This window comes from Podarcis erhardii (genome assembly GCF_964252035.2).
Source record: "Podarcis erhardii genome assembly, chromosome: 17".
NCBI classification, from domain to species: Eukaryota; Metazoa; Chordata; class Lepidosauria; order Squamata; family Lacertidae; genus Podarcis; species Podarcis erhardii.
The window spans coordinates 31,956,591-32,518,487 of NC_138515.1; the positions used below are offsets into that span (position 1 = coordinate 31,956,591).

Here is a 561,897-nt window from a genome sequence, read left to right on the forward strand (position 1 = left end):
GTTTTCTGTTTATTTAGTTTAAATCCCGCCACCCGACCAAAGTCTTGTATCAATTGCAATACTCTTTTTGTACTAGATTCTGGCTTCTGCAAAGTCAAAACTAGGTCATCTGCAAAGGCTTTAAGTTTATATTGTTTCGCTCCGACCTGAATCCCTTCCACCAACCGGTCCCCTCTGATCATATTCAAGAGCACCTCCAGAACCGAAATAAATAACAGAGGGGAAATCGGGCAGCCTTGTCGTGTTCCTTTTTCAATTTTGAACTCTTCTGTAACCACATTGTTGACTATCAATTTGGCCTTTTGTTCTGAGTATATTGCGTCAATCCCATTCTCAAACCCCCGTCCCACTCCCATTTCTTTTAAATTTCCCTTCATAAATTTCCAAGAGATATTATCAAAGGCCTTCTCCGCATCTATAAAGATTAGCACTGCTTTTGTGTTTATGTCTGTTTGCAAAAGTTCCAAAATGTCAATAATGTTCCTTGTGTTAGCAAACATGTGTCTACCAGGGAGAAAGCCTGCTTGGTCTTTATGAATTACCTCATTTAAAACTCTTTTAAATCTGCTTGCCAAGACGTCTGCAAATATTTTGTAATCCACATTTAACAGGGAAATGGGACGATAGTTCTTGAGTTGTGTCTTTTCAGTTTCCAATTTTGGTATCAATGTGATGAAAGCTTCCTTCCACGATTCCGGCGCCCTCTTCCCCTCCATAATTTCGTTGCAGACCTCCATCATTGGTTGGATCAAGTAGTCTTTTAATGTCTTATAATACTTGGAGGTCAGGCCGTCTGGCCCTGGAGATTTGCCCAGTTGCATGTTCTGAATGGCTTGTTCAATCTCTTGTGTTATTTTGTTATTCAGGATTGATCTGTTATTTTGTGACAACTTTGTTAGTCCATTTCTTTCCAAAAATTGTTTAATCTCAACCTCGTCTTGCGGCCCTTGAGTATATAATTTTTTGAAGTATCTCTGGAAACACTTTCTGATTTCCATGGGGTTCTGAATATTTCTTCCTTCAATTTCTAGATTTGTAACTGTATTTAATTTTTGTCTCTTCTTCAACTGCCACGCAAGCAGTTTCCCACATTTATTCGCTGATTCAAAAGTTTTTTGTTTCATTAATTTAATCTTCCACTCTATTTCCTGGTTTATCAGTTTAGAATATTGTGCTTGGTAAAGTTTAATTTCTCTCAGAATCGGCTGTGACTTCGGGTTTGATCTTAACTTCTTCTCCAGTTCTTTGATTTTCTGCAGAATCTTGTCTTTCCTTTCATTTTGTGTCCTTTTCTTTACAGCGTTCTGTTGTATCAAGAACCCCCTCATCACAGCTTTGCTTGCGTCCCAGATAGTTCTTTTTTCCACCGTAGTGTTCATATTTATCTCGAAGTAATCCTTCAAAACTTTTTGGGCCTTCTTAATAATCTCCTGATCTCTAAACAAGTTGTCATTCATCTTCCATCTAAAGGAACCGGTTGGCAGTAGTGTCATGTCCATCTTCAGTGCATTATGGTCGGAGCAGGTCTTTGGGCAGATTTCCACTTTTCTGACCTTGGGTGCCAGACCTCTAGTTATCCATATTTGGTCGATTCTTGTCCAAGTCAGCTGGGCTTCAGAGAAGAATGTTCCCTCTCTTCCCAGGGGGTTCTTGGTTCTCCAAATATCAATCCAGTCCATATTGTCTGTCATTTCAAAAAAAGTCTTTGGTAGTCTGCCGTCTTTTGTAACATTTTGGTTTTGTGACTTATCCATGTTAGTCGATACGACCCCATTCATATCTCCCATCATAATGATGTTGTTGTAGTCCAGATAATCCAGCATAATCTCATGCAACTTCTTGTAAAATTCCGATTTCCCGTCATTTGGTGCGTAAATTCCTAGTATCAAAATCTTTTCTCCTTGATGTTGTATCTCAATTGCTAGAATTCTTCCATGTTCATCTTTAAATAAAAATTTAGGTGACAGGCTCTCTTTTGCATATATCACCACCCCTCTCTTCTTTACTCTGTCCGAAGATATAAATTCTTGACCAAGTCTTTTATTTATTAACACCTTTCTATGGAGCCTAGTCACATGTGTTTCTTGTAAGCAAATAATGTCCAATTGTTCTTTTTTTAATATATGAAAAATTTTCCTCCTTTTTTCCGGGATGTTACAACCATTAATGTTCCAACTCAAAAGTTGCAGAGACATCCTGAATAAATCTGGTTATTTTTCAGGGGGTGGTACCTTATTCACTGGATCTTCGGAATCCAAGGGTGCAGGTACCTCTGGTGTTTCAGGCCCTGGAAGTAGATCAATTCCTTTGTGAAGGTCCTCTCTGTATGCGTTCAGAAATTTATCTCTATCTTCCAATGTTCTGATTTTAATCTTCTTCCATCTAAAGGTGAAAGATAATCCTTGGGGGAATTCCCACCTAAAGATGATTGAGTTGTTCCTTAACAATCTTGTCAGCTCCAAATAGTTAGATCTGAGGTCCAACAGTTGTTTAGGAATGTCCTTGTAAATTTCAATTCTTTTGTCCGAAATGTCCAGTGACTTTCCGTAGTGTAGGCCCAGAATCTTGTCCCTTTCCTCCTTTGACCTCAATATTATCAAACAGTCTCTGGGCTTCTCTTTCTTTATAAGTCTTCCAAACCTGAAAGCTGATACAATTTTAAAGTCCTTTTCCTCTAAGTTCCAAAATTTGGAAAATTCTTTAGTCAAAAACTCAGCTAGGTTGCCTTCTTCCACTTCTGGTATCGCCCTTATCCTTAAGTTACTCTCCCGGTTCCGCAGTTCTATCATAGAAAGATAGGTCTGGTGTTCACCTACTTGTTTGCAGAGTGGTCTTACCTCTTGTTCTAAATTTTCAAGTTTTTGGCTGGTATCCTCAGCCAATTTCCGATTTTCCCCTGTAGCCTCCTTCAATTCTCCAATTGCTTGTGCATTCTGTGCTACTTGTCCAGTTAGTCTATTTAGACATTCTGTGTTTTGGTCAATTTTGTATGTTTGCTCATCAGCCTTTTTGTCCAAAGATTCCACTCTCTTGTCCAAAGATTCCAATTTTTCAAAGATTTTCTCTAAAATAGAGGTATTTGCCCCTGAGGCCATATCTTCCAATTGTAATTCCTCAGTTTCTCCCTCCCCTGCCCGTGGCAGAGAAGCAGCTTCTTCCTCAGAAGGCAAGGTAGGCACAGATGATCTACGTGTCTGTGAGGCTGCGGTTAAAGTTGTTAAAGTTGTTTGTCTAGCTCTTCCTCTTCTTCTTGCGCCACTCATTCCAAAGTTATCTAAAAGTCATGATCAAGCTGAGTTGTTCCCATGAGAAAGCAACGGCCCAGATGGTAACAGTCAGACAGAGGGCCGGGAAAAGGAAAGTGAAATAAAAGTCACTGCTGTAAATCCCAAATCCTCTCGGGGGAGTTTAAAATGTTTTTAGGGAAGAGATCAATTCCAATGAGATTAATAAAGTCAAATTTCAAAGTCCAGGAACCTTCAGTAAAAAGTTTCAGCAGAGTTAGAATTTAGTATTTAACAGCAACAATGTTTCAAATAGTGCGTACTGGTAATCCAAATGCTTCAAAGTAACAAGTTCAGACTCTCTCAGATTGTTTCAAAGTTCAGATTCAAAGTATCCAAGTCTGCAAACTGCAAACTGACAGCTCAGTTACTCAGGCAGCTCCAGCCCCTGGGTTTCTTACTTAAAATGTAGCTCCAATAGAAGAAAGGTATCACCATACAGCTAAAAAGCATAAAGTCCAGCACTTAAAGTCCTTATTCCACTTAAAATAAAGTTCAATGGGTGCTCAGATCAGTTAGGTTAAAAGATCTCTCTTTACCTCCACTCCTCCAGCTCTTTGCTTTGATGTTCAATGAGAGCGGAAGACGGACTTCCTGTTTTCCGTCGCTCCGCTTTCAGCCAAATTTCATCCAAATTCAATGCTTTAAAGTCCCAAAATTATACAGGGTCTGTTATTACTCAAGGGTTGTTACTTTCCAAATCCAAAATTTTCTCAGGAAGAAAGGTCGGCGCTCACCGGCAGCAGCAGCGCGGCTTCACTCCGATGGTTGCGAAACGACCCACAGCGCCGCTACCCCCTCCCCGTTCCGGAGCCCCTTACGGGGTTCCTTCAGCGATTCGGGGGTTGCTCCTGGCGCCCGCCGGGTCCCGAGGCCACAGGCTTTCGCTGCCTGTGGATTTCCAGTCTGGGTCTCCGCTTCGCCGTAGCGGACGACCCGTTCTCACCGGAGCTCCCTCTCCGCTGTTAGCAGAGGGCAGCCATTGCCGTTCGCGCCGCCTCCGGAAGTATTTTTCCAAAATATAGTCCAGCCCACCACATGGTCTGAGGGACGGTGGACCATCCCACAGCTGAAAAAGGTTGCTGACACCTGGGTCAAGGTCTCATGTGGCTATTTTGTCCGAAGAAGGGGGAGAGTAGCCCTCTCCCTACACTATCTCTCTCTGATGTGGAAAAGGACATGAATCTGACCTTTGAAGAGTTTGTAAGTAAACCAATTTTTAACTTACCAAATGTGTGGCCTTTTCCTTTGCTGGGAAAAGAGGAAATTTTGAAAGTCACTTGGAGGGGCTCTGAACATGCCTATCAGATTTCAGTCTGATATCTATTTTTTCAGCTGAGATGTTATTGTTATTATTATTTATTTATTGAATTTATATATCGCCCTATACCTGGAGGTCTCAGGGCGGTTCACAGAATAAAATCAAAATATAAAACCACAAAATACATAATCAAAATAAAAGCAACAACCCAATAACCCGCCCTCCCCCCCAAAAAAACCCCGCCACATTTTAAAATACCTATTGAACATTTGTTTGCAGGGAGGTTAAATGCTGCTGCTGCATCAAAGCAAACGTTCTCTGACTTTTCCCCATGCATTTTCCTGTCACTTTCCTTTCTGCAAAAAACACCCAGTCATATGCAGAAGCAGGCTTGTTATGAAAAACTTCTCAATCAGCTATAATTGCATGATCTGAATTTGCCAGAATGTGATTGAACTCCACCTGAAAAAAGCAGCAGTCACAGAATCACAGAACTGTAGAGTCAGAAGGGGCCACGAGGGTCATTTAGTCCAACCCCCTACAATGCAGGAATCTTTTGCCCAAGGTTTGACTTGAACCCATGACCCTGAGATTAAGAATCTCATGTCTGGAAGTGCCTGTTGCATTGGTGTTGTTCAGTCGTTTAGTCGTGTACGACTCTTCGTGACCCCCTGGACCAGAGCACGCCAGGCACTCCTGTCTTCCACTGCCTCCCGCAGTTTGGTAAAATTCATGCTAGTAGCTTTGAGAACACTGTCCCACCATCTCGTCCTCCATCGTCCCCTTCTGCTTGTGCCCTCCAACATCAGGGTCTTTTCCAGGGAGTCTTCTCTTCTCATGTGGTGGCCAAAGTATTGGAGCCTCAGCTTCAGGATCTGTCCTTCCAGTGAGCACTCAGGGCTGATTTCCTTCAGAATGGAGAGGTTTGATCTTCTTGCAGTCCATGGGACTCTCAAGAGTCTCCTCCAGCACCATCCTGTTGCATTACTAAGAAGCTAATGCTAAACAGCTGAATAGGTGAGTGCATACAAAATATATATATATATATAAATATTCACTTCACTCAGCAAATAAATCTAGGGATTAGTTTGCCCTGGAAAAAATGCATCGGGAGGTCACAGAGGGGAAATAATGCCACATGACAAAGTAATATGGAATTTTGTCTGTCTTTTCAAGACCTGTATTAGATCCATTTCTGATGACTGGCTGGACTAGCTAGATAACCAACATGGGCTCCAATATTATCAGACTCTCCACACCTAGTTATAAGACCAGGAAATTACAGACTACAATGACACGACTTGCAAGAAGTAGTTTGCATTTATGAGAATTCTCTTTTTTTAAAAAAAGGTAGTAAACCAATTAAAGGAAACCAATTTTAATACCACCTCCCTTCCACCTGGAGAGAGGTGAACGTGAACGAGGCTTCAAATGCAGAGGTTTGCTAAGCTTATTCACTTCTACTTTTGTCAGATTATTCATGATGCATGAGGTATAGGCAATGGTTTAATTAAAAAGGGCCAATTATAGATGGTTTAACGCTAATAATGAGGGCATAGTGAGGTCACACGGAGAACGCTTTTTGGAAAATCTGTATTTTACAGTCTCTCTCAGCTCACATCAAAAGCACTTTTGAAATGCAAAAGGGCTGTGGGAGCGATCCTGGAAATTCACTATTACTTAGAGAGAGAAAAGATAAACAGCTTGTACTGTAGTTTTGTTCATTGCAGTGTCCAGAGCTGAAAGATCTCAGAAGTCCATGAGAGATCTTCGGACTTGGAGGCAGGGTGGGGCAGGGTTTGTCAAATACAAGGTGGGGGCGGGCTATAAGAAGGGCCAACTAACCTTTTCCTCATGGGCTGGTTTGACTTCCTGGATATATAGAGAGAAGTTGTGGCTGAAACTAACAGACTCTCTGGACTGGTGCTTTTTTGCAGGTGTATTCTGCGACATATCACTGATGCAGTAACAGCACATTAAAGGTAAAGGTAGAGGGACCCCTGACCATTAGGTACAGTCATGGCCAACTCTGGGGTTGCGGCGCTCATCTTACTTTACTGGCCGAGGGAGCCAGCATACAGCTTCCTGGTCATGTGGTCAGCATGACTAAGCCGCTTCTGGCGAACCGGAGCAGCACATGGAAATGCCATTTACTTTCCCACCAGAGTGGTACCTATTTATCTACTTGCACTTTGTGCTTTTGAACTGTTAGGTTGGCAGGAGCAGGGACCGAACAACAGGAGCTCACCCTGTCGCTGGGATTCGAACCACTGACATTCTGATCAGCAAGCCCTAGGCTCCCATAGCGCCACCCATGTCCCAATAGCACATTAGTGATGGATTTATACTGGACCATCCCCATGTCATTCCACTTTATTTCTTCTGTAATAATAATAATAATAATAATAATAATAATAATAATAATTTTATTTATACCCCGCCCTCCCCAGCCAAGACCAGGCTCAGGGTGGCTAACACCAAATATAAATACAGTAATTAAAAACAATTAAAAACAAAACAAACAAACAAACAAAAGACCAAACAAACAGCTGACTGAAATGTAAGTTAGAATACAGTTTAAAATGCAGCTTAAATTGCACCCTCATTTTAGTGGTAGCCTATAGATCAAAGCCATAAGGGGAGAAAATGTCAAATATTCACTGGGGCCAACTGCAATGCTTCTCCAAGGTTACCACATTATTGCCATCTGGAGGGACGCTCTTGCACTATAGTGACACAGAATTGGGGCCAAAAAAGGGACCATTTGCAGTATTAAGATTTCCAGGACTTCAGCAGGAAGCTGCAGAACATGCACTGACTGGGAATGAAGCAGTATGTTCATCCCAAAACCTTTGAAGGCACAAAAGATATTGAAGTCAGGATGTGTATAACTGCCCCCAAACCATCATGATTGCAAATCATGATGGGCAATACATACAGGCCATAACATAGACTTTGGAAGAGTGATCTGAAGTTTACAGCATGTTATTCCTTGAAGAACTACTTGAAAATGCTTGACAGATGGTAGTTAACTCCGAGTCGGCTTGCTAAGACGTGTAAGGCTGAATCAGATAACTGCTGGAGAGGCAATGAGGTTGAGGGTAAGTTCTTTCATACGTGGTGGACCTGTAAAGGGGTAAAAGAGTATTGGGAAATAATTTATAATGAATTGGGGGGGGGGGAATGTTTAAAAGCACTTTTCCAAAACAAAAAACCCAAAAACCCAGAATCCTTTCTTTTGGGGATAATTCAGATGGAAATTCCCAGGTGTCAAAAAAGGTTATTTATGTATGCCGTTACTGTGGCCCGTCTTTTGTTAGCCCAAAAATGGAAAACAAGTGAGGTCCCAACCAAAGAAGATTGGCGACTTAAACTGATGGAATATGTGCACTTGTGGACTTAACTCCTAGAATAAGAGAACAAGAATAACATAGTTTAAAGAAGATTGGGAAATGTTTATTGAATATTTGGGGGGGGGGGGGAATGTGTACATGTGAAAATGTTGGCAGCGCAGCATTAAGATAAATTCAGCAGTGTAAATAAGTTTTGATGGACGAAATAGTGGGATACTGAATGGTTTAGTTTATATAAAATATGCAGGGATTTATGTTATGCAAAATGAAGCATGGAAAGAGAAGAAGATGCGAAGTCACTGATATTTTAAGGTTGTTTAAATGAATATTTTAAATTGTAAAACAGAAAATTTAATTATGAACCTACAATAGAAACCATATTGTAGCAAAAAAAAAAAATCTGCAGAGAGACGCAAACTAGAATCAACAGATTCACCCATCAAGGAGTATTATTATTATTAATAATAATAATAATAATAATCTATTCAATTTATATACCGCCCTATACCCAGAGGTCTTTGGGCAGTTCACAGAACAAAAACAGTCTGGCTTAGTTCTCAGGTGGTGTGTGGTTCATATCCACCTGAGGAGATACAGATGTTCTTTATTTCATTCACCAAATGCCACTACAATGCTATAGTAGTGCATTAGGCTTCTCCAGCAAATGTAAGAAAAATAAAACTCTCAAACAGCTAGCCAAAGGAAGAGCAATGTGTTCATTAAATCCTTCAATGAACTATGAACATGCAATCTATGCTCAGTCAGACAATCCCCCATTTTCACATAAATAGCCTTATTGGGAGCTGATAAATGTCTCCGTTTCTATCTTCCTCTCTCCTCCTGGGTTTGAAGTCAATCTAATTCCTAGGCAAGCTCCAAGCATTTCAGTGGCATTTTTCTGCTCTGCATGAAGAATTCATCAAACATCAAAGTGTGTGGGCTTCTAGATGAGCATCAACAATCCAAGCGCATCCTTCACTCAGATCCACAACTTCCTTGAAACGGGCACTTTCTGAAGCACCCATTTTCAAGCATTCTGTCAAACTGCTGCACCACTATCCCCTGCCATGGAAGGAAGCATTGTTAACCACAGAATGGCTCAGTGATGAGATTACTCGAGAGTAGAGATAGGGGAGAAATTCAGTTTGGTGCATTTTTCCCCCTAATTTGCACTTCCCAAAGCAATATGCAAACATAGCTATCCTTCAAATTTTGCACCTCTCTGGACTTCATTATGCTTTTCTCCAATCAAATAATGTGTTCCAAAATGTGTATATCAGGGTGTGTCAAGTCCATATGTTATAGACTTTCTATTTTAAAATTTGTCGATTAGGAGGACTTTGCACTAAAAAAAAAACCAGGAGAAATTTTTTTTTTTAAAAAATGTGCAAACTGATGCAAAAATGCAGAGAACAGAACTGTAAATAATAAATTATTATTATTGGCCTTCTCGGTAGTGGCACCCGCCCTCCCAGCAGATGTCAAAGAGAAGAACAACTACCAGACTTTTAGAAGACATCTGAAGGCAGCCCTGTTTAGAGAAGCTTTTAATGTTTAACAGATCATTGTATTTTATAATTTTGTTGGAAGCCTCCCAGAGTGGCTGGGGAAACCCAGCCAGATGGGCGGGGGTATAAATATTATTATTAATTAATTAATTAATTAATTAATTTTATTTTTCCATCCCCGATCCAATGGGCCAAACCCACTCCACCTTTCTGCTACAGGGCAGGTGTCCAGTTGGATTGGGTCCGGTTTTTTGCCCATATTTTGAGTCAGTGGAAAGGAACTCTTTGTTCTGCACTAATCACAAAGGAAAACATGATGCCTGTCCTTTGTTAGCATCCTTCAAAGGCTCATAAAAAGAACAAAACACTGTGCTGCAACTCCTGAACTAGAGTCCAAAGCGCTTGGTTTTGTCATGAAGGCAAAAGCACTCAGTTTTCAACAACAAACTGGAACTATGAAGCTGGCAGAAGGCTGCATTCAAACAGCACTTTCTTCTTTTTCCCCAACGTTTCCTTCCCTGATCATTTCCTCATTTTATGCGATCATTTTACGTGATCTTTCACGCAAACATAAAAGCCGCTTCTGGAAAACTAGCAGAATGTAGCAGAAGCTCAGCACACATTTCCATGTTATTTCCTTCCAGGAGAAATTGGTTCGCGACTCCGTTAAGCTGGAAAATTGCACCGCAGTTTCACGTGACAAAATCTGGGGCCGTGTTCTGGCATACGTTTCTTTTCTTCCATTTAAAATTTAGTGCAATACATGGTGGCGTGCGCTGAAAAGACAGCGTTCCATAGCGTGACAGGTGAATGCTGTGCAAAAGGAACAGTGATGGTGATGTGGGGAGTGGGGGGGGGACCAAGCTCTTCTCCAGCAAGGGAACAAACATCAAAAAAATTCCTCTCGCACCACAGTCAATGGGAGAGAGGTTTCCTGTAGCAGCTCGGGGGGGGGGGGGCTGTAAAATTGCATGGCAAACAAGGGTGTGACCATGGATCGCAGCAAACCAGGATATATTACAGTGCTACCTCGGGTTACAAAGCCACTCCCGAACTAAGGAGAGGGGGGTTGCGGGCTCACGCCGCCATTCACATTCTCGCGGGGCTGGCGCCAGCCCCGCAGGACTCAGGGATTCCCATTAGAATTCATCGGCTGGCGCTGGGGGCGGGCCCACCTAAGGGCACTTAAGGTCAGGGCAGCCCTGGCTTGCCCCTTTTCCTCCTTTGCAGCAGCCGCGGTTTCCCACCCACCCACCCTTTAGGTGTGCATTCGGACTTTGCTATGGGCTTCGGCTGGTCGCCGCAAGGGGCCTGGTAGGAGTTTTTCCATTTGGCTAATTGGCTGAATTTTGAAGCCACTTGGTTTTTTCGCCTACCTCGTAGCAAAACGTCACAACTCCTTGGTTTTGGCGGTTAGGCATTGGCCGGGGTATTGTTGTGCAAATGAGGTGGGGGGGGGGAGGATCACCATCACCTCCCCCAATTCTTGAAGGGTAGTTCGTTAAAGGACTCCGGGGGGCGTCGCCTCATCCGAAACCTACGGAGGCTAGGGCCTAAAGCGCGCTCCCGAGCGGTAACCCCTTGGGATGTGCATTTCGGGGGCTCCCCCTGTTGGTGCTTAACCCTTCCCGGTTAGACCGGATAGTCTGTTAGGGCCAATGCCTAAGGCCAATACCGCTCTTACCTGTAATCAATAAAGTTGTGGCCAATTTTCGCCCATTAATCTAAATTCTGGTGTCCGGTGTCTTTATTTATTCCATCTGTGGGAGGGGGCGGGTATCGCCACGCAAACACCTCGGGTTACAAACACCTCAGGTTACAAACACTTCGGGTTACAGACTGCGCTAACCCGGAAGTAGTACCTCAGGTTAAGAACTTTACCTCAGGATGAGAACACAAATCGCACGCCGGCAGTGGGAGGCCCCATTAGCTAAAGTGGTACCTCTGCCTCAGGTTAAGAGCGGTTTCAGATTAAGAATGGACCTCCAGAATGAATTAAGTACGTACCCAGAGGTACCACTGTATTTATACATACCACATACCCCGCCCATCTGCCTGGGTTTCCCCAGCCGGTCTGGGCTGCTTCCAACAGAATATTAAAAATGCGATCAAACATTAAAAACTTCCCTAAGGGCTGCCTTCAGATGTCTTCTAAAAATCAGATAGTTGTTTATTTCCTTGACATCTGATGGGAGGGTGTTCCACAGGGTGAGTACCACTACCGAGAATTCCCTCTGCCTTGCTCCATGTAGCTTCACTTCTCACAGTGAGGGAACCACCAGAAGGCCCTCTGAGCTGGACCTCAGTGTCTGGGCTGAGCGATGGGGGTGGAGATGCTCCTTCAGGTCTACTGGACCGAGGCCATTTAGGGCTTTAAAGGTCAGCACCAACACTTTGAACTGTGCTTGCAAATGTACTGGGAGCCAATGTAGGCCTCATCTGGGCCACTCTTTCAGCCACTTTTGACCAGGACTAGCCCAAGACGTTTTGCTGCCTGAGGCAAAGGACAAGAAGACATCTCTCCTCTTCTACCATTGCATGTACGCCATCCAAACAGACTTGAAGTCAAATCCGACTTCAACACTGGCAATAAGATAGTATCCTTCACCGTACCGGAGGGCAGCGAACTGCCTTAGGGAGTGCAGAGCAGGCTAGCGTACAGGACTCAGGAGAATGCAGTTGCAGAGGACTTATCTTAAACTTAACGAGAACTTATAATAAGACTAAACCTTAACACTATAGCATACAGATCACAACACCAGAACAAAGAGATAGAAACAGAACGTAAGTAACTTATGGCACTGTCCATAAGAAATCCAGTTGCAGCAAGACTTAACTTAAACTGACAATATCTTATAATGTCTAAAACCTTACACTAAGCATACAGAACACCACACCAGAAAGAAAAGAGAGAGAATGAAACCCAGGCTCCTTCTGGCCTTGCTATTATAGTCAGCATGACCTTAACTGAAAGAGATAACAGAGCCAGTTTAAGCCAGCTGTACTCAACTTCTCAGAAGGAATAACCCAAACATCAGAAACCTTCTGCCTGCTTCTTTCACATAGAAAGAAACCTTCCAGAACACTCCTGAACTAAGCAGAACAGGAAAGATCTCCATTCTTCAGATCGATACTTTCTGTACTATGAAATGCAAACTGACAGATTGTTCAACCAGTATATCTGAGATGTTCCTATGGCATACCGTAAATTTCGCTCTATAACACGCAGATTTTTTCTCCTAAAAAGTAAGGGGAAATGTCTGTGCGTGTTATTGAGCGAATGTGTGGTCCCTGGAGCTGACTCGCCGGAGCGCAGGGGCAAAAATAGGCAAAAATCAGGCAAAAATAAGATTGGGCGGGCGGGCGGAGGGAAGGCGGAAGCTGCTGCTTTCCTGCATTCTGCCTCAGGGTCTTACTGCCCACCCGCTTCTGTTGCTGCGTTTGCTCAAACTCAACAAAGAGCAGGGAATCCCCTGCCCTCCTGGCAAGCAGAGGGTTAAGGAAAGGATCGAGTCCTTCCTTCTAAATCTTTCCTAGTCACACTGCGTGCAGGCTCCAGCCCACCTCCTCCTCCTCTCCGTGCTCTAGGGACTCGCAGGCAGCCGATAAACATGCAGGTGGGGGAGAGAGAGAGAGGGCTGGCTTGGGGGGGGGGACTTTTGCCTTCCTTTCCTCCCCCCCACCCCGTTAAACTCCTCCCCTGCATTCTTAGCCAGCTGCTTCTCCGCACACCCCTCTTGTGCTTCTTGTCCCTTCTGTGTTTTTCCTTCCCTCCCCATTTAAAACGTGGTGACAAAGCACGGATCCACATGGAACCTCAGGATTCTTGCATTGGGTCACCCCAAATTCACCATCAGATCACATTACATGTCCATGGCTACAGTCTGTACCAAAAAAATCACGCACCCACTGTTGCCTGGGGCTGCAATGGTGCAAAAACGTGGTTACAAAGCATGGATCCACAGGATCTTTGCACTGGGTCATCCCAAATTCACCATCAGATCACATTACATGTCCATGGCTACAGCCTGCAGCAAAAAAATCACCCACCCACTGTGGCCTGGGGCCACAATGGTGCAAAAACGTGGTTACAAAGCACGGATCCACATGGCTCCTCAGGATTTTTGCATTGGGTCACCCCAAATTCACCATCAGATCACATAGCATGTCCATGGCTACAGCCTGCACCAAAAAAATCACGCACCCACTGTTGCCTGGGGCTGCAATGGTGCAAAAACGTGGTTACAAAGCATGGATCCACAGGGATTCTCAGGATCTTTGCATTGGGTCACCCCAAATTCACCATCAGATCACATAGCATGTCCATGGCTACAGCCTGCACCCAAAAAATCATGCACCCACTGTTGCCTGGGGCTGCAATGGTGCAAAAACGTGGTTACAAAGCATGGATCCACAGGGATTCTCAGGATCTTTGCATTGGGTCACCCCAAATTCACCATCAGATCACATGTCTGTGGCCACAGCCTGAAGCCCAAAAATGATACATCCACTGTTTCATTCAGAATGTTTTTTCCCTTGTTTTCCTCCTCTAAAAACGATGTGCGTGTTATGGTCAGCTGCGTGTTATAGAGCGAAAAATACGGTAATCTGGTGTTTCCTGGTACAGTGAGGCTTCCACAGGGTGCTCTGGCTTCTCAGCTGGTAGATCTTCAGTACAGAATTGCAGTCTCTCTCATTCAGCCAACCTACCTTCATATTAGGGCTGGTGCTCAAGACGCAAGCTGGTAGGTAGTCCTGCAGAGCTCTGGTGCCAGCAGACCACATTTAAAAGGGTGATAAGCAATCCCACCATTACACTATTCCCGTGAAAGAGAGCTTGTGCAGTTCAATCCCTGAAGCAGGAGATTAATTCAGCAGGTCCAGTTAGACATCAAGTCTTTTCCCAGGTGAACTAATCCTGTTACTTTCAGACCCGTTTAATTGTTCCTGCCAGTGAAGGAACAATTGGCTCTCCCCCAGCTGCAATGAAGGTTTGTAGAAGGCTCAGCTGGAGAGAGCAGATAGAGGGGTCTTCTTCTTCCTTATTACAGTCCGGGGACACCCAATGAAATGGATTAGCCATACGCTCAGGACAGATAAATTTCTTCTTCGATTAATTGTTAGAACTCTGTATCACAAGATGTAGCATAGTAACATAAGACTGTAAGAAGAGACTGCTAGATTCGGTCAGTAGCCCATCTATTCCAGCATTCTGTTCTCACCGTGGTCAGCGAAATGCTTGTGAGAAACCCACAAACAAGACCTGAGGACAATAGCCCTCTCCTCTCCTGTAGTTCCCAGCAACTGGCATTCAGAAGCATTACTGCCTCTGATTGTGGAGGCATAGCCTGGCCATCACAGCCACTAACTTTTGATAGCCTTGTTCTCTAGGAATTTGCTTAACCATCTTTTAAATCCATCCAGGTTGTCAGCTATTACTGCCTCCTGTAGCAGCTCCATGTAACGTTACATGGGTGGAGAACAACATCGCAAAACTGGGAGATGTGCACATTTTGGAGATTTGCACATTTCGGTTTGCACACCATTTTGGAAAGTACAAACCAGGTAGATTTGCCTGTAGATGCACATCGAATGCCTCCCTTACCCTCAGTGCTATTTTTTCTAGAAAAAGAGGTGCCAGAACTCACGCCTCCCTTGTTTTCTTAGAATAATAATAAATAATAATAATAATAAGTTTTTATTTATATCCCCAGCCGAAGCCGGGCTCAGGGTGGCTAATGACAAAGATGCCCACTTGAGAGGTGCCAGAACTGAGTTCCAGTGAGTTCCATCTGAAAAAAGCCCTGCTTACCCTTAACACACACCTGTAGCCCACTGGGGCTAATTCCTAGTTTTACTACTGGTGATCAAGCAGCCAGATTAACAACTTGTTCTCACCCCCACAGAGGCGGGCAGAGGGGGCACAGCAGGGCCTTGCAACTATGATATAGTGAACTGAGAGGGGGAGCCAAATTTTGGCCTCACACAGGGCACCAGTGAAAATTGAAAGACCCACGTCTGCCTCTGATATATGAAGTGGAATTTCTTAATAGAGGCCCAGTATAACTGAAGGAGCGTCTCCACCCCCATCATTCTGCCCGGACACTGAGGTCCAGCTCCTAGTGCCTTCTGGCGGTTCCCTCACTGTGAGAAGTGAGGTTACAGGGAACCAGGCAGAGGGTCTTCTTGGTAGTGGCGCCCTCCCATCAGATGTCAAGGAAATAAACAACTATCTGACTTTTAGAAGACATCTGAAGGCAGCCCTGTTTAGGGAAGTTTTTAATGTTTGATGTTTTATCATGTTTTTAATATTCTGCTGGGAGCTGCCCAGAGTGGCTGGGGAAACCCAGCCAGATGGGTGGGGTAAAAATAATAAATGATGGTGGTGATGATGGTGGAATTTGGAAATGGCAGCATTTTGACTAAGGTGTGCAGAAAGAATAGCCAAAGATGATGCCCCAGTTATCCTTGACTCAACCACTCCAGAAAAAGTAGTGGAGCTTTCGCAATCCCCATCCCTGTCTGGAGCCTCTTCTGAAAGGCTCAGCCCACTCAGCCGCAAAATGCTCAGCTTCGACTCGGCTCATGCTCCTGCCATACTGCTCTCACCTATTCTCTTCTCACCTTGCCACCCACGTTGCTTTCAGCTTTTCATCAAAGAATAAAATGAAACTGAATGGGAAGAAGTGAGGGGGAAGAGACGATTTTTACTGGGGTTTCATTTTATATCCTGGATGGATTGCCTCAGTCGTGGGGTGGAAGGCGGGCGGGTGAAGAAGGCGGCGGGGGGGGGGGAGAGAGAAATCCTTCCTCCTGAAATCATTCTAAGAACAACAGCAGACAGAAAGCATGAAGGTAATACTAGGGGAACTCAGCACTTAATGCCTATCATTTTTTTCCTAAGTGGCTCAGGGAAAGTGCAGGGTGCATCTGGTAAAACATACATATATATTCCAAAACAATGAAGGGGAAGGAACAAAGAGGGCCGCAGGGTACCAGAAGGATGGCGAGCCCTGAGCTGTTGTCAGCAGATGCACAAATGATACCACAAGTGCAGCGGAAAATGAGGGGCTGACTTAGAGGCACTTGGGAGGAGAGGAGATGAAGGACATGGAGCAAAAATACAAGACAATGAGCCAGGTCACTTATTCATTACCAGGAAGCGGGAGGCAGGGTGTTAGGCAGTCAGATCCAAGACCGTGGAGCCTAATTTTCTGCCCATGGAGAGAAAAATCACCATGGGCAGGAAGGGGAGGAGAGAGGAGAAGATGGGGAGAAGCCCCCCCCCCGAGAGAATAATAAGGCAAGGCAAGCAATGGGTGGGTGACTGTCCAAGTGGCAGCTGTCTAAAGACATGAATGACTGTAAATAGAAGACATGAGAGAAGCAGTTATCTTCACCAGGGTGGCAACAACTCCCTCTGTGAAAGAGAGACTCTGCATTGAACAAGGCTGTCCTGTTCTGGCTCTGCTGTGTGCTCAAAGGGTGCTATGTAAGTCTGGCAGGCAGCTCACACCGAACAGGAATTGCCCAGCAAAGGGATGCAGGTGGCAGGTTCCAGGTGGCAAGCTTGGAGAACTCAAAGATGTTGCTCCAATAATCTGGAATGGAGCACCTTTGACCCTCCAGATGTTGCTGCACTACAGCTTCCAGCAGCTCCAGCAAGCAGAGCCGATGGCCAGGGATGATGGGAATTGTAGTTCAGCAACCTCGGGAGGGGCAAAGACAATAGTCCTTAGATTGCCAAGCCAGGATCAAGCATTGCCAGAGCCCCACCCCTCATACAAAGCTGCATGGCATTTGTTGGCCTCAAAGTGTACTGAGATGCCCTTCTCCAGTAGAGCTTTCCAAGGAAAGGAAGTGGTGTTAGATAGTGTGTGAGCCCATTCACACACCTTATGTCCAATGACTCAATATACTATTCTGAAAATCAGAACCTGGTAGCTGGTACAGGGAGTCAGCTCCTCCTTGAACACTTTGTCCAGCAGACTCTAGAGGAGTCATCATCTGAGTCATAACAGACACGATAGAGAGATCCTTGTATTGAGCGCATCCATGATAACACTTGTCTTCTGATTGCAGATGTAGCAATACACATTTCTGTTCCCCAGTCACATGCTAGTCTAACATGTTAGTATAACTTGTGAACAGGGCTAGGTATAAGGTCCAATCTATGTACAGTGGTACCTCAGGTTACAGACACTTCAGGTTACAGACACTTCAGGTTACAGACTCCGCTAACCAGAAATAGTACCTCAGGTTAAGAACTTTGCTTCAGGATGAGAACAGAAATCGTGCAGCAGCAGCGGGAGGCCCCATTAGCTAAAGAGGTACCTGAGGTTAAGAACAGTTTCAGGTTAAGAACGGACCTCCGGAATGAATTAAGTTCTTAACCCAAGGTACCACTGTATTGTAGGGGATGCGGGTGGCGCTGTGGGTTAAACCACAGAGCCTAGGACTTGCCGATCAGAAGGTTGGTGGTTCGAATCCCCATAATGGGGTGAGCTCCCGTTGCTCGGTCCCTGCTCCTGCCAACCTAGCAGTTCGAAAGCACATCAAACTGCAAGTAGATAAATAGGTACCGCTCCGGCGGGAAGGTAAACGGCATTTCTGTGTGCTGCTCTGGTTTGCCAGAAGCGGCTTAGTCATGATGGGCACATGACCTGGAAGCTGTCTGCGTACAAATGCTGGCTCCCTCGGCCTATGGAGCAAGGTGAGCGCGCAACCCCAGAGTCAGTCACGACTGGACCTAATGGTCAGGGGCCCCTTTACCTTTACCCTTACCACTGTATTGTGGCAAATCTCATGGAACAGAGTTTCTGGGATCATACAATTTCAGACAGCGGATAAAAAGCTTGAACCACACACAAACATAGCAATCTGCCTTCTACCAAGTCCAGCCATTGGTCCATTGAGCTCAGAATTGTCTACCCCAACTGGCAGTAGCTCTCCAGGGTTTCAGGCAGGAGGCATTCTCAACCCTACCTAAACATGCCAGGGATTTAACCTGGGTATACAAAGCTGATATTCCATTGAGCGGGTGGTGCTGTGGTCTAAATCACTGAGCCTCTTGGGCTTGCCGATCAGAAGGTCAGCAGTTCAAATCCCTGTGACGGAGTGAGCTCCCATTGCTCGGTCCCAGATCCTGCCAACCTAGCCATTTGAAAGCATGCCAGTGCAAGTAGATAAATAGGTACCGCTGTGGCAGGAAGGTAAACAGCGTTTCCGTGCACTTTGGCTTCTGTCATGGTGTTCCATTGTGCCAGAAGCAGTTTAGTCATGCTGGCCACATGACCCCGAAAGCTGTCTGTGGACAACCGCCAGCTCCCTTGGCCTAAAAGCGAGATGAGTGCTGCAACTCCATAGTCACCTTTGACTGGACTTAACCATCCAGGGGCCCTTTACCTTTTTACCTTTATCACTGAGCTACAGCCCTTCCCCACCAAGGGGACAGCATCACAATCTCAGTGCCCATGGAGAACCATATCTGGGAAAGGTGTCTGGCATGGCCTTCTCCCTAACATGCCATATTTCTCCATACAATGCATTTTTCACATGAGGCATGCAACCGGCTCCTGCCCACCTGCAACCTTAGCTGCCTCAGTTCCAGTAAGTCATGTGTCCTGTGATGCAGAGATCAGCCTGAGCTCTGAGTTATTATCAATAAAGGTATCTCAGGCACTGGCCCAAACATAGACACATACATCCCTCTGCCGGCTACTGTGCATTCTGTCAATTCATTCTGTCAGTCTAAAGTGTTATTCTAAAGCAGCAATGCTGCAGCAAGCAAAGGCTCTAACAGCTCAGTCAGCTGCTTGTGGCTGCAAAGCCAAACAGGATGTTTGTGACTGTTGCCATGGAAACAAAGGGGCAGTCCATTCTCCTTATTGAGCACCGGATGTGAGCTCAGTGTGTGTCATATGACCTGTACAGGATGTACATGGATGGAGTTTGGAGTTTCTCTCTGTTTTGTTGAAGAGAGCAGACATCTTTGACTGTATGGCTGCTAAAGACAGGAATAAAAGCATGTAGATACATTTCTGTCTGAGTCTGATTCCCCTCCCTGGGGATATGCAGGGAGGAGGAGAAGCAGGAGATGCAGTGGTGTGTTTTTCTCACAGCCTGAGGAAAATCGCCGGAACGGACCTCGTGTGTTTTTCCTGCCGGGAGTCGCCGGAGGGAGGTCAAAGGAATTCAGCCGGTGCCTGAACAGATAGGCACACACCTCTGACCGAGGCAGAATTCCAATAGTGACTGGAGAGCTGCTTTGTCATTTCCAAACCCATGTCCACAAGTGCCTTTTTGTGGGCTTAAAATGTTTCTCAGAAAGTTTCAGGTCTACATCAAAAGACCAAAGTTGACTTTGCCTTATTTGACTACATGTTGGTGTTTCTTAGCAAAAAGGTTAGTCATGAGGCTGAGTCACCATGTGCTGGGAAGACAAGACAGCAGGGCCTCTAAAACAACCCCTCCATGCTGTGCTGGGATGTGCCATAGACTGTGGATAAATAGCTCCTGTCCTCCCAACTCTTTCTTTCTTCTTCCCTCCTGAGAAGAAAAATAGTCCCAGATGCTGACACCACCATCAAGCTCAAGGGCTGTGCCCCCTTTAAAATGATGCCATGAATCAAGAAGAAATGAGAGCTCAGATTATTATGCTAGGGCAGCCTTTGCCAACCTGGAACGGTCCAGGTGTTCTGGACTACAATTCCCATCAAACCTAGCCACTGCTCTGGCTGGTGCTGATGGAAGTTGTAGTGCAAAACATCTGGGGAGTGTCACATGGGTGGAGGTTGTGTTAGGAGAAAACAACACAGAGTACGGACGAGGTGAAGGTGGAGCATGAGAATGGGAACTATGCTTGGAAAGGCATTTTCAGTACCACGGACAGAGTTTCTAAGAAACTAGAGGGTTTTTTAATTGTCCAAAGATGATACAGACCTAGTTTGGTGTTGTGCATTTGAGGTGCACAGCCTCTCCTGCAAGATCAGGGCCTCGGGCATAACGTTTGTGGCTCTCCATGAATTTCATTTCAGAAGATTAAGGTCAAGCCACCTAAATAGAGGGATAGGGTAGATTCAAAGCCAAGGAGAGGCACTAAGCAGGCAGTCCAACAGGACAGGTTCAGTCAAAGAGCACAGAGAAGAAGAACAGGGATAGCAGTGTGTGTGTGTGTGTGTGTGTGTGTGTGTGTGTGTAATTTTTAAATCTGATTTTGAAAAAGTATAAACAGGTAACAAAAAAAATTTCAAATCCAACCCATCCCTTCCATGAGTCCTAATGATAATATTTACAACTGCATATCAATACTTACCCAGATTTTTATCCCTCTAAATTATCCATACTTTCTGTTATTTTACAAGTATGATTAAAATCCTGCTAATGTTTTAACTTGCTTACAGTGGTTTCGTAAATAAATTATAAACTTTCCCCATTCTTTCTTAAAGTTCTTGTCTTCTTGATCTCTGAGCTTCCCAGTTAATTTTGCCATTTTGGCATAGTCCATCAACTTAGTTTGCTATCAGGGTCAGCAGTTCAAGCTGGAAAACAATACCTCAGGGCTCGACCACAGACCATCGCTTGTGGGTGTGAGCAGTTTTCCCCTTCCCCCACTCATTTCCCAGTGAAAATCCACTATTTAGTGCTAAACCAGAGTAAACACGCATCTGGCGAAAACCCAACTTGTTGCTTGCTCTGATACAACGCTAAAGAGTGTTTTCCCCCAGGAGGGAGCAGTGGAACAAGAGGAAGTGTGGGTAAGCCCTTAGTTAATTCTGAGACCTATCCAGACCCCACTGTGCCTCTCTGGGAGCATAATAGGGTCTGAATCATTCCCCCAACCCCTTTCTTTGGCTGCTGTAAGAATAGTGGCACTGGTTGCTGGTATTATTGCTACAACAGCAGGCACTTGGCTGGCAATGACAAGCTGAGGGGGTCTACTGTCTCTTCCTCTCACCCGCAGACTTCCCTTTCTGCTTGGCAACTGATGGGTATAAGTTACCATGGGAAAATGGCATTTCCCAGTTCCCCTGCCACAACAGTGTTCCAAACAACAAGGAAAAAGAGGGGACGTGGGACGGGGGGAGAGAAACCTCTGTGCTATCCTCTCTCTTTGCTAACACCAACACCGCTAGAGCTAGGTCAGTAAGTGGGGAGAAGGGGGAGGTCAATTTCCAGCTCACATTACAGTCCAAGCGATACGATATACGATATACGATATCCAATATCTTTATTGTCATTGTCCCATACAGAACAATGAATTTGAAAAACTACATAAAACATTCAACCCCCCCCTAAAAACTCTGAAACACCATTTTAAAATACACTATACTATATTATAAAATACACTATACTAAAAAATACACTATACTATAGAGACCCCTTATGCTGCGTTTAGAACCAGAATTGCATTTGCGTAGAAACTGTTTCTCAGGCGGGTAGTCCTGGCCTTTATAACCCTATACCTTCTTCCAGAAGGCAGAAGCTGAAAGAGATCATTTCCGGGGTGTGCACTATCCTGCACTATCTCTGCTGCTTTCTTATGGCACCTGGCAGCATAGATTTGATCTAAGGTGGGAAGAGTGCACCCAATCATTCTCTCTGCAGTCTTTACAACCCTGGATAGCATTGTTTTTTCCCTGGCCGTGCAGCTCCCAAACCACACACACAAACCATAGGTTAATACGCTCTCCATAGTGCAATGGTAAAATGCCATCAACAGGCTTGGCTTGGTTCTAAATGCTACAAGATCTCTGGTTTTCAGGGTTTATTTATTTCAATAAATAAAGCCTCGGCCCAGTTTCTGGAAGGCCCCCGCTCTAAAATCTCCTGCAGGCAGTCATTCTCACAGTACCAAGCTCCTTCTAATTTTAGATCTAACAGCAGTTTTGCTGTTGCATGCTTTAACATACAAACAAATGTAGGATTGTTCCCTTAGATGCTTTGACTCAGCCCGGGCTACTACTTAAAGTGTCTGCAGAATTGGAACCATCAGTCTGGACAGACCTAAATAGTTTAAAACCCAGCAATTTGCAAGCGTGTGTGTAGACCATGAACAGAAATGTCCCCCTTCCTCCCAATTTGCAGAGATGTTCCTTGAAGAGCTGAGTCATACCAGGGTAGAGTGGAAGAATTTCCTGCTCTTCTGCTCGAGTTAAAAAGGAACGACCCTGTTAGTTCAGAAAGAAGAAAAAAAACAGAACGGGGGGTACACAGAAGGATGTAACTCCACCAGCAATCACGTACACACAGAAGCTTTTTGTTAACTTGCTATAAGACTTGCTCACTTCAGTCGTCAACAGAAGTCTTTGAGGCTTGGGAGTTGAATATCCTGGCATTTTCAACAGAAGCTGATCCAGGGCACTTAATGTAAAGGATGTTTCTGTCTCTCTCTTTCCCTCTCTCTCTGTGCTGACGTCAATCATGCCCTTAGATAGTGACCTTAGACTAAAAGGATTCTGTGCTGCAGGACAGTCTTCAGAATGTTTAAGATAAAAGCATGACCCTTTGTACTTGGCAAACAAGAGGTGATGATTTTGCCTGATCTTACCTCCGCAATAAATACCAATGCATCTTTTCGCTACACCCCTTAGAGATCTGGATAGGGGTGAGAAATCACTCAGGGTTCTTCTCTGCTGCAGTTGAACCAAATAGTCCCTTTTAATCCATTCACATGCACAAGTCCTCCAAAATCCCAAAGAGTTGCCAGAATACCGAGAGACCCCCACAATTTTGAAAGACCATGCGGACGGCAACCTATGCGAACAGAAAACAATGTAGAGAAGTTGAAGAGGAGTACAGTCGTACCTTGGAAGTCGAACAGAATCCGTTCCAGAAGTCCGTTCAACTTCCAAAACATTCAGAAACCAAAGCGCAGCTTCTGATTGGCTGCAGGAAGCTCCTGCAGCCAATCGGAAGCCGTGGAAGTCTCTCAGACGTTCAGGTTCCAAAGAACGTTCGCAAACCGGAACTCTCACTTCCAGGTTTGTGGCGTTCGGGAGCCAAAATGGACAAGTACCAAGGTGTTTGGGATCCAAGGTACGACTATATATCCAAAGATGGATGTGAGATGATGATGATGATGATGATGATGATGAAGAAGAAGAAGAAGAAGAAGAAGCCGCCAATCTTATCCTGATTTAAATATGTGCTCAAAAAGAATGCTTTGTTCTATTATCTGTTTATGTATTGCATTTATATCTGCAAAGGAGCTCAAGGCAGCAGTGGTGTAGCATCAGTTGCCAGTGCCCAGGGAGGGCATGCACCAGGTAGGAGGATACCAGCCCGGCCCTCACCACCAATGCCGCCGGAGTGACCCCATCCCCACCACAGCAAAGAGGGGCTGTGTTGAGCCACATGCCCACTCAAACAGGGGGAAGCCCAGAAGACCAACGCAGCCTTTTGCAGGTGGAGAGGAGCACTGGACTGGGCTACATCGGGGGTGTCTGCATGGGGGCACCTGGTTCACGCCTGCTCAAAAACTGTGTACCTGGGGGCACAGCCCCCCCCCGGCACCTCCCACACTACTGCAACAGAAGACTCAGTAACTGGTGGCACAAGCACTTCCGTATCACTGCTCCAGCAATTTGATGCAGAGAGGGGCTTCCACCATTGTTATTTAACCAGAAAAGTAATATTTCACTCCTTTGCTTCATGTTTTATTCAGATGACTAGGCTTCTTTGAGTTTCACACCTACAGGCATGATTTAATTAATGGTAAGGCTATTAAGGAGGGGGAGCTAATAGATGTGAGGAATTCTCTGCTTTTCAGTGACTTGAGGTATTCCTAGGAGTTGTGATGGTGAAATCTCAGGCCCATTCCATTTTCTTTCCATGATTTTATTACTGTTGTTGTTATTAAACAAGGAGGGAACTAACTGCATATCTAAAAACCCTTTATTTATTTATTTATTTATTTATTTATTTATTTAAAAATTACTTTCCAAAAGCAATTCTGCAGCTTTCCCATCAAACTGTGGCTCACTGCCAAGAAGCCCAGCAGCCAGTAGAATCATGAAATTAATTGTTTTATTGATTAATTTATTATTAGTATTGTTGTTACTAATTAGGTGGCTTACACAGGGTTCCCACGCAGACAACAACCAGATTCAGACCTGCTTGGCTTTGTTGCATCATAGAATTGTAGAATTGTAGAAGGGGCCCAAAGGATCATCAATGCAGGAATATGCAGCTGTCCCATGCAGGGACTGAACCTGCAACCTTGGTGTTCTCAGCACCACACTCTAATCCAGTGTTTCCCAACCTTGTGCCTCCAGCTGTTTTTGAACTACAACTCACATCATCCCTGACTAGCAAGACCAGTGGCAAGGGATGATGGGAATTGTAGTCCAAAAACAGCTGGAGGCACAAGGTTGGGAAACACTGCCTAATCAACTGATTACCATTGTGGTACCATTCAAACAAGACTTGGAAACAATAATCCTATGAAGGGCTGTTGCTCTATGGGGAAAGTCAACAGGAGGCCATAAATGCTAGTGGGTGGGAGCCAAAGTCAAAAGTGGGTGGAGGTTGCAGCACTGCAGAATTGTATACCTTTCTCTCTTGTCCCCTTTCCCTCAACCACCCCATCTCTGCAGACCAAACGAAATTTAGGACCACAAGCATCCCACAGGCCCCTTAGCCCTGGTATAATTGGTTCAATGCATCACTTATCAAAATTTGTGGCCATGGAAGTGCCACGATCTTCCACCAGTGATTTCAAGCCAAAGGGAAGACCCCAGACGTTGCACAGCATCTAAACCCAGCTGAGAGGCTCCAAAGCGAGGATGGTGTTAACTGCTGGTCCAACCCCCTGCCACCAAAGAGGCTCTCAGATGAGCTTGCAACAAAAGACACAAAGGAGTTTCTCCTTTCAACACTTTGCATATTCAACAGTATGTTTCCAAGCACAATTCAAAGTGTTGGTGCTGACCTTTAAAGCCCTAAACGGCCTCAGTCCAGTATACCTGAAGGAGCGTCTCCACCCCCATCATTCTGCCCGGACGCTGTTCCCTCGCTGCGAGAAGCCAAGTTACAGGGAACCAGGCAACGGGCCTTCTGGGTAGTGGCACCCACCCTGTGGAATGCCCTCCCCCCAGATGTCAAAGAGAAGAACAACTACCAGACTTTCAGAAGACATGTGAAGGCAGCCCTGTTTAGGAAAGCTTTTAATGTTTGATGTATTACAGTATTTTAATATTTTTTTGGAAGCCTCCCAGAGTGGCTGGGGAAGCCCAGCCAGATGGGTGAGGTATAAATAATTTATTATTATTATTATTATTATTATTATTATTATTATTATTATTATTGCCACACCTTGAATGTAGAAGGAGTGAGGCTGTATAACCTTAATCCTCCCAAGCTGTGAAATGCAACTTTGAGGCTGGGTTAAGGACAGGCTCTTATTCTGTAAAAATTAGCTTGATGATCTGGCTTCACATTTAAAGAACCTCCCTGTGGCCCAGAAAGGAAAGAGCTTCAATTATATGTTCCGTCCCTACTTTACAATTCCCTGGGAAAACGGCAAGCGTTTCAAGTAATAATTGCCCTTCTGTGCTCCTTAGTCGCTGTCACATTTGAATACCTTCCCTACAAGGCAAAGTCAAAGCAACTGGGACGTTTTAGGTTAGAGGGATGGCATGACTGGGAGGGATGCAGGGCAGCAGAGTTTGATAAAAATTACAAGCAGCAGCAATAGAGTGGGAAACGTGGGATCAGTCCATTTAACTGGTTGTCTGCAGATGCAGTGAAAGATTAGATGGCTTTTTGAAAGGCCAGTGAATGGTAGGAAGAGTCTACTGGTGGCTAAGTGAAGCTTCCATGTTCAAGAGCAATATACCTCTGATTACCAGGGAATGGCCATCAACTTCTTGTGCACTTCCCCCATCGTTCTGCCTGGACACTGAGGTCCAGTGCCAAGGGCCTTCTGGCAGTTCCCTCGCTGCGAGAAGCCAAGTTCCAGGGAACCAGACAGAGGGCCTTCTAGGTAGTGGCACCCGCCCTGTGGAACACCCTCCCACCAGATGTCAGAAAGAAAAACAACTACCAGACTTTTAGAAAACATCTGAAGGCAGTCCTGTTTAGGGAAGCTTTTAATGTTTAATAGGTTATTGTATTTTAGTGTTCTGTTGGAAGCCACCCAGAGTGGCTGGGGAAACCCAGCCAGATGGGCGGCGTATAAATAAATTATTATTATTATTATTATTATTATTATTATTATTATTATTCTTCTTCTTCTTCTTCTTCCATGGAGCTATTTTTGGAAATACGAATGTTAGATTAAGAGCAAATCCACACCATACTGTCAGGGAACTGCCATCAGAGCCAAAGGAGGAGAGAGGGCTCCAGAGGGATGCCGGAGAGGGTCCCAGTAGGGAGAGAGGCAGCCCATCCGCTGGGGAAGGAAATCAGCGTAGCACCAGTGGAGAAGGGGGGCAGATGGGGGAATCGGAGAAAAGGCTCCTGGACTCCTCACCGGAGACCAGCGGGGAGAGCACGGGTCCTCCGCTGCCCACACCCTCCCTGCGCAGAAGACTTCCGCGCAGGGAGAGTAGGCGGAGACTAGGCGTCAAAGAGCTTCTTTGCTGGAAGAAGTTCAAGAAACGCCCACTGACGGATTCTGCCAGCGACTGAGACAGCCACGAGTGCAAGGCTGTCCAGAGAGAAAGGGTTCAACCAGGCAACCTAGCCAGGAGTGGCAGCAACTTACGCATGAGCAACCCCCTTAGAACCATTACACATGCATTTAAAGAACATCCAATGCACATTTAAAACACATTATTTTCCCCCAAATACTAGAAACAGTACTTTCCCTTCCCTCCAGAACTACAATTCCCAGCATCCTTAACAACCTACAGTTCCCAGGACTTTCGGGGGGGGAGTCATGTGCCTTGGGTGTGCTTTACGTGTGGCGGGTGGGTGTGCTCTAGGTTGACCTTTGGTCTGATCCAGTTCTTCTGTTCTTCTTCCAAGCTCACAAGCGGAAGGGATCAAGGAAGTGTTAAAAGGGAAGGTACCTTTTTTCTGCTTATGTGAGCAGCTCAAAATAGCAGAACCAAAGTGATGCTTGACAGAGCATCAAATGGTGCTTTTCAGAGAGGAAAGGCTGGCACATGTTCTCAGAGTGCAGGATCCTTCAGGCTACCTAACTCACGGCCACAGGGATCCCTTCTTGGGATCCCTGTGGATCACTTAGTGATTCAGATCAAGCTCAGCTGGAGTCCCACTGCAAAAGGAAGACACCCCACAACTTTCCATGTTTCTAATGCCAGCTTATGTCCTGGCTTGGAACACAACTATTAGCTTTCGGTTGCATTTTTAATAAATGCGTTTGTGCACTTGTGTGAAACAAAGCCTCAGCTCAAGGAGCACTAACTCACAAATAACAAGCAAGAAATACATTCTGGAACAGAAAGCCCAAACAATGTTTTCTGCTGACCTTTACTCAAGGATGTAGTGGAAGAGTTCTCAACCCCTTAACTTATTATTTTAACAAGCTTCTGGGGGGAAATCCAGTTTCACATTGTCTCTTCCCAAATATACCTTTGGCCAGTGCGTGACCTAAGGATTGCTTTTGCCTTTTCCCCATCAATAGCTTCAACAAGAGCAGCCAGAAGAATCTCTCTTTAGCAAACACAACCCCCTGCTAAAGTACATTTTGATTAAAAAGACAATAAGATTGTAGGTGTTTCCCCAAATCGCTGGCTTCAGCGTCCTTTCCAAGAGGCATATCTGGCTTTAGATTCAAGCTTGCCATATCAGGTGGCCAGATCAACCTTTAATATAAAAATAAAATGTGAATATATGATGAAGGGATATAAATCCACATCCACACTCATATAGAACATCCTTGACTCCTGTTTCTTGCAAAAGCCTGTCATCTAGCCAATGCATAAAATATTAGTGCGAACATAGGATTTGCAACCAAATGATATGGGGGGGGGAGGCTTGGTTATACGTAAGAAGATAAGACCAGTTTCATTTCAGGATTTTTAAATCAGATCTTTTGTACCGGTATGTGTCTAGGAAAAGGCAGATGGAGAGAGCTGACGTAATCAGAAAAAGCCTTTATAGCACTGTGATCCCCAGCTTTCTAAATACAATATATTTCTGTTAAAAACTGAATGTTAGGATGTGCAAACATTTAGAACAGTCTTGGGAAAGGATCTGAACTGCAACATTATGAAGGATATGTGGAAGTATATATTTACCCAAGCAAACAGAATCTTCTGTAGCAGCTGGCCAAAGACTGCATCACTTTAAAATACTTTTTTAATGCTGTGCAGATGGTATAACACAAAAGAATGTGTCTTGCGCAGACCACAACTGCTGAAGATGTAGAGAAGCTCAGGCTGATTACCAACATATCTGCAGGACTGATCTAAAAATGTTTTCTTTTGGAAGGGATTACAATAATAAAAGAGAAAACAGGACAATCGCTTCTGTTAAATCTGTATGTTTTTTGCTTTTAGATATATAAAAGATGACATAAAACAAGAAAGTAAAGAACTAGGGCAGGATTCAACTAATCCATGGAAGCTCATGAAAGAAAGTCTACTTGCACAATGGGGCTTTCCCCACTTTCTTCCACCCTGCACCCCTAAAATTGGCACTTGGAGGTGGTTGGGGAGCCCCCAGAACAGCATGCAGGGAGATGAGAGGAGGGATCATTCCATATGAAGTGTTTGCAGTGATAGAACAGTTTGAATAGCACCATGTTGAATTCCACCTGAAATGGCATCTAAATTTATATTTTCATCTCCTTGGGGTATAGACCTGCTATACCAGCTCTTTGCAAAATGGCAAGTACATAGATAGTGCTATATAGTAGTGGCAGAAGTGGTGGGGGCAATGGTGGGAAACTGATATTTTATCTAGAACTGTGATGAAATCGGGACAGAGCAATGGAGAATTTCTGAAGCCACAATGGGATATTAGCTCTGCCCAAGGCATGGTGGAGAACAGCAACAACCGGGAAAAGATAGATATGATATTTTACAAGGACAAGAAGAAACAGAAGTTGTTAATATTGCAGTTGTTGTATAAGGGATTGTTATTTTGCCGGAGTGTAATTTAAATTAATAAGATTTTGGAAGTGGAAATAAAGTAATATCATCAAACCATCAATTCTAGCAAGTGGGGGGCCACCTAAATTATACAATTTGGTATCTGAATGATTGGTATTAGTAATTGTATTATAATTTGGCATTGTTATGATGAGACTGTTATTGGATTGTAATGGAAAACCAATAAAAACATTATAAAAAAGTATATAGAACTGTGCTGAAATCTGTTGTCCAGTGTCTCAAAGTTTTTCTTCCCCTGCGAAAGAGGCTTCCATTTTTCTGTCTTCTTTTCTGGGCACCTGAGAAATTCTATGGAATTTTGGTCATTGTGGGGTTTTGCGCTGACCTTGTCATTACAAGGTGGCCAGAGGTGGTGGATGGTGTTTGCACTGGATTCAGCTAGTGCAAAAACTTAGTTGAATCAGTCCACAGAGAGGACTGATTCCAGCAGATCATCTTGTTCTCCCATGGAGGTTACAGTTGTCTTGGTGGAAGGTGATCTGGTTCCTTGATCTCTCTCTCTCTCCAGTTACATAATTCCCCAGACATCCCCGTCATAGCTGTGAAATCATTTAAAGCGGGGGCAGAGAAGGAGAGACACAAACAGATACGGCATTGAAAAAGAGCAAGACATGAGTCGAGAAAGAAAAAGAACCAGAACGAACGAAGAAAACCCAAACATTTTGAATGTGACTGGAACTCCGGAGGGATTTTCCTGAGACATTATTGGCTTTTCAGAATAGTTTGTTCTTTCCAGATAGCATTTACTTTGCTGGCAGCTAACAGAGGAGCTAGGCAAAGTCACATAAAGAATTCAACATGTCTCTGAGTCTGGTGAGCTTGGGCCATATTATCTGACCAGCAAAAAAGGACCCCTGTTCCCTGTTGTATCTTTGTAGAATTGCAGCTTCCTGGAGTACTCCTGTTGCTGAATCCTGTTGGCAATCGCTGACAAACAACAAAAGATTCTTCCCTCATTTGAAGCAAATTCTGGAAGGAAGGTGTCTCAGAGGGACTGAGGCCTGCTTGGTGGTCCTTTGCCTCGCTTGCCAGCCTATCTTTCACCTTGAGAGAACTATAGGTTTATTTCGTGCTGACACAACCATACAGGTCACAGATGGGGAATCAAAAGCCTAATATGGCCTTCTAAACTTTTCTACCGAGCCCTCGGGATCCTCCCTAGACCTCACTCTTTACTGATCCTGTGCTGGGAGCCACCATGAGTTCCTTCAGAAGTTTGCTCTCCAACTCACAGAGGCTGATGGAGGAGAACAGCGCTCTCTACTTTCCCCCACACAGTGCCCCTCCAGACCCCTCCAAGTGTCCCTTTTTTCCAGATTGACAGAAGACATCCCGGTTTCTGATTTGATCCCAGAATGTGTTGCTTTTCCTTAGGACGTCCCTATTTTCATCGGAGAAATGTTGGAGGGTATGGAGCTATGCAGCCCACAAGCCCAGGAGATAAGTAACTATACAGCCTTTAGAAGGCATCTGGAGGCAAAGGGGTGGAAGGAACAAGAAGCCACGACAATAACGGACTGGCATTACAAGCTACAAGAATTTGCTGAAATGGCGCAGTTAACAAATACCCTGAGAGGCAATTCGAAACAAAAAAATTATGGAAAAGTGGGATAGATATAAAACATATGTTCAAAAACACAGTAAAGTTCACTATCTATGCTAGCATTTGATTGACGCTGGAGTGAGACTGAGTTGAGAAATAAGACTAAGAGCACATATTGATATAGGAATGTATTAGATAATATGTAAAGAAATATACAATAATAAGAGTATATTCATTTGTAAAAAAGGAATATACAATGGGAAAGACAGGAAGTCTAGTGTGTTGGTATGTATATGATTTTGGCGGGGGGGATTTGTTTTTGTTTTTTCTCTTTGTTCTTTTTGTTTCATTTTCTTTCTAGGTATATAAAATTCGTATATAATTTATGTATACACGTTGGAAATTATATTATAGTAAGTCCTGTAATGTAATTTGATGACGTTTACTGGTGTAATATAAGAATGTTAACAAATAAATAAAATACAAATTCCCCAAAAAAATAAAAATAGAAGGCATCTGAAGGCAGCCCTGTATAGGAAAGTTTTTTAATGTTTTATTTTGTTTTTATATATGTTGGAGGCCATCCAGAGTGGCTGGGGTAACTCAGTCAAAGGAGTCAGTAGGGTATTATTATTATTATGGAATAGGACACCCATATTTTCACCTGAGAAATGTTGGAGGGTATGACCCTCAAATGGGGAATTCTAGCACCTAAGGAGAGCTCATGTGACAAAACACTGTAGCCTTAGTGCAGTTTAAAAAACTCTTAATGGAATTTTTAAAAACCCAAACAGGTGAGATTTCTGCTGTGCCTTTAAAAAGAACATTAACTATACAGTACTTTAAAATCTCGGCTTGTTGTATTCCGAGTGATACATTCACTAGATTTGAAAAGCACCAATGCACAAAGCCAAAAAGCATTTCCCAAACCCATGACAATAAGATGTTAGCTCTTCCCTACCATAGTCTGCATCTCTCATTACCATTCATCACATTTATGGTTGCATTTAATCCTCAGTTGGCTCCATTATTTATGTGGAATTTGTTGATGGCGGCCATAATGAGCAGTGCCCCGATAGACATGGAGCTCATTTCACAGAAAGTGTGGGGAGGGAGGCTGCAGAGAGGGGAGAAAGGAGGAGGTGGGAAGCTTTATTTTGTTAAAGGGTCAATAAAGGTTGCTCGATACATGTTCTAATGAAGCAAAGCGGAAGAAAACACCCAGGGAGAAGAATTTAACAAATAATCAAGGCTAGCCTTATGACCAACAGTACACTCTGGCCCTGCTAACAAAACCGCTAATGCATTATCTATTAATATTACATTTTTAAAAGAATACAGCGGAATAATTGACCCTGATTTGTTAATCCCGGCCACAATAATTTCTCAGCCCCAAAGCAAAGGACAGTAACAGCGAATCATTTGCACCTTTTTGCACGGCTACATGGCCTACTTTGTAATCCTCTGTTTTGCGGTTTGAAGAGCTGAATGGTCTGGGATGGAAGATATACCCAAAGAACAGGGGCCCACCAACATCTGTATACCCTACAAGTGTCGCTATTTTCCAGGGACAGTCCCAGATTTACAGAAACCATCCCGGTTTTCTTTTTGATCCCAAAATGTCCAACTTTTCCCTAGGAATCCCTATTTTCATGGATGAAGGGTATCGTAGGGCATCCCTATTTTAATCAGAGAAATGTTTGTGGGTATAGAATTATGCGACCCCAGAGCCATGGAGTTAAGTAACTATACAACCATTAGGAGACATCTGAAGGCAGCCCTGTATAAAGAAGTTCTTTTGATGTTTAATGTTTTATTATGTTTTTATATGTATTGGAAGCCACCCACAGTGGCTAGGGCAACGCAGTCAAATGGGTGGGGTGTAAAATATTAAATTATTATTATTATTATGGAATAGGATGTCTTTATCTTCATTGGAGAAATGTTGGAGGATATGTACTTAACTGTCAGGGGTCCTTTACCTTTACCTTCACCTTTATGTACATTATAATTATTGTTGAATCTGTGCAATGGGGTGAGCTCCTGTCACTTTGTCCCAGCTTCTGCCAACCTAGCAGCTTGAAAGCATACCAGTGTGAGGAGATAAATAGGTAAAGGTAAAAGGTAAAGGACCCCGGGATGGTTAAGTCCAGTCAAAGACGACTATGGGGTTGTGGCGCTCATCTCGCTTTCAGGCCGAGGGAGCCAGCGTTTGTCCACAGACAGCTTTGTGGGTCATGCGGGTAGCATGACTAAACCGCTTCTGGCGCAACAGAACACTGTGACAGAAACCAGAGCGCACGGAAACACTGTTTACCTTCCCACCGCAGTGGTACCTATTTATCTACTTGCACTGACATGCTTTCAAACTGCTAGGTTGGCAGGAGCTGGGACAGAGCTGTTATTCTAAAGCAGCAATGCTGCAGCAAGCAAAGGCTCTAACAGCTCAGACAGCTGCTAGTGGCTGCAAAGCCAGACAGGATGTGTGTGACTGCTGCCATGGAAACAAAGGGGCAGTCCATCCTTATTGAGCACAGGATATGAGCTCAGTGTGTGTCATATGACCTGTACAGGATGTACATGGGTGGAGTTTGGAGTTTCTCTCTTTTTGTTGAAGAGAGCAGACATCTTTACTGTATGACTGCTATAGACAGGAATGAAAGCATGTAGTTACATTTCTGTCTGTGTCTGATTCCCCTCCCTGGGGATATGCAGGGAGGAGGAGAAGGAGGAGAAGCAGTTGGTGTGTTTTTCTCACAGCCTGAGGAAAATCGCCGGAACGGACCTCGTGTGCATTCCTGCCGGGAGTCGCCGGAGGGAGGTCATAGGAATTCAGCCGGTGCCTGGACAGACAGGCACATACCTCTGACCGAGCCTGAATTCCAACAAGAGCAACGGGGGCTCACTCCGTCACAGGGATTTGAACCGCTGACCTTCCGATCAGCAAGCCCAAGAGTCTGTGGTTTAGACCACAGTGTCACCCGTGTCCCTGGGGATAAATAGGTACTACTGCGTTGGGAAGATGTGCTCTGGCTTCCGTCACAGTGTTCCGTTGTGCTAGAAGCGGTTTAGTCATGCTGGCCGCATGACCCAGAAAGCTGTCTATGGACAAACGCTGGCTCCCTCGGCCTGAAAACTGAGTTGAGCGTCACACCCCAAAGTCGAATTGAACTGGACTTAACCATCCAATGGTCCTTTACTATTTTTTACCTTTGCATGGTTGGTCTTTCCTACTGCAGTGCCGTGTATTTCTATTTCTGTTTTAGTAATTATTTCTAAATTTTCACTGCTATACGAAGATAAGCAGAATTAGGCCTAGTAATCTTTCAGGTCTCAAAACCACTGTCAGGCGCAAAAGGGAATACACAGATTTGCATCAGCCCCTGGAGCTGGCAGACAGCAGGAAGCCCCTCAAGAAGGCCCAAAAAGCTTTGAAGGATTATTTTGAGATAAATATGAACACTACGGTGGAAAAAAGAACTATCTGGGACGCAAGCAAAGCTGTGATGAGGGGGTTCTTGATACAACAGAACGCTGTAAAGAAAAGAACACAAAATGGAAGGAAAGACAAGATCCTACAGAAAATCAAAGAACTGGAGAAGAAGTTAAGATCTAACCCGAAGTCACAGGCGATTCTGAGAGAAATTAAACTTCACCAAGCACAATATTCTAAATTGATAAACCAGGAGATAGAGTGGAAGATCAAACTAATGAAACAAAAAACTTTTGAATCGGCAAATAAATGTGGGAAACTGCTAGCTTGGCAGTTGAAGAAGAGACAAAAACTAAACACAGTCACAAATTTAGAAATTGAAGGAAGAAACATTCAGAACCCCGTGGAGATTAGAAAGTGCTTCCAGAGATATTTCAAAAAAATATATACTCAAGGGCCGCAAGACGAGGCTGAGATTAAACAATTTTTGGAAAGAAATGGATTAACAAAGTTGTCACAAAAAAACAGAACAATCCTGAATAATAAAATAACATGACAAGAGATTGAACAAGCCATTCAGAACATGCAATTGGGCAAATCTCCAGGGCCAGACGGTTTGACCTCCAAGTATTACAAGACATTAAAAGACTACTTGATCCAACCAATGGAGGTCTGCAATGAAATTATGGAGGGGAAGAGGGCGCCGGAATCGTGGAAGGAAGCTTTTATCACATTGATACCAAAATTGGAAACTGAAAAGACACAACTTAAGAACTACCGTCCCATCTCCCTTTTAAATGTGGATTACAAAATATTTGCAGATGTTTTGGCAAGCAGATTTAAAAGAGTTTTAAATGAGGTAATCCATAAAGACCAAGCAGGCTTTCTTCCAGGTAGACACATGTTTGCTAATACAAGGAACATTATTGACATTTTGGAACTTTTGCAAACAGACATAAACACAAAAGCAGTGCTAATTTTTATAGATGCGGAGAAGGCCTTTGATAATATTTCTTGGAAATTTATGAAGGGAAATTTAAAAGAAATGGGAGTGGGACGGGGGTTTGAGAACGGGATTGACGCAATATATTCAGAACAAAAGGCCAAATTGATAGTTAACAATGTGGTTACAGAAGAGTTCAAAATTGAAAAAGGAACACGACAAGGCTGCCCAATTTCCCCTCTGTTATTTATTTCGGTTCTGGAGGTGCTCTTGAACATGATTAGAGGGGAAGGGATTCAGGTCGGAGCGAAACAATATAAACTTAAAGCTTTTGCAGATGACCTAGTTTTGACCCTGCAGGAGCCAGAATCTAGTACGAAAAGAGTATTACAACTGATTCAGGACTTTGGTCGGGTGGCGGGATTTAAATTAAATAAATAGAAAACTAAGGTGTTGGGAAAAAATTTGACAGATACAGAGTCAGAACGGTTTCAGAGAGAAACAGAACTAACTGTGGTTAAAAAAGTAAAGTACCTAGGGGTAAATATAACAGCAAAAAATCTGAGTCTATTTAAGGATAACTATGAAAAATGTTGGTCTGAAATTAAGAGAGACTTGGACAGTTGGACAAAACTGAAGCTTTCTTTGTTAGGCCGAATTGCTGCTATTAAGATGAATGTATTGCCAAAAATGTTGTTTTTGTTTCAAACACTACAGATTGTGGACAAGACGGAGTGCTTCCGGAAGTGGCAGAAAGATATTTCTAAATTTGTCTGGCAGGGCAAAAAGCCCAGAATTAAGTTTAAGATATTAACTGATGCGAAAGAAAGAGGGGGCTTTGCCCTGCCAGACTTAAAGCTGTACTATGAAGCCGCAGCTTTCTGCTGGCTAAAAGACTGGCTACTTCTCGAGGACACTGACGTACTGGATTTGGAAGGTTTCAACAATGCTTTTGGTTGGCATGCATACTTATGGTACGACAAAGTTAAGATCAATAAGGCCTTTAAGAACCATATTGTTAGGAAAGCAGTATTCAATGTCTGGACAAAATACAAAGACTTATTGGAAAACAAGACTCCGAGGTGGCTTTCGCCTCTGGAAGCTAAGGCCCGAAAAAGACCCAATATGGAGGCCAAATGGCCAAAATATTGGGAAATATTAGAAAAAGATGGAGACAATTGGAAATTGCAGAGTTTGGAGAAAATGAAGGATAAAGTGCGAGACTGGTTACATTATGCTCAGATTAAAGAAGTTTTTAAAAATGACAAAAAGTTAGGGTTCCAGGTGGAGAAATCGAAATTAGAAACAGAATTGTTAGAACCAAAGACTAAGGTACTATCTAGAATGTATAACTTGCTGTTAAAATGGAAGACACAAAACGAAATGGTTAAATCGGCTATGATAAAGTGGGCACAGGACATTGGGCATAACATCATGTTTGAGGACTGGGAAAGGTTATGGACCACTGGGTTGAACTTCACCGCTTGTAATGCTCTGAAGGAAAATGTAATGAAAATGATATATAGATGGTACATGACCCCAGTTAAACTTGCCAAAATATACCATTTGTCTGATAATAAATGTTGGAAATGTAAAGAAAATGAAGGAACATTTTTTCACCTCTGGTGGACATGCCCTAAGGTGAAGGCCTTCTGGGAAATGATATATAATGAACTGAAAAGGGTATTTAAGTATACCTTCACTAAGAAACCAGAGGCCTTCCTCCTGGGTATTGTCGGCCAGAAGGTGTTAAAGAAAGATCGAACATTTTTTATGTATGCAACAACGGCAGCAAGGATACTCATTGCTAAAAACTGGAAAACTCAAGATCTACCCACACTGGAAGAGTGCCAGATGCAGCTGATGGACTATATGCAACTGGCCGAGATGACTGGCAGAATCCGAGACCTGGGAGAAGAGAGGATTGAAGAAGATTGGAAGAAATTTAAGATGTATTTACAAAAACATTGTAACTTGGTTGAAAGTTAAGAAGGATGCTAGATTATAAAAAATTGGCCACCACTAAACTAGATTTGAATTCGATGATAAGTGAGATTAAAGAAAATATAAATTTTTTTGGAGAATTGCTAGATTATATTTAAATGAGTGGATATAAGACCATAAACAAGTTGATAATTTGCTTGGAAAAACCTTTTACGATGAAAATGGGAGCGGGAGACGTGAGGGAGTCCAAAGAATTGATGAAACCACGTTGCGTTGGAAGTAAGATTGTTTATTATTTGTGTATTTGTATTCAAAAACTTTAATAAATATTTATTAAAAAAAAAAGTTGTCAAACCTCATGTTGATACTGGAAGTCTGGCTTTCTGCCTTTGGCCAGTCAACAGAGCAGTACCTTTTGCCTCATGCATTTCAATCCTCTCCAAATCCTCAAGGCCTAGTGAGATGCAGCCACCTATGGCCTCAATGGCCTTGTACTCAGTAGATGGACTCAAAGTGGAGAAGACGAAGATGAACATAATTCCTAGCTTCTGTTAAATGCATATTCAACAAATGCAAATCAGCCCTTTATAGAAATACCAAATGGTTGCAGTGCTTACTCTTAAGTCTTGAGTTTTTAAAAGCTTTGCATTCCACCTGCTGGTAAAAGTCAATGGCATTTTACTTCTCCTAAAACTAAATTCAGCTTCCAGACATTTTGTGGGCAGACAAAAGGAGGAGGGAGAGAGAGAGAGGGAGAGAGAGAGGGGGAGACTAAAAATGCCTGCCGTAGAGTGCTGCCAAAATTTGGTGTTTGTGAAATGTACTTGCAAGCAGTGGCGTAGCGTGGGTTGTCAGCACCCGGGGCAAGGCAAGTAATTTGCGCCCCCTAACCCGTGGATTTGCGCCCCCTAACCCGTGGATTTGCCTTAACCCCAGATGTTGCGCCCGGTGCGGCCGGCCCCCCCTGCACCCCCCACGCTACGCCACTGCTTGCAAGAAACATATGCCAGTTCCAAAGCTCTGTAGCACTTTCATCAAAGAAGGAAGCGCTCAGGTGAAGAAATACTCATCCATTTCCTAGATCTGCAAGTAATGCACAGTGAATTGTGCACTGAGCAACAATGCTTCATGACAAGAATCTCATGTACACATTTTGTTTATACGGTGGTACATAGGGTTAAGTACTTAATTCATTCTGGAGGTCCGTTCTTAACTTGAATCTGTTCTTAACCTGAAGACCACTTTAGCTAATGGGGCCTCCTGCTGCCGCTGCGCCACCGGAGCACGATTTCTGTTCTCATCCTGAAGCAAAGTTCTTAACCTGAGGTAATATTTCTGGGTTAGCGGAGTCTGTAACCTGAAGCTTATGTAACCTGAAGTGTATGTAACCCGAGGTACCACTGTAGATTTATCTTCCACTTTTGCATGAAAAGGATCAGTGCTTTTTTCTGGGGGGGACTCATACCCCTAAACATTTTGTGGATCTAAGTTTGGCCACATTGAGGGGTTAGTATTTCAGTATGAGTAGGAAAAAGAGAGTACCCCTAAACATTTTTTTAAAGAAAAAAGCACAGAAATTGATTGTTTCACGCAATCCATTAAAAAACAACAACCACCCTACTGTACATGGACAATTCAGTGCTTTCTGCAGTGTATATGTTTGGGGTTTTTTTGTTTGTTTTAATCAAAGGATTTTCATAGATAACAATGGTACCTACAACAAATCTGTTTTCAATTCAAAGAGTCTTTCCTACAGATGAGTTACATTTGGTGTGAGACACTGTTGTCATACACATTGTGAGGTTGTGGGGGAGAGAATCGGAGAGAGGGATGGGGGGAGAAAGAAGGCAGGTCATTATCTTTCATTATTTTGCTTAGTATATGTGCAATGTTTTTGTGTCAGCGTTGTGAGGATAGGTTCTTCATTTGTCTGGTTTTTTTGGTGTTTTTTTTGCTGGCAGTGTGAGATGTTGGGGAGCCCAGAGCAGGGTTGGTAGTGTTTAGTTGATTGCAGTGGATTTTGTTTGTCTGTGTGAAGGGATGGGGGGTGGGTTGTTGGGTCAGATTAGTCATATCGCTTTGTATGCTGTTGGGGGGTTATGTTGTTGCTGCAGTGTACAGTGATACCTCGCAAAACGAATGCCTTGTAAGACGAAAAACTCACAAGACGAAAGAGTTTTTCGTTTTTTGAGTGGCTTCGCTAGACGAATTTCCCTATGGGCTTGCTTCACAAGACGAAAACGTCTTGCAAGTTTGTTTCCTTTGTCTTGCAAGTTTGTTTCCTTTTTCTTAAAACCGTGCATTCAGGGGGTGCAGTTGCGACTTGACTTTGAGGAGCAACTCATAGCACGCAGTGTGGTAGCCTTTGTTGAGGTTTTTGAAGACTTTGGTGATTTTTGAAGCTTTTCCAAAATCCGTGCTTCGCAAGACGAAAAAATCGCAAGACGAAAAAACTCGCAGAACGAATTAACTTCGTCTTGCAACGTACCACTGTATATGATTTCAACATGTCAAAAGATGAAAAATCATCCGAACTCAGAACTGGGTCTAAAGACAATCAAGACCCTAGGTCCCATAGCAGTTGTTTTCAGAAGTTCATTCCACTATCCTGCCATTTTCTTGAACTAACAGCAACAAGGAGAAAGTGAAGGCCCTTAAGAACAATTCACTAGGGTTTCAAGACAGCTGCGAATGCTTATAGCAGCAAGGGTCACTGGGAAACAGGGGTGTCAGAGAATTCAGACGAAAACAGGGGAGGAAGCAGAAATTACTGGTTTGCATATTCATCTGTGGTTAGGAACAGAAATCAGTCAAGTGACTATGAGAAGTATCTGTTCACATCACTGTTGTTTTAAGCCTTCAAAAGACACGTAATCAATTATTTTTAAACATTGTTTCGACATTTCCTCTACATGGAAAAGAATGGAGGTTTTGTAAGTTACATAAATAGTTAGCTAACTTACGGTATATTGTTTATTGTGGATAGCAAGACAAATAACATAGCATTTGGCAGGAACTGAACTGCAGTAGAATGGAAACAGTGCTGATTGTGACAAATATAGGTCAGAATGAACATTGCTGCCTTGTTAAATCCTTACTGGGAACCCTGTGAAATGGGGTTCCTGTGGATTCTGAGCTCGCTCAATGTTGCAAGAAACATGAACTGCAGTGCTGAGTAACCGGAAATGTGGGAAATTCAGTGGGTCTCAATAATATATTTTGGTTAGTTCCCAGTGTTCTTCAGCAGTTCTTCAAGCTTGTATGACAATGTCCAGATCTGAAGCAGTCCATACTGGTTTCTAGGAGCCCTCCCTGCTACCACTATCACCCTGCTTTCTAAGTAAGAGAAATGGCAGAAACAATATGAAGAGCTTCCTGGAACTAAAACAGGAACATTGGTAATACAAGAATCCCAGGCCCAGACCCCAGGAAAGCTTGACCCAAAATGGATCCAGAGTGAACAAGCTCAGATAAAAAAATGTCAAAGCACAAACATCTCACCCTCAAGGTCCATAAATAGCAACACCCTAGTGGTCCCGGGCCCTAAGGAAGTTAGATTAGCTTCAACCAGAGCCAGGGCTCCGGCTTGGTGGAACGCTCTGTCTCATGAGACCAGGGCCCTGCAGGATCTGATTTCTTTCCGCAGGGCCTGTAAGACAGAGTTGTTCTGCCTGGCCTTTGTCTTGGAGCCAATTTGATTCCCTCCCTCTCTTTCTTTTTTCTTTTCCTTTCTCCTCCTGCGATGAGGCTACATTTTAATATTTTAATGTTTCAATATTTTAATACTGTATTTTAATTTTGTTTTTAAGTTGTAATCATTCAACTTGTCTTTATTATTGCTTGTTAGCCGCCCTGAGCCCAGCCTTGGCTGGGGAGGGCGGGGTATAAATAAAAATTATTATTATTATTACTATTATTATTATTATTATTATTATTATTATTATTTTATAATTTTCCCTGTTATGAGAAAAGACAGCTTCATACTCCTTTCAGGATACAGAATGGATTAGCCTTCATGAACAGTTTAAGTATTGGTCGTTCTGCTGACTTCTTCTACTTTTAATGCTTTCACCACATTGCTATATCTGCAATGCCCTGGTGTGCGACTGTGGAGTCTTCAATTCCCTGTCATAACTTTAGGATGCTCCTGGCAAAGCCAATAAGCAGTTCCAAGTCATTCACAATGACAGCCACCTCCAATCTCTTTCAGGAGAATTCATCGTATGTAAATTAATCCCATCCTGCTTGCTCTGGGGTTTGTCATAAAATTTGTCCTTAAAAACAAGGTTTTATTTTTATTTTTTAATGGAAAAAACTGACCTACTTTTGACAATCACACTAATACCTGCTAAGTAGGAATTGGAGAGAGGGATGTAAAAATGAGGGGATCCAAAATGCCCTCATAAAAGGTGAAGGTAAAGGACCCCTGGATGGTAAAGTCCAGTCATAGGCAACTATGGGGTTTGGCGCCCATCTCACTTCAGGCCAAGGGAGCTGGTGTTTGTCCGCAGACAGCTTTCTGGGCCATGTAGCCAACATGACTAAATTGCTTCTAGCGCAACACCATGACGGAAGTCAGAGCGCATGGAAATGCCGTTTACATTCCCGCTGTAGTGATACCTATTTATCTACTCACACTGATATGCTTTCAAACTGCTAGATTGGCAGAAGCTGGGACAGAGCAATGGGAGCTCACCCCATTGCATGGATTTGAAGCACTAACCTTCCGATCAGCAAGCCCAAGAGGCTCAATGGTTTAGACCACAGCGCCACCCACATCCCCTTGCCCTCAAGGTGATGTGAAACAGAACAGAAATGTTCAAACATCCAGAAGGCAAGAAGCCTTGCCCTCTCTCTAATGTGGCTCTATGATATAACACAGAGCCTAAACCAGAGCCGTAGCTACAGGGTGGGGGGCTAGACAGGATTTTTGCCCCAGGTGAAGCCTCCAGAGGGCTGCCATTGAGGCTGTGTGTGTGTGTGTGTGTGTGTGTGTACACAAATACACATAGGAGACTGCCAAACTGGGTCTGACCCAGGTGAAATAAAGCCTAGTTTCACCCCTGCCTAAACTGATTAGCTATATAGGGTCTTAAGGAAGTATGTTAAGTAATGCTGTGAGAATGATAAGTAAAAGGATATCCATTAATCTTACTCCTTTTACACATGCACATATTGCATTTTTTGGAAAGAGAGAAATTGCAAGTATAACAGGTGGAGAGGTGGGATTCTCAATAAAATATTCCACTGATCCTGACAAACATATAAATTGATACAGGCAGTCCATATCTCCAAATCGGTACCCAAATGAGTATTGATGATTCTAAGCTATGCGTTCAAAAATAGAAAGTTAGCAAGATCTTCAGACCTCTGGGGCTGATTGTACCATAAAGAATTGAGTATTCAGCACAGCAACTGCTTCATTTTTAAGCAATGAAAACCAGCAACACACACACACACACCCTGACGCCCCCATATCAAACAAGCATTACAAACATTTTAATGGGTGTGCTTTTCTCACATAAGCAGGGTTGTAGTGGCATATAATAAGAGCTAATCTGTGTAGCGTCACCGGCGCTTTCGGCAAGCCGAGATAAAACGTTTTGTTATTTGAAAAGTTTGCAGCAAAGAGCATAGCAGATAACCGCTTTGATATTTATGGTAGAGATTCCTCCCCTTCAAAAAATAAAAATAAAATCAGAGAATAATCATGTTTATAATGGAAATCCCCACCTACCCCAGTCTTGAAGATGAGCTATATTACTGCTCTGGAAGAAGGACACGGAGAGATTTCACAAGCAAATAGGACAATCTCTTTTTAAAATGAGAACAAAATAAGCAGGCAGGGAATATAGCAAAGTTGCCACCGTTCAGGCAACTGCAATATCTTGTTTTAAGCTATCCAATCATGCAGGCAGCTGCTGCGCTATCGTTTATATGCTACCAGGACCCAGTCTAGGTGTGTTTTTGCAGCACATAATAGACAGCAACAAGAAAGATCTTTGCAGCCTTCAAAAACAGGAGCAGGAAACCCATGGCTCGCCACGTGTTTTTGGACTTCCATCACTCCTAGACTGCAAGGAAAACCAGACCTGCCGACAATCCAATGGATGAACTGAGCTAGCTAGATCTACACTTTAAACCTTTGGCTGCAGGAAGGAAGCCTAACTGTGGCCTTTTCTTCCGTGTTTACCTTTTATGGGGCTGTTATCATTATTTGTATATATTAGTCACTCCTTCACAAAGGTGAACTCAAGGTAGGGTGGTGGTGATGGAATAAGTATGAAAACAAGAGAAAAACAACCTGAAATGCTTGCTGATAATATTGTTATAAGGGTGCGGGAGAGGAAAACCATGCTAAACCCAAGGGATTAATGAATGTCGGAATCCTTCTAATAACTGGGATACTGATCGGGGAGATACAGATTCAGTGTAGCCTATGCAGACTAGCCTGGCTGGGCTGGTTGAATGTAAGTCACTATGAAACAATAAACAGTTGTTATCACCTCAAGAGGATGTTAAAGATGTTTTAATTTCCTGAAATGGGAATGTTTGCTCATGTTGAATTGCTTTGTATTTTTAGCATGGGGTTTTCCCTTTGGCAGGGATGCGGGTGGCACTGTGGGTTAAACCACAGAGCTTAGGGCTTGCCAATCAGAAGGTCAGCGGTTCGAATCCCCATGACGGGGTGAGCTCCCGTTGTTTGGTCCCAGCTCCTGCCAACCTAGCAGTTCAAAAGCACACGGTGCAAGTAGATAAATAGGTACCGCTCCAGTGGGAAGGTAAACGGCGTTTCCGTGCACTGCTCTGGTTTCGCCAGAAGTGGCTTAGTTATGCTGGCCACATGACCCGAAAAAACTGTCTGTGGAAGCGGACAAACGCCAGCTCCCTCGGCCAATAAAGCGAGATGAGCACCGCAACCCCAGAGTCATTTGCGACTGGACTTAACTGCCAGGTGTCCCTTGTAGCTCTCATGTGATTGGGGTCCTGTGCCTCATACATTCAAACTCCGCACCTTGAATTGAGCCTGGAAACTAATTGGTAGCTAATGCAATCATGCCAGGATTGGTGCTATATATTTCGGACCACCTTGACCCAATCTGCACCAGCTGCAATTTCCAAACTGTTTCCAAACGCAGCCCCCCATACGACCCTTTGCAGTAATCTAACCTAGAGGTCACCAGAGATTAGACAGCAGAAGTTAGGCTAGCCCTGTCTGTGCTTGCCACAACTAGCATGCAGACATTTATTGCTAGGGTTATTTGACTCTGTGACTCTTGGCGATGACACTGATTCATGATGACCTCTGCCTTTATGTGTGGCTAAGCATGTTTATACTCAAACTTTTATCTTCTAGCTAGGCTGTGTTATATAATCAGACCGTGGCGGTAGAGCTCTGGATGCAAAACCAGCTTGACAGGCCAATTTGTCCTGTAAATACAAAGTGCCTGCAACAGGACTGAGTCGGCATAAGTTTTTAACCTAGGGCCAGAAAGGAGATGGCTTAACTGTCAACAAGATGATGAAATTAAAAACAAAAGGAAACCTGGTGATTCTTACCCTGTGCCACAACTACTGTTCCCCCGCCGCCGCTGCCATCCTCTGAGATCTTCTTTCCCCCTTGACCCATCCCTAAAGTAAAAGGTAAAGGTAAAGAACCCTTGGATGGTTAAGTCCAGTCAAAGGCGACTATGGGATTGCAGAGCTCAACTTGCTTTTAGGCCGAGGGAGCTGGCGTTTGTCCACAGACAGTTTTCCAGGTCATGTGGCCAGCATGACTAAACCGCTTCTGCTGCAACAGGACAGCGTGACGGAAACCAGAACGCACGGAAATGCTGTTTACCTTCCCGCCGCAGTGGTACCTATTTATCTAAAAAAGCCAATCGGCAGCTAAAAAAGCCAATGCAATTCTGGGCTGCATCAATAGGAGTATTGCATCTAGATCAAGGGAAGTAATGGTGCCACTGTATTCTGCTCTGGTCAGACCTCACCTGGAGTACTGTGTCCAGTTTTGGGCACCACAGTTCAAGAAGGACACTGACAAACTTGAACGGGTCCAGAGGAGAGCAACCAAAATGGTTAAAGGCCTGGAAACGATGCCTTATGAAGAACGGCTAAGGGAGCTGGGCATGTTTAGCCTGGAGAAGAGGAGGTTAAGGGGTGATATGATAGCCATGTTCAAATATATAAAAGGATGTCACATAGAGGAGGGAGAAAGGTTGTTTTCTGCTGCTCCAGAGAAGCGGACACGGAGCAATAGATCCAAACTACAAGAAAAAAGATTCCACCTAAACATTAGGAAGAACTTCCTGACAGTAAGAGCTGTTTGACAGTGGAATTTGCTGCCAAGGAGTGTGGTGGAGTCTCCTTCTTTGGAGGTCTTTAAGCAGAGGCTTGACGACCATATGTCAGGAGTGCTCTGATGGTGTTTCCTGCTTGGCAGGGGGTTGGACTCGATGGCCCTTGTGGTCTCTTCCAACTCTATGATTCTATGATTCTATGATTCTATCTAGTCATGCTGGTATGCTTTCAAACTGCTAGGTTGGCAGAAACTGGGACAGAGCAACGGGAGCTCATCCCGTCACATTTATTTGAAGCACTAATGTTCCAATCGGCAAGCCCAAGAGGCTCAGTGGTTTAGACCACAGCGCCACCTGCGTTAGTTGAACATCTTAGGCAGAGTGTAGACTAGGGCTCCCTATCATGTGCAGACAGGGTCAGCCCCCTCATGAGGGAAGCTGAGGTGACTGCCTCAGGCGGAAGGATCCACAGGGGCAGCAGAGCCTGCCTGCAAGGAATGCATTGCCCACTACTTGCTTCCGCAGTGACAACAACAGCTGTTGTGCGCCCCTTGGAGGCCAGATCTCCCGCCTCCTCAGCAGCACCCCCCGATGCCATCTGTACAGTGGCTTCCTGGTAAATTGGAGGTGCTGCTGGTAAATTGGAGGACCTTGTTCCTGATGCAGATGTTCATTCGCCCCTTCTTTCTTGGTGGGGGCTGCACCATATTTTTTTGCTTGCCTCAGGTGCCAACGTGTCTTGGGCCAGCCCTGTGTGTAGATGTGGCCGTGTCTCCCATAAGACTCTCAGAATGAACTTGAGAAGCATTCTTGGATGACAAATGGCTCTACATCAAATGCTCCCTGCATGCGAGCAGGTGGTTAATACATCAGAATAAAAGATAGTCTAGAAGCTTGTACCAGGTGAGTAAGCTTTTCACATGCTGGGAGTGTGCTTTCAAACAAGAGTGACTTCTTAGGTGGCATGGCCATGTCAAGAACTGTACCATGTACACATGTGATTTGCCTTTCCCTTCTGTCAGGCACCTTTTCTAGACTAAAAATGCAGTCAATAAAATGTCTGCGATCTTTCCTTTGGGGAGTGAAAATGGCACAACCATCACTGCAGCTAAGCGTCTCAATTTCACAATAGGTTTTCAGACAATTATTGGGGCTCTCCAAAAATAAATGTGACTAGTTGTCATGCTATTAAGTCAATTGCATGGAGTAGCCCAGTGCCACGCAGAATAGAAAGGTAGCCGTGTTGGTCTGCCATAGTCAAAATAAAAAAAATCCTTCCAGTAACTTCAGATCTGAAGAAGTGTGCATGCACACGAAAGCTCATACCAAGAACTAACTTAGTTGGTTTTAAGGTGCTACTGGAAGGATTTTTTTTTAATGCAGAATAGAAAGTGAGTCAGCTTTGTAAATGGGGGGGGGGAGAACCCTGCTGAATGCAGGAACAGCAATTTGAGCAGGGAATTCTGTTGAGAAATACCTTGGCACTCAACACCATTACAAGCTAAAAAGGCTATTGTTCAATAGCCAGGATCCAAAATAACAAGGAAACTTACCATTTGGAGAATTCTGTCCTTGTGGGGAAAGACATAGAATAATAGAATTGTGGAGCTGGGAAAAAAACCAAGATCATGGCCACTGGTCCCATCACCTCCTGGCAAATAGAAGGGGAAGAAATGTAGGCAGTGAGAGATTTTACTTTCTTGGACTCCATGATCACTGCAGATGGTGACAGCAGCCACGAAATTAAAAGATGCCTGCTTCTTGGGAGAAAAGCAATGACATGCCTAGATAGCCTTTTTTGGGCAGGACTAGCCCAAAAAGCAGAGGCATCACCTTGTCAACAAAGGTCTGTTAGTTAAAGCTATGGTTTTCCCAGTAATGATGTATGGAAGTGAGAGCTGGACCATAAAGAAGGCTGATTGCCGAAGAATTGATGCTTTTGAATTATGGTGCTGGAGGAGACTCTTGAGAGTCCCATGGGCTGCAAGAAGATCAAACCTCTCCATTCTGAAGGAAATCAGCCCTGAGTGCTCACTGGAAGGACAGATCGTGAAGCTGAGGCTCCAATACTTTGGCCACCTCATGAGAAGAGAAGACTCCCTGGAAAAGACCCTGATGTTGGGAAAGATGGAGGGCACAAGGAGAAGGGGATGACAGAGGATGAGATGGTTGGACAGTGTTCTAGAAGAGACCAGCATGAGTTTGACCAAACTGCGGAGGCAGTGGAAGACAGGAGTGCCTGGCGTGCTCTGGTCCAGGGGGTCACGAAGAGTCGGACACAACTAAATGACTAAACAACAGAGCTGGAAGGGACACCAAGAGTCATCTAGTCCAACCCCCGGCAGTGCAGGAATCTCAGATAAACCATCCAAGACAGACGGCCACCCAACCTCTTCTTCAAAACCTCCAAGGAAGGAGAGTCCACTACCTTCCAAGGGAGTTCGTTCCACTGTTGAACAGCTCTTATTGTCAGAAAGTTTTTCCTGATGTTTAGGCAGAATCTCCTTTCTTGTAACTTGAATCATTGGTTCAAGTCCTACCCTCCAGAGCTGGAGAAAACAAGTGTCACAGTCCAGTTCACGGGCAATCAAAGTCCCGAAGACCAGGGGCAAGATAGCAGGATGGGAGCAGGAATGGGAGTCCAGAAGCCAGGAGTCGGGAAGCCAAGAGTCCGAGGATCAGAGAGCTGGGAGTCAATAAGCCACGGATCCAAGCGTCAGGAAGCAAGGAGTTAAGAAGTCAAGGGTCCGAGGATCAAAAGGGAAGGAGTCACGAGTCAAGGGTCCAAGGATCCACAAGTCAAGGGTCCGAGGAGCAAGGAGTCAAGGAACCAAATGCAGCAAGGTAGGGAACGTGTTGTTGTGGCAAAGAGCTGAAGGGAAATGCTGGCCTTATATCCCTTCCCAGCTCTTGCCACCAGGTGCAGCGAGTTACCAATCGGCCCCACCTGTGCGGCCGCGCCTTGCCTCTCCAGAACAAACTTAGGAAGGCCCCAGTCCTGGTCACAGGGCCTGGCTCCTTCACACACACCTGACAACAAGCTTGTTCCTTCTTCCATGTGACAGCCCTTAAGGTATTTGAAGATGGCTGTTCTATCTCCTCTCAGTCTCCTCTTTTCCAGGCTAAGCATACCCAGTTCCTTCAACCATTCCTCATAAGGCTTGGTTCCCAGACCCTTGATCATCTTGGTTGCCCTCCTCTGCACATGTTCCAGCTTGTCAACATCCTTCTTAAATTGTGGTGCCCAGAATTGGACGCAGTATTCCAAGTGTGGTCTGACCAAGATAGAATAGAGTGCTACTATTATTTCCCTTGTTCTGGACACTATACCTTTTCTTTCGCTGATAAAGTATCTCCAAATAGAAATAACTGGAAAGGGCTTGCTCAATTTAGAGTCCATTTTAAAACTAACACTGTCTTTGGGAAAATCCAGTTAGGAGACAATTCATAAACTGTTGAGAGCAGTTGTCTGGATAATCTGGGTTAATGTGAGTCATTCTGCACCGCTTCTAGAATGCAGTGAGAAGACGTCTCTCCCCTGTGTGTCTGCTCCTCCTTCTGCAAAGCTCATCTTATTCTTCTGAGTTCTCAGCAGAATGCTGAAATCAAATGGACCACAGGTTCTTTCCTTAGCCATTTTCCGGGGCCAAGATGATATGCTTACCTTTGCCTTAAAAACATGGCAGGCGGATTAGCCTAAATCTTCACTCTCTGGCTGGCCTTTTGCAACTAAATCTACATTTCTGAGCTCTGGCTTCACAGCTCACTAGACCAGAATAAAACTGCCCTGTGAGGCATTTTTGCTAAAAATAGCACATACAAGGAACCCTCAGATTTAAACAAACCCAGAACCTATTCATTATTTTCCTGGCCTGATTCCCCCCCCCTTCAATTATTTGGGGTGGGGAATAAATTTGATTCAGTTCACATTTAAGGGTGAACCTACTTAATTTACAAGTTCGGAAATTCGCACTTCTCGGAATTTTGCAATGTAGTACTGCAGCCAAGTAATGTGTACAGAAATGCATATACTAGGGTAAAGCGTGCATATAGTTTGGGGTGGGAGGAACCATGCATTTTATTAGACAATTTTGTTTTGCAAGAAAAGTGTATATTATGCAAAAATGCATACCAAAAAAGGATATATTAGGAGCAATTCACACTAAAATGCTGGTGTTCATGAGGCCTTCCCAGTGCTGAAACTAGCCATGTGAATATAATTATTCAGTGTACACATGGAGCGTGGAATTGAGATTGATTCCACATATTCAGCATTATCACCTTCATTTTGACTTTCCTTCCCTTCATCACAGCAATTTCTATGACAGTCTTCATTCAGTGTGAATTACTCCTGAGCAGGGGTGGACAGATTAGCCTGTATCCATCCTATGCCAATTTCATGCCTAAACAAAACTGGCTCCCATTTGTGAGTGGTCCAAGGACGACTTTTCCCTTTCTTTAACATTTCACAGCTACTTAGAGCAGCTATTATTTCCTCCAGGGCTGCACAGTTAAAGGAGAACTGGGTTGTATGATATCCAAATGAATTCTACTCCCAGTGGACCCACTGACATTAAGAAACCTAAGTTGGTCATATCTATTATCTTAAATAAATCTACTCTGAGTGGTTCTAGTATTGGATGCAACCTGCTGTATTCAAATGCTCTCAGGATGTGACTGGAAGTGAACTTCTCATAGCTCAGCCAGTAGAGCATGAGAATCAGGGTCGTGGGTTCGGACCCCACAGTGGGCAAAAGATATACCATAGGGAAGAAAAGATGGCTGCCACTAGAGAACTACAGGGCAATCATCTGTTTTCTGTGCGAAGTCCTCATAAGGTTACAAGGAACCTTATGCATAGGAGTAAATAGCTGCCCATACTTAAGGTTGGGACACAGGTGGCGCTGTGGGTTAAACCGCAGAGCCTAGGGCTTGCCAATCAGAAGATCAGCGGTTTGAATCCCCACGATGGGGTGAGCTCCCGTTGCTCGGTCCCTGCTCCTGCCAACCTAGCAGTTCGAAAGGACGTCAAAGTGCAAGTAGATAAATAGGTACCGCTCTGGCAGGAAGGTAAACGGCATTTCCATGCGTTGCTCTGGTTCACCAGAAGCGGCTTAGTCATGCTGGCCACATGACCCGGAAGCTGTACGCCGGCTCCCTCGGCCAATAAAGCGAGATGAGCGCCCGAACCCCAGAGTCAGCCATGACTGGACCTAATGGTCAGGGGTCCCTTTACTTTTACCTTTTACATAAGGTTGCCATATTCTCAAAAGTGAGAATCTGGACATAGTTGTTGAGTTGTGGTTTGGGATTTTGGGTTGTGCTTTTTTTTTTTGTCAAAGTTGTTGAGCTCCCCCCCACCCCCCGGACATTTTGCAGATTCAGCGAAAATCTGCCCAGATGCCATTTTCAAGCCCGATTCCCAGAGGTCTCCAGGAAAACTCAGACGTATGGCAGCCCCAATCATACACCATGCAGGCAAGTGCATTGTCACTGTGATGACTCAGCCATTAAAAACCATGTGCCACTTGTGAGAGGGGACTTACGCCACTCCTTGCCTTGTGGAGCAATAAGTGCATGACCCAGGCCATTTCTGTCTGTCGAATAAACTATCTTTAATTAATTCCCAGCTATGTCAGGCTTTAATGAACAGTGGATTCATATTAAAACATTAACAAAAGAAGAAGAAGCCAGACACAACAGCATCCATTGTTCTTTCATTTAATGAAGCTCATTAAAGTTGATTAAGCTCCCCTAGTCCCAGTCCTCTGATTGTGTATGTTGGTCATTACCATAATGCAAAGCAGCCTTTGGAATCTGTCCAACACTCATCAACTGAGGCAATGGTCTGTCACTAATCCTACATCAACAGACTAATTCCCTCCCTCCCCCCCAAAAAACTCAGTTTTGCTGACTCACAGCCAGACATTCGCCGCAGCCGAGCAAAAAGGCCATATAGCTGGTGGCATCCTAGCAAGAGAGAGATGTCTGTGACTTCACTTCCTCTTCATTGGTTTCTGATTCTGGCTTTCTTTGATGAGCGGCAGTGCCCTTCTGGCTGCCTGGAGCAGCACAGCCGAAAGCTTTAGAGTCTGAGTACTTCACAGCTGCAAGGGGGGAAAGGAGACCATTGATCTCTTTCGCGCACACCCCTCTCCATTGCGTTTATCTCATTGTAGTCTGTGCCTTGACCCGCTCTGGGGAAATGAGTCAAAGAACGCAAACATCATTTGCATCCAAGCACAGCAGAATCTCCCAGGACAACAGCGCGGAACCAAGTGCATCACATTCAGAGTATGCAAAGGATCTCCTTCTCCCTTTGAAGAAATCAGAGAGCAAGGAGAATCGTGAAGGAGGAGGCATGACAGTTCCCCTCTACTGGGGGTCTGCATTGCAGGAGGGGCTTTAGGACCTTGCGGTGACCCAGCGGTGGGCAGAGGGATGCTGCCCACGTCACTAGGGCACCCAGCCGCTTCACGCCCTCCGGTCGACCAATCGTGTGGGCCAGGGGGCGTGGCCGCTGACTGTTTAAACCATGGCATGGCTGGGAAGGCAGCCTCCATTCATCTCCGTCGGATCTCCCAGCCCACCAACCCTCTTTTCTTGCGTTGCTTGATTGTGGCCTTGCTATGACTAAAGTTAGGGACGCAGGTGGCGCTGTGGGTTAAACCACAGAGCCTAGGACTTGCCGATCAGAAGGTCGACGGTTCAAATCCCCGCGACGGGGTGAGTGTTACCATAAAGAAGCAATGCTGCAGCAAGCGGCAGCTTTGTCAGCTGCAGGTGGCTGGAAAGCCAGACAGGATGTTGATGTTTGTGACTGTTACCATGGCAAGAAAGGGGCAGTCCATTCACCGTACTGAGCACCGGACGTTAGCTCAGTGTGTGTCATCTGACCTGTACAGGATGTACATGGGTGGAGTTAGTCTCTCTCGCTGTTGTTGTAAAGAGTGCAGACATGTTTAATCTGTATGGCTGTTAAGGACTGAAATAAAAGCATGTAGATACATTTCTGTCTGTCTGTTTCCCCTCCCTGGGGATAGCAGGGAGGAGAGAGAAGCAGTGGTGTGTTTTTCTCACGTCTGGGAAAAATCGCCGATTACAGACCTCGCCTGTTTTCCTGCTGGGAGTCGCAGGAGGGAGGTCAGTAAGGAATTCAGCCGGTGCCTGGAGAATGGCACATTCCTCTGACCGAGGCAGGATTCCAACAGTGAGCTCCCGTTGCTCGGTTCCTGCTCCTGCCAACCTAGCAGTTCGAAAGCACGTCAAAGTGCAAGTAGATAAATAGGTACTACTACGGCTGGAAGGTAAACGGTGTTTCCGTGCGCTGCTCTGGTTTGCCAGAAGCGGCTTAGTCATGCTGGCCACATGACCCAGAAGCCGTACGCCGGCTCCCTTGGCCAATAAAGCGAGATGAGCGCCGCAACCCCAGATTCGGTCACGACTGGACCTAATGGTCAGGGGTCCCTTTACCTTTACCTATGACTAAAGTTGTAGCGGCCGGGTAGGAATTTTTCCACTTGGCAAATTGGCACCAGCCATTTGGTTCTTGCCTACCTAGTAGCAATCATCACAACTTTGTAAAGTTAGGCATTGGGTAAGCCTTACCATGGGAGGGGCAGTTGTTGCCTCCAGCCTGCCCCTCCACATTAAGGGTATCCCATTAAATTCCTGCTCCATGATTGCAGTCATGGGATTCTTGTCTATCACATGACGGTATATGCTTTGACTCCACAGAGTGGGAAGTGACGGAGACAGGATGTTTGTGTTACTGTGTTCCGTATTACTATTGTCCTTTGTTCTTTTTCTCTTTGCTGTTTGATGCTAGAGAGAGAGGGAGCCATGTTGCAGTGCTCCGTGTGTGTTTATATGTAAATGAAGTAGATTAGCCAAAATGCTGAGTTGCTGAGGTCTGTCACAAAAAGCTGCGAAAACTCTGTGGATCCCTAAGTGTGCCGGTGTCAGTTGGTATCAGTCGCTGTGATGTTTGGGCTGAAGAAAGCTTATGAAGCTCCCGAACAATCGACCAGGAGAGAGGGAACATGCCAGTCGGGCATGTGTCTCTGCCAGGGTCCTACTCGAGTGTAGACTGAACTTCTGACAGTGGTTCCTGTCCGAAGCCTGGGTGTGGGCTAGGGCCATGCCATGACCCCATCGTGGGAGTGCTCTTAATTGATGTCTATCATAGGGCTCCCCCTATCGGTGGTCTTGGGATGTCCAGCAGGCAGGAGTCAGTATATAATCTTGCTTCAATTGCCTAAGCCAAACCGCTCACATCTGTAACCAATAAAGTTGTGGCCCTGTTTATCCCATTAACCCAACATATTCATGCCTGTTCGTTTATTTCTGTGGGAACTGTGGGGTGTGGGGCCTTGCCACGCAAGTCCCAAATGACTGGAGATTCGGGTAGGGATAGTCCTCTCCCTTTGTAATGCACAGACTACCTTTCGCGAAGAGGAACACAGCCAGTAATAGACAGAATCATGGCTTTCACAGGTCCCAATTGCTGGCCGGGGGGGGTGGTATTGGGTTACTGCTTTTGGTTTGATTTTATATGTTGTGGTCTTGTTGTGAACCGCCCTGAGACCCCCGGGTACAGGGCGGTGTATAAGCTGAATAAATAATAATACAGTGGTACCTCGGGTTAAGTACTTAATTCGTTCCAGAGGTCCGTACTTAACCTGAAACTGTTCTTAACCTGAAGCACCACTTTAGCTAATGGGGACTCCTGCTGCTGCCGCGCCGCCAGAGCACGATTTCTGTTCTCATCCTGAAGCAAAGTTCTTAACCTGAAGCACTATTTCTGGGTTAGTGGAGTCTGTAACCTGAAGCGTATGTAACCCAAGGTACCACTGTAAAATAATGAAGCCTTAAACTGCTCAGGACCTCAATACCTCAAGAACCACCTCTTTCCATAGGAACCTACCCGGACCCTGAGATCACCTTCTGAGGCCCTTCTATGTGTGCTTCCTCCATGAGAGGTCCAGAGGGTGGCAGCACGAAAACGGGGCCTTCTCTGCAGTGGCTCCCTGTCTGTGGAATGCTCTCCCCAGGGAAGTTTGCCAGGCACCTTCATTATACACCTTTAGGCTCCAAGCAAAAACGTTCCTCTTCAGCCAAGCCTTTGGCTGATTGACATCCGATGCCCTTTAAAATGGGGAAGGGGCGTTATCGGGTAGTTTTTGTTTTTATTATGTATTTGGGGTTTTTATGTTGTGATTTTATGTTGCAACTGCCCTGAGACCTGCAAGTACAGTGGTACCTTGGGTTAAGAACTTAATTCGTTCCAGAGGTCCGTTCTTAACCTGAAACTGTTCTTAACCTGAAGCACCACTTTAGCTAATGGGGCCTCCCGCTGCCACCGCGCTGCTGGCACACGATTTCTGTTCTCATCCTGAAGCAAAGTTCTTAACCCAAGGTAATATTTCTGGGTTAGCGAAGTCTGTAACCTGAAGCATATGTAACCCGAGGTACCACTAAATGGGGTGGTATACAAATTTAATAAATCATAAAATAATAAGAAGCAAAACTTTGCTGGATCAGACCAAAAGGTCATCTAGTGTATCTTCCTGTTTTTCAGGGGAGTGTGAACTCTGAAGGCTAGCTGTGCCTCAGTTTGTCTATCATTTTGGAAAGACCAAATTCAGTAGGTTCACGTGTGAACTGAATCGAATTTCTGCCCCATGCCTGCCCTCAGGATCTGCCGCCTGAGGTGGTTGACGCACTCTGCCTAATGACAGGACTGGCCTTGGTGTAAAAAATTATATGCCTCAATTTTATTTGAAGGTCTGAAACGGCGTTGGTAAATAAGGTGAAAGGGAAAATAAATGCCATGGACAAGCCTACATATCAAGTATGCACAGGGCTTAAACAATCCTGAATCCAGGGGGCAATTTTCCCGTTTTTCTACTGCTGTTTTGAAAGCCTTACATTTGTAATTGTTTCATAGTTTACAATTTCCGCCACAAAAAACCCATCCTTCTAAACACCACAAAGATGATACATTTCCTTTCAAAATATGCACTCCGGACCGAAGATTATATTCCCGGAGACTCGAAATCATTAAGGTGACATTAAAATAACCTTTTGGAAAATTGTTCCGTAGAGACAGGCCTAACCTTTCTGCTTCCACTATATGAAACAAAACTCTACATGAGGCCACATTAGCGTTGACATTTTTGATCAATTGAAGAACTGTACAGCAGGACTCAAGGTACCTGGACACAAGGACGCTTCACTTACCGCAGGAGCTCAGATTAGAAATTCGTTAGCAAAGTGCTTTGCCTTTCAAAGAGCAAAGGTTTTCTCCATTGACTAAGGAGTCGCAGAAGATTGAGGAGAGGCTCAGAGATGTATTGAACTAGCCATGGGGGATTAGGGTAAGCAACCAATCAGGTGGACTGTGGTTACCCGGTAAACCATCCACTTCAGGAATGTTTTGGAAAATGGCTCTCTTCTCTAGCAAGCTATTTCTGCCTAAATAACCAGCATTGCATGCTCAGGCCATGCAGAAGTAGCTGTGCAGCTAATCCAAGGCAGGGCATGGATTATGCGTTTTTCACCACAATTGACTCATATGCAAAGTATGTTCCCCATTTAAAAAGCTCTGGTAGTACAATTCAAAAGGAGCAAACTGCACATCGGCTTGTGTGTCCCCTTGTTACTCCCACCCCCACACGCGCACTGATCTGATATGCTAATGCTGCTACAGTTATCAACAACAATAAAAAGCAAGTTTTCCATTAAAAAGTAAAAAATCATGGATATCTGCAGCAGCACCCATTGAAGTCAAACAAAGTCTTAGCATTTCCACATTGCTGGAAACAAAATTAAAACAAATTCTTCCTAAAATATGTAGGTTTTTAAAAACATCAATTTTATTCCCGAATATCTATCTAGAACCTCTCTCTCTCTCTCTCTCTCTCTCTCTCTCTCTCTCTCTCTCTCTCTCAGATATTGTGTGTGTGTGTGTGTGTGTGTGTATGCACACAAATATACATACATATTTTGATAGATTTCAGATATCACAGACCCTCCAAGTTCCCTATTTTCCAGGGACGTCCCTGATTTAAAGAAACCATTCCAGTTTCTGATTTGATCCCGGAATGTCCTACTTTTCCTTAGAATGTCCCTATTTTCACAGGAGAAATGTTGGAGGGTATGGAATTATCCGACCCCTGAGCTGTCTGAAGGGAATCTTGTATAGGGAAGGGTTTTTTTTAATGCTACATGTTTTATTATGTTTTGATGTATGTTGGAAGCTGCCCAGAGTGGCTGGGGCAACCCAGCAAGATGTGTGGGGTATAAATAGTAAAATTATCATTATGGAATGGGACCTCCCTATTTTCATCGGAGAAATGTTGGAGAGTATGATATCAAGAACTACATTACAACATTTAGAGAAGTGCTGAACCAGTAGATAGATAAGTTTTGATCAGCACATTAATCAGAGATGTGTAGACTGGGTCATTTCATACAGGAATCTGCAAAGATCAAATTCATTTTTTGGTGGTTGCTTTGGTCATTTGATAGAAAATCATGTATTGCTTTTTTGAAGATGCCAACGGTCAGTGGAGAATTTCTAGGGGAAATAACAACAGCAAGCCACCTAATAAAGAAATCTATGGTGGGGAAAGCAATGTAATAAAAAAAGAACATGAGTAGAAGACTCTTTCAACAACTCTCTTTCCATATCTGGTGACATTTACTGTTCATCAAAAATTGATAGGGCTGATTTTAAAGCACACTGAGAGAAGAATTCCCAGTGACACTGTCATACAATATGCAAAAAGAAAAGGAACAGGGTGATGGGCTCTTTGCAAGGTGCAGCTATTAAGAACAACTGGGCACCAATTAAGAAAATTGTCATGAAACAGTTAAGAAAAAAATGAATGTAATGCATATTCTTAAATAACTTCTTTATATATGGAGGCGAAGGGGAAGAAAAATAGTTCCAAGGTAACCATCTCTTTGTAACATTTTTGCACAACACAAAAAATTGGGTGTTGTAGCTTAGGCCAACCACCAACAGTCAACAGCGTTGTTGTGAAGATAAAACAACTCTTTGAGCACCTAGAAGGAAAGCTGCAATAAAATAAATATATGAATAGATGTGTGGCCTCATTTCCCAGTGATTTTATAGGAGAAAGTACTTAGGCATTAATCTGGGACAGATTTGCAATAGGGAGGCCTGACCCCCAGGTCTTGGGATCACCAAGCACAAACCTGGCCCTACCAGTGGTTTTTTCAAACTTGGGTCCCTGGCTGTTATTGGACTACAACTCCCATTACCACTGGCCCTGCTAACTAAGGAGGATGGGAGTTGTAGTCCAACAACAGCGGGGGACCCAAGTATGAGAAACACTGCACCTACCCTCTCTTTGTCCCTGAGAGTAGGTTATAAAGGTAAAGGGACCCCAGACCATTAGGTCCAGTCGTGACCGACTCTGAGGTTGCGGCGCTCATCTCGCTTTATTGGCTGAGGGAGCCGGCGTACAGCTTCTGGGTCATGTGGCCAGCATGACTAAGCCGCTTCTGGCGAACCAGAGCAGCGCACGAAAACGCTGTTTACCTTCCCGCCAGAGTGGTACCTATTTATCTACTTGCACTTTGACGTGCTTTCGAACTGCTAGGTTGGCAGGAGCAGGGACCAAACCACGGGAGCTCACCCCGTTGCGGGGATTCGAACCGCCGACCTTCTGATTGGCAAGTCCTAGGCTCTGTGGCTTAACCCACAGCACCACTGTGGGCGCAGTGTCAGTGTAAAGCATTGCCGAGCTGGGGGTTATATCGTTGTGCTGAGTGGAGAGGCAGGGAATGATGGAGGGCTGCGTCCAGGTGCCGTATAGCTTGCAAGTCTCGAGCAAGCTAAGTGCGTTTGAGTGCTGCAAGCACACTTCAAGAAGGAGTACCTGAAGTGGTTATCAGTCAACCAGACATTCTTAAGTCGTCGTGATGTCCTCTTCCTCTTTGGCCAATTCACCAGTGGAGCTCTCCTTCTCCTGGAAACAAGGGACTTTTCAACCATCACACCTACTCGATAACTTCTGGTTGAGATTGAGGAATGCACTCTACATGGGGCTGCTTTGAAAAAAACAGCTTTATTTTTTAAAAAAAAAATTATTAAAGATTTTATTAATACAGTAAAAGAGAAAATAGAATAAACAAAAAACAAAACAAAAAAAGAAACAGATATAAAATTCACATCTTATATTAGCCATATTTTCTTCGCTTTTTGGACTTCCTCACATCTCTCGCTCCTGCGTTCCAAATTTATACAACTTTAACCAGCAACTTATCACCTTATTTCCATTCTTATTCAATAAATTTCCAATATTTTGTCCCTAATTTTGAATATTTTTATCTAAATCTTAAATACCTAATTTTGACATGATATTTATTCAAAATTTATTTTTTCTCTTAAAAGTCACTCATTCTCTTATTCTTTTCAACTAGCTTAATGGTGCCATGTTATTTTCAATCTCTCATCCTTCTTAGCACTCATATAATTTACAATGTTTTTGTAAATAGTCCTTAAATTTCTTCCAATCCTCTTCCACTGCTTCCTCTCCCAGGTCTCGGATTCTGCCGGTCATTTCTGCTAGTTCCATATAGTCCATCAGTTGCATCTGCCATTCTTCCAGCGTGGGCAAATCTTGGGTTTTCCAGTGTTTGGCGACAAGTATCCTTGCTGCTGTTGTTGCATACATAAATAATGTTCGGTCCTTCTTTAACACCCTCTGGCCAACAATGCCCAAAAGGAAGGCCTCTGGTTTCTTAGGGAAGGTATACTTAAATACCTTTTTCAGCTCATTATATATCATTTCCCAGACAGCTTTTATTAAGGATATTTGCTGTTACAAAACAGATAGACAGGGAAAGGTACATCTGTCATCTCCACTTCTTTCAATTCATAGAGTCTTCTTCACAGTTCATTTACATTTAGTGAGAGACATTTTTGTCATAGACATCTTGCAATTGGGGAGAAGAGAAGGGGGGAGAGAGATGGGAAGTGTGGTTCTCTCGTTTGGTTGCCAAGTGTTAGTGTTAGAGGCATAGGCAAACTCGGCCCTCCAGATGTTTTGGGACTACAACTCCCACAATCCCTAGTTAGCAGGACCAGTGGTCAGGGATGATGGGAATTGTAGTCCCAAAACATCTGGAGCACCGAGTTTGCCTGTGCCTCATCATACCGAACCCAAAGGGTGCTCATCAATGGTTCCTCTTCATCCTGGAGAAGAGTGACTAGTGGGGTGCCACAGGGTTCTGTCTTGGGCCTGGTCTTATTCAACATCTTTATCAACGACTTGGATGATGGACTCAAGGGCATCCTGATCAAATTTGCAGATGACACCAAACTGGGAGGGGTGGCTAACACCCCAGAGGACAGGATCACACTTCAAAACGACCTTGACAGATTAGAGAACTGGGCCAAAACAAACAAGATGAATTTTAACAGGAGAAATGTAAAGTATTGCACTTGGGCAAAAAAAATGAGAGGCACAAATACAAAATGGGTGACACCTGGCTTGAGAGCAGTACATGTGAAAAGGATCTAGGAGTCTTGGTTGACCACAAACTTGACATGAGCCAACAGTGTGACGTGGCAGCTAAAAAACCCAATGCAATTCTGGGCTGCATCAATAGGAGTATAGCATCTAGATCAAGGGAAGTAATAGTGCCACTGTATTCTGCACTGGTCAAACCTCACCTGGAGTACTGTGTCCAGTTCTGGGCACCACAGTTCAAGAAAGACACTGACAAATTGGAACGTGTCCAGAGGAGGGCAACCAAAATGGTCAAAGGCCTGGAACGATGCCTTATGAGGAACGGCTAAGGGAGCTGGGCATGTTTAGCCTGGAGAAGAGGAGGTTAAGGGGTGATATGATAGCCATGTTCAAATATATAAAAGGATGTCACATAGAGGAGGGAGAAAGGTTGTTTTCTGCTGCTCCAGAGAAGCGGACACGGAGCAATGGTTCCAAACTACAAGAAAGAAGATTCCACCTAAACATTAGGAAGAACTTCCTGACAGTAAGAGCTGTTTGACAGTGGAATTTGCTGCCAAGGAGTGTGGTGGAGTCTCCTTCTTTGGAGGTCTTTAAGCAGAGGCTTGACAACCTTATGTCAGGAGTGCTCTGATGGTGTTTCCTGCTTGGCAGGGGGTTGGACTCGATGGCCCTTGTGGTCTCTTCCAACTCTATGATTCTATGAGTATGTCCTTTGTTTGTTCCAGTAGTAGAAACTGAGATATGAAAGCCAGGAGCGAAATGGCTCCTTAAACCTAGGTTATTGGGTGGGGGGAGAGAACGAATTCCTGTGCCCCACAAATAAGAACAAAAGAATATTAGGTTTGATTGATGGATATATGGGGGGATGGGGAGATGTGGTGATGGCTTTGGTTTATTTATATTGTGATGTAATATGGAAAAAACCAATAAAATATTGTATTAAATGCCCCCCCAAAAAGAAATTCAAAATCTAAATATGCAATGAATGAAACTTCATTCATACATAAAATCCCCCAAAGATTACCAGTTGTAAAAATATTGCAACCATCAGGTAATCTCTTAAGAAGTTTCTTCTTCTTTTTTTCAACCTCCAAGACAGCATCAAAATTATTTGATCTTCTAAATGTAGCTACAGCAGTTCCAGGCAATGACGTCTCAGTTCAGTCCTTTGCTTGAAACCCTTATTTTTAAAATGAATTTTAATCCCCATCTGCCGAAGGTGCTGCGCAGATTTCCTTTGAACAGAAGAACTTCAAGATCAACAGGCTCCGTGTAATTTTCCATTGCAAGTACTTATTCTCGCCTTCCCTTATTGAAAGCTTAAAAGGAAAAGGCTCGTGTGGAAGGAAGGAAATCACTTTATTATTATTATTATTAAATGAATTTTATTAGTATTTTCCACACAACAACAACAACACAAAAGATATCAAAAAATAACAATACACAACACACAAAAATCAACATTCGAAAACTAAAAAAAAAAAAAAAAACAAAAGAAAAAAACAAACAAATCCATATCTTACAAGTTAATATTATAAACACTAAAACAACAACAAGACAATGACTTCCACCAATCCCACAGCACCTCCTTTATCTCTCATTGTGTCTTCCTGTTTTCCTGTTTTCTTTATCCTCTCTAGCCTAACATCTAGATATAAATCCTTCTTTCATATCCTTTCACTTCACACGGTTATTCCAGACTCAGCCAGATTTCTGCCCTCGAACCTTGACTTTTGAGGAAATCACTTTTCACATGACTGCGGAAGGGCTCCCAGAAACTGATGGGCACAGGCCCCAACAAGCTCCTAACATGCCTAGGTTTCAAGATGGGGGAGAAAGGAACTAGAGGAAGTATCTCTGTGGAATAAATGGTAAGCATTTGCTATTGAATTGTAAAAGGTTTTAAGATTTGATATTTAGCAACATACAAAATGCACAGCAAAGTGGCCACACACAGGGGTTTATTTTATTATTTTATTTGAAACATTTGTATCCTGCTTGCCCTGTTCTACATGGAGTTGCTCAAAGTGGCTTAGAAATACAAACTAAAATGTAAAAGCAACAATGGTCTATCTGTCAAAACATTAATTATCAAGCTAAAAATAGCAGCAAAACAGACACACACAGTTGGGGAGAGAGTCATTATGCAGGAAACAAAGGAAAAGTTGTTGTTATTGTTGTTGCTGTTGCTACTACTCCTACTATTAACTTTGTATTCTGCCCTATACCTGTAGATCTCAGGGCACTGGACAATACAAAGTTACAATATAAAAACACGAAATACATAATAAAAATAATTAAAACAATTAATAATGCTAGTGTATACAAACTAATAGGGACGCGGGTGGCGCTGTGGGTTGAACCTTACAGACCCTAGGACTTGCCGATCAGAAGGTCAGCGGTTCGAATCCCCACGATGGGGTGAGCTCCCGTTGCTCGGTCCCTGCTCTTGCCAACCTAGCAATTCGAAAGCATGTCAAAGTGCAAGTAGATAGATAGGTACCACTCTGGCGGGAAGGTAAACGGCGTTACCGTGCACTGCTCTGGTTCACCAGAAGCGGCTTAGTCATGCTGGCCACATGACCCAGAAGCTGTACGCCGGCTCCCTCGGCCAATAAAGTGAGATGAGCGCCGCAACCCCAGAGTCGGTCACGACTGGACCTAATGGTCAGGGGTCCCTTTACCTTTACCTTATACAAACTAATAAGAAATACACTCCCCCAACAAAAGCCCCTAAGAATCCCCCAGCCCGCAAATACAACATTCCAAATTAACATATAACTTTTAAAGCAACCCCACCCCCCATTCTTTTGCAGACTCGCTCCGTTCCAAAAATAGGAAGGAAACCTAACTTCTTGCAGCAGGAAGTTCTATATGCAGGGAGTTGTCTCAGAAAAGACTCCCTTGTGTGTTGCCACCAACCTTCCCCCAGAAAATAACAGCATGCACAAGAGGTATGCCGCAACTACAGTGGTGCCCCGCAAGACGAACGCCTTGCAAGACGGAAAACCCGCTAGACGAAAGGGTTTTCCGTTTTGGAGGCGCTTCGCAAAACGAATTTCCCTATGGGCTTGCTTCGCAAGACGAAATGTCTTGCGAGTTCCTGTGGGTTCCCCCCCCCTTTTTCCCCCTTTTCCTAAGCCACTAAGCCGCTTATCAGCTGATCCGCTAAAAGCCGCTAAACCGCTAATAGCACTAATCCGCTAAGCTGTCAATGGGCTTGCTTCGCAAGACGAAAAAACCGCTATACGAAGAGCCTCACGGAACGGATTAATTTCGTCTTGCGAGGCACCACTGTAATCTTAAACAATGAGCAGATTTACATAATGTCAGAGCTGCCCGAGGTCCCAGCTCACAAAGGACCAACGCCAGTTCCTTGTTATATACAAAAGTCTTTATTGAAGTTCAGTTTCGATTTCAAAGCCACAGCGCGCAGCTCTACGTCTCAAACTCTAGACCGCTGAAGCTCCGTCTGAATCTCCTCCCCCCAGACACCAGTTTAAGACTCTAGCCTTGCTCCACCTCTTCCTTTGCTCTTTCCTCCTCTGGGTCCGCCTGTCCGCTGGGGTCTTGCCCTTTCTAGACTCCTCTGACGCTGAGTCCCCTGAGTCTTCCCCCTGCCTCCGGCGGGCTTTAGGACCTGGTTCCCAATCCGGGTTCTCTGCTGTCCCGCACACCTGTACATTCGAACTTGGCGCCCGCGCCCAGCCGGCAACCTTTCTCCTGACCGTTACACTGCTCCTGTCACTGCTTCCCCCTTCGGGGCGGCTAGCTGGACCTGACTCCCCCTCCGTTCCCTCACTCTCCAATAGAGGCGTGGTCAGCCCTGACTCATCTTCTCTCCCTACTGGAGGAGACGCTGGCCCTGATACATGGGACTCTTCCCCCCCACTACGCTCTGGTGGGGGAGCTGGTCCTGATCCCCCGCTGCTGCTTTGGGAGTCCCCGCTGGCCCCTTGCTTCTGGTGCGTCCCCCCTGGGACCCCCCTTGCCCTGGCCATCGGCGCCCCCCTCTGGGAATCTTCTGATTCGCTGGAGAAGCTCATGGAATCTCTCGAGCCACTGTCATACTCCCCTACGCTGCCCTCAGATTCTTCCCCTTCGCTCTCCATTTCCTCTCTCCCCTGTGCCTCTGCTCCTGAGCCCCTGACACATAATAATAATAATAATAATAATAATAATAATAATAATAATAATAATAATAATAATATATTTATACCCAGCCACTCTGGGCAGCTCCAACAGAATATTAAAAGCACAATAAAACATCAGACATTAAAAACTTCCCTAAACAGGACTGTCTTCAAGAAGCTTCTACTCCTCTTGCTATGGGAAATGTGCTTGGAGGTGTATGTGCGATGTCTGTTGAAGTTATATAAAGATTGCATTTAGCCCTGGTAGTGTTAAATGTATTTTTTAAAAATAAAATAAAAATCATTCCAGCAAAAGAAATCTCAGAAACTGGAGAGACGGCTGAAGAGAATTTCTAGCAAGCGGGGATGAATGATTCATTGCTGCATCACTTCTTCCTTGTCTCTCCCCAAGATTAGCGAAGGCAGAACAGCTGCAATCCTGTGGCCACTTACCTGGGAATAAGCCTCATTGAACTCATCTATACATCCTTCTGATGTATAGAATTGCACTGTGAATTGTGCAAAAACAAGGGTATCTTAATGATATGATTAATGTTTACAAACTGACGGAGCTTGCTGCATTTCAGCTTTCTGTGGGAAAATAGTACAACGTATGCACATAGCCCTAATTAAACTCTAGTAACGATCCAAAGGCAGAAAGGGTCTCAGTGATGCTGCAGAGTTTTATATTTAATGTCTGGCTGACATTCTCACAGCTCCTTCCAAGGACAGAAAGCAAAGCTTAGTATGAAGGTCTCTTGGGGTTCACACATCCGCTGCTAACCTTTCACTCTTGCAAAGCCTTTTTATCACAATGAGAGGATGCCAAGATCTTGATACTTGGGGAATGGAACTTTTCTGTTTTTGTAAAAATATATATATATATATACCTTTTCTCTTCTTATTATTTGCAACTGTAAACCATTGGTGAACAGAATAGGTTGAAAACCTGGAATCTCTACTCCTCAGGCTCTTCCTGACCCCAAGCACATACCACCCCAAGCGAGAAACTTCCCAACCATAACCTGGTGGCTCATGAATTTTCAGCCCTTCTGCCTCAACTTGTGGACGCTGAGGACCATAGCTGTCAACTTACAGATTTGAAAATAAGGGACCAGCAGCCTTGAAAATAAGGGATCAGCAGCCAAAATAAGGGACCTGCAGCCTCACCTGATCCAGGCACTCCAGTCTTCCTGTCCTCCTGCAGTCTGGTCAAACTCATGCTGGTAGCTTCGAGAACACTGTCCAACCAACTTTGTAACCAGAGGTTCAACTGAATAGAATCTGAATCACATGCACCACAAGGCCTATGCAGCCTCAACTTAGATAATAGTGTAATAGTGTAGGAAGTAATAGTGCCACTGTATTCTGCTCTGGTCAGACCTCACCTGGAATACTGTGTCCAGTTTTGGGCACCACAGTTCAAGAAGGACACTGACAAACTGGAACATGTCCAGAGGAGGGCAACCAAAATGGTCAAAGGCCTGGAAACGATGCCTTATGAGGAACGGCTAAGGGAGCTGGGCATGTTTACCCTGGAGAAGAGGAGGTTAAGGGGTGATATGATAGCCATGTTCAAATATATAAAAGGATGTCACATAGAGGAGGGAGAAAGGTTGTTTTCTGCTGCTCCAGAGAAGCGGACACGGAGCAATGGTTCCAAACTACAAGAAAGAAGATTCCACCTAAACATTAGGAAGAACTTCCTGACAGTAAGAGCTGTTCGACAGTGGAATTTGCTGCCAAGGAGTGTGGTGGAGTCTCCTTCTTTGGAAGTCTTTAAGCAGAGGCTTGACAACCATATGTCAGGAGTGCTCTGATGGTGTTTCCTGCTTGGCAGGGGATTGGACTCGATGGCCCTTGTGGACTCTTCCAACTCTATGATTCTATGATTCTAAGATGGCTCCCCGGCCTGGCTTTGCACTGCAAAGTTTGCAGCAGCACGTGCAACAAAATGGCGTCCAGCATTCAAAACCCCCCTCAGCTTGCATTAACTAGCCACACACACACAGCCTCCCCCCCCCACGAGATCTCCTTTCCTTTTCCCCCACCATGTGCCCCTGTTCCAGACAGACCTTTTCGCCAGCAAGGGTGAGTGGGCCGTCGATGACGTATCCATCCGATTCCGATCCGAGCACTCAGCACAGGTATGTTCAACTTCTGAGCCCCTCTGAGCCAAAGGCAGAAAGCCCAGCCAGCAGCCAAACGAAGCCTCAAGGAAAACCACCGTCACCTCTTCGCTAGGAAGTGCTGAGCAAAGGCGAGTCCCCAGGGAATGCAGCTGATTTGATCAGCACAAGGCATGCAAGCTCCACCCCCCAGTCGTTCTTAGACTTCTTGTTGGGTGAGCAACATAGCCAAGCAACACAGTTGGAGCCTCCCTCCTCCCTGGCCGGCAGGGAGGGAGGGAGAGGAACTGCTTCCTTTGAAATTTAAGGGACATCATTTAAGGGACATTTAAGGGACCTCCATCAATAAGGGACAGCAGCGGGACATGGCGCTGGAATAAGGGACTGTCCCTTCGAATAAGGGACACTTGACAGCTATGCTGAGGACTAAGCCGCATGAGTTGCAAAATAATTATTATGCACCACTTTCTGTACTACAGTAAGGTTACCAGATGTCCCTGTTTCCCGGGGACAGTCCCCGGATTTACAAATCAGTACCCATATAAAATCAGTTGAAGTTGAAAAGTGTCCCCGGATTCATTGGAAAAAAATCTGGTAACCTTGTAATACAGTGGTACCTCAGATTACAGACGCTTCAGGTTACAGACGCTTCAGGTTACAGACGCTTCAGGTTACAGACTCCACTAACCCAGAAATAGTACCTCGGGTTAAGAACTTTGCTTCAGGATGAGAACAGAAATCATGCGGCGGCGGCAGCAGGAGGCCCCATTAGCTAAAGTGGTACCACAGGTTAAGAACAGTTTCAGGTTAAGAACGGACCTCCAGAACTAATTAAGTTCTTAACCCAGGTACCACTGTAATTCACTTCAGACTGTAGTTGGGGCTGGCCATGTTATTGGAGGCTCCATCATATTTGACAAAAATATGCAAGCACATCAAAAACTGGCATGCCAGGGGAGAAGAATGCCTCTCCTCTCTGGTACATTTGCTTGCTATGTCCAGATAGGTAAAGGTAAAGGGACCCCTGACCATTAGGTCCAGTCATGACCGACTCTGGGGTTGCGGTGCTCATCTTGCTTTATTGGCCGAGGGAGCCGGCGTACAGCTTCCAGGTCATGTGGCCAGCATGACTAAGCCGCTTCTGGCAAACCAGAGCAGCGCACAGAAACACCGTTTACCTTCCCGCTGGAGTGGTACCTATTTATCTACTTGCACTTTGACGTGCTTTTGAACTGCTAGGTTGGCAGGAGCAGGGACCGAGCAATGGAAGCTCGACCCGTTGCAGGGATTCGAACCGCCAACCTTCTGATTGGCAAGTCACAACCTGACTGTCAGGCTGTCTACAACCTGACCCATTTGTAGTACAAAAATGTAGTTTTTCCTCAGTCATAGTCATTCATGCTCATCCTCAACATGCTGCTTTCCATCTAGATTGAGTCTAGGTGCTGCATTGCACAAAGCGAGTGTGGTCGCTTGATGCGTGTTTCAAAACACTCTTCTTTATTAGCTGAGCCATGCGTTTTCCTCCCAGCACATGTCCCAGGTGAAGGTAGAAGGAAGTGGTGATTGCAACCCACAATGTCATCATGGATACACCCCCCCCCCTCATTTCCAGGACTGCATACTTTGAAAACAAAAGTTGACACGCTGTGTGGCAACACAGAATCGATGAAGCTTTTACTCTCAGAATGAAACTGGTTTCTCAAGAAGTGTTTTCCGGGGGCAAAAGAAATATGCAATAGATCTAGATTGTTTGAGGACTATCTGGAAAAAGCAAGTACTCAGTCTCCATTGATTCTAGAATAAAATGTCAAGCACATGGGCCCAAGAGCTCTAATGTGGTATTCCACAGATCATGCAACTTGATTCTTTGTGCAGTGTTCTCTTGCAAGATGGTAACTTATTCCTCAGCCACATTACCCAGGGCAATCTAAAGCCCTCCTTGCTACAATGTCTATTTACTCTTCATTGCAAGAGGCAATATTCCCCGGCAACAGCTGCCGCTGGCTTCACCGCTGCGGCTGCCATCCCACTGCTCCTCAGAGGCAAAAGGAAGATACAGAAACATTCAGGAGCAGGAGAGCAGCCAATGCAGGAAGGCAGATTTGCTGTTCACAGCAGTGCTGTTTGCTTTGCAGGGCACTGGTGGGCTCTAGCATGCATCAGAGTGCTTGCCTCCTTTCCCCCATGCATTAATAATAATAATAATAATAATAATAATAATAATAATAATAATTTATTATTTATATCCCGCTCATCTGGCTGGGTTTCCGCAGCTACTCTGGGCAGCTCCCAACAGAAGAAGAAGAGGAGGAGGAGGAGGAGGAGAAGGAGGAGGAGGAGGAGGAGGAGGAGGAAGAAGTGATCAAAAAATCAAACATTAAAATTTTTCCTAAACAGAGCTGCCTTCAGATGCACAGTGTATGTATTTGTAAATAAGCATCACTAAAGGGTTGCGGGTGGCGCTGTGGGTTAAACCACAGAGCCTAGGGCTTGCCGATCAGAAGGTCGGCGGTTCGAATCCCCGCGACAGGGTGAGCTCCTGTTTTTCAGTCCCTGCTCCTGCCACCCTAGCAGTTTGAAAGCACGTCAGAGTGCAAGTAGATAAATAGGTACCATTCCGGCGGGAAGGTAAACGGCATTTCCATGCGCTGCTCTGGTGTGCCAGAAGTGGCTTAGTCCTGCTGGCCACATGATCCGGAAGCTGTACGCAGGCTCCTTCAGCCAATAAAGCGAGATGAGCGACGCAACCCCAGAGTCAGCCACGACTGGACCTAATGGTCAGGGGTCCGTTTACCTTTACCTTTTAAGCATAACTAAAGCAGGATCTCTCCAGAAAAACAGACCCTGCAGTGGCTCTCTCCAGGGACCTTCCTATCAATCAGGGAAGCACAGGGCCCAATATATTTCTGGGTTTCCAGAGTGCTTTTCCAACCACCAAGACATGCACAATTTCCAGCTGAATATTGATAGTGTCTGGCAGCCAGAGCACCAGCCGTCCCAAATAAGAAAACTGCAAAGTAAGCATATTACATGCCCAGAACTATCAGCAGACTTTCTCCTCAACTCATTCTGTTTACAGCGTGTCACCCTGCTTATTGCAAGAAGCGAGGTCCTAGATGGAGGCAGCGAGGGAGCATCTCTTTGCTGTTTATCTTACTCCATCTGCCGGGATCTACTGTTCCTTGCGTGAGCTCCTGCTCTTAGCTAGCATTAGTGAATCATCACTCTTCTTTAGCCAAGAGTCAGGAGAAGCCGGTGCCAAAAATGGGACTCAAGCGTTTCCCATGGAAAGCCTCAGAAAACTAATCAGTGGGACACCTGCAACTGAAAACCTCCAAATCCAACTGAGGCTGCAAAAATGGCTCACAGGATTGTGCTCTCAGACAGCTTATCAGATCCGAGGGGCCAGTTGTGCCAAGTGTACATATGCTCTGGGCAGCACATGTTGAGGCTTAAGCTATGAGACTTTAGCCAGGGCGGAGAGCGCTGGGAGAAAGAAATAAGCTGATTGCTATGAGACAAGCAGAGGCTGAGAAGGAGATTCAGTGGGAGTTGACACTGACAAAGGATGACAGGGAAAGGAAGAACGATTTCCAGGACTGGCCCATCATGGAGCCAGTGGACCAAGAACCAGACAAATTGAGGATGGCATCTAGCTAATTCAGGGGCAGTGTGTGTAGACCCACACTGGTTTTGGGTATTTGGGTTAAAAGATAAAATACAGTCATACCTCGGAAGTTGAATGGAATCCATTCCGGAAGTCTGTTCGACTTCCAAAATGTTCAGAAACCAAGGTGTGGCTTCCTATTGGCTGCAGGAAACTCCTGCAGCCAATCAGAAGCCACGTTGGACATTCGGGTTCCAAAGAAGATTTGCAAACCGGAACACTCACTTCCAGGTTTGCGGCGTTCAGGAGCCAAAACGTTCATGTCACAAAGCATTCATCAACCAAGGTACGACTGTACTAGGTGTAATAAAAAGGAGAATTCCCTAGATGCCAAGATCAAGGTTTGAGGCAAGACTGTACTAGGTGTAATAAAAAGGAGAATTCCCTAGATGCCAAGATCAAGGTTTGAGGCAAGTACGCTTTGATGAAAGAACCCCAGCAGAGATTTAAAGTGACAAATCATGCAGCAAAGCAGAGCATGGAAATATAGGCTGTTAGACCTTTAAAAGATCTCCTTCTAAACTTGCTTCCAAAGTTCCCCACTTAGTATAGAAAAATACCACATGTTTGGCAAGCTCAAAAATGGTTTACTTACAAACTCTTCAGAGGTCAGATTTATGAGCTCTTCCATACAGCAGCAAGAAAACACGGGCAGTATAACTTCCCAAACAGTAAATGTTTCCAAATTATTTGTATAGAAAAACCAAGATGGCTTGCTTAAGCTTGGAGCATCCAGCTTAGATCTCCATACTGGTAAGGTTCACATGGTGGAATGGGAAGAACAAAGGCTTGATAACCCTTCCCTCCAAGGGCTAACCTAGCTAGGCCTGGCAGAACACCTTACTCTATGGTCTTAACCCTCCTCATGCATTAATTAGACTTAAGCATGTTGGTTATATGAAGTTGGATATCCCACACAAACCTTACCAGGTCTTTGGCCAAGTAAAAGTGCACTCTATATGACAGCACATCAATCTTAGTTTCATCTTCTTACTTTATTTCTTAATGTTATTGGATCTTACTTTACCCTAATATGCAGATATATTTTGGGCTAGAGAGCTACACTGCAAAAGTCAAAGAAGTGCAAATTTGTGGGACAGCTGTGTTTTGAGTTTGCATGAAACATGAAACAATTTTCATGAAGTATGGATGGGTTAGGCTTGTGTTAAAATCCGAACTGGAGCAAATTTCTACCCCATGCCTACCTATGACATAGCACTATACACCATTATACTTGTACTCGGGCTATGTGTGGAGTAATTATTTTAATTAGTAACATTATGCTAATGAGTGGAAACCAAGCACTGAAAATTTTAACAAATCTATCTCCTCCTCGATAGCCATTGACTTGCCAGCATTTTTCCTCCTCCTGTCTCTCCTGATTCTAGTGATCTTCTGCATCGATGCAATCAAGGAAATTCTCCTCTGTTAATTAAAAAATAATTGCCATTTATCATAAATTGCCAAGTTTTCTTAGAACAGCACAGACTACTTCCCACATCTAAGAGTCCCACAAACTCATGCACACAATAAAGGCATCAAATCCCTTGTAAGGCTTAGCAAATTGCGCACTCTGTCTCTCATTAGGTTTTGGGGGTTTTTTTTTACCTCCTCTTGTTCCAGAAAAGCTGTGTTCTTGAGTCAAATACAGCACATCAGTGGCTGAGACACACTAATTAAATTTCTGCAGTTGCAGTTGGGAATAGGAAGCCGAAGACTCTACATTAACTAATTCAGATCCAAAATGTGAAGAGATGCTAATTATTTTCGCTATTCGCTATTCAAAAGGGATGATGAGCTACCTGGTATTTCTGAATTTGCTGTTTTGTTGATTATGCTTCAAGTGTGCTACACACATCAGTGACTGATGCAAACCTAATGAAGTCAAAAGGTGCCCAAGTAAATTGCAGTCACAAGATGAAAATCCAAATGCAAGTGTTCATCAGCGGAAATAAATATCCAATTCTGATTTGTCAAAACAACTTGTGACTTCCCTCTCTTTTCAGACTTCTCAACTGGTTTCCCTTGCTCATTGACCTCTTTCTGCCTAGCTGAACCTCCCTGGCCCCTCCCTGTTACCCTTCCTCCTCTGAATCCCACCCATTGGACTGCAAAGCCTTGGAGCTTTGCTCTTTACCACTGCCCCATTCATTGAGAGGGAGGAGGAGGGAAGTGAGCGGCAAAACAGACCATCTAGGAGATGTGCATCACTCTATCTGCAAGGTTGGCAAACACAAAGCCCTCTCCACAACACCACACAGAGACATTTCCAGCTCCCCCCTTCTGCACATCACCAGCCATTGGTGCCAACTCCAGAGGGTGCTGGCTGCCTGGGCACCCACTGTGGGTGCCCGGCCTTGGCTGCCACCTACACCTGCTGCCTTACCTCTGGCTCCATAGTGGTGACTGGGCCGGGGCCTCCACCGTGGGGTCTCTGTTGGAGCCCACCAATGCAGCCTTACCACCAACACAGAAGCAGAGAAGCAGTGCCGGAGAGCTGCTGGAGTTGCTGGATGAAATCCTGCCATTCTGAGTTCCTTGGGTCCCGGAGCTTAAGCCTGGATACACGGTGTGAGGCAGCTGTGTGGCAGGTGGTGGTGCTGCGGTGCTGTGTGTGGTGGTCAGCTCAGCAGGATCCCACCTTCGTCTCCAGTGAAATATACTCAGAGTCGAGAGTGGATTTCATGCTCTTTATTCAGCTCATAGTGGTGAGGAGGAATGAAAGTTTCCCCAAAGTATCTGCTTTATATACATTATTTACACAATGGGCTGCACTTCATTGGCTAATTCCGGAATTCTCCTGTAGGCCAATCAGGTTGTAGATTCACTTCCATCTGTAGCTGGATTGGGTGGCTCCTGCAGACCAATCATACTGCTGCATTGTTCTAGGACCAATCAGACTGCTGCATTCTGAATCCTATTGCTCTAGAACCAATCAGACTGCTGCATTTTGGATCCTATTGTTCTAGGACCAATCAGACTGCTGCATTCTGGATCCTATTCAACTCAGTACATAACACCGGATCTCTCCACTGCTTTGCCTGGCTTTGAACCTCTAAAGTGGCATCCTTGGCCCTACCCAGAGACGCCTGTGGAGGGGCTCTGCCCACAGCTTCCCCTCTCAAGGCCCAGCAAGGTGGGACCGATCCATCCTAGAGAGGGAAGAGGCTCTGGCTTCGCTCACTTGCCAGGACGAAATTGGGCAACCATGCAAGTAGCATCATCATCATCATCATCATCATTTATTTGTACCCCACTGATCTGGCTGTGTTTCCCCAGCCACTCTGGGCGGCTCCCAACAGAATATTAAAAACACAATAAAACATCAAACAAAGGGCAGCCTTCTGATGTCTTCTAAAAGTCAGGTGGTTGTTTATTTCCATGACATCTCATGGGAGGGCGTTCCACAAGATGGGTGCCACTACCAAGAAGGCCCTCTGCCTGGTTCCCTGTAACCTCACTTCTTGCAGTGAGGGAACCGCCAGAAGGCCCTCGGAGTTGGACCTCAGTGTCCGGGCTGGAGGGTGGAGATGCTCCTTCAGGTATACTGGGCCGAGGCCCTTTAGTGCTTTAAAGCCTGCATGGTTTGCTGAGGTGGACGGGGGGTGGCAGGAGCCTCAGGGGGTCTTTCGGGAGGCGGCTTGACCTTTGCCCAGCAACCTCTGCACAGGGGTGAAGTCGGGCTGCTCTGAAGCCCCCTCACGACCTGCTCCCTTTCCTTTTTTTTTTTCCCAAGCAGGGAAGCAGCACTGGAGAGCAGCAACGCACACACGACGTGACGTCACAACGTGCATGTGCATGCACCACTGAGCACCCACTGGCTTGGGGCCCAAGATAAAGTCCATGATGAAATGGCTCTGCCAAATAAATTCTCTGTTCCTCCTCACATTCAGGAAGGGGTTGACAAGCCCCTTTTTCTGAGCCTTGGTTTGTGCAGGAGAAAACATTGGAGGTTCCTAGTGAATTGTGGTCCATGCAAACCCCTTTGATTGGAGACGTTGCTGGGGGAGGGCAGGAAGAAAGCCCTCTTAGGACTGTTGAGAGCTCCGTTCTACCTTAAGGAACAGACATGGGATTGTTACGTGTCACATGTCTGTTTGCATTCCAGCACAGCTTGCTGGGAACTTCTGTTTGTGTATAGCTTTTTGCTTTTAGCTGTTCTGTCTAAGACGACAAGAGAGACAACATGTTTCTTTGTCCTGATTTATGGTTAACAAATCTGTAGTTGTAGTATGCTTCCACAAGCCTCACGCCTATCTGCTGATAGTGTGCCCTGACTGAATAAGCCCAGTTCACTGATTAATGTCAGTGATGGTCTTTGCAGCGGGATGGCTGGAAGGAGATGGCCCAGCCGGGGCTAGCCAGCTGGCCTCCTGGCCCTCTGCATGTCAACAAGGACCTGAGTTTAACTTCCAAGCTGCCAGTGGTTCATCCCAATGCTAAGGCTCCTGCCCAAACCAGGACTGAGCGGCAGAAAGCATAATATACCCTGTCGATCCAGGCATGCTCTGCTAATGAGCTGAGCCCTCTAGAGGCACAGTTAGAGCACAACTTGTGGAAAATGCAAGCCACGTGACAGGCCCAATCAACCTCAGAGCTAGTCCGGGGAAAGCTGAGATTCCAGAGGGAGCCAATCACCAGGTTTCCATCATCACCAGCTTCCAGGAGGGATTCGATGCAGAATGAAAACAGTCCAATGGGAAACAACTGAAGAGCCTGTCGCACATCAGCATATCTATGTGGCAGGCAGCTTCCTCGAAGGCGACTCTCCATGCCTGGCATCTCACACAGCTTTGCACATGACTCTTTTCCCTTTCAGTCATGCTGATCCATAACTGACAGATACCCTCCCTCTCTGGATGGCAAGCTGCTTTCATCACACAGACAGCAGCCGCCGCTTCCCAGGAGCAGGCCCGCTCTTCCCTGTTCCTCACCAGACAAAACAGTAATGGGGCAAAGACCCAAGGAAGAAAATGGGGGGCAGAGAGTGCCCGCATCTTCACTGAGTGCTCCAGAGGGGTGGTCAACCTGAGAGTAGCCTCAGTTATTTACTGGGAAGCAACCAAGTGTCCCACTGAGGACCTTACGTTCTTCAAACAAAAACAACTTGGAGGTCCCAGGCCACAGAGAGGTTAGGCTGGCCTCAACCAGAGCCAGGGCTTTTTCGGCTGTGGCTCCAATCTGGTGGAACACTCTGTCACAAGAGACCAGGGCCCTGCAGAACTTGACATCTTTCCACAGGGCCTGCAAGACGGAGCTGTTCCACCAGGCCTTTGGCCAGGGCACAGCCTGACTCCCTCCTTTGACAGTCCTCACAGAACTCTAGCCCAATGGTTGCCATTAATCTGATTTGAACTGATTTTATAATGAAATGATTTTAGAACGTTGTATTATTTTACTGTTGTTAGCTGCTCTGAGCCCAGCTTCAGCTGGGGAGGGCGGGATATAAATAAAATTTTATTATTATGATTATACTGTCCAACATTTCTCCGATGAAAATAGGGACATCTCATTCAATAAAAATAATAATTTTATTATTTATTCACCACCCACCTGAGTGGGTTGCCACAGCCACCCTGGGTGGCTTCTAAAATATATAAAAACATAATAAAACATTAAAAAAGAAACTTCCCTATACAGAGCTGTCTTCAGATATCTTCTAAAGGTTGTTCAGTTACTTATCTCCTTGGCTCAAGGGTGGCATAACTCTATACCCTCCAACATGAACCAATGAGTCTCCATTCAGCTTGAAGCAGCTTGTTTCATTCCTATGCTTGTTCTGCACATATTTACGCATCTACCAGGCTACCAGGCTGGGGCACAGAGCTACTGCACAAAAGGATACCGGTATATACACAATGGCTCCCGCTTTGCAAAGACCAGGCTGGATTAGAAGGGATGGTATTATTCTCTTGCCTGCTTTGGATCAGGTTTAACGTCTGGGGCTTTCAAATTGCAGGGCTCCTGCAGCCTGCCATTAGCATGCAGCAGGAAGACTCTGGTTGACTGCAGCAGTGAGAATGCAGAAAAATTAAGCCCACCCTCCATCACTCGGAGGAATCAGAGGGAAGGCAGCAGGGCAGGAATGGGAAGAAAGAACCACCAAAGCACACTAACAGTGCAATCCTAATCAAGTCTACCCAGAAGTACTACTGAATTCAGTTGGGTTTGCTCTCAGGTTGGGATTGCAGCCTAAATGGATTCATTCAGCCCAACATGTTGTGTAGACATGTGTTCCATTGAAAGCTGGAGGCAAAGGGCAGCTGCGGGCGAGGGCTGGTGGCAGGCCTGGTGGCAGCACAGATTCATGGGGCAGGGAATGGGAGCAGATCTGGGGTGAGTTGGGGGAAATTTGCCTACAGCAGCAAATAACCAGCTCATAACCAGCCACGATGGCCATGACCAATGCAGTAGCTCAAGGATACTCTAGTTCTTCTCCTGTAGTCACATATTGTGAAGCAGCTGTCAACGAGCCAGGTCAGGACCACAGGACAGGCCCACGGGATGCAATGATGAGCTTTTTATTAGCAGAAAACAACAACAAACTACAGTGGTGCCCCACAAGACGAATGCCTCGCAAGAAGAAAAACTCGCTAGACGAAAGGGTTTTCCATTTTTCGAGGTGCTTCGCAAGACGAATTTCCCTAAGGGCTTGCTTCACAAGACGAAAACGTCTTGCAAGTTTGCTTCCTTTTTCTTAAAGCCGTTAATACCTGGGGAATCCGCGCTCTGCAAGACGAAAAAATCACAAGACGAAGCAACTCGCGGAACGAATTAATTTCGTCTTGCGAGGCACCACTGTACAGTGGTACCTCAGGTTACAGACGCTTCAGGTTACAGACACTTCAGGTTACAGACTCCGCTAACCCGGAAATAGTACCTTGGGTTAAGAACTTTGCTTCAGGATGAGAACAGAAATCGTGCAGCAGCGGCGCAGCACCAGTGGGAAGCCCCATTAGCTAAAGTGGTGTCTCAGGTTAAGAACAGTTTCAGGTTAAGAACGGACCTCCGGAAGGAATTAAGTACGTAACCAGAGGTACCACTGTAGAGTGCTCTGGTTTGTCTTAATCCAGCTGAGATGTTGCTGAAACTGACTGCTCCTACCTCCACCCTTCCTGCCCAAGCCTTTCACTCTGGATCCCTGCCAAGCAGACAAAGGCTGTGTCAAGGGGGTGAGCTTCTCTGGGCCTGTGTGGCCCATTGCTCAGCAGCGTGCAGGACTCTCCTCAAGTGGGGTGTCAGATGGGGAGGAGAGCCGGCAGGACTAGGGCTGTCCTGCTGCTGTGTAGCAGGGGCAACCTCTGTCTGAATCTGCACTCACACTATGACTCTCAGCCTCTAACCCTGTTTTGAGAGCCAGTGTGATGTAGTGGTTAAGAGCGTTAGACTTGTAATCTGGTGAAATGGGTTCACGTCTCCACTCCTCCACATGCAGCTGCTGGGTGACCTTGGGCCAGTCACACTTCTGTGAAGTCTCTCAGCCCCACTCACCTCACAGAGTGTTTGTTGTGGGGGAGAAAGGGAAAGGAGAATGTTAGCCAGTTTGAGACTCCTTAGGGTAGTGATGAAGCGGGACATCAAATCCAAACTCCTCCTCCTCTTCTTCTTCTTCTTCTTCTTCTTCTTCTTCTTCTTCTTCTTCTGCTTTTGGAAGGGCCTTGATCGCTCAACCCCCCTGCTTCTAACACATGGGTAGGCAAACTAAGGCCTGGGGGCCAGATCTGACCCAATCGCCTTCTAAATCTGGTCCGGGAATCAACTTGTTTTTACATGAGTAGAATGTGTACTTTTATTTAAAATCCATCTCTGGGTTATTTGTGGGGCATTCGTTCATTTCCCCCCCCAAAAAATATAGTCTGGCCCCCCACAAGGTCTGAGGGACAGTAGACTGGCCCCCTGCTGAAAAAGTTTGCTGACCCCTGTTTTAGCCCCTCTCAGCTCTCTTTGGGACTGCTCTTTGGTGTCCCACCATCCAGGATCTAAGTCATCTGTGCCCTGCCTGGGGGGCTCTTCAGTGGGTGGCTCCCATCACTCTTCCTTAGCCAGCCTGTCCCTGCCATCTATGTAGTACTGGCTTCATCACGTGCAAGTAGTTCAAGCTGCCACATCAAACCTCTTCCGAGGTGAGAGCTTATATAAAGCACAGACAGCAGCAGTGACAACAAAAACCTTCCACTGATTTATCCTTTATTAGCTCTCCTTTAGCAATAGCAAACAGGCACTCAGCTTAAATTCTGCAGGGCCAGTAATACAGGCATACCCAATTTGAAGCACAGATGTGCGGTGGGGGGCAGGGAGCAGGGAGGAAGGGAAAGGGAAATATGGATTGCAGTTTTCCCCTCAATCGATATTGTTCCATACTGCCAAGACAGCATGAATAACATGCCTGCTGGGAAGCACAGGGGTTAATTACCACTGGAAATGTGCGAACTTCCCTGAGATCTATGTGACCAGGTTAGCCCAAAGACTGATTACCATGATGAAAAAGCCATTAAGATCAAGACAGTCTGTCTCGTGGCCAATCCCTCAGACAGAGTTCTTGGGTTCACCTTGACGATACACTGTTGATAAGGATGATAGTCTCTCCCTTTTTTCCCCCTAGCACACTCATTCAGCTTCTGCATTTTCTTGTTGGGAGTTAAGTGGTGATTTATTGCTTAATTAGGCACCATGAGCCTAGCATAATACAAAATTATGGGGGAATGCCTACTGGACTTTGTAGAGACTGTTTACAACTGGAATCCACCATGGCCATAATTTTCTTTATATATATATATATATATATATATATATATATATATATATATATACAGTGCTACCTCAGGTTAAGTACTTAATTCGTTCCGGAGGTCCATACTTAACCTGAAACTGTTCTTAACCTGAAGCACCACTTTAGCTAATGGGGCTCCCGCTGCCGCCGCACCACCAGAGCACGATTTCTGTTCTCATCCTGCAGCAAAGTTCTTAACCTGAAGCACTATTTCCGGGTTAGCGGAGTCCGTAACCTGAAGCGTATGTAACCTGAGGTACCACTGTATTTTTATTAGTTTTACATAAAAGTTATACATCATAAACATAACATTTTCACACTTTTTAAAAAGTTATTTTGAACCTTGAGACCTCCTTCCTTCCCTCCATGGGTTCCTATTCTAAATTTTATTCCTGCATCTTTTACTGTAATCTATTTGTTATATAATCATAGTATGGAAGTGAGAGCTGGACCATAAAGAAGGCTGATCGCCGAAGAATTGATGCTTTTGAATTATGGTGCTGGAGGAGACTCTTGAGAGCCCCATGGACTGCAAGAAGATCAAACCGATCCATTCTTAAGGAAATCAGCCCTGAGTGCTCACTGGAAGGACAGATCCTGAAGCTGAGGCTCCAATACTTTGGCCACCCTCATGAGAAGAGAAGATTCCCTGGAAAAGAACCTGATGTTGGGAAAGATGGAGGGCCCAAGGAGAAGGGGAGGACAGAGGACGAGAGTGTCAACTCCATGAAGCACATCAAACTGCACTGTGAGCAGTTCAAACAAGCCAGGGATCAATTAATTAAACCCCTATTGGTAAAGCTAACTGGAAAATCCGAAACTTTCCACCTTAATTACCTCCTTGGAGATATGTCAAATGATACTACCCTGGTCATCACTCAGTTCCTCTCAGAACAGAAACATACATGCTCTGGATAAAACATAGTGACCGCCTTGGAGTCCTTTCCTTGCATTTCTGTTTTACTTTGCTTTTGAAAATGTTTTTGTGGGTCTTTGGATCGAAATAAAGAAACCAGATCAGGTTATCATTGGAAATGCTTTGCTGGTCATAAATAGAGGTTTCACAGGACCCAGGACCCACATGCAAACAGTTAAGGAAATACATTGGTACCTCGGGTTAAGAACTTAATTCATTCTGGAGGTCCGTTCTTAACCTGAAACTGTTCTTAACCTGAAGCACCACTTTAGCTAATGGGGCCTCCCACTGCTGCCGCGCCACCAGAGCACGATTTCTGTTCTCATCCTGAAGCTAAGTTCTTAACCTGAGGTACTATTTCTGGGTTAGCAGAGTCTGTAACCTGAAGCGTATGTAACCTGAATCATTTGTAACCCAAGGTACCATTGTAACACTGTGGCACTCCCTTTGGGGGCCACTGCTTCTTGCAACTAGGACCTAAGGGAAAGACTTACTATAAAATCAGTATTTGCACAGGATTTTCCAGCCAGAATGCACACAGAGTCCTGTTTGAGGATGCTCTGTCCTCAGCAATATAAACTTCATTATGAATGTAAGTGTATGCAGTGGCCTCATTATAGCACTGCGGCAGTAAGAGGCGTCTCTCTCCCTTCTTCTCTGCTGGAGCAGAGACAAATCTAAACTGCAGGCCTCTTGAATAGCCTGCAAACAGAAAGCCATGCAGAGATGAGGTCACATTCAAGCCGATTCACACTTTTTTTTAAATAGCTGACATCAGGTTTAAAAGTTGCTGAGTCATCAGCAGTCAGCTGGAGCAGTAGGCAGCTTCAGATGGGTGAGGTGGTTCAAGCAGAGTCTTACGTCAATACGGATAGAGCATTAGCTTAAGATCTTACAAATTTAAAAAGTTAAGAGCCTCAAATAAGTGAGTTTGAGAGGGCATTCAGATGAACGTTTTAAACAGCTGTTTGCACAAACCTTGTTCTCAGCAGTACAGAGCCCTAAATATCAGGAACTGGGAATAAATGGTAGGACAGAATTTATTATTATTATTATTATTATTATTATTATTATTATTATTATATTTTATTATTATTTATACGCTGCCCATCTGACTGGGTTTCCCCAGCCACTCTTGGCAGCTCCCAACAAAATATTAAAAACACAATAGAACTTCAAACATTAAAAACTTCCCTGTACTTCTGAAGCTGCCTTCAGATGTCTTCTAAAAGTCATATAGTTGTTTATTTCCTTGACATCTGCCAGGAGGGTGTTCCACAAGGCTGGTACGACTACCGAGAAGCCCTCTGCCTGGTTCACTGTAACCTCACTTCTTGAAGTGAGGGAACCCCCAGAAGACCCTCGGAGGTGGACCTCAGTGTCTGGGCTGAATGATGGAGATGCTCCTTCAGGTATACAGGGCCAAGGCTGTTTAGGTCTTTGAAGGTTAGCACCAACATTTTGAATTGCAACTTTTAACTGCTCTCTGCTTGCATTTGTTTTTCTCTCTGGAGAAGCTCAGCGCTGATGATTGGTGGGCTTAGGGATGAGGGAGAAAAGGGATTTTTGTTAGTATTTTAATGAGAAACTACCTAAATCACACTTTTTGAAACAATACATGAGCCCAAAACAAAGCTATCCTTCGAAATTTGCAGCTCACCACATTTTGTGACGCTGTTCTACAACCAAAGAATACATGCAAAAATATTTATATTTGGGGGGAATGTGCATAAAAATGCCTGCATTCGTGAAAATAGCACACACATTGCATGATATATGGGGAAATTGCTTGCGAAAATGCCTGTTATGAGATACACACTGTGAGATGCATAAATATGGAGAAGGAAGTGTGTCGACTGTCCCACGAATGTCACAGCTACTGCAGCAACGGCACGCCGAGCAAGAAACTTGCAAATCACATCAACTGGAGCTAAGTTTCACTATTCTGACATCTGACAGGTGTCACAAAAGGCTCAAAACCAATCTTTCCCCATCACAACAATTATCAGTAACTGGTGACTGGGAGTGGTCACAGGGACCATAGAACACCAGTCCTAAAGAATCTACATTGGCTCCCAGTATGGCCTAGTCATTTTGACACTTTGGCAGCCTATTTGCAAATTAACAATTCCAAAACACAAACGCACTTTCACAAGATTGAATATACTGCCTTCGGCTGTCCTTGAGGGTTGATTTCAAAAAAAATCCACTGGGAAAAGTGTTATGTCCCTGTGGAAATGAACACAAACCTGGAAGTGAGTGTTCCGGTTTTCAGTTACAGGTAGGTAGCCGTGTTGGTCTGCCGTTGTTGTTTAGTCATGTTCGACTCTTCGTGACCCCATGGACCAGAGCACGCCAGGCACTCCTGTCTTCCACTGCCTCCCGCAGTTTGGTCAGACTCATGTTTGTAGCTTCGAGAACACTGTCCAACCATCTCGTCCTCTGTCGTCCCCTTCTCCTTGTGCCCTCCATCTTTCCCAACACCAGGGTCTTTTCCAGGGAGTCTTCTCTTCTCATGAGGTGGCCAAAGTATTGGAGCCTCAGCTTCAGGATCTGTCCTTCCAGTGAGCACTCCGGGCTGATTTCCTTAAGAATGGATAACAAAAAAAAATTTAAATTTTTTTTATCATACCAGCAACACACTTAGTTGGTCTCCAAGATGCTATTGGAAGGAATTATTATTATTATTATTATTATTATTATTATTATTATTATTATTCTGGTTTGCAAACGTTCTTTGGCACCCAAACATCTGGTTTGGTTTCCGAACGTTTTGGAAGTCAAATGGACTTCCGGAGCTTATTCCATTTGACTTCCAAGGTACGATTGTATTGAGTCAGTGGCTCATGTGCTTCTGACTTGCACTCTTTATAAAGATTTGACGAGTGAGGTTATTATCCCTCTATTATTGTCCATACCAGATCGCTCAACCATTGCTACTCTGTCCTTTCTTTTGAGCAGTTCACGATGATCAGGTGACAGCAAAAACTACTAGGTTTTAGCAGGGACAGTTAGAATAAGATCTATTATTTGATTATTGATGTAAAACCCCAACATGTATTTTCTATAGTTAAGTTTTTACCTCTATCTTTAGTACATTTTATTTTATTGCTATGGCTAGTGGCTAATGCAAGTAAAGAGTCTTCTGAGTCTGTTTCCTCTATGTTTTCAAGCATGAGTTTCTGGGGATGCTTGGATTTTGCTGTTCGTAAGAGATTTCCCCCAAACTTTATGCTTTTTTAAAAAAAGATACGAAATAAAATCTCTATTATATTTCACTGCCGCTAGCAGCCTTGCGTTTGGGTGAGAGGAGGGGAGGGTTGTTCAAACCGGCATTGTTATTAAAAACTTGCTTGATGTTCAGCATTCCCAGCTTCAGAACATGCTATCTGAACAGCTCCTGCAGTATTTGAAGTTTGAAAAAAGGAAGAAAACAAGAATCAGCTTCCATTTCTGAAGCTTTGGCATTCTTTGCTAATTCCAGGCCCAGGCTGAGAAAATGTGCCTTAGTTAACATCACAAGGCAGGAAGATTCCCGAAAGTGCCTGTCACTCACTGGCAGCTGGAATTGTACCAAGCGGGATATTTATAGCTCATGTGTTTCCTATGCACGATTCTTTTCTCTCTTAATAAAAAGGAATGCCAAAAGGGAGGAGGGAATAGAATGGGCATTGGGCGCAAAAGCATCTCTCTCCCCACCCACGTATAACGTTCCCCACTGGTGTTTCTACTGTGCTGCCTTTTACTCCAGCAGTGAAGAACAAACCGCCTTTACAATTCCCATAGAGGCACTAATTGGAATATCCGAGGCTTCTCCAACATGGTGCCCTCCACATGTTGCTAGCTTCCCAATTTTCTTCATCCCCCACCAATGGGCATGCTGGTTGGGGCTGATGAGATTTGTAGTCCAACAACATCTAATAGGCACCCAGTTGGGAAACCCTGAATTAGACTATGTGCCCAAGGCAGTGTGGTGTAATGGTTAGAGTGGTGGACTATGACCAATAAGCAGTGAATGTTTTTTTTTTAAAGGCAAAACCAGGGTCCTTTATTTTTTAAAAAAATAATTTTTATTGAGATTTAAGATCAGCAACCACCACCCACCAACAAAACATCAAATCTTGTTACATATGTCCTACTTTATGCTCCATAGAGCCGTTGACTTCCATCCTTCCCTTCCACCAGTTTTCCTATGTCATGATGTAATGTTTAATTAAAGAAACTGTGAGTTATAGAATGGAATAGGCAAAACCAGGGTCCTTTATGGCAGCCTGGTGGGAATGTTTTGTTGTTATTTAGTCGTTTAGTTGTGTCCGACTCTTCGTGACCCCATGGACCAGAGCACGCCAGGCACTCCTGTCTTCCACTGCCTCCCGCAGTTGGGTCAAACTCATGCTGGTAGCATTGAGAACACTGTCCCACCATCTCGTCCTCTGTTGTCCCCTTCTCCTTGTGCCCTCCATCTTTCCCAACATCAGGGTCTTTTCCAGGGAGTCTTCTCTTCTCATGCAGTGGCCAAAATACTGGAGCCTCAGCTTCAGGATCTGTGCTTCCAGTGAGCACTCAGGGCTGATTTCCTTAAGAATGGATAGGTTTGATCTTCTTGCAGTCCATGGGACCCTCAAGAGTCTCCTCCAGCACCATAATTCAAAAGCATCAATTCTTCGGCGATCAGCCTTCTTGATGGTCCAGCTCTCACTTCCATAAAACTTTCAAATGCATTCACCTCTTCCTCCAGCATCTATGGACCTCTGGGGTAAGGTAAAAGGTAAAGGACCCCTGAGTGGTTAAGTCCAGTCAAAGGTGACTATGGGGTTGTGGTGCTCATCTCGCTTTCAGGCTGGGGGAACCAGCGTTTGTCCACAGACAGCTTTCCGAGTTATGTGGTCAGCAGGACCAAACCACTTCTGGTGCAATGGGACACCGTGACAGAAACCAGAGCGCACGGAAACACCATTTACCTTCCCACAACAGCGGTACCTATTTATCTACTTGCACTTCATGCTTTTGAGCTGCTAGGTTGGCGGGAGCTGGGACAGAGCAACAGGAGCTCACCCTGTCACGGGGATTCGAACCGCCAACCTTCTGATTGGCAAGCCCAATAGACTCAATCGTTTAGACCACAGCGCCACCCACGTCCCAAGTAACATGCTCTACACCCACCTCAGCCAGAAGAAATACAACCATAATCTTCCTCCTTATTTAACCCTCAACTTCTTAGTTGTCATGTTAACCATACTGATCTATTATATCCTTTATATAATAGTATAGCAATAATATGAGCAGCTGTTATTGCCTTGTGGTTGTTAATATCTTTGCAAAATATTTCATTTGAAACTCTTAATAAAAAACAGTTTAAAACCATTTGTTGAAAACATGCCTCCACAAAGGATTTTTTTAAAGAGGATTTTCACTTTTTTGTTGTTGTTGTTGGTTTTAGCCAGCAAATTCATTTCAGCTGTTCTGGGAGCCCACAGGGGCAAGCAAGGGCTTCTCCCAGCTGTTTACACTGGGGGGGGCTGGCCCCCTAAAATATTTTAGAATGTAAGAAGAGCCTGCTGGGTCAGGCAAATGAATGACCCATCTTTTTTTCTATAATTTTTATTAAATTTTCTGTTTTACATTTTAAAATATTCATTTAAACAACCTTAAAATATCAGTGACTCTCCTTCTTCTCTCCCTGGTTCATTTTGCATAACATAAATCCTTACATGTTTTACACAATGGAATTCAGAATTCCATTATTACATCCATCAAAACTTATTTACACTGTTGAATTTACCTTAATGCTGCCCACGTTTTCAAATATACATAATTTCCCCCCCCCATATATTCAATAAACATTTTCCAATCTTCTTTAAATGTATGTTCTTCTTGTTCTCTTATTCTATATGTTAGGTCCGCAAGTGCGCATATTCCCCCAGTTTAAGTTGCCATTCTTCTTTAGTTGGGACTTCACTCGTTTTCCATTTGGGGGCTAACAAAACACAGGCCGCTGTAGTGGCAGACAAAAATAACATTTTTTGACATCTGGGAATTTCCATCTGAATTATCCCCAACAAAAAGAACTCTGGTTTTTTTTTGCCGGGGGGGGGGGGCAGTACTTTTAAACATTTTTTTCCATTCATTATGAATTATTTCCCAATACTCTTTTACCCTTTTACAAGTCCACCACATATGCATCTCCTGCACTTACCTGATTCAATCTTATACATCTTAGCAAGTCGACTCAAAGTTAGATACCATCTGTAAATCATTTTCAGGTAGTTCTCCTTCAAGGAATAACATGCTGTAAATTTCAGATCCAAAGTTTCCCCCAGAGATTAAAAATCTATTGTAATGGTTCTAGGGGTTGCTCATGCGCAAGTCGTCGCTACACCTGGCTGAGTTTCCTGGGTGAACCCTATTCTGTCCGGACAGCCACCCATCCGTGGCTGTCTCAGTCGCTGGCAGAATCCGTCAGTGGGCGTTTCTTGAACTTCTTCCAGCAAAGAAGCTCTTTGACGCCTAGTCTCCTCCTACTCTCTCTGCACGGAAGTCTTCTGCGCAGGGAGGGTGTGGGCAGCGGAGGACCCATGCTCTCCCCGCTGGTCTCCGGCAAGGAGTCATGGAGCCCCCTCGCCGATTCCCCCATCTGCCCCCCTTCTCCACTGGTGCTACGCTGATTTCCTTCCCCAAAAGATGGGCTGCTTCTCTCCCTCCTGGGACGCTCTCCGTAAACCCTCTGGAGCCCTCCCTCTCCCTCTGGCTCCGATGGCAGTTCCCTGACATCTATATTTTGTTTTATATCTATTGCCCAGTGTGTCATATCATAGAGGCTTTGACAAGCTGTCTTTTGTTTCCCCTGTCTAATCCAGGATCCTGCTCTCTCACAATGGCCATTCAGATGCCTGCAGGAAACCACATTTATCCAATTAAACTTTTTATTGCACTAGCCATAGGCCATGGCATCATTCAGAAGGAGAACAAAAAGAAAACAACAACAATCACCATAAAAATCATCGGGCACCACACATACAATAAAACCATGGTCACGGCTACTAAAATTATTTGTTGCATTAAATAGAATAGAATAGCAGAAGATTCTCAGGTAAGATTGTAGGGCCATAAGAAACACACCCACACACACACGGCCTTTCTGAGAAAGGAGAGGTCCGTCAGGAGAACAAGGCTGGCATTGATGGGCCTCTCAGATGTTTATTATTCAAGGTTGTAGAAGAAGAAGAAGAAGAGTTTGGATTTGATATCCCGCCTTTCACTCCCTTTAAGGAGTCTCAAAGCGGCTCACATTCTCCTTTCCCTTCCTCCCCCACAACAAACACTCTGTGAGGTGAGTGGGGCTGAGAGACTTTAGAGAAGTGTGACTGGCCCAAGGTCACCCAGCAGCTGCATGTGGAGGAGCGGAGATGCGAACCCGGTTCACCAGATTACGAGACTACCGCTCTTAACCACTACACCACACTGGCTCTCTTGTAAAGAGATAAGGAGGACTCAGGAATGCACGCTGCCGTGGTGTGGTGGGGCCATTGCAGGGATATGTCCATGTAAGGAAATAGAAACTTACTATAACTTCTGATTTCCCAGAAATCAGGTGGTTTAGAAGAAATCAGGTGGTATTGTATTCTGCAAATGTATAAAAAGCTGGCACGCTCAGAATTGGGTGTGCAGATTGCGTGCTTATTGCGCTGCACCTTTGCTTTGCATATGCATTTCTCTTTTTTTTAATGATATTTATTAAAGTTTCCAATAAAAACATATAAACACAGACAACAATAAAAACATACATAAACCAACAAACCAAAAACAAGTATAAATTCAAGCCTTATTTTCTAAACCTAATTTCCCCGACCTCCTCACACCTCCCCCTTCTGTATTCTAATCTCATTTATCTTATCAGCAAATCCATTCCCATATTTCCCATAGTTTTTGATAATTCTATTCTTTTTCCTTAATCAACGCCCCTGCATGTGCATTTCAAATAAACCCTGTTGTATCCTGCAAGGTCGTTTGCCACTTTGTATGAATCTGTGCTCCGGGGACCCAATAGCAGATATGGAACAGGTCCAACAAGATGTGCCAAATTAAATATTGCAGGCAACCCACAAGCAGGACCCGGGTGCAAGAGCACTCTCTGTTCCTGCAGTTCAAATAACCACACAAGCTTTTCCTTTGCCTGTCAACATTTTGTGGCGTGAGATCTCCTTTTCTTTTGGAATTTGCCGCCCACCTTCTGCCTGAAGCACTGTGAAAACAAAACGCACAAACACCATGCATAATTTGCAATCAACCCAAGCAGATCATGTTCTAGGTAAAGGGACCCCTGACCATTAGGTCCAGTTGTGACCGACTCTGGGGTTGAGGCGCTTATGTCGCTTTATTGGCTGAGGGAGCCGGCGTACAGCTTCCGGGTCATGTGGCCAGCAGGACTAAGCCGCATCTGGAGAACCAGAGCAGCGCACGGAAATGCCATTTACCTTCCCGCTAGAGGCGGTATCTACTTGCACTTTGACATGCTTCTGAACTGCTAGGTTGGCAGGAGCAGGGACCGAGCAATGGGAGCTCACCCTGTCGTGGGGATTTGAACCGCTGACCTTCTGATCGGCAAGTCCTAGGCTCTGTGGTTTAACCCACAGCGCCACCCGCGTCCCGCAGATCATGTTCTATTCCCCACCAAAAGAAACCATGTGCCATGTCCTCCATTGCACAAATGGCAGTAAATAAGATATTGAGAGAGCGAAGGATGGTCTAGGTAAGCAGAAAGGTTTAGGGCATTCGCTCCCAAAGTAATAGTGACATATCTTTTGGCATTTCTGCTAAATCCCTCTCTTGAGTTTTCATTTTCCTCTCCTGAGATGAAGCCGTGCTCTGGCAATGCAGGAAGAAGAACCAATTTTCCCACTTAACTGTTGTTTCAACTGAAGCTCTAGTAAGAAAAATGCTCCTGCGAGCTTCTTTTATGCATTCTCACAAAGAGGATCCAGTCTTCATTTGGACGGATTACATTTACATCCTGTCACATCCCGTTAGGTTGTTTACAGCCTTATGCAACTTTCTCACCTTAGCTGCCTGTATCGCATCAGCATGAAATAATATAAGGCAACTATTAAGTGGGGGGGAGAATATTCTCTATAAATCAAACTCCCATCTAGGCAACAACTGAAGCAGTCTATTCACTTTTGTGAGGCTTAATATTCTGATAAATCACAGGCTCTACCTCTTTTATCCTACTTGCCAAGTATTCTCTTTTCTCCCTCAAGTCCCTCCTCAGATGTATTTTTTAAAAAAACCAAGGCTATTTGAAATCACAGTGGGGGGCGTGCAACAAAAGTGTTCCAGTTTAGGCTTCCGGCCAATCAGCCCTTCCCCTTTGCAGGATACTCTATTCCAGCTTTCCCAAATGCATTGCTGTCCATATCAGTGATAGTACGACTCATGCAACACTTTGGTGATTAATATACACAGAACAATAATGATACATACTTTATCAACCTTCTGAGAAAAATACAAAACATTAAGCAAAGCCACAAAGACTTGCGAACTACCCAGCCTAAAATGAACTTATAATGTCTGGTTTCAATAGATTTTTCAAATGCTTAACTCAGTCTATTAGATAAATTCATGAAGATACCAACAAAAGGTAAGTTCGGTGATATTCACAACACCGAGAGATGATGGTAGAGTTGTAGATAGATGTTAATAAAGTTGTAGACAATGAAGTTGTAGACAATTGGTGCTGGCGTTTTGCACCTGTTTCGCCCTGGCAGTCCAAGTAATCAAAAGGCCGCTGTTCACCCCCGATGGAGCCCTTTAACTGGGGCTTGCAGGTAGCACACTCCCAAGATAGTTTTCCAGGCTTCTTCAGTGGTCTAATCTCAAAGTCTAGATATGTATATTGATATTCACTGATAATAATTCAAACGAAATCTTATTAGAAATAGCTTAATGCACTTCTAAATGATCAATTAAATCAAAAATACATATTCATTATACATAAAATCAAACTCACTACAGAAATTTATACATATCTGTGATGGCTGGTGCTCCCTGGGACCGGAAGGGAGGCAAGGAGCCCCAAAAGCAGATAGTGCCAGAGCCAGTGGCAGGTGGCGCCAACTAATTTTGGTTTTGTCCCCCTCCACCTCCCTGCTAAGTCTCCCAAGGGGAGACACTGAGACGGAGGAAGAGGACACTGTCCCTGGTGCTGTCAGGATTGGGAGTCAGGAGGAAGTTGGCAGTAAATCATCTGGCATCTATGAAGTTAACTCTTCATTCAAGGAAACAAGGAAGACTCGGGAGGCTAAGCCTAGTGAGCACAATAACTCGTTCCAGTAGATTTTGCCGCTAGGAGGCAGTTGTGAAGACTGAAGTGTCACTGAAATTCTACTCAATATTGATCCAGAGTAGATTCCAATGTATAGTTAGCAGAGTAAAAACTTAAACACGTTGCAGGATTCCCCCAAAATAGACCAGAGGCAATTATATTTCATTCAGCAGAGTTTTACTGTTACTGAAGGCAAATGAGCATAATGGTCACAAATCCAATACATTCAGGATTGGCAAAGTCCATAAAAATCCAGTTGCAGCAGACTTAAGTTAAACTCACAAGAACTGATAATAAGTCTAAAACCTTGCACTAAGCATACAGAACAGCACACCAGAAAGAAAAGAGAGAGAATGAAACCCAGGCTCCTTCTGGCCTCACTATTATAGTTAGCATGACCTTGACAGAAAGAGATAAGAGAACCAGTTTAAACCAGCTGTACTCAGCTTCTCTGAAGGGTTAACTCAAACAATAACCCAAACATCATGAAGTTTCTTTCACACAGAGAAGCTTCCAGGACCCTCTTGAATTAAGTAGAATAGGAAAGATCTCTGCACATCAGATCAATAATTTCTGTACTAAGAAATGCAAACTGACATGAAGGCCCCCACCTTCCCACAGTTGCCCAAGTGTCGTCCTCACCTGGGTCCTTCCTAAGCAATCTGAGACTTGGTTGCCTTGCCTCTTTTTGCTCCACCCTTTTCATACGTCTTCTGGTTCCGAGAGACGAGGGGAAAGGAGCTGGTCACAGCAGGAGGGGGAGATCCCTTGGCTTCTTCACCAACCAGACTCATCTCTGCCTCTTGGCTTCCCTCCTCTTCTGCTTCAGCTTCTGCCTCTGATTCTAGACTGCTCTCTGTCACAGACTCTCCCTTCTCACTAAGTCCTGTTGCCTCTTCAGCTTCTGACACCTGCTCGCCACAGTCTTCTCCCTCTTCTCCCTCTGACCACTCATCATCATCCCACCACGCATTGCCACAGTGAGTCCACTGTGAGATGCATGAGGAAGCTGTGTGGGTTCTGCGCCCTCCCCTCTGATTGGAGTAGGAGCAGCAAGATTGCTTAAAAAAATACAGGCTGGGAATTATAGGTACCGAGATTCCAAGGGACCAGAAAATACTTTTTATGTATGCAAACAACAGCCACGTGGGTGTTGCTAGCTCAGAGATGGAAGGAAGAAACAATTCCAACCAAGGAAGAATGGCAAACAAAGTTGATGGACTATGCTGAAATGGAAAAATTAACTGGGAAGCTCCGAAATCAAGAGGACAAGAACTTCAAAAAAGAATGGGGAAAATTTATAATATATTTAGGAGACCGTTGGAAGCCGATGAAAACATTAGCAGGAATTTAATCGCACTTGTAAGGTAACAAAAAATATGGACAATTTAGATGGATAAAAAAAAATGGATAACAAACTGATATGCAGTCGTAAACATTGTCATCAGGACCCATGGAGGGGATGGCAGTGGGTCCTGAGATTCAGAGTAATCTCTTTATATGTTTTCTAAAATTGTTTTTGTTATATGTTTATATTTTCTTAAAGTCAAATAAAAATTATTTATAAAAATAAAGAATATAGGCTGGTATATAAGCAGATTTCTTGGGAGAAAAGCAATGACAAACCTAGACAGCATCTTAAAAAGTAGAGACATCACCTTGCCAACAAGCGTCTGTATAGTTAAAGCTGTGGTTTTCCCAGTAGTGATGTATGGAAGTGAGAGCTGGACCATAAAGAAGGCTGATCGCCGAAGAATTGATGCTTTTGAATTCTGGTGCTGGAGGAGACTCTTGAGAGTCCCATGGACTGCAAGAAGATCAAACCTCTCCATTCTGAAGGAAATCATCCCTGAGTGCTCACTGGAAGGATAGATTGTGAAGCTGAGACTCCAATACTTTGGCCACCTCAGGAGAAGAGAAGACTCCCTGGAAAAGACCCTGAAGTTGGGAAAGATAGAGGGCACAAGGAGAAGGGGACGACAGAGGACGAGATGGCTGGACGGTGTTCTCGAAGCTACCAGCATGAGTTTGACCCAACTGCAGGAGGCAGTGGAAGACAGGAGTGCCTGGCGTGCTCTGGTCCATGGGGTCACGAAGAGTCTGAACGACTAAACAACAACAACAACATATAAGCAGATTGGTTAGAGGAGGAGAAGTGTCCATAATTGTGGGTGGGAAATGCGATGCCTTGAAAGGGCATTAGGGAATGAGGCTTTTGGCTGAGGGCCATGTAATGATAGGGTTTATAATTTAGAGATATTCCCTTAGGATCAATGCATGGGTAATTTGAGGACTTGCCTTGAGGTACCATCACCCAGGCAGCTCCAAAGGCCTAAAGGCTGTTGCAAGAAGTTGGTCTTAGAGGCCCTGGTGAATAAAGTTGCTTCAAGCCATTTCTCGATCCTCTAGTCTGTCTGCGGGCCTGGAATCATTACTGGTAGAATCTCCTATTTTATCCCTGACAGGGGCTCCGCTTCTAGAGATGAGATGTTTTCCTAGCATGACGCGCATTACGCATGCACAGGAAAAAAAATTATGAGGAGAATCTTCCACGGTTGCAAATACCACCGTCTCTCCCTTTCTCACACCCACCCACACACGAAAGCATCTCTGTCAGTCCCCGAAGAGATCTCCGTTCAGCCAGCCAATGTAATCTGCTTTGCTCACAAATCCCAACAGACAAAACGGTTGGTGAACGCTTTACGTGGTTTCCGCCAAGAAAGCTAAACACAAGCAGAAGAGAGGCCTTTGCAATTAAGGCCTTATTAAAAGGAACATGCTGCTGCCACAGATCAGCCACAGGCTTAACAGAAAATGTACGGGAGACGGAAAAGGGTTTTGTTTTAGATTAAGCACTCAGGTAAGTCTTAAAAGGGTTGTGGGGAGGGGTGGATAATGCAGCAGTGTCAGAGACACAACTCTGTGTTACGGTGTAGCACCCTGCTTGTGGTTAACGCTTAGCTGGAATGAAATATTCAACGCAGCAATAGAGAAATTAAAATAGTAATTTATTTGTCAGACAAATAAATAAGAGGCTCAGTGGTACGTGGTTACCAAGCTCTGGCCTGGCCTCCTGCCATTCTGGCCAGCACTTATATTCCCTTAATCCAGCCCCCTTTGCTCCTCCTGTGGCTGCCTCTGTCCAATCAGCCTGGTTGAAACTCCTATTGGCTGTTTGCTAGAACCAATCACAAAAGATACACCCACAAAAGATACACCCATTTCCTTGCCCTTATATGGGAGACAAAGAGCTATATATAAATGACAAATAAGTAATAATATATCTTACATGGAATCTTAATTACCAGCTCACCTCTTGCCCTTCTTGCCCTATTGCCTTCTAAAACAAATGGTTTAATCTTACATTTTATGTTCAACAGATGTCAAGGATCTTGAGTTTCACATCAACATTGAAAGATTTCCTTCATTTAATGTTTCTAAACAAAATGCCTGACAACTATATATCAAGACTGCTTGGATGGCGTCTTCTGTCTGGCAGGGGGGGGGGCTGGTGGCTGACTTAATTTCAGGATAAATACAACTCTTACAACCATATGAAATAAGAATCTAGCATTCCTTAAATCCTTTGCATAATTACATTTAAGCCAATATATTTAAGCTAATATATTTCATACATTTATCATAGGTAGCCTCTTAAAAGAATAAAGCTTCTCAAAGTGAAAAGGAAGGAACTCAATAAAACACAGCTTTTAAAAGAAGCCTCTTCAGTTTGCACCTCCCCCTTTCCCCCTCCTCTCCAGCCTCAAAATAAAATAGGAAGAAGCTGCTTCTTCTGCCAAGCCAGTTGCCTTTCCAACATTTAACACATTTTAACCTTTTTTAACTCTCTCAGTTTAAGAAACAGCTTTAGAAGAGACTTCCCCAAAAATGCTCTCTTTCTTTCTAGCTAAATGTTTTTCCTTCCATTTGCTCCTGGCCTTTCAACCTTAGAAAGAAGATCTGGCTCATTTTACTGGGAGGCACATTAGTATTATCTTTCCCCATTCCTAATGGTGTTTTCTCAGCCTTGGGGCAGCATATGTAATTCTCCCTTTTTATGACTTTGAGAATTGTTTTTCTACTATAAATCAATGGGGCCCTTCTTGTCTTAGGAGGAAAAACATCTTGCCAAGGTTCTTTTAGGCAGCTGGTCTTTTGCCTGGCATGAAACATTTGAAAATCCTTTTTTTTAAGCTCATTTTTAAATACAAGCCTTGATTGAAATATATAGAAGCTTTGATAAAAATGCAGGCTTATGATTAGATGCCTCATTCCCCCCTTTCAAGCTCAAGGACCTTCATCCCAAGTGTCCTTGATAGCTTGACCTTCATCATATTCCTGAGGTAAAGCTCTATATAGGGCCATGATATGAGGTAGAGTTTCATTTGAAACCATCTTGCTAATTGTACTTCTAAAACATGAAATGATACATGGCATCATACATAAAACCAATACTACTACTGTCAAGAAAAACAAGCAAGACAATAGTATCCCTTTGAGTCCTGTGACATTAGGTAACCAATTGGTGAGCCATCCCATATCCCATCCTTCCCATGTTTGTACTGGGACATGTGCTATATTCTCCATCTTTGTGGCCAACACACGGATTGCCTCACCATTATCAGAAATGTTAAAGCAACAGGCATTCCCTGTCAAGTTCAAGACTCCACATAGGCCTCCCTGCCTGGCAAGTACATAATCCATTCCCATTTTCAGCTGCAAAATGGCGGCTCTACTTTCATCCAACTGTTGTGCAATAAGTCTCAAACTCTGGGCCGTTGCATTGGTTACAAGTTCCACTACTGCTTGCAATCGAATTATTCTGTTTAGATTATAAATAGGATCCCGTGCCCCTTGTATGAGCTCACCAGGATTCCAGGAGGCAGGATCATAATAGGCTATAATGCGCTCTGGCGGCCAATCATCAGTACCGCTCCAACTTTGGGTACTTCCTCCTGCTATATGAGAAATATCAGCATTCCTTCGTGTTCGCCTGGCCGAACTAGTGGGCATAATCCACATTGGTGGTAATACCCAACCCAAGAAACAAGTCCCACTCCATTTGGAAGGGAGTTTCTTGTATGCCCATTCTCCACATATCCACCACAACCATCGGGTCTGAGGTTTTTGGTACGGGGAATACAGAAGGCGAAATACCAAAAGGGGTAGAGAGTTCACAGTGCAGTATGTTAGATTGCCTTCTTCTGTCACAGTTATGTTCCACACCACTTTCCATGCATGAATAAAAGGAGGTGCACAGGGCAAGGCATTCCGAGTTCGATAGGTAGTACCGTGTGCCCAGGTATGACTATTCTTCTTATAATCCCAAGTATAGTGACAATGAGAAGAGCCTATCATGGGAGAATCAGCTGCATCTGATGATTTATGTACACAGAATTCCCCTTGTACAGGTATAACTCGTAATGGTTTAGTTGAGTTCCATCCGGGGAAATTCTGTATTTCAGTTTGGTGTGGCATTTCGCTTACCATACCAATAGCATCTAATGGTATCGGTAATAACGGCATACCTCCCTCTGAATCATCTGGCCCAAGAGAGCAAACAAGGCAATTGGTCCTATTTGCAACATTAGCTACCATTTCAGCTAAACCTACCCACATATTGTGGTCATGGCTGAATCCATATTTAGCCAATTTGGTCAGATTCAAGGACCCTTCCCCTTCCCAAGGGATCAGGATTAATAAAATCATGTTGATGTCTAGTATATGCATTCCTTCCACAAAAGATTACCTTATTGTGATAGCAAATAATTATTAGCCCCAATATAATTCCCCCAGTGACAGAAATGGGGAACCACCAAGACCAAAACATATATCCCGAGGATCCCCAATGAGTAATATCTCTGATAATTGTTCCACAAGGGGGGGCAGTCAATCAATTGTATTAGAGAATCTTTCCATTCACAGTCGCTGGTTCAGACGCTCCTCAAGCTTCAGGCGTGCGCAGGTCAGCCAGCTTCCAGGTTGTGGCTGCAGCAGGCCGGTCGTCAAATGTTGCCCGTGACCTAGCCCGTTCCCGGTAGGGCTAGATACAGGGGTTTTTGGAGAGAGTTAGTTTTAAAGGATTAGAGGGGTCACCTTTGCACGTCCAACTGCCTTCAGACTTCTTCAAACGAGAGTGATGAATCCAGGGGGTCACCTCAGCTACCTTCACCGCTGTTGGAGTAGAGAGCAAGACGGTGTAAGGTCCACGCCACTTAGGTGCAAGTGGATCGCGTTTCCACTCTTTCACCCATACGCTATCGCCAGCCTGGAACTGATGAATCGGCTCGGCAATGCTGCACGGCGTGCGCTCGAGGGCCCACCTGTTAAGAGAAACAAAAACACGGGAGAGAGATTGCACTTGTTCCTGTGTCACATGGTCTCCTATTTGTTTAAGGTCAGCTGGAATATCCTGAACAAAGGAGGGCGGTCTCCCATACAGGAGCTCAAAAGGTGACAACTTAAGTCTTTTTGTGGGTGCACACCGAACACGAAACAGTGTTATGGGTAACACATCTACCCATCCCAATCCCGTTTCCTGGGTTAATTTTGCCAATTGGGTTTTCAGAGTCCGATTCATTCTTTCAGTTTTCCCTGAACTCTGAGGCCTATATGCTGTATGCAGTCTCCATTTTACTTGTAGGACTCGACATACATCTTGTACTACTTGATCAATGAACGCTGGCCCATTATCACTTCCAATGCATCTAGGTAATCCAAACCTTGGGATCAATTCAGTGAGGAGTCTTTTAGTTACCTCTCGTGCCTTTTCAGTTCGGGTGGGAAAAGCTTCAACCCATCCGGTAAGAGTATCTACAAACACAAGGAGATACTTGAATCCCTTAGAAGGGACCAGCTCTGTGAAGTCCACAATTAGGCTTTCCATGGGGACGTATCCCACATGCTGAATTCCAGGAGGTTGTACCGGTCCCTGCCTGGGATTGTTTTTAGCACAAAGAACACATTTCTGTGAAATGCAAGTTGCTAATTGTGATAGATTAATAATATACAACTTCCGACTGAGACTCTCTCTAGTTGCAGTACCGCCAAGGTGAGTAGATTCATGATAATTTCTTACAATTGTGCCTGATAGATGATGAGGTACATAAATCCTATTGTCCGGCAGGATCATCCAACCGTCCCTCACAACCGCTCCTTCCTGTTCAGCCCACTTCCTCTCTTCTGGGGTATAGTGAGGTTTAACTTCTTCTGGAACTACCTCTGGTATGAGGGCTGCTATAAATCCTCCCACAGGCTTTTGGGCTGCCTCTCGGGCTGCTTTGTCAGCAGCATGATTTCCTCTGGTTATTGGATCCCTTCCTCGTCCATGACCTTTGCAGTGCATTACAGCAATCTGTTCTGGAGCCCATACTGCTTCTAACAGGATTTCTACTTCAGGTCCATATTTCAAGGCCTTCCCGTGGGCTCCGATTAGACCTCTTTCTTTCCATAGAGCTCCATGTGCATGCAGGGTTAAGAAGGCATATTTTGAATCAGTATAGATGTTTGCCTTACATCCGGCTGCCAATTGCAGAGCTCTAGTTAAACCTATAAGTTCAGCCTTTTGTGCTGAGGTGCCAGCAGGCAAAGCTTCAGCTTCCACAACTTCCTCATTGGTAACCACAGCATATCCTGCTCGTCTGGCACCTTCATGCAGGTAACTGCTACCATCCGTATAATATACAACATCTGGATTTTTCAATGGCTCATCTTTCAGATCAGGTCTACTGGAATAAACTTCATCCATTATTTGGAGACAATCATGTGATTCCTCATCATCTACCTCTGGTAGGGGCAGCAAAGTCGCTGGATTGAGCATATTCACTACTCGTAGATGAATCCTGGGATTTTCACACAATAGGCCTTGGTATCTAGCCATCCTTGGGTTCGTTAGCCAATAACTACCCTTATATTCCATGAGTGTCAGAACAGCATGAGGTACATTCACATACATCGTCTGGCCAAAGGTAAATTTATCAGCTTCTTTGACAAGGCTCGCAGTGGCCGCTACTGCCCTTAGGCATGGAGGCCATCCTTTTGCTACTGAGTCCAATTGTTTAGACAAATAAGCTACTGGACGGTTCCAACTTCCTAATCTCTGGGTCAGGACTGCCGCTGCAATCCCATTCTGTTCATGTACATACAGCTGAAAGGGTTTTTCCGAATTAGGCAATCCAAGGGCTGGTGCCTCCATAAGTCGCTGTTTGATAACTAAAAAGGCTTGTTTCTGCTCAGGTCCCCATACGAATGGGTCCTTTTCTGCACCTCGAGTGCTTTCATGTAAGGGCTTGGCCAGACTGCTGAAATCAGGTATCCATAGTCTACAAAACCCTGCTGTTCCCAGGAATCCCCTAAGTTGTTTTCTTGTGGTAGGTTCCTTGATAAGGCAAATAGCTTCTTTCCTCTCTGGTCTCAATGCTCGTTGTTGGTGTGAGATGTCAAAGCCCAAATATTTGACCTTTTCTAAACATAACTGTGCCTTTTTCTGGGAAACTCGGTAGCCAGCTTCCCAGAGCAAGTGGAGCAGTTCCTCTGTCCCTTCTTTACAGGTATCAAAATCCTTTGCAGCTAGTATAAGATCATCCACATATTGCAGAACCACCTTTTCTCCCGGTATTGAGGGGTAACTTGTTAGATCCCTCGCCAAGGCAGTGCCAAATAAAGTTGGGGAATTTTTGAATCCTTGGGGCAATCTTGTCCAGGTTAGCTGGCCTTTTGTTCCTGTCAAAGGGTCTTCCCACTGGAAGGCAAATATAGGTTGGCTCTGTGGTGCCAGCCGGCAACAGAAGAATGCATCTTTCAAGTCCAATACAGTAAAAAATGTTGCTTCTGGTGGGATCAAACTCAGCAAGGTATATGGGTTTGGTACATTTGGGTGCAAGGTCTCGATAGCCTGGTTTACGAGCCTCAAGTCCTGCACTGGCCTGTATTCATCTGTCCCAGGTTTTCGAACAGGCAAAAGGGGTGTGTTCCATTCTGATTGGCAAGGCTTAAGCAGACCATATTTTAATAGGCGGTCCAAATGTTTCTGGATGCCCTCCGCTGCTCGCCGGGGTAAGGGATATTGCTTTACAGATACAGGGGTAGCCATAGGTTTTAGGGTTACTACAATTGGAGCTATATTCTTAGCCATTCCTGGTGGGCTATTTTCAGCCCATACTCCTGGTGGCACCTGTAGAGTTCGGAGGAGCTTGTTTAATTCTGTATCCAATGTGGGTTGGACTTGCAAGGCTGACATTAGGCGCCATGATTGTTCCTTAGGTACTGAGAGGGTAATTATTCCTGCTGCTTTTGATGGCAGTTTCATTTCTGGACCTCGAGGAGTGAAAGTGATTTGGGCCTGCAATTTGGACAGCATATCTCTACCTAAGAGAGGTATTGGACACTCAGGTATATACAAAAACTGATGGGTTAAACGATGTCCCCCAATCTGGCATTCCAAAGGTTGGAGGAAAGACCTCTTGGCTGACTGTCCAGTGGCACTTTTAATGACTACACTTTTAGATGCCTTTTTCTGCAATAGTTCTGGGAGTACCGAGTATTCAGCCCCAGTATCAATCATAAAATCTATTAAATGGCTCCCTAATTGAATCGTGACCGTGGGCTCCTGGAAGCCTAACTTTATGGAGTCCGGTCGTTCCTAGTCTTGGGTAAAATCCTCTTCTGCCAGTCCAATGAAATTGTCTCTACTCCGTCCCTGTCCTGGTCTCTGATATCTTCCATCTCGGATCATTCCCCGTCCCCGTCCCTGGTTTCTTGGGCCGGAGCCTGGGCCTGGGCCTGGGCCTGGGCGCACTTCTTCCAACCTCAGGGGTTCAGGACACTCCCGCTTCCAATGACCCTCCTTCTTGCAATTTGCACATTGATTCCTTCCCAGTGGTGGATTCCTTCCTCGCCCTCGCCCTCCATTTAAGGGGCGGTGGTCTTGCTTCACTGCTGTGGCTAGCATTACCATCTTTTCCTTCTGCCACTTCTTCTTCTCTTGTTTCTCAGCCTCATCCCTATTCCGATAAACTCGGCGTGCAATGGCCATAATTTGGCTCATCAGCATCCCTTCCCATCCTTCTGATTTCTGAATTTTCTTACGAATGTCAGAAGCGCACTGGGCCACAAATGTAGCAGTAATCATTCTGCTGTTTTCAGGGGCTTCAGGGTCAAAAGGAGTCCATATACGATAGGCTTCTTGCAGCCTCTCTAAAAAGTCTCCCGGACTCTCATTTGGTTTTTGTTCTACTTCTGAAACTTTAGACATATTAGTGGGCTTCTGGCATGCCCTGCGGATACCTTGCACAAGTGTCTGGCGGTAGGTGGTAAGTCTGGCCAGGTGAATTGCATTGTTTGGATCCCAATTAGGATCTTCCAAGGGAAAGTTATCTTGGAGATGACGGTCAATATTATAAATATTTCCCGCTCTGGCCTGCTCACGCAAATATATCTGTGCCTTTTCAATTATGTCTCTCCTTTCCTCAGTGGTGAACAGAGTATTTAGGAGCTGGCGACAATCTGTCCAAGTAGGGCTATGAGTATTTACTATTGAAGTCACCAAGTCCATCATAGCCTGAGGTTTTTCTGCAAAAGATGGGGTGTGTGTTTTCCAATTCATCAGATCTGTAGTTGTGAATGGAATATATTGCAGGGTCGAAGTTCGAGGTGGCCGTGGTCCGGGTTGCCCATTAACCAGCGCAGGCTCCTCAAGTGCATCAAATACTCTTCTAAGAGGGGCTACTACGTGATCTTTCTCTTCACTTTGCTCTAGGGGCCTCAAATCATAGGGGATGGTATCTGTCGCAAGGCGTTCTTTTAGCAGCTTTATACGCCTGGCTGTATTGCTTGCTGACCGAGCAAGGTCTCCCTGTAACTTCTGTAACATTTCTCTGGGACTTGGATGTACAGGGGTTTGGGGTGGGCAATCAGTTGTTCCACTAAAGGAGACTGTAGATGGAGGTCTATTAGGAGTCACAGGTGGAATAACCACTTCTGCTTGGGCTTTATTATAGAACTCCAATGCCTCCTGAAGATATTTATCATAATCTATCAAGGAATCAAGCTCTGTGACTCCACTCCCATTATTCATTCCAGTTTCTTGCCTTGGGGTTACAACTGGTGGAGTGTTTGGATTAAGCTCCCTTCGATGTGGAGCATAGGGTGGAGGTGGAAGCACCTCTTCCTCTGGCCCCTCAAAAATGGGTTTGAGTTTATTTGGCAAGATTCCTTTCCTAGCTTCGGCTTTTACAGCCAATAATTTGCATCGTTTGACTTTGCATTCCCTTATCCATGGAGGATTTTTATTTAATGTGCTCAGCCAGGAATCTATATATGGAAATTGTTCTGGGCACCCTCCAGTTTCTTTGGCGATATCAGTCCAAAGTTTGCTTACTAAATTTATATCAAAGGTTCCCTGAGATGGCCATCCAGTATTTTGTTTTGGCCATTCTAGTTCACATAACGTTCTCAAGCGCTCTGGCATCATTTTGACTCCATATGCCCCTGAGAAGGCTTTCTTAAAATTATTTAACATACACTCAAGAGGTGTATTTTCCCCCTTTGAACCCCCAACTCCCATTGTATGGCCCTGTGAAGTATCCACTCAGTCACTCACAGACGCGCTTCGTGGGTTTCCTTGCCTAGTGAAGTCGCCTTACTAGGAACCGAAGTACTGCCCACTCCACACTCGGGTCAGCTACAGATTGCTCTGTACTTTCTCACACATACAATGCGCTGGATACTTCACCACACTCTACCTCCCAATTTTTCCCTTTCCCTACACCAGATCACCATCTGATGTACCCAACCACCTAGCGTACTCAGTTTCCCCTTACTGAGACGCAGAAGTTTGATCAAGACTTCTCTTCCTCCCAATTAATTGGAGGGCCAAAAATCCCTTTGTGCACTTACCCTTGGTTGGTTCCCTGTTTCCCCCGGTCCGTCGCCGCCAGTGAGCAGGGTATCAGACAGACGAGTCTTCTGCGTTCCCCCTGGAAAAAATTACCAGTGCGCGCTTTGGGTAAGCAGTTGTCCTCTCTCTTGTACCCTGCCCAGTAGGGCGAAGGGGCTGCGTTCCAGCAGACCACTTATCCGAGTCACAGGGCACCATAAAATGTAGCACCCTGCTTGTGGTTAACGCTTAGCTGGAATGAAATATTCAACGCAGCAATAGAGAAATTAAAATAGTAATTTATTTGTCAGACAAATAAATAAGAGGCTCAGTGGTACGTGGTTACCAAGCTCTGGCCTGGCCTCCTGCCATTCTGGCCAGCACTTATATTCCCTTAATCCAGCCCCCTTTGCTCCTCCTGTGGCTGCCTCTGTCCAATCAGCCTGGTTGAAACTCCTATTGGCTGTTTGCTAGAACCAATCACAAAAGATACACCCACAAAAGATACACCCATTTCCTTGCCCTTATATGGGAGACAAAGAGCTATATATAAATGACAAATAAGTAATAATATATCTTACATGGAATCTTAATTACCAGCTCACCTCTTGCCCTTCTTGCCCTATTGCCTTCTAAAACAAATGGTTTAATCTTACATTTTATGTTCAACAGATGTCAAGGATCTTGAGTTTCACATCAACATTGAAAGATTTCCTTCATTTAATGTTTCTAAACAAAATGCCTGACAACTATATATCAAGACTGCTTGGATGGCGTCTTCTGTCTGGCAGGGGGGGGGGCTGGTGGCTGACTTAATTTCAGGATAAATACAACTCTTACAACCATATGAAATAAGAATCTAGCATTCCTTAAATCCTTTGCATAATTACATTTAAGCCAATATATTTAAGCTAATATATTTCATACATTTATCATAGGTAGCCTCTTAAAAGAATAAAGCTTCTCAAAGTGAAAAGGAAGGAACTCAATAAAACACAGCTTTTAAAAGAAGCCTCTTCAGTTTGCACCTCCCCCTTTCCCCCTCCTCTCCAGCCTCAAAATAAAATAGGAAGAAGCTGCTTCTTCTGCCAAGCCAGTTGCCTTTCCAACATTTAACACATTTTAACCTTTTTTAACTCTCTCAGTTTAAGAAACAGCTTTAGAAGAGACTTCCCCAAAAATGCTCTCTTTCTTTCTAGCTAAATGTTTTTCCTTCCATTTGCTCCTGGCCTTTCAACCTTAGAAAGAAGATCTGGCTCATTTTACTGGGAGGCACATTAGTATTATCTTTCCCCATTCCTAATGGTGTTTTCTCAGCCTTGGGGCAGCATATGTAATTCTCCCTTTTTATGACTTTGAGAATTGTTTTTCTACTATAAATCAATGGGGCCCTTCTTGTCTTAGGAGGAAAAACATCTTGCCAAGGTTCTTTTAGGCAGCTGGTCTTTTGCCTGGCATGAAACATTTGAAAATCCTTTTTTTTAAGCTCATTTTTAAATACAAGCCTTGATTGAAATATATAGAAGCTTTGATAAAAATGCAGGCTTATGATTAGATGCCTCAACGGGTGCCACGATTCTTGTCGACAAATTTACATATATATATATTTTTGAAATTACCCTACTTTTCAGATCTACTAATAATAAAAAGAAGCATGGAGGTGGTATCTGTTGATGACACGCAGCCAGAATATGGGCTCTTGCTCAGTAGTCATGTGTAGGTTTCTTTATCTCCTCAGACTTATCCCACCCAACCTCTCAGTGGGAGCCCAGAAGAGCTAACCAGTGCCTTTTTCCGGGGGGGACACAGGGGGACGCATACCGCTAAACATTTTGTGAATTTTTGTACTTTTGTCCATTTGCTGTATTTCTTTTTCCCAATTTGAACTAGAAAATGGTGGTTTTCTTGAGTCAAAATGAGAGTACCCCTAAAAATTCGGGGGGGGGAGCGCTGGAGCTAACAATGTAGAGCATTACAATCACAAAAAACCCAGTTAAAATTAAAATATCAAATCCAAATAAAAACCAGAATAAAACAACATCAGCAGATCATCAGTTATGTCCCAAAGACCTGTCTGGACAAATAATCAAGTGTTTAAAGGTAAAGGTAAAGGGACCCCTGACCATTAGGTCCAGTCGTGGCCGACTCTGGGGTTGTGGCGCTCATCTCCCATTATTGGCCGAGGGAGCCGGCGTACAGCTTCCGGGTCATGTGGCCAGCATGACTAAGCCGCTTCTGGCGAACCAGAGCAGTGCACGGAAATGCCGTTTACTTTCCCGCTGGAGTGGTACCTATTTATCTACTTGCACTTTGATGTGCTTTCGAACTGCTAGGTGGGCAGGAGCAGGGACCGAGTGACGGGAGCTCACCCCGTCACGGGGATTCGAACCACCAACCTTCTGATCAGAAGTCCTAGGCTCTGTGGTTTAACCCACAGCGCCACCCACGTCCCTTAATCAAGTGTTTACAATGTGCCTAAATGAGGCGGGGGGGCAATTGAGCATCACTTAGGAGTCCCATAATCCCATGGCTACCACTGAATAACAGAGTCATATAATTGTAGAGTTTGAAGGGACCACAAGGATTATCCAACCCCCTGCAATGCGGGAATCTTCTGCCCAACATGGGCTTCAAACCCACAACCCTCGGATAGATGAAGAGTCTTGTGCTCTGCTGACTGAGTTACCAAGGTGGATCACACAGGAGACAAGATGGAGCTTTCCTCCACTTCGCAAGCAAACAGAGACTTTCAGAGACTAGGTCCCTGCATCCCTCTATGGCTTCATTTCCACACAGTGACCTAGATTAGCTGCAAGGATGCTGCTTGCCTTGAGTTGGAAAAACACTAAGATCCCTACCATGGTGGACTGGCAGATTAAACTATTGGATTATGCAGATATGGCAAGAATCACCAGGAAAATCAGAAACCAAGAGGATCAAAACTCCAATAAAGAATGGGAGAAAATTATATTATATTTGACAGACCACTGTAAACACTTGAACTCTTTGGCAGGTTTTAAATCACTCTTCTAATGTTACTTAGATTTTGGAGACAATGGAGGATTGAAAATTAGAAGGACTTATAGTATGCAGTTGGAAAAATTAGTTAAAGAACCCACAAGGGGGAAAGTCTTAAGATTCAGAAAAATCTCGTGTAATTTTTATTATTTGTGATTTTGAGCGTGAATGAATCTGTAAAATCAAATAAAAATCTATTTTTAAAAAAAAGATATAATGATTGCTGGTATCAAAATACAACTATTAATTCTCCTAACCCTTTTTGAAATGAGTTTAGCCCAGCTCATCTACTAAGGTGTCCACTAGAAGAGGAAGAATGTGCAGTGGACCCCATAAACATTTATGCAAAAATTGAATATTTATTTATTTTATGTGCTTTGTTTGCTTGTATGTGTATCGCTGCAATTCAATGCAAAATACAAAGGTTTAAAAACTAATGGCTAAAAGGGATCATACACTAGTTCTAGGAACAAGTCCTTCTACTGGTGTACCAATAAAAGTACTAGGACCTTTGCAAAGCTAAGCAAGTTCTGGTATGGTTTCAAATGGGATGGGGGAACTATGTGTTGAGATTCCTGCATTGCAAAGGGTTGGGCTAGATGACCCTCAGGGGTCCCTTCCAGCTCTAAAGTTCTGTCAAGAAAATCCCCCTCCCTTCAGCAGCATCAGCTCAGCCACCAAAAATATGGAGGGTCTTGAAACATGCTGCCTTTTCTCAAAGTTATTATTCTACCTCTGCCAGAAATTATTCTGCTGCCTGCTATTTTACATTTTCCCCTGGGAAGAAAGGAATTTGATCATTTTGACTCCCACTCCACACTGAACAGTTCCTAAATAAATGGTGGGAGACCACAACGCAAGGCACTTAAGGCAGATTTACGCATGCAGAGAAAATCAATCGCACGCTGCATGGTGTCTCTTTCCGGGAGCTGCAACGTTGCAGAGAAGGGGGGGGGGGGCGAATCTGGTGTCTGAATGTTTCCCTGTGTGGTTTTTAAAAACCTGCACCTTTACACAAGGGGAGAATGTCAAGGAGAAGACAAGGCTAAACTAGACCCCTTCTCTCCAACACAGTAGCTTGCCATGCGCAAGAAGATATTTTAACAATAATGAAGACTTCATAGCATAGTGTGTAACCACGCCGAGTCCAAAAGGGAGTGTGATGCTCCAGGCATCCTGCAGGGATCTTTCCAGGATTAATTAAATGATCACAGTGCTTCACTTACATCCATCCATTATCTCAGTCATGTTTACAACGGCCCTGCTAGTTTAGTCCAGTATTACCATTAGCTCTATTTTTCAGAGGGGAGGGAGGTTGTGAGGGGAGCTTTGCATGCAAAAGTTCCCACCATCTCCAGGCAGGGCCCTCCTCCCCCTGCCCCCCCCCCAAATAAGCTCTGGGGATTAGGAGTTCCTCTGAGGAACTCAAAGACAGTGGTAATTGAAGAAGAGAAGGTCACGGCTAGCTGATCTGGTCTGGACAGCGGGCCAAGTTAAAACTGCAACTTTGCTTAAAGTTCCCCAATGCCATGGCATTGTTTAATGAAGGTAGGAGCATGCTCCCATAACCGATGAAATGTACACATGTGCTGATCATGCCTCAAGTAGCTTATGCATATTCATAACTGTGGCTATCACACAGGGTCCCCGGACGTTTGACGATCTATTGACCCTGTGCCACCACTGTAATTGCTTTCTTCGCTGCCACCAACCCATTTCGCATGGGTTCACACGGAGTCCAGACAGTTGTTAACATTAACAAATAATCAAGTTTATTTTTATCAGCATGAACAAGCTTATGGTTTCAGTTAATTTTTCTTGTCTGTCTCTTAATCCTAGTTTCTTTACTGTCTTATATGTTCTTAACAACTTCAAACTGATTATCCCAACTATCTATCTGACTCCACCTAACAGTTCCTCTCACTCCCTCACAACACAACTCGACCAACCCACAGACTATTCCTCCCTCTTCCTTCTCCAACTTCCAACTCTCAGCTGACTTCCACACAACTCCAACTCTCACTCTAACTCCTCCCCTCTGTTTCCACTGGCCAATCACTTCACACTCATTTAACCCTTTCCTTATGACCCACCTAGGAGGAAAACGCCACAATAACACACAGTGTTCACGTGAAACTTTGCAGATAAAAATGAGCTTCGTGACCTTGTATGGTGCGCAGAATCCCGAAGTGTTAATTCTCTGTGCCTCTTTCTCGCTTAATCTTGAAATAAACTTTTTTTTAAAAAATCTCTCCACCCCTGGAAGTGATTTTATCGGCTTTTAGGTCACCCAGGAACAGGGTCCTTTGACCCCCACTACAATATCCCTTCCCTGTCTGTTTCTTTTTAAGAAACAACTTGTTACATCCAATAGGCCCAAGCCCACCAAAAGTTATTTCACACGGCACATATTTTTGACACTGCAGAATATGTGCCTCGCTGCGCATTGACGCACATTCCTAATGAAAAGTTTATATGCAGAAGTGTCTTTATGCAAATTTAACTATGACCCTCAATGCATCCTGAAGATTATTCTGGTGAGAGAAGAGTGTCAAAATGTTAGCAGCATAGGCGACTAAATGGCAGAGGGTCACATTTATATTTCCTTTCCAGCTGTGTCACAATTCTGTGTTGCCCATGTGCAGATTGTGCATGAAGAAAGAGAGCTAGATGGTGCCACATATGGCCAGTGAATCATTGATGAGACCGAAGCACCCAGCCTTCTTTACATCCAAAACCCAGAAACTGGATTTGTCTTTTCACAAGCTGGATGTTGTGATTCAAGGACCCACCACCCACTTGGGGATAAGAAAGACACATGGACGCAGTGTATTATGTTAATGGGCTAAAAAAGGCCACAACTTTATTGATTACAGCATGTGAGTGGTATTGGCTTAGGCACTGGATAAAACAACAGAGTGTGACTCTACCCCCTGAGAGAGGGGTGAGTCTAACAAGGGTTAACCACCAGTGGGAGGAGCCTGTTGATACAAATACAACTGAAAACTCCCCCTGATGTCACCGGGGGTTGTGCCATGGCCCTAGCCACCAGCAAGGGCATCAGACAGGATCCACGACCGCCGGATTCCTTTACTGGAATACCCATAAAGTGGAGGGGTAGGTGATGGCCACACCTTGCCCTCCAATACACAAACATATTGCAATGCCTAACAGCCAATACCTAAAAGTTGTGACAATTTGCTACGAGGCAGGCGAAAAACCAAGTGGCCGGTGCCAATTTGCCTGTTGGATAAAAATTCCTACCAGGCCCCTTGGACAACCAAGGCAACCAACCACAGGTCCATAGCAAGATCAAGAACGAAGCAAAGAACTAAAGGGAGGGTGGGTGGGTGATCCGACGAAAACCAGCAGCAGAATGAAAGGGAAGTGCTGCCGCGGCCACATTTGAGTGGCTAAACCCCGCCCCCAAGCCTCCACCTGATTGGTTGGCTACCTGGGGGTGTGGCACAGCAGCCAGGCCAGCTGGGGAGGGGCTGGAACGCCCCCTGCCAACGTGGGAAACGGCTCCTGCTCACAGCTCCTCCCCTCTGTAAGGAGGAAAGGCTTTGTGATCAAAAAGAGAACTGGAAATATCAGGAGGAGGATGCACAGGCTAAAATGCCCTTGACACCCATTTTGAGCACAAAGGCCTTTGGTGATGCTGGCAACCCTGCTTTGCTTTGACCTTAAAACGCTCCATTATTTCTCCAGAGCAGGACCTGCCTCTGTCTGAAAGCCCCGAGGAAAGCTATCGATTCTCATCTTGGCACAAATCAGCGTGTTAAGTACAGAGAAATTGGGTCCAGCCTTCCATTTGACCTTGCCTTGCCGGTAATTACAAAATGGTTCCATAACACAGTCTCTTTCTTATTGATTCATGCCATGTAGACATAACCTTTAATCCCAGAACAGGGACCTTCTCCTTCTCCCTGCAAACTCTTATTAAGATACATGCCACTATAGCTGTTAGATAAGTAGTCAAAACATGAGATGGTCGAGCCTTAAAACAGCTTCCACACGTAGCTAGCGGTCGCCATTTTATTGCATGTCCTGGCTGGTGAATATAACCTATTAATGTAATCAAAAGGACCTGTAGCTGACAGGATGTCTTTGTGATCTTTCCATGCAGTCGAGGACCTTCCAAATTTACCATCCAATTTGACAGAAAACCCATAGCAATATGAATTAGGCCTCAACACAAAACTTCTGAATTTCCTTAAAGTAGGACAAGAGAACATAACATCAGGCACATGTGAAACTATGCACAAAACCATGCACCAGTTGGAACTTAGGTCTCCCTAGTCCTAGTCTAATACTCTAACCACTACACCACAATGGCTCTCCAGTGGCAGAGAAAGGGGGTACCGTGGGGGTGGTCCACCCCGGGTGTCATCCTTGGGGGGGGTGACAAAATCCCCCCATGGCGGATCACTGCCACGCCGATATGGATGCCCATAGGGACGGGGGGCGCTGTGGGGCCTCAGCCACCCTACAGCTGGGGGAGAGGCAGCGGGCAGACAGTTGGTGGGACGTCCCTTTAGGTGTCGCGCACACTGTCCCTATGGGCGGTTCGCCCCACCCCTGGGCGTGCCACCCCAGGTGTCCGAAATGTTTCCTTTGCCGCTGTGGCTCTCATCAGATATTACCAGAATATTCTGGACCAATGATAGGTTCCTTAGAATGGACATGTTTATCGACTTAGGCATGAAATGACAATGACAGTCATTCTGGCGTCATTTACCTTTTCCTGTCCAAAGAACATCCCCACCATCACCGGAAAAAATTGATATGTGGTCCCAAGGAAAGGGAAGCATACTTGATTAACAAAACGACCAGATGACATGAGGAAATGTACAACTGATGTGAAGCCATATGAAAAGGATCACAAGTTGGCATGTCATTTCTTCACTATTTAATTTAAAGCCATCAAAATGGAAAGTTATAGCCAAGATGGTGACAGCCGAGCTAATGAAATACAAATCAAGCAGGTTTGCTTTATAGTTATATAAACCTATCACAACCTATTACTTCTTTCTTTCTTTCTTTCTTTCTTTCTTTCTTTCTTTCTTTCTTTCTTTCTTTCTTTCTTTCTTTTTGGACCACCAGAGGCCTTGGGTGTCCCAAAGCAATAGCCTAACGTACTCAATATAGAAGATAGACCCATTGACCCAGCAGTATAACGTTTCCAGCACTTTCCACTCATTGTGTGGAGACCACCAAAGTCCCATCATAGGAGAGTACAGTATAAACATCCATTCCTTTAATTACTCCCACGGAGTGTTTCCTCAGAAACGCCACGTCTCGTAAACAGAAACTATATTTTATACCAGTCATTCTTCTACCTAAAACCAGATCAGATTTCCCCCCAATACACCAGTCCCAGCAGCTGCCCAGAGGCACAATGCGCTATCATTCTGGAAGAGAAAGGATAGTTGCAAACATTGATTCAGAAGAGGAAATTTCTGGTTTACCTGTAACAGAATTATTATTTTTGCTCTGCACCCTTGACACAAATCATACAATATGTCCGGCTGTCAGCAGCACTTAACAGCAGCAAACCACTAAAGGCTCGTTAGTAACACAAGCTTAAACCTTTGAGGTTTGGGGCCCCAGGAGAGCAAACGCAGATTTGCCACCAAATACCCTCAACGGGGAGTCAATCAGTCCTGAATCTCTGACAGTGATTGCACCTGTGGTGCACCTGCTTGTCAATCATACTCTTCTTTTTTAGGTGTGCACTTAAAAAAAACTAAAAAAAACTTAGGTGTATACCCAAAAAACACAATTTATGAAGAGAGCTCTTAATTTTCTTTCTTTTTCTTTTTTTTTTAAATGTTTTTATTAAATCTTTTATCACATTACAAAAGTAAATACAGCATCTCTGCTTTCAGTTCATAGAGTTCTTTCTACAGATCAGTCATATTTGATGCAAGACACTAATGTTATGGACAGTATAAACACTAATGTTATAGACAGTAAACTTTCATTCGGCTACATAGTGTATGTGTGAGGTTTTTGTGTCAGATTTCTATCCATTTAGTAGTTTTCTTGTTAGAGGTGAGAGAAGATTGGGGGACCCAGGGCAAGGCTGGTTGCCTTTAGTTGACCGCAGTGAATTCTGTTTGCGTGTGTGAGGGGAAAGGGGTTTTTAGGTCAAGTTAGCCATATCGATTCATATGCTGTCTGTGGGTTCCTGTTGTCTTGTTGTTGGGCTGTGTATGTAATAAAGGGGAGTCACACCAGGGTGAAGGCATCTTTCTTTGTTTGTCCCCATGCTGGTTTCAGTTAGTTTTTCTAACATTTTCTGAGTCAACCTATGATGAAGGTTGTTCTCCTGTACTCAGTGATTTTTCCTGGGGGGACGTAGGAAAAACATTTTGGGAATCTTTATACTTTTGTCTATTTACTGTATTTATTTCCCCCGATTTGAACTACAGAATGGTGGTTTTCTTGAGTCAAAATGAGAGTACCCCTATACATATTTTTTGAAAAAAAGCACTGCCTATACTTATATTGGAGGATGCCCCCCCCCACTGCCCTGCAGAAAGTTTCCCCGGAGGAAATGCAGCCTCAAGAATGAAAACGAAACCTTAATACCAACCTCTGCTGCAAGGTCTCTGTCTCGCCAGAGTGGTGCAGGCTCTAGTTATCTCCCGCTTGGACTACCGCAATGCACTCTACGTGGGGCTACCTTTGAAGGTGACCCAGAAACTACAATTAATCCAGAATGCAGCAGCTAGACTGGTGACTGGGAGCGGCCGCCGAGACCACATAACACCGGTCTTGAAAGACCTACATTGGCTCCAAGTACGTTTCTGAGCACGATTCAAAGTGTTGGTGCTGACCTTTAAAGCCCTAAACGGCCTCAGCCCAGTATACCTGAAGGAGCGTCTCCACCCCCATCATTCTGCCCGGACACTGAGGTCCAGCTCCAAGGGCCTTTTGGCAGTTCCCTCACTGCGAGAAGTGAGGTTACAGGGAACCATGCAAAGGGCCTTCTCAGTAGTGGCACCCGCCCTGTGGAACGCCCTCCCATCAGATGTCAAGGAAATAAACAAGTATCTGACTTTTAGAAGACATCTGAAGGGAGCCCTGTTTAGGGAAGTTTTTAATGTTTGATGTTTTATCATGTTTTTAATATTCTGTTGGGAGCCGCCCAGAGTGGCTGGGGAAACCCAACCAGATGGGTGGGGTATAAATAATAACATTGATGATGATTATTATTAGGTAAGTCAATATGCTTAAGCCACTTCCGACCTCGGGAGGAGGTGGTGTTGAGGGCATCACGCCCCCAACACTCGCGCGGAGGCTGGCTCCCAGCGCCACGCGATCAGGGGAATCCTCTGCCGTGTCATTTCCCTGGCCAGCCAATCGGCTGGTTCAGAGGGTGTGGCTTGCCGCATTTAAGGCAAGTGCGGCAGAGGAGCGTCCTCTTTTGGCGCCGATCAGCTGGGGAATTTCCCACCGACCCACCCTTCAATATTTCTCTTTTGACCTTGCTATGGACTACGGTTGGTCGCCGTTAAGTGGCCTGGTAGGAATTTTTCCACTTGGCAAATTGGCACCAGCCATTTGGTTTTTTCGCCTACATCGTAGCAAATCGTCACAACTTCCGCGGTTTGGCGGTTAGGCATTGGTCGGGGTATTGTTATGTAGATGAATTGGGGGGAGGAGCACCATCACCTCCCCTGGTTACTGAATCTGGGCTGCATCAATAGGAGTATAGCATCTAGATCAAGGGAAGTAATAGTGCCACTGTATTCTGCTCTGGTCAAACCTCACCTGGAGTACTGTGTCCAGTTCTGGGCACCACAGTTCAAGAAGGACACGGACAAACTGGAACGTGTCCAGAGGAGGGCAACCAAAATGGTCAAAGGCCTGGAAACGATGCCTTATGAGGAACGGCTAAGGGAGCTGGGCATGTTTAGCCTGGAGAAGAGGAGGTTAAGGGGTGATATGATAGCCATGTTCAAATATATAAAAGGATGTCACATAGAGGAGGGAGAAAGGTTGTTTTCTGCTGCTCCAGAGAAGCGGACACGGAGCAATGGTTCCAAACTACAAGAAAGAAGATTCCACCTAAACATTAGGAAGAACTTCCTGACAGTAGGAGCTGTTTGACAGTGGAATTTGCTGCCAAGGAGTGTGGTGGAGTCTCCTTCTTTGGAGGTCTTTAAGCAGAGGCTTGACAACCATATGTCAGGAGTGCTCTGATGGTGTTTCCTGCTTGGCAGGGGGTTGGACTCGATGGCCCTTGTGGTCTCTTCCAACTCTATGATTCTATGATTCTATGAAGGGTAGTCTGGTAAAGGACTCCAGGGGGCATGGCCCCGTCCGAAGCCTATGGAGGCCAGGGCCCAAGAGGCATGCCCTCAAGCAGTGACCCCGGGAGAGTTCTAGTTGCTGTATATCAGCAGAGCTCCCCTGCTGGTGTTAACCCTTCCCGGCCTTCAGACAGACAGATTGAAGCCGGATAGTCAATTAGGATCAATGCCTAAGCCAATACCGCTCATCACCTATAACCAATAAAGTTGTGACCAATTTTAGCCCATTAACCTTAATAATGGTATCTTGTGTCGTTAATTCTACTAGTGGGAGGCGGGAACTCGCCACGCAACTCCCCACCCAGTGTTGCACACTGACGATGAGGAAGAGTGGAAGCCCACTTGGGGAGTTGATGACAGTGGTAAGATTCAACCCAAACACTTTTGCATTAAATGCTGCAATGGTGGAGGCAGCCCATTGGCACTGGTAGGGCAGGAAGAGGGAGAAACCAGTGACAGGGAGAGCCAACTAATTCTTGCTTTGTCCCCTCCTGCTTTCCACAAGGGGCTACACTGAGGCTAAGGAAGTGGAAAGCCACAGGGAGGGGCACCCATTGGAAAGGTTGTATGTAAGAAGGCAGGCAGTTTGGTGGGGCCTGGCAGAGAACAGACTAAGGTGATGGGGTAGTGCCCTATTTTCCCTCATGGACCAGCCTCCACTGCATAGCTCAGCCTCTGTGTGGTGTAGTGGCTAAGAGCAGTAGATTTGTAATCTGGTGAACCGGGTTCGCGTCTCCGCTCCTCCACATGCAGCTGCTGGTGACCTTGGGCCAGTCACACTTCTCTGAAGTCTCTCAGCCCCACTCACCTCACAGAGTGTTTGTTGTGGGGGAGGAAGGGAAAGGAGAATGTTAGCCGCTTTGAGACTCCTTCAGGTAGTGATAAAGCAGGATATGAAATCCAAACTCTTCTCAACCACTGCACTCTCTTTGCTCTCAAATGGAATACAAAGTGAGCAATTGCAGCCCAAATAATACAAATGCAGTGCTTAACCGCGATTTGCAAGCATTGCCTATGAGCGTTTGGGGATAAATGTCTAGAACATACGGCATTATCTCGCACAAAGGCAGAAATCACCCACATCCGTATTAATTACTCAGTGACAAGGGACATTGTCAGCCAGGCAAGAGAGCTCTGCATGCTGCCGTTTCTTCTAAGGAAGCAGGAATCATAATGTTTTGCTCTCGGTCCCTCCTTCTCCTTTGTGAAGGAGGCTTTCCTGCATGAAGTTTCCTTTGCAGGCCAAAAGCAAACAAAACATCCATTCTTTTGGTAATTAGCAGTTCCGAAATAGTCACTTTCTCCCAGTGTGAGAATGCTTTGCTTAGGAACTGGCCATTTGGGGATTAATCAATAACATTACATCCCAAGTAGCACAGTTGCTTTAAACCAGGATGAAGAACGAGACGTTGGGGTTGTGAGTCACAGTACCGACTGCAAGGAGATGACATTGTCTGTGGGGAAGGCAACACCATCGGGTGAAAATTTCCCACTGTTTTAATGCAGGGTTCCAACAGAGATTTTCCGGAAGGCAACAAATGCCAGGAGAAAGAATCCTCACTTTTTCTTAAGGGTATAAATTGCACAGTACAGAACTGAACGCACCTCACACTGTAATTGCTGTGTTCACACTTCTGTGGATTCACTGAAGTCATTGCAATTCCAGTGCTGGAAAATGTTCACACAACCATCTTATTTAAAATGCATTTGTGTCTTCTACCTTGTTAGAAGATACTACTGTCTGGTGTGTTGTTCCTCAAACCAGCTTCATACAGACCCTCCAAGTGTCCCTATTTTCCAGGGACGTCCCTGATTTAGAAAAGCCATCCCAGTTTCTGATTTGATCCCAGAATGTCCCGCTTTTCCTTAGGATGTCCCTATTGGAGCTATCCAACCCCCGAGCTGTCTGAAGGCAATCCTGTATAGGGAAGGGTTTTTTTTAATGTTTAATGTTTTATTATGTTTTTATGTATGTTGGAAGCTGCCCACGGTGGCTGGGGCAACCCAACAAGATGTGTGGGGTATAAATAGTAGAATTATCATTGTGAAATGGGACGTCCCTATTTTCATCGGAGAAATGTTGGAGGGAATGGCTTCATACCAATTGGGGTCCTTACGCCATTCCTAATTCATCACTAGCCGAGGTGCGAACACTTTTGCACAACTGATTGGTTCAACTGATTGGTTCAAAATTGGGAAAGGAGTACGACAAGGCTGTATATTGTCTCCCTGCTTATTTAACTTATATGCAGAATTCATCATGCGAAAGGCTGGGCTGGATGAATCCCTAGCCAGAATTAAGATTGCCGGAAGAAATATCAACAACCTCAGATATGCAGATGACACAACCTTGATGGCAGAAAGTGAGGAGGAATTAAAGAACCTTTTAATGAGGGTGAAACAGGAGAGCACAAAATATGGTCTGAAGCTCAACATCAAAAAAACGAAGATCATGGCAACTGGTCCCATCACCTCCTGGCAAATAGAAGGGGAAGAAATGGAGGCAGTGAGAGATTTTACTTTCTTGGGCTCCATGATCACTGCAGATGGTGACAGCAGCCACGAAATTAAAAGACGCCTGCTTCTTGGGAGAAAAGCAATGACAAACCTAAACAGCATCTTAAAAAGTAGAGACATCACCTTGCCAACAAAGGTCCATATAGTAAAAGCTATGGTTTTCCCAGTAGTGATATATGGAAGTGAGAGCTGGACCATAAAGAAGGCTATTCACTGAAGAATGGATGCTTTTGAATTCTGGTGCTGGAGGAGACTCTTGAGAGTCCCATGGACTGCAAGAAGATCAAACCTATCCATTCTTAAGCAAATCAGCCCTGAGTGCTCACTGGAAGGACAGATCCTGAAGCTGATGCTCCAAGACTTTGGCCACCTCATGAGAAGAGAAGACTCCCTGGAAAAGACCCTGGTGTTGGGAAAGATGGAGGGCACAAGGAGAAGGGGACGACAGAGGACAAGATGGTTGGACAGTGTTCTTGAAGCTACCAGCATGAGTTTGACCAAACTGCAGGAGGCAGTGGAAGACAGAAGTCCCTGGCATGATCAAGTCCATGGGGTCACGAAGAGTCGGACACAACTAAACGACTAAACAAAAACAACAAAACCCATCAGTGCCCCTGGTGTGAACACAAACAGGAAACAACTGGAGCTGGGACCCTCAGGTAGCCCATGAAATGTCCTTGCTGGATGAGTTTTAAACTGCTTTTATCACTGTTGTTGAAGAAGAAGAAGAAGAAGAAGAAGAAGAAGAAGAAGAAGAAGAAGAAGAAGAAGAATTTGGAGGCAGAAAATCCCACAAGCACCACTCCCTGAGAGTAAAAAAACAAAAACCCTGTAACAATAAATGAAGTTATTCCATGACACATAATATCAGCTGCTGCCAAATGACAGGGTCATCTCTAACAACCCACCTCTGCCTCTCTCCCTCCACCCCACTAAGCAGAACTCAGTGGCATTCAAACCTCTATTTAATATTTTTTTGCAGGTCCAATGTGCATGACAAACTTACTTGGAACACTGCCTTTGACTTATTAGAAGAGAAGCCACATGCTGAAGAGTACAATTCCTTGGCACGGTGGTTGCAGACAGGCCTGCCTTTGGCTCTTTGGAAGGGATGCTGTTTCTTCCCCAGGCAAATGACAGAAGCTTAGGTAGGGTGAACCAAACCCATCAGATTTCGCTGAGCAGAGGCATTCAAGAGACTCCACGCCATAGCCAAGCTAAATTGTTTTGCACAGTGATTCATGAATAAAACAAGCACAATCCACTTTGCCCCCCTTTCTTTTTGATCCTGCTTTCACTCCCTGAAATATATTTACCGGATTTACTTTCATTTCATCTCCTTTGTTTCCCAGGAACCGACGTGGAGAAGATTACTGGGGCCAAAAGGGGGCCATGGCAGGGGGTGGGTGGGAGGAAGTCAACCCCAGCAGGGTAAAAAGTCTGGTGTTTCATCAGGCTGTTAGGGTGGCAGGTGCAGAACTAACAAACAAGGAAACTAAGGTGCTTGAGCAAAAGCCCACAAAAGAGAAAATCCAACAAAATGTTTAAAAATACGATTTGCAAAAAAAAAAAAAAATGTCATTCATAATTTTGCATGAAGGGAGAGAGACACCCACCTGAAGAGCTGCTGCCAGTCAGTGTAGACTGCACTGAGGTAGCTGGACCAATGGACTGACTTAGTATTGCATCTTGCTATGTTCCTAGCCAGCTAAAACACCCATGTGCCTATGGTGATCCCACCCACTTGGATACCAGTTTCTTCACATGTACAGTGGTACCTCTGGTTATGAACTTCATTCATTCCAGAGGTCCGTTCTTAACCTGAAACCATTCTTAACTTTAGCTAATGGGGCCTCCTGCTGCCGCTGCGCCGCCACCGCACGATTTCTGTTCTCATCCTGGGGCAAAGTTCTTAACCCAAGGTACTACTTCCAGGCTAGAGGAATCTGTAACCTGAAGTGTTTGTAACCCGAGGTGTTTGTAACCCAAGGTACCACTGTAGAGGTGTTTGTGTACAGTTGTTGATTTGTACAACTGAACTGTAAACTGTACCCAGACAGTGAACTCCTTCAACATCCCATGCAAATATAATTGTATTTGTGCCGCTCAACTGCAGATACACACAATGTGCTGTCATGGAACACAACGTGTTAACCCCCCTTTTGTTGACAGTGGCCTAAGGAGGCAAAAAGGGGGTGGGGACAGCCTGAACAGCAATGAATGAGCAGCATAAATAGTTTGTGACCCATTTGAAAGCTTTCTCCTTTCTTAACATCATAACAGTTGGTCCTAATAAAAGATATGTGACACACAGAGAGACCCAGCGTTCCAGTTTGGGAATGCGTTTGTGTCAGTGCTTCATCCTGAAGGCTACAGAATTGGTATGCTTGCCGCACGGCATTTTCTATCTTTCTCTCCGGCAAAAACTGGGACCTTTCAAGTGTTCGTGATAAATACAGAGAATTATTTATAAATCATTTGAAAATAAACGCTGGGGAAATAATTGCACTCGCCGCTTCGCAGTCTTTTCAAATATTATGAACATGCCCAAGAGACTTTCGCTTTTGTGCCATTGTGATTCAAAATAACTTCAGTTCAGAGACTGCTGACAGATACAATGCAGAGAGGGCTTCCCGTATGAAAATTAATAGCCCAACGTTGCGTTGTTTTCGGCGCCTGATTACATTGCATAATTGCTTCAAGCAGCGAAGGCTGACGTGACCAAACTGTTGAAATACCCTGGACAACAGAGCCCTTCGGATCTTTACAATGTTTCTTTTAAAACAAATCCTTAAAATCAGCTTGTGCATTGAAATCAGATTCGGCACATTTTTTAAAGGGTTCAGTGGGTGCAGGAATCTGAACAAAATATTGCACCATTTCAGATGCTTCAGAAGACTTGCAACCAAGACTAGCGTCATCAAGATGCACCCTTCATCAACATCTGCCAGGCCCCACCACAGACAGCTGCCCTTTTAAGAAAGTTTTCCCCACAATGCCTCCAATATAGTGTAGAGGTTGTAGAAACAACCCCTCTGCAGTACCACAAATCCAACTCAATTGTGCAGTGTTGGAAAATGTTGATCACTTCTCCTACCTGGGCAGTTATCTTTGCACAAGGGCCAACATTGATGCCGAAATCCAGCATCGCCTGAGCTCTGCGAGTGCAGCTTTCTCCCAGTTGAAGTGCAGAGTGTTTGAGGACTGGGACTTTCGCAGGGAAACCAAAATGCTTGTTTACAAAGCTATTGTACTACCAACCTTACTGTATGCTTGGGGACCACTTATAAACGCCATCTCCAACTCCTCAAAAGATTGCATCAACAGTGTCTCCAGAAAATGTTACACATCACTTGGGAAGACAGGCGAACTAATGCCAGTGTACTGGAAGAAGCAAAGACCACCAGTGTCAAAGCAATGATTCTTCAACATCAACTTCATTGTACTGGTCATGTTGTGCAGATGCCTGATTATCGTCTTCCAAAGCAACCACTCTATTCTGCACATAAAAATGGAAGGCATAATGCTGGTGGTCAACAAAAGAGGTTTAAAGACTCTCTCAAGGCAAATATTTAAAAATGTAGTATAAACACCAACAACTGGGAAACACTGGCCTGCGAGTGCTCCAGTTGGAGAAATTTACCAAAGGTGTCATGGGCTTTGAAGACGCTCAAACTCAGGACGAAAGGGAGAAACGTGCTAAGAGGAAAGCACATTTGGCAAACCCTCACCATAATCAACTCCTGCCCAGAAACCTATGTCCCCACTGTGGAAGGACGTGTGGATCCAGAATTGGCTTCCACAGTCACTTACGGGCTCACTTTTAAAACAGTGTTCATGGAAGACAATCTTACTCGGCTATGAGCGATCGCCAATGAAGAAGAAGGGGCTGCAGCTCCAGAGCAGAGCACATCCTATGCATACAGAACATCCTATGGCCCTCTGCCTGGGACCCTAGTGGGCTGCTGCGAGCCAAAGTAGACAATGTGGGGAGATGGATCAAGAGCTTGCTGTAGTGTGAGCCTGCTTAACATGTCATTGCGGACTGTGCCTGTTCTGGGTTTTTAGAACACACACACAAAGTGTCTAGCCCTTACGGCTGAAAATTTTGTTTGAAAGTGTGTAAGCCATTGGTTAAGGGACGCGGGTGGCGCTGTGGGATAAACCACACAGCCTAGGACTTGCCGATCAGAAGGTTGGCGGTTCGAATCCCCACAACAGGGTGAGCTCCCGTTGCTCGGTCCCTGCTCCTGCCAACCTAGCAGTTCGAAAGCACGTCAAAGTGCAAGTAGATAAATAGGTACCACTCCAGCGGGAAGGTACACGGCGTTTCCGTGCACTGCTCTGGTTCGCTAGAAGCGGCTTAGTCATGCTGGCCACATGACCCGGAAGCTGTACGCCGGCTCCCTCGGCCAATAAAGCGAGATGAGCGTCGCAACCCCAGAGTCGGCCATGACTGGACCTCATGGTCAGGGGTCCCTTTACCTTTACCTTTTAAGCCATTGGTACTCAAAGGGTGAGTTCGTGGTGAGTTCTGGCACTTCTTTTTCTAGAAAAATAGCACTGAGTACAGTACAGTATAGTATATATACTAACATATTTATTTTGCAGGAAATGGCGAGATATATTTTCAAAATGAGAGCAAGGGCATCACATGGTAGCATCTGGCAGGGCTGAGCCTAACTACGCCTAATTTTGGGGTAGCATTTTCAGCTGTGCCCCCCAAAAGATCTTCAACTCCTTACTTCCTTCCCTGAACGATTTACAAAAATGTTTGCCTGTTGACAGATATTTTCTGACCCTGCCGACTCTAGCTTTCTCTCAGTCAGCTGCTTCAATTGCTCTGTTAGTGCCATGCAGTCAGACTGATTGGTTATATAGTTTTACCACAATATTATGGGATTCTTTGTTGGCTGGGATCACCCATGTAGCTAATTGAGAAAGGAGAAGGAGCAACTACTGGGGGGCGGGCATGAAACACCAGCAGTTGGAAAAACCAAAATGGATTATTTTTTTAAAGAGTATTCTCACAAAATGTTGCAGTAAACATTTTTACACCACTAGCTCAAATGGCTTTTTTTGAGCTCAAAACTTAAGTTGGTGAATGCGCTCCACAGCTGTAACACTAACACAATTTGTGATTTTCATCCAGTGATGGTGTTGCGTGGTAACCTGAGGACCTTGTTCTGGGTGGACTCAAAGATCACGAACGCAGCAGTTGGAGAAATAGAAAGTACCGTATTTTTCGCTCTATAGGACGCACTTTTCCCCCTCCAAAAATGAAGGGGAAATGCGTGTGCGTCCTATGGAGCGAATGCAGGCTCCTTGGCTTCAGCAAAAGCAACGCGAAGCCTCCGAAGCGCTCCGGGGGCTTCGCGTTGCTTTCGCTGAAGCCTGGAGAGTGAGAGGGGTCGGTGCGCACTGACCCCTCTCGCTCTCCAGACTTCAGGGATAGCCGCCTGAAGCCTCCAGAGCGCAGCGGGAACTCACGCTGTGCTCCGGAGGCTTCAGGTTCCTTTTGCTGAAGCCAGGAGAGCAAGACTCTCCCGGCTTCAGCAGAGAGGGTGAGCTGCGCAGCACCCCTTCAGCAAAGCGGGAGGAGAAATGGAAGCATTTCTCCTGCCGCTTCGCTGAAGGGGCGCTGAGCAGAGAGGGGGAGAATTTTTTTTCTTGTTCTCCCCCTCTAAAACAAGGTGCATCCTATGGTCGGGTGCATCCCATAGAGCGAAAAATACGGGTAAATTTTATTGCTGACAGCAATAGACCCAGTGGAGTTGTCTCCCAAAAACTGGACCCCTACCAATGGTCTGCTGGGCTTATATACCTTTTTCCAAACAGCTTTAGGCATTGCATATTCATATATTGCAGCAAAATTAAACCAATAAGCTTGGACATCACCCTTCCTAAATCCTCCTGTGTCCATATAAAGATTACTCCTGCTTTCCATATAAAACTGCTCATTATATTAGTAATTACTCATATACTGTTATCAGCAAGCAAAGTCAAAAATCCTCTTTTGGCAGGTGAAGCCCCCAACCCCTCTTGTTATCGGACATCCTGTGTCCTATGTGGAAAGCACCCAATTTGGACATCCTCTTTCACTGAACATTGGGTTATGATGACCGTCCCATAACTGTGATGGATGCCTTCCTTACAAACTGCAAACACAGCTAGATGCATATATGTTTTCCACTAACACGGTAATAAGCAATAAGGCACAGTGAAAGACACAGAATTTGGATCTTAGAATCAGGCACAAGGGCACAGTGTAAAATAAGGCATAATAATGCAATATACTTTCAGGTGGTATTTCAGTTGGCCTTGACACAGTGGAAATGAATTACTGTCATTGCCAAATTACTAATAGTATGGAATTATTGCCAGTTATTACCAAGATATCCAGACCCTGACACCAGTCACTTAAAGCAGATACTGTGTTGCTTTTTACTGCTTCTATTTCAAACACCTGGCATAAGGGTGATTGCATCTCACATTAGAAATCTGGATACCTTGGTAATAATAAGCTAGTGCTTAAATAATTATTAGCTGGCAGAAAGATCAAAGCGTATTAATTAGAAACTCACACATGGGAGGAATCTCTTATGAGGAATTAAAGGAATCAATCTAAGCAGCACGCAACACTTAAACATCCACATCTATTCGGAAATGGATAGGGTGGGGAAACAAGCCCCTTCGCTTCAATTTATTGACATTTGGAGTCGCCGATCTCAGCCAAGGGCAAAAGGAAATGCAACTGATGTCGTGGTTCCAAAACCAATAGAAAAATAACAAGACTTCCAAAACCAAAAGGCGGACAGTTCTAAGCCCTTTAAACCAATGAGTGGCAACAGTGCTTACAAACCAGAGTTCAGCCAAAGGGAAGACAATGATACCTAAGTGTGAAAATCAACAGTGGCTTTGGAGTAATAAGCCTTTGCTTCACACCCCTCAGTAATTAACCCTGATGATGTTTTAACGCTCTTCCTTATGAGCAATGAAGGCAACAAAACAGAACAGAGTAGCTGATTCACATGTCTGGAACGACCCGTCTTGATTACTGCAACTTGCTTTACGTGGGGCTGCCCTGGAAGATGATTCAGAAGCTGCTGTACACCTTAAGAGAGGCACTGGAAGGTGCAACTATTCTGTAGGCGCAACTGCAAAGTTTGGAAAGCCTCATACCTCAAAGAATCTCCCCACTCCCTTCTTAAGCTCCAGGCAGTAGGTTTTGTTGGTTGTGCCACCTTGGCACCAAATACAAATAATGACAGCTCAGAGCAGGGCTTTTCTGGTGGCTGCTCTGAAGCTCAGGAACCAGCAGAGGTTGGGACAGCTGCATCTTGCTGTCTTTCCTTAAGAGCTGGCATGTGGCTGAAGTCTTTGGTGGCTGCATCGTTTTGTCATTGGATTGTCTTGTGGTTTGTTTGTTTTTTTCTGTATTATTGATTATTCTGTATTACCCTTGTCTTAAACCACTTTGAACAACTGGAAAAGCAATATATGTTCAGTTATTAAACAAATGTTGATCTTGGGCCTAGTCCTTCAGCCTTCGGAAGCATTTTACTTGCCATAGATATTGCCACTCTGATATTGTGTCAAGTGCATTCTGATTCTTCCCCCCCCCCCCTCCATCTGATTTCTTCTAAACGTTCTATGCTGTTCCATCCCCAGGATAGAATTGCACCCACTTGATATTGTAGCAGAATCTTGGAATGGTCATCTTTTAAAACATAATTTGTAAAATAGTGTTGATTTAAAAATAAAATAAAATACACCACTCGCAAAGAAATGTACAGGCTTTGTACAAAGGGTGTGTGGGTGTGTGGGTGTGTGGGTGTGGGTGTGGGTGTGTGTAAAAGAGAGGTAGGGAGGGTGTTTGTAGATTTAAAAAGTAAGATTAAAATAGAAATAAAAAATATGAAGCCCCAAAGAGAGATCAAAGGGGAAACATATTAATCTTCCCAAAGTCAGCTCAGTTATATAAAATTTAAGTGAAATGCAATTTAATGATTCAGAGTTTTTCCATTTTTCAGCAGCATTAAAATCCCCACTCCAGAAATGAAATAATCACTTTAAGAGAGTCGGCCTGAGAAGATTCATTTGCTGATCGAGATCAAAGGCATCCAAGTGCACGATGACAAACTTAATTTCAAAATGAGCTGTCAGAACGCAAGCTGTTATGGTGAGTTTTATCCAAATGAAGATATCTATGGGTTAACCAGCAACGTGTCCATTATTATGATAGGACAAGGAGGGGAGGGTCTGTAGATTGCAAGGACCTCTTGTGGGGGGGGGGAGGCAGTTTGTGTCTGCACAACTACACACAAAGACACATTGTACTGAGACATTGGTCTCAGGGCCAAACTAGGCATGACTTTAAAGACATGGTGGGCAACCACATCAGGAAATCTTAACATTTTAATACCAGGCACGGGGAGCAGTTTTCGTTGGAATCACATAGGGAGGGGAGATTTAACCCTTCCCTCCCCAACTATCATCCTGAGACCCACCTCTCCCCTGCCCAACCGGTGCTGCAGGTAACTTTAGGAGCATTTTGCAAGCATTTCCAACCACAACAGACTAAAAATGACAGCATTGTGACAGTCAGGGCCAGCCCACCTATAAGGCAAGGTAAGGCAACTACCTCAGATGGTAAGATCCACAGGGGCAGCAAATTCCAATGTGGATCTTTATCCCTCACCCCCTTGTTGCTGCTCAGGACTGCTCAGAACTGCAATACCTCAAGGACCTCCATATTAACCTACCCAGATCCAGAGATCATCCTTTGAGGTCTAATAATAATAATAATAATAATAATAATAATAATAATAATATTTATACCCTGCCCATCTGGCTGAGTCTCCCCAGCCACTCTGGGCGGCTCCCAATCAAATGTTGAAAACAGTACACCATTAAATATTAAAAACTTCCCTAAACAGGGCTGCCATCAGATGTCTTTTAAAGATAGGACAGCTGCTTATTTCCTTCACATTTGAAGGGAGGGTGTTCCACAGAGTGGGCGCCACTACCGAGGAGGCCCTCTGTCTGGTTCCCTGTAACCTCACTTCTCGCAATGAGGGAACCGCCAGAAGGCCCTCGGCGCTGGATCTCAGTGTCCGGGCAGAACGATGGGGGTGGAGACGCTCCTTCAGGTATACAGGACCGAGGCCGTTTAGGGCTTTAAAGGTCAGCACCAACACTTTGAACTGTGCTTGGAAACATACTGGGAGCCAATGCAGATCTCTCAGGACCGGTGTTATGTGGTCCTGGCGGCCAGTCCCAGTCACCAGTCTAACTGCCGCATTCTGGATTAGTTGCACTTTCCGGGTCACCTTCAAAGGTAGCCCCACGTAGAGCGCATTGCAGTAGTCCAAGCGGGAGATAACTAGAGCATGCACCACTCTGGTGAGACAGTCCGCGGGCAGGTAGGGTCTTAGCCTGCGTACCAGGTGGAGCTGGTAGACAGCCGCCCTGGACACAAAATTAACCTGCACCTCCATGGACAGCTGTGAGTCCAAAATGACTCCCAGGCTGCGCACCTGGTCCTTCAGGGGCACAGTTACCCCATTCAGGACCAGGGAATCCCGCACATCTGCCCGCCGGTTCGAATCTCCGCAATGGGGTGAGCTCCCGTTGCTCGGTCCCTGCTCCTGCCAACCTAGCAGTTCGAAAGCACGTCAAAGTGCAAGTAGATAAATAGGTACCGCTCCGGTGGGAAGGTAAACGGAGTTTCCGTGCGCTGCTCTGGTTTGCCAGAAGCGGCTTAGTCATGCTGGCCACATGAGCCAGAAGCTGTACGCCAGCTCCCTCAGCCAATAAAGCGAGATGAGCACAGCAACCCCAGAGTTGTCTGTGACTGGACCTAATGGTCAGGGGTTCCTTTACCTTTATTCCACAGAGCTACAGTTCTCAAATGTGGTTAACAGTCAATCCCTTTTCCCAGAGAGCTCTGGGAAGTGTAGTTCTGGGTGGGAAATAGCCCCCCCAGCAGCACCTCTCAGGATCCACAACAAACTCCAGCTCCCATAATTCTTGGGGGGGGGGGGAGTCATGACTGTTTCGTGAGGTATCGTATTGTTCTAAAGGTACAGTGCGAATGTAGCCTGAGTAGAAAAGAATAATTGAAGACTGAGAACTTTTCTCACACACACAAATCAAATAGGTAGAAGGAATAATTACGATTTTATTTTATTTTTTGAAAAAAAATATGAAGTTGCCATTCATTGAAGACACACGTATTTCACAGCTTCACAGCTAATAAGAATGCGAGTCATTCCATGTTTTGAGGGTTAAACTAAATTACCAGAAGCACCTGCATTATATGGCTATGGACCGTGACTTCATTTAATTTCATAATACAAAGTTAGAAAGAGAAAGATACAATTACTGGAAAACTGAATACACATATAAAAATGGGGAAAGGACAAAACCAGCAATTAGCGCTTTCCTACGCTAATTATGTTGAAAGATACCATAATTTACATTAAAAAAGGAAACAAGCTGAGAATAATGCACAACTGCTCTCTGTTAAAATTATATATAAATATGTGTGTGTGTGTGTGTGTGTGTGTGTGTGCGCGCGCGCGCGCTCCGATGTGCCAGCAATGTCTTGGCACTGCGGCACACCTTCAGCTAGGAGGGTGGCGCCTGGGTTTTTGCTAGCAGAGAAGAGGGAGGAAATATTCTTGTTGCTTCTGTTCCTAAGCGGAGGAGCGTTTGCTGCACAGCACAATGTCTCGTAGCCGATTCGCACATTACCTTGCTAGTGAAGGAACATACATGTATGTCTGAGGGCCCTTCCAGTCTAGGGTGTGGTCTATTCTGCCACATACAATTGGAAGGCCCTCGGCGCTGGACCTCAGTGTCTGGGCTGAACGGTGGGGATGGAGACACTCCTTCAGGTATACAGAGCCAAGGCTATTTCGGGCTTTAAACATCAGCACCAACACTTTGAATTGTGCTCAGAAATATCCTGGTAGTCAGAATGTTTTTTTTTAAAATGTTTGGAGGTTTTGAGGGTCATCTCACACCCCCAGGAGCGATATCTATCTATCTATCTATCTATCTATCTATTTATCTATCTATCTATCTATCTATCTATCTATCACCAGAAGTGTTCCACCTAATGCAAGTATTCAGCACAGTCCTGGATATAACGGTTATGGCACCAGCGAAATAGCAAACGAAAAGTAACAAATGTGCATTTAAACAGATTAGGAGTTTTCTTTTGGAAGCTCATCTATCAACATTTATTCCACATAAGAATCTGTACTACATAAAACTCGGCACCGCACAAACACACACGCCGTATTTCAGGCAAGTGCCATTGTAATGATTAATTGCAGTGCATCACCATGGAGAGCTCCGCAGCTCGCAAAGACCTGTTGTGGCCCATTTCACAACTGCACTTCTCAACTGCTCCACACACAGAGAGAGAGAAAAAAAAATAACAGCCAAAGAACTACTACGCCTATTGCAATTTTTCGCCTTTTGGGTTCACTTTGGACTATGAAGCTTTAGAAGTCCACATGACCTCCAGCACTGGTTTTAGAGCTTTACAGGGGTGCGTTGTTTGTGCCCAGGTGTTGCAAAGGAGACTGCCCTTAGCCCGGGCAATTTCTCTGCCCAAGCTATTCTAGCTAGAAATGTCAAAGCAATTGCCTTTTCACCCAAAGGCAAACATTACGTAGGCGGGTTTGTGATCAAAATCCACCACCCACCCTGATTGCTCTCCTCCACTCCCTGCCCGCTTTGGGTTAAAACAGGAGTCCCCAAACTAAGGCCCGCAAGCCAGATAAGGCCCAAGGGACTCGTATATCTGGCTCACAGGGACCTCCGCTGCCCGCTGCTGCCACCCACTCTTACCAGCGCTGCGCTGTGCGGCTGCCCACTTCTGGGTCGGAGGAGCACCAGAAATAGCTTGTGCGCATGTGCAAGCATTATTTGTGCATGTGCAGGCATTATTGGCAGTGCACATCTGGGCCAGAGGAGGTCCGTGCTCATGTGTACAAGCTATTTCTGGTGCTCCTCTGACCCGGAAGTGCGGCAGAAATGGTGTGTGCGCACACTATGGGCACGTTCTCCCCCGCCCTGTGGCCCAACATGCAATCGGAGCTGGAGACACCGGCCCGAGGCGCAGTAAGTTTGCTGACCCCTAGGTTAAAAGCAGAGACATCACCTTGCCAACAAAGGTCCGTATAGTTAAAGCCATGGTTTTCCCAGTAGTGGTGTATGGAAGTGAGAGCTGGACCATAAAGAAGGCTGATCGCCGAAGAATTGATGCTTTTGAATTATGGTGCTGGAGGAGACTCTTGAGAGTCCCATGGACTGCAAGAAGATCAAACCTCTCCATTCTTAAGGAAATCAGCCCTGAGTGCTCAATGGAAGGACAGATCGTGAAGCTGAGGCTCCAAGACTTTGGCCACCTCATGAGAAGAGAAGACTCCCTGGAAAAGACCCTGGTGTTGGGAAAGATGGAGGGCACAAGGAGTAGGGGACGACAGAGGACGAGATGGTGGGACAGTGTTCTCGAAGCTACCAGCATGAGTTTGACCAAACTGTGGGAGGCAGTGGAAGACAGGAGTGCCTGGCGTGCTCTGGTCCATGGGGTCACGAAGAGTCGGACACGACTAAACAACAACAACAACAAAAATTGTGGCATTAGTGAAATGCAACACACACAAACAACATATAAAAGGAAATTGCTTTGCAAGAATAAGTATGCAAGGCAAAATTGCAAATAAAAATGTGTACATTAGGCTAAATCCACACTAACATGCTAATGAATTTTTATGAGGGTTTATTTTCAAAGAATCGCAAACTGATATGTAAATGTGGTGAATTGAATTTAAAAGACTGAGGAGAGCTGAAACTGAAGAGAAACCAAAACCAACAGATTACCTATCTAAACTACAGAGGCCGTTAATCAGAGAAAAATGGTGTTGGGATCTCTCATGTATGATAATAATAATAATAATAATAATAATAATAATAATAATAATAATAATTTATTACTTTGCCCTTCCTTGGCCCAAAAGGCTGATGAGGCTGTAGAAGGTTCAATTTCTTTCTGAGGAATAAGGCAGAATATTACCTGCATGCTTTGTTGGCAAAGTTCTTACATGAGCTACAGCTGGTACCTGTTGAAGCAAATCAGAGTCTATTTCAATAAAATCTCAGGTGAGTGACAGCAGAATATCAATGGAAGACCAGCTGTGATGACCTCATTTGTAATCAGAATACTTTGGTGCAACCTGTGATCGTTCCACAGAGCATCCCCATACCCAGTGTTTCCCAACCTTGGGTCTCCAGCTGTTTTGGGACTACAACTCCCATCATCCCTTGCTAGCAAGACCAATGGTCAGGGATGATGGGAATTGTAGTCCAACAGCAGCTGGAGACCCAAGGTTGGGAAACACTGCCCTAACCTGCAAAGGGCTTCTGGGATTACCATCTTAACCAACTGAAGCTGGATTTCCTATCATGCTCTCTAAAAATTACAACTTTTTACTTAGTTTTTGTTTCACATCAAGACAAAGCAGGGGAGGAGGAAGCCCACGGCTTTGCAATGTTCACTTGGCCCCTAGTAAAGGTTTTACAAGACTGCCTCTGAACAGGCTTTAAATCAAATATTTCCATGGTAAGGTTCTATTCTAAAATGGTTGGAACAGCCATGGGAAGGAGCTGTGGAAAGGGATATACAAACCAATGCATGGAATGAATGGTTCATAGTTTGTCTGTTCTCTAGAAAAGCTTTTGGGTGGAGCCAGGGAGGGGTCAAGTGGGAACCTGTGGGTACATTTGCAAACTGGGGCAATGTGCCATGAGCAACACACAACACTCCCACACTCTGGGCGGCTTCCAACATAATAGTAAAGGTAAAGGGACCCCTGACCATTAGGTCCAGTCATGAATGACTCTGGGGTTGCGGCGCTCATCTCGCTTTATTGGCCGAGGGAGCCGGCGTACAGCTTCTGGGTCATGTGGCCAGCATGACTAAGCCGCTTCTGGCGAACCAGAGCAGCGCACGGAAACACCATTTACCTTTCCGCCGGAGCGGTCCCTATTTATCTACTTGCACATGACGAGCTTTCAAACTGCTAGGTTGGCAGGATCCAACATAATAGACATTATTTTAAAAACTTTCCTATACAGGGCTGCCTTCATATGTCTTCTAAAGATTGTACAGTGGTACCTCGGGTTAAGAACTTAATTCATTCTGGAGGTCCGTTCTTTACCTGAAACTGTTCTTAACCTGAAGCACCACCTTAGCTAATGGGGCTCCCGCTGCTGCCGTGCCGCTGGAGCACAATTTCTGTTCTCATCCTGAAGCAAAGTTCTTAACGCGAGTTACTATTTATGGGTTAGCGGAGTCTGTAACCTGAAGCGTCTGCAACCCAAGGTACCACTGTATAGTTACTTATCTCCTTGGCTCGGGGATCACATGACCCTCCAACATTTATCCAGTGAAAATAGGGACATCTAAGGAAAAGTGGGACATTCTGGGAACAAATTGGAAACTGGGATAGCTTCTGTAAATCCAGGACTATCCTTGGAAAATAGGGACAGTTGTAGGGTCTGTGTTTCCCTTGGAACACACACACAGGCATACCCACTAAGATTTGCAGCAAGAGAGAGAGAAGGATAATCTAGGTCAAAGCATAATTCAGAGTGCTGAGTGCTGTCTCTGAGCAAATCAGCCATCAGCCTATAGCTGAATGAAAATACAATAAAGCGCTCCAGACATGAAATGACCCTTTGATCTGGTTGCATTACAGATGCAGGAAGAACAATATTTTCTGCAGATAGGTTCCTTATGCAGAGCATAATTGATTCTTCTCTTCCCAAGTGCACTTACATTGGACAGGAGCTCAGATGCTTCCATTCTGTATTTTGCCTTAATTACCTAAATACTTTATTACAAAAACACTCCTTTCCTTTCAGGACATTCATTGGATACTTTCCCCAAGACAGGAAGTTTAATGGAATTTGCAACAAACTATTTCTCTGAAGAGCTGTATGACTGAGTTTGTATAAAGAGTAGTGGTGGGGGGTGTTGTGGAGTAGGGGGTATTAGGACAAGGAATAGAAAATACCAAATTACTTTTAGTGACTGAAGTTATTTAGAACATTTTCACAACCGTGCGAAGCATAGTCAAGACTAGGCAAAATTCAGATCCTGCGGGATCTGACATCGAAAGGCTTGGGGTGAAGTAAAACCTCGCATCCTACCCCATCAGAATATTTTTGGGGTCGATTTTATAGAAATGCTCCATCAACCAGTGGAAAACATGTGAGGCTGTGTACATGCAGACATTTTTAGAATGTTAAAATTTCACTAATCAGCTGCCTGAAAAGCTAATCAATGCCTATAGCCTCCCACTGAGCCATCATTTGTCAGATTTCGGCTTTTTACAAAGGGATGCCCTTGAGCAAAACACGGTGGATAAAGACTCTCAAGAGCAGAGTTAGAGAACCTATGACTCTTCAGATTCTGCTGGACTACATATCCCATCATCCCTGACCATTGATTGACTGGACTACATATCCCATCATCCCCGGCCATTGATTGGCCATGACAGCTCAGGCTCAATGGCATAGCATGACTGGGGCTCTAGGGGCAGCAGCCTTGGGTGCATGATTCTGAGGGTGCGAGAGGCCACAACCAGGCACTTCCAAGGCAAGCAAGCACCCTGAAGGGAGGCAAGCTGCGCCACCGCCTGCCTGCCTGTCTTCCCGACACGTGCAGAGGGGGAAGCCCAGCTGGCTGAAATGAAGCCACATGCTCCTTTCCCTGCAGGAGAAGGGGGCACTGTCCCAGACCCAAAGGCCTGGCCCTGGCGTGGTTTGCCTCTCCTTGAATACAAGAAGCTACTAGAAGCTTCTCTGTGTGAGAGAAGCAGACAGAAGGGTCAATGACTGTTGGGGTTATACCTTCTGGGAAGCTGGTTTGAACTGGTTCTCTTATCTCTCTTCTCTTCTCTTCTCTTCTCTTCTCTTCTCTTCTCTTCTCTTCTCTTCTCTTCTTTCTATAAATATAGGCCAGAAGGCACCTGGGTCTTTTCTCTTTCTCTTCCTATCTCTCTTCCTTCTGGCGTGGTGTTTTTCTGTTTATGTATGCTATAGCATTTTTTAAAAAAATAATTTTTATTAACTGGCCAATCACATCAAATTAAATCACATCGCATAAATTCCAAATTACAAAGCCAAATTTTTAAATTTTATTGTGGGAACCCATACTTCAACATCCAAAGGGGGATTCAGATCATCTTCTTATTACTGCGTTAATGTCCAAATCAGTCCCAATCAATCCAAACAAAGTTCATAACTCTATCCAGTCTTATCTTGGTGTTTCCACATCATATCTTGTTCATATAATTTCTCTTTTTCCTTTACGATCTCTTCTGTTAGTCTCCTTAAGTCGATAAGCAAATATAATGATCCTGTGTGGATTTCCCGTTCCTCCAAACTAAGTCCAGATGGTTTCCATATATCTCCTTCGTAGATAACATCGCTCTTTCCATCATAAATTAGGCATTGTCACTCTTAAGTCCCACCGAGAAGTTGATTTCTCTCTTTCTCCTCCCAGACCCAAGAGCTCCAACAATGCCTCCCAAAATGGCGACGGCATTTTTAACTGTGTCATTCCAAAACTCTTAGCTTTCCAGCTTCGTCTTGAAACATTGCTTTGGTTCGGAAGTTTATCTCCACACAGTCTTAAATCCACAGCTTAAGTCCTTAATTTCTGACTCATTAGGGGAGGGGATTCTTGTTTAATCACATAAAAAAAAGGAAAGGCAGGTTCCCCCCTCCCCCTCAGTCATTTGTTGTACCGTATCTTGACGTATCTTCTCATATTTTATTCTTGTCTTGTTATCAGAGATCTCTTCTGTCAGCAGTCTTTACTCCCCCTCCTTCCTTGAAGTATGTGCAATTTATCTCGTCCAAATTGTTTCTTTTGAAGATTCTTGCAACTAGAGGCGCGGATCAGAGTCAGCATCGAGGAGTGCCGGAATCCCACAGGAGGGCTTTGTGCCTAGTGCCCCCACCCCCACAAATTCGGGGGTGGTATAGGGCACAGCAGGCAAGGGCCGTCTCCCCCACAATCCTGGGGGGGTTAAGGAGGCTAATTACCCCCATCATAGCCTCCAAATTACCTCGTGTGGGTCGGAGAGATGTTATTGTCAGCCATCTTCCGATGCGCCACCTAGTGGCCCCCCTATGTATGCTATAGCATTAAGGTTTAGTCTTGTTGTATAAGTTTTGTAAGTGCTGCAACTCTGTATGGACTGAGCCAATCCTGGTTCTATTGGATTTGATAACCATTACGCTCATTTGCCTTTGGCACAAGTAAAACTCCGCTGGATGAAATATTGCCTCTGGTCTATTTTGGGGAACTCTGCTGAACTCTGCGACGTGTTAAAAGTTTTTTCCTCCACACATATGACAGCATGGTTGAGCTATCTCGCGCCCTATCAGAATCTGGTGGCATTGGTGTTGGAGAGCTCCATAATAATAATAATAATTTATTATTTATACCCCACCCATCTGGCTGGGTTTCCCCAGCCACTCTGGGCGGCTTCCAATTGAATATTAAAAACAATACAGCATCAGACATTAAAAACTTCCCTATAAAGGGCCGCCTTCAGTTGTCTTCTAAAAGTCAGATAGTTGTTTATTTCCTTGACATCTGCTGGAAGGGCGTTCCACAGAGTGAGCGCCACTACTGAGAAGGCCCTCTGCCTGGTTCCCTGTAACCTCACTTCTTGCAGTGAGGGAACCAACAGAAGGTCCTTGGAGCTGGACCTCAGTGTCTGGGCTGAGTGATGGGGGTGGAGACACTCCTTCAGGTACATTGAACTGAGGCCATTTAGGGCTTTTAAAGGTCAGCACCAACACTTTGAATTGTGCTCAGAAATGTACTATTAGCCAATGTAGGTCTTTCAGGACCAGTGTTATATGGTCTCGGCGGCTGCTCCCAGTCACCAGTCTTGCTGCTGCATTCTGGATTAATTGCAGTTTCCGAGTCACCTTCAAAGGTAGCCCCACGTAGAGCGCATTGCAGTAGTCCAAGCGGGAGATAACTAGAGCATGCACCACTCTGGCGAGACAGTCCGCGGGCAGGTAGGGTCTTAGCCTGCGTACCAGGTGGAGCTGGTAGACAGCCGCCCTGGACACAAAATTAACCTGCACCTCCATGGACAGCTGTGAGTCCAAAATGACTCCCAGGCTGCGCACCTGGTCCTTCAGGGGCACAGTTACCCCATTCAGGACCAGGGAATCCCCCACATCTGCCCGCCGGTTCGAATCTCCGCAATGGGGTGAGCTCCCGTTGCTCGGTCCCTGCTCCTGCCAACCTAGCAGTTCGAAAGCACGTCAAAGTGCAAGTAGATAAATAGTAGATGGAGCTGGTAGACAGCTGCCCTGGACACAGAACTGACCTGCACCTCCATGGACAGCTGTGAGTCCAAAATGACTCCCAGGCTGCGCACCTGGTCCTTCAGGGGCACAGTTACCCCATTCAGGATCAGGGAGTCCTCCACACCAGCCCGCCCCCTGTCCCCCAAGAAAACTACTTCTGTCTTATCAGGATTCATTGCCCTGGATTCTGCAATTGCAGAAGTGCAGCCAAAATGGAAGGGAATAAGGTAGCCTGTTCTGAACTCCCTTGCTCTTCTGCCCCTTGAAACAAAAAGCATTTGCAGTGTTTGGGTAAAAACTGAGGGAGACAAAGGTGGAACTGATCAAAATGAGAAGAAGCTGAAGACGGACACAGATCTGACAAAACCTCTGAGCAGTCATCTCCACTGTGTATACAGACACCTGCACAGACCGGAGTGCATTCAATTGCAATTGGTTTTCCCTTGTTCCAGAAGCAGCATTTACCGCTCTTGAAGAAAAGGCAATAAGCAGGAATAGACTTCTTTGCCATCGCTGATTCATCTCACTATTGATTCCACTCTACTTGGGATACAAACATTGGTTAGAGACTTAATCTACTTTGCTCCATTGTTTTTATATTGCCTCTAGATCGGGGTTCTTTTATGATGAATCACAACAACAGCTCAGACTAATGCTTTAAAAGTTTTTGCAAGCGTTACACAGCATCTTTCTTGGCCTACTTCTTTCCGAGACAAGGAGGGAAAAATATTTTGAGTGTCTTGTCCTCCCCGATGTGTTGTGAAGCATTGTTAACATTTGCAGAGGATCCCAATGTTAGTCTTCCTCAGAAGAGGATGCTGGGAAATAAGCAGGGCCAGCCCAAGACGTTTTTGCCACCTGAGGCGAAGGACAAGATCAATGCCATCTGTATATAGAAGCTGGCTGGACTGGCAGTAGAAACTTCAGTACTGACAACAGGATTGTGTACTCCATAGCAAAGTCCAGATGGGACACATTCAGCTCTGCCCGCCAACAGAAGGGTACAGCCGGGAGTTCAGGAGGATAGACACACACGCAAACACACACACACCGGTATTTGCTGCTGAGGCGGTTGCCTCATCCCGGCTAATGGTAGGGCCGGGAACAAGGAATCCCACATGCGACCAACCTTCACCCCACCCCATGCAAAAACATTGGGGGGGTTATTGGGATGTTCAAGTTTTTGTTTTTATTATGTATTTCGTGTTTTTTATACTGTGATTTTATGCTGTGAACTGGCCTAAGACCTGTGGATATATGGCAGTATGCAAAATTATTATTATTATTATTATTATTATTATTATTATTATTATTATTAACAACAACAACAAAGATCTTGCCTGCCAACAATGCAGAAGCTTCTAATCCAGATATGCTCATATCCAATCTTTATTTATTTGCAGTACTTTCACATTCCCCCTTGATAGCACTGAGAGGCTCTCAAAAGAATGTACAAAATAATTCTCACACTTAAAAAAGGATACCCAAGGCTGGCATCGGGAACAGAAACGTCCTGATGACAGGATTATCTGGGTGGCATTTCTCGCCTTCAACCATAGTCTCTTTTGGCCAAGCTGGCAGGTCTCAACTCAGTCCATGAGGGAATCAAGTGTCCCCCTCACAGGCAGTTGGCATTGCCATTAATAGTGGGACCAGCAAGTTTGCATTTAAGGGCAAACCTGCCTCATTCGCCTAATGCTTAGGGGGAATGTGTTTATAATGGGAAATTTGCACTAAAATGCTGGTGCGGAGATGCCGAGAGCTGAATTTAAGACTGGAAAAAGGAGGAACTGAGGAAATCCATCCCTGCAACCAAGTGTTGCAATGCGATGCCAAACCCAGGAGAGTGAATGTTTGGAGCTTCATCCAGACTTGAAAATGAGCATTGTAGTGCTATCGAGGTCTTTGGGAAGGGATTGAAAGAGGAGGAAAGTAACGCCATTTTCTTTTCTTTTTCTTTTTTTAAATAATATTTATTCAAACTTTTAAAGATTACAAAGGAAAAAAGAAAAAATACAAAATACGACACAAAGAAAAAGGGAAAAAAGATACAAAAAACAGAAAAATACAAAAAAAATACAATCATTAAGAAAAAAAAAGAAAACCCATTTCATATAATTTCCCTTTACTTATTTCCTTGACCTCCTCACACCTTCCATTTCTGTATTCTAGTTCAAATTTTTATTTCAGCAAATCCTTCCAACCTTGTTTTTTGACTTAATAATTTTTTCATCAGTTCATTTTACCTTGATTTCATTTAAATAATTTAGTTTATTTTAAAAACCACTTTTACTTTATCCAATCTTAACTCTCATCCAAACTTATATGTCAATACTTATTCTTAAGACATTTCTCTAAGGCCAACAAAAATTCCCTTCCACGAATTTCCCAACTCTCATACAAAATAAAAAAGCAAATTATATTTATATACCCTTTGAGTTCCCAATTTCCATTCCACCCATATCCCCTTCCCGGTTTCAGTCCCCAACATATTTTTGGCATTTTTTGAGACTGATGGAAAGTAACGCCATTCTGCCTGATGTGCTTTCTGCTGCTTAGGGGCTCATATTTCAGGGTGGTTCAGTCCCATATCTGAACATTTTATTGCTCTGTAACAAGAGGGGTGGAACCTCTGGACAGTGACAAGGTTGAAATGTCTCCTTGTTCTTCTCCTCCGCCTAAAGATGCCTCCATATTGCACAGGGAGCAGAGGAGTTTTTCCTACCCTCGTCGTGGCACACATCTTCCTCAGCCCTAAAGGTAAAGGTAAAGGGACCCCTGACCATTAGGTCCAGTCGTGGCCGACTCTGGGGTTGCGGCGCTCATCCCCCTTTTTGGCCAAGGGAGCCGGCGTACAGCTTCCGGGTCATGTGGCCAGCATGACTAAGCCGTGCAAACCAGAGCAGTGCACGGAAACGCCGTTTACCATCCCACCAGAACAGTACCTATTTATCTACTTGCACTTTGACGTGCTTTTGAACTGCTAGGTGGGCAGGAGCAGGGACTGAGCAACGGGAGGTCATCCCGTCGCGGGGATTCGAACCGCTGACCTTCTGATCGACAAGCCCTAGGCTCTGTGGTTTAACCCACAGCGCCACCCGCATCCTCAGCCCTAATCTCCCTCAAATTCGTTGGATGATCTCTTTTATTATAATGGTTTTTAATTTTTTTTAAAAAAAACCTTCTCCCCTCCTCTCTCATCATACCATTCAGTATTTTATTAATCGCTGTAATATCTACCCCACTCCACAATTGCCATCATTCTTCTATCCTCAATTCCCATCTCTGTCTCTTACAGCCTTTAAGCTGTAGCTGTTGTTGTTTTTTTGGAACGAATTTAATTGGGTTGCTGAAATCAGCAGTGCCGTTTTGCTATAATGTTTAAGTTCTCCAGGGGACGGTTGCTGTTTTAATGTATTTGCTGGCTATTTACTATATTTATTCAATTTATTACTATAGTTTTAAAGTATGTTAACCATACGTATTTAGCCGAAGATTAATGTCTTTTATATGTTATTGCATTACAACCGTTTCACCTGGGTACCATGTGAGACAGTTCATTTTTAAATGATATTTTAAAGTAACTTCTGAGACATGCCTACAGGCCCAACCAATTCTCTGTACTGGACAATAGGTGTGGTGTGAATAACACGCCTGGAGGCAAATTTAAACCAACAACCAATTTTGCTTATCCTAAAGGTGTTTTCTTTTTTGTAAGGCAGTCATTTATACATTTATTATAAAGATATTAAAGAGGGGGGCTAAAACAGTTTGAACAATTAACCATAAGAGCAAATGAAAATAGCCTAAGAATACATGTCCAGCTACACTGTTTGCGAGCCCAGGCTGTTTGCGAGCCCCTGGGAGCCAGCCTGTAAATAAGGAGACACGACAACGATGTATTGAGGCATCTAATCATAGCCTGCATTTTTATCAAGGCTTATATTTTGATCAGGGCCTGTATTTTAAAATGAGCTTAAAGATTTTCAAATGTTTTATGCCAGGCAGAAGACCAGCTGCCTAAGTACTTTGGCAAGATGTTTATCCTCCTGGACAAGGGGGCCCCCTGATTTATAGCAGAAAACAATTCTCAAAGTCGTAAAAAGGGAATTACAGGCTGAGAGCAAAGGTTACACTGACCCTACATATTACAGAATATAAAAAAGCTGAGAAAAAAAACATAATTAAGAGTTGGTAAATAGTAAAATAAAACCATGTGCCTCCCATTAAACTTGAGCCATATTTTCCTAAGGTTAAAAGGGCGAGAGCAAATGGAAAAAGCAGCTGGCTTGGCTGGAGAAGGGGAGTGTAAACAGAAGAAGAGGTTTCTTCCTATTTTATTTTGAGGCTGTAAACTGTTCCTTCCTTTTTACTTTGAGAAGGTTTATTCTTCTAAAAAGCTATCTATGATAATGTATGAAATATATTGGCTTAAATGTAATTATGCAAAGGATTTAGAAACTAAGAAATGTTAAATCCTTATGCTAGATTCTTATTTCATATAGTTGGAAGAGACCACAGGGGCCATCAGCCCAGCCCCCCTGCCAAGCAGGAAACACCATTAGAGCACACATATGGTTGTCAGGCCTTTGTTTAAAGACCTCCAAAAGAAGATCTTTCAATGATGATGTGAACTCAAGATCCTTGACATCTGTTTAAGACAAAAATTTAAAACTATTAACCATCTGTTTTGGAGGGCAATAGGGCAAGGAGGGCAAGAGGTGAGCTGGTAATTAAGGTTCCTTGTTGAGACAAATGTAAGATATATGACTACTTATTTGTCATTTATAGATAGAAGAATATATAGCTTTTTGTTTCCCATAAAAGGCAAAAGGAAATGGGTGTATCTTTTGTGATTGGTTCTAGCAAACAGCCAATAGGAATTTCAACCAGGCTGATTGGACAGAGGCAGCCACAGGAGGAGCAAGGGGGCTGGATTAAGGAAATATAAGTGCTGGCCATAATGGCAGGAGGCCAGGCCAGAGCTTGGTAACCATATACCACTGTGCCTCTCATTTATTTGTCTGACAAATAAATTATTATTTTAATTTCTCTATTGCTGCGTTGAATATTTCATTCCAGCTAAGCGTTAACCACAAGCAGGGTGCTACAGTATGGGATAAAAATAGGCCACAACTTTATTGATTTCAGATGTCTGAAACCTTGGCCTAGGAATTGTTGGGTCTGAGGATGCACAGGGCAGATAGGTTGTGGTGGTCCTGGGGGGAGTTACCGTGCGGCGTGGTCTGAGACCGGTCCTAGGTCGAGGGTATGGAGGCTGTCCGTCAAGGGCAAAGCAGGGTCCAAGGCAAGGAGCCGGGCGTAGTCAGGAACTCTGGAAGAGCAGGACAGGGTGGCGGCAGGAACAGGTTACCAACGATGTTGCTCCCGCAACCTGGGACTGGGCTGACTGGCCTTTATCTCCTCTGAGGCCAGGGGCGGTCCCGGCCCACAGGTGACCTGCCTCTCCTGGCCTGGAGGCAAGCACTCCTCCTGAGAGAACTTAGTTCCCTCCGCCTCTCTGCCCTGAGCCTCTGCAGCTCAGGAGAGGCTGAAGGGTTACTGGACCCAGAGGCAACCTCAGCTTCCCCTGACAGGGCTGAGAGTGGAGCACCTGCAGGCAGTGGGTCCTCCATCACCTCTGGAGCCAGAGCGGATTCAGCTGGTGTCTGCTCCTGAGGATCCGGCACAGGTGAGGGCCCTTCAGGTTCAAGCCCCTGCCCCAGCTCAGCTGGTTCTGGAGGCGGGGACTCCTGTGCAGGCTGGGATTCCTCAGGTTCAGCCTCTGAATCAGATTCCCAGGCCATCACACCAGTGTTGTGAAGCGGACTGCAAAACAAGAATTTACACAGTGTGCCCCCCCCCCACTTCACCTGACGTAGGGAGTTTGACCTAACGCCACTGCTCAGGGCCAGTGACTCCTGCAATCAACCCTTTAAAGGGCCCTGCAAACGGCGCCATATGGGGGTGCATAATAATGATACCCCCCCATTCCAAAGATAGACCATAGGATACCGTCCAAGGCCTAAAACAGCCAAAGTTGTGACAATTGCTATGGGGAAGGCAAAACCTGCAGAGCAGGGGAAATTCCTTCCCGGCTCTGGGAAACAGCAACCACCATGCCACCGTAGCAACGCCCGCAGACCTGGGAAGGAAAAAGTTAACCTGCAAGAAAAAGCACATTTGACGCTCCAAAGACCGACTAGGAGAAAGGGCGACTGGAGCCCTCGTTACCTGACTCTCGCTCCACCCCCCAGCCTGCAGCCGATTGCCTAGCCGGAGAGGGGGCCGAGTGATGGCCAGCACACAGAGGGGTGTCACCCTGGCACAGGAAGCCCACGCCGGGTCGCAAACCCCGCCCATGACTTGATGTGAGCGGTAATTCCCTACTTGAGTCAATAATAAGCAATCAAGCCATTTTCAGCCCTTTCCAGTAAGCTTCTGTCATCTGGGTCCACTGCAGCCCTCTGTCCTCGTTCCTCTGATTTCCTTTTCTCTTTCTCCAACCATAAGGTAAAGGTAAAGGGACCCCTGACCATTAGGTCCAGTCGTGACCGACTCTGGGGTTGTGGCGCTCATCTCGCTTTACTGGCCGAGGGAGCCGGCATACAGCTTCCAGGTCGTGTGGCCAGCATGACTAAGCCGCTTCTGGCAAACCAGAGCAGCGCACAAAAATGCTGTTTACCTTCCCACCAGAGCGGTACCTATTTATCTACTTGCACTTTGATGTGCTTTCGAACTTCTAGGTTGGCAGGAGCAGGGACTGGGAAACGGGAGCTCACCCCGTCAGGGGATTCGAACCGCCAACCTTCTGATCGGCAAGTCCTAGGCTCTGTGGTTTAACCCACAGCACCACCCACGTCCCTTCTACAACCATATTCTAACTCTAATCCTATTGGCCAGCTTTATTCAGAAATATTATTTCCACTCTCCCTTCCAGTTAGACAGGGGCAGGTATCCTGTGGCCCTCCAGATGTTATTCAACTCCCATCATCCCAAGTCAGGACAAACAATGGTCAGGGATGGTAAGAATTGGAGCCTAATGACATCTGAAAGACCGCAGGTCCCCCATCCACCCTCTTGGTCAATCAGAAGGGCACTAGCATGCCATTTCCTTTTCTCAAATCGCTTTGGATTCTTTATCTCCCTTTTTAAACTTCAGGTTTCAATGCCCCCTCAAGTGTCACACGCTCATCATAGGCTGAACTTTGGACTTTCCTGTGCAAGGCAGCCTCCCATGCACTGAGAGCCAGTGTGGTGTAGTGGTTAAGAGCGGTGGACTTGTAATCTGGTGAACCGGGTTCGCGTCTCCGCTCCTCCACATGCAGCTGCTGGGTGACCTTGGGCCAGTCACACTTCTCTGAAGTCTCTCAGCCCCACTCACCTCACAGAGTGTTTGTTGTGGGGGAGGAAGGGAAAGGAGATTGTTAGCCGCTTTGAGACTCCTTAGGGTAGTGATAAAGCGGGATATCAAATCCAAACTCTTCTTCTGAACCAAAAGCAGCCATTCTTCAACAAAGAACAAATCTCAAAATGGTGGAACAAGTTCCTCCAACACCGAGTGACAGCAACTTGCCAAGCTCTCAGACAGAGGGTCTTTCTCAGGTATGGAATCTGGAATCCTTTAACTGGAGATACTAACGACTGGAACTGGGATCTTTGGCATGCAATTCGTGCCCTCTGCTATTGAGCAATGGCCTCACCCTGATGTTTCTGAACCTTCCACAATCCATTCATAGCTGGAGCACTATCGGTCAATGAAGTGCTGAGTGCTCTCAAAAAACCTAATGTATTAATGTTACTTCTACATTTATTAAAGTGTACACCACTACCAAGTTTACCAGCTAGCTTATTTGAGCCCTCTATAAATAAATAAATAAATAAATAAATAAATAAATAAATAAATTTTATTTATATCCCGCCCTCCCCAGCCGAAGCCGGGCTCAGGGCGGCTAACAACACTAAAACAGTGCAACATTATAAAAAACATTATAAAAAATAATTAAAATAAAAATTGATGGCAACCATAAACTAAAGTTTTGTAAAGATTGCCAAAGGAGGGAGTCAGGCTGCGCCCTGACCGAAGGCCTGGTGGAACAGCTCTGTCTTGCAGGCCCTGTGGAAAGATGTCAAGTCCCGCAGGGCCCTAGTCTCTTGTGACAGAGCGTTCCACCAGATCGGAGCCACAGCCGAAAAAGCCCTGGCTCTGGTTGAGGCCAGCCTAACTTCTCTGTGGCCTGGGACCTTCAAGATGTTTTTATTTGAAGACCGTAAGTTCCTCTGTGGGACATACCAGGAGAGGTGGTCCCGTAGGTACAAGGCCTATCAAACAATTGCTTTGGCATATCAGTCTTTCCAAACTAATGCTTCCCTGCCCCTCCTCTTAATTTGAAATACTTTGTAAGTACCAACTTCATTACACCCATTATAATAGGCTATAGGAATTGTTTTTGTCAATTGCCATCTTGCAGACTACTTAGAAAATATACAGGAGATTTATTCAGGCTGAAGCAGCATTAAAATATCATAAAATATAAATTATACCCTGCATTGTTCAAGTAATTTAATTGGGTGTGATTCAGTTGGACTAAAATAGCTTGATTTGTGGGTGAAGGTACACGACAAATAATCTATAACAAAGGAGAGTGACATGCAAGATAAATAAATAAATTATAAATCCAGGTCTCCTGTGCAATTCTAAAGACTAATTATGGAATGAGGCAAACGGAAACATGTTTGAAATGGACCGGATTACACACCTGCATTTACGGATGTAAGACATCGAATTTTGCATATCCCTATTAGAAAGTTGCCGCAGAAGGACAACCATGCACTATAATCCCAGGAAAGTGAGCATTACTGGTAGCCCACTAGCGCCACCATTTGGGAAAAACAAATATCACCAAATATTGCTACATCAATGCAGAGATTCCCAAAACACATGCCAGGCACATGAGTGTGCAACCAGAGGGGCTGAGATGTTCATCTGCATAATTTTTAGGTTTCATAGAATTAGGGACCCGCTTGCCACCCTCAGATAGTAAGCAGATGTTCGATTTATTACCTTCCCTCCAGCATTAGTTGCAGCAACTTAAAAATACAATATTAAACAGTTTAAAACAAATTACAGTCGTAAGAATAGGGTAAGCCCTAAGAATATATATCTCCAACAACAAAGACCAGGGTAAAGAGGGGCAGCCTGGTGTACAACAAAAACTATATAATGAAGGGCAAATGCTGCCTTTCAGATTTTTGGTGCCTACATCTTTAAGGGCTTTAAACGTTAAGGTCAGCATCTTGAATTGGGCCCAGAAATGAGCTGGCAACTAATGCAACTGTTTTAAAACAGAGTTATACAAGATCGAAATGAAACCTCAGGAAATCCACTCACTGCATTTTGTACCGCTTAAAAGTTTTCAAGTCACCTTCACATAGAGTGCACTGCAATAATCCAGTCTGAAGTGTCAGGAGTGCCTGGAGGCGGTTGGAGGATGGATGGCGGCTAACAGATTGAGATTGAATCCTGACAAGACAGAAGTACTGTTTTGGGGGGACAGGAGGCAGGCAGGTGTGGAGGATTCCCTGGTCCTGAATGGGGTAACTGTGCCCCTGAAGGACCAGGTGTGCAGCCTGTGAGTCATTCTGGACTCACAGCTGTCCATGGAGGCACAGGTCAAATCCGTGTCCAGGGCAGCTGTTTACCAGCTCCATCTGATACGCAGGCTGAGACCCTATCTGCCTGCGGACTGCCTTGCCAGAGTGGTGCATGTTCTAGTTATCTCCCGCTTGAACTACTGCAATACGCTCTACGTGGGGCTACCTTTGAAGGTGACCCGGAAACTACAACTAATCCAGAACGCGGCAGCCAGACTGGTGACTGGGAGAGGCTGCCGGGACCACATAACACCGGTCTTGAAAGACCTACATTGGCTCCCAGTAGGTTTCTGAGCACAATTCAAAGTGTCGGTGCTGACCTTTAAAGCCCTAAACGGCCTCGGTCCAATATATCTGAAGGAGCGTCTCCACCCCCATCATTCTGCCCAGACACTGAGGTCCAGCGCCAAGGGCCTTCTGGCGGTTCCCTCACTGCGAGAAGCCAAGTTACAGGGAACCAGGCAGAGGGCCTTCTCAGTAGTGGCACCCACCCTGTGGAAAGCCCTCCCACCAGATGTCAAAGAGCACAACTACCAGACTTTTAGAAGACATCTGAAGGCAGCCCCATTTAGGGAAGTTTTTAATGTTTGGTGTATTACAGTATTTTAATATTTTTTTGGAAGCCACCCAGAGTGGCTGGAGAAGCCCAGCCAGATGGGCGGGGTATAAATAATAAATTATTATTATTATTATTATTATTATTATTATTATTATTATTATTAGAAAGTTACTAGTTCATGGAGTACTGCAGCCAAGTTGTCTCTTGTCTAAAAGGTGCTTGAAGCTGGTGAATCAGTCAGAGATGGAAATAGCCCCTTCTGTCCACCAAGACCATATGAGCCTCCAGGGACAACATTGAATGCAGGAGGAGCCCCCAAGCTAGGACCTGCTCCTTCTAAAGAAGTGCAACTTCATCCATAACATCTCCATCTTTTCAGGATTCGGTTTCATTTTATCGGCTCACATCCAGCCCATCCCTGCCTCTGGTCCAGCACCTCAACCTCTCCTGATTCAGATGAAACAGAAAGACTGAGCAGAGTGTCTCCTGCATTTTGGTGACACCTCACTCCAAATCTCCTGAGGACCCTTCCCAGCAGTTTCAGGTAGATGTTGAATAGCACGGGGGACGAGGTGGAACCCTGTGGATGCTACAGGACAGTATCCATGGTGCTGAACAGGAGCTTCCTACATACAGTGGTACCTTGGTTTAAGAACAGCTTGGTTTATGAACAACTTAATAATAATAATAATAATAATAATAATAATAATAATAATAATAATAATAAATTTTATTTATATCCCGCCCTCCCCAGCCGAAACCGGGCTCAGGGCGGCTAACAACACTGAAATAGTGCAACATTATAAAAACATTATAAAAATTAATTAAAATCAAAATTGATGGCAACCATAAACTAAAGTTTTGTAAAGATTGCCAAAGGAGGGAGTCAGGCTGCGCCCTGACCAAAGGCCTGGTGGAACAGCTCTGTCTTGCAGGCCCTGCAGAAAGATGTAAAGTCCTGCAGGGCCCTTGTCTCTTGTGATAGAGCGTTCCACCAGGTTGGAGCCGCAGCCGAGAAAGCCCTGGCTCTAGTTGAGGCCAGCCTAACCTCTCTGTGGCCTGGGACCTTCAAGATGTTTTTATTTGAAGACCGTAAGTTCCTCTGTGGGGCATACCAGGAGAGGCGGTCCCGTAGGTACGAGGGTCCTAGGCCGTATAGGGCTTTGAAGGTTAAAACCAGCACCTTAAACCTGATCCTGTACTCCACCGGGAGCCAGTGCAGCTGGTATAGCACCGGATGAATGTGATATCGCAGCGAAGACCCCGTAAGGAGTCTCGCTGCGGCATTCTGCACCCGCTGGAGTTTTTGGGTCAGTCTCAAGGGCAGCCCCACGTAGAGCGAGTTACAATAATCCAGTCTGGAGGTGACCGTCGCGTGGATCACAGTGGCTAGGTCAGGGCGAGAGAGGTAAGGAGCCAACTGCTTAGCTTGGTGGAGATGAAAAAATGCCGCCTTTGTAATAGCTGCAATCTGCGCCTCCATGGAGAGGGAGGTATCGAAGATTACACCCAAACTCTTAACGGACGGTGCTGGCACTAATTGCACCCCCGCAAGAGATGGGAGTTGCCCCCTCAATCCCATATCGTCCCGTCCCAGCCAGAGGACCTCTGTCTTCAAAGGATTTAACTTCAACCGGCTCCCACGTAACCATCCAGCCACAGCTTCCAGACATCTGGTCAGTGTGTCTGGGGCCGAGTCAGGATGGCCATCCATCAACAGATAGAGTTGGGTGTCATCAGCATACTGATGGCAGCCCAGCCCAAAACTCCGGACAAGCTGGGCGAGGGGGCGCATAAAGATGTTAAAAAGCATCGGGGAGAGAATCGCACCCTGAGGCACTCCACACACCAAGGAGTGACGTGATGACAATCCCCCCCCAAGCGCCACCCTCTGTCCCCGACCAGAGAGAAACAAGCGCAGCCATTGAAGGACTGTGCCCTGGTTCCCCACGTTGGCAAGGCGGTGGTCCAGGAGTTCATGATCGACCATGTCGAAAGCTGCTGACAGATCTAGAAGAATCAGCAGCCCCAACCCGCCTTGATCCAGCTGTCTACGAAGATCATGTTAGGGCAACCAGAGCCGTCTCGGTCCCATGACCAGCGCGGAAGCCGGACTGGAATGGATCCAGAGCCGATGTTTCATCCAGAAACCTACCAAGCTGTTCAGCAAACTTGGATTAAGAACGCTGCAAAGCCGGAAGTAAGTGTTTTGGTTTGTGAACTCTGCTTTGGAAGCAGAACATGTTTCACTTTCTGTTGAGTGTGTTCCATTTGTAAATTGAGTTCCCCGTTGCAATAGGAAAGCATGCCTTGGTTTAAGGACGCTTTGGTTTAAGAACGGACTTCCGTAACAGGTTAAGTTCGTAAACCAAGATACCACTGTAACTACTTTCTGGAAACAGTCATGGGGGTAGAAATGGAACCAATGAAGTATGGTGCCCCCAGCCTTTACCTCCCTGAGCTGCTCTATGAGAATACCATAGTCAATTACAGTGGTACCTCGGGTTAAGTACTTAATTCATTCTGGAGGTCCGTTCTTAACCTGAAACGGTTCTTAACCTGAAGCACCACTTTAGCTAATGGGGTCTCCCACTACCGCACGACCAGATTTCTGTTCTCATCCTGAAGCAAAGTTCTTAACCCGAAGTACTATTTCTGGGTTAGCAGAGTCTCTAACCTGAAGTGTATGGAACCTGAAGCGCATGTAACCTGAGGTACCACTGTATATTGACATTCACCCAGAGGTGGATCACGCTCTCTGCGATCTCCCCATCTCTCTCTTGACAGATGTCTTCAGCCAGGATGACCAAGGTGGTTTTAGTGCCATGACTGGGTCTGAAGCCAGAGTGAAATGGATCTAGATATTATCCTCCCAAGGATGCCTCAAAGTAGACTGTCAGTACTCTCTCAAGCACCTTCTCCAAAAAGGGCATATTTGCCACTGGGCAACAATGATGATGATGATGATGATGATGATGATGATGATGATGATGATATTATTTATACCCCGTCATCTGGCTTGGTTTCCCCAGCCACTCTGGGCGGCTCCCAACAGAATATTTTAAAAAAACCATAAAACATCAAACATTAAAAACTTCCCTAAACAGTGCTGCCTTCAGATGTCTTCTAAAAGTCACATAGTTGCTTATTCCCTTGACATCTGACAGGAGGGTGTTCCACAGGGCAGGCACCACTACCAAGAAGTCCCTCTGCCTGGTTCCCTGTAACCTCACTTCTCACAGTGAGAGAAATGCCAGAAGGCCCTTGGCACTGGACCTCGGTGTCTGGGCTGAACGATGGGGGTGGAGACGCTCCTTCAGGTATACTGGGCTGAGGCCGTTTAGGGCTTTAAAGGTCTGCACCAACACTTTGAACTGTGCTCGGAAACGCAATAGTTGCTTAACATTTCAGAGTCTAGGACGGTCCTCTTGAGGGGACGCACCACCAGCTCTTTCAAAGCGAATGGTAACTCCCCTTCCTCCAATGAAACATTAACCACTCTCGGGACCCTGGGAGACCTTCAACGTTCCCTGGCCCACAGTTTGGGAATCTCTGGTCTCATTGAAGGTCTGTATGGCCACTCAGAAAATCTTGTCTCACCAGATATTGCTCCTAAAATCTAAAAGATGTAATATTGCTAATGGTGTTGATAGGTTTATTTGTGGACTGCGCTGCTGACAATAACACACTTTTCCAGCTTTGATTGTGAAAAGATGAAAGGAGTCTGAAGAGCAGCATGCAGAGAGACAAACCAAGCAAAGTCAAGAACAGTCTTTGCTCCAGGATAAGATATTTTGTGCTACATCTATGCACTGATGTAAGGCACAGCAATCAGATCCCTCAAAAAATGAGTGTTTGCCATAGAAGATAAATAGAGGTCAGCAAAAATCTGTTCTATTAGATGAACTTCTCAGTAAGGCTGTACCAAACACGGTTCATCAGTTGTGGATGGCGGCCGCACAAGCCCTTGGCAATTCCTCCAGGATAGGTAACCTAGAATCCTTCAGATGTCATCCTCCCAACTCTCATCAGCTCTGGTCACCATGGCCAATGGCCAGGGATGATGAGAGTTGTAGTCCAACATCATCTGGAGAACCACAGGTTCCCTGCACCTGCCCTTCCCTCTCATTCAGGAATTTGTAGCTGCTCATCTGCTATAGCAGAGAGAGGAGATCAGTGCAGAATGGGGACCCCTCTACACAAATCTCATTTCTTGTGTTCCAGGAAAGAAGCAAAATTAGGTAGAACAGCAAGCTTCTGTGGGCCTCCACCCATTGCTAGTGTCCTGCATTCAGCTTGGTAGCTATGCTCATAGACTCATAGAAGAATTTGAAGGGACCCTGAGGGTCATCTAGTCCAACCCCCTGCAATGCAGGAATCTCAACTAAAGCATGCATGACAGGTGACCATCCAACCTCTGCTTAAAAACCTCCAAAGAAGGAGAATCCCAAAGGAGTCCATTCCACTGTTGAACAGCTCTTACTGACAGGCAGAAAGTTCTTCCTGATGTTTAGTCGAAATCTCCTTTCTTGTAACTTGAATCAATTGGTTTGAGTCCTACCCTCCAGAACAGGATAAAACAACATACCCCACTGCCTGAACCATTCCTCTTGGTTTCCAGACCCTTCCTTGATCATCTTGGCTGCTCTCCTCTGCAAGCATATTAAACTATGGTGCTGAGAACTGGACACATGCAGTGATGTTGGGACAAGGGGCAAAATACCTCCGTTTTTTAATGTCTCCGTTGCTGAACATTTTGGTTTTCGAACGCTGTAAACCTGGAAGTAAATGCTTCAGTTTTTGAACATGCCTTGGAAGTTGAACATGCCACACAGCTTCCACTGAGTGCAACAGCCTGAATCCCAGCTGTCGGCTATTGAGTTTTCAGTTTTCGAAATAGCTGTCAGCTATTGAGGTTTTGGTCTAGTTTCTACATACCGGTACATTCACCTCTGTCCTCCAGCCTGACAGGCAAGGGACATTATCAGAGCTTACGGAACACAAAACTGGCAATAGTCACACAAGCCCAGCTTGCTTTCATTCTCAGGGGTGTGGATTTACCCTTCTGCGAGCTAAACATTCACGTTCTTGAAAAACAGGCCAAAAAAAATAGCCTTTTTTTTTTTTTTTTTTGCTTTTATTACAAGCATATAATATTAATTGGCAGAACACTGAATACAAGCTTCACTATCATAAAATCAAAACATTAAGCAATAATCCCCCAAAAGGCTTATCCAGACAAAAACTAGCCACCAATAGTACAAAAGTTACACAGCAACACAAAGCGTAAAAAAAATTGTAAACTTTCAAATGAAACCAAGCCAAAAAATATGATTTATTTGTTTTTAATACGGCAAGAATTTTCAGTAACTTAATTATGCCACAAAGTGAGGATAAAGGCTTAAACGGTTGCACTGGCTTATTGTCCCATAACCCTAAATTTATCTCGTTGCAAGCGAATGGTATTCTTGACACTTGCCCTGTCACTTGGCTGTTATCGCTGCCTTTTTAAATAGGGCATTTTGCAATACCCGAAGCCCAGCAGGTGTGCACAGTGCACCTTAGGTAACTTTCCTCACCCAAGTAAATGTGCCCATTCACACAAAACATTAGGAGGAGGAGGAACCATTCGTAGCTTTGAGAGGTTCAACGCTCATGGGCATTCACAGAACTCCAGACAGGTGCAGTGGTTAGAACAACGCATTCAACAACAGAACAAGGCCTGGAACCGTGATCTGCCACAGAGCTGCAAAACAGTAGGGTTAAGGGAACCAACTGCAGCAGAGGAGTAAGGTGGGAGAAAGTGCTTAACATTTCCTGCACCATTTTCCTCCCGCAATCTCCACTTCACCCCAGCCAGGGTTCCAGAAGCATGTTTGTAGGATTGTGGAGGCAAGTGGTCTGTAAGGGAAATGGTTAAGCAGCACACACAAACACCCTGCTTCCTCCGCGGCAGATCTCCATCTTCTCTGCCAATTTGCAGCTGCTCAGCAGAAACCCTGGATCGCAAGGACCTGGTAACCCTGGCCTTTGTGAGTCACCTCCAGGGCACAATTTGTGCTCAACGAAGAGGGGAGGAATTCAAACGGCAGCAGCCAGTTTTTAGGGTTAGAAACCAATTCCTGGAGAATGTGCATTCAGCCACCACTTCCACTTAAAGCAGAAACTGCGTTTCTAAGCCAGCAGTATGCATCTTGCTAAAAAGGTTGCATTTCCTGTGCACATTTTGACTATAGGGTGAATACGTCCACTTGCAATTCTGGCATGCAATGGCGTCTGCCTGCGCACCTCATCTTTTTACATTTGAAATTGGAGGGCACGTGTATATATGTTAAGTTAAGGTATCACGTGAAGTGTTTAAAACTGGAGCAATTACCTGAGGAAATACAGAAACAGATTTTTTTCTGTAAAATACAGTTTTAACCGTCTGCAGTAAATGCATTTCTTATGTACTGGTTAAAATATAAAGTTATCAAAGTTATTGTGTAGATGTACAAACTGGTTGGCTTTCTCCTGTTGCATTTAAATTTACAGCTCAGTTTCAAATCATTGCAAATAGGCTATGCTAATAGAGTTGTCATCCACTGGAAAAGAAACAGGACAGTGAATCTCCCAAGACTAATTAGATTGTTATGAAAACAATGAGCCAGATAAGCTTTCAAAAGGCTCAAATCCTAGTGAGGGGGAAAAATAGCACCATCATATTTTGAAATCTGATATTTTAAAATGATTGCATTTCCCCTCCAAGGTTACAGTTTGCATCTGGAGCATTGCACAACCACTGAGAAATAAATATTTCCAGGTTAAATGGTATACAAATAGGAGAGCAATACCAGACATATTAATGGCACACAAAAAAAGATTCGGATAGGTTGCAAGTCTTGCCGATTTCTTCCACATTTTACATTTAAGAGTTTTTTGCCAAATCTTTTCGTCAAAAAATATTGCTGACAGGTAGTTCTTTCACACAGACACAACTCCCAAATGTCACTCTTAAGAATCCCAGGAAGGAAGGAAGGAAAAACAAAAAACAGAAGAGCCCATTTGAATGTACACTTAAACCCACCTACATTCCTTTTCAGATCTGTGGTTAGTAGATGCTACATTTAAAATCTTAAAGTTATGCCTAACAGAAGCATGTTTCAAACCTATTGCACAAAAAGCATAAAGTAATGCTCTTTATCCATACAAAACAAAAACATACTAAAAAAAAAAAAATCAAAGAAGGGGCCAAACTAAATATTACGCTAAATATGCAGCTGCTGTCATATATTATCACAGCTGTATCCTCCCTCTTTACTGCTCCATAATATCTAGTACAACTTACCTGTGCCTCATGTAAGAGCGTTCACCATTTCTCATATCATTGTCTGCCTCCGGAAGGGTGCAAAGAGATGTGAAATGGCAGGAGAGCACAAATAAGTAATCATAAACATTACAGAGGTGGGGAGAAGACTTGACACATGGCTGCCATTTTTGGTTGCAGCCACCCATTCAGCACAACATCCAATCTGGCCCTCACAAAAAGAAGGAAGAAGCTTGTAAAAAACATCTCACAATTTCATTTTATATGCCCATAAATAAAGCTGGACCATCAAAACCAAAAAAATACTTAGATGGTAAAAAGTAAGATAGAATGCTTAAAATAGAATAAATAATTTTATAAAGTTAACTTTTAACCCCCCTGCCCCAATCTTATTTAAAATTCAATATTATATATTCTGATTTCTCTATTTTAAAAGAAAATTATACCAAGCGAGAACATAAACCTGCGTTATGCTCGTCTCTTTTGTTGCTGAGGATAATGCAACAAGATAATTTTACTGCATTTATTTACCAGCGGTAAGCAGTCGTTTGAAAAAAACAAAACGAAAAAAACCTCGAAAACCAACTTCACAGTAACTTTTATAGATCACTTATTCAACCAAATTGTGTGGCCTGAGCCACTCAAGCTGAAAATGATTCCAAGACCTAAAGCCAGAAGATCAACAGAATGTTTTGCCAACATAATCATTGTGCAACCTGCCCCTTAAGAACTTCACAGAAGAGAGACAATTTCTATCACAAGGATCTGCTCTGTTGGTATTCACTGTGGTTGTGTTTTTTTTCTGATAAAACAAGTCAGCTAGGTCTTTGGAACAAACATACCCCAAGGAACTGAGTTTCCACAGGAAAAAAAATGTATTCTAAGAAGCTGTTGAGAAAGAAAGAAAAACCCAAACATTTTCTGCCAAGGTTGTTTTCATCAGGCTGTTATAAAAGCAGAGATAAATACTCGCTGAAGAGCAGCAAAACCAGCTTAGGTGTCAACTGCTGGCTTTGGTTCCATGCACCTGCCTAGATATATATTTAAATATATTTATATAGCACCGTATCAAATTCAAGTGATTCAAAAATTTGCTAGAAACTTAGCAATACAGATTCTGTAGACTGCTGCAGTCAAGAGTTGTGGGGTTGTAGTTTGCATCTTGATACTATTTAATCCCTCAGTTTTAAGTTACACAGGATAACATTTATATTCCGTATTTTAAGATGGCATTGGTCATACAATTCAGCTGTGTATCTAGTCTGAGGTAGACTGAATAGTTGTATATGGTCATTTAACCCTCTAAAAGATTAATTGAATCAAGTGGGTATTGGACAAGGCTCCAAGCTTAAGGCTCACTAAGCAATGTTAGCCAATATGTTTTCAGATAGCACCATATGGCCTGTGAAATTGGGGAAAACCTTAAAGTTAAGACTCTTCTTTTTCCAGGGGCCTCATACAGTCCCATATAGTCCTCCACACTCCACAAATCCATAGTCTTCCATTAACCAGTGCTTTCATTTTTAATATTGGAAGATACTTTCTGAACAATGGCAAGCAATAGCTTAACGTGAAATGGGAAATTGCTTTTCACAGAAGTATGGCCTTATTAAGAAGTAGAAGCTACAAATTTAAGGGAAATTATCGAGTGGAAAAATTCTCCTGTGAACAGGATAAGTGCCCTTAATGTTTAGTGTAGTCTTTGTGGTGCCCATTCATTTCAACAGGGCTTGCCCTGGAAGACTTTCCACAGAAAGAGTGTCCAGTGCCGTCTACTGCTAAGCCAAATCTCATCTAGTCATCTCAACATTTCCTACTTGCTCCCATTTCCCCTTCGTTCCTCTAATTGACTCCTTTGACTTCCACCTATACAGATTTGCCATGATAAAATCTGAGGTAACGAAGGCCACACTGCTCACCTTAGAAAGATGGGCTCCTATCACACTGACAGGAGGAGCCAAAGGCATAGAGGAGGACAATGGCTGAAAGAAGCTGGGTGATGAACTTTAATTCTAGTTGATGACAATAGAAAAATCAGGACTAGGGAAGGAAATGACTTAATTCCTAACTGAAGAGGTGGGGGAGGTCTAGCGCTGCGAGAATCATCCATTCAAGAAGATGAGAACAGTATTTTAACTTGAGTGTATGCTATTAACATAGATACTTGATCTCAATGTTATCCAGCAACTACCTGTTTTGGACTTCCGTTTGGTAAGGATTTGTTAAATGGTCCACATGTCATAATACACCACCCCCTTGTTGCACCCTTATCTGGGCTTCTTCCACAAAATTAACCTGCACCCATTAATACAGAGCAAGAATGCTCAGAAAAACAAGTAGCAAAGATGGGCAAATTGCTATGGGCTAAGCATATTGGCTACTCAAGCATGTCTCCCTAAGTGGGGGAAACATCATCTCCCCCTCGACCTTCTTGCCGGTCTCTCTGAAACTCACCACCTGTACATGACACTTATTCCTTTGGCCGTTCTGCGCTTCTAGTCAAGCCCAAATCCCACCAGTAGCGGATTTTGAAGCAACAGAGATAGGAGAAACCTAACTCAAGGCAGCGTACTGCAAAACGGCAAAACATCATGGAAAGTGATGTACCCTCTTCCCTACCAGTCCCTGGGACAAATACAAGTCCCAGCCAAGCTGGTGCCTGATGGAGGAAAGGCAGGTTTGTGTACATGCAAAGAATACACAAGCCTCTGTGCATGTATGTGCATGTGGGAGAGGGAAAACATGCCAGTACGTAGGGTTACGTGCAACAATGAGAGTATGCACACATGTTACTGGGTGCAGCCCAGACTGGACCATTTAAATGGCCCCCGGTGAAAGGGCCTCACATGCCCTTGACCAATGAAGGCTAGCATGCAGTTTATCACACACCCACTTTGTGCGTGGTGCAAACTTGCAGAAGTCACATCCGAACGCAAACTTTAAAAATAAAAAATCTCAAGTTGCTTAAAGTGGAGCAGCATTTATCCTTTTTTAAGCTGTTCAATCCTCTATTAAGAGAGACAGTACTTACATAGTTTAGAGGGGCTAATGCATTCCTAGGGGGCTGGATTAAAAAATAAATAAAGATTTATAATTAAGGCCAGGAAGTACCACATTGCCATCTAAATCTGACCCCCATAAAGTTAATTCAGCAGAGAGCCAGGTGAACAGAACTGACTTACTAGGGAAACCAGAAACCAGAAAGAATGTACTAACGCATGTCGCCAAAGTGTGCTGTAGCATTAGTATTAGAGTGTTGTTCAAAAGGAACAAGACTGGAGTTCAAGTAGTTAAGGCTGCCAATGGCTTATTTCATTTACTGAAAGGCAAATCCCTCAATCCAATATCAGCCCCAGCTCTGCAAGATCTATGTTCTAAATGCTCAGCACTTTTGATGTGACTGATAAAACCACGAATGGAAACAACTGAAAGTCTTCCGATAACCTCATCCAATGCATCAGCAAAGGAACCAAGGAGAACAGTCTCGAACAGTGAAACATAGGAAATTCACTGCCAGCCATTAGGTCTTTGTCAATGTTAAATAATCTAGGAGGGGCTTACTAACAGACAAGATGGCCGTGAGGTATAAAGAGACAGAAAATCTTGCAAAAAAAATGTGCCACATTTAAGTTACGTTGTGAAGCAACACAAAAGTGGCTTGGGGCAACAAATTCGAAATTCATCTCCTTCACAACACTTTAAACCTATTTTGCGTCTTTGCAAGGTGATGACCAAGAACTGAGCTACACACAGGGAACTGTGAAGTGTTTTCAATGTCTGTAAACTTCGTGCTGGTAGTGTCCTCTCGAGTTGCGATATCCTTTTTTTTTTTTTTTTGTAGAAAAAAGTATAAATATTTTTCTGTCCAGAAAGTCAGGTTAATGCATCCCTCAGAGAAAGATTCAGGGTGGTTGAACAGGAGAGCACTACTGTTCTCGGGAATGAATTCTGCTGGTCTGTGTCACGGGTCAATTGCGTGATGCACTAAGAAGGTGCCCGATGATAGTCTCTGCAAAAAACCGTCCAGAAGGACAAAATAGTTCTTACAGCAAGTCCATTTTGGGTCTGTAATGTAGCAGTAGAGGTGCTTTCTGAAAGATAAAATAATACACCTGCTTTTAGTAAATAGCTAATGCAATCAAAGGTTAGTGTAGAATGTAAGCAATTTATGTATCAAAATGGAAATTAATTTAAACCAATCATGGTCAACTTCTTTTGCATGTGTGTGTAGGGAGGAGGGTTTCCTCCCCAGTAAGTTTGTTTGGAGGCTTTAATCTCAAAAGTTAAATGCATCAAGTTAACCACAAATATAACATACCTTAAATCTCCATCTCGTAACAACTACAAATTTGAGAGTGTGGTCTTTGCCCAGAATTTCTTCATTGCATAATATATCCAGCTAATAAAAACAGAAGTATTTCATTTTATTTATCAAACACAAATTGGCACAAATCCTGACACAATTTTAAACAGTTAAATTAAAGATAATGCTGGTTTAAATGTAAACTGTAATCCCTTTATGGGCAAAATAGATGTTGCTTCAAAGAATCCCTATAAGGATCTTCAGAAGACAATTTGAAAGTCTTTTCCAATACAGTAAACTCATTTAGAGCTCAAACTCTAGGCCACAGGACAAATTACATAACAAGGATATGTCTCTATCTGTCTCTATCACTGAGCTTGCCAGGCAGCGCAGGGATAATATTTGGGCACCCACTAGGGTTGCATGACTCAGGGCATGAACTGCATTCTATAGTCTCTGTTGGTGTGCAGAACAATAAAGGGATAGGTCACAATCTGTGTTGTGCTCTACAACAGACCAGAAGCTCTGCCCTTGTGGAAAATAAACAAAAGCCAGAGTGTGTGGAAGTTATCAAAATGAGCATGTGCAAAGTTCTGAGCGTGCCTGCTTGAAGCAACTGTGAAAGGAAGGGATGAGGGAGGTCTGAATGAAAAAGCAGATAAAAAGAGTGTCATTTTAGCTCCCAGACAGGATTCACTAGGAACAAAAAAGAAGTTTGCAGAAGTCACCAGTAAATACCCAATTGTCCAGGGGCAAACTAGACCATTACTAAGCATTTAACCCTATGTATGAAGCAGTTGATAAGAAACAGCAATAAAAAAGGGAGGGGGAGGAAAATGGCAAATTGTGCCTCATTAGATATTTGATGGCCAATTTTGATTGTCTGGCTGCCTTCATCAGAATCAGAGCATCTCATACATCCATATCATGAATATTAAGGTGTAAACTATTATATGGTCCCAAAACATCCAACTTTAGATGTCTCAACATAGGTCTGGTTATACCTTCTACTTTATCCTTCTGCCTGCCACTTTTCTCTGGCTTTTATTAGACCTGCAAGACCAGACACACAGGGCATGCACACAATTTATATAGAGACCACCTCAGAAGTAGCCACCCAGCCACGGGGAAAATCTTGTTCAATAGGTTTATCCAATGTGAAGCAGGAAATCCATTCCCACATCCTAGGAGCTGATTGGACAAGCTCAGCCACGCCCTTTCCCCTTGTCAGGTTACCTGCACCTCTCGCACCTGATCTTGACTCTGCCCTTAGAGCAGACGGCTCTCAAGGGATGTCCAGAGCACTGCCTAGTCCTGTTCTGTTGGATGAGTTTTGGTTGGTAAGGCTCAAGGATGTGGAAAAGATGCTTGGACTGGTCTGGGTGACCGCTTGCGCTCTGGACCCTTGCCCCTTGTGGCTGATAAAAACTAGCAGAGAAGGGGAAGCTGGCTGGACCAGGGAAGTGATTAATGCCTCCTTGTGAGAGAAGGTATTCCCTGCCTGCTTGAAGGAGGCAGTGGTAAGACCACTCCTTAAGAAGCCCTCCCTGGATTCAAAAATCTATGCAATTACCGGCTAGTTGCCAATCTCCCCTTCCTGGGCAAGGTTCTTGAGCGGGTGGTTGCGGACCAGATCCAGGCACTTTGGGAGGAAACTGATTTTCTAGATCCATTTCAATTGGGGTTTAGGCCCGATTTTGTCACAGAAACTGCTTTGGTCGCCCTGGATGATGACTTCTGTCAGGAGAGAGGCAGGGGAAATATGTCCCTGTTAATTCTCCCCAACCTCTCAGCAGCTTTCGATACCATCGAGCATGGTATCCTTCTGGAGCGACTGTCCGAGTTGGTGATGGGTGGTAGCACTGCTTTGCAGTGGTTCTGGTTCCCTCGATGCGAGAAGTGAGGTTACAGGGCCTTCTCGGTAGTGCGCCTGCCCTGTGGAACGCCCTCCCAGCAGATGTCAAGACAATAAACAACTATTTTACTTTTAAAAGACAACTGAAGGCGGCCCTGTTTAGGGAGGTTTTCATGTCTGATGCTGTATTGTTTTTAATATTCAGTTGGAAGCCGCACAGAGTGGCTGGGGAAACCCAGCCAGATGGGCGGGGTATAAATAATAAATTATTATTATATTATAAATATTCTGGTCCTACTTGTATGGTCATTGCTAGAGGGGGATGCTTGGAGAGTGTTCTCTGGCCCTGTAGACCCTTCAATGTGGGGTTCATCAGAGTTCAATTTTATCCCCTATGCTGTTTAACAGGAAGCCACTGAATGGAGTTATCCAGAGTTTTAGAGTCCACTGTTGACAATATGCTGACGACACATGGCTTTGTTCTTCCTTTGCATCTGCAGGTTGGGCAGTGAATGTGCTGGACTCTCATCTTGCCTTGGCAATGAAATGGATGAGAGCCAACAAACTGAGGCTCAATCCAAATACAGTGGTACCTCGCAAGACAAAATTAATTCGTTCTGTGAGTTTTTTCATCTTGCGAATTTTTCGTCTTGCGAAGCACAGATTTTGGAAAAGCTTCAAAAATCACCAAAGTCTTCAAAAACCTCAAAAAAGGCTGCCACACCACGTGCTATGAGTTGCTCCTCGAAGTCAAGTCGCAACTGCACCCCCTGAATGCACCCTTGGTATTAACGGTTTTAAGAAAAAGGAAACAAACTTGCAAGACGTTTTCGTCCTGCGAAGCAAGCCCATAGGGAAATTCGTCTTGCGAAGCAACTCAAAAAACGGAAAACTCTTTCGTCTTGCGAGTTTTTCGTCTTACGAGGCATTCGTCTTGCGAGGTACCACTGTAAGACTGACACACTGTTAGTGATCGTTTCCCTAGGCCAGATGGATGGGAGGTGGCCTGCTCCTGATGGGCTTACACTCCCTCTGAAGGAACAGGTATGTAGTTGTCATTTGAGGCTCAGGTGGCCTCGGTGGTGCGGAGTGCCTTCCATTAGCTTCAGTTGGTGACCCAACTGCCCCCCTACCTGGGCAGGGATAGTCTAACTTCTGTGGTCTATGCTCTGGTAACATCTAGGTTAGATTAGTGCAACACAGTAGGGCTGCCTCTGAAGACAGTTCAGAAACTTCAGCTGGTGCATAATTTGGTGGCCTGGTTGCTCAGTGAAGCAAGATGGTTTGAGCATATTACACCGACAGCACTGGTTGCCAATTAGTTTCCCGGCCCAATGCAAAGTGCAGGTTTTGATCTATGAAGCCTTAAACTGCTCAGGACTACAATAGCTCAAGGACACCTCTCCCCATATGAACCAACTCTGACCCTGCCATCACCATGAGGCCGTTCTTTGAATGCCCCCTCCACAAGAGATCTGGAGGGCAGCAACACAAGAATGGGCCTTTTCTGTGGTGGCTCCCCGTTTGTGGAATGTTTTCCCCAGAGAGGCTCCATGGCCTTTTAAATGCGTTTGTGGGAGGAGGGTTATTGGTTTGTTTTTGTTCTTATTTTATTACGTAATTTGTCTTCTCACGTTGTATTTTTATGTTGCAAGCCACCTTGTGATCTTCGGATGAAGGATGGTAAACAAATTTAATAAATAATAATTACAACAAGCTAAATTCTAGAGGGTCAGGTATCAAATTGTGGCATTCAGCTTGCATAACAGACTTCCACTCATGCAAACCTTACTTCCCTTACCTCTCCCCACCCCCCACTCCCCACAGCACTCTGTGTGCCCCTAAAATCTGCTCCACAAGTTTGGGGGACCTGATGAAGCTGTTTTTTTTGTTTTTAAAGCACATTTCTAAACTGCACAGTATGAATGAAAGCCTGAGGTTATCTCAGCTGTTTTTGCTAAAAAAAAATCTTGGAAAAGTAGAGAAGGCCTGGGACTTCATCAGGACAGGATGTCACTTAGTACAAGCCTCTACCCCAAACCTCTTAACAGCCAAGTCTCCCTATAGATGCTAAAATGAATGGTTCAAATGGAAATAGCAGGTGAAGGAAGAATAGAGAAATATGACTAATATTGAAAAGCTTCAGAACCAATTCTAAGAGAAAATCTCATTTGTTATACCTAAAGGGACTATTTCAAGATACCAACACTTTCTATTCATCAAGCTATTTCTGTCTCAGAAAGAAAAAACCCTATCATTTGTAAAGTGATGTTCTATTTTTTCAAAAAAAAAAAAAGAGTTGCAAGATCATTTTAAGAACACAACACAATCGTATGTTTGTTCTTTGTATGGATAATTTTTTATAAAGTTTACCTCATTAAAAGAAGAAAGATTAAGCTTTTTGGCAATGAACTTCTTTAGATGTAAGACTGTAGCTTGTGCAGAGCAGCGAATCCATTTTCTCTTCAATCCGCGCAATTTGCTGCTGTTGCATTCTAAGCAGATGCTTACCTTTGGGGGGGGGGGAACAAGCAGCCAACACGAGTTAATAGGGGTTCCCTTCTAAGTCCCCCTTGTTTCAGTGGCAAAAAGGTTGAGAATCTGAACTAAGCAAGGATTCATTTTACATAAAATGAAGGTACAAATAAATCAGCTGTAGAGCACATTCTTGGAACGCAGGAGAGGTCCCAGTTTCAACCACTGACATCTCTTGCTTTAGAAGAGTCGGGGAGCAGGTGACGACAGAGAGGTCAGTCTGAGAGCATGGAGAACCACAGCAAGGCGAGTAGTCAATGGTGGGATAGATGCAGAAACAGTCCAACCTCCCTATGTTCCTGGGGAGCAGCTACATCATGGGTACCAACTGACAGGTACCTATGGAAGCATGCAACTTCCACATATCAAAGAGTCATGCAGAAGATCTATACCTTCCAAGACCAGAACTGCTGTTCACCACCAAACTGGGACAGGTATGTGTTTTTGTTGGTGGAGGCTCCACATATTGGAGGCAGCTTCACATGGTGATGTTGTTCAGGTGGTTCGGTGAAGACCGTGCTGGCCTCCTACCTAGGTAAAGCACTGCATCTTTAGTTTTCCTCTACAGAAACCAAGAAGTTTCTTACACTGGGATGTGCAAACTCCAGCACCAGCTCCTCTACATTTACCCACTCCCCTACGGTGTGCTGATAAATCCATGTCCGTTTGGATCTATAACTCTTCCCAGGATTTATAGCTGTCTTGTACATCTAAACAAAAAAACAAACACGAAATGGCCCTTCCAGTTCTACCTCTATGATCCATGGAGTCGAGGGATTTGGTTTTCAGCAAAACCCTGAGCATATGAGGCTGCCTTATGATACCAGACTACTGCTCTATCTAGTCAACTGTTGTCTGTTCTGAGCAGCAGAGGTTATCCAAGGTCTCAGGAGGCTTTCCTTCCTGCGCCTGCTGTCCAAGGATCTATTTCAGCAGGAGACGCAGGGGATTAAACTCAAGACTTCCTGCGTGCAAAATGTGCTCTACTGCCGAGCTATGGCCTCTCCCAATTTCAAACATCAGAGATACTTGAAACAGTCACATCATTGCCTTCTTCAAAACGAACTCAAATAGCAAAATTATGAAATGCTTAAATGAAAAGACTCATCGTTTTTCCTTGCAGTAGGAAATGCTGAATTTCATTAACAAGAAATGAAAGTTAGGGATGAAATAACAGTGTAGCTAAGTGGCTGCATTTTCACAGCTGCTGAAGCCAGGTGACAGACCAGCTGGCAGGAATAAACCACACATGTAGAAACAGTCCTAAAAGGCAGTGATTTGAAAAGCCAACTTCTCCAGAGCAGAAACAGAAACAAAGTGTACAGAAGATTGCATCAATTATTCAACTGGTATATGGAGTTTTCGGAGCCACAACCAACCACACTAGGATGACAGAAAACAAAACCTGGCTACAGGTGATTGCAGCGAAGGGTTCAACACTTTCAAAGAATCATAATACCCAGCAAGCATAGCCTGCTTTCGTTTTAGAAACTGAGTACTCACTTGATGAGAAACTTTTGAAACTCTGGGCAGTATCCAAATAAGTGCTCCACTAACAAAAGGATTAATGTGTCTGCAATGGAACTTCGCCTCCTCTCCCCACATGCCTTCCTGTGCCCTTCCCAAATTTGCTCTGGAAGATTGGGGGGGGGGATCCGGAATACATGCAGGGGACACACTGAGCAGATGGAAAGGTAGGGGAAATTCCACTGCGCAGCATCTTGTTGGATACCACTCTCTCTTAAAAATGAACACACCCATCATAGCATCTCTAGCTACTCACACAAATGCCTTCTTTGAAAAGGTACAACGTTATCTCCTAGCTGGTTCTATCCTGAAACCAAAAGCTAAACATCTACTTAATTAAAAGGACGTATTTAAACAGTACCTGCTCATCACTTCTATGATAATCATTATCTTCTTCCTGTTTCTCTTCTGACGTTTCTTTGTTTGTACTCTCATCTGCTTTTGTTTCCCCTTATGAAAAAAGCAGAGAGCATCTGTGACAAAGTTGAAGACTCTAAAGATATCAAATTCACATATGAAATAAATGCAAGAAGTCCTCAGCCCTTTCAGATGTAGCTCTATCAGCTACAATAAATTCATTCATATTAAGAGCAATTCAAGCTACACATGGAAGACACTATGTGTCTAGTATGTCATGTAGTGCATCATGACAAACTCAGGCATTTGAAAGTTTTTTTTTTTTAAAAAAAAAACTCTCTCATGATTCTGATAGGTTATAAGATCTTTAGATAATTCCACCAACAACCTGATTGTGCTCTTGCTGCTTTTAATGAAAACACTTTACCAGCAAAGCCACCAAAACTCAGACTTTTCATCCCAACATAACATTTACACATTCTTCTCATTGCAACACCTCGGATATTTCAAAAGATCAGGCTTCAGGCTAAACTGCACACAATTTCCATTTCCTGTTTCTAACTGAAACATCTGGAGATTTAAAATTAGAGTATACCAGAAAGAGAGAACAGGAAGCCAGAAAACAAATCTGGCCACAATTTGCCCCTGATCATAACCACTATCATCTAATTTGTCCCCAGCAGAGATGTAGGCAAAGGGTTCTTTATTCTGCTCCTCTTCAGAGGCAGAGGCTGTGTAAGAGTTCTCTCCTTACAATCAAGCCCTTCATGAAGCTAAATCGTTTGGGGTGGCATATTTACCTGCAAAGCCATGAAGGTCCTTGCAACACTGGCGTTCTGTTTTGACAAGCTGTACTAGAGCAGCACAATCAATCCCAAACACAAGGTTATATGGCACAGCCAATTTTACATTGGATTTATTTTAGAGCTTCCCAGTTAGTGAAATGCGGACAGCCTACTCTGCCCAATTGCCAGGAACCACACACACACACCTGGCCCCTAATGCCTTGTACTTGTGTTGCATAAGAACATCCCACAAGGTGAACAGAGAGACCTCCACTATGCCCACATCAGATCTTTCTGCAATCCTTTGCTCAGATGCACCAAGAGCGTGTGGCATCCACTGGCACTAGGGCACTAATGGACACCCCCCACACTACTGTCAAGACTAATATTAGGATACCACTTGTGTCTTTGAACCAGTAACACATTCCTTGCTCTGGATCCTAGGCATTTTTTTCCCCTTTAAATAAATTTCTGCATTCTTGGCTGATGCATCTGAAGTAAGTTCTTAACTACAGTGGCTCATGTCACAATTATGCCACTTAAGGACTGTAAAGTTCATTCTGAAACAGCAGAAAAACGTGCACCACTCAAATTCGCTTTGATGAAAGCAGCTCACAGTGAAGTTGTTTTCTTGCCTCTAAAGACTTAAAAATTGGCTATTGATCCGACATCCTTAGTCAAAGCTGTAGTCATCTTTATAAACCACTAGGCATTCTGAATGCCTACACCACAGCACCCATATATGGGCAGATGATGGGTCCACTTCTTACATTACACGAACAGGTGGACCATACAATAGCCAGTGGGGAAGATCATAGGTACCATCAATTGTGGAAAATGGCATGAATGTAAAATTTGTTGCAAATATATAGATCAGGAGGCTGTAGCCTTCCAGCTGCTTACTTGTGGGAAAATATATATATTTGTCCCACATTTCACAAGCAACAGCATACATATTCTTTAGGAAACAGAATATATTGGTAATAAACATACTATAAATCAATAAAGAATGTTCAAACAATTTCCTTTCGCAAGCACAGGTGTAGCAAATACATGCAATGTCTATTTACCATTACGGTGGGAATCTAAATGTTGCTTGGCTGAGCACGTCTCCCCTTTGATGTCACCTGGTACTTCCATGCCCAATTTGTGGTAGAAATCCCTCTGCTTTCTCATTTCCGCTGTTTAACATTTTAAAACAGTGTCTTTAGCTAAGATCAGTGGACTTCATCAACTTAAGCAAACAATTTACTCCTCTCACGCTTTTAGCAAAATGTAGCAAGAGCACCCTCTAATGTCCGACAGCTTTTCTGTGACTCATTACGCATCATCTTAATAAGACGAGAAATTTCTTAAACGACTGAATGCTACTTTTGAATTTCACTTTCTACTTTAAAATGGCCCAGCACTTGTTTCATGCACTTGTTAGTGACTCTTGGCAAGATTTAGGATTGAGGCAGGGACTCATGTTTTACAAACTGTGAAATCAAGTCTTTCCCACTCCCATTCCCATGCCTGCTTCATTTATGAAATAATTTTCAGTCAGAAGTAATGATGGTATTACTGTACACACATCGTATGTATAAAGTATCCATATTAGTGAAACAGGCAACAGCAAAATCTAGGACTGCAAATTGCAGCATATCCACAAGGAATTTTATGTTAGTATGCATTGCAGGAAATGTAAGCAACTATGTGGATATTGACATTTACTGGTAATTTAGGAAGCCCGCTGGGAAATGCGTGAACCATGAGACTTGTTTCTGAAATTTACTCATGTGCTTCTTAGGTATGTGTCCTTTATCAGTTATATGATAGAAATGAGGATGACATTTGGACATTTAGGCACCAGGCGAAAACATTCCTCTATAACCAGGCGTTTGGCTGATTAAAAAAATCTATGGTCTTCCAGATGTGTTTGTGGGAGGGGGACTATTGGTTTGCTTTTGTTTTTGGTTATATATTTTGTGTTACATATTTTCAGGTGAAGGGTGGTGAGATACACACACACACACACACACACACACACACACACACAATAAATTTCCCAAAGGCATTTAGTTACCCTGTCATTTCTCTCTGGGCTCATTCAAATATCAGTAAATACCAGTAAACATCCCCACTTGCTAAAATTTCTCACATTCACATGTGCAAATATGAGGCACCCAGGCTGCAATGAATTTTCCTGCCTGCAGTATCTTGAGGGCCAAACTACATATTACATTGGTGCCTCATGTCTGGAGCTCCCAACATAACTTTCTGTAAAATCAACCAAGAGATTAGTTTTCTCTTCTACAGGCTAACAGCAGCTCTGCAGAAGTGATCTGACTTGGGGCCACAGTACCAGGGGGACCTCCTCTCTCTCCCAGTCCAAACTTGAAACCACCAAAACCATCCCAGTAACTTTTACAAACATGGAGCTCCACTGTAACATGCCAATTGGCCCTTAGTTGCCAAAGCAACCCCATAAAAACAACCTAGAACTACATCATGCCATCCATTATTTCATGTTACTTTATTTTTAAAAATCGAACCATTACATCCAAACACCACATTGAAAAGTTTTAATCATATGTAAATGTTTACCGAAGAGTATATTGTTCACTTACCTTCCTGAAGACCTGGAACAAGTTTGTAAACAATATCTTGCATTGTTCTGTCATGACTAGCCAAAAAGAGAGAGAAAATAACAAGAAGTAAATTTCACTATGAAGCACTTCCATGCTGAATTTGTATCACTTAACACTGGATGGTGGGATGAGCATTGAAATTTCCCTTGGGATGAGCGCTGAAACATCAACTCATCCCTCACATAAAAGTAAAGTTAATGAAGGAAGGCTGGATGGCTCCCCATAATTTTCATTGTGCTATGCAATCAAGTGATGTGCAGTCAAATTATGTACATGCATTTCTAAACCAGCCCACTGATGGGAAAGGCATACCTAGCAGATCTCTGTACATATTACCTTAAAACGTTACTTACCCAATATATTGTAGTGGATGGCTCTGGTGTATAACTATCCTGCATGTGGGACAGGTGTTATTTTCTTCCAAATACTTTACCAAGCAACTCCTGCAGACTGTTTATAGAAAGATTTGGTTACTACCATCCTAAGAACAAACATGGATGTTGCGAATTTAACACTGTTCCCTTAAACCAGGGGTGGAGAACCTGCCCTCCACCCAGCCAGAGGGCCACATTCCCTTCGGGGCGACCTGCTGGGGGCCACGTAGAGGATGTGGGTGGGCCAAGGCAAAAGTGAACAGAGCCATAAATGTGAACATCACCTTTGCCTAGTTTCTTCACACTCACACATTCCTCTCTATCCTCCATCCATCCAAGCAAGTAAGCAGCATTCTTGGGGTTCACTGGACACTTTCCAGACAGTCAAAAAAACACTCAAGGGGGGTGCAAAGCTGGGCCAGGGGCATGGCTCTCCAGGGTATGTGACCTAGAGAGATTTATGAGGGCGAGAGAGCCCTGGAAGGCTCCAAGCATTTGGCCTCCAAGCCTGAGGTTCTCCATCTCTGACTAGAACATTTCATTCTTTGCAAAACTGCTTTCTCAATACAAAAAAAGTTAAATGTAATCTAAATGCATTATATATTTTAGCATCTATTTGTATTCACTTTCCAGCTTTAACTAAATAATGCCCAATAAGGATGTATTGTCTAACATACAAATGTTAAGGCATAAATTCAGGCACTCCCATTCATCTTCAGAGGGTAAAATTCAGAAAGTAAAATATAGATAAGAAAGATCAGAAGAGCAGCAATATAAAACTGGGAGGGGTTTTGTTTGCTTGCTTGCTTTTCTGGCATGTGTTTAGAATTCTAAACTGATTTAAATTTTAAAGTTCACATTTATTTTTAGGTTGTTTGAATGCAGAATATGAAGTTATGAAAAAGTTGTTTCCTGCTTAAGAACAACATGGTCTTTAGAGTCAAACTGAGGTCTGAATACATAGGATGTTCCTTATAAACATATATTTATTACATATCTGACAGTGTGCCATCATTGATTTAGCATTGTCCAAAGTTGAAATTGAGGTTATTTCAGTGACGTTAACAGCAGAGTTGTAGGTACAGCAAAAGGATACCTAGAACACCATCCGCTTGAATATAGCCAACCGTCCTACAATGGCTTTGAAACCTTGGCAATACTGGTGCCTGGCTTCTGCAGTTAAACAGTGCCATCTACATCTCACAAAAAATGATGCACATTTTAGCAGAAACAAGCTCAAGGTAGTGCTTAATAACAGCCAGGATGAGGCACTGTGAGCCTTTAGAGGGAAGCCTGGTTTGCAAGGAGGCAGGGCAGAGAGATATATGCAAAGCAATGAGGACCTATTGACATAACAAAGATTCACACCCACACGATTACCCAGCTATCCTATTGCATTAAAAGTCAACAGAAAGCATATGACTAAAACCATGGAAGAGGGACAGCAAGGTGAAAGTCCAGATAGACCAAGATGGTTCAGTTTTATTATTTATTAAAATATTTATTGCTCTCTTGGAAAGAGTAGAAGTTCCTTTGGAGGGAAAGGAAATGGGGAAAGAAGAGGAGCTTCTGAGTAGAATAGGGGGGAAAGTTCAGCGTTTTGGAAGAACTGTATAAATGGCAAATTCTATGAAGTTTAAATGCACTTATAAGCCATCACCTATCAAAGGGGGGGGGGTCTTTCAAATGTCATAAGGACCTTAGCACTGAAATGGAATAAGCCACAAGCACCCAAACTGGGAATGATTGTGACCTAACAAGGGGCAGGTGGCTACATGAGCAAGAGCTACAAACCTATCTTGTCTCCCTCTTGCCCAGAGTTATGCCTTGTACAGTTTCACACAACAGTTCCTGAAAGTCTTCAGTTTAGGTTTAAATTAGGAGTATTAATCTAAGGCTTACAAATCGGCACAGCAATCAACTCATAATTTAGTATGTATCACATGAACTAAATCTCCATGTTTCATTTTCTTTCAAATACCACTTGCAAAATATTAACAACCCCCCCCCCAATCCTTCCTTTTAGATCTTCACTACTGGTTTGTATGAGGGAAAGAAGAACCTGATTTATTACCAGCAATAAACCTTGGATTATGTGCCGCTTCAAACATCACCACCATCATTAATTCTCCAATACACCTTATCTTTCAAAACAATCCCACTTTTTAGCATTCCTAAAAGCCTACCATAATATACCATTGCCCTCACCTTCAAAGTAAAGCAGAACATTACTTGGCATCATTCATTTACACTCTCCCCTACCACTAAAAGAAGGACCACAGCACATGCTTTGTATTCACATGAGAGTTAGCCTTAGGCTTACGGGGACCCCTGCTATGTCCTTCCCAGCAGAAAGTAACATCTTATCCAGCCAGAATATGGATTTTATCTGTAATCAGAATCTGTCTTCACCCACGATCTGATCCTGGATGGGGGCGTGGGTGGAGAGAAGCTTGGTATTTGACATTTGACTCTGAAACATTACAAAGCTAGAAGAAGCAGGCAGAGAGGATGTATCGAACAATGAAAAATACCCAACCCACTAATCTTACATCTGATGAAACATCACTATTAATACTCATATTAATACTCACAGGTATGCAAGCATTCCGTTACAGTGGTAGCATCAATGAGATAACCATTGCAAAGGCGGCAGGTTATATGGGCATTGATGTCCCAAAGCTTAATCTTCCTCGTCAGCATCTTTGGTGTCTGCAAGAAAAACAGGGCCATCAGTTTTTCCAAGTGTGGATGTAAGTGGCCTTTGCAAATTTAAATATTTGACGTTCATGATAAGCCTGCAATACAGAGAGTGATTAGGTTTTTCAATGTAGCCTTCTTCCTAACAATATTTTACTTGAAAAGAAGGGTCCTGGTTTAAGAAAATGAGAATGAATATCCACTGAACTATCCAATCCAATTACTAAAGGCAAGTTCAACATTTGGTATTCTAGACCTAATGCTGCAATATTTATTTGCAACTAAGTTTGTGACATTCTACACAATCAGGTTTAACTGGGGCCTAGTTCTCAGAAGCAGCAGGTAAGGTTAGTGGACTGCACCACTTCAGATTGCAGTTGGGGGCAGCGATGGATTGTAGGATCCCAAATTAGAATTAATTACTAGCATAAATTTCAAAAACTTCCAAAAATCCCCACGTTACTGGGTAGAGTCTCACATGATTCTATCACACAAACACAAACCTGTATTTAACCCTGGAGAGTCACTGGCAGTCACAGTAGACAATTCTGAGTTAGGTGGGTCATGATGTTGTAATGGAGCTTACCTCTGAGTAGGAATGTATACGATTGAACTGTAAAAGTTCATCTGTTGTTGAAATGACCTTAGACTGATATAACCTGCAGCTGACTTCAGGTCAGTTAAAAAGCAGCATGATAGGAATCCAGTATCTAGGAATTTGGAGTCGCTGGGTCTGCAAGGAATTGTTGGAAGTCTGCCTCAGGGGACAGATGTTACATATTTTATTATCTATGAATCAAAAGTCTGTGTAACTTTGGGGGTGGGGACTAATGTGTATGTTGGTAGCATAAGGCAATAAGGAATGGTTAGTCATCTTCCTTCTTTCAACTGAGGCCTTTGAACAGAAGTTAAACAAGTCTCCATGTAATCTGTGTGTAATGCATGCATGTGCGCTTTCATCAAGAATAAATCCCTGAACCCTAAAATTGGAAGGGCAGGGGTAGGGGGGACCCTGACAAAACAAACTGTTAAAATCTCTCAAGAACGTTATGAAAACACCCAAATTTGATGAGCAAGTTTGGCTCATAAAAAATATGCAAACTCAAAGTTCCCAGAAAGCAGCTGAAGTATGACATACTAAAACTTATAAGTAGGATAAAAACACCTGCTCACATTTCCTCACTGGGAAAATCTGCACTGGAAAAAGAAGAGTATAGCATTAAATAATTAAAAACGGGGGGAGGGAGCTAGTTTTACCATCTGTTGCAATGGTATCCTACGCGGCAGGTGTCACCAAATTAACATGCTTTTCAGTAAGAACTGCTGAGACACTTTGGCTCAGAAAACATTTTAATTAATTTTTATTTTGGAACACATTTCATAATTTCATTGCAGTAAGGGTAATTCAGTGTACTTGCATCTTCAGATTACTTTAAGATAATGCTGCACTAACCATTTTCCTTTGGTTTCCTGATAAATGTACATGTCATTCAATAAAACTAGCTAGCAGGAGCCAAACTCAAGATTCTTAGGGGAGGGGGGGAATTCTGTTTTTTTTATGATTAACTATTCTCTCCCCTTAAGAGGCCTTCTACAAATTATTGTGTAGATTGTTAGAAATGAATCATTCATACGTTTTTATGTCCGATGAAGGTACTGCATATCCATCAAAGCCAAACTTTCCAAGAAAAATCAGCATAGGCAATTCTCCATATGACAGGTCCTTAACGCTGGGGGAGGGGGGTTGTATGCCACAAAGTATGACTGATTCAACCGTCTCCTATGTCTTTCACCACCCCACTTTGCTATATGTTAATACTGTGTCTTCCCTGAACTGTATTGCTTCCTCCCCACCCATCCCTATAGCCAGAGTAGCAAGAAACAGTCTCTTCTGTACAAGGCATCCGCACATATAGGTAAACTATTTGTTGGTAAAGAAGAAGAGAAGAGTTTGGATTTGATATCCTGCTTTATCACTACCCTAAGGAGTCTCAAAGTGGCTAACAATCTCCTTTCCCTTCCTCCCCCACAACAAACACTGTGTGAGGTGAGTGAAGCTGAGAGACTTCAGAGAAGTGTGACTAGCCCAAGGTCACCCAGCAGCTGCATGTGGAGGAGCGGAGACGCGAACCCGGTTCACCAGATTACGAGTCAACTGCTCTTAGCCACTACACCACACTTGCTCTCCATTCCATACACTGATACTACTGGCCAAACACTTCTGCCTTGCTGGTCACAGCCTGGACACATGGATCAGGGCAAGCTCTTTGAGCACACACACAGTTCCACTGCAAACTCCCATGAAACAAGGAGAAGGATGGCTCTCCCCCATGGCGGCACTCAGTCTTCTCTTACAAACAGCAACTGTGCTTGAGGAGATGCAGGTACTATAGTCTGGCAGCAGATGCCTCTTGCTCTCCATGGGCCACTGCCCACAGGTACCAAGCTTTCATGGGGCGGGCTTTCCCCACGGCCTACAAGGAATGGGATATCCATTCCACGTAGGCCCCAAGGAAGAGCACCCCATGACCAGCAATCAGGATGCCCCTGCCTGTTCCCGGCCTACTTCTTCCAGCCACTCTTTGTTTGCAGTATTCACTACGATTTGGCTGCAATCCTAACCCCCTTTCCTCAGGGAAAGCCCCACTGAATTCAATCGGACTGACATCTGGTCAAGATTGTGCACTCATGCTCTTTTACTGCCAGGAAGCAGTAAATCCCTTTCCCTGGTATGATCTGCTTTCAGACCTCCTCCATGAGATTGACACTTGTTCCGCCAGGCTTCATCTGCAACCTATGTGCTTCTGGCACATGTGACTGGGTCTCAACACTGAGGGAAACCAATGTGTCACAACGCATCTGTTTCCTGTCTGCTGCCAATAGGGAACTAATGAGTAGTGTCTCTGGTGTTGCTCATCTTCTCCCTATTCCCCCTGGTGAGGTTCAAACTCCACTTTCCCTACCTTGTGCCCTATACAGTGAGCGGTTGCAGTTTCCTTTGTCCTTTATCCTGGTACTTCCCTTTCCCTGCTTGGCAAAAGACACTTCTACTCCTTTAGGGAGTCTTGAGCTCTTGTCTCAAAGAGGGCTCTATGCTCTCTTCTCTGCAGGCCTCCTTCCAAGGAAGCTCTCAGGGCTCTGTGTTATATGGCCCCTCCTTCCTTCTCTTTACATGCTGCAATCAAAAACGTACTTGCAAGGAGTAGGTGCTGCCAGGGTAAACTGTACTTCTGAGTGCAAGGATGCCAACAGCTTTTGGTTGCCGGTGTCTTCCTGCTCACATGGTGGAAGATGCTGCCTTTACCAAAGGTATCATGGACTTTGTAGACACTTGGACTCAGGAAAAAAGGGAGAAACGTGCTAAGAGGAAGGCACGTTTGGCAAATCCACACCATGATCAACTCCCATCTGCAAATCTCTGTCCCCACTGCGGAAGGACGTGTGGATCCAGAATTGGCCTCCACAGTCACTTACGTACTCACTGTTAAGACTGTGTTCATGAAAGACAATCTTACTCGGCTACACGTGATCACCAAAGAAAGAAGAAGGTTTCATTATGTCTGATACGCTGAATCTGGGGTGAGTTGAGAGAATGTGTAATGGGGCACATCTGTGTCAGCGTAAGTAGCCCCCCCCCCCATCACAGTATCCAGCTCAAACATCCATTTCAGCAACTTATCATCTCCACAACATTGCCAAACTGGCCAGCCATGACAGCTTGATGGTGGGGCTGCTAGTTTTGCTCCTTTCTGTGCTTTTCAGAGCAGTGTGTTTCTCCCCTTCTACTCCAGGCTGGACGAGTGTAAAATATGGTAAATATTACAATAGTATAGTAGCTGTTTATCTCTCCCCTTGGTGTATTTGAGTGTATTTGCCCATGGAGGATACTTTCTAAAACACATAGTGGCCACATCTGTACATCACACTGTGCCAAACCATGATGACAACATGACAATAGCCAAAGTTCAGTCCTTTCACAGCTCTGAAAGTTGTACACTATCTCCTCCTTAACAACAATTCTGGGTTCAGACAATACAATAAGCAAAACTTTGGCTTATCTCCTGTCTTGTGCTGACCTAAAAAAGCCTGGGAAGGAGCAAGGTGGGTGTGGGACTCAAAACACTCATGGTAAGCCATACTCTGGCACCATATAAAGCAGTGCCCCAGAGATCTGAGATATCAGATGCTGAGAAGTAATGCTAAACAAACCCATCTAATCCTCAAAATAAACAGCATAATCTTAGCTAATAAATGCAAACAGAAAATTCATGTGCTTCAGAGGAAGTGGGCAGTAACTGTGGTTAGAAGAATGAACAGCAGCTGCAACAACCAGGACTGCAATCTTCTGCAGTTCCATGCCTGGGGAATCCTGCACAGAATATGACAATTGTCAAAGGGTTTGCATGACAGAAGATCCACAAGAGCACATCCAGTGTACATACTTTTACAGTTTAACAACAGTTGCAGGGGTACATTGGGAAATTTGATTGGAATTGCAGTGGGGTGGGTATGTTAAACCCTTTACACTGTACTGTTGTTTAAGTGAAAATCATCTTCTGAAGCTATTAATAATATGGATACCTGTATGCTTTGTTTTCTCTTGCAGGGCAAATAGCAGCCTAATAGGAAAATGTTACAGAGAGAATAGGGTTAACACATTGTCTCAAATGGATGCCTACACTTCTAACTGTATTTAAATTGTTATTTTTTAAAAAATAAATAAACAAACAGTGGGAGAGCTAATACTTACTCTCCCCTGGTCATATCTAGTTAGGCCCCAAGATAACCTCAGGCTTTTCTGCTTCTGAAAATAGTAATTTCCTAGCTCCCATGGCATAGTGCTTTGTGTTGTTATCCATCTGTCTCGAGAGACAATGGAATACACCTCTGGAGGTCAAGTCAGGCTATTGCACTAGCAGCACTGAAGTGACCACCCCGGGGTGTAAGCCTGGGCAGTGTGTATGGAGGTCCTGGGCTGCCCAGAAGACAAGACACCACCACCCCAGCCTCACTGATGGGGTTTCAAAGGAAAGCAGAGCAATATGTCTGGCACCAACTTGGTGGCAGGAGTTGCCAGGAGGTGTACAAGTCACTATCCAACTGTCTTAGGGTCTCCACTCTGGATTTGTGTTGGGTTTATTCCAAGTTCCTTAGCAGTGCTATTTTTCAAAAAAAAGACATGCCAAAACTCACCATGAAAACCTCCCTCATTCTCTTAGAATGGCAATAGCACCCACTTGAAAGGTGCTGAAACTGACTTCTGGCAAGTTCCGGCTGAGAAAAAGCCCTGCTCCTTAGTCTTTTCTTCTCCTGAAGATATTCCACAAAGCAGCAGAGATTTAGCATCAGATTTTTCCTTCTCCTAGGTGGGCTACCTTTCCAGGTGGATGAGCCCCTCACTTCCCTCTACAGCATTGCAGAAACCACCTTCTTGACCACTGGGCCCACACTTGCTCTTGTCCGCTCAATCTGCAGGAGTCTGTCTTCGCATGCAAGAGAAGTCCCTAACTCATCAATGGTTGAGTCCCATCGGCTACCCTGACATGGTTTAGTCAGCTAGCCAAAGCCGTTGCCAGGGTGTGGTCGCTGTTGCATGCTGACAGCTTCTAGGATTCACAGGTGAGAGATGAGTGCAGGGTGGTGGACAAACTACCCCAGAAGAAGCAGGGTTAGCTTAGAGTTTGGGTGACTCTCAGTAGCCTTGTAAGGATAACTTAACCACTCAAAGACTCTTCTGTGACATTCCAAAACTTTGAACACATTAAACATTTCTTGTGGCAGGAATCAGAGCATGAAGGAGTTCTTGCCACTGACAGGAATTCCCTAGTTCCAGTTAGGAGGGGAAGTTCAAATATTTTATAGTGATGCAATTCAAATAGATTTGGGGATCTCCCAAATCTTCTTTCCCCCACATAATCTTTATGTGAAAGAGTGTCGAGATATTTCAGTTGAATAAAAAAGTATTCCTACATTTAAAAAACCCTCAAGATTAAAACAGTTACCATCCTCCCTGAGCTTCTACACAACTGTCACACCATAACACTAAAGGCTAACATTAAATGCAACTTATACTGGACCCATAACAAATCTGATGTTGAGACTAAAACAGGTTCTATCTGGTGGGACAGCAGCAATTTTATTGTTTACAGTAAAACTAAGCGTTTTGCAAATTTTAATTATGACTAGAACTTCAAAAGCACCAATTTCAAGTTGGGTGTGCTTGTTGTTTTCAATTCCTGTTTCCCCTTTCATCTATTTAAAGTGAGAAGCGAGAAGTCCAATTCCATCAGTAAAGTGCTCTTTCCCCAAATAATTCTGGAAGCACATGTGGTCAACATACCTCTTAAAACTGCATTTCTTTTCAGAGTCTGCCATCCAGAGACCTGAAAAGAGAGAAGAAAACAATCTGTTAGGTAACACTACGATTGCCAGAACAAATACCAGAGATTTAAGGAATATAGGTAAATATTTCAATGTATATATGGGATGGGGCTGACATTAAATGATGGGTGCCTATCACAGTGCAGAGAAGAAAAATTAGACAGATGTAATTTTTCCCTGCCACCACAGGGTGACAGAAATGAGAAGTATTTCTGATCCTTTTCCGGTGAACTTATTTCTGTCAGCATAAAATAGTCAAGCTATCAAAAGGCCAACTGCTTTCCTGCTTAAAATAGGTCACTATTAAACTCCCTAGATCCACAAGATCTAGTAGAGCAGGTAACCTTTCGCAGAGTTAAACCCACTAGTCTGACACTGTTTTACTTTTGCTGTTTCTGCTGCCCTGGGCTCCTTTGACAGGAGTGGCAGAATAATTATAATATTTTTATCATAATTATAATAACTGGATGGCAGCACCAGCCAGCTCTGCTCACTTCTTGTTTCTTAGTCCCCAGTTTTTCTGGGACAAAACTGGACACAGGCTTCAAAACTTGATTCCTAATACATGTATTACCTGTCTTGCGACCCACATGCAATCTGCTATTGAGTCTTTCTTCATCTACTATTCTGTGCCAAATTTCATGACAAGGTCCAAATCTATTCTATTTCTACAGATGTACATGAATGCCTTTTTTCATTATTTTCCTGCCAGAGGATAAAAAGCATTTTCTTGCTATAAGAACAAAAAAGAGATGGCCACCTGGGAATTCATTTTTAAAAGGAACAAGTTCAAGAAATCCAAAAGGCACTAATTCCAGCTCACCACCATCCAGTTCACAGTTCCATTCAGCTGAATCACTGTTTCCCAACCTATGGGTCATGACCCATAAGTGGATTGGGATCTGAATAAACACATGTCTCTGAAAATCCGGATGGCTCAGGTCTTACACTGTAACACTTGGGAACTGCTGTCTGCTGGCAGATCCAGTGACAGTTCACCACAAGGCGCTCCTTTGGCAGCTGTGCATCACAGATGAGCTGTAATAATCACTCAGAGAAACTCCCTGTACAAGTGAACCATCACTGAACCTGCTGCCAAGGTTAGTTAAGTCAATGGTAATTTGAAGTCTGCTTAGAAACTGAGGTTGAGTAGGTGCAAAACCCATTTGCAACTGATGTCATGAAGTCCTCATTGTGCAAAAAGAACAGCTCCTTCAATTGTCATGTGATAGGACCCTCTAAGATAACTTTTGTAAATGAGGTGCTCTGAATTTTGCTTTCATGTTGCCACAGAGTATCTAGAGATTGCTGATGAAGCAGTATCTGTGCTGCTGCCATTTGGTAGCAAATACCTTTTTGATACAGATTTTTCAGGAATGGCTACTATGAAGCCAAAATACAAAAACAGGTTATGTATCCATAATGATAATGAGAACCATGTCTGACAACCATTAAAGCCTACATTGAACTACTCTTTGGCAAAATGCTAGTTTAGCAATCCCACTGTTATTTGCTGAAATGGACTTCATTTAGAATAAAAATATTTAAAATATTAATATGTTGTTAGATATAACATGGCTTGTGTAATTGTATGTTTTAAAAACAAATTTCTACAGCTTATGGAGGCATATCCTGCAATCAGATGGTTGGTGTTCTAACATTCCCATAAACAAAACTATGGGTAACTTTTTAAGTACTATAAACAATTCAACAAATTCCACATTAACAAGGATATTAAGTAAATTGTTGCTTGGATGCCTCAAGGTCATAAAATACACAAACATGCAATTAAAATGCACAAAACCAATGCCTGCCAATGACCTGAGGTCCATAAAAAAACCTGATAAATTGATGGGTCACCATACCAAGTAAAAAGGTTGGGAAACACTGATGCACATGATTGCAAACAAAAATTCAGCATTCACAAGTTGTTGTGCTGAAGAATAAAACATACTTAAGAAGACTAAGAAAACATCAAAGCACAGACAATGGGATGTGAATTGTTTAATTTCCACACACACCCCTCAACAATTATGATCTTTAAGCATAAAGGCTCAAAGGGTCTAAAGAGTATAAAACACATGTAAGAGAATGAACCTGAACTAGAAATTGTTCATTGTTATACCCCAAATGAACTTAGTCCATATGCAGTGCACCTGACACTATACAGGTGTAGTTCGGAGAATTTTTGAATTTAATTAGCATTTCTTGCAAATTACTTTGAAATGTTGTTGCAATTACTCTCCCTCCCACCCCGTGGGCACCATCGTGCAAAGGAGCAAGCAGAAAAGAACTCATTTGGAACAGTTCCTCCTGCACGTAGACACTGAAATTCCTGAAGGCCTCCACATGCTGGGGACTGAATGTCTGCAGTGGGACACCTGCTCTACTTGACTAGATGTTCTATGCAAGCTAGAGTCCTCAGCTGTAAATTGCCTCCAACACATGGACATTAGAAATGACCACGGAAACATAAAATGGGGGGAAGGGCTAATGGGCTCACCCCGACTCTCACTCTTGCACAGTGGTAACTGCACTGAGGGGATAATGACTGAATAAGACTTAAGAATATGATTTTTCTGAAACAATGAATAACCGACACCTATGGTACAGTGAACCACTGCTGTTACACATATAGCTGAAAAGTAAACAAATACAAAAGTAACCAAAAGTACAACCAAATACTAATTGGTAATCCTTCCAAAAATCCTTCAGCTTCCAGAGATGAATTACCACTCCAAAATTAGTAAAATCAGTTTAATCTTCCAAGATTAGCAAGCTTAAATATCCTAGTCAACAATTCATGCCTTTGAGCTCAAGTAGCTCTAGAAGCATGTTCTCAAGTCAGAAGAGGAATGCAGTATTACTGGTGTCTTAAGCCCTCTGTTCACACAACACAAAGGCAGGGGCTGCTCCACTCCCATATGCACTTACTTGCACACCTCACACACACTACATTTTGTAGTTGTATATACATAACTGTACATCTAAAAATGTAGTGTAAAAATATTTCAGGATTAATGTATCATACAGATACGCTCATGTATCATACAGATACACTCAGCAAGGAACCAGGACTGGCTGCAGCTCCCTGTTGCAAACCCAGGTTTGCTGTGAGTAGATGTTTCCGTGCGCTGCTCTGGTTCGCCAGAAGCAGTTTAGTCATGCTGGCGACATGACCCAGAAGCTGTCTGCAGACAAACGCTGGCTCCCTCGGCCTATAGAGCGAGATGAGCACACAACCCCAGAGTCGTCCATGACTGGACCTAACAGTCAGGGGTACCTTTACCTATATGAGATAAAGGACCACCACTTACAGAATATTGCAACCAATATGATCAAGAGGTTGAAGCATCTTTCCCTTGAGAAAAAGGTAAAACTAATGGCAGCATCCTGTGCATATATTGTGCATAAGTATTAAGTGTGACTATTTTCTGAGCATACTTATTTTTAAAAGAGTATTTTCGACTTCTTTGCTGAATCCAATACAAGATTATTTGCTAAAACAACTACTGATTAAGCGGTGGTTGCTGTAAAAGAAAATCAGTTCTCTGATCAGTGTTTTGGCAGGTTTAGTTTACAGTGAGCTTTATACTACAGACCAATTAAATGTAAATTTTTGAAGGTATTAAGACTGAATATTAGACAATCACCGGTGACAAATTAAGCATCATTCATTCAAACACTCATAAGTGTGAGCAATTTCTTTCACCTTCCTCCTCAACGTCATTTAATGAACAGATGGCACAAAAGGAATGAATCAGAACTATCTAGTTAATGAAGTTGGGTGCAGAAGTCCAGTCGTAACTTGCTGGTAATCATGCAATGAGAAGGGGGAAGCATACACTATTCTAGTCCATTCCTGCCTCCTTCACAGACTTCAAATTGTCATATGATTCAAGGCACTGCATTTGGCTGCTAACCTCTCCCTGTTTTAGATTAAGAGAAGAACCAAGCTCACATGCAAGACTGGGGATGATTATCACAATGTTTTTGTACACTATTCCCTTTTGGACTATTCCCTTTTTAGACAGATTGGTAACAAGCTAAATTCAAAGAATGGCCTTTGACTATGCCACACTCAAGAGGAGACCCACTAAAATCAATGGATTTAAGTTAATCATAATTCATTTAAGTCCATTCATTTCAATGGATCTACTGTCAATATGACTTTGTCAAAGGGCACTTAAGACACATAGATAGAATTATAGAGTTAACAAAAAGGTTATGATCTGGGAATTTCCTATCCATGGTGTCTCTGTCTTGTCACAGTTTATTTGCTCTCATTCAGCCTATGACTGCATCTAGGGCTTCTAGGCACCAGTTTAGGACATACACAGCCTCTCCTGGTTCAGGTGTTACAAAGAACTATAGAAGGGTATCATCAGCATACTAGTGACACTTTGCCCCATATCTCCCAGTGACTGCCCCCACTGGCTTCATATAAATATTAAATCATTTCGGGAGGAAATTGTTGCCTGCGGCTCCCACAAATCAATTGTCAGGGAGCTGAGACACAGCCATCCAATACTATTTTCTGGAACCAACCCCACAAGTAGGAGCAAAACCACTGTGAAATGGTGTCCCCAACCTACAAAGATGGTCCAGGAGTATAATGTGGTGAATGGTATCAATGGTCACAGAGAGATCCAAGCAATCTCAGCATGGTCACACTTCCCCATCCCGAAGGTCATCTATCAGGGTGACTGAGACCAACTCTGTCCCAAAACCAGACCAGACTAGAAAAGCATCCACAGCTGAACCAGCACCACCCTGTCTCAAAAAAGGTGTGTTGAAAGTAGTTTGCATGCGATAATTGGAATAAACCTCTGCTCCCAAAGTGATTTTTTCCCCTTGCATGGCCACACTACCACCTCCTCCAAAGCAGCAGGGACCATCCGATCATGCCACAAAGCATTCATCACACCTTGGAGCTACCCAGTAAAGCTTCAAGGGCTGGCAATAATCAGCCAGGATAAATATGAATCAAGAAAGCATGTAACAGGCTGTGAAGTTGCAAGCATCTTGACCACATCCTCAGGCTTCATTAACTTTGGATTTCTGCTAAAAGGCCACCATCTCCATGATGCCTAGATCTCCATACCGTGACAGCTTACATTACTTCAGTACTCAAAGCAATGGCAGGCCTTGCATTCATGAAAGCTATAGAAAGATCCAAACCGATTTGATTTTGAAAAATTACCAATACTATTTTTGAAATGTAAGGAAATTTCCACATTCTGTTTTAGAGCCCCATTGCACTAAAAAAAACCAACTTTCCCAAAAGAGTAATGAATACAAAATATGAAGTACACAGAGCCATCAAACAACAACAGAAGCAAATGCAATAGTGAGAATGCTAGAGGGATTTTAACAAGAAGAAGAAAAGCTTCAGTATGAAAGAAGTCTTAAAGTATTTCTGAACTCCAGGGGACCTAGCTGTAAGGGGACAAGTATGAGCCAAAGCAAAATTCCACCAAACCCAAATATCTTAACAATGGACCTATATTAGACACACATAAGAGGTTTCTAGGATATAAAAAGACTAAAGCTTGCAGAGCTTTTAGAAACCATCCTTACAGTCTTGAACTAAATCTGAACTTTATTAGCAACTGCTATAAACTGCAGACAATGGGCATACTACACCCGGGAGCCCACATCTCAGATGTCTCATCAAGTTTTGAATCAACTATTTGTTCAGGGAAAGTGGAAGCACAAAATTTGGCACCTCTCACCATTATAAGTTAAAATTCAAGGTTAGGGGGATCTGATTCCTTCCCTAAGCAACAGCTCACAAATGTATCTCACAGTAATCAGAATAAAACAGTAGTCTAAAAGAAAAAGGTAGCGCAAGCAGAACAAAGTGGTATCAATACTTATGGGCCTTCCCATAAACTCATAAGCTCAGACATAAACTTCAATCCATGGTTTATTGTGATGTCCAGGCCACCATCATCTAGCAACCATTGTTTGCAAACCCAGATCCGAAATTATACTATGAGACCATTAATTTGGGCAAGCTGTGACTTGGCATTACTGTACACCCAAATCAGCAAAGCATGGCTGGGAATGTTGCTCCAACTTCAGTGGCTGCTTTTTTGATAACCTAGAGATTCTCAGACAACATGGATGAAGAGGGTAACAGCACAACCCAGAGATGTAGTTTTCTAAAATGTAGGTACATGAGCAGCAGCCACACATCGTGACTTCCATCACTAGACACAGGAACAAATGAAAAGCTTTATTATTCACTTAAACTGCAATCCTATGCACACTTACCTGGCGATTACGTCCCATTTAACACAGTAGGGCTTACTTCCGAGCAAACATGATTAGCAACTGCACTGTTAGTATATTTATATCCCGCTCAACCAAGATTGGTTCCCAAAGCAGCTTAGAGCAGTTAAATGCTTCACAAAATCCAAGGGTTAGTACACAGCAAGAGTACTAATTAAGAATCACAAGCCAATTATACTAAACTCACAGAAAAAAATAATTTGAGAGCAATAAACAATAAAACTCAGTATCTCCAGAATGTCTCCCCAACTCTGTTCTACTCAGCATAGAGGCAAAAGGGAGGCAGGAGTGGGTGGCAGTGTTCAATTTTTAAAATAAAATAAAAAAAAAATATTGAATTTATATACCGCCTCATACTCGGAGGTCTCAGGGCAGTTCCATGTCTTCACCTCATTCCTCCTGGCATTCCAGCTGCTGCTACAACTTTTGCTTCTACTTCTGTCCACTGACTTGCCTGGACCGATCAAGGTGCCCACATTTTTTAAAATCAGAAGTTGTTAGTCCTGTCAGCACATGAACCCATGTAGCCAGGGTTAACTGCATTTTCCCCCTTTTAGCCCTGATTAAATTCCTTAAAACCCTGTAAATAAAGAAAAGCTTATGGACTAAGCACCTGCTTTGGGGAGAAAGCTCCTGCATGACAGGTCACCCATTTTCTATACTGAAAACCCACTGAAGTCAAGAAGGAAGAATCTGTATGCACCAGAGGCAAAATCAGCTTGAGGGGAACACAATTTAAGCATGCATTAAGTGTAGAATAGACCGCCCTCTCGGCCATTAATGACATCCACCTTTGCACAGTTTGACCTTTCAAGGCCCAGCTGGTAACAGGTAGAGTTCCCTTTGCTGCTTACCTGATAACCCACACATTCGAACATCCTTTTCAAAGTTCAGTGCTAATTAAACCTCTGGCAAACTGATTCTGAGAATAAAGAATGCCCAAACTGGATGATGAGTCACTAATACAGTAATCATGAAATAAGATTTCAGTGACTCTGTTCTCTGCTTCCTTCAAAATTAGCATTTTAGAAATCAATGTGGCAAGTTTGGGCTTCTAATTACTCTTAATAGTAGCAACAACCTATGATACGAAAAAGGTGCTGTGCATGAACACAGCACAGCATTATAGGGTAGCTTGGCACCTTAGACAAGGTGCAGGGGGGCATTTGCACCCCCTGGTGTTGCTCAACTACAACTCCCATCATCCCTGGCCATGAGCCATACTTGCTGGGGCTAATGGGAGTGGTAGATCCTGAACATCTGAAGATTCAAAGGTTCCCCACACCTGACCACACCAACCATCTTTGCCTTGAGAAGAGAAGTTTTATCGGTTTTGAACTTTGCATTTATAGTCCAGGCTGTTACTTCCCAACAGTGGAAAGTTGCCCTCCAGTGGGGAAAGAAAACACTCAAAGCCCTAATTTGGAGTAAGGTCAAGCTTGGATAATAACGCCGAGTTGCAGGCTTCTCAAGAACAGCCCTTTTAATTTCTTCAGCATTTTGAAACTGTCTCTAAATGCCCATTTCACACTTCCTACAGAGACAACTTGAAATATAACTGGAGAAGCTTTATTTTTAATGTCAAATATACCACAAGTGCCTTTTATACAGCCTCTAAAAACATTATTTCTTTCATTTGAATGAAAATATGCAAGGCATGCTTTAAGCTATGGAAAAAAATAAAGTACTGACTCATGCAAGACTCAGTATTAAACTGGTTATTAATACCCTACCCTACAACTGGAATCTTTTAGTGTTGGATGGGGATTCCCAGTCAGTGTTTTGATTTGTTTTTGAACAGGCAAACCATTAAGTTACAACTTTGGAAGAGAAGTAGGAGCGGGATTTGTACTTTTAATTCACTGGGATGGTGCTTTGTTTCATTTTTCTAAGTTACCATATTCCCCCAACCATTAGCTGTTTCATATGCTGACTTCTCAGCATTTACGTATCTAAGTTCTGACTGTTCCCCTTTTGCTGCCCCTAATGCCTAGAATGTAGTTGCACAAGTAAGTAAGTAAGTAAGTAAGTAAGTAAGTAAATTTATATTTATACCCCGCCCTCCCCAGCCAAGACCGTGCTCAGGGAGGCTAACATCAAATATCAAGGTATGAGCTTTCGTGTGCATGCACACTTCTTCAGATACACTGATCAGTGTATCTGAAGAAGTGTGCATGCACACGAAAGCTCATACCAAGAACTAACTTAGTTGGTCTTTAAGGTGCTACTGGAAGGAATTTTTTTGTTCTGACTATGGCAGACCAACACGGCTACCTATCTGTAATCAAATATCAAATACATTAAAACACAAGTTACATCTGCATGCGGCTCCCCCTCAGGGCCTCTTCAAACTCCCCTCTTCTGTTGCTCCTAAATCCTAATCCCCAGTGAAATAAAACCTAAGCACCTCTAACTGCATTTCGTTTGGACTCAGCCCTCGGTTCCCCTGCCACCTCCTGTGTTTCTTTCCTGAATGTCCCCACATTTAGACTGCAATCTCTTCTGAATCAGTGCAGGGACCAGCATTTCATCCATATTATTCTGTAAATTCTGAACAACACATCAGAGGCACAAAAATAATGTTGAGGACAGTTCAGTTGCTTAGAGCATGGTGGTGACAACACCAAGGTTGCAAACGCAGTCCCTGTATGGGATAGCTGCATATTCCTGCATTGCAGGGGGTTGGACTAGAGGATCCTCTACAATTCTATGATTCTACAATTCTATGAGATCCCAAAATGTATCCAAAATATTCTGTACAAATATCTCACTGGGTACGGCAGTGGGGCAGGATTCCATGAAACCAAGACACCATTTTGGCTCTAATTAAGAAGAAGAAGAAGAGTTTGGATTTGATATCCCGCCTTTCACTCCCCTTCAGGAGTCTCAAAGCGGCTAACAATCTCCTTTCCCTTCTTCCCCCACAACAAACACTCTGTGAGGTGAGTGGGGCTGAGAGACTTCAGAGAAGTGTGACTGGCCCAAGGTCACCCAGCAGCTGCATGTGGAGGAGCGGAGATGCGAACCCGGTTCCCCAGACTACCGCTCTTAACCACTACACCACGCTGGCTCTAATTAAGGACTGTCCCTTTAAGGGTTGCTCTCATATCAATTTTGCCTACCTGAACATAAGCTTACTGAAGACTAGTGCCAAGCTGTCTCCCTGCCATGCAGTGGTCAGAGACATCATTTCACTTAGTAGTCTTCCAAATCAACACACAAGTCATAGTTGAGATCCCTACACGGAACTAGCTCACCAAACGCAGCCCCAGAGACCCTGAAAGTAGGTGGGCATTAATGCAGCCTGGTCACAGGGACCAATAAATAAATGGGAAACTCTGAAGATGTGTTCAAATGAAATTAAAAGTTAAGCAGTTTGCTATAAAAGTACAGTATAAAGAAAGAGGAAGCTGCCAGTGTCTTCAGTTTCTTGAAGCTGACAAAATATAGGAAGCATTGCCACATAAGCCTTTTGCTCAAGCTGCCTAAATTAAGAAATCTGACACTAGCTCTCATGTAACCTTGCAGAAGCGCAACCACAAAAATGTACTAGCTCTTCCTCCAAGTGACACACCTACTCACACTTGGGAGCTCTCACACACACTCAGTGGTAAAGCACCTGCTATGGAGAACATTCAACATATCATGAACCTATTTAGAGTTATTTGAGAGTGTCAACAAAAGCATATAGATAGAGGTGATCTGGTTGACATAGTGTACATGGAGCTTCAAAAAGCTTTCAACAAAGTACCTCACCAAAGACCCCTGAATAAACTTAGCAGCCAAGGTATAAGAGTTTTAGGCCCCCTTGCAAATCAGGAATTGATTAAGTTGCAGGAGGCAAAGAGTAGGGATAAATGAACAGTTTTCCGAATGAAGGTACAGTATAGAAAGTGGAGTCCCTCAAGGATCAGCATTGGGACCTTTGCTTTTTAACATGTTCATAAACAATTTATAGAGTTAGCAATGAGCAGTGAGGTTGCCACGTTTGCTGATGGTCACTACAACAAAGAGAGATTGTGAAGAGCTCCACAGGGAACTCTCCAAACTGAGTGAATGGGTGGTAAAATGGCGAAAAGCATGAATTAGAAGTGTATTTTTTTGGGGGGGGGATTCTCATGATTTTTAAAAAAGTTTCTCCCCATACCTCAGGCAAATCACAGGTAACCTCAGATATATTATGTGACATGATGGTTTTACTGACATATCTAAAATTCATGATAATTCATCAGGAGCGATGTCGTGGGCTCATCTTTTTGTGTGTGTCATGTAACTGCCGTCAAGTGCTGGATCCATGATTTTTAGCATGCAGTCTATAGAGACCAATGTAAAATCTCATTTGGTTGTTGCTCTGGGTGGATCTCATTTTATAAACCATGTAATAAGATCTGTTTTCTGATTTTAGTGGAGCTGACTTTTACCCAGATCCTGTGGAAAGGCAAAATGTGAATGAATGGGAGCCCTTTCTTTGGGGGGGAGTATTTAAAACATGCAAATTCAAGAAAGAAATCTGTTTTAATTCTGTTGTATCTGACTTTTACTAAGTGGAAAAGCAGTGTGGTGTGGGAGCAGCGGGGTGGGAATCTAGCGGAAAAGTCAGTATTTCTTGGCACTGTTTCAAAATTCCACAATGTCCCCATAAGTTTGAGAATCCCCACCTGCGAGTTTAGCTGGAACATCGACTAATGACCGTTTGAAACACATTGCAGGCATTTTAGGATGCCGTAAATCAAATCCGGGCAAAATGTAGCTAAATTTAATTAAGGTAGTAAACATTTTATAAATGTCCAAAAGCCCTCTTTTTTAACTTTTACAATTTCAGCTTTAAGTAAAGTCCCAATACTGAATATGTGGTACTAACAATTCTACAAGAATAATGGCATTAGGACCGAATTATGGCTTCACAGGGGAAATCCCTTAGATTAAACAAGCCTCAGTGAAAACTTCAAAAGCAGCCAAACTCAGAAGTCACTAAATCTTACAACAAAACCAGCAAGATCAACTTGCATACTGAAAAAACTGAGTAAGATTCTACCCAAGGATTTCTAGCCCTAATGCAGTTATCTTGGCAGTTTCCATATTCAACTGAACATGATCATTTGGGTCATACTTTAATGCCAGGCAAATAAGGTTTACTCCACACAGATGTGGCAGTACAAAGTCTCCCCATCTGTATCATGGTCCTAGCATCAAAATTGCAGTGTTCAAATTGTGTCACTCCCAACTTGTTTTTTCTGATTCTACCTGAATTTCATTTTGAGACAAAAACTAGGTCCCTAGAAATGATGAGACACCTTCAATGAAAGTTGGGGGGGGAAAAGAAACATACACCAGCTGGGTTTTTTTGCACCAGGTGAAGCTTCCAAATTGTCAAAGGTAGGTCTACTTAAAGTACATTACAGTAGTGTAACCTTGAAGTTAAAAAACCATAAACAATAGTTGCTTCCTGTGTGAAGTTGTTTTAGGTTGCAGAATAAAATGTAACTGCTCTGGATATTTCAACTACTCTTAGCAAACATGTATTTTATACATGCAACATTTGTTAACCCCACTTTCCATACTGGCAACTTCTTTTACTAGAAATCCTGGGCTTAAGTGATTGTTGTTGTTTAACTGAAATGGGATGGATGAAGGGGCATAAAAGTCACAGCCTTGTAGGACTGATTAAGTTGCCAACAGAACTACAAGGAGAACCTGTAGGGTAGAAGGTTTTCCAGTGTTTATTTTTTCCACCGAAACAATGAATGGTGCCAACTGCAAATAAATATTAGGTAAGCTTTCTTTACTAAATACAAATAAAATAAGCATGCTAAATAAGATCGCTCTCTAGGGCATCATATTTTTTTCCATTGCAACTTACCCTAATTATTTTTTTTTTGGGGGGGGGGGGAGGAATTTAAGAAAAAATACCAATTCAAAACGTTCCAGAAAACTGACATCACAGCCTATCAGCAATTTGATCAAATTGGGAGTGGGAGAAATAAAAAAGAGGAACATTTCAGATAAATATGCATGTTGCTAAACAAAACACGAGAAGGAACAGAATCCAGTAAATCAGTTATCCACAGATGAGCAATTGGCGTTTCTCAGACCTGTCTGATCTTACAGTCTGAGCTGGAATGCAGCTAGAGGCCTCAGTCTCAGTCACTCGCCTGGCAATAAACTGTGGCTGGATTAAAGCTGAGTCAGGGCAGCAGACTCCTCTTCCTGTCATCTGAAGGTAGTTCAGTTCAGTTTAGTTTACTATCTCTGCCATCTCCTCAGTATTTTTTCCTCATAAACTCTTGGCTCTCCCTCTCAACCTCTTCACCATTCCTTCTTTCAATCTCCTTGGGGGAGAAGACAAAAAAAATCAGTCCCCTTGGCACAGGTTTTTTTTTGGGGGGTTAACAACAAACCCCAGTTTGATTACTCAGTTTGATGAGGGGGCTGCAAAACGTGAGGTTTGCTCTGCAAAACCCTGCAAAACAACTGCAAAACTGTGGCACAGGTTTGGAGGGGATCCCAGATTTCGGGTTTAATGAAGTTCCTCTACAGCAAAAATGTTTTCTTTCTCAGCATCCCATGGGGGTAACTTTGGTGACAAACCATTTGATGAGAGTCTGAAAAACTTACTGCAGGCTGACCTAACAATATCTGCTCAACTATCCACTTGATGACAACTAGGAATAACCTCGAGGTGACCAAGTTAAAGAAATGTGTATATTGAGCCATTCAGGTATAGGTATAGATGGGCTAGTAAAAATGTATGCAGATTCATAATTTCATAGACTTATGTGCAAGGCTATTGGGGGGGTGGGAAGCTGTTGAAATCTGCACTTCCTAATCAGTGCTAGTTGACTAAAATTAAGAGAAGTGGGTTACTTGTATCTAGTCTGAAAACTTATCACAGAACTGATATTGAAATTAATATAATGCATTTAGAACATGGGTATCAGGCTGCCTAATACCCAGTGGGGGAATGTGCTAATTTTGCTCTTTCATTTTTCTCAGGAGCAAAGGGGAAAGGATGTATTTTCAACTTCTAGTTGACTTGTCAACTTCAAATGAAATGTCCAAATTAATATTTATGTGACAAATAACTTTGCTATAGGTTAGCAAGGATTCACATCTGGCATTTAGCCTTCCACATGTTTGCTAAAGGAAACAAACAACAAGCTCAACTTCTGCGCAAAATGTGCAGTTGTCTTTAACTGTGGGGGCTTCACAGTGTTCCCTACTTTAACCCTCAATGATGTTTTCCTGTATTGTGGCTCCTCACCTAGTACAGTGAAAACCTCTTTCTGAATCCTCTAGAAACCAGAGATGTGAACCAGCCACGCTTCTCCCATCCCTCTCTGAGTGATCTCCTTCCTACACCCAATTGGCCACTGTTGCTTTATAATCCTTTGCTTTCTGTTCATCAACAAACTGAAGAGACAGAAGATGCAAAAGTGTCCCCACTTGCCTCACCAAAGGTTCTGAAATAGGTTGAGAGGTGTTAAGATCTTTTGCTTTTGTTTTTTCTATGATCAGTTTAGTCTTCAGGACTATCACTCTCTCCATCTTGACAAGAGGATCCACGGGGCGTCTTTTAAAAGACTCGCCCTGTACAAGATGTACAATGGCACTTCCAGCTCTAGCCTATTATGAAAACCAGATTTAAAAAGCTGCAATCCTAAATACCCTAGCAAGGGAGTAAGTCCCACTGAACAAAGAGGAACTTACTTCTGAGTCGACATGTACAGATTACAATGGAAGGCCAGAATCAGATGCAAGACCATGAAATGGGTATTTTCCCTTGTCTCCCCTTAATATCTTATGGAAATACATGACAGAATGACATCGCACTGTGCATTCCTCTACCACCTCTCAGCAATACTAAAGGTAAAGGGACCCCTGACCATTAGGTCCAGTCGTGACCGACTCTGGGGTTGCGGCGCACATTTCACTTTATTGGCCAAGGAAGCCGACGTTTGTCCGCAGACAGCTTCCAGGTCATGTGGCCAGCATGACTAAGCCGCTTCTAGCAAACCAGAGCAGCGTACGGAAATGCCGTTTACCTTCCCGCCGGAGCGGTACCTATTTATCTACTTGCACTTTGACGTGCTTTTGAACTGCTAGGTTGGCAGGAGCAGGGACCGAGCAACGGGAGCTCACCCCGTCACGGGGATTCAAACCGCCGACCTTCTGATCGGCAAGTCCTAGGCTCTGTGGTTTAACCCACAGCGCCACCCACGTCCCTGGTGGGTGCCTGGGCCTGGGGCAAGAAGAAGAATACATAACATAATATGCTTCCATAAGTATATCTATATTAAGCAATTAACAAAAATGTATCTTTTAAAGATTTGTTTCTAAACTGCTGTGCATATATTTATATCTATTATACATTCTGTTTATTGTACACAGCTGTGCAAACATTTGTTGAGAAGGAAATTTGTGTATTCCTAAATATAATATTATTGAGAACAGGAGGGTGAACTTGTCACAGACTCTGTGTATTTAGCAGCAACCTATGTTTGGCATGACATTTAGTTCTGTCTCAATCCTAGGACCATTTTTTTCTCAGGCACCATTTACAGGCTCAGATTCTGAGTGAAAGACTCTGGCACCCTTCAAATATGGATTGTTAGCTTTTTCATAATGTCAGTGAAACCTTGATTCACAAACTGTCAATCCAGATTAATATCCAGGATTAGTTGACTACCAACCTAATAAACTGGGTTAGTAGAAAATCTGAATGAGCTTCAACCACTGTGATGCTATGAACCTTCGATCACTTCACATCACTTCACACCTAATTAGGAACGTGTTAAAAACACTGAGATTTGAAGTGCTATTGTGCAGAGTTACTGTTAGCATGCCACATTATTTGCTGCCAAATCAAATACATGGTTGGCACATTTATAAGGATATTCACTCCATGTTTCAAATATTCTGTTTAAATTATCTGAAGAACCCCCAGGAATCGTTCATTATACAAATTGGCTTATTTAACTGGTGTTTTAGATTTCTAATAGGACCTGAAAAAATAATTAGCAGAAACTAGAGAATTGTTAGATTTGGCAGTAGAGAGGACCCATCAGCCTAGGAGGACTGAACTTCTTTCCTTTTTTACGTAAAATACTGAATGAAGCTTGTGTTTGGCAAACAAGCATCCAGGTTTCTGACTCTACTCAAATCTAAGTAAACTGGGCTTTCTTAAAGGGCCAGCCTTCCAGACAGGCACTTTTGCATTCTATGGTGTGTTACCTTCACCTTGAAATGGCAAGATACTGTGGGAGGCAGTATCATGTTCCTCTGGTTGAGGGATCCAGTTCTATGGACTCTGGTGCTGTAACATCAGAGAGACCTCTTTGCCATCCTCTGGTTCAAGGAAGAAGAAGAAGAAGAAGAGGAGTTTGGATTTGATATCCCGCTTTATCACTACCCTAAGGAGTCTCAAAGCGGCTAACATTCTCCTTTCCCTTCCTCCCCCACAACAAACACTCTGTGAGGTGAGTGGGGCTGAGAGACTTCAGAGAAGTGTGACTAGCCCAAGGTTACCCAGCAGCTGCATGTGGAGGAGCGGGGAAGCGAACCCGGTTCACCAGATTACGAGTCCACTGCTCTTAACCACTACACCACACTGGCTGTACTGCCAGGGCTTTTCTTCAGCTGGAACTCACCAGAACACAGTTCCGGCACCTCTCAGGTAGCCACTATTGCCATTATAAGAGAACAAGGGAGGAGTTCACGCACCTCTTTTTCTAGAAAAATTGCACTGGGTACCGTCATTCACAGCATGAGGCTCGTAGTCAGGAACCAGATCTTACTCTAGCCTCCGACTTGGTGCCCTGGTAAATGCTAGACTGTGGGATCATGACATGAATGTGTGGTTCCACCTCAGAGAACCCCTAGGTAAGAGGGTAACTGCTGCAGAACTTCTCATACTTTCCATCTAAAAAAGCTGAACAGTAGACCTAAAAATTAGGTTTCCACTAGGAAAATGCATTAGAAAGATGGTAAATTAGCATAAATCCAGAATTCCTGAGAGTGTAAAGATATTTTCAGAAGACAAAAATCATCCCAATTTAGCTACACCCTCATTAAATGGAGCTGCTCCAGGCAGCCTGCTTTCTTAAAGCTCATTTCTCCCCTGATGTTAATCACCACAGAACAATGCTAAGCAATTGTCCAGGTTTGTAAAAACCTAGCTGTTTCACAAAGGATGAATTCGGTTCACAGTCATCCTTGTTTAGCAAGAAGGCAATACAATCTGGCCAATTATTAAATGGCAGAAAGTAAACAAGAATCTTATATTAAACTAATAAGGAATAAGAGAATAAAGAAACTGAAGGTTGTAATAGCGCTTTCAGACAAATACTGTATTCTGGAATGGTGATGGTTTGAAGGCAAATGACACAGTTCTATAGCTCCTAAGTTGCTTGGATGGGAGACCAACTGGAAATGGCATTTGAGCTATGCTCACATATGCCAGGAAGACATACTACAAATTATTGTTCCCAAAATCACATATATAATTGATGCAATACCAACTTAAGCAAGCTACTTAAGAAGTTTATAAGAAACTGACCCCCGATTTAAAATTTGGACACAAATGGAAAGTTCTATTGTACTTAAATTCCAGTTTGTGGCATTTAGTTGGCCACTGTGAGAACAGAACACTGGACTAGATAGCCCTTTCGTCTTATCCAGCAGGGCTCTTCTTACATTCTTAAGGCTGCAATCCTACATCCACTTACTTGGAAATAAGCCCCACTGAACTCCAAGAGGCTTACTCCTGCATGGTACAGTGGTTAGAGTGTCAGAGTAGGACCTGGGAGACCAGGGTTCAAATCCCCACAGGCCATGAAGCTCACAATGCACCTTGGGCCAATCACTGCCCCTCAGCCTAGCCTACCTGACAATGTTGTTGTATAGATTAAATGAGGAGGGGGGAGAACAATGTGTGCAACCTTGCGCTCCTGGGGGGGGGGAGGTGGCATAAATAAAAACAAAGCTGCTTTTAAAAGGAAATATTCAGTTTGTCCAGAAAAAAAGAGAGGCCCTACTCTCCTGCAGAGATAGAGATTTCAATGAGGCTTCAAGAAACAAAAGGCTTGCAAATGGCCTTGCACCAAGGGCGCAACCCACCAGGAAACTCTCCTGTGTAGCTGCCATTTATTTTAATCACTTAATGAGCCTTGTGCAAGACAATTTTCCAGGAAAGTGTATTCCAAGAGCAGTGTTATAAACTCAGATATATAAGCTAGCCGCCAATTGCTAAAACCAATGTCTAGTTCTCATTTTGGGGCCAGGCGGCTTGAAGGTCGATTTTTTCAATACAACTTCATGGTTCTTAAAATTTGTTCTGATTGTGCAGATAAAATATCACAGACTTCTACAGGATGTGTTTTCAGTGTGTGAAAACAGGCAAGGATCCCCAGTGCACCTCCAGATGCACATCAGGCGCCATCCTGGTGGCAGGGCATCTTCACTTGATCGCAAGTGGCGCTGGTGGGACCTGGTGCCTGGTGAATTTCAAAAACTGCCTCCAAGAAATCCAAATTATCTCATGCTGGACCTAAGCATCTACCACACCTTTTGCATACTGGGTCTACCTCATGAATAGACACCAATTCTTTCCACCAGCCAAACCATCTTTAAAAGATAAATCTGCATCCCAGGCAAACTAAGTACAGTGGTACCTCGCAAGACGAAATTAATTCATTCCGCGAGTTGCTTCGTCTTGCGATTTTTTCGTCTTGCGGAGCGCGGATTGCCCAGGTATTAAGGGTTTTATGAAAAAGGAAGCAAACCCGCAAGACGTTTTCGTCTTGCGAAGCAAGCCCATAGGGAAATTCGTCTTGCAAAGCACCTCGAAAAACGGAAAACCCTTTCGTCTAGCGAGGCATTCGTCTTGCGAGGCATTCGTCTTGCGGGGCACCACTGTACTAATGAAGAGGTAGGCCTACCATACAAACAATGCCATATGTAATCGAAGGAGTCTGTGGGTACATCATCAATTAGCATCTTTTCAGAGTGCAACATTTCAGCATTCACACTATCATAGGGGTATGACAACTAACACCACCTGTTGCTTGCTAGGACATCTCAAACTCAAATAGCTTTTTTTTTCCGTATCCTGTAGCATCTCTGGAGAATGCAATAGCTTTGTTTGCACACATAACACTTTTTCAACCCTGAAGTTTGGGATCAATTAACATATCTGGCACTTGCATGTGGGTAAAACCACCTAACCCTGAATAAACATGCTCTCCAAAACACTGGCACATGTTAAATGATCAGCAGCAAGTTACTCAAAAAGTAGCATTCATAGTTACGAAGAATGAATCAAACTGAGCAATGCACTTAAAACATGTAGATTTCCATAGTGTATTCAGAAATCTTATCTTGGCAACCGAAATTTTTAACTATTGCAGATCAAAATATTTTTGAGCTGAAAAGTGACACTCGTGCACTTTCCTGAAAATGAAAGAGCTGTTTGCATTAGTTCTGAATTATATATCACTGCAGAATGCTCTGCTTGGTTTTACCAATTGACCTGATATGAAACCATGCATATGGATATATGGCAAGCTACTCACCCGAATTAAATATTTCTGATCCTAGGATTGACCAATGGGTGTTAAAAGTAGCTGCAACAGAAAAAAATTGTCAATTTTTTGGTATTTGATTTTAGAATGTGATTTGCCAGGTAAGCCTCCATCAAACAGTGCTTAATTTGGGGGGGGGGGCGTGTTTTCCTGTAAAAGCTGACAACTTGGAAGTAGATTACTGGGGTGAAGATGTGGTCAACATCAATGTTGCCGTGGGACACAGAAAGGCAACCATTTTCAGCCTCAAGCACTATGTTATAATACGTAGCCCTTAGGGTAGCTTTCCATGAATCCCTCCCACCTCTGGAAAGTATCAAGAACATACAGTATTGACCAACCCATGCACTCAAAAACTGCATCGTACTAATTCGTCAATACCCTTGGCAACAGTTTCTACTTCAGAGTCCTTCTATTCACAGCTCCCAATGTGGGCTGAAGCATTCAGATTTGGAGTACATGGCTCCAGATTTCACACTATCAGACACACGTAAATAGAAACAATTGCACAGCTTTGGAACAGCAGCAGATAGAAGCAGATTTGTGAGCATTTGAACTGTCTGATGACTCTTGAGAACAGCAAAATGTCGGGGGGTGTTTGGTTTGAAGGATATGTCTTCCAACATGGTGTAACAGTAGAAGGCTTTCATGTGCATTTAACTGGTACAGCAGTTTCATTCTTGGTAGGTTTTATAGCCCTCAGTATTTATGTTTATACAGAACCACCCTGAGAAAGCACCTTGAGGGCAACAACTCTCTAAACAAGTGTTTCCCTAACTTGGGTCTCTAGCTGTTTTTTGAACTACAACTCCCATCATCCTAGCTAGCAAAACCAGTAGTCAGGGATAGGGGGAATTGTAGTCTGGAAACAGCTGGAGATGTAAGTTTGGGAAAACACTGCTCTAAACCAAAGTCCACTGCCAAGACTCTTTCACCTATGAGACTAGTCTGGATGAACTTGGCTGCTCATCCCTACTTTATAGTCACTGACACACAACATCATTATAAAAGTTCAGCATACTAGTACAGCATACTAGTAATTTATTGCTGAAGTTTCCTGTCCTTTATTGTGACTAACCCATTGGTAGTCAACTTGTGGAGTGGCACGATCAGCTTGGAACTGTGGCACTCTTGGATAGGAGCAAGTCATCTCATGCAACCAGCTTGGCACAGATATATCTGATTAATATCTAAACTAATAAAAAGATAAAAATGGAGTCAGTCCGGCACTTCTGCCAGCTCCCAAGATCAATAGATGCAGCAGCATCTCAAGGTACATGGGAGGGAAGCTGCATATGTACTTTGGTGCGTAGCAGAGTGGTACCATTTTGATCTTGACTTGCCACACTATTGCCAAAAAGGTTGACAATCCATGAAAGCACTAAAAGCTCAAGGCCACTGCAAACAGGACATGAGTCCTACATGAGAAGAACTTCAGTCCTGGAAATAGAATGCAACCTGGGTATATTTCACTACACACATTTGTGGCATACATACCTATGATCAAACAGTGCCAAACCTTTTTGGTAACTCTTTCTACAAACAAGTTCAAAAGTACAAGAAAACTCTACTGTGTGCAAAATTACACATGTTGCACATACAGCCACACACTCTGTACTTCAAGTTGATCCATCAAGCTAGGGAACTGACAGGAGTCCATGCATGATAGTTGCATGTTGTTTCATATTTGGAAATGTTTCTCACATAGAAAATTTAACACATTTGATGTGACTCCTGCTTTCTGACTATACCTGGTGAGATGACTTTTGTTCTACTTCCATGAATGACAAATAATTACAGTGACAAAAGACACATCTGTGAGTGGCACCTTACTTAACACCACCACTTCACTCCCACTGAACATTAAATTTGTTTAAAATAAATTGGAGGTGGACAAAAACTTCCTTAAAAATAATCTCAAGTGGAATAAAGCTTCTCAAGCATTTTTTAAAGAATAAAACTCTCTGATAAGAACTTCCCAAAGCGTAATTGCTGTTATCTTCCAAACTCACAGAATTTTTAAAAGCTGATGTTGCTGTTAGAAGGTTGATCTTAACTTTATAAACACTGGAATCAACAATCATTCACAAGGGTCATATCGGAGGGGATAATAAAAGGTATCTGTTCACAGCAGCTCAACCACATATCTAAGAGAGGAGCATTCATCCTTGTCAAAGCAGTGACAGGGTTTTTTTTAAAAAAAATATGATGACAGGGTTAAGGACATCAGAAAGGAAAAAGTTGCAACTGTCTGGGGATTGGTTCTGGGGGTGAGAAATTCTACTCTACTTTTCTCTCAGTTTATTTGAAGAATGAAAGCGCAAGCCAGAAGTAAGTTTTACCACTTCATTCTGCTGATGGCTTACATTATTCCATCAACAGAGAATTGCTGAGGAAAGTGGTGCTAAGATCACTTGTTGGAATGGGGAAAGTTATATGACATGGAGGGAAATGTTCTACCAGGAGAGGTGCTCTGCTATGGGGTGTTCATATACATGTACAAAAGTATTTGTATTGTGGGCACATGGGAAACAGTGGCTCATTTTTAAATTTACTTTTTACATGTAATAGCTGGAAAACCTGTCTTACTCAGAATTTGAGGCAGAAAAGTGAATAAATATGCTTAATTTCTTCCCTCGATCATATATATAGAGAGAGAGAGAGGGAGAGAGAGAGAGAGAGAGACAGGGCATTCTTCAATATTTCTAAAGCCTTTTCATTTTAATGTCACAATATTCTCACAGTGAACCAATCTGCTTCACAGAAAAAGGGTCCAGCCCAGTCCTATGAATTACTGAGCTCTGGCAAGCAGCTTCAATATCAGGTAGAATTTGGTGGCACCAGAAAGACTTTACACCCACGGGGTGCTGTCGGACAATCCAAGACACTTCGACAGAGGGGCAGCCTAACAACAATGCACTAACCAACCATTCCTTAAGAGCAGGGGTCAGCATACTTTTTCAGCAGGGGGCTGGTCCACTGTCCACTGTCCCTCAGACCTTGTGGGGGGCCGGACTATATTTTGGGGGGGGGGGAAATGAACGAATTCCTATGCCCCACAAATAACCCAGAGATGCAGTTTAAATAAAAGCACACACACTACTCATGTAAAAACACCAGGGAGGTCCCACAAATAACCCAGAGATGCATGTTAAATAAAAGGACACATTCTACTCATGTACAAACACGCTGATTCCTGGACCATCCACAGGTCAGATTTAGAATGCGATTGGGCCGAATCCGGCCCCCGGGCCTTAGTTTGCCTACCCATGCTTAAGACACTATGCAGCAGCTTCATGCAAATGCCTTTCACAGGTGAAATGTGGTTGAATCTGGACCACAGCAGAGGTGGGCTGCATATAAAATTCAGAAGATTTTATTCGTACAGTCCCCTGCCTGCCTTTGGGGCTACCACAGAGCCAGCTATAGCTGAATAAGCCTGAGTGCCTGAAATATGATAGTAACTGGCTGTAATGGGAGTTCAGCTGACAGGCAATGTTACAAGACAGACCTGCCCTACTTCCCTCACCTAGGATGCGATGTATGGGTGTGCTTAAGACTTGCACTTTTAATTTCACTAGTTGAAGACACGAAGTTCTTTGTATTAAATCTATCTGAGCCACTTGCCACTCCAAAGCCAGATTCCCATGGGTAATATCAAACAGCTCTATTTCAAGAAACTATTCGTTTATTTATTAAATGTGTATACCTCCCTTCATCTGTAGATCTCAGGGTGGCTCACAACATAAAAAAATACAATATAAAAAAAACCACAAAATATATAATAAGAACAAGAACAAAAATAAACCAATAATCCTCCTTCCCACAACACATTTAAAAGTATATTGGATGTTTATCAGCCCAAGGCCTGGCAGGAGAGGAACGTTTTTGACTGGCACCTAGAGGTGTATAATGCAGGCCCCAGCATATAAATGGTACCTGGAAATGAAGTTAGCATAAAGACTTGCAATGCTAAATTGAAAGTATTTTCACACTAAGATTTGGCTATTTGGGGTAAAATTGGTCAAAAGTGAACTTTGATCTTTTCTATCACAAAGCAAGTGCAAATAGGCTATTAGAACTACGTATATAAGGGACGCGGGTGGCGCTGTGGGTTAAACCACAGAGCCTAGGACTTGCCGATCAGAAGGTCGGCGGTTCGAATCCCCGCAACGGGGTGAGCTCCCGTTGCTCGGTCCCTGCTCCTGCCAACCTAGCAGTTCGAAAGCACGTCAAAGTACAAGCAGATAAATAGGTACCACTCTGGCGGGAAGGTAAACAGTATTTCCGTGCGCTGCTCTGGTTTGCCAGAAGCAGCTTAGTCATGCTGGCCACATGACCCGGAAGCTGTACGCCGGCTCCCTTGGCCAATAAAGCGAGATGAGTGCCGCAACCCCAGAGTCGGTCACAACTGGACCTAATAGTCAGGGGTCCCTTTACCTTTACTACGTATATAGATTAAATCAATGGTTTCACAGGCTTATCAGAGATTCTTTAATCAGAAGATCAGCAATGACAGGTCAGTTTGCTTAAATAAATAACTTGCCCACTACTGCAATCTTCCCCTCTAATGTGCAGACACAGAACCCTCTGCTAAGAAGTATTCTCTGTTTGCAGAGAACTATGATGAAGCCCAACAGTCCTAACCAATGCTCTTGAAGAACAGATTGTTAACACCAAACACGCCCCAGAATCTTTTGCAAACCAACAGTGGCTCCCTGGTAGACATGTTGACATTGAAATGGTAGAAAACTTGAAAACTCTTGGCTAAGGCAACTTCTGGCATCACTGCAGTCTATGTTAGCTCCATTTCTACCCTTGATAAATTTTAGCAGCCTTAAGATCACTTTGCAAGACATTACAGAAAGAGGCGCAGGTTTTGCAGTGTATGTATGGAGAAAAATCACAGACATAATATTCCCAAACATTATGGAGAAGAAGCAGATATGTACAAAAGTTAACACATACCAGCTTCTGTTATGTGAAGCAGCTGTCAGTATATTTAAATAAGATCTCTCTTAGGTGTAAAGTTTGGCTATGACCTAGCAAAAAGCTTCTTAAGTGTCAGTAATGTCTTCCGCACAGTAAATACCTTTGTGAAACAGGTCATCACAGGTTAGAAGCAAAATAGAGCTTCTGAATCAGGGGTAACAGAAAGCCTGAATTACAGTTTTAGGCTGCAGCTAAGCAAAAGAGCAGGGACCAAAGATGTTGTAACGGCATCTTCCAATGCCCTCCCCCCAGGCTCTGCTGGCAGAGTGGAAGTGAATGCCATCCACTTCCAAGCTTTTAAAAAATGTGACTTTTTTCATTTCCCTCCCACTGTTTTCAAAGAGAGGGAGAGGTTCAGACACACTCAGAAACACGTCTAGCTTTCCCCTGGGTTTGGGGGTTTAGTAAGAGACCAGGATAACTTAGGATCTTTTGGATATCAGCAACTTCCCAGAATCCCCCCTATTTGGTCCTTTCCATGTCAGAGCTCTTGAGCTCTTATCAGTTGGGCCAGGGCATCAGAGAGGAGGCTCAGACGTCTGCTCTCCCCACCTGACATCAGGTAGAGCTAATCCATCCTTCAGCCCCTGAGACACCGTCCCAGGACTGTAGGAATGAATAGAAAGATACTATGAAAATATAATCAGATAACAAGGAGAAATATATATATGGATAACTTCAAGGATAAGCAGACATATAAAGTTAAACACTGCTAGAAAAGGGGTATAAAAATACATTTGGAGTCTAGATTTAAAAGTGTAGCTTTACCTCTAAAGCACACATTTTCACAGACCATTGCATTTATTAAATAATATAGCAAGCATTTTAAACTAGAAATACCAATTATTGTAGGAAGATTTAGGGCAATTTATGTAGAGAATATGAAAATCTAGATCCCACTTGTAATTAGTTATGAAGATGTATCTATTTATCACCAAATCCTAATCACATTCCCACAGCATTTACAAAACTGAAATTCCAACATGATAAAGTGATTTTAACAAATCCAAGTTAAACTGAACTTCAAGCCACAAAAGTGTGTTTCTTCAATTACACCCCATCACTAGAAGCACAGCTCTCAAGTTCACAACACACTAGCCTGAGGTAAATCATGTTTGCATCACATTTACTAACACATTATCTCCTACTTTTTTGACAGTGCACCCATCCCAGAATAGCAGAGCCACTCAAAATAATTTCTGAAACAATTTTTTTTAGTTATCAATAGCACTATAGATATAGTTCATCTCAACTACGGATTTGATCACCTCTCCTATCGCTTCCATCAAAGGGGGTCTTAAAACTATTTACTATGTGAGGACATTTGGCTAAATTGCTGGACATGAACTTCCTTAATGGCAAAATCAAGAAGCACTCTGAGAAGTATCAAATAGTGGAGCGGAGAATTCAGAAACAAACAAAAACAATACTTCATTACAACAAATAACAGTCATATAGACACCTGAGGCCAAGAACACCTTGAGAGCCCAGGCTGCTCTGATATGGGCAAGCTTCAAGTTAGTTACTTGCTGATACCAAGCCCAGACTTCTGCAGATCAACTTGGGAGACTCACAACTATGCAGTAACCTTAAATTGTGCCAGGGCGAAATCCCCACTAAAACACAGCAAACCACGCTTTCCCCCTTTTTCTTTTCTTTTCTTACACCATCAAACCCATGTGGCAGCCTTCCAGTTTAAACTGCACTTGGGCTATGGGAACCACCATAGTACAAGCGAGGCGCCGGTGTGAACCAGCCCTTAGTCACCACACAAGCAGAGACTACTCCTTGGCACAACTTGGGGGGGGGGGGCAGGGAGGTGGGTTGAGGAAGCAGATAAAATCAATGGTAGCTTTTCAATGCGAGGGATTTAAATCCTTTTAAAAGAGTGTGTGTGTGTGTGTAAGGGGAGTTAGACATTTCTGAAAGATCTAAGGACCCCTTCCACTTTTGGAGGGCTGGGTGGGGAGGACAAATGGCCATGGGGAAGAAGACTTCTTATTATTATTAAAACCAGCTTATGATTTGTGGGGAGGAGGGCTATAATTACCAGGAGTGGGGTAGAAGGAGAAAGTGTCCAACTCTGGATCAGGGAGACCACCCCCCCCCCTTTTCCCTGGAGGGCATATGCTGCAGTCGCAGAAAGTTAAGGACGCGCATACCCTTCAAACCCACCTCCCCAATTCCCTCTCCTTTTCCCTTTTCTTAAACCCCTTGACATAGACACCCACCCACCCCACCCCACCCCCCCCAAAAAAAGAAAACCAAACCCACAAAATCCCAGCGGCGAGGAGGGAGCAGGAGCTTCTGGCCCTCCGCACCTCTGGCACATCCACCTGCCCCCCTCCCCACCTGCCCCCCTCCCCAATAACAACCCCCTTCCTGTCGAGGGAAGCAGGGGGCGGCCCCGGCAGCCGAGGCGTGTTTTTTTTGGGGGGGGGCGAGGGCGCGGGGGTGGGGGTGGGTGGTCTCCCCTCACGGCCGCCGCGCCCCCCCCCCCAGAACACCTTTGGCCCACAGGCGTGAGGGGAGGGAGCCCTCGGCGGGGGCCTCCGCCGTAACTCCGGGCAGGGAAAGGAGGCGAGAAAGGGGGAGAAGACACTGACCTGGCTGGGGGGAGAAGGAGGAAGAGGAGGAGGAGGAGGAAGCAGCGGCAGCAGCAGCAGCAGCAACGAGGACGGCGCCGGCCACGCGGGTGGGGTGGTGGGGGAGGGGGGAGCCCGCTCCCCTCAGACACACTCGCCGGTGGGGGGATATTTTTTTTTTTATTTTTTTTTTAATATATATATATATGGAGACAAGACGTGTGTATATGTGTATCTATATATCTATATCTATATATATATATATAAACAGAACCCGGAGAAGGTTAGAATGGGGGTGGGGGGGGGGAATTATTCCGGTCGGGAGTTAGTACAACAAAGAGGCGGAAATAGCCGAGCCGAGCCGAGCGCGCCCGAGCGGGGGCGCCGCGAGCCCCGGAGCATGCGCGCTCGGGCCCGGGCAGAGCGCGCGCGCCGTCTCGCTACCACCACCACCAGCAGCAGCAGCGGCAGCGGTGCCGGTCGGCGGCCAAGTCCCTCAGACCTGGGCCAAAGGGAACCTTGGGCAGGGTGAGGGGGAAAGGGGCGGGGCCTGGCAGGGGCTGGCGACGCCCACGTGAGGGGAGGGGGAGAGGGCGAGAGGACCTTTAAGGCACACGCACACGCCCCCCCCTCCCCTCCCCACGCACGCACGGGCGCGGGCGCGCGCGCGCACCTTCCGTTCCCATGGCGACGGGCTGCTGCTTCTGGGCCCAGGTTGTGGCTCCCGCCCTGACCGAAGTGGGGGCTCCCCGTTTTGACGACACCCGCGTTTCTTTGCCACTCGCTTTTCCACGCTTGCAGGGACGCCACACAGCGGTGTTCAGCCGACAGCGGCTGTTGCCCTGTTGCCTTTGCTAGCGCGTCAGCAAAATGTTGTTGAAAATCAAAATAAAATAAAATAACATAACATAAAACTCAAATCACGCTTAGCGAGGTCTTGGGTATCAATAATAAGACTTAGCTTCCCAAGTTTTTCGTCTCCGCGACACTTTTTAGACATGCACCATTTCGCCACGCAGTAATTCAGTTTTACTAACAAATCGAAGGTTAAGCTAATATCCCTTATTAAAAAAAAAAAAAAAACAAATTCCTTCCAGTAGCACCTTAAAGACCAACTAAGTCAGTTCTTGGTATGAGCTTTCGTGTGCATGCTTCGTGTGCATGCTTCTGAAGAAGTGTGCATGCACACGAAAGCTCATACCAAGAACTGACTTAGTTGGTCTTTAAGGTGCTACTGGAAGGAATTTGTTTTGTTTTGACTATGGCAGACCAACACGGCTACCTATCTGTAACTGATCCCTTATAAAAGCGTTCGCGCGACGCACTTGCACACTGCAGCCGACACACTAATCATGTGTCACCACGCACAGTTTGGAAAGCTCCAACTTAGGGGCTTAACAGAGCGATTGCATCCCCACACCAAGATGAACTGCTATTTGAGCCCCACCCCAGTTCATACATTTTCTGGCTACTTCTCTTGTGACTACACATAGAACTGTAGAATTGTAGAGTTGCAAGGGGCCCTGGGGGTCATCTATTCTAGTGCAACCCCCGGCAATGCAGGAATACAGTGGTACCTCGGGTTACATACGCTTCAGGTTACAGACTCTGCTAACCCAGAAATAGTGCTTCAGGTTAAGAACTTTGCTTCAGGATGAGAACAGAAATCGCGCGGCAGCAGCGGGAGGCCCCATTAGCTAAAGTGGTGCTTCAGGTTAAGAACAGTTTCAGGTTAAGTACAGACCTCCAGAACGAATGAAGTACTAAACCCGAGGTACCACTGTATCGGCAAAGCCATCCCTGACAGATGGCCATTCCACCTCTGCTTAAAAACCTCCAAGGACTCTGCAACCTCCCAAAGGAGACCATTCCACTGTCAAACAGCTCTTACTGTTATAAAGTTCTTCCTGATGTTGAGTCGGCATCTCCTTCCTTGTAACTTGAAGCCACTGGTTTGGGTCCTACCCTACAGAGCAGGAGAAAACAAGCTTGCTCCATCTTCCACGTGGCAGCCCTTGAGATATTCGAAGATGTCTATCATATCTCCTCTCAGTCTCCTCTTCTCCAAGCTAAACATACCCAGCTCCTTCAACCGTTCCTCATATGGCTTGGTTTCCAAGCACTGCTGTAGTAACGTTTGGGAAAGAGCCACATTGAATGGAACTGATTCCATGTGTCCTCCATGTGTGGCGAGTTGTGTCCCCTCTCTCCTGCCACTTCTGCATCTGTATTCACTATCTGTCATGGCAGTAGGTTAATCCTCTGCCAAGCACTCAATAACACCCACTGCTGCTGCTGGCATCCATCTGCCTTGGGTAGGGTTGCCATACGTCCAAAATTTCAAGGGTGAAATTAGCGCACGGTGGGAATTTTGAAAAACCATCAAAATGTCCGGGTTTTTGAAGGAGGAAGTGTGTAGAGTGGTACCTCTGGCTGCGAACGGGATCCGCTCCGGAGGCCCGTTCGCAACATGAGCAGAACGCAATCCGCATCTGCGCGTGTGCAGGTCGCTATTCGCTGCTTCTGCGCATGCGCGTGACGTCATTTTTAGCGTCTGCGCATGCGTGAGCGGCAAAACCCAGAAGTAACCCTTTCCGGTACTTCCAGGTCGCCACGGGATGCAACCTGAAAACGCTCAGCCTGAAGCAAATGTAGCATGAGGTATGGCTGTATTTGATTATCACTCTCCGCCTTTTTTGCTTTTCCTCCCCAAAAAGGCTCAACAACTGCTGCGATGCCCTGCACTGAAAGTATAAATTGTTCCACCAAGCTAAGGCTTCCCTTAGAGCTCCTGTGTGATTGGAGACTATGACTGGATTTGGGGGGGGGGGGGCAGGGAGAAAATGTCCCTGGATGTGCCTGCAAGTCTGGTTGTGTGGTTAGGGAACTGCACGGCTCAGTCTGTAGAGGATGAGACTCTTAATCTTAGGGTTGCGGGTTCAAGCCCCACATTGGGCGAAAGATTCCTGCATTTCAGGGGATTGGACTAGATGACCCTCGTGGTCCCTTCCAACTCTACAGTTCTGTGATTCTCTGACAGCTCCCTTTCCTTTGCCTCCAATGTGATTGCATCTGCTACACCACACAGGCTAGGCGTACAAGAGGTGAGGGGATGCATTTTCCCTCGCGCTGGCAGGGATCCAACTTCCCTCTCCTGCTTTTCAAACCTTTGGCTTACAGAGTGAGTTACTTGAGGTTCCTGCTGTCAATGGATGTTTTGCAGCTCCTGTTTCTTTCCTGTCCTGGCCTTTCCCTCGGGCTGGTTGGCAAAAGGGTCTTTCCCTCCCTTGGTCCCCTCTTGAACTCTCTTCCCAGCAGGAGCGCTCTGTGTGCTCCAACCTGGGGAGGCATATGGGTGCTGTGTTATGTAGGCTCCCCTTCCTTCCTTTTGGGTGCATGGGGTCATAAAAAGTGGTTGTGGGTAGCGTGAAGTAAAGGTAAAGGGACCCCTGACAATTAAGTCCAGTCGCAAACGACTCTGGAGTTGCAGCGCGCATTTGTCCGCTTCCCCAGACAGTTTTTCTGGGTCATGTGGCCAGCATGACTAAGCTGCTTCTGCCGAAACCAGAGCAGCACATGGAAATACCGTTTACCTTCCCGCCAGTGTGGTACCTATTTATCTACTTGCACTTTGACGTGCTTTCGAACTTCTAGGTTGGCAGGAGCTGGGACCGAACAACAGGAAATCACCCCATCGCAGGGATTCGAACCGCCAACCTTTCGATCGGCAAACCCAAGCGGCACAATGGTTTAACCCACAGCGCCACCTGCGTCCCTGTCGGTAGCATAAATGGGTTCAAACTCCAACCTTTAGGATTCCTGGGTGCTGACAATACTGGGTCATCACTGGCTCTGGTATTAGTGAATTTGGGGCACTGGTCTCATTTTTTACATTTATTTTACAAATTTTTATTTTTTACATGTTGTGAAGTGTCCTCAGTCTTACGAGTTCATTCATTTATTTGTGAGCAGCATCCTTGACAGAGTTCCAGAAAGGTAGACTTTGGTAGCTTCCAGGGGCTCTGGGATGTTTGTGCCTGAGTTTTCCTGTGTTGCAGTTTCCCCCTTCACCTCCAGGGCTGGGCAGGTATAGCCTACATAAGCTGCGTCTCCCATCCATTGGGGAAAATAAAATCAAATTATTATTATATAGGATTGCTTGGAAAGGACACACACTTACCCTGGCCATGCTTTCCTGGGAGTAAGTGCTCAGATAGGCTTGCTTCTGAGCAGAGAAACAGAGGATCGCACTGTAAAGCATGTATACCCTGCCTTTTCAACAACTGCTCAAGAAGGCAGCTTGGAAAACCATAAAACGTACATAACTTTTAAAAAAATCGTAAAAGCAATGGCAGTAATGCAGCTGCATCAAATTTTAATTTTAACATTGATTCACAATGTCGAATCAAGACCTATGTACTATGTATTTCTTTTTTTAAGTGGTTAATATGCCCTCCGCCAATAGTAATGTTGCTGCATTAGTGAGCTATTTTCCAGTTGTGTGTTTAATAATTGAAATCATGTGACGTACAAATCATTTCACTAGAGTCACAATATACTCCTTGATATTTTGTTTGATAATCCCATTTAGCCCTGTTATGCCTGCAATAGACTTCAGCACATTGTGGCGGAGAGGGAGTGTAATTTGAATTTTACCTTCACAACAAGCCAGAGAGGTAGAGTCGGATGGAAGGCAGCAATGTGTCTTCTGTGGGGATTTGAATTCAGGTCTCCCTAGTCCAAATCTAGCTTGCCGTTTCATTAAGCCACACAGGCTATCCTAGATAATGTTATATCTCCGCCACCCTTGAGATTTTACTTTGCTGAACAGTAGAGATATTTAGACTATTTAAAGCTATGGTTTTCCCAGTAGTGATGTATGGAAGTGAGAGCTGGACCATAAAGAAGGCTGATCACCGAAGAATGGATGCTTTTGAATTATGGTGCTGGAGGAGACTCTTGAGAGTCCCATGGACTGCAAGAAGATCAAACCTCTCCATTCTGAAGGAAATCAGCCCTGAGTGCTCACTGGAAAGACAGATCCTGAAGCTGAGGCTCCAAGACTTTGGCCACCTCATGAGAAGAGAAGACTCCCTGGAAAAGACCCTGATGTTGGGAAAGATGGAGGAGACAAGGAGAAGGAGACGACAGAGGACGAGATGGTTGGATAGTGTTCTCGAAGCTACCAGCATGAGTGTGACCAAACTGCGGGAGGCAGTGGAAGACAGGAGTGCCTGGCGTGCTCTGGTCCAGGGGGTCACAAAGAGGCGGACACAACTAAACAACTAAACAACAACAAATATGCTAAGTTAAAATATTGCAAGAGTCTACAGAGCTATCACTACAATTAAGAAAACTTGAAGTGGTTTGGACTGGTTTGGATGCCTTGGTTCAGTCCCTTTACAATTCTGTCTGCACTGTTAAAGGGTATTTCATTCTTACTTCCAACCCATCACACAATTCCAAAGGTGTAGGCATTCTGCTCAGGAGGACAATACTGAGAGCTGCCGAGTTAATCTCTAACCATTCATTTCCTACCTCTCATGGAGTTTGTTATGTTCTCATGGAGTTTGTTATGTTCCCAGGTATTTTATTATTGTTATTATTAAGATAAGAAGCCACAGAAAAAGCCGCCATTCACAGCACTTACAGTGCAACTTCTGCATTATACTATTTTCTCGTTGCATTTCTTGCAAAAGCAATTGATCCTGTTATTTCCCTGCTTTTCTCCTTCAGGCAGCCAAACACTAAGGGCAGAATGACTCCACAAACTAATATACATTTTCCTCCAAGGGTCCTATACAGCCGAGATGCTGAGTTTGTTTGTCTTTTTTCTATTAGTAACTCTCACTTCACAGAATTATAGTTCCCAGGCTTTCCCGGAAAGCAGGGGAGACAATTACCTGGTAAAGCAGTTTAGGCCTGTCCAATAGAGAGTGTAGTAGATATTCTGAGTATGAGATAAGCCATTTGACACTATCCCTCATGAATAGTCCTCTCCAGGATAAAAGGGTTCTTTACCCAAGAGGCAAAGCTACCTGCTTCCAATCCCATCACCATCTGGCTTTGATTCTTGCCCAGAAGCACACCTGGGAATTGTAACTCACACTGGATCTTCCAACACACATTTAAGACATGAGAAGGAACCCTCGGGGGCTGCTTCCCTCTTAGGATGGTTTTCTAGCAGAAAGTTGGCGGGGGGCATTGCCAAATAATATTTATTAGTTTTCCAATTTTTTAATGAATCAATACCAAATTTAATACAATTTCCCCCCAAAAGTTGAGTTCCCACCCTTCGTCCCAGATGTGTCCCTACGTTCCCCCATTGCTGCTTGGTATTACATATTTATCTCTAATTCACATTTCATTCCTTATATTCAATTTGCCATTATTAATTTCCTAATTTTCATTTGTCCTTGCCCCTTATCCATCAGCCATCAATTTATCGATTCCTGCTCGTATATTTACATAACAATATCATATTCCCTTAGAAAACAGAAGAGGTTATACTGTACATCCCCCTGCCTATCCACTTTAAGTCATTGCTTATTATTTCTATATTATTTCTCCTTTCTTTTCATCTTGCATGTGCTGCCGTCTGCGTCAATCTTGTCCACCGCCCTTCACTTCTCAAGTAGTTGTTCATCTTCACTTTTACCCGTCCACATTCCACACAGCCAGTGTCCATTTCCTGTCTAGCTCCGAATTGTTTTGCCTCTTCTCTCTGCAGTGTTTGTGCTCTATTATCTGTTGTAAGATTATTTCTCAAGGACAGCCATCTGGTATTAGCTCTAAAGAAGCAGAGCGCTCTTCTTGCAACCCAACAAACCCTCGTCGCAGAAACCAGCCCACAAAGCCCATTGGGGAGGAAGACCATTATTCCACGAAGACTTTAAAGTACTAACAAGGTCCCCGCCTTCTGGCAGAAAGTTTTATTCATTCTCCCAAGGATATTTTGTCAGCTTCGGAACCAGGTCCTAACTTATTGGCACTGTGCCCAGGGCCGGATTTAGGTTTGATGGGATCCTAAGCTACTGAAGGTAATGGGGCCCTTTATATGTCCAGCTATCCTTTGTCAACAACAATTTGTCACTGTTTTTTGTGTTGAATAAATGCTATATGGTAATTTATGGACCTAATAGGTATCTAAAGCCATTTGCACATAACAAATAGGACCCTACACAACACAAAACACTGTTGCTGTATGCAGGCTTTATTTCATTTGTTTTTTATCTTATATTTTGGAAATGTACATCCAGTTTTTTTCCTTTAAATTTTTTTGGTGGCCCCCAAGAGAGTAGGGCCCTGAACTATAGCTTGTTTAAAGGTAAAGGTAAAGGGACCCCTGACCATAAGGTCCAGTCGTGACTGACTCTGGGGTTGCGGCACTTATCTCGCTTTATTGGCTGAGGGAGCTGGAGTACAGCTTCCGGGTCATGTGGCCACCATGACTAAGCCGCTTCTGGCTAACCAGAGCAGCGCACGGAAACGCCGTTTACCTTCCCGCTGGAGCGGTACCTATCTATCTACTTGCACTTTGACGTGCTTTCGAACTGCTAGGTTGGCAGGAGCAGGGACTGAACAACAGGAGCTCACCCCGTCGCGGGGATTCGAACCGCCGACCTTCTGATCAGCAAGTCCTAGGCTCTGTGGTTTTAGCTTATACGTAAATCCAGCACTGACTCTGCCGTTCAGATGGAGTCACAGCTGGTTGGAAAACCTTAAGAAGAGCCTACTGGATCAGGCCATGGGCACATTTAATCTAGTATCCTCTTCTCACAGTGGCCAACCAGATGTCTGTGAGAAGCCCACAAGCAAGATGTGAGCCTTGCCGTAGCTTTTGTCTCTATCTACAAAGCAGAGAAGCAAGGAGATCACAGCAGAGCAACAACAGGCAAGAGGGCAGGTCTGATTCTGTGCCACAGCCAAGCTCAGAAACCCTCCTGGTTTTATCCAGGAACGTCACAACTTCCAACCTCCCATTTCCTGGTGGCTTTGTGTCTCGTGGCCCCGTACAGTAATCCCTGGCGAATGTGGTTGCTCAACCAAATGCACTACTAGATTGTTTTTTTGCGGTTATACTTTTGTGGTTGCGATTGTCAGCGATGATTAATATCTCACACCTAGTTTCAGGGTAGGGTGGGCCTTTGTATCGTTTGCTCAAATAGGTACACTCCCTCCTTTCTCCCCTTGGAAACCTAACCCACAGACTCGTGGCAGGCTGGGACAGAGGCTCATTATGCCTCGGCGGTGATTTTTTTGTTTCGTTTTGCTTTTTAAATCTGTTTTGTTTACAAAATGTACAGGTAGAGAAGAAACAATAGGGGAACGGCGGTGAGGATGAGCAGGGCTGGTCCCATGTGAAGAATTCATAGAAATCCTATGGGGCAAAGAAACCTATTAGATCACATGTCAGCAGCAAGAAGAGGCGTGCATGGCAAACCCCCCCCCCAAAAAAAAATGTCCCCACTGCAGCCGCTTTCCAGGTAGCTGTCATGCAAAATACAAAAGATGCAGAAAATAAAATTGAGCAGAAGAAAACCAGCAACAGAGGATAAGTCTGACAGCTCTGAGAAGCACAAGGCAGAAAGACAGATAGATAGGAAGGAAGCGTTGAAAAGCCTGAGAAAATATGTAATGTCAAAAATTCCATAAGGCATCATAGGTAAGCCTCTGTGGGGAGTGCATTCCATTACTAGAGGAGCCACCACCAAACAGACCCTTTCTCTTGTAGCTACCTGCCAACTCAAATTATATACTGTGTGCTTTAAGGCCTGCCCTCTCATCATCAAAGATTCTCAGAGCAGTTTGCAAATATAGTTTCTAAGACAGTCCGTGCCCTCAGGCTGGCAGTCTAAAAATACATCACACGGGGGGGCGGAGCTAGAGTTTAAATGGCACACAGACATGCCTCTTATGATATGGATGACTGGTCTGTTGCAGTTTTTAGGTGTGTGTTCCCCCACACTTTGCCTCTGACCAGCATAATGCACATGTAAAGTACAGTGGTACCTCAGGTTAAGAACTTAATTTGTTCCGGAGGTCCGTTCTTAACCTGAAACTGTTCTTAACCTGAAGCACCACTTTAGCTAATGGGGACTCCCGCTGCTGTCGCGTTGCTGGAGCACGATTTCTGTTCTCATCGTGAGAACAGCGGAGTCTGTAACCTGAAGCATCTGTAACCCGAGGTACCACTGTAAATCCATCATTGATTCATTCAAGATGATAATTATCTTTTCAGAGAGCTGTTTCCCCTTAACCCAGTCTTGTCAAGTTTTTTGCTTCTCCTGGGCAAATTCTTCAGAGCAACCCGAGCAGTGAACATGCAGGAAGGATAACAGAAGGGGGCCATCTCCGCATCTGCAGTGTGCTCATGGACAAAGGCACAGGGCACCAAGGCCAGCCCACCCATGAGGCAAAATGAAAGAACTGCCTCAGGCGGCATGAACTACAGTGGCAACAGATCAGGAGGCAGATCTTTATTATCTCCTTGTTCCTGATGTAGATCTTCACCCATCCCTTCTTCCTTGACAGGGAGGAGGGGGCGCCATTTTGTGATTTGTCTCAGGTGCCAAAATATCTTGGGCCAGCCCAGCAGAGCACACTGGGTGTTACGTACTGAGTTGAATAGGATCCAAAATGCAGCAGTCTGATTGGTCCTAGAACAATAGGATCCAAAATGCAGCAGTCTGATTGGTCCTAGAACAATAGGATTCAGAATGCAGCAGTCTGATTGGTCCTAGAACAATGCAGCAGTATGATTGGTCTGCAGGAGCCGCCCAATCCAGCTCCAGGTGGAAGTGAATTCACAACCTGATTGGTCTGCAGGAGAATTCCGGAATTATTAGCCAATCACGTGCAGCCCATTGTGTAAATAATGTATATAAAGCAGATACTTTGGGGAAACTTTCATTCCTCCTCACCACTATGAGCTGAATAAAGAGCATGAAATCCACTCTCGACTCTGAGTATATTTCACTGGGGAAGTGGGTAGGTTTGTGTAGATGTTTCTCCAATGAGTGCTGGAACATCCAAGCAGACACTGGACAAATTGAAAAGGTCGAGAGACTCCCTAATTTATTAGAGTAAACTCTGTAAGAAGGCTGTTTGTGATTGAAACAGGAATGGTACATTCTGTGGAATTGCAAAGGGTGCCGAATTTAATATAGTTGTGAGCTCTTGGCAGCATCAATTTGCTCCTGGCCACTTGAATTCCATTGGGCAGATGGGCTTTGGTGTTTCTGAAACATCTCTCACCTGTCAGACTATGGGGTGTATGGTGTATATTTGTGTGGTGAAGTGCTGCTGCTGTCACAGCGAGAAGCTTCCGTCCTTCTCGCACTGCGGCACAAAGGTGTGTGGGTTTTTCCGCCTTCTAACCTCAACCTCCCACTCGCTCTGGATGCTCCAAGCACTAAAATGTAGTAATTTCTAATGCGACTTTTGTGGTAAAGTGAATTTTTTTCAGTGTGGGGTTACCAATACAATAGTTCCTTGCCAAGGACGCAACCCTAGGTACGCCAGTGGACTCTTCCAATTATACGGCTGCTTCATCACTAAAAGTGCCCAACTCCTTTTGACTGCTGGTGTTTTATAAAGCAGGCATCTATCTACTAACTACGTAGTAAGGCTTGCCTAAAATCCAGAAGTCATGGTAATAGATTTTGTAAGGAGCCTGGGAACGCTTCAATTAAGGATCCATTACAGGCGCCTTCATTAGTCAACATCTGAACTGAAGTTTTTCCTTCTTTCAGTTCATTTCTATTGATGGCTTTCTGATTGATGCAGACATAGCTTTCCTTGCTGGTAAAGAGTTACTGCTTTGATTTAATGACCAAAATGGCTTTAATTGGAGGCGAGAGAGAGAGAGAGAGAGAGAGAGAGAGAGAGAGTGTCAATTGTCTTCTCTGAAAGTTGCAGCACGGTCCCCAAGCCTGACTATTTAAAGACCTGATCATTTAGGTAGATACTTTCCAAAGGCAGGAATAGCACCGTACCACTGCTACCGGCAATAAGAACACTCTTTGAGTGCTGGGGAACAGGCAACTCTATATTCAGGTACCTACTCACCTAGCAGTTCGAAGCATGCCAAGTGCAAGTAGATAAATAGGTACCACTCCGGCGGGAAGGTAAATGGCGTTTCCGTTCGCTGCTCTGGTTTGCCAGAAGCGGCTTAGTCATGCTGGCCACATGACCCGGAAGCTGTACTCCAGCTCCCTCAGCCAATAAAGCAAGATGAGCACCGCAACTCCAGAGTCGGTCATGACTAGACCTAATGGTCAGGGGTCCCTTTACCTTTACCTTTTATATTCAGGTAGGGACCCGGAGGGTCATCTAGTCCTGCCCCCTGCAATGCAGGAATCTCAACCAAACATCCATGACAGGTGGATATCCAACCTCTGCTCACAAACCTCCAAGGAAGGAAAGCCCACAACCTCCCGAGGGAGACCATTCCACTGCTGAACAGCTCTTACTGCCAGAAACTTCTTGCTGCTGTTCAGTCGGAATTTCTTTTCTTGTAACTGGAATCCATTGGATCAAGTTCTATCCTCCAGAGCAGGAGAAAACAAGCTTGCTTGCTTCCGCCCCTCATAGCTGCTCAGATTTCCACCACCTCTCTCTTATAATAATAATATTTTTTTATTTATACCCCGCCCTTCCCGGTTCAGAAAACCGGGCGCAGGGCGGCTAACAACAAATTTAAAACACTTAATTGATGCAGCAAAAAAAACAGCTTAAAATACAGTATGAAACATGAATAACAATAAATTCCGAATTCAAAAATCAATTTAGGGGGGAAATCCATCCAATAAACATTAGATGATCACCAGGGCTAGCTGGCTAAATTAGTCCTACTTGGGCCAGCCAGGAGACCAGGAGAGAATTAGCTGTGGGATACCAGAGCGGGTAATCTTCATAAAAAGAGGAGGGGGAGGGAAGGAAGGGCAATAAAAGATCAGGCTAAGTTCGAATTGAAAGCCAGGCAGAATAGCTCTGTCTTACAGGCCCTGCGGAAGGAAGTTACCTAAATCCTGCAGAGCCGTGGTCTCATAGGACAGAGCACTCCACCAGGTCGGAGCCATCACTCTTAGTCTCTTCCCTTTTTCTCCCCATCCTGGTGTCTGCTGGCATCATAGGAGCCAACTCCTAGGGGCCAAGGGGTCTTTAGCCCCCCCCCCCCTAAAATGTTTGAGGGAGTCAGACCCATCCCACCCCCCAATTTAAGGGCATTGTCATTCAAATGGTGTGTGCGCACCATGTCATGTGATCAATTATGCAGAGCGGGGCTTACCTGCCCCCCCCAATAGTTTATTCAAGTTGGCACCCCTGGCTGGTGTCCAGTGAGAATGCTGCTGGAGTCTCTCCTCCAATCGGCTAGATTGGAGGCACTGGGACTGCTCCTTTAAACATCTGCATAAATTTCAGCACAGAGGGGCACAGAGAGCATGGCTGGTCCTTTGTAAGGCTTCGTAGGCTCCCTGACCCCTGTGGGCACCTTGTTGGAGACACCAGCTCTAAATAATTTTTTCCCCCTTTGGAGAATAGCTGCTGCTCATTATCCCTCCAGCTCCCTGGCATGCATTGTTAGGTGAGTCACCTGGGAGAAATCTGATCAGGGAATTAACTTCCTACTGGGCGGAACTGCCGTAAGGTATCAGCACCTTCGCTGGTGATTTATTGCACATCAGCCGAGCACAGGACAGAGTTGAATATTTATTTCTAAGCACAATAAGCTCGCAGGCCCAAAGCCAGCCGCCACGTCCAGTGCCATTCTTCGATTTACCTGCCTTTCTTATTCCCTTCTGGAGCATGTCTTTATCATATAATTGAAAGATAATGTCAAAATTAAATTCAAAAAGTTAAATGGTTTAGCGCAAGGCACTTCAGAATGAGGGGCGAGTTTCGGTGCTTTGAAATGAAGCATGAGCGAGGAGCTGTCGCTCTCAGGCCAAGCATAGCTCCTAACCTTATCTTTACATTACATAGAATTAAGTGGCACATGTTTGAATGTTATTTTAAAATTTCAGTTGCCTAAAACAACCTCTCCTTTTTTCAGTTGGGGACTGCGTTCCCTAAGAGATCATCCGTCAAACCGCATGCCAGCTGTGGGCAGAGTGAGAGACAGAAATGTTCTAGATCAGTGGTTCCCAACCTTTTTTTGGCCATGCCCCATCTAAGCATCTCTAAAATCGTGGTGTGTCCCCCCACCCCACCCCCGTGGCATATACCATATTTTTCGCTCTATAAGACACACCAGACCACAAGACACACCTAGTTTTTGGAGGAGGAAAACAAGAAAAAAAATATTCTGAATCTCAGAAGCCAGAACAGCAAGAGGGATCGCTGCGCAGTGCAAGCAGCAATCCCTCTTGCTGTTCTGGCTTCTGGGATAGCTGTGCAGCCTGCATTCACTCCATAAGACGCACACACATTTCCCCTTACTTTTTAAGAGGGAAAAAGTGAGTCTTATAGAGCAAAAAATACGGTAATTCTTATTATTCAAAAAGTGAACTCCTATTCACATGGAGGAAGCCTAAAAGGCCATTCACTGTTAATAACTCATTCTCAAATTGCCCCCCCCCTAAAAATCAAGTTGCACATCTGTGAGGGGTGTGCCCCACGTTGGGAACCATGGTTCTAGATTAAATAATTTAAAGCAGGAGTGGGGAGCTGTTTGGGATCTTTATCTCCTCCCCCCACCTCACAGGCCGACTTCGACAGGTAGAAAAGGTTGCCTACCTGTCAATCATCTGGTGTCATGATGACATCAGGTGACTGATAGGTGGATAGCCCTGTTAGGATATAGTTCCATTCCACCTTTAGAACAGGCATGTGGAGTTCTTGTATGTCACAGGTCTGTTTACTTCCAGAACAGTCTGCTGGGAACTTCCGTTGTATATATCTTTTGCTATGCTGTTTGCTTGGACACGAAGGGAAGCAGACATGTTTTCCTTTTGTCCTGATGCTGAATAAACGCTTGCAAATATGCTTATTTATGCCTCTGCCCGCTACTTCCCTTGCAAAGAGTTCTTATCTCTGCTGGCTTGCGTGCTAAGCTGCTAAAGGTTTCTGAGGCTTGAGTCGCAGTTCTTGATGCTGTTCCGAGAACCGGAGTTTGCCCAGCTGCCGGCCGGAGGGCTGGAGCCAGCTGGGGGCCTGCCAAATGCCCCCGTCTCCCTGGACGCATCCCAACAAGCCCCACCTGTCAAAGTTGGCCTGTGGGGTGGGGCAGGAGGGGTCTGCATCACACAGGAAATGCCCTGGTGAAACATCACTCGGGGGATTGAACTCTCGGTTCCTCAGTTGATGCGATCTTTGAGACTTCTCTCAGTCCTGCCACCCTCTCAGGCAGGCTTGGTGGGGATGCAAGACAGGGCCTTGTCCATGGCTGCTCCCAGTCTGGAACTCCCTCCCCTCCCTGGAGAAGCCAGACTGGCTCCCACCTTGTTATCCTTCTTGCCAGCAGCTGAAGACTTTCTTGTTCCAAGGCTTTGGGGAACTGACTGCTTTTAATGAAGGGGCTGGTGCCATGCTGCTTTGATTGTAATCATTTTTGTGTTATAAACAGGTTCTTTATGTGTGCATCGTTTTAATTCTATTAATTTTTAATTGTTTTTAACTATTGCTTTTTCTTATGTTTTAAGCAATTCTTGTTTTTATCTGTGAGCTGGCTTGAGTTTTTTCAGGGGGGGAAGCCAGGGTATAAAGAAATATGTTATGGAATAACATAAGTGACCACAAGGATCATCTAGTCCAAACCCCTGCCTGATGTGGGGCTGAAACCCACAACCCTAAAATTAAGAGTCCTTTAAGGATATTATTAACAACAGCTGAAGGGTTCAGTGCTTATCTCTGCAGGGGTCGACTTGCCAGCACATTAACCACAGGGTTTGCCCCCACCCCCCACCCCCCAGTTGATGGGCATTGCCATTCAAATGGTGTGTACTGGGAAATGATATACAATGAAATGAAAAGGATGTTTAAAATAACATTTGTAAAAAAAAAAAAATTAAAACAACAAAAAAACCCAGATGCCTTTCTTTTGGTAATTATAGGGATGTTGTTGTTTAGTCGTTTAGTCGTGTCCGACTCTTCGTGACCCAGAGCACGCCAGGCACTCCTGTCTTCCACTGCCTCCCGCAGTTTGGTCAAACTCATGCTGGTAGCTTCGAGAACACTATCCAACTATCTCGTCCTCTGTTGTTCCCTTCTCCTTGTGCCCTCCATCTTTCCCAACATCAGGGTCTTTTCCAGGGAGTCTTCTCTTCTCATGAGGTGGCCAATGTATTGGAGCCTCAATTTCAGGATCTGTCCTTCCAGTGAGCACTCAGGGCTGATTTCCTTAAGAATGGAGAGGTTTGATCTTCTTTCAGTCCATGGGACTCTCAAGAGTCTCCTCCAGCACCAGAATTCAGAAGCATCAATTCTTCATCGATCAGCCTTCTTTATGGTCCAGCTCTCACTTCCATACATCACTATTTCCCAGTAGCGATTATAGGAATAGAACTACCTAATTGTATAGAAATTTACTCATGTATGTAACTACTGTGGCAAGAATGTTACTTGCCCCAAAATGGAAAGAAGCAGAGGTAGAATGGATACAAAAACTTATGGAATATGCAGAAATTGTGAAACTTACAGGAAGAATAAGAAATCCAGATAACAAACTTTTTATAAAAGAATAGAAATGCCCTAGGGCCTAGGCCAACCCCAACCTCTCTCACCACCAAAGGAACACAAGCGAATAGCAAAGAAAACCTGCACAAACGACACTGACACAAAACCCCACACATACATTAAGTAAAATAGAAACTTTGCCACCCGACCCCACCCACACTCACCATGCCCCCCTCCACCTCTTCCCCCCTTTTCTTCCTAAGGTAACACTAATGTCTCAACAAATGAAACTGACCTGTAGAAAATGTAACTTGAAAAAAAAAAGACATTGCACATACTTTTGTAAACCAAGAAATCTTTTATAAAAAACGCTTTAAAAATAAATAAAAGAATGGAAATGGTTTATTGAACATTTACCGATAAATTATAAACAGATAAGAACACTGGCAAGATTATTGTAATAACCTGCAGCTACATAAGAGCTTTAAAGAAGATAAATAAATGAGTAAGTTAATTTGGATATGCAGAAGATATTAAAAATAAATTTAAGGAACCGCAGAAAGAAGGGGAAGGAAGTCAAGTTTTAAAATGTCAAAATGATTGTGAAATCAGTGAAATGTATATGTCTGAAAACAGTGGCGTAGCGTGGGTTGTCAGCACCCGGGGCAAGGCAAGTAATTTGCACCCCCTAACCCATGGATTTGTGCTCCCTAACCCGTGGATTTGCGCCCCCTAACCCTAACCCCCAGATGTTGCGCCCGGTGCGCCCGCCCCCCCTGCACCCCCCACACTACGCCACTGTCTGAAAAGTATTAATAAAAATTAATAAATGGTGTGTGCACACCATGTCCTGTGATCGATTATGCATGGCAGGGCTAACCTGCCCCCCCCCCCCATATTTAATTCAAGTTGGCACCCTTGAACTGAGCCATGCTCTAACCAACTGACATATGCGGGCACAAATATACTTGGTCAATCTGGCTGGGGGGCTAATGGGCCTTGTGGTCCAAAACATCTGAAGAGCAACAGGTTGGACAGGGCCAAAGTATTGTTGGGTCTGGTTTGGGACTGGGAATGGAAATGGAAATGGGAAATGGGAACACAAGTAGGCTTGGGGGTTTTCAAACAGCTGCCGAAAATAGGGCTTTACATCTTGGCTCTTCCAACTTCCTCTTAACCGCAGCCGGCAAAGTACCAGCAGAGAGCAAGCCAAGCCAAAATGCATATATGACAGAACGGAGGCTGCAAGAGTGCCGTGTCCACAAAATCGAACCGGCCTGCGATTGAGGCAGTAGGGCTTGCTGCGGGCAGCTGGGAACGAGTCAAGCTGCATAGTTTGCAGAATGGGGGACTTTGGGATTTTTCTCTCCCTGGAATTGGTCCTAGATTAAGGAGGAAGGATTTCCAGTGGCAGCCAGGTTGCAGAATGCAGGCTTTTTTTTTTTTTTTTAATTAGAAAGCAATAAAGTGATAAAATATCATTTCAAGACAATAGCCTCAAGAGCCAGCAATGCCTTTCACCAGCTTTGGCTGGGAAAACAGCTACAGCTGTTCCTGTGTCCCCATCCCTGCTGAGTTGAAGGAGGGTGGCGCTGTGGTCTAAACTACTGAGCCTTGGGCTTGCCGATCAGAAGGTCGGTGGTTCAAATCCCCGCGACGGGGTGAGCTCCCATTGCTTGGTCCCTGCTTCTGCCAACCTAGCAATTCAAAAGCACGTCAAAGTGCAAGTAGATAAATAGGTACCACTGCAGTGGGAAGGTAAACAGCATTTCCGTGCGCTGCTCTGGTTCACCAGAAGTGGCTTAGTCATGCTGACCACATGACCCAGAAGCTGTACGCCGGCTCCCTTGGCCAGTAAAGCGAGATGAGCACCACAACCCCAGAGTCGGCCACGACTGGCCCTAATGGTCAGGGGTCCCCTTTACCCTTTACCCTTAATGGACAGGAGCAAAGGCTACTGATGCAACCAAAACACCAGCACCTGCCACATCCTCTGTCAGAAGGCTAATACAGTGGTACCTCGGGTTACAGACGCTTCACGTTACACACTCTGCTAACCCAGAAATATTACCTCGGGTTAAGAACTTTGCTTCAGGATGAGAACAGAAATCGTGCTCTAGTTGCATGGAGGCAGCAGGAGGCCCCATTAGCTAAAGTGGTGCTTCAGGTTAAGAACAGTTTCAGGTTAAGAATGGACCTCCGGAACAAATTAAGTACTTAACCCGAGATACCACTGTAATCAGTGGCGTAGCGTGGGTTGTCAGCACCCGGGGCAAAGCAAGTAATTTGCGCCCCCTAACCCATGGATTTGCGCCCCCAACCCGTGGATTTGCGCCCCCTAACCCTAACCCCCAGATGTTGCGGCCGGTGCGGCCGGCCCCCCCTGCACCCCCCACGCTACACCACTGACTGTAATAATAATAATAATAATAATAATAATAATAATAATAATAATATTTATACCCCGTCCATCTGACAGGATTGCCCCAGTCCCTCTGGTGGCTTCCAACACATATAAAAACATAATAAAACATCAAGCATGCAGCTGATTGAACCTGAGATAGCTCAGTCGGTAGAGCATGAGACTCTTAATCTCAGGGTGGTGGGTTCGAGCCCCAGGTTGGGCAAAAGATTATTGCATTGCAAGGGGTTGGAGTAGATGACCCTCGTGGTCCCTTCCAAATCTACAGTTATATGAATCTGTGATTAAAAACATCTTGATACAGTGGTACCTCAGGTTAAGAACTTAATTTGTTCCGGAGGTCTGTTCTTAACCTAAAGCACCACTTTAGCTAATGGGGCCTCCCGCTGCCGGTGCGCGATTTCTGTTCTCATCCTGAAGCAAAGTTCTTACCCCGAGGTACTATTTCTGGGTTAGCGGAGTCTGTAACTTGAAGCGTCTGTAACCTGAGGTACCACTGTACAGGGTTTCTGTAACTGAGGTACCACTGTACAGGGTTTCAGATGTCTTCTAAAAGTTGCATAGCTGTATCTCCTCGACATCTGACGGAGGGAGGGCGTTCCACAGGGAGTGACACCTTGTGGAAAGAGCCACAGGAAACACCGATCCTCCAACCATAACTGGCTATTAAGATCCCAAGCCGGAGGTTTAACAACTTGCAATGAGTCTCTAGAGTTGCAGGCTTCAGGGTGACAAGGAATTGAGAGCAGCTGACCTCATGAAAGGATAACTGCACTTATCTCTTTTAAATGGCCTTGAGATTTACAGATGAAAGACCGTAAATGTGTTAAATGTCATTAAGAGGTGTTAATCAGCAGCCCTTTATGGGTTGCCAGAGAAGCCTGTTGCCTTCGGGAAGATGAAGGCAGGGGAAGCCAGTGCAGAAGTAATGCCTTCTTTCATCCTTCTCTTTTGGGGGCATTCGAGAGATCCCAGCACTGCTTTCAGGTTGGGCTCCGTGTCCGAGAAACGCTCAGATCTGCCTTTGCTATGTAAGTTTGGGCAGTGTGTATGGAGGTCCTGGGATCCAAAGGAAAGCAGAGCAATAATTTTGACACTAGCCCGGCTGCAGGAGTTTGGTCAGAGGGAGGCGTACAAAGTGCCATCTTAGGACATAGCTGTCAACTGTTCCCCTTTTTTTTAGGGAAATCCCCTTATTCTGAATAGGATTCCTCGCAAGAAAGGGAAAAGTTGACAGCTATGTCTTAAGGACTCCGCTCCAGATTTGTGTAGGGTTTTCTCCTGAGCCTTCTCTTCTCCTAAAGATTTCCTACGAGGCAGAGGGTATGGATTGTTCCTCAGGGTTTGATCCTGAAGTCTTTCTCATGAATGAGTATAGCTGCGAGGTAGTGGGGTTTCAGGATCACAATCATCTATGCCTGGGTTCATCATCTCATATTTTAAGCGGTTTAGCAGTTTCCAGAGGGTTTAAGCCAGTGGTTTAAACTGGTGCAACAAACCACCAAGTGTTACCATGGCACCATAGATACTAACAAATTTATTACAGCAGAATCCCTCTTTCTTTCTTAAATTTGTATTAAATTTGGAAAATTAATTTGTGTTAAATTTGCATTAAATCCATCAGATGCATCACATTAAAGACAGCATATGGGGGTCCTGGGTTGCCCAAATGACAAGACCCCCCTCTCGGCCTAACTCAGGGGGCAGCAACCTTTTTCAGCTGTGGGCCGGTCTACCGTCCCTCAGACCATGTGATGGGCTGGACTATATTTTGGGGGGGAGGGAATGAACAAATTCCTATGCCCCACAAATAACCCAGAGGTGCTTTTTAAATAAAAGGACACATTCTACTCATGTAAAAACACGTTGATTCCCGGACCGTCAGCGGGCCGGATTGAGAAGGCAATTGGGCCGCATCCAGCCCACAGACCTTAGGTTGCCTACTCCTGGCCTAACTGATGGGGTCCAAAGGAAAACAGAGCAGTACTTTTGGCACCAGTTTGGCTGCAGGAGTTGCTGGAAGGAGGCGCACAAGGCACCATCCAACCGTCTTAAGGACTCCACTCTGGATTTGTGTAGGGTTTACTCCTGAGCCTTTTCTTCTGAAGATACGCCACAAAGCAGCTGAAGTTTAGGATCAGAGTTTTCCTTCTCTTAGATGGGCTACCTTCCCAGGTTGACGAGCCCCATCTGCCCCTCACCTCCCTCTACAGCAGCGGTTCTCAACTTGTGGGTCCCCAGATGTTGTTGGACTACAACTCCCATCACCCCTAGCTTGCAAGGCCAGAGCTCAGGGATGATGGGAGTTGTAGTCCAACAACATCTGGGGACCCACAGGTTGAGAACCGCCACTCTACAGCATGTGCAGCAGCGGCGTAGCGTGGGTTATCAGCACCCGGGGCAAGGCAAGTAATTTGCGCCCCCCAACCCGGGGCAAGGCAAATAATTTGCGCCCCCTAACCCGGGGCAAGGCAAGTACAGTAATTTACTCTCCCAAGCAGCAGCAGCAGCGAGGCTTCTCTCCTTAATTGATTCCCCCTCCACACCGCGTCGTTTCCTGGCTGCTCCCCCCCCCTTCCCCTCTCTCTCCTCCTCGCTCTGCTTGCCTTGCCCTGCCCTGCCTGAGGGCACCCTGAGGAGACTCCGCTCTCCTTTTTGACCAGGCGAGGTGGGAAAAAGGGGGGAAAGTCTCTTCCCGCCCCCTCGCCAGACTCCCTGCTCCGCTCGGCTCACTACCCAGGCGGCCAGTGGAAAGAGAGACGCAATTACCTCTCCCTCCGCTTCGCCAAGCTGTCAAAGCCCGGCAGCAGCGGCAACGGCAGCAGCAGGCGCAGCCAGACCCCCGCAAGCCAGCCAGCCCGCCCGCCCGCCCGGCTTCCTCTCCTTTTTTTGCCAGCGGCAGAAGGCTTTGCTCTCCCCCTTCTGCGACCTCCTCGCCAAGCCGAGCGAGCGCGGGCTCCCTAACCAGTGGATTTTAGTAGGGGCAGAGAGCTGCTAGTGCGAGTGCGCCCCTGCCCAAGTTGCGCCCGGTGCGGCCGGCACCCCTGGCACCCCCCACGCTACGCCACTGATGTGCAGAAACCGCCTTCTTGACCGTTGGACCCTCTCTTGGTCTCGTCTGCTCAATCCACCAGAGCCAGTCTTCGCATAAAAGGGACGTCCCTGTGAAATGTATTATTAGCTTTCCCAACGCCATCCTCTCCCATCCTCCCATTAACTCACCTCATTAGGTTGAGATTCTTCTACAAGCCTTTCTCGCGGAGGTGATTAAAATAGTTACCACCTTTGAGTCCCATCTATAAGATATAACAGCCAGATGATTAAAGGGGTCAAGAGGTGGACAGTAACCAGCAATTCCCTGGTGCTTTAAAATAGTAGTCTGATCTTCAATTCTGCCAAAACTCTCCTGCAGTCAGAATAACTGAGGGCTCCCTCTGCTGGTTGACAGAAATGACGGGCAGGGCTTCATAATTAACCTGCCAAAAAAGAGAGAAAGAAGCTATTGCATTCTGGCGTTGGATCGAGAACAGGCAGAGGCAAACTCGGCCCTCCAGATGTTCTGGGACTACAATTCCTATCATCCCTAGCTAACAGGACCAGTGGTCAGGGATGATGGGAGTTGTAGCCCCAAAACATCTGGAGGGCTGAGTTTGCCTATGCCTGATCTAGAAGAAGAAATCTCTAATTGAATGGGCTCAGGTGAGCACAAATGAAAGCCGTTGGTCCCCCTGCAACTCTCTCTAGAACCAGTCCACATCCTGGCTAGAATGCAAAATCAATGGATTATTTGGAAGTTGTGGGTGCTTCACTCTTAGATGTCAAGTTTTTCCAAGATGAAATTTCCCTGTGTTGTACAGTTGGGGGGAGGAATGGAAACGGAGAATGTCTCAGTGTCGGCATTCTGTAACATCTCGATTGGCAAGGATGAAGGAGGACCATCACAGCTCTTAACATCATGAGAGAACTTTCCTGCATCACCATTGCAAGCCCTGGCACAGACAGCAATCAAGCACAATCTGTTGAATCATCCCAAGATATTAAGGAACGGCAAGCTGTGTACGTTTTTATAAAATTGTTCAGGCTGAAGTGCAGAAGAAATAGGAAAGGGTAATGAATTAATCAGCTACACCATAGCTGTTTGCTTCTACTTTTAACTTGATTCTTGTTTTGCTTCCTCATTTTGATTTAGGTTGGCTCGTTTCTGTTGAAAGCTGTTGGAAACATGGATTTGGCACATATTATCAATAAAATTTAATACAAATAATAATAATAAGATCTGGCCTATAATAATAATAAGATCTAGGTGCAGAAACACGAATTGCAATGTGTATGTTTCCCCGCTAAGTGTGAATGCCAATATATATTTAAAGAGTCTTCCCCGCACATCGTATTTTAACGCCATCCAAATGGGTGGTGAACACTGTCTTCTTTGGCAGCGAGATCCATAGTTTAAATATGTGCTGCCTTGCCCCGATCCATTTGTAGCCAAGGCTGAAGCAATTTAAAGATGATAGCTTCTGCCACAGTTCACAAAGCGTCCATCCTCTGAATTCTACCTTCACAGCATCCACATGCCCTCCAACTTTTCTCCAATGAAAATAGGGATGTCCTATTCCATAACAGGGATGCGGGTGGTGCTGTGGATTAAACCACAGAGCCTAGGATTTGCTGATCAGAAGGTTGGTAGTTTGAATCCCCGTGACGGGGTGAGCTCTCGTTGCTCGGTCCCAGCTCCTGCCAACCTAGCAGTTCGAAAGCACGTCAAAATGCAAGTAGATAAATAGGTACCGCTCCGGCGGGAAGGTAAACGGCGTTTCCGTGCGCTGCTCTGGTTTGCCAGAAGCAGCTTAGTCCTGCTGGCCACATGACCCGGAAGCTGTACGCCGACTCCCTCGGCCAATAAAGCGAGATGAATGCCGCAACCCCAGAGTCATCTGCGACTGGACCTTATGGTCAGGGGTCCCTTTACCTTTACCTTATTCCATAACAACAACAACAATTTTATTATTTATACCCTGCTCATCTGACTGGGTTGCCCCAGCCACTCTGGGCAGCTTCCAACATATAGAAAACAATGGATATTTTTTTTTAAGGACTGGCACCACCTGACAAGATTGTTGTAAGTCCTATGGATATGATTCAAGAGACGTGCTTAAGCTCCACAGAAATTTCTTGCTCCACAGAAATTGCAAATAGGCACCGGTGTGCTTAGTTGGCTGTGTGACCTAAGTTAAAAATGCATATCGCTTCATAATGTCAACAGTAAGGCGGTTGCAATGAGTGTTCAGTCAAGCGGCAGATCCATAGACATGCTGGAATGCTACAGCTTCAGCCATAACTTGCAAGCGATGCTGCATCAAAAATGCCTCATATTGTGTGTGTTTTTCAAAATTTTATTTTGATTTTCCAAAATTTTTTAAAACAAATAAACAAACAAACATAAATCTCTACTGTATTTAAACCAAACTTAGTAACATTGTTAAGTGACTTCCTCGTATCCCCCTGGTTGAATTTCAGTATATATCATTTTAATGGTTTTCCAAAACCAATATTCTTATAAAATTAACTTAATCACTTAACATCTTTCTTTCTTTCTTTCCAATTCAGCATTAAACATATTAATTCATCACATTACCTATTTAAATCCTAAGCCTATCTATTATTTGCAAGCATCTCCAATTAATTTAACTTAACATATTTAACTAAGTCTTTAAATTTCGTCCATTCTTCCTGGTAATCCTTCTTCTGGTCGTGGACACTTCCAGTCAGGTCGGCCAGCTCTGAAAAGTCCATCATCTTCATCTGCCAGTCTTCCACTGTTGGTACTTCTTGTATTTTCCAATTCTTAGCTAATAAAATTCGAGCAGCAGTTGTGGCATACAAAAATAACTTAGCATCTTTCTTGGGCAATTCCAAACCTGTTACAAAAAAATGCCTCATATTGGATCAAGATGGGGGATTCCCGGAATGGCAGATCGGGCCTCGGACTCCCAGTTTGAAGCATGACTTTGGAGCGGGAGATCCTCTGGAACTGCATATCAGCATTGACATCATCCTACGGTGCCCAGTAGCACAATTCGGTCTGGCTTTTTTCTGATCTGTTGCCACAAATTGCAGCTGCTTGCTCAGCTGTGGGTGGGTGTAAGATGGAGACTGAGTCATGGGCCATGTGAGCGCTTTTAGTTTTCCCCTCATGCCACAGCAAGCAAGGCTGCTGTGCTCCTCGCTCAGCCTGGTGTGTGGCATGCGTCTGTGGGAAGGGGTAAGTCTGGGATACAAAACACTGCAGTTAACTTAGGAGAAGTTTTCTTATGTCTGGGATGATCCTGCACAGGGCCTTTTCTGTTGTAGCACCTTGTGAGGGATGAGAGGAGTGGTGGTCCAATACAGTGGTACGTCGTGTTAAGAACTTAATTCATTCTGGAGGTCCGTTCTTAACCTGAAATCGTTCTTAACCTGAGGTATCACTTTAGCTAATGGGGCCTCCCGCTGCCGCCATGCAATTTCTGTTCTCATCCTGAAGCAAAGTTCTTAACCTGAGGTACTATTTCTGGGTTAGTGGCGTCTGTAACCCGAAGCATCTGTAACCTGAAGCGTCTGTAACCCAAGGTACCACTGTATCTGAAGTGTCATGTGTTCCTCACCCCTCTAATGAGCAAAGGAGAAGGCCCTAACCTTTACAGGTAGCATTCAGAGAATGTCATGGTAGAGTCACAGGAGGACTGGAAGCAGACTGTACCACATTACAGTGGTACCTCGGTTTACGAACTTAATCCCTTCCGGAAGTCCGTTCTTAAACCGAAAACTGTTCTTAAACCAAGGCACACTTTCCCTAATGAGGCCTCCCGCCCTTCCACTATTCAGATTCCGTTCCTAGACCGAGATAAAGTTCACAAACTGGGACACTACTTCTGGTTTTGCGGAGTTCATAAACCAAATCGTTTGTAAACAGGGCTGTTCTTAAACCGAGGTATCACTATATTATTATTAATTATTACTACACACACACACACTGCCTTTTTCCCTGTCAAGCTGCAGGTGGGGTGGGGGTATTTGGCCATGCCCTCCCCTCATACTGTATATTATTATTATTATTATTATTATTATCATCATCATCATCATCATCATCAATTAAATTTCTATACTGCCCTTCATCTGGAAATCTCAGGGCAGTTCACAACATAAAATTACAATATAAAAACCACAAAATGCATAGTAAAAATAAGAACAAGCCAATAATCCCCCCCCCTTCCCACAAACACATTTAAAATTGGACTCTCACCTGACTCTGCTGACTCACGGCTTAAGGTTCAAAGTCCTGCATTCCCATACCTTCTTGTCTATAAAACCCCCGATGGAAAACAAGAGTATTTGTTCTGTGTGGGAAGTTCTTACCTCACAGGAACAGGTCAAAGAAAGCTTTAAAACATGAGGGTGGGGATGTGGGAGCCCTGACCCCCATGGAGAGTTGACAGGTTTAGACATCGGGGAGAGGGGCATTTGTCACCCCAGGAATTCCCACCCGGCCCATGGCAGGTGTAATGTATCAAGACCAGGTTCCCACAGCTCTGCAGTAAGTTGCCATCTCCCCCTTCTCATGGGCTTGTTAGCAGCTGCACATCTGGCAGAAATCCAACCGGTGATGCTTCTGCTTTTTCTGCACCTGTTGAATGGATACCTGTCACATAAGCAGTTATTTTATCTCGTTTGCAGCTCATCTTTCTTCCAAGGCACAATACAAGGAGCTCCACCATTGTTATCCTCACAGAAACCTGGAGATGTTGGTGTAGCGGGACAGGGAGGACAAGTCAACACAGTGAGCTGAGCAGGAGGAAGTCCCTCCCAATCTCAGTCTAGCAGTGTTTCTCAAACTTGTGTCTCCAGCTGTTTTTGGGACTACAGTTCCCATCATCCCTCACCACTGGTCCTGCTAGCTAAGGATGATGGGAGTTGTAGTCCAACATCAGCAGGCGACCGAAGTTTGAGAAACACAGGAAGGTCACATGCACACCAAACATTTAAGGCACATTTATGGGACGTGGGTTAAATCACAGAGCCTAGGACTTGCTGATCAGAAGGTCGGCGGTTCGAATCCCCGTGCTGGGGTGAGCTCCCGTTGTTCGGTCCCTGCTCCTGCCAACCTAGCAGTTTGAAAGCACATCAAAGTGCAAGTAGATAAATAGGTACCGCTCCGGCAGGAAGGTAAATGGCGTTTCCGTGCACTGCTCTGGTTCACCAGAAGCGGCTTAGCCATGCTGGCCACATGACTGGCTCCCTCGGCCAGTAAAGCGAGATGAGCGCCACAACCCCAGAGTCAGCCACGACTGGACCTAATGGTCAGGGGTCCCTTTACCTTTACAGTCACTTTAACAGTCATGGCTTCAGTGCTGGGAACTGTAGCTCTGGGCGATCTTGACAACTCTCAGCACCCGGGAAAAACCAGTTCCCAGGATTCTTTGCAGGAAGCCGCAACTGTATATTGTAAGAGTAATGTATGGCATGGTTGTTGTATCTCTGTAGTCAGGATTCCACACTGGCTTTTAGCAGTTTGTTAAAGGCATGGGAACCTAGGCAGAATATATCAGGGGCAGCGCCAGGACTGGACTTTGAAGAACTTCATTCACTACGAACTCCGAAAATTGGGATCCCCCCTGTGCCAAACGTTTTGCAGTTGTTTTGCAGCAAAAAGCCGACATTTGGGGGCTCCCCCCGCCCCAAATACTGCAAAAACGCCTGCAAAACTTTGGCACAGGTTTGGAGGGGGTGCCAAATTTGGGGTTCACAGTTAATGAACCTACTTTGAGGCAGAAGCCAAGAGGCCACCTTGGCAAGGGTTGGCAGGAACATGGGCATCGCCAAGGGAGGAGGGGGGCAGCTGCCCCCAATCAATACAAATCTTAGGTTCTCCCCCCAACAAAAGCCTGCCCCCCCAACAAAAATCCTGGCTATGCCCATGGACAGGAAGCCCCCCCTCCAAAACAACAACAACAACACCTGCAGAGCTCCTGACTTACATTTTCAAGTACCGTAAGTAAAGTCATATACATGACCATTAAATATATATATATATTTATACCCCGCCTGTTATGTACTGAAGTTCTCGCCCTGGGCCAGCAGGGGGATACTGTAGATAGTTATGCAAATGAAGGATTGAAAGTGACGTTCAGTGATTGGATAGTTTGTATGCAAATGAAGGATTGAAAGTGACGTTCAGTGATTGGCTAGTTACAGAAAATGGTTACTGTTGCATTCTAGTGGAGCTCTATATAAGCAGGCTCACTGAGCTCCTCAGTTCAGTTCTGTTCCAGCTTACAAATAAAGAGCTGCTTTGGAAGAGTCGCTGTGTCGTCTAATATGTTCGCCCACAACTTAACACCGCCCATCTGGCTGGGTTTCCCCAGCCACCCTGGGCAGCTTCCAACAAAGTATTAAAATACAGTGGTCAGTTAAACATTAAAAGCTTCCCTAAACAGGGCTGCCTTCAGATGTCTTCTAAAAGTCTGGTAGTTGTTTTTCTCTTTGACATCTGGTGGGAGGGCGTTCCACAGAGCGGGTGCCACTACCGAGAAGGCCCTCTGCCAGGTTCCCTGTAACTTGGCTTCTCGCAGTGAGGGAACGATGGGGGTGGAGATGCTCCTTCAGGTATACTGGACCGAGGCCATTTAGGGCTTTAAAGGTCAGCACCAACACTTTGAATTGTGCTAAGAAACATACTGGAAGCCCATCTAAAGCAGCAGGTCCCCACTGGGGGCATACCCACAAGTTCCCAGATTCTGGAACTCCCTTGGTAGAGTAGTTAGACTGGTTCTCTCCTTGTTATCCTTCCACCAACAGGTAAAGGTGTTCTTGCTGCAACAGGCTTTCAGGAGCTGACATTTACCGTATTTTTCGCTCTATAAGACGCACCAGACCACAAGACACACCTAGTTTTTGGAGGAGGAAAACAAGAAAAATATATTCTGAATCTCAGAAGCCAGAACAGCAAGAGGGATCGCTGCGCAGTGGAAGCAGCAATCCTTCTTGCTGTTCTGGCTTCTGGGATAGCTGCGCAGCCTGCATTCGCTCCATAAGATGCACACACATTTCCCCTTACTTTTTAGGAGGGAAAAAGTGAGTCTTATAGAGCAAAAAATACGGTAATCAGGGAGCTGGAGCAGGGCTGGATTTAGATTTGATGAGGCCACACCCAGAATAAATGGGAAAGGTTTTGGAGGGGAAAGATATTTAAAACAGTATCAGCCAGAATGAGAGGGCTTGCACTGAAAATGAATTGCATATGGCAATTCAAACGAATTGCAGTTCAGCTGTCCTGCATCACCTCCAGTCAATCTTCCAGTTATTGGAGAGGATGTGGAAGTAGAGGGGTGTATTTTCATCTGTCCCCAAGGGTCCAAATTTTTTATTGGAACAATATTCTCAGAAAACGGGTTCAAGCTACACCTCAGTTGGCACCATTATCCATTTTTGCTGTGATCAAATTTCACAAAATAAATGAAACAAGAAATTGATCAGTCAGTAGAGTGTGGGACTCGTAATCTCAGGGTTGCGGGTTCAAACCTCACAATGGGCAAAAGATTCCTGCATTGCAGGGGGTTGGACTAGATGACCCTTGGGGTTCCCATCCAACCCTACAAGTCTATGAAAAATGGAAAGGCTGACTCAGGAGCAGGCAGCAGAGACGCTGTAGATCTGTGAGCAGGGAGCTATTTTTAAAAAGCCAAATCATTCGCGTCTCACATCAAATATAACTAATCTCTAGAAAGGACTTTATGATATGAAAACAAAGACTCTTGCAACCCAATCTTTTTTTAAAAATAAAAACAATTTAACATAAAAAAGAAGTCTAGACTGAGGTCAGAAAACATGGAATTCATAAAAGACTTGGGGGGGGGGGAATACTTATTTAGGAGACCACTGTAAGCAGATGAAAACATTAGCAGAATTTTTAAAGGACTATTTAGCTAGGTATTCCAATATAATATAAGTAGAACTATTTGTAAGTTCCAAATTGGCCCAGGAGTAAAATATGCTGAATTGTATAACATTATGGACTGAAAATATTATGAGGATATAGAAAGATAGTAACTTGATGAAGTTAATTTTATTAGAAAGTGGATATTGGAAAACTGCTACAATGAGATCTATGGAAACTCAGGGAGGATTCGACAATGAAAACTAAATGGGGTCCTTAACAGATAGGCGTTTATATGTTTGTTTGTTTTTACCTTTTAATATTGTAGTGTTTTTCTTTTATGTGTGTTTGTTGTAAATTTGGAAAACCAATAAAAAAAATTGGGGGAAAAAGAAAAGATAACACTAGCAGGATTTTAATCTCACTTGTAATGTAACAAATACTATGGATCCTATGGACAGATATAAAACATAGATTATGATATAAGATGCAGTTGAAAATGTTGGATTCCATGGAGGGGATGGGGGGGGGGAGGTCTCGAGATTCAGAGAAATCTCTTTATATGGAACTGTATTTGGTTCTAAATTTACATTTGCAAAATCAAATAAAAACGATAAATTAATGCAAAAATGCAAAAGAATCCGAGAAACAGGCGCTAGGACCTTGCAGGGCGCTCGGGGAGTGCCTCGGAACAAGCCGGCAAGTGGGCGGCTTCTTTCTGCCGGCAGAGAGAAGGGGAAGGGAAAACCAGCTCCGCTCCGTGCCAGACTAGTGTCGGGGGCAGCAGCGACGAGGCTAGGGGCGCGGCGCGCGCGAGGAACCGGCTTTTCAAGCCCCGCTCGCCGGCGATGTGGCAACTGCCTCCCCGGGCCCGGCATATCCAGGGCGCACCCCAGGCTCCTCCGGGCAGGAGGGCAGCGGGGGCGTCGTAGCCACTCTCGCCCGGAAAAGCAGCGCGCCCCGAGCGCGGCGCCAACAAACCGGCCAGCGCAGGCAGCGCGCAACATGGATGCGGAGAGCGCCAGCAGCTACAACAGCAGCAGCAACAACAACAACAACCAGCCAGGGAGCCTCCTGCCCGGGACTTCTTCGGAGAAGATCGTCGCCGAGTCGTACAAGGTCTACAAGCGGCGATGGCTGCTGCTGGGCGTAGTCTGCCTGCTCAATTGCTCCAATGCCATGGTGCGTAAAGAGCGCGCGCGGCTGTCTTTTCTTTTCGCTCGTCTCCAACTTGCCAGATTGCGCACGGGATTCCTTTGGCTGGCCGCTTTCCCCCCATCGAAGCAGCCCTTCGATTGGCCCGGCTTGGAGCTGCAGGGATTTCGGGAGCCGAGAGGGAAATTTGAACGATCTGGCCACCCAAAGTTTAAAAAATGCCTTCGAAGTGGCTGGAGGTTGCTTCCGAAGCGGAGAGGTGGCGGCGCGGCCGGATGTTCTGGGTTGTTAGCAAGCCTGACGGATGAGTCAAAGCGCCTGTCACTGGAAGCTTGCGTTTTAAATCGTTGCCTTTCTGGCTTCCGAGGCGCCGGACAGAAAGTCTCGCCGCCCCATGTTATGGCTTAGAATCATGGAATTGGAAAGGGACCCGGAGGATCATCTAGTCCAACCCCCTGCAAAGCAGGAATATGTAGCTGTCCCATTTGTTGTTGTTTAGTCGTTTAGTCGTGTCCGCCTCTTCGTGACCCCCTGGACCAGAGCACGCCAGGCACTCCTATCTTCCACTGCCTCCCGCAGTTTGGTCAAACTCATGCTGGTAGCTTCGAGAACACTGTCCCACCATCTCGTCCTCTGTCGTCCCCTTCTCCTTGTGCCCTCCATCTTTCCCAACATCAGGGTCTTTTCCAGGGAGTCTTCTCTTCTCATGAGGTGGCCAAAGTCTTGGAGCCTCAGCTTCACGATCTGTCCTTCCAGTGAGCACTCAGGGCTGATTTGCTTAAGAATGGATAGGTTTGATCTTCTTGCAGTCCATGGGACTCTCAAGAGTCTCCTCCAGCACCAGAATTCAAAAGCATCGATTCTTTGGTGATCAACCTTCTTTATGCTCCAGCTGTCCCATACCGGGATCCAACCTGCAACCTTCGTGTTATCAGCACCATGCTCTATCCAGCTGAGCTATGCATGATCCGCACAACATCCCTGCGAGGTAGATTAGGATTGGAGAGATAGACGGACCGGCCTGTTAGGGATTTTTATTTTTGGAAATATTTTTGTTTGATTTTGCAAATATAAAGGTATAACAGTACAACCATACATATCCACATTTATAGATTCCTCCGAATCTCTGGACTTCCCACCTTCCCCTTCATGGGTCCTATTATTAAACCTTTTCTACTGCATCCTTCCCAATATTCTATATTGAATATAACTCCATTGTTTCCATTGTACTTGCTACCTTACAAGAGTTATTGCAGTCCTGCTAATGTTTTCATCAGTTTACAGTGGTCTCCAAGATAAATTATAAATTTTCCCCATTCTTTGTTAAAGTTTTGGTCTTCATGGTTCCTGAACTTTCCGGTCAGTTTTGCCATTTCTGCATAGTCCAACAATTTAATTTGACAGTCTTCTCTGGTAGGGACTTTATCTTCTTTCCATCTCTGGGCTAATAGCATCTATGCTGCTGTCGCTGCATGCATAAAAAGTCTTTTCTGCTCCCTTGGAATATCAGCACCTACAATTCCTAATAAAAAAGCCTCTGGTTTTTTTTATATATATATAAAAGTTAATTTAAACATTTTTTTCATCTCATTACATATCATTTCCCCGAATGCTTTTATTACCTGGTCTGGTAGGGATTTTAATGGGGGTGTCTGTGGTACAATGCTCAAATCCAGCCATTCTCCACCTCGGGTTCCCAGATGTTGTTTGGCTACAACTCCCATTACTCCCAGACCATTTGTTAGTCTTACATTATGCAGTTGTGGCTTCCCCCAAATAAGCCTGGGAACTGTAGTTTGTTGAAGGTGCTGAGGGTTGTTAAGATAGCACAGAGCTACAGTTCCCAGCACCTTTGTCAAACTACACTTCCCAGGATTCCTTGGGGGAAGCAATGACTATTAAATGGATTGTGTACATGGGACCTCCCAGTTTTCTCAAAGCTCTGGGGACCGGATGTTCGAAGCTGCATTTTAAATCCTGAGTTAACCCTTCCTAGGCTGTGGTCGCAGTCTGACCGAACCAGAGAATCATAAACTTTTATAGGTGGAATGGATACCAAGGGTCACCTAGTCCAACCCTCTGCAATGCAGGAATCTCAGCTAGATCATACCTGACAGATGACCACCCAACCTTTGCTTAGTAGCCTCCAAGGAAGAAGAGTCCACCACCTCTCATGGGACTCTGTTTCGGTGGAAGTGTAATCCAAAGGTTAACAATCCAGAGCCTCTGAACATGCGCAGAGTGCTGCTTCCTCCCTTACACCAAAGCCCCGAGACGAGCTCAAGCTCCGACTCCTCTCAATTTGCAAATTTGTCCCATTTGCCTTTAGACAGAGTCAGCAGGGACTAAATTAAAAGGTGCGTCTTGTTTGCTTCATTCGTTCGTTGATTTATTGGAGCGCCAAGGAGCAAAATGGGTGTGAATCAGGATTCGGAATGTGCAAGTGTTGAATTCCTTTGCTGCAGCACCTTTCAGAGCTTGGAATGTTCAAGTTTGGGGAGGAAATGATTTCAATCAGGTCTCTGCTGCTGTGGGAAACATATTGCTTAGCCAGATGGTCCAACGAAAATATTGGCTCCAGTTGCAGAGCGACAATATTTGAGATGGGGGTCATTTTATGACTGTTCCAGGGGTTGAAAGGCCCCTTTCTTAGGACAAAAGGCAAAAAGGTTTGGAGCTTTTTGGTTGAGAGCTGAGGCAGCATGGCTAAGGTTCAGTGCAGATGGGAGTGGTAGCCCAGCAACAAATTCTCTTGGTGCAATGAGCGGGTTTTGTTTTCCCCTCTCATTAAACTGGAACATGGAGTTACGTAAGGAATCTGGTTGTCAGATCCAGGACCAAGAAAAGGAAGTACCTATTTCTGCAAAGAGTAATTAATCCGTGGAACTCCCTGCCACAAGATTTTTATGGGAAGTATCAGGCTCACACCCTTGCCATTCATTTCCTTCATATGTATGTTAGAAAAACATGGGGAGGCCAATGTGGAGGCAAGCGATCCAAATACGACGGACCTTGGGGCTGATCCAGTAAAGACGTTCAGATGTTTCTTCAAACATGGAAGTGGCCCCACCAGAACATAAGAGATTCTTGAACGAACTGGATAAGATGACAGGAAGGATTCGAAACCTGCAGGACCAGAGATTCACAGAAGATTGGAATAAATATGCGAACTATTTGAAGAGCAACTGTAATCAACAAATTACGCTAGTAGGACTACAAGAAGTTTGGTAAGGAGGAATATATGAAATATTGCAAAGAAGATAGAGAGACATTAGTTATGATATTTAAAAGTACAGTGGTACCTCTGGTTACGTACTTAATTCATTCCAGAGGTCCGTACTTAACCTGAAACTGTTCTTAACCTGAAGCACCACTTTAGCTAATGGGGCCTCCCACTGCTGCCGCCCAGCCGCCCCGTGATTTCTGTTCTCATCTTGAAGCAAAGTTCTTAAGCCGAGGTACTATTTCTGGGTTAGCGGAGTCTGTAACCTGAAGCATATGTAACCTGAAGCGTATTGTCAGGGAACTGACATCGGAGCCAGAAGTGGAGGCAGGGCTCCAAAGCGATGCCGGAGAAGGGCCAAGCAGGGAGAGAGGGAACTCATCGGCTGGGGAAGGAAATCAGCGTAACACCAGGGATAAAGGGGGGCGGTTAGGGGAATCGGCGAGGGGGCTCCAGGACTCTTCGCTGGAGACCAGCAGGGAGAGCACGGGTCCTCCTCTGCCCACGCCCACCCTGCGCAGAAGACTTCCGCGCAGGGAAAGTAGGCGGAGACTTGGCGTCAAAGAGCTTCTGTGCTGGAAGAAGTTTAAGAAACGCCCACTGACGGATTCTGCTAGCGACTGAACAGCCACAAAGTGAAGGGCTGTCCAGTCAGGAAAGGTTTAACCAGGCTACCTAGCCAGGAGTGGTGGCAACTTACGCACGAGCAACCCCCATACATTCATTACACGTATGTAACCTGAAGTGTATGTAACCCGAGGTACCACTGTAATAGTGAAAGTAATAAATGTAAATTAAGTGGAAAAGATTGGAAAATTTTCAGATGTGATTGGCAGAAGTAAAAAAAAAAAGTATATAAGATATAAAAGTATGTTTTATAATTGTCCAAAATGATATGTTAAAATTTATATATATAGAGAGAGAGAGAGAGATTCTTGAACGAGGTGATCCATTTTCTACTGAAGAAACCCAAAGAGTGGAGCCACTGACCAGGATGAGTGGGCTTGGACTGTCTTGGGTGATGGTCAGAGACATGAGGAGCAAGCATACGTCAAGCTAAGGCCTTCAGAGAACTGGCTTGAAGTTCTCACCCCCGAGTCACTGCCTCACCACACAGAATCTGCAGGGAAAGGAACATTGCTGGTCCTGGCAATGCCAGCTCAGACCTGCCTGGCGTCCCATCAAAGCGATCTCTGCTGTCAATCTTGGAAATATGACTTTGTCTTCTCACATACCATGGGCGGAAAGGCTTGCCCAGGTTGAAAAAGGCCACAGTTGCTTGCTAGACCAACAAACAGAGAGTCCGACTCAGGAACTTGCCCCTACAACAAATCTCTTTGTCTTGATTCTGTGTCCCACAACACTGACAACAAAGTTAAAAAGATAAGTAACTGTACAACCTTTGAAGCCATCTGAAGGCAGCCCTGTATAGGGAAGTTTTATTATGTTTTTGTATATGCTGGAAGAAGAAGAGTTTGGATTTGATATCCCGCCTTTCACTCCCTTTAAGGAGTCTCAAAGCGGCTAACAATCTCCTTTTCCCTTCCTCCCCCACAACAAACACTCTGTGAGGTGAGTGGGGCTGAGAGACTTCAAAAAAGTGTGACTGGCCCAAGGTCACCCAGCAGCTGCATGTGGAGGAGTGGGGAATCGAACCCAGTTCCCCAGATTACGAGACTACCGCTCTTAACCACTACACCATGCTGGCTCTACCCAAAGTGGCTGGGGCAACAATAAAAATATTTTATTTTATTTTATTTTATTTTATTTTATTTTATTTTATTTTATTTTATTTTATTTTATTTTATTTTATTTTATTTTATTTTATTTTATTTTATTTTATTTTATTTTATTTTATTTTATTTTATTTTATTTTATTTTATTTTATTTTATTTTATTTTATTTTATTTTATTTTATTTTATTTTATTTTATTTTATTTTATTTTATTTTATTTTATTTTATTACCTGCACATTTTCCAGCAGCAGAGATGCTACCATCTGCCAGCCAGGCCTTGCTGACATTAGAGACCCGACAGATCAGAAGCTGGGTGCCAGGGACGCACCCCAGATGGACGCAAACCAGACACCATGCAAGGCAGCGCTCAAAAGGAAGAGACAGTCTTTTCCATCAGTATTATTTAAAGTGGAGTCCGAAGTGGGCAGAGCAAGGAAGGAAAAAGTTGCCTTTGGTGCAGGAGGCAAGTTTCTATGCCATTCTCTGACCTCCTTCCAGGAACGCAAGAAGCGTTTTTTTGAGTGTTCCAGGACACATTACAGCCCAGGAGACTGCAAAGCAGTGAGCAGGATGACCTCTGGGTCCAGGGAGAGAGGAAGGCATTTCAACGTCTGATTCACTGCTGGAGGAGCAGACTTTACCCCTGGAAGTAATCACACAGAGAGACTCTGAGTTTGGAAAATAAAAACACTAGGTTTGTTAAAGATAATATATATATTCAGTAGGAAAGATCCTCGTTCTATCTCAGGTGGAGATGCAAAGAACAATTCTTGCTCTTTGTTTTTGTAATTTATGTATGCAACAAGATTTATATACAGTGGTACCTCAGGTTAAGAACTTAATTCATTCCGGAGGTCTGTTCTTAACCTGAAACTGTTCTTAACCTGAAGCACCACTTTAGCTAATGGGGCCTCCTGCTGCCGCTGCACCGCCAAAGCATGATTTCTATTCTCATCCTGAAGCAAAGTTCTTAACCTGAGGTACTATTTCTGGGTTAGCGGAGTGTGTAACCTGAAGTGTCTGTAACCTGAAGTGTCTGTAACCTGAGGTACCACTGTACAGTAAGTGGCTTACTCAAAATAATACAAAATATTCTCAAGGAATTACCAATATACCGTATTTTTCGCTCTAGAAGATGCACCAGACCATAAGACGCACCTAGTTTTTGGAGGAGGAAAACAAGAAAAAAAATATTCTGAATCTCAGAAGCCAGAACAGCAAGAGGGATCGCTGCGCAGTGAAAGCAGCAATCCCTCTTGCTGTTCTGGCTTCTGGGATAGCTGTGCAGCCTGCATTCGCTCCATAAAATGCACACACATTTCCCCTTACTTTTTAGGAGGGAAAAAGTGAGTCTTATAGAGCAAAAAATACGGTAAGCCATAGGTTTAAAAGAAGATCCTCGTGCTAGCTCTCTACTTCTCCAACTAGCTCGGTTTTTGTTTGTTTTTTAACAAATTGAGGCCAAGAGAACACCAACGACTTCTAGAGATGAATGGGTTGTACCTGCCATGAATGGCTCCTATGTTAATTCTTTCTTCATTTATGCTTCCCATAGTACCATGACACGCTAGCAGCTATCTCTAGCACCGCCCAGCCTTTCCCCTTGCTGTGCAAACAACAGCACATGTGAAAGCTTATGTCGCAATAAATCTGTTTTTAAGGGACCACAAGACTCTTTGCTGAAGGTTGCTACAGCAGAGTAAAAGCAAGGTAAAGTTGTCGGACAAACCACAGAGCCTCTTGGGCTTGCCGATCGGAAGGTTGGCGGTTCAAATCCCCGTGATGGAGTGAGCTCCTGTTGCTCGGTCCCAGCTCTTGCCAACTTAGCAATTCAAGAACATACCAAAGCAAGTAGATAAATAGGTACCATTGTGGCGGGAAGGTAAACAGTGTTTCTGTGTGCTCTGGTTTCCATCACAGTGTTTCATTGCGCCAGAAGCAGTTTACTCATGCTGACCACATGACTCGAAAAGCTGTCTGTGGACAAACACTGGCTCTCTTGGCCTGAAAGTGAGATGAGTGCCACAACCCCAGAGTCGCCTTTGACTGGACTTAACCATCCAGGGGTCCTTTACCCTCTGGAGTTAGCAGTTGACGTCATCAAAGCACTGTCGAAAGTCAGTCTCCATCCTTAGAAATTCTCCAAACTCTGTACAGTGGTACCTCGGGTTACAGACGCTTCAGGTTACATACACTTCAAGTTACATACTCCGCTAACCCAGAAATAGTACCTTGGGTTAAGAACTTTGCTTCAGGATGAGAACAGAAATTGTGCTCTGGCAGCACGGCGGCAGCAGAAGGCCCCATTAGCTAATGCGGTGCTTCAGGTTAAGATCAGTTTCAGGTTAAGAACGGACCTCCAGAATGAATTAAGTTCTTAACCCGAGGTACCACTGTACTTCCTGCCTGTGTTGGTTGGCTGGTCGAGGGATATGTCTGCTGAGAAACAGAGTGTTTGTTTGAGCTCAGAGTGGTGGAGCCGTGGAGAAGCAGTAATGAAAAGGCAACAATGACAATGAGAAGTTCAGATTATGAAAGAGCAGGCCCAACAAACACGCCGAGCGATGATTAGAGGTGTTCCAAACTGGCTTCTTTCCAGGATATCAGTCAGGGCCGCCCGGCCCATGAAGTGAGGTGAGGCAGTCGCCTCAGGCGGCAGATCTGGCCTCCATCTCAGGCACCTGCTACTGCTGTCTCTTCTCCAGCTTCCTCTTAGTCTCCTGCCACCTCCGTCGCACGTTGCGGAAGGAAGAGGTTGCGTAGGAAAAGAATGTAGGGCTGTGGGGCTACAGAGGACGAGATGGTGCTGGTTGTGGGGCAGGGGCTGCAACGAAGGAGGTGGGAGCAGCATCTTCTGTTTTGCCTCAGGCGGCAAACCTTCCTGACCCTGATACTGGTCGTGTTTCAATGAGAACAGCAGACTTGATCTGTGGCAGAGTTCTTAGTCTTTATTGCCTGCCGAGTTACTTCTGTTCCTTATTACCTTTAGTCATACGTACTCCAAAAATTGTGTTACACTCTGGACTACTTTATTCATGGCTTAATTGCTTAATTGGACAATTAACCTATTCGCTACACTTAACCTCTCCTTTGTTTTCATTGTGACCCAGAAAATGCTAAAGTTTCTGTAAGCAAAAGGAGTTGTCCGGGTTTGTTTCCAGTTAAACCAATCTGCTTTCTGTTATGTTGCAAACAACCAGTGATACAAGGTGCACTAAACAACAGGATTGATGTGGACTAGTGACCATATTGCACATTGACATGCATCACTTGATGACCCTCAACTCAATGTGTGGGCCAACTCTGTTAAAATCAGTGAGGTGACAAAAATGAACGGGTGCCTGTAGCAGCTACTCATTTTGACAGCTACTGCAGGCATCTGTTCAGAGCCTTCTTCCAGCTCTCCTGAGGCCACCGTTTTTCTCCCACACATCCAGGCTAATTCAGACAGAACGGAACAAGGCAGTCAGTGCATCATCCAGGGTACAACCCTCCCACACTACAAAGGATGGGGAGGGGCTCCTAGGAGCGCAAAACTGTGAGGGAGAACCACCAAGACGCTTGTGGGTCTTTAACGGTGGTTTGGATCCAGCATCTTAGAACAAGGATGAGGGATGTCAGGCCAGAGGTCTGAATCTGGTCCTCAGGGACTCTCCCCACGTATCACACACCCTGGACACTGCTTTTACAGTCCCTTTTCTGCACTGCCCTTGATAGTTTTCTCCTGGCTGAAATGTGTCCTCGCACTCCAATAATGTTGCTTGTTTGCCTGGATAGAGACTAGAGAGGAGCATGTGTGTGTCTGTAGAAACAGGCCTATTGCACAAAGGTAAAATAAAATTAAAAAATTAAATGCTCTCATCCTTTTTTGCCTCTGGCCTTGCCCACACCTAGCATGGGTTGCCCAGAAGTGCATGTGACCCTCTGGCTATAAAAGGTTTCCCATCTCTAATAACAGAAGATGGCTATTGTTTTTGCATGCTGCTTTTTGTGTGCATGTGCACTCATTTATTAATGTGCTATATGAAAAACCTGTTCCTTTTCCCTTATGGGGTACCCAAGAGCCCATATAGAGTCCTTTTGTAGGTTCTCTATCGGTAGGAGAAAATAACAGAGGCCAACCAGAGAATATTGAGAAGCAAAGCAGCTAGTAAGCCTGATCTTTATTAACTGTTGCAACAGGGTGCTCACAACCACACGCTGGAGGCAGGAGGGACCCCAAACAATGGTGTGCAAGCCCTTATATAGACATTTTGAAATTGCCCACCCTGGAGCCCAAGACCACCCCCCAAAACATCATACATACATCACAGAAGGGGCGGTCTACAAGAGAATCCTATCTGACATGAAACCTGTTGATGGGTTCTTACCCGGCTAGCCTGGCTATTCTTTTGTGATGATAAATACAGTGGTACCTCGGGTTAAGTACTTAATTCGTTCCGGAGGTCCGTTCTTAACCTGAAACTGTTCTTACTCTGAAGCACCACTTTAGCTAATGGGGCCTCCTGCTGCTGCTGTGCCGCCGGAGTACAATTTCTGTTCTCATCCTGAAGCAAAGTTCTTCACCCAAGGTACTATTTCTGGGTTAGCGGAGTCTGTAACCTGAAGCGTATGTAACCCGAGGTACCACTGTACTTAATTCCTGAGTCCAGGTCACAGGCTCGCCCTATTCATATCTTAAATGTGCCCTTGAGGCAGGATTTGTGAGCAAAGAGACAATGAGGAGGTTTTTCTCATCTCCTCCCTCCTTGCAGAGAAACATTTGAGGTCAATTTGGGAGAGACAAAATGGTTTCAGAACTTTTTTCCTATACAGTGGTACCTCGGGTTACATATGCTTCAGGTTACAGACTCGGCTAACCCAGAAATAGTGCTTCAGGTTAAGAACTTTGCTTCAGGACGAGAACAGAAATCGGCGGCGCAGCAGCAGCAGGAGGCCCCATTAGCTAAAGTGGTGCTTCAGGTTAAGAACAGTTTCAGGTTAAGAACGGACCTCCGGAACGAATTAAGTACTTAACCCGAGGTACCACTGTACTGCTTCAGACATGCAGTTTATATATTTATGTATGTGTTTGCTTGGTACATTTATTTTGTATCTTAGATGTTATAATTCTCATAACAATGCATATTCTGCATCTTCAGCTCTGCATATTCTTTCCCCACCTCTGCACATTGCTTACCTGCTCCTGAGTTCTGCGTCCTTCACTCTGGGATTACCATATTCCACTTGTAATTAGCTTGGCAGGCTCTGCCAATTTGTGGGAGAACCTCTTTGATAGTGTTACGGCTTCATTAGTTTCATTTCCTGAGGCAATTTCAGTTCAGAGTTCTTTGCTCTTGACAATTTGACAAGCGAGGATGTCTCTTCAAGAAGGGCTGGAAGCTGACCTTGAATGTAACATTGCAGGTGTTCTTTGCAATTTTGCAAAATATACTTGTTTACCACAGAAAAGGTTGATGTGAACTCTTTTAATTTAACTTCCTAGTTTTCAAATGACTGAAGATTTTGACAGATTTTTCTGAGCACTTAGGGTCAAAAGAAAGTACGTGATTTCTTCGTTCTGTGAACCGCCCTGAGGCCTCTGGGTATAGGGCGGTATATAAATTCAATTAATAATAATAATAATAATTTAAAACAACTGTTGAGATACTTCATTCCAAATCCACTAGACAAGAGTGTTTTCTTCTATCTGTGGGTTGTTTTTGTGTACAGTGCTTAGGAATGCAAATGCTTAGGCTGTTTGCGAATGCATTAAAAAGTAAATAAATCAAATACCAAATACTTCAGTTCCCTGCGTGGGTTTCAACTAAGGACTCCCACTAGCAGAATGGGGTTTCCCCCCTGCACCCCCCCAAATGGCTTGGAGGGTCAAGAGAACCCCAGAATAGTTTGCCTCTCAAATAACAGCATTCTGTGCCCATTTGGAAGTTTTGCAGGTTCATTGGCCTTCCATACGGTTTTGTTTCTGCTTTTTTAAAAAAAGGTTTTGCCGTACTTACGCTAACTTGCAGGTTCTCCTGAACGTTCTGATTGTTGCTGTTGTTTAGTCGTTTAGTCGTGTCCACTTCTTGGTGACCCCCTGGACCAGAGCATGCCAGGCACTCCTGTCTTCCACTGCCTCCCGCAGTTTGGTCAAACTCATGCTGGTAGCTTCGAGAACACTATCCAACCATCTCGTCCTCTGTCATCCCCTTCTCCTTGTGCCCTCCATCTTTCCCAGCACCAGGGTCTTTTCCAGGGAGTCTTCTCTTCTCATGAGGTGGCCAAAGTATTGGAGCCTCAGCTTCAGGATCTGTCCTTCCAGTGAGCACTCAGGGCCGATTTCCTTCAGAATGGAGAGGTTTGATCTTCTTGCAGTCCATGGGACTCTCAGGAGTCTCCTCCAGCACCAGAATTCAAAAGCATCAATTCTTCGGTGATCAGCCTTCTTTATGGTCCAGCTTTCACTTCCATACATCAGTAATGGGAAAACCATAGCTTTAGCTATACTAACGTTCTGATACTATCCTCTAATTTGGTAATGATTTTGCTCTTAGCATATGATGCTTTGCTTCCTTGCTCAGTTTTGCGAAGAGACGACCAAATGCCCCGTTTGCAGATTTTTCTAGTAATCAAAGGTGTCTTAGAATAAATGTGTACCGAATTTCATGGGGGGAGGGGAGGACGTAACCATTTTCATTCTCCCTTTTTCTGAGTCATCATGTGGGACTTACGTGACACCTGCCTGTGGAAATATGCCCGTATGGCAGAGCACACGAGAAAAATGGAAAAGCAGGATGCAGATGGATGGGTAGATAGATCCATATAAATAAATAATTTGCCTTTTGCCTAGAGATGTGTCTTGCATCAGTCTCCTGAGCCCCAGCCAAACACTAATTTGAGATTGCATTAATTGCCTGGAGCCTTCCCAGCTAAAATACAAATCCACTCGGAACATTGAGCTGCTTATTGTTCTAAATGGTTTACCTGGATTTATCTTTTGTTCTTCAGCAGGATGCTTTAAGTCACCTTCAGGTTTAGCAACATGTGGTGACATTGCCCCGCTCTGTAAGATCTTAAAGGAAATCGTGCCTGGCCCTGCGCAATCCAGGCTTCCTGTCTCTCTACCTCAGGGGTCAGCAAACCTTTTCAGCAGGGGGCTGGTCCCCTGTCCCTCAGACCTTGTGGGGGGCCAGACTATTTTTTGGGGGGGGGGAGAACAAATTCCTATGCCCTACAAATAACCCAGAGATGCATTTTAAATAAAAGGACACATTCTACTCATGTAAAATCACGCTGATTCCCAGAGTGTCCACAGGCCGGATTTAGAAGGCGATTGGGCCGGATCCGGCCCCCGGGCCTTAGTTTGCCTACCCATGAGCTAGCTGATTGTGTCTAGACAGTGCTACTCACAGATGGTGCCCCAAACATAACTACCTGCAGGTTTTGTGTCGTTACTCTATAACCTCTTCCCTCCTCCATCTGCAGCTATGGTTGACGTTTGCTCCAGTGGCTGATAAAACAGCAGAACGGTTTCACACCTCCATGGATATGGTCAACTGGCTGTCCCTTGTGTACCTCGTGATATCCGTTCCAGTCGGGCTCATAGCAATATGGATTCTGGACACCGTCGGGCTGAAATGTGCCGTAAGTTGAAATGGAGACTAGCGCGAAGCTCAGTTAGAAGATCACAAATGGTCAACAGGCTTCTGCTCGGCCCTGCTCAGGGGCTTCTTTATTTATTCATTCATTCATTCATACATACATACATACATACACCACCCATCTGGCTGGGTTTCCCCAGCCACTCTGGGCGGCTCCCAACAGAATATTAAAAAGACGACCAGTCATTAAAAACTTCCCTAAACAGGGCTGCCTTCAGATGTCTTCTAAAAGTCAGATAGTTGTTTATTTCTTTGACATCTGATGGGAGGGCCAACCTTGGGGTTGGGCAGGTTGGCCCTCGCCAAGGGGTGCAGACCCAGGGACACAAAAAATGCGCCTCTCACCGGTGGTTAGGAGTGGCCAGAAGCCCACCCGCCTGTTTGCTCACTCCCCGGGCTGGCTCCTCTGCTGCAGTCTCCTCTGACAAGGGCTTTTTTTCAGCCGGAACTCCCAGGAACTCAATTCCGGCACCTCTCGGGGAGCCAGTGTGGTGTAGTGGTTAAGAGCCGTGGACTCGTAATCTGGTGAACCGGGTTTGCGTCTCCACTCCTCCACATGCAGCTGCTGGGTGACCTTGGGCCAGTCACACTTCTCTGAAGTCTCTCAGCCCCACTCACCTCACAGAGTGTTTGTTGTGGGGCAGGAAGGGAAAGGAGAATGTTAGCCGCTTTGAGACTCCTTAGGGTAGTGATAAAGCGGGATATCAAATCCAAACTCTTCTTCTTAGGTGGGTGCCATTGCCATTATAAGAGAACAAGGGAGGCGTTCACAGTGAATTCTGGCACCTCTTTTTCTAGAAAAATAGCACTCGGTGCAAGGGATCTCCTGAGCTCCTTACCAAGGGTGCAAGGGACTGAAGAAATGAACCTATGCTGTGAATTCTTGTTGTAGACCAGTATGAGGTAAGCAGCACATAAGCGGCACACAAAACACTACCAAATCATTCTATGTTCTAAATCTTATATTAATAATCCAAAAATTGAGAGAACAAGGTACAAGATCTACTACAAAAGCCACAAACAGAAAACTCATTCAAATTGTGTCCAAAAGGAAGATTCAGTCTTTAAAGTTCCTTTAGCCAGGCTCAGTCCATATGTTACATTCCTTCTTGGCTTAAGCTACAATATTTAATTTCTTTCTTCAGGAAATTCTCCCTCAAGATTTTGGTGTTTTTACATACATTCAACTTCATATGCTAAGTTCTTTCTTGACTTAAGCATTTATTCATTTACTAAGCTTTTTATTTTTATTTTATTTTTATTCGCTTAGCCTGGCTAAGATTTAGAACGTAGAATGATTTGGTAGTGTTTTGTGTGCCGCTTATGTGCTGCTTACTTCATACTGGTCTACAAGGGTGCAAGGGAGCCTAGGTACGACTGCCCCTGCTGCTGACGTCTTGCAGAAGACACAATCACACAAGGGGACAGGGTGTGATTTAGAGTTGGGGAACTACAGGCTTGGGGGCCAAATCCAGCCTTCCAGGTCTCTCTCAGGCTCTTGCAGCTCTAGCCCTACTTCTCACCTTCCCTCGAGTGTTTTTGCCTGGCTGGAATGTGCCCTTGTACTCCGATATTGCCTTTTGCTAGCCCAGGCAGAGAGGGCTTTGTGTCTGTGTAGAAACTAGCTAGTTGCACAAAGGTGGATTTTCTCTCTGTTCCCACTCCCACGGCTTCTGGCCAGTGTTCAAGATTAACCAGGTGCCAGGTATGTTCCGTACCTGACTTTCAACCACTTGTGACTAAGTAAAGGTGCCTAGGAGTCAGGATTGTGCCCGACATCTCCACCATCTGGGGATCATTGGTACAAAGCCCTCTAGCACTTTCCCAAAGGCCAGCTAGTGAACTGGATGAAGTTTGAACTGAAGGATGCCCAGGTACACAATTCAGGTCTTTCAGCCGCTGTGCTACTACCCTCACTCTCAACGCACTCCCAGCCTTATAGCCATCTGCCTGTTGGAAAAGAAATGTAGGGAAATGAAATACCGTATTTTTCGCTCTATAGGATGCACTCGACCATAGGACGCACCTTGTTTTAGAGGGAGAGAACAAGTAAAAAAAATTCTCCCCCTCTCTGCTCAGCACCCCTTCAGCGAAGCGGCAGGAGAAACGGAGCCCCTTCCATTTCTCCTCCCGCTTGGCTGAAGGGGCGCTGCGCAGCTCGCCCTCTCTGCTGAAGCCAGGAGAGTCTTGCTCTCCTGGCTTCAGCAAAAGGAACCCAAAGTCTCCTTGGCTTCAGCGATAGCAACCCGAAGCCTCCGGAGCGCAGTGCGAGTTCCCGCTGTGCTCCGGAGGCTTCAGGCGGCTATCCCTGAAGCCTGGAGAGCGAAAGGGGACGGTGCGCACCGACCCCCTCGCTCTCCAGGCTTGAGCGAAAGCAACGCGAAGCTTCCAGAGCGTGGGGGGAGCACTCCCTCTGTGCTTTGGAGGCTTCGCGTTGCTATTGCTGAAGCCAAGGAGCCTGCATTCGCTCCATAGGACACACACACATTTCCCCTTAATTTTTGGAGGGGAAAATATGCATCTTATAGACCGAAAAATACGGTAGTTCTGGAATTTCAATTGTTGAAATTTATTCCGTTCTCATGGATGGCTGCTTGAAATCAGTGTTGGTGACATGGTTTCTTCTACTGCAGGTGATACTCTGCGCCTGGCTGAACATGATGGGAAGTGTAATTCGAATTTTCAGCATCCTCGATTTCCTGGATCTGGGCTCCCTCAACTTTGTGTACCTGCTTGTGGGACAGTGCCTCTGCGGCACAGCACAGCCGCTCATCATTTTTTCACCCACCAAACTGGCAGCTTTATGGTTCCCAGAACACCAAAGGGCCACAGCCAATATGATTGCCTCCATGTGTAAGTAACTGGGCCAGGGCAGGTCGAGCCAGAATCAGTATTAAATGCTCAGACCACACTGCCCTGATAGTCAGTCTCGCCACCAAATTCTGCACCGGCTGCAGTTTCCGAACCGTCTCCAAAGGCAGCCCCACATATAATGTATTGCAGTAGTCCAACCCACAGGTTACCATGGCGTAGACAACCGAAGTTAGGCTGTCCTTGCCCAGACTGTGGCAGAGCTGGCCCTCCCGCTGAAGCTGATGGAAGGTACTCTGTGGCAACATGGCCACTTGAACTTCAAATCAACAGTAATGGATTCAGAAGTGCCCCCCAGCTCCTCACCTGCTCCCTCAGAGGACTGGGACCTCCTTGACGGGAATAGCAGTCAGCCTGGAAACATATGACTGCGTGGAACCATTCAAAAAAGGAGAAAGCAATACAGTCAAACCTCGGTTGTTGAACGTAATCCGTTCCAGAAGCCCGTTCGGCTTCTGAAATGTTCTACAACTGAGGCGCGGCTTCTGATTGGCTGCAAGAGCTTCCTGCACTCAAGCGGAAGCCGCGTCGGATGTTCGGCTTCCGAAAAACGTTCAAAAACTGGAGCATTTACTTCTGGGTTTTCGGCATTCAGGAGCCAAAACGTTCCAAAAAGGAGCCGTTCAGGAGCTGAGGTTTGACTGTATCTCCCACATAGAAAATTTGCATGTCAGGAAGGAAGCTGGGCCAGAATTCTTCCCCCATCATCCTAGTTTTCTGTGTGAATGGATTTTTTTTCTATGGAAAGTCATTCCCCCACGTGCTATCTGAAGTGGTACAGTTCGGAAACGTCTTCACCTGCGAATTATTAGTGTCTTTAAGGGGTCTTGAAGAAGAGGGCCCAAAATACCTGGTATCACCTTAGGGATATCTTTGGAGGAGCAGCCCTCAAATCACACATCTGAGAAGCCCCCCAACGAAAGGGGTTCCAAAGCAGGTCCTGAGTTCTAATCCTGTACAGGCGTGTGGCCTCTCCTTTTGCTTTCCAGTCAGCTGGCTTGCTTTTTAAATGCTCGGCATTATATTTCAGCTGCTTCGGAGGGAGAAGTCACATATTTCTCTCTCTCTCTCTTTAATTTCCATTTAGCCAATCCCTTGGGCATTCTCATCGCTAACTTGCTGTCACCTGCGCTTGTACAGGGAGGAAAAGATATCCCTTTAATGGTAAATGAAAGCTAATCAATTTTAGTATTCTGCACCGCTTACATATCCTTGGCAGATGAGTTAAACCATTTCTCTTCTTCCTCCTCCTGCTTTCTGCAGCTTGGAGTGTACGCAGGGCCTGCTGTCTTCGCCTGTGCCTTAGCCACATTGGGCGTTCGTGACAAGGTCCCACCAACCCCACCATCAGCAAGCGCTAGCCACTCCAATTCGCCATCATTCTTCAGGGGCTTGAAGATGGTATGTTGCAAGCAAAGCAGAATTATTAACTCAGATAAAGGTACAACGAATGCTATGTGCCTCTATAGGACAGAAAGAAAGAAACTGTTGTGTCATATTAGATCAGTGTTTCCCAGTCCTTTTCTGACCATGGTCCACTTCCGATCTTGTTTCCTTTCATGGGCGTAGCCAAGGAGGCAGCTGTCCCCCAAATAAGTAAAAATCAATACAGTGGTACCTCTAAATGCGGACAGGATCCGTTCCGGAGCCCCGTTCGCATCTAGAAGCAAACGTAGCCCGTGTCTGCGCATGCGCAGGTCACGTTTTGGCGCTTCTGTGCATGCACGTGATGTCAGTTTGAGCGTCTGCGCATGCGCAAGCGGCGAAACCCGGACGCAACGCGCTCCGTTACTTCCGGGTTGCCGCAGAGCGCAACTTGAACGCTCTCATCCTGAAGCATATTCAACCCGAGGTATGACTGTACAAATCTGAGGTTCTGCCCCCCTAACAAAATTCCTGGCTATGCCTATGCCCGGCCCCATCCATCAGCAGGGGGGCGGTCCACTGTCCCTCAGACCTTGTGGTGGACCAGACTATATTTTTGTGGGGAATCAACAAATTCCTATGCCCCACAAATAACCCAGAGACGCATTCTAAATAAAAGGACACATTCTACTCATGTAAAAACACACTGATTCCCGGACAGTCTACGGGCCAGATTTAGAAGGCGATTCGGCCGGATCCAGTCCTCGGGCCTTAGTTTGCCTACCCAGTCTCTATCCCAAGCTATCTGAACGTATCTCTCGTTTGACAAAAGTCTAAGGTTTCCAGCAAACCTGTCAGTTACACTGGAAAACAAGTTGCAAGTTTTAGCAGACTCTGTATAAATGTGTATACCAGCTTGCTGGTGAACGATCTGCTGTTTTCCCCCCTGACAACTCGTGCCTTGTCTTCCGTTTTTAGCTCCTGCGAAATACATCTTACATCATCCTGGCCCTTTCCTTCGCGACAGGGATAGCAATATTCACCTGCTTCAGTGCTCTGTTGGAACAGATCCTGTGTGTCAATGGATATTCAAATGTAAGTTGCTCCAGATTTCATCTGTGGCTTTTTGTTGTCATGCAAGCTCAAGGGAGGGCAGGTGGAGACGGGCGATCGAGAAGACAATCTGGGAGGGGACTGCAGGAATTCAGCTTCAGCCTATCACAGGGAGAAGCGGGGAGATGTGCAGAGACCGCGGCAGCTGGGGTGGGGCGTTTTTTTGTGAAACTCTGCAGGGAGGTTTTCACCAGCACTGCCTCCCCTACCTGGATACTCCAGCCATTGAGCCTGGATGTTAAGCAGATGTTGTCCCACTGAACTGTAGTCCTTCCACAATAGGAATAGAAGACTCTGCCTTAGACCAAGCCAGATTAACTCTGCATTGTCTGCACACTGACTGGTAACTGCTGTCCAGGTTTCAGGCAGAGGACATTCCCAGCCATTCCTGGAGATGCCAGGGAGTGAACATTGGGTTCACAGAATCACAGCTTTGTAGAGTTGGAAGGGACCCCGGGGGGTCATCTAGTCTAACCCCCTGCAATGCAGGAATCTTTCACCCAGTGCTTAGGGGTACTCTCATTTTGACTCAAGAAAATCACCATTTTCTAGTTCAAATTGGGAACAATAAATACAGTAAATGGACAAAAGTACTAAGTAAATGGACAAAATGTAATAAGTGATCCGGGGAGATCCTTTGGTTCAAATAAATACAGGATCTGCCTGGTACTGTGAGTTCGGGTGGGGAGGGGAATTGCCTTCATTTCTAGCCTTCAGTATGCTATCATTACAAATATTGGTAATTCAGCTTCTTTGAAAAAATACAACTAAAACTAATGTTAGTTGGATAAATATCAAGCAAATAAAAAATGTAGCTTTATTTTCTGTGCTTTAAAATGAAGCAATTTGGATCCCTTCATTACAGAGACCCTGTGTAGCGCCATCTTGTCTGGTACGATATAATTAACAACCAGATCAGAAGACTCTTGATTGCTTTCCAGTGAAGGGAGACAGGGTGGGGCGAGGGAAATATGCTGCACCTTATTCTTAGGAGCCGTAATTACTGGGTTGACGCCAACTAAATCGCCATCAAAGTAGGCTCATTGAAATCTATGGCACTGCTATGGGTCTCCCAACAAAGTGGATCTGCTAGTGCAAGGTCTTTTGGCTGTGCGATGGCTTTTCCTTGCCTTCTCCTCTCCACTATGTGCATCTCCTCTATCTGCTTTCGGGGCTCCTCAACATTCTGGAGAAGGTTTGGGAAGGGTTTGGGGGGAGGAGCAGGATGGGAGTGGAAGTCCTTGCATAGTTGTGGAAGTCCTTGCAGTTGTGGATCTACTTTCTCCAACTCCACTCCCTGGTTTCAATGGGTTTGCTCTTCGCTGGAGTCTGCCATATCATCTAATCAATCCCTCATTTACAGTTCTTTGCAGGTCTGAGCGGCGCCTTGTTCATTGTGTCCGGACTCATCGGGGCTTTCTGCCTCGGGCTGTACGTTGACCGGACAAAGAAATTCACAGAAGCTACCAAGGTCTTTCTCTGTCTAGCTGCGCTGGCTAGCATTGGATTTGCAGTGGTAAATACCATTAACGTTAGGTCTCTTAAATTGACATTATTGGGGGCGCACCCCACGATGGAGCTGAATTGCTGAAAGTCGGCTCTGCAGCCTTGTCGGTACTCAATTTAGACTCTCTTCATGCAGGTGTCTCAGCTGAGAAACCAGACCTATGCTTTGGCAACCATCAGCTCACTCTTCGGGTTCTTTGGATTTGCTATCTATCCTGTCGCTATGGAACTAGCGGTCGAATGTTCATATCCCGTGGGGGAAGGATCCTCATCAGGGCTGATTTTTGTGATCAGGTAAGTAGTAGAATCAGGACACCCGATTTCTTCTGTACTATGCGCTGCGTAGTTGTAGTGGCAATATACAGATTCTTTCCAAAAGCTTGCCATGCCAAGGTTAAAGAAGAACTGGAGCAGGGAAGGGAAAACTCAGACCCAGGCGTCAGTTGCAGCTGTCCAGGTCTCTCTTGTGTGGCCCATGGGATTCTCCCCAAGCCACTGCCAGGAGCTGGAATTGGGCAGGCCAGCAATAAAACACCCAGTGTCAGTGAACTCTTTATTCACAGAAACCAAAACAATGCAGGCCTAGTGGTCAGAGCAACTCTTCCCAGTAGTCTTGCCCCAATGAGGCAGCTCCGCCTTCCCACCACTCTCTAAGGCTCCTCCCCTGCTTCCTAAAGCTCTGCCTTCTTGTCTCTCTTTGCTCCGCCCTCTTCATTCCTCTCTATGTACTGGGAGACCAGGGGGAGGGAGCTGGCTGCAGCAGGAGGGGGAGGCTCCCTGGCTTCTTCAGCAGCCTGCCTCATCTCGTGTCTCCTGGCCCCGCTCCTCTCCTGCCTCTGATTCTGAACTGCTCTCTGCCACAGCCTCTTCCTGCTCACTAAACCCTGTTGCCTCTTCAGCTTCCGACACCACCTTCTCCCAGTCTACTCCCTCAGACTGCTCGTTGTCATTGTACCACCACTCCCCTGGCTCTGAACCTTCTTCCCCTGGGGGTTCCCCAGTTGGGGTCTCCCACCGCTCGTCTGCATCCAGCCATTCCATGACATCACACTCTCTTCAGTCCTACGTTTGAGGGTTTATGCCTGGCTGAAATGTGCCTCTGAACTCTCATAATACCTCTTGGTTGCCTGAATAAAGGATGTGTGTGTGTAGAAATTAGCCAATGGTACAATTCCTTGTTCCACCTACTCTTGCCTCTGGCATGTGCTCCCCCAGGTGGTTGCCCAGATGACAATTTGGTCCCCGTTCTGCAAAAGGTTCCCCAATCCTGAACATCACTAATTACTTCCAAGTCAGGGAAGACGTGGCCACAGTCTTCAGATCTCTGAAGGTCTTTTCAGGCCAAAGGTGGAGCAGACTCCATCTCTGTTGCTCCAGAGGGCAGGACCAGAACCAGTGGGTGGAAATTGCAAGGAGACCGATTCTGGCTAAACATTAAGGAGAAACGTTCTAACAGTGGAACTGGCTGCCTTGGGAGGTGAGAGACTCACCTTCGCTGCAGAGGCCAGATAGCCATCTTTCAGGGATGCTGTGGTTGCATCCTGCATTGCAAATCGTGCCTTGTGCATTGTTTCCTCCAGGTTTCCCTCCACCTCCATGATTCTATGCTCTATGGGCTTATTGTGAGAGGGACTTCATGCGCATGCAGGTATTGGCGATTCTATGCCATTGAGACACCTTTTCCAGAGCGGCAGGGCTATATCAACAGGATGCTGGGCTTCCAATGGTTTCAACGCACAGATAACGCTGCAACACACGACCTCATTCAAGTAATGCCGGTTTCAAGAAAACAGACTGGTTAGATAGCAGTTGGGAAGGCGGCTGGGAAAGCTCCCTTTCCACAGGAGGCTGAATTAGCATTGGCTCCTTCAGAGCTAGCCGATTTCCAAATGTCCTCAGCACCTGTTCCTTTGCATGGCTGGCAAGTTTGCAGCGGCGTTTCCTGTGATGCAATTGCCCATATATGGGCAAGGGGAACCACATGGCAAGTACAGGATGTGAAGTGAGGAAAAGCTTCAGACAGCTTTCCTGTAGGGCCATCACTGGACTCAGAAATAGTAGAGGATGCCGGATGGGTAGGAGAATCGCCATAGCACGGTTGTATCTGGCTGGCTGGCATATCTCCTACCGAGACTTGATGGGGCATCTACTCAAAGTATACTGGCACCTCGGTTTTCGATCGTGTCGGAAGTTGAACGTTTCGGCTTTCGAACGCCGAAAACCAGGAAGTAACTGCTTTGGTTTTGGGAAGCCTTTTGGAAGCCGAACATGCCATGTGGCTTCCATTTTGAGTTTTTCGGACTTAAATGCTTCCCGAAATGCATGCTTCAGTTTTCAAATGTTTCAGAATTTGGTCTTCTGTAATCCACTTCTGGAATGGATTACATTCGAAAACTGAGATACCACTGTACACAGAGGGTGGCAATTCAGCCAAATCCTCCCCAGAGCCGAGCCACTGAAATTATTTAACTCATATTTTTTTTTAAAAAAAACAGGGCTCTCCATACATGGGGGAATCAGCTGCTCGAACCAAAGTTTAAGCTTCTAATCATTTCAAGGCTTTTCAGACTGCAGAAACAAAACATTGAAGTGGAACATTCTTGAATCCTCTGGTGTTGCCCCTTCTCTCAAAGAAGCGGGAATGGTTTTGAGCTCCTCTCTTGCGGTGCTCCTTCCCTTTATTCCTGCATGGCAGGGGGTTGGACTAGATGACCCGTGGGACCCTCCCAACACTACCACCCTATGATTCTAAGTCACACCCATTCCCTTCAGCGGGTCTAGTCTGTGCAGGACTAGCACGGAGTACCACCCAAAATGTCTGCTCTAGACATAAAAGTGAATCTTGACTGTTACAGACAGTATATCCACCCCACCCCACCCAGTGCACACAAAAAATAGCCAGTCTTGGACATGAGGTGTGTGTGTGTGTGTGATATAACCATGAAAAGGAGACCTGCGTGATGGATTGATTTTGTTTCCACAGCCAACTTCTAGGTGTTGTGCTCATGCTTTTGCTGCAAAGCCTAGCTGTGGAAAAGAAAGATGCTCCATTTTCTACTTGCACCTCAGCCATCGGCAAAGCACTAGACTGGTCTAGTAAGTTTTCGTTACGTATTTATTTTACGTATTATAAATATATCCTCTCTCTCTCACACACACCTGTGGCGGTTTCCTTCAGGTGTGAACATCAGCTGCAAGGGGGGCAGTTTGTTGAGGCACAGCAATGGCAGTAGAGGTCTCTTTCCCTGACCTGCTCCCATCCTTGCCTTGGTTTGGGTTCTGAGGTTCTGCAAATAAGGAGTCCCCCAGCTTCTTAGGTTGGAGGAACCTCCAGCCAAGGGCCTCTCTATCAGGCCCTCAAGACTCGCCCCTGGACACATACCCCAGCAGCCCTGCTTCACTATACTTGCTTTTGCCTGGCAAAAATGTGACCGTGAACTCTGATAATGTCTTTCCTGCCCAGATGGTAAGGAGAGTTTGTGTGCCAACTGCACAAGAGTAAATTCACATTTGTCACTCACCCACCAGATTGTCAACAAGGTCTCAGACCGAAGAGGGTTCCCCACCCTGGGTTTACACTGTGTGATTTTCTCGTGATTTTTGAGATGCAGTTATTTTAGTTGCTCTTAAGGTCTGATATGTATTTTGAGGCCCTCCTCTCTTTCCGTCTCTGCATAGCAGCAAGCGGGATTTTGTCTCGCAGCGCGGAGAGACTGCATTCTTCATCACATACAGGGACGCGGGTGGCGCTGTGGTCTGAACCACTGAGCCTCTTGGGCTTGCCGATCGGAAGGTCGGCAGTTTGAATCCCTGTGACAGAGTGAGCTCCCGTCCCATCTCCTGCCAACCCAGCAGTTGCAAGTAGATAAATAGGCACCACTGCGGCAGGAAGGTAAACAGTGTTTCCATGCACTCTGGCTCAGGACCCGGAAAAGCTGTCCGTGGACAAATGCTGCCTCCCTCGGCCTGAAAGCAGAGATGAGCGCCATGCCCCATAGTTGAATTTGACTGGACTTCCAGTCCAGGGGTCTGAATCATCCAGGGGTCCTTTACCTTTTCTTTTAAAAAAACCATTACAACTTTGCTAAAGTTCATTATGCCATTGTTTTTCTACTCAGTTACACATTTTCATCAAAGTGCATAATGGCTGATTTTAGTTGGCCATACATTCTAGTAGATTTAAGATTGAATTTTCAATATGAACGGAAATTAACGAATAAGTTTGGGTAGCTGGTCTATAGTTACTGATGCTGACCTACCTTACTGTGTAATCCTAGCAGTTACTCCCAGGTAAGTAGGCTCAGGATTGCAGCTGGCGTTCCTAAACTGATCTTGTAATTCTCATATATTTTTAAGCTGCTGGGTTTCATTCTCAATACATCTGTAGAAATGTCCTCTCTTTCTCATCACAGCTTCAATGCTAATGATGGCTGGAATCTGCAGCCTGGCTGCATGTTTCTTTGTGGCTGCCTTTCACACTAATTACAAGAGGATCTTTGCAGAAGTATCTCACGACTTCTCTGTCAACAAATCAGAAGAGGATGTTGCAGTAACGGCAGAAAAATGAACTGCTTCTAGTTGAAATCTGGACTAACCCAAGTGCCTCGAGAAAAGTTTAAGACTTTTGAGACCCCAAGTGCCACAGTTGCACAGTAAGTTATAAGTCTTTGGGAACTGACTGGAGCAAAAGATGATGATTATCTTAACAGGAAACTTCTCACAAGTACCACCCAAATTCCCTGCAGCAGTTGGAGAGTGTCTTTTTCAAGACAGAATGCAAGAGTCTACCCCCATTAAAAGACAATTTAATCCTTGGTGATGGTGCTGAAATGTGTAAGTGTCTGAGACTCACTAAGAGTGGCTATTTTGATTCTTCCAGTGTGTTACACTCCAAGGGCAATTCAATGGAATAAGCATATTTATACCAACCTGATTTCTGTGAAAAAAGGAGGGAATGCAAATGTTCTGCAACTCTTCATTTTCAGCATCTCCCATTGTTGGGCAACAGCATATTTCCTTTTGATGAAACTTTGTTTGAAAAGTGATCTATAAATGTTTAAATTAAATAAATTGTGTTTCTGACGGTGAGGATGTGAGTGGCATTGCTTATATAACAAAGAAAACATCAACCGTGCACAAGAAGGAAGTACCAGCAGACTCTGGAGAAATTTGCGAAAGGATGCAAAATCTTTAGGGGGGAAATGCAAGGAGGGACCCCCACCCTATGAAGGCTGAATATGCTTAGTAACTTTGTAGTGTTGATTTTTTAGGGGGGTGTGATGGCCTAGGATTCGGACTCAGAGGCTGACCCTGAGGGATCCCAGCCTGCACAGGAGTCCCCGCCTCCAGAACCAGCTGAGCCGGGGCTGGGGCTTGAGCCTGAAGGGTCCTCACCTGTGCTGGATCCTCAGGTGCAGGCACCAGCTGAGTCTGCTCTGGCTCCGGAGGTGATGGAGGACCCAATGCCTGCAGGTGCTCCTCTCCCAGCCCTGTCAGGGGAAGCTGAGGTTGCCTCTGGGTCTGGTAACCCTCCAGCCTCTCCTGAGCTGCAGAGGCTCAGGGCAGAGAGGCGGAGGGAACTAAGTTCCCGCAGGAGGAGTGCTCGCCTCCAGGCCAGGAGAGGCGAGTCACCTGTGGACCGGGGCCGCCCTATGCCTCGGGGCAGATAAAAGCCAGCCAGCGCCAGTCCCAGGTTGCGGGAGCAACGTTGTTGCTAGCCTGTTCCTGCCTGCACTCTGTCCTTCTCTTCTGCCAGAGTTCCTGACCCCACCCAACTCCCTGCCTTGGACCCCGCTTCAGCTTTGATGGACAGCCTCCATACCGCACCATCGACCTCAAACTGGACTCATACCTCGCCTCTCGGTAGCCCCCAGGACCAGCACAGGGGGGGGGGTACAGAATGGGTGTGAGAGGTGTGCAAAGTCTCCCTTACAGACAACCTGGCAAATAAACTGACGTTATCAAGTTATTACACCATAGGGAACAGAGACGCATTCACCTGCTTACACGTAGCGATGCTAGTTATTTGTGGAATAAGCTGGAACAGTTTCTTACACACTCCAAGTGCCCCAAGGTGTGCACAAGCCTTCTTGTTGCCACAAAACACAACAGGGCCAGTTTATTCAGGGCTCAACAGAAATTAGCAGTTATATTTGTCACAGACAAATTCTAATCAGATGGTCAATACTCACAAAGCAATCGATACAGAATTTCAAATCAGTGCAAAAATATACATACAATCAAAATGAAACCAAACACAAATACGTAGCAAAAATATACACAGAATCTCTCTACGAATATAGTATATACTCTGAAGACAAACTGATATTTAAATAAAAAAAGAAAGAGCACACCATATAAATAATTCTTTTACAGTCATTGCGTGTCAGGACTGATCATTCAAAGGCAAGAAGAAGGGGTTTACAAGGCAGACCTCTAGAAACTAGTACACAATAAAAACCCTGTTTAAGACAGAAGAACAAGTAAACAAATATGATGTGCATTTCTAGCTTCTGTTTAGGCACACAATGTGGAAACGGTTCACCTAACAGTTATAATTTTACAATTACTCTTGAGCGAATTACTAAGCACACAGATTGCAAAGAGCAAGAACTACACAATAGGCAAACTATTGCAGGTGGTAAATTTTGCATTGTGGCATAATCAGGGGTGCTTTTAAAGCTATTCACTACTAAACTTTGCTCAGCTTATTTAAATGGGTCTCAAACTTTCTCACACAGTGTTTCTCAGATTGATTTTTTAAAACCCAGGCCCACTTCTAAGCTTACTGCACTTTCAAAGCCATCTCTCTGGCTGGTGAGCACACACAACCTCTCACACATCAGGACATGTATTCAGCACCCTGTGGGGCCTGTGGACTGAGCCATTAATTCAATGCCAGCATTAGAGAAGTCCTACAACACAGAACCTCCAGGTCTTCCATAGGAGGAATTAGAAAGGAGGGAAGCTCAGTGGCCAGAGGATCTCTTATCTACAGCTTGCAGGGTTAGCAAAGGTAGTTTGGGTGGCTGCAAAGCAAAGTCTCTGCTGCCAAGACAAAAATGTGTCTGGCTTTTCCACAGCTGGGCCGAATACCTCCCTGCAACTTTCCCCCCATCACCAAAGAGGAAAAGGGAGTAACTCCAGAGTATGAGAACCACTGCATCTACTACCAAAATGAGTAAATGTTTTACAGTTCAAGATGAGCCACAGCACTGAACATATGTGCACAGCATATATTTAGACTTCTAATACCCGACCGCACTGGAATAAAATTGATGTATTTGTAGTGTAGCTGTGGCCTGAAGTTTGCAGTTCCGCTAGATTATAGTTCCTATTTAGCCTTTATCGAACAAGAGCAAGAATGTCTCTAGACATCTTCCCTTAGTTACAAAGAAATGAGCAGAACGACTCACAACAGATACTAATTTTTGCATTTAACATTTGCCAAATTAAGTTTCTCTTAGCTCATTTCTAACACATTATACTGTTGCTATTTTGGGAAACAGAGCAGTCATGGGCTCCAAAAGCACAAAATTGTGCCTGTCCTTTGTTTGTATAGATTTGGCCAGAATTGGTAGAAAGTGAATAAATTCTAACAAGGCCACATCAGAACAATCTGGTTTAAACAAATTATTGGAAAATTAAAGAAACAGGATCATCAAGAGGTGACCAAACATGAAGAATTTGCACATTATACTCACAGCAGTGATCTTCAAACTGTGCTGTGGAGCTTAAACCTAAGATTCCTTGCAAGCTGATCAGAGATTCTCTTTGGTGAGATAATACACAATGGTGAACAAGCTCCCCTGAAAGACAGCTTGCCCGCCACAATTAATTGTGCAGTGCAGTTCTGTATGGGGTGTTCTAGGGCACATTCATTATTTGTACGATACAACTCTGAAACTTTTACCAGGCTGGGCCAGTTTGAAAATCACTGACTGAGAAGAATGAGCACAGCTCAATACAGACATATATGGAAATTTAAAGCTAAGCAGCTGTTCCAAGTTCTGTCAACTGTAGATATGCAAGAAGGACCAAGCATGATTTACATAAAATGATTCATGCAATCCACCTCATAACACTGCACAAAGCATTCCCTGCTGGATACAAACCAAATTTCACTTTCCATATAGGAAATAATGCACACAGTTAGCACATGCAATCACTGTGATTGACACACATGTATTTTAGTATGTCTCTGGACCTCAACTGTCCCAGATTAGGGTTTCCAATCATGCGTGTTTTACACAGGGAAATATGCATGTGTGCTTGTCATATACAATTGCATGTACATGGGAAATTAAAATTCCCTGCTTGGAAGCCATATTTGTGTATGAAGTTTGGCATGTACTGAAATGTTACAAGAAAATGCAGCATTAAAGGGAACTATAAACATACTTTTTATTAAGTCTGATGGGAAGGGGCAGAACCCTGAAAATAGGTTCTTAGTTGTTTACAGAATGAATATCTGAATTATCATTTACATCAACGCTACTATAATTGCATAGAAAACCTTCCTTATAAATTATCTTCAGAAAATATAAACCTTCTTAAAAATATTCTAATTCAATATTTGTGTCAACACAAACTTTTCTCACCCTGGTCTTCAAAAGAATTTTTTTTTAAACAAAAAACCGCCCACAGCTTTTGAAGGGTTCTACTTAAGAGGTTGTGTCAAGAAAGGCAATTAATACCATTAACTGTCATAAGCAAGTAGACTGACAAGCCTTCCAGTGGAAGCAGTGCATCGTATGGAAGCTTACAATCAACAGTCACCATCTTGTAAACATTAAATTTGCTAACCTAACTGCATTAAATTATGCTACTGTAAGCAATGCAAAGATTCGCTTTACATTCAACGCAGAACTATAGGAAGTTAAAACCATAACGAATGCAGCACCTGTTCCAGTATAACCCACTTCACAACCTAGTCAGTCTGAAGTACATGGATTTCAGCTACACATTTTGTTGGAAGACCTCCCTAACTTAATACAGACAGACAGACAGACAAAGGCTTTGCATGTGATCGAGAACTGGATCTAAGCAATGAGGCTGGGTTGTTTTTAAATCCCTATTTTGTTTCCTCACTCATAATCACCTCCCAAAGCTCCCATGGGGGAGCATCGAAAGGCTTTTCCTCCAACATGGCCCATAGCAGCTTTGGGACAAATTTCAAATGAGGAAACATTGCAAGCAATAATATAACTCTACCTTCTCTAGCGCCACACAGACCCAATTTGGGGGAGACTAGCTGCTCTGAATCTTACACAACTATCAGAATATCTGGCTATGGGTCTTTAACATAACATGATTTGGGGATGTAGTGCTTCAGCTCAGTGTGGCTGTAGATAAAGGGCAGACAGAATCATCACAGTAATTTGTTCCCATGGAACCGAACAGGGCTAAATTTACATAAGAGGTTTGGGAATGACTTAAGTTCTGCTCAGCTCAGGAAGAGAAAGGATCTTTGTACACATTTGATCCAATGCACAGTAGATCCAGTGTGCTGCCCCAATGTCACATTTGCAAAAAGACAGAGCTCCATCTGCATACACCCAAGCTACAAGATCTGTATACCACAAAACTGGAGAGCACAATGTGCTACAGTCCAATACACATTGAGCTGTGTGTGCATTGGTCCCAATGCAAGCACTGAAAGCTAACACTGTCCGTCGGACAGAATGTCTGTATAGGGTTTTACTTTACAAATCTTTAACACACAGTTTATATCTCAGCTTAAAAGTGAACTTTCAGTTAATTTATTAGTAGCCTGCTATATTCCTCTCCTGAATCTCTGAGTGGGCAACAGGAGGTGTGGGGGAGGGAGGGAGCGGGAAGTTGAATAGGCATAAATGAATATACTGGAATTACAAAACTGAATTTCCTGTGGTGTACTTCAGACACGACCTCAATCCTAAAATGCACTTGTAGAAAAAGGGCTTTGTATTAAGCTATACCAAATATAATGCAATTTCTCTTACAATTACAAGTGCAAAACAAAGGTAGCATGTAAACAATGGATGCAGGTCCTGATTTTTTAAAAAAAGAGTATTGGCTGAAATCAATAATGCAGTTGATTTCAAAGATCCCTGCCTGAAGACAGATTACAGCACTACATTTTTGTCAATGCTGACCTAAGCCTGGACATGAAGATGAGCGCTTTGTGAGAAAAGGTGCGCTAGTGGTGATAGGGGGTTTTTGTCCTGGAAAGTTGGACCATGCATTTACTTCATAATGTATATAATGGTACACACACACACATCGATTTCAGAAACTCCACATCTCTGCACACCTGAGTGTGGACTTGTGCATCACATATAAAAACAATGCGTTAATTAGCCACAATACTGACTCCAATACAGATTAAATGCTAGTTTCATGCAAACCATGGTTCGCAAATCAGAAGGATGTGCTCTCTCCTCAAAACTCTCCCCCCCCCCTCCTCCACTGCCTTCCTGGAGTTCACTTTGGTTGCCTTACATTTGTGTCAAACCAGCCATGGTCCCCTTGTAGACTAGAAGCTGAAGTGTGCTTGCAAACCAGGATTACCTCTGGGTTTACTGTGCACCATCACAAACCACGGTTATGCAAAGCCATAGTTAATGCAAGGAAGAGGGAGGAACTGCAAGTTTCTGCAACCCATGCTTTGCAGGGAGCTAATGGTACATCTGCACCACGCCAGAGCCAGGTGAGAAACAGGCATGAAAATAATAGTGATGCAGCCTACTATTAGGAAAAATTGATCCCCATGACAATCACACCATCACAACTGGAAGCTTCAATGGTTTCAGGAGAAATGACAAAAACTGGCAGGAAATCCATTCCATCTCCAAAAAGACCCTAAATATCTCCCTGGTTTCAAAATTAATTTTCCATGGGCTGTTAGAAAAACATCATTAATCTTTGGATCCCTGTCCATTACCTTAAATAAACCTCCAAAAAGCCATGGTCTACAAATAGAGAAAGGCTTACAGACAAACTATTGCTGAAATAGCCCTGTGAACGTACTCAATTACACTATGATTAGGATGACATGTCACTTGGATTAAATATATGTGAAGAATGCAGTAAAAATGCAGTGGATAAGCTTACATTCTGGGAAGAGCACTCTTTGCTGTGCCCGATGGGCTGTCTCACAATACATCTCCCCCAGACCCCTAACGAGACATTGTTCCTTAGTTCACATGAAGTGGAGAAACTGAAATGCAAACAACAAGTTCTAGTTCCCAAACACAAAAACCAGATGCACAAGTACTGCTTGGTGTGCCAGCTTTAGCTTGTTTTGGGGCACATAGTTCACATATGAAGGGCTGAGTTGGACCAAAGACAAAACAAGCTGCCACTTGACTTCAAAGTAATCTCTCTTGGGTTGGACTTAAACTTTGTGCTGGAGATGTAGGTACTTCTCCTAGTGCACAACTTTACTCTAGCCAAGCAGCTGTGCAAACCAGTACTAAATTGCACAATATTTGTGCATGACAAGAACCAGTCACTTGCTGCAGCTACTTTCTGCCAACAAATTCATAGCATGCTACCGCCATTTATATCAGGGATTTATTTGGGGAAACATACACTCTTCATAAATAGCATATTGCACTGTGCTATTTCACTAATGAGCAGTGAAAATCAACAATATGATAAACCAAGGTAAGAACAGTTTATGCTTTCAGGGAGAAACTATAAATAACTAAATACAGAACTTGATAACCGAAGAGTTACTGTGAGATAGCTCAAGGCTTTGAGCATATTCAGTGAAATTTGATGGTCCCTCCCCAGCCATAGGACAAACTGCATCATCCGAAATGAAACTCCCTTTAGTTTAAAAAGTAGTATTTCATGGGGCAGTTGCCATTCAAGAAAAATGAGCCCCCTTGAATACTTCTATTCTACCTGCACAATATTTTATACCTAGAAGGATCGAGCAAGATGAAAAGGTCTTAAATGTCTATTCACATTCATCTGTGTATCAAAGCTCAGGTTTTTTTGCAAAGAAAGCACCTGCCAATGTTACAAGGAGGTCTACAAAATATGCAGCATTCCCCAGCTGAACTCTGGTTGGTGTGGAAGTACGTTTAAACTGCAACGTGCTCTAACAATCTGGAAGACAAATACATGTAACAAAGAAGCCACAGTGTTTTGTTTTGTTTTGTTTTTGCTGTGTGGCGCACAGTGCATGAAGAGAGCCTTTGTGTAAACATAGTGCAAATCAGAAATGGACCCACAAGCAACACTGGAAGCTCTGTGCAGCTAAAGCACTGGCAATGCGCGGAGTCTCGCTGGGTGGGTCCAGTCCCGACGCCACCCTTCTCCCAGGAGACTCTTGCAGCGGTGACTGCCGCATCAAAATGACAGTGCTCCAGCAGACATTCCTGTTGTGTAGGAAGAGTTGTTCTGCAGCAATTACGCATGCAATGAGACAGCTGCTCACGAGAATACCTGCTGCAAACCAGAGCAACTTGCAGTTCCTTTAGGTTGCAAAGTGTCCCAGGCATGAATGCCTGGTGGAGCGGGAAAGGAGTTGCTCACCTTCCCTGCTTTTCTGATGCTGTGCATGCCACCGTTTTCAAAAAAGCCATAGTTGTGCACAAAAGCTTGATATGTTCTCATTAAATACATACGGAATGGGGTATTAGAATAGATGACGAGTGCAGTACTGCGGCTACCACAGCCCTCTCAGGCTGCTTCCAGATGGACAAAGGCAGCCTAAGCTTATTTGTTGCAAAAGCATCTGAAAGACGCAATGTTGCATCTATAGGATTTTGACCCTGTTTGAGGGTGCTGCTACTGCTTCTGCATTCAGGAGTAATGATAATCTCTCCATAATTAAATACAGCTTGTATTGGTATTATCAGAAACAATGCTAAAGTCACCAGCTATCTTGCTTAATCTTCCTTCTGCGATTAGCATCCACAGAAAGATACTATCTTCATTTGGACACAATGAAAAACTATGATTTATCTCCTCGTATCCATGCAGTGGCTGATCCCTGAAATGATAAATGATGGTTTTTATCATTACAGGAATGAAGTGTAGCATAGTTGAGAGAAGATCAGAAGCCTTTACTTCCTAACTAGTTTCAAATCAAGTCTAAGCTCTAAACGGTGGTCAGTTTCAACTACGGTTTACTGAAACATGCCAGCTTCATAACTCATAAACCATAGTTTGTCCAGGTTCAGATATAACAACAAGTTACAATTAATCAAAACTAAAGTAGAAGCTTCTAATCTCCTCATGATAATACTGGAGAAGGAAGAGGGGGAGAGTGCAAGTCTAAGACTTGATGCAGCTTGTTCACATAACCACAAACCATAGCTTAGCCTTATGTCTGAACAGAGTCTGCATTAACTTTTCCTTGTATGGTCAATATATTTATAGAGCAGGAAATGATTCCCTAGTTATAAGCAAGGACCTTTCTTCCCTGACACTTTCTATGTAGCATTTTTATCTGCACAATCAGTACAGCCACATCTAGATCTAGTCACATAAGACACACTTTAAAGACAGACAAACATGTAGACCAGTTCATCAATAGAGAAGAAACTAAGGCATATTTCAACTTAGTGTATCAATACTTAACATAAATGAATGCTGATTTGTTTACTAAATTGTGCCATATTTACTGATTATTGGTTTGCCATTCCTAGTCTCTTTGTATGTTAAAATAATTTAGGGAATGAAATTAGAATAATAATTTAGGGAATGAAGTAAGAAAAATCTCAATATAGGGACCTGAACTATAAAAAAGAGACACACACACACACACACAGAGAGAGAGAGAGAGAGAGAGAGAGAGAGAGAGAGAAATGGAGAAAACCAGAAGCTTGTAGTGTATAGAAAAAGATTGTGCAGTATAAAAATAGATAAAATTATATTAGGTTTTTAGGGTTCACTGGTCATGTTCACACATTAAGCCATCAGAAGAAGAACTTCACCAGAGTTTAGTTTTCCTTTTCCTGAATGTCAGCCAGTCTTGCCTTTATGGACAAGGGATTGTGGCTTAAAACAAAACTGGTTCATATAACAAGCAGAATCATGGTTTGCAGCTGGCTAGCTTTGAAACTGAGAACCACAATCCCTGGTCTGGATGGTAAGACGTTGTTTACCGTTACATGTACAGCCATTGAGTAGTGTGGAAGTGTTCATGCAGGCAAATAAAAAAAGTAGCTAAATATCCGAGGCACAATCCATACAGAGCTATGCATGCGGGAGGTGACCCCCATTGCATTCAGCCAAGCCTGCCAGCTCTCTGCTGAGTGCATCTTTCCAATCAAGGGAGTGTTGGGTAATTTGTGCTTTGCAGACTTGGGAAGGAGCTGCTGGGTCTCTTTTATATGCAGTTTGGAAGAGCCTCCCTTAACTGGAATCTGCCAGGAACGTTGTAGTGAAGCTTGGCATGGTGGGCAGCACACCTAGTGCAGCGGAAGATGGGATTGTGCTGCTGGAATGATATCCATTTGCTCCCAATCCTACTTAAAGCATTATTGCACAAGTAATCAGCAACATCACAAAAGTGACAATTTTATCCCTTCACCATGTTTCCCTCTTGGGGAACGCCGGGGTAGCTTTAAAACTCTTTAAGTAGGTTTGGGGTGTGTTTTTAAGGGTTAAAAACTTATTTTATAAAAATAAGTGACTCCCAGGGAGAATAAGGCGAGGAAAACGTAGTATATAAAGAGTACGGCATAATGGGATCTCTGCTCTATTGGCTACGGGCATGAAGCAAAAACTGGTTAATGGTTTATGGAAAGGCTACCTAATGCAAACTTCTCCGACCAACATGAGATGCATAAACTAAATCTCATGTCGGCTACAGGATAGGCACTGTACAACAAACATGGAAATATAATTACAACAGGCTCTTGTGCAACCAATTCTTAACTTGGAACTGTACAAATACAGTTTTACACCAGGCAGATCCATCTCATCTATAGCAGGTGTGCTGCATTCTTCTGTGCATATCATTTTCCATCAGCGTCCCACTTCATTGACCATCATGCTCTCAGATCTTGAGTCCTTTAAATTTCCTGATTTTTTCTGTTTCTGTTTCGATTTCTTTAGCATATGAACCTATAATAAATATGTTAAAAACAATCACCACAACACAACCTTTCTTGAAATCCAACCTTATTCAAAAGAATTTTTTCTTAATGTCAACAAGCAGCTTTACACCCCATTTTCTGCTTTCCCATCTACAGGTATTCGTAAAATACATAACAAAAGGCTGCTAGGGTAGACTAGAGTTGAGATTTAAAGGTGGGCGTTTAATTGACATGGACTCTTTCAACATTTCAGAGCGTACATGCTAAGAAAACACCCCCATAGCACAGATGTTACTTATTTTTAATCCATCCATCTTTCTCAAGAGATAACGCAGTGCACCTTGGGAAACTGGATCTGGGCTGTGGGTTAGCCAACCCTACCTTAGACATTGCCCATTTTGGATGCAACATCAATTCTACAAGCTGAAATGTGCAAGAGCATTATGCTTGCACCAGTTAGCCCTTTCTGGCAGGCTAACGATAAAAACTTCCCGGGTAAATTAACTTAATGGAAAATTGTAATGGCCAGAATAGGAAGAAACCACAATTTAAAACCACGCCTGAAATTAGTTTTGGATCCTGGTTTGTTCTGATTCTGGTTCAGATGTAAAGGGAAACTATGGTAAATTAAGCCAGGAAGACTTCCGTCACAGCATGCCAAGAAGGTAGGGAGGGAGAGTGGGGCTGCAGGCACAAAGCTCATGCAGCTTAAGAAGCCAACATGGATTATGTCTGAGCCGGAAGGATCTGAAAGATTGTTCTGAATATTTATGGTCCATAGTAGGGTGGTCCAATGCATGACCCAAGTGCAGCAACATTTGACACAAACACAAACCCTCGTGCCACCTTCTAAAAGCCGACTAAGTGAGGCACTGGGCTTTAGAAAGGAAGTGTGAGGGTTGTGACAGGGTCCTAGAGTCTGCGTCTCCTTCCCAAAGCCTAGTTAGCATTTTCCCAGCTTTGGGAAGGAGGTGGGAGGGCTGTAAGGTAAAGGGACCCCTGACCATTAGGTCCAGGCGTGGCCGACTCTGGGGTTGCGGCGCTCATCTCGCTTTATTGGCCAAGGGAGCCAGCGTACAGCTTCCGGGTCATGTGGCCAGCAGGACTAACCCGCTTCTGGCAAATCAGAGCAGTGCACGGAAATGCTGTTTACCTTCCCGCTGGAGTGGTACCTATTTATCTACTTGCACTTTGACGTGCTTTCGAACTGCTAGGTTGGCAGGAGCAGAGACTGAGCAACGGGAGCTCACCCCGTCGCGGGGATTCGGACCGCTGACCTTGTGATCGGCAAGTCCCAGGCTTTGTGGTTTAACCCACAGTGCCACCCGTATCCCGGGAGGGCTGTAGGACCCTGCTAAAGTCTTGCTCCTCCTCCTTAAAGCCCGGCACCTTGCTTAGCCAGCTTTGGGAAGGCAGTGCAAAGGCTGGAGGGGGGACGACACACAAATATTAGCCTCCCTCACTCCCCACTTGGCAAGGCAGTGTGTGGCCCACTTTGTATGAAAAGTTGGGCTGTCCTGGTCTATAGGTATAGGGTGTATGCATTTTAACGCCATATCTCTAGAACATTCCCAACAAAAAATGCTTATCAATACCTTTGGTCCTGCTGTAGAAATAATGATCTGGCCTGGGGGCTGGATCCAGGGCTCTCCATCAACTTGTACTGGGATTGGCTTCAGAAGCGTCAACCGGAAGTAGGAGCCCTGGGCTATTCGGATGCCTGAACGTAGACCCCCCTGGACTTGACCCTATGAAGAACAATCAGAACGGTCCTTTCAAAATCAAATATCAATGTGAAGAGAAACCACAAACTTGTTTTACAAGATAAAGTATTGATCAAACTTATAGCACGAGTGTACTAGATATTTACAATTCTGGAAAACTTTCCCAGAGAATGTATTTATCAGGGAGGGAAATGGTAAGAGAATACAGTGGAACCTTGGTTCTCAAACGGCTTAGTTGATGAACAAATCGACTCCCAAATGCTGAAAACCCGTAAGTAAGTGTTCCAGGTTTTGAATTTTTTCTGGAAGCCAAACATCTGATGCGGCTGTTGGCTGCTGCTTCCAGGGCGCCTGTGCCAATCAGAAGCCATGCCTTGGTTTTCAAACATTTCAGGAGTCGAACGGACTTCTGGAAAGGATTAAGTTTGAGAACCAAGGTTGCACTGTACTTTGGTCACCAATACAGTTTATTTTTACAACTCTCATTTAGATATCAATTTAAATTTCATTTATGACTTAAGGCATCCCATGTCAAGTCAAATGGGGTGAAAATATTGTTATGATTGGCATCACATTGCCTTTATGAGTCAAAGGAAGATAATTTTAGACATAAGGTGCTAATGGTTCTGTTTAGCTGAATGCAATGACGTTTAACACTAGACTTACCATGTGAACAACTCCAGTGACACCAACTACTTCTAGTAAGCCATCGTCAATTCTTGGTTTTTCAAACCGATTATCATTATCAGACCCCCAAAGATCGGCACCAGAACCCCAGCTGGACAAAATACAAAATAACTGTAAGTAACAAATTTTTCAAAAGCAAGTACCTTGTTCTTTAATCAGTGCAGCATAATATCCTCCTATGGAGAATTATTTTATAACATAACATAAAATAATTACATGAATATGTTCCCAAACTTGCAACCTTCATGCTTATAGTTCATACTTCTTACAGAAGCAATGACAGCAGAAGTATGAGGCCCATGTCCTCTACTGTCCAGAAGTGCAAAGAGTCACTTGTGCCTCTTTTGTTGACCCTGTGAGCTGCCCTAACCCATAGCATTAAAAAGCTGGAGAGAGGGTGCAGGAAAGGAGATGCACCCACTGAAGTGAATGGAGCTGGGGATGAGAAACTCCTTAAACAACATGGTGCCATCCAGATGTTGCTCCATCCACCCCAGCTAGAAGGACCAGTGGTCTGGGATGATGGGCGCTGCAGTCCAATAACATCTGGAAGGTACCACTTTGAACCTCTAAGGCGGGGGAACAAAAAGAGTCCATTCTCATTCAATTAATCATTAATATATGCACTAAACTTATTTTTCCTTCAGAAGCCATACTTGTGCTCTCAACCCACCTCCGAGGTAGGCTTCTCATTGCTTGTCAACATCAACATAAAACACTCATGTGATGCTTTTTAGTTCTGTGATGCTAAAACCCATACCACACTGAAACAGAATGGCTGCAATTTGACCACAAGGAGGCAAAAGATGTGACAGGCATAGTACTCATTCGGCTGTGTAAAATGCAAATATGTCCTCTCAAGTATGTATTTTACTTTTGGTAGTGGCAGATAAAGCTGGAGTTGTGCTCAAACTACAACTTTGTTAAGCATGGAGTTAAAGGAACCATAACCAGCTGTGAACATAGCCCTTCTGTCTAGGAGTAATGATTTGTCCAGAGAGATTTTCATATCGCCATCAGGACCAGAGATCTACAACACCCCGATTATTAGGAAAGTCAGCAACCTTCAGGCAGACTCTGTGCTTTTGACTTAAAGACCAGCAGAGGGCACTTTAGGATACTTCAGAAGACAGCACAAGTTACTAAACGAAGTGGAGGTGAGCCTTTAACCTTACACTAACTACAAACACTTTATGCTAATCTAGGAACACTTTAAAGGCTCTGCCATGAAGATATATAAATAAGAAGAGAACGGATATCCTGATGAACCCTAACTCCACCAGCAAGCAATGTATCAGCTAGTCTATCAAGCTGCTTAGCTAGAATGGAGATTTTCCGTTTAGAGCCATATACTATCTAGACTAGACATGATATAGGGACCTTAAGAGACGTGCTATCATTATACAGTTTATTTGGAGGGGAATATGACTGTGCAAGAAACTAGTTCTGCAGTTTAGGTTGAGTCAGAATACCAGGCCCATAATACATGATCTTTTAATTTACAGAGAAACGTTAGAAAGAAAACAAACATTTCTTATATTTAAAAAAATGTATAATTTTTTTTAAAAAAAAATCTCATCAAAACCTTCTTCCAATTCTCCTTAAAAAATTATTATGCATTTGCACCTGACAACTCTTTGAACAGATGCTGATTTATCTAAGGTTTGTCTGGGTCTATTTCATCAAGAACATTAGTAAAACTGGTTTTGTTCAATTCATTTGTGTTGTAACTCTATATTTAAAGGAATAAGAACATACTGATGTAGCCCGTGTTTTGCACTTAGGAGGCTGCTGGCATCTCTAGTTTGAAGGGAGGAGGGAAAGAATTTGGAAAACAATGAAAAGCTGTTGCCAACTGGAACAAATGATTACTGAGCTAGGAGGATCAATGGTATGACTCAATACAAGGCAGCTCTTCAAACCATTGCAAGCTGAATGGACAAAGGCAGAAGGGAGAATGAACAGAGCAGCCCAGACTCTCTGTTTAAACGTGGGTGTGTCTTTACACATTTCTGAAATGGGCTACACTTTATCAAAATAGTTGGCTCTCTTCAAATCAATGTGTTTCAACTCTGCAAACAGTTCTTGCTGACACCTGACCAACTGTGATATACTTTCAGCGTCAGTGAAGCTGAAGCTAAATGGAAGAATCCTATTGAAGAGATTTTGACTATTAAAATACAGAACAGGGTGCAACCATAACAGCAGGATTCTTTTCCTCCAAAAGACAAGAACTCTGACAAAACCGCATGCACAGACATATGTATGGTTTCTACCTGGGAATATTAATGAAAATAAGGCCTTCAATATTTGGAAGCTCAACTTCATGCTGGTCCACTTGAAGCTTTATTTCTTTATGAAGATTTCTTGTGTGGCTCATTTTCTGCAATCCAACTTTTACATAGACACCCTTGTTGTGAAACCTAGAAAAAGAAAGTCTTCATTCAACACAAACAGAACGCTTCATATTGCATCATTTTGCTTTCCTTGCTGATAAAATATTGAAGATGAAAATGTATTCAGGGAGTAAGAAAATACTCAGGTGCAGAATATAACTAAAACACAAGCTACACTTTAAAAAAAAAAGGTTGAACAACATGTACAACTACATACTACAGCTCCCAAGAATGGGACAATTCAAAACAAACCTACTGATCTTCCCTGGTAGCCAGCTGTTTCATAGCATAACCTGGCTAAATACACCCTTAAATGGAAATATCAAAACAAACGTCCAGAAATCTAATCAGTAAATTGAAAAAAAAAACAACAGTTTGATGCTATGAATATTTACTAGGGAGCTATGTTGAAAGTAGCTTATTCCATAGTATTTGTGCATAGGGCTGTTTAAAAAAGAATGCAAGGCTAAACTGACTTCCAATGTGGCTTAAACTCAGAGAAACAAAACTTTGAAAGAAACATGCATCCTTCAGTAATGTTCACTACACATATTGCTATGCATTCTACACTTTGGACTAGTAAATAATATCCTTGTAGGAAGAGACCACTGAAGACTAAGGGTGTTTATGTAATATTTGTGCTTATGTACAAATCTACAATTTAAGCATAGGTGGAGGTACACCTTGTATCACTCTGACAAACAATTCCACTGCCCCGTCAGATCTCCAGAACCTCAAATAGTGCCTACCTTTCTTCAGCTCCCAGTTCATCCATCTCTCCCTTGCCCCCCTCTAAAACTCACTCAAACTAGTTTCTTTGTTCCTGTACACACCCAAACCTAGTTTCCCATTATTTATCCTTAGTGGGGTTGATGAGAGGAATGCTTCCTAAGGAGATTCCTAGCCTTTCAAGGCCATATACCCATAAATTCCCTAACAAAGGATGTAACTGGCAGCTTGGCTTCTGATCATTAAGGAATACTGAATAGTCAGAACACCCTAAACTGTGGTCCGAACTTCCAGGCAAGTCCACAACATTCGAATTCATCTTAAAACACACAGATTTTGCAGTGATGGGTTAAGCTGAGGCCGATTAATTATGGTTTGCAGTTGTGAAAGAAAGAAGCTCTTCAGAACAGTCATGTAAACAGATCTTGCTAGTGGTTTAAATCAGATAGGGAAAACCACATTACAGATCCTGCCTACATGGTTCCAATTCAGAGAGGGTGTGGCAGGAAGCCACAAAAAAGTGCTCCCACACCCACCTGTTTCATATTGATGCAAGTGCAAATAAGGCTTTGCCTACACAATGGGACAATTCCAAGCTAATGTCCATTTATTGATGTACCTGATACCCCAGGGGAAAGTAAATATATATATTTAAAAGTAAATATATATATCTATATATAGGGATTATATATAGAGGCCAAAAATGTTACAGCAAGAACAAAATAATCTTAGGCAGTGTCAAAGAAATAAGCATCCATGTTTTTCTCTGTGAATACGAATGAGAAAGTTTTATCCATTTGCACAAGAACAGGGTCCACATACCTGCTATTGAATTTGTCTGGCTCCTCTTCCCTGGCATGATGAAAACCTAGGCTCAGCTCTGCATCAATTCCAAGGCCACAGTAATTGTTCATTTGCACAATCTAATAAAATAGAAAAAGTAAACTTTTACGACCTAGTCCAGATTTTTTAATTTCCAACCAAGAGAATGGAACATTCACATCACAACCCCTTCAACTAGAGGCAACGGCCGATTCACGCACATCCACTGACCCCCAACAACACACACACACATCATGGCAACCCAGAAGAAGCCAGAAAAGGGGGCGTAACAGGGCCGGGGTCGTAACAAAATAAACATGAGAAAAATACCTTAGGAGGCTCAGGCTCTAACACGCCATTTTCTGCGCTTTCAATAGCCTCTTGAGCATCTAAAAGGATGGTCCAGCGATCCATAAGCACATCATCAGCTTCATCTACAGATATCAGAATGGAGTATGGATCTTCGCCACTATATCCAGCACCCCAGCGGAGCACCCTCCCCAAGTCATTACCTGTTTTTAAAAAGGACAAGTTTTTGTTAACAACCTATATGAAAGCAAAAGCCCTCACTCCAAAACAGATCATGGCTACTACCGACTTCTGTGCCACATTTTTCTTTTAATGTAATTTGCAAATTTACAATGCTTTAAACTTTTTGTTGCACTTGACCTCATCATTAACAAATATTCTGCTCGCCAGAACAGCAAACCAGAATATTTTCAGGGGAGGAGGGAACCCTGGGAAGTCATGAGTGCAAATAACAATTTCGCATTGCTGTTCCTGAAATCCAGTTTCAAACTCACCTGTTCCCAAAGGTAAAATAGCCACAGACGGCTCTGAACAGGCAAGCTTGTGTCTGATCTCTTCCAGAGCACCAAGAACCCAACCAACAGTGCCATCACCACCACACACCAGTATTCGGAAACATGGAATTTGAGAGAATGTGTGAAACCTTCAATATAAAAAGCAAAACACAAGTGAGCACAACATATTTGCAGGAATGCTCTTAAATTCAAACCCACATTCAGGTCTCTAATTATTTAGTGGATATAGGGTTGTAGCCTAAGTCTCAAAAATATGTGTTTCATGTGATCCAAAGTTCCCTTCCAACAAGTTGTGCAGTTCTTCAAATGCAGGACCACAGGTTTATCTCCAGATTATTATGGGACTTACCAAGTGGTTTCCAAATGCATATGAAATATGCCTAGCTAGCCTAATGCTAAAAAGAGAGAGTGAAAAAGACCCCCAACTACTAGTACAACAAAGAACCACTGGTAGCAATTTTAATTGATTTTTTTAAAATAAAAAAGCATTATACACACTTATTTATTTCAACACTTGGAAGGTTAGCTCCCCAAGGAGGTTTTCATCATACTAAAATATAAACAATCCCATAGAAATAATAAAAGGGGCCACTGCTACCTTAGACTGAAAGACGTAGAAACAGCAAAAGGAAAATAGATTGACTCTTTTAGTCAGATAATAACAGTTCACTCTAATTTTCAATAAAAGACAAGAAAGATCATTAGACTTTGCAGTTTTCACTCCCAGTTCACACTTGGGACATCGCTGTACAAACAAATGAGCTTCTGTTGCATTTGTTTAACTGCTGCCAAATGCCAGATGTAAAAATAGAAATGCTATTTATTAAGCCCACCCCTACAGTTCTGTTAGCTGACAGTAAAAGCTGTTGGAAATGGTGAAAAGGTTTATTATTTGACACGAGGGTAATACATTCCCAATGCCACTGAGTCTTTTGGCATTGACAGTGATCATCCTCAGCTGTACTACTACTCACACTTCAGCTGTGCCCAGTTTCCCCAATGCAAAGCTTTTGAAACTGATGGCTGGGGTCCAAAGACCTGGACAAGAAGTCCTGCACATCCATGAGGCTTTGGATTGGCAATCTGCAAACAGGAGCTCTACACCACTACTAAAGCATGGGGTTTCAGAAATTATTTATGACGCAGCATAGCAGCTATGTTCAAAGAAAAAACGAAACCCCTAACAAATCCCACTAGACAGCTGCTAAGACCTTGGAAGCACCTTAAACAGTTTTTCAAAACCCAACCCTTGTGTTTGTTTGCTGGCCAATGTTGAAAGCAAGTATGCCTTTATGACTACATTGTGAGAAAACAGTTTTAAGTAAAAATGAACCATGGGTTGGACTCAGCTGAACAGTTGCACTAGCAGGAGCTAAATTAGACTTTCTCTCCCTCTCCTCTAGGGCTGGGCGATATATCATCCAAAATCGGTGTGAAGTCCATATTGTGATGTCGGTTTCGCAATTTTTGACCTGGCAATATATCACAAATCATGATGTGTGTGTGCACTATCAAAAATCACTATGTGGGGGCGGAAACCATGAAGCCAGCCAATGCCTCTACATAGCTCCATCCTTATTTCAGACATCAAGCAGCTTAGGTTCAGCAGCTGAACTGTATAATTTTCTTTCAAGACTAGGAAGTGGAAGAATGAAAGCAAGGAGCCCAACATACCATTAAAGTACCACTTGCAAATAATAATAATAATAATAATAATAATAATAATAATAATAATAATACATTAACAGAGATATCTGAATTGGGCAAAACCTAATAATTACCCAGGCAGTGGTCCTCCATTCGTTAGTTCGAAGACTTGATGAGGATTTAACAGTTTTCTAAAACTGTAGAGCAAAGCCCGGCCTTTAAGTCCTCCACTCTTAGGATTCACAAATACAAGCAATGGGCAGCAGTTCTGAGGAAGGTTGGTTTGCTAGAAGAGGGGGAAAGCAGTGGTTAAACAACGCTGCACATGTGCTCAAACAGACACCATTCCAAAAATACCCAATGAAGTCTAAAAAAGGAAAACATAAAACATGGGCTTCTAAGAGGCTCAGGGCACTATCTACTTTACCTCATTCTCAGTTTTAGGTTTTTTCACTGCAGCATTAAAAAGAAACAATTTTAAGAATTACAGGGGTGTTTTTGCCCCTCTTTTTTGTACATGCAAGCAATGCAGGAGCTCGGCACTTAAGGCTAAATAAGGAACTAAACCATTTCCTACAATATAAATCATGCAAATTCCGTACTTTTTGGAAGTAATATGTACACAGGTGGTGAACTATAATTTAGCACTTCTACACATTTATTTATTAGATGTATATACTGCTTTTCATCTGAGGACCACAGGGCGGTTTACAGTATAAAAACACAAATATACATAATACAATAAAAACCAAACAATACTCCTCCAGTTTAAAAGGCTATAGAAGAGGACTGTTTTTGCTTGGTGCCTGAAGATATGTAATCAAGGCGCCAGGCAAGCCTCCCTGGGGAGAGCATCCCACAAACACATTAACAAGCAACAGCTATACAGCTCACTTATTATGTCTGAACAAAATAAAAAAATTCCTTCCAGTAGCACCTTAAAGACCAACTAAGTTAGTTCTTGGTATGAGCTTTCGTGTGCATGCACACTTCTTCAGATACACTGAAACAGAAGTCACCAGACCCTTCTATATAGTGAGAAGGTGGGGAGGGGTATTACTCAGAAGGGTGGTGGGAATGGGTGATTGGCAGATAGCTGTGATGAGCCTGTTGACGACTCTTAACGACTGCAATAGGTCTTACAGGAAAAAGCAAGGGGTGAGAAAAGCAAGGGGTAAAACACCTTCTCACCCCTTGCTTTTTCCTGTAAAACCTATTGCAGTCGTTAAGAGTCGTCAACAGGCTCATCACAGCTATCTGCCAATCACCCAATCCCACCACCCTTCTGAGTAATACCCCTCCCCACCTTCTCACTATATAGAAGGGTCTGGTGACTTCTGTTTCAGTGTATCTGAAGAAGTGTGCATGCACACGAAAGCTCATACCAAGAACTAACTTAGTTGGTCTTTAAGGTGCTACTGGAAGGAATTTTTTTATTTTGTTTTGACTATGGCAGACCAACACGGCTACCTATCTGTAACTTATTATGTCTGAGGTGGTTCATAAACATTATTGCAGCTTACAACTAACTTGCAAACCATGAAGATAATCAGGTGGTGGCATATCTAACAGCGCCCAGTAAGAGGGCAGCTCCATACTTCAACTGTAACAGCAACCATCATGTTTTCTGTTTGAAGTAGAATCAACATGTTTGCTTCTTTAAATATATCCCTGGGATGAATGATGGGGCTGGGGCTTCGGCAGGTGTACACAACTTGTTTAAAAAGATATGTATGTGCTGTTCCTACTGCACCCACTTGCTCCAAACAAGACTTAGCCTACCCACACCAATAATGTTTTCTTACATAAAATGCGGTGCCACTCTGAGTTCATGACAGAGGCAAGATTGCAACAATCCTCAATTTATAATCGGAATTGAGGATAAGGTACTGATTGTTTCAGGCAGCTGCTAAAACACATGGACAGCTTGCTTCTATCTCTGTAGGCAACTGGTAATCATACCAGCAATGGAAGAAAGCAACTTTTGTTAGCTTAGGCAAATAAGAGCTGGCAGCTACACAGAGAGATTTATTCTGCATAGAATGAATGACCTAACACAACCAAACCTAGATCTGTTTGTGCCTAAAGATCAACAATGGCAGGATACATCATGAGATGTATCAGACATCACACCATGGTTTGCACTAACCATAATTTGGAACTGAAAAAATGCTGAGCTGCTGACCACACTGGCAAACTATGTTTTAGAACATGTTCTCTGCTTTGGTTTTCCATTTGTTCAAAACTTAAGATGCACAGGTCACCAGAGGCAGAGCAACAGTGCTAAATACAGGTTGGTAAATTCAGATATCACATGTAAACCACGGTTAGCACAATTCATGATTTGCTAACCCCCTCCAGACCATAGTTTCAAATTATGGTCTGATGGCCAATCATAAACCACCGTTCATCCTCAGCCATTGGTACTTACTTCATTGTTACTTAATTGTTGGTTTAAATTTACACACATACACCTGAAAAAGAACCCCAGAGTCTAAAAGACTATAGTATTTTTAACTAGCTAGTTCAGATAGGAATACTATTCTGCTTCTATATTCTATATGCACTAGAATAGATCTTCCCTTTTAATCATTAGAATACTTGGCATGATTACAATGGGCCTCAACTTCCTAGTGATGTGGAGTGAAATAAATGTGAAACTACTATGATTACATAAACATTAGTGCTTCCAAAATCACTTTTGGTTAACAGCAGTTGAGCATGTTGTTCAAATCACAAACCATAGTTTGTCTTAACTATGGTTAGTTAAATCAGGATAGCTCATACAGTATGGTTTGAAGTTAGCTTGTTTCCATTAACCCTAGCTAAGATTAGCCACACTCTGGGTCCAGATGACAGCAATCTAAAATGGAAGAAAGAGCTTTTTAAGTCTCCTCATGGCCATGCTGCTGAAGAAAGGGAGCAGGAGCGCAAGAGCAAAGCTCACTGCAGTTTCTTCTAGTATTACTAAACTATAGCTTAGTATTACGTGTGTGTGACTTTCATGCTTTACTTTCCACGAAGGAAAAGCTCAATATAAGAAGCCACTCCTGTTTATCTTTGCATCTCTCTTCCTGCAGCAGTTTTCCCTGCTCTTCGCTCTCACAATTCCCAGAGAAAATGAGAGCCATGCAGGGATAAACAGAGAAAAATCAACCAATAGCTCCTCTGTTCCCGTGTGTGATCTTAAATTTTCTTGGCCTGTAGATGGGGGAGACTTCAGTCATCTCAAAGGCAAAGCTGCTCAGATGAAGAGTAGGGTTTACCAGCACGGTACTTCCTATGATGCCTGCAAACAATTTCAGTACAGTGGTACCTCGGGTTAAGTACTTAATTCGTTCCAGAGGTCCATTCTTAACCTGAAACTGTTCTTAACCTGAAGCACCACTTTAGCTAATGGGGCCTCCCGCTGCCACCATGCCACCGGAGCACTCATCCTGAAGCAAAGTTCTTAACCCAAGGTACTATTTCTGGGTTAGCGGAGTCTGTAACCTGAAGTGTATGTAACTTGAAGCGTATGTAACTTGAGGTACCACTGTAAATACCCCCATTAAAAATCATAATGCATGAGATATTATTTGCTCTTCCTGTGCAGTTCCGGTTTGCACAGGTTCAGCCTGTCCTATATGCTCCCACGGTGTCCAATTTGTGCTATGCCCCACCTCGGAGGCAGTCATTTTGTTACTGGTGCCTCTGAAACTTTCTCAAAATTCCAAACGTGCCCACTGGCCTGAACAAGTTGGTGAATGCTAGTGTAACCTGACTCTTATTTATGTTAATCCAATTTCTGCATTAAAATAATATGCACAGGGGCCTCTGCAATGGTGATGGAAAAACAGCAAGAACTGTCGCTCTCGCCGTTTATCTTCAAGTGAGAGTGGAGGCTTTCCAAAAGCTTCATTATAAATCAAATATATATGCAACTACGCCCATTATTCATCAGGCAATCTTCAAAGCCTATATTTAGAATGCCATTTTTCCTACACTTCATAAGGAAAAAAACGACCTGTTCTGGCCCCAGATGCAAGCACCAGCAATAGCACAATCCGGCACTGCAAAAATAATGCAACCAACAGGTTAGGTAGTGAATAAATCAGTCTGGAGAGAAAGACCTAAGCTGCTGGTCTCGTTCATGTACCTGCTATTTTCACACACATATACCTTGCTGAGTGGCATGTAAATCTCACCACGGGGAAGAGGCTCCGATACTAACACAAATGCTTGCTTAAGAGGCCACTATGCATTCTCATATTTCTGGAGGCTTAAACTTGGCAAAGTAGTTTAGAAATTACTTATGAGCTCACACAACAGGCTTCAAGAGAGCCAAGTAGATATGGACTCATTTTTTAAAGGGTACCTTAAAGTGGAGTAAATTAATCCATCATTATGCTCTCAACATACAGACAGCTTTGTTATTTAAGTCACATTTTAACTATCCTTCAAGATTATAAATGTTAAAGCTGTTTTTCTTTTAGGTAGAACAAAAATAGCTCATTATTTTAAGGACAAAATCAAACATGACTGTTCTTTGTTTATAACCACACATTCCTTTGTTGGCAGTAAACTTTGCTCCATTCCCTTATTTGTTAATTGCTCCCATCCCCTCCGTAGCCAGAGTAAAATGGCCAAGCAAAGTAGGGCTGGATTTAATTTATTTTCATGTGGAGTTCATAGAATCATAGAATTATGGAACTGTAGAATTGGAAGGAACCCTGAGGGCCACCTAGTCCAACCCACTGAAATGCAGGAATCTCAACTGGATCACACATGACAGATGACCATCCAATCTCTGCTTTGCACATGAAACATGCTATATTTATCGTCTGAGCATTAGTTAATTTCTTATAGAACTTGGAAGCCAATTGTTCTTACCAGAACTTCAGGGATGACAACTGCAGTTAGTGGCTTGTCATTAACAGTGGTGTCTTTAGCTAGCATATAGAGTCTTTCGGCTTCAGCAAAACATGAAATTTCTAGTACAACAGCACCTAGAACAAATTAATTCAAGAATAATTTTTAAAGGCTATACAAACATAAATGCACATAGTGATATGATGCAATATCTTTATTGTGTCACTAAAGGGTATATACAATGAAGATTGAGTGCACTGAACGCAACTCAGCTCACAAAAGTTAGAGGCTTAAAATTGGTTAGGTTGGTGCCTCTAGGTGACTGAGGTTATTCTTTGACAACATGAGCACAGCTATGATACACCTTTTTTGATGGTACCTTCTCTACCCAACAGAGGGTCTGTTTCTCCCAATGGAATTTCTATGGGAAAGGGTCATGGCTCAGTGGTAGAGAACATGTTTTGCATCAAAGGGTCTCCTATTCCAATTCCCAGCACCTCCAGGTAGGTTTGGGAGAGACCCATAAAGACCTAAAGAGTCACTGCCAGTCACTGGAGACAGCACTGAGACTGATGAACCAGCGCTCTGACTTGGTGTACGTCAATGTCCCATATTCCTACGTAGACAGAACACTCTTTGACATTTTAGTGCTTAGCACACCACCTTCCAGATCAATTTGCCATCTGACCATGTGCAGTTAAGGTCAGAAGAGCTGCAAATCAATATCTAAGAGCTCAAAAAGGGCCAGAATCTAAGCTAAACATAAGAGGGGACAATAAGTACTTAGCATCTTGAACAGTGCACTTAATCTTCCTCCAGAGAGGACAGCTGTGCTACAAATTGCTATGTTTTTCAACAGAAAAGTAGGGGGATTTCAAATCTGTTCAAGGGAAACATGAAACAGGGCTCCAAGACGAAATCCTCAGAAGGCATTCTTGCTCATATTGCTTGTTCCCCATGCGCAACATCATTGCCTTGTGGAGATAGTGACATTTATGTTACAGCATGAGTAAGTATCTTTGCATGTTACAGGAGAAAGTAAGATAAGTAGACCGTGTTGATGGTAAAGTATACTTCCACCCTTAAGAAGATTACTGAAACAGGAATTACGCAAGATGCATGGTATGATTTTAATGGGCATCGTAGGAAGGTATGCAACACAGAACCTTTCAACATAATACACATTTATTCTCAGTTTTTCCAGGCTGGTGTTTTTGGTTTTTGTTATAGTGCAATTGCATCTTCACAAGTACATTTTGACATATTTCCAGGTACCGTATTTTTTGTTCCATAAGACGCACTTTTTCCCTCTTAAAAAGTAAGGGGAAATGTCTGTGTGTCTTATGGAGTGAATGTGTGGTCGATCGCTGGCTCCCTTTCTGGCCCCGCCCCCTTGCCCAGGCCTCCATTGTTGAATGTTCTTCAGACAGAGGCTGCTTGTTTCCCCAGCAACATGTGATTGGCTGATTAGATTATCTGTCTGGAAACGGCTCCCTTTCCTTTCCTAAAGAAGCTGCAGAACTGTGAGTTGAACCCCATAAAAACAGGATTTTTTCCCTTTGCAAAGTAAGATCAACAACTTTGAGCTTATCCTCAAAAAAGGGGCTTTTCCCCTTTGCAAAAAAAGCTGCACAACTGTGAGCTGATTCCCCCCCCCAAAAAAACGGTGCGTCTTATGGAGCAAAAAATACAGTATCATGTTCTTAGCCTTTGTAAATGGGATGCACATTTGGTTCCAGCACAAAACTCTTACGTTTTCAGGAGAAAAATGCATGCACCTGTGAAAGAAAGGCTTCGGCAAGAGAGTTGCCCTGGTTTCTAGTCATGGAGTGCTTCCCAAACATCCTCGATCTCTAGGCAATATGTTGGTAGCTTGCAGTAAAACTGGAGCAGGGATTATTCAGTTGTACAGCTGCCACCATAATCATTCCAACCCGTGGCAAGAACAAACTATGCATTTGAATGTAACAGTAAACATTATCCAGGAGAGTACTGCTGTTTTTCATGGATAAATTTATTGCCTGGTCCCAGTGAAAACTGTGATAGAGAAGTGGTCAAGACAGGCACCTACTGACGCTCTGAACGAGCAGGGAATGCATGTTGTTTCTCTCCCAATACTTGAAGAAACATGGGGTTGATTTGGTACTCTACATATGCTGAGTTCAGAAGCAAGCCTCAGACCTGCATGCTTCCTCCCGACAGCCCACCACAAAAAGAAGTAAACACTTGCACAATAAGGTCCCACCATGCGCCCCTTATAAGGGACACGGGTGGTGCTGTGGGTTAAACCACAGAGCCTAGGACTTGCCGATCAGAAGGTCGGCGTTCAAATCCCCACGACGGGGTGAGTTCCTATTGCTCGGTCCCTGCTCCTGCCAACCTAGCAGTTTGAAAGCACGTCAAAGTGCAAGTAGATAAATAGGTATCGCTCCGGCGGCAAGGTAAACGGCGTTTTCGTGCGCTGCTCTGGTTCGCCAGAAGCGGCTTAGTCATGCTGGCCACATGACCCGGAAGCTGTACACTGGCTCCCTTGGCCAATAAAGGGAGATGAGCGCCACAACCCCAGTCGGCCACGACTGGACCTAATGGTCAGGGGTCCCCTTTACCTTTACCTTTTATGCGCCTCTTATGCCTGAATATAAAAATCACTAGATTACTACATGCAGCGAAGGGATTCGGAGGAAGCAGACATGCCAAAAGACCTCTCCCAATATCACCATATGAAGAGCGAGAGGTGTGAAACATTTGAACAGACCCAAAGGTGGCACATTATAACCAAACACTTTTTACACAGCCGTTAAACTCAAGATAAAACACTATAGTCTTACCTTGAGATGAATATACGTGGCTCACAGAAACTAGATTTGCTGAAAAAGTAGAAAAAGCAAAACTTATTTTCTATGTGTAACATTAAAATGTCTATTCCCCCCCCCAGGTGGAAACAAACTATAGGTTACCGAAATAAATTTTAAAATTTAATGCTGTCCCATTTTACACACATTCTGTGAGATCAGTCTTGTTTATTTGAAGATGCATGAATGTTAAACACAAATTGCCCATGTATTTAAAGTTAAAGGCTTCAGGACAATAAACAGGATCAACTGGTTCGCAGCAGAACAAAGCTGGTTCCAAATCCTGCTAATGGAGTATATTAGCTTGAGTAATAAACACAAATCATATTTAAGATGCCTATTAATCCTAATTTAAATTGTTGTAGCAAACACTGCATGGGTGGGATTCCAAAGGGATGCAAGCATAGCTCTGTGCGTGCAATGGAGCTTCTGTGGAGAACCTTCGCTCCTTCTGTGGTCAATTTTTGAAAAACGATGAAGTGGTCAGGAGACACATGTAGTCACTGTATAGCACTGAGCATCACACAATGCTCAATAGCTAGGCGACAGGCCCACATATCTTCACTTCCCCCCACATCCCCCCTCTTTGCCAGAAGCCCAGCCAAGCTGGATATAAACAATCCAGTAGCGTTTGCTGGCTTCTAGCTCTTTTGCGCAATCTGCTTAAGCCCACATAACATTTTATTTCACCTTATTCATTTAAAACTTAAAACTCAATTGACAAATAGATTAAGGGGAAATAGAAAACAATCATTCACACAAAAACGGGATATGTTCAAGAAATACCTACAAAAATATAATAACAACATAACATCTATGGCAGCGTTTGAATGACCCTTGTGTAAATTAAACATTATTAAATAAGGAAAAATGGTATGATATGTTGTAAGAAAGTATTAGAAAATATATTAAGAGTGAGGTATTAAGTACATCAATGTTGTAAATGTAAATTACATCGGGAAATGACGGTAAGTCTATTTGGACATAGTTTAGTTTACTGGATTTTACTTTGGTTTAATTTTGTTTAGTTAGAAAATATAAGAAAAGAGCATGGACAAGTACAAGTTTAAATCGATATTTAACAGTATAATTATTTAAGGTTGTTACTATTATTATTAATTTTACATTTTCTTTGTACGTGTATTTAAGATTGTGTATGCTATCCTTAGATGTCAATTAATATTAATAATAATAGTTAATAAATAAAACTTTTTAACGTCTAAATCAGGTTTTCATATAAAGTAATAGAAATAACATTTTTTTAAACCCCAATAAGTATTGTTTCAGAGAAAGAACAAATATAAAAGGCAGTACAAATAACTGTGGGGAAGAACAGGTGACAATCTATGTTTGAGGCATTTCATTAAATTCTAGCCTCTGCTTTACAACTTCTAAGACATAGCACCAAGAAAAATAATGCACCGAAGGTTGAAAAAACAAGACTGAGAATGACAGAGTGCCTTTTAGTGTGTTTCAGAATTTAAAATAGATTTTTGATTTGACAATGGACACACCCAGATAATTAAATATCATCTTAATAAAGCAAGATATGAACTTCCTGTACCTACACACAGCTGCTTTGCTCCTCCCTTTGTGAGTAGAGAAACAAGCCAGAAAGCTTCAGTTAACTAATAGTTTTCTATGATATCTGAATTGTGAATTGCCCTGAGAGCTTCCACACATGCCAGTAAAAGGAAGCTATCTTTAAACCCTGGGTCCAGAGTCAAATCAGTAGCTGTGTGAGTGGAAGCCAGTGCAAAAAGTTCCACTAGCACAACTGGACTTTCCTCCCCTCTCCTCCTTTCCACGCAACCCCTCCAAATTAGCTTGGGGGGGGGTGTCTGCAGAACCCCCAGAACAGCAACCCAGGGGGAGGAGAGGGGAGATCATTCTGTTGGACAGGCTGAAACGCTTACGCTGATGAAACCATGGGAAGAGCGTGATGATTAATTCCTCCCATGGCTTCATGTCTTGGCTTATTTGGAAGCTACTAACCATAGTTTCCTAGCTCTGACATAATGAGAAACAATGGTTAGCAGTGGGCTCACTCATGTGAAGTAGGGGAAAAGCAGATGTAAGCGGATGTGTGAGGATTGTTCATATGTCAGTTCATTTAGCCATTTGATCATCTGAAAGCAGCCAGAGATGAAAACATAAACTGTTTTGGTATGCGACTTACTTTTGAGGCTTAATTCATCTCTGAGGATGTTTGTGTATTCATCAGTAGAGAGATGAGGTGGCAGACCACCAACAAACAAATGTACCCGCGTAGCTGATATATTGTTTTCTACAATGTAAAATCTTGTTTGATTCATCTGACGTAGTGAAGTCTGTAAAAGGGAAAAGACAGCTGAGAACTCACATTAATAATAATAATAATAATAATAATAATAATAATAATAATAAATTTTATTTATATCCCGCCCTCCCCAGCCGAAGCTGGGCCCAGGGCAGCTAACAACAATCAAAATAATCCAACATTCTAAAAACATTCATTATAAAATTAATTAAAATCAAATTGATGGCAACTATTAAGCAAAATTCTGTGCAGATTGCCAGAGGAGGGGGTCAGGCTGCTCCCTGACCAAAGGCCTGGTGGAACAGCTCTGTCTTGCAGGCCCTGCGGAAAGATGTCAGGTCCCACAGGGCCCTAGTCTCTTGTGACAGAGCGTTCCACCAGAATGGAGCCGCGGCCGAGAAAGCCCTGGCTCTAGTTGAGGCCAGCCTAACCTCTCTGTGGCCTGGGATCTTCAGGATGTTTTTATTTGCAGACCGTAAATTTCTCTGTGGGACATAATTGGATAGATCTAAGGGATCTAATGATGTTTTCTTTAAGAGCGGGCGCACCACTGCCTCCTTCAGTTCCCCTGGGAATATCCCGGTGCCAAGGGACAAATTGATGATATCACCCAGGGGGGCCCGCACCTCGTCTGGACACGCTCTAATCAGCCAAGACGGACACAGGTCAAGAGGACAGGTGGTGGGCTTTCCAGCTTGGAGGAGTCTGTCCACATCGGCTGGGGATATCTGGTCAAAGTGGTCCAATACTGGACCCGAGGACAGTCGAGGGGCCTCCAGTTCCTTTATTGTATCCAAATTGGCAGGGAGGTCATGGCGGAGCAACAAGACCTTCTCTGCAAAAAAGCTTGCAAATGCCTCACAGCTGTGTGTCAAATTGTTATTTAAATTTGGCTGTCCTTCAAGGGACGTTAAAGACCTAATTATACTAAATAATTGCGCCAGGCGAGAGCTAGCGGAGGCAATGGAGGCCGAGAAGTAGGACTTCTTAGCGGCCTTCACTGCCATCTCGTAGGTTTTCATAAAAACCCTATAAGATGTTCTTGAGGCTCAGTCACAGGCACCCTGCCATACTCGCTCTAGCCATCTGAGGTCCCGCTTCATTTTCCGAAGCTCCTCGGTAAACCAGGGCGCCCGGTTTCTGCGGGGTCGCAGAGGGCGCCTAAGTGCAATCTCATCAATGGCTGCTAGGAGCTGGATATTCCAGCCCTCAACAAGCTCAGTCAATGAGTCACCAGGGGGAGAAAGGTCCCGCAAGGCCTGACGGAATCTATCAGGGTCCATCAGCCTCTGCGGGCGAGCCCAAATTGGCTCGCCACCTAAGCAGGGTGGGGGTGGAAAATCAATCCTGGCTTTCAGAGCGTAGTGATCAGACCATGGCACCTTCATCGAAAGAGACATGATCACATCTATACCTACGCCAAAGATCAAATCCAGTGTGTGGCCTGCTTGATGTGTGGGGCCCGAAACAAACTGGGAGAGCCCTAGTGTCGCCATGGAAGACACCAGGTCCAGAGCCTGTGAGGAGGGAGTGGCATCAGCATGGATGTTGAAGTCCCCCAATACCAATAGGTTAGGGAACTCCAAGGCCCAGCCGGCCACCGCCTCCAGCAGGCCTGACAGGGTGGCTGCTGGTGCGCTAGGTGGCCGGTACACCAGCCAGACAGCCAAGCTCTCCTCGGAGCCCCACACTAGGTCAACACATTCAATGCCAGGGATCGATGGCGATGGTAGAGCCCTGAAAGGACAATCTTCCTGGATTAATAATGCCACCCCTCCCCCCCGGCCCACAGTCCAGGACTGGTGGAGGACGGAGAAACCCGGGGGCGCCATCTCTCGTAAGGTAACTGTTGCCCCTTCGCGCACCCAGGTCTCTGTCACACAAGCCAGGTCGACCCCCTGTGAGATAAAGAAATCTTGCAGGGTGGCGGTTTTGTTGCCTATAGACCTGGCATTGCACAGCACCAGTGACGGAGGTGAGTAATCCTTGCTCACCCTACCCTCGTCCCTCGGGATGAGGCGCAGATTGGAAGAGGTACGAGCATATCCATATCTTGATCCCCTTCGCCTATGACATCTGCCCCCACCGCCATACCTCCCTCGCCCCACTACGGTAGCAATCCCAAGCCTCAAACCAACCTCCATTTACAAAATAGAAAAACAAATCAAACCAAAAACAATTGTACCAAACAAAACAAATCCCCACTCCACTCAATATCAACCCCAAACCAAAATAAAACAGAACAAAATAAAAATACATCAATAAAAACCACCGTTCACAGTGGCACAACAAAATAAAAAGTAAAAACCCCTTTAAAACACTTTAAAATATATAATATTATATATATATATAAAGACATTTTTAACATCTGCTGCAGCAGCAGCAGTGTCCCAGTGCCTCAGTGAGGCCTCCCAAAGCCGTGGCGGTGATGAGTCAGTCTGTGCCCCGCCCCCTGGGCCAGGTAGAATTAGCCAGAGGAGGGAGCGGCCCTCCCCAACTCACAGTGCAGCAGCAGCAGCAGCAGCAGCAGCAGCGGTCAAATACATTACATTACAACTACAATGCATACAGAGAGAAGGTTAAGATTCCAATAAGCAGAAACTCTTGCCTCCAACTACCAAAAACAGTTACCAGACCACTAAGACCACTAATGCCTGCGTAAGAGAACTGCCTTTTTGTTTGGACTTGTGTAATTGTTCTCATTTTGTGCTGCATGTTAGCAAAAGGTTGAGGAGCACTGGTTAAATGCAGGGCAATCAAAATGCCAGAGTTATGAGCAACCTCTCAAATAATTCTAGATTACGTGTCACAAAACTCTGAATTCCATGACGAAAATACACGATGCAAGTAAACACGCATACTGTAATGTTTAGTACCCTTCTCGAAATATGCAGTTCCCCCAGGTAATTTGGAATACGTCAAGATGAATGTGCAGTGGAAGGAGTTAAGATGATAATGGAATTTGGGGTAGCTAGTGAAGGGAACAAGAGTCTATGAGGCAAGAGGGAAAAAGAGGAGTTTGTGAAAAGTCCTAACCCAATGACCTTGGGAATACGCATCAACTACTCCCTCTCTGTTTCTGAATATTCTAATAATGCTCAAAAAGGAAGCCAGTCCACATGGAGGCTTTAACCCTGTGGAAACCTATTCCTAAAAGGTCCCCAGAATTCCCTGGCTATATCTTTTATCACCACTGTGTGTGCGCATGTATATATATATATATATATATATATGCAGGTTTTGGTGTCCTCGGGTGTCTTCCCGTGTAAAAGTTGGGGTGTCTAGGCGACGTTTCGACGAGGTCTCACTCGTCATCTTCAGGCTGGTGCTTCAGCACCAGCCTGAAGATGACGAGTGAGACCTCGTCGAAACGTCGCCTAGACACCCCAACTTTTACACGGGAAGACACCCGAGGACACCAAAACCTGCATTCCTGTACCCGTGAAAATCTACGAAAGCAAATATATATATATATATATATATATATATATATATTTTAAGGGTTCTCACCTTCCCACACCACCTTCCCATTAAGCAGGTGTGTCTAATTCTTCCTGGCCATTTTTGCCATGGTTGGGATGAGTTCTCTGAAGAAGCTGGACCCTGAAAAACCCCTTTACTTCCCCTCCTTCTGACATATTCTGCCCACACATTTTCAAGCTTTGCTCAGCCAGAAGATACTTGCTTCAATTTTAAAAAAACAAACCCAAAGAGGTTGGGGGGGACGTGGGATGGGATGGTACAGAGCAGGTCTCAGCATTCTAAAACGGGTAAGCTATAGAAAGACCCACAGAGTTGTTTTTACACAAAAGGAATTCAGCTGAGAAATAGACGAACAGGGGACTGAAGTAATGAGCAAGGAATTGTGAGCATCAGTGGCTCTCTGCTTGTCCAAAGAATGGGATGAGGCGAATGCTAACGGGAGGTCTTGAGGTACAGCTGCTTTTTGGCTGCTTCAGGAATTGTAGTTACTGCAACAGCTGGGATGCCTTTTTCTATGTGATGCCTCACCAGGAAGCAGAATGCACTAATCAGAACTGCAGAGATACTAGGTGCATTTTAAAGTGGTATGTGCAGCTAACAGAAGTAGCTGGCAAGAGCTAGCAACTTTTTGTCTGAATTTCTTCTCCTTTGGTTTAAATATAAAATCCAGTAATGATGTAAAAATGAAAACATTAACTCAATAAAGAAATATGGGAGAGTGGTATTGTAGGCATATCTTTCTTTGTTTACCTTTCTTATGTCTTGGAATCTGCTGAGAATCAATTCGTGATCATCCAGAACCATTCGTTGAACTAAATGGGAAGAAAAAAATCTATTCATCTGTGGTTCCTTTTTAAAAAATTTTTTTTAAAATGTGCAGTTCATTAGCACGCTAAGCGCTGCCAATCTGGACACTAATTTATCCAGTTAAATTTAACCTTCCAAGTAGAAAGTGAAAACGCCAGAAACGACAATTAAAAAAACAAAACCCCAAATCTCCAGCCTCTTGAAGCTGAAACTTAACATTCAGGATTCTGATAAGTGCAGGCATTAAAACTGCAGTGACATCCTGTAATAATGAGAACTATCTGTGACTTACCTTGCTTAGAGCCCATGAGTACCTCCACCAGTTTGAAGTTCTGAAAGTTTTCCAACTGCCAAAAAAATTCATCAAGATTTCTAGTAAGTTATAATCTTTTAACTTTAAGACCCTTAAGGTTTTGTTTTTGTTTTTAGACAGTATTAAAGATGAAGAAATATGACTAAAGCTGTGCTTTAGACCTCTCTTCTTCCTTTTGTGGTGTGGTTCTGTCTCACCTTAAGACATTAGCCTGGTTTACCTGTCACATTAAACAACAGTTTTCAAATTAAGCGATGGTTTAATGCAGGAGGAATGAGGAACCTCCAGCCCACAGACTTAACTGGGCCCATCAAGTGCCTCTGCATTTGGCCCATTAGGTGGTTTTGGTGAAGCCATGCCTACCTGCCCTGCAAGTGTGGGGCTTGTAAGATTGAGCTTGGCCAAAAGGGTTATGCAGGCACGGCACTTTGATAATAATAATAGTCATACTTCGGGTTACAGATGCTTCAGGTTGTGTGTTTTCGTGTTGCGCATCGTGCCGAACCCGGAACTACCGGAACAGGTTACTTCCAGGTTTCGGCGCTCACGCATGCGCTGAAGCGCTAAATTGCGCTTTGCTCATGTGCAGAAGTGCCAAACCCGGAAGTACCGGAATGGGTTATTTAAGGATTTTGGCGCTTGCGCATGCACTAACACACTAAATTGCGCTTTGCTCATGCGCAGACGCGCTGAATCATGACCCACGCATGCGCAGACATGGCGCTGCGGGTTGCGAACGTGCCTCCCGCACAGATCACGTTCGCAACCTAAGTGTCCACTGTAGTAGTAGTAGTAATAATAATAATTTTTTATTTGTATCCCGCCCTCCCTGGCTGAGGCCGGGCTCAGAGCGGCTGACATCATAAAAACACCACAATATGCATAAAAACAGACATCAATTAATTAAAATACACCCTAAAATTCATTCAGACAAGTTATTGAAGTTTAAATGAAATACAGTGGTACCTCGGGTTACATACGCTTCAGGTTACAGACTCCGCTAACCCAGAAATAGTACCTCGGGTGAAGAACTTCAGGTTAAGAACTTTGCTTCAGGATGAGAACAGAAATTGTGCAGTGGTGGCACAGCGGCAGCGGGAGGCCCCATTAGCTAAAGTGGTGCTTCAGGTTAAGAACAGTTTCAGGTTAACAACAGACCTCCAGAACGAATTAAGTTCTTAACCCGAGGTACCACTGTATTAATTTATTATATCTGAACCTGTTTTAGTATTTTATCCTTTATACGTTTTCAAGTAAATTTCTCTTGATTTTATTGTTTTATCTTTTTGCAAACTGCTTTGAGGTGTTGTTTTTACAAGCAAGCAGTGTATAAATATTATGAAATAAATAAAATACCATGAGTACTGTTCTTCACTCTGCAACTGTGTGAATGAAGAACAGGTTATAAATGTTTTAAATAAATACTTGAAACTGTCTAGTCTCTGCTTAATGGAACTCCCTTGCAATTTTTACTGTGTTGTTTGTTTAATCTATCTGTGGTACTCTTTATTTGAATCATATAGTTAAATACAAGTCAACGCAGAGGGGAAACTGAAAATGAAACAATCCATTTGATATTGTTTACCTGGTGTCCAAGTAACGGGAGAACCTCTTTAATAACCATCTGGGTAGTGCTTTCTTTATTTACTCGTATTGAGACACAGGCCATTCCAATCCTAGAGAGGCGAAATAATTTACAGAAGGTGGGTTGGGTGAAAGGAACATCAGCAGGGATATACTGCTTTGCCAACATGTTTAACAGCCACAAAAATAGGATTATTCATTATGCTGAATGACCATGACTCTTCTGTCCATAAAACCGATCAAATAAATGTTGCTATCAAGTTCATTCTGAAGTTTAGAGATTCAAATTTTCAAGTTATATTAATACTTTTTGATTTGTAGACAAACCTTACAAAGATTTTTTTTCTTGAAAAAACAAACAAACAAACTACCACCTCACAGAGCCTACATTCTCTATAGGAGGAAAGTGATAGCTGTATGGATGTGCTTCAATCATTCTGGAAGCTACTATGATTTAAAAACCAATAAAATAACCTCTCATTTCCCTAACATAGATTTATTAAAATGCATTCTACACATCACTCCTCTTATTTATGACACTGTACCATAAATATGGACCTTAGTAAAGGAAGTATCACTTACTTCAGCCATCCAGGGTAAATTTTTACAACTTCATTATCTCTCGGTTTGGCTCTAATGATCCAAGCTTCAGGAACGGCTTCTCGGAATACAGACCCTGGCTGGGTCTCTTCTGTGGTATCATTCCTATTAATGATGTCATCACAAAACAAGGCCTGTTGAGTGAATGTCTGAAGCTCATAATCTTGTGGATCATCGTTGATGTAATACGACCTCAGTGCAGCCTCCTGCAACACCACAAAACACACAAACACCAAGTAAGTAGCTGAGCATTTTGAAATGGTATGAATATTCTTGAATGCAGAGAAGCAGCAACCATCATGTACATGAAAATATAACCTATTAGAGCCCTGGTCAGCAATTATATTTTCTTGTGGAACAATTCTGGCAAGAGTGAGGAGTGGCAGACTCCTTCAACCCACTTCCTAAAGTGGCCAGCTGAAGAATTGTTCCCCTAATACAGTGGTACCTCAGGTTACATACGCTTTAGGTTACAGACTCTGCTAACCCAGAAATAGTACCTCGGGTTAAGAACTTTGCTTCAGGATGAGATGAGAACAGAAATTGTGTTCCGGCGGCAAGGTGGCAGCAGGAGGCCCCATTAGCTAAAGTGGTGCTTCAGGTTAAGAACAGTTTCAGGTTAAGAACGGACTTCCGGAACGAATTAAGTACTTAACCAGAGGTACCACTGTATGTCATTTTATTATTTATATTCACAGCTTTCCTTTCACCAAATAGTCCCAGGATTAAAAAAAAATATTACCATTAAAGTAAGTACCTTTAAAATCTTGAAATAAAAACCACCAAAACAACAAAAAACAGGACAGCAGTGCATAGCAATACAAAGGGAGGCCAGATAGCTACCCAATTCAAGACCTGGGTAATGTACGTCTTGACCAACTGTCAATTGTCAGAAAGCATACACTGCTGACACAAGACACACCAGAGGGAAAGTCATTCCACAACCTGAGGACCATCACAGAGAAGGCTCTCTCATGCACCACCACTCCTTGAGCCACAAAGGATGGTGGAACTACCAAAAGGATCTCGACTGCTGACTTTAGCAGTTGGGCAGGTCAATGTGGGAGGCCTAAGTTATTTAGAGTTCTATATGTCAATGTTACAATGTTACATTGTACAATGTTACAATGACAACCAGTGCAGGCCTCTCAAGACAGGCATAGTACAACAGGCAAAGGTCGAGGGGACATGTGGCCTTATGGCAATATTGCTTACCACATGTCACTTTTTCTACTCTGCTTTATTTCCACGTTAGCAACTGGGTAGCTGATGGAACTCCACAGTGGGAAGGATTTGGTTTAGGAGCAGTTGCTGGCCCCCAAACGTGGGGGTGGGAATCAAAACTCACAATAGTAAGTAGTACTATTATGCATAAGATAGTAGGTTTGAAAGAGGTACTAAAAGATAGTATATGTACCCCAGAAAGAAGAAGCTCTAACTACTGTTAGTCAAGAGAAAGGGTAGAGGCTCCCAGAAGAAAAGATGCGATCCTGCACAGGTTCTTATTAACAAGGTAAAAAAAGGGGGAAAGGACACCTGGACAGTTAAATTCAGTCAAAGGCGACTATGGGGTTGCGGCACTCATTTCGCTTTTCAGGCCAAGGGACCGAGTGTTCCACAAACAGCTTTCCGAGTCATGTTCCCAGCATGACTAACTAAACCACTTTTGGAGCAACGGAACACCGTAACAGAAGCCAGAGCGCACGGAAACGCTATTTACCTTTCCACCACATCTACTTGCGCTGACGTGCTTTCAAACTGCTAGGTTGGCAGAAGCTGGGATAAAGTAATAGGAGCTTACCCCATCGCGCGGATTCGAACTGCTGACCTTCCAAATTGGCAAGCCAAAGAGGCTCAGCAGTTTAGACCACAGAGCCACTGTATCAGATGCCACCTGAACTACAAATACCTAAGTATTTAACATTATGATGAACTGCTTATTATTTTGAAAGAAAATATTTAATAATAAAGCTAAGATTAAATGATCAACCTCATATATAAACACAGTTAACATTTTTCAGTTTTTCTATTTGAGAATCCATACAATTTTAGAAAGCAGGCAACAGGCACTCTTACCACAACTTCTTCATTTTTTGTAATCCTTGGGACCGTAATAAGCCGAAACTGATTGCGTTTTACTGCATCGTTCCCGTCGTATATTTTCAAGATCTGTTTACCTAAAAGGAAAATGGTATTTTAGCATTTAATACAAAGTAGTGTACTGCATCCAGACCACTGAGACAATTTGCAGGGAGTTTTAACTTTCAGCTGCACTGGAAATCTATTGTATTTACACTGCTTCCATCAGTGTAACGGAATTTCTAAATTATTCTAAATCTAAATTATTCTGAATCTAAATTATTACTGTTCATTGTTAAATCGCTTCAAGGTGTCTTATAAGACGCGGTTCACAAATGGGATGGAATAAAAATTAAATAAATAACATGCCAGATAAGATGAAAAATACAGGTGGCAGAATGCATCCCTAATTATATGACATATTTCTATTGATTTTTATTGCAAGCCACTTTGGGGAGCCATCCTGGCCAAAAAATAGGATGTATTAAAGAAAACAATGTGGGACAAGAAGCTACAGTTAGAACTGGATATGGAACAACTGATTGGTTCAAAATTGGAAAAGGAGTACGACAAGGCTGTATATTGTCTCTCTGCTTATTTAACTTATATGCAGAATTCATCATGCGAAATTCTGGGCTGGGTGAATCCCAAGCCGGAATTAAGATCGCTGGAAGAAATATCAACAACCTCAGATATGCAGATGACACAACCTTGATGGCAGAAAGTGAGGAGGAATTAAAGAACCTTTTAATGAGGGTGAAAGAGGAGAGTGCAAAATATGGTCTGAAGCTCAACATCAAAAAAAACGAAGATCATGGCCACTGGTCCCATCACCTCCTGGCAAATAGAAGGGGAAGAAATGGAGGCAGTGAGAGATTTTACTTTCTTGGGCTCCATGATCACTGCAGATGGTGACAGCAGTCACGAAATTAAAAGACGCCTGCTGCTTGGGAGAAAGGCGATGGCAAACCTAGACAGCGTCTTAAAAAGCAGAGACATCACCTTGCCAACAAAGGTCCGTATAGTTAAAGCCATGGTTTTCCCAGTAGTGATGTATGGAAGTGAGAGCCAGACCATAAAGAAGGCTGATCGCCGAAGAATTGATGCTTTTGAATTATGGTGCTGGAGGAGACTCTTGAGAGTCCCAGGGACTGCAAGAAGATCAAATGTATCCATTCTTAAGGAAATCAGCCCTGAGTGCTCACTGGAAGGACAGATCGTGAAGCTGAGGCTCCAATATTTTGGCCACCTCATGAGAAGAGAAGACTCCTTGGAAAAGACCCTGATGTTGAGAAAGATTGAGGGCACAAGAAGAAGGGGACGACAGAGGACGAGATGTTTGGACAGTGTTCTCGAAGCTACAAACATGAATCTGAGCAAACTGCGGGAGGCAGTGGAAGACAGGAGTGCCTGGCGTGTTCTGGTCCATGGGGTCACGAAGAGTCGGACATGACTAAACAACAACAACAACAACAACAACAACAACAACAACAACAACAAAGAAAACAAGCTAACAAAATAATAAGCCACTCTTTTGATCATTTCGAGGAGAAAGGGCAAAACGAATTAGATTACTGAATTATTATTTATTAAAAATAAAGTTTATTCTGTCTTTCTGTTAAAGGAAATGCACAAGAAGGCTTACAAACTAGCACTGTACATATGTGTTCTCAGTTATGACAGTAGGAGATGACTAAGTGGATTTGCAAGCAGCTGCTTATGCCTGGCTGCATTTTACTGCCAACTCCTTGAAAATTGGACTGTACCATGTTTTGTACACCAACAAAAGGCATCATATGCTCCTAGCACAAATCTTGCTGCAAACAGATACTCTCTGCTTAGTAACAAATGCTACTTACTTGAGTCTGTGGAAACCTGGGACTCTTTTAGTGATAATTGTGTTGAACTGTCAACATCGTCGTCGTCATCTGTGAAAAGAAAAGTCTCCTTTAAAGGTTTGCCTTTAAAAACAAGGTGTTCATCCTTTAAAATAAAATGTTGCGATGAAAACAATACTATCAGATTTTCCTATTATAGTACTCACATTACTGAAACACATAGACATGCAAGCATGCCCATGATAAATAAATATACATTCTCTACAGCCGTATACTGGAAAGCCGCATGGAATTCTTTTTTTTATGAAGCTGACATATGTACTTTTATGAGCCCTGGAAAAGCAGGGTTTCAAATTCCCACTCAGTCATGAAGTTCACTTGCTGATCTAGGGCAAGCCACAGTCTTTAAGCCTGGCGTACCTCACACGATTGTTGTGAGGATAAAAGGAGCGTCTCCACCCCCACCGCTCAGCCCAGACACTGAGGTCCAGCTCCGAGGGCCTTCTGGCAGTTCCCTCCCTGCAAGAAGTGAGAGGGCCTTCTCGATAGTCACACCCACCCTGTGAAACGTCCTCCCATCAGATGTCAAGGAAATAAGCAACTACCTGACTTTTAGAAGACATCTGAAGGCAGCCCTGTTTAGGGTAGTTTTAATGTTTGATGCTTTGTCGCATTATGATGATGATGATGATGTTGGGAGCCACCCAGAGTGGCTGGGGTAACCCAGCCAAATGGACGGGGTATAAATTATTATTATTATTATTATTATTATTATTATTATTATTATTATTATGTGAGAGCCATGTTCGCCACCTTTAGCTCCTTAGAGGAAAGGTAGGAAATGAAGTGTGTGTGTGCTTAGCTTGCTTCCATTTAAAGAATTTAAATCACCCTCACTTTTTTCTGTGAAAATGTAATGTTTGTTAAATAACTGCCGTTATCACTTTCTTAATGCGGGTCAGAAAAAGATCTAACCTGCAAATGCTTTTTTTAACAGACAAAAGTAGAGGATAAATCATCCCATAATACCAATGGTAAAGGTAAAGGTACCCCTGACCGTTAGGTCCAGTCGCGGACGACTCTGGGGTTGCGGCACTCATCTCGCTCTATAAGCCGAGGGAGCCGGCGTTTGTCCGCAGACAGCTTCCAGGTCATGTGGCCAGCATGACTAAGCCGCTTCTGCCAAACCAGAGCAGCGCACAGAAACACCGTTTACCTTCCTGCCGGAGCGGTACCTATTTATCTACTTGCACTTGATGTGCTTTCAAACTACTAGGCGGGCAGGAGCTGGGACTGAATAACGGGAGCTCACCCCATTGTGGGGATTCGAACCACCAACCTTCTGATTGGCAAGCCCTAGGCTCTGTGGTTTAGACCACAGTGCCACCCGTGTCCCAATACCAATGGTAATCCATATACCAATATACCCAAACCAATGGCAAATATATTTTACTACTTTCTTCGGTTTGGATTCTGGTTTTGCTATCATGGGTAGAAGCATCCTCTGTTTCATTCTCTAGACTGGCATCAGAATAAAACGGCTCAATTTCCCTGTCCCCCCACCATAAAGTGGGGGAGGAAGGGAAAGGAGATTGTTAGCTGCTTTGAGACTCCATAGGATAGTGATAAAGCGGGATATCAAATCCAACCTCTTCTGCATTTTTATTATTGATACTTCCAGGTTTGTTGAACTGCTGCATTTGGAGTATTCAACAAGAAGAAAGTTAAATGAGTGCGAAATGTAATTCCCCATTCATAGCAAATAAACTGAAGGACAACTAGAGCATTATTTCAAAATATGACTTTCCAAACTGAAGGTCAAAGAGAAAGAGTGACATAGAATGACAATGGAATAAAGTCATCTTTCATAGCTGAGGATAGTAACATTTGAAGCATTATCTAGCATGAAGTCTTAGAAGAGGCACAATTCTAGGTTTGTAAATTACTCCTTAAGGCAAAAAATAAAGTAATAAAAATAACTTGCACCAAGACACAAGTGCTTTATCGATGAGAGGACTTCTTCTGTATTTCTTTCTCAAATTCTGATAAGGAAGCTTTTAGCTAAGGGGAAATGGTATTTGTGGGAGTCTAAAAACAAGTCAAATTGCCATCCTGAATGGATGGAGAAGACCTCTTGCCTAATTTTTGTAAATCAAGTGATGCAGGCCATACTTGGTCATAAGTCTTGACAGATCAGCCATGGCATAATTAATACATACAGATTCTGCTTGCAGCTTAGAGATATTTCTCTTGTTTAAAAAGGATGTTTATCGCTTAACTAAGAAATGCAAAGCCAATTCTTCCACTAGATTCCTGGCTTGTCCATCAAAAGATTTTCCATTACTGCACTTTCCCAGAGGTGCCAACTTGAATAAAATACTGGGGGTGGACAGGTAAGCCCCACCCCCACATAACTGATCACGACACGGCACACACACACCATTTGAGTGGCAATGCCCATCAACTTTGGGTGCCCTGGCCCCCTCAAATATTTTATTGGGGGGGGGGGTCGAAGGGACTCCTATGCTCTTTCCTAAGGGCCTTTTCACACATTAGTTTAAGGCATATTCCCAAAAGAGGATCTGAAAACGGGTCTTTGAAGACACGTGCATTGGACTGGCACACTTATCAGAGTCAGGGAGGGTTCTGGCTCCCTGATAAGTATACACTTGACAGCCAACCTGATCTTGCTGCTGTGCAATGTGTGCAACAGCTCTTACGTACACCAAAAGCAAAAGTAGTGACTGTAAGCTATGCAGCATGCTAGGTTGCTCTGAAAAGAATGGCAGACTACTCCTTTCCCAACATAATCTCTTTACAACACAGCTATCTTACTTCAACATCTACTCATTTCCTAAGAGACACACTGCCATAGCCATTCCAATACAATTTATGGTCACAGACAACTGCCCTATATATCCTAACAGGTGTGTCTCAAAATCTATGGCACCCCAGGCTTACACCCTTGGCATTATACACAGTTTTCCAGTCACAAGATGTTTCATTAGTGCCTCTCAAAAAAACCTACAGTATTGCAATCCAAAGCAGTTGCTTAAGTTGCTTGTTCTGTCAAGCCATGCCTGAGCACGGAGAATCGGAGGGCATGATAAAACATGACAAAAGAGAACAGACACACAAACAAGTTTAAAAGAATATGCCGAAAGAAAGCAAAGGGTAATCTGTAGCATCACAGCTATACCAGCCTACGTGCTTATAGAAACATGATGCAATGTCAACTCAGAGAGAGAGATTTTACATGCACTGACTTGATCCAGAAGCCACTTTCCAAAAAATTCCAGAAAATACCATTAGCATTTCTGGTGGAGAACGATCACTACAAGCAACAACTGATTTACGCGCGTCCAACTGATGGGCAATCGTGCACATAAGCATGACGCCAACTCCAGAAAGGACCTAAAAATGTCACCCAAAAGGCACAACTGGGTGGAGCAGGGCAGAACATAACTCTCGAGCAAAACGAGGATTGCCTGTACATAACAGCTTTAGGTGTATTCCTGTAACCACCAGCAAAGCAGAACTCAACCATTCCAGCAAATTCAATACAGTACTTCAAGCAATTTCTACTCCTCACAGGTAGACATTTTTGAGGGACAGACTGTGGGAGTCGGGACTTCCGTCAACAGACAACTGATCTATAGGAGCCATTTTCTAGATGAGTGTACAGTGTTAAATATGCATAAAGTGTATTTATTCATACTTAATATGTGCAAAGGCCCTATAACTTCCCCACCTTGTTTACATATCTAAATGAAACAGATTTATTCACTTTTCAAGCTACATAATGCAACCTAATGAATCAGCACAAACAATAAGCTATTTTTGTTTGATGGGAAAGGTCTGACCAAGTTGCTTTGGTTAGCTTTAAAATTATCCAGAAAACAATAAATATTTATCCAAAGATTTGAAAGGTAGCTTCATACATAAGCAAACAGGTTTGAAAAGAAACACCGTGCATTTGCAAACTAAAAATTCCAAGCTAGCATTTTTAGCAAAGGTCGGCTTTGACACAAGCCACCCAATTGATTGTTTGGTCAATTTGTGCCTTAGAGAATTTTCTTGTAAAATACAAACATACAAGAGATTAGCACTTGGAAGCCAGTGACAAGAATGCAAGCTCCTTCCTCCCATCACTGTTCTCAAGGGAAATGTCAGCACTGACCTTAAGCGCAGCTAATGTGAACCAGGGATCTTAAAAACCAAACAGTAACATTAACAGTGTAATCCTAAAAAGGTTTCCTCAGAAGTCTCACCGAGGTCAATGGGACTTACTGCCTAGTAGCTGTATTCAGAATTGTAGGCTAAATCATATTTAGGAGGGAGGTAGCACTTCACAAACCCTAAGCTAAGACTCGGGGTTGAAACCATTAGTTACGCCAAAAGACATTTGCTCATCTTTCATGTGTGCTTAAAATAAATCTTTGCAACCATCTGAGCTAGTTTATTCATGACCACTGACATTCACGTTTAATGACAACCTGATGAATTACCTTCTCCAAAGGCTCTGAAGTCTACCTATCTCCAGGACACGTGAAGTGTTGCAAGATTTAAAATGTGCTTTACTAAAGCAGCACATTTATAATGGATTGTAAAGGACCTAGCATGCAGGATATGCAAGGCAACAGAAGAATTTAAGAACATAAGAATCAAGTTGTTGGACTGTCCAAGGTTTATCCAGTAGTTTCAAATAGCAGCCAGGCATATCGCTCTGGAAGTTTTTACACAGAATATGAAGACGAAGGCCAAATCCTGCTCAACACTGAAGATGGAGGTTCCATTTAGCTATTATGGCTTATTAAGCCACAGATAGACCTATCTGCACTGCCAATTATAGTTACAGTCCTAGCCTTGTGGGGAAGTAGGGAAATATGAATATATTCTTGAGAACCTGAGGGAAAAAATATATGTAGGATGTACTCTAGGTGGCAGTAAAATATTATGGTAGAAACGGAACAAAGTATTTTCAGTACAGCCAAGGCAAAGGAAACACATACATGCTATTTACTGCCTCAGCTCTACATAAAATTAGTTTGCTGTTTTACATGAAGGTTTGCCATCATTCTTAAGTGTGTTTTTTCTAGTACAGTATCAGAACATTTACCTGTACCTGGGTAAGCACAAAGACAAAAAGATGAAGAAAATGTATGCACTAAAATATGCCCCTTCCTTGTGTTCCATTGTTATAGATTTGTTGCATATGAAAAGCAAGCAAACCTTCCCCACACACTGCAAAAGGAACCAATCCCCACAAGTTCAGCCATGAATCAAAAGTCATTTACTTTGTACAAGAAAACTGAGGAATCTTTTTGACTCCACGGGCCATTAAGTCTTTATCAAGAATGGCCTTGTGGGCCAAATTTGACAGATGGGTGCAGCCAAGGTGCAACGTGCTTTGAAGTCCCAAAATCAGGACTTTAATGCACTATGTACAGCATGGGTATGCAAACTAAGGCCTGGAGGCCAGATCCGGCCCAATTGCCTTCTAAATCTGGCCCATGGATGGTCCGGGAATCAGCGTATTTTTACATGAGTAGAATGTGTCCTTTTATTTAAAATGCATCTCTGGGTTATTTATGGGGCATAGGAATTTGTTCATTCCCCCCCCCATGGTTTGAGGGGCGGTGGACTGGCCCACGGCTGAAAAAGTTTGCTGCCTCCTGGTGTAAAGAAATTTGTTTCTAAAATGGAGGTTGAGTTTAATGAGTGGGGAGGGGGTTAAAATTTGCTGCTTTGGCTGTGCACCTTTGTTCCCTGCAGGGAACAGGAGAGCACAGGTACAGCAGGATTTGGCCTAGTCCTCCCACTCATCAGATGACATTATGAGTGATGCCAGCTGGTGGGTAGGTAGGGCATGACTTGGGGGAAATGATGTCATGAGCCAACTTGGACTCCCTGGCAGGTCAATATGGGCCCACAGGCTGACAGTTCCCAAACAGGTTGTAAAACACACACCTTGCTTAAAGGTATTCATCCCCTACTTATTTTCTACAGCAAATACATTTTCAAAATGTGAAAAAGTATTGATATTTTAGACCAGGCACGCTCCTGCTTTAAGCTAAGAAAAATCCTGAATAAAGGTAATTTGATTGGGGGACGGGGATGTAAAGAAACTAACAAGCATGCTTTTTAAAAAATAAGAAGCAAGAGATTTTTGGTTTAGCAAATAGCAGCCTAAAATGGTAAATTCCCAACAAGTACGTTTAAGACTTCTTAAAGCACAATGCATGCCTGCTCAGAAGAAAGCCCTGTTGTGTTCAATTAAACGTATTCCTAGGTAAGTGTTCATAGGGTGGCAGTCTACGTAAGCAACTGGACAGCACATGGTATTCAACCCAAATCTGACTCACAAAGACTTTAGCTCTCAGAAATGCTTTCTGGTCCAGAACAACCACCTGAATGAGGCTTAGGGGCTTGTTTCCTACCCCTGTTCTCAGAAGTTTCTCCTTTTAACAAGGATACCCCTTTGACAATTGTGCATTTTGGCTTTTAATAAAAACAAAAAGTAATCACTAAATTGTTAAATAAACCAATGGATTAATATTACGCAGTCAGAACTTTACCTGCTTCTGTCTGTAAGCTTTCCGATATCCGAAAACAGTGCATTTTACTGAAGTTGCGAGAACATAAGTGCACACAGTTTGGAGGAAGAATCATGTTTCTTAGTCTTCCAAATGTACATTCTGGAGGTACAATCACAGAGCAAGCAGCATGAGCCTATGGAAAACACAGCATCAGGTTCTTGTAAAGTCATGTCTAATTTCTATTTCAGAGCTGTAAATTTTGAGCCTAGACAGCTGTTTCCCACCCAATTTAAATTAATCTATACCCATAGTTTGTGGCTGGCAGTGTGTGTGGGGGGGGGGGCAGAGATAAAGGGCACCCCCCAAAAAGTTGCAACCTTTGACAAAGTTAGTACTTCTTTCAGATCCCCTATCATATGGTAAATAATCATGAACACTTTAAAATTCTGTGTTATTTTATATCCCCTTAGTCACAGAAGACAGATATTAAATATCAGTAAGCAAAGTTAATCCCATGTGAGCTCAAATATTCATATTCTATGTGCTCAGAAGTTCAATGAATGGAAGAAGCTTGGTCACACAGAAAATGTGAGCGTGGATCCGCAATTTCCTGTAAAATTAATCAGGGAGCCATTACATATTGGGGAACAGTCCATTTTACAGATAAGTAAAAGCTTATTGCCTCAGTTCTTCTAGTTTTTTGTTTATTTTAAAAAACTATCTTCATTTAGTTTTCCTTCCTGGCTAGTTTTGAAATGAAATGAAATACAAAGTACAACTGAACACAAAGTACAATGATCACAGCCTCTCTCCTCCCTACAGAGATTCATTAACCATATTCTTTATATATATAAAAACCTGGTTAAACAGATAGTTCTGTAACCTGTGGAGTTTAATGAGTAGCAAATATAACACACTGGCACACTGGAAGCACTATTACTGATTGCCAAAGCACAGTAAAATACAAGTTTAGATGTATTCAGATTCAGTGCCTAATACCTTTTCACCTTGGTGATTTCTGGCTTTGAAAGAATAAGCAAAACAAACCCGATGCAAGTTACAGATAGGTAGCCATGTTGGTCTGCCATAGTCAAAACAAAAAATTCCTTCCAGTAGCACCTTAAAGACCAACTAACTTAGTTCTAGGTATGAGCTTTCGTGTGCATGCACTGTGTATCTGAAGAAGTGTGCATGCACACGAAAGCTCATACCTAGAACTAACTTAGTTGGTCTTTAAGGTGCTACTGGAAGAAACCTAATGCAAGTTTGGGATCACCAAGGTCAAATTTTTAGAGCAGGATGGGGGGATACTGAGGCCTCACCACACTCCCTGCGCTCAAGTTGTTTCCCAGTGCCCCATCACTGGAAGTGATCTCAGCTGAGAGAAAATGCTGGGACGTGGGTCCCAGTCTGCTGCAGAGGAAAACTGCAGATTTGGAGAACACCCACAGTAAGACCCACTCCCTGTGTTACATACGATTGAGGCAGACCCAGACTTTAAAAAGAGACACGTTTGCCACTGTCACATACTGCCTGGCCTTAAGCCCAGCTCAATACAAGTATTTTAGATGGAAACATGTGGTTTCAATAGGGAAGAGAGACAAATGAGCCAGTGTGGTGTAGTGGTTAAGAGCGGTGGACTCGTAATCTGGTGAACTGGGTTTGATTCCCTCCTCCTCCACATGCAGCTGCTGGGTGACCTTGGGCTAGTCACACTTCTCTGAAGTCTCTCAGCCTCACTCACCTCACAGAGTGTTTGTTTTGGGGGAGGAAGGGAAAGGAGATTGTTAGCCGCTTTGAGACTCCTTAAAGGTAAAGGGACCCCTGACCATTAGGGCCAGTTGTGGCCGACTCTGGGGTTGCGGCGCTCATCTCGCTTTATTGACCGAGGGAGCCAGCATACAGCTTCCGGGTCATGTGGCCAGCATGGCGAACCAGAGCAGCGCACGGAACGCCGTTTACCTTCCCGCCAGAGCGGTACCTATTTATCTACTTGCACTTTGATGTGCTTTCAAACTGCTAGGTTGGCAGGAGCAGGGACCGAGAAACGGGAGCTCACCCCATCACGGGGATTCGAACCGCCAACCTTCTGATCGGCAAGTCCTAGGCTCTGTGGTTTAACCCACAGCGCCACCCGTGTCCCTTGAGACTCCTTAGGGTAGTGATAAAGCGGGATATCAAATCCAAACCCTTCTTCTTCAACTGAGTAGCAGTACACATCCTATCCATGCAGAAGGTCCAGAGTGCACTCCCTGGTTAAAAAGATGTCAGGCAACAAGACTGAGAAAGACCTTTTGTCTGAAGCACTGGGGCATGTACAGCCAAGTCAGAGGACGTGCTGGTCTAGAGGGGCATGATATGCTCCAGTAGAAAACAACTATGTTCATATGATGTTTAAAATATAAACCAAATCACAAACACAAAGGAAGGGTAGTCTAAAGCTGAGTATGTTGCTACGGAAATAATTCCACATACTGTTACACCTAAAAGGGAATTTCCACAGTAGTGTACATTCTTAGTTTAATGTTGCCATTCAGAAACAAACAAAATGTATTTGAAGAGTAAAGAAAGGCAGTTCACATTTTCTGAGTTATTTTACTTGCAATGTCCAGAGTACACTTACTATCCTGTTAGATAGTTCTTAAGATAGCAGAAACCCAGCCAGATGGGTTTTCTAAAAAATGTTTACATAGTGACCACTTATGGATTGTAATGACAGTCATCATGTTATTTTTCCAGACTACATGCACTGTATTATGGACATTTCAGTTATTTTGTTATTCTGTTTATTTACTTATCTGATGTTTTTATACCACACCTTTTGTCCATTCTGGAGAACAGGGAAACTTCACATATGAGATTGTTTAAAAACAACCATCTTTAATTAAAACAGAGAATACATTAACATTCTGTTTTATCATATATAATATACTGTGATGGACTGCCACCTAAACTACCTTTCACTGCTTCTTTCTTTTAAGTTGCCTTGAGGATTCTGGCCGGTTCACATGCCAGGGTATGGAAAAAACAAATAAATCTTGTTTACGTACCAGAATGCCGCACCATTCACATCTCATACCCGAGAGCACCTCGGAAGAGCCACACGTTTTCCTGCAGACCTTACAACGTGCACCTGAAGAAAGATTTCCCTCCCTCCAGTGATGATGGTATGTATCCTACATAAATTAAATAAATCAATTATTTAAAAAATGTACTGCAACTTTTAAAATTGTTTTAAAATCTTGGTGAAGCAGTTGAATTAGCTGCACTCGAAATCTGAATATCTAACCTTTCAGTGAGTCCAGAGAAATCAACCAAAACAAACATTTAACGACAGAGTCTTCGAAGGAAGTTCAACTTTGCGTTAGGCCCTTTGAAGCAAAGCTTTCCTAACAGATTTCTTTTCTCTGTTGTTTAAACAAAAACTTTTGTACTTACGTGATCCTGACTGCCATCTTGATGGCACTGGCGACAGTCACTACAAGCAAATGGGGCACAATCCGTATGTACGTGCAGCTCACAAACTAGGAGTAAACAGAGGGAAAGGGGAGGAAATTGCCTCTCGTTTGCTTTTCTCTTGCTTTTATCTCTATTTTTAATCTACTTTACTTTTAAAATATATTTCATCATTATTATAGTAAAGATGCAACATCATGTACACGGTTAGCAGAACCATAAGAACCTAAGAAGAGCCTACTGGATCAGGCCAATGCCACAGCTAGTCAAACATCTTGTTCTCACAAGGACCAACCAGATGCAATCATAAGCAGGACCCGAGCAAAAAAAGGAGTCTCCCCTCCTGCAGGCACCAGCAATTGGTATTCAGAAGCACAGTGCCTGTGACTGTGGAGGCAAAGCACAGCAACTGTGGCTAGCAGACACTGATAGCCTTATCCTCCATGAATTTGCCTAATTTTATTTAAATCCATCCACGTGGGTGGCTTTAATGTAACAGGTAAAGGTAAAGGGACCCCTGACCATTAGGTCCAGTCGTGACTGACTCTGGGGTTGCGGCGCTCACCTCGTTTTATTGGCCGAAGGAGCCGGCGTACAGCTTCCGGGTCATGTGGCCAGCAGGACTAAGCCGCTTCTGGCAAACCAGAGCAGCGCATGGAAACACCGTTTACCTTCCCGCCGGAGCGGTACCTATTTATCTACTTGCACTTTGACATGCTTTCAAACTGCTAGGTTGGCAGGAGCTGGGACCGAGCAACGGGAGCTCACCCCGTCGTGGGGATTCGAACAACCGACCTTCTGATCGGCAAGTCCTAGATTCTGTTGTTTAACCCACAGCGCCACCCGCGTCCCTAAATTAACAAGTACAGAGGCCCAATGTGGGCCAGAACCACAATGGGGCCAAAGCATTAAGACACTACTCTGAAGACCAACGGGGACTTGACCTGGAGCAGAGGTACGCATGCTTGCTATTTACATGTTACAAACAACCAACAGCCACTCAATTTCTAATTTCATGAATAATGTCATGTCTGCATTGGCCCTCAGTGCTTTGCATGCAAAAGATCCCAGCTCCAGTCCCTAGAATTACCAGTTAAAGGATCTTAAAAATCTTATTAAATAGGAACCCCAAAATTTGGGATCCATTCCAAACTGGTGCCAAAATTTTGCAATAGTTTGAACCCCTTTGGCACCACAAATCCCACTCTCAAAATGAGGAACTGATACTAAAACCTGGGTTCCTAATTAATGTCACTAGTTAACAGCACTCAAAATCCCATATTGTCCAATGGATTCCAAGCAATGTCATATTTCTGCAATTGTTTTGAATCATTTTGGAGCACAAACCCCATGTTTAGCACTACCCCCCTAAAAAGCACAGTAACTAATGAATTAAACCTGGGAAATATTTCTGTTCCTTTGGGAAGCAGAATATGCTATAGTTTCAAATACAGAGTAGTTTTTTCTTTAAAGTACTTTTCATTGAGATTTTTGTAACAGATAAAAGCCTTCCATTTTCTAACCAACAGAGACATCCAGGAGGGACTTCGCACATTTGCCTGAATGGCAAGTCTCAGCCTTGCTGATGGCTCATCTTCCTAGTTTGTTTTATGTGTCAATGGCCTTTCCCTCAGGTGATCTCCTGGACATGGGGAGCTGGCCTGTCTCTAATTTTTGCACTTGCTAGAACTCTGCCCAAGACCTTGGAGGCCCATCATCAATTGAAACAGACAGATATTGGGTTAGATGGAACAACTCTCTCAATATAGGCTGTTTTGTATGAAATCACATTAGATTTGTACATTGAGATTAACCTACGAAATTGCCATTTCTCATACAACATCAACAACTGGTAAATGCTATGAGAGCACATTTTTCAAGGGTAGTAACTCTGCTGGGAAAAGGGGGGAAGAGAGAAATTTGGCTTATCAACAGGCTTCCTCCCCACACTCTCTACAATCCCTCACACTTCCTAGTATGTCCTCATTTATCATTCTAGGAAGTGCCTTAAAAATATTGGGCTTGTGCCAGGGTGGCAGACAGTTAAGATACCAATTAGAATAAGCTGACAACACCATGATCCATTACAGTTCAGCCTTACCTTCACAGCGAAATGCTGGAGACTCCAAAAGCTTTCTGCACACGGCACAGAACTTTCTCTTGTAATGTCCTGGAGGTCCTAAACAATGTGCAACTGGAACCTGCACAGAAAACAAAGTGTGCTTTAACTGTATACTGTGCCCTTAAGATCTACAGGTGCAGCATAACTGTATATAGGCAACTAAAAACACTGAGCAACGTGGGTGACTGTTAATTTATGTGTATTCAGTTTATGCCCAATCAGAAACCAAGGCCCTCTGTGAGAATCTTTTTTCTTTTTTAACCTCTCCCGTGAGAATATTGAGTTAGCAGCAGTCCAATCAAGCAATTTTAAAGATTAAGTGTATTTATACAATTTCTTAATCACACATCAGTAAGGAGATCCCATTAGAACATTTCCAACCACATCCCTAGGAGGGACACAGGACGATCAATTAGGTACTCACACACACCATCATGGTATAGCGATCTGCATCCCAGAAAGGCAAATATATATAGGCACAAAATTACACAAGGAAAAAACAAAAATAAATCACAGGAGAAAATGCTGCAAAGCTAGAAAGAAAGCCAGTGTTCCAATGACAATGATCAATCTTAACTACGAGTTCTGGAAGAGTTGCTCCCTGTCTTGCAGGCCTTGTTCCACCTGGCCGGGGAGGGAAGGGGCCCTGACTGACTCCAGCTACAAAAGCTGAGCCTGCTGAACTGAGTCTTGGGCTGGGGTATTGTTTAGAAGTTCTGTTGGGGGGGGGGCGTTGCTGCTGTTATTGATATTAATTTTTTGCATCTTTATTTTTAGATCTAATGACCCTATGACTTGTGTGGAAAGGTTGTGTACTTTTTGATGTGTTCTGCTTTTGTAATGTTTGTAATGTAAATCTTTTCATGTTGCGTGGCAAGTCCCTCCCCCCAAGTGAAATGAAGACACTGGACACATATTTAAGGTTAATGGGCGTAAAAGGCCACAACTTTATTGATTACAGGAATTAGGCATTGGCTCCTATCGACTACCTGGCATGGGGACTGGGAAGAGTTATCCACCAGCCGTGGGAGTCCTTTTGAAGTACGCTAACTAGGATCCCACGGGTGCCACCGCTCGGGGGCGTGCCAGAGGCCCTCACCTCCCTAGGTTTCGGACAGGGCAACGCCCCCCGAGTCCTCTACCGGACTACCCTTTTCATTGGGGGAAGGTGATGGCGCTTCCTTCCGCCTTCATTTGCATAACACTTAACCCCCTGCCAATGCCTAACCGCCAATACCGAGGGAGTTGTGACGTTTCCTACGAGGTTGGCAAAAAAACCAATTGGCTGGAAGTGCGCCAAGTGGAAAAATTCCTACCAGGCCCCTTGCGGCGACCATAGCAAGGTCAAAGCTAGCTAAACCTAAAGGGAGGGTGGGACAGGAAAATCGGGCAGCTTGAACAGGGCAAAAAAGGGCGTGCCGGCCTTAAATGGGCTAGGCCACACCTCCCCAGCCCGCCGATTGGCAGGCCGGGTCACAGACACACCCGGGGATTCCCTTGTGTTCTGCTTTTGTAATGTTTGTAATGTAAATCTTTTCATGTTGTAAACTACCTTGAGCAAGGCTTTCACTTTGGAAAGCTGGCATACAAATAAAATGACGGTGATGATGAATAAAGGATGGTGTAGTGCCAGCCACTTCTTACCCAGTGACCCAGGCATAAAAAGTTTCTCTGTCACACAAAGATTGCAAAAGGAATGTTCTCCCATCTTTACGTTATCAAATGACGCAATTTCTACAGACTGGTTTCTAACAATCAAAGGGAATAGTCACTTCCTTTGCCTCCGTGTCAGTGTACGGCTTAAAGTGGATATGCACCAAGGAACCACTATGCGCATATATTTTCTGCTTCTGAAAGTGGGTGGAAAGATGCAATTTTTTAAATTACTCTCTCCAGTCCCATCTTCCCCGTCCCCGTCCCCACAGAGGATACTAAGGAAACAAAGACTAATTATACTGTCCTCACCACACAGAGTCTCAGTTATTCCTGTTCTAAATACAGTAGTCACCATAGACAATTTAGCTACATTAATTCTATGTGGTGATGTCACAAGACACCCTGACAAAGCTGTAGAATTTTTGCTTCTCATTTATTATTGAAAGCCCTTTCTATGATCTTGATATGAGCCATTAAAATCAATTAGCAAAACACAGCATAGCAATCTGATTCTATAAATGCTTTTAAAGCCATCTAAGTGCCGTTATTATACTGAACACATTATCTAATCAACATGCAATACTGCAGCAGAAAAGGGAAACTGCATTTTTTCAAGAGAGAGAGAGAGAATACGAACAAATAAAAAACAAACACGTAGTTTAGCTCTAGATAATAGTACCATTAAGAGTTATTTGTGGCACAAGGATGCCTGTTCTATTTTCAGCTATCTTCAGCAGTTAAGCTTCCTGTTTTGAGTTTTTGGTAGGGGTTTCCCTTTGCTGTGCAAGACTTCATTACACTGATAGGCTTAGAACAATGACACACGCAACTGCAAAAGGAAAACAATATACCAAACCAAAGACAGCTGAAAAGGCACTCAGCCTGGAACAAAAGTCACCAGGGAGATGGTAAATTGTTACCTTTGAAAAGCTATGTTCAATGCATGGCTGAATTGGAGTCGGGACTCACCAGCATAAAAATTATTCAGAATCCTGGAACATGCGAAATATTGACAAAGATGCCTGTGAGCATGCACAGAACCCTTTTCAGCAACTACAGAATGTCCTCATTCATATATGAGACGTCATACTAGTTCCAATATATTACACAGCATACCAATGCATGCTGCCCTCATCCCCAGGTGCAAGTGGGAGAATTGAGCCAAGGTTTCAAGGCTTACTGCTATGGCCAAACCCAGGGTCATGGTTTATTTCCCTAAAACAAAACCACAAGCAGCGAGCCAAGAACCAACAATGGCTTCTTGACTGTGGTTTGTCGGAGGGGGGGCGGGAATCACAGCCCTGAGTTCGGATGAAACAAGTTTGGTTTGCTGTTCCTGCTTGCACCAGGGGAGAGCGAAGCATAAGCAACTGAACAGCTTGCAACCCCCAAAAGCCATAAACCACAGGATATCATTACAATTCCACACAGCACCCGCAATCTGGGGTTTTAGCTAACTACATCCTGGTTAGTAGAAATAATTTCCAGAAACCTGACATCCTTCATTTTAGAGATTAAGCACTTTCAAGGCAGCGACTTTTCTCCAATATCAACAAAAGAAAGTAAATTCATTGAAGTCAGCAGCAGTAGCTATGCAAATCTAGTTTGAAAAGAGGATTGCATTTGACTGTTTACACAGTAAACAATTTGCTCAGCAAGGGCCAAACTGGAGGCAATTAGAACAGATAAACATGTAATGAAAAATACTTATCAAGATATGGTCTTGATATAATTCGATTCTGGTTTGGGGCACAAACCAAGCCCCCCCCCCACACACACATGCCCTGTTGCCACCTACAGGAAGCAGCAGAAGAATCAAATTCAACCTACAATATAGCACAATTCTTATAAGGTGGCTTCCTATGTTCTGTGTCCTGCTAGAGGAAGATCAAGGGCTGCATGTCAAGGGGCGAAACTAGGCTTTACTTCATCTGGGTCAAAGACCCAGTTTGGCACGCCCCCATGCACATTCGCGTACCCATACACACACAGGCTGGGAGCCTCAATTGCTCCTCTGGAGGCTTCACCCAGGGCAAAAAACCTGACTAGTTTCCCCCTCCTAAAGCATAGCTCATGCACAAGGTGATTTGCTTAACTATAAATGCTGTAAGCAAAGCAAGCAAATAAATAAATCCTACATCTTATCTTATCCTTGTATACTTTGGGGTGATAAAAGCCAAATTAACAAGACAACAAAAGATCTTTAGTAGCCACCGGAAAAGATGCAAGGAAGAAGTATTGAAGAAGACTGCACGCAGGTCAAAGCAACAGTAGCAAAAGACACTTATCAGGACCAAATGAAACGACACATAAAGCAGTGAGAGGCTTTAGAGTTCAACCAGAACTCAAAAATAATTTCCTGAAGAGAGCTATACATGCATTTGTTTAAACTAAAATAGGTTCAGTACTAGACAATACAGGCTGCTCACAAAAAATGTTTGATATATTTTGGACTCCGTCCAGCTTATAACCAAGTCCAAGCAACAAAGATTCGTCATAGTACGCAAATGCCATAATTTCTCTTTGAACATTGTCGACACATGAACTTATCTGACTCATGGCATGCTTCTTAGTTTGTGAGCCTTTACTTGACCTTGAATTCCATGTCCTGCTTTAAAGTGACATTTTCATTAAGTCCTGGATAATCCCCATTTTGCTTAGCATCAAACAAAAAAATTCAGACGAAGCTGACTCTTAGCCAGATTCCCTTTACCCTTAAGTATTCAAAATGCAATTCCTGGTTTATAACATTTGCATGCTCTAAGAATCCAGCAGGAAGAAATCTTTAACACCCTTCATATATTAGAACTTTCCACAAATAGCCACTTTGTATAACCAGCAAGAAGGGTAGGGGACAAAAATAGAAGCTTCCCATACATAGAATAAACTAGCATTAAGCCTTCTGTTATGTTTTTAAGCTAAGAGCCAAAGTGAATATTTGCTTCATGTAGCCAACACACAATACAGCTGTCCCATATGGCTGCTTTTGGACAGCAGAATACTGTATTATCTTCGAAGCCCATCAGGCAGCCTGTAATTAACAGAAGCAGTTGAACATTTCATGACACCTTTTAATGCTGAAGACTTAAAAGTCACACGCAAGAGGGGGTTGCTTATGTTAGCTTGAAGGGAAAGGCTTCTGAGGACAAAGCACAGAAATAAAAAAGCATTCTCGGCAGTAGCAACTGAAGGAAACTCCACTGCAACCATGTCACTTATGCTTGCTATAGTTTTAAGCTTAAAAAGTAAGTATCATGCTACAGAGGCAACATAAATTCAAGGGTGTTCTCCTGACCTCAACTTTTTCAAAGTCAACAAGAATCATAATGAAACTGACATAATAAAAAATGAAAACATTGTTGGCCATGACTTTAAACCAATATTATGGATGACATACTAAATCTAAAGTGCAGCTATTTGCATACAGACGGAGTGCAGAAACATGCAATTCCGCGTCCTCTCCTTTTCCCAACCATCTGCCTGAAGGAGCTGTTGTCAAAGTAATATCCAATAAGAAAATGTCTGTTCCTTCTCCTTTTCATTGTGTTCCAGAATGTAGACATGTATTCACCTTGAAAGGTATATATGCATATCAGGAAATCAGGGTCCACTTGATTCTAGGGTATTTTCAAAAGGGGTGGTAGGAGCTATTATGTCACCCTGACAACTCCCTATCATTTGGCTCTTAACACCTGGTCTTTTGCATGACCAATGATCACGAAGACCTTCATATGTCTAGAACAGGGATGTCCAACAGGTCGATTGCGATCTACTGGTAGATCCCCAAGAGGTTTTGGTAGATTGCGGCCAATCTCTGGCTCCCTTTCCTTAGCGTTGCTAAAAATGACTCCTGCCCCACCCTCTGCCCCGCCTTCCATTGTTGTATGGTCTCTGGAAGGGAAGATGGAGCTTTCTCTGTGTTGCTGTTTTGAGCCATAGCGATCTTCTTGTGAGTGATTTTACCCCTTTGTCCCTTACCTTTAAACCCCCCCCCCAAAATGGAACTCCTCCCAAAAAAGCTCAACTGTGAGCTGAACCCCCCCCAAAAAACGGGGCTTTCCTCCTCCCTAAAAAAAGCTGAACAACTTTGAGCTGAACCCAAAAAAACCTCAACAACTTTGAGCTGAACACCAAAAAAAGGGGGGTAGATCACTGCCAGTTTTTAATTCTGAAAGTAGATCGTAGTCTCTTGAGAGTTGGCTATCCCTGGTCTAGAAGATATTATAAAATCTCTAAACTAAAAAGAACTGTTCTTCATAAGTTGTACAATTCCATCTGCACCCTATTTAGCCACCTACATGTAGATACTATCATAACTGCATTTGCTTTGATTATATTTCTACGAACAGAACTAAAGGCTTCAGATATCTCCAGTTTGTGTTCCAGTAAACAATAGTAGCAATAATTCTTATTTTCGAAAGTAACAGGGAAAAGTTCAGGCCAGACTGAATACTGAATACAATTTTGAAGATCTATTATAAAATGTCCCAAACTCTTGCAAGATAGGAGTTTCCATTTATTATCCTTGCACAAGATTGACCACGTGTTGTCACACACTGTATTATATTCACTTATTTCAGTTCTGCTAATTGATATTTTAACGCTGCAAATTTTCCAGATCTTTGGGACACAATAAATACTGCTAGGCATTTCATTACCTCTTCTAGTTGTTAACAGAATTAGTATACTGAAATGTTAACCTACCCCTTAGTTTAGGGACAATTTGTTATTTTGTTTACTTGTATTTCTCCTACAGAAACATTTCATGGCACACCAAAAAGCATATAACATCAAATGGTTTTCAGCATAAAGGCAGACGAAAGGGAAGGAGAAAGAAACTCAAGAGTTAAGCAGGAGTTGTAGATACTTGGGGCAACTTACCCTTACAAGACTTGGAGCAACACAAGAGCATGGCATCTTCACATGCTTCAGGCACTTCTCATGAGACATAAAATTGCAAACTGTAGAAAAGAAAGGATGTGTGTTAATTGATCATTAAAAAAACCATTAAAAATCCAATTTCACCATTAATCCCGGATTCAATGTTGTATTGTATAAAGGAGTCCTTGCTTTTTTCTGTCCTGAAACTGCTGTTAGTTTCATTAGACGACCCCAACTTCTAGTATTTTGAGAGAAACTTCTTCCTATCCCTTTTCTCCATACCACCACATTTTTTTTTATAAACCTGTCGTGTCCCTCCATACTTGCCCCAAAACAAACAAACCCAAATGTTGTAGAATTTTCCCATAGTCCCAGGCCCCTGGTTATTTTGGTTATGTTCTTCTACCTCTTTTCCAGAACTAAGCTCTCCTTTTTCAGATTCTGTAAGGGTACTATGCTTTCTGAAGTTTTATTTTCAATTCATTTCTTAATCATCTGCAGCATGGAATTTGCATTTTTCACAGCTACAGCCTACCTTCTCCTATCGGAAAGATGGGGACAATAATTGCCTACCATACAGAGATAAAGTATCTAAAGCAGTCTGAAGCACTGAGTTCTGCTATATAAATTATTCAGAAAAGTGAAAATTCAAGCAAACTGCAAAGAGCTCCAAATCAGTTTCTCCAGATTGGGTGACTAGACAACTAAATAGCAAAGGCAGGCCAATGAAAGCAAGTGTAAAAAGAGGCACATAAGGGCAAAAAATCCTGTTGTTGCATGCAAGCTGATGTCTGAACTAGCAGTGACTAGCTAGGAAAGACATATTGGGGTTTTAGCGGATAGCTCAATAAAAACATCAACCCAACACATGGCAGCTGTGAAAAAAGGACACCCTTAGTCACACCTTGTCATTATGCTCTATCAGTGCTAGAATTCCACATCCTGTTACATCTATTGTCACATGTAAATCTTGTGATCAACATACAGTAGTTTGAACCCATTTCTTATTCGCTTTGACTTCTTCCTATGTGGCGTCACTGGCAAGGCAATTCCACATTTTCTATGTTGTCTTGTAATTCCAAACATGTTTACTTAAGTCCAACTGAACTCATTAAGACTTGACTTCCTCATGAGTATGCTTAGGCTTTCAACCTTACTCACACACTTTGACAGGCAGCACCAGTTTTCAAGGAGACAATGGCTGCTCTTCAGATGCTAAAAATTTAGCTGCCATTTTAAAAGGGCTCTGTGGGATTTGCCATCTTTTGATCATGTGCTACTCATTTTGTTTGAAGGGTCATTGCTTCTATTTCTTTCCATTGTCCTCTTCAGCAGATGCTGCAGCTGAGCACAGATGACCTTGAAGCTATCAGCTACTGGATGCAGAAGCAGAAGCCTTTATTGTTTGTAGCGTTTAGGCTGAATCATCTAAGTCGTTGCTTTATCTATCATAGCTGTTTTAAGTCGTGCTGATTGGAGTTCTCAATCAGAACCTAAATTAATATGCAAAGAGTGGATCCTATTAAGTGCTATATAGTTGATGACAATTTGAGCTCCTTGGACTGTAATACAAGAAACTGGGAAAGTGAGAGTTTAAAACTTGTTTTTGCTCATTTCTGTGATATACCAGTTTATATTAAATTTAACTTCATAACAAGAGCTACTAATTGACAATAATAAAGTATTATTATTATTATTATTATTATCTACTAAATTGCCTACAAAATATAAGTTTTGTGGCCAATATCTGTCTATTTCACAACATGCTTTCAAAAAATGATTCTGTAAATATTTAAAGGAAAAGAGTATTTTTGTCTGAATTATGAATAAACAAATCCTTTCTAGGAAACATGTTGGTAAATATGGTATGACATCAAGGTGATATATTTGCTTTGCAATACCATATAAAATATTTTTGAAACAACTTCCTCATTAGTGTGATCATTATTAGCCAAGGCCCTGCTAAAGTTGTTCATATTTTCAACGACTTCCATGGACAGGGCCTTTTATTCAGTCGCTGACAACTGAGGAGGCAAAACATCTCACATATAGAAAAATGACACATTTCAGCAATTCTTTTCTTTCATAAGCAAAAGAAGAAAAGAAATAGAAAAAAGTCCTTAAACTTTTTTTAAACCCTCTACCATTTTTTAAACAACGTAAAAAATTTATTATCCTAGGTGTAAACAAAAACCATAATAGATTTTTAAATTGGTCCAGTTTAACCGGGGGGGGGGGATTCGTTGGTATCACATTCCAAAACTATAATCTTAAAGACAAAAGCAACTGCAGAACATTGGACCCTCACAATGCAACTTAAATTCCTCACTGAATTATTAGGAAGCCCTGGAAAAGAAAACACAAGAGATGCATAGGTAAAATACTGGGCTCACAGTAAATAATGGTAGGGGTCTAATACCCATAATAACCTAACAGGGGTTTCCCCCGAAAAGCATATTATAAGGAAGAGTTCAGAATTTAATCTAATTTAAGGTCATTTCTACCATGCCTAATTTCCCAGAGAAACCACAGGCAGCTAATAAACTTGCTCAACAGAAAATTCCATACTGATATTCAGCCATTGGAAAGCGAAGCTAGTATCTACCTTTCCTTCATGTCAATCAACTGCTCCTTTTACATATAAGATAGAAAATTGTACAAATTGTAGAACTGTTGAGCTATTGCAGACTCAAGCAAACAGCCCCAATTAGTTTCTCAAACCCGATGTATCATCATGTATGGCTGGTGGGTTTTCTTGTTATGAAAGGTTTTGAAATAATTTAGTAGTAGTCCTGGAAATAAATTCGGCTTCCGGATGGATAGGCAGTTGAAATGTTTTGTTTTTCCCCTTCAAGACTTCCAAGTTCCACATCATAAAAGGTCGTGCCTTCCATTAGTTGCAAGATATTGATTCTCTCGGTCTGGTTACAAGTAATTGATGTATTCTGCTCCACTTGTTATATCACAACCTCTTCTGTCTTTTGAATCAAGGATGAAATTGCTTCTACAGGCAAAGTGCATGTGGGAAAAGCGTATCCGGTAAACCCAAACTGCTTCTGAGACAGGAACAAGCGGCTCAGAAAACCTTATCATTTGAACTTGAGTTAGTTATCAAGGTTATCAAGATAGGCAAAACCAGTCTGTGATTAATTATGAACCTAACCATGTGTGTGCGTGTGCACTTCTTCCCAGGTGAGACATGCATCCTGGGTTGAGATAATATATTCAGTGCTTGTAGTATTTAAAAAAAAACACAAGGAGGGAGGGGAGCCCTAGAATGTGGCACTCGCAATTCTCCTGGGATAAGTAGCAACTGCCTCCGAGCAGCTGGCAGTCTACACATCCCTATGAGGGACACTCATGGGCTCCAACAGGCAAGTAGCTGCTAAAGGCTGGAAGAAACAACAGCATGACGCTGTGCTCAGAATGGTAAGACAGAGGAAGAATGGCTGGACTACTTGGAAACACAACAAGACTGGGTAGGATTCAGTAGTAAAATCAGCAGCAACTAGGCCCCGGACAACCTTCGAAAACCTCCTCCTAACAACAACGGGATGGTATCAGCAATATACAAAATACAACTCCAAAATCCCACAAAGCTCCTAGACGTAATCAAAAAACAATGGGAGAACGACATAGGCTATGAGATTAACCCCACTCAGTGGACCAGAATATGGTCTAAACCTCCCTTTAAATCCGTATCAGCCAAAAGGAAAGAACTCACTATGAAACTCACTTACAGATGGTACCTAACACCAAGGAAACAAGCGCTAATACGCCCAGGAACCTCACCAAAATGCTGGAGAGGATGCACCTCCACAGGCACATACCTCCACATGTGGCGGGAATGCCCCAAAATCCAACTATCCTGGACAACAATCATACAAGAAATATGCAAAATAACTAAGCAAGTATTAGAAGTCATCCCAGAAGTGGCCCTATATAATAATGCCCACTCACATCATAAAGAGCTCATAACCCACCTACTCTCAGCAGCCAGAAATATCATAGCCAGACACTGGAGAGACCTGTCAGGAGTAAGCATGGATCAGTGGTATCAAATAGTCTGGTAAACAGCTTTATTAGAAAAGCTAACCAATAAACTCAAACTGACACGGGGACAAATAGAAGAAGACGCCTTCGTACCAGTAAGGCTCCCCTACATCACATACACAGCCGAACAAGACAACGACAAGAATCCACCAACAGCATACGAATTAATATGGCTAACCTGATACAAAAACACCCACCCACCCCACTCACACATGAAAACAAAGTTTACCACAGCCAATCACAAACACACAACCACACCCTAGGCCAACCCCAACCTCTCTCATCACCAAAGGAACACAAGCGAATAGTAAAGAGAACCTGCACAAGTGACGCTGACACAAAACCCCACACATACATTAAGTAAAACAGAAGCATTGCCACCTGACCCCACCCACATTCACCATGCCCCCCTCCACCTCTTTCCCCATTTTCTTCCTAAGGTAACACTAATGTCTCAACAAATGAAACTGACCTGTAGAAAATGTAACTTGAAGAAGGAGACACTGCACATACTTTTGTAAACCAAGAAATCTTTAATAAAAAAACAAGACTGGGTAGGGAAGAAGAAGACAACAACACTGCACAGTGTGGCAATGGTTGAACAACTGTTTCCAAGATTAGGCCACCACCCCCATACAGTGGTACCTCTGGTTGTGAACGGGATCCATTCCGGAGGTCCGTTCACAACATGAGCAGAATGCAACCCACGTCTGCGCATGCGTGGGTCGTGATTCGCCGTTTCTGCGCATGTGTGTGACGTCATTTTGTGCGTCTGCGCATGCGTGAGCAGCGAAACCCGGAAGTAACCCTTTCCGGTACTTCCAGGTCACCGCAGGACGCAGCCTGAAAATGTGCAACCTGAAGCAAACGTAACATGAGGTATTGTATTCACTATTAGGTAAAAATTAGCTGCTAAATGGAAACGTACATCTCAAAAATACACAGTAAAGCAATTACCAGGTACAGCTTGACAGAAATATGCACAGAAACTGCCTATCTAATTTACCATAGGGACATATAGACATCAAAACCAAGCTCACTATTGACTTCTAAATTGTGGGTTGACTGTGTGGCAAAGACCTTTTATAGCTGTGTTTCTTAGAAAACCAGAAGTAAAAATAGCTATTTCTAACCTAATGTTCATTCAATCAACATTGGGTGTATGCTTCCTGGGAGGGGAAGACTTAGCCTGCGTGGAAAGTAACAACTGCTACAAGATTTAATGGCACAAGCAGGCTTCACTCTGAGCACTGAGTGTAGTCCATCTTCCCATTTGGATGGATTTGGCCCATGGGAAGGAACTGTAATGCCCCTGTCAATTTAGTGATGCATAACTGTGCCCTGGTATGTTGCTTAGCAGTTATAGGCCACTGTTGATACCTGCTAGAGGACCTGTGGTATATGGGGGAGGCCCATACTTTTCACCAGGAAACCCCAGTTAGAAATGGAGTCAAAACTGTGGAGAAGATAAACAAGCTATCAGGAGGCTGTGCAGAATCTGAACCACAATGGCCAAGAAAATCAAATACAATTCTAGCACAGTGGAACTAACACCAGATCCTCAGGCTTATGCATGTATGGAGGGAAACCTAATAGTCCAATATCCAGGAGCCTGAAACAACTGACTAATTGAAGCAGAAATGTTACTCACTGTGGCAGTGCTGCAATTGAATGAAGAAAGAAGTAACAGCCAAAGACGTTTAAGTGATCTCATTTCCCTCTTCAACTTCAGTCTGGGTTATTATTTGCCAACGGGATTGCCACAACCCAAAATTTACTTAGGTTTCCAGAAAATGCACTCAGATGACTGCTAACTTTTATGAAATCTACAAGTTTTGCTCCTTTTTTTATTTTATTTTTTTAAACAACAGTCAGCATTGTGGGGCAGGGGGAGATCTCCCTAGAAAATCAGGGCCTTTATAACCATGTTTGCCTCACAAAGCAAGTCATGGTATTGAAACAGAAGCATTACATTAAGTATATAAAAACTCTCGATGGATACCTTAATTCAGAGGTTTTCAACCTTTTTGACTCCACGGCTCCCTTGACTGACTACATTCTTTCTGTGGCACCCCTGTGGGGCTCAGGAGCCCAGTTATGTCCCCCATTGCCTGAAGAGCTGGCAGCCTCTCAACCTTTTTCAAACACCCTCCCTTGTGGAGTGTTCCCTCAGCTTCCTCGCCTCTCCCCTCTCCTTGGGAGTCCTCTGGGCAACTGCTGCTGCCTTCCCTGGTCTCTGAGCTCCCCCACCCTGCCCCAAAAAGAGGTGTCTCCCAGAGGCATCATTCACCTGTGGGGCTCATAGCCAGGGCTGCTGCAATAAACAGCTGTGCAAGCCTTTGGGAGGTAGAGATGCAAGAGGGCATCAGAGGAGGGAGGGAAGGAAAGAGGGACAGTGGTCAGCATTGCATGTGGCATCCCTGACCATCATTCAAGGCACCCCAGGGTGCCACGGCACACTAATTGAAAATCTCTCCCTTAAGTGATAAAATGTATTAACAGTGATCATAGGACCTATATCCAAATGGAAAACTTTTGCATGTTACTGGCCCTAGACTTCTCTCCAATTTCTTTTTCTGGTTCCTACAGAAACTGTCGGCTCTCCTTAAGAAATCCTTTGGCATGAAGCTCCCAAAAACATACTTGATCAGTTTTGGTAATCAAGAGAAAGTAATAAGATCATTTCCTGGAATTGCAGTCCTCTTTTCAACAAGCAACCTTTGAACTCAGAACTCAGGGATGAGGACCAGATCAAGAGAGAACTGGGCACTCTTCACAAATATTGTATGTGTGATAAATAATGGGATTATGCTCAAACCTAACTATCTAACAGCACAGGAATTTTAGCAGTATTTTCACAAAGGTGTCAAAATTCTCGATTATCACATTGGATATCGCTTACGAGTTCATGGTTGAATCATCACTTTCTTTACTGCTAGTTAAGTGAATCAACTTTCAACGGATCAGTGAAAGAAGGTCTATGGCAGGTTCAAGCAATAATGGAATCAAGCGTAACTAAAATAAATGGGGGGGGGGGACATGCTGGGGAAATTAATTTGTACAGAGCAACTTCAAAAGGTGGAGGGATCCAAGTAAAAAAGAAAACTAATCTATCAGTGTTAGAAACTCAGATATATAAGCTAGTTGCCAAATGGCATCTTAAACCAAGGTTACAGTCATCAAAATGAAATATCCATATCTCCTAGCCATGGCTAGATGAAAAACATTATATATGACCAGATCTAATGGTGAGTCATTGTAAATACTGAAGAAAATTGATGGCACAGACTTAGAGATGGAAGCATACAAGTCCAACCAAGTAGGCTGAGCTGTTTGTATTGCCATTTGCTTCAGAACTCTTTTTAATGAGAAATAGTAATTAATCTTGTTTATTTTTTCTAACTTATGGATAAAGTTTTCAGAAATGTAAAAAAGATTAAAATTAGGTTAAAATGTAGCCCATTTCAGTAGCAGTCCTGAAAAAGCATTTCTGAACATTTTCAAAGTACTTTAAAACAAATTGTATGCCTAAACTTTGTTTTAATTTGCTCTGAGTCAAAAATCCCACAAAGCTTTAGCTTGTAGATGAACTCAAAAGTGCAATTATGCAGTCAAAATTGCTATTTCTTAACTGCAAATGTTCACCTCAAATACGTTATATCCATTGTTTAAAACATTCAGAGCATAACCACACTGAGCAGACATTTTATGATGACTTTTCCTCTAGCCAAGGACCATTCATAATGAATGTAATTTATCAAGGTGTGAATGAAGGAAAGAAGTACAGTCTTATGAAAGAGACAGAAATTGGATTATTGACTAAAATGGGACCAGGGATGAAAGGGAAAAAGCTGTGTAAAAGGCCATGAGAAGTATGACGTTCTTTACAAAAGAGACTAATATTAGTAAAAAGGTAAAGGGACCCCTGACCATTAGGTCCAGTCGCAGACGACTCTGGGGTTGCAGTGCTCATCTCACTTTATTGGCCGAGGGAGCCGGCGTACAGCTTCCGGGTCATGTGGCCAGCATGACTAACCCGCTTCTGGCGAATCAGTGCAGCGCATGGAAACGCCATTTACCTTCCCACCGGAGCGGTACCTATTTATCTACTTGCACTTTGACGTGCTTTCAAACTGCTAGGTTGGCAGGAGCAGGGAACGAACAATGGGAGCTCACCCCGTCGCAGTGATTCAAACCGCTGACCTTTTGATCGGCAAGCCCTAGGCTCAGAGGTTTAGACCACAGCGCCACCCATGTCCCTAATCTATGGGTCAATATTTCAATGTTTATCAGCTAAAGAAGGGACTAGAAAACAAGGAAGGAAAGATCTACTGAACATGTTCATGATAAGTATATTACTGCTTTGCATTGAAGTAATGATTAAGGCAAGCAATAACGTATCACCTTTACATCAAGACTTCCCTTTGTTATTTATGATAAACATATTTGTGTAATCTTCTGTAAGTGAGTTTGCATAAGATTCTCTCTCTTCTCACACGCAAAATAGGCACTTCAGTGTTCTTGGTTTAAACTTCTTCCAAATTAGTTGATGCAAAAGAACTCCTGGTTGGTGCATAAACACACACACACACTACTGCATTGCTCAATTATACCTAGCTATATAGTATATGACTCATTCCCAGGGTTCCATACCTAGCTCACACCCTCTTTTTTATGTAATATGGATATGAGCAATGCTTAATCATAGTGCCACTCTAAATCTTTAAATAACGTATGTCACCCTTCTGTATGCGACCTTTGTGCTCAAGGCCATCTTATGATGTCTGCATCTTAGCAAGTTAGAACAGATCAGTGTGGCGTGTCAAGATGTTTAGACCCTAATGCATCAAGAACAAACAGGGACAACAGCTGCTTCCTCCAAAGGAAAGGGGAGGAAACAGCCCTGCAGACTCAGAAATTATGCATAGCATAAAACTTCAAATAGGCTCAATGCATCCAATAACTTGCATTACACTCAGGATACAAGGTAGGTAAGAGAGGCAAGCCTCAAAGCCAGATGATCCTTCCCCTTTTTATCATGGTTACTGTATGGAGAAAAAAAAAAAAAAATTATCTGGGGAGATCTTACTCCCAGTAAACTGGCTCCCACCTCAATAAAGACCAAGTAGCAAAGTATCATATTGAACAGGCTCCAACAGCTGGATGGAAGAAAAAGGATCTTTACCTGAAACTAACAAGGATGTCAAAACCATGTTTCAGAAGGAAAGAATAATCTAGACAGGACGGAATGCATGCCACAGTGAAAATAATCCAAGTTCTGAAAAAGGATAATTAAGTTCTTTGTTCGGAATAACCTTCAGGTTGTTCAGTATTTATTTCAACTATAAAATGTTGGTTTCTGGTGGAAGGCAAGATAGAGAAAGACAAACAACAGAAGTGTCATGCCCTGAGTTGTGCCCAAAAAGGCACAGAGAAAGTCCATTGTGGCAACTGTAACCTGGGTTTAAGGTGCCATTTGGCAATTACCTTATATATCCAAGTTTCTAACACTGGGTGCCCTTCCTATGCATATATGAAGTGGCCTCTACAGGCATACTGGCATCTGCACAGAGTTTTCCCATGCAAAGGTGATCCTGACTGGTCCAAGATCCCCATTCATTATGAAGGAGCTCTATGAGTGTACATCAGTACATGCACAGAACCTCTTGCCATGTGCACCAAATGCATGGCATGGCTAACATGCGCAGCGGGGGGGGGCACACAACCCTATTCCCCCTTCTCTCTTCTCCTTTAGTGAAACCAATACTATTTGCATAAGTTGACCTACCAACCTCCAAGATGGAAGAATAGCAGGCCATGAACAGGAGGCAATTTTACCACAGAAAACAAGGGACACTAAGGAACAACTCTTCAGCCCACCAATAGCAGCCCATCAGCATGGAAGGGCCAAGACCCTGACAGTCCCAACAGACTCAAGTGCACACAGAAGGGGTTTAACATTTACACCCCTTGTAAGCATCTGTTCATCTCTGACCCCTCAAAAAGAGAGTAAGTCCCACAGTAAGAGTAAGCCAGTCACAGAAAACCATAAACGCTGCACCAGTTTGCTAGCCTATGCATTCTAATCTACCTGTGGGTGACAGTTTCTTGAGTAATCAAATCTAACACAACCAGCTTCCATGGAATGACATGCTCTGAGATGATGTGACTAGTTTGTTTCTGGCAACAGAGAGGAAACTATGATAAAGGACTCAGCTGCTAAGTTTCTAACTGCCAGGCAGCTTTTCAGGAGACAAATGTACACCGGTCTCACTACCCAAACACAATGCATTCTCAGGAAAGTTTTTTAGGCGAATGTTTGCACAAGACGTTGACGATTTCTATTTATTCGTATGGGGAAATTTCTAATGCGTGCCCAACCACAGAATTTTGCCCCAAAACGATGAAAAACCCAGAGAGAATTTTCATATAATGAGTGCTTGGATAACGGGACCTGCAAGTACTGGCAACCTATTAAGAAGGAATTCCCTTATAGCTGTAGTGCAACAGGGAGGTTTTTCCCAGGGCAAAAAGAAGTGATGAGGAAAGCTTCATGTGATAGACCTCAAGATGTCAAGACAAAGAAATCTTGTCAGGAATATATACATACACATACACATATACATAGCCACCTCTACAAGGGAAAGTCCCTGGCATCTGGCTCTATGGCAACCCAGTAAGTTTTTACCGGCACATAAATGGCACTAACAGCTTCACCCGAATGATACCAACCTGTTAGGCAACTATTTAAGTAACAGAAGCCCCACCTTGGCAATCTTACAAGGGAAAGTGATTTGCATTTGCTGCTGCTGCAACAGGAAAAGCTTTTCCCAACACAGAGATGAATCACAGAATCGTAGAGTTGGAAGGGGGGGTCTAAGGGTCATCTAGTACCACCCCCTCCAATGCAGGAATCTGAACGTGCAGCCCCCCATCCAATCTGAAACCACACCGGGCCCTGCAAATGTGCTAGCGGTTTCATTGCCAGAGGGGGGGGGGGACCCCACACTGAGAGGCTGGTTGAAGACAAAACAAGAACCACCAGGAAGGGAAATGTTAGCAAACCTCCAAAGGAAGTCCTTTCCATCTACTGCTGGTATGGCGATCAAGTGACTGAGAAAAAAGCTTCACCAGCTGCATTTCTGCCTGCTCGCAGGCACAGAGGAGACCTTGCAAAAAGAGAGAGAGTGTCTGTTGCCTAACCCTTTCTCTTGAGAACAGGCTGCCACTCACCCAAAATAGGAAGAAAAATGAAATCTGTCCCTAACACACACATACACCCACCCAAAACCACATTTCTCCTAGTGATAACACAGACCCCCATCAGGAGTTGTGAGATTAACGTTCTTGCTTTTATTGTGTATCATGTGTGTCTCTATGTCTGTGTGTGTGTGTGTGTGTGTGTTGCATTTGTATGTTGTGAACTGCCCTGAGATCTTCGAGTGGAGGGCAGCATACAAAATAACTAACTAACTAGATAGATAGATCAATCAATCAATCAATCCAGGGTCTCACACATAGCCACATCACCACATCAGCTCATTTGGCAGAGCAGGAGACTTTTAATCTCAGGGTCACGGCTTCAAGCGTCACATCAGGGGAAAGATTCCTGCATTGCAGGGAGTTGGCCTAGATGACCCTTAAGGTCCCTTCCAACAATTCTATGATTCTTCTATGGATAATTTCCCCGATACGGGTCATGAGGAGATTATTCTTGTTTTTATCATGTATTCCATGCATGCTTGTACATATTATTCATATTTCCAGTTACAGATAGGAAGCCGGGTTGGTCTGCCATAGTCAAAACAAAATAAAAAATTCCTTCCAGTAGCACCTTAAAGTTAGACTTAGTTGGTCTTTAAGGTGCTACTGGAAGGATTTTTTTTTATAGTATTCATATGTTATGAACCACCTGAAATCTTTGGGTGGAGGGCGGCATACCAAGAAACATATTGATTAATTCAGGGTCTCACAGCCTAACACACACGAAAAGACTCCACATCTCTTCCACTGGTAATTCCCCCACTAGGGGTCCTGAGGAGATTCACGTTCTTGTTTTTTATTATGTATTTGTGTGTGTGTGTGTGTGTGTGTGTGTGTGTTTGGCATCTGTATGCTGTGAACCGCCCTGAGGTTTTCGTCTGGAGAGCGGGGTACAAATCAATTAATTAATCAATTAACTGATCGATCGATCGATCGATTAATTTGCAGGAGTCTCCCTCCCTTCCACAGGCGCGCGCGCGCGCGCTCTCTCGCTTTCCCCCCTCCCTCCCTCCTTCCCCCCCCCCAGCCCGCCTTTACCTTCGCACAGGTACCCGGCCAGCCCCCAGATGAAGTCGGTGCAGTAGTGGCAGAAGGTGGGCTTGGTGAGGGTCACCCTCTTGAAGCAATGCCCGGGCGCGTTCCCACGAGACGCCGCTTGTTGATGCTGCGGCGGCGGCTGCTTGGGCGACGCGGGCGGCGTCCGCCGTTGCTGGTGCAGCGAAGAGGCGGACGACGACGACGACGACGACGACGTGGTGGTGGTGGTGGGTAGCGAGCGGCTCTTTCCCCCTCTGCCTATGAGCGGGCTGGCCGAGGGGCTGGAGCCCCGGCTGCTGCCGCCGCCGAGCAGGGCGTGAGCTCCGTCTGCCATGCCCGCCCGGCTCTGAGGGAAGCAGCGGCTCGGGGTCCCCCGCCAAGAGAGAGCAGAGGGCGCGCGTCCCCGTCTCTCCCTTTTCCCCCTCAGGGGCGCGTCGTGAGGAGACGGCGGGCGGCCGGCGGGCGGGCGGGCAGCCCCTCTCTTGCGAGACTTCCGCCGCGCTGCCAGGGGAAGCCGGAGGCGGCAGCGGCGGCGGCGGCGGCTGAGGAGGCGGCCTGAGGGAGGAGGAAGAGGAGGGGATGGGGAGGGACGCAGAAGGGCGGCGCTTCAGCGGCCGCGGCGCAACCGCCTCATGCCGGGCGGGCGGGCGGCGTGGGCGAGAGTCCCTCTCCCTCCCTCCCTCTCTCTCTCTCTCTCTCTCTTTTCAATTTTTTTTTTTTTAATAAAATATTTATTAGGGTTTTTTATAAAAGAAATACAAAGATAATAAACAGCATTGCTTTGTTTTAACAAAATTTCATAACTTCTTTGGACTTCCTCACGTCTCCCGCTCCCACTTACATCGTTAATAATTTTTTTCAAGCACATTATCATCTTATTTGCAAATTTATAACCGCTCAATTCCATATAGTGTAACAATTCTCCAACAAATTTTTGTTTCTCTTAATCTCATTTATCGTCAATTTCCGATCCAATTTAGTGATGGCCAATTATTTATAACCAAGCATCCTTATTAACATTCCTCTAAATCACAATATTTTTGTAGATAAATCTTAAATTTCTTCCAATCTTCTTCAATCCTTTCTTCTCCCAGGTCTCGAATTCTGCCAGTCATCTCCGCCAGTTGCATATAGTCCATCAGCTGCATCTGCCATTCTCTTTTCAATTTTTTTTTTATTGGTTTTCACAGCATTATAAACAAACACACAAGACAAACAAACACAAACCATAGCCTCATTGGAAATTACACTTCTTAACCCAGTTAAGTGACTTCCTCGCTTGAATTTCACTGCATGCCCTTTTAACGGTTTTCCAAATCATATAAAATTTAACCTCAGCATTAACATCCTTAGACCTTCACATTATTGAAGACGAAGCTCTGGCTATGGCTCAAGCTTTGTTTTAAACCAGTGGCTATTGCCCCCTTGATATTGAGGGATGATTTTCAATCATGGGAAAGGGAGGTCATTAACGAGGTTCAATCCTGTGGATTGTCCCACCTTTACTTTGAGTCTATGACGTACAATCAAGCTAGAGATGCGATCTCCCGGAGACTGAGTGATGTTGCCAGACAAGAGGACATAGCCCAGGTAAAACCTGGGATGCTCCTAGGGGACCAGATTTATCGGACCACACCAGCCCCCTACCTTGCAGAAGTCCACTATGTGGAATACCGCAGACTTCTTACAGCGGCTAGATTAAATGTCCTTGACTCTGCGATATTGTGGGGAAGGTACAGGGGAGTACCATACGCCCAGAGAACCTGTCATTGTGCTATTGGTGTGGTTGAGTCCACCGAACACATTCTCTTGACTTGCCCTTCTTATGCAGAGCTTAGACAAAACTTTATAGACCCACTCCTATGTCAACTTAGCTTCCTACCTGGAGAAAACCAGGTTTTACACTTGCTGAATAATGTCACTAGAGCTATACCTTTCTTGGTGGCCAAATTTCTTTTTTTAGCCTTTAAGCGTCGCAAGACCATAATTGACTGTATTGACATGGGGCTATCTGTTTAGCCCTTTTAGTGTTGGCTAAGCTCTAAAATCTTCTTGGATGTTTTAATTGTGTATTGACAAATGTATTTGTATATTTTTTTTTTCCTGACTGACGGTCGAATAAAAGGTTGATGATGACATTATGAAACAAGCAAACTTGGTGAATTCCCCCACATTTCTCTCCAGAAAAACAACAACGCTTATAATAATGAACGACGTCAACAATACTAATAATAGCCCTTCGTTCCCCACCCCGCGCCTCAGGCAAGTCTTTTCTGGGGTCGACCCACAACCGAGGGTCTCTCTCTTTTTTTCCTCCAATTTTTTTTTTATTGGTTTTCACAGCATTATAAACAAACACATAAGACAAACAAACATAAATCATAGCCTTATTGGAAATTACACTTATTGACATTGTTAAGTGACTTCCTCGCTTCCCCTTGGTTGAATTTCATTGCATGTCCTTTTAACGGTTTTCCAAATCACAGCTCTTATAAAATTTAACCTAAACGTTAACATCCTTAGGTCTGCTAACATCCTTAGGATGTTAATGTTTAAGTCAAATTTCATAAGAATTGGGATTTGGAAAACCGTTAAAAGGGCATGCAATGAAATTCAACCAAGGGGAAGCGAGGAAGCCACTTAACAAAGTTAATACAGTATGTGTAATTTTCAATAAGGCTATGGTTTATGTTTGTTTGTCTTGTGTGTTTGTCTGTTTGTTTATAATATTGTGAAAACTAATAAAAAAAAATTGGGGGGGGGGGGAACATTAACATCCTTAGATCTTCACATTATGAAATTAAACATATTAATTCGACACTTAACATAAATAAAATCCTGAGCCAATTAAGTATCTGCAAGCTGGTTTCAGTCAATTTAACTTAACATATTTAACTAAGTAATCATTAAAATTTAATCCACTCTTCCTGATACTCCTCCTCCTGGTCGAGGACTCTTCTGGTTAGGTCGGCTAGCTCCGAAAAATCCATCTGCCATTCTTCTATCGCCTCTCTCTTTCTCTCTTGGGAGAGGAAGGGCCGATGGAACTCCTCGCTCCAAGACAACAGCAGCCCCGACGTGCTGCTCAGCATCCCCTCCAGCCAGTGCAGCATCTTAATGTAGTGATTTCCCCCTCTGCATCCCTTTCATAACTCTTACTTTTATAAATCATTTGTCCATCCATAGTTCAAATTTTTACTACAAGTTTTCTGTCAGTCCTACCAATCTTTACAATAGCTTTTCAAATAAATTATAAACTTCCCCCATTCTTTATTAAAGAGGTCCTCTTCCTGGTTTCTAATTCTGCCTGTAAGCTTTGCCATCTCGACATCGTTCATCAGTTTTTTCTGCCCCTCTTCTTTGGTCGGAGTTGTAGATCCTTAGGATCATCTAGTCCAACCGCCTGCAAAACACAGTCAGTGGCAGCCAAAGCAGCCTGGCTCCATGAGTGGCAGATTTCTGTACAGTGGTACCTCAGGTTACATACGCTTCAGGTTACAGATGCTTCAGGTTACAGACTCCGCTAACCCAGAAATAGTACCTCGGGGTAAGAACTTTGCTTCAGGATGAGAACAGAAATCGTGCAGCGGCAGCAGGAGGCCCCATTAGCTAAAGTGGTGCTTCAGGTTAAGAACAGTTTCACGTTAATGAATTAAGTGCTTAAGCCAAGGTACCACTGTATAAGCTAAACAAGCTATAGCTTAGGGCCCCCCTCTCTTGGGGGCCCCCCAAAAAATTAAAGGGGAAAAAACTGGATGTATATTTCCAAAATATAAGATAAAAAACAAATAAAATAAAACCTACATACAGCAACAGTGTTTTGTGTTGTGTAGGCTCCTATGATGTAAGTAATGGGCCCTGCCTGCTAGCCTGCTGCCTAAAATATCACTGGTTTGCTCATTTCTATATATAGGGTGACTACATTCTGCATGTGCAAATGGCTTTAGATACCGATTAGGTCCATAAATTAACATATAGCATATACTCGGCACAAAAAAATAGCAATAATTTGTTATTGACAGCTGGACATATAAAGGGCTCCATTACTTTCAGTAGCTTAGGGCCTAATCAAACCTAAATCCGGTCCTCCATACCCTCCAACATTTCCCCGATGAAAACACGGATGTCCTATTGTAGAATAAAAATAATAATTTTACTATTTATACCCCACCCACCCATCTGACTGCGTTGTTCCTAGCTGCTCTGAGAGACTTCCAACGTATATAAAAACATAATAAAACATTAATCGTTTAAAAAAATAACTTCCCTATACATGGCTGCCTTCAGATGGCTTTCAGGGGGTGGGATAACGCCAAAGCCTCCAACATTTCCCTGATGAAAACAGGGACGTCCTATTGTATAATAATAATAATAATAATAATTTTACTATTTATACCCCCCACCCATCTGACTGGGGACACGGGTGGCGCTGCGGATTAAACCACAGAGCCTAGGACTTGCCAATCAGAAGGTCGCCAGTTCATATCCCCACGACGGGGTGAGCTCCCGTTGCTCGGTCCCTGCTCCTGCCAATCTAGCAGTTCGAAAGTACGTCAAAGTGCAAGTAGATAAATAGGTACCACTCCGGTGGGAAGGTAAACGGTGTTTCTGTGCACTGCTCTGGTTCTCCAGAAGCGGCTTAGTCATGCTGGCCACATGACCCAGAAGCTGTACACCGGCTCCCTTGGCCAATAAAGCGAGATGAGCACCGCAACCCCAGAGTAGATCATGACTGGACCTAATGGTCAGGGGTCCCTTTACCTTTACCTTACCCATCTGACTGCATTGTCCTAGCTACTCTGGCAGACTTCCAACATATATAAAAACGTAATAAAACATTAATCGTTAACAAAAATAACTTCCCTCTACATGGCTGCTTTCAGGGGGTGGGATAACGCCAAAGCCTCCAACATTTCTCCGATGAAAATTGGGACATCCTCAGGAAAAGCGGGATCAAATCAGAAAAAGGGATGGATTTTGTAAATCTGGGACTGTCCCTGGAAAATAGGGGCACTTGGGGGGTCTTGGTTAGAGCACTCTGCTCCGCCACCACAAAAGGAAGCCTTGGTTGCCCCTCATGGAGGCTTTCCTCAGGTATAAAGACCCGCAGCAGCATACAAGACCTTTGGGGGATTATTATTATGTACTTATTTATACCCCAGCGGGACGCGGGTGGCGCTGTGGGTAAAACCTCAGCGCCTAGGACTTGCCGATCACATGGTCGGCGGTTCGAATCCCCGCAGCGGGGTGTGCTCCCGTCGTTCGGTCCCAGCGCCTGCCAACCTAGCAGTTCGAAAGCACCCCCGGGTGACTTCCGGTCGGCGCCAGCGTTCAATGGCGGTCCTAGCCTCGAGCTCCGAGGCAGGACTGCTCCGTGAGTTCGGGTCTTACCCGCTACGGGCATGGTGGGCCAAATGGTTCCAAAGAAAGATAGAACATTCTTTATGTACGCAACAACAGCAGCAAGAATTCTTTTGGCGAAGTATTGGAAGACTAAAGAAGTACCTACTCTGGAAGAATGGCAGACCAAGGTGACTGAATTTATGGGACTGGCAGAGATGACCGGCAGAATCCGTGACCAGAGGAGAGAGACAGTGGAAGAAGACTGGAAAAAATTCAAAATCTATCTTAAAAATTGTTGTAAAATTTCGGAATGTTAAGATGTCAAGGGATTGGATATAAAGAATTACAGCTGTAAAAATTGAAATTTAAAAAAAGCTTTAAAGAGAATTAAATATAAAAAGGGATGAAGGATTGCTAAAAAATTTTAAAATAAGGATGCAGTGAAGGGGAGGTTTGGGGAAGTCGTGTTATGTTTGTCTGTTTTTTGTTTATGTTGTAAAATTAATAAAAATTATTAAAAAAAAAAAAAAAAAACGAAAGCGCCCCCAGGTGCAAGTAGATAAATAGGGACCGCTTACCAGCGGGAAGGTAAACGGCGTTCCGTGTGCTGCGCTGGCTCGCCAGATGCAGCTTGTCACGCTGGCCACGTGACCCGGAAGTGTCTGCGGACAGCGCTGGCCCCCAGCCTCTTGAGTGAGATGGGCGCACCAACCCTAGAGCGTGTCAATACTGGCCCGTATGGGCAGGGGTACCTTTACCTTTACCTTTATTTATACCCCCACATTTCCCTCCTGACAGGGACTAAAAGCGGCTGACAGGTAAAAATGTGAACACTTTAAAAACATTCCCGGGGGGGGGGGAGAGATGACAATTTTGAAAAAGCAATTAAATAAATAGCTCTCTTGGTTAAGTATGAGACTCCTGATCTCAGGATCTTGGGTCCGAGCCCCACATTGGGCAAAAAGATTCCTGCCTTGCAGGGGGTCAGGCTAGATGACCCTCGTGGTCTTTTCATTTCCTTCAATTTCACTTTTAATTTGTATACCGCCATTTCTACTTTGCTATACACAAGGCAGAGACATCACCTTGCCAACAAAGGTCCGTATAGTTAAAGCCATAGTTTTCCCAGTAGTAATGTATGGAAGTGAGAGCTGGACCATAAAGAAAGCTGATCGCCCAAGAATTTATGCTGTTGAATTCTGGTACTGGAGGAGACTCTTGAGAGTCCCATGGACTGCAAGAAGATCAAACGCATCCATTCTTAAGGAAATTAGCCCTGAGTGCTCACTGGAAGGACAGATCGTGAAACTGAGGCTCCCAATGCTTTGGCCACCTCATGAGAAGAGAAGACTCCCTGGAAAAGACCCTGATGCTGGGAAAGATGGAGGGCACAAGGAGAAGGGGACAACAGAGGACGAGATGGTTGGACAGTGTTCTCGAAGCTACAAACATGAGTCTGACCAAACTGTGGGAGGCAGTGAAAGACAGGAGTGCCTGGCGTGCTCTGGTCCATGGAGTCACGAAGAGTCGGACATGACTAAACGACTAAACAACATACACAAGGCAGTTTGCAGCAACAAAAGGTGCAGTACACACACCTTAGAATGATCTGATCCAATATGAAAACTGTACAATTCTATTAGTTAGTTGGCATCCGTCTGCCTTGAGAGACACCTCTGGGGGTGGGGGTGAAGTCAAACCACTGTGTTGGCAGCACCAAAGTGACCTCCCTGGGGTGCAAGCCTGGGCAGTTTGGATGGAGGTCCTGGGATGCCCAGACAAGACCCTGCTCTCTGCCTCACTGATGGGGTCCAAAGGAAAGCAGAGCAATAGGTTTGGCACCAGCTTGGATGCAAGAGTTTCCGGAAGCAGGCATACAAGGCACCATCCAACAGTCTTAGGGACTCCACTCCAGATTTGTGAAGGGTTTACTCCTTATCCTTTGCTTCCCCCACAAGGCAGTGGGAGGTTTGGGATGTGTATGGGATCAGACACCGTGCTCTGACCATCTCTCCAGCTTGCCACCTTTAACAGACTGCAACCTTTTTTCCTAGGTCAACTCTAAAGACTCTACCTTTCTCCTTTCACTAACCAAGGGCTGGAGGAGAGGCCCCACCCACTTGCTGTCTGCCCCAGAGCCCCTCTCCATAATGGGCTATTATCTTCCTTTTGTTTTCTTAATGGCTCATCTCCCAGGCAATTACCTCATCAGTAGACTGGCCTGGATTATATTTTAACCCTTGCTGGATCTAGGGCTTCAGGGGGCTTGATGAAATTCTAACAGCTACTGGAATCACAAATTTAGCGTGTCATGCACCCACAAACTCATAAGAATCTTTTCACAGAAGTCTACCTTTTTCCAGCCCCAGCCCCCAACCGAAACTGATCCTAGGGTCATTGAAGCAAATACTTAACCACTCATATTATACTTACTAGATGCACTGTTGGGGATGACTACATTTATATAGGTGATGTCCAAAGTTATAAACAGAGTAGATCCCTTAACTCCATTGATTTCAATGGGTCTACTCTGAGTATTACTAACATTGGTTTCACCCCATGTGTTTTTAAGTCATGGCTTGAATGAGTACATTCAAGCGCTAGTTAAAAACCCCACCTTTGTTTTGGAAAATCAAGCGACGTACTTTGCTGCCAACATAATGTGCAGGCTGGCAGTGTTACATTTTCCACGTTTTATTTACTCTAGCCCCAGCTGAGTTGAGTAGCTATAGTGACAAAACTTAGGTGCCCAGGCGTTGCTATTACACAAGCGAAGGGAGCCTAAGATATGCTTGACATTTCTCATTTCTGGGCTGCGCTTGAAGTGAAGGAACAATTGCTGCCTGCCAGTCTTCTAATCTCAGATACTTAAAACCCTCCTTGGATCAGCAGAAATAATGCTTTCGTACAATTCCTTCTACATACCAGGGTAAGGGCTTAAAACTGAACTTTTAGAACACCAGCAATTTGCAAAGAAAAATATTTCTTCCCAATCCATGGGGCTATTGATAGCCTGTCAGTTTCTACTGAAAGCCGATTAAATCTTGAGTGGAGATAAATTGGAGCTGGAGGGAAACATGCAAACAGATCCAAAAACAGGGAACATTAGTAATTTTTTTCCCCAGCTGTCACTACTCTTCAACCAGACTTTGGGGGGGGGGGACTACTGAAAATTGTTTAATTAAATGGGGTGCACCTCGCATACTGATAAGCTGATTATCACACACTGTTGTGGCATGTAGTAAGAAGTTGTTTACTGCTTCCCTCTCCAAATTTCTGATCAGGAGCAGGAAGTTGGCAAAATTCTTCACCTTGCTCCTTAGGATATTATACCTGGCTAGCGTGGTGAGCACAGGCACGTCATGGCTAATGATATTCTGTATGAATCACCCTTTGCTTTGAGGACTTGTGAGGATACACGGGGCTCCTGCAGTTTCTTTGCTCATTACACTCGCTTTATTGGGGTAAACTGCATTGTAGCTCCTTACTGCACTGCTTGGATAACTTGAAAAGCCCACACCGGTTCCTTTCTCTGCCGGTTTTCCCAAGAAGCGACGCTGATTGCAGGGAGGAGCATCGGTGTGGGCTCCTTCCTGTGTCGTCCAAGGATTCTCAAGGACCCTTGAGTAAAGTCAGCAAGGAACTACACTACAGCAATTCCCATAGGTAAAGGTAAAGGGACCCCTGACCATTAGGTCCAGTCGTGGCCGACTCTGGGGTTGCGGCGCTCATCTCGCTTTACTGGCCGAGGGAGCCGGTGTACAGCTTCTGGGTCATGGGGCCAGCATGACTAAGCCGCTTCTGGTGAACCAGAGCAACGCACGGAAACGCTGTTTACCTTCCCGCTTGAGTGGTACCTATTTATCTACTTGCACTCTGACATGCTTTCGACCTGCTAGGTTGGCAGGATCAGGGACCGAGCAATGGGAGCTCACCCTGTTGCGGGGATTTGAACCGCCGACCTTCTGATTGGCAAGTCTTAGACTCTGTGGTTTAACCCACAGCGCCACCTGCATCCTAGCAATTCCCATACCATGAACACAACAAGAGAAGAGGCCCTCAAGTTATTCCATGTGGGCAGAAGATGACACCTGCCTCAGGAGGGACATGCTATCATGTTTTCAACACAGCTGTTTGTTTAATGTTGCTGCAAGGCTTGCATGCCACCCCCAATCTCTGCCAAGCTGTAGCAAGTCTCTAGGGGTACCAGGTGGTTTCTCAGGGTCGTGTTTCCATTGGGAATCAAGATGGGGCAGAGGGAGCAGGGGTGGGGTCTAGGGTGGAGGTGAGGCCTAGGGAGAATCCAAGCGAGGCTTGAAGGATCCTATTCCATCCTAACCCTACAAGGCCCATCATCTCTGGTCACTGGCCATGCTGACTGGGGCCAAAAGAGGTTGGAATACAGTGACACGGAGGGAAAGTGATTCCCATTCCCCTTTTCTCTAAAGATACACTGAACAGGAAAAAAATATGAAACAGGAGCATCGTACTGGCCTGCTGGTCAGGGGGGCTTTGTTAGCTGTAGTTGCCTGTGAGATAGATAGATAGATAGATAGATAAGATAGATGATAGATAGATAGATAGATAGATAGATAGATAGATAGATATAGATATTACGCACACATCCTTTATTGAAAAATAAAAAGTACACAATTACAAGTGCACATGGTAAGATAAGATACAAAAAGATGAAGAAAAAAGAAATAGTACCCGTGTAGAAAACAAAACAGAACTAAAATAATGTATACATTACCAAAGAAAAGAAAAGAATGTTATTGTAGTTAACCAGACCTCAATCTAATACAGTATTTATAAAAATGAATTTCAAATATTGTTAAATTTGTCCATGGCAAGCTTACGTTTGTACTCAACTTGTTCATGTGCAGCGAGTTTGTGCATATCTTCCATCATTAAAGAGAGCTGCATTTTTATTTGTCCACTTCTCCAATACCTGTCTTTTTGCCGTAGTAAGGGCACGGGGAGTGCATTCATATTGCCCCTTTGTTAGATTCCATGTGTTGGGTATATAATTCACAATGATATTTTCCTCTGCTAATTTAAGATTATTCCTGTTGTTCTCTGTTGAGGATAGACTTAATGCTGCATAGCATTCTGACACAGCATATGAAAAGTTCACTACTGAGCCTTATCGTCTTCTTTTTATTCTTCCAGATATACAGGTTTCATTCCAAATCTTGAAAGCATTATTGGGGAAACTTACGGCAATGCCACCAGAAAGCTACTTGCCCGTCAGGCAAAGTTGCTGCGGTTAAGCCACACTGCTGCTGACACACCTGAGCACAGAAATCTTCTCGGACAGCCATGTGGTCATCATTATACTCAGCAGGCAGGAGGCAGAAATACTGCATATGGTATGACAACTGTCCTTAAGATATGATTCAATACATTTCAGAAAATTATAATGAAGAATACCCCCTGCCCCAGCATCAATAATTCCTAAGAACACGAGAAGAGCAGTGTTGGGTCTGACCAATGGTCCATGTGGTCCAGCAACTAGTATTCAGAAGCATAAAGACGTAAAACATAGCCTTATCCTCCATGGATCCCGCTTTTTAAGGGTGGTACTACACATGTAATCAGGGGCGGAGGAAGGGGGGCGGACCACCCCTGGTGTCATCACTGAGGGGGTGGAACTGTGTGGAGTTATCTCCTGTTCCACTCACAACATGTAGGATTGTTGGTGCTATGTATTTATTGCATAAGGAGGGAACCTTTCTTCTGTCAAACGAAATCAAATACGAAATTGCATAGTACATCAACTATCAAGCACCATCAAATGTTGAAATCGATTGCCGCTTTTCTTCTGTTTTACCCCTCTGAGAGCCAGTGTGGTGTAGTGGTTAAGAGTGGTAGACTCGTAATCTGGTGAACCGGGTTCGCGTCTCCACTCCTCCACATGCAGCTGCTGGGTGACCTTGGGCTAGTCACACTTCTTGAAGTCTCTCAGCCCCACTCACCTCACAGAGTGTTTGTTGTGGGGGAGGAAGGGAAAGGAGAAGGTTAGCTGCTTTGAGACTCCTTAGGGTAGTGATAAAGCGGGACATCAAATCCAAACTCTTCTTCTTCTTCTCTGCATACTCAGTATCCAAATATGCTATATATTTTGGTAGCAAGTTAGACATCTGCACAGGTTATTTTACAGTGGTACCTTGGGTTAAGAACTTAATTTGTTCTGGAGGTCCATCCTTAACCTGAAACTGTTCTTAACCTGAGGTACCACTTTAGCTAATGGGGCCTCCCGCTGCCACCACCGCGTGATTTCTGTTCTTATCCTGAAGCAAAGTTCTTAACCTGAGGTACTATTTCTGGGTTAGCGGAGTCTGTAACCTGAAGCGTATGTAACCTGAGGTACCACTGTACCTTGAAAGTGCTTCCGATGGGATATCGGGAAGAATCAGAGGAGAAAGTGTGGGGGGGGGGAGAGGGAGAATGAAAACCAAGACATTATCTTTCACCTGATAAACCAAGGTTTTTCCAAACTTAAGAGTCATGTGGGCATGCTTCCTCTTCCATATTCCCTCATGCATCTTAATGCAACATTTTCAGAGTTTGTTAATGTACCGTTTCTTGTTACATCAAAACTGTGGTTTATGCTTTGACTGCAATGGTAGTTTGCAAACCAGGATCAAACCAAGTTCTGCAATCCTGGTTTACGATCAGAGCTTAAACCACAGTTTCCCATTTTTTTACATAATAGGAAACCTTGGTTTAACAAACTCCAGAAAGATTATCAGATCACACGCATTGCACCTGAACTGGGTCTAGATATGTAATTTTTGATTCTTTGAATTCAAATAATTCATTTGAAGGATATCTTTGGGCAGTCATGCCATGTACCCTGTAGAAATCTACAATAAATACGTTGAAAAAGGTTATTTCCCCCCATTTCATAAAGAAAAAAATCATACTGTGGTTCAATTCCACTTTCCCTTGAAATAAAGAAAGCATGAAAATTACCACAATATCCTCAGTTCTAACCGTGTGCAACACACATTTCCAACAATAGTGCAAAAGCCACCTGGCATTAATAGGAAAGCGCATGAGAGACTGAGAACCTTTATAAGGAAAATGAAATAGGAAGTAAGAAGACACCAACCCGCTGAATTGTCTGTTTTAAGATGACAACCAAGAATAAAATTCCAACATTAAGCCTTATTATCTAGGATTAAAGCAATCCCTTCCTGATTTCAAATGCATGTTCAGCTTTTATCCCAGTAACTATTGCAAACTTCCCTCCGTGTTCCAGAATACCCACCTATGAATACCAATCGCGATCTCTTTACACGAAGACTTCTGTATGACTGCGATACTTCAACTGCTTCAGCTGTTCAGACAATTGAAAGAGCAAAGGCAGACTTAAAATCACCACCAAAACCAAACCAGACAACACAACTCACCCTAACAAAGCCAGGAGACAAGACAGTTATGGTATGTAGGTTTCAGGCATTACTAGGACTTTCACATACTCCAGAAAGTATCAGTGCTATTTGGTTTTGATGATACGCGTTTAGGACTTCAGGGCTCCTCTGATTTAAGTCAATGGCTCAGTCTAGATACATACTAAACCATTCTTTGGCATTATGCAAACAAGTTATCAAGTTGTGACATCTCTCTCTCTTCTCCTTCACTAATAACTTCCTGGGCTTGGGCAAACCATAGTTCAGTGCTACATCTGATCTGCCAAATTAAAGTTTGCATGAGCCCTTCAAATCAGGATTAGGAACCAGTGTTTGATTCTGGCTTCCCTTCTTAGTTTACAGTGTAAGAACAAACCATTGTTTTGCCAGTTCAGATGTGACATGAAACTGTAGTTTGTCAAAACCCAGGAAAGTCTTCATGAAAAATAAGGGAAGCGAGGAAGGATTTGAAGGCTGGCGGGGGGGGGGGGGGAGATATGATGTCACATTATGTTCTGGAAGGCATCCAAGCAAAAGGGGCGGCAAGAGAGATTGAGCAGAATAGCTTAAGACTTTTGGACAACTGAAGATGTTAGAGCTGGAGGAGAGAAGTTCAGTGTGTCATAATTTTACTCTGAATTAATTGTGTCATGACAGATTTCTTCTTCTGCAATACCTGGTTTGCCCTCTGACAAGAAAATATTGGGTACCACCATCCCGGAGTCAGTCAGAGTTCAAAAAGCAGAGGGCGAACAAACTTCTACTCCCAAGAAGAGAGATGCTATTCAAAAAAGTCTCAGAAAGCCAATATACAGAGCTGATAGGGCTCTCCCTCCATCCTACACTGGCTACATCCCAGGTATGTTTCCCCACCCACCCCTAGCCTAAATTTGTGGTTCCATTTGCGTTAATCCATCCACATTAAAAGAAAAGGAAAAACACCCTTAATCTATTTCGCTAGAGAAGATTAAAAGCAAACCCAGAAACAAAGTATATCTAGGTCATTTCATCTGCCCCTTTAATCTCCCAGTTATAAGCTATTAGGTAAAGTGGAAACATTTCCTGGGCATATGCAGATCCAATCCTTAGCAAATTGCATTTTGAAAAGAGGTTAAAGGGCAATTTCACAAATGAAAATCGAGACAGTCTGTATGGAGGCTGTCTTGACCCTGTCCCTGTGTTGGGTCACACACAGAAGCAAAGAACTTCAATAATGAAGGATTTTCATGACCAAATTCCAAAGTCGTTTGCTTAAGCACCTAGAGAAGACCAGAAATGGTGGCAAAAGTTGTACCTGTTTTACAGTTGTCCTGGCTACTGCTCCTCTCCTACTGCTGGAGAAGATATAACTTTTAAATATAAGTTTGGTTTTGACGTAAGTACCAAACCATAGTTTCATGTGACTGGAACTAGCCTTAAGATTGCATGACCCCTCCTCCTCTCACCATATGTGCCATTCCTTTCCCTTCTGGGTCTTCAGCAAAACACAGTTTGCTGTTGTGTCTGAACCAGCAAGCAAGTTTGCATTTGTTCTGCAAAGCAGGATTGTGAATCTGCTATAAAACTGAGGATCATTCCAGGTTTGTTCTTGTAATGCCAAACCATGATTTGGTGTTATGTTTGAAGTGGGCATATGTGGAAAAGGTGGTAGTGATCTTTTTTAAATGGAAGAACCATAGCAAGAATCTACTTGTCTCTGGGGCAAAATATAGTCAAGATAAAATCTTAAAATGCCGTCATAAGTGGGAAGTATCTGAGACTCTGAACTGGTAAGTTTAACTTTCCCCAGCTAATATCAAATATCTGGTGTAGACCAATCTTCCTACCTTAATTTAAAAGCACTGAAAGTGACATAGTACAGTACAATAATAATTGAAATCATTGTGTCCCTCCTGTAGGTTTATATTTTAAAAAGAGAGAGAGAAACATACACAACCAGGGGAGGGGAGGAGGAGGAGGAGACATGAAAAGACATTCTGGAGTAGAGAAAAATGCTTCAACAAGGCATGGTTTAGTCTGGCTTACTTTATGAAAACGTTAGCTGTGCAGTTAGGAAACAGATTTAGCTCCCTGTTTATCAAAGCTCATACCTGGATTGCAGACGCGACTCAATGGCCGACACTTTAGAGGAAAGGAAATACGAGGCCTCTCTCTCAACCACAGAGGATGTTCTGTGAAGCAGAGGACAGCCTCTGTCTCTCTCAACCAGCTGCATCTTAAGAGCTTAGAATGATATAAACCCAAGTTAAAACAGTCATTTTTGCCACCAATGAGTAAACACTTTGGGTGGCTTGAAGAGGTGGGTAGAGGTTGTGTGGTGCAGTGGTTAGAGTACTGGGCAGCCAAGGTTCAAATCCCCATTCAGCCATGAAGTAGGGGAAGAATGCTGCTGGGATAGCTCACTTGGTCGACCATGAGACTCCTCATCTCAGGGTCCTGGATTCGAACCTCACGTCAGACAAAATATTCCTGCATTGTAGGGGGCTGGACTTGATGAACCTTGTGGTCCTTATCCAACTCTACAATTCTATGATTCTACATGAAGGTCAATAGCTTCAGCCTTTAGAAAAAGAGAAGCATATCTTTGAAGCCTTTTTCTCTTTTCCTAGCACTCTAAACACATAGCTTGAGCAGGAAGTATGGTACCTTTCTTAAGATCAAAGAAGTAGAGGCGGTACAACCATGTAAAATTGCCTAAACCTCTTACCTCTTCAGATCTATTTCTAGCAACTCATCTAGTAGGAGGTTCTTTGGAACACAGAAGAAAGTTTGCCAGATACAGCGTAGAGCCAGCAAAAGTAAACACACATTGTTGAGGTTTCACTGCCGTAGGCTGATCACAACTCAAGTGTGCAGGACTTCAGTCTAGAACAATTAGACAGACTCTTCCTCTTCCCTCCATATTTCTTTTTCCTTTTGTATCATGTCTCTTAGATTGTAAACCATTATTACAAAATGCAAGTGCCTCAATTGCTTTAGCAGAAAGGCAGTGTATTAAAGTAACTGGCTAGTTAGTAACTAAAAGCTCATTAATGTTCCCTTCCATGCCTGAATATTAGTCACAAGTTACACAAAATAGCAAAATAAACAGTGAATCCTTCTGCTTCTTCAAAAACAGGTCACAAGTTCTCATTTGGAAAGACCTGGGGAGTGAGCACCAGAAACTCTCTGGAAGCTGGAAAGAGGCGGCCTTTTGTGTGGACTTCTCATATGTAAGCAGGGCATGCCTAATCAAATTGCATGCCATAAATTGCCATCAGTTCAAATATATGCGTTGTCATCTGAAACATATAAACATTTTCCTTTCCTTTCCTTTCCAAGTATACGCATAAGATAGTTTCTACAAAGGCTAAGCTGAAACTATTTTCACAATCTTCCCTCACCCACAGAAAACAAGCCCTCCTTTTTATGATTTTTGGTACTCCTTGCAAGAGGAGCTTTCTATTTTGCTCTCTCATGCAGACTGCATTCAGACACATTGGTAAACCATGGTTTAGCTTTCTGCAAACAAGCCTCATACTTCTGCATGCACTACTTCTTCCCATACATGCACAGACAGGACAGCAGAAGCATTTGTGTCCATTTACAACTAACTGCAGTTTATGCCTAAACCGGGACAAACTGTGGTTCATCATAACTATGGTTCGCCCCAAAGTCGTTTTCAAACCATGGTTATGATCTCAGCTTGTTTGAAGAAACTATAATTAAAGCTAATTGCAGTGCCCCATTGGGAGAAAACGACAAATCACCGTTACTTTACGACAGAAAAGGATGCTTCTTCTTTTTTAACATATTTTTTAATTAAAGATTTCTTAATTAAAGATACAGAAGTATGTGCAATGTCTCTTTTTTCAAGTTTCATTTTCTACAGATCAGTTTCATTTGTTGAGACATTAGTGTTACTTTAGGAAGAAAAGGGGGAAAGAGGTGGGGGCGTGGTGAGTGTGGGTGGGGTCGGGTGGCAATGCTTCTATTTCACTTAATGTACTGTATGTGTGGGGTTTTCTGTCGGTATCACTTGTGCAGGTTCTCTTTACTATTCTCTTGTCTTCCTTTGGTGGTGAGAGAGGTTGGGGTTGGCCTCGGGTGTGGTTGTTTGTTTGTGATTGGCTGTGGTGAACTTTGTTTTCGCAGTGGCGTAGCGTGGGGGGTGCAGGGGGGCCGGCCGCACCGGGCGCAACATCTGGGGGGGGGCGGCGCTCGCCGCCTCCGGAGTCGCCAAAGAGCCTCGGGCGCAGGCTGTAGCAGAGCCCCATGTCTCGCGGAACTGACAAGCTGTGCATGCGTCCGGGCTGAAGGCGTCCGGCAGGCAGCGGCTCTCAGCGCTCGCCGCGGTCCCCGCCCCTCCTCACAGCCCCGCCGCCGCTGCTGCAGCTGCTGGGCCATGTTGCATTTTCCTCGCCTCTCTGCCCTCCTCCTCCTCCTCCGGGCAAGCGGCGTCGTTTGGGCGGCAGCGCCAGCGGCAACTCGCCTCAGATCACCTGACACGGACCCGCCACCATGGCTACCTTACCGTAAATACCCCAGCCCAGGGAGCAGCAAGAAGAAACTGGCAGCGGCGGCAGGTTAGGGGCGCAAATTACTTGCCTTGCCCCGGGTTAGGGGGCACAAATTACTTGCCTTGCCCCAGGTGCTGACAACCCACGCTACGCCGCTGTGTTTTCGTGTGTGAGTGGGGTGGGTGTTTGGATCAGGTTAGCCATATTGATTTGTATGCTGTTGGCGGATTCTTGTCGTTGTCTTGTTGGGCTGTGTATGTGATGAAGGGGAGCCATACTGGGGGGAATGTGTCTTCTTCCATTTGCCCCCATGTCAGTTTCCGTTTATTGGTTAGTTTTTCTAATAAAGCTGTTTCCCATACTATTTGGTACCATTGGTCCATGCTTACTCCTGACAGGTCTCTCCAGAGAAAAGGATTCTTCTGAGATCTCTATAGCTGCACTGGAAGAAACAGGGGGATGGCAAAAGGGCTTGTACAGTGGTACCTCGGGTTACAGACGCTTCAAGTTACAGACTCCGCCGACCCAGAAATAGTACCTCAGGTTAAGAACTTTGTTTCAGGATGAGAACAGAAATGGCGTGGTGGCAGCAGGAGACCCCATTAGCTAAAGTGGTGCCGTACCTCAGGTTAAGAACAGTTTCAGGTTAAGAACGGACCTCCGGAACAAATTAAGTTCTTAACCCGAGGTACCACTTTACCCACAAACTGCAATTAATCCAGAATGCGGCAGCTAGACTGGTGACTGGGAGTGTGTTATGTACTGAGTCGAATAGGATCCAAACTGCAGCAGTCTGATTGGTCCTAGAACAATAGGATCCAAAAGGCAGCAGTCTGATTGGTCCTAGAACAATAGGATTCAGAATGCAGCAGTCTGATTGGTCCTAGAACAATGCAGCAGTATGATTGGTTGGCAGGAACCACCCAATCATGCTCCAGATTGAAGTGAATCCACAACCTGATTGGTTTACAGTACAATTCCGGAATTAGCCAATCATGTGCAGCCCATTGTGTAAATAATGTATATAAGGCAGATACTTTGAGGGGACTTTCATTCATTCCTCCTCACCACTATGAGCTGAATAAAGAGCATGAAATCACTTTGCGACTCTGAGTATATTTCACTGGCGACGAAGGTGGGATCCCGCTGAGCTGACTGCCACACACAGCACCGCAGCACCGCCACCTGCCGCACCGCTGCCTCGCACCGTGTATCCAGGCTTCAGCTCCGGGACACAAGGAACTCAGAATGGCAACTGACAGCAGCTTCTCGCCATTCAACCCAGCATCTGGAGACTGGGAAGCGTACGCCTCCCGTTTCACCTTCCTCCTAGAAGCCAAAGGGGTCACCGATGAAGAAGACGCCAAGAAGAGGGCAATATTCTTCAGCGTCTGCGGAGAGGAGACATTTGAAATCGCCCGGGCTCTCCTTGCGCCTGAAGACGTCGCTACTGTTCCATACAAAACAATAATGGAACAGCTGAAGGGGCACTTTTCGCCACAGCCCTCAGTGGTGGCTCGTCGAAATGCCTTCTACGCAAAGCGGCAAGCCCCTGGGGAAACCATAACTGGGTTTGTGACCTCTCTCCGCCAAGCTGCCCGGTTCTGCAACTTCTCAGAGCTGGAGAACATGCTTCGTGACCGCCTCGTCAGTGGCCTGAAGGATGAGAAGCTGCAACGACGCCTCTACGCTAAGAAGAACCTAACGTTCCAGGTCGCTCTGGAGGAGGCCCTGGCAACGGAAGCTGCTGAGAGGTCGACGCAAGAGGCACGGCTGAGCCAGCCGTCCCAACCGAGGGTCCACCACGAAGACCTCACCAACGACTCGGGATCCGACAGGGAGGAGGTGCACCGAGTACAGCAGCGCACTCAAGCAGCCCACATACCACAGCTGCCTCGACGAGAAGGAGGGAACTGCGCAAGCTGTGGAGAAAGTCACGAGAGGAGGACCTGCCGTTTCCGCAACGCAGAGTGCAGGCAGTGCAGAAAATTGGGACACATCGCCCGGGTGTGTCGGGCTCGGCCCACCCGAAGCCAGGCATCAGATGACCAATCCAAGAGCCCCAGGTCCCGGGGCCCAACGCACCAAGGCAACTCGACGGAGCTCACAGACTTCCAGGTATACCAGTTGCCCCACCCCAACGTAGAGAAAATTTATGTAGAGGTACAGATAGAGGGGGCCCCATGCCGCATGGAGCTTGACACGGGTTCAACTCTATCCATAATCTCGGCAAGGACCTTAAGGAAACTGTGTCCTACTGGGGGTCCCAAACTCAGGCCGGCCCCATTCACCCTCCGGGACTTCCAGAAACGTAAGGTCCCCACAATGGGGGTGGGGACCTTCAGGGTGCAATACCGAGGGCGGACGCGGCAACTGGACTTGCTTGTGGTCAAGGGCCCCTACATTAGCTTACTGGGGTTGGCATGGTTTGGACCACTGGGACTAGCCATCACCGGGGTGAACCACATGAGCTTACAAGTGGACGTGGACGCCATATGCAAGGAGTTTCCGGGGGTTTTCGATGGGAAATTGGGACAGTATACGGGCCCCCCCATTGCTCTACAGCTTGACCCCGCAGTACGACCAGTCAGGCTCAAGGCCCGCCGGGTCCCATTCGCCCTGAAACCCCGTATAGACGAGGAATTGGACCGACTCGTGGAGCAAGGAGTGCTGGAGCCGGTGCCTAATGCCCCCTGGGAAACCCCAATCGTCACACCCGTCAAGCCTAATGGTTCGGTCCGCATCTGCGCAGACTACAAATGTACCATAAACAAGGCCCTCATGGCCCATGCATACCCAGTGCCAGTGGTCAGCCATGTCCTTGCCACCCTGGCTGGGTCGAAAATTTTTGGCAAGCTGGACTTGGCCCAAGCATATCAACAGCTGCCAGTAGATGAGGCCACAGCAGAGGCACAGACGATTGTGACGCACAGAGGAGCGTTCAGGGTAAAGCGGCTGCAATTCGGGGTCAGCGTGGCACCAGGCATATTCCAGAATCTAATGGACTCTCTCCTTAAAGGGATTCCTGGTGTCACCCCCTTCTTTGATGATGTGTTGATTGCCGGGCCCACACCAGAGGAGTTTGAGGACCGCCTCCGCACTGTTCTGCACCGTTACCAGATGGCGGGTCTCAAGGTGAAGCGGGAAAAATGTCTACTAGGAGTGCCTCAAGTGGACTTTCTGGGATTTATGGTGGATGCAGAAGGGGTTCACCCGACTGGGGACAAGGTACGGGCCATTTGTGATGCCCCAGCGCCCAAGAACAAGACTGAACTTCAGGCCTTCTTGGGATTATTGAACTTTTACCATTCCTTCCTTCCCCACAAGGCGGCGGTAGCGGAGCCCCTACACAGACTCCTGGACAAGCGGGCCCCTTGGGTGTGGGGCCAGCGCCAGGAGGCCGCATTCCAGGCAGTCAAGGACTTGCTTGTCTCAAACTCGGTCTTGGCACACTTCGACGAGAGGCTGCCGGTGGTGCTAGCATGCGACGCCTCACCCTATGGCATTGGCGCTGTCCTGGGACACCAACTCCCAGATGGAAGAGAGGTACCGGTGGCATACTTTTCCCAGACACTCAACGCAACCGAGCGGAACTACTCACAAATCGACAAGGAGGGCCTGGCAATCGTGAAGGGAGTAAAAAAATTCCATGATTTCTTGTATGGGCGGCCCTTCACCGTGGTGACTGACCACAAACCGTTGCTTGGCTTGTTTGCCCCCGAAAAGCAGACCCCCCAAGTGCTGTCTCCTCGTGTCCTCAGGTGGTCAATTTTCCTTGCCAGCTACCAGTATGCACTGATTCACCGCCCTGGGAAGGCGATGGGCCATGCGGACGCCCTCAGCAGGCTACCACTACCAGAAACAGGCCCCGACCCGGCACCTGCACAAGAGGTTATGAGCCTGGAGCTGCTTCCCGACCGCCCCATTCAGGCACAAGAAGTTGCACACCATTCCAAGAAAGATAGGGTCATCTCCCGGGTCCTGGACTGGGTGTGGAGGGGATGGCCCAGCAGCAGCCCCGGGACAGAATTCGCCAGCTACACAACCCGCAAACATGAACTGTCGGCCCACAAGGGGTGCCTGTTATGGGGAAGCAGGGTCGTTGTTCCCCAGCCCCTCCGCAAAAGGGTCCTCACAGCCCTACACGAGACACACCCAGGGGTAGTAAGAATGAAGGCCCTTGCCAGGAGTTATGTGTGGTGGCCGGGGATCGACGGAGAGATAGAGGCCTGGGTCAAACACTGCCAGGCCTGCCAAGAATCCCGCCCAGATCCCCCAAGGGCCCCAGTCCAGTCCTGGGAGTCTGCCCGAGCACCATGGTCACGCCTGCATGTGGACTTCGCTGGCCCCTTTCAGGGGAAAACATTCTTCATAGTGGTGGACTCCTACACCAAATGGCTGGAAGTCGCACTGGTACCATCCACTTCTACATCCGCAGCCATCCGGGTACTACGCAGGCTGTTTGCAACGCACGGGCTCCCTGACACTCTCGTCTCAGACAACGGGACTGCATTTACGTCAGGAGAATTCCAAACCTTCACAGCGCAGAACGCCATCCGCCACATCTGTTCGGCGCCATTCCACCCTGCCACCAATGGCCAAGCAGAACGCATGGTGCGGACCACCAAGGACACCCTTCGCCGCATGACGCAAGGGGATTGGGAGTACCGCCTTGCCACATTCCTTCTAGCACAGCACAGCACCCCCAGCTCAACGACTGGCCGGAGCCCCGCTGAACTACTAATGGGTCGGCGCCTTGCAATCAGATTGGACCGCCTTCACCCCGATAGAGCTCAGGATGAGGTAGGGGTGGGGGAAGGCAGGAACCCCCGGACCTTCGAGGCCCAGGACCCAGTGTACGCAAAGAATTTTGGGGCAGGCCCTGCATGGGTACCCGCCACAGTCACCAGGGTCACTGGCCCCGTGTCGTACGAGGTGCTAACGGATGGGGGGCAATGCTGGCGCCGCCACTGTGACCAGATACGGCGACGATTCCCGGGAGAAAACCAGGAGGAGGAGGACAGGTCAGAGGAGTCCCAGGGGAACAGTGGGGCAGTGAGGCCCATAGAGCAGCAGGGGCCAGCAGGAGAGGCAGAACCAGTAAATACAGAGAGGTCCCGGGAGGCCGAAAGGACACCGGAACCAGAACCACGACTGAGCGAGCCGGTTGCGCCAGACCAAACAGCCCCATCACAGCCAGCATCCTTGGAACACGAGCCAGAACCAGAACCCCGGACCAGGGAACACCCCAGGCCGCAACGCACACGTAGGCCGCCAGCGTACCTTGAGGACTATGAATGCGACCTCCCGGGCAGGACTGGAACTTAGAGGGGAGGGGTGTTATGTACTGAGTTGAATAGGATCCAAACTGCAGCAGTCTGATTGGTCCTAGAACAATAGGATCCAAAAGGCAGCAGTCTGATTGGTCCTAGAACAATAGGATTCAGAATGCAGCAGTCTGATTGGTCCTAGAACAATGCAGCAGTATGATTGGTTGGCAGGAACCACCCAATCATGCTCCAGATTGAAGTGAATCCACAACCTGATTGGTTTACAGTACAATTCCGGAATTAGCCAATCATGTGCAGCCCATTGTGTAAATAATGTATATAAGGCAGATACTTTGAGGGGACTTTCATTCATTCCTCCTCACCACTATGAGCTGAATAAAGAGCATGAAATCACTTTGCGACTCTGAGTATATTTCAGAGTGGCTGCCGGGACCACATAACACTGGTCCTAAGAGATCTGCATTGGCTCCCCGTACGTTTCCGAGCACAATTCAGTGTTGGTGTTGATCTTTAAAGCCCTAAATGGCCTCGGTCCTGTATACCTGAAGGAGCGTCTCCACCCCCATCATTCAGCCCGTACACTGAGGTCCAGCGCCGAGGGCCTTCTGGCAGTTCCCTCATTGTGAGAAGTGAGGTTACAGGGAGCCAGACAGAGGGCCTTCTCGGTAGTGGCACTCGCCCTGTGGAACGCCCTCCCTTCAGATGTGAAGGAAATAAGCAGCTATCTTCTCTTTAAAAGACATCTGAAGGCAGCCCTGTTCAGGGACGTTTTTAATATTTAATGCTGTGTTGTTTTTAACACTTGATTGGAAGCCACCCAGAGTGGCTAGGGAAACTGAGCCAGATGGGCGGGGTATAAATAATAATAATAATAATAATAATAATAATAATAATAATTATTATTATTATTATTATTATTATTATTATTATTATTATCACTAAACTATGGCTTAGCAGTACTTCCCAAACAGGCCACAAGGCTTTGCTTGCTTTCAGTGACATCATTGTGTGGCCTAATAGACTTGGCTGCTTAACACTGTGACATCATCTCTTTCCTGGGTTTTCTCCAGCTGGGCGGGATCAGCTACAACCACATCAGCACCATACATTTAAAGCAGTAACATACTACTTTAACTGCCAGGGCTTGCCCCAAAGAATCCTATCGACTGTTAAGGTTGCTGAGAGTTGCTAGGAGACCCCTACTTCCCTCACAGAGCTACAATTTTCAGAGTGGTCTAACAAGCAATTTCGTGCACCAATGCAAAACCATTTTCAGCTCAGTTCATTCTGACTGCTTTTCACAGTGGCTGCAACAAGTGTCACTAAGTGGTGGGGATGGGAAAGGAACAGAAGAAAACAAAATGCCAGTTCGCAGGCCACTAATTATCAAGAGCTTACAAGTTCATGTTGTCAACCTTCCTCTGATCCTTGGATGAAGGTTGGTATATAAATTTAATAAAGAAGAGTAATAATTACATGGAGACATTTCAAGAAAGGAATCAACCTTTTATCACTTGAAACACTGCTAGGATCTCTCAGTCGGTAGAGCACAAGGCTTTTAATCCCAGGGTCGAGGGTTCAAGCCTCACATTGGATTCCTGCATTGCAAGGGGGTTGGACTAGATTATTATTGCTTTGGGTTTGATTTTATATGCTGTGTGTTAAGTTGTGGGTGAACATATCAGATGACACAGCGATTCTCCAAACAGCTCTTGTTTATTCACAGGTCAGAACAGAACTGAACTGAAGGGTTCAGCCAGCCTGCTTATATAGAGCTCCAGTACAACGTAACTGTAACCACTTTCTGTAACTATCCAATCACTAAACGTCACTTTTGATCCCTTATTTGCATATGTGGACTCCCCCTGCTGGCCCAGGGTGAGAACTTCAGTACATAACACTGTGGTCTTGTTTGTGAACCGCCTTAAGACCTCTGGGTATAGGGCAGTGTATAAATTGAATAATAAATAAATAAATAAATAAATAGTAGATGATAATCCTTATGGTCTCTTCCAACTCTACAATTCTGTGATTCAGCACAGACAAGATCAGATATGCTAAGCCTCAGCATAAACTCTCATTTATCCCAATGTTCGCCTTTTGTCAATGTTGTCCAGTCCATCAGCAAATCCTCACCAACCTTTCACTCAACAAGCTGTAGATATTTCTGTTTCCGAGAAACGTAGAAACGTTCTTTTGATCTGTATTTGGCACAAATGTATATTTCCCCCTGCTACATAGTTAACATTTGGGACACTCAAATCCATGTCTTAATCTCAGTTTTAAAACGTATTTTCCAACACTTTTTGATCCCGAAGTACCCGGTGATTTCTATAATTCTCCTAATCATATTTTTACACTGAATTTCTTGCTGCAAGATTATGGAAAAAAGAAAATTCAGAGAATAACAGATACTCTCTCCATGTTTATTATCATAATAAATAACAAGATGAAAGATGAAAAAATATTTTTTAATAATTCCAGTGGCACTTTAAAGATCAACTAAATATAAGCTTTCAAGGTATGAGCTTTCATGTGTAATACACATTTCGTCAGATACTGTTTATTAATAGCCCATTCACATTTATCAACAGTCATTTTACTGACTGCTTTTCACCGAACACTTCCTTGTTCTGGTGAAAGGGGGAAAAATAAAGACAACTGCATATATAGGATCATCTTACAGAATTCAGGAAGCTGTGCTAATTACTTGACCCAAACTACAAGAAAGCATTTACATTCATTTGCTTCAATGTGCCGCCCTCCGCTATTTCAGAAAGCAGCTTATGCAAATTGCATATGCTAGTGAAGAATTTGAAGACATGCTATACAAATCTTGTAACTTTATCATAGAGATTAAATGATCAGTTTGTCCTTTGATCATTGTCCCCTTCACAGGAAATTCTTTAGTGGTTTCTGACTTCCATAGTCATGGATACAAAACCTTATGTAACGGAGTCTTGCAAAGCTTCTATTACACAACCTTCACAACCCCATTAAGTAACTTTTTACAGAATTACTACAGGGTACTGGTTATTCAAATGCTGTTTAAACATTTTAACAATGAAAACCTGCATTGTTAGTGAGCCATTCTGTATTTTTTAGCGTGTACACACCCACTGAGTGGAACCAAATGCTTGTTTTTTTGGGTGCTTTGTCTGTGGACTATTAAACTTGAAATGAACTCATGCATTCTAACTACGGGTACTTATTGTGTTTTCTACCATGCGTGCTTCAAGAACTACAATCCTTCTCCCTGTTTGTGGAAACACTCATTTATTTATAAATATATTTATATCCTGCTGTATCATTAAAAATGCATTAAAGTTATTTACAGCAATAAAACATAAAACTGTACCATAAAATCCATTAAAAAGTTTAAACAGATGTCAATTCAATTAACCATAGTCAAAGGATGCATTTTTAATTGCCTGGAGGAATAGAAAAGATTTTGGCATGTGCTTTAAAGTTGACACCAAAGGAGCCTGCAGATCTCTATTGCTCTTGCATTTGCTTCCATAGAATCCTAGTTTTAAAAATCCACTTGCAGCTTTTAATTATGTAGATTAGATTTCACCCATATCTGTGTGCCAATGTAAAAGCTGCTGCAATGGATCCTCACCTTCTCACCCATCTGCCTAACTTTTTAAAGGTAAAGGTAATTATTAGGTGAAATATTTGGGGATGGGGTGAAGAGACTTTTCCATATCAATTTCTTTAAGAAATAATAATTCGGGATTTCTCTAAAGCCAACCACTGCTGTAGCTGGTCTCTGCTAGGCCAAGGTGCTCATCTTGCTGCTGCAAAGTCTATTCTCCCCCCCCCCCAAAAAGTGTTGTACAAGTAAGTAATGGATTTTATATACTGTATTTTTCGCCCTATAGGACGCACCGGCCCATAGGACGCACCTAGATTTTTTTTAGGGGGGGGGGGAAATAAAGCTTCCCCCGACCCCAGCCCCCAGAACGGGTCCCAGAGCAGTGGCGAAGCTGTGTGTAGCTTTAGCATCGCTCTGGGAGCTTGCCGGGCTGGGGGGGGGGGTAGCCTCCTGAAGCCTGGAGAGCAAGAGGGGTCAGTGTGCACCGACCCCTCTCGCTCTCCAGGCTTCAGCGAAAGCCTGCATTCGCCCCATAGGACGCACACACATTTCCCCTTCATTTTTGGAGGGGAAAAAGTGCATCCTATAGGGTGAAAAATACGGTATATACGTATAGCGAGAGAGATTTTACATAATTTTATACATTTTTAACTTTAACCATTTCAAAACATTAAAATAAAAAGGTTCTTTTGAACCTTCGGACCTTCCCTCCCTCCCTGGGTTCCGTTTTCAATGAAAATAAATTATTTTATCTTTTTCGTCATCTTGTCTGTTATATTTTCATACTACCCAAAGATCTTTTCACATTACAAGTTTCCAGTGATTTTAACTGTTTACAGCGGTCTTTTAAATATGTTTAAAAGTTAGTCCAGTCTTTAAAAAAGACTTGATCTTCCTGGTTTCTGATCTTTCCCGTCAGTTTTGCCATCTCCGCATCCTCCATTAACTTAGTCTGCCATTCTTCTCTGGTCGGTATTTCTCCTTCTTTCCACCTCTGGGCTAGAAGCATTCTCGCAGCCATTGTTGTGTACATGAACAGTCCTGCTGCCCACCCTGTGGAACGCCCTCCCACCAGATGTCAAGGAAATAAACAACTATGACTTTTAGAAGATATCTGAAGGTAGCCCTGCTTAGGGAAGTTTTTTGTATGTTTGATGTTTTATTGTGTTTTTAACATTCTGTTGGGAGCCGCCCAGAGTGGCTGGGGAGACCCAGCCAGATGGATGGGGTAAAAATACATTATTATTTTAATGCGATGCGCAGATGGGTCACTCCTGCCGCCTGCAGTTTCTCTGGCAGTCCAAACCTTTTAAAAAATGTTTGAAAGTGCTTCCTGATTTATCAGGACCCCACACCCCTTTGTAGTGAAATATATTTGAATTATCCATTTGATTGACCACAGAAGCCTATGCATATTTACTTATATTTTTACTGGGTCCAGTGGAGCTTACAAACAGATTGTGCTGTACACAGAATGCCCCCTAGACACATTGGAACTGATTTCTGACAAAACATGCAAGGGATTGCACTGTTAGTGTTGTAACCCTATTTATTAGTTTAGGCTTTAATTGATGCCCGGTCATCTGGAAGTAAGCCCATTTAATAAGAGTAGGATTGCATTGTTGGCCACGTTATTTTCTATTCTATCAACACGCTTGATAAAAACGTATTTCATCTGCCCTGGCAAAGACAAGTGCAAACCACTAACAAAACAGAATATCAAGTACAATAAAATGGACTTACCAACTGTCACTGCTTACAGTATTTAAGCCTGTTAGCCCAATCTTCTCGTTGAGCAATCAGTAGTACAGCTGTTGAACTATAATGATCCCCACACATTGTGAAGAGTAGCCAAAGGGGTTGTCTTTTCTCATATTCCTCATTGTATTAAGTGAAATGATCACAGGGATACAATTTTACTAGCGTAGCTTTTTATTTAAGTAACTGCAGAGTTAATAAAAATCTTGCTTTCCAAAATGTTATTCCATTTATAATGCTTAATTTAAATAAAAAAAACACCATTTAAGAAGTCTACAAGGCAGCTGTTTTAAAAATAATTTCAATCTTAAAAACAACCAAGCACAAAAAGCTACCAGCACAGAGTAGCCCTATTCATGTCAACTCATTGCCATAATCACGGTAAATAATCGAGATACAAAAGTCTTGTTTCTAAATGGAAGTTTATTTTGCAGCATAATCCTAGGAGTGTTTGCTTGGAAGTTAAGTCTGACTGTATTTACTGGGGCTTATGCCTTACGAAGTATGTGTAGCATTGCTGTTCTAGATCCCTTGCATGAATTGTAGTCAGGGATCAAGTCTTTTCAACAGAAGGATCTCTGAATGGTGATTGACAGTGATTGGCAAGACAGATTGTTTCAACGTATGGCAAAAAGGTATTTCTAAATATATTTGGCAAGGGAAAAAACCGAGAAAAAAATATAAAATATTGATAGATGCAAAAGAAAGGTTTTTCCCTGCTGGATATGAGACTATACTATGAAGAATCCTGTCTTTGTTGGTTGAAGCCTCTTACCTAACTAAAACAAGCAGCTGCGTTAACATAGGAACAAGTGTTGTTCCCAAAAGACAGTCAGTGCAAAGCAAGGGGAGTAAAATTAGTTTCTATTTAACCTCAGAAAAATGAAGCTTATGAAGGCTTCACACTGAGCTTTCAATTCTAGTATGAACTTAGATGAAAATATTTTCAGGTTTCCCAAGACACCTTGAATCTGACAATTACAGGCTTCTAATAGCTTCAGATTCACTTTCCTATTTTTAAAATACTTAAAAATCCAGGGGTGGGGTCATGCCCTAATTTCCCAACCTAGGTATCAAGGCCAGCTTAAGTCTGTGCATCCAAGAGTTCGCTGCTTATTTCCAAAACCACGGTAGTACACATATGAACCAGCAAGAGTTATCTGGCATCTTTGGATCAGAACATTTGACAGTTTCCATGAAGAGATCATTGTGGACTTTAGGAAATGTAAATTGAATATTCAGCCACTTATTATTGAGGGGAAGTGCGTGGAACAGGTCTCAGTGTTTCGATTTCTGGGAATGGAGTTGAGAGACAACCTAACCTGGGGAGAGAACAGCAAAGACCTGGTGAAAAGAGCACAGCAGAGGTTATATTTTCTGAGAATCCTCCGGAAAAACAATCTCTCAAAGGACCCGTTGATGGCATTCTACCATTGCACTGTGGAGAGCGTACTAACTTATGGTCTGTGCGTGTGGTTTGGGAGCTGCACGGCCAGGGAAAAAACAATGCTATCCAGGGTTGTAAAGACTGCAGAGAAAATTATTGGGTGCACTCTTCCCACTTTAGATCAAATATATGCTGCCAGGTGCCATAAGAAAGCGGCAGAGATAGCACATGATAGTACGCACCCCGGAAATGATATCTTTCAGCTTCTGCCTTCTGGAAGAAGGTATAGGGTTATAAAGGCCAGGACTACCCACCTGAGAAACAGTTTCTACGCAAATGCAAATCTGGTTCTAAACGCAGCATAAGGGGTCTCTGTAGTATAGTGTATTTTAAAATAGGGTTTTAGAGTTTTTTAGGGGTTTTTGAATGTTTTATGTAGTTTTATGTAGTTTTGTGGTAGTTTTATGTAGTTTTTATGTAGTTTTTCAATTTCATTGTTCCGCAAGGGACAATGACAATAAAGATATCGTATCGTATCGAAGATTCTTTCCGGTTTGGTATGACCGAGGCACCCAGTGTGGTATTGTCTCTTCCTACCACCCAGGGAGACAGGGATCGTGTGGGTTAGATTTCAACACTAGCGCAAATGGAGCACAGCAGTTTAAGCGCCTGCATGTAGGACCTCAAACAGAATCAACCGTATGTCAGCCGCTTGTGAGATAGATGTGCCGTGGATACTGTCATAAGAAAAAAACACTCCTTTCCTCTTATTGGGTATCCAAGAGCCCGTATAGAGTCCTTAAGTAGGTTCCTATCAGAAGGAGAAAATAACAGAGGCCAACCAGAGAATATTGAGAAGCAAAGCAACTAGTAAGCATGATCTTTATTATACTGTTGCAACAGGGTGCTCACAACCACATGCTGGAGTCAGGAGGGGAACCCTGAACAATGGTGTGCAAGCCCTTATATAGTTTTTTGAAACTGCCCACCCTGTAGCTCGAGACCACCCTCCAAAACTTCATACATACATCACTGAAGGGGGCAGTCTACAATAGAAATCCTGTTTGGCAGGATACTGATAATGGTCACTGATTGCTTTACCTGGGCAGCCTGGCCATTCCTTTTGAGATGCTAAATACTTAGTTCCCGAATCCAGGTCACAGGCGCACCCTATTCATACACAAATACGCCCTGAAGGCAGGATTTGTGAGCAAAGAGACAATGGGCAGGCTTGCCCATTTCCTATCTCACTGCAGATAATATTTGAGGTTACTGGAAGAGTCAAAATGGCTTCAGGAATGTTCTCCTGTACTATTTCAAATGGGACACGGGTGGCACTGTGGGCTAAACCACAGAGCCTAGGACTTGTCGATCAGAAGGTCGGCGGTTCAAATCCCCGCAACGGGGTGAGTTCCCATTGCTTGGTCCCTGCTCCTGCCAACCTAGCAGTTAGAAAGCACATCAAAGTGCAAGTAGATAAATAGATACCGCTCCGGCGGGAAGGTAAATGGCGTTTCCGTGCGCTGCTCTAGTTCGCCAGAAGCGGCTTAGCCATGCTGGCCACATGACCCAGAAGCTGTCTGCGGACAAACGCCAGCTCCCTCGGCCAATAAAGCGAGATGAGCACCGCAACCCCAGAGTCGGCCATGACTGGACCTAATGGTCACGGGTCCCTTTACCTTTACACTATTTCAGACACTTATGTGTTTGCCTTGTACATTTATGAACGTTTATTATATATATATATAAGACCTTAGAATTCCCATAACAATACTTTTGTTTCATCAAAGCAGAAAGCATATACATTGCTAAGTGTTCAGTGTTTTGTTCTCCATTTGGTGTAAAGGAGACATCCAACTGTGGAATCCACACAAGCACACAATGTCTGGGGAGGCGGGGAAAAGGAAAAGTGGCTGAGGCTAGGAAGACGAATGTGCTGTAGCACTTTCCCCAAAGGGTGTCTCCACGGAGGGAAACATCTCTAGTTTATAGTGCTTCATGGTCAAACGCATGGCTGCCTTACAGATTTACGGTATGTGAGGGATGTGTTTGTGGGAAAGGCTTTCTTTATGATGCACTGCCATCTGGTGTTCATGATATGAAATTGGACATCGCCCTCCCTAGAGGGAGCTGCAACATAGCTGCAATATAGATATCCAATTGAGAGATTTTACTTTCTTGGGCTCCATGATCACTGCAGATGATAACAGTAGCCACGAAATTAAAAGACGCCTGCTTCTTGGGAGAAAAGCAATGACAAACCTAGACAGCATCTTAAAAAGTAGAGACATCACCTTGCCAACAAAGGTCCGTATAGTAAAAGCTATGGTTTTCCCAGTAGTGATGTATGGAAGTGAAAGCATAAAGAAGGCTGATCGCCGAAGAATTGATGCTTTTGAATTCTGATGCTGGAGGAGACTCTTGAGAGTCCCATGGACTGCAAGAAGATCAAACCTATCCATTCTTAAGGAAATCAGCCCTGAGTGCTCACTGGAAAGACAGCTCCTGAAGCTGAGGCTCCAATACATTGGCCACCTCATGAGAAGAGAAGACTCCTTGAAAAAGACCCTGATGTTGGGAAAGATGGAGGGCACAAGGAAAAGGGGATGACAGAGGACGAGATAGTTGGATAGTGTTCTCGAAGCCACCAGCATGAGTTTGACCAAACTGATTTTAATGTTTTATTTTTATATTATGCCACCTGATGATACACTGGGCGAGGGATTTGGGGCATAATACTCAATGTTTTGATTTGGAATGGTTATGAAAATGGATTAAAAAATTTCAGCATGTTGTACGTTGAAAAAATATTACATGAAATTGATGTATAGGTGCTATCTGACTCCTAAACTAGCAAAAATGTATAAGACAAGAACGAACATTTGTTGGAAAGGTAAAGAACAAGGAGGTACCTTTTATCATATGTGGTGGACGTGTAAGGTTGTAAAAGCATTCTGGTAAATGATATATAATGAAATGAAAATAATGTTATCAAATAACTTTTATAAGGAAACCAGAAGCTTTTTTTAATTAGGAATCATAGGTACCGAGATTCCAAAGGAGCAGAAAAGACTTGTTATGTACACAACAACTGCCGTACGGATGCTTTTGCCCAGAGATGGAAAGAATATAAGAGTCCTTACTAGAGAAGAATGGCAAATTAAGCTGTTGGACTATGCCGAAATGACAAAATTGATCGGAAAACTTAGAAACCAAGCAGACAAAAGTTTCAAGAAAGAATGGGAAAGATTTATAACTTATTTAAGAGACCACTGTAAGCAAATGGAAACATCAGCAGGATTTTAACAAAATTTGTAATGTTGGATAATATGGATAGACCTAAAGTATGGATGATGAAATAATATGCAGTTGAAAATGATAATAGGACCCATGGAGGGGATGGTGAGAAGTCTGGAGATTCATGGTTTTTATTTGATGTATACTTGTAAAAATTATAACTCACTGAGAGAAGCAAAAGCTACAGGGAACCAGGCAGAGGGCCTTCTTGGTAGTAGCGCCCTCCCTGTAGAACGCCCTCCCATCAGATGTCAAAGAGATAAACAACTACAGTGGTGCCTCGCAAGACGAAAAGAATCCGTTCCGCGATTCTCTTCGTCTAGCGGTTTTTTCGTCTTGCGAAGCAAGCCCATTGACGGCTTAGCGGATTAGCGCTATTAGCGGCTTATCAGCTTAGCGGATCAGCTGATAAGCGGCTTAGCGGCTTAGCGGCTTAGAAAAAGGGGGGGGAGGGGAAAAAAGTCGGAAAAACTCGCAAGACATTTCGTCTTGCGAAGCAAGCCCATAGGGAAATTCGTTTTGCGAAGCGCCTCCAAAACGGAAAACCCTTTCGTCTAGCAGGTTTTCCATCTTGCGAGGCGTTCGTCTTGCGGGGCACCACTGTACCTGACATTTAGAAGGCATCTGAAGGCAGCCCTGTTTAGGGAGTTTTTAATGTGCAACATTTTAATGTATTTTTAATCTCTTGTTGGAAGCCTTCCTACACCCCTTGCTTCACCTCCTCCCAATCTTCAGGACGTTAAAGACTGTTCTCACACCATCAAAAAACTTAACAAGAGCAAGGGAAGGGGAAGGAACAGAGGCAGGAAGGGTAACCATGGCAGATCACTAACTCCTTGATACATTTTTGTCTTCCGGATGAATTTCCCATACACACATACAGGGGTTCTGTCAAATAAAATAAGGCAAGTTGTCATTACAGTACTTTGCTTCTGACTGATGCAAGCTAGTCGAATAGGGCTACTTGTACTTTGGCTTCGAAGCACGCACACAATTTCTATCAGATAATTGCCTGTTGGACAAAAAGATTATTTACTTTCCGCATCTTGCTAGGAGGTGGCATGTTCACACCTCCTGCTGGTCTTTTAGTGGCTGATTTGGGAGTTCCACATTCATCCCTCTTCAATGACTGCAAAAAACACACATGAAATAAACATTGCTTTAACTCTGTTAAACAACAATGCAATTCTTCAGTAAGTTCTCTGTTGCATCTTTCTACATTGGAGCAGCAGCTAACAGAAAGAGCCCTACAGCCCTACCAAGCAAAAGCTCCAGCCTGATACTTCCAAGAGATGTTCAGTATTTCAAAGGTCGCCCCAAAGGTGGGGCTACCTTTGAAGGTGACCCAGAAACTGCAACTAATTCAGAATCCAGCTAGACCGCAGAGGCCACATAACACAGGTTTTGAAAGATCTACATTGGCTCCCAGTATGTTTCCAAGCACAATTCAAAGTGTTGGTGCTGGCCTCAGCCCAGTATACCTGAAGGAGCATCTCCACCCCCATCGTTTAGCCCGAACACTGAGGTCCAGCGCCGGGGGCCTTCTGGCGGTTCCTTCACTGCGAAAAGTGAGGTTACAGGGAACCAGGCAGAGAGCCTTCTCGGTAGTGGCACCCGCCCTGCGGAACGCCCTCCTATCAGATGTCAAGGAAATAAACAACTATCTAACTTTATTTTATTTGTATATATTGCTTGTTTTATGTTGCTATGGCCGTTGGCTAATGTGAATAAAGTTTATCTTATCTATCTAACTTTAGCAGCCCTGTTTACGGAAGTTTTTAATGACTAATATTTTAATGTATTTTTAATCTCTTGTTGGAAGCTGCCCAGAGTGGCTATGGAAACCCAGCCAAATGGGTGGGGTGTAATATTATTATCATCATTATTATTATCTGAAAGTCCCCAGGGGCAGTAAAAAGAAATGCTGCAAGCATGAAGGCTGCTGGTCCACATACAATTGCAGCCCACAGTTGATAAATGAGTGATCCATAACCAAGAATATGTTCGGTCCACCCTTGAGAATTTGTAGAAAGTGTGGCACTTATATTTAGTGCTCCAGCACTTGTAAAATAGGACCAGTAGCTGCTTTTCACAGGTTTCTAAGGAGCCAATGCACACCCAGTGATGTTTCAGTGACATAGTCAACTTTTGCATTCCACATATTCTGAACAGTTAAGCATGTCTTGCTGGCACTGCTATGCTCTCCCCTGACAACCTTATTGTTTTGTACAAGCTCTGTCCTTGGGTAGCAAGGATCAACAGTACCCCAGAAGCAGTCTGTTTTCCACCCATGGCTGCGGCAGCATCACCACATCCCTGCTGTCAAACTTCCCTCTTCCCACCAGGCACAGAGAAAAAGAAACACTCCTGCAAGACTGAGAAAGAACGCCATCATAGGCTAACATTCAAGCACTCCATTGATTATTTTGTGGGGGGAATGTAATGGTTCTGTGCTGCAAGGAAAACGAAAGCGGCAAATCTAGTCCCAACCTGTTTGCCAGGTCGTTATACAGACAAGACACACAATTATGACATGGTCTGTGATGTATATAGAACATCTGCTGTCATTTGGATAGGGGACTAGACTGCTGGATCATGTGTTCCTTCTCCCTCAGTTGTAAACATTGGTGATGAACCACATTTTGTGCTAGCCAGAATTAGCTTTGAATTTGTAACTAGCTTCAAATGCTGGCTAGATCCTAGCTTAAGTGACTAACTTTGCAACAGCAACCAGACGAAAGTGAGAGAACACCAAAGAGAACATGGCAGACAGAGTCAATAAGGAACAGTCATTATTTAGTAAAGAATTGACAACACATCCCAAACACGGCAATCACATTTTTATCAAATAAATAATGGGCTGCATTAAGTGACTCACACGCAAAACTTACAATTTTGGGTTGATCTTTCTTAATTTTGTGATGCTGCAATTGACGGGCCATGGAGTCCAGAAACCTCTGATTATTAACAAGGAAGTGTGAGTTGTTTTCCTTCTCCCAGTCTTCAGTATCTTTCTTCAGTTCTTCCCCCAACTAGTTTTGGCAAAAAAGTTTTTTAAAAATAAAAAATAATACTATTTAATAAAAATCTCAATGCAGTTCACCTAAAAATATAAATGTAACATTTCCTAAAAACTAAATTAAAAGGGAAATAAAAATAAAGCACAACTTTATATCATAATAAAAACTAAGCAGTATGCAAAACAAAAATAAAATAAACCTTAAAAGAGTCAGGAAAGCTTGAGTGAAGCTTGAATAAACCTTGAGCAAGCCCGTTTTCACAAGGCATTCGGAGGTCATTACTGATTCCATCTCACAAATTACCCAAGGGAGGGCACTCCAGAGTGTGTGCTATCACAGAGAAGGCCAACTTGTCACAATTCACAGGTCATGGAATGACCAGCAGCATCTCCTCTGAAGAGCTAAATGATATGCTCAGTCTATACCAGGAAGGTGGTTTGGACTTAAAATTTCAACCTTGAACTGACAACCAGTTTAGTCAATTTCAGAAAGACTTTAAACTTCACACTGCCACTATTCAAGGCACTCTTCCAACTCCGTTTGCAGCTGAACAATTCACTTTCTTCTACACTATTAGAGACGTTAGCTAGACCAGCCAAGAAACGATCAAGCATGCTAAGAACCTGAAGTCACTTGGACCTCAGATTTGAGGTGTCCTCAATGTGCTTTCCAGAGGCAACTTTATATGCACAGAAAATACTTCCAAAGTTTATGAGATGAAAGCATTATATACATGTTAGAACTGCTTTGCCAAGGAGTGTTAGTCAACAAGGGGTTACGTCTATTGTTTTACTTAGGTGTGTTCATGTGGATCAGGCACCAAATTTCACCCAAATGGATGGAAACTACACAAAAATGGCCCTGGGACTTACCTTTAACAATTGTTTTTGAAGCTTTGATCTTTCCCTTTCCTCTTTGAGTAAGGTACCCCCTCTGTTTAGAAGTCTGCTTGGATCTGTCGATTTTTTCTGAATACAGAAGGAAAACAGGTTACACATTAAGTAACTGATTGTTTACCTATACTACATGGGTGGACGAGTCTAAAAGCCCAGGACACAAATTTTCCACAGCCCTCTAGTGGCTATGGTGGCTCATTCACCAGAAGTAATGCATTTAGCATTAACTCTGGAAGCGTATACACTCGATTCTGACCAAACTAAGCCTCCTAGAGCAAAAACCTGAAGCAGACATTCAGAAGAATCTTGCCATTCCGAGTAAGATTGTGGCTCTTATTCTAGTACAAGCCCAGGCAGATAAAAGATTATCCTTTCAAAGTACCAAGTATGAGAGTATTTGCGGCTCAGTGGCATATGTCAGTTCCTTTGAAGTCAAGCAAATAACATTGCACAGCTGCTTTATGCATTTATCAGCGAATGATGGGTGGGCTGGTATCATCCTAGTATCCTTGTGTCTATACAGTATAGAAGCTGTAAGTTTCTGACAGTTGTGTCAAATGGTCACTTTTGAACAAGTGCACTGTTCCGTTGGCTAGCTTTCGCTCATTTGCTCTGTTTGGTGTATTTGCCTACAATTTGGGAGTGTTAATCCACCCTGCAGGAGCCCATGCCTGCTCATTTCATCCACTTCTGTGGAAGGGAAGCAATACAGTTTTAGATTCCCATTATAATCATAAATGGCCACCCAATCTCCGCTTCAAAACCTCCAAGGACGGAGTGAACAGATAGAGGTGGGGTTGGGTGGCAGTTTTGTTTTTAACAGAACAGTGGTACCTTGGTTTAAGAAAAGCTTAGTTTATGAACAACTTGCATTAAGAACGCTGCAAACCCGGAAGTAGGTGTTTTGGTTTGTGAACTTTGCCTTGGAATTAGAACATGTTCTGCTTCCTGTTGAGTGTGTTCCATTTGTAAATTGAGTCCCTCGCTGCTATGGGAAAGCACGCCTCGGTATAAGAACGCTTTGGTTTAAGAACGGACTTCTGGAACGGATTAAGTTCATAAACCAAGGTACCACTGTATCTTGGTCCCGAATAATGAGATGAATTGGAAAGACCAAAGAGCAGCTCCAAAACAGATTGGGCTCCTACCCAAAGCTTCAGATACGAGTCGAATCTTGTGTCTGGTGCTCACCTAGATTTTACCCATATCTAAAAACAGCTTCATGTTTCCCTCTCTGCAGTGAGATAACATAAGCATTCAGTACTTCTGACCTCCAGTTCACCCAAACGCTCCCAGATGGCATTCCATTTGTGAACATTATCATATAGGTGTTTGTTTTTCTCATAAACCTCTTTTATTCTCAAAAGTTCCTCATCGTGTTGACTCAACAACTCTTCAGAGAAATTATCTAAAGCAAGAAAGCAAGAGTTAAGGTTTCAATAGGCACATGGCATGACTCTGCAACTAGAAGATGAGGATCAAATAGCGACTAAGCACTTTCACTGTGACCCAGCCCTAGAAGATTTAACAGAATTTTGCCTCATCAACCAGACATTCCATTTTTAAAATTAAATTATGACAAAAAATAGTTTTACCTGTCTTTAGTCATAAGCAGACACAAAATACAGGTTTCTATTTGAAAGATATAAGATGTAAGGAATTACCACTTAAAAAGGGCTGAAACGCAGCTCTTTGTTCCTCAGAATAAAAGCATTTCCCCCAGAAATCATGAAGTTCTTGCCTGACTCTGAAAGTAATTTGTTTTAAACATTCCTTCTTCAGCACTTCCAGGTTCTCCAACTCCTCTTCCCACTAATGAAAACAAAACAAGTGTCTCATGGTTATTGTATTTGGCAATGGAGATCTTGCTTTCACTATTTCCAGACAATTACTCAGACTTCTCCATGACTACAAATTTGTTACAGCAAAGGCTGTAGCAGTGATGTACGCAGACTGAGGATATTCCTGAAACTGGAGTAATCTGATCTGACTGTCAGTTTGACACCAAGAGGCATTCACGTAGAATACAATTAACTCTTTAGAACTTTTTTTTAAAAATGGCCATTTCCTTCACACTTAAATTTAATGCTTCCATGTCAGCTGAGCTTAGCATAAGACCACACGCTCAAAATACATTAGAGCAAGATGTTAGCTCCAGAAGGTAAAATGAGAAGGCTCCCGCATTATCCAATTTAAGTTACTACTACATAACTTTAAAGCCCTAAATAGCTTTGGGTTCAAATGCCTGAAAATGTGCCCTTTTCTGCCTATGTCTTCTGGAAAGACCCTTCTCTGGGCAACTTTTCTTTTAATCCAGCAGGTATTTTAACTGAAGCTTGATTCTATAGTTTTAAGCAACTACATACATCTCATATTAATGTATCTGAAGAAGAAATATTTTAAATAAACACATGCAGCTGCTATTTCAGAAGCTTCAAAATTAAAATACCACTCACTGCAGGTGAGACACAAAACAGTTGAGGGTCTAGCATCAAAGCAGATCCAGTGAAACAAAACAGGCGGTAAAGTCAGTAAATATCAACATCTGGGGGAAAAAACACTGGGTAGTAATCAACTAAGTTTTACTCAGACTAGACTCCCTGAAATTAATGAGCACTTCCTGCTTGGCAGGGGGTTGGACTCGATGGCCCTTGTGGTCTCTTCCAACTCTATGATTCTATGATTCTATGACTTAAGGTAGGCCATTAATTTCAATAGAAGTGCCTTTTACCAGCTATAGCTGGTATGTCAACTACAGCCGTTCTTTTACAATCAAGACTTGATTACTGCAATGTGCCCTATGTGGGGCTACTCTTAGACCTGGAGGCTCCAGCTGCTGCAAAACACTATGTCTAGACTGCTGATCAGGAATGACTATCCCCGGGATGTAACTTTAGTGCTCCAAGGTTTACATGGACTGCCTGAACACTACATGACCAAGTTCAAGGTTCTTGTATTACCGTATTTTTCGCTCTATAGGGCGCACTGGCCCATAGGGTGCACCTCATTTTTTTTGGGGGGGGGAAATAAATAAAAAATATTTATTTCCCCCCCCCCCAGCCGCAGGGCTGGGGCGGGGGATGCCTGAGCTTCCCCCGACCCCAGAAAAGGCTGCTATCCGCAAGCCTTGGGAGCCCGGTGGGCACTCCTGCCGGGCTCCCAAGGCTTGCGGATAGCTTCCTGAAGCCTGGAGAGTGAGAGGGGTTGGTGCGCACCGACGCCTCTCGCTCTCCAGGCTTCAGCGAAAGCCTGCATTCGCCCCACAGGACGCACACACATTTCCCCTTTATTTGGGGGGGGGGGAATGCGTCCTATAGGGCGAAAGATACAGTAATTTACAAGGCCCTCAACAATGTGGGTCCAGGATACCACAGGTACTGCCTAATCCCATATATCCTTACCTGATCATCAAGAACTTGGGCAGAGTCAATATTAGTGGCTCAGATTCGTGGCTTGTATCCACCAGGAGCTGTGAATTCAGTATTGTAGACCCAACTTTGTGGAATACCCTTCCAGTTGTGGTCAGGCAAACCCCCTCCCTGATCTTCCAGAGCCTACAGAAGACTTTTTAAAAAATCCAGCACACATTTAAACTGAAGTCTGATTCTGTAGTTTTAAGCGACTCTTACCTTTCTGTATTGTAAATTACATAAGAGACCATTGTAGTCAGTCTATTATTAATGAACAGTGCCATCAGAATTCTGATTCTATTACCATTTTTATTGCTTCAGAAATAGGACATCTGCTTGCCAACATTGTGAGTTGCTCCTGCTTCTCTTGTGGCTGTTGAAGTCTGTCCCACAAAACTTGCACCTCTTTCACCAGAGCGTCTCTGCTGGCAATTAGAGAGTCTTTCTTGACCTGCAACTACAAAGGCACATCTACATCAGTTCGTACAAAACAGCTATATGGAAAAGGCAGCAACAAGGTAAGTCTCATATAGTCTCAAGAGCAAGTCAAGCCAGATGTAACACCACCACAATCATCATCTTCTCCTCAGGAAAAGTGCATGCCAACACTCCTTGATCATGGTACCAAAATTAAGCAATGAAGTATTGTGATTACCAGTTCTATAAGGCGGGGGGGGGGGGGAGAATGTTGGTGTTTTGAAGTTAACATGCAGCTTGGAAGCTTAACTAACTGAACACTGAATTACTGTTGAAGTAGAACAAAATTTAGCCTGGATATAATTACACCAAGACTCTTGAGTTTGGAAAAAGATGGAAGTTAAGTTTATTGAAGGAAATACACATACAGCTGTACCTTGAAAGTCGAACAGCATAGTTCTCGAACATTTTGGCTCCTGAACAATCGAAACCCGAAGTGACTGTTCCGGTTTTTGAATGCTCTTTTGGAAGCCGAAAGTCCAGTGGGGCTTCCGATTGGCTGCAGGAGTTTCCTGCAGCCAATGAGAAGCCACATTTTGGTTTTCAAACGTTTCAGAAGTTGTATGGACTTCTGGAACGGATTCCGTTTGACTTCCAAGGTACAGTGGTACCTTGGTTACAAACGCTTTGGGTTACAAACACTTCAGGTTACAAACTCTGCTAACCCAGAAGTAGTACCTTGGGTTGAGAACTTTGCCCTAGGATGAGAACGGAAATTGCACGCCGGCGGAGTGGTGGGAGGCTCCATTAGCGAAAGTGCGCCTCAGGTTAAGAACGGGCCTCTGGAATGAATTACGTTCGTAACCCGAGGTACCACTGTACAACTGTATAGGGAAGATGCAAGGATGTTTTCTTTCCCAGCGATGATGTAGAAAAAGAAGGAAATGAGGTCAGGAACGCTAAAAACATGTCTAACACATGATGGAAGGTCAGTACAGGTTAAAGGACAGTCTAGGCAACTTGGAGGTTCTTCCTTCTATCTACTCTTTCCCATGGAGACAAATCAGCCTCCAGTTCAAACCGAGTTGCATCACAACAGTTCCAACAGGGAACCCGTGCTCCACCGTCTCATTTCAAATGGCTGAAGGCAGGGAGTGGGAAGTTAGAATAGAGATGGAACCCTCATTCACTATTACATTGCATGGCCACACATATCACCTTGCAGCATTATTAGCTACAGAAGACCCATTGGCCTGACTATAAGAAAGCACTCATACCTCCATATTGGAGGCCTTTATTGCACTTTGCAAGCCATGTTGCACACCTGTTGCATTTGCCCAACATCATTTAAGGACCATATTGGTTCTGGTATTCATGTGGGCTAAACAATCTGAACAGCAGCCTCATTCATGTGAATACATCTTTTTTACATTCAAAAGACCAACCTGATGAACAAGCAATTCGAGATCCTCAAGGTTTTTCTTTGTAAGGCAAATGCATTCTTCTTCATCGCTCAACATATCACTTTCCAGTGTCCCATCTGGTGTGTGTCCAATTTCTTTATTATACTGCCTGATCTTTTCCCTTAGTTTAAAAAACTCTTTCAATCTTTGCTCCTAAACAAATAAAATTATTTAAATAGTCAGATCAAACAGCTTTCAAATGTAATGCTGTCATGAGGTCTCAGAGATAAAGAACATCTAAAAATCACATGTTTAACCCAACAAAACAGATTGACAATATTCCTGACACTGTCCAACTTTAAGTGCAACACAGGAATATCAAACTAGTTTCACCCGCTCAACAAAAAATGAACAGATCTGTTTATTGATTAAGGCTATTTGCTAATTCTGGATAACCAGAATGAATATCTGATATGACTTAAATGCAATTTTTCTAGAACAAGCATTCAAAAGCAATTTGCCAGGAGATAAGAAAGCAGCATGTTTAGTAGGCATGAGGAAGCTCCCTATAATTCATACCAGGCTAGCTTAGAAGTAAGTTGAATCACTCCCCCTCTCCCAAGGGAAAATATTTATTTCAGAGTGAATTCAAGTTTTAGGGTTGCCATATGGAATTTCCCAGACATATCTGTAATACTGGAGCCGCAAGCAATGTCTGGGAAAATCCGCACGCATGGCGGCAGTGTCATTTTGCAGATCTTCCTCAGAAATAGCTTCAATTTATTTGCAAAACCAAACCAAACCAAACCAAAACTCTACAACTCTTCTGTCTGGATTTTCACTTTGTAAAATGTGGCAACCCTATCTTCACTTCTAACTTTTACACATCTAGAGGCCCCAACAGCAGGTCTCCTGGCTGCAAAAGTAACCATTTAGGGGCTGACTAGAGGGGAGGGGGAAAGTGTAAGTTGCTGAGAATTCTTCTTACATTTTAATTCAAACCAGAGAAATATTCAGAAGCCATACAATGCCTCCATTTGTGGCTCATACCTGGGTCCAAGCCCAGCAAGCCTTATCAGAACCTCTGATTTTTACTATATATTGGGTATATAAATTCAATAAATAAAAATAAATACAATGTTTCTGTTTAAATAATGCAAAGGGGGAGGGGTCAGTACTCCACCTTCACTTTCAAGAGCTGCTGAACATGTTTGTCTAATTCTTCCAGCTGCAAACAACTTGGAACACTGCCGGTCGGTATGTAGTATGGAGTAGCGTAAAGCTCTGAACATAGTCTCTGCTCCTCTAGCTGCAGCTGTTTCAACTTCGTCAGCCTCTCTTGTTTTTCTTTAAGAGCGCCTTCTAAAGCCAGACGAAACTCTTTTTCTAACTGGATGATGGATAAGCCATCACCAACCTGTAAAGAGTCACAAAGGGTTAGGTGCAGAAATGTACAGGTGTCCCCCTCTCTTACGCGGGGGTTACATTTTGGTCCCTGCACGCATAACTGAAATCATGTAAAGTGGGGAGCCCCCTCTAAGCCTTTTCAAATGCCATCTCAGCCGCTCTCTCTTCAATCCACACAAAATATACTGTATCCAAAAACACCCACAACTATAATTGAAACTTTGGGGCTGGCAGGAGGCTGGAGGACATGCAGGAAATTGCTGCTGCTGCACTACCCCGCACATCAGCTGTGGGTAGGCGGGGAGGCTGAGCAGCGTAAACAAAGCCCTGCTGCACCTCCAGTCTCTTTGGGGCTTCCTATGCTCTCACTGACATCCTCTGTGGTTTCCAGGGAGGGTCTCCTTGTGAGCCACACGGACTCTCCAGCTCTCTCTCGCCATTTCCAGGTTTGAATCAAATCATTTAATTATTTCCTGGTGCCATGCATAAGTGGAAGGATGCCTGTATTGACACTACAGTGAGTGGCAGTACTGAGCAAAGATCACGCTTTGACAGGTCTGTACCGAAACAGAATTTGTATTTGAACAGTAACCTTCCAGTCAGCTGCCAGACCAAATATTTTAAGTCTTAATTCATTACAACAGTAAAAAGCAGCTCTGAAGAATCACATTAATTACAATTATGCCCATCAGAGGGCTCTAGAGATTCCAAGTGTTCAATAGAAACCTTACACGTGCAAAGCAAGAGCTCCACATTTTCAAATGCAATGGTAATTACAGAAACAGTGCTGAGAATAAAAACTCATCATGGTGGCAGATATCAGCCCATTGTCGTTAACACTGTAATTGTACAGTGCTGCCTCGCAAGACGAAATTAATCCGTTCCGTGAGGCTCTTCATATAGCGGTTTTTTCGTCTTGCGAAGCAAGCCCATTGACAGCTTAGCGGATAAGCGCTATTAGCGGTTTAGCGGCTTTTAGCGGATCAGCTGATAAGCGGCTTAGGGCTTAGGAAAAGGGGGGAGGGAGGGGGGAAAAAACCCGCAGGAACTCGCAAGACAGTTTCGTCTTGCAAAGCAAGCCCATAGGGAAATTCATTTTGCGAAGCGCCTCCAAAACGGAAAACCCTTTCGTCTAGCGAGTTTTCCGTCTTGCGAGGCGTTCGTCTTGTGGGGCACCACTGTATACAAGTCTAATCAGATGTAAGCACCACTGAACTTAATGAGGGTTGCTCCCTGGTATATCAAGTATAGGACTTCAACCTAAGTGACATCTTTGTGCTTTGTTATCCGAAATAAGCAGCAGTGAAGCAACTTGCCTGGTAAGGGTCCAGCTTGAGTTCGTATCTCACGATGTTCAACTGAGACTTCTGTATTTCAATGTCATTTTCAATTTTTTCTTTCAAATTACTTTCTTCCTCAATCATTTCATTCAACAGAGTCTATCCAAAAACCCATACAACAGTAGTGTAAGTACAGTTCCTTATCAGATTTATTAACTGTCAAATTGAAGCATTGCACCCATAGCTAAATTAAGAATTTGTGCCACATTAATGTTCTGCATTTTAAAATACACACCACTCAAGTTTGTAATAGAAGTAGTGTTTCTGACATATAAACTACCATCTCCCAAACTCAGTAACTGGAGTGTGGTCTGGTAGGCTTCCTGAGGCTTCCTGTTTTTTGCATTATTAGCTCGCTGGCTTTAAACCATGTTTACACACAGCAACTTGTCAGTAGCAAATAACCCCCTCCCAGCCATCAAGAAAACTGGGGGGTGGAAGTTTCTATAAAACGAGTTCTTTCTTCACATTCCTTTTCATCTACTGATGTGTTTCAGATAACTATCAGCAGACAGCTTGGCTTATAGCTTTTGTAAATACTATAAGGTTGGTCGAAAAATGGAAATATTTAACCAGGTGATTTGGGACCTGGACCATATTTTCTTAGTCTCTGCATTTAGCCATACCCATTTTATATGTAGGAAGAGACCAGTCATTGACTGCCTAAGTAAGCCCTTTACATTTTTGCTGCTGAGGTCTCCAAAATCAAGTAGAAACTGTGCATTGGATCAATTGTTGTAAAAATGGAAGAGAACAAAATATACTGTCACTTCTGCAAAAATAAAAGCCAACTGCTGCAGCTCATGTAAGTTTTGCAATGCAAGTTAGTGAGCATTATTAATTTTGTCAGCAAACATATGAAGGCCTGCAACTTAATTGAAAGATTCAGGATCTGCTAGGTCAAGAACCTGCGTCCCTCCAGATGTTGCTGAAATACAGCTCCCTTCATTCCTTGGGGAGCTGGGTCATAGTCTCAGGAAGGAGGGTAAATAGCACAAAACAAAACAAAAAAACCGATTAATCTCCCAGCAACAGTCTGAGCACCGGACTTAGAAATTGGAATTTTCTCCCAAAAACTCACACCGTTGCTTTGAAGCAACAAAATATTATTTGGAACAAAACACAAAGAAGGACCTAAAACCCATTAATATATAAATTGGCAAACTGAAATAAGTCAACTGTTTAAGAGCATTTGGAGTACAAATCACACACACACTGCTCCATACCTCAATGTGCGCCTTAGCTGTCTGCATGCGCTCCAGCTGCAGTTCTCTGCTGATACCCATTTCGTTCCATAAGTCTACAAGCTTTCCAAAAGCTTGGGTCACGCTATTCACTAGGGAGGAGGCCAAAACCTCACTGTACAATAATAAAATAGAAAATGGCACATGAGAAACTCCAAGCCTTGCTTTCATTCTATCACGATTTTGTTCCGTTTCCTACATCGGCATCTGTTCGGCCATATTATACATGACTTGTGCTTCACAAATATTCCCTTTGTATGTTTCTGATCTGCCCGGAATGCACCTGGTTAGTTTCAAACATAGCTCCTGAAAGGTTTAGGATCAGAGTTTTCCCTTCTCCTAGATGGGCTACCTGCCCCTCACTCCCCCCAACAGCAGGTGCAGAAACTGCCTTCTTGCCCATTGGCCTCACTCTTGGTCTTGTCAACTCAATCCGTGGTATGCCCCACGGAGGACCTCAAGGTCCATATATAGCAACACCCTAGAGGTCCCGGGCCCTAAGGGAGTTAGATTAGCTTCAACCAGAACCAGGGCCTTCTCAGCACTGGCTCCGGCCTGGTGGAATGCTCTGTCTCTTGAGACCAGGGCCCTGCGGGATCTGATTTCTTTTCACAGGGCCTGTAAGATAGAGTTGTTCCAACTGGCCTTTGGCTCAGAATCAGTTTGATTCCCTCCCCCTTTTTCTTTTTCCTTTCTCCTCCTATGATGAGATTGCTCCCTAATTGTTTTAATATTTAATCTTTTAAATTGTATTTTAATCAACTTGTTTTTATTATTGGTTGTTAGCCGCCCTGAGCCCGGTCTTGGCTGGGGAGGGCGGGGTATAAATAAAAATTTATTATTATTATTATTAATCCACTGGATCCTGTCTTTGAATGCAGGGCAGCTCCTAACTCAATGAGGGTTTGAGACTCATCGGCTGCCCTCGTCTGGTTTAGGCAGCCAGTCAAAGTCGTTCCTGGGACATGGCCCCCCATCACATGCTGACAGCTTCTAGGAGCCACAGGTGAGAGCTGAGTGCCGGGCGGGGACCAAAGGCGGACAAACTACCCCCAAAGGCACATGTTTTCACCCTTCCCCAACACTTCATCATTACCTTCCCTGAATTTGTCTAGTCCTGATTTGAAGTCACCAAAGTCAGTAGCCACCACCGCCCTCCTGTGGCAGGGAGTTCCACAGCCTCACTGCACAATTCAAAGCTTTCCTTTTTATTATAATTTTAAAAAGTTCTTTATTACAAAACAATTTACATCAAACATAGGCAATAACAATAAACATACACAAACCACTAACTAGCAACATATCCTTTGACATTAGACACACTTTAACTTCCGACTCACCTCCTTGTGCTTTTTACACCATATTATTCTATATGCACTTCTTTATTATTACTCTCTCCCGTTACTTACCAATAGAAATTATTTTTATTAACGTTTCCTTACCCTTCAAGATGCAATCTAAGCTGCATTATCACAGTGCTTTTAAAAGATATTCTTTGAATATTGCCCAATCTTTATTTTCTGATTTGATTTTCCTTTTATTCTCCCAGTCATTTCCCCAAGTTCTAAATATTCTATCATCTTCGCTTGCCAGTCAGTTTTTGTGGGGATTAAATCGTCTTTCCAGTTTTTAGCTATTAAAATCCAGTTTTTAGCTATTAAAATCCAGTTTTTAGCTATTAAAATCCAGTTTTTAGCTATTAAAATCCAGTTTTTAGCTATTAAAATTTTAGCTATTGAAATCCTATTATGTATGCGGTTGCATACATAAAAAGTGTCCTTAGGCTTTTTGGTATTTCAGTCAACATGATGCCTAACAGAAAGACTTCAGGATATATTTTTTTTAAAGGAGAATTAAAAAATCTTTTTAGCTTTCTTCCTTTCGCCCTGAATCTCCCAGCCTTCAGCTTCGGGTCCCCTTGAGGCCCTCGGCTTCCCTCCTTCCCTCCGTTTCCCCTCTCACCTTTCCCTCGCCGGCTTCGCCATCACCGGTAATTAAAATAACGAAGAATTCCGAATTAGGAACCGCCGCCAAAATTCAAAACAAACGTCGAAGGAACCGCCTAGCAACAGGCTCTCGCCGCCGCGCCTCTTGATTGGACGTCGGACTGAGCAATCAACAAGGCACCTCCGGTTCCCATTGGCCACGGCGAAGCGCGTTTCCTTCCCACCCCCATAAATGCCCCTCCGTGCGCCTCTATTGGAGCTCACGGAAGCTTGGCAAAGCGCTGATTGGTCGTAAATCAGCTACAGAGGGAAAGGGGATGTCCGCTCCGCACGGTGGAAGGCGGTGACGTAAAGGGGTGTGGGCAAAGCGCTGATTGGCCGCCCTCAAAGCTAAGCAGCGAGGGAGGCAAAGGGGATGTCGGTGCCGAGGTGGAAGGCGGAGACGTAAAGGGGTGCAGAAGCCTGATTGGCAGAAGGCGACGTCACTCATGTAAATCCCGCTGAGTTCAACGGGTGGTTGGTCAGGGAAAGGCTGTATAGATCCGAGCTGAAAGCGGGTTGGATTGATCTTTATTACGGTCATTGGCCCATCACACGACAGTTTCCCATACCAACATAATATACTTAAACCTCCAAATTTAAAACCGCCAAAACTTACAAAAGACAAACAGGAACCAAAGCAAAACAAAAACAAAAGACCACCATCATACATTACAATAAATTTGTAACCTAACCATCGCCCTCTACTCATAAATTAATTGAAGATATCAATGGTGATATCACCTAATTACCTCCTAAAGCATAGATCATCGTTTAAAGGGATTATCCGAGCCGCACAGGAGTCCGTTTCTCTTCTTTAGGGATAGGAGGCTGATCAAGAATCTGGCAACCATGAGTGATCTTAGGGGAAACAAAACAAATTCCTTCCAGTAGCACCTTAAAGACCAACTAAATCAGTTCTTGGTATGAGCTTTCGTGTGCATGCACACTTCTTCAGATACACTGAAACAGAAGTTTCCAGACCCTTCTATATAGTGAGAAGGTGGGGAGGGGTATTACTGAGAAGGGTGGTGGGAATGGGTGATTGGCAGATAGCTGTGATGAGCCTATCTGTAACTGATCTTAGGGGGTCATCATCATTTAATAGATATCTCAGTTTGGCTTCAATCATATCATCGGCAATTCCCTTTAGATTTTGAGCAAGAAACTTGCTCCTGAAAGCGGGTTAAAGGTTCGATCCCCCAGTAGGGCTGAGCGAGCATCCCCGTGTAACGTCTTAGGGAGCCAGTGTGGACCAACAAGGGTTTGACTGGAGATAAGGCAGCCTCCCATAGCTGTCAACTTACAGATTTGAAAATAAGGGAGCAGCAGCCTCGAAAATAAGGGATCAGCAGCCAAAATAAGGGATTTTGCCTTAGTTTATACAGAAATCTGGCACTGATGGAGCCAGGCTGCTTTGGCTGCCACTGACTGTGTTTTGCAGGGGGTCGGACTAGATGATCCTAAGGGTCTACAACTCCCACCCAAGAAGAGGGGCAGACAAAACGGATGAACAACGTCGAGATGGCAAAGCTTCCAGGCAGAATTAGAAACCAAGAAGAGGACCTCTTTAATAAAGAATGGGGGAAGTTTATAATTTATTGGAAAAGCTATTGCAAAGAGTTACATAAAATTGGTAGGATTGACAGAAAACTTGTAAAAATTTGAACTATGGATGGACAAATGATTTATAAAAATAGAGTTATGAAAGGGACGCTGAGGGGGAAATCACTACATTAAGATGCTGCACTGTCTGGAGGGGATGCTATCATCTAGTCCAACCCCCTGCAAAACACAGTCAGTGGCAGCCAAAGCAGCCTGGCTCCATCAGTGCCAGATTTCTGTATAAGCCAAGCCAAAATCTCTTATTTTGGCTGCTGATCCCTTATTTTCAAATCTGTGACAGCTATGGTGCAAACCAGTCCCACCCTTAGGGCGGTTTGCCAGGTACGCGTTTTATTATGCATTTTTGTGTTCTCATATTGCATTCCCCCCCCCCCCCTGTTGTGAGCCATAGCCTGCAGCTTTACCCTCGAGTAAGCCCCATGATCGGACTCGCCTTTGCTTTGGGGAGAAGGCAACTCCCCGCGCCTCTCTTTTGCGGAAGAGAAAAGCAGGAAGTAAAGCAAATAGGAGCGACCATGTGCCGTAGGAAAAAGGGGTGGACTTCGTTGCAGCTTGGGAAGAAAACTGCAGCAGGCTGCGTCTCTAGGGATCGTCCACCCCGTCGCTGGGACCCAGGATCCCAGATCCAAAGTCGGAACTTTGAATTTAGACAGCGTAAAAGTGACAGCCGGGAGAGAAGAGATGCAGCGCCTCCCCATCCCCTGCGCGAGGCATAGATTGCGCCGCTGAGTTCTTTGGAAACATACGATGGAAGGGCGCAAAAGTCTTTGTCTCCTTTGGGTGCAAATTTCTCCGGGTCGGAGAAGATCCTGCAGGGCGTGGAGCCTCGCCGCACTACTGTTACTCACAGTGCAAGTAGCCTTTGGGGCTTTCCTAATAAATGTGGACGTCTCACAGACCGAAAGGGAATTGAAGCACTTTTGGGAAAGCACAGGATATTGGTAAGACAGGAGCTATATTTGTTGTTTAGTTGTTTAGTCGTGTCCGACTCTTCGTGACCCCCTGGACCAGAGCACGCCAGGCACTCCTGTCTTCCACTGCCTCCCGCAGTTTGGTCAAACTCATGCTGGTAGCTTCAAGAACACTGTCCCACCATCTCGTCCTCTGTCGCCCCCTTCTCCTTGTGCCCTGCATCTTTCCCAACATCAGGGTCTTTTCCAGGGAGTCTTCTCTTCTCATGAGGTGTCCAAAGTATTGGAGCCTCAGCTTCAGGATCTGTCCTTCCAGTGAGCACTCAGGGCTGATTTCCTTCAGAATGGAGAGGTTTGATCTTCTTGCAGTCCATGGGACTCTCAAGAGTCTCCTCCAGCACCATAATTCAACAGCATCAATTCTTCGGCGATCAGCCTTCTTTATGGTCCAGCTCTCACTTCCATACATCACTACTGGGATAACCACAGCTTTTACTATACAGACCTTTGTTGGCAAGGTGATGTCTCTGCTTTTTAAGATGCTGTCTAGGAGCTATATTTACTAACGATCAAAAGAAGTCCACTTTATGCAGGGCACAAGCAGTATGCAGCACGTGGTTTGTTTTGCTCTTGCAAATTTATTTGCTGCAACCTGTGCCCCGTTTTTCCTCCCTTAGCAGCTCAAGGTAACACAACACGGTTCCTTCCCCCTTTGTTTTATCCTCCCAACATCCCTGTGAGGTAGGTTAGGTTGAGAGATGGTGACTGTCCCAGGGAGGTTCCTGACCAAGTGGGATTTGAACCCTGATTCCTACCTGCTGTCCTAGCCCAACAGTCTTAATTGCTGCATCACTCGTTTTCACGCTCATCATTTCCCTGAGTGATACTGTACAGCGTTTCAGGGGATCATCTTCTTAGAAGTCAGAGAGCATTGGAGATTAGCACTATATATCTCTGCATGTTTTTAAACATGCACAGGGCATTAGGGAGCAGCATAGAATCATAGAATCCTAGAGTTGGAAGAGACCACAAGGGCCCTCGAGTCCAACCCCCTGCCAAGCAGGAAACGCCATCAGAGCACTCCTGACATATGGTTGTCAAGCCTCTGCTTAAAGACCTCCAAAGAAGGAGACTCCACCACACTCCTTGGCAGCAAATTCCACTGTCGAACAGCTCTTACTGTCAGGAAGTTCTTCCGAATCTTTAGGTGGAATCTTTTTTCTTGCAGACCAGTCTCAGCTCACCAAAAAGCAAACATTGTGCTTTTTGTGCTTGCATACACCCCTTGCAAAACTCAGATTCTTGGTGACAATAGTATATTGCAGAGCTTTCCAAGCCGTGTGTTGCGACACATTAGTGTGTCGGCTGCAGGGTGTAGGTGTGTCATGTGAACGCTCTCCGCGCTCCTCCTGGGGCTGGAAAGGGCTTAGTTTAAACTCCAGTTTACTAGTAAAACTGAATTAAAAGTAAAGGTAAAGGGACCCCTGACGATTAGGTCCAGTCTTGACCGACTCTGGGGTTGTGGCGCTCATCTCGCTTTATTGGCCAAGGGAGCCGGCGTACAGCTTCCGAGTCATGTGGCCAGCATGACTAAGCCGCTTCTGGCAAACCAGAGCAGCGCACAGAAACGCCGTTTACCTTCCTGCCGGAGTGGTACCTATTCATCTACTTGCACTTTGACGTGCTTTTGAACTGCTAGGTTGGCAGGAGCAGGGACCGAGCAACGGGAGCTCACCCTGTCATGGGGATTCGAACCGCCGACCATCTGATCAGCAAGTCCTAGGCTCTGTGGTTTAACCCACAGCGTCACCTGCGGCCCTATAAAAATGAATTACTGTGTCGCAAAATGATGCACATCTAAAAAGTGTCAACAACATGAAAAGTTTGGAAAGCTCTGATATATTGTCTATAAAAAGGTAAAGGACCCCTGACAGTTAAGTCCAGTTGCAGATGTCCAGTTGCAAGCCCAAGAGGCTCAGTGGTTTAGACCACAGCGCCACCTGCGTCCCGCATACTGACTATGCTAGCAAGCTATTTCTTTGCCCCTGTGAATGTTGTGTCTAGCTTAGCTAGTACTCACCAGCCATCAAAAGCCATTTGTGCATCTTTTATTTTATTTTTTAAATTAGTTTTTATTGAGGATTTTGTTGTGTTACAAAACAAATAAGCAGGCCTGCGTAGAAACCTTACCCCATGAATTCAATCGGCAAACCCAAGCTCTTCACTGAGCCAGTTCAAAAAACTGTAACTTGGATCTTGAAGCAAATATACACAAGCTTTCTAACCACATACGCAGCTCCTTCGTGCTAGTTGTAATTAAACCAAGAGTCTTAAATTAATCATAGTTTCCTGTTCCATAAGAACAAGCCAGAATATTAAACCAATATTTGGTTGTACAAAATGGGAAGCTATCATTAATGAAAAACTTCCTGCGTATTTGCTGGCTGTATGAACGGAGGGGGGGGGGGGAAAGGCTGCAAACACAGCCATCCCCTCCCCCCATTGCAACCCTCACTTGCAACATAGAGATAATACTGACCCACCTAGCAAGGGTGTTGGAAGGATTGCTGAAATAATATATGTGAAGGCATCAATAAACATTAATAAAGCTTTACAATTTCTTTTGGCCTCTAATCTTTCTAATATGTCAATTATATTCCTAATATTATCTTCCATATGTCTCCCAGGCAGAAATCCTGCCTGGTCTTTATGTATATATTCTATTAAGACCTTTTTTCAATCTATTAGCCAAAATATTTGCAAATATTTTATAATCAACATTAAGTAATGAGATTGGTCTATAATTCTTAACATCCAATCTATCCTGCTCTGGTTTCGGTATCAGGTTTATATATGCATCTTTCCAGGTTTCAGGTGGTTTCTCCCCTATTAATATCTTATTACATACATCTGCCAGCGGATGGATTAACCAATCTTTCAAAGTTTTATAATATTTGGCAGACAAACCATCTGGTCCTGGGGCTTTGCCTAATTACATTTGGTCTATTGCTGTCTCAACTTCCTGTCTTGTAATTGTGTCATTGAGTAAGGATCTTTTATCTCTGGGAATTTTCTGCACTTCATTTACCTTAAGAAACTGCTCAATTTTGTCCATATCTTCTTTACCTCTTTTATACAGTTGTTTGAAATATTTCTGAAAGCATTTCCTTATATCTGCAGGGTTTTCCACAGATTTTCCATCAGATACAATATTTGTAATATTATTTTGTTTCTGCCTCTTTTTTAATTGCCAGGCCAACAATTTTCCACACTTCTTTGCAGATTCAAAATTTCTCTCTTTCATTAATTTTATTTTCCATTCTATTTCTTGATTTATAATTAGAGAAAATTGAGTCTGCAAAGCTTTAATTTCTTTTTGTATTTGTTGGCTTTTTGGCTTTGATATTAAATTCTTTTCTTTCTCCTTTATTCTAATTAATATTACTTTCCTCATCTTTTCAGTCCTCCTCTGCCACACAGCAAAGCAGATTTGTTTGATCTCAGTAAAGACCAAATAATTAACCTGGCTTATATTTCTTCTGTGCCACACAATGGCATCGAGCAAATTCGAATCCACTGGCTCCTGGAACTTATTCAAGTCAGGTAAGTTAAATTCTGTCTTTCTTTCTTTTTTGCCAAAGTTGTTGAGCTTTTTGGGCAAAATCACCAGGGGGAAAAATGTTGTTTCTGAGCTGTTTTTATGGAAAGACAGCACTCCTAACGTGAGTTACTGTACGTCCGGATTTTCCCAGAATTCCCTCCCCCAAATTTCTGTCCAGACACTGCTGCCGCCTGCAGTATTCCGGATATGTATGGCAACCCTACTATAGTCTTAGTTAAACTGGACTGACCTGGTAAATTGCGTGAAGAGGAGATGGTGGAACTATTCCATCTTTGGAGGGAGCGCTTAGGTGGAAGGGTATTTTAAAAAGGATTTAACTTTAACCCTTCAAATAAATCCACAGAAGGTACCAGTCTGCCTGGCTGGACACAAATGGGATGGGATTTCCATTTTTTAAGGGTTCTAAATGGTGTGCCTTTGGAGCTTATCAATAAAAAAAGAGTAGTTTCCACAAGGCTTCATTGGTTCTCTGCATGAACTTCAAGGCTTTTCACGTGCCTTAGAATTGTATGCAACACGCAAGGGCTCCATGGCAGAGAACCATAAGCATTTTTGACAGTAAGGTTTATTCTGATAGAAACTTGACTATGTGCTGTCTGTTAGAGACCTCTTCTAACCATAGCTGTCAACCGTCCCTTATTTGGCAGGAAACTCACTTATCCCAGCGCCGTGTCCCACTGGTGTCCCTTATTGATGATGTCCCTTAAATTTCCCAGGTTTCAAATGAAGCAGCTCCTCTCCCTCCCTCTCTGCCGGCCAGGGAGGAGGGAGGCTCCAACTGTGTTGCTTGGCTGCGTTGCTCACCCAATAAGGAGTCTAAAAATGACTGGGGGGGGTGGAGCTTGCATGCCTTGTGCCGATCAAATCGGCCGCGTTGCCTGGGGACTCGCCTTTGCTCAGCGCTTCCCAGCGGAGAGGTGATGGTGGTTTTCCTTGCTGCATCCGCTTTGCCGGGTTGCTGCACTGTGGGAACCACCGCTTGAGGCTTCGTTTGGCTGCTGGCTGGGCTTTCTGCCTTTGGCTCGGAGGGGCTCAGAAGTTGAACATACCTATGCTTGGAAAATCCCTTATTTTGGCTGCTGATCCCTTATTTTCGAGGCTGCTGGTTCCTTATTTTCAAATCTGTAAGTTGACAGCTATGCTTCTAACGGTATTGAAAAAATACAGAATCATTTTGTTTTTCAATGGTATCAAAGATACTTTGTTTTCAATGATATTCATGCATTGTATGGCATGACAAAGAATGATTATTGCTTTCTTGAGCATGGCTCCCATTCATATGGGATGCAAACAGGAATCCATCTTTGCAACTTCTTGCTCAGTTCCACCCTACATTCTGGAAGAATGTGATCTCTTCATAGCATTCAAGAACATAACACAACAACAATACTCTTAAATGTTTTATGTTTTTGTTATTGTTAAGTCCATCTGAAGGTCAGTTGCTGCCAAGAATACAATATATTATATATTTTTAAAAAATATTAAAAGCACAAGGCATAGAGCAGCATCATCTTGCTTAGAAAATAACTCCACATCAAGAAAAGAACTTGCATATATATGGAAGACAATCGTTTACTATGAAATGAGTGAAACAAAACCTTTTCATTGTTAATTTTTGCCAAGTTCTAAGTAATATTATGATTTGAAAAAGTTATCCAGTTTAATGTGTATTTAAATAGCTTTGACAATAGTCTGATTCCAGATTAATTTAGTAACATTGGTAACACTGGGATAAATCATTATGTATGTTACGGAATAGTTTCCAGGGCTTAAACTGGTTATATAGACAATGGGCTGCTTATTTTGGAGGGTTAAATAGAGGGGATGTAGAACACAAAATATAAGAAATAGCCAAGTTAGTACATTGCAAACTGAAATGTGTTGACCTTACATGTTTTAAGAGGCTGTACTACAGATTACCTGGTGGTGGTTTTGTTGCACACTTAAGTTTTCCTGCAAGTTAAACTAACAACAGCATTCTTCACATGCTCTATTCTGAGGTATGCTAGTTGACTAAGCTAGAACCATTGAATTGTATTCAGCATCGTGCTAAGTAAATAGTTCCATCAGTGCAAGGCTTTCTCATTGTAAGATAGAACTTTCCCTCTTCTCCTCCCCTCATATGCCCCCTAAATCTGTTCTAGGGGGTTTCCCCAATCCTCCAAAGTAGAAAGAGGATGGGAGAAGGAGTCCTTGAGAGGCACTGCTAAGTCCCCAAGAAGGCTTTTCAGTGGTTTGTTTAAGGCCGGCAGAACCGAGAGAAGAGCACAAATTTACAGATTGTTCAGAGTCCACAAAGTATGGCTGGCCTGGGTAGCTCCCACCTGCTTCTCCCAGTTTCCAAGAGTAGGATATACTGTATTTTTCTGTGTATAAGACGACCCCTATTTTTTTTAACCCAAAATTAAGAAATTACCGGTAAGTTGTTTAGCTTTTTTGGGGGGTGGGATGCGGGAGGTCATTTCCAATCTGAAACTATACTTGACCCTGCTTAGCTTTGCAAATTTGCTAGCAGTTGTACTGCTGTACCACCAGGAGGAGAGGAGGCAAAGCTCTGCTTCTTAATCTGAAATATGTGGGAATAGGCTGCACTAGCTCGGGATTGAGGAGAAGGCACTTTGCATGTGCCTAGAGGCACACTTTTTAATTATTACTTCACATATTTCAGACCTCAGTCCTGGTATTCAAAACAAATTCCAGAGTAAGGTAAAGGTAAAGGGACCCCTGGCCATTAGGTCCAGTCACGGCCGACTCTGGGGTTGCGGCGTTCATCTCGCTTTATTGGCTGAGGGAGTACAGCTTCCAGGTCATGTGGCCAGCAGGACTAAGCCGCTTCTGGCGAACCAGAGCAGCACACGGAAATGCCATTTACCTTCCCGCCCGAGTGGTACCTATTTATCTACTTGCACTTTGACATGCTTTTGAACTGCTAGGTGGGCAGGAGTTCAGACCGAGCAACGGGAGCTCACCCCGTCGTGGGGATTCGAACCGCCGACCTTCCGATCGGCAAGCCCTAGGCTCTGTCTTTTAACCCACAGCGCCACCCATGCTGGTTTCTTAGAAGCTCCAAATAGGTTGAGGCACCAACAGATCTGATTTATATCTACTGAGCTAGAATACCTTCTACCTCCCCATATAATTCTCTGGTGGAGAAGAAAACCCTCCCCTTCACCCATAGGCATACATAGAAGAGTGAGATGGGAGGGCGAGACCATAATCTTTATCAGTGCTGGTCCATGCTAGTTCAGTACTGCTGCACTGGTAAAATCAAGTGTGTAGTTTGTTCAGGTTTCATTACCTTATGTGTACATGGCCCAGTGGGGGATGAGCACTATTTGGACTTGTGTCTCTCTGATTCCAGAGTATCTTGGTCCATCTCCCAAAATGCCACATGTTTAAAATGTCCATCTTGGCAGCGTTCTGCATCTCCGTGAGCAAAGAGAGCCCAATGAAGCTATGATCTGTGGCAGAGGTTTTCAACCTTTTTGAATCCATGGCTCCCTTGGCCAACTACATTCCTTCTTTGGCACCCCTGTGGGGCTCAGGAGCCCAGTTATATCACCCATTGCCTGCAGAGCTGGCAGCCTCTCACCCTTTTTAGAACACCCTTGTGGAGTGTTCCTTCAACCTCCTCCCCTCTCCTCTCCCCTCTCCTTGGGAGTCCTCTGGGCAGCCGCTGCTGCTGCCCCTGGTCTCTGAGCTGCCCCCACCCCTTGCCCCATAGAGAGGTGCCTACCAGAGGCATCATTCACCTGCGGGGCTCATAGCCAGGGCTGCTGCAACAAACAGCTGTTCAAGCCTTGGGGAGGCGAGAGGGTATCAGAGGAGGGAGGGAAGGAAAGAGAGACAGAGACCAGTGTTGCCCGTGGCACCCCTGGCCATCATTCAAGGCACCCCAGGGTGCCACGGCATACTGGTTGACAACCACTGATCTATGGGGTTATCTGTTTGATAACCCCCTCCCAGCAAGAAGTTTAATCAAGGATAGCTCTCAGAACAAAACAGCCTTGCAGTGAAATAAATGTAATCTTGAGGGACCACTATGTCTTGGGTCGGATATAACAATAAACAATGGCATGTCACTATGATTCTGAATCAAGGTTGGTTGCCAAACTAGGATCTGAAACCACACCTTGATCCTGTTTGTTTGCACTTGGAATGAACCGGTTTCCTGAGCTGGTACAGAACAGAAAATTGGTTTTGTAGATGGAGGAAGAGAAGCCCTTCCAGCAGCACGTTCCAGTCACACTAAACAATGGTGTAATGTTATGTCTGAACTGGCGCTATGTATGTTTACTGACCTAGCTTTTAAGATTAAAATACATTGTGTTGCATTTGTAGTATTGAGTATCCATAGAAGTTGAACACTTTGAAAGTGGTCCCATATTTCGCACTGTGCTTCAAGGAGGGCTCCAGGTCTCAATGTGTTGAAGACCACAACCTATTTGCAGTGAATGCAGAAATCCTCAGCTGCCAGTGGAGGGCCACAGACTACACAACTGAATCGTCCATTAAAACTTCCCTCTCTCTTGCAAACTGGACAGCACTGTGCACACTGTGAAACAGCAATTCGTGCTTGTCTTTGCTTGCGCTTCCCAAGTAGCCCCCTCTTTCCAGAGAAGCTATCACAGAGGGATTGCAGCAAGCTAGAAGGATGCTGATCTGCAGTTCCTGGTGGTCTTTCAGTGTGTCTTTTAAGGCGCTAACACCAGCTGTGTCCAAAAACGGAATGGAAGAGCAGTCTATGACGACAGCCTGGAAGTCGCTGTGTTTATTAACCAAGCGTGAAGTCGTATCTCCCTGTCCAAATCCCCTTTCGAGACTCTGTGGCCCTTTCCTCTTGGCTTTATTCCGTTTGGCCATTTCCACAGCAGGATCCAGCCCTGTCCTGTTGTGGAGGCACTTCAGGAAGAAATCCTTATTTGCATAATAAAGCGGGGCTTCGAACCGGAATATCTTGACCCTTGGCACAGGAAGGAGGTTTTTGTATTCCCCGTCATCTTCATAGAAGACAGTGCTCCCAATCTGCCCCAGCAAGGCAGCGCGAGGGCGCTGGGTGCGGCCAATGATGCACAGAATGGAGAAAACTGCCCCAACCAGGAGCCCCAATTCGGTGCTGATCAAGGCGGAGGAGAGCATGGTGACGCACCACACCAGGGCATCCGTTCGGTCCAGGCGGTAGCGCTGGGGAACGTCCCTGAATTTCCGGAGGGCTCCTCTCAGGCTGACAATGATGATGCATGCCAGAACGCACTTCTGCAAGTTGAAGAAGAGGGGCGCAAAGAAAAGCAGCACCAGCAACACAACCACGGCGCTCACGACACTGGACACCTGGGTCTGGCACCCGGTCGATGCTTTGACCAGGGTTTTTGCCAGCGCCGCGCTGGTGGCAAAGCAGTGGAAGAAAGCCGGGATGATGTTGCAGAAGCCGATGGCAAACATTTCCTGGTTGGCCCTGACGGTGTAGGCGTACTTCTTGGCAAACATTTCCGAGAGCGAAACGGTGAAGGCGAAGCCGACGATGGCGAGAGGGAAGGCGTCGAGGGCGACTCTCTGCATGAGGCGTAAACTGGGCACCTGGGGAGGGATAAACCCGGTGGGGATTTCGCCCGACACGCTGGAGGCGTAGACTTCGTTCAGGCGCCCGTAGTGGGAAGCCAAGGTTGCCACCACAATCACCACCAGCTCCGTGGGAAGAGGGACCTTGAGCCTGTGCTTATACCTGTCTCCCAGTTCCTTGGCGGTCACCAGCACAGCGATGCAGATGGCGCTCGTGATCACATCGCAGAGGTTGGCCTGGGCGATGTTGCGGAAGATGTTGACCCAGGTGGTTATGAAGATCCCGTATCCCTGGGCACGGGGGATTTTTACCCCGATGAGATACTTCACTTGAGCTGTTAAAATGGTTACGGAAGCGCCGGTTGCGAACCCGTCTAGCACGGGCTCGGAAAGATACATCGAGACGAAGCCTAAGCGGAAAATCCCCATCAGTACCTGCGAGGAAGAAAACGAGAGAAAGCGTAAGACACAGCTGTGGCTTTGGTTAAGGACAGGAGGCTGCCCCCGCCCCCCCCCATTTAAGCACAAAACTAAAGACCAAGAAGGAGGGAAGGGAGATCTATGGAGCCGAGAGAGAGTAAAAACCCAGCAGCAGTAGCAGAAGGGAGTGGAAAAAGAAGGAAGACAAGGAAGAAGGAAGGAAAAATCCCTTCCAAGGTGGCGTTCCCAACTCTTCTCTTTTGCCATGCCTGGAGCAGCTAGCAATGCAACCTGCAGTGGAGATGGCAGGAAATAGAACTGGAGGGGGTTGTCTCAGCCCCCAAGGTGTATTCTCTGAAAGATTTTAATTCCTGCCAGTGGAGAGATGGGCAGAGACAACCCACACAGCATCTCATTTCATCCCTACAGGAGAACGAGAATAAGTGTATTAGAGTATTTTAATATATTTTTTTTGGAAGCCGCCCAGAGTAGCTGGGGAAGCCCAGCCAGATGGGCGGGGTATAAATAATAAATTATTATTATTATTATTATTATTATTATTATTATTATTATTAGTGTAAGGTGCAACAGTGGCTTTGGTTAATGGCAGGACACTGCCCCTACCTCTGGCATTTTTCATTTTATTCACCTCTCCTTGTCTATCTTGTACAGAAAAAAACGGAGTTCTGCAAGCAATATCTGCGGTAGCAAGCCTAGACCACCTCATTTTTTAGTGCAATTTTGCAGCTATACTCGTACGTGAGAGATAGGTTTTGGGAGTAAATCTCAAGAAAAAAATTCATACCCGCGACCTTGCGGGACATCAACTTTGGTCAATGGGTAGATCACTGCCAGTTTGCAGTCTCTTGGGACTTGGACATGCCTGGTGTATACAGTACACTGGCTTCAGCAAATTGAGCAGTTGAGACCAATGGTGACTCCAATGGTCAAGAAGGCAGTTTCTGCATGTGCTGTAGAAGGAAGTGAGGGGCAGATGGGGCTCATCAACCTGGGAAGGTAGCCCATCTAGGAGAAGGAAAACAGATCCCAAACCTCTGTTGCCTTGTGGGATATCTTTGGGAGAAGAAAAGTCTAAGGAGTATACCCTACACCAGTGTTTCCCAACCTTGTGCCTCCAGCTGTTTTTTGGACTACAATTCCCATCATCCCTTGCCACTGGTCTTGCTAGTCAGGGATGATGGGAGTTGTAGTTCAAAAACAGCTGGAGGCACAAGGTTGGGAAACACTGCCCTACACAACTAGGGAGTGGAGTTCCTAAGGGTTGAATGGCATATTGTACACCTCCTTCTGACAACTCCTGCAGCCAAGCTAGTGCCCAACTTATTGCTCTTCTTTTCTTTGGACCCCATCAGTGAGGCTGAGGGGGGTCTTGTTGTCTGGGCAGCCCAGGGTCTCCATGCACACTACCCGGGCTTGCATTCCAGGGATGCCACTTCAGTGCCGCTAACACAACGGTTTGACTTCACCCCTGGAGGCACACCCTACTGTGTTTTGAGACAGACAGATGCCAACAATGACAAAGAAATACATGGGGCCATCTGCAGAGAAAATACATGCTTTACCACTGGGCTATGAATCTTCCCCAAACGCGTTTTCCGGGTTTATGCTGTCTCCTTGAATTTTTCTTTCGTGGACACCTCACACCCAGTTTGCAGAAGCTTCTCACAAGGAAAGTATTGAAATGTGGCAAGATGTCTAGGTGGTAGGGTGCCAATTGTCCTGGCTCCACTGGCCTCTCTCAGCCCTCTATGACAGCAGCCTGGGCACAAATGATGTCTTATCCAGGAATTAAACACCACACAGCGTCTTCCTCTTAAGCCCTCTCTCCAATTATTATAATGGCGTTCTCTTCTCTTGTAGCAGCCGAGGCCGGCCCGCTGATAAGAGAGAAACAAGGAGCAGTCTGGAGCAGGGCCAAATCTCTCAGAGAGTTGCCATAGCATGCAGCTGCAGCAATTATAAAGTGCTTCAAAAAACTGACTGGGTCAGTTAAGATAAAATATAAAGGATTAAAAGAAGATTAAAAGAAGTCCGAAGAGCACCGGTAAGCGCGTCTTACCTCGGCGCCATGTTGGCCACTCCCCTTCTCTCCTTGAATTTTTTGTGCTTCTGGATTTTTACTGGCTTTGGATACTTGGCTAGTTTTAACTGTAGCTTGTGATAGTTGTTTTGATTTTGTCAGCCTCTTTGGGCAGGGTGATGCCGAGGCATACTTTGGGGGGGGGCTAGGGGGCCGTAGCCCTGGGTGCACAGTTTTTGTGGGGGTGCAAACCAGGCACCCACAGCACAGCACAGCATGGCCTGAAGCTCCTCTCTGTCCACCAAGGGGTGCATCGGCCGGTCGGGCTCCCCCCTGTGTGGGTGGGCAGGTGGCTCATCATGGCCCCGCTTTGCTCTGGTGAAGGTTGGGTCACTTAGAGGGCTGGACTGGTGCCCCCTCACTGGGCATGCATCCCCACCCCGCCTGCCCATCTGCCCCAGCACCGATAACTACTGCTACACCACTGGGGCGATGGAGGATGAAATAAACACACATACAGTGGAACCTCTATTTGCGACCATAATCCGTTCCAGAGGTCGAAATGGGTCGCTGGGAGAGGCGCCATTATGCACAGGTGGCGATTGCCCGCTTCTGCACATGTGCAAACGGCGATTGCCGCTCCTGCGCATGCGCGAACAGCAGCAAACCTGCCTGTTACTTCCAGGTTTGTCGTGGTCGCGACTTGGAACAACCGTAAGAAGAGGCAGTGGTAAGTACATACTGTAACTGCAGCCTAAAGGGCAGGTGAAGACGTTACCTGATAGATGCCAGCCATTAAGGTCACCGCTGTCGCTACCCCAATGGCATAGCAGTCTTTCCCACATTCGGTGCTCATCACGTCAAGGGTAACATTGTGAAGCGTAACATTCAAGGGGCCTTCCTGAGATTCGTCGTCGAGGTTGAATCCTGCCAGCAGCAGTTCTCTGTCCACCACCTGCCCGACCAGTAGGCTTAATAAGCTGAAGATGCCAACGGACACGTGTCGCGAGGTGCCCATGAGGAAGTAGATGATGTTGGCAAAGAAGGAGGTGTAAAGGCTATAAATGGGCTTCAGACCTGCCAGCAGGGAGTAGGCGATCGCTTGAGGGACTAAAATGATCCCGATGACCAGGCCAGACATGACGTCCCCCCAAACATACTCTTTGCAGTTGTATTTGGGAAGCCATTGCAGCACAGGGAAGAAGTCCGTGGCTGCCTTTTTCATCCGTTTTGTGCTGCAGGAGCAGTTTTTTCTCAGCTGGCTTTTCAGCATGTCTGTCTTCCTCATCTTGACCGGAGTCTTTCTTTCCATGTAAAACTGGAAAGGAGATCCATTTTCCAGTCCGCCCGTCTCCATTTCCTTCTCCATTCTAGGTCTGTGTTAATCAGTTCCTGGGCTGTAAACAGATTAACATTTGAATGGTCTGGTCGTGAAGCACATTTTCTGTTTCTCTTATCATACTGCAATCAAGCGAATGTATAGTTTAGCATGGAGTTGGTGTTTTTGGAAAAATAAAATATTATTATTACTATTACTGTGTATATACTATTCCATCACAAAGATTCTGGGCTATTTAAATTAATCATAGAGTCATAAAATCAGTGCTTTTTTCCTGGGGGTACGCATACCCCTAAACATTTTGTGAATCTAAGTTTGGCCTCATTGAGGGGCAGTATTTCAATATGAGTAGGACAATGAGAGTACCCCTAAACAAGTTTTTTAGAAAAAAAGCACTGCACAGAGTTAGAAGGGACCATGAGAGCCATCTAGTCCAACCCCCTGCAGGGCAGGAATGTTTTGCCCAACACGGGGTTCGAACCCACAACCCTAAGATTTAAGAGTCTCATGCTCTACCGGCTATTTGCTTGCCTGGCCCTGCATATGCTGCTCCCTGTGGCTTTTCCTGCTGCATGCCTGCCCCGTCCTTTCGCCTGCTTGGCAAACGAGCCTTCCTCTGCTTTGGTGAGTCTCGAAACCTTATCCCAAGAGCATTGTGCAAAGGGGGAGCTGTTTAGGTCAGGGGTCTGCAACCTTGGACCACAAGCGGTCCACGGGGGTCATTTAACCGGTCCACAAGTCATCCCCAAACTGAGCCACCCGCTTGACGAGTTCACACTGTGCTAAACCGGCGCAGCACGGTGCAGGGACCCGCTTCCGTGGCACCGGAAATCGCACATGCGCAGACGCCAGAAATCACGTCTACGCAGACGACGGAAATTGCGGGCGCGGGTGCGATCCGGACCACGGAGGGATCTCCGCTGGAGTGAACTGGCCCAGGCGAGGTAAACCTTGCCAACCCCTGGTTTAGGTGCTGTATCATACAGCTACTCCTCCCCTCCTTTTTGTGTGCTGTGCTCAAATCATTACTAGTGAACAGTGTGTGGCATGAGGTGGGGGACTCAAACACCTGCCATTTGGGGTGGCTGGAGACTTCACCTGTGGGGCTGGGGATGCCTCTGCTATGTGGTCTCATAGCATGAGGATACGGTGGTGCTGTGTGTCCTGGGGTCAGAGAAGTGTCCTTGTGAGTTCATTGCTTCTATCCTGTGGGGTGTGGGCTGCGCTGCTGCCACAGCAAGCATTATGCTATTTTCTGCTTGTGTTTCCCCCCCACCCTCTCCCCCTGGGCTGTTGTGGCTCCTCCTGAGCCTCTTGGGCTTGCCAATCAGAAGGTCGGCAGTTCGAATCCCCATGATGGGGTGAGCTCCAGTTGCCCTCTCCCAGTTCCTGCCAACCTAGCAGCTCGAAAGAACGCCAGTGCGAGTAGATAAATAGGTACCACTCTGGCGGGAAGGTAAACGGCGTTTCCGTGCGCTCTGGTTTCTGTCACGGTGTTCCGTTGCGCCAGAGCGGTTTAGTTATGTTGGCCACATGACCCAGAAAGCTGTCTGTGGACAAACGCCGGCTCCCTCAGCCTGAAAGCGAGATGAGTGCCGCAACCCCATAGTCACCTTTGACTGGACTTAACCGTCCAAGAGTCCTTTACCTTTTACCAGGTAAGTGCTGGCATCTCTTTCCTCAGTGTAATTTCTCTATAGGATTGCTCATTTAAACAAACAGCCCAGTTAAAACAGCAAATATATTTATTGCTGCGGCATATACAGAAGGTTCAGAAACAGATAGAAGATTATGGTTAGTGCTTAAAGCAGCACTGTACATCTTTTTCCATATTACATGTCCAGTTGAAATAGAAAGTCTACCAGCAGGGGCTGCTAGAGGAAAATGAAACCAGCTTTAGGGCTTTATAAGGTTCACCTCACAGCGCCTTTAAACAAGGAATCATGCTCATTTTTAAAAAGATAAAGCATCTGTGACTTGCTTTTTGTTATTAGAGATCTAAATCTGTTTCTATCAGCACATCTTTTTTAATAGGAAGTCTCCCTCTCAATGAAGCCCCTCCATTCAGGAACCAATTTTAGTTCTTCAGATTCAGTTGCCAGGCCAGAAACTGTTTGTGACCCACTCTTACAATTTCATTGCTCTGTGGGCTTGGCATGGGATATAGGGATATAGGGAGGCACCTGGAATTAGGAAAGATTCCCCCCCCCCAACTGCAACAAGACCCCAGCCCCATCTCATCCCATCATTTTTATACAGTCAAGCCTGAAATGTTGTTATATCTGGGACTGAGAACATTAGGTTGTCTCCAATGTTAGCCCTACTCAGAGTAGACCCGTTGAAATGAATGGCCATGACTTAGTCCCTTAATTCCAGTGGGTCTACTCTGAGTAGGATTAGCACAGATTGCTACTGCATGATTGCCAAACTGGTGAAAGATCTAAGACAGTCACCTGTCTATTGCTACCCCGACTGGGAATTACTGTTATTTTATGTATACCAGGCATGTCCAACTGGTTGATCATGAGCAACCCTGAGCGATCACCCAAAAATAGAAAAATAAAGCTCAATAAATTTTGATCTCCCTCGCCCCCCCAAAAAAAAGCAAAAAAAAAAAGCTCAACAACTTTGTGTCTTCCTCCCCCCAAAAATCTCAACAGCTTTGGTCAATCCAAAGGGTAGATCACTGCCAGTTTGTTTTTTTTATAGTGGGAGTAGATTGCAGTCTCTTGGGACTTGGACATGCCTGGTGTATACAGTACACTGGCTCCAGAAAATTGAGCAGTTGAGACGGATGGTGGCTCCAATGGTCAAGAAGGCAGTTTCTGCACCTGCTGTCGGGGGAAGTGAGGGGCAGATGGGGCTCATCCTCCTGGGAAGGAAAACCTAGCCCACCTAGGAGAAGGAAAACCGATCTCAAACCTCCATTGCCTTGTGGGATATCTTTGGGAGAAGAGAAGTCTAAGGAATAAACCCTACACAAATCTGGAGTCTCTAAGACTGTTGCATGGCGCCTTGTACACCTCCTTCCCGCAACTCCTGCAACCAGGCTGGTGCCAAGTTTGACTAGACCCACAAAGGTGCCCTCCATTGTCGCTTGAGGAAAAGAGAGAGTGAGATGGGTGCCCACAACATTACAGTGGTGCCTCGCAAGACGAAATTAATCCGTTCCGTGAGGCTCTTCGTATAGCGGTTTTTTCGTCTTGCGAAGCAAGCCCATTGACAGCTTAGCGGATTAGCGCTATTAGCAGTTTAGCGGCTTTTAGCGATCAGCTGTTAAGCGGCTTATCAGCGGATCAGCTGATAAGCGGCTTAGCGGCTTAGGAAAAAGGGGAAAAAAGGGGGGGAAACCGCAGGAACTCGCAAGACATTTTCGTCTTGCGAAGCAAGCCCATAGGGAAATTCGTTTTGCGAAGCGCCTCCAAAACGGAAAACCCTTTCGTCTAGCGGGTTTTCCGTCTTGCGAGGCATTCATCTTGCGGGGCACCACTGTACACTGTGGGTGTTGAGATATATATGTATATATTAAGTATCGTGTCTTAATGGATATATTTAGTTATCCCTCTGTAGCTGTGGTGGTTAGATGTAAGAGAGGTCTCTTCTTAAGGATCGTAAGGACTGTTCACATAATATTTTGAGACGTGTCATTAGGTGTCTTTTCTGAGTGAACATTGTGCTGGCAGAGAGCAATTTCTCAGTACAGTGGTACCTCGGGTTACATACACTTCAGGTTACAGACGCTTCAGGTTACAGACTCTGCTGATCTAGAAATAGTACCTCGGGTTAAGAACTTTGCTTCAGGATGAGAAAAGAAATCGTGCGGCGGCAGCAGGAGGCTCCATTAGTTAAAGTGGTGCTTCAGGTTAAGAACAGTTTCAGGTTAAGAACGGACCTCCGGAACGAATTAAGTACTTAACCCGAGGTACCACTGTAATTATGTAAATAAGCTTACTAGGAGGTAAGTCACATATAACTTTGTAGGTCACAGAACAGGGTAGTTAACAGGGAATATTATACACACAAACACACACACATTTTTAGCTATTAGCAGCTCTCCCATAATGCATCAAAGCTTAAGGAGAATATTATTTCAGTAAATCAGAGGTTTAAGTCTGAGACTCTGAGCAAAACTATGGTTGTTAAAGGTTAAAGAACACTGCTTTTATAGCGTTTTGTTGAAATTTCCGCTTCAAACAACCCGTCTTTTACTTTGTTTAGCCATAAATGATGTTTATTGCTTTCTGTGAGATGGTACAGCGCTGCTTAATGATTTTCTTGGAAGCAGAAATGTACCCAAGTAAACTAGTTAAAGAATCAGGGCAATTAAAAAACACACTGAGAAGTTCCCTTGACCTGAACTGCTCCCTCTTCTTCCTATTTTTGTGTGCTGAATGTTAACTACTAAGGCAGATGTCAGGAAACTGGTAACATGTAACAGCATTCCAGCTGGCAGAAAATTATTTAAAACGAAGCCGCTTAGAAGGCTGCAACTTTCAGGTAAGGCTTAGAATACTAACAGTGTTAGGATAACATATCTGTCTTTAAAGAAAAAGTATCATCTTAATGAAACGGACGCGGGTGGCGTTGTGGGTTAAACCACAGAGCCTAGGACTTGGCGATCAGAAGGTCGGCGGTTCGAATCCCCACGACGGGGTGAGCTCCCATTGCTCGGTCCCAGCTCCTGCCAACCCAGCAGTTCGAAAGCACGTCAAAGTGCAAGTAGATAAATAGGTACCGCTCTGGTGGGAAGGTAAATGGCGTTTCCATGCACTGCTGTGGTTCGCCAGAAGCGGCTTAGTCCTGCTGGCCACATGACGCGGAAGCTGTACGCCGGCTTCTCGTTGATTTTTTTCGGGGTGTGGGTAGATGATTTAAATACAGTGGTACCTCGGGTTACAGACGCTTCAGGTTACAGACTCTACTAACCCAGAAATAGTACCTTGGGTTAAGAACTTTGCTTCAGGATGAGAACAGAAATCGTGCGGCGGTGGCAGCGGGAGGCTCCATTAGCTAAAGTGGTGCTTCAGGTTAAGAACAGTTTCAGGTTAAGAACGGACCTCCGGAACGAATTAAGTTCTTAACCCGAGGTAACACTGTAGCTTTTACTTTTTTACTGATCATTTCATATTTTTTTACTCTTTTTGTAAACCGCTTTGAGGTTTTATTATAATCCAGTGGTATATATAGCTTGTGAAATAAATAGTAATGAAAAATAATGAAAAATGGAACAAAGCACACTTTTATACAGTCATACCTCTTGTTACATTTGCTTCAGGTTAAATCTTTTCAGGTTGCGTCCCACAGCGACCCGGAAGTACTGGAAAGAGTCTCTTCCGTGTTTCGCTGCTCACACATGCGCAGACGCTCAAAATGACGTCACGCGCATGCGCAGAAGTGGCGAATCGTGACACGCAGACGCGGGTTGCGTTCTGCTCATGTTGCGAATGGGCCTCCGGAACAGATCCTGTTCGCAACCAGAGGTACCACTGTAGTATCTTGTTTGACCATTTTCTCATCACAGACCTTCAGTTGCCACCTTGGGCTGACTCAGTCTGATGTTGTCCTAGGCACAAAATGAACCCATTGAAAGGAAATAAGCCATAAAGGTTTAGAGTGTGAGCGGTGAGCTAGGAAGTAGCCGGGAAAGTGTCTCCACTCATCAGTGAGCGCACTAGTGCTTCAGGCAACCTGTTCTCCCCACCTCAGTTTCCACATCTGCTATGTGGGGATAATATTAATTTAGAACATTTTTTAATCTGACTTTTCAGAAGCTCAGGGCAGCTTACAATCGTTAAAAGCAGAATGAAAACATACACGCATCATGCTAATAATTATGAAGCCATTTCAAATGTCCCTTGGCCTCCAAGCAGACAAATAAATAAATAAATAAATAATTCCAGCAGATCTCCACTCAATAAATTAGCTTAACACAATCACCTAAAGGCTTGTGGGCAGATACTTCTTGCAGAAGGTAATCCCATGGTCATGCCACGACTGAACAGGCTGCCCTCCTTGCTGCAAATGACTGCACCTTCCAGGCTGAGGGAACAGAGAGAAGGGCCCTTAAAAATGTTTTCATTGAACCATATAACCATATAACGTTACAAGGTTATTGCCATCCAGGATTGCCGAGGTCCACATCTGTGGGGAGTCGATCTTTCAATGGGTTGTATCCAAAGTAGCACTTGGATTTCCGCTTGCTCAATGGACTGTCCCCTCTCCCTCCTCCTCCTGTGTTCCCCCTAGATCTGTTCTAGGGGTTCCCGCAACCATCCAGAGCAGATTTAGGAAGGGTGTGTGGTGTGCACAGCGAGAGAGGGAGGGGAGTTCTGTTGCACAAGTATGAATCATTGTGCTAGCAGTGTTTCTCAAACCTGGGTCTCCAGCTGCTTTTGGACTACAGTTCCCATCATCCCTGACCACTGGTCTTGCTAGATTGGGATGACGGGAGTTGTAGTCCCAAAACAGCTGGAGACCCAAGTTTGGGAAACACCGTAAAGGAACAACTGCATTGACTGCCTTATGCTTTGCCATTCCCTGCCTGTTAAGATTCAGCAGGCACCTTCCTTGTCTTCTTCTAGACCTCTCCTAAACCCTGTAACTTATTTATCTCAGCAAGCCTATCCAGACATACAACTTAGTTTACATATACCGGTACTTGTTTTTAATTTTTACCGATTTTAGCTGTTTATTATTTGACACTGATGCAAACCACCAAGAGATTTTTTTAAAAAAAATCAAGCCACTTGCAAATTCTTCTAAAGAAGTTAAATACTTGGAACACCTAGAAAAAGTGCTGCATGAATGCCTACTGTTATAACCAAAGCTGGTTTTCAAGCGCCACAAAGAGAGTGCCGAAAGCATTTTGCAGAGAGGAAATGGCATGAGCAAGCACCTTGTGGAATTGAAATTAGTGGCACTATAAACAGTTCTCTCAAACAGGGGCAAGACTGGCTCTGATCGCTAATGACCTGATCAGAGGAATATTCTCTTACTTCAAAGCTACCGTCTTCACCCTCTCCAAAAAGAGCTAAGCCACACATCCTGCAAAAACAAATCAAACCCACCAGCATTTGACACTCGAAGCACGCTGAAACCTATGGTACCTTCTTGAATGAACATATATATATATATATAAACAACATATATATATATATATATATATATATATATATATATATATATATCTCAACAAATCTTCTTGAATGAATATATATATATATATCTCAACAGATCTTCTTGAATGAATGAATAAGTTTTTATAAATACACACACACACACACATATATATATATTACAACATATATATATATATCTCAACAGATCTTTTTGAATGAATGAATATATATATATATATATATATACACACAACAGATCTATTGTTTTTGTTACTGTATTTAGATTCATGCCGTTCCCCTTTTCACCTGTGATATCACACAGACATTTAAGCTCTTGCAATGTGAAAGAAGAATATGCTTTTCTTACCTATCTTGGTCAGCAATGCATGTGAAGCAAGTAAAAAATGAGAATCACACCTGCCTTCCACAATCTCTGCACCCAGGCAGGTGGATGCTGAGGAGGGAGGTGAATATGCTTTAATACTTGTGGGCAGTACCGTAAGCCGTGCTGGGTAAATATTGAGTGGCGTAAACAAAGGACCACAAAGTACAATCCGAAACCTCCTGGGTTTCCACTCGCCCTGTTCCCAACTATAAACCATTTGACCTCAACTGTTTACTTGTTCACTTTTCAGTGGCAAACATTAGACAAGCTATAATCCTTTAAAGTGTAGCCTGTGTAATAATTGATCCAAGAAACCTTGTCTCTGACAGTAGCAATGACTTAAAGGAGGACTCAGTACAACTTGTTTTGTTTGGCAGTGGGACTTTTTGCAAAATCCAACTATATGCCTTTTTTTATGGGTGGCTTAATGTATAACTGGAACTATCAGAATCTCTGATGTATTTAATTTACAAAGATCAGATTATTGTATATTGGCAATGCGGACTACAGGGCAAAACTGGGTGTTCTAAATGCTGAGATAAGGCTTCGTTTACTATGAGCTAATAGTACACTAATAGCTAAATGAGCATACTTTTTATACAATAAGGAACTGACGCGGCATTCTTTGGGTCCATGACTAATAGTACCCAGTTGGATCATGACTTGCTGTTACATGAATGGAAGGGCTCCTTCTGTTTGTAGAAGAGACTCCGATCCAGCAGAGGCTCTTGCTGGAGGAATTAAGAGAGAGGCTATTGTCACCAGTTCTCTCTGCCTCTTCCCCCTTCCCTGGTGCTGTTCCAGTCGGTCCCCCAAACCTTTGGAGCAGCATTAAAGGGGGCTATAGGGGGAAGGAAGAATAAGTGAAAATTGCCTTCCTCCTCCGTCCAAAAAAAGTGTTACATGAGTTAAAGCACTGAGCCAATCCTGGATCCAACCCACTGCTTGTCAAAAATATTTTTTTTAAAAAACCAGGCAAGAGGTAGCAGTCTGGCTGGCCTCAGGAAGTTGGATGTGTGTACAGTGGTACCTTGGGTTACAGACGCTTCAGGTTACAGACTCCGCTAACCCAGAAATAGCACCTTGGGTTAAGAACTTTGTTTCAGGATGAGAACAGAAATCGCGCCGCAGTGGTGACAGCGGGAGGCCCCATTAGCTAAAGTGGTATCTCAGGTTAACAACAGTTTCAGGTTAAGAACGGACCTCTAGAACAAATTAAGTTCCTAACCCGAAGTACCACTGTATTCCTCAAATACAGTTGTACCTTGGGAGTCGTATGTTTTTACTCCTGAACGCCGCAAACCCGGAAGTGAGTGTTCCGGTTTGCGAACGTTCTTTGGAACCCAAACATCCAGCGTGGCTTCCAATTGGCTGCAGGAGCTTGCTGCAGCCAATCAGAAGCCGCTCTTTGGTTTCCGAATGTTTTGGAAGTGGAACGGACTTCCAGAACGCATTCCGTTCGACTTCCGAGGTACAACTGTATACGTTTTGGAAGTGTAATGGACTTCCAAAACGGATTCTGTTTGCGACTGTACGGCTATCTTGCTGTAGGATCGGCACTGCCAATTTCCTGCTTTAAAAGGTAAATTAGTGGATTCTCAGGTTATGGCTTCTGAATCAATTTTCAAGTATTCTCTAATGGGAATAATAAAGGAAAAGGGGAGAGGGAGCTTTCTTCGAGGTTTCCATCACATGCTGAAGTGGAAACCCTTAGCTCTAAATAAGGATAGCTCTAAATAGGGATCTGCATTTAAAAAAACCCAACAGCTTGCCTCTTCACCAGTGCAAGTGGTTGCAGCAAACTAGAAAGAACCTCTTGTGTGCAGGCCCCACCTCACCCTCCCTGGTGCACTTAGCCTGTGCTGAATTGCCATCCTAGAAGAAAAGTACAACAGCTGAGTTTAAAACAGGGCTGCCAACTATTTAATTTTGAGGTGATGGTCTTCAATTTAAGAGAGGTTAAGAGATGTCTCCTGTATGTTTACTAGTGTTTGGAATTATATGCCTGCGCAATCACCGGTACGTTTCTGTGAACACGCAAGCTTGCACCTGCTGTTTTTCTGTCTCGGGTTTCTCCTGCCGCTGGGGAGCCAAATTGCTCCTCAACCTTATAATTACGAATATAATAACGTAACGAGATGAACGGCAAAACATTAACTCGCCAGGTTGTATCAGACAAGATTCCTACTGACCCATGAGATAATTGTCTAGCCATGCCCTTTTAGCTGTTGTCTGCACATATTTCATCTCTAGGTGTTGATCACTGGCCATCCCGAGTGGGTCCAATGAGCGCTGGAGTCTAACAACACCGAGAGGGTAGCACGTTAGCTACCTCCAATCTAGACTTTGTGTTCCTGCCAAATTGGCCAAACGTACTATACTTTCCCGTGTATAACACGCCCCTGTGTATAAGACACCCACTATTTTGGGGGACTCCAATTTCAGAAAATGGCCCAAAGTTGTTGAGCTTTTTTTGGGGGGGGGAGGATTAGAGTTGTTGTTGAGCTTCTTTTGCGGGGGGATGCAGTAAATCACTAATTAGACAGTTGCAATCGGTCGCGCTGCTCGATGACAATCGCTCGCGTCTGCAACAAGCGTCTGCCCAATCGCCGAAAGTAAATAACAAGCACAATTGCCACAGTGGCAGCCAATCCTCAGCAGCCCTTGACGCAGCAACCAATCACACACACATTTATCCGCAGCCAATGCAAATAAGCCCTTGCTGCAGCCACCAATTGCACACCAAATCGCCAATGACAATCAGTAGCTTGCAGCTGCAACCAATCACCCGTCACCCTTACCCACTCCCTGTGTATAAGACCCCCCCAGTTTTTAAACCTTATTTTAGACTGAGAAAACCTAGGGACGTGAAGAAGAGTTAAGAGCCTCGGATATAAGATCTCCAGGTTGATGGACTGTCTGGAGTTGACAGAAGGGACGGCAAAGGCCGAGACCAGGGAGAGGAGACGGTGGAAGAAGATTGGGAATTTAAAGTTTATATTTGGAAATTTTGTAAAAATTTAATGAGGGAGCGAAAAATTGTGGAATGAAATTTTTATGACCCTAGTGGAAATGTTTTAAGAGTTTAAGTTCAAATAGATATATTAATTTTAAGGAGAAATAAGATTAAAAGAAAAAAAGAGAGAAAAAAAGCAAAAACGGATTGTTAATTGGTGAAAGAAGAGAATGTAAAATTATAGTACATTAAGATTGATTATAAGGACAAAATAAAGAGGGAAAGGATTTGCTGAAATATTTAACTGAAATGGAATACAAAAAAGGGAGGTGGGAGGAGGTCAAGGAAACAAGCAAATGAAAGATATATTAGGTGAAGGTTTGATGTGTTTTTTTGCTTTTGTTTTTTCTTTTTTCTTGATCTTTTTCTTTCTTTCTTTATTTGTATGGTATTCCTTTTTTAATGTGATACATTGTTTTGTTTTTTGTTTAATTCGTTGTTTTTCTGTTTTATCTGTAACCTTTAAAACCTCAATAAATATTATTATTTTTTAAAAAAGAAAACCTAGTCTTATACATGGAAAAGTATGGTATATTTGCGAGCCTCTTGCTTATGATGTTATTCCTTCACTGAACGCATTCATAAGCCATCTTATCTGGATGTCCCATTCAATGCATGAGTAACCACAGAGGATGTCCTTGGGTGGACGTTCTGCTATATATTTCCACAGGTTTAGTACCACGAAAGGACAAGTCATAGCAAGGCTGGAAAAACCTGCTTGCCAGCCAGGGCAGACATTACCAAACTAGATGGACCAATTGCCTCCCTCGGTATTCAGCAGCTTCATATTTATATACCGGTACATAACTGGTAGAGCAAGAGACTCTTAATCTCAGGGTTGTTCGTTGAAGCCCCATGTTGGGCAAAAAGATTCCTGTGTTGCAGGGCTTTGGACTAGACAGGATGACGTTTGTGGTCCTTTCAAACCTTACAATTCTATGATGCTATGCCAACAAGCCACTGCCACGGGGGTGGGGAATCTATAAGGCCTCCTTAGATGCTGTTGGACTCCAACTCCCATCAGCCCCAGCCAGCATATTCCCATGCTCAGGGATGATGGGAGATGGAGTCCAGCAGCATCTGGAGGGCCACTGGTTCCCCAGGAAGCGATACTGAAGTCAGCTGTCATTGAGAGTGCTGCGCCAATGCAACGAAGTATTCTGCTGTGAAAAGCATGCTAATAAAAACGAGAGAACTTACCTGGAGTAGGTCCTGGCCTATAAGAATAATGTATGTTAGTTTTTGCCCTCTGCACTGATGTATAACCCTGTACGTGTCCACCTGGAATCATAGAATTATAGCATTGCAAGCGTCAACTAGTCCAACACCCTGCAACGCAGGAATCTCAATGGAAAAATCCAGTAAGTCTAGCTGCCATAAATGGAATTTATTCCCAGGGTAAGTGTATATAAGATTGCCATATCATTGTAGTAATTAATTGTGGCATATATCATTTGTTAAATTCTTTGTCATTTTTATTCTTATAGATTTGTGGACGCCCAAATAAGTAATTTGAGCAGTGCTATTTAGATAAAGGCCAAACACATATAATTGAACTTTAAACCCACTCGCTGGCTCACTTTCCCTCCATGTGATGCTTCCCTTAGCAGACGATGGTCATGGGTTCTGCTCGCTAGCTGTACAATTTGTGTGTTCAGCTAGAGCCAATTTGCGGTTAGCTATGCTGGATTAGCCCACAAATAACAAGAGGTGAGAGCAGCACCAAAGAAGTTTAAGCAGATGGGGCTACTGTGTTGGAAAAGTTTGTTAGCAAACTTTTTCAGCAGGGGGCTGGTCTACTGTCCCTCAGATCTTGTGGGGGCCGGACTATATTTTTTGGGAGGAAATGAATGAATTCCTGTGCCCCACAAATAACCCAGAGATACATTTTAAATAAAAGCACACATTCTACTCATGTAAAAAGATGCTGATTCCCAGACCATCCGTGGCTGGATTTAGAAGGCAATTGGGCCGGATCCAGCCCCCGGGCCTTAGTCTGCCAACCCATGGGATAGAGGTTGGGAGATAGGTAGGGAGATAGGGAGTGAGAGGAGAGAGAGTTGGTTCTGAGTAGAAACATCCACTCTGAGGAATATATCACAAGCTAGAGAAAGGAGTCTCTGAGCTTAGTGTGAAGGACAGTGTGTGGTGTCCTGTAAGAGTAATATGCCATGAATTAACTGGGAGACTGAGAAGAAGTAGAAGCTGTGAGTCTGCTTAGGTCTCATTCCAGTCAGAAGGGGAGAGAGTCTTCTACAAAAAGAGAAGACCCCCCAAACCAGTTAAGAGGGGTGTGGTGATCCCTTGGGTCTGTTACCTCGAGTACCTCAGGAGTAGGGTTGTCTAAGGGGTTTTCTGTGTAGCTGACAGAAAATACCACCTTGTTTAAGAACCGGAGTATTAAGCAGCAACAGCTGTGCAACAACTGAGAAAGAACTGAAGTGAAATAGCATTACAGTCATACCTTGGCATCAGGAATCATACCTTGACATCAGGAATCACAAGACAGAGAAACCAGTAGGAGAACACTTCAATCTCCCAGGACATTCTATACAAGATCTCAAAGTAGCTGTTCTATTACAAAGGAATTTCAGAAATAGACTGGAAAGAGAAGCTGCTGAATGGCAACTTATTACCAAACTTAAAACCATGGAGAGACCTGGTCTGAACAAAGACATTGGATTCTTATCTCATTATACATGACAAAGCCATTTTTCACCTTCTCACCCCTTGCTTTTTCCTGTAAGACCTATTGCAGTCGTTAAGAGTCGTCAACAGGCTCATCACAGCTATCTGCCAATCACCCATTCCCACCACCCTCCTGAGTAATACCCCTCCCCACCTTCTCACTATATAGAAGGGTCTGGTGACTTCTGTTTCAGTGTATCTGAAGAAGTGTGCATGCACACGAAAGCTCATACCTAGAACTAACTTAGTTGGTCTTTAAGGTGCTACTGGAAGGAATTTTTTAATTTTGTTTAGTCATACCTTGGGTTGCAGATGCTTCAGGTTGCGTTTTTTCGGGTTACAGACCCGCCAAAATCCAGAAGTACCAGAACGGGTTACTTCTGAGTTTCGGGGGTTGCACATGCGCAGAAGCACTGAATCGCAACCCGTGCATGCACGGACGCGCCGCTGCGGGTTGCGAATGTGCATCCCGCACGGATCACGTTCGCAACCCGAGCATCCATGTATAATCTGAAGTATCTTATGTTTTACCCACTTGTGTCATAAACTTCCTTTGTTTAATAAAATCTTTCTTGTTTATTTGATCAAATCCTGCCTGAGACTCCACATTATTAAGTTTTCCCTCACACAAGTCCCCCACAACGTAATGTGGGGTAGTTTGTGGGAATCTGTGTAACTGGTGTTCTGTGAGGTGGGTGCATTATATTTAAGTGAGGGCAGGCCCAATGGCGCCAGGGGAGAAAGTGCTGTCGCACCGTCGCAGCTACATATTAAGGCCCTCCAAGTGTCCCTATTTTCCAGGGACATTCCCAGATTTACAGAAGCTGTCCCGGTTTCTGAATTGTTCTCAGAATGCCCTGCTTTTCCTTAGGTTGTCCCTGTTTTCATCAGAGAAATGCTGGAGGGTGTGGAGTTATGCACCCCCGAGCCAAAGAGATAGGTACCATATTTTTTGCTCATTAAGATGCACTTTTTTCCTCCTAAAAAGTAAGGGGAAATGTCTGTGCGTTTTATGGAGCGAATGCACTGGGTGGCAGAGGGATCCCTCGGCTATCGCTGCAGTCACGAGCTGAGGGATGTCTCCGCAGCCGGAGCCATGGCTCCCGTCCGCTGTGAAGCCAGCAGAACAAGAGCCGCTGCGCAGCTATCTCTTTTGCTCTGCTGGCTTCAGCGATAGCTGAGCAGCGGCTCTTGCTCTGCTGGCTTCACAGCGAAGCGAGAGAAGGGACGGATGGGAGCAAGCAAAGCGAGAGCCACTTACACGGCTTCTGTCCCACTTTGCGTAGCTCTCACTTTGCTTGCCCATCCCTCCTCCTGCCTCGCTGTAAAGCAAGCAAAGCACCTGTCCTGGTGTCTCTTCCTCCTCTTTTACAGCGAGGTGGGAGGAGAGATGGGCAAGCAAAGTGAGAGCTGCGCAAAGCTGGAGAGAAGCCATGTAAGTGGCTCTCACTTTGCTTGCTATAAGCAAGAAAAGCGAGAGCCGCTTACATGCGCAGAATATTTTTTTTTTCTTGTTTTCCCCCTCTAAAAACTAGGCGAGTCTTATGGAGCGAAAAATACGGTAACTATGCAACCTTTAGAGCAGTGTTTCCCAACCTTGGGCCTCCAGCTGTTTTTGGACTACAACTCCCATCATCCCTAGCTAGCAAGACCAGTGGTCAGGGATGATGGGAATTGTAGTTCAAAAACAGCTGGAGGCCCAAGATTGGGAAACACTGCTTTAGAAGACAGCTGAAGGCAGCCGTGTATAGGGAAGATTTTTTTAAATGTTTAATGTTTTGTTATGTTTTTATATATGTTGGAAGCCAGAGTGGCTGGGGCAACCCAGTCATATGGGCAGGGTATAAAATCTGGAACAATCTATCTTAAATGCTATAAATGCTGCCAACACGTGGGGATTCCCAAATCTCTGCTAGGAAGAGTGAACGATTGAGTCACCGGGTGCCACTTCTGTGTCGCTGTTAGCTATACTTGCCTCGCTGATTGATACGTGGTACCGTGACAATGCCTTCATTGATGGTTGCCATTTTCTCCTTTCTGCTTCAAAGTCCCCAATAGACTTGGCAAGCATTTATTGGCCTTGCTGCTGCGCTTTAAAAACAAGAGACAGTTTATAAGGTGAGGAAATTGAATCTGGTTTGGATAAATCATGAGGAAGGAGTTTAAGAAACCGAGTGTTAAACTATGGCTATGCAGTAAAACAAATTAAAATCTCACATCTAGGCAAACCAAATAATTCAACCGGTCTAAACTTTGTAAACCATAAATTGGAGGTTTCTTTTTTGTTTTCCATGATTTAGTCTTCATTTCTCCTCTCTTTTGCCAAATTTTGTTTGAGTTTTGCAAATTAAGTGATGAGTGAGCAAACAGATTCATCTGCAAGGAAGCCTTTTTAAAAATCAGATATTTTAGAGACATTAAACCCAAATTCTGCTTCTTAAATAAGTCATGAAAGCTAGAATAAGTTTACCCTGAAATTGAGTCTTTTTTCAAACAGTTTGTCCCAAACTGGCAGCATTCACAAGGTGGGCAAGACAGGTCAGATTTGTAGGGACTCTTCCTTTCACTATCAATTTGTATATTTTTTTCAATAATATCCAGAACTTCTATTACTTTGCCCCTTGAACCCATCTGAGGAAACAGTAGATGTTGCTTATATTGTACCTTAGGCCTTCTAAATGAATTGACTTCGGAATCTTGGTTCTAGTCCCAGTTCCTCTTAATATTGTATCCAAATCACATTTGACCCAGTAATTGTTAATATTTAATTAGTGAATCCATATTTATAACCCAACAGTTTCCTTTGCTTTTTAACCAAGAAAAGGATTGGCAGAGAAGTGAACTTACTGGTCAGACATTGTCAATTGATCATCTATGATCTGGCTGTGGTTTAATATTGTCAAATATTCAGTGAAGCCAAGAGTTCAGTTTAATTTAATTGTGACACAGTTTTGTTTTGTTTTAAGCAGGAACAGGGATAAGGGCTTCCGGTTTGTTAGCCTTGCAGCAGTCGGGGCCAAAACTAATAGCACAGCTCCTTCTGATCATAACTGGAGGTATCTCAAAACAGGCAGAAAAACAAAGAAAGGAAGGGGAAGGAAGGGATGATGATGATGATGATGATGATGATGATGATGATGATGATAATGATAATAATAAGTGCTAAAGGTGCTAAAGTGCTAAAGGTCAACGTTTTGAAATACAGTTCTGAGATGTTTGCTTTTGTGATGTTTAACGTGTGGCCTTAAATTGTATCTTGTAGTTTGATATGTGGCTTGTAAACTGCCGTATTTTTCGCTCTAGAAGATGCACCATACCATAAGATGCACCTAGTTTTGGGAGGAGGAAAACAAGAAAAAAAAATATTCTGAATCTCAGAAGCCAGAACAGCAAGAGGGATCGCTGCGCAGTGAAAGCAGCAATCCCTCTTGCTGTTCTGGCTTCTGGGATAGCTGCGCAGCCTGCATTCGCTCCATAAGACGCGCACACATTTCCCCTTACTTTTAGGAGGGAAAAAGTGAGTCTTATAGAGCAAAAAATACGGTACTTTGGGAAGACTTTCTTGAAAAGCAGTATACAAATTATACTATCTACATGCCTACATACAGTTCTGCATAGAAACATCACAGGTGTAATTTCATCATTTCAAATCCTTTGGCTCAGTGTGTGTGTGTGTGTGTGTGTGTGTGTGTGCACCTCCCATGAATGAATTTTTGGTTTTTACTTCAAGTCCGTTCAAAGCAGTGGCACTCTTAAATCCTACCGCAAACCTGCTTGTTGGTGTTGTCATGGAGGGTGATACATTTTCTTTAGCATTTTTAAATTGGTTTGACATTATTTGTCGTCGTATACTGGATACTTTCTTTGAGCAGTATCAGGAAAGTGGGTGAAAATAGGACAAGCTCTTAAAATATAGTATCCACACTTTCCCCACCCTACTCAAATGCTTTCTTTTTCAGTCCAAGAAGATACTGGGTTTTTGTTTTGTTTTTTTGTGGAAGCTGGGAAAGCTATCTATCACCTGTTACATTAAGGTGAAATGATGCAGACATTCAGCCCAGATAATATTCAGAGCAGCAGATCCTTTGCCAGCAAGCAGCATGTAAAACAGAAATGCTATCCAGAGTTCACTTACAGACCTGTTCTGAAGGCATATAGATGCTACTCTAAGACCAGTATCTGCTAGAAAATTAATATGTCAGTGTATGAAACTAAAGGAAGAAGAATCCATTTTATGTCATCCTGTGAAAGTCTAGAGTGAAATAAATGAATGCAATTAGAAGGCTATCCAGGCTGAAATTGCCTTATAAGCTTGCTATCAAAACTGGGCGATGTGTCACAGTTCAGCATTATCCTGATGCTCAGCTCAGATACAAATTCCCACGCCACCCGCTGCCCCGATACGGAGGGATGATTTCTCTAATTTAGGACTGTGCTTTTTAAAGCCGGCTGGCTTTTGCTTCTGTTGCCTGTTTTTCTCCATAAAAATCACGACAGTCTAGGACTTGAAATACATTTAAAGCTCGCCCAGAAGCTCACTCACCTCCATCGAGCAGGGAGCTAATGATTCTTTTGTTTGCATCTCTCTCCTTTTGAAACCTGCCTCTCGCACAGCCTCATTCCTCCGGCACACGCATTGCTGAGGGAAGCTCCCAGGATCAGCTAACAGAGCAAGGCTGGCTCTGTTAGTGGGAAATCGCAGGCCTCGTATTTTAGCAGCTTGAAGGCTCTCATTGTTGTGCTCTCAGTTCCGTCCCTCAGATGCACCCTCCTTATTCATAGGCATTTCACAACGGCGATCTTACAGTATCGTCGGGCGTTCGGTGGGGAGAAACGGGGAATATTAGCAAATCCTGCGTGGAAAATTAAAACCACAACCTCCCCCCTGGCAGTTTGAGATTAAATGTGAGATCTTCCCTTTGTAACTTGACCTTTGCTCCGTGATTTACTTTTAAAACTACGGGTGGAACAAGCTTTTTGTGTCTGTGCTACTTGCTTTTAGAGTAAACATCAGACTGGTTTCCGTTGCTTGAAATGGGGGGGGGGGGTTAGACAAGCTGTCAGGTCAGTTAGATTTCAGCACAGCTTTAGGAAAATCCTCCTGGCAACATTGAGCTCTTTGCTCATCCCAATGTTCTCCTGTTCCATCTCGCTCCGAAGGCCAGGTAATTCTAACACTGAGGCTTGGTTCTGCTTATCCAAACATCTTCTGATTTCAAAAATACTGGCTCCCAGGCCAGATCCATGGAGAGAGCCTGGGCTGAATCGGATGGATAAGTTTCAAAGATGGGAGTGGAGCATGGTAGCATCTGGAGTTTTCTGACTTTTCAGACCCTTGTACTGGTTACACCATTTTTTAGAGGTCACTTAGAAGAGAAGAAAAGTTTGGATTTGATATCCCGCTTTATCACTACCCGAAGGAGTCTCAAAGCGGCTAACATTCTCCTTTCCCTTCCTCCCCCACATCAAACACTCTGTGGGGTGAGTGGGGCTGAGAGACTTCAAGAAGTGTGACTAGCCCAAGGTCACCCAGCAGCTGCATGTGGAGGAGCGGAGACGCGAACCCGGTTCCCCAGATTACGAGTCTATCGCTCTTAACCACAACACCACACTGGCTCTTAGATCAATGTTTCTCAAACTTGGGTCGCCAGCTGCAACTCCCATCATCCCTGACCGCTGGTCCTACTAGCTAGGGATGATGGGAGTTGTAATCCAACAACAGCTGTTTGAGAAACACTGACTTGGGCTGGCAACCCTAAGGCATTGACATTGCTTAATATAGTACAATCGAGGGGAAATGTGTCTGGAAATTATTATATAGCAGCCCTGGAGTTCATGGCTCCCAGCTTTTTAAAACCTGCCAGCTCTCACCTAAAGAGCAGGGGAAGTTGAACATTTGAGTTGGCTAGCACTTGTCCTCCTTGGGCTGGATGCTGGACCCTGCAGAGAAGGCAACAAGGCAGGTCAGGGGTTGGTGGACCATGGATAGCTCTGACAGAAGCTGAGAGTGGACTCAGCCTTTTCAAGATCCTGGTTCTAGGCTACCTTGCTCAGGTGCCACTCCCTGACGGCTAACTTTAGGTTCTTAAAGGGCCAACCCTCTGATCAGAGGATGGGCACTCCTGATGGCATGCTCCCTGAACTGCAGGACTATTTGGGTCCATTTGGAGGCATTTGGTTCCTCAGGGGTAGGTGCCTGTGGTGTCTGAGCTCTGGCCCTACAGATATGGGAACTTCTTCTGGGGGCTCATGTTCACGGAGCTGTGGTCCCCTGATCACCAGAAGCAAGCTCGGAGCCCTGCCCCTGGTCTGGCTCCATAGCTGGAGACTCTGCAACCTCTAAGTCCAAGTCCTAACTGCAGATGGACTCTGGGGTTATGACACCACTGCTGCTTGGTTTGGCTTAATGAAGGAAAATCCTTTTTTGTGAGGTGCTCTCCGAGGTCCTGGAAAGCCTACCCTTGTTGTTTCCTACACGAACTGGACTTTCCTCAGCTCCCTGTAGCCTTTTCATCTGGCTGGGGAAAGGAGATATGCTGTAACCGGGCCAGCTTGTGAGCTTGTTGCATATACAGTTCAGCTACACTGATATAATATTGTTGCTGTGATGCATAAAATATAATGTGCCTGCAGTTCCATCTCACATGCGGGATCAGATTCGTGACATCCCTTTGTTCATTCTTCTATAGATACGCATGGTATGATAAAAATCCTCTCACGATAGATTTCTTGCATTGCCAAACTCAGTAAGATATTTCGATGTCCTCCACCTCCTTTTGTGAAGCCAGCACGTGCTGTATTTGGCTGACATAAAACTAAAGTTAATTATTTTTTTGCTTGTTCGCTGTGTAAGTAAATATTTTAATAGTACATAGGGGAGCATCTGGCAGAGACACAGTTAACTAACCTCAGGGTACAGAACTGTTTTCTCCCCTCAAAGGTGTCCTCTTCCTTGAATGAACAACTTGAAAGTTTAGCTTAGTTACCAAAAGTGGCTCCATGCATAAAATTATCTATGACCGTTTTCAGAAAATTGAGGTCATGTGGTTTGCTCATACAAAAATATTGCATTTAAGACAATATTTATTTCATTTGTATACCATCTTTCACCCAAGGCACCCAAGGCAGTTTAAAATTTAAAGTAATAAGGTGAATTATAACATGTAAAAATGGGGTGAAGGAAATCAGTCGGACTGGAGCAGAACCTGATGCTGTCTGTACCTGCCTTCCTTCCACTCTTCCTCCTCCTCCGCTGTGAGAAGCCACGTTACAGGGAAGCAGGCAGAGGGCCTTCTCGGTAGTGGCACCCACCAGATGTCAAAGAGAAAAACAACTACCAGACTTTTAGAAGACATCTGAAGGCAGCCCTCTATAGGGAAGCTTTTAATGTTTAATAGGTTATTGTATTTTAATATTCTGTTGGAAGCCACCCAGAGTGGCAGGGGAAACCAAGCCAGATGGGTGGGGTATAAATAATAAATTATTATTATTATTATTATTATTATTATTATTATTATTGACAGGAAAGTCATGCCTATGATCTTGGAAGTTTGATGGGTCATTTGCTCATGCAGGTTGTCATTTTATGAATACTACGCATGATTGCTCTGGCCCAAAGTCTTTGTATTTAATGGGGAATTGACTTGGTTTGCAATGTTGTTGTTGTTGTTTAGTCATTTAGTCGTGTCCGACTCTTCGTGACCCCCTGGACCAGAGCACGCCAGGCACTCCTGTCCTCCACTGCCTCCCGCAGTTTCATCAAACTCATGCTGGTAGCTTTGAGAACACTATCCAACCATCTCGTCCTCTGTCGTCTCCTTCTCCTTGTGCCCTCCATCTTTCCCAACATCAGGGTCTTTTCCAGAGAGTCTTCTCTTCTCATGAGGTGTCCAAAGTATTGGAGCCTCAGCTTCAGGATCTGTCCTTCCAGTTAGCACTCAGGGCTGATTTCTTTCAGAATGGAGAGGTTTGATCTTCTTGCAGTCCATGGGACTCTCAAGAGTCTCCTTCAGCACCATAATTCAAAAGCATCAGTTCTTTGGCGATCAGACTTCTTGGTTTGCAGTGGATCTAATCAAATGTTTTCTGCAGGGAGGCCAATGGGACACTTCATTACAATTTCACCAACCTGGATAACTTCATGGATCTTCTTTGGGAAAACAAGCTACGTCCAGGTAAATCTAATCACTTGGTTTTTTTATTAAAAAAAATGCTGCCAATTCTAAACTCCGTTAAGCAATGTATAGCTTAAGTTGTTAGGAGTTCTGTACAGTGCTTTCTTTGAGAACGGCAGAAATTTAGCACGCCGATGTTAAGTTAAACTTCCACCAACTTTAATGAGCAAGGGGCAAGGGCAAATTGGGAGTTTCTGCAATCTCTGCAATAATGTAAGCACAGAAGTGTAGACTCCCAACTCAGCTGAATGGTGTCCTTTTACTTCGGAACTCAAGGGAAACACATGGCTTGCCCGCAGTACATGTGAAAAGGATCTGGGGGGGGGGGGGGTTAGCTGAGAAGTTTAACATGAGTCAGCAGTGTAACGCAGCACCAAAAACAGCTAATGCTATTCACGACTGCATCAACAGAAGTATAGTGTTCCGATCAAGGGAAGGAATAGCTCTGCTTTATTCTGCCTTGGACACAGGAGTCCTGTGTCCAGCACTGGGTGCGACAATAGAAGAAGGATATTGACAAGATGGAGCATGTGCAGAGGAAGGCAACCAAGATGGTCAAGGATCTGGAAACTAGGCCTTAGGAGGAACAATTGAGGGAGTTGGGTATGTTTAGCCTGGAAAAGAGACTGAGAGGAGAGATAGTAGCAGTCTTCAAATATCTAAAGAGCTGGAGCAAGCTTGTTTTCTCCTGCTCTGGAGGGTAGGACCCAAAGCTTCAAGTTGCAAGAAAGGAGATTCCAAGTCAACATCAGGAAGAACTTTCTGACAGTAATAGCCGTTCAACAGTGGAATGGACTCTAGAAGGTGGTGAACTCTCCTTCCTTGAAAGTTTTTAAGCAGAGTTTGGATGACCATCTGTCATGGATGCTTTAGTTAAGATTCCTGCATTGCAAGGGGTTGGACTAGATGACCCTTGGGGTCCCTCCCAACTGTAGAATTTTATGCTATCAGGCTGGACTGAAGAGGAATGGTGGGGACCGCGGCGGGCCCCTTCCTGCACCTTCCCAAGAATAGGAGGACAGTATAGATTTAGAATAGTGGTTTGCAGAAGGCCATAGTACAGAGGCTGCAGAGGGGGAAAGCTGGTAAATAATTGGGAGAGGAACAGCAGAAAGAAGAAGCACCGAGGGAGAGACAACTGACAAACTCAATGTCTTTGGAAAGCATTCCTGATACCCCCTCTCCCAGGACCAGGCGGGCATTGAGAGTAGTAGAACAGAGAGCTCAGAGGCAGAAAGCTCCGATCGGCCGGCGCAGGGATGACGTAGAATAGGAGAGATGGAGCAGGTTGGACTTCAGTCAGAGCAATGCCATTATTTAATAGAGACTGCATTCCTTCGTCTCTCTCTGTGAATACTGAATAAATTACATGGTAAGAATTCTTCTCGTTTATCTGCTTCTTGGCTGCCACTGGGGAAGGGATCTGATTCTCTGAAGCCTGACACATGCTTATATCCTTCCCCTTCTCCCAAAAGAGTCCTAATCCACTCAGAGTATTTGTATGATCAAATGGAAAGGTGGCATGGCTTGGACCCAAAGAGCCATTATAGATGCGCCCAATAGATTTGTGTGCCATTTTAAAAAACCCTGATTGTCTGAACCCGTACCCTGTGCCTTTATCACCACTTGTTTAGCTCTTTCCTTTTTCTCTCTTCCCTGCAAACTGCCAAAGTCATGCAGAGAATGGACCCTGCTGCCAGACTCTCCCATCGCCTACCCATGTTCACGGTCACATAGTTCTTTGGCTCTTGGCCATGGCGCCCAAGCACAAACCAATGGATGCTTGGCACCTCTCAATTCAAAAGCACTGAACAGGTTTGTGTGGGTTTTCCTCCCCCCCCCCCAAACTCAGGATTTGAATTGATGGGAAGTCCCTCGGGATACTTCACTGACTTTGAAGATAAAAGGCAGGTGATACAATGGAAGGACCTGGTTACACAGCTGGCCGGAAGATATATAGGTGAGTTAACAAAATGTTAATTTGTCAGCTCAGCATGTCCACAAACACATCTTAAAGGGCAATGTCCAGGGAAAATGCTTTTTTAAAAAATAATCCTTGAACCTTTCTTTAAATGACCCTAAGTTAGTGTGCTTCATGGCTTATAATTTACTAAACTGTGTACGATTACAGTTGGGTGGCCAAGAGAACATCAACAGGGGATTCCACAAGCAACTACAGTCGTTCCTTCGAAGTCGAACGGAATCCGTTCCGGAAGTCCAATCGACTTCCAAAATGTTCGGAAACCAAAGTGCGACTTCTGATTGGCTGCAGGAAGCTTCCAATCAGAAGTTGCAGAACCTGTGTCGGATGTTCGGCTTCCAAAAGAACGTTCGAAAACCGAGTTTCGATCGTCCGAGAGCCAATTTGTTCGGGAGCCAAGGCATTTGAGATCTAAGGTACGGCTGTATAGGACATCAAACTTCAAGGCAAGATTAACAATTAGACGAGGAATGCTCTAGAGCAGTTTTACAAACTTGGGTTTCTAGATGTTTTTGGACTACAATTTCCATCATTCCTGACCATTGATCCTGCTAGCTAGGGATGGTGGGAGTTGTAGTCAAAAACAGCTGGAGACCCAAGTTTGGAAAACCTCTAGAGCATGGGTGTAGAACCTTTTCGTTTCTGTGGAAAGACATTGACCCATGGGGAAATCAATTGGGGGATGGAACCAGAAAAAAGCGGGGGAGTTTTTTCTTCCTGCCACCCCCTTTGCAACTTATCCTGTAAATCAACATCCAGCCCATACCTTGGGCACTGTCACAGAATAGTAATTTGTGGAAGTGGCATCTGTCCTGGATTGTGGGTGGGTGGGTATGAACATGCCCCCTAAAGGCAGAAATTCCTCTTAAAGGAATAAGAGGTAGTTTGGGACAACAGCCTTTCAACTGAGATTTCCGTGTTCAGCTAAATGAAAGTCTACTGCTTAATATGACAAAGCTGTAATTAAACGGCCTTGGCCCAGTATACCTGAAGGTGCGTCTCCACCCCCATCATTCTGCCCGGACGCTGAGGTCCAGCGCCGAGGGCCTTCTGGCAGTTCCCTCATTGCGAGAAGCAAAGCTACAGGGAACCAGGCAGAGGGCCTTCTCGGTAGTGGCGCCCTCCCTGTGGAATGCCCTCCCATCAGATGTCAAAGCGATAAATAACTACCTGACATTCAGAAGACATCTTAAGGCAGCCCTGTTCAGGGAAGTTTTTAATCTGTGATATTTTAGTGTATTTTTGGTTTTTATGGAAGCCGCCCAGAGTGGCTGGGGAAACCCAGCCAGATGGGCTGGGTACAAATAATAAATTATTATTATTATTATTATTATTATTATTATTATTATTATTAATGCAGATTTGATTTCCAGAACGTTATGGATTGGAGCATGTTTCTAAATGGAATTTTGAGACTTGGAATGAGCCGGATCATCATGACTTTGACAACGTATCCATGACAGTTAATGGTATGCTGCTTTTGAATCCTCCCGGTTTTTAACTGTGAGCAGAGTGGGGAAAGTTCAGAGATCAGGGCTTATGAAAACAAGATAAAGAAATGTTCCATTTTCAACCCTGTAAAAAGCTCAGCACAAATTGCCATCTCACAGAGATATTGTTTTTCGTCATTCGAGCTCTTAAAAGCTAAATCAACACATGCAAGTTACCAAACTGGGCACTGGGGTTACAGCAGGAATGTTGCCTAGGAGAAACTAAGTAAATTATAAAAATAAAGTGTTTTATAGCAACACTGTGGTAATATTCTTTGCTTAGCTGTTTTTCAAAACCATAAATCTTTTGACCTACCATGTTGCTGAGGATGGAACTATGGGTACCTCAGGTTGTTGTTGGCATCTGCCTTGAGAGACAATGGAGTGTGCCTTTGGGGTTGAAGTTAAACTGCTGCACTAGCAGCATCAATGTGTTCTCCCTGGCGCGCAAGCCTGGGCAGTGTAAGTGGAGGTCCTGAGCTGCCCAGTTGACAAGACCCACCACTTGGCCCCTGTGATGTGGTCCAAAGGAAAGCAGAGCAATACGTTTGGCACCAGCTTGGCTGCAGGAGTTGCAGGAAGGAGGTGTACAAGGCACCATCCAATCATCTTAGGGACTCCACTCTGAATATTTGTCTTTTAGGTACCACAATACCCTTCTTTGTGTTTGTGCTAGCAGACAAACAGTTCGAAAGCATGCCAGTGCAAGTAGATAAATAGGTACCACTGCGGCGGGAATGTAAACAGCGTTTCTGCGCTCTCTGCTTTCCATCATGGTGTCCTGTTGCGCCAGAAGCAATTTATTTATGCTGGCCACATGACCCGGAACACTGTCTGTGGACAAACACTGGCTCTCTCAGCCTGAAAGCGAGATGAGCGCCGCAACCCCATACTTGCCTTTTGACTGGCCGCAACCATCCAGGGGTCCTTTACCTTTTACCTTTTACAGTTATGAGGGCTAGAAACACGCTTTAAGAATTCTGTATGTCAGGATCACATTGCAGCTACTGGAATCTTCAATGGGTGTCTATAGCCCATAGCATGACCTGCTCACAGCCACACAGATAACTGGACCTTCTTATATAAACAGCCCATAATTGTTGATTTTTGCAGAGCAAATGTGGTACATTATGGCCTTCTTTGCCCTGTTTCACTCCAGTACGTTCTGAAGAAACGAGACACTTTCCTCTCCTCCGAGCTAGATATTACTACCGAAACACTAGGCCTATTGTTGACTGTTCAATTTTCCTCCTAGGATTTCTCAACTACTATGATGCTTGCTCTGAAGGTTTAAGACAAGCCAGTTCTCAGCTGAAATTTGGAGGTCCTGGAGACTCCTTCCACCCATTCCCAAAGTCCCCCATGTGCTGGAGCCTCCTGTGTCACTGCCACAACGGAACTAATTTCTTCACTGGAGAGACTGGCGTCCGGCTAGACTACATTGCCATGCATAAGAAGGTCAGCTCCCTGCTCAATTTGCTGTTGAGATGTGCCTGTCCCAAGTTAAGTGTTCGCAATTAATTGCCTCTTGTGCACTAAAAACAAAAAACTTGCTACATGGTGCAAAGGTTCTGAATTGAATTCAAACGTTGACAACTGCTTCTTGCAACAATTCGTTTTTTAATTCCACATAGCATATGTACACCACTTTAGAAAATCCCAGGTGCTTCAGTTACATGATCTTGTTGTTACCCTTGGTGGTGCTGTGGTCTAAACCACTGAGCCTCTTGGGCTTGCCAATCAGGAGGTTAGTGGTTTGAATCCCCCCAACGGGGTGAGCTCCTGTTGCTCTGTCCCCGTTCCTGCCAACCTAGGAATTGGAAAGCACACCAGTGCAAGTAGATAAATAGGTACTGCTGCGGAGGGAAGGTAAACAGCATTTCCATGCGCTCTAGTTTCTGTCATGGTGTTCCATTGCACCAGAAGCGGTTTAATCCTGCTGGCCACATGACTCGGAAAGCTGTCTGTGGACAAACGCTGGTGTTCTCAGCCTGAAAGCCAGATGAGTGTCACACCCCATAGTCACCTTTGACTGGACTTCACTGCCCAGGGGTCCTTTACTTTTTTATAACTGCCTTGTGAAATAGGCTATCTATCAAATAAATAATAACCGCTCTTCCCACAGGGAGCTGGGCAGTCGCTGTACATCTTAGAACAAGAAATTGAAGCAGTGGGACAGATCCAGAAGCTCTTTCCCACGTTCACCTCTGTGCCTGTATACAACGACGAGGCAGATCCGCTGGTGGGATGGTCAGTTCCCCAGCTGTGGAGAGCGGATGTCACCTATGCGGCCATGGTGGCTAAGGTAGACTTGAGCTGCATTGCTTTCTGCACCTCTGCCATCTCTTCTGTTTCCCTGGTGCCCATCCTCATTTGTTTTATCTCTATAGGCCTCTGTTTAAACATAGGTGTGATTTCTTTAGCGTATCAGCTCTCCTGTCAAGGCCCACAAGGAATTCCTTCTTCCACAGAAGCCTTTGAATTTCTTGGCCCAATGGTGTAGCTTATAAACAAGTAACTTTTTTTGGCAGGTGGAGAAAAATTCCCTGTGAAGCCCATGAGTTTCTTGGTTCAATGAGGTATCTTATACAGTGGAACCTCGATTGTCGAACGTAATCCGTTCTGGAAGACCATTTGACTTCCAAAACGTTTGATAACCAAAGTGCAATTGCCGGTTGGGAAAAGCGATTGAAAAAATTGAGAAATGCACCACAGAAGCTGTTCGACTTCCAAGGCACAATAAAAAATGGAAGCATTCATTTCTGGGTGGTTGGCGTTCGGGTTCTGAATTGTTCAGCTGCTGAAGCGTTCAACAACTGAGATTCCACTGTAAACAAGAACTTTGGGGTTTTTTTGTGCAGGGAGGAAATATTCTTGTGAAGGTCTCAGAAAATACCACACGAGTAGGCTGAGAATTCTTATTGGACAACTCCCTTGTCTACACAAAGGGCTCTACTGGAGTTGAACAGGCACTCAGTGGGCCTGATGAATATTATGTCGGTACCTCAGAAATATCAATACGTCTAGCATATGACTAGTGCACCATCTAATGGAGAGAATGGACACTTGCAGCTAGTGATTTTGCAATCACATTGATATTTAGGCCTCTGAGACTTGCTTCTCTTCATCCTGTGATCTAATGACAAAAAATTCCACTGATAAACACCTCATTAGAAGGCTTTAACTGTGGTATGTGACCTCTGGCTCAGTCCTAGGTGCCACATCACCACTGAATTATGGGAGAATATTGCTTTCTGTGAACCACCCTCAGATCTGCTTATATAGGGCAGTATATAAATTCAATTCATCATCATCATCATCAAAAAGAGAGGCCAATTTGTTGAATCTTATACTTGCGGGTTGGAGATTTGTCATTTCCAGACTTTCTGGCAAGCACTGAAGGGGAGCAAGGATCTCCTTGATGGGATCATTTGACTTAAGGATTCTGTTAGGTTCAGGGCCAGCCCAAGGCATTTTGGCGCCTGAGGCAAACTGCAAAATGGTGCTCACCTCCCTACTAGGGAAGAAGGGGGTAAGTGAAGGTCTACATTGGGAAGGCATGGGGAAGAAAGCTTTATATCAGGATCTGCTGCCCTTATGGATCCTGCCACTTTAGGGGGATCGCCTGGCCTGGCCTTGTGGGTTAGCATATTCCTCTGCCACAATATCCAGCACATGGACTGCTGGTTTTTGGCCTCACAGACCAATGGCTCAATCCAGCCTTGGGTGAGTTTTGTTCACACTTTCCCCTGAAAGTCATCAAGGGTTGAGTGGGCAAGTGAGGAGAAATCAAGTCATCTACGTGCATGTGTGAACTAGCCCTTACTTCACCTCTTTTAAGCCTCTTCACCCCTAAATTTCACCATCAAGCCATGCTTGCCTGACTCCCATAGTTAACATCATGCACAGGCTTTTTTGTCCTGAGCCCTTGAGCCACTGGGAATATTCAGGCCTAGGCAGAGTATCTCCATAGCACACTCCTGTTCCCCAGCTTTGTGGGATTTATGGGCCAATGGAATTTACTTCTTTTTCTTCTTTTTGAATATTTTTGTTGATTTTGAGAAGATAGGCAGTCAGCGCACGTGCTGACAACAAATATTGAGCAACAGCAAACTGATGTTAATAATAATAATTTATTATTTATACCCCGCACATCTGGCTGAGTTTCCCCAGCCACTCTGGGTGGCTCCCAATCAAGTGTTAAAAACAATACAGCGTTAAATATTAAAAGCTTCCCTGAACAGGGCTGCCTTCAGATGTCTTTTAAAGATAGGATAGCTGCTTATTTCCTTCACATCTGAAGGGAGGGCGTTCCACAGGGCGGGTGCCACTACCAAGAAGGCCCTCTGCCTGGTTCCCTGTAACTTGGCTTCTCACAGCGAGGGAACCGCCAGAAGGCCCTCGGTGCTGGACCTCAGTGTCTGGGCTGAATGATGGGGGTGGAGATGCTCCTTCAGGTATTTCTGGGCCAAGGCCATTTGGGGCTTTAAAGGTCAACACCAACACTTTGAATTGTGCTCAGAAACGTTTTTGGAGCTGCTTTGGCTCCTGGCTGGGGCGTCTCCAGAATTATCACTCCAAAAAAAGAGGCATTCGTTTCTGGATGTGTGAGACCAGTGGATATTTTCTGAGTCGGCAATGAGACGTTTTCTTTATTTGAACAAGCATATACTGCTTTTCAAGTTTGTGAAGATCTACCAAAATGTTTTAACGCAATAGAACCACAATACAAGATGCAGCTGCAGCTGAGGTGGCGTATATCTCCTCCAGCTGCCACCAGGGGGCCACTGAAGGACCATTTTTGGTCCTGAGATGAAGGGAAGAGAGCAAAAAGACAGAAGAGCCTGGGGAGATATTCAGTATCTCTAGCTCCTGGTTTTCCAGCTGAGATGGCTCCATTGCACCCCTGCCACCAGAGGGCCATCTTGGCCTAATGGGAGGAAATATCTAGCTCTTTTAAAAAGGAAATATGGTTTCATCTCTCTTTTGCCCTTTAACGTAAACTGCTTTGTGCATGAGGCTCCCCTGAAAAGCATTACAGTGGTACCTCGGGTTACATACGCTTCAGGTTACAGACTCCGCTAACCCAGAAATAGTGCTTCAGGTTAAGAACTTTGCTTCAGGATGAGAACAGAAATCGGGCTCCGGCGGCACGGCGGCAGCGGGAGGCCCCATTAGCTAAAGTGGTGCTTCAGGTTAAGAACAGTTTCAGGTTAAGAACAGACCTCCGGAACGAATTGAGTACTTAACCTGAGGTACCACTGTATACTGATACCTTAAATAAATAAATGGAAGTCTAAAGCCATCAGAACTTCCCTGTCTGCACACCCTGTTTCTGCCGCCCTGTGCCCAGGTGAGGAGACAGTCTGGCTGCCTTCTGCCGAGGGAGCGTTTGATTCTCAGAATGTTCCCCTTGCCTTTTGCCCGTACAGTCGTACCTTGGAAATCGAACAGAATCTGTTCCAGAAGTCCATTCGACTTCCAAAAAATTTCAAAAACCAAATCATGGCTTCTGATTGGCTGAAGGAAGGTCCTACAGCCAATCAGAAGCCGTGGAAGCCCCGTCAGACGTTCGGGTTCCAAAAGAATGTTTGCAAACCAGAACAATCTCTTCTGGGTTTGCGATGTCTGGGAGCCAAAACGTCTGGGTTCCAGGGCGTCCAGGATCCAAGGTATGACTGTATCAGCAAAGGATCGTTATTAATTCCTACGGAGAAAAGTCAAATACTTCACTTGGCGGCCACCTGCCCTCCATGGCTGATTCAAGGGCCTGAACCCCATCTGCCAGGGATCCCACAAGAGAAATCAGTGGAGGAGACTCTTGGGTCATGGGATTGAGCTAAAGATTCCTGCATTGCAGGGGGTTGGACTAGATGACCCTCGGGGTCCCTTCCAACTCTTATGATTCTATTTCTGTCTACACAGTGTACGCCTTGGATTATTGTAATATTCAGGCCCCACCTGTCACGGCAGCCAGTTTCCTAGCATTCTTTATTTGTTAATATGCAGGAACTTGTCAGACTATAAGAGGATAGTTCGCTGTCCTGCTTTGGCTGAGCTTATGGTCTATAATTCATATCTTTTGTCGTCTCAGCAAAAGAGGAGGGCAGTGGAGAGGGGGCTTAATCGGTGAAGAGTATAGGCTAATTTTATTTACACATAGTAAACTAAGAGTGCTAGAAATTACCAAAAATGGTTTGTAACAATTTTGGTTGTACAGCCCCCTGATCCTCACTGACTACTACTTGAACTCCTCAGTTTCCGATTTTTGAAATCATCTTTCTGGAACTCCTTTCTGCTCCTTTCAACCTAACCTGCTGCTTTGTGTATTTTGTTACTGAGCGGTAATCCTTTTATATCTGATTAGTTACACCGCTGCAATCCTCCTCTTAAGTTCCTAATTTTAGCAAGGCTTGGGAATTAGGTCAGCCAAAGCTACTGGAAAGGCTTCTTAGTGGATCCTGACAGCAAATTATTATGCTGCGTTTCTTGTTTTCAAGATGCGCACAGTACAGCTTTGCACATGGATTTCATTTCTTCCATAGCCGGACATAAACACTAGCGTCTTGTCCTCTGTACTGGGGTAAAATATCGGGGAGAAATGAGGCAGTTTAAAGGGGAAAAAGTGTTTGAAGATTCATGTACCTAAAGGTTGGGGCAGTGTCTATCCCAACATCTTTTGCAGGAACACAGAGAAGCCATAGAATGTGATTCTGGGTCCAGAATATAACTGAGAATTTCAGCTTTTATTTTTAAAAACAAGAAGAGCTCCCCAGTCATTACTTTTACAGAGATGTACTTGAATATACATAGTGGGAAAAAAAAAAAAAAATTCCTTCCAGTAGCACCTTAAAGACCAACTGAGTTAGTTCTAGGTATGAGCTTTCGTGTGCATGCACACTTCTTCAGGTACACTGAAACAGAAGTCACCGGACCTTTCTATATAGTGAGAAGGTGGGGAGGGGTATTACTCAGAAGGGTGGTGGGAATGGGTGATTGGCAGATAGCTGCGATGAGCCTGTTGACGACTCTTAACGACTGCAATAGGTCTAACAGGAAAAAGCAAGGGGTGAGAAGGTGAAAAATGGCTTTGTCATGTATAATGAGATAAGAATCCAATGTCTTTATTCAAACCAGGTCTCTCCATAGTTTTAAGTTTGGTGATAAGTTGCAATTCAGCAGCTTCTCTTTCCAGTCTATTTCTGAAATTCAGAATTTCAGAAATAGACTGGAAAGAGAAGCTGCTGAATTGCTGAATTGCTGAATTGCTGAATTGCAACTTATCACCAAACTTAAAACTATGGAGAGACCTGGTTTGAATAAAGACATTGGATTCTTATCTCATTATACATGACAAAGCCATTTTTCACCTTCTCACCCCTTGCTTTTTCCTGTTAGACCTATTGCAGTCGTTAAGAGTCGTCAACAGGCTCATCGCAGCTATCTGCCAATCACCCATTCCCACCACCCTTCTGAGTAATACCCCTCCCCACCTTCTCACTATATAGAAAGGTCCGGTGACTTCTGTTTCAGTGTATCTGAAGAAGTGTGCATGCACACGAAAGCTCATACCTAGAACTAACTCAGTTGGTCTTTAAGGTGCTACTGGAAGGAATTTTTTTTATTTTGTTTTGACCATGGCAGACCAACACGGCTACCTATCTGTAACTATACATAGTGGACAATGCCTGCTGGAATCCCAGAAATCAAATGGGTTCTCCACCCCCATTATTCAGCCCAGACACTGAGGTCCAGCTCAGAGGGCCTTCAGGCAGTTCCCTCATTGCGAGAAGTGAGGTTACAGGGAACCAGGCAGAGGGCCTTCTTGGTAGTGGCACCCGCCCTGTGGAACGCCCTCCCATCAGATGTCAAGGAAATAAACAACTGCCTGACTTTTAGAAGACATCTGAAGGCAGCCCTGTTTAGGGAAGTTTTTAATGTTTGATGTTTTGTCGTGTTTTTAATATTCTGTTGGGAGCCACCCAGAGTGGCTGGGGAAACCCAGCCAGATGTGCGGGGTATAAATGATAAATTATGATTATTTCCACTGCTTAAAACTTTTCCAGTGGTGGGCAGTACCAGAGGCAAAAAGGAGTGGGTCCAGAGGTTAAAAGCGGCTGTAGAGGAGGTGTGGCCTGGGGCAGATCCCAAGTAAAGAGTAAAGAGGACTCTGTTGAGTCCCCAGGCTTGACGTTCCTCGTCCCTGGCTTAAAAGGGTGGATTGTCTGTGCTCTGCATTGTGTCCCCCCCCCCCCGCCAGCTAAAGCATAATGAATTTATGCCAGGTAGCACAACCAAATAAACAGTTACTCAAAATGAGAGAAATGCAAGGCTGTTGAATGCACACAGGTCACAAGGTACGGGCTACCTTGGTACAAAATGCAGATTAAGTGCAGGACACACGCCCCTGTTTGTGCTATACAGTGGTACCTCGTGTTATGTTACCTTCGGATAATGTAGCTTTCGGGTTTTGCCATGTGTGCATGTGCAGAAGTGTTCTATTGTGCCGTACACAGAAGCGGCGCCTCGACTTGAAGACTTTTCAGGGTACGTACGGACCCCCGGAACGAATTAAGTTCGTATCCGGAGGGTCCACTGTATACTCATTGGAAAGGAAAAAGCAAAATTGAATTTTTGGCCTGCCTGGAGTTTGTTGGATCTCGACCACTCCTCAGGAAGTACAAGTCCCACCTATTGTAAAGGTGGGGCTAACACAATCACAGGTTTATTTAAGCTTTAAAGATGCTGAACGGAACGGAATATTGTGCTCTGTTGAACATGGCATCTGCACAAGCTTGCCAGACGGAACAATCCCCCCTCTCCCTCTCTTCCCATGTGCTGCTCTGGGGTCCTCCTGAACCACCACGCCTCAAGCCAATTTGGGCCGGGGGGGGGGTGGAGCACAAAGGGGACACAGCCTCGCTGTACAAGCGGAAGTCCTTGCGTAGAGTTTGCGCTGACTGACAGGGCTTGTTTGGTGAGTCCCCTCCTGCTTCCCCTTTCGGTAGTGGCGCCCACCCTGTGGAACACCCTCCCTTCTGATGTGAAGGAAATAAGCAGCTATCCTATCTTTAAAAGACATCTGACGGCAGCCCTGTTCAGGGAAGTTTTTAATATTTAACGCTGTATTGTTTTTAACACTTGATTGGGAGTCGCCCAGAGTGGCTGGGGAAACTCAGCCAGATGGGCGGGGTATAAATAAATTATTATTATTATTATTATTATTATTATTATTATTATTATTATTATTATTCCTTCGCAGGTTATCGCCCAGCACCAAAACCTGCTGCTTGCTCGAGCCAACAACACCGTCAACTACACTTTGCTGAGCAACGACAACGCGTTTTTGAGCTACCACCCCTATCACTTCACGCAGAGGACCCTGACGGCGCGCTTTCAGATGAACAACACCAAACCGCCGCATGTCCAGATGGTGAGGAAGCCAGTGCTCACAGTGATGGGCTTGCTGGCTCTCCTAGGTACAGCAAACCACTCGTCCCGTTTCCTGTTTGCAAGAGGAAAAGCAGCAGAGGCCTTTGTGGTGGTGGCGGTGGCGATACACTCTCCCATCGCTGGGGTCACCGCAGCTTACCTGGGCTTAGCTGGGGCAGAGTGGCGGCGAGGCCAGGATTGCATAAGAGGAATATCAGTGCAACTGCACAGCCCTGACCATGGCCCCACCCTGCCCCACACCGGCCCCTCTCCCACCACAGGAGCCACCGCTGCTTCAAAAGTCATTTTTACAAAAGAGGATACATGTGCGTGTTACTGGCCTCCCAATGTTAACCAAACTGGGGCACAAACCTGTTACCCTACTTCCCAATGACATTTGGTGAATTTTTTCATAGAGGAGCAGTTAGGGCCAGAGGCGCCATCTTGGAAGGGCAATTGGGGGGCGTGTGAGCATCGTGCCTCCTTCCCTAAGTTTGGCAGAAGGAGGAGGAGGAGGAGTTTGGATTTGATATCCCGCTTTATCACTACCCTAAGGAGTCTCAAAGCAGCTAACAATCTCAACAAACACTCTGTGAGGTGAGTGAGGCTGAGAGACTTCAGAGAAGTGTGACTGGCCCAAGGTCACCCAGCAGCTGCATGTGGAGGAGCGGGGAAGCGAACCCGGTTCCCCAGATTACGAGACTACCGCTCTTCTTTTTTTCTTTTTTTTCTTGCTTTTTACGAGTCTACCGCTCTTAACCACTGCACCACACTGGCACAGTGGCTCTCCCGGCTCTCCCAGTGGCTCTCCTCTCTCTCCTAGGCTTTGGGAAGGAGGCACCAGCCTTCTTCTTTTTTTAAAAAAAATATTTTTTTTTATTAAGTTTTACAGTTTAAAATTCTCATAATCTACATAAGTAATAGAGAAACAAATGCCAATAAGAGAAACCGCTTCTCCCCCTACCCCCGGACTTCCCTCAACTTCCCCTTTCTGGTTCTTTATACATTTAATACTTACACTGTTTTATCTTAATTTTATCACCATCTGTCTAAATACATTCCCATTATTATCATTTTGTATCTCCCCGCTATAAATTCTTCTTATAATTAATTATTTTCAAAGACATTACTCCTTGTCTTTTACCTTCATTTTTGTGGTTGTACGTGTTTACTCAAGCCCTGCTAGTGAGTCTGTTTCTTTACAAGATTTCTGTAGGTACAACAAATATAATTCCCGGTCTCTTTAAAAGTCTCTGTTGTCTTTATCTCTTAATCTTCCTGTAAGCATCGCCATTTCTGCGTAATCCATCATGATGAAGGAGGCGCCAGACTTCAATACTTTAATACACTAATTTTCCGGGAACATTTAGGCGACTAGTCCCCCTAGTCCTAGGAATAGGACTAGTCCCCCTATTCCACTGACCACACACCACCGCCTACTTCCCAAGGGACTATCGCCTCTCATTTAGACCTGCCATTTGCACGGCTCCGCAGAGGCGTCCAGTTAGCCCCTGTGAGAAAAGGATGCTGTACAAGGTGGGACCTGGGCCTGATCCAGCAGCAAAATGGCAGCTTGGGGAGAGGCGAGACAGCGGGTGGGTGGCTACGAAAGTGGGTCTGCTTTTGTGGAGCACGGTGGGGTGCAATAAAACAAGGCCAAGTTCAAAGTGAGATTCAAGTTTCTCTTCCTCTTGCGTAGGAGAGGAGCAAGTCTCTGCCAACATCTCCAGCCAGGAATCGGAAGACTGTGACACTCTTGGAGTCCTAGCCAGTGTGCACAGACCTCGAGAGCAGCCACCAGACAGCTGGCAGGCCTCCGTATTGATCTATGCCAGCAAAGACAATGAGACATCTTCCAACATCAGTGCCGTGACTCTAAACATAACCAATTACCCCAAACACAAAGGTATAGTTGTCACTGTGGTTGTTTTCCTGATGCGTCATTACACGAAGGCAAGTGATTCTATAATAATAATAATTTATAATAATAATTTATTATTTATACCCTGCCCATCTGGCTGGGCCTCCCCAGCCACTCTGGGCGGCTTCCATAGAAACCAAAAATACAATAAAATATCACACGTTAAAAACTTCCCTGAACAGGGCTGCCTTAAGATGTCTTCTGAATGTCAGGTAGTTGTTTATCGCTTTGACATCTGCTGGAAGGGCGTTCCACAGGGCGGGCGCCACTACCGAGAAGGCCCTCTGCCTGGTTCCCTGTAGCTTTGCTTCTCGCAATGAGGGAACTGCCAGAAGGCCCTTGGCGCTGGACCTCAGCGTCCGGGCAGAATGATGGGGGTGGAGACACTCCTTCAGGTATACTGGACCGAGGCCGTTTAGGGCTTTAAAGGTCAGCACCAACACTTTGAATTGTGCTCGGAAACGTACTGGGAGCCAATGTAGGTCTTTCAAGACCGGTGTTATATGGTCTCGGCGGCTGCCCCCAGTCACCATTCTAGCTGCCGCATTCTGGATTAGTTGTAGTTTCCGAGTCACCTTCAAAGGTAGCCCCACGTAGAGTGCATTGCAGTAGTCCAAGCGGGAGACAACCAGAGCATGCACCACTCTGGCGAGACAGTCCGTGGGCAGGTAGGGTCTCAGCCTATGTACCAGATTCTATACAGTGGTACCTTGGGTTACATACGCTTCAGGTAACATATGCTTCAGGTTACAGACTCCGCTAACCCAGAAATAGTACCTCGGGGTAAGAACTTTGCTTCAGGATGAGAACAGAAATCACGTGGCGGCAGCAGGAGGCCCCATTAGCTAAAGTGGTGCTTCAGGTTAAGAACAGTTTCAGGTTAAGAACAGACCTCCGGAATGAATTAAGTACTTAACCTGAGGTACCACTGTATTTACTGCAGCTATTGAGTGGCTCACCTTATTTTAAAAGGACAGCTGGCTTGGAATAGCCATTTCATGCAGCCTAAACCATTGTGCCATGGTGGCATGGCACAATCATATATTTCGATAGTAGCTTTCTTCGGTTCCTCTCACGTAAATCAGGCTTTTTTCTGGTTTGCAGCTTCTAAAAAGCTTGCGATTGGATCCAGCTTCTTCTGGTCCTTACTTGGACTTCTTACAAGGCTATGGTGAATAAGAACACCATATCTGAAAGCCTCGGTCTCTGGCCTGATGTTCAACTAACAATCAGAGTTTTCATGTTACGCTCCCTTTGTCTTCCCAAAGGACTTGTGTACATCACTTACTACTTGGATAACTACCTGACCAACCCCTATTTGCAGTGGAGGAAACTGGGAGCTCCAGATTTTCCTTCCCCGAAGCAACTGGAGCAGATAAGAGCTGCTGAGGTACGATGTGTTTGTTGTACATGCAATCCTCACTGAGTTCAAAAGGGCTTGGTCCTGAGTTAAGTGTGGGCAGAACTGCAGCCATTTCTCCCTATTCCTCTATGTGTTTACTTGGAAGTAAGTCCTGCTGTTTCCAGTGAGGTATTCTCTCAGGTAAGTGGATAGGATCCCTCCCTTAGGAGGTATAGCTCATCATAAGCGTAAGGGTTTTTTTGGGGGGGGGGTCGAGAGGTAAAGCAGGCTTTCCTTCCTGCAGAGGTCAAATCTGCTCAGGATCCCTCCAGACTTCTTTTTTATTGCACTTTTATGACTATTTGTGCTCATGGTGCTATTGAGGTGTGCCCACATGACCGTGATTTCAATACTGTTTGTGCCTGGAAAATATTTGGGGCAGCCACACCGCTTCATCTCCAACCAGTGCATATCCCATAACTTCCTGCTGTAATCCCATAAATTTTCATACCACAAATGCTTTGGGGTTGCTTTGTCCCACCTTTTGTGACTCTTGAACAGCAATCATGTGGTAACGTCAGGGAAGCGTTGCATAGGAAATAATGAAGCAGAATAAACCCCCCACCAGTGCACTATTTTTGTGTCAGTAGCAGGGCTGCAGGATACACTCACAATAATGCAGGAGCCACAATAATTCTCCTTTCCATAGGCTGAACCTTCCGCAAGAAATTCCTGGCCATCTTCTCCCTCACAAACTTCAACTACGTTCTCTTGGGTGGTATTTTTCCGGTTTCCTTACCTCAGACAGTTTGCGCGCCAGCCTTGCTGATCACAAAGGCTGCCCTGCCAGATCAGACTGAGGCCCATCAGATTCAGCATTCTGTTTCCCACAGCAGCCAGCTAGATGCCTCTCTGAGCTCACAAGCAACATACGCAAATGGCAGCTATTCTTCTGTTGTTGGTCCCCCCAGCATTGGGCATACGAAGGTACACTGCCCCTGTAAAAGGAAGTTCCATTTAGCTATTTAGTTGTTTCTGTCCTGGGGGACGCAGGTGGTGTTGTGGGTTGAACCACAGAGCCTAGGGCTTGCTGATCAGAAGGTCAGCGGTTCGAATCCCCACGACGGGGTGAGCTCCCGTTGCTCTGTCCCTGCTCCTGCCAACCTAGCAGTTCGAAAGCACCTCAAAGTGCAAGTAGATAAATAGGTACCACTCCGGTGGGAAGGTAAACTGCGTTTCCGTGCGCTGCTCTGGTTCGCCAGAAGCGGCTTAGTCCTGCTGGCCACATGACCCGGAAGCTGTACGCCGGCTCCCTCGGCCAATAAAGCGAGATGAGCGCCGCAACCCCAGAGTCGGTCACGACTGGACCTAATGGTCAGGGGTCCCTTTACCCTTTACCTTTTACTGTTTCTGTCCTAACTCTGCTGCCATTCAGCTACATTGAGTGACCTTCAATTCTAGCAACATGGGACAGCGACAAAAACATTCCGCAACATCCATTATTTTGTAAGTTTCTATCATGCCTTGACTTCAGTCCTTAACACACCAGAGTAAAAATGGCATTCAACACAGAGGATCTTGCTTCTGAGTAATCACGTTCAGGATTGCACTTAGTAATCTTTGTTCTCTAAGCTAAAAAGCACCAAACATTTTATTTATTATTATTGCTACGTATCTACCCCACCTTTTCTCCAAGGGTCTCAAGGTGCCAACATGGTTCTTGCCCTCCCTATTTTATCATCACAACAACCCTGTGAGGTAGGCTAGGCTGAGAGACAGACCGGCCCCGTGGCCAAGTGAGGATTTGAACCCTGAGGTCCTAGTCCAGTACTCTATCCACTGCACCACATTGCCTCTTGCTTTTGCTTTTCTTCTTGGGAGGTAAAGATAAAGGGACCCCTGACCATTAGGTCCAGTTGCGGACGACTCTGGGGTTGCGGCGCTCATCTTGCTTTACTGGCTGAGGGAGCTGGCATATAGCTTCCGGGTCACATGGCCAGCATGACTAAGCCACTTCTGGCGAACCAGAGCAGCGCACGGAAATGCCACTTACCTTCCTGCCTATTTATCTACTTGCACTTTGACGTACTTTCAAACTGCTAGGTTGGCAGGAGCAGGGACCGAGCAATGGGAGCTCACCCCATCGCGGGGATTCGAACCGCCAACCTTCTGATCAGCAAGCCCTAGGCTCTGCGCTCAAAACCCGTTGATCAGAGGCTCATTCACACATTTCACTGAACACCAGCGCAAACTTTCATTTATCATGTACAGGTGTTCGTGTATAACGTACACTTGTTTATTTGTATAGCTCAGCTACTGTATGTTTGTTGAACGTTACATATGGATAACTGTCATGTTAGTTGCTCTTTTAGATACTATGCCCTGCTAGTTCATTTCAAAAATATATTGGGCCCTCTACCGCCCCGGCTGCTAATCCACCCCCTCCTTTTAATTTACAAGGTTTATGCCAGAGCCAGCCCCAAATGTTTTATTGCCTGAAGCAGAGGATCAAATGAGGCCCTTCCATTGCCACCTGATCATGGTTGCTCAAGTTTATTTTGCCACCTGAGTCAAATAAAATTTCACAGGTGCCCTTCCCTCCTTTCCAAAAATAAGGTAAAGGGACCCCAAATACACCAGATGATCGTTGTGGCCAGGATTCAACTAAACAGTTACGCTAGTGCAATGAATCCTCCTTATTCCCCTTTAAAGGTAAAGGGACCCCTGACCATTAGGTCCAGTCGTGACCGACTCTGGGGTTGCAGCGCTCATCTCGCTTTATTGGCAGAGGGAGCCGGCGCACAGCTTCCGGGTCATGCGGCCAGCATGACTAAGCCGCTTCTGGCGAACCAGAGCAGCGCACGGAAACGCCGTTTACCTTCCCGCCGGAGCGGTACCTATTTATCTACTTGCACTTTGTGCTTTCGAACTGCTGGGTTGGCAGGAGCAGGCACCGAGCAACGGGAGCTCACCCCGTTGCGGGGATTCAAACCGCCGACCTTCTGATCAGAAAATCCTAGGCTCTGTGGTTTAACCCACAGCACCGCCCACGTCCCTCCTTTCTAAAAATACTGTGATAATAAATTAAATAACCATTTGTTGCCATTTCATGACACCCAAAAGCAGCTGTCTTGAAGCAGCCATCTCACTTTGGCTAATGTTTTTTACCCTCACTGAATTTCTGCACAGTGCAGAATGGTTTAAGAGGGTGAGAACCTTGACAGCAGTTCTTGTCTGCTATATAGCAGGAATGGACCACATCGCCATCAAGAATCCTCCTCTGGTAAAATATAACAGTATATATTTCGGCTAAATATAGTGTGATCACAGGGCTCCTCTGCACTACAGATTTTAACCACCATAATATCCATTCTCTTTCCTCAGGGAACCCTGGGAGTTTTTGTGGAGTGGGAGAAGCACAAGCTTGGGAGAGTCAGCACTCTCACCAAACTACAATTCCCAGAGTGCTTGGGGAGAAAGCCTCAGTCATTAAACTGGTATAGCACTGATATACGTTTGTAGTGCAGTTAGGGCCTCAGAAGCATCCCCAAAATGAAGGAGGTGCCCCTTCCCCACCTTCAACCCCCTACTTACCTACCACTCGTGCCTCTGGTATCCCCTTCCTTGTGAGTACCTCAGAAGTGAGGAGTTGGTAAAAATTTATTCCGTCCCTTTTATGCTGTCCAGATGTTCGCTTCCTGCTGGATCATCTTTTCTGTAGAGCTGACTCCACAGTGCGCTGTCAGTGCTACATAAATATTTGTTGTAAGGCTATCCGAATGAGCAAGGCCAGCTGAAGGGCCACCGCTTTTGCGTTACTTTTGATCTTTAAGCCGGTTCTCCTTCGTAAGCACATACCTGCGCACTGGGGGATCCCTGCCCCACTGATCCCCCTCCAGGAAATCTGAACCCTGCCCTGTGGATATATATATATATATTTAAAAATGATGCGGTTGGGGTTTTTTGGGTTGTGTTTTGGCTAAAGGAAGAACTGCAAGTTACCTCATTGCACACATGTTTTCTAATGTAGGGTCAGGAAGAATTGCAGTGAGGCAGAAACATGGTGTTTTTTTTCACTTCTGCGCCTGCCAATTTTCCACTGCAAATCACAGCAGAAATCCACAGTGGGGATTTTTCACCACGCCTCTCCAGCTTACTTTTGGTCTTGGATAATCTGAAATGGTCAGTAAGCTACACCATACATTTAGAGCATGCCGATGCCACCTTAACAGTCATGGCTCATCACCCCTCCACCCAAATAATCCTGGGAAACATAGTGTCCCCTCACAGAGCTACAGCTTGCAGACCTTTGGCATTCTACAGTTCCCAGAATTCTTTTTGGAGGCTACAAATGTACTTTATATGTATGGCGCAATTGGCGTTTCCAGGTGGAAGTCTGAAAGCATGGGAAAAGTACAAAGGGAAAACGTGTTTTGAAAGGAGGCTGAATGAACAGTCTTAACATCCGGCTTCCCACATGGGCCAGAGAGATACCTCCAATAATCCCAAGAGCATTCAAGTAAAATATGCTAACCCCAGATCTCTCCTTCAAAACAACCCACTTCAGGTTTTGCGTTCTAACATGATGAGCTGTGGTTGTGCTCCATCCTATGCACACATTCCCCACATGAAGGGGGAAAAGGTTCCAAAGAAGCACTTTTTGTTCAAAAGCTCTGTTGCACTTTTTCTTATCTTCTTTCAGAACGCTCCGAATGGCTAACTTGGGCACTGCTGAGTGATCTCCCATTCAAGCTGAGATTTGCTTACCTGTGCAAGTGGATCATGTGCCCTCTGGCCCCTGGACAATGTTTAGCATATCACCATGGTTAATACCAATAGGCTACTGTAGGGAAGTTTCTCCTCAGGGACCATTAAGCATTTTTATTTTATTTCATAGGACCCTGTGGTGAAAGGGCCATTTTCACTCCCAGCAAAAGGCAGCTTGGTGCTGAAACAAGAGCTCCCAGTTCCCTCCGTCTTCCTCGTCCACATCTGTGCAAAGCCTCTCGCTGCTCCCAATCAGGTAGGCACAACATCCTGTAGAAGGGTGGAACCTCTAATCCAATTTTCTTTGGTTCATTTGTTTTTCTGAGTCCAGCTTAGGGTGTTGGAGTTTGGGACCCATTTTGTTTCAGATAAATACTATTGGCTCAGTGCTTTTGTTATCATAAGCCACTCTTCATTAGCAAATCATATAAGATCACTCTTATTATTAATAATAATAATTTTATTATTTACACCCCGCCCATCTGACTGGGTTAACCCAGCCACTCTGAGCAGCTTCCAACATATAAAAAAACATAATAAAACATACAGTGGTGCCTCGCAAGACGAAATTAATCCATTCCGTGAGTCTCTTCGTATAGCGGTTTTTTCGTCTTGCGAAGCAAGCCCATTGACAGCTTAGCGGATTAGCGCTATTAGCGGTTTAGCGGCTTTTAGTGGCTTATCAGCTTAGCGGATCAGCTGATAAGTGGCTTAGCTGCTTAGAAAAAGGGGGGGAAGGGGGAAAAAACCCGCAGGAACTCGCAAGACATTTTCGTCTTGCGAAGCAAGCCCATAGGGAAATTTGTTTTGCGAAGCGCCTCCAAAACGGAAAACCCTTTCGTCTAGCGGGTTTTCCGTCTTGCGAGGCGTTCGTCTTGCGGGGCACCACTGTATAAGCGAGTGTCTGTTGATTTTGTGTAAATCAATGTACTTTTTGATTTATTTTCGGCCATGTGTAAGTGGTCAGCTCTACAGATGACTGCCCCCTTCCCACATCCCACTACAAATATGGTTCCTTTAGAGAAGCTGTTGGCAACCCAGACTTGCAAGGAGAAGCACCCTCTTGTCAGCCACTCTGAAAGCAGGTCCAGTAATTATGGCCTCTTCTTCCCTTACACCATTGGCTTGCATCTCAGTTTTTCTGCTTCTGGCTGCAGGTGGCAGAGGCGGTTTTAGGGTAGCACGACTGGTGTGGTGCAGGGGCTTTGGGACAGAATGAGAGAGGCGGGGGTCACCAAATTTTAGCATCACACAGGGCACCACTGCAATTTGGGAGGCCATAGTCCGCCACTGGATGTGGACACTCATGTGATGAAACACACTCTCATGAGAAACCATACCCACTTTTATGTTTCGTTTTGTCTCCAGTTTATCAGCCATTCCTAGTGGCCTCATCATTTGGTCAAATTGATCCGTTTTTTAAAGCTCTCTTCCATCTTGCTTTAGTGGAAAAAAAATACATAAAATAATGTAATAAATAAATAAAAATAAACTCACTTTTTTGATACATGCTATGCTATAAGGTAAAGGTAAAGAGACCCCTGACCGTTAGGTCCAGTCGTGACCAACTCTGGGGTTGCGGTGCTCATCTCCCTTTATTGGCCGAGGAAGCCGAGGTACAGCTTCCGGGTCATGTGGCCAGCATGACTAAGCCGCTTCTGGCGAACCAGAGCAGCGCACAGAAACGCCGTTTACCTTCCCGCCGGAGCGGTACCTATTTATCTACCTGCACTTTGACGTGCTTTCGAACTGCTAGGTTGGCAGGAGCAGGGACCGAGGAACGGGAGCTCACCCCGTTGCAGGGATTCGAACTGCCGACATTCTGATCAGCAAGCCCTAGGCTCTGTGGTTTAACCCACAGCGCCACCCACGTCCCTTTTCCATGCCATGCTAACCCTGAGCTAATCTGTCTTGTCAGGTGAATGGTGTTCGCCTCATCCATCTCACAAAGGGACAAGTTTTGGTCGTGTGGGACGACAGCTGTGTGAATTCAAAGTAGGTAACTCACGCCTGAAGGAATGCAGAACTGTCTCGGTTTTAAATCCACCTTTTTCAAATTCTTTGCGTAAAGCAGTAGCGAAATAGCAACTGTACATTTCACAAACTGTGAGGAATCAGACTGGAAAATCCAGAGGGCAATGGCTGAATATTGCTGAGCTCTGGGGCCATATGAATTGCTTCTTGCTCACCTCGCTTGGAGTCTGATGGCCTAGCGCAAGGCAGGTGCTTTAGATTGCCGTATTTTTCGCTCTATAGGATGCACTTTTTCCCCTCCAAAAATTAAGGGGAAATGTGTGTGCATCCTATGGAGTGAATGCAGGCTCCTTGGCTTCAGCAATAGCAACGCGAAGCCTCCGAAGTGCAGAGGGAGCGCTCCCTCCATGCTCCGGAGGCTTCAGGCAGCTATCCCTGAAGCCCGGAGAGCGAGAGGCGTCGGTGCGCACCAACCCCTCTCGCTCTCCAGGCTTCAGGGATAGCTGCCTGAAGCCTCCGGAGCGCAGCGGGAACTCGTGCTGCGCTCCAGAGGCTTCGAGTTCCTTTTGTTGAAGCCGGGAGAGCAAGACTCCTGGCTTCAGCAGAGAGGGAGAGCTGCGCAGCGCCCCTTCAGCGAAGTGGGAGGAGAAATGGAAGGGGCTCCGTTTCTCCTGCCGCTTCGCTGAAGGGGCGCTGAGCAGAGAGGGGGAGAATATTTTTTTTCTTGTTCTCCCCCTCTAAAACAAGGTGCATCCTATGGTTGGGTGCATCCTATAGAGCGGAAAATACGGTAAATAGGTTTGGAACAGTTGTCTTTAATTTCTGCTTATTTTCCTCTGAAAAATCCTTGCAGGGTAACAGCAATAAGCTTGCAAGTCTCTGTGATGTCTTTGTTGGTTTTCCTTCATAGGTGCCTGAAAAAATTTGAAGTGTTTTTCTCACAGGATAGAAAAACATTCCGCCAGATCAGTGTCAAAGACAGTATATTTACAGCTTTGGTCTACGGTCCAGGTAACGTCCAGTGTCTTTCTTTATTTTTAATTTTAGAACAAAAGCAAATTAAGATCATTTCAATTCTTCCACACAACCTTTTTTCAAAATTGGCTGCTTCGTTTTTTGAAGCAATCTTGAGGAACTGTAATGTGTCCTTGCTTGATAACAGAGCCGCCCAGAGTGGCTGGGGAAACCCAGCCATTTGGGTGGGGTATTATTATTATTAATAATAATTAATAATATATCATCATCAAATGGTTGCTTTTGGTTGTAGAAGTTCTTCTGCTCAAGAAGTGTAAAACTTTATGGGAAGATTTAAGGTACATAGTGAGAAGTTTCACACAGGTTTATAAGGGGATGCTTTGTGTAGGAAGGTTAAAAGTACACAGAAGGATCAAAGATTCAGTCTAGGGACCCGGCAATTTTAAAGGCAGACAGCTTTTTTAAAAATTCTTTTTCATTCTTGTCAAAACAAAAAAGGTCTTCAGTTATTGCCACAAAGTACAAATAGTTGATACCTGGCTTATCTGAACATTTGGCTGCAGAGATAAGCATTTACTTAGAAAAAAACACACACCAAAATATAGGCGTTTTGTCAATGTAATTTCCCCCCCAGTCTTTCTCAGTATAACCAAGATGTTCAACTAACTATTTGTGTTGGACTTTCTCTACAGAAACAACAGTCTCAGGGTTTTACAAAGTGCGAGCTGTGGATTATTGGGGCAGAGCGGGGCCGTTTTCTCTCCCGGTGTACTACAATGAAGCATCTTAAGAAAGGCCAAGAACACCTCAAGACAAGCCAGAACTTACAGAATTAGGCTTGCACTTTGTCAGGCTCCTTAAAGCAGTGGTTCTTCATACTCTTTAAGAAATTCCCCCTCACAATGCCCAGAACAACTCGACTTCCAGGGTGTCAGAGGAGAAATGAGGAGAGCGACTGGAAGCTACTCCAGAACACCAAAAGTTTCGTTTTCAAGAAATAAATTTGAAAAATAAAGTAGCACCCTAAGGCAGGCAACAGAACTGCCTCCCCCCACAACCCAAGGGACGCCAGCTGCTGATGTAAGCACTTGTTCAAGCCCCTGCAGTAACTAATTTCGAGAGTCAAATGGATTAGAAAAAAATAATAATGAATGGGTTGGAACAGGGGTCAGCAAACTACGGTCCGCAGGCTGGATCTGGCCCAATTGCCCTCTGGATCCAGCCCGTGAAATTTTTTGGGGGCACCATTTTTTGCGACCCCCCCAACTACAGCTCCCAGCATGCTCCAAGGTTGCTCAGACTTCCACGATGCTGGCCAATCCGAAGCCTAAGCAACCTCAGGCCTCCCCTCCATTGGCCGGTTTGACGCAAGCTGGCGGCCAATGGTGACCCTTCCCAAGGCTTGCTGCTCCAATCGGGGTGAGGCACAGGGCAGCGCGCCTTGTTGACTTCTTGCTCCGAGGAGGAGGAGAAGCGAAGGGGCAGGAAGAAGTGGGAGCAGAGAGCCTGCAAGGAGGAAGAGGAGGAAGACTCTTCTGTGCTGCCTGGCGGTGGCACATTGGCAACATGGCCGAGACCCAGCACCAGTGGGGTGCCCCCTCCCCAGCCCAGCCCAGCCTGCTCAATCTGAACGCAGTGAGTGGAGGTATCTCAGCCGCTCTGTCTCTGAGAGAAGTAGGGAAGGTGTGTGCGCCGTCCGGTCCGCCACAAGTTCTGAGGGACCGTGAACCGGCCCCCCACAGAAAAAGTTTCCTGACCCCTGGGCTGGAAGAATAGCATTCTGGGAAATGTGCTCAGGAGCGGGAAGATAGCAAGTGCCAATCTTTTTAAGAATTTGGTTTTAGAAGTAGGTTTGTATTTTCTATGCTTGCGCAAAACAAAAAGTTGATTAAAGGTACTCATGTTGAGCTTGGATGCTACATGCAATTTTTGGAATCTCTCATTTGAATAAAGATCTGCTTTATACAGTGGTGCCTCGCAAGACGAAATTAATCCGTTCCGCGATTCTCTTCGTCTAGCGGTTTTTTCGTCTTGCGAAGCAAGCCCATTGACAGCTTAGCGGATTAGCGCTATTAGCGGTCTAGCGGCTTTTAGCGATCAGCTGAGAAGCGGCTTATCAGCGGAACAGCTGATAAGCGGCTTAGCGCTTAGGGAAAGGGCGAAAAAAAGTGAAAAAAAACCCGCGGGAACTCGCAAGATTTTTTCGTCTTGCGAGGCAACCCCATAGGGAAATTCGTTTAGCGAAGCGCCTCCAAAACGGAAAACCCTTTCGTCTAGCGGATTTTCCGTCTTGCGAGGCGTTCGTCTTGCGGGGCACCACTGTATTTCGGAAGGTTCTTTGTCTCTTTGTTTGTTCTGTGGGCGATTGGATGCCTAACATAGCATAACCAAATTTTGCATGACGGATCCTAAGATCAGGGAGCAGGTTTTTTTCTCTACGCTTGCATACAATTTGGGCACCATTTTGAATCCGGATGATGGAATGAAACTTTCAAAACTGCACTGAATTGTTTTAGTTTCTTAGCATTCTTGAGCAATGCTGGGCACTTTCCACTAGATTTAAGTAAATAATACATTTCACCTCTTTGACACGGCAGTAGCTGATATAGGTGCTCCCCCCACATTGATGGGGCAGCATACCTATGCCATTTTGTGCTCTTTTAGATGCGGCAGCCATTTTGTAACTGGTACCCACAGCACTTTTTCGAAATTCAAAGTACCCAATGCCCAGCCCCCCAAAAGTTGATGACTTGTTTTTGAGCTTAAAAAACTAAATAAAAGGAGGGCTTTCAATCTCATTGTGTTTGGTAGACTGAAACAGTTTGGTCCAGCTCTTGGAGCCACCTCTAAAAACGTAAGAGCCAGGGCCAATAATTTACAGAGATAGGTTGCCTCCCAGGACTGTCTGCTCTCATTCTCAGGATCAGTTGAAAAAAAATGAAGGACACACACACACACACACACACACACACACTGCCTCCAGTCTTTACACAGTCTCTCATACTACTAGTTAGTGCTCAGGATCCTTACAAATACTAGGCCTAGTACGTGACTGAGGCAGGAGAGCTGCAGTATTTCTGCATACAGAATGTATTTTATTATTGGAGGGGAGGATGAGGACCACGACCAAGTCATTATTTGTGTAAATGTATGCACATGACATCACCTTGCCAACAAAGGTCCTTATAGTAAAAGCTATGGTTTTCCCAGTAGTGATGTATGGAAGTGAGAGCTGGACCATAAAGAAGGCTGATCGCCGAAGAATTGAAGCTTTTGAATTATGGTGCTGGAGGAGACTCTTGAGAGTCCCATGGACTGCAAGAAGATCAAACCGATCCATTCTGAAGGAAATCAGCACTGAGTGCTCACTGGAAGGATAGATCATGAAGCTGAGGCTCCAATACTTTGGCCACCGCATGAGAAGAGAAGTCTCCCTGGAAAAGACCCTGATGTTGGGAAAGATGGAGGGCACAAGGAGAAGAGGACGACAGAGGATGAGATGGTTGGATGGTGTTCTCGAAGCTACCAGCATAAGTCAGACCAAACTGCAGGAGGCAGTGGAAGACAGGAGTGCCTGGCGTGCTCTGGTCCATGGGGTCGCAAAGAGTCGGACACGACTAAACGACTAAGCAACAACAACAAGTGCACATGAATGGATGTGGCTGTCTTATGTTCGGAAAGGCTTACATCTGAGTAAGTCTGCACAGGATTGCACTATACTTTATTCCCCTGCCCTCTCTTGACCAATGGTCTCTGGCTCTCTCTGTCTGACAAACGGACTCTTTTAGGCCTCAAATATTACTTTAGCTCTCGCTTCATTTGTTACTTTGCTCCTCCTGCTCCCCCAGCATGAGAACAGCTTTGGCACTTACTACTTATGTGGTAAGTGGATCCCATTGACCTGGACCACTTTACACACAAAACTGGCAGCTGAAACTTGAAACCCAGTGCTGCATGGTGCCATGACATAGGACTTGTGTTTCTTTGTGTGGGGTTGTGTGTGATGAAGACGAAAGCCACAACATTCCTGAATTGCCCACAAATGTCTCCAACCCCACACATTTGCCCATGTGAACATAGCGTGAGGAAGCAGTTTAAAAGATTACTTAAAAACATTTATTGACAAACATCAACACAGTTCTTTTGAGTTCAGACAAGCGAGGTGTGTGGCACCCAAGTGCCGTAAAATAAAAACAACAAGCCAACACTTAGATGTGTTTGAGGAAAAGCTCTAATCCAAACACTACATGGACGACTTCAAGACGCAGAGATCAGGCCTCTGCTCCAACTCTGAAGGAGTCTTGATTTAACAGGCCCCTGTGGAGACAAGCAAGAACAGCACACATTAGATGTTGCATTGCCATAACCACGGTGCAGACTAGAACATTTTGCATTGTTATATATTTCAAGGTATGGTTGAGCTCCAGTTGTTTTGTTTATTAACTGCCTCAGAAACCTCCATGCAGAAACCACTCACACATATACACACAAGTGCAATGGTGGAACAAATGCTTTCAACACACACCAAACATCCAAGCAAAGCTGCTTTGAGAGAGAACAATTGCAAGTGAAGGGAGGGAGTGCGTAACTTTTCCCTAATAACTCTTTTCCTGCTGCAAGCAGCAAGTGGAAGCGAGTGGGTGAACACTTGCCTAGAGCTCCCCTTAATCTTGAAGCTGGTCTGGCTTCTCAACTTGTACATGTGTACAAATATTATTTTTTAAGTGTAGAGCTTGTCTCTGAGATTTTGCTTTGACGCCTCTCCTCATCACTACGTAGCAAAGACTGAATTGAAATTCTGGTTTCAAAACTGCCACCTCCCAGCTATGGATCAAACTCAAAGTGGACAAGTTCCAGGACCAAGCTATGTAGACCATGTACTGGAGAAAAACTGCCCCAGCTGAGGAGCAAGTGGCAAGAGCTTTAGAAGGCCTTTGGGCAGAAGGGCTGGCCTTTGGGGTCACTTGACTGACCACTCAGGCAGGCTAGTGTTGCAGCCTAGATGCTGCCCCCAAAACTCCTGAGGTAGCCATGTGTCCTACTGGACAGAGGGGCAGTCCTAGTCCGAGTTAAAGGTTTGAAAAACCCTGAGAAGGGAGGAAGGGACTGGAAGTGACCCATCAACTGAGCCTCTGGACAGCACACTCAGCAGGTGCACAGGTCCCTGCCTACCATGTTATGATGAGATGCATGTCTATTTAAATTATAGTAATTATTTCAATATATAAAGAAGTTGACGCCAATTCAATGCAGATTTGTGCCTTTGTGATTCATTTCCTCTTTGTTGGCGATGCAAAACCCTGAGCAGGCCTTGCCACAGAAACATACTGCTGGCACATACTGGTGCCAGAACATACTGGTGCCCAAGGCAGTCTTCACAAAAGAATTCCCTCTTTTTTATATGCCTTACAGCAGACGTGTCTAACCTGTGGTCCTCCACTTTTACTGGGCTCCAACACCTATCAGTCCCTGCCTACATGGTCAGTGGTCAAAGATGATGGGAGATGCAGTGCAATGGTGTCCAAAGCACCACAGTTTAGCCCAGTTCTACCTTACTCAGATGTTAAGGAGATATAGAACTACGCAAGTTTTAGAGGACATCTGAAGGCAGCCCAGAGTAGCTGGAGAATTGTTGTCCTGCCAGAGACAACACCCATGAGCTTTTTGTAGATCAGCCAAGAGGTCGTCTGGTCGCATGACCAGATATTCTTGTAGGTTGGCTGTCCACACGACTGTTTCACAGATGGTACAGAACAACCCAAGCAACCTTGAACCTTCCCTCATTCAAGAAAGGAGCAAAATTGTGTGTGTGGGTTTTAAACATACCTGACTGTAGCACAGGCTGGAACTGGCCAGACATGCAGATTTCTTCCTGCTTCTGGCGCACAATGCGCTGAATGGCTGGGGGGAGACCACGGGGGTTGCGAGAGAAAATAAGGGAGTAGCCGTCATCGCAGGAGCCATCCTCTTTCAGACTGCGGCAGGCATAGGTGATGGCATAGTTGTCGTAGTCTGTGTCAATCACCCAGTAGTTGTCTCCTGAAACCATAACAGTGGTATGTTGTCACCTGAAGCCATACCAAAGTGTTCTGTAGCCAGGGCTGGCTTCAGACATAATTCCCTCCCACCCCAACTCTGAGTGATGGAAGAATGAAAGCGAGCATCTGTGTGCGATGCTGATGTTGACTATCCGAGCTTGGCTGCATGTTCTTTGCTACTGCATAAGTAGCAGCCCTCCCAGTTCAGAACTGTTACAGCTTCTTCCTGGCAGATGGAGAAAGCTACAAAGATTTGAGGTTAAACTCTGTAGGAAAGGAGAATCAGTGGATCAGAGTTCTCCTTTGGTTTTATCTCTGGCTACAATTGCTCTACGAGTCTTCGCTAACACTTGGGAGGTGGAGAAGAAGGGAACGTTAGCTCCCAGAAGAGAAAATAAGGTACAGACCAGACACTTGAGCAGAGCTGGTTGAATTTCTTCCTATTTTAAGAGTGTGTTTCTTAGTGCGTCTGCTCATTGGGAATTTACAAAGCAAAAGCTTCTTTGAGGACTATAGCCAGGGCTTTTTTTCAGCTGGAACTCACCAGAACTCAGTTCCGGCACCTCTCAGGTGGGCCCCATTGTCATGGTAAGAGAACGAGGGAGGTGTTCATGGTGAGTTCTGGCACCTCTTTTTCTAGAAAAATAGCACTGACTATAGTCAAAGGGTGGGATATTAATCTGAGAGGTGGGGTTCAATTAATGAGTCCTGTCAGCAAATTGGATCTGGTGGAGGGTGTTGAGATAACCCCTGGAACAAACAGCATTGTGGTAGGAGAAGAGGGGGGCAGGTATTCTGTCTGGCAAGCCAAAATGCTTGTGTTGATGGAACAGTCAACTTGGTGCAATGTTGAATGCCTCCCGGTATAAATTTAAAAAGTGGGATACAATACAGTATAAGAAAGAGAGAGCTGAGGCAACATATCCTCTTTGCTCTGGTGAGTTTGAAAGGTATATTGTAGGCTCCTCCCAGGTGACCTGAAGTGCAGGGCTTTTCTAGCTGGGGTACCCAAGATCTGGAAGGGAGGTCCACATAGCCCCATTGCAGAGTTCTATTCTTAATGTGTGTTTTAATTGTGTTATTGATTCCCCCCATAACTGTTCGTTTTGTTCTTATTACAAGCCACTCTGAATATTTTATATTAAGGTGAGACATATTTCAATAAAGAAAGAAATCTAAGGAAAGGGAAGGGCTTCCACACTGCTAAGATAACGTCAAAAGGGGCCACAAGACATACACCTGCCTCATTTGGGATACAGAATGAGGCACAACTCTTTGACATCCCCCTTTTCTCCACATTCTCACCCACAAGCAACAAGGGATATCTTGCTCACCTCCGCTTGACAAATAGCTTGCCAGGCCTTGATAATTCATGAACATTTTTGCTGGAGTGGTGGGGTCAGGCACCGAGTATTGGGCGGCCATGTCAGCGCAGATCACCCAGAACCTAAAACAGGAAGACAGAAAGAGGAAGTCTCGTTAATCGGAGCCAGCTCTAACTTTAGGCAGAGTGAGGCAGCTGCCTCAGGCAGCAGATCCTAGAGAGGTTGTGGGAGCCAAATCAGGTCTCTCAGCTGCTCCCCTTTGTTGGAGGCCAGAGCTGTGTGTGCCTGCAAAGCTACTTTGCTGCCCTTAAGAGTGGTGGTGTGAAAAAGACTCTATGAATTGAAAGTGGAGACGCTATATGTACTTTTCTTTCTTGTTCGTCTGTCTGTTTTTTACACAAGAAAATCTTTAATAAAAGCTAATTTTTGAAAAGGAGAGTTGTGGTGCACGCTGTCTCATTGCCAGTATTGAAATAGGATTCATCTGCTTCTGAACATGACACCCAGATCAGTATCCTGCTCAGCTGTCATCTGATTCTGCATTGCTATCCTAACCCTACAGGCCTCTTCCTGCCCACCATTCCTGTATCCTACTTGCCTCCATGCGCATTCCAATCCTACTTGCTTGGTCTACTCTTACAACGGAGATGGGGAAATCCATGGATATCCAGATGTTGTTCAACTTCAACTTTCAGTACCCTTAACCCTTGACCATGTTGACTAGGGCTGATCGGAGTTGGGAGTCCAACATCTAGAAGACCACAGATTCCTCCACCCCTGCCTTGCGTAACCATCTTTTGCCTCTCTCTAATAATCTGAATCCAATTTACCCTATCACCAAAATGCTTTTGACCGTATCTCTGGCCTAGTGCATCTCTTCCTGTCTCCCCTCACTGTGTGACTTTTCAGAAGTCCATCTTTTGTTGGCCGTGTAAGGACTTAAATCCTTCCCTTGAGAGGCCCACATCCTGCAATGTGGCCGTTCGAGAATCATGTAGTCCACACAATGACATTTGGTCCATCGTACGGCAAAATCAACGTGAAATTATGAAGCATTGACCTTATAGGCTTTCTGATTATGTAGCAAATCAGATTTGGGTATGTGATAACATCTCCAGTCTAATCAGAGGAAGGACAGTGTTTCTTGCACTATCTATGAATGGATGAACATTTTTGCCCTGTTTTGCTGGCCCTCATACCCAACAACTACTGGAATTGGAGCTTACATTTTGCGGGGGTGGGGATTATTTTGCAAATGCACCTTCCCCCCACTTTGGCTTAGCCCTACAACCTAGTAGTTGCCACAACACATCTTGATCACAGGAACAGAATACAATGTCATAGGAGCAGGTGACCAGGAATACAAGGAAGCCTACTTGAGGTCACCCTGTGACTTACCCGAAAAGCTTCACTCTGCCTTTGGAAGATGCAATCATAGTGCCGTCCTCCTCAATGGTATATTCAGCTGAGATGTTATCTTGTAGAAACAGGCCTTCTGGGTCTTTCTTGGCCAGCGCATACCATTTACCTGCATACTAAAATGCAAAGGACATTGAAAGTTACCAGGAAGGACAGTGACCACATGCCACCAGGCTAGAGTATTAATTGAAGCTGACTTACCAGGCATTGCCTGAAAGTTCAAAGCAAGCAGACTTCTATAATCCAAATCCAAATTTCAAACAATTAAGCATTGGTTCATGGATAAAGCCTAAATTTGGAGCCCTTCCAAGTAATTAATGTGGCAACATCTGAAGACCAAGGCTCAGTTTATCAGCAGGATCTGCACCACTTGAGGCTGCAGGTGGGAGACATCACTGGCCCTGCCTGTGTGGTCACCTTTCTGCATATGTTACCACCAATGACATTGAAACAGCTCCAATGCCTTTGCATGCCAGTGGCATGTGTACTAACCCTAACATGACAAGCTGAGGGAAGCATGTTTGGAAGCAGAGACCAAAGCCCAAAAATTGAGAAACACTCAAGGACAGCTAGCAAATTGGAAAGATATTTCAGAAACTTAATTGTCATTCCCATCACATTTATACTGTTGTGAGTTTGGTGTGCGCGCGTTAAACTAAGCACCAGACTCTTCTATCCCTGGATCCAGCAAGTGTTAAAAGCTAATCAAACCTTCAAATTCCAGGAAATAGACTAGCCTCCTGGTGAGGTGGACAGAGACCAAAGGAAGAGGCTCTGTGCAAGACAGCACAGCATATGGGTGGGGCCCCAGCCTCAACTCTCAGATAGTGAGGAGGAATAAAGCAAGAGTTTTGAGTTGAAATTTGGCTGCATGTGAGCTAGAAGCTGGAAGCAAAAGCAGCCAGCTGGAAAGCCAGAGAGGCAAAGCACAATGTTTGATGTTTGTCTGGATCCAAGGTTGCGAATATGAGAGAAACAAGACCCTTATGGGGTGTTGATACAGCAAACCCCTCCACCGTAGGCTCAAGTTGTATATATGTGTAAATAAACCATATATCATAAAGACACCACAGTCTCCACAGTGCCTCATTTCCAAAAAGAAACATGAACCGTGGGAATCTTTCACCTCTTGGAGATTGGGGTGGCTTGCAACAATACCTTTGCAAACGAACTGCATTAGAAGAAGAAGAAGAAGAAGAAGAAGAGGAGGAGGAGGAGGAGGAGGAGTTTGGATTTGATATCCCGCCTTTCACTCCCTTTAAGGAGTCTCAAAGCGGCTCACATTCTCCTTTCCCTTCCTCCCCCACAACAAACACTCTGTGAGGTGAGTGGGGCTGAGAGACTTCAAAGAAGTGTGACTGGCCCAAGGTCACCCAGCAGCTGCAGGTGGAGGAGCGAAGACGTGAACCCGGTTCCCCAGATTACGAGACTACCACTCTTAACCACTACACCACACTGGCTCTCATTACACGAGATCACTGTCACCCTTTATGTTAGAAAGTATTCATAGTTACCCTCTTGGGGTCAAAGTCTTCCTTCACAGAGAAAGATTCCACTGCACACGAAGGCTGCGCCGAGGAGTAATCGATAATGGAGATGATCGTCACCAGGAATGTGTACTGAGCGTATTTCATTCTGTGGAGCAACACAGTTTGTTCAGCACTGGTTAGAAACTTGCTCAGGGAGGTGCCGAATTTTGGTGTCACACAGGGGTCACTGAAATTTGAGATCCCAAGGTCTGCCACTATTGGCGGTGGGTTCAAGGGTGGAACTGGAGACATCCAAATCCTAGGAAATGCATTTAACTAAGGGTTCTTGGCACACTGTGAGTTCTATCTGCAGTAAGGTCTTATGCCAATAGCGAATTCATTTTCCAAAGTGCCAAAATGGCACCATCCTTTCCCAACAGAGAAGTATAAGCAAGCTCAGGGGAACTTCAGGGATCTCAGAAGTCCAAAAATACTTAGGAGCAAAAAAAATCTAAGGGGATAACAACACAAATCGCTGCCATCTACAATGAGAGAAGCTAAATTATAGAGACTGACTCATCTGCATTTATTCAGCAGAGATGTATCAAGCAACTGGATAACTGTCTCACAAGTAATGTCTGTTTACTTTATCGCCTTACACATCATTTATAGATTGCAAATATTCTGCTGCAAATGTCTCTTGTGCTCCCTTTGCCTCATTGATTTAAGTATGCTTTCCAGTTACTTTTCTTGAAACTTGACATTCCTGAAACCCTTGAAGCCCAATTTCATCCATGTTTACTCCAAAGAAAGGTCTATTGGGTTAAATGGACCATAGGTTTATTGCCTTGATGTACGTCCTCTCTGCTGGTCAGTATCCAGAACCCCAGTCCAGTGACTACTGGGTGCAAGTTGTTACTGAGATCTAGTTCTCACTAAGGTGGTCAAGCTGCATCTAGACTGTGCTGTTTCAGTCCGCAGGTGGGGACTTATATAGAAATCCAGCCAGATGGGGGAATCCAGCCAGATGGGCAGGGTACAAATAATAAAATTATTATTATTATTAATGTCCCTGCTTCGTCTTAACGAAACTGAGTCCTAGGCATGCTCTTCCCCCTCTAGCCTCTCACTCTGGAGCCCTCCCAAGCAAATGAAGGCTGTGCCAAGGGGGTCAGCTCCACATCTGGGCTTGTCTGGTGCATTGCTCAGCAATGTGCAGGACCCTCCTTGAGTGGGGAGCCAGAGGGGGAGGACAGCCAGCAGGACTGGGACTGTCTGCACAAACACTGTGACTCTCAGCTTCTAATCTTTCCTGGAGGGCCCTCCTTCTCCTGAACACCCTTGATCATTCAAATCTCCTGCTTCTATCAGCTCCCAGCTCATCCCTTCAGCTTACTGCTCTTCAATGTCCCACCACCAAGATCCAGGTTCTAAGGTGTCCTCCTGGGAGGGGGTTGTCTTGGGAGGCAGCCCCCCAGAAGTCGTCTTCATCCAGCCAGTCAGAGCCCTTCTTGGAGGGCTCTTGGGCTGGTGGCTCCCACCACTCCCCCTCATCCAGCTGGTCTCTGACAAGGCCTGGCTGTGCATTTTCCATCTGTTCCGTCCAGGAAGTTTCCCTAATCCTACAAGGTGATCTGCCTGCAGTAGTCTGCTAAGTGTGTCCATCTCCTTGCCTTGAGCGTTAACAGGCAAGACAGCCGCCACATGGCTGATCAAGCTGTGAGTATTAAGTAGGAGAGGGAGGTAAAGCTAACCTAAAGTTGAGAGGAATCAGATTTCCAGAACATAAACCATAAGCAATGAAGCGCTAGGTTGGGTGTAACATCCAATTCTATCCCCTAGAAACCTTCCAAAGGATTGATGTGGCATTGCTGAGGGTTAGTAAAGGTAGAGAGGTAAAGGACCCCTGGACGGTTAAGTCCAGTCAAAGGCAACTATGGGGTTATGGCGCTCATCTTGTTTTCAGGCTGAGGGAGCCGGCGTTTGTCCACAGACAGCTTTCCGGATCATGTGGCCAGCAGGACTAAACCACTTCTGGTGCAACAGGACACTGTGACGAGTGCCAGAGCGCACGGAAACACCGTTTACCTTCCCGCCACAGTGATACCTATTTATCTACTTGCACTGGCGTGCTTTTGAACTGCTAGGTTGGCAGGAGCTGGGACAGAGCAACGGGAGCTCACCCCATCACAGGGATTCAAATGGGATTCTGGTTACTTCAACTTTATCCTGACACGTTAGAGTCCAGGAAAGCTTCAGCATTTGAGTCTGCTGACTAGGTACACTAACCCTCAAGTGACCCAGGTAGTGCTGTGGTCTAAACCACAGAGCCTCTTGGGCTTACTGATCAGAAGGTCGGCGGTTTGAATCCCTGTGATGGGGTGAGCTCCCGTTGCTCTAATATGTACAGTAATTGCCATTCTTCAGGTGTTACTGTTAGCAATCTGGAAACAGCCACTTTGCAGTGACCCCCTCATATCCCTCCAGACAACACATGTATCAAGTCAAACTTGTTCAACCAAAGGGTGGACATCTTTTAGCCAACACCTTGCCATGAAATTCAGGTATCTGATCTGCACCGTAGTCCAAACCTTATGGAAGCCAATCAAAAGCATCTTACACCATCTGTGTAGTGGATCACACCACTTTACACGGAAGCTGGGCTTCCCCATCAGAGATTGTATTAAAAACTGGCCAAAGGCAGTGAAAAACTAATTATCTATGTAAATAACGAATGCATCTCAGTAGATGGAATAAGAAGACACCTCAACGAATCAGGAATAAAATGACACAAAATTGCATCTTCTACAGCTATTGAAAGACCTACCTGATGGATTGTTGAGTCTTCTTGAACTTATTCCAAGCAATTTGTTCTTGTTGCTCTGAAGCGGCCTGACTATGGATAGCACTGTGCTGGCAGCCTTTAAATAAGGTGTTTGGAAAGGCACTAATTGGCTCTTTGTCTCCTGGACCTGAGTAAGATGCTTAAAGATGGATAATCCATTATGTAAACAACTTCACTAGTAATCCCCACACTGGACCATCAGCTGTTATCAAACACACATTGCTTTGACCTAATCCAAGAAAGCATCCCAACCCATGAGCCTAAATAGCCAAAGCAGCAGCACCTCTTCCATGTCCAGCCCTCTGTCTCCTCTGAAGCACATGGCCTGCTAAATTAGAAACTTAAGATGCACTGGAACTTTCCTCCAGCGATCTCAAATATAGATATCTAAATAAAGACAACTATATATATCTAGGGGTGCCACCTTTGTTCTGGCAAAATACGGGGCAGTGGGGGGCAAAAAAAATTTCAGTTTTGTGCTTCAAAAGCAATCCATTACAATCTATTGCAGTCTAACAGGTTGGACCCTCTGGAATTTGTCACATGCAGAGACATGAATTTGTAAATCTGTCTGTGCTTGGCTACTCAGAGCTTAAATACATGACCTTTCACACACCTTTTCAAACACATGACTCTGGAGAGCATTCCTAACTTGGCAGAGAGAGAGAGAGAGAGAGAGAGAGAGAGAGAGAGAGAGAGAGAGAACCTGAAACACAGGACAAAACAGTATCAATACAGGATGCAGCATTTTGCACTGAAATAAGGGACAACCCTGTATTATACAGGACAAGTGGCAACCCTACTCTACCTGAAGTCTCCAGATTGATTTCTGTCCAGACCCAGAACTCACATGCTTAACTTTAGCAAAGAAACACTGAATCGCGTCCCTTTAGATCGTTCTTTATAACTTGCTGCCTGAAACCAAGAAGATTTTAAAACTTGCATATATTTTGCATGCACACAACTCAGTGAGGGCTCCATCCCCGAGTGACAGAATTTAAATTCTAAGGACCTCAGAGCAGGGGGCTATCTATCTATCTATCATCTATCTATCTATATTTATTTATTTATTTAATCAATCAATCAATCAATTAATTTGTGTACCATCCTTCATCCGTAGATCTCAGGCTGGTTCACAACATAAAAATGCAAGGTAAAAACACAAAATCTTCATTGCAAAGCACCAAAAACTTGGAGGTTACCATGTTCTTGTTTAATCCAGTAGTTTACTATTTCTAGTATAATTATTTTGAAAGCCTATTAACAGAAATACAGATTAAGACCAAAATAGTCTAACTAAGCAGTGGAGTACTAGTTCATGAGAATTCTGCATAAGATATTTGGCCAAGTTCAACAATCCTCATTTCTTTGGCTGAGCTCATCTGCTTGCATGCTTTGTACTCAAATAATATATACACACATCAGTGGTCTGTGTCATGGAGGGTTGGGTTTTTTTGCCATTGACTGCCTCTTTGGCAGTTGTGTTTGGATGGGTATCAAGCAGCAGGTGGACTGTTTGAATGCGCACTGATCCTTACCCTTAGTGCTGTGCCAACCCCTGATTACTTTGCTCTAATCGATAAAGTTGTGGCCTGTTTTTAAATACCCACACACAAATATATATGCACACAACAAACTTACATTTGTTTTATACTAGTTTATCTGCTGTGGTTTACCCAAACAACTCTGGAAACTGTAGGTGCAGTTTTTTCTTATAACAATTGTATTAAAGTTCCCTAGCCCCCTTGCAGAATTAGAGCTCCCCGGGCAGATATGCCCCATAGAGTAGACCACTCTGTCTTATTCCCCTCAGGGATGGAACAATGCCTTTCTGGAAGTTTCCCCTTCCAACCAGAATGCAGAGAAATGGCCTTCAAGAACCACTCTTTACCGGTCTCAAAGGAAGCTCAACATCTGTCTCTGAGGGCTAATCCACAAGCCACTAGATTGTCATTAAAAGGTCATGGCTTGTACCAGACTTTGGAGATCAGCAGCGACCCTGGGTGGAAACGCACTCCGCTGCCTCACCCATCCCAGACACAGTATCAAGATAAGCTCTCTTAGTTCAAGCACAGCACATTACATAAGGCCTCGTCGCACTCATGAACGCTCGCTCTTCTTGACCCTTCAGTCAACTCTGAATGGTGGTGATCCTCTTGGCATTTCCTTTAGTGACAATATGCAGCCTTCAAGTTACTTTTCATGAGACCAGACCATGACCTCTTCAATCCTAGCCTCCGAATTTGGCAACATATTTACAGCAAGGATCCCCATTAGGAGTTGAACAAGGGCTGAAAGGTCAGGGGGTGGGATGGAAGGATCTGTCCATTTGTGTCCTCTCGGTTTCTCAGTTTCCCCACACTTAAATTCAGTTATCCAGAGCCCCTACTGCTCTTCTCCCTTGCTCTCTCTGCCCGTTCACCTGTCTTTTCTGAGTGTTCAAACAGTGACAAGAGGGATGAGTTGCAGCAGAATCTTGAACATGCCTTGCAGGCTCCCTCTGGACTTCTGTGTGCATCAGGCCCAGAGGAGAGAGGAGGCAAAAGAATAGGCAAGAGTGGCAGCAACAAGAAAGATGTTTGGGGTAGGGGTGCTGCTGAGGATAGCTTGCCCAAGCCCCCTCCCCTCAAAACTAGAACCAGCACTCTTAACAAAGTCTCATTTGCTGACATAATTTATGGAGCCACTTCTTTTTTATTTTATTTTATTTTTATTTTATTTCAAAACCAAAAAGAAACAAAATACAAACATCAAATTCAAAATCCATATTCGTTTTCTAACATAAGCCTATTACATAGATTGCCTAAATTAAAATATACATGATTGCTCTAGGCTTCCATTTGCTCTATGTAAATACATCGCAGTTAGGAAATTTATATTATAAATAATATTATAGATTCTCACATGCCCCCCCACTCCCCTTCACCCACATGTGAGATCAATATTTTATTTCTTCCATCTTGTTGTGTTCTTATAATTGCCACTTCTTTCTTTTCATGGGTAAATATAGGGATGGGAACACAGGGCAATAATTTCAGATGACCTGTTTGTTGAGCATTCATCCTGATTTATTTGCTGGGACAGGAGATAATGGACTTGCTTTCCAGACACAAGTCCATGATTTAAAGCTCCATGTTGGAGTGGGTTTTGTTTTGTTTTTGTCCAGGCTCTTTCCCTGGGAAGCCCCACATTTCACTGTAAAAATCTGATTGCCATTTGCAGTTTTTCCAGGCAAAGTGGTGGGACAAAAACAAAAACACGCTTGGCCCTTGGATACAGAGTTTTAAAGCCTGGAGCTGTGCCTAAAAATGAAGCACATGGACATGCCCAATGTTGTGCATGAATAGCTGCCACTTGACCATTTGCTGGAGGAAACTTTTTATACTGGGGCTGGCTAAGAACTGAGGTAGGATGAAATCTAACTTTTTTCCTCTTTTGGCCCAGTCAAAACAATGTTCTCTCTGTCACCGTGAACTATATTGGGGTACATTCCAGCTACTGAGGCACCTTTCACCACAGCCTAGTTCTCAGAGTTGGTGTTAACATCTCTTATGTCGCCACCACCTCTGGCTCTTACAAAACCTGATGCTCTGAGTTGCCCAAGCAGCTGTGTTCTCATTCCTGTGATAATCTCCATTGTTGCCTGAGAAAGGAAATTCTTCTCACAAAAAGCTCGTTCCCAGCCATCGCTTCACGCCTTTTGCCATGCCTGGAAAGCCCAGAGAAGAGCCGTATGGTCACTAAGAGGAGGACTCCCCTGCTCAGCACCTGAGGGCCCCAGTCCTGCCACTCACCACCTGGCCCAGGGTGGGGCCTGATGGGCTCTATAAAGGACTGCTGCCGCTGCCGCGGGTGGGCAAAGAGGGCTCCCTTTTGTTTTTGTTTTGGTTTTTTGTTTAAATTGCCGTTATTTTTTTACCTAAGTCATTTTAAACTGGGATATTAATGCTGTATTCTTAGTTTTAGATTTTGATTTATGTGGAAATTGTTTCCCGTCTGGTTGTGTATTTTTTTGATGTGGTTTGTTTATTGTTCATGACTTTTGTAATTATGTAAATCTTGTCATGCTGTAAGCCACCCTGGACATTGTTTTTTTAACTGTGGGATGGCGGCATACAAATAAAAAATGATGAAATGATGATAAATGCTCCTGCAGTAAATCTTTTGCTACACAGCATGGCTGCACGCTTTTGAGAGGCCTGTGTAGGTAACACGAATGGGTCACGACATGCAAGGGTACATATCAACACGTTCCTTACTGCAGAAAGTTTGATATTCTGAGGAAGTAAGCCTATTGCACGGGACGCGGGTGGTGCTGTGGGTTAAACCAAGAGCCTAGGACTTGCTAATCAGAAGGTTGGCGGTTCGAATCCCCGCAACGGGGTGAGCTCCCGTTGCTCGGTCCCTGTTCCTGCCAACCTAGCAGTTCAAAAGCACGTCAAAGTGCAAGTAGATAAATAGGTACCACTCTGGCGGGAAGGTAAATGGCGTTTCTGTGCACTGCTCTGGTTCACCAGAAGTGGCTGAGTCATGCTGGCCACATGACCCAGAAGCTGTACGCCGGTTTCCTTGGCCAATAAAGCGAGATGAGTGCCGCAACCCCAGAGTCGGCCACGACTGGACCTAATGGTCAGGGGTCCCTTTACCTTTACCTTAAGCCTATTGCACAAGATCTCACAGGCAACAACAATTTCACAAGCTGATTTTGCTGGTGGTATGTCATTGGATCCCACCCCAAGATAGAAGCAGCCGCAGCTTCACAAACACAGTTGCTCTTTGGGTTGCACACATTCAACCCAGAAAGCATCTCTTGAGCTAGTCGATTAAGCTCATGGCATGATCGCTCCTTCCGGGCCATGTGTCTGAGTTCTTTACAGAGCTCCATGAGTTGTCAGCCTGCTATTGGTAAGCTAAGCTTGCTTCTGTCTTTATTGAGGCTGGATTTAAAAAGCTAAGGAGTGAAACTGTCAAAGGCTAAAGAATTCCATCCCCAGCACGTGTCACCACAGAGAGGATGCCCTTGGCCAGATGTCTACTTGCGCTAATGAATGCCACTTCAGACACAGTTCACAGAGAGTCTAGACCAGAGAAGCTGACAGGGCTACCACAGGACAAATGTATTTTGAAGCAGAAGGTTTGATTTAAGGAGCAGCCATTGTCCAAAGCTGACATGTAGCATCCCCTCCAACATTTCTCCAATGAAAATGGGGACATGGCTGTCCTATTCCATGCCCCCCAACATTTCTCCAATGAAAATAGGGATGTCCTAAGGAAAAGTGGGTCATTCCAGGATCAAATCAGAAACCAGGACAGCTTCTGTAAATCCAGGACTGCCCCTGGAAAATAGGGACACTTAGAGGGTCTGCATGTAGAATGTCAAATATACCTTTTCCACGATCATTTAGGGTGGTGGTTTTAGGGCCTGACACACTGGGCAACTGCCTGGGATTCCACACTTTAGGAGGTCCAAAAATCTTGTACGAAACCCTGCCTGCTCACCATACAGCCTGTTCTTATGCCTTTTTCCCCTGTACATGAACAATTTCCCAGTTCTCTCAGCACACCAGGAGGAGGAAGCCGCCATTTTCTTTTCGTACACGGTGAAGAGAGAAGAAATTCACGATTTCACGGGGATTGTTTCGCAACAAAATCTCAGCAGAGTGGAGAAAATATTGTCTTTCAGTCTTTTCTGCTGGCTGAAGAAGATCTCATTGAGAAAAGTTGAAGAAGATCTCATTGAAAAAACATTCCCAGAGCTGTGTGAGAGAGAGTAACACAGACTTTACTAGATGAAACATCAGAAGACGCCATTCTTGATCCAAAAGACAAATCTTGCGTAGAATTCTTTGAAGTTGTGGTGGACGAAACAATTGCTCACCTAAATGACAGATTTAAGCAGTTTAAGGATAAGCCATATTTGATGTATGGCTAAAATAGGAGGTGATGGCCTTACAAAGAGTTGCAAAAATCATCTTTGCACCTTGAACATTCACAGAGGCGGAGCTTTCTGCTCTGGCACCTGGAGCAGCACACATGCCGCGCAACTGGGGGTGGGGCTAGCTGCCCGTGGGGGCGGGGTGAGCACCCCAAGGGGACGCCGCCCACAGCAAGCATCCTAGGGGGGTGGGGCGGCAATGTCACCCCCCCCTCAGGGATGACACCCAGGGCGGCCAGCACTCACTGCACCCCACTTCCTCCACCACTGAACATTCAGTAGAGTTGCTCACTGAAATCAAGTGGGGTGTTTTAGGTTATATAATCAACCTCACGAGAAATGTGCAGCTTGGGCAGCCTTTCAGGCATAACATTTACAGGTACCGTGGGAATAAGTACTACATGTAAATTGGGGTAGTTTAATAATCAACATATCTACCCCAATTTACAACTAGTACTTCACAGTGTTCGCACTGTACTTGAAAGTGAGAGGTTGTTTTCAAATTTTTCAAATTCTTTTTGTTTATGACTCTCATTCATGTACTTAAAGTGTGGTGTTGATATAACGTATTAAGCAATGTTTGCCACTCCACTTGTAATAGAAACTAACCACTGTGAATGTGTTACGATATATCCAGTGCTTTTTTTCTGGGGGGACGCATACCCCTAAACATTTTGTGAATCTAAGTTGGCCTCATTGAGGGGCAGTATTTCAATATGAGTAGGAAAATGAGAGTACCCCTAAACATTTTTTTAGACAAAAAGCACTGGATATATTTCTCCATGCTTCCATGTACAGTGGTACCTCAGGTCACAAACACCTTGGATTACAAACACTTCGAGTTACAAACTCCGCTAACCTGGAAGTAGTACCTCAGGTTGAGAACTTTGCCCCAGGATGAGAATGGAAATTTCGCAGCGGTGGCATGGCGGTGGCAGCGGGAGGCCCCATTAGTGAAAGTGTGCCTCAGGTTAAGAAAGATTTTGGGTTAAGAACAGACCTCCAGAACGAATTAAGTTCGTAACCCGAGGTACCACTGTACAGATTAAAGTCAAATCATATGCCTGTCTTGCTTTCATACCTATAAGGGTTCCCAAATGACTCTCTTCCACATAGCCCCCCAAATCCCAGGGCCACCACGAGGGTGTGGGAATGCATCTTGTTTCTACCTCATGTGTGTGTAAATACAAGCTGGGCTGTCTTTAATATAATAATAATAATAATAATAATAATAATAATAATAATAATAATAATAATATCTTTATTGTCATTGTCCCCTCTCAGGGACAACGAAATTTACTTGGCTGCTCCATCCACCCAGGTAGGGCACTCCACACAAAATCAGAACAACGATAAAAACACTAATTAAAACAATACAGCATAATACAGCAAGGAAGATTAGATGACTTTCAAAGTCCAGGTTTCCCATTCAGGGCCGAGATCGATCTGGAGAAGAAGCTGTTCTTGAGACGGCTCGTTCTTGTCTTCATCATCCTGTATCTCCGTCCCGACGGCAGGAGCTCGAAGAGACAGTGACCAGGATGCGATGGATCTTTTACTATGTCCAGTGCCTTCCTATGGCACCTTGTGGCATAAATCTGCTCTAAGGTGGAGAGTGGGCAGCCAACAATGCTCTCTGCTGCCTTCACAACTCTGCACAACCCCATCCTGTGGGGCGCTAGTCATTCACAATGGCGCCATGCATGCAAAATTGGGGGGGGGGGGGCTAAACTAAATTTGGGGGCGCTGGGCGGATCTTTGTACCCCGGTGGTGCATATGCTAAAGACAGCGCTGAATACATGAATACACTATAGCATCATGACACATTTTGTCAATTTTCATACTGAAGCTGGTGAGATGCATTTAGAAATGTGCACCATCTTTACAATCTATTCAGCACTTCAGGGTACAACATATTAAATACTGGGCACAGGTTTAAACTATGGATTATCTGTTTCATAAAATTTATACACTACTTGGTTGTTGATGTTGTTGTTGTTTTAAGCACTCAAAGTGGTTTACAAAAAAGACAAAACCATAAAATCAGGAAAAATGTAGAGCAATAATATAGAGCAATCATGTTTTTTTGCTACCTCTTTAAACAAAGGTCCGAACACTGTCTTTGCTGTAATTCAGAATGGACAAGGAAGGCTCTCTCTCTCTCTCTCTCTCTCTCTCTCTCTCTCACACACACACACACACACACACACACACACACACACTCATAAGCACCCCCAGTGTCGCCAAGATTATGGCCGTTATTACAATACACAGGTCACAATTCCCTGATCAACATATACATAGTGTATTGCTGCCTGGAGCACCTCCCCAATGTGCTACAAGGTCATTTTGACAGACACAGCAGCTTCTTGGACCAGTCATTGTACTATGGTGCCATCCAATGGCCAGATCAAGAAATGAAATACTGTGAACGAGACACTGTTCTTATTCTGGGTGCAATGTATGAGAATCATTCCTAAGCAAGAAGTTTACCACCTACGAGCCTTTAAACCTCTCTTTCTGTGCACATGTATGAATATGAATATGGGATGGGTTGCACAGGAGCATGATTTTAAATTGACTGTGCATGCTATCTAATGTAGATTTTGCAATTGCATAACTTCACCTTTTGAACGTGGCTGCACCTCCCACCCTAATGAACAGTTGCAACTGACCCAGGTGAGAGCTAGCATGGGCTAAGAGAATGTTGGGTGGAAGGTGCTTAATTTTTTTCTGAAGCCACAAGCATGGATTTGAAGAAGTCCTAAGGAACTGGGAATCCGGCTTCCAAAAAATGCATCCATGTTCTGTGGTTGCTTATCCAAAGTGGATCAAACTTCTAGGCCAGAAATGACATTTTGGTGCTTTGGGCAGCAAATCCAAATTAGTGCCCCCACTAGAAGCTGGCGAGACTATAATAATAAACTAAAGAACTGTCAGTTTGCATTTTTATGCTCCCCAAATATGTCAGCCTGATGTGAGCCACTTCACCTCTGTCTAACGGCAAGGCTACGTGCTCAGCCAATAGGAAAAATACAAGGTTGTCTCTAATGCTTGTCCTACTCAGAGTAGACCCATTGAGATTAATAGACATAATTAACTTAGGCTGCTCACTATTTAAGTAAGCCTATTCTGAGTAAAACCTAGTTGGAGACAACCCATTATGTCCAATAAATATTTCCTCTTGTTGACTGTCTGTAACCAGTCTGTTTATGGAATATATATACCTTATTTGATTTCAGGTTTCCAGCATGTCCCTTCTGAGAGCAGGAATAATAAGATATTCACCTGGTTAGCTAAGGATTAGAACGGAGCAGTGTGTGTTTAATTAGGTTTTGGAGAGTTTATTTGACTCTTAAGGACCACTACCAGGAGAGAAAAAATATAACATACATACACAACTTTGAAAATGAAGAAGAGAATAAGGTCAGTGCGTTGCAGAAAGCTGTTCCTTCCAAATATGAAAATATAATAACTGATCTTACATCTGCGAAGAGGGCTTTGGGAATTATTTGTGGCTTTGGGACAGGTCATCTAATCTGTTTGCTTGAGAAGATCTGCCCTTCCACATACTCAGCTTGTCGGTGGATAATTACCCCTCACAGATCATTGTCTCCATGTTGTACACCGAGACGATTGTTGTGAAAGGGGAACACCCAGAATCAAAGGAACGGTAACATGAGCATTAACGCAGGTGAAGTTGAAAAATTCCTGGACACCCATCCAGATTTTGCTAGGCAGTATTTTGAGAAGAAAATGGGGAATGGGACCCCGGTTGCCACGACAAATAGCCACCAACGCTTGGAAGAGTTCACTGGGCTGGGCCAGGAGGAGGAGAGCGAAGCGTTTTTTGAGCTGATCCAAGACATGCAGGAAAGCATCAACATGGAGAAGGTCGTCTTCAAGACCCTACGGAGAATCAGTGCCCTGATCCATGCCGACCGGTGCAGCCTCTTCATGTTCAGGCAGCGAAATGGCACCCCTGAGCTTGCAACCCGGCTGTTCAACATTCATAAGGAGAGCGCACTAGAAGAATGCTTGGTAGCCCCAGACTGCGAAATTGTCTTCCCTTTAGACATTGGTGTCGTGGGGCACGTTGCTCAGACCAAGAAGACCATGAACATCCCAGATGTTGGTGAGGTAAGGCTACCAGTTTGTTTGCCAGTTTGTTTCTGGGACCAATTCAAGGTGCTCTCATTAGTACTATTTCCCGGGGATAGTCCCCGGATTTGCAAATAAGTCCCTGGACAAATTCCATCCCTCAAATTTGTTTGAGCCCCCACCTCACCCAGCAGGTAGGTATGACCTGAATAATTGATCCCGTCAATAGTCAATCAGCTGTCCACCTTGAGAAAAGAAGCTTCAAAATAGGACAGTATGGTTGCACCAGGTCAAAGATCTGTTATGATTTCAGTATAATTTATTTATTGTATATGTTCCGTGATGGATGGAATGTAGAAAGGCTAGCCTATCACTGACATCTCTACAGCCAGTTGGGTTAGTTGGGTTAGTTCAAAGTTATAGCCTGCTTAATTTTGTAATTTTGTATTTACCACGCATCTTTCACTCAACCTTCTGGAGTAGATTTAGGAGGTGGGGGCTGCAAGAGGGTGGGGGAATCACTCAAAATCACTTACCGTATTTTTCACTCTATAAGACAACACCAGACCATAAGACGCACCTAGTTTTTGGAGGAGGAAAACAAGAAAAAAAATATTCTGAATCTCAGAAGCCAGAACAGCAAGAGGGATCCCTGCGCAGTGAAAGCAGATCCCTGCAGAGTGTTCTGGCTTCTGGGATAGCTGCGCAGCCTGCATTCGCTCCATAACACACACACACATTTCCCCTTACTTTTTAGGAGGGAAAACGTGAGTCTTATAGAGCAAAAAATATGGTACTTACTGTTCTGTTGATAAGAGCCTTACTATCAGCTAAGCGACACTGTCGGATATAACTGAAGGTTTTTGAAATAAGTGAAAATCCAGTATTACTGGAGCTCATTTCTAAGACTTTGTAAGCTTTCAGAAAATAAGTTGATGCCTAAACCGTTGTGATGGGCAAGTTAGAATTGTTCATTTTGCTGTGTGTTTTTCTGCTACTTTTAAGGTATTTGTGCATCATGTCATTTCTCTCTTACTCATTTTGAAAAACCTGAAATATAACTGTTCGTAAAAATAAATAAATTGTAATTTTTAATTAAAATCAACAGTGTGACCATTTTAGTACTTTTGTTGATGAACTCACCGACTATACCACAAGGAACATCCTTGCAACCCCAATCATGAATGGCAAAGACGTGGTTGCTGTGATCATGGCAGTGAATAAAGTCGGAGGTCCATTCTTCAGCAGCGCAGATGAAAGTGTAAGTATGAATACAACTTGTTAGGGAGAATCCCCTTGCCCATTAACACTGCCTATAAGCATTATAGCAACGGCACACCTTGTTGAACTGATTGAAGCTTTCTTAATGTTCCCAGATTTTCCTGAAGTACCTCAATTTTGCCTCTTTGAACCTGAAAATTTATCATCTGAGCTACCTTCACAACTGTGAAACTCGAAGAGGTCAGGTAAGGAAAAAAAAAATTTCTGAACGCAAGGTGTCTTTCCCCCACTCGGCCTAAACCTTCTTTAGATAAATAGCAACTGCTGTTTCTGCCCATAATTTACCTGGTTTTCTTCTCCTACTCCTGCTTGTCTGAGGATGAGGGCCAATATTTTTTTAAGTCAAAAGCTGATATATTTATTTCCTGCACACATACACAGCTTGAAATTTCAGATGGTGCTCCTGGAACCTGCTATGTTATCAAATCAACTAACATGCCGATTTGCTGTTCTGCAGGTTTTGCTGTGGTCAGCCAATAAGGTATTTGAGGAACTGACTGACATTGAAAGGCAATTCCACAAATCGTTTTACACAGTGAGAGCATATTTGAATTGTGACAGGTATTCTGTAGGCCTTCTGGATATGAGCAAAGAAAAGGTAAGCTAAGTTTCTAAGATTTTTTAGTAAGAGTGGTAGAGAGCATGCTTTGCATGGAAAAGAAACCTAGTCCAGTCCTTGGCATCTTCAAAATTGTATTCAATATATATACCTCCTCCTCCTCCTCCTCCTTCTTCTTTGTAATAATGTCACACCTGGACATATTTAAATCATGGGAGGCATTCACTTTTTGTTTTTGTTTTTTGTCTTCATATGGCCAAAACTGACCTTCTGTAATAATATTTATCTCCCTTTCCAGGAATTCTTTGATTTGTGGCCAGTTCTCATGGGTGAAATTCCCCCTTACTCAGGACCTCGGACTCCAGATGGCAGAGTAGGTCTTTAAACTGACAATAAATATCTCGTTTCACCACTTGGTCACTTGCTAAGAATTCCCATTTCTGTTCTATTTGTAGGAGATCATCTTTTATAAAGTCATTGATTATATCTTACATGGAAAGGAGGAAATCAAAGTCATCCCGTAAGTAAAAAAGAAGCGACCTCATGGGCAGTGCAAAACTATTAAAAGTACAGGAGCCTTGTTCTCTTTTTCATCTGGCCACCCCACAACTGTCCCAGGAAAAGTGGGACACACCATTTTTTCCACACAGCAGCCATTTTGGGTTCTGTAATTTCTCTGTGAAAAGAACACGGGGGGGGGGGCTGCGATCTCATGTGGGTCGTGTAACTCACCCATGAACGTGGCCCATAAAACATGCAACCCGGTTTTTGGCCTGGATATGTTGGAGGGTATGAAATGTTAGAAGGGAAAGGATCAGGAGGCTGGGATTGCAGTAAAGTTCTTTAAGAATTTCAGCATGAGTAATTTAAGTGTGTTCTGTTTGTAGCCAATCCTCATTTGCTCAACGTTTTTGTGCATTTTCTTTTCCATTTAGAAATCCTAAGCCAGATCACTGGGCATTGGTTAGTGGCCTTCCAACATACGTTGCAGAAACTGGTTTCGTAAGTATTTACATTAGCATATTTCCATGATTCATCAAAACAACGTTGGTCAAGAGCTAAAGAACCATTGGATGACTTCTATGTGACCAAGAGAGCTTTGGACTGGTTCTTCTCAAACAACTCCCACCCTGTGCCGCATAGCAAGTAGCCATCTTGAAATGAAGGATAGTTTCAAAAGTAGTTTGTGCTATGAGCTGGAGGTTGTGCAAGACCTTGGGTGGTCTTGGTAGGAGGGCTTTGGATCAGATGACTTAAATAATTCTACTTTAGATTTAATTAACAGCATATAAAAAATACAGATGGAAACTAAACATTTCTGCATTTTTTTAAAGATTTGCAACATTATGGATGCAGCTTCGGATGAGATGTTTACATTTCAGGTACTGTAAGTGTGTGATGGTTTTTGTTGCTGCCTCCTGTATAATGTTGTGAGCCTCCATCCATAGTTCTTCAGGCACTCTGTCCACCAAATCTAAATCCTTAAACCGGTTCCTCACTTCCACTGTGTATTCATAAGGGATTTGATTTAGATTGTATCTTACCAGCCCAGTGGTTTTTCCTACTTTCTTCAGTTTAAGCTTGAATTTTGCTATAAGAAGCTGATGATCTGAGCCACAGTCAGCTCCAGGTCTTGTTTTTGCTGACTGTATAGAGCTTCTCCATCTTTGGCTGCAGAGAATATAATCAATCTGATTTCGATGCTGCCCATCTGGTGATGTCCATGTGTAGAGTCGTCTCTTGTGTTGTTGGAAAAGAGTGTGTGTGATGACCAGCTTGTTCTCTTGGCAGAACTCTATTAGCCTTTGCCCTGCTTCGTTTTAGTGCTCTGGTCCATGGGGTCACGAAGAGTCGGACACGACTAAATGACTAAACAACAACAATAAAGTGTGTGATTGCAGCTGTTCATGAGGGGTCCCCCATTGGTGTATCTTGGGAAGAAGAAATGAATCCTAAATCTATTTAAGTTTGTAATTGTAATGGTTGTAAGGGGGTTACTTGTGCGTAAGTTGCCTTCAGTTTTAGTTATATTGCCTGCCCAACCATGCCTTGGCTGACAGCTCACACTCCGTGACCGGTCAGTCACTTGCAGAATCTGTCAGTGGGCGTTTCTTGAACCTCTTCCAGCATAAGAGCTGTTTGACGCCTAGTCTCCTCCTACTTTCCCTGCGCGGAACTCGTCTGCGCAAGTATGGGGAAGGCAGGGGCGTGTCAGCGCTCTCTCCACTAGTCTCTGGTGAAGGGTCTTGGAGAGCTGTCTCCACTTCCTCCATCTCCCTCTCTTCTCTACTGGTGTTATGCTGAATTCCTTCCCCCCTGCTGGTCCCCTCTCCGGCATCGCTCTGGAGCCCTGCCTCCGCCTCTCGCTCTGATGTCAGTTCCCTGACAGTAATGCAGAGCTATGCCCTTAGCTTAAATATGGTACTGTCCATACGACATCCTCCTTTACCTTGGGTGAATAATAATATCACTATTATAGTGGGACAATGTGCAATTTATAGTGACACATACTTCGTATCTTGCTTTAAGGAAAGTCCTGTTGATGAGTCAGGGTGGATCATCAAAAATGTTCTCTCCATGCCAATAGTCAACAAAAAGGAAGAGATTGTTGGTGTAGCCACCTTTTACAACAGAAAAGATGGGAAGCCCTTTGATGAACAAGATGAAACACTAATGGAGGTGGGTTTCTTTATTGGAGCTGGAATTGAAAACAGATGTTCTTTTGCCCCATCTTTTTGTGCCTGCCAAACAGCTGTGTCACGCTTATGATAATATTTTATTCTCTTGTTAATTATGCTGTTTCAAATGTGCATTTTATATTTGACTTCACTTAGCATTTTTTTTGGTGGGTTTTTTTTTTAAAAAAAGTTTAAGTTTTTTTGTTAACTTTGTTTGTGTTAATTATGAATTCTGCAGTTGACCTCCTTTGTAATGTTTTATTTTGAAATCTTTAAGTTAATATTTTAGTTTTCCTTGCTTTGACAGATTGGTTTATTGATATTTTATTGGCATTTTAATATGCTGCAAACCGCTTTGAGATTTTTCTTAAAAATATTAACTGGTGTAGAAATGAAATAAATAATAATAATAATAATAGACAGTTGATTGCAAAATACTAACACAATTCTGCAATAAACCAACAGAGTTAATCTTGTACTAGCCTTAGGTTCCTACTCTATGCAGTATGCAAATAAATAGCTACCTGATGCATGGAGCTAGCCTCCATTTCTTAAATGGTTGGTCTCCCACTTCTTCTTTTTATGCTACTTCCACCAGTACCCAAACTCTGCTACAAATCCATTTTACCTACAAGTTGTATATCTCTCACACACCTTTAGGCCACTCTTGAAATGGCTTCCCATCGTGCTCATTTAAACCTCCCCCTTGACTTGAGATAGTTACTGATTCTCCCCAGCTATTGTATCATCTTTTGCTTTCTCCGGCTCCTCTTCTCTTTGATTGTCTACAATTAAACTTGGTTCCAAATCCATGGTTTTATGTGCATTCCCCTTAGCTTCTTCTGCATATCGTCTTCAAAAAGTCATCAACATAGCCTTCACCAACTAGTATGTGTTTGGACTGAGTTGTTGAACAACATCTGGAGAGCACTGGGTTGGCAAAAGATGATCTAAAGCCTTATCTCTTTCTTCTTAGATTGTATCATTCAGAGGCGGATTTAGGGCTGCACAACCGGTTCCACCAAACAGGGTGCAGGAGCCAAGGGGGCATCTTCCTGCCTTCTTCCCAAAGGCTAGTAAATGATGGGCTTTGGGAAGAAGGCCTGAGGGCTCTGACAGGGTCCTTGGGTCCTTGGGTCCTCCTGTCTCCTTCCCAACGCCAAGGTGTCACTTGCCTAGCTTTGGGAAGGAAGCAAGAGGGCTCTAGGACCCTGCACCTCCCTCCCAAAGCCCAGTGCCTCCCTCACCAGGCTGTGAGAAAGCAGCTTTGGGTCGGTGGGGGCGGGGAGCATCAAATTTTGGTCTCGCACAGGGCACCATATTACCAAGGTCCACCTCTGTATCATTCCCTCCAGTAATGGGTTTGTAGTTGTTCTTTTTAATTTGCTGCTGGGTTTGGGGTTTTTTTTTTACAGCATTTTTGTTTATAAAATTATGATATTGCTAGTCTGCTTTTAACCTGTGGTGTTAGCCACCTTGACTGTTTCCTTGACTGTAGGAAGGCAGAATAAAAATCCTAGTAATAGTTAATAAACATATACATATCACGTGTATTAGTACTGTTCTTTAAGAGGCATCATTGAGATCTGGGAGAGGGAGAAGGGCCAACTCCTGTGCAGCTGTAATAGTAACTTTTGTTTTATTTCCCAAGTCCTTGACACAGTTCCTGGGCTGGTCTGTGCTCAATACTGATACCTACGATAAGATGAACAAGCTGGAGAACCGAAAGGATATCGCACAGGACATGGTGCTCTACCATGTGCAATGCGACAAGAACGAAATACAAGCAATACTGGTATGGTTTTTTAAGCCCTTGGTTTTTTCCCCTCACTCCAAAACCACTTGTTAGTATTTTAAACGTTCAAATTCAGGCTTCTTCCCATTTCGACTGTTGCCAATCAGTTGAAATTAGTGTTCTAGGACCCCCCCCCCCAATATTTTACACTTTACTCATCTTTTTTGGGAAACTGGTGTTGCTTTCATCATGCCACAAAAACCGGCAACACTGAAATAGAAACTCACACATCCATGAGCCCTGATCTCGCAACCACACGACAAATATCCAAGTAACACACAAATATATGTAATAAAGGCCCAACAGATTTTAGTTTTTTCACTGGAAAGCAGCATCAGAAGCCTGCGGTTTTGAGCAGAGTAGGGGGAAGTGCTACTTGGCAGGGGGTTGGACTCAATGGCCCTTGTGGTCTCTTCCAACTCTATGATTCTATGATTCTATGATTCTAAGTGGAAATGGCTGCCCCTTTCATGTTGGCCGCTCTCCTAATTAAATCATCCCCACAAACTGCTTTGCCCCCCAGCCACCTGGGTTCTAGATCATAGCTGTCAACTGTCCCTTATTTGGCGGGAAACTCCCTTATCCCAGCGCCGTGTCCCGCTGCTGTCCCTTATTGATGATGTCCCTTAAATTTCCCGGGTTTCATGCTCGCCCGGCTTGGGTTGGAAGTAGCAGCTCGGGCTCCTCCACCTCGAGAGAGAGCGCATGGGCTGCCGCGTCTCCGTCTCTCCCTTTTCCTCTTCAGGGGCACATCGTGAGGAGACGGGTGGCAGCGGGTGCGCAGGCAGCCCCTCTCTTGCGAGACTTCCGCCGTGCTGCCAGGGGAAGCTGGAGGCAGCGGCGGCGGCTGAGGAGGCAGCCTGAGGGAGGAGGAAGAGGAGGGGATGGGGAGGGACGTAGAAGGGTGGCGCTTCAGCGGCCACAGTGGCGCCGCAACTGCCTCATGCCGGGCTCGCGGGCGGCATGGGCGAGAGTCCCTCTCCCTCCCTCCCTCTCTCTCGGGCAGGGAAGGGCCGATGGAACTCCTTGCGCCAGGACGACAGCAGCCCCGACGTGTTGCTTAGCTTTCCCTCCAGCCAGTGCAGCATCTTAATGTAGTGATTTCCCCCTCTGTATCCCTTTCATAACTCTGTTTTTATAAATCATTTGTCCATCCATAGTTCAAATTTTTACTACAAGTTTTCTGTCAGTCCTACCAATGTATGTATGTAACTCTTTACAATAGCTTTTCCAATAAATTATAAACTTTCCCCATTCTTTATTAAAGAGGTCCTGTTCCTGGTTTCTAATTCTGCCTATAAGCTTTTCCATCTTGACATCGTTCATCAGTCTTGTCTGCCCCTCTTCTTTGGTGGGAGTTGTAGACCCTTAGGATCATCTAGTCCAACCCCCTGCAAAACACAGTCAAGTGGCAGCCAAAGCAGCAGGGCTCCATCAGTGCCAGATTTCTGTATAAACTAAGGCAAAATCCCTTATTTTGGCTGCTGATCCCTTATTTTCGAGGCTGCTGGTCCCTTATTTTCAAATCTGTAAGTTGACAGCTATGTTCTAGATGCATGTCTACCTTTCCCTAGAACCCTGACATGGGGAAGGCATCTTGGGTGGCCAATTTTGAGTGAGAAAATGGTTGGTGGAGAAAGGGATAAACAACAAGCCCTCCTCCCTGCCATTCCTCCATTCAAAGTGTCCAGGCTTATGAGGCTGCTTTTCAATTATGTGTAATTTACCCCTTGAAAAGAATATTTGCTTCAATGCTGCAGACGGAAGGATTGAATTGAATATACTTCCCAAATAGGGACGAGGAAGACATGGAGAGGGAGAGAGGGCACCTTTGTAATAATTTGAATGTTTAAATTGCTTTTAAAGGGATATGTAAGTTTGCATGAGGAATGGTTTTGTCAAGTCTCATTCTTTAAAGTACAGTAAACACCTTTAAATATATATATTTTTAAACCCAAATATGTCTGTGCACAGAGAAAGTTGGTCTCTGTGACTGTGTACGCATTTCCATTTACTCCAGCTCCACTGCCCTCCCACTGCTGTGGACACATTAAGTTTGAAGCTGTGGACACATGATGTTAGCCACAATCCATATTTATCCTGTTGTTTCCTGAGAACGGCTCCTGTCTTATGCGTTTTCCCTCACACCATCTGATTTGAAAATGTAAGCCACATTCACTTCACAGTTCAGCTGAGGTGTGTACATTTGAGACAGCTGCTGCACATGCTCAGTGGGCTACTTCCTGAGTAGGAGTTTAGGGAGTCTTACCTCCGAGGATGTGGACAGGCTGCTTGGACGAGTGAAGCCAACCACCTGTCTCCTGGATCCTTGCCCATCCTGGCTTATAAAAGTTAGCCGGGAAGGACTGAGCGATGGGCTTCGTGGGGTGGTGAATGCTTCCCTCCGTGAGGGAGCCTTCCCAGACCCGCTGAAAGAGGCGGTTATTAAACCGCTTCTTAAAAAACCATCTTTAGATGCGGCCACGATGGCCAATTATCGCCCAGTCTCAAACCTTCCATTCTTGGGCAAGGTGATTGAGCGAGTGGTTGCTGAACAACTCCAGGCACGCCTGGAAGAAGCGGACCATTTGGATCCCTTCCAGTCGGGATTCAGGCCTCATCATGGGACTGAAACTGCCTTGGTCGCACTGGTTGATGATCTCTGGCGGGCTAGGGACAAAGGTGAGAGCTGTTTCCTAGTTCTGCTGGATCTCTCAGCGGCGTTTGATACCATCGACCATGACATCCTTCTGGACCGTCTAGAGGGGCTGGGAGCTGGGGGCACTGTCATACAGCGGTTCCGCTCCTTCCTCCTGGGCCGTGTTCAGAAAGTGGTGGTGGGGGATGAGTGTTCAGACCCCTGGCCGCTCACTAGTGGGGTGCCTCAGGGTTCTGTCCTCTCCCCCATGCTTTTCAACATCTACATGCAGCCGCTGGGAGGGATCATCAGGAGGTTTGGGCTGGGTGTTCATCAGTATGCAGATGATACCCAGCTCTACCTCTCTTTTAAATCAGAACCAGTGAAGGCGGTAAAGGTCCTGCGTGAGTGTCTGGAAGCGGTTGGAGGATGGATGGCGGCTAACAGATTGAGGCTGAATCCTGACAAGACAGAAGTACTGTTTTTGGGGGACAAGAGGCGGGCAGGTGTGGAGGATTCCCTGGTCCTGAATGGGGTAACTGTGCCCCTGAAGGACCAGGTGCGCAGCCTGGGAGTCATTTTGGACTCACAGCTGTCCATGGAGGCACAGGTCAAATCTGTATCCAGGGCAGCTGTTTACCAGCTCCATCTGGTACGCAGGCTGAGACCCTATCTGCCTGCGGTCTGTCTCGCCAGAGTGGTACATCCTCTGGTTATCTCCCGCTTGGACTACTGCAATGCGCTCTACGTGGGGCTACCTTTGAAGGTGACCCGGAAACTACAACTAATCCAGAATGCGGCAGCTAGACTGGTGACTGGGAGCGGCCGCCGAGACCATATAACACCGGTCTTGAAAGACCTACATTGGCTCCCAGTACGTTTCCGAGCACAATTCAAAGTGTTGGTGCTGACCTTTAAAGCCCTAAATGGCCTCGGTCCAGTATATCTGAAGGAGCGTCTCCTCCCCCATCGTTCTGCCCGGACACTGAGGTCCAGCTCCGAGGGCCTTCTGGCGGTTCCCTCACTGCGAGAGGCCAAGTTGCAGGGAACCAGGCAGAGGGCCTTCTCGGTGGTGGCGCCCGCCCTGTGGAATGCCCTCCCATCGGATGTCAAGGCGATGGACAACTACCTGACATTCAGAAGACATCTGAAGGCAGCCCTGTTCAGGGAAGTTTTTAATATGTGACATTTTAGTGTATTTTTTATCTCTGTTGGAAGCCGCCCAGAGTGGCTGGGGAGGCCCGGCCAGATGGGCGGGGTACAAATAATAAATTATTATTATTATTATTATATTACAGGCACAGGGAAAACTAATGTGTACATTAGCCTTTGCGTGAGTGGTATTTCAGACACTTGTCAGTAGGTGCCAGAATGAAATTTGCTCAGCAGCCTCATACACTCTGTCACCAGTAGCATCCTTGTAGCATTAGATCTGCCAAAACGTCTTGGCCCATCTCTGAGTGTTGTCAGCCATAATTCAACTTGTATATGTCTCCACAGCCGACACGACAGAAACTTGGGAAAGAGGTTGCTGAGTGTGATGAGGAAGAGTTGACTGCAGTTCTAGTGAGTGTCCACGTGGCTTGTTCTGGGTTAATACCCTTCTTTTGAAATTTCACAGTTAAACTTTCTCCCCTGCCAAAGTCATACAACGGAGATTATAATATAATCAGGGGGAACATCTCCCCCAGCACAGCTGGGTGTGCAGGGTGTATCAGCAGAGTCCAATATCAAAGAATATGATCAATACTATTGGGATGGACAATAAATGGCAAAAGTGGTCTTGTCTTCCAGCCCAGCTCCTGGCAGCTGGTCAATTTTTATGGTGCAGCTTTTACATGTAAAAAAGCAAATTTGATTTTTAGTGTGGGATTTCCCCAACCAGCTCTATCATTCTTTTTCACTCACTTGGAGGTTGTGTTGTGTAGAAAATCACACACTTTGGGCTCCTAAGAATACAGGGTAACTAAACTTTCAGTAGCTACTTCAATTGCTGGAATCTCTGAATAAACCAAAAGTGGTATTCACACAAAATCTTAAAACAGGAAAGCAGAATGAGTGATATTGCTTAGATCCCAAGACCAGTTTGACTCAGGCTATTAGTATTGTATCTAATCTCAGGCTATCTTAGTATTGTATATATTTATTAATGAAATTTGTGCAACAAATGTTATTTGGGCAATCCCATAACAAAGTTCTCTAGGCAGCCTACAAGAAATATCCATTGGCTGAAAGAGAAGATAATCTTTGACAATTGATTTAGCTCCTTTGTAGAAGCAAAATTTGGCCCCCATCACAGCAGTAAGCAGCGCCAACACAAATATTATTGTGTCGATCACATATGGGTGCATAAAAATAATTAGCTCAGCAGCCACAGTTTGGGAGATTTTTGAGAAATGCTTGGTACTTGGTCAGTGGGAGTTGCACCACTTCAACCAATGCTGCAACTCTCCCCCTGCTCCAGAAAGAACAACTTCCAGATCCTGCACAATTTGAGATCTACGATTTCCACTTTTCTGATTTGGAATGGACTGAACTTGACCTTGTGAAATGTGGCATTCAGATGTATTATGAACTTGGAGTGGTGAAAAAATTCCAAATTCCACAGGAGGTAAGTGACAACTTTAATCTGTGGGCTAATTCTCTCAGTTGTCCACATGAGGATATTCTATGCTGCATATATTTTCCTTTGACCTGTTGTTTGTCTGTAACATATTTTGGTTCCTTGAGTATTAAATCCTGATTGATTGACTGGCATCTACCCACTTCTCCCAAACTCCAGAAAATCCATCAGACAGCAGCAGCAGCAACCTACATGAGGAACCCACAGTCTGGTAGAGACTTGCAGCCATTTGGGGGCTGTGATTCTTTCCTCTGAGACCTGATGTGCCCCAAAATTTTCACAATTAGAACATCTGAGGTCTAGGGAAAACTTGTATATACTTTCCCCTCTCCTTAGTAACGTTCATTTAATTTATTGCAATGAAAACTTTGCTTAGCAGGCAGATTCCAAAAATACTCCAGAAAGTGAGCCAGTGGTTTGTTTGTTTGTTTGTTTGTGAGCCCCCATCCCCATTTTATGACAACAATCTCATCTGTTTCTGGCTGCAGAGTTTTCAAAACCTGCGCTTACTAAAGTTCTGTTTTCCCAGGTCCTGGTGAGGTTCATATATTCCGTCAGCAAGGGTTACAGAAGGATTACCTATCACAACTGGCGCCATGGCTTCAATGTTGCACAAACCATGTTCACACTTCTCATGGTATCTCGGTCTTTACTGATGTTTTTCCTTCCCAAGATGCTGTTTCAGCTGAGATCAACTGCCCTCTCTTTATGTGACTTTTATCCTCCCATCCCCTTGAGTTAGACTGCCTTTGTCCTTAAATGAATAAAGAATAAGTCTTACTGCAGGGAGAGTTATCAGCCTTTTCTGATGGTTTGCATAAGAGACCTTTCGTCTGTTTTTGTAGAATTTTAATCCCACTCTTCAGCCCCAAAAGCTCCCATTGTGGGAGCTTAGAGCCCCTACTGTCAGGTTTACACAGTGCTTCTTCCCCCCCTAAAAAAAATGTTTAGGGGTACTTTCATTTTCCTACTCATATTAAAATACTGCCCCTCAACGAGGCCAAACTTAGATTCATAAAATGTTTTGGGGTATGCGTACCCCTGCGTTCCCCAGGGAAAAAAGCACTGGGTTTACAAACGAAAGCACACACACACAACATGAAACGAAAGTGGGTTGTGTCTTTTTTTGTGAGGGATGGGGAATAAGCAAACTCAGGTGCAAGTTTTTGGTTACAAGGTCTTCTAATGATCAGTCAGGGTAGAAAAGTTCAAGGAGAGTAGGTGCAAAAGTTGCTGGTCTCTCAGCTGTTATGAGTGGTCCTGTATCTGTGCTTCTCCCTAAACAACTGCAGCAGCTTCTAGCTAATATTTTCAGCCTTTGCTGTCCTATCTTTGAAGCGCTTAAGAACCCAGAAGGGACTGTGGAATCGGTTTATGCAGCCAGTGGCATAGTAAAAATTTTCCTGGGCTATATACCGTATTTTTTGCACCATAACACTCACTTTTTCCCTCCTAGAAAGTAAGGGGAAATGTCTGTGCGTGTTATGGAGCGAATGCCTGTGGGTGGCGGGGGGGGGGGGTCTGCTGCAGTCGTGAGCAGAGGATCCATGGTTCCTCTTCCTTCCCTCCTCCATGATTACAAAGCATGGATCCACATGGATCCCCAGGATTTTTGCATTGGGCTACTCCAAACTCACTGTCAGATCACATGTCTGTGGCCACAGCATGAACCACAAAAATCATATATCCACTATTTCATTTAGAATACTTGTTTTCTTGTTTTCCTCCTCTAAAAACTATGTGCGTGTTATGGTCTGGTGCGTGTTATAGAGCGAAAAATACGGTACTACTTCACACTACAGGTGGAGGGATTAAGGATTGCATATTTGAATGCTATTCACTTTAAATGCATCTTGCATTCCAAGTTCAAATTTTAGTTCTGTATCTGCCTAGTAGAATAGGTTTTTGACTACAGTGGTACCTTGGGTTACATACGCTTCAGGTTACATACGCTTCAGGTTACAGACTCCGCTAACCCAGAAATAGTACCTCGGGTTAAGAACTTTGCTTCAGGATGAGAACAGAATTGTGCTCCGATGGCGCAGCGGCAGTCGGAGGCCCCATTAGCTAAAGTGGTGCTTCAGGTTAAGAACAGTTTCAAGTTAAAAACAGACCTCCGGAACGAGTTAAGTACGTAGCCCGAGGTACCACTGTACTAGTAAGTAGCAATGCCAAGTGAATTTTCTACTAGAAGCACTAATCAAATTCTGTGATCCTTACACGGTGTAGACAGGCAATCTGAAACAGTACTACACAGATCTTGAAGCACTTGCAATGGTGACTGCGGCTTTGTGTCATGATATTGACCATCGAGGGACCAACAATCTTTATCAGATGAAGTAGGTTCTATTGTGCTGGTGTTTGGTGTGCGTGAGGTTTTTAAAGTATGCAAAGTCTAGCTAGCTTTCAAAGAATTTTAAATATTTGTGTTAATTCTTAATGTCTGCAGTTTTAGATATGATTTTATTGTTCCTAATTGATATACCTTTCTGTTGATTTTTGTTGATGTAAATTGTTATAAACCTCTCTGGAATTAATAATGAAACATAGTATGAAAGTGTGTTGAGAAGAATACATCTATCATAGCTCAAGGGCACAGTTTCAGCTGGCCAGATGGAAGGAGGTGAAGTGTAGTTGGGTTCCCATGAGTGATAACAGCAAAGAACCTTTATTGAACTAACAGAACTGGACAACAGGGGCAAAGTAACTGCATATATACATTTCTGAAGGCCTGGGCCACTCCCACTCCCAAAGTGATTGGCTGTCTAAACTTCCAAGCTGCAAATCATGACTCAGAGTTTAAGGGCCAATGGCAAAGGCCCAAATCCTGAAATGTTCTGTGATTGGATAAGGTAAAGATAAAGGGACCCCTGACCATTAGGTCCAGTCGTGACCAAACCTGAGGTTGCAGCGCTCATCTCGCTTTATTGGCCGAGGGAGCCGGCATACAGTTTCCGGGTCATGTGGCCAGCATGACTAAGCCGCTTCTGGCGAACCAGAGCAGCACACAGAAAAATGCCGTTACCTATTTATCTACTTGCACTTTGACGTGCTTTCGAACTGCTAGGTTGGCAGGAGCAGGGACCGAGCAACGGGAGCTCACCCCGTCGTGGGGATTCGAACCACCAACCTTCTGATTGGCAAGCCCCTGGCTCTGTGGTTTAACCCACAGCACCACCCGCATCCCTCTGTGATTGGATACCATGTATCAAATCAGAACACATGAGCTCAGAATTCTTAGTCCAGACTCCAGCCCAGGCAAACACAGACCACTGAATACATAACAGGAGGCGTGGGGAGATTGTTCAGCTGCTGTTCTATGGGTTCTCCTCACTGAGCCAATTTGGGAGGGGAACCCAATTGCTCAAGCAGAAGTCCTTGCACAGGCTTCCACTGACAGTATTCTGGCTCTTTGTACATAACTTTCACTGTCAAGCTCTTATTGAAAAGAGCTTAAACTCACAGTTTAAGAAATGAAAATATCTGGTTGCTATTTTTGTTTTGTTTCTCCAGGCCAAAAGTAACATTTCACATACTAAGCTTTGCTTTTTGTTTCTAACTATCCCCTTTCAATTTTGTCCTTTGGAAATATTTCCTAATAGATCGCAACATGCGTTAGCCAAACTTCATGGTTCATCAATTCTAGAGAGACACCACTTGGAATTTGGCAAGTTTCTACTCTCAGAAGAGGTTTGTGGTCCATACTTTTCATACCGCATATTAGGAGAAATGCTGATTAGATTTCACATAGGTTTTTTTGTTTTTTAAACTACAGACTGACGCGGAAATCAGGAGAGCTGAACTTAACAGTGGGGAAATGAGAAACCGAGAGAAACCAAAACTGACAGATTTCTCTCTATGTGAGGCAAAGTATTAGGGGGAAAGATGTAGATATCCAAAATGATGCATGACAGACGAATTCTAGTCTTCCACTCTGATCTATACATTTCGCCCTCTTTAGTCTCTGAACATTTACCAGAACCTTAACCGGAGGCAATTTGAGCATGTGAATCAATTGATGGATATTGCCATTATAGCTACGGACTTAGCATTGTACTTCAAGTAAGTTATTAATAGATTTGCTACGGAAATTCAAGATGGTGGCTGTTTTCCTTCAAAGCATTCATTTATATTCTTATGGAGAAGGAAGCAGAACAAGCTGAGGATGGGATATTGGATTGGCATTCTCCCTGGCATCGTATCTCAAGTGCCCACACAGTCTATTTAGGAGATACACTACAGTTCTTTTTCTTCCAGGGACAACCGTCCCCCGGCTGTTGCTGGCAAAACAACACACACAACACAAAAAGGGAATGGGAGGGGTGGAAGGGTGATTGCTGAGGCAAAGCAGCAGAGCCACACAGTTCTTTGTATGGAAAGTGGTTTATTTGTTTTGGTTCAAGTTAAAGCCAAGGATAGGAAGACAACTCTTAAAAACTTCCTACGTGCATGCAGTCAGCTTGCAGAAAATATCCTGTTGGCCTTCCATTTCAGAAACAATCTGGTCTGGTCTACAACAACAAAGCATATAAAAACAAACAGCAGTAAAACACTGCCATTTACTGCCTTTGAGCAATAATAATAATTTATTATTTATACCCTACCCATCTGGCTGGGTTTCCCCAGCCACTCTGGGAGGCTTCCAACAAAGTATTAAAATACAGTGCACTGTTAAACATTAAAAGCATCCCTAAACAGGGCTGCCTTCAGATGTCTTCTAAAAGTCTGGTAGTTGTTCTTCTCTTTGACATCTGGTGGGAGGGCGTTCCACAGGGCGGGTGCCACTACCGAAAAGGCCCTCTGCCTAGTTCCTTGTAACTTGGCTTCTCGCAGTGAGGGAACCACCAGAAGGCCCTCGGCACTAGACCTCAGTGTCCGGGCAGAACAATGGGGGTGGAGACGCTCCTTCAGGTATACTGGACCGAGGCTTTAAAGGTCAGCACCAACACTTGGAATTGTGCTCGGAAACTTACTGGGAGCCAATGTAGATCTTTCAAGACCAGTGTTATGTGGTCTCGGCAGCCACATAGTGGCCGAGTAGTGTCCAGATAAGGTCTCTGTCCAATGCTAGGACAGTCCCAGGGGCAAAACCTTATCTAATACAGTGAAGGGAGTTTTTCTTATTGGTTCTTTCTCATTCTTCTGATCTTTATGAGTGTATCTTGGAAGAAGGGTGACAGATAAGGAGAAAAAGTGGTATATGAGCTAACAATGGCTATACCCAGTGCTTCCCCTCCCCCCATAAAAATGAGGTGGCAATATTTGTATACTGATAAAAGTGCCACCAGCACAAAATGGCTCCCCTAGACAGCAAAAAAACCCCCAACAACTAAAAAAGTAACTTGAGTGATTAAAAAAAACACACCTTGAAGAGCTTTTGCTCTTCGTATTGGGCTATCAAAAGGTGATATGAATTCATATCAAGGCATAGAAAGGGTTTAACCTTCTTTCGTTTCCTATCCACAACCTTGTTGTTATTTTTTAAGAAAGAGGACAATGTTTCAGAAGATTGTTGATGAATCCAAAACCTACAACAGTGAGAAAGAGTGGGTTGAATATTTGTCCTTGGAGACAACAAAAAAAGAGATTATAATGTAAGTGATTTTTTTTTATCAAAATGAAACAAAAAAGGTTTGCCTGAACAAATGAGTGACAATGATCAGCCATGATACCTGTTTCATATGTTAAATATTTATATTGAGGCAAGCTGTTCAGTAACATCCTGAGAGGGCAGATGATGCTCTTGAGACCACATACTTGGTGCAGCTACAGCAATAGATCATTGGGGGGGGGCAGGTTCCCAGGAAAATGCATTTTTATGCTTTGGACCACAACCCCCCAACGGATGCTGTGACAAAGAAACATCAGTATTCAATCCTTGTGGTAAGGACCTCTGATTTTTTCAGGAACTAAAGCACAACTTAAACGCAATTTTGTTCATTGGGTTTGTCGGCATTATTATTTACATCTGCTTAAAGAGAACAAGGCGTTTGCTGTTTCATCTTCAGCCATGATCTATCTGTGCTGATTCAGCTGTTCCAGGCCTTGAATCTGAAAAAAACAACAACAGATTGAGGATACTCCACAAGGTGTCTAAATCTACTCTTCAAAGCTTTTAACGGTTCCCTCCCACTAGGGCCCATGCTCAGAGCAGAGTGTGCTTCTCAGTAATTGAAACCAATTGGATTAGATGAGCCATTTTAGCAGCAGCTAAGGAACCAGGAGCCCTTTAGGACTGGGGATTAAAAATGGAGGCTTTAAAGACATGGGCAATGTGGCTAGTTGCTATATTAGCAACTACACTGCATGCGCGCAGACACACACAAATAGCACACATACAGGGTGGGCTTTGAGGCATGAAAGGAAATAACTGTGCCAGTGTTCCGCAGTGCATCTTATAGATTAGATGCATAGGCATAAAAGCTCACCCCCTGTCTTTGCTACTACGGTAAGTCTTTTATAGGAACTATAAGCCCAGGATTAAGGAGATTTGACTACAAGGTCAAAAGAGGCAATCGTGTTATCTAGACATATGACAGGCTTGCCGCAGCCAACTGTACCATCCCAACTAAATTTAATAAATATGATTTCTGGATAAATACATATCTTGGTAGAATTCTGGGGTATAGGGCTGAATAAAGGATTTTTGCCACCTGAGGCAAAGGACAAGATGGCTTCCCCTCTCTATTTCATGCACAGAAACCAACTGGACTGGCAGTTGAGTACAGTGGTACCTCGGGTTAAGTACTTAAGTCGTTATGGAGGTCCGTACTTAACCTGAAATTGTTCTTAACCTGAAGCACCACTTTAGCTAATGGGGGCTCCTGCTGCTGCCGTGCCGCCGGAGCCCGATTTCTGTTCTTATCCTGAAGCAAAGTTCTTAACCTGAAGCACTTTTTCTGGCTTAGTGGAGTGTGTAACCTGAAGCGTATGTAACTTGAAGCATATGTAACCCGAGGTACCACTGTATTATCATTTCAACACTGGTCATTGGATAGTTTCCTTCACAGCAGCTGAGGCAGCAGTCTTGTTTGGGAAATGAGGCCATTATCATAGGTCCTCCGATGGAGAGGAAAGGCTGGGGAGCTTCAGAGAACTGGCCAGGGCGCTGCTGGCGCTGCCCACTAACATCGGCTCTCAGTTATGGCTGATCCTGTTGGTGTAAAACAACACCAGGACAAAGTAGATCCTGCAGCCAGGAGAAACAGACTTCTACACTCAAGTCTCCACTCTTTCTCCATGCCAAATCTTACATTTCTCAGACTGACTCCACTCTGCCAGACCTCCTTGATGCCTTCTTAGTGTTGCAAGTGGGACTGCTTTTAAGATTGCTCATAAGTTTAACATGTGCAAAATACAGCAGCAAATTGCTGCCCGGGACAGGGGGAACGGAACTTCCATTACCTGTCTTAACTGCACTGATTCTCTGTTTCTCTTCTGCCCCGCCCTCTTTTTCTATAGGGCTATGATGATGACTGCCTGTGACTTATCTGCTATCACGAAACCCTGGGAAGTGCAGAGTAAGGTCAGGTGCCCGATGCAGAGTGCCCATTCTTTAATGCATAGACTAAGAGCACATTACTTGGAGGTGGGTGGCCCTGTGGGTTAAAGCACAGAGCCTAGGACTTGCTGATCAGAAGTTCAGCGGTTCGAATCCCTGTGACGGGGTGAGCTCCCATTGCTAGGTCCCTGCTCCTGCCAACCTAGGAGTTCGAAAGCTCGTCAAAGTGCAAGTAGATAAATAGATACCACTGTGGTGGGAAGGTAAACGGCGTTTCCGTGCACAATTCAAAGGGGAGGCAGCATATAAGATTTAACGAGAATATATATTTAATTTGACAGCGTGTGAAAAAGTGTTCCGGGTCTAGTAGCACAGAAGATGTAAGGAATTCTTTCCATGCATCAGTAGAGATTGGATTTTTAAAAATATGATTAACTTCAACAAAAGCTGGAAACAAAAAAGTTTGGGGAAAGAAGTAACCATTGAAACTGTTGGTTTTGCAAGCCCCCTCCATAGAGGCTGGCCCCTCTCACTGTCCTCGGAGCTTGCTTACCGGTAACCTCCTCTGGCTGATATCCAGACAGACCAGGGATATTTTGATAGGCGGCATTTTCCCAAGCGTGGGTAAAATGCACAACCCCCCTCTCTCCTGCTTCCGCAGGGGAAAGAAAATAAGTCAGAAATCTATTTACATGATGTTTATTTCTGACATTACAGCACTAGAGAAAAACATGTCCTTTCAGTTCAGTTCTTCTAGCACGTCTGACAAACTTCCTGAGCATGCTCACACAGAAGGTTTCAAATTACACTCTTCACAAAGACTTATCCAGCCTGTGAACGTCCTGGGAAATTCTTCTTTCCCACAGATAGGCGCATCATGTGATGTCAACAGTCTGGCTGTCTGCAGCGGTGATGTTTCCATATACTGACAGAAACATGTTCCCTACCCTAATTATTCTAAAAGTGAGCACTGATAGCAGTAAGGGAATTTATTATCCAGTATGCAAGCTGTCATGCTGGCCACATGACCTGGAAAAACTGTCTGCAGACAAATGTCGGCTCCCTCGGCCAGTAAAGCGAGATGAGCGCTGCAACCCCAGAGTTGTTCGCGACTGGACTTCACTGTCAGGAGTCCTTTATCTTTTTATGCAAGCTGCTAAACTGCAAATGCCCCAAAGCTTAGGCATTTGTTTTTCCTGGATACAGGTGGCACTACTTGTAGCAGCTGAATTTTGGGAACAAGGAGATATGGAAAGAAATGTGCTTCAGCAACAACCTATTGTAAGTTCCCTCCCCACACTTTTTATTATGGTATTTTCAAAGTTGATGTAAAAAAAGAAAAGAAATCAGAGTGACTATATATGGAATAATCTAATAAAGGGGGAGTGGATAAACAATGCTATCAAGGACAACCCCCCCCCCCATATAATTACAAACTAACAATGTAAAACCAGAACCAAATCAGTAACATGAAAACCCATGTCTCTCCTTGTTTCATATTCCAGCATATTTTAAGGGGGGGGCATTCTTGTTAAAACTCATTGTACCCTTTATGATTTATGATTTACTCATAAGATCCATGATTTACTCATAAGATCCATGAGATCTTGCTTAAAATGGCAGAATCCCACAATTTTACAAGCCACTCCGGAATTTTTGAGTGCTGTCTATGTAGAAAGACTGGGCCATTATAAAGAGATTTAGTGGTTCTTAATTGATTGGCGATGTGGTATGTTGTATTGTATTATTTATGCAAATTGATTTTCTCTGGAGTTAAAGATCTGACTGGGAAAAACCTTGTTATGCTGAGCTCATATTTTGCATAATTTGTATACGGTGTCTGTTTGATAATGTGTGGTTTGTTATGCCTAATAAAGGATAACAAGCCACTCACATAGCTATGCCATTTCCTTCTCCTCTTCCCTAATAATAATAATAATAAAAATAAAAAATACTTGACATAAAGTAGTGCAACCAAATGAAGCAATAATTTCTCTTTGCCTTTTGGAGAATCTTTCAAGTATATTTATAGAAAATGGACTCTACACATATTCTGTAACCCCAAATCATTTTGGGAGTGTGTGTGTGTGGATATTTCTTAAAACCTGTTCCAAACTTAGTAGAAAAAATAGTGCATTGTCTCTATTCATTTTCAGCAGGGAACAGGCAATGGTACAGCCGGGGGTAGCCTTGTTGAAACATGAACATCACACCAGAATCATGATTTGAGTCCTTCTACATGGGATAGCTGTCCTCCCCCCCCCCACACACTTAACCATAAGAAGATGAGGAAAATGAGGGGTGGAGGATCCCCACCCCTGTTTTAGTGGGAACCAAATCACAAAAATTAAGTTCCCACTGCATGATAATCCTCCCAGTGCAATACCAGAGCAGGAAACAGTAGTCACCAAATTATATATGAAATAGTAAAGGAGTACATTAAGAGACAGGGGCACGGGTGGCGCTGTGGGCTAAACCACAGAGCCTAGGACTTGCCGATCAGAAGGTTGGCGGTTCGAATCCCCGCAACAGGGTGAGCTCCCATTGCTCGGTCCCTGCTCCTGCCAACCTAGCAGTTCGAAAGCACGTCAAAGTGCAAGTAGATAAAAAGGTACCACTCAGGCGGGAAGGTAAACAGTGTTTCCATGCGCTGCTCTGGTTCGCCAGAAGCGGCTTAGTCATGCTGGCCACATGACCCGGAAGCTGTATGCACATGACTGTATCCCTCGGCCAATAAAGTTAGATGAGCGCCGCAACCCCAGAGTCGGTCACGACTGGACCTAATGGTCAGGGGTCTCTTTACCCTTTACCTTTACATTAAGAGACATCACTTCATTGATATTGTACAGAATCCTCCTTTGCAGAGGACAGATCTCTATTTGAAGGTGTCCTGCATTTGAAGCTGCCCAGTCTAAGTCTGGTTTAAAGATAAGAAACCATAAAAAGGACAGCCACCGCCCTGAAAGTGCCTATCAGCATTTTGTAGCCCCTAGGAAGCAGGTGAACAGGTATTCAAGTCACCCGGTGCCTTCTGTACTGCGGTGAGATGTATTTCTATTTAAATTACAATAATTATTTCTAAATTTCCACCTAATGCATATAAACCACCATATGCAAATTGGTGCCTCCCCTTTTTTTTTGGTGATGCAAATCCTCCTTTTTGGCAGTGAATAACTGAGTGCTGATCTTGCCCCCTTACCAACAGTCTTGCTGATTACAGCCCATTTATTTTGACCCACAAAAGTTAAAGGAAGCCACTAAGAATAGTGTGCACTTTTATCTGTAGAACACAGTCCTGGCTTCAGTTTCTTGGCCAGGACATTATTACTAGAGCGCAACAGAGACCAAAACAAATGATTATAATGATTTTTAAAGTTATTGCTGGTTTTTTTCCTAGCCTATGATGGACAGAAGGAAAGCTGCTGAACTTCCAAAACTTCAAGTTGGTTTCATTGACTTTGTATGCACCTTTGTTTATAAGGTAAGAAGTTAGTACCTACTAGGCCCTTAAACTCTAGCTACTGGTAGTTAAGGTAAATAATTTTTAATTAGAGCTAACATTTTCAAATAAATAATGACACAATTTAGGAAACTAGGATTGCTTCTGCACTAGATGTTTCCTCAACAATACTTTGTTTGCTCACATAGTATTGTTGCATTCTTGTACTTTCTGTGTTGTCCTCCCCGTTTTTTTCAGGCCTGATTTGTGGCAAATTTTTGCAACGCAACCCAGTTCTAGGTAATTTTTTTTTAAAGGTAAAGGACCACTGGATGGTTAAATCCAGTCAAAGGCAACTATGGGGTTGTGGCACTCATCTTACTTTCAGACCGAGGGAGCCGGCATTTATCCACAGACAGCTTTTTCCGGGTCATGTGGCCAGCAGGACTAAACTGCTTCTGGTGCAACGGGACACAGTAACAGAAACCAGAGCGCATGGAAACCCCGTTTACCTTCTTGCCACAGCTGTACCTATTTATCTACTTGCACTGGCATGCTTTCAAACTGCTGGGTTGGCATGAGCTGGGACAGAGCAATGGGAGCTCACCCCGTCATGGGGATTTGAACCGCCAACCTTCCAATCGGCAAGGCCAAGAGGCTCAGTGGTTTAGACCACAGTGCCACCCATGTCCCAGTTATAGAACTACCATGTGTACTATGGATAGGCAAGTTGCTATTGATGCTCTTAAGGGATTCTTAAAGGCTACCCTGAGATTAAGAATCTCATGCTCTACTAACTGAGCTATGAACATGCTTAGGAACTGAGCAATGGCTACATAACTTCTTACCTCTCAACTGTCCCTCTCAGCTTGCTCTGGATGAGCTCAGTAAGGAACACACCTATGCTGTTAATTTTCTTGAAAACAATCTACCACTTGGTTTAAGAAGAAAGTTGGATTGATGTTGTGAATTGTATTTGAAATGTTAAATATGATCTTTCCCTCAGACATTTCTTAGCTACAGACTTACCACTGAAACTGAGAAACGTTTTAGAAAATGGATGTATTACAGATCTTATTATTATGGGTAATTCATTTTTAATCTGCAAGAAGAAACAAAAGTGCAACAATAAATATTTAAACATCACATACATTTTTAGTGATTGGTTTAAAGAGACAAGACAGCCAGAAAACTGGAAATGTTTTGGGTTTCTGCTGTTACTGCCTTTTTTTGTTTGCATCAGGAATTTACACGGTTCCATTCAGAAATTCAGCCAATGTATGACAGACTACTGAACAACAGAAAAGAGTGGAAAGCCCTGGCAGATGAGTATGACGAGAAAATGAAAGCTTTAGAGGAAAAACAAAAGAAAGAAGAAGAGAAAATGGCTGCCAGTAGAGGTTAGAAAACAAATTCCATTTAAAATGTATCTGAAAAGGCTAATTTCCTCCATTTCTTTCCAGCTCCTGTTTTATACAAACCCCATCTAAAATTCTTGTGTGCTTATTACTGGATGCTGGATAAAACTAAGTAACTAGATACATACCACCCAACTTTTTTTAGGGGGAAAAAACAAGACGCTCTCCCAGGCGAGTCATACAACCCATGCTGCAATCTCACATGGAAAAAACGGGGTGTCCCTTTTTTCTGGGACACTTGGTGGATATGTGGATATCAAGGCATCCTACCTGAGGCAGCTTAATTAGCATAGCAACAGAGCAAGAGCATAATTTTGTTTAGGTGTTAAACATGAACTACTAGTTCACTCCCAGCCCTCTTCAGTCCTGAATTGATTTTCATATGCCCCAGTTTCATACACCTAACATACTTCACTGGGCAACAAAATATTTTGTTCAACATCAAAACCCACCTGCCAAAGATATTCCCCACCCAGCAAGAGCTGCCCCTTTCCTGCCCCTGCTCCTGCAATCTCAAAGCAATCTCTTATCATAGCTGTCAACTTTCAGATTTGAAAATAAGGGATCAGCAGCCTCACCTGTCCCGGGGACAGTCTATGGGATATCTAACAATCCGGGATAGCAGTGGGAAGCAGCGGGAAACGGCGCTGGAATAAGGGAATTTCCTGCAAAAAAAAGGGAAGGTTGACAGCTATGCAGAAATTACCGTATTTTTCGCTCTATAAGACGCACAACACCATGAGACGCACCTAGTTTTTCGAAGAGGAAAACAAGAAAAAAAATATTCTGAATCTCAGAATCCAGAACAACAATAGGGATTGCTGTGCAGTGAAAGCAGCGATCCCTCTTGCTGTTCTGGCTTCTGGGATAGCTGTGCAGCCTGCATTCGCTCCATAAGACGCACACACATTTCCTCTTACTTTTTAGGAGGGAAAAAGTGAGTCTTATAGAGCAAAAAATACGGTAAGTAGGTTGTGCTTCATAGCCACACAGCTTTTAAAAATGGTCCTCCTAAAGCAGCTGACCCTAATAATGGCTGTTTTTTATTCCCGTAGGAACGATGGCAACCTGCAATGGGGAAAGCATTCCCCCGTCTCCAACTTGTTGCATTATTTAAGTCAACAAAGGTCTGTTTCAGGGATCATGCAACACCTAGCCTGGATTTACCACAACCAGCAGTAGACCAAGAGTCACAGACATCCTGGCTGCCCGATGACTGCACCTGTATAATATATGTTATATAATATGTGTGTTACACTTTGTTTTTATGTGTACAGTGAAAACATATACAGTGGTACCTTGGGTTACATACGCTTCAGGTTACATACACTTCAGGTTACAGACTCCGCTAACCCAGAAATAGTACCTCGGGTTAAGAACTTTGCTTCAGGATGAGAACAGAAATTGTGCTCCACCGGCATGGTGGCAGCGGGAGACCCCATTAGCTAAAGTGGTGCTTGAAGTTAAGAACAGTTTCAGGTTAAGAATGGACCTCCAGAACGAATTAAGTACTTAACCCGAGGTACCACTGTATAGCTAAAAAGAAATGCCATCAAATATTCTGAGAGTCATCCCCTAGAACATTGTGTGTGTGTATGAATATCTATGTATCTGATGGGAATTGGTAAGAAGATATATGCATTATATTTAATCCTCTAGAGACCCACATGTGCAAGTTAACAAAACAGCTGGATGATTTTAAAACATGAGGCTAGCACGCAGAGAGCCCCAGCAGAGGAGTTCTAAGTCCCATAGTTAGGCAGTTAATGAACAGGAAAAGGCTATGAAACCTTATTTATTCTGTGTGAAGCTGGTGACTCCCTTTTTCCACTTTTTCCAATGGAACAGACCAAAGACCGCAAAATAAGTTTAAAATGTTTTATTTACAATTTCTAGGTCTCAGACATGCATTTTTCTTATGTAGTTGCAAATGGAATAATGCAAGTGAAATACTCCGGGTTGAAATTCAGCAAAGTTAGCTTCAGGCTGTTGTCGGAAGCAGGGAGGTCTTGAGAGACACATCCTGCTTCCATGACTGCATCATGGAGAGGGAGAAAGAGAAATAGGGGGGGGGATGGGGACAGGAAACAGGCTTTACTTCCTCCCTCTCAAGAGAAGAGGGGGCATAACCTCACTGAGCCTACTCTAGTAATTGGAACTCTTTGCTCCTTAACCCTTTCATATACAAACTAGCAAACATGCAGGGCTTTTATTCAGCTGGAAATCACCAGAACTCAGTTCTGGCACCTCAGTTCTGGCACCATTGCCATTGTGAGAGAACAAAGGAAGCATCCATGGTGAGTTCTGGCACCTCGTTGCCATTTTAAGAGAACAAGGGTGGTGCTGACGGTGAGTTCTGGCACCTCTTTTTCTAGAAAAGTAGCATTGCAAATATGTATTGTTAGGCTTGACTGCTAAAATTTCCCACACTATTTACAATATAGGTATGTAAATCAGTACAGTCATACCTTGGAAGTCAAATGGAATCTGTTCTGCAAGTCTGTTCAACTTCCAAAACATTCAAAAACCAAAGCATGGCACAGGATCAGAAGGTCGGCGGTTCGAATCCCCAAAACGGGGTGAACTCTTGTTGCTCAGTCCCTGCTCCTGCCAACCTAGCAGTTCGAAAGCACGTCAAAGATAAATAGGTACCGCTCCGGCGGGAAGGTAAACGGTGTTTCTGTGCGCTGCTCTGGTTCGTCAGAAGTGGCTTAGTCATGCTGGCCACATGACCCGGAAGCTGTACGCCGGCTCCCTCGGCCAATAAAGCGAGATGAGCGCCGCAACCCCAGAGTCGGCCACGACTGGACCTAAATGGTCTGGGGTCCCTTTACTTTTACCTATACTTTAACAACCAGCCAGCAATTCTGGATCTCATCCTTGTAAATCCAAATGCCGTATCCTCACCTTCCCCATCAGGGAAAAAAGGGTGGAATTAATTAAGGGAGGGTGGAATTAATTTCTACATTGGGACCTGCTGCCCCTGTGGATCCTGTCACCTCCACCTGAGGCAGTTCCCCTGACCTCACCTTGCCTGCTGGGTGAGACTGCCCTGCCACAGGGTTTTGTCAATAAATGCTCTCCCGCTTCCTTCTTACACACAGAATGCTGTACTTGTTATATTGCAGAAATTTAGTAACAGCAACAACTGCTACTGTACTTTGATTTGTTGGAGTGGTTAATTTTTTACCTCTCAGTATCTTGTGCTGTTAACAGTCCTGAAGACAGATTTAATGCTGAGCTTTCAAAAGAATGTCAGATTTATTTTACAGACGTATTAAAGATGTCAAAACACATTCTTTTTCTCTCTGGTGTTTATTATATATAGAAGAACCACAGAAAGTAGTAGTTTTTAATAGGATGAGTATATATGATATCTCCCTTTCAATCTGCAAAGCAGTCACAGCCGTGAACAAGCAATGTTTTAGTCACGGGAAAAGTGACCAAGAACCTGCTTTCTTTAGCAATAAAGACACTGTAGCAATTGGTCAGGCCAGTCAAATGACCACGGAGCAACAGAGAAATAAAGCAAGAAAGTTTTAATTGTTTGCTGGCAGCAAGCAATGGCATGGAGGAATAAGTTCCAAAGTCCGGAACCCTCCCAACAAGGGAGGCTTCCCTTTAGACATTCTTGAATCAGGTCTTTATCCAATCAAAAGTTACAGCATTACACATACTCTGACAGATGCAATAGATTCTGCTTAGAGACAAGAACTCCTTTGCCTGGAGATTGTGTTCCAGACAGATACATTAGGTTCTTCCTAGAGACAGGACATGAGGAGTTGGACATTACCCTTCCGTGTCCTTATTTGGTAATCCTTATCGGCCTATTTCTGTGTGTCTCTGGGTAGTGGGTGTCTGAGTGTATTTACTGGATATGGGGGCCTGGCCTTAGATCAACAAAAATGGCTTCCTTGCTTAACATTTTCACTCTCAAAATGGCTTCCCTGAGCACATTGCCACAACACCATAAGGGCCCACTTCCATGTTGGTGATGCATATCTGTGATGTTTTACATTTCTCTCTTTTAGAAGCATTGAGACATGTTATATTCCTTAGCTTCAGGGCTCAGTTCTGGCACCCCTCAGGTCAGCACCATTGCCATTGTGAGAGAACAAGGGAAGCATCCATGGTGAGTTCTGGCACCTCTTTTTCTAGAAAAAACAGTACCGCTTAGCTTAATTTCTTGAGGTGAGATTGTTGGACAGAAGCATCAATGACCAGAGAAAGATGATGGGGGAGCTCTTCCCCAACCTTCCCTGAGGGAAGACAGGAGTGAGGGACCCCAGACCAGGGAGCACACATACCATTAGCTTCTGACATAAACATCAATTTGTTCTAGTATAGTAGAATTGTAAACCAGCTCAGGTGCCTTAGCATGAATGACTGAATGAATGTTCCATGTATTTCAAGCTAACTTTGTCCATAGCTTAGAAAGCACAGGACGTACAAAGATCTTAGTAGGTTGAAGAAAAAACAATACATGGGCCATGCAATGTGAAAACCCCAGAAACAAAACAAAAACTCCTCCAATGGATATGTTTGTAGGGGACCAGAGACAGAGACTGGGTTCTTCTGGCTTTGGGAGTTTTAAGGTTTTGGGATGCTTGCTAGCCCAAACAGCCCTCCCTCCCTGGGGATCTTTGTGTTTTAAGCTTGACGTCTGACACCATGACATGCAAGGTCCAGGCAGGAAGAGACAGAAGAAACTCCAGGAAACTCCTAAGAGCGCTCAGATACAATCTTCCAGTGCCACCTATGTTTTAAACTATATATCATGGGGGAAGGGGGACCTACACTGCGGGATGCTTTTCTCTGATTTCAGACAAATGGAAATGCAAAGTCCCGAGAGATTCTTTTACAGCATTTCCATTTTTCCTTTGCATATTTGACTTTGGATACCTGGCATGCTCTGTGGTCGCTGTAAACAAATTGCTGAATTTCCATGCACTGTATCATCAGCTCACTCCCTGTAGGAAGGTCAGGCCTACCTAGGCAGCAAAGTGAGAGCAGGTTAGGGATAAAGCCTGTTGAGATGGGATGGAGACAGACTGAGGAAGAGTCTGGCTGTACCTCTTGCCATGAAATATGGAAAATCACTGAAACCAAGCAAAAAATACCATTGTATTACTACTTTATTGATAAAATCATTTCTATACTGTCTTTCATCCCAAGGTTTACCAGAGCAGTTTACAGAAGTTAAAATACCAAAAAAAGAATAACATTAAAACCAAAAAAGTCAATATCATCACCATTTAGAAACACTAGAGATTATGGGCCAGTTAAATTAACAATGCTTTTAAGAAGGAAAGAGATTTATAGAAGTCGTAAATGAATGAACTTTACAATATTGTAAAGGAAGAGTTTGAAATCTCAGGGCAAGGAGTAGATTGTTGTCGTTTAGTCCTTTGGTCGTGTCCGACTCTTCATGACCCCATGGACCAGAGCACGCCAGGCACTCCTGTCTTCCACTGCCGCAGTTTGGTCAAACTCATGCTGGTAGCTTCGAGAACACTGCCCAACCATCTCATCCTCTGATGTCCCCTTCTCCCTGTGCCCTCCATCTTTCCCAACATCAGGGTCTTTTCCAGGGAGTCTTCTCTTCTCATGAGGTGGCCAAAGTATCGGAGTCTCAGCTTCACGATCTGTCCTTCCAGTGAGCACTTAGGGCTGATTTCCTTAAGAATGGATAGGTTTGATTTTCTTGCAGTCCATGGGACTCTCAAAAGTCTCCTCCAGCACCAGAATCCAAAAGCATCAATTCTTTGGCAAGGAGTAGATTACATGTTGTTATTTGTCATAATAGTCAACTGATTAGAAAAACTTCCAGTGAACTAAATGATTAGGACAGGTATTTCCAGTATTTACATATATTTACACCTGAGTTTAGTTGAAGGGAATACAGAATATTGTACACTAAGGTGACAATGTGAAAATACCCTTACTCTAACAGTGGGTGCCCCTTTCAGCCTATCTCAGGGTAGCACTCTAGGTTTGGAGAATGAAGGGGAGATTCTTGGCGACACAGCTCTGCATCCCAAGGATTCACTCCCCACACCACAACATCCGCATCTTTTAGTGCCAATTGTGAATAAAAATATCCTATTAAAGGCATGAATCTGGATTGGGCAGTCTGGCAGAGGGGTATGTGCAGTCTTCTCCATTTAAAGGCAAACCACATTTGAACCTAAAATAAAGTAGTTTGTTGATGGTGTTAGAGATTTGTGAGGGGGACCCTCCTAAACCCCAGAAATTAATAAATGGTAAGATTTTGTCCATTTGGGATGTGAAGAGAGAAATACAAGCCAATATACCTGAGGCAAGTATTACACACACATGCACACATACAGATAGAGCAAGGGGGGAAATGGCTGGTGGGAAAATCTTTGGGGATTTTCTTTTGCACAAGGGATACATGTCAAAAGCCCTCTTTTCTTTACCTGAGCTTCAGAATGTGCATTAAGATTACTTTGAGTTTTGCATTGGACAATATCAAGATTACTGAGTGTGCTGAAAGGAGGGCAGACAGCACTAAATCAGAAACTAATACCATATTTGTGGCAGACATGTAGAAATTAGCCATACGAATGAGTAAAGCAGCAAAATACGTAATGCCAAAGAACAGAGAGAGCAACAAAGACTTCATGACGTTGAGATAGACCTGAGTGCTGAGGTCCTTAATGGCAGAGCCACTCTTTCTTAAATTCCTCATGTGCCTCCAAAGAGAGATGAAGAAAAGCACGGATGCCGTTACGCTCAGGATGAAACTCATGCACATAGAACAGTACTGTAGAATTCTAAAAGCAAATAATGGGTCGTTGCAACCCTTGCTGAGACTGGCATTCTGTGTCAGAGTTCCTGAGAGATTACAGAGCTTCTTATTTTCAAAATAAAGAATGGTTGGAGGAACAGAGAAGAGCATGAGAGCTATGATCACCATTCCGAGCAGTCTAGATACAAGCACATCGATCCTTAGCTTCAGCCAGAGGAACAGGTGATGGGGGAAGTTGGTGACCTTCACACAGTAGAAAATATCGAGCCATGTGGCACACCAGAGGCTAACATTGCTGAGAAAAAACCAGAAAAATCCGCCAATCTGTCTTGTAAAAGTACGTGTATAGTTCTCTGGAAGGCTGTTGTACAGAATATTATTTATCAAGATGGTCAGCTGCAGCATAATTCTGGAGGTGCTCAAACCAGTCAAGAGAAAGTCACAAGGGGCCATCTTCCTGTTTTGGAGCCATCGGTGCCCATTCACAACTAGGATAAATCCATTTCCTAAAAAGGCAACAGCGCTCTCAATTGCTAAAATGGTCTGGAAAAAGATACCAAATGGAGTAGTTATGCCCATTGTTGTTACTTTCGACGAGAAAAGCCTGAATGGAAGAAGTATCAGAGTGTAATTCTCCTGGTTTGTTTTGGATGTCCAGCAGTGGCAACTCTGGAGACTTTTAAAATGATGAGATCATGGTGTGGAAAGAAATTCAAATCTCAGAAGGATTCTGTTACTAATGACAGAACCAGGTATCATGTTATTCACATATACTTGGATTTCGACATATGCTGAGATTTCAATGATCAGCCAATTTTTGTCAGTTTGGGTGGGTATACATTTTTTTGCAGGGGTATCAATTTTTCAATGCTTGGACTCTAGGTAATTCTGTTCCACCATAAGTGACCTCCCAACTTGTGATAATGTGAAATGTTAAACCTCATGGATAGGATAATCTACTGAACTACAGTAGAAGAGCAACTAAATCAATGAGGTATTTGTGAGATGCTTTGGGGCTGCGTCATGGGGACAAATCTTAGGTGAGCCATGGATTGAAGCCTTGGGAGTCAAGGGAACCAAAGGGAAAACCAGGACTGAGAGCAAGTAAGAAGTCAGGACCAAAAAAAAAGCCATTTAGAGCCAAGGGATATCTAGGAAGCAGGACTGAAGAGTAAGCCAGCTGTCAGGATTGAACGGCAACAAAAAAATACAGGAAAGTCAGGTTCACAGGTCAGTCCCAGGCCTGGGGATATTAAGCTGCTTAGGCAGCTCTTGGAAGTAACTCAGAACAGGAGCATTCACACACTAACCCAAAGCTTCTCTGTTCAAACCTCCATAGGTTTCTGTATATGTAAAGGTAAAGGTACCCCTGCCCATACGGGCCAGTCTTGACGGACTCTAGGGTTGTGCGCTCATCTCACTCTATAGGCCGGGAGCCAGCGCTGTCCGCAGACACTTCCAGGTCACGTGGCCAGCGTGACAACCTGCATCTGTCGGGCCAGCGCAGCACATGGAACGCCGTTTACCTTCCTGCTGGTTAGCGGTCCCTATTTATCTACTTGCACCCGGTGGTGCTTTTGAACTGCTAGGTTGGCAGGCGCTGGGACCGAACGACGGGAGCGCACCCTGCCGCGGGGATTCGAACCGCCGACCATGCGATCGGCAAGTCCTAGGCACTGAGGTTTTACCCACAGCGCCACCCGCGTCCCGCTGAGTGAATATATGAATATATACATATTCTGTTTATGTACTGTCTCACAATTCTCAAGACAGCTCCTTGGGTTGGCCTCATCCATTAGGGAAAAAAGAACATGCCCAAGAATGACATGGGTGAAGCAGCTGCTTTGGGTGGCACCTGAGAGAAATGGCACAGATGAGGAAGAAGAGGAGGGAGCTGTTGCCCCACTGCTGCTTTACGTGGTGGGATTGCCATAGCCACTTTCTGAAGTGGTGGTGGCAGCATGTCAAGGCAAGAGTCAGGGGGATGTCAGAAATATAACAGCCGGTGCCAGTGAAGTTAACTCTTTATTCAAGGAAACAGAACAGCTCAGCCTAGTAAGCCCAGCAACTCTTCCCCAATGCCCAAGTGAAACAGTTGCGGGGAGTGAAGGTCCCTGCCCTCCCACAACTCTCCAAGTCTCCTCCTTGCCAGCAACTTACCCAAGGAACAGGAATATTCTCTGTCTTTCTATCTGTGCTCCACCCTCTTCATACCTCCATGGGTTCTGGGAGACCAGAGGGTGTGGGATGTGAAACACAGAGCAGTCAAATACAACATTCCTAGAGTGGACATAAAAGAGGATGTCTGGACCAGCCAGTCGGAACTTCCTGTTTCCTCCTGGGCTGGGACAAACTTCCTCTACATGTGACCAGATGTGGGCGTGACCTCACCTATGCAGGTAAGAAAATAGCACAGTGGAGGTAGCCATCTCTCTGACTCCATTACTCGAAGAAGCAAAAATCTTCATAGCCTGAGATGCTCTCTTGGCTTGCAGCCAAGAAAGGACAAAGGAACTATCTCCTTATGGGATAGATTCCAGGTGTATATATTTTGTAACTTAAGTCTGCCTCCTGGGATCCATTTGTGAACAGAATGTGAGTAAACTGTTTTATATACTTTTATACAAGACTGTGTCGCGTCTATTTCTTTTATGAGGGAATAAAAGGGGAATTACCAGGAAACTTATTCTAGAGGCTTAAACAAGCCTGGCAAAGACGTTATCCGCTGTACAAGTTTAAAAAGGGGAATGTGACTCTGCTAAATTGTAGAACTTGTTAACACAAGTTGGGAAGGATATAATTAAACAATATACGTATCCTCTCCTGCCTCCCTGGTCATTCCCACAAAGGAGAGGGGAGCTGGTCACAGCAGGAGGGGGAGACTCCCTGGCTTCTTTAGCAGCCTGACTTGCTGCTCCCTCTTGACCCTCTCCTCTCCAGCCTCCTCTTCTGCCTCTCATTCAGGATTACTCTTTCCCACAGCCTCTTCCTGCTCACTAAACCCTGTTACCTCTTACCTCTTCACTTCCAACACCTCCTCCTTCTACTTTATTCCCTGTTCTCCTTCGGACCACACATTGTCATCCCACCACCAATCCCCTGGCTCTAAGCTGTCTTCCCTTTGGGGTTCCCTTGCAGGTTCCCATGCAAGTGCCTCACATCACTTTCCAGCATCCAGGCTGTCACTGACAAAGCAGGGCATCCTATTAAAGGCATGAATCTGGATTGGGCATTCCAGTAGAGGGTATGTGCAGTTTTTTTTTTCCCATTCCAAGGCAAACCACCTAAAATAGAGAAGATTGTTCATAAAAAGATTGTGGCTGGCATCTGTCTGTCTTGAGAGAGAGAATGGACTGTGCCTTTTGAAATGGGGGGCGAGGTGAAGTCAAAACACTATGTTAGCAGCACCGAAGTGACGCACTGGGGTGCATAAGCTGGGGTGTGGGTTAGAGATCCAGGGAGGGCACAATCATCCCTGCACTCCCCATGGACTTGCAATATCTCATAGAACCAGAGTTGGAAGGGACCACGAGGGTTATCTAGTCCAACCCCTGCAATTCAGGAATCTTTTTGCCCAATCCCACAATCCTGAGATTAAGAGTTTCGTGCTCTACCAACTGAGATATCAATATTTTTGTCATACAATAAATAATACAACTACATAAGAGCAAATGATTTGTTTTGTTTGTTTTTTAATTGTGTTTATTTACAACACACACTTGTCAAACTAAACATGAAAATAATAGTACAGAATCAAAAGAAAAACAACAACAAAACACAAAACCAAAAATACAAATAAAACATGATAAAGTATGACAACTTTATATTATTTGTTTTGTATATATAGACACACACCATATTTCAGTTTTTCTTTTCTTCTAATTGACTTATTTTTGGTAAATTGTCTCCTTTTTAGTTTATTATTGCCCCTTTTTCTTTCTGTTTTTAATTTAAGTACCATAAATTATTCTGCAGAGGTTAATCGAAACAAGTCCAAGTATTAATTTGAGGGCGCTGCTTTTTAAGATATTCTCTATATTTTACCCATTCTTTTTGGAATTTTTGCTTGGTTTGACCCCTAATTGCCTCTGTCATTCTAGCCAATTCAATATGATCAAATAATTTGTCCTTGCCATTCTTTTTGTTGTTGTTGTTGTTGGGATTATTTCTTTTTTTAAATTTTTGGCAATTAGTGTTCTTGCGGCTTATAGCAATATATTCTTATTTTCTCTGGCAATATCTGTGTCTAGTATCCCCAATAAAAAAAGCTTCTGTTTTCATAACAAAGTTTTGTTTAAACATTTTCTTTAACCCTTCATACACTATATCCCAGAAGCCTTTGATTTTATCACATCTCCACCACATATGTATGAGTGTCCCCTACCTGCAACACAGATTTGATTTTGTTTTATACATTTTTCATATTTTGGTTGGTGTTAAATACCGTCTGTAAAACATCTTTATTAAATTTTCCCTTATCGCTTCACAAGCTGTAAATTTTCAACTCTCTTTCCATAATTCTTTCCATGATTATAATTCAATAGTTTTACCTATATCTATATCCCATCTAATCATCACCTCTTTTACCTGTTCACCTCCCACTCCAGTAATGTTTCATAAATTTTAGAAATTATCTGGGCGTTATTTTGTAATAACTCTTTATCTAGTAATGAGACTCTGTAAAGCCTCTTTTCTTGTCTGCCTTGAACACTTCATTTAGTTGGTGATACTGAATCCACCCTTTTAGATGATGTCTTATTTCCTCATAGTCTTTTAATATCAGCTTATTTTTTTTATTTTAATAAATCCTTATTTGTAGACCAATTTAGTTCCATATTTTTCTTTTTTACCATTATTGCTTCAAAGTGCGAAATCCACCAGGGTGTCTTTGGTTCTAGTAGTTCTTTGTATTTACCCATAATCTAGTAGTTCTTTGTATTTACCCATATCAATTTTCTTATGATATGATCCCCTGTGAACTTTCACCTTTTTGTATCCTAAATACGCATGCCACGCATAGCGGTTATTAAACCCTTCTAGGTCCAGTAAATCTCCATCCTGTAACAATATCCACTTTTAACCAATTTAAACAAACCAACTCGTAATACAACTTTAGGTCAGATAATGCCAATCTACCTCTGTATATTTTTTCTATTAAAAGTTTATATTTAATTCTTGCTGCCAAATAAATTTAGATAGGTCTATTTGCCATAATTTGAAACAGCCTTCCCCTCCAATGATTGGTATCATTTGAAATAAAAACATCGTTTTAGGCAACACATTCATTTGTCCTACTGATATCCTGCCACAAAGTGAAAGTCTTAACTTATTCCCGATTTCCAAATCTCTTGGGACTTCTTTCCAAATTTTTGTATAGTTGCCTTTAAATAGGTCACAGTGGTACCTCGGGTTAAGAATGTAATTTGTTCCGGAGGTCCGTTCTTAACCTGAAACCGTTCTTAACCTGAGGTACCACTTCAGCTAATGGGGCCTCCCGTTGCTGCTGCGCCACTGCCACGTGATTTCTGTTCTCATCCTGGGGCAAAGTTCTTAACCCGAGGTACTACTTCCGGTTAGCGGAGTCTGCAACCCGAAGTGTCTGTAGCCCGAGGTGTTTGTTGTACTATTTTGGTTTGTCAGCCAGATTCCCAGGTACTTGGTTTTGTTTACTATTGCCAATCCTGATATCTTTGTAATTCTTCTTTTTCCTGCATAGTCATATTTTTTGCTAACATATTGGTCTTGTTTTTGTTTAACTTGAATCCTGCGACTTTCCTGAATTCAAGATTTTTTTCCTATTATTTGTGGCACACTTTCTTCTGGGTTTTCAGTTGTTAATATCAGTTCATCTGTGAAGGCCTTTATTTTATGTGATTTTTTCCTCAACTGTTATGCCTTTTATCTTTATGTCTTTCCTTATTACAATCGCTAGGCATTCAAGTACCATGATAAATAATAAGGGTGAAAGAGGGAAGCCTTGCCTGGTCCCCTTATCTGCATAAGAGCAAATGAATAAACATGCATATATCTAGCTCTGAATTAGAATGTAGAGACAATAGCTCACTAAGTCATGTAAGTCATCATGACAATCCCAAACGATGACAGATCATGTATCATAGAAATCGTCAACCAACTTCTGATCTATAAGTAGGTTTTTCCCTGTTTGTTGATGTTCCTCACCAGCAAATGAATATATTCAAGGCAAGTGCTGACTCCAGGCATTGACTTAAACTGCTCTAAGGAAATCTTCTGAAGATCTATACTAAATGAATGAATTTATAATTAAAAATGGAAGAATGAATAAATATTTTATTTCCCCCTTACTCATTACCAATATTGCTGTTAGTAATGAGTGGAAGGATCTGTGTAAATAATGATCAAAGGTTGGATTTGTAGGCAGGAATAAAACTCAGGGTAGGTTTAGGAGGAACAGACAAGTATTAAAGGGTGGGGGGAGGTTTTTCTTGGATACAAGAAATGCGTGTTCACAGCCCTCTTCACTTTATGAAGCCACATTTCTGATGTTTAGTATGCGCAATAAGATTTCTTTCAGTTTGGGATTGGACAATATTAAGATTATGGTATGTGCTGAAGGGATTGCAGACAGCACTATCACCAAACTGAAATTGTCATGTGCTACATACCTGAAATAACCGCTTACAGGAATGATTAAAGTAGCAAAGTACACCATGTCAACGAGCAGAGAGAACAACAAAGACTTCATGACATTGAGATAGACCTGAGTGCTGAGGTCCTTAATGACAGAGCCACTCTTTTTCATATTCTTTCTGTGCCTCCAAAGAGAGATGAGCAAAACCATGGATGCCATTACGCTGAGGATGAAACTCATGCATATAGAAAAGAACTGTAGAATTCTAAAAACGAAGAATGGGTTGTGGCAAACCTTGCTGAGACTGGCATTCTGTGACAGAGTTCCTGAGAGATTGCAGAGCTTCTTGTTTTCAAAATAAAGAATGGTTGGATGAACAGAGAAGAGCATGAGAGCTATTATCACCATTCCGAGCAGTCTGGGTGCAAGTACATCGATCCTTAGCTTCAGCCAGAGGAACAGGTGGTGGGGGAAGTTGGTGACCTTCACACAGTAGAAGATATTGAGCCATGTGGCACACCAGAGGCTAACACTGCTGAAAAATAACCAGAAAAATGTGCCAATATCATGTCCATATGTACGCATATCACTTTCTTCAGAGTTGTGGAACAGAATGTTAATTGTCAGGATGGGCAGCTGCAGCATCATTCTGGAGGTGCTCAAACTGGTCAAGAGGAAGTCGCAAGGGGCCATCTTCCAGTTTTGGAGCCATCGGTGCCCATTCACAACTAGGATAAATCCATTTGCTAAAAAGGCTGCAGCAGACTCAATTGCTAAAATGGTCTGGAAAATGATAACAAGTGGAGTAGTTATGCCCATTGTTGTTAATTTCTGCCAAAAATGCCTCAGTGGAAGAAGTATCAGCGGGTAATTCTCCTAGTCTCTTTTGGATGTCCAGCAGTGGAAACTCTGGAGACTTGGGCTTTTTAAAATGATGAAATCATGATGTGGAAAGAATGCAAATCTCAGTAGAGTTCAGTTACTAATGAGAGAACCAGGTGACATGTTGTTCAGGTACTGAGACTTCAGTGATCAACCAGTTTGGGGTGGGGTTTTTGTTGTGGGTTTAAATTTTACAGTGCTTGAACTCTTGGTAATTCTGTTTCAACATAAGTAACCTCCCAACTTCTGATATTTTGAACTTGCACTTGTGAGATGCTGTTGGGGCTGCATCATGGGCAGGCATGTGAGGTCAGCCATAGTAGACGGGGAAGTAATAGTAGCAGTAATAATAATAATAATAATAATAATAATAATAATAATAATAATAATAATAATATCATCATCTCCACATATCACTAGGTTGCCCCAGCTGAATGGCTTCCAACAAAAATACAGAGGAAAAGGAAAAGGAAAAACACATTGAGCATTAAAAGCTTCCCGAAAGAGGGCTGCCTTCAGATGTCTACAAAAAGCTATATAGTTCTTTAAATGTTTATCATCTGCCAGGAGGGTGCTCCACAGTTTGGGTTCAACGCCCAAAAGGGCCTTCTGCCTGGTTCATTGTAATTTCACTTCTTGCAGTGAGGGAACTACCAGGAGGACCTCAGTAGTGGACCTCAGTTTCCAGGCTGGATGATGATGATGGAGATGCTCCTTCAGATATACAGGATGAAAGCCTTTTAGGGTTCTAAAGGTCAACAGCAATACTTTGAATTGTGCTCAGAAACATCCTGGGAGCCAATGTAGATCTTTTAGGACTGGCGTTATGTTGAAGCCTTGGGTGTTAACGGAACCTAAGGGAAAACCAGGAGTCAAGGCTGGGGAGCAAGCTAGAAGTCAGGACCATAAATGGCATTTAGGGCCCAGGCATATCTTGGGAGCAGGACTGAAGAGTAAGTAAGACATATTCGCTGAATGGCAACAAAAGGATACAAGAACAACCATAGCACAGGATCAGTCCAAGCCTAGGGATATTAAGCTGCTTAGGCAGCTCTTGGAAGTAACACAGAACCTGAAGCATTCACACACTGACCAAAAGCTTCTCTGTTCAAACCTCCATAGATTTCTGTATATCACTAAATTAATGAATATATAACTAAAAGGAGAAGGGATAAAAAATATTTTATTCCCACCCCTACTTATTGCCAGTATCCCTGTCAGTAATGATTTACAGGTAGAAGTGTCTGAGTAAATTATTACTGAACGGTGGATTCCTAGGCAGGGATATAACTTAGGGCAGGTTTAGGAGGAGAGAAAGTTGATATGTTCGATTAGGGGGGAAAAAAAACATTGCTGAAATTTTCTTAATAACGATAATTAGAGAACACCTCTTGGACTTTTCATATGAAAACTAAAAGGAATTTATTTGAGACATTTGGGTCAGAAGACCAGGAAAATGTTGCCTAACAGAAAGAAGCTCAGTCGGATATCATTCTAGAGAGAATGTTTTTTGGGGGAAACTTATAAAATATTATTGATCATGACAGTCAGCTGCACTATAATTCTGGAGGTGCTCAAACTGGTCAAGAGGCAGTCGCAAGGGGCCATCTTCCAGTTTTGGATCCATTTCTGTCCTTTCACAGCTATGATAAATCCATTTCCTAAAAAGGCAGCAGTGAACTCAATTGCTAAAACGATCTGGAAGAAGATACCAAATGGAGTAGTTATGCCCATTGCTGTTACTTTCTGCCAAATATGCCTGAGTGGAAGAAGTAGCAGAGTGGAGTTCTCCTGGTCTCTTTTGGATGTCCAGCAGTGGAAACTCTGTAGACTTGGGCTTTTTAAAATGATGAGATCATGATGTGGAAAGAAATGCAAATCTCAGAAGGTTTCTGTTACTAATGACCGAAACAGGTATCATGTTCCAATTACAGATAGGTAGCCGTGTTGGTCTGCCATAGTCAAAACAAAACAAATTCCTTCCAGTAGCACCTTAAAGACCAACTAAGTCAGTTCTTGGTATGAGCTTTCGTGTGCATGCACACTTGAAGAAGTGTATCTGAAGAAGTGTATCTGAAGAAGTGTGCATGCACACGAAAGCTCATACCAAGAACTGACTTAGTTGGTCTTTAAGGTGCTACTGGAAGGTATCATGTTATTCACTTATGCTTGGATTTTGACATATACTGAGATTTCAATGATCAACGAGTCTCTGTCAGTTTGGGGTGTGGTTTTTTATGTTTTTTACCGGGGTATCAATTGTACCATGCTTGGACTCTAGGTAATTTTGTTTCACCATAAGCAACCTTGCAACTTGTGATAATGTTAAATGTGAAATAGCATGCACATCGGCAGAGAAAGCTGATCAGGCACCTGGGGTGGTGCGCCTGGGGTGGGCCAGCCGCCCATAGGGCGGGGCAAGCCAGGGCAAGATGCTCCATGGGGCCTCCGAGAAGTCTGCCTGCCTCCTCCCACTCAGCCGCCCTACAGTTGAGGGGGAGGCGGTGGGCAGACCATTTAGGGCACGGCGGAGCCTGCTGGCCCCGAAGCCACCGCGTCACTCCCAAAAGAGATGTGTGACTTGGGTGCGCTGCTGGCCCAGTGATGAGTAACGCCCGGCATTTGGTCACCCCCCTTAGTGGTGACACCCGGGATGGACTGCCCCTAGCACACCTCCCTACCTCCGCCCCTGATGGAAGCATTTACCTCCAGGTTTTCAGTGTTTGGCTTCTGAAACGATCCGCAGCCGAGATGCTTGAAAACCGAGGTTTCACTGTAATTCTGTTTCACCATAAGTCACCTCCCAACTTGTGATAATGTGAAATGTTAAACCTCGTGGATAGGATAATCTACTGAACTACAGTAGAAGAGCAGTTAAGTCAATGAGGTATTTGTGAGATGTATATGAACTGTCTCACAGTTCTCAAGATAGCTATTTGGGTTGGCCTCATCCATTAGGGAAAACAGAGCTGGCACAACAATGACATGGGATGAAGCAGCTGCTTTGGGTGGCACCTGAGAGAAATGGCATGGATGAAGAAGAGGAGGAGGGAGCTGCTGCCCCACTGTAGCCTTATTAGACTAAACCGACTGGTGGGGTCTGTGTTGCTCCCGGGAGGGAGAAAGGAAGTCAAATGACACCGAGGTTTGGTTCAGAGAAAGAGTTTATTCTGCTCTCCAGATAGCAGAAGGCACTTGCGTGACCTTCCACAGCAAGTCCAAAGAAATGAGAAATTTCATGCGGTATATATATCCTCCAGGCACCCTCTCCCCCCTTCCCCAGGAATCCATCCACGTCAGCTTATACACGCAAGCTGACATCACAAATGTTCCTGCCGGTACTCTTCACCATAAAAGGGTTTTCCTGTTCCTGCACTCTTTGACCATAAAAGGGTGTTCCTGTTCTTGTTCCTATACTCTTATCTTGGAGCAAGAGGTGGCCAACTATAAGAGCGCTCCTGGCACCGTTCCCGGGTGGCTGACAAGGTCTGTACGTCAGTGTGATCAGAACGTAAGATAAGACCCAGATGTTGCATCCCTGCTCCACTCTGGAACTGACAAGTTCATCCCTTGCCATCATGGACTGATAAAGGAGAGAGCTTTGAGCACTTGTTTATACAGCTGGCTTTCTGTTTATACATTGACTCAAGCTCAAGCTTCCTGAGCTTGAAAAGCTCAAGTTAATGCATTTTAGAAATGCTCCCTTGGAGATGGAAAAATGGGGATTTTGGGGGCCCGTTTCAGACTGACTGCACAGTCAGTTTTGGGTTTGGGAAACCCATTCCTTCACCACTGCTGCTTTACGTGGTGGGATTGCCATAGCCACTGTCTGAAGTGGTGGTAGCAGCACGTGAAAGCAGGAGCCAGGGGGAAGTCAGAAATAAAACAGCCGGTGCCAGTGAAGGTAACTCTTTATTCAAGGAAACAGAACAGCTCAGGGCTAGTGAGCCCAGCAACTCTTCCCCAATGCCCAAATGAAGCAGTTGCGGGGAGGGGGGTGAAGGTCCCTGCCTTCCCTCAGCTCTCCAATCTCCTCCTTCCCAGAGTCTTTCCCAAGGAACCTGAGAATCCCCTGCCTTGTTCTTCTCTGCTCCACGCTCTTCATACCTCCCTGGGTTCTGGGAGACCAGAGGGGAGGGGAGCTGTCTTCCCTTTGGGGTTCCCTTGCAGGTTCCCCTGCTAGTGCCTCACATCACTTTTCAGCATCCAGGCTGTCACTGACAAAGCAGGGCATCCTATCAAAGGCATGAATCTGGATTGGGTATTCCAGTAGAGGGTATGTGCAGTTTTTTTCCATTCCAAGGGAAACCACCTTTGAACCTAAAATAGAGAAGATTGTCCATAAAAAGAATGTGGCTGGCATCTGTCTGTCTCAAGAGAGAATGGACTGTGCCTTTTGAAGTGGGGGGCGAGGTGAAGTCAAAACGCCACGTTAGCAGCACCGAAGTGACCCCCTGGGGTGCATAAGCTGGGGTGTGGGTTAGAGATCCAGGGAGGGCGCAACCATCTCGTGCTCTACCTACTGGGCTATCAATTTTTTTCATAAAAAGAAATTAAACAGCAGCTGCTTAAGAGCTAATGAATAAACATACATGTATCTAGGCTTGAATTACAATGTAGAAATAATAGCTCACTAAGTCAAGTGTACAATATCCATCTTTCCACATACAAAAACAATTCTCCTCCTCCTCCTCCTCCTCCTCCTCCTCCTCCTCCTCCTCCTCCTCCTCCTCTTCCTCCTCCTCCTTCTTCTTCTTCAGACATGGTATGCGAGACATCATGACAATCCCAAATGTTGTTCATAGAGGTTCCTTTCTGGTATTTGATGACCAATCATGGATCATAGAAATCGTCAAGCATTTCTGATCTATAAGTAGGTTTTTCCCTGTTGCTTGATGTTCCTCACCAACAAATAAATATATATTCAGGCAAAGTGCAGACTCAAGGCATTGACTTAAACTGCTCTAAAAGAAATGTTCTGAAGATCTATGCAAAATGAATGCATTTGTTAATAAATGGAAGAATGAATTAATATTTTATTCCCCCCCACTACTCATTAGCAATGATTGACAAGTGGAAGCAGCTGTGTAAATAATGATAGGAAGGAATAAACCTCAGGGCAGGTTTCGCAGGAGCAGCTAGTATATCTCAGACAAATATTAAAGAGATGGGAGGAGTTTTGGTGTTTTTTTTTTGATACAAGAAATGTGTGTTCACAGCCCTCTTCTCTTTATGAAGCCACACGTCTGATGTTTAGTATGCGCAATAAGATTTCTTTCAGTTTGGGATTGGACAATATTAAGATTATGGTATGTGCTGAAGGGATTGCAGACAGCATTATCACAAAACCTAAATTGCCATATGTGCCATACCTGAAAAAATCGCCTACAGGAATGATTAAAGCAGGAAAGTACGTAATATCAACGAGCAGAGAGAACAAAAAAGACTTCATGACATTGAGATAGACCTGAGTGCTGAGGTCCTTAATGACAGCACCACTCTTTCTGAGATTCCTTCTGTGCCTCCAAAGAGAGATGAGCAAAACCATGGATGCCGTTACACTGAGAATGAAATTCATGCATAAAGAACATAACTGTAGAGTTCTAAAGATGAAGAATGGTTTTTGGCAAACTTTGCTGAAACTGGCATTCCTTGTCAGATTTCCTGAGAGATTGCAGAGCTTCTTGTTTTCAAAATAAAGAATGGTTGGAGGAACAGAGAACAGCATGAGAGTTATTATCACCATTCCGAGCAGTCTGGGTACAAGTACATCGATCCTTAGCTTCAGCCAGAGGAGCAGGTTGTGGGGAAAGTTGGTGACCTTCACGCAGTAGAAGATATTGAGCCATGCGGCACACCAGAGGCTGACGTTGCTGAGAAATATCCAGAGAAATGTGCCAATATCTCGTCCATATGCACGCATATAGCTCTCTGCAGAGTTGCAGTACAGAATTTTATTTGTCAGCATGGTCAGCTGCAACATAATTCTGGAGGTGCTCAAACCAGTCAAGAGAAAGTCGCAAGGGGCCATCTTCCTGTTTTGGAGCCATCGGTGCCCATTCACAACTAGGATAAATCCATTTGCTAAAAAGGCAACAGCGGACTCAATTGCTAGAATGGTCTGCAAAGAGATAGCAAGTGGAGTAGTTATGCCCATTGTTGTTAATTTCTGCCAAATATGCCTCAGTGGAAGAAGTATCTGCGGGTAATTCTCCTGGTCTCTTTTGGATGTCCAGCAGTGAAACTCTGGAGACTGGGGCTTTTTTAAATGATGAGATCATGATGTGGAAACAATGCAAATCTCAGTAGGATTCTATTACTAATGAGAAAACCAGGTGTCATGTTGTTCAGGTACTGAGACCTCAATGAGCAACCAGTTTGGGGTGGTGCTGTTGTTGTTTTTTGCTGTGTGCATAAATTTTACAGTGCTTGAAATCTAGGTAATTCTGTTTCACCAGAAGTAACCACACAATTTCTGATACATTGGTTACATTCCTCCCTGTCCTTGTATTATGTTGTATTATGAAAAACAGCAGACAGTACATCGGAGGAAAGAGAGAGAGAGAGAGAGAGAGAGAGAGAGAGAGAGAGAGAGAGGGGGGAAGGGAGGGAGGGAGGGAATCTTGTCTTCTTGGATTCAAGGGGTTCATATCCACAGCCCTCTTCCCTTTATGTAGCACTTTGTCTGATGTGTAGAATGTGCATTAAGATTTCTTTCAGTTTGGGATTGGACAATATTAAGATCATGGTATGTGCTGAAGGGATTGCAGAGAGCACAAACTCAAGAGCTAATCGGTCATTTGTGCTATAACGGAATAAAGCGCCTACAGGAATGATTAAAGCAGCAAAGTATGTAATGTCAATGAGCAGAGAGAACAACAAAGACTTCATGACATTGAGATAGACCTGAGTGCTGAGGTCCTTAATGACAGAGCCACTCTTTCTTAGATTCTTTCTGTGCCTCCAAAGAGAGATAAGCAAAACCACGGATGCTGCTACACTGAGGATGAAACTCATGCATATAGAAAAGAACTGTAGATTTCTAAAAATGAAGAATGGGTTTTTGCAAACCTTGCTGAGACTGGCATTCCTTGTCAGAGTTCCAGAGAGATTGCAGAGCTTCTTGTTTTCAAAATGAAGAATGGTTGGATGGACAGAGAAAAGCATGAGAGTTATTATCACCATTCCGAGCAGTCTGGGTGCAAGTACATCGATCCTTAGCTTCAGCCAGAGGAACAGGTGGTGGGGGAAGTTGGTGACCTTCACACAGTAGAAGATATTGAGCCATGCGGCACACCAGAGGCTGACATTGCTGAGAAATATCCAGAGAAATGTGCCAATATCTTGTCCATATGCACGCATATTGTTCTCTGCAGCGTTGCAGTATAGCATTATATTTGTCAGCATGCTTAGCTGCAACATCATTCTGGAGGTGCTCAAACCGGTCAAGAGAAAGTCGCAAGGGGCCATCTTCCTGTTTTGGAGCCATCGGTGCCCATTCACAACTAGGATAAATCCATTTCCTAAAAAGGCAAGAGCGGTCTCAGTTACTACAATGGTCTGCAAAGAGATAGCAAGTGGAGTAGTTATGCCCATTGCTGTTAATTTCTGTCAAAAATGCCTGAGTGGAAGAAGTATCAGAGTGGAGTTCTCCTGGTCTCTTTTGGATGTCCAGCAGTGGAAACTCTGGAGACTTGGGCTTTTTAAAATGATGAAATCATGATGTGGAAAAAATGCAAATCTCAGTAGGATTCTGTTACTAATGAGAGAACCAGGTGACATGTTGTTCAGGTACTGAGACTTCAATGATCAACCAGTTTGGGGTGGGGTTTTTGTTGTGGGTTTAAATTTGACAGTGCTTGAACTCTTGGTAATTCTGTTTCAACATAAGTAACCTCCCAACTTCTGATATTTTGAACTTGCACTTGTGAGATGCTGTTGGGGCTGCATCATGGGCAGGCATGTGAGGTCAGCCATAGTAGACGGGGAAGTAATAGTAGCAGTAGTAATAGTAGAAGTGCAACTGGACTTCTCCGCGACCCTTCCCCTCTGCAGGGAGTGGTCCATGCTCTAGTTATCTCCCGCTTGGACTACTGCAACGCACTCTACGTGGGGCTACCTTTGAAGGTGACCCGGAAACTGCAATTAATCCAGAATGCGGCAGCTAGACTGGTGACTGCGAGTGGCCGCTGGGACCCCACAACACCGGTTCTGAGAGAGCTGCATTGGCTCCCAGTACGTTTCCGAGCACAATTCAAAGTGTTGGTGCTGACCTTTAAAGCCCTAAACAGCCTCAGTCCTGTATACCTGAAGGAGCGTCTCCACCCCCATCGTTCAGCCCAACACTGAATCCAGCTCCGAGGGCCTTCTGGCGGTTCCCTCACTGCAAGAAGCCAGGTTACAGGGAACCAGGCAGAGGGCCTTCTCGGTAGTGGCGCCTGCCCTGTGCAACGCCCTCCCAGCAGATGTCAAAGCAATAAACAACTATTTTACTTTTAAAAGACAACTGAAGACAGCTCTCTTTAGGGAAGTTTTTAATGTCTGATGCTGTACTGTTTTTAATATTCAGTTGGAAGCCGCCCAGAGTGTCTGGGGAAACCCAGCCAGATGGGCGTGGTATAAATAATAATAATAAGAAGAATAATATCATCATCTTTAATCTCACTCCACATATCACTAGGTTGCCCCAGCTGAATGGCTTCCAACAAAAATACAGAGGAAAAGGAAAAGGAAAAACACATTGAGCATTAAAAGCTTCCCGAAAGAGGGCTGCCTTCAGATGTCTACAAAAAGCTATATAGTTCTTTAAATCTTTAACATCTGCCAGGAGGGTGCTCCACAGTTTGGGTTCAACGCCCAAAAGGGCCTTCTGCCTGGTTCATTGTAATTTCACTTCTTGCAGTGAGGGAACTACCAGGAGGCCCTCAGTAGTGGACCTCAGTTTCCAGGCTGGATGATGATGATGGAGATGCTCCTTCAGATATACAGGATGAAAGCCTTTTAGGGCTCTAAAGGTCAACAGCAATACTTTGAATTGTGCTCAGAAACATCCTGGGAGCCAATGTAGATCTTTTAGGACCGGCGTTATGTTGAAGTCTTGGGTGTTAACGGAACCTAAGGGAAAACCAGGAGTCAAGACTGGGGAGCAAGCTAGAAGTCAGGACCATAAATGGCATTTAGGGCCCAGGCATATCTTGGGATCGCCTGCCAACCTAGCAGTTCGAAAGCACCTCCGGGTGCAAGTAGATAAATAGGGACCGCTTACCAGTGGGAAGGTAAACGGCGTTTCCGTGTGCGGCTCTGGCTCGCCAGAGCAGCGATGTCACGCTGGCCACGTGACCCGGAAGTGTCTCCAGACAGCGCTGGCCCCTGGCCTCTTGAGTGAGATGGGCGCACAACTCCAGAGTCTGTCAAGACTGGCCCGTACGGGCAGGGGTACCTTTACCTTTATATCTTGGGAGCAGGACTGAAGAGTAAGTAAGACATATTCGCTGAAAGTCAACAAAAGGATACAAGAACAACCATAGCATAGGATCAGTCCAAGCCTAGGGATATTAAGCTGCTTAGGCAGCTCTTGGACGTAACACAGAACCTGAAGCATTCACACACTGACCAAAAGCTTCTCTGTTCAAACCTCCATAGATTTCTGTATATCACTAAATTAATGAATATATAACTAAAAGAAGAAAGGATTAAAAATATTTTATTCCCACCCCTACTTATCGCCAATATCCCTGTCAGTAATGATTTACAGGTAGAAGTATCTGAGTAAATTATTACTGAACGGTGGATTCCTAGACAGGGACATACCTTAGGGCAGGTTTAGGAGGAGAGAAAGCTGATATGTTCGATTAGAAAAAAACACATTGCTGACATTTTCTTAATAACGATAATTAGAGAACCCCTCTTGGACTTTTCATGTGAAAAGGAAAAGGAATTTATTTGAGACATTTGGGTCAGAAGACCAGTAAAATGTTGCCTAACAGAAAGATGCTCAGTCGGATATCATTCTAGAGAGAATGTTTTTTGGGGGAAACTTTTGAGTAACTGACAGGTGGAAAGTCCTTTTACTTTTCTTCTTTCTTCTCTGAATATTTTGTAGCCTTTGCTTCATGTAGGTAGTGGGTGGAGAGGCAGGGAAGGGAAGTTCTCCCTAGATGAGAGAAGAGGAGAAGAAAGGAAAGCTCCCAGGTCAGAGCTGGGAGGGTACACCACAATCTGTGTAAGACAACTTAAGACCTACTTTTGAGAGGACTCTATATTTTCTTTTCCTTTTTTTCTCTGTTTTTCTTTTTCATAGATTTCTTTTTTATGTGATTGTATTATTAAAAACAGCAGACAGTACATCGGAGGCAAGTTTTATATAGGGAGGCAATGGAAAAAATCTTGTCTTCTTGGATGCAAGGGATGCATGTCCACAGCCCTCTTCTCTTTATGTAGCACTTCGTCTGATGTGTAGAATGTGCATTAAGATTTCTTTCAGTTTTAGATTGGACAATATTAAGATCATTGTGTGTGCTGAAGGGACTGCAGACAGCACAATCTCAAAAAGTAATTGGCCACTTGTCCCATACCTGAAAAATCGAACCACAGGAATGAGTAAAGAAACAAAATACGTAATGTCAACAAGCAGAGAGAACAACATAGACTTCATGACATTGAGATAGACCTGAGTGCTGAGGTCCTTAATAACAGAGCCACTCTTTTTGAGATTCTTTCTGTGCCTCCAAAGAGAGATGAGCAAAACCATGGATGCCGCTACACTGAGAATGAAACTCATGCATAAAGAACATAACTGTAGAGTTCTTAAAACAAAGAATGGGTCGTAGCAAACCTTACTGAGACTGGCATTCTGTGTCAGAGTTCCTGAGAGATTGCAGGCCTTCTTGTTTTCAAAATAAAGAATGGTTGGATGAACAGAGAAGAGCATGAGAGCTATTATCACCATTCCAAGCAGTCTGGGTGCAAGTACATCAATCCTTAGCTTCAGCCAGAGGAACAGGTGGTGGGGGAAGTTGGTGACCTTCACACAGTAGAAGATATTGAGCCATGTGGCACACCAGAGGCTAATATGGCTGGAAAACATCCAGCAAAATCCGCCAATATCCATCATAAAACTATGCATATATTTCTCCAGAAGGCTGTAGTACAAAATATTATTGATCATGACAGTAAGCTGCACTATAATTCTGGAGGTGCTCAAACTGGTCAAGAGGCAGTCACAAGGGGCCATCTTCCTGTTTTGGATCCATTTCTGTCCTTTCACAGCTATGATAAATCCATTTCCTAAAAAGGCAGCAGTGAACTCAATTGCTAAAACGATCTGGAAAAAGATACCAAATGGAGTAGTTATGCCCATTGCTGTTACTTTCTGCCAAATATGTCTGAGTGGAAGAAGTATCAGCGGGTAATTCTCCTAGTCTCTTTTGGATGTCCAGCAGTGGAAACTCTGTAGACTTGGGCTTTTTAAAATGATGAGATCATGATGTGGAAAAAATGCAAATCTCAGTAGAGTTCAGTTACTAATGAGAGAACCAGGTGACATGTTGTTCAGGTACTGAGACTTCAGTGATCAACCAGTTTGGGGTGGGGTTTTTGTTGTGGGTTTAAATTTTACAGTGCTTGAATTTTTGGTAATTCTGTTTCAACATAAGTAACCTCCCAACTTCTGATATTTTGAACTTGCACTTGTGAGAAGCTGTTGGGGTTGCATCATGAGCAGGCTTTTTAAAATGATGAGATCATGATGTGGAAAGAAATGCAAATCTCAGAAGGTTTCTGTTACTAATGACCAAAACAGGTATCATGTTATTCACTTATTGTCAGGGAACTGCCATCGGAGCCAGAGGGAGAGAGAGGGCTCCAGAGGGATTCCGGAGAGCGTCCCGGGATGGGGAGAAGCAGCCCATCTTCTGGGGAAGGAAATCAGCGTAGCACCAGAGGAGAAGGGGGGCAGATGGGGGAATCGACGAGGCGGTCCCATGACTCCTCGCCGGGGACCAGCGGGGAGAGCACGGGTCCTCCACTGCCCACACCCTCCTTGCGCAGAAGGCTTCCGCACAGGGAGAGTAGGCGGAGACTAGGCGTCAAAGAGCTTCTTTGCTGGAAGAAGTTCAAGAAACGCCCACTGACGGATTCTGCCAGCGATTGAGACAGCCACGGGTGAGTGGCTGTCCGGATGGAAAAGTTTCACTCAGGCAACCCAGCCAGGTGTGGCGCCAGTTTACGCACGAGCAACCCCTAGAACCATTACACTTATACTTGGATTTTGACATATGCTGAGATTTCAATGATCAACCAGTCTCTGTCAGTTTGGGGTGTGTTTTTTAAAAAATGTTTTTTACCGGGGTATCAATTATACCATGCTTGGACTCTAGGTAATTCTGTTTCACCATAAGCAACCTTGCAACTTGTGATAATGTTAAATGTGAAATAGCATGCACATCGGCAGAGCAAGCCGATCGGGCACCTGGGGTGGTGCGCCTGGGGTGGGCCAGCTGCCCATAGGGCGGGGCAAGCCAGGGCAAGATGCTCCATGGGGCCTCCGAGCAGTCTGCCTGCCTCCTCCCACTCAGCCACCCTACAGCTGAGGGGGAGGCGGTGGGCAGACCATTTAGGGCACGGCGGAGCCTGCTGGCCCCAAAGCCACCGCGTCACTCGCAAAAGAGATGTGTGACTTGGGTGCACTGCTGGCCCAGTGATGAGTGACGCCCGGCATTTTGTCACCCCCCCCCTTAGTGGTGATACCCGGGACGGACTGCCCCTAGCACACCTCCCTACCTCTGCCCCTGAGCCTGCAAACTCATGGGTAGGATATGATATGGAGAAAAATGAGAAACGCACCTCAGAATCTGTTTGACTTCTGAGTCGTGTTCAAAAGTGGAAGCATTTACTTCCGGGTTTTCAGTGTTTGGCTTCTGAAACGATCCGCAGCCGAGATGCTTGAAAACCGAGGTTTCACTGTAATTCTGTTCCACCATAAGTCACCTCCCAACTTGTGATAATGTGAAATGTTAAACCTCGTGGATAGGATAATCTACTGAACTAGAGTAGAAGAGCATTTAAGTCAATGAGGTATTTGTGAGATGCTTTGGGGCTGCGTCATGGGGACAAATCTTAGGTGAGCCATGGATTGAAGCCTTGGGAGTCAAGGGAACCAAAGGGAAAACCAGGACTGAGAGCAAGTTAGAAGTCAGGACCAAAAAAAGAAAAAGAAAAGAAAAGAAAAGAAAAAGCCAATTAGGGCCAAGGGATATCTAGGAAGCAGGACTAAAGAGTAAGCCAGATGTCAGGGCTGAACGGCAACAAAAGGATACAGGAAAGTCAGGTTCACAGGTCAGTCCCAGACCTGGGGATATTAAGCTTCTTAGGCAGCTCTTGGAACTAACACAGAACCCTCAGCGTTCACACACTTACCCAAAGCTTCTCTGTTCAAACCTCCATAGGTTTCTGTATATGAACTGTCTCACAGTTCTCAAGACAGCTATTTGGATTGGCCTCATCCATTAGGGAAAACAGAGCTGGCACAACAATGACATGGGATGAAGCAGCTGCTTTGGGTGGCAACTGAGAGAAATGGCACAGATGAGGAAGAGGAGGAGGGAGCTGCTGCCCCACTGTAGCCTTATTAGACTAAACTGACTGGTGGGGTCTGTGTTGCTCCCGGGAGGGAGAAAGGAAGTCACATGACACCGAGGTTTGGTTCAGAGAAAGAGTTTATTCTGCTCTCCAGATAGCAGAAGGCACTTGCGTGACCTTCCACAGCAAGTCCAAAGAAATGAGAAATTTCATGCGGTATATATATCCTCCAGGCACCCTCTCCCCCCTTCCCTAGGAATCCATCCACGTCAGCTTATACATGCAAGCTGACATCACAAATGTTCCTGCCAGTACTCTTAACTGTAAAAGGGTTTTCCTGTTCCTGCACTCTTTGACCATAAAAGGGTGTTCCTGTTCTTGTTCCTATACTCTTATCTTGGAGCAAGAGGTGACCAACTATAAGAGCGCTCCTGGCACCGTTCCCGGGTGGCTGACAAGGTCTGTACGTCAGTGTGGTCAGAACGTAAGATAAGACCCAGATGTCTCATCCCTGGTCCACTCTGGAACTGACAAGTTCATCCCTTGCCATCATGGACTGATAAAGGAGAGAGCTTTGAGCACTTGTTTATACAGCTGGCTTTCTGTTTATACATTGACTCAAGCTCAAGCTTCTTGAGCTTGAAAAGCTCAAGTTAATGCATTTTAGAAATGCTCCCTTGGAGATGGAAAAATGGGGATTTTGGGGGCCCGTTTCAGACTGACTGCACAGTCAGTTTTGGGTTTGGGAAACCCATTCCTTCACCACTGCTGCTTTACGTGGTGGGATTGCCATAGCCACTGTCTGAAGGGGTGGTAGCAGCACGTGAAGGCAGGAGCCAGGGGGAAGTCAGAAATAAAACAGCCGGTGCCAGTGAAGTTAACTCTTTATTCAAGGAAACAGAACAGTTCAGGGCTAGTGAGCCCAGCAACTCTTCCCCAATGCCCAAATGAAGCAGTTGCGGGGGGGGGGGGGGTTGAAGGTCCCTCCCTTCCCTCATCTCTCCAATCTCCTCCTTCCCAGAGTCTTTCCCAAGGAACCTGAGAATCCCCTGCCTTGTTCTTCTCTGCTCCACGCTCTTCATACCTCCCTGGGTTCTGGAAAAATGGGGATTAACAGAACAGCTAAGGCCTAGTGATGTGAGAAAAGATGGCGCCCGGCATGCTTCCCCTGTGCCAATGGACGCCTGTGCTGATAGAAAAAACTTGAGCTCTCTTAGCAGAGTCCTTAGCAGAGTTCTACAGTCGTAGAAAGTGTTTCCTTGTGTTTGGATAATAAATCAGACTCAATGCAGGCTTCTTGCTAATCTCCAACAGCCTTTAATGAGAAGAAAAACATCATAAATCAGCCCGGCGAGAGAGCGGACATCCTTTCGTCTCTCAGCCAAAAACGAAAGGAAACTCACACACAAAGAAAGATTCCCGTATGTGAACATAACCATGCCTCAGAATGTGAGATGTCACACAGAACTGTTTAACCCTGTAAGTTCTTATTCTCCTCACACCCCCTCTCGTCTCGCATCCTGAGGGAAACTGTGAGTATAACTCACCCCAAATACAAACCTTCACAGAACTCTCCATGTTGCTGGAAGGTCAAGGGTTTGGTAAACCCATCAGCTAGCTTCTCCCAGCTCGAATAATACTTGAGCCGAGATACTTGTATCTCTCTCAGTGGAGCAGACCGAGATACAACAGACTCCCTAGCGCTGACTGAAACACCTCAGGGTTTTGGAACTCAGAACGCTCCCCAAGCTGACTGTCCTTCACGAAGTTGGTCTCCATGGACGTTCTGACCCCTGCACAGTCAGACATCCGGAACTTCACAAGCAACTGCTCAATCTTACCTTTCTGACTGAGCAAAAAATGTTCTCAGACCTGTCTATCCTAACGCCTAGAAAAACCTGAACGGGACCAAGGTTTTTGAGCTTAAACTTCTTACCAAGCCCTTTGGCAAAACCTTGCATCTGTCTACCTGTCTGTGCCACATACAGAATATCATCTACAAACACCAGAATTGCTTCCTGTGTCTCTCCTGACCCCTTCAGGTACAGACAACTGTCTGCAAGACTCTTCCGGAAACCCAAACTTTCCAGAGCTTCATTCAGGCACATGTTCCAATTTCTGGCTGACTGTTTCAAACCATAAATTGACTTGTGCAGCTTCCACACAACACCTGGCTCATTGCCCTCAAACCCTGGAGGAGGTAACATGTACAGATCCTCTTTCAGATCCGAGTTCAAATAAGCCACATCCACATCAAAGTGGTCACTTGGTGCCCTCTTTGAGCAGCTACCGCTAAAAGCACGCACAGAGTCTCACTCCGGGACGTAGGAGCATACACCTCGGGGGCATACAGAAGGGGGCTCCCTTCTCTGCGTGAACCCTCTGGCTACAAGCCTCACCTTGTACTGTGGTTCTCCAGATGCTGTGGGCTTAATCCTGTAAATCCAACGACAGCTCACGGCCTGCTTGCCCTCTGGCAGCTTCATGGTGGAGAACACACCTAAGGACCTCATTGAGTTCAACTCCTTTCCCATTGCCTCTTGCCACTTCCTGGCTTCTGATTCAGGCAACTGTTGAACCTCCTCAAAACTCTCAGGTTCGCACTGTGCTAAACCAACCCACACGCTGGTGACCTCAAACCTCTCAGGTGGTACCCCCTTTGTAGTGCATGTGGAACATCTGAGCACTGTCTCAGGTGCTCCCTCTGACCCACTGGGGCCAGCAAATGTGTCCTTGTTATCAGAAGACTCCCCCTCTGACTTACTGCGTCTTCTGGCCTTCTGCACTTTACTAACAGGAGACGAAGGCTCACTTTTGGGCTCTCTTTTAACAACCTGTGGAGATGCCCCTCCCTGTTCTTGACCTTGGTCAGAGACCTAGTCCTCATCAACAGGTTCAGATTCTAACTCTCCCTCCTCAGCAGAATCAGACAGACACTCTGAAAGAACATCAGGATTCGCATGGATCCTTGACCAACCACTCTGCTCACAGAACTCAGCACTCCTGCTAACTAGAATCCTGGAATGATTGCCTTCTGGATAGGCAAACCTCCACCCTTTTGTCGCAGGCTCGTACCCACAAAAGATCATTTTCTGGGACCTCGGGTCACCTTTCTTGCATTGAGCCTTTGGCACAAGCACCCAAGCTTCGCAACCAAACACACGGAAGAAATGCACCTTGGGCTTCTTCCCGTGCAGCAGAAAATAGGCCGTGTCCCCTACAACAGAGCTATAGGACCTGTTCAAAGTGAAGCTGGCAGCTTTCCAAGCTTCGGCCCAAAAGGTCGGAGGCAAACCAGAGTCAAACAGTAGAGCGTCAGCTGCCTCAGCTAGCATTCTGTTCCTGCGTTCTGCTACGCCATTCTCCTGAGGAGAAAAAGCAACTGTCAACCTGTGACTTATCCCTTTCTGGTGGAAAAAGTGGAGTAGTTATGCCCATTGTTGTTAATTTCTGCCAAAAATGCCTCAGTGGAAGAAGTATCAGCGGGTAATTCTCCTGGTCTCTTTTGGATGTCCAGCAGTGGAAACTCTGGAGACTGGGGCTTTTTAAAATGATGAGATCATGATGTGGAAACAATGCAGATCTCAGTAGGATTCTATTACTAATGAGAGAACCAGGTGTAATGTTGTTCAGGTACTGAGACTTCAATGAGCAACCAGTTTGGGGTGTTGTTGTTGTTTTTTGCTGTGTGTATAAATTTTACAGTGCTTGAAATCTAGGTAATTCTGTTTCACCAGAAGTAACCACTCAATTTCTGATAAATTGGTCACATTCCTCCCTGTCATTGTATTACGTTGTATTATGTTGTATTATGAAAAACAGCAGACAGTACATCAGAGGAAAGTTAGAGAGAGAGAGAGGGAGGGAGGGAGAGAATCTTGTCTTCTTGGATTCAAGGGGTACATATCCACAGCCCTCTTCCCTTTATGTAGCACTTCGTCTGATGTGTAGAATGTGCATTAAGATTTCTTTCAGTCTTGGATTGGACAATATTAAGATCATGGTATGTGCTGAAGGGATTGCAGAGAGCACAAACTCAAGAGCTAATCGGCCATTTGTGCCATAACTGACTAAACCGCCTACAGGAATGATTAAAGCAGCAAAGTACGTAATGTCAATGAGCAGAGAGAACAACAAAGACTTCATGACATTGAGACAGACCTGAGTGCTGAGGTCCTTAATGAGAGAGCCACTCTTTTTCATATTCTTTCTGTGCCTCCAAAGAGAGATGAGCAAAACCATGGATGCCCCTACACTGAGGATGAAACTCATGCATAAAGAACAGAAATGTAGAATTCTAAAAACAAAGAATTGGTCGTGGCAAACCTTGCTGAGACTGGCATTGTGTGTCAGAATTCCTGAGAGATTGCAGGCCTTCTTGTTTTCAAAATGAAGAATGGTTGAAGGAACAGAGAAGAAGAGCATGAGAGCTATTATCACCATTCCAAGCAATCTGGGTGCAAGTACATTGATCCTTAGCTTCAGCCAGAGGAAGAGGCGATGGGAGAAGTTGGTGACCTTCACACAGTAGAAAATGTTGAGCCATGTGGCACACCAGAGGCTAACTTGGCTGAAAAATAACCAGAAAAATGCGCCAATATCACGTGTAAAAGTACCTGTATAGTTCTCTGGAAGGCTGTTGTACAGAATATTATTTATCATGATGGTCAGCTGCAACAGAATTCTGGAGGTGCTCAAACTGGTCAGAAGGAAGTCGCAAGGGGCCATCTTCCTGTTTTGGAGCCATCTTTGCCCATTCACAACTATGATAAATCCATTTGCTAAAAAGGCAACAGCAGACTCAATTGCTAAAAAGGTCCGGAAAATGATAGCAAATGGAGTAGTTATGCCCATTGTTGTTACTCTCCACAAAAAAAGCCTGAATGGAAGAAGTATCAATGTGTAATTCTCTTGGTTTCTTTCAGATGTCTAGCAGTGGAAACTCTGGAGACTTGGGCTTTTTAAAATGATGAAATCATGATGTGGAAAAAATGCAAATCTCAGTAGCGTTCAGTTACTAATGAGAGAACCAGGTGTCATTATGTTCACGTACAGGGACTTCAATGAGCAACCATTCTCTATCAGTTTCGGGTGGGTTTTTTTTTTTGTTGTGGGTATAAATTTTACAGTGCTTGGTAGTAATTCTGTTTCACCATAAGTAACCTCTCAATTTCTGATATTTTGGTTACATTCCTTCCTGTCGCTTGTAAAAACTAACAGAGTGGTCTTCTTGTCTCTTTCCGGTGGAGAGTATCCTGAAATTATACCAAGTTCACCACAATGAGAACACTCACAACTTATGAACAAATTGCTTACAGACCTAGACTTTGTTTGGATAAATATGACAATATCCTGAATGTCTTTATACAAAATGCAGCAGGCTATTAATATTTTCATATGTATTATGATACCAATATCAAATTTGTATAAGAATGTATGAGTTAGGGTATTTTTCGTATAATGCGTATATTCATGTATCATTTCTTTCAACACATTCTTGTGCCTTTTATTTTTATTTTCTTCTTTGAATCACTTTTTTTCTTTATAATTGAAAGTTTTTCAATAAAATGTTAATATCAAAAGTCCCCCCACTGTGATTTTATCATGTTTTCCCCTTAATGTGAGCCTCCTACTCATTTTATCTTATTTAACAACTCTTATCATAACAACTCTTATCTTATCGAAATTACAGTATTTTTCACAATTGGAATAAAATAGGAATAGTAGCTCTCTTCATCCTCACCTCGCCAATACCCTCCCTCTTTGTTCTGCCAGTTTCTTCAGTCTCCTTTGGGCAAATTGTGCACTAAATATTATTCAACATATGTGCCCCTCCTATTCACACCTTTTGTCTCCACGGTGGCTAATGTTTTTGCTACAATGATGTTCCTGGGCTGCCATGTTAAGTGTGAAACAGCCTTCAACCCCATGGATAGGAAATGCTACTGAACTACTGTAGAAGAGCAGATGGGTCAATGAAGTATTTGTGAGATGTTGTTGGGGTTGCCTCATGGGCAGGCATTTGAGGTGAGCCATAGAGGAAGCAGTAGTAGTAGCAGCAGTAATAATCATCGTCATTATCAATTTCTTATATCCTGCCCTTCTCATTAGGTTGCCCCAGCCACTCTGAATGGCTTCCCTTGACAGAGGAAAAGAAAAAGAGAAACTCATTGAGCATTAAAAGCTTCCCAAAACAGGGCTACCTTCAGATGTCTACAAAAAGTTATATAGTTCTTTTCTCTTCAACATCTGTTGGGAGGATGTTCCACAGGGTGGGTGCGACTACCATAAAGGCCTTCTGCCTGGTTCATTTTAATTTCACTTCTTGCAGTGAGGAAGATGCCTTTGCTACATGTAGGTAGTAGATGGAGAGACAGGGAAGGGAAGTTCTCCCTAGATGATAATAGAGGAGAAGAAAGGAAAGCTCCCAGGTCAGAGCTGGGAGGGTCCAGCACGATCTGTGTAAGACAAGAGTTAAGACATACTTTTGAGTGGAATCCATATTTTCTTTTCTTTATTTTTCTCTGTTTTTCTTTTTACATAGATTCCTTTTTTATGTTATCATATTATGAAGATCTTATTGTTATTATTTTAAAAAAGGAGCAGCAGGCAGTACATCTGAGGCTGAGGGGGGGGGGAGAGGGAGAATCTTGTCTTCTTGGAGTCAAGGGAAGCATATCCACAGCCCTCTTCTCTTTATTTAGCCCTTTGTCTGATGTGTAGAATGTGCATTAAGATTTCTTTCAGTTTTGGATTGGACAATATTAAGCTCATGGTATGTGCTGAAGGGACTGCAGACAGCACAATATCAATCACTAATCGGCCATTTGTGCCATTCCTGTACAGACTAAGCATAGGAATGATTAAAGAAACAAAATAAGTAACGTTGAAGAACAGAGAGAACAGCAAAGACTTCATGACGTTGAGATAGACCTGGGTGCTGAGGTCCTTAATGACAGAGCCACTCTTTCTTAGATTCTTTCTGTGCCTCCAAAGGGAGATGAGTAAAACCATGGATGCCATTACACTGAGAATGAAACTCATGCATAAGGAACATAACTGTAGAGTTCTAAAAACAAAGAATGGATCATGGCAAACCATGCTGAGACTGGCATTCCATGTCAGAGTTCCTGAGAGATTGCAGGCATTCTTGTTTTCAAAATAAAGAATGGTTGGATGAACAGAGAAGAGCATGAGAGTTATTATCACCATTCCGAGCAGTCTGGGTCCAAGTACATCGATCCTTAGTTTCAGCCAGAGGAACAGGTGGTGGGGGAAGTTGGTGATCTTCACACAGTAGAAGATATTGAGCCATGTGGCACACCAGAGGCTGACATGGCTGAGAAACAGCCACAGAAATGTGCAAATCTGATCATAAATACGCATATAGCTCAATGGAGAGTTGTAGTACAGAAGGTAACTCACCATGGCCGTCAACTGCAACAGAATTCTGGAGATGCTCAAACTGGTCAAGAGGAAGTCGCAAGGGGCCATTTTCCAGTTTTGGAGCCATCGGTGTCCTTTCACAGCTATGATGAATCCATTTCCTAAAAAGGCAATGGCGGACTCAATTGCTAAAATGGTCTGGAAAAAGATACCAAATGGAGTAGTTATGCCCATTGTTGTTACTCTTCCACAATAAAAGAAGTATCAGAGTGTAATTCTCCTGGTTTCTTTCAGATGTCCAGCATTGGAAACTCTGGAGACTTGGGCTTTTAAAATGATGAGATCATGGTGCAGAAAGAAATGCAAATCTCAGAAGGATTCTGTTACTAATGACTGCGCCCCAACCATGCAAATAAGCAGTAGGGCAGCATTTTGGTCTTCAGCCTGCCCATCGCCTCCTCCTTCCTTGCCCACCCATTCCCTCACTTGTTTGCCTTCCTTCTTCCCCCACCCACCTGCTGCTTCATTTTTGCCTTTGGTGCCTCCTCCCCTCAGATCCATATTTATTTATTGCCTTTATACTCCACCTGTTAATCCCGTGAGCTCAAGGTGGTGTCCATCTCTTCTACCCCTTATCATTTAATTCCCACAATATTCCTGTGAGGTAGGTTTAGGGAGAGGGAGGGAGGGGGAGAGAGGGAGAGAGGGAGAGAGGGAGAGAGGGAGAGAGAGGGAGAGAGGGAGAGGGAGAGAGAGAGAGAGAGAGAGATTATCCCAAGGTCACCCAATGAGCTTCACGGCTGAGTGAGTATTTTAGCCCTGGTCTCCCAGGCCCAGGCCCATCACTCCAGCCACTACGCAACATTGACTCTTTGGTGTCACATCACCCCTGATCATTGGCCATGCTGGCTGGGGCTTTTGAGTGCTTGGAGTACAAAAGGGGCAAAGGTCCTAGTCAGCTTGCATGGTGTGGGGGGCAAGGACGATGCTGACACATGTTGTGGTTCACCTCAGATACAAAAAAATGTCCTGGGCTGGCCCTGAGGATACATAGCTATGCATGCAATTCCCCAAACTGATTCTGAATTATGATTGTGATCAAAATTTGGGAACCTCAGCTATTAAACAATTTCCTTGTGTGAAGCCAGCTGCCGCTGTTTCCAACTATGCTCAGTCCATTTCCTCTAGGAAAGTCAATGGGCACAGTTCCAAAACTGATCAGAGAAATAGTATGGTGGGTGTAGTGTAATTTGGGGGGTATAATGGTATTAGACTAGTTTTCTAATATCTGTCTGAGAGGGAATCTGTGGGTTTATAATCGGTTGTCCTACGAAAAGAGAGGTTGGGTGGGGGGAAGAGAGATGCAAATCTTAATAGCATTCTCTTACAAATGACACAGCCATGCATCATGTTATCTGTATATGCCACGGACCATATTGCAATTTGCATGGTGACATTGACTGTAATTATTTATCACCTTCTGTCACAATTGGATTTACCAAGCCCTGATCACTGGTTACTGACTCAGATAATAGATTTAAAATGTATGTTTTATGAAAATCACCTGAGCCATATTCTGCGTAATGATCTGTACCCGATTTTCTGTGTGTTGTTGTTGCTGTATCATTTTATGCAGGCAGCAAACCATTGTAAAAAAAGAAAAGAAAAAAGCCCTCTTCTACAGCTTTAAGACACAACACCTCACTTAAACAAGAACCTCTGATGTGAAGACACAGAAGGCAAACAAACAATAGGCTTATACCTGTGGACTGTATATCGCAACCTGCTTTGGGACTTTGTGGGGAAGGACAGGTAAGAAAGATAAGAAGTAAGAAATAAAATAAACAAAAAATAAAAAATAAAAAATAAAAAATATGACTGTGAATTGTCTTCTTATGTGGTTCCATCAACCACAATCAGCACTTGGATCAGAGGTTCTACATTCCCCCCCCCCTTTTTAAATCAAGGTTGTTTCTACACCCTGAAATAGCTAAGGCTTTATGAACATTCAAAGTGAATATTCGCAAGCCTCCAAGGAACCTTTTTGTAATGGGGTATGGGGTTGCTTGTGCGTAAAGCACAAACTGCTCCGAGCTGAGTAGTTTGGACAAAACTTTCCCCCCAGGCTGGACAGTCAGTACACCATGACTGTCTCAATCACTGGAAGAATCCGTCAGTAGGCGTTTCCTGAATTTCTTCCAACATAAAAGTTCTTTCACACCCAATCGTCGCCTCCCTTCTCTGCGCGAAAGCTGTCTGCGCAGAGTGGGCGTCCCCAGAGGAGGTCCCGTGCTCTTCCCGCTGGTTTCACTGGAAGAGTCCTGGAGCCTTCTCTCCGCAGCTCCCTCGGACTCCCCTTTCTCCCTGGCGTCACCTCTATCTCCTTCCCCAGCGGAGATGTCCTCTCTCCCTTTGCTGGTTCCCTCTCCAGCATCATCATTAGGGAGCCTCAGCACCACCCTTGGCTCCGATGGCAGTTCCCTGACACTTTTGCTTCCCCTACTCCAGGCCAAGGAAACTTACCCTGTGGCATGTGGTACAAATCACTCTCAGCTCCTGGCAGAGTGTCTGTTCCCACTGGAAACTGGGACTCCGACTTCCGGTTGTTGTTTTTTCCACGATAAATTTTTATTAATATTACACATATATACATATAAACATATACAAAATCCATTACATAACTTACACATATTACATCCACTCCACAAATCATAAGTATAATACACAGTTGTTTTAGGCTCTGCCGAGCCTTGGACTTCCCTCCACTCCTTTGGTAAGTATCAGATAAATTCTATGGTCACATATTTTATCTCTTTTACATAGTAACCCCTTACTGTTAGAGTTATTTCAACCCCGCCAGTGTCATCTGAAATTTAGTTCCAATATAGATCCAATATTCATTCCAATTATCATGAAATTTCTGTTCATCTTGATCCCTTAGTCTTCCTGTTATTCTAGCGAACTCGGCATAATTTGTCACTTTAACCTGCCAATCACTTATATTGGGTATAACCTCCGTTTTCCAATTTTGTGCTAACAATTTAAAAAGAAGATAAGACATTATTCCTATATGCAACAACAGCCGCAAGAACTGACTTCCGGTTTTTACTGCGACTGGGACGGGTGCACTCTGCGGACTCTCTAGAGCAAGAGCGGTTGTTGTTGGGGGTTTTGGGGCACACCACTTAAGGTAACCCAGCGGCTAATGAGAGAATAGGGTGCCCGCAACACGTACAATAAATGGCTGCAAATGGCAGAAATAGTAGCCTATTCTGCAAACCAAACCAATTGCACGGTCTGCACTCTGGGACTTACAGATGCTTTGGGAGGAATAACCCTCCTCCTTTGTGCCTTGAAATGAGTCCTCAGTTACGGCCCCGATTTTGGGTTCCGCGGGATTTTGTGCCGCATTACATTTGATGGGAGGAGCCTGCTGCTTTAACATCTCTGACTATGGTGAAGCTATTCGACACCTGACAGCAGAAATAGAAAAAGTAGCCCATGTTCCTGTCCCAACCTGGAACGGATGGGACATGTCTTGGTTGACTGAGTGGCTTCTGAACAGAGGACTTTTAATGATGTTAATAGGCCCCTTGCTAATCTTGCTTCTTTTCTGCTCCCGTATACCCTGCTTAATGCAATGCCTGCAAAATATGATGCGTAAAAGATGTCATGAATGATTCGGCCCCAGATTATAGCACTGACATGAGAATACTGGTTACAGATAGGTAGCCGTGTTGGTCTGCCATGGTCAAAACAAAATAAAAAAATTCCTTCCAGTAGCACCTTAAAGACCAACTGAGTTAGTTCTAGGTATGAGCTTTCGTGTGCATTTGGTATCTGAAGAAGTGTGCATGCACACGAAAGCTCATACCTAGAACTAACTCAGTTGGTCTTTAAGGTGCTACTGGAAGGAATTTTTTTATTTTGTTATGAGAATACTGGCCAGTGCCTTGGGACGAGCCGTAAGGCTGTCCAAAAAAAGAGGAGGGAATGAAGGAATGGGTTTCTGTGCAGTCAGTTTGAAACGGGACCCAAAATCCACCTTTTTTCCCTTTTCCAAGGGAGCATTTCTAAAATGCTTTAGCTTCAGCTCTTGAGCCAAAACCCAGCTGTATAAACAAGTGCTCAAAGCTCTTTCCCTTATCGGTCCATGAAGGCTGGTAATGGCGGATGGCCTTGTCCATTCCAAAGTGGAACAGGGATGACATGTCTAGGTCTTATCTTACGTCCTGACCACACTCTGACGCATAGACCTAGTCCAGGAACAGCGTCAGAGTATGTTCTTGGAGTTGGGGACCTCTTGTTCCAAGATAAGAATATAGGAACAGGAATACCATTTTATGGTCAGGAATACAGGAAGGAAAACCCTTTTATGGTTAAGAGTACATCTGTGATATCAACCTGTGTGTATAAGCTGACGTGGCTAGATTCCTGGGGAAGGGGGAGAGGGTGCCTGGGGGATATATATGCTGCATGAAATCTCTCATTTCTTTGGACTTGCTGTGGACTGACCACACAAGTGTCTTTCTGCTGCTCTGGAGAGCAGAAATGAATAACTCTTTCTCTGAACCAACCCTCGGTGTCATTTGACTTCCTTCCTCCCATCCGGGAGCAATGCAGAGCCCACCAATCAGTAAAATCTAATAAGGCTACACTGCCTCTTGCACTCTGCTTGTCACTTAATCTCTCTCTCTGCTTCTCGCCCACGTTGCTTCCTAACTCTATTACTTAATTCCTAACTTCCATTCTAAGCTCTAACCTTTCCTAACATGCTAAAACACTGGAGTTTTAGCAGTTATTGGCACACATAGCATTAGTTCTCTCCTAGAAATTCTTTGACTGGTAGCCTCAGTCCCCAGTGAGAAATGATGCTCAGCTGTGGGCGGTGAGTTCCTCCTACCACTTCTGCCTATGGCTGACACAAATAAAGTTTCGTTCATTCATTCAACCAAGTACCAGGTTCACTTTAACCCAAGGTCTGTGTTTCCTTTTCGAATGAGGCACAGCGGAGACTGTGGTGTCTTTAAGATATATGGTTTATTTACACATATATACACAGCATAACAATCCAGGAGTGTCTTACCTTCTCCAGGAGCACAGCATTGATTTCAACCAGACCCTAGGAAGGAACCAGACCTTCTGCCTCCTGCACTCTGCTTGTCACTTAATTTCTCTCTCTGCTTATCGCTCACATTGCTTCCTACTCTAATACTTAATTGCTAACTTCCATTCTAAACTCTAACCTTTTCTAACACGCTAAAACACTGGAGTTGTCTTTTACACCAGTGTTTCCCAACCTTGTGCCTCCAGCTGTTTTTGGACTACAATTCCCATCATCCCTTGCCACTGGTCTTGCTAGTCAGGGATGATGGGAGTTGTAGTTCAAAAACAGCTGGAGGCACAAGGTTGGGAAACACTGTTTTACACAAAACCCTTTGTTGAGGGTATATGTTGAAAGCCTCCTAGAGTGGTTGGGGCAACCCAGTCAGATGGGCGGTGTATTATTATTATTATTATTATTATTATTATTATTATTAAACACACTCATTTGCAAATGGGATTTTTTTATTATTCTTTGTGTAGCTTAAATGGCACTACCCTAGACTAACACCTCAAATGAAAATTATCTAACTTAATGAGCTTTTACACTTGGTTAAATAAAGGATTAACAAGGTCCAGCACATGGCTTAGATACACATTGGGTCTAACTTAAATACACACATGAGTCAAGCTATCACCTCCAAGGAAAAATTCCTTCCAGTAGCACCTTAAAGACCAACTAAGTCAGTTCTTGGTATGAGCTTTCGTGTGCATGCACACTTCTTCAGATACCTGCACACGAAAGGTATCTGAAGATATATCTGAAGATATATCTGAAGATATATATATGCATGCACACGAAAGCTCATACCAAGAACTGACTTAGTTGGTCTTTAAGGTGCTACTGGAAGGAATTTTTTTGTTTTGACTATGGCAGACCAACACGGCTACCTATCTGTAACTGGAACCTCCAAGGAAATTAGCTTTGATGCCCCAAAACTTCATTTAGCCCATAAACTTAAAGGGACATAGGTAGCACTGTCGTCTAAACCACCGATCCTCTTGGGCTTGTTGATCATAAGGTCGGCAGTTCAAATCTGCATGATGGGGTGAGCTCTGGTTGCTTTATCCCAACTGCTGCCAACCTAGCAGTTTTGAAGGATACCAGTGTGAGTAGATAAATAGGTACCACTGCGGTGGGAGAGTAAGTGGTGTTTCCATGTGCTCTGGCACTCTTCATGGTGTTCCGTGCACCAGAAGCAGTTTAGTGATGCTGGCCACATGACCCAGAAAAAGCTGTCTGCAGGCAAACATTGGCTCCCTTGGCCTGATTACCTTTACCATTACCAAATCCATAAATCTATAACAGGGTCATATTTCAGAGGCAGAGAATGGCTTTGTACTTGGAATATCTCAGGTTCGATTCCTATCATCACCAGTAAAAAACAAACAAACAAACACCCCACAACACAAGCTTCACAGATAGCAGAGTCTTTGCCTCAAACCTTGCAAAGACACTGCCAGAGTCAACCACGGTGGACCTGCTGGACTATTAGTGGAAGGTAGCAATGTTTGCCTGAGGATCAACAAGGTCTTCTGCACCTTTGGAGAATTTTAATCAAGGCCTCTTTCACATCTCTGTTCATCAGACTGTATATAATTGGATTAAACAAGGGAATGACAATGTTATAAAACAGAGGGATCATTTTGTTCTGACCAGGGGAGTGGCTCAACTCAGGCCTCATGTACATTAATATGGCGCTGCCATAGGAAAGCACCACCACTGATACATGAGAGACACAAGCAGAGAATGTTTTGTGCTGTCCTTGGCAGATTGAATTTCCCAGGTCCTGGGAAGCCAGGACATGGATGTAAGTGAGGAGATTTCACCCCTCCCATACCCAAGAATCTCCTGAGAATCTCCTGAGGTCTCTGCTGACTCTACAAAGAGGAGGAGCAATGTACTGCTCTCTACTTAATTAGTCAAGTGAGTGAATATCTGTGTGTGAGAGAGTCAGTCAGTGTGTCGGAGAGAGAGTGCAAGAGATCGTGTTTATAGATAAGATTGCTGCTAAGAGCAGCTGCAGGCACTCAGAGTATAGCATTGATTTATGCTCAGAATATTTAGCTCTGTATATAGTCTTGTATTATAGCTGTAGTTATAGAATAAAGGAAGATATTTTACAGAGCTGCTCTCCGAGTGGTTTATACTCTGCAAGACTCTGCAAAACGCTGCTGCGCAACGACTGCATTATTGAGACAGTGAATCCGGTGCTCTCAGCTGCAAGCTGTGAGTCCACAGCACTGTGACCTGTTCCTGTGGGAAAGGAGGTCTCTGGCAGTGCTACCCAGCTCGCCTAGCCCAGTCAGGCTGTAGTGCATGAGTCCAGTTGGTACACTGGCTCAAGGGCGATGCTGACATCGGTTATGGGCCCAGTCGTCTGACCAGTCGTTGTTCCAGTCATCCCAGTCGTCCCAGTCGCCAGAGGTTTCTGTTGCTGATTGTTGGACGGTGGAACGGAGGCTGCATGCTGGACTGATTTGTGGTGCCTAGAAGCAGAGCTGTGTTGGAGCAGAGTGTTCAAGCTGCCGCTGTTGCTGTTGCTGCTGCTTTGTGAGGAGAACCTGAGCTTACAGGGTTAAACAGCTCAGAGTGTACGCACTGCCCACTGTTGGGAGGAGGGAGACCCTGCGTCATTTCCGAGTGTCTCCAGTCTTTGTTCTTTTTCTCTACTTTCGCTTTTGAGGAGAGAGGACGTGTTTTTCACGATGCTGTTCGCTGTGATAGATAATGGATAGTCTGCTGTAAATAAACTGCTTCTAGCTGCTAATATCCTGAGTGGACTTTATTTTAGCACACTGAAGAAAGCTCTGAAGAAGCTTTGCAGCTTTCTCTTGCTGCTGCGTAAACTCTGCGTTTTTGCTCAGAGCCTTTGGAATGTGGCCTTTGAAGTCCAGCAGAGCTGCGTAGCCGAAGTGGGCTGGACGACAGGACTTATCTGAGCAATAAATTTACTATCTCAAAGGTTATGGACAGTAATTGCAATTAGAGGAAGCTGCTTTGATGTCCGGTGGAGAGCCTGTTTGAAATGCTGTGTGCTTACAAAGGCTGTAAAAGGTGAGATGCTGCTGTTTTTGCTGCCGGAAGAAGAAGGCCTGCTTTGAGGCTTTGCCTGGGAGAAAGCAGAGAGACTGGCTGCAATGCTGTGTGCTGCAAAGAGTCACTGGAGGCCTCTCCTTTGAAGCTGGCTGATTCGCATGAGTACTCCAAAAATCCCCATGGGAGCACTGGGGGAGGAGATGGCTGAGCTCCAGGACTTTTATGATGTCCCGTTTGAAAAGCTCACAACCCAGTCCTGGGATATCTGGGTTAGAAGAATAAGGGGGTGGTTTTTGGCCACAGGGCTCTGGAGCATAGCCCAGAAGGAGCCGGCCCCACCCATGCCACTTGCTTCTGAAGATGACGCAGCAGGCTTTGAGGCTGCTTTGCTGGAGGATAGACAGCAGAGAATGCAAAGGGAACTCTGCATGTTGAAAGCAAGCGTGAACGCTTCGCTATTGCTCCATTTGGAGGGCGTTGAGTGGGCTCAGGACGCTTGGCAGTTGCTGAGGAGTCTGTGTGCAAGCTCAGCAAGAGACCAGGGCCCTAAGAAAGCCAAGAACAGGGAGGAAGCGGAGAGCCCAGAGGGGGCTGCTGGCCATGTTCCTGAAGTTACAGCTGGGAGTAGCTGCTTTGTCTCCGAGGGGCCGTGTGATGTTGAGGCCTACAACCAGAGTGCTGGGGAGCGTGCAGGCCCAGGCTGTGCAGCCAAAGGTGGGGGTGCTGGGAACAAAGGAATGGCTGAAGAGGGAGCTGTGAGAGCTGTTGCTACGCGTCGCCGCTGTTATCGCTGTGGCTCCCATCTGGTGAGAGACTGTCCAGTCGAGGCACAGGAACAGCCGAAGGCCGTCTCCCGTAGCAACCAGATAAAGAGCTCTTCTTCAAAGCGTGGGAAAGGCAAGCCGAAGGCAGCTGGCAGAGACACTGAATGTAAACATTTGGCAGCCTCTATGGCTGCAGTCAAGAGTTGTCAACAGGATGCTGTGCTGACTTTTGTGGTAGACTCAGGAGCGTCTCATCACTTAGTGCCATCTGCAGGATTCCTGGAGAACTGCACCTCTGTAACTTCTGGAAAGACTGTGTGTTTAGCAGATGGGACTAAACACCCACTCACGCAGACTGGCTCACTGTTTTGTTCTTTCTTACAGGATTCGATCCAGGCTTTTGTTGTTCCAGGACTGTCTTACGCGTTGCTGTCTGTCAGCGCCCTTCTTGCTGAAAACTACAAAGTGTGTTTTGAGAACAATAAGTGTTCTATTTCTAAGAATGGACAGCACCTAGTCAGTGTTGAATGTAAAGACAGGTTGTTTGTGATAAATGCTTCTTTTGCAGGTACAGGTGACATGGAGGTGGCTCAAGCACAGTGTGCCAACGTTCCAGTTCATGATGCGTGTGCTCACTTATGGCACCGACGCATGGCTCACGTGTCCTGGGGGTCAGTGAAGAAGATCCCAGAGTGTACGCAAGGGTGCAAAATGAAACCTTGTGCTAAGTTTCTAGATTGCAGAGCGTGCAAGTCTGCAAAGGTAAAAACGTGCACATACCCAAGGTCTGAAAGGGTGACCACTAGGGCTTTTCAATTAATTCATGCAGATTTGTCAGGTCCCATGTCTGTGACCAGTTTGGGCGGAGCCAAATATGCGCTGGTTCTGATTGATGACCATACTCGGAGTTCTTGGACCTTCACGATCCAACACAAAAGTGAGGCTGCACCGCTAATCAAAGACTGGATTGTGGCTGTGGAACTGCAGTTTTCCACACGGGTGCAAAGCTTTCAGAGCGATCGCGGTGGGGAGTTCACCGGGTCTGCACTGCAAAGTTTCTTCCGCAAAAAGGGGATTCAACACAGATTGACCTCTCCGCACTCTCCCCAACAGAATGGGATTGCGGAAAGCCGGAACAGGACTCTAGGGGAGATGTCCGCAGCTCTTTTGTTTGATGCCGGGCTCCCACAGCGCTTTTGGGGGGAGGCTTGGCGAACGGCCAACTTTATTCTGAACAGGTCTTTCAATTCAGTGGTAGGTGACACCCCGTACTTCTTGTTGCACGGAAAGCAACCGAAAGTTCACTACTTTCGTGTTTTTGGTTGTGAGGCTTGGGTCCTCATACCAAAGGCCAAACGCAAGAAAGGTGAACCCTTGGTATCGGCACAGGCCAACTTCAGCAATGATGACATTTCACTCTGTTTAAGACAAGGGTTAAGATCTACTTTTGAGAGAACTCTGCATTTTCTTTTCTTTATTTTTCTGTTTTTCTTTTTACTTAGATTCCATTGTCATGTTATTGTGTTATGAAATACAGCAGACAGTACATCTGAGGCAAGTTTTATATAGGGAGGGAATGGGAAAAATCTTGTCTTCTTGGATGCAAGGGATGCATGTCCACAGCCCTCTTCTCTTTAGGTTGCCCTTTGTCTGATATGTAGAATGTGCATTAAGATTTCTTTCAGTTTGGGATTGGACAATATTAGGATCATGGTATGTGCTGAAGGGACTGCAGACAGCACAATATCAATAATTAATTGGCTATTTGTGCCATACCAGCCCAAATTTGCCGTAGGAATGATTACAGCAGCAAAATAGGTTATACCAAAGAACAGAGAGAACAACAAAGACTTCATGACATTGAGATAGACCTGAGTGCTGAGGTCCTTAATGACAGAGCCACTCTTTTTTAGATTCTTTCTGTGCCTCCAAAGAGAGATGAGCAAAACCATGGATGCCATTACGCTGAGGATGAAACTCATGCATAAAAAACATATATGTAGAGTTCTAAAAAGGAAGTATGGGTCGTGGCAAACCTTGTTGAGACTGGCATTCCATGCCAGAGTTCCTGAGAGATTGCAGAGCTTCTTGTTTTCAAAATAAAGAATGGTTGGATGAACAGAGAAGAGCATGAGAGCTATTATCACCATTCCGAGCAGCCTGGGTCCAAGTACATTAATCCTTAGTTTCAGCCAGAGGAACAGGTGATAGGGGAAGTTGGTGACCTTCACACAGTAGAAAATGTTGAGCCATGTGGCACACCAGAGGCTAACATTGCTGAAAAATAACCAGAAAAATGTGCCAATCTCCTGTGTAAAACTACCTGTATAGTTCTCTGGAAGGCTGTTGTACAGAATATTATTTATCATGATGGTCAGCTGCAACACAATTCTGGAGGTGCTCAAACTGGTCAGGAGGAAGTCGCAAGGGGCCATCTTCCAGTTTTGGAGCCATCGGTGTCCATTCACAACTAGGATAAATCCATTTGCTAAAAAGGCAACAGAGGACTCAATTGCAAAAAAGGTCTGGAAAAAGATCCCAAAAGGAGTAGTTATGCCCATTGTTGTTACTTTCTGCCAAAAATGCCTGAGTGGAAGAACTATCACCGTGCGATTCTCCTGGTTTCTTTTGGATGTCCAGCATTGGAAACTGTGGAGACTTGGACTTTTAAAATGATGAGATCATGGTGTGGAAAGAAATGGAAATCTCAGTAGGATTCTGTTACTAATGACAGCACCCCCACCATGCAAATAATCTGCAGGGCAGCATTTTGGTCTTCTGCCTGCCCATCGCCTCCTCCTTCCTTGCCCCCCATTCCCTCGCTTGTTTGCCTTCCTTCTTCCCCCACCCACCTGCTGCTTCATTTTTGCCTTTGGTGCCTCCTCCCCTCAGATCCATATTTATTTATTGCCTTTATACTTCACCTGTTAATCCCAGGAGCTCAAGGTGGTGTCCATATCTTCTACCATTTATCATTTAATCCCTACAATATTCCTGTGAGGTAGGTTTAGGCAGAGAGAGAGAGAGAGAGAGAGAGAGAGAGAGAGAGAGAGAGAGAGATTATCCCAAGGTCACCCAATGAGCTTCATGGCTAAGTGGGGATTTTAGCCCTGGTCTCCCAGGCCCAGGCCCATCACTCCAGCCACTACGCAAGATTGACTCTTTGGTGTCACATCACCCCTGATCATTGGCCATGCTGGCTGGGGGCTGTTGAGTGTACAAAAGGGGTAAAGGTCCTAGTCAGCTTGCATGGTGTGGGGGCAAGGACGATGCTGACACATGTTGTGGTTGATGCAAAAATGTCCTGGGCTGGTCCTGAGGCTACATAGCTATGCATGCAATTCCCCAAACTGATTCTGAATTATGATTGCAATCAGAATTTGGGAACCTCAGCTATTAAACAGTTTCTTTGTGTGAAGCCAGCTGCCGCTGTTTCCAACTATGCTCAGTCCATTTCCTCTAGGAAAGTCAATGGGCACAGTTCCAAAAATGATCAGAGAAATAGTATGGCGGGTGTAGTGTAATTTGGAGTTATAAGGGTATTAGATTAGTTTTCTAATATCTGTCTGAGAGGGAATCTGTGGGTTTATAATCGGTTGTCCTATGAAAAGAGAGGTTGGGTGGGGGGAAGAGAGATGCAAATCTTAATAGCTTTCTCTTACAAATGACACAGCCATGCATCATGTTGTCAGTATACGCCACGGACCATATTGCAATTTGCATGGTGACATTGACTGTAATTATTTATCATCTTCTGTCACAAAGGGATTTACCAAGCCCTGATCACTGGTTACTGACTCAGATAATAGATTTAAAATGTATGTTTTATGAAAATCACATGAGTGATATTTTTGTGTTGTTGTTGTATCATTTTATGTAGGCACCAAACATTGTAAAAACAAAACAAAAAACAGCCTTCTTCTACAGCTCTAACACCAACACGCTACTTAACCAAGAACCTCTGATGTGAAGGCACAGAAGGCAAACAAACATAGGCTTATGCCTGTGGAGTGTATATCATAACTTGCTTTGGGGCTTTGTGGGGAAGGACAGGTAAGAAAGCAAAGAAATAAGGAAAAAAAGGGGGGAATAAAATAAAATGACTGTAAATTGTCTTTTTATGTGGTACCATCAACCGCAATCAGCACTTTGATCAGAGGTTCTACATTCTTTTTTTCTCTTTTTTAAAAATCAAGGTTATTTCTACAACCTGAAAGGAGTTAAGGCTTTATGAACATTCAAAGTGAATATTCAAGAGCCTCCAAGGAACCTTTTGCTTCCCCTACTCCTGGCCAAGGAAACTTACCTTGTGGCATGTGGTACAAAGCACTCTCACCTCCTGGCAGAGTGTCTGTTCCCACTGGAGACTGGGAATGCAACTACCAGCTCCAGAATCCCCCAAAGGAAAATGGAGAATATGCAATTCCATTCCATTCCCTGAGAGATAATCCACCATTGAGCAGGAACTGGCACACACAGCATTAGTTCCCTGCTAGAAATTCTTTGACTGGTGGCCTCAGACCCCAGTGAGAAATGATGCTCTGCTGAGGGCTGTGAGTGCCTCCTGCCACTTCCGCCGTTGTCCCATGGCATGTTTCTTCACCTTGGGGTAGGAGAAGGGAGAGGAAGGGACAGTATGCAGGACTGGGGGAAGACACAACAGCTCAGAAATCAGAAAGAACAATGGCAGTTAAAGTAAGAGAGCCAGTGTGGTGGAGTAGTCAGAGTGTCAGACGAGGACTTGGGAGACCAGGATTCAGATCCCCACTCAGCTGCGAAGCTCATTGGGTGACCTTGGGCCAGTCACTGCCTCTCAGCCTAAGCTACCTCATAGGATTGTAGTGGGGATTAAATGAGGATGGGAAGAAAGCCATGTACGACACCTGCTCCAGACTGTGAAATAAGGCTCAGGACAAGCAGAAAACGTCTCAGATCCCAGCTTTCTAGATGTGAGACAAGCAAAGTGTGGACGAGACCTGAGTGAAGTCCTGGCCCTAACTTACAATTTCTTAAGCTATGTTCTTGTTTGCTTCCGCATGCAGGTCAAAGAAAGGGGCTGTTACAGGGCACCCCAATCACCGAGCAGTGTGAGATTGCAGAGGTACCAGGTTCACTTTAACCCAAGGTCTGTGTTTCCTTTTGGAATGAGGCATAGCGGAGACTGTGGTGACTTTATGATATATGGTTTATTTACACATATATACACAGCATAACAATCCAGGAGTGTCTCACCTCCTCCAGGAGCGAAGTATTGATTTCAACCAGACCCTATATATTTCTTCTGCCTCCTGCACTCTGCTTGTCACTTACACTTAATTTATCTCTCTGCTTCTCGCCCACAACGCTTCCTAACCCTATTACTTAATTCCTAACTTCCATTCTAAACTCTAACCTTTCCTGTTACAGATAGGTAGCCGTGTTGGTCTGCCATAGTCAAAACAAAAAAAATTCCTTCCAGTAGCACCTTAAAGACCAACTAAGTCAGTTCTTGGTATGAGCTTTCGTGTGCATGCACACTTCTTCAGATACCAACCAACCTTCAGATACTCTAACCTTTCCTAACACGCTAAAACACTGGAGTTGTCTTTTACACAAAACCCTTCATTGGGGGTATATACTGGAAGCCTCTCAGAGTGGTTCGGGCAACCCAGTCAGATGGGCAGGGTGTTGTTGTTGTTAAACACACTCATTTGCAAATGGGATTTTTTTTTTTTAATTCTTTGTGTTGCTTAAATGGCTCTACCCCAGACTAACACATCAAATGTAAATTATCTAACTTACTGAGCTTTTACACTTGGTTAAATAAAGGATTAACAAGGTCCAGCACATGGCTTAGATACAAATTGGGTCTGACTTAAATACACACATGAGTCAAGCTATCACCTCCAAGGAAATTAGCCTTGATGCCCCAAAACTTCATTTAACCCATTAACTTAAAGGGACGTAGGTAGCCTGTCGTCTAAACCACCAAGCCTCTTGGGCTTAGAATCATAGAATCATAGAATCCTAGAATCCTAGAGTTGGAAGAGACCACAAGGGCCATCGAGTCCAACCCCCTGCCAAGCAGGAAACACCATCAGAGCACTCCTGACATATGGTTGTCAAGCCTCTGCTTAAAGACCTCCAAAGAAGGAGACTCCACCACACTCCTTGGCAGCAAATTCCACTGTCGAACAGCTCTTACTGTCAGGAAGTTCTTCCTAAGGTTTAGGTGGAATCTTCTTTCTTGTAGTTTGGAACCATTGCTCCGTGTCCGCTTCTCTGGAGCAGCAGAAAACAACCTTTCTCCCTCCTCTATGTGACATCCTTTTATATATTTGAACATGGCTATCATTTCACCCCTTAACCTCCTCTTCTCCAGGCTAAACATGCCCAGCTCCCTTAGCCGTTCCTCATAAGGCATCGTTTCCAGGCCTTTGACCATTTTGGTTGCCCTCCTCTGGACACGTTCCAGTTTGTCAGTGTCCTTCTTGAACTGTGGTGCCCAGAACTGAACACAGTACTCCAGGTGACGTCTGACCAGAGCAGAATACAGTGGCACTATTACTTCCCTTGATCTAGATGCTATACTCCTATAAGGTCGGCAGTTCAAATCTGCATGACGGGGTGAGCTCTGGTTGCTTTGTCCCAACGGCTGCCAACCTAGCAGTTCGGAAGCATACCACTGGGAGTAGATAAATAGGTACCACTGTGGTGGGAAAGTAAGTGGTGTTTCCGTGCACTCTGGCACTCGTCATGGTGTTCCGTGCACCAGAAGCAGTTTAGTGGTGCTGGCCACATGACCCAGAAAAAGCTGTCTGCAGGCAAACGTCGGCTTCCTTGGCCTGATTACCTTTACCATTACCAAATCCATAAATCTATAACAGGGTCATATTTCAGTGGCAGAGAAAAGGCTTTGTACCTGGAAGATCTCAGATTCAATTCCTATCATCCGTAAAACAAAAACAAAAACCCGCAACACAAGCTTCACAGATAGCAGAGTCTTTGCCTCAAACCTTGCAGAGACACTGCCAGAAAGAGTCAACCACGGTAGAGCTGCTGGACTATTAGTAGAAGCTGGCATCGAAGTGACCTCTTCAACAACCTTGGTATCGGCACAGGCCAACTTCAGCAATGCTGACATTTCACTCTGTTTAAGACAAGGGTTAAGATTTACTTTTGAGAGAGCTCTGCATTTTCTTTTCTTAATTTTTCTCTGTTTTTCTTTTTACTTGGATTCCATTTTCATGTTACTGTGTTATGAAATACAGCAGACAGTACATCTGAGGCAAGTTTTATATAGGGAGGGAATGGGAAAAATCTTGTCTTCTTGGATGCAAGGGATGCATGTCCACAGCCCTCTTCTCTTTAGGTTGCCCTTTGTCTGATATGTAGAATGTGCATTAAGATTTCTTTCAGTTTGGGATTGGACAATATTAGGATCATGGTATGTGCTGAAGGGACTGCAGACAGCACAATATTAACAACTAATTGGCTATTTGTGCCATACCTGATATTTAGAACCACAGAAATGATTAAAGAAGCAAAATACATAGTGTCAACAAGCAGAGAGAACAACAAAGACTTCATGACATTGAGATAGACCTGAGTGCTGAGGTCCTTAATGACAGAGCCACTCTTTCTTAGATTCTTTCTGTGCCTCCAAAGAGAGATGACCAAAACCATGGATGCCATTATGCTCAGGGTGAAACTCATGCTTATAGAACAGAACTGTAGAGTTCTAAAAACGAAGTATGGGTCGTGGCAAACCTTGTTGAGACTGGCATTCCATGCCAGAGTTCCTGAGATATTGCAGAGTTTCTTGTTTTCAAAATAAAGAATGGCTGGATGAACAGAGAAGATCATGAAAGCTATTATCACCATTCCGAGCAGTCTAGGTGCAAGTACATCGATCCTTAGCTTCAGCCAGAGGAACAAGTGATGAGGGAAGTTGGTGACCTTCACACAGTAGAAAATGTTGAGCCATGTGGCACACCAGAAGCTGGCATTGTTGAAAAATAACCAGAAAAATGTGTTAATTTCCTGTGTAAGAGTATGAGTATTGTTCTCTGTAAGGCTGTTGTACAGGATATTATTGATCATGACTGTCACCTGCAGCATAATTCTGGAGATGCTCAAACTGGTCAAGAGGAAGTCGCAAGGGGCCATCTTCCAGTTTTGGAGCCATCGGTGCCCATTCACAACTAGGATAAATCCATTTCCTAAAAACGCAACGGCAGACTCAATTGCTAAAATGGTCTGCGAAAAGATCCTAAAAGGAGTAGTTATGCCCATTGTTGTTACTTTCTGCCAAAAATGCCTGAGTGGAAGAATTATCAGAGTGTAATTCTCCTGGTTTCTTTCAGATGTCCAGCATTGGAAACTCTGGAGACTTGGACTTTTAAAATGACGAGATCATGGTGTGGAAAGAAATGCAAATTTCAGAAGGATTCTGTTACTAATGACTGCGCCCCCACCATGTAAATCAGCAGTAGGGCAGCATTTTGGTCTTCTTCCTGCCCATCGCCTCCTCCTTCCTTGCCCACCCATTCCCTCACTTGTTTGCCTTCCTTCTTCCCCCACCCACCTGCTGCTTCATTTTTGCCTTTGGTGCCTCCTCCACTCGGATCCATATTTATCTATTGCCTTTATACTTCACCTGTTAATCCCAGGAGCTCAAGGTGGTGTCCATATCTTCTACCCCTTATCATTTAATCCCTACAACATTCCTGTGAGGTAGGTTTAGGCAGAGAGAGAGAGAGAGAGAGAGAGAGAGAGAGAGAGAGAGAAAGATATTATCCCAAGGTCACCCAATGAGCTTCATGGCTAAGTGGGGATTTTAGCCCTGGTCTCCCAGGCCCAGGCCCATCACTCCAGCCACTACGCAACATTGACTCTTTGGTGTCACTTCATCCCTGATCATTGGCCATGCTGGCTGGGGGCTGTTCAGTGCTTGGTGCACAAAAGGGGCAAAGGGCCTAGTCAGCTTGCATGGTGTGGGGGGCAAGGACGATGCTGACACATGTTGTGGTTCACCTCAGATACAAAAAAATGTCCTGGGCTGGCCCTGAGGATACATAGCTCTGCATGCAATTCCCCAAACGGATTCTGAATTATGATTGTGATCAAAATTTGGGAACCTCAGTTTCCTTGTGTGAAGCCAGCTGCCGCTGTTTCCGACTATGCTCAGTCCATTTCCTCTAGGAAAGTCAATGGGCACAGTTCCAAAAATGATCAGAGAAATAGTATGGTGGGTGTAGTGTAATTTGGGGGGTATAAGGGTATTAGACTAGTTTTCTAATATCTGTCTGAGAGGGAATCTGTGGGTTTATAATCGGTTGTCCTATGAAAAGAGAGGTTTGGTGGGGGGAAGAGAGATGCAAATCTTAATAGCTTTCTCTTACAAATGACACAGCCATGCATCATGTTGTCTGTATACGCCAAGGACCATAGTGCAATTTGCATGGTGACATTGACTGTAATTATTAATCACCTTCTGTCACAATGGGATATACCAAGCCCTGATTACTGGTTACTGACTCAGATAATAGATTTAAAATGTATGTTTCATGAAAATCACCTGAATGATATATTTTGTGTTGTTGTTGTTGTTGTAGTATCATTTTATGTAGGCACCAAACATTGTAAAAACAAAACAAAAAACAGCCTTCTTCTACAGCTCTAACACCAACACGCTACTTAACCAAGAACCTCTGATGTGAAGACACAGAAGGCAAACAAACAATAGGCTTATGCCTGTGGACTGTATATCATAACTTGCTTTGGGACTTTGTGGGGAAGGACAGTGTGGAAAGCAAAGAAATAAGAAATAAAGAAAAGAGAAGAGAAGAAAAGAAAAGAAAAGAAAATGACTGTAAATTGCCTTTTTATGTGGTACCATCAGCCACAATCAGCACTTCGATCAGAGGTTCTACATTTTTTTCCTCCTTTTTTAAAAAGGTTTTGTACTTGGAAGGTCTCAGGTTCAATTCCCATCATTACCAGTAAAACAAAAGCTAAAACCCACAACACAAGCTTCACAGATAGCAGAGTCCTTGCCTGAAACCTTGCAGAGACACTGCCATAAAGAGTCAACCACAGTGAACCTGCTAGACTATTACTATAAGGTTTAAAAATGGTCAGGGACCCTGACCTAGTAAGTCCAGTCAGTGGTGACTATGGGGTTGCGGTGCTCATCTCTCTTTCACGCTGGGGGAGCCAGCCTTTGTCCATAGACAGCTTTCCGGGTCATGACTAAACTGCTTCTGGCACAACAGAACACCTAACGGAAACCGGAGTGCATGGAAATGCCGTTTACCTTCCCGCCACAGTGCTACCTATTTATCTACTTGCACTGGCATGCAAGTAGATAAATAGGTACCTACTTGCACTAGGTTTGCATCTCATATTTGCCTGAGGATCAACAAGGTCCTCTGCACCATCGGAGAATTTTAATCAAAGCCTCTTTCACATCTCTGTTCTTCAGACTGTATATAATTGGATTAAACAATGGAATGACAATGCTATAAAACAGAGAGATCATTTTGTCCTGACCAGGGGAGTGGCTGGACTCCGGTCTCATGTACATAAATATGGCGCTGCCATAGAAAAGCACCACCACTGATACGTGAGAGACACAAGTAGAGAATGCTTTGTGCTGGCCTTGGGCAGATTGGATTTTGAAGACGGAAGCCAGGATGCGGATGTAAGTCATCAAGATAAAGGAGATGGGGATAAGCAAGGTGAAGATGCATCCCACCGAAGTGACCTTTTCAACAACCTTGGTATCAGCACATGCCAACTTCAGCAATGCTGGCATTTCACAGAAGAAGTGATCAATCAGATTGGGACCACAGAATGGCAACCGCCAGGTGAGGACTGTGTGTGCCACTGGCAATAGAAGGCCACTCATCCAGGTTGCCATGGCTAGCTTCATGCATACTCTCTTGTTCATGAGGAACGTGTAATGCAGTGGGTGGCATATTGCCACATACCTATCATACGCCATCACTGCCAGGAGGATGCACTCAGTCGTGGCCAAGACCAGGAAGACATACATCTGTATAGCACAACCAGCCAATGAGATGGTTTGTCCTGGGCTCTGGAGGTTCACCAACATCTGGGGGACTGTGCTGGATGTATAGCAGATGTCCACAAAGGCAAGGTGGCTCAGGAAGAAGTACATGGGTGTGTGGAGTCGGGGGTCCAGCCAGATGAGCATCAGTATGATTGAGTTGCCCACCAGAGTGATGGTGTAGGTCACAGAAAAAAGCCCAAACAACAAAAGACGGATCTTCAAGCTCTTAGAGAGACCAAGAAGGAGGAATTCAGCCACAAATGTTTGGTTCCTCATAGCAGCTTCCTAGTCTCATTTCCTATACAAAAGAAAAAGATGAAACCTGTCACCTGGCTTGTGTGTCTGAAGTGGAGAATACTATTCACTCTCAGTGCTATAAACATGAAATGGGTTACTATCTGAGATGACTCTTGTTCTGTCTTAGTTTGGATTAAATAAACTTACAAAATATCATTTATCTCTACATGTTCCATTATCTTTTCCCCTTGATAATAGAGTTGGGACAGTTTCCCCCCAGCAATGTTTCTTTGTGTGGTGTGGTGGTATCCATGATGACTGGGAGTGGGCAAATTTCTTTCTGTGGAGAGTCTCACCATGGCAATAAGCATCCGGGTAGGCTTTTCATAATCACATTTAAAAATGACAAGGAAGCCCCACTTTTGTCTCCTCATCTAAATTAAGCCAAACCCTCCCACCACCACCACTGCCCCACCAAAATATCAGAAATCCACCCACCTAGAAGCAGCTGAATATCTCACCACCGTCATTTACTGGGATAAATGGTCTCAAGAAGGGAGAAGATCCCTTTATAATCAACAGAAACTTCCTTACCCCTAAGCAGAAGAAAATAAACCTATTAAGAATGTATGGGTAAGGATAATAATAATATATTAAGTATGCACTAGAGGTGTGGCTTACAACTAAAATACATTTCACATGCCTCCTAAATAAACGCTTTGTTAAAATGTTTGGAGGGCAACACACATACATACAGGCTCATCCTGATTTCTGAGACACTGGTGTCCCCTTCCATTCCATTTGCTCTTCTAGCTTTCAAACCTTGATGGAGTCATCTTACCCTTCCACTCCTCCCACAGCTCCCCCTTGCTAGGACGGGACCCATAGCACACCCCTAATCCTCCCCTGTATGTATCTGATGCATTCTCAGTGAGCTGGTAAACTTGTGTTTGAGGTGTAGCATTTTAAACAGTAGGTGAGGGCTTGCATAACTGAATGCTTCTCTATAGTATTTATTTATTTATTTATTTATTAATAAATAAATTCCCACACAAATAAAACTTGCATGTCAGGGAGAAGTCTAGGCTAGAACGCCAACCTCTAGGGTGAGCTATTAATCACCCATTCATATTTATCACTCCCCTTCTCCCCAGAATCTTCAGTCATGTTAACTTCTGGAAATCTAAAAAAGTGGAATATTTTGGTTCCTCCATACAGTCTAGTTTCTTTTAACAATATTGTTTTATTTACACATATATACAAGCTGGACATAAGACAGTGGGACTCACAGCATTCACACTTCAGTAGATCTTGATTCCCAATTAGGTTTCCAGGGACATCACTAAATCCATAGCTTTTCTTCTTCTGATTCTCCTGTATTTCAGTTTAATTGGATGACCTTTTTAAGAGGGAGGTGAAGCAGCACTTTCTTCTCTGACACCATGCATAAATTAATCTGTAGGTTTAGTAGCAATGGCTGCAAATTTGAACTACTTGAGAACCACTGCTCTTTCTGTATAGACAGAGAATTTATTATGGAAGTTTGTACTGTTTAGCCCTTCTCTGTATCCTTAGTTGTGGGTGCTATTGTGATATCTATTCAACTCTGAACACTCTAATACAGTGGACTAGAGACTCAGATACTGATGTGCAGTAATATGTTAATGAAATATGCCCTTTGGAGAAAGCGTTGAAGTACAAATAGCATTACCATTCCATATTGCCTCCGCTTTTGTCTCCTTTTGGATGCTGTCTCCTAATCAGAGTTATGGACATTGGGACATCTAATACCATGGAAGGATTTGGTCCAGAGATGTTCTTCATAGCAGAAGTTCCCATACTGTGGTCTGCAAGCTTCATTCAAGTGGTCTGTGAAGAACCATTTGAATTATATAAAAGTCCTTGAATTCAGATTGTAATGCAATAGAATACAATGTAAGAAATAATACAATTAAATAGCATGCAGCATCGAGCACTGGTCTCATTGCAACTGCTTCAACCGGCAGAAAACAAAATCATCAAGATCCTCAGCAACTTTCAAATGGTCCGTGGAAGGGAGAGCATATGGGAACCACTGTTTTATAGGTTATTTCTACTTTCTATCAATGATTAATGTGTGCGGGTGGGGGGGGGGATATTTGGTAAAAAGAGAGAGAACAAATATCTGGCATGCATCTTTTAGATAAAATATTACATCTTTCAGAAGAGTTACTGTTCAATTCTATACTCAAAAGTAAGTCGCACTAAGTTCAAGGAAGTTCCTCTTAAACAGGGAAGTGAATATATGCTTGCAACCTAGCATATATACATGAAAATACCTTTTGATCATGCTCTGTTAATATAGCTATTGTCAGTGCTTTTTCTGGGGAGACACAGGGGTGCACATACCCCTAAATATTTTGTGAATCTAAGTTTGGCCTCATTGAGGGGCAGTATTTCAATATGAGTAGGGGGGAAATGAGAGTACCCCTAAACATTTTTTTTAGATAAAAAAAGCACTGGCTATTGTTATATAATAGCTATGTGTCTTTAGCACATAGAGTTTGCTTATCTGTTGCCAGTTTTGGATTGTTTTATTGCGGCTTATTCAGTCTATAGTTAGTGATTCGAGTTGATCGCCACAATCACATGTTGGTTGAAAATCGGGACCTGTATGGTTTAGCAAATAAACAAATCACTGTTTTAGCAAACAAGCAGTGTTAAAACTCACTCACCTGTTGGTTTTCAGCATTGTTATAAGGATTACCATATTCAGTCTCCCCTGCATACACAGTCTCTTACTCCCTTCAGAAAAATAAAGCATCACTAGATGTTACACTGCCCACTTTTAAATCTTTGTTGATCTGGGAAGGGGGCGTAGCTCAGGTGGGAGAGCACATGAATTGTGTACAGAAGTATCCAGGTTTTATTTCCACTTAAAAAGGACACAATGAATAAGCTGTTTCCAACTTGAACTCCCTTGACCATTGCAGTACTGGCTGGAGTGAATGGGAATTGTAGTCTAAAGCATTTGGAAGACAAGGGGAAAGCTTTTGTAGATAATATGGGGCTAGAATATATCTTTTGTGAAACATTTTATATTTCAATGAATTTTCTGCTGTCTAGTCTAGGTAGGAAGGAAGAGCTTAAAAGGTGAAGGTAAAGGGACCCCTGACCATTAGGTCCAGTCGCGGACGACTCTGGGGTTGCGGTGTTCATCTCGCTTTATTGGCTGAGGGAGCCTGCGTACAGCTTCCGGGTCATGTGACCAGCATGACTCAGCCGCTTCTGGCGAACCAGAGCAGTGCACGGAAACGCAGTTTACCTTCCCGCCAGAGTGGTACCTATTTATCTACTTGCACTTTGACGTGCTTTCAAACTGCTAGGTTGGCAGGAGCAGGGACCGAGTAACGGGAGCTCACCCCATTGCCAGGATTCGAACCGCTGACCTTCTGATTGGCAAGTCCTAGGCTCTGTGGTTTAACCCACAGCGCCACCCGTGTCCCATAGGAAGAGCTCAGCCCTTTACTAATAGATTCCTTTAGCTTTCTCTACTGCTCTTTCCCTCTGGGTTGATTTTGAATGGAATATCAAGCAGTCTTTGAGCTATGGGAGAAAGGTAGAATCATAGAATTGTAGAATTGCAAGGGACTATGGGGGCCATCTAGTCCAACATGGGGTTTGAACCCACGACTCTGAGATTAAGAGTCTGCTGTTAGAACCACAGTTCAGTCCTGAGCTGCTGTATATACTGTTACAAAAGTGGGGTGCTTCCCGCACTCTCTGCCAAACGATGGCAAGAATTCATGGGGATCCAGACACTCACCCAGGGTCTGTGTTCCTCTGGAGAATTGAGACACAGCAGAGACTGTCGTAGCTTTAAAAAATATGGTTTATTCACCTATTTACACCTTCAGTCTGCATGGAGGGAGTCCAGATCTTACAGCATGGTCATTTCAAGAGGGACTTTCCCCACACAGCAGTGAAGCCCTGGAGTCAAAGGCATCTCTCTCAGGTCAGCCTTCAGCCAGCCTGCCCAAGATGGATCCCAGTCTCTCTTCCTCCTTTTTCATCGCAGAACCCCTTGCTACCAGACTCCCTTTTCCTGTCACCTCAAACATACAGTTACCTTGGCAACCTTCCAACCCCCCCCCCCCGCAGTCTCTGTTCACACCTTAGGACAGGGAGGGGAAGGACAATTCCCTTGCAATGCCGATGGCCCTCAATTGTTTCTTAATGGCCCTAGCTTTGCCAGGTCATTTTGCATAGGCTAATCCAGGAATTCCCCTACAGGTTATATTTCCTCCTTCACACCCCAAATAATCAAAATCCTACTATTTATTAATTTCTAGGGTTTAGCCCCCCCCCAATCTATAACAATACTATTATTTTAATAATTGAGTGCCTGAGGATCCAGCTGTGGGAGTAAATCTCATTAAATTCAGTATACCTTACCTCTGAATAGACACGTATAGGATTGCTCTGTTACTACAAGGTGCTACAACTGTATTGCAGTTTTCACCAGTAGCAAGCTGCCCTTAAACATGTTCACTCTGAAGTATATCCCACTGAGTTTAATTGAACTTAAAACATCTCAGGAACAAAACATGCAATCTTTGTGTTAATGAAAGAAAGTAGGCTGCACTAATCTTCCAGCTGATATTTGGAGATTTGGGAGCTGGAAGCCAGCAATGACCCTTGCTCTTAAGTCAACATTTCTTCCAAGAAGAAGAAGAAGAAGAAGAGTTTGGATTTGATATCCCGCCTTTCACTCCCTTTAAGGAGTCTCAAAGCGGCTAACATTCTCCTTTCCCTTCCTCCCCCACAACAAACACCCTGTGAGGTGAGTGGGGCTGAGAGACTTCAAAGAAGTGTGACTGGCCCAAGGTCACCCAGCAGCTGCATATGGAGGAGCGGAGAGGCGAACCCGGTTCCCCAGATTACGAGACTACCGCTCTTAACCACTACACCACACTGGCTCACGAGAAATGGTGGGCTTACCTGAGAGAGAATTAAGACTGCAAAGTGTTTCTAAGTCCCTCCTAGGAGAATGAGGTCTTAGGTAGGGTGTTAAAGATATGTTTAATATGCATAAAATGTAATGTTTGCATGTGTTGTATTTGAAAAGATTTTGCATCCATGCATTAGACATGGATGTTTCACTCTGACAAATGTGGCAGGAGAGGTTGAATGTTTCCATCTCAGTCTTTAGGATAATTGATGAGTCATCCCGGAAACCTGAGCTGCAGATCTGTCACAGCAGAAAGTGTTGTCCTGAGTTGCAGAGACATATGTACATTAGGATTGGGAGAAGGTGTGCATAAATGATAAGGTCAGAAAGAGGTGAAAGGTACACTGTCTCACTAACTATTCACAAAACCAAAAACTAATAACACAGACATCCTGGCATTACTAAGACAATTAAAGTGTAGTATGATAAAAATAAAATAAAAGTGATGTGTCAACTGCAGAGTTGGTACATATAAGCACACGTGGTGGGGCTGCTCAAAGGTGCCAAAATTTTGGAATAAGCTGTTCACTGAGATCACTTTGATAACTAAAGATACTGTGACTCCAATTTTCCACCTGGTTCTTTTGAATCTGTATATGGAAACAGAAGAGGACTTGAAAAGCAAACAATTTATCTCCCATCATTTAACAACAGCCCACGACTCCATTGCCAAATCCTGGAAGACCTGCGATCTTAACACTTTGGATTGCTAGTACTTCAGGCTTTGGCAAATTGCCCTCCTTGAAAAGATATCTCATAAACTAAAAGAATCTAATGAACAGTGATTGAGTAATCCCCCCAATATGGCATAATTTTATTTGTTAAATGAGTATTGAGGCACACAGTCATTCAGCGTCACCAGCATATGCTAACATCTGACTCATTTAAAACTTTATAGAACCTTTATTCCCAATAGTGATGGAACTCTCAGGTGGATAATACTTTTGTTTTTATATATCTTTATGATTTCTAAAGGGAATTTTTGGATGAGTTAACACTTTACCATCCTTTTGAAGCTATGCTGTATCTTTGTACTTTTGTCTTTCCAGGCTGTGACATTATTATTATTATTATTATTATTATTATTATTATTATTAGTCCCCCCCTTTTAGATAGGTTTCAACAAATTCACTAAAATCTTGATAATTATTTTTTTTAAAATGTTGCAGTGCAGTCCAGAGAGATAAAATGAAACCTCTTGATGCAAGATTTTCTTTAATTGCTTGACAACCATAGCAGAAATAATATTATTGCAAAGTACACCTACTTTTGTAGCAACTTATATTTGTTACAATAGCATACAACAGCAAGAACTTAAAAAAAAAAGTAGCCCACTCTGGAATCAGTTTCTCAGTCAACAAAGCTTCTGATGTGACAGAATTTTGACCAAGGCCCCTTTCATGTCTTTGTTCCTCAGGCTGTAAATCATGGGATTGAACATGGGGGTGAATATGCTATAGAAGAGAGAGACTATTTTGTCCAAATCTGCGGAGTGGCTGGACTCCGGTCTCATGTACATAAATATGGCGCTGCCATAGAAAAGCACCACCACTGATACGTGAGAGACACAAGTAGAGAATGCTTTGTGCTGGCCTTGGGCAGATTGGATTTTGAAGACGGAAGCCAGGATGCGGATGTATGTCATCAAGATAAAGGAGATGGGGATAAGCAAGGTGAAGATGCATCCCACCGAAGTGACCTTTTCAACAATCTTGGTATCAGCACATGCCAACTTCAGCAATGCTGGCATTTCACAGAAGAAGTGATCAATCAGATTGGGACCACAGAATGGCAACCGCCAGGTGAGGACTGTGTGTGCCACTGGCAATAGAAGGCCACTCATCCAGGTTGCCATGGCTAGCTTCATGCATACTCTCTTGTTCATGAGGAACGTGTAATGCAGTGGGTGGCATATTGCCACATACCTATCATACGCCATCACTGCTAGGAGGATGCACTCAGTAATAGCCAGGGTCAGAAAAATGTGCATCTGTATGGCACAGCCAACCAACGAGATGGTTTGTCCTGGGCTCTGGAGGTTCACCAACATCTGGGGGACTGTGCTGGATGTATAGCAGATGTCCACAAAGGCAAGGTGGCTCAGGAAGAAGTACATGGGTGTGTGGAGTCGGGGGTCCAGCCAGATGAGCATCAGTATGATAGAGTTGCCCACCAGAGTGATGGTGTAGGTCACAGAAAAAAGCCCAAACAACAAAAGACGGCTCTTCAGGCTCTTTGAGAGACCAAGGAGGAGGAATTCAGCCACAAATGTTTGGTTCCTCATAGCAGCTTCCTAGTCTCATTTCCTATACAAAAGAAAGAGATGAAACCTGTCACCTGGGCTTGCGTGTCTGAAGTGGAGAATACTACTCACTCTCAGTGCTATAAACATGAAATGGGTTAATAGCTGAGATGACTCATGTTCTGTCTTAGTTTGGAGTAAATAAACTTACAAAATATCATTTATCTCTACATGTTCCATTATCTTTTCCCCTTGATAATAGAGTTGGGACAGTTCCCCCTCCCAGCAATTTTTCTTTTTTTTGGGGGGGGGGTGTCCCTGAGAATTGGGATTGGGCAAATTTCTTTCTGGCCTGTGGAGAGTCTCACCACGGCAATAAGCATCTAGGTAGTCTTTTCTTAATCACATTCATAAAAATGAGAAGGATTTCTCATGATGCCCTTACAGTCTCATTTCTGAACAAAAAGAATAGCATGATGCTTGCATTTAAATGAAGGGAATGAAAAGTATTGGGCATACTCATCATCAATAGACTTATCATCAATAGAATCTTTATTACAGTCCAGAGACCCAACAAATCATTACAAAGCAATACACAATTCATACAGCCTACCTCCAGGTTAAACAAGCATTTTGTTCAGAATGTAGGGATCATTGGTTCTTGCAACCACCGATAAAACCTTTGCCACTTTGCCACTAGCATCTAACAGAAGTATGGAGTTGGGGACACAGTTGGGTACCTGCAGCAGAGATCATAGAAATTTTGCCTGAAAGCCATCTAGCTTTGGCAGGTCCCCATTATGCCAGACATTTGCAGCGTACAGGAGTTGGGAAACGGGTTTTGCGTTGAAAACCCTTAAGGCTGCTGGAACATATTTGCCACCCTTTGTGAAAAAGAACCTGAGTATGGCTATCTTTGTGATCTCCGCCTTTTGAAGGGAGGTTTGCCAGTGGTGCTTCCAAGATCCTGTATGATGGAATGTGAGCCCTAAACATCTACTGTGTTGATGAAAAACAACCCTGTTGGTAAGCAGGATATAAATATCATGAACAGAATATAGCATAAACAAAACTCTGCAGTATCACATGAAATGCATGAGCATACACAGAGAATGATTATATCACTCTGCTTTGGAAGTTATAATGCTCATGATGTTAGGGTCACAGTGCATGTGAGACCACCCTAAATATGGGATAAAGCTAAAACCATTATAGAACTAATTTTAGAATTAGCTGTTCAGAAACATTTCATGAAACTTGGAGCAAAGGTCAAATGGGACAAATGTTTATTTGTCTAAGACTATTTAAATGCATACAATTAGACATTCTTATACAAAATTCTAACATATATAACACAGTGTTGCATTGATCTCCCTTTCTTGCTATTTTTGATCCTTAGGTTTTCCCTTCTGCTGCCGTAGTCTAACATGTCACCTGTAATTTTTGTGGGATATACTTTATGTATAAAGCTTACGTGAAATATTTGAGATTTGACAAAAGAGGCAGAGAGAGAATAACAAGAGAGAAAAGGAAATCGCATCCCACCAAAATGTTTCCTCTTGCCTTTCTGGTTTGCAGTAACAGCCCAACAGCAAATTGCATGTGTTTAATATTTTCCTAGCCCATTCCCTTTGAAAAAAAGGAAAGAACCTCTGCACAAGGGGACAATCAGAAGCGGAGAAGCAATGGGCGGGGAGGAAGTGCCCAGCCTTTTCCCTGCCCATCATTCCTCCACTTCAATTCACTCCCAATAACCCCCCCTCCCCAGCCTTATAGAGGAATTTGGAGATGGGGAAGTGGAAACAGCGTTGGCTGGCTTACAAGAGTCCTTTGGTCCCACTTCCTCTTCCTGTCTGCATTTCATTCCTAGACAGTGTTGTTTTTTTTCTGGGGGGACGCAGGGGTACACATACCCCTAAACATTTTGTGAGTCTAAGTTTGGCCTCATTGAGGGGCAGTATTTCAATGAGAGTGGGACGTGGGTGGTGCTGTGAGTTAAACCACAGAGCCTAGGACTTGCTGATCAGAAAGTTGGCGGTTCGAATCCTTCCCATTGCTCGGTCCCTGCTGCTGCCAACCTAGCAGTTCGAAAGCACGTCAAAGTGCAAGTAGATCAATAGGTACCGCTCCGGCGGGAAGGTAAATGGTGTTTCCGTGTGCTGCTCTGGTTCGCCAGAAGCAACTTAGTCATGCTGGCCACATGACCCGGAAGCTGTACACCGGCTCCCTCCACCAATAAAGCGAGATGAGCACAGCAACCCCAGAGTCGGTCACGAGTGGTCCCTTTACCTTTACCTATTTCAATGAGAGTACCCCTAAACATTTTTTAAGGGAAAAAAGCACTCGTCCTAGGAAAGTTGTTTACCTGGATATGTCAGACATATGATGCTAGGGTGGCACCACTCCAGGGTGAGAGACATCATCTGAGGTGCGGCTATTATCAGGTCAGTTTAGCTCACAGGATGTTCCAGGAAATGAAGTAGTAGATGCTATATACACCCATTCCTTATTGAACCTGTTTATTTGAAACAGAAATAGCTTTTTGCTACAAAATTCCTCAGAGGTCTTGTCCCAAACTCCCTTTTAAAGTATTTTTGAACTGAGCACCAAATCCCACGATATGTATGTTCCCTAGTGCAATATTGTTTTTCTGAGTATTAAGGAGGTAATCATATAAGGAGGAGTACCACAGAATCGTAGATTTGGAAGGGATCCCAGGATCAACCCCACCCCTGCAGTGAAGGCATCTCAACACATGGTCCCCCATCTGATTTGAAACCATACTGGAGCTTGCGTGGCTTTGCAAATTTGCTAGCCATTTTATTGCCGCACCGTTAGGAGGTCCATGATGTCATCTGGACAGTTAACAAGCTCAGAAAATTTTGGGATGGTCAGCGTTGGTCCTCCTTGTAGTCTTCTGTTCCTTGAGCTTTTAACAAATAATTTGGTCAAAGCTTCCAATCTTTATTGCTGCAAGAAATGAGCAAGATTTTGGGTTTGGTCAAGTGTTTATTCAGCACAGGGTTTCTAGAAGAATAGACCAAAGCTAGTTAAATGAAACATGGGTTCTCATGTTATTGTTTTAAAGTGGGTTTCCGGTAGGAAAACTAGTTATTATAATATAATAAATTATTCTAAGAGAACATATTATGTTTAATACTGTTTTTATTATCTGTTCTTGTTTTTGGGAATACCGTGTCCAATTCTGGGCACCACAATTTAAGAAGGGTGTTGACAGGCTGGAACGTGTGGAGAGGAGGGAAACCAAGATGATCAAGGGTCTGGAAATTAAGCCTTACTAGGAGCACTTGAAGCAGCTGGGTATGTTTACCCTGGAAAAGAGGAGACTGAGAGGAGATAGGATAGCCATCTTCAAATATTTCAAGGGTTGTCACATGGAAGAGGGAGCAAGCTTGTTTTTTCCTGCTCTGGAGGGTAGGACTCAAACCAATGGCTTCAAGCAACATGAAAGGAGACTTCCTGAAAGTAAGAGCTGTTCAACAGTGGAACGGTCTCCTTCAGGAGGTGTGGACTCTCCTTCCTTGGAGGTTTTTAATCAGAGGTTGGATGGCCATCTGTCATGGATGCTGAAATATACTTCGAGTCAAGAGTGGATTTCATGCTCTTTATTCAGCTCATAGTGGTGAGGAGGAATCAAAGTTCCCCCACAATATCTGCTTTATGTACATTATTTACACAATGGGCTGCACGTGATTAGCTAATTCCAGGATTCTCCTGTAGGCCAATCAGGTTGTGGCCTGGAGCTGGATTGGGTGGCTCCTGCAGACCAATCATACTGCTGCATTTTGGATCCTATTGTTCTAGGACCAATCAGACTGCTGCATTTTGGATCCTATTCAACTCAGTACATAACAGATGCTTTAGCTGAGATTCCTGCATTGCAGGGGGTTGGACTAGATGATGATGAAGAAGAAGAGTTTGGATTTGATACCCCACTTTATCACTACCCTAAGGAGTCTCAAAGCGGCTGACATTCTCCTTTCCCTTCCTCCCCACAACAAACACTCTGTGAGGTGAGTGAGGCTGAGAGACTTCAAGAAGTGTGACTAGCCCAAGGTCATCCAGCAGCTGCATGTGGAGGATCGGAGACGCGAACCCGGTTCACCAGATTACGAGTCTACCGCTCTTAACCACTACACCACACCACCTTGGGTCCCTTCCAACTCTACGATTCTATGATTTACACCCTTTGTTTCAACGTGATCCCAATAATAAAAACACAAATACAAAAATGCAACATTAATTCTTACTCAATCTGCTCCTTTTTCTTCTTTTCCTTTTTTGCCAATTAATTTTTATTGAGTTTCAATTATTTATTTTTAACAATTTAACTTCAAATTTAATACAAATCTAAAAGAATTTTTATCAGTTGACTTCCCACCCTTCCTCCCTTGTCCTTCAATCCCCCCCCCCTTTCTTGCTGCATTATATAATCTGTTCCTTTTCAATACATTTGCAATTAGCCTTAACATTCCAACCCCTTTTTCCACCAAAAGCCAAGATAAACTGGGTGCATACACATTCAGGGGTCCATGGAACTTTTGTAGCAACATGGGCTGGCCAAAGACAGGACAACACTGGGCGGGTGTTGCAGTAAACCCTGGGGAAGGCAACAGTGACCTTGGATGATTGTTGCCTGATGGGGGGGGCGTCAGATTGGTGCTGAGGATCCTTGGGAGGGATTTATTTCAATATCCTCCCACGCCCTGTCAGTCATGGCATGCCCTTCAACATTCCTCTGACGAAAATAGAGACAGTTCTCACTTCCTACCAACTGACCATCCTTGACCCCCCCCATTTTGTCCCCTTCCTGCAGAGCATTTCCACCACCACCGCACCAACAGGACACAGCACACACACCCTCTGCCATCCTGAGAAAACCATTTAATCCTGATTTTATTTCATGGTAGATTTACAAAAAGAAAAACACACGCCAATAAACAATTTTTAGAAAGGGGCAAAATTAGACATGGACATGTCAGGAGGTCCTACACACGAGGAGGCATCCGACAACTGGTTATGGGCCCAGAGGATTGGGACCACAGAGGACAGCAGGCTCAGTGCCAGCAGAAAGGACCGGGAGCTGTTTTTGTCCTGGCTGGAGTCTCCTGGAACTGGCCCATAACCAATTGTCAGGAGCATCCTATATGCAAGTAGGAACCTGGCAGAGACACATGCCCAGTTGGCATGTTATCTCCCTCCTAGTCGGTCGTTTGGAAAGTCTTTCTCCAGCCCGAACATCACAGCTACTGATGCCTCAGAGACATCAGCACACTTCAGGAACAGCAGAGTATGGGCAGTCAGCGTGACAGACTCAGTAGCGCAGCATTTTGGCTAAACTATGTTTATTTACATATACACAGAGCACTGCAACTCAGCTCCTTCCTCTTCAGCTTCAAACAACAAAGAGAAAGAACACAGGACAAAAAGTCCTACATCACGGAAATACAGTAATACAAACATTCTGTCTCCATCACTGCCCACAATGTGGAATGAAAACATACATTGTCGACCGAAGGATTATAAATTTGATTAAGGTGGAAGTTGGACTGGAAAGGAGTATGAAACAAGATTTGGAATACCCCATAGGCTTTACTTTTAAGTATGGAGGTCTGGCTGGAAGAAACAAATCTCCAAGACATTCAACATTAAGGACTATCAAAAAGGCCAGCAGAGAGGAATTGAGAGAGATTTAAGAGCCTCAGACGTGAGATCTCCAGGCTAATAGTATATTGAGACTGATGGACACTTGTTGGGGACTGAAACCGGGAAAGGGGTGGGTGGAGTTTGGGAATCCAAAGGGTATATAATTATAATTTGTTCTGTTTTTATTTTGTTTTGTTATTCGTATGAAAATTGGGAAAGTCGTGGAAGGGAATTTTGGTCGACTTTAGGGAAAATGTTTAAGAATGAGTATTGATGTATAAGTATTGATGTTTAAGTTTGGATAAGCTAAAACTGGTCTTTAAAATGATCTAAATTAAATGAAAATAAGGTCTGCAAAAATAAATTGAGGAAATGGATGAAAGAAAAAAATAAAATAATAACATGTTAAAATAAATTATTAAGTTAAAGTTGAGAAATAAGTAATAAGGATTTGCTGAGCTAATAATTTGAATTGGAATACAAGAAGGGGAGGTTTGAGGAGGTCTGAGAAGCAAGTTAAAAGAAAATAAGCAATTGAAATTTTATGTGTTTTTAATTGTTTTTAAGTTTTGTATTTTTGTATTTTTGTCATTTTTTGGTTTATTTTTGTTTTTGTGTTGTTATTGAAAATGCTAATAAATATTCATTTTTTTAAAAAAGAAAACATACATTGTCATGTGCTAAAAACAATCCCATAACTGCAAGCACAGGAAAAGAATCCTAACAGGACACACACAAAAATCAAGACTCCTTGAGCTCCTCCCCCTCCCCCCGAGGGTGGCCCTGCCAGGGGAGGCTGCAGGGGAGGCTGGCAAGCCTACCTTGCAGTCCAATTTGTGGATTCAAACCTGCCTGCAATTTGGTCAGTCACAGGCAGGCTGAGGGGTGGGCCATTCCTAGAGGGTGGGTCCAATTCAGCCAGTAGCCTTTGCTTGGGTCCGCTCCCCAGGAATATAAAAGGCCTGCTTCCGTCCTTGTCAGCCTCTTCATGGAAAAGGAAAGAGAAAGGCAGACATAAATTCAATTATGATAGAGACCGTAAATCTCTGCAACTGAGTGATAGTGTACATATATAAAATGGGGAAGTGTGGGTGAAATGGGCTGTAGTCACTCAAGAAGTAGCTTCTCAATCTTATGAGGCAATGGCTGAAGAAGGACAAACAGACGATATTCAACTGATTCCTAAACAGGGGCAAAAACAGAGTTGGTTAGGGGTGCTATATTTCCCAGACATAGCCGGTATTCAGTCCCTTAAGCAGCTTCCGGGTGGAAATCACTTAAATGTCCTGGAAAATCTGGATGTATGGCAGCCCATGTTGGTAGTGCAGATTTTTGCGATTTTAAATTTTTCAAAAGCTCAAAAACTCATTTTTTTTGTTGAGTTTCCACACAAAAAAGCTCAACAACCTCTGTGTCCAGATTTTCAGAGAAAAGAAGCGGAAATACTAAAGCCTCTCCTCCTTCCGGAGGGGAGGGATTGTGAGCGGGAGACGATTCCCGAGTCACGCAGGGCGCGTCCTGCCCCTTGCCCTGTCATCATCGCTGGTGCGCCATGCCTCCCAGTTGGGCACCCAATCAGGTGACACCACGGGGGCGTGGTTTAGCCCCTCAAATGTGGCCGCGACAGCTTCCCCCGCCATTCACTCCCGATCTACCAGCGAGTCACCCACCCTCCACTCCCTGTAGGGCGGAGCTGCTTGGCCTTGCTATGGACCCATGGTTGGTCGCCCTGGTTGCCCAGGGTGCCTGGTAGGAGTTTTTCCCAATTGGCAAATTGGCACCGGCCTCTTGGTGTTTTCCGCCTACCTCGTAGCAAGCGTCACAACTTTCTTGGTATTTGGCGGTTAGGCATTGGAATGTGTTGTTGGTGTATGGAAGGGCAAGGTGTGGCCATCACCTACCCCTTCACTTATGGGTATTCCGTTAAAGGAATCCAGTGGTTGTGGATCCTGTCCGATGCCCTATGTGGCGGGGGGCCATAGCATGACCCCCAGTGACATCAGGAGAGAGCTTATAGTTGTGTTTGCATCAACAGGCTCCCCCTACTGGTGGTTAACCCCTCATCAGACTCACCCCTCTCCGAGTGGGTGGAGTCAAATTTTCTGTGGTCCAATGCCTAAGCCAATACCTTCTCACATGCTGTAATCAATAAAGTTCTGGCCTTTTTCTTGCCCATTAACCTAATATACTGTGTCCATGTGTCTTCATTCCCCAAGCGGGGATCGGGTCCTCAAATCACAACTATACTTTGTAGATCTACAAAGCTGAGGAAGCCAACCCTTAGGCTAATAGAGAACTGTTGGTTGATAAGCTCCTTTCTTTTGTGGGAGGGAAAGATGTGAGCACACTTTCACTTTATGTGGTTTTTGCTTAAGTGAACAAAATGAGACTGGAAGGGGTCTCTGGGTAGAGGAATGTTTCAGCAACAGAGACGCTATGGCTTCCTTGAACAGAGACTCTTTATTCTGTAAATAGTTAATACAGTTTATCTTATGTTTATGGACTTCCTGGATTCTGAAAGTTATTAGTAAAAGAATAACACAACCTTCACGATGACATAGTAGCTACCTGATTTTGCCTGTTACACAACTTCCTCTTGGTAGCTTCCATTGGTACAATCCAGGCACAATTTTCCCACATGATATGCTGATGGTTTAAGCTTTAAAGAGTCTCTAATACTCCTTACCCCTTCATGGATCACTGCCTTGTCATGATGAAGGGGCTTGAATAACCCCAGGAAGCTATGAGCCATGCCGTGCAGGGCCACCCAAGACAGACAGGTCATAGCCAAGAGTTTAGACTAAATGTGACCCTCCTGGAGAAGGAACTGGCAAACCACTCCAGTATTTTGCCAAGAAAACTCAATGGGCATAAAAAAGGAGAAGCTCTGAGAAGAAAGTGAGAGTTTCCAAGGTATGCTCGGGTTCATGGGGTCACGGAAAGTCGAACACCACTAAGACGACTAAACAACAACAAATACTCCTTAACTTCTCAGTTGGCAACCAGCTACCACCACATTTGCTTCAAATGTTGGTTTAGATTAGACTAAAGTCTATTACACAATGCCCAGGGAATTCAAAAGTTTTATCAGAAATTTAGTTTGGAATGGGATCTCTGAGGCTTCTTTAAAGCAGTAGGATGTTTACATCAAAAATCAGGAACAAGAAATCCCTCAGAAATGTTGGCAAAGCCCTCTGTAGATGCAATCTACTCATGTTCTTCTTCCTGCCCCTGTGGATTAATTTGTTAATTTGTTCCTAGTCCCCATTTGGATGGGCCCAGAAGAAAATGTAAACATACATACTGTTTTAGGAGTCACTGCTGACATGCTTTTCTAGGTTCATAATTGCCAGAGTAATTTCGAGGCAGAGGCGTTCTATAGTCTTGATGGATGCCATCAATAGTACAAATCCAAGAAGGGGAAACAACTTGGCAATTTCTTTCAAGCCTCTGTAATCTGGGTACGTAATGAGAAAGCCAAAGTTTACCTTTCATTTAAAAAATGTGAATAACTGAAAACACCTCTTTCTGTGTGCTGCATTCTCCATAAAACTTACTGCAGCCTCCGGGTGGCTTGAGACCAATGGCTTTCAGTTTCCCATCCAAGGTCTTCTACAAAACCGACCTAATCAAGAATAGGATGTAGCTGTTTGAACTAGATAGTCTAGTGGATTGCTGTTTCTCATTCATTCAAGTCGGTATGTGTTTTACTTTTCCAGTATAATGATAGTGCCTTAAGCAATTTTAGCTCAGCTGCTAATTTGTGAGTGTTACTTTAACACAGTCTCAGAATCTTATTCTTCTGCAGCTCCCATTTGGTTTCAGCTACAACTCCTCTGTCCAAAGACAATTCTGGATTATGTCAATTTTATTGTATGTCTCTACCAATATGCCTTAAAACAGACCTCCCCTCCTGTCTGTAAAAGAGTAAGTGTTGTTGTTGTTGTTTAGTCATTTAGTCGTGTCTGACTCTTTGTGACCCCATGGACCAGAGCACGCCAGGCACTCCTATCTTCCACTGCCTTCCACTGTTTGGTCAAACTCATGCTGGTAGCTTCGAGAACACTGTCCACCCATCTTGTCCTATCGTCTCCTTCTCCTTGTGCTTCATCTTTCCCAACATCAGGGTCTTTTCCAGGGAGTCTTCTCTTCTCATGAGGTGGCCAAAGTCTTGGAGCCTCAGCTTCACAATCTGTCATTCCAGTGAGCACTCAGGGCTGATTTCCTTAAGAATGGAGAGGTCTGATCTTCTTGCTGTCCATGGGACTCTCAAGAGTCTCCTCCAGCACCATAATTCAAAAGCATCAATTCTTCGGCGATCAGCCTTCTTTATGGTCCAGCTCTCACTTCCATACATCACTACTGGGAAAACCATAGCTTTAACTATACGGACCTTTGTTGGCAAGGTGATGTCTCTGCTTTTTAAGATGCTGTCTAGGTTTGTCATTGCTTTTCTCCCAAGAAGCAGGCGTCTTTTAATTTCGTGGCTGCTGTCACCATCTGCAGTGATCATGGAGCCCAAGAAAGTAAAATCTCTCACTGCCTCCATTTCATCCCCTTCTATTTGCCAGGAAGTGATGGGACCAGTAGCCATGATCTTTGTTTTTTTGATGTTGAGCTTCAGACCATATTTTGCACTCTCCTCTTTCACCCTCATTAAAAGGTTCTTTAATTCCTCCTCACTTTCTGCCATCAGTGTTGTGTCATCTGCATATCTGAGCTTGTTGATATTTCTTCCGGCAATCTTAATTCTGGCTAGGGATTCATCCAGCCCAGCCTTTCGCATGATGAATTCTGCATATAAGTTAAATAAGCAGGGAGACTATATACAGCCTTATCATGCTCCTTTCCCAATTTTGAACCAATCAGTTGTTTCACATCCAGTTCTAACTGTAGCTTCTTGTCCCACATAGAGATTTCTCAGGAGCCAGATGAGGTGATCAGGCACTCCCATTTCTTTAAGAACTTGCCATAGTTTGCTGTGGTTGACACAGTCAAAGGCTTTTGCATAGTTAATGAATCAGAAGTAGATGTCTTTCTGGAACTTTCTAGCTTTCTCCATAATCCAGTGCATGTTTGCAATTTGGTCTCTGCTTCCTCTGCCTCTTCTAAATCCAGCTTGCACTTCTGGGAGTTCTCGGCCCACATACTGCTTGAGCCTTCTTTGTAGAATTTTAAGCATAACCTTGCTAGCGTGTGAAATGAGTGCAATTGTGCGGTAGTTGGAGCATTCTTTGGCACTGCCCTTCTTTGGAATTGGGATGTAGACTGATCTTATCCAGTCCTCTGGCCACTGCCGATTTTTCCAAACTTGCTGGCATATTGAGTGTAGCACCTCAACAGCATCATCTTTTATAATTTTAAATAGTTCAGCTGGAATACCATCACTTCCACTGGCCTTGTTATTTGCAGTGCTTTCTAAGGCCCATTTGACTTCACTCTCCAGGATGTCTGGCTCAAGGTCAGCAACCACACTACCTGGGGTGTACGAGCCATCCATATCTTTCTGGTATAATTCCTCTGTGTATTCTTACCACCTCTTCTTTATGTCTTCTGCTTCTCTTAGGTCCTTACCACTTTTGTCCTTTATAATGGTAATCTTTGTACAAAATGTTCCTTTCATATCTCCAATTTTCTTGAACAGATCTCTTGTTCTTCCCATTCTGTTGTTTTCCTCTATTTCTTTGCATTTCTCGTTTAAGAAGGCCTTTTTGTCTCTCCTTGCTATTTTTGGGAAATCTGCATTCAATCTCCTGTATCTTTCACTATCTCCCTCACATTTTGCTTGCCTTCTCTCCCCCGCTATTTGTAAGGCCTCATTGGACAGCCACTTTGCTTTCTTGCATTTCCTTTTCACTGGGATGGTTTTCGTTGCTGCCTCCTGTATAATGTTGCAAGCCTCCATCCATAGTTCTTCAGGCACTCTGCCCAGCAAATCTAAATCCTTAAACCTGTTCCTCACTTCCACTGTGTATTCATAAGGGATTTGATTTAGATTGTATCTTACCGGCCCAGTGGTTTTTCCTACTTTCTTCAGTTTAAGCTTATTTTGCTATAAGAAGCTGATGATCTGAGCCACAGTCAGCTCCAGGTCTTGTTTTTGCTGACTGTATAGAGCTTCTCCATCTTTGGCTGCAGAGAATATAATCAATCTGATTTCGATGCTGCCCATCTGGTGATGTCCATGTGTAGAGTCGTCTCTTGTGTTGTTTGGAAAATGACCAGCTTGTTCTCTTGACAGAACTCTATTAGCCTTTGTCCTGCTTCGTTTTGATCTCCAAGGCCAAACTTGCCAGTTGTTCCTTTTATCTCTTGATTCCCTACTTTAGCATTCCAATCCCCTATAATGAGAGGAACATCCTTCTTTGGTGTCATTTCTAGAAGGTGTTGTAAGTCTTCATAGAATTGGTCAATTTTAGTTTCTTCAGCCCCACTAGTTGGTGCATAAAGTTGAATTACTGTGATGTTAAAAGGTCTGCCTTAGATTCGTATCGAGATCATTCTATCATTTTTGAGATTGCATCCCAGTACAGCTTTCGCCACTCTTTTGTTGACTATGAGGGCCACTCCATTTCTTTTACGGGATTCTTGCCCACAGTAGTAGATATGATGGTCATCCGAACTGAATTCACCCATTCCCATCCATTTTAGTTCACTGATGCCCAGGATGTCAATATTTATTCTTGCCATCTTCTTTTTGACCACACCCAACTTACCCAGGTTCATGGTTCTTACATTCCAGGTTCCTATGCAATATTTTTCTTTACAGCATCGGACTTTCCTTTTGCTTCCAGGCATATCCGCAACTGAGCGACCTTTCAGCTTTGGCCCAGCTGCTTCATCAGCTTTGAATCTACTTATACTTGTCCTCCGCTCTTCCTCAGTAGCATGTTGGACGCCTTCCGACCTGAGGGGCTCATCTTCCAGTGTCATAACTTTTATATGCCTGTTGTCTTTGTCCATGGAGTTTTCTTGGCAGGGATACTGGAGTGGCTTGCCAGTTCCTGCTCCAGGTGGATCATGTTTGGTCAAAACTCTCCACTATGACCTGTCCATCTTGGATGGCCCTGCACGGCATAGCTGATAGCTTCTCTGAGTTATTCAAGCCCCTTCGCCACGGCAAGGCAGTGATCCATGAAGGGGAAGAGTAAGTGAGGTATCTTCTTTTAACTTGATGTATAGCCTGGAGTAGAGGCAGACCATACATTTGCCTGGTGGAATATGAGGGAGGCATTATTACTCCATGCTGAGTTCTTTTATTAAATTTCTGGTAGACAGCATTTGCTGTAGCATCTCTTTGATGCTCCAGCAATGATTCGGTATGTTGATGTGATGCTCCAGAACATGTCTAGATCATATTTATTTGGATTTCGACCCACCCCACCCCACCCCCCACAGGTTGGAGTTCTGTTTCTGTTTTCCTTAGGTTTCCATCCTGGAAACAGGATTTATTTGTATTTTTGCCTGTTTTGGGTGGGGGGGTGTCTGAACATGGCCAATTCTTCTTCGATGAAATTGTATTTTGCAGTGCCCACAATGACATCTTAGATTCCCAAATGTTTCCTGAGGCCCGCAAGGGCTGGGGACCCCTGCTGTATGCTCTTATATTTTTCATGGTACCTGTTTCATCCTCTGCAGTGTCAGGAAAAGATGAGGAATCAAACCGAAGTGACAGAATTTATCCTCTTGGGTCTTTCCAGCAGCCCAAAGATGCGCATTCTTCTCTTTGGGATTTTCTCTGTGGTCTACAGCATAACACTAGCTGGCAATGGGATTTTCTTGATGCTTATTTGGCTGGATTCTCAACTCCACACCCCCATGTATTTCTTCTTGAGCCACCTCTCTTTTGTGGACATCTGGTACACAACCAGTACTGTTCCTCAGATGCTGTCCAATCTCTGGAGCCCAAAGAAGACCATCTCATTTGCTGGCTGTGGGGCTCAGATCTACCTCTTCCTGGGCCTTGCCATCACGGAATGTGTGCTCCTTGCTGTGATGGCCTACGACCGGTTTGTAGCAATATGTCACCCTCTGCGCTACACACTCATTATGAACCCTAGAGTCTGTGTCATGCTGGCGGTGTCATCTTGGATGTGTGGCTTCCTCCTTGCCATGGTGCACACAGTTCAGACTCTACAGATGCCTTACTGTGGCCCAAATGTCATTGACCACTTCTACTGTGACATATTGGCTCTGCTGAAGCTGGTCTGTGCTGACACTCGACTCAACGAAATCATTGTCTTTGTGGTTGGTGTCCTCATTCTTCTGTGCCCCTTCTCCTTCATACTCACCACATACGTCCGCATCCTAGCAGCCATCTTGAAGATCCGTTCTGCCGAAGGCAGGCGCAAGGCTTTCTCCACATGTGCGTCCCACATGGCTGTGGTGGCACTGTTTTATGGAACTGCTATGTTCATGTACATGAGGCCTGGTTCAAGCCACTCTGCAGAGCACGACAAAATGATCTCCTTGTTCTATAGCGTTGTCACTCCCATGTTCAACCCCATGATTTATAGTCTAAGGAATAAGGAAGTAAAGGGGGCATTGGTGAAAGCGATACAGAGGTGCAAACCCTCTCATGGAGCATGACATGCTATTGAGGGTGGGGGTTAGTTGTCCGTGGTGACAAGGTGTGAGATGATCTGTACGTTACTGTACTTGGAGGACTCTAATGGCTTGTAAAACATAATGTTTGAGCAGATGGTCTGTGGCCAACAGTGGTCCCTCTATGTGCAGGGGGGGCAAGTGTAATCAGATTGCACAGTCCCACCAGCTGGAGAATACAAAATGACAGCTGGGTGGAAAAGCACTGAAAATATGGAAAAAGGACAGAGGAGAATACTGAGTTTAGGGTCAAATATCTGAAAAGTCTGCCTGGAGAGGAAGGTAAATGTAGGGTAAAGTCATGCATATGCTGTCTCTCTACAGCAGGCATCCTCAAACTCAGCCCTCCAGATGTTTTGGGACTACAACTCTCATCATCCTTAGCTAACAGGACCAGTGGTCAGGGATGATGGGAATTGTAGTCCCAAAACATCTGGAAGGCCGAGTTTGAGGATGCCTGCTCTACAGGTTTACATTATAATCCTGTTTAAGAGGAGCATGCATTCCACTTTATCTTAGCATCCAAGGAGGAAGAGATCTGCTGATTTGCTGCTGTGATCCTGGCCTTATTCCACATCATCTTTTGCACTCCAGCTAGACATGACTGGTGTCTACATAATGGAAAGAATTCTGTATCAGTGCTCGGTTATCTTAAAGGTACAACACAACTTACGTAAGCAGATCCATGTGCATAAATGTTTATAAAGATAGATCAATGAATGCTTGAAAAAAGGACACATGCCTTTGCCTTGGTTGCCCAGGGGGCCTGGTAGGAATTTTTTCCATTTGGCAAATTGGCACCAACCTCTTGGTTTTTCGCCTACCTCATAGCAAATCGCCACAACTTTTCTGGTATTGGCGGTTCAGCGTTGGAATATGTGTGGTGTGTTGGCAGCGGCGTAGCGTGGGTTGTCAGCACCCGGGGCAAGGCAAGTAATTTGCGCCCCCTAACCCGGGGCAAGGCAAGTAATTTGCGCCCCTAACCCCTAACCTGCCGCCACTGCCAGCTTCTTCTTGCTGCTGCCTGGGCTGGTCGGGTGTGGTTCTCTCCCGTGCTCAGCGCTGCGCTGGGCGGCCGCTGCACTGTCCCTCCCCCAGATAGTCCCTCCCTCGCTCTCTCTCCGCTCCGCACTGCAACGCACGCCTGGCACCCTCCCCCTCCACAGAGGGCAGCGACCCGGCAGCTCGGATCAGATTCGCACAGCCAGCACTGCAGTGAGAGAGAGTGAGTGAGCCAGGTAGGGGCAGAGAGCTGCGAGTGCGAGCGCACCCCCCCCCCAATGTTGCGCCCGGTGCGGATGCCACCCCTGCACCCCCCACGCTATGCCACTGTGTGTTGGAGGGCAGGTTGTGGCTATCACCTACCCCTCACCTTTTGGGTATTCCATTAAAGGGATCCAGTGGTTGTGGATCCTATCCGATGCCCTGATGGTGGCTAGGGCCATGGCACAACCCCGGTGACATCAGGGGAAGCTTCCAGTTATATTTGCATCAACAAATGGGAATGGTGGGAGAGGATATTGATAAGAAAGATTAGAAATTGTTCCTATACGCAACAATAGCGGCGAGGTTACTGCTGGCTCTGGTGTGGAAACAACAACAATTGCCAACAGTAGAAGAGTGCCAGTACAAGGTCATGGAATATGTGGAAATAGCCAAATTAACGGGGAAAATTTGACAACAGGGCGATGAAACATTTCAAAAAGAATGGGGGAAATTTATGTTATACATAGGATAAGGGGAAACAGTGAAATCAGTAGAATGGACGTAAACCTCATAATGGGAATTAAAAGAAACTTTATTGGATGTTAATGACAATATGAATTAAAATGTAAAATACAATGAAGGTAACTAATTGTACCTGTAAATGAATATAGACAAACAAGACGTGTACATACAGAAATATTTATTTGTATATAAACACTGTACGGATAAAGTTGAAAGAAGAACAACAATATACAAAATCGATAAAGATCATGCGAAAAACTTAGAGACGACATTAAAAAGCCAGAGGAAGGAAGGAGGGAAGTCAACTCTTAGGAATAATTGTAAATGTAAATGTAAATTTATGTGTATATGTATAGTATGTAATCATAAAATCAATAAAATTATCTTCAAAAAAACAACAAGAACAATACCACTCACATGCTGTAACCAATAAAGTTGTGGCCTTATTTAGCCCATTAACCTAAAATACATGTCTCCTTGTTTCGTTTTTATCTCTTAGTGGGTGGTGGGTCCTCGACTCACAAACATAAAAAACACTTAGCATCTGTTTACCTCCCTGTTAACTTAGCCATGAAACTAACTGAGAGTCTTTCATCAAATTTCTCTTCTTCAACCTAACCTACCTCATACGTTTGTGAAAGTAAAAGAACGTACAGTTGTACCTCAGGTTAAGAACTTAACTCTTTTTTGGAGGTCCGTTCTTAACCTGAAACTGTTCTTAACCACTTTAGCTAATGGGGCCTCCCACTGCCGCCGCGCCACCGGAGTACGCTTTCTGTTCTCATTCTGAAGCAAAGTTCTTAACCCGAGGTACTATTTCTGGGTTAGCAGAGTCTGTAACCTGAAGCGTCTGTAAC

General features: G+C 44.2%; 13 protein-coding genes and 1 long non-coding RNA gene across 28 annotated transcripts; 6 read left to right on the forward strand and 8 right to left on the reverse strand.

Annotated features, from left to right (window-relative positions):
- Positions 1–142,155: 142,155 nt before the first annotated feature.
- Positions 142,156–146,374, reverse strand: LOC309332370 (uncharacterized protein). The gene is made up of 2 exons (XM_081845535.1): positions 145,255–146,374; positions 142,156–142,217 (listed from the first exon to the last, which is right to left on the reverse strand). Exon 1 carries the CDS (start codon positions 146,280–146,282, stop codon positions 145,356–145,358), a length of 927 nt encoding a protein of 308 aa, XP_081701661.1. The 5' UTR covers positions 146,283–146,374; the 3' UTR covers positions 142,156–142,217; positions 145,255–145,355.
- Positions 146,375–151,554: 5,180 nt separating this feature from the next.
- On the reverse strand, positions 151,555–201,848 carry PCGF3 (polycomb group ring finger 3). 10 transcript variants are annotated; one of them, XM_081845603.1, is made up of 13 exons: positions 201,696–201,848; positions 175,182–175,224; positions 174,035–174,151; positions 173,423–173,460; positions 169,485–169,595; positions 168,736–168,853; positions 166,121–166,217; positions 165,747–165,802; positions 164,208–164,318; positions 162,357–162,445; positions 160,307–160,444; positions 156,094–156,174; positions 151,555–155,866 (listed from the first exon to the last, which is right to left on the reverse strand). In XM_081845603.1, the coding sequence occupies exons 6-13, from the start codon at positions 168,842–168,844 to the stop codon at positions 155,819–155,821; spliced, it is 729 nt and encodes a 242-aa protein (XP_081701729.1). In that variant the 5' UTR covers positions 168,845–168,853; positions 169,485–169,595; positions 173,423–173,460; positions 174,035–174,151; positions 175,182–175,224; positions 201,696–201,848; the 3' UTR covers positions 151,555–155,818. The 10 variants fall into 10 exon arrangements, 9 of the variants coding, with proteins under 9 accessions (XP_081701729.1, XP_081701724.1, XP_081701725.1 ...); XM_081845598.1 differs by having other exon boundaries at positions 169,428–169,595; XM_081845599.1 differs by lacking the exon at positions 174,035–174,151 and having other exon boundaries at positions 169,428–169,595.
- Positions 158,074–160,206, forward strand: LOC309332625. Its single transcript, XR_014152257.1, has 2 exons — positions 158,074–158,519; positions 158,888–160,206. It is a non-coding gene; the product is annotated as an uncharacterized lncRNA (long non-coding RNA).
- Positions 201,849–231,349: 29,501 nt separating the features above from the next.
- SLC49A3 (solute carrier family 49 member 3) lies at positions 231,350–256,326 on the forward strand. Of its 2 annotated transcripts, XM_081845310.1 has the most exons (10): positions 231,351–231,808; positions 244,208–244,366; positions 247,017–247,236; positions 248,342–248,418; positions 248,518–248,655; positions 249,598–249,714; positions 251,096–251,248; positions 251,375–251,532; positions 254,222–254,334; positions 255,651–256,326. In XM_081845310.1, exons 1-10 carry the CDS (start codon positions 231,632–231,634, stop codon positions 255,803–255,805), a joined length of 1,467 nt encoding a protein of 488 aa, XP_081701436.1. In that variant the 5' UTR covers positions 231,351–231,631; the 3' UTR covers positions 255,806–256,326. The 2 variants fall into 2 exon arrangements, with proteins under 2 accessions (XP_081701437.1, XP_081701436.1); XM_081845311.1 differs by lacking the exons at positions 254,222–254,334; positions 255,651–256,326 and adding an exon at positions 252,454–253,718 and having other exon boundaries at positions 231,350–231,808.
- A 4,957-nt stretch (positions 256,327–261,283) lies between these two features.
- DGKQ (diacylglycerol kinase theta) lies at positions 261,284–327,501 on the reverse strand. Its single transcript, XM_081844915.1, has 23 exons — positions 326,823–327,501; positions 314,469–314,548; positions 307,911–308,010; positions 305,792–305,877; positions 305,404–305,529; positions 302,393–302,546; positions 295,836–295,904; positions 293,974–294,074; positions 291,880–292,103; positions 291,299–291,389; positions 289,693–289,747; positions 289,344–289,405; positions 284,991–285,141; positions 282,788–282,826; positions 279,981–280,096; positions 275,243–275,394; positions 273,441–273,589; positions 272,968–273,149; positions 272,638–272,738; positions 270,967–271,113; positions 268,670–268,781; positions 267,875–268,027; positions 261,284–266,307 (listed from the first exon to the last, which is right to left on the reverse strand). Exons 1-23 carry the CDS (start codon positions 327,154–327,156, stop codon positions 266,209–266,211), a joined length of 2,883 nt encoding a protein of 960 aa, XP_081701041.1. The 5' UTR covers positions 327,157–327,501; the 3' UTR covers positions 261,284–266,208.
- On the reverse strand, positions 304,415–431,940 carry SLC26A1 (solute carrier family 26 member 1). 5 transcript variants are annotated; one of them, XR_014152058.1, is made up of 5 exons: positions 397,539–398,076; positions 395,991–396,092; positions 389,493–390,106; positions 383,691–386,688; positions 304,415–304,439 (listed from the first exon to the last, which is right to left on the reverse strand). XR_014152058.1 is itself a non-coding variant. In XM_081845093.1 (4 exons), exons 3-4 carry the CDS (start codon positions 390,081–390,083, stop codon positions 385,186–385,188), a joined length of 2,094 nt encoding a protein of 697 aa, XP_081701219.1. In that variant the 5' UTR covers positions 390,084–390,106; positions 428,400–428,598; positions 431,195–431,940; the 3' UTR covers positions 383,143–385,185. The 5 variants fall into 5 exon arrangements, 4 of the variants coding, with proteins under 4 accessions (XP_081701219.1, XP_081701216.1, XP_081701217.1 ...); XM_081845093.1 differs by lacking the exons at positions 304,415–304,439; positions 395,991–396,092; positions 397,539–398,076 and adding exons at positions 428,400–428,598; positions 431,195–431,940 and having other exon boundaries at positions 383,143–386,688; XM_081845090.1 differs by lacking the exon at positions 304,415–304,439 and having other exon boundaries at positions 383,143–386,688.
- LOC309332425 (ciliary microtubule inner protein 2B-like) lies at positions 333,984–343,017 on the forward strand. Its single transcript, XM_081845626.1, has 5 exons — positions 333,984–335,094; positions 337,338–337,537; positions 339,433–339,614; positions 340,241–340,442; positions 342,702–343,017. The coding sequence occupies exons 1-5, from the start codon at positions 335,063–335,065 to the stop codon at positions 342,797–342,799; spliced, it is 714 nt and encodes a 237-aa protein (XP_081701752.1). The 5' UTR covers positions 333,984–335,062; the 3' UTR covers positions 342,800–343,017.
- LOC309332519 (protein regulator of cytokinesis 1-like) lies at positions 360,005–374,608 on the reverse strand. Its single transcript, XM_081845750.1, has 11 exons — positions 374,513–374,608; positions 372,533–372,665; positions 371,283–371,405; positions 369,743–369,976; positions 368,602–368,772; positions 367,044–367,196; positions 364,994–365,141; positions 364,601–364,737; positions 363,306–363,401; positions 362,305–362,445; positions 360,005–360,542 (listed from the first exon to the last, which is right to left on the reverse strand). The coding sequence occupies exons 1-11, from the start codon at positions 374,533–374,535 to the stop codon at positions 360,414–360,416; spliced, it is 1,488 nt and encodes a 495-aa protein (XP_081701876.1). The 5' UTR covers positions 374,536–374,608; the 3' UTR covers positions 360,005–360,413.
- IDUA (alpha-L-iduronidase) lies at positions 376,548–436,552 on the forward strand. The gene is made up of 14 exons (XM_081845129.1): positions 376,548–377,102; positions 380,535–380,675; positions 411,352–411,434; positions 413,287–413,394; positions 414,789–414,884; positions 416,161–416,363; positions 417,031–417,210; positions 424,168–424,384; positions 426,037–426,243; positions 427,527–427,648; positions 432,498–432,623; positions 434,286–434,362; positions 435,252–435,352; positions 436,009–436,552. Exons 1-14 carry the CDS (start codon positions 376,909–376,911, stop codon positions 436,104–436,106), a joined length of 1,953 nt encoding a protein of 650 aa, XP_081701255.1. The 5' UTR covers positions 376,548–376,908; the 3' UTR covers positions 436,107–436,552.
- Positions 436,553–439,409: 2,857 nt separating this feature from the next.
- On the reverse strand, positions 439,410–448,484 carry LOC309332449 (purpurin). Its single transcript, XM_081845655.1, has 6 exons — positions 448,395–448,484; positions 445,613–445,733; positions 444,078–444,214; positions 442,689–442,801; positions 441,143–441,355; positions 439,410–439,633 (listed from the first exon to the last, which is right to left on the reverse strand). The coding sequence occupies exons 2-6, from the start codon at positions 445,730–445,732 to the stop codon at positions 439,623–439,625; spliced, it is 594 nt and encodes a 197-aa protein (XP_081701781.1). The 5' UTR covers position 445,733; positions 448,395–448,484; the 3' UTR covers positions 439,410–439,622.
- A 9,542-nt stretch (positions 448,485–458,026) lies between these two features.
- On the forward strand, positions 458,027–483,588 carry PDE6B (phosphodiesterase 6B; the record flags this gene model as incomplete). The annotated part of the gene is made up of 22 exons (XM_081845747.1): positions 458,027–458,488; positions 459,558–459,710; positions 459,826–459,915; positions 460,188–460,328; positions 460,588–460,662; positions 460,745–460,809; positions 461,225–461,291; positions 461,624–461,671; positions 462,819–462,968; positions 464,619–464,762; positions 468,901–468,966; positions 469,865–470,011; positions 470,553–470,660; positions 472,253–472,362; positions 473,626–473,713; positions 473,985–474,085; positions 475,510–475,617; positions 477,485–477,548; positions 478,731–478,805; positions 480,922–481,005; positions 482,207–482,363; positions 483,437–483,588. The coding sequence occupies 22 exons, from the start codon at positions 458,027–458,029 to the stop codon at positions 483,496–483,498; spliced, it is 2,565 nt and encodes an 854-aa protein (XP_081701873.1). The 3' UTR covers positions 483,499–483,588.
- A 53,327-nt stretch (positions 483,589–536,915) lies between these two features.
- LOC309332772 (olfactory receptor 2A12-like) lies at positions 536,916–544,961 on the reverse strand (the record flags this gene model as incomplete). The annotated part of the gene is made up of 2 exons (XM_081845946.1): positions 544,914–544,961; positions 536,916–537,797 (listed from the first exon to the last, which is right to left on the reverse strand). Exon 2 carries the CDS (start codon positions 537,714–537,716, stop codon positions 536,916–536,918), a length of 801 nt encoding a protein of 266 aa, XP_081702072.1. The 5' UTR covers positions 537,717–537,797; positions 544,914–544,961.
- LOC309332368 (olfactory receptor 2A5-like) lies at positions 544,125–547,489 on the reverse strand. Its single transcript, XM_081845533.1, has 2 exons — positions 547,407–547,489; positions 544,125–545,105 (listed from the first exon to the last, which is right to left on the reverse strand). Exon 2 carries the CDS (start codon positions 545,081–545,083, stop codon positions 544,154–544,156), a length of 930 nt encoding a protein of 309 aa, XP_081701659.1. The 5' UTR covers positions 545,084–545,105; positions 547,407–547,489; the 3' UTR covers positions 544,125–544,153.
- Positions 547,490–558,358: 10,869 nt separating this feature from the next.
- LOC309332773 (olfactory receptor 2A12-like) lies at positions 558,359–559,297 on the forward strand (the record flags this gene model as incomplete). The annotated part of the gene is made up of 1 exon (XM_081845947.1): positions 558,359–559,297. The coding sequence occupies one exon, from the start codon at positions 558,359–558,361 to the stop codon at positions 559,295–559,297; it is 939 nt and encodes a 312-aa protein (XP_081702073.1).
- Between the last annotated feature and the right edge of the window lie 2,600 nt (positions 559,298–561,897).

Coding starts and splice junctions, on each gene's coding strand:
- LOC309332368 (XM_081845533.1), bottom strand. CDS start 545,083: ATGAGGAACCAAACATTTGTGGCTGAATTCCTCCTCCTTGGTCTCTCA.
- SLC49A3 (XM_081845310.1), top strand. CDS start 231,632: ATGGATGCGGAGAGCGCCAGCAGCTACAACAGCAGCAGCAACAACAAC. Junction 231,809..244,207: donor TCAATTGCTCCAATGCCATG/GTGCGTAAAGAG, acceptor CTCCATCTGCAG/CTATGGTTGACGTTTGCTCC. Junction 244,367..247,016: donor CCGTCGGGCTGAAATGTGCC/GTAAGTTGAAAT, acceptor CTTCTACTGCAG/GTGATACTCTGCGCCTGGCT.
- DGKQ (XM_081844915.1), bottom strand. CDS start 327,156: ATGGCAGACGGAGCTCACGCCCTGCTCGGCGGCGGCAGCAGCCGGGGC. Junction 275,395..279,980: donor TTGTCATCCCTGAAGTTCTG/GTAAGAACAATT, acceptor CCCCTCTTCTAG/CAAACCAACCTTCCTCAGAA. Junction 268,028..268,669: donor TCACTGGAGTTGTTCACATG/GTAAGTCTAGTG, acceptor TGTTCTTCATAG/GGTCAAGTCCAGGGGGGTCT.
- LOC309332425 (XM_081845626.1), top strand. CDS start 335,063: ATGCTTTCGTACAATTCCTTCTACATACCAGG. Junction 339,615..340,240: donor CAGGAGACAAGACAGTTATG/GTATGTAGGTTT, acceptor GTGTCATGACAG/ATTTCTTCTTCTGCAATACC. Junction 340,443..342,701: donor CTACACTGGCTACATCCCAG/GTATGTTTCCCC, acceptor CTTCAAAAACAG/GTCACAAGTTCTCATTTGGA.
- SLC26A1 (XM_081845093.1), bottom strand. CDS start 390,083: ATGGAGAAGGAAATGGAGACGGGCGGACTGGAAAATGGATCTCCTTTC. Junction 386,689..389,492: donor TAATGGCTGGCATCTATCAG/GTAACGTCTTCA, acceptor TCTTCCTCGCAG/GTACTGATGGGGATTTTCCG.
- IDUA (XM_081845129.1), top strand. CDS start 376,909: ATGGAAGGGCGCAAAAGTCTTTGTCTCCTTTGGGTGCAAATTTCTCCG. Junction 416,364..417,030: donor ACATTGCCATGCATAAGAAG/GTCAGCTCCCTG, acceptor CTCTTCCCACAG/GGAGCTGGGCAGTCGCTGTA. Junction 432,624..434,285: donor CTCTCGCTGCTCCCAATCAG/GTAGGCACAACA, acceptor CTGTCTTGTCAG/GTGAATGGTGTTCGCCTCAT.
- LOC309332519 (XM_081845750.1), bottom strand. CDS start 374,535: ATGGCGAAGCCGGCGAGGGAAAG. Junction 369,977..371,282: donor TCAAGCTGGACCCTTACCAG/GCAAGTTGCTTC, acceptor GACTCTTTACAG/GTTGGTGATGGCTTATCCAT. Junction 368,773..369,742: donor AGCAGCTCTTGAAAGTGAAG/GTGGAGTACTGA, acceptor TTATTTGTTTAG/GAGCAAAGATTGAAAGAGTT.
- LOC309332370 (XM_081845535.1), bottom strand. CDS start 146,282: ATGCTTTTTAACATCTTTATGCGCCCCCTCGCCCAGCTTGTCCGGAGT.
- LOC309332449 (XM_081845655.1), bottom strand. CDS start 445,732: ATGAAATACGCTCAGTACACATTCCTGGTGACGATCATCTCCATTATC. Junction 444,215..445,612: donor AAGACTTTGACCCCAAGAGG/GTAACTATGAAT, acceptor TTTGCATTTTAG/TATGCAGGTAAATGGTATGC. Junction 442,802..444,077: donor GGCAGAGTGAAGCTTTTCGG/GTAAGTCACAGG, acceptor TTCCTGTTTTAG/GTTCTGGGTGATCTGCGCTG.
- PCGF3 (XM_081845596.1), bottom strand. CDS start 168,874: ATGGCCCTGTTTTTCTTGCAGACACCAAAGATGCTGACGAGGAAGATT. Junction 162,446..164,207: donor TTTAGATTCCCACCGTAATG/GTAAATAGACAT, acceptor TTTTTTCATAAG/GGGAAACAAAAGCAGATGAG. Junction 160,445..162,356: donor ATCATAGAAGTGATGAGCAG/GTACTGTTTAAA, acceptor CCCCCCCCAAAG/GTAAGCATCTGCTTAGAATG.